The sequence below is a fragment of the Eubalaena glacialis genome, chromosome 4 (genome assembly GCF_028564815.1).
Source record: "Eubalaena glacialis isolate mEubGla1 chromosome 4, mEubGla1.1.hap2.+ XY, whole genome shotgun sequence".
Lineage (NCBI taxonomy): Eukaryota > Metazoa > Chordata > Mammalia > Artiodactyla > Balaenidae > Eubalaena > Eubalaena glacialis.
Window position 1 is genome coordinate 35,418,344 of NC_083719.1, and position 549,836 is coordinate 35,968,179.

Sequence of the window (549,836 nt, forward strand, 5' to 3'; positions counted from 1 at the left end):
CTTCCCTGTGTTCCAGTTTCTGGACATACCCCTATTCTAACATGCCTCGTGTACTTGGTAAATTACTTCATCTCTCTTGCCTCCTTTTTCTAACCTCTGAAGTAAGGTCCTTTAACTATCTTTTCACCATGCCCCAGGGAGCAGGAGTTTGGAAATTGGTTGCAGGTGTAAAGAGGCAATGTTCGGTTTGCCAATTACGCTTTTCAAGCTGTCTTGTCCGTTTCCCCCCCTCCCTCCCCCCCCGCCCCCATTCCAGCAGAAAGCTCACCTTTCTGTAAGCGTTCCCTTGAATTTGTTGACTGCATTTAGGTTCTTTTAGGTCCTGCCTTCTTTTTGGGAACAGGGGTGGGCGGAGAGGAAGGAAGTGTCCTGCAACTACCAATATTTTCCTCTAGGAGGAGCCGCGCAGCCCAGATGAGAGTGACACGCACCAACTCCAACTCCTCGCCGGGGAACGCTTCATCCCAGTTCCGCGGAGTGCTCGGCCCGAACTGCGCTCGGCCCCTCCCCAGCGGGTCTCGAACCAGCCGCCCTGAGCTCCCGCTTCCCCTCGCTGCGGTAGCCCGGTCCCGAGGGCGGCGGGCCGGGCGCGGCGTGACCCCTAGTGAACGGCGCCCGCCGGTTCTCACCCCTCCCCTCCCCTCCCATCCTCCCTTCCCGTTTCACCCCTCCCCTCCCCCCTCCCCAAGCCTGACAGCCCGGGAGCTGCCAAGCAGGGCGCAGCCATGGGAAGAGGAGGCGGTCTAGGGAGCGGCGGCGGCGGCAGCGGCGGCTGCTGTTGAGCCGAGGCAGCGGCGAGGACCCCGGGCTGGGGCCGCGCAGGCCGGAGGGCCCCGCGCCCTCGGCCCCAGCGCGGCCGCGAACCGCGCTCTCTCTCCGGAGGCGAGCCTCAGAGGTACTGGAAGGGAGCGCCGGAATCGGGCTCTTATTTTCCCCATGTTGTGTCGGGGGGCCTGGGAGTGGAGCCTGGGACGCCAGTTGTTTATGAAAGTGGGGATCTGTCTTATGTATTTACACGGATAATTTTTGTCCTGGTGACTTGGGGGTTGGCACTGCTCCCCTTCTCTTCACCAAGAAGTTGTTTTCTGCTGGTGGGTAGTTGTAACCCGATCCACGCTCTGGACGTGTGCGTGTGTGTATGTGTAAGTTGGTGGGGGCGTCAGGGAGTTGGGGGTGACAGGCGAACCATCCCACGCTGGCGCCTGCTCCCACCCGCGTTTGCGGTGCCCGGAGGGGCTTCCTCCGAAGCCAGTTTTGTTAAAGTCTTAGAAGTTTTGCGACTGTTTCTGTTTGACATCATCAGCCAGCCGGGCTGGGGCAGGAACTGCTGAGGCTTCGCTGCTAAGCGGGGAGAGGTCCCTGGCTGCGCCGCGGGAGGAGAGGGGAGGTTGTTCGGCTGTGCGCCTCTACACCGCGCGCTCCTTCCCAAAGCGCACCACCCTTGCGCGTTTCTGCGGACTGCAGCCGCGCATTGGCACCGGCGGAGCTGGGGTCAGTTAGAGTCACGGCCACCAGTCTCCATGAGCTGGGGTGGGTGGAGATCGTGGCGAGCCGAACTCCTCCAGCCCTGAACACACTCGTGGTTATGAAATCAACCAGGCTTAAAGTTTTGACAGAACTGCCCGAGGCAAGAGAGCCGCGCGGGTGAGTGGGGTAGCGACGGGTCTGGGGAGACGACTCGGACGGCGCGCAGAGGGTGCTGGGCAGGGTCACCCACTTGCGGGTGCACAGGGAAGTCTATTTTGGGGTGAGTGCTTTATATATGAGCCGGAGCGGGGGGTACGCCTGCTGGGGCCATGCCGTGGGAGTGGGTGGCCCGGCGCAGGGTCAGTGGGCTGAATGGGTGTACGTGCGCGCTGTGTGTGTGCGCGCGGTGTGTGTGCGCCTGGGGGGGCGTGTCGGAGCCTGAGCCAGTAGGGTGTGCAGGGGGGTTGGGGGGAGGAGGCCAGAGAGGTGCCGCCCGCCTGTTTGTGCCGCCAGGAGACCTTGGAAGGGACAGGGGAAGGTAACGGGAGGCCAGAGGGTTGGGAAGTCGCAGGAGTTTCTGTACAGGATTTAAGTACCACGGACTTTAAAATACTAATCCCTTTGCCTACGAAAGGCTGGAGGTGGAGGTTTCTGGAGCTCTCAGGAGACCTGCATAGGAGGACGGAGGGTCTAGGAGACGTGTGAATGTGTGGGTCCAGAAGCCCGGAGACGCGGACCCAGGTTGGATCCGTGGATCTGAGATTCCCAGGGTACTGTTGTCCACAGCCTCTGGGGTGTTTAGACTCCCTGGTGTGTGTGCCTGGGAAGGCACTCATCTTTCCTCACAGTGGCAGTTCTGTGCCCTGAGCAGGTGGTGTCATCTTGGAAGTCCTCCTCTCTGGGGTGCCAGGGTATAGACCTTGGAGGTCTATAGTATTGAAACATTTCCAGAAATTAAAATGCTGGATAGGAACGAAATAAAATGATTTAGTAGGCAGAGTTGTTGGTTCCATCTTTTGTGTGATTGAGGATTCTTTTTCCTTTTGAGAAAAACAAAGCTCAGTGTTCCCAGATTAGATTTCAAGGGGTCTGGTCATTTGTGGTTTCCCTTCAGATGGACTTTAGATGGAGCTGGAAGGATGTGTTTTAAGCCCAGACACCACTGGAAAACTTCATTCGTAGCTTAAGTATGTCCCATCTCTCATCTTCTTCCACCCTTGTAAACTTTTTGCTTCACATGAGTCTAAGGAAAGTTGGTGAGTCAACATTCAGCTTTTCTTTTGGAGTAAATATATCACAGTGAAATTATAGCTTGGGTCTCCTGAATGGCATGGAAAACCAACACTTAATGGGCAGAGGTGTGAAATGAAAATCTATAAATGCATTGACAAAGCAACGACACGAGTGCATTTTTTTTCAAACTGAGCATAACTTTGCCTTGCAAATATTTGTTCTAGGCAGAGTTTGGGGCTGTGTTTTTGATTGTTAGTTTTTAAACAGCAGACTTCACATCATAAACCTCTTAAAAATGGATTCTAGATGCCTTTTCTGTGCTATCTCTGGTGCCTGTGTTAACAGATGTTTACGGTGCTTAGTAACCTATGGAATTGTGTTGAGTATCTTGTTAGCTCAAGACAAAATGTTTATAGCATAATGTAATAAATGAGCCCTAGCTGCACTCTGCTTCTGCTAAGCGCGTGAAGCACCCCAGCATGGAAACAAATCTTGAAGTTGGTCCAACTTGGCGAGCCTTTTTGGCTATCTGCTGGTAAGCGTTGTTAATGTAAAGATAAATCTGAGTGATACACTGAGAATGTGGCACAGCAAATTGTGTAGCTTAGAAAAAAGGCATGGGTTATATTTTTTTAAATCTGCTAATCTTAAGCTTCTCTGGTCATTCCGCTGGTAAATTGCACAATTCTGGAGATTTGGTTTACTTTCAGGGAAGACATTTTTTAAAAGTATGTCAATAATGAAAATAACTTCTATTTTTTAGTGTGTTCACATGCGTCCATACAAACCATCACTTTTTCTTCTTAAGAAAGAAAACCCTATAATATCTGTGGTAATGACAAATAATATGAGTATTCAAATCACGTAATCACTTTCTGAATCTTGAATTGTTAAGAACTGAAGTTTGGTAAGGCTGAAGTCAGACCTTTGCTAATTGGGTAAACAAGGCAACACAGGATGTCTTTTTGGCAAGTGATTTTTTTCAACCCGGGACAATATAATGTAAACAATATACTCAATAACATGGTTGATTAGTATGATCACCGACTTTATAGGTAACTCTCTACTGGGGCAAGAACTTCTACTTCAGTAGCCCTCCATGTTAGTGGGCCAGCTTACCTCTCCTTGGAAATAATCAGATGGAAATCTTGCTTCCTCACTAGCCAGTCCATTCTAGGAGAGATTTATGTTTAGAAAGTTCTGCCTGTACTGAATCAACACTTTCTTCTGCTCACTGGCCTAGTATTAAGTTGCTGGAGCCACACGCAATGAATCTAATCTCTCTTCCCTTTAAGTGCTGTATTGGAAAACAAACAGTATGCTCCTTCTTCCTGGATTCTTTTTTGCCTGTTCTTGGAGCTATTCCTCACCCACTGTGGGGTGCCACCCTTTTCTGCCCTGACCAGTATGCCCTCGAGTCCACATTCTCTCCATCCCTCCTAATGTACGTCATCGAAAACATAGATGTGAAATCCTTAGTCCTGGACTTTCTATATCTGTTAAGTCAGCTTAATATTCATGAGCTGTTTTAGCCATCTCATTACACTGTTCACTAACCTCAAACCTGTAAACAACTCATTCTTTTCAGATTAGGAATCATCCACAGTCAAAACATTATGATAATAGTTTCAAAACATTTTTTCATGCCAGAACTCCCAATAAATCTGTAGAAAGTATAATACTGTGCAGGTAAGTAGAATTCTACATGCAGTGAAGACAGCTACCTAATTTCTTACCATCAAGGCATACCAAGCCCCAGAACAGCAGAAGTAGAATGTTCTGAAGACAAGCAAATTGCAACTGCATGTTACAGACAGGTAGAGACTACATTGCGAGGTATTCTTTTCATGGACCTCATTGTGTCTGTTTCCACGAGCATGAGTCAGTACTAGCAATCAGCATTTATTGAAGGCTTGTTCTATCCAAGTCCTAGACACTATGCCATCTGGCGCTAAATGAGGTGAAAGTACATCGGACAGAAACGCTTCTTCAGGCAACTGGGATTTAAGGTGTACATACAGGACATGAACTGAGTCAACAACCCCATCTTCCTCTGGAGGTAAATGCCTGCCAATGCGGCAGGGAAGTCTAGAGCAGGTATATCTGGCCGTCAGCCCTAAGGGAGTTCCCTGATGCTCCTCACTTACCAAGTCCTCGCCTTGGAGTAAGGAAGCAAAGCTGGTATATACAGGACACACAGGGGAGAGGGTGTGCTTCAAAGGCAACCACTTTGGGACCCATCAGAGCTCAGTTTGAGTCTGAGCTTTACCACCAACATGCAAATTAACTCCTCTGAGACTCACTTTTCTCCTCTGCGAGAATTCTAATGCCTACCGCCTGGGGCTGAGGCATTTCCACACAACGTCTGTAGCATTTATGGCCTGTACTCCGCATTAGACACCTATCTGTTATGATTGATTTCTCTTTTGTGTATCCGTCTGAGGCTTCTTGACTAAATTATGAGTTTCCCAGCTGAGAATCTGACACAGATGAGAATCTTCTGTCTTCCTGCAGGAAATGTTTATGGTTGACGATGATGACAATGTTGTTTGTTTCAGCAAGTCTGGATGTGAAAGAAATGACCATTTCTTCTTGGCAAAGAGAGAAAACGAACCTGTGATATAGACTGACATCTGGGCCTATCAGAAGGCCCTACTGTGTGCACAGACCTTCAGTCAGGACAAGGGGCCAATGAGAGTCTTGTGCTCTTAGATGAAATTGTCCGTGCTGTCCCCCTCGTGTGTGTGTGTGTGTGTGTGTGTGTGTGTGTGTTTGCAGTAAGAGTCGTCACTCATCCCCCTTGCATATTACATTTGCTTCTTTGCTTTATTCTGTTCTCATATAAAGGGAGGAAATAATCAATGATAAAGTGAACTTTTTAAAGTTCAGAAATCAATTTCACTACTCCCTACCTCATATCCACCCTCCCCCCGCCAAAAAAAAATTATAGTAGACCCACTGATAAGTATTTGGACATATAAGTTCTAAACCAAAGTTCAACTTTGATATAAGAAACCTGCAAGTTAGGATGGCATCATGGGAAATAATAGTAAACTAGGGTGTCAGGAAACCTGGGTCCCCTCTAAACTCTGCCTCTAACAGGCTTTGTAATTGTTGCAAACTACTGAATTTCTTGGGTTTCATGTTTCTTACACATTAATAACAAATAAACAACAACAAAAAAAGAGGAGTAAACAAGATGACCTCTTAGGATTCTTTTCAGGGCTATGTTTGAATCCATCAAATTATTGAATTTCTCTCTTCTCTCAGCTCTTTTGGGGCTTTGCTTGAATGTCTGCGGGAACACCTATTTCATTCATTTTCAGTTTCATGGTCTACTTTTTACATATGTGTCTTCCTTGCTAGGCTGTGGGTTTTTCAAGAGCAGAAAATAAATTTTATTCATTTTTATATTTTTCCACTCTGCTGAATGCTGTAAACATAGCAGTTGTGGGAAGAGTGTTAGTTGAATTAATGTGGGCTGCTTTAGACAGTCAAGCTATAATTTGTATCACTTATTTAACAATATACAACAATTTTGAATATAAGCATCAGGAAATAGTGTTTGCTGATTCTTTTCCCTTACCATTAATTTTTCTTTTAGTCAATGAAGTAAAACAGTTAAAAATGTAATCACACCTGTGCTTCCAGCTCCCGTTCTACACAATACCAGCTCATCACGGTCTGATGCAGGAGGTCTTTCTGAAGTAGTTTCTTTCCTTTTGTTGTTGGTTTTGCTTTGAGCTAAAGAAAATTCCATGATGAGTACCAGACTCTTAAAAGAAGGATGACAGAGAGGGTCATTGTTTAGTCTCAACTTCTTCGTTGGGTGTTTCTCACTACCTTTTAATATAGGTAAATGAAGCCTTAGGTCAGGCACAAATTTCACTTACTAATGATTCATAGGAAGGCAGTGATTTTTGTCAGAAATTGTTGGGCTGTGTGTTTTTAATTAGCATCTCAACTTACCTTCAAATATTCCATTCCAAAATCAGTAGATAATTTCTTCTACAGAGTCCTTAAAACTTCCAGATGTGTTTACTGCTCTGATTAGGGCTTGTGTCTCTTGTTATTGACTAGACTTCGGTCAGTTTTCTTTAGAAGAATATCATTATAATCCCAGTGAATTATTCTTCTTATATTGTGAATTCATTTAAACATAAACAAGTCTATCCCCAGCTGGCTGGGCTTCTAAGTGGAAAGTGTATCCTAGGGAAAACACTCACTTCATGGAGATTTGGCGCCGGTGGTAGAAAGCACCCTGATAAATCCCTCAGTCAGCACTAGAACCAAAAGGGCTTGCAAATTGAACAGGTGCTTTGATGTATTTATCTATGGTGGACAGCCTGCTATGCTAGACGTTTGCTATAATAACTCCTTGATTGTATCCTCAGTTGTTTATCAAATGAAACATTTAAAGTAGTATATAATTAAAAACCTTAAAAGAGGCATCCCTCTCTGTTCCTTTAGTATATTAGAAATATGATAGTCAATGGTACAAAGAAAAACTCTTTTTTTTTTCTTGTTTAAAAAATGTACTTTATCATAGTAAGCATCGCATCCATCTTTTTTATCTTTGAGTGGCCATATAAAAAAAAAAACGTAGAGTGAGACCATTACAAAACAGAGGCTTACATAGTTCTCTCCCCGTGCTCATTAAAATAGAAGGTGCTACCGTGATGCAGAAAATAGCTCATCTCAAGTTTGATGACGGCTGATGAGTCTTCAGTCAGACTGCCAATTTTGATTGCTATGGGTCAGGAAATCAGCCTTTGTCCTTGGTCAGGATGATGGCATATGATCCTACTTCACCCTATCAGCTGCTTCTTTGGACATCTTCAAGCTATGTTATTGTTATCCCAGAAAATCTCAATTTGGTAAAGCAAAGTAAAGAGGAGCCTTGAAAAGCATATGTGAAGGAGAAATAAAAAGATTCCTAAAGACAAAACCTCTACAATGGCTTCTTCCCAAAGGAGGAGAAGAAAATACCAGAATCCCTGGACAAGATGATGATGACTGAAGAAAAGACACCATTTTTATACCTAGCAAGTCTGAAATATTAAAGAAAGAGCAGCAAAATGAAGAAGAAGGATTTCTTTCCTATCAGCAGTCAGTGTAGCATCTTATTTCCAATAGGGACATTGGCAAAACAGTACTCTGCTTGTCATAGAATAAACATTCAATAAATATTTTATTAATGATGTTAGTATGTAGTAAAACACAGAGAGAAATTGAATTGTTGACAAGAAGTATGTGGAGAGTTGGGGACAAAGGGACGTGGATAGGATCGGGTGATAACTAGGATCTAAGCTCGTAATGCAAATTTGGTATATTTCTCCTTAGATTAATGATGGCACCCAAACCTGATGACCAACTTTCCAAAGTGGATCTTGTTCAGGGCCTTGGAAACATCTAGAAGTTTTTAATATTTGAAGCAAGACGGAGACATTTTGAATTTTTCTGTAGGACTCAGTAGGACTGGGGAGACACATCCAGTTTGCCAGCTCAGCATTCCATTGAAGGGATATCCTGTAACCTCCTTTCTCATTGCATAGTCCAGAGTTTTTCTTTACACCTTCATGATTCCACTGGACCCCGTTCCTGCTTGAACTCCTAATTTGTTGATGAAAATTTGGTGAGGTGGGATTTCTATAACTTTGGGAATTCTCTATCTTTGATATACATTTTATTTTAAAAAAAAAGCTTTTGACTGTGGGAAATTTTACATAAACAAAGTAAAGAAAATAGTATTTTGAGCCTCAGGTACCCATTACTCAGCTTCCAGAATCATCAATATTTTGCTAATCTTCTTTCATCTTTCCACCGTGCCCCTGAGTATTTTAAAGCAGTCTTAGACATCTTGTCCTTTCCTTTTGTAGATGTAAATATTATACTTTAGGATGCATATCTAACAAGTAAGCCTCCTATTTTTAATAACTGCATGGTCTGTATTTTATGGAGGATAGAGAGATAATACTTTATGAAAGGACATTATCCTCTTCAGGCCTGACTCTGTGATATGATGGAGGTGTGATTGTGTGTGTGTGTGTGTGTGTACACACACATTTATACACATACGCATCCATGTAGGACTGGTCCTCTTTTGTAATTCAGGCCCCAGCTCAAATGTCACCCTCTCAAAAGGACTTCTCTGACCCCTAGCTAGAGTAACCTTTCCCCAACTAGGTCATGCTATCGTATAACCCTGTTTTAGTTTCTTCACAGCACTTATCACTATCTAATATTATCTTATTTATTAATTTCTTTTTCTATTTTTTGTCCATCTCCACCAACAAAAATGTAAGCTCCCTAATAGTAGAGACCTTTTCTGTTCACTTTATATCCCATAGAAAATCCTTCGTAAGTTTTGGTTGAATGAATGCATTTTAGTAGTTAATGGAAGTTTTGTTAGCATTCTTCCAAAAATTTATTTTCCCTCCACACGTCCAAAAATGCATGACTTTCATGTGCCAATTCCTAGTGTATTTATAATTTGGTGAGATTTCCTCATGGTATGGAATGAGGGACCAAAGATAATCCAGGTTAGTTATAATATCTCTCCATAAATGACCTTAAACTGATATATTCAATAGCCACTTCACTTGATCAGCAAATATAGTTATGAGTAGCATCTCGGTTTGGATTTCTCCCAGAAGAAAGCCATAACACAAGGATTCAGGTAAAAGTTTATTTGAGAAAGTGAAAAAAGGAAGCGAAAGGAGCCAATAAAGGGTGTGTTATGAAGCAAGTTACCGTCATTGGCAACTGGAGTTTGTCATCTTCCTGGAGAGATTTTGGGAGCCCAGGCAAAACACACACCTGAGCCCTCTCACCCAAGGTTGAAAGAGTTTGAATAATTTACCCACCAACTTCCATCAGTCACTAATTCCTTGTCACTAACATTCAGGAGGGCAAAGCAATCTCGAGATGCAAGAGAGAACCTTCAGGCAGAGAAATACAGGTGCTGGCAGTTAGAAATTAGGCAGTGTGCCCTATTAGGGGTAAGAGGGCATGGTTGGGGAAGGGACAGGCATCTTGCATTGGATAACACAGTATGATTTTTTAAAATAAACTTTTTATTTCTCCACTTGCCCATCCCCTATCCTTGGTGCCTTTTGATGGGCATGCAGTCTTTGACAAAACTGTATTATGAAACATGCATGGTATATTTCTTAGTAAGCTGGATTAACTGTCAGCCTTGGATCTGTGGAACATTTTCAGAGCCTAACTAACAATTGTAAAACCTGTTATCTTGATATACACATACATTGACCATAAAGCTCATCAGAAAGTTACCCCATGCTCTAATAATAAAGTTTTGATCCAGGGCCAATTATAGGCTTGGAAGCAAAGCACCTCTATAGAGCAGGCATTGATGTTGTGTAATAATTCAAATATTTTATTATTTTATAATGTGTTTAAGTCTGGATAGTTAACCTCCATTTCTCAGTCTTTCCATAGTTACTATACTTTTTTTTTTTTTTTTTTACATATTACATGAAGGATATGGAATATTCAGTGAAATCTTTGACTGAGCTTTATACTTGCAATAGCCCAACTGAAAATTACCCTTGGTTGCCTTGGAACTTGGGGCATAAAATTCAGAAGAAATTTTTATAAATTATTCAGGCTTTGACTCGGGAAGATAAACAACATGGATATCTAGGCTAACCAATGCTTAAATTCCTCTAACCTCTAATTCTAAATTCAGAAAAGAATAGGCTTTAAGGTTTTTTGTTAATTTTTGCTTTGATTACAAGCTGTTGGAAGCTTAGAGTTAGTATCTAATAACACAATCTATGTAAAACACAAATTATTGGCTCAGAATGAGATCTAACTTCTAAGAAGATACAAAGGGACAATCATGTAAAAATGGTCTTTGTTTTCTTAGAAGGAATAAACAGGGATTGACTGAAAGGTAATCCCTTCAGATTCTAATGTTTAAAGCATTGCACATTTTTAAAGGAGAAAAAGCATTACCTTTCAGATCACATGTATGAAACTGTTTACTTAAATGGCTACCTTAGGTTGGCATGGTTTTAAACCATGACCTTTAATCAAATGGTCAAAGGACCATTTGACCTTTGACCTTTGTGTTTGTGATACAGGCACAATCTGTTAATGCAGATTTACAAACTGTGCTCCAGCAAGCCCCCTCAGGGCCCTTGGGGTGTCCAGAGCAGAGGGCCAAGCTGGCTGCACTGCATGCTTCCCACCCGCAGAGTGCCGTGCTTTCATCTGTTGCATACACAACACTTCTGAGAACATTTAAGTTGAAGGAACAGCCTCTGTTCTTTAAAAAAGCAGGCAAACAAAAATATTTAAACTGTTATATATTTCCTTATTTTGTTTAGACTGCTTTTCTGACCACTTCTCTTTAGGAAGTACTTCTTCTCTTTAGGAAGCCCTTGAATTTCTAGAGGAAAAACTAGCTTTTCTATGTCACATTAGCTTTTCTATGTCTAACTTCAGATTTACTTTCGTAACAGTGAGATTGTAAGCTCCTACAGGGCAAAGGACTGTGTATTCTTTACTCGGCGGGCACTCAGTAGTTTGCTTCACCAATAACTGTTGTATGGGCAACATTAAGGAAGTGCTTACTATTACCAGGGGCTATTCCAAGGCCTTTTTTCATGTTATGTTATTTAATCCCACACAAAACCCCCATGAGCCACCTGATTCTGCATTTGGTGAAACTATGACATAGGGAAGTTAAATTTATGCAAGGACCCACAGCTGTAAGTAGCACAGTCAAGATTTAAACACAGCTCTTCCTAATTCCAAATGTGGCCAACTCCCATGCTTCTAGCCATTGCCTATGTGGTGGTTTTAAAAATATGTCCACAAATTCTTTGATACTCTTCCCATCAAGAGGTGGAGTCCAGGTTTCCCTCCCTCGGAGTGGGGGCTGGACTTAGTGACTCATTTCTAACGAACAGAATAATGTAGAAGTGAAGATGTGCAACTTTGGAGACTAAATCATTCAAAGGCACTGTGGCTTCTGTCTTGGTTGCTCTGTCTTTTGGACCGTTCATGCTGGGGGAAACCAACAGCCATGTTTTGAGCTGCCCTATGGAGAGGCCCACATGGAAAGAAAGTGAGGGAGTCCCATGGCCGGTGTGGAATGAAGAGCTCAGGCCCCCAACCCAATAGCCAACTTGAAGCCTCTTGACAGCAGCCACCGTAAGAGTGACCTTGGAGGTGGAGCCTTGAGCACCAGTCCAGCCTCAGAATGACTGCCGTCCCCTCCCTGCCAACAACTTGACTGCAACCTTGTGAAAGACCCTGAGCCAGAATCACCCAGCGAAGCTTCTTCTAGGTCCCTGCCCCTAGACTGTAAGATAATAAATGCTTGTTGTTTTAAACTGCTAAATTTTGAGTTAACTTGTTATGCAGTAATAGATAGCTAAGGCAGCCTAACACTGCCTTGATCACTAAAAAAAAAATTGTTTTAATTTTATTAAATCTTAAATTTTGAAATATTGATCCAGCAAGGAGACATTTTCCAGAAAAAAACAGCTGCCAAATGTGAGTAGTAAAATATTAATGCCCCGTTAACATAATAGTTATAATGACTTCCCTGGGATTGGGATTTTGTAATTCAAAGGACAACTGCCTTAAAAGTCCATGATTTAAAAGGAAGGGTATAATAATAACCACATTGTTGAAGAGAGCATTTTGAACTTTTAAAAAATTCTTGTGGGAAAACTCAGGAAGTATTTTGTTTGGTAAGTTATCACTCAAAATCTTAAATTGTCAGGAGCACGCTTGCACTTTACATTATTTAAAGAGGGATATAAAACAAAGTTGAATTTTAACCTCTTACCTAGTGATTTCACTCAACTTTTCAAAGGGGGTCCTAAAAGCTCATAGGTCAAGCCGTGTCTTGGTTTGCTCTGCCTGCCAAATTGAATTAACTCTGCTTTATGGCCACTTGCAGTTTAATAAATTACTTGGACTTTGATTAATATCTTTTGAGCTTAAGCCCAAGAATTTGTATAAGACTTTGGGACATAGTACTGTAAACTTATTTAAAGATGGACTCTCAGAGCTGGAAGGGATAGGTTAGTGTTGGTTTTAGTACATGTATAGGTTCTGAATTTGGAGCATTTTAAGATCCTTATGGAAGATCCTAAATTATTTGCCTTTTTAAAAAATATGTGAAAGTGATTTTTTTCTTATATATCTACAAAGTAAGTGATTTAAGTAAGTTAAGGAATTCATTCATGAAGCAGATATGGCTAGTTCTTGTTTGGTTTTCAGAATGAATTATAGACACTGGTTTTCCTTCCCTACATTGGAGAACACAGATCAGACCCTGCTAGTCCTTCCCTTTCAATGTTTTTTCCTCCATGCAGCCTATACCCTGAAAAAGTATTTAAAAAATACTTTTTATATTGAACTGGACTTGAAAGTTTATGCTTGACCTTGATTCTGGGTTTGTGCTGCAGTGGAGGATAAAGATGAATATTGATAGCCTGAGTATAGTATAAAGATCTATCATTACTATAATTCATTCATTCAGTCACTCACAAACCACGCCTTAATTCAGTCTATACTTTGCCCAGCAGAGCAGGAGACTAGGTACTAGAATACTACCACATGGTAAGCAACTCAGACATAGCCTCTGCCTCACAGGAGTTCATGGTCTAGAATGGAGCAGGACATTAGCCAAGTATAATTAAAAACAGTTTTAAGTACTGTGGAATAAAAGTATAAGGAGACATGATTCAGGTTGGGGCTTGGTGGTTGGGGAAGGCTTTCAAAAGAAGATATTTGAAATCTAAAGGAGTAGAAGTAGGAGGAGGAAGGAAGAGCAATCTGGGCAGAGGGAACAGGAGCCAGAAAGGTACCCAGTACTGTTGAGAACCAAAAACAGTCAGTGTGGCCAGAGCCCAGAGAGCAAGGAACATGGCCTAAGAAGAGGCCAGAGAAGGAAGCAGGGACTGTATCTCACATGGTCTTGCAGGCTGCACTGTAGTCTTTATCAATAGAAAGGGAAATAGAAAACCATGGAAGGTTTTGAAGCAAAATGGTAACACAATCAGGTTTGCATTTGAAGGAGGTCACTTGGCTCCATAATGAAGGATGGATGGAGGAGGAGTGGACAGAGGTGTTCAGGGAGATGGGTTCTGAATCTGTTGGAGGCCAGAGGTGTTGGTAGCATGGGCCAGAGTGGTGGTGATGAAGATGGGGAGAAGTGGAGAGATTTACTGTTACTTATGGTTAATAGATATACCACTTATTTATGAAGGAAAGTAGACTGGACTTCGTGCTGACTTGGATATGATTGTGTGAGGGACGCCATGGAAAACTCCCCGGTATTTGGCTTCTTCAGGGGAACGGGGAACACTGGAGGGAGACCAGGCATAGGTTAGGAGAAAGTATTTTGGTTTGGGGCCATTTTCAGTTGGAGGCCTCTTTAAGACATCCGTAAGGAGATTCCGTGTGGTCTCGGTCCTGGATCAGAGGTGTCTGGAGGTATAAATTTGGAAGTCAGGGGTTTAGACACAGTATTGAAGCCACAAAGGTATCACTCTTAGCTCTCAGAGTGAAAATGGAGTGAGAGAAGAAAGCATAGCTCTGAGCCATGAGGAATTCCAACATTTAAAAGCCACGTGGAGGAAAAGCTGACAAATAAGAATGAAAAGTGTGACAGAGAAAATGCTAGAGTGTCATCTCAGAGGCCAGGGAAAGAGAATCATTTAAGATGCTGCTGAGGGGTAAAGTAAAAAGGGCCCTGTAAGTGTCCTTTGGGTTAGTAAAGTGATGTCTGGAAGGACTTTAGGGAGAGCTGGGCTGGTGTAATGATGGAGCAGAGGCCAGAATGAAGCGTCCTGGGGAGCGGGGGGAGTGAACAAAGGGGCACAGCGGATAGAGATAGCTCAAGACATTTGGCTCTGGAGGGGAACAAAAGGATGGAGCTTTAACTAGAGGAGGAAATAGCGTTAAGGGAGAGGTTTCTAAAGTTAGGAGACCCAAGCTTGTCTAAGGGTTGATGGGAAAGAGCAATGGGGAGGATGAGGGTTGAAGCGAGAGAAAGGGTGGGTAATCAATCGTGCAGGATTCCCAAGAAGATAGAAGGGGTTCCACTCTGAGGACAGCTGGAGGAATCAGAGAGGAGAGAGGATTCCTTCCCTTCTGTGCTAGGAGGGAAGAAGGGAAGGGTGCAGATGCCGAGGTGTGGTAGCTGCAAGTTAAAGGCGTCTCTATGAAATGGCTTCTTTGAAAAGTAGCTGAATGGGAGAGAGAAAGGGATGGCATGCTGGCAAAGAAAGGAAGTAGTTTCAGATTTTTGAGGAGGACAGAGAAAGCTTGAATATATGAAAGGGAGTAAATTAGTAAAGCTTAGTAGGATCCCTAGTCATTTCTTGAAGGCCCAGTTGAGGCTGATGGTCACAAATTCATGGTGATACACTGTTAAAAGAATTATAAAGTATTTGATGCTTTCTGGAGGCATTCAGCCATTGCCAAGCACAGGGAAAGTGGGATCATCTAGGCCTAAGGTTTTGTCAGAGAGCTGTGATGAAAAGATGGCAGCAGCAAGGGAGCCTCTGAAATGATCAACCAGGAATCTAAGCTGGTTAAGAAAAAACAGTTAAGACAGGAGAGAGAGAGAGTAGAAGTCAGAGTAGTTGGTTAAATGTGATAGAAGAATAGAGGTCAGCGATCAGAACAGGATGCTGCACCCCAGAACAAAGAAATTTGAATCTTTAAGGGTGGGGCCCGTAGATGATTTAAAGCTCACTGGTGATTCCGGTGCTTTTTTTTAAAGGAATATAAGGATGTAGTATAAAAAAAAAAACCAGGAATATGATGAAGTGATTGTTATTAAGCCCATAATGATAAAAGATACTAGCAGCATGAAATCAAGATGAAGACACAATTAGAGAAAGCAGTCAAAAAAAAGTGTGCCTTTAAAATAAAACAAAAACTGTAGAACCATGCATTTCCTTCTTCACAGACTAAAGTCGTAGGTCTTGCCCTCTTGCTCATTCTCTTTGATGTTTGAAGTCCACAGCAAAGAAGGAAAAATTATTATAGAGAAGCTAGTACAATTCAGGACAAATTATCTGGTGTTTTGGGATTTGACTGATGAAAACAGGAACTAGAAACATGGTAATTTGTTCACTACAGTCTCTTTGGAGGGACAGCACTTTGGCTCACTTGGCATGGGATGGTGTCAGTCTGGCTGCAGAAGTCTGAATGTGAGGCTTGGGTTCCTATAAGGGGCCTGCTTGGCCCTCAGTTAGCCTAGATCCCTGGACTCAGTGGCTCTATCATGGTCCACTCACTTTGCAACGGTGTCAGAATTTTATTAATTGAAATCACATATGAAAGTATAATACATTAATTTTTTTCCTGGAATTCAGTAATAAGGATCGTCACTGCCACATTTTTTCAGCTCAGACGACTCACTTCTGTTCTCTACATATTAAATAGAAGGTCATTGTATAGTTCACGTCTGGCTAAGTGGAGTGCTTATGAAATGTACAGGGTTCATAGGCATAACGACTGCCTAAGAAAGCCCAGCAAATCTAGCTAGATACTCCTACCCCCAGCCCATAGCCCTTATCTGTCATTCCATAAATTTCATGTCAAGGGCATTTTCTAGAGAAGATGATCATAAGAAGATTCAGGTAGACCTGAAGCAGGTTGTGAAAACTCTGGCATGTTTTACCATGGTATTAGGGTTCTCTGGAGAAACAGGACAAATAGGATGTGCATGTATATAGGAGATTTATTTCAAGGAATTAGCTCACACAGTTATGGAAGCTAGCAAGTCCAAAATTTGCAGGGCAGGCTGGAGCCCAGGAGCAGAGCTGAAGTTGCACTTCAGATTCAAAAGCTGTCTGTTGCAGAATTCCCTCTTAACTCTGGGAAGTCAGTCTTTTGTTTCATTCAGGGCATCAGCTGGTTCGATGAGTCCACCCACCTTCTGGAAGGCAATCTGCTTAAAGTCTACTGATTTAAATGTTAATCTCATCCCAAAACCCTCAGAATAGTGTTTGACCATGTATCTGGGCACTGTGGCCCAGTCAGGTGGACGCATAAAATTAACCTGACACCAAGGCGGATTATAGCACTGTCTTCTCTGGATTCAACAATAACAAAAAATACTCAATCTAATTAATCATTTGTCAAGTGCTTCATATACGGCAGGTGCTATGTAGAGCATAAACATTACAAGTTTGGTTTGGTCTTTGCTGGGAATCATGAGCATTTTGCTGTATGTATTTTTTGGCACTTTGGTCTTATAACACTTAGTCCTGGGCAGATAGAAAGCACACAGACTGCTCAATGCCAGTGACAAGAGACTTTATAATGATGTATTTGAAGCCAAAGCTTTGTGAAGCAAGACACCACAGCAGTTAATAGATTTCCATTTGACAGCAGCTGTAAACATTAATCAGAAGAATCTCTACAGTGTTCAGCTCATACACTGGTTGCAGCAGAAGCCACAGCCGTAGAAGCCCTTATTTATCCTCCTTTAGCTCCATCTCACCATTGCCAAATCATCTTAAATAATTGTCGTTCTGACCACTCATGCTCTCAAAAATCATCTTATTAGCCTAAGGACTGATTTTCAGATTCCTTAGCCTGGTATCCGTAGCCCTGTGGTGTTACCCCAACCTACTTATCCAACTGGATTCTCTGCCGAGCTTCAAGCTGAACTGCTCCTTTGCCCTCAAAATATCTCATTTGTTTCTGCCCAGCAATTTTGTTCATGTTGTTCCCTCCACAGTGGCCTTTCTCTCTCTTTATTTTTTGCATCCTCTCATTCTACTCATCCTTTGAGGCGCAGCTCAAAGGCCACAATGTCAGACTCCACAGTGTCTGCTCCGATCCTTCTCCTGCATCTGCCCCATTTCCAGCTACAAGCTCCCTTGTTCCTTTTCCCTGGCACTTCATTGGCGTGTTTATTAAGACTCTCACACTTTCTCTCACTTGAGTTTCTCATGGGCATTGCCTTCCTGCATATGGCATGTATTCAGGGTCGAAGTCTGCAGCTTCCCCGGTAGCCTCACTACAGTGCCTTGCAGATGACGAGCGTTCTGCTCTGTGAGATCTTGTCGAGAAAAATCAAAATAAGGGACCTAATATGTAAAATGTCATTATGATTTACATTAAATTCATCAAGGAAAGAATTTTGGTTCATTTTTTTTTTTTGGCATATCCTCCACAGCAATGTGCTGGGCCATAGTGGGCATTCAGTAATTAGTAATTGATGGATTTATTCTGTATGTGATAAAGTTATTTTGGATGCATTCAGACTAAAGTAGAATTGATGATACGGGTTTCAAAAGGTAACATTATTGCTGATGCACATTATGAGAGCACTATGGTATCTTTTAAAGTCCAGCAAATAGAAAAATGAGTCAATCATGAGTCAGAATCATTGATGGAATTATGCCACCATCAAGCTCTAAAGGACTGGCGCTGATGTCGATAGAAAATACCCCACTCTGAGAGCACCCATAGCTAGCTTTCGGTACTGAACTAACAGCGTGAGTGCGTTCCTCTGCTGGGGAAAAGACTTGGTGGTCCAGTCATCGTTGTGGTTTTTAAAATTTTTTTCATTTATAAACTTGATATGACTGTGATTTTCTGTTTCCTCCATCTCTGGTGGTGAGTTTTCTGAAGATATTCTTGATTTCTCCTGATTTAAATCACAGGAAAAGAGACTTAGGTAAATATCAAGAGAGAATGCCTATGACATCTGATTTGAAAAGTGTACTTCAATCAACATTGACTTTTATGTCATACATTATGTTGAATAAGGAGGGTCTGACTTAAGCTCAGTGTGCTTTAGAGAAGAGAGCATATTTGTGTTTGTTGGTTTGTTTTCATGTATTTTAAGGTCCTTATTGAGATATAATTGACTAATAACATTGTGCAAGTTTACAGTATACACTGCGATGATCTGACATATGTACACACACTGTGAAATGGTTACCACATGAATGTTAGTTAACACATCCATCACTTCACGTACTTACTTTTTTGTGTGTGGTGAGAACATTTAAGATCTATTCTCTTAGCAAATTTCAAGTGTACAATACAGTATTGTTTACTATAGTCACCATGCTGTACCTTAGGTCTCTAGGACGTATTCATCTTATAACTGAAAGTTTACACCCTTTGACAGATATCTCCCAGTTTCACTCAACTCCCAACCCCTCTAGCCACCATCCTACTTTGTTTTTATGAGTTCGCCTTTTTTAGATTCTACAGGTAAGTGAGATTGTCCAGTATTTTTCGTTCACAGGAGAGACTCATAATGGAGCAGATGAAGCCAAAGCACTGATAAGCAGAGCAGTCACAAATACCAGTAGGCTCACCGTAAGTGGAGCCCTAGTTGTCACAGGAGGCGGAACTGCCCGGACACCCACTTTTGTCTGCTTATCCGCACAGGTGGGGCAGCAGCGGTTAGTTGAACTCAGCAAACCTGGGTTCCGTCCTGTGTGCCTGCATGAGCCAGGCACCAGGGACGTGATGAAGAGCAGACACGGGCTTTGGCAGCACACAGCCTAGAGGCATTTAATTACATTCACAACTAACCCCATGGGAGGCAGCAGAGATGGAGGAAACAGAGACCTATGGTCCTGGAGAGTCAGGGAAGGCTTCTCAGAAGATATGCCTTTTGAGCCCATTCTTGAAAAGCACCCCTCCCCCACCCCGTAGAGAAAAGGGGAAGGGGAGTTCTTAAAGGGACAGCTCATACTCATGGAACTATAAAAGAAGATGGTGTGTTAGGGAAATTTGATAAGTGGTTTTTGGTGGCTGGACCAGAGGATATTTGAGGGTAGGTGAAGGGAAATGAGGCTGGAGAAGTCGGTAGGATTCATACATAGCGTCAGGGATCTTGGACTTTTTCTGGGTCCCGGTAGGTAGCTGCCCCAGAATTTCTTATGTAGGTAAGTGACATGATCAGATTTGTTATTTTAGAAATAAACCCGTGGGTAAGCAGTCAGATCCATTACACCTGCCTTCACTAATCAAGGTTGTTTGAAGACTTGCCTGTCCTCCAAGCGGCACCTGGCCTAAAGTGAGATGTTTGCCAGTTATTTTCCAGGAACTTGGAGTCAGCAACATCTATTTTGAGCTGAGCTGGTTAAAACTGGATCGGACCACCGACCCTGGGCATGCTTAATTGTCTGCTCAGTGACCTTTTGACATCGGAGGACCGAAAACGCTACCCTGCAAAGGTGCAGAGACCTGTTGCCTAGTTACGCCCGTGCAGACGGATGATTCCCGCACCTTTTTCCAATCACCTTCCCCCATGCCTCCCACGACTCAGACCACTCTGCTTCTTCGTTCGTGTCCCATAAATACCCCAAGCCCCCTTGCCTTCAGGGAGGCGGATTTGAGATTTGTTCTCCCGTCTCCTCGCTTGGCTGCTTTGTTAATCAACCCTCTCTGCCGCAAACCTCGGTGTCTCAGCGTTTTGGTTCGCTGTGAGTCGGGGCAAGACGAACCTGGTTCAGTGACAGCTCACTATGAAGAAGAAAGATGGTTGGATTGCACTGACTGACAGGGCAGAGGTGTATTTTTTTTTAATAATAAACCAATAACTTGTCTTACTCTTGCACAATGAGTAGGATTTTGCCAGCATCTTCATAGGGTGAAAGGAAGCCTGGTATTTATCACCAAATCTTTTGAGGTAAATGTAACACAATGCTATATTCCATTTTTTGAGGCCAGTTATCCACTATAGTGTGTGAAAAGGAATAGAAGTGCAGACAGACAAGGGATTGCAGTGGTTCTGTGACAGGGAGTCAAGAAACCAGACAGGATATTTAAGCTATGGCTACTGGTGTTGGCAAGGGTTCAGCTCCAGAAAAAATAAATACTCTGAGTTTGTGGTGGTGATGAAAGTGACTTAAATAGAGTGGTCTGTTCCTTTTTGTGCTGTTGTAGGGAAAGGAAGCTTTAAACCCAATGAGATGGGCTCTTGTGAACAGCTTATTCCTTCTATTTACAGCTCTTTACTATTTACAGCTCTTTGGCAACAGTGATCTAAGGATCTTCCCCTTAGATAGTTGAGACCTCATAATTTGTGTCCTCTGAAATGTTTCTAGTCACTGACATTGCTCTGTAGAAAACTGATTTTTGAGCTTTTAGGGAACTTTATTCCCAATTTATTTGGGAATAGAACTTTGAAAATCATGAAGTCATTTATTGATCAAGTGTTTATGGAGACGCTGACTTACCTCAGTGGTGAGGGAGGGACTGACCAGTCCTTTGCCTTCGTGGAGTTTACAATCCAATGCAAATGTTGCATGATAGTCACTAGACTTAGTTTTTGATGCTGCAGTCCTCTTTTTCCTAACACTTCTCCTGAGGAAGCAGTTGAAACTTTACAGATGATATATATTGGAGCCCAAACTCCAGTTCATTGGCAAAAAAAAGTAGCATTTATATTAGAGTTTTGCTAACAGCATGTTGGTAAGAACCCGTGTTCTTTCTCTCCTGCTAGCTGCAGGTTGCTTTAGTCTTTGGGCCACTATTTCCTCATCTGTAGAATTCATAGGTTAGACCAGATTGGTAGTTTTCAACTCTAGCTGCTGATTAGAATCACCTGAAAGCTTACCCATGCCCAATTGAATCAGAATTGCCAGTTGGAAGAGGAGGCGGATGTGTATTTTTAAAGCTCCCAGGTGATTCTTTTTTTTTTTTAAAACCACGGCTGAAATTCACCAGATTAGGTTGGAGGTCCCAATTGGAATTCTATAGGTGAGTTTTCTATGCACGTGGGTATGGAGCTTAATAATCTTTTAAATTAGTTGTCAACATAAAAAAATTCCAGTTTCTCTTGGAAAAATGGAAAGATTGGGCAACAATTGGGCTTAAAATTCTGAGTGGTAAAAATTCAACAAAGTAAACCCCAGTTTCTACCTGGCCCACTTCGTGTATTTGTGTTACCTTCCTGGCCCTTGAAGACATTTTCATTTGAATTAGATGGTCTCTAGATGGTCTCTAAAGTCTCAAATTATTTAAATTGCGCGTTTCCAAAGCAGGAAAACTACTGCAAATAAATGGCACCTTTATCCATAAGCTGGTTGTTATATTAAATCAAAGGGAACTTAATGTTTGAAGATGGAAAAACCCCAGGGTCCAGTGGAAGGAGAGAGAGTGGCATTAACAGCAGAACTCCACGTGCTACTATGTACAAGACACCTGCTGGGGGTGAGAGGGAGAGGGAGGAAGGGGATTAATTCATCTTCCTGGGATTTTTAATGAAGCTGTCCCCTTCTTTTTCATTCTTTCCTGTTTGAGAGCTGGTTCATTAGTTGGGATGTGACTGGCCCTCCCAAGGGAGCAGAGAGGCAATTATCAGCGATTTTACTCACTTTCCTGTGAGCCTTTGGCTGCGGAAGCCTCTTGAGGATCTTGCTGTCTTTTGGCTTCCTTGTGGCTCCTTGCTGTGTCTGCCTGAGAGCAAATACCTGGGCGGAAGGACTGATTTGTATGGCTTATTGGTAGCTGCCTACCATGAGATTTAAGTGGGTGTATTTGAATTAATAGGATTTTACTTTTTACAGACTGAAAATATGTACTTGGTTTGTGAAGAACCTCTTGCCCAAAGTGAATAATCCTTTGTGCCTTGCTCTATTTAAAAAAAATTTTTTTCACTAGGAGTGATGGTGCTTAAGAGTACAAACTCGTAAAGAGAAGTAAATAAGCGATAGAGATCTAATGCACATCACAGTGAATATAGATGATCATATTGTACTATAATTGTGTAATGTGATAAATATCACTATTAGCAATCATATACAAATATATAAATGTATCAAAGTAATCTGCTGTACACCTATGATATACGTTATATATGGTGACAATAATAAAAAGTAGCATTTAATTATCTGCCAGAAGTGTTCCAGGTACTTTTCATAAATATCCAATTTATTCCTCACAACTCTCCTATGAACTAGATGTTGTTATTATTCCTGTTTTATAGATGAGGAACAATGAGGCTCAAAGCCAGTTATTTGATTTCCCATATATCAGAGCTATGTTAAGTGAGATCCATTAACCTGTATAACCAGACGTCTGTTAGCAGTTTTTGGTAAATTCAAATGTGTATTGGTTTTGACAAAGACAAGGCACACTGTTGTATATTAAATATATTTTTCCCCTAGCTCCACCAGTTACTTCACTGGATATGTTGTTATTGTCTATTGATGTTGTTTACACATGGTGGACTGCGAAATTCCATGCAACTGCAAAAATCTTTAATTTAGCTAAGGTTATTGCCTATATTTCTTACCTTTAAAAAAATTGCAGTGGTAACCCAAGCAAATTATTTATTATCCACATGACCCTGGGAGTCTCTGCCCCAGTCTCCTTGCTAGAAAAAGGAGATGGTAATATATACCTGACCTCAGTCCATAGGGATATTTCCAGGATCAAATGTGATAATGAACGAAATGTATTTCATCAACTCTAGAAATTGCCCATGTGTATTTTAAGTAGGATGTATTCATTGTGATGCAGAATGTGAGATGAACATTCTTTTGTTAAAGAATTGTTGATTATTAAAAACAGCAATCTATGGAGATTTTTCCATTTGAGGGATTTAATCCCATTAAAGGTTTTTAGAATGACTGGCCAATGAGAATTTCTCTCTGAAACCCAGGGTGAAAGTTGATTTCATTTTCCTACTGGTTTCCTGCGGGGTCCTCTTCCACGCTGTCTAGAGGGAGCTGCCGCCAAGCTCTCTTCAGTGTGAATGGGTAATGTGATGGGTTAATTTCTCTTGTTGAAGCCATTGTCTATTCTTCGGTGCTGAAAGGTTGCTTATATGTACTCAACCTCTGCAATAAGTTGACACATGATGCGAATCTGCCCTTTATATAGCTCATGCTTAAGTTGACACATGACGTGAATCTGCCCCTCTACAGCTCATACTAACATGTCAGGAAAAGATTAGTTGGGAGCGGGAGGATAATGGGGGCACAATGTCGCTTGTCTATTAAGTAATTTAAATAATAAGTTGAGCCTTTCATTGTTTATGTGTGGTTGTGTGCTTGTCATAACTAATTATCTTGTTGCAAAAATAGCAGCCTTTAATAGTAAAAAGCTGAAAACGGGTCCATACTCTTAGGTCTCCGTCCCTGTGAGAGTGTGTGCACATATGTATGTATATGCCTGTGTGTCTATGCATATGCATACATGCATATAAACATGAATATGTATGTGGTGTGTGTGTGCATACTTAACTATAACTAGTGCTATATATAATTACTGTAGTGAATTCAACAATGACAATGGGAAATATAATCTTCCCCAGTAAATGCTTTAGCTGCTCAAGAAACTTTTTTGTTTTTCATATTGTGGGATAAAATAAACATTTATTTTAAAACAATTTTCTCATAACATTCTCTGTTTGGCACATACAAAACCAATATTAACTCTGAGTAATCTTATGAAAATACTGAAGGATAAATGCTGAGTTCTATAATCTCTCCTCTGTTTAAAGACTTATAAAAACTCCTAAATTTTTTTTTATTTTTTGAAATTAGTATGTATTTTGAAGTTTTATGTTGGTTTCAAGATAATTTTAAGTCTCTTAAAGGTTACTTATTAATACAAGTTTTAACTTATTGGTTTAAACTTATTGGTTTAAACTCAGTTAATGCAAATTTCTGCTTAAAGGAGAGGGGTTTTACTTGCAACCTCTTCAGTAATGTCTAACTTAAAAAAAAAAAAAAAAGCCAAACTAGAAGCTATATAAACCACACCACCAAATAACCTGTTTTTTGACATTAATAAATTAGGCTTTTGACTACATCCAACATCATAAATTATCTACTTGTTAATACTTATGTTTCAAAAGCTAAATGCCAGTTGTCATTACTGTGTGTTTTAAAGGTTTTTACTAAACTTTTGCTCCCTGGTGTGAATGTGGACAGGAGAATTTACAGTATATTCGTTAAAAATTCCTAAGTTTCATATATTATGAGCCTGTAGGCAAGGTAAAGAAGAAATTGAAAGACTAATGAGTATGGCACTAGCACAGTGAGATGGATGGGCTACTTCTTTGTGTTTGCTAGCTGGGCTAGAGATTGATGAGTAAGTCCCATTGTCTTAACACACTAATGATGATCTAGCTTTTTGGAGTTCAAACTACTACATCTCCCACTTTGAGAGGACAGCTTGATAAGCAGACCAGTCATGGGCGTTTGAGACCTCTATTCAAATCCTACTCTTATCACTTCCTACCCACATGATATGTATGGACTGTATGTGTCCCCCCAAAATCCATATGTTGAAGTCCTAATCCCCAATGTGACTATATTTGGAAATAGGGCCTGTGTGGAGGTGATAAAGGTCAAATGAGGTCATAAGGGTGGGGCCCTAACCCAATAGGGCTAGTGACCTTATAAGAAGAGGAAGAGACACCAGAGCTCTCTCTCTGACACCTGAGGACACTGGGAAGGCAGCCATCTGCAAGACAGAGTTCTCACCAGGAACAGAATTGGCTAGCACTTTGGCCTTGGACTTCCAACCTCCAGAACTGTGAGAAATAACTTTGTTTTTTAAGCCACCTAGTCTGTGGTATTTTGTGTGGCAGCCAAGCAGACTAAAATACCACCATGTAAGCAGATACTTAAATTTAGTAGATAGGTAAGTAAGTTACTTAAAATTTCAGATCCTGGCTCTACCATTTACTAGCCATATAAGCACATTACTTTTTTTTCAGCCTTGCAAAATGGTTTTGTTGTGAGGTTTAAGCTTTGTTTGGCTGACAGGCAGGCTGGCTGGATGAATTTTGCCCTCTCCCTCATTCTCTCTGTTCACCACATTTGGTCATAGCAACCTTTTTCTAAATTTAGACCTCATTATTTCATTATCTGCATAAAATTCTTTGGTTGTTCCTCAGTGTTCTTAGAATGAATCTTTACCATTTTCCTTAAAGCCATGTGGTCTGGCACCTGTTTACCTCTCCAGCTTCATATTACAACCTTCCATTTTGGCAGTGGCCACATCTATCTTCTTTCGGGTCCTTAGACTCTGCCCCCCACTGTGCCCCCCACTTTGTCCCCCTTATGTAATGACTGTCAGTTCAATTGTCATTTCTTTAGGGAGGCCTTTCCTCCATATCCTTGACTGGCTATATGTTTATCTCTACAATTATTTAATTCACGTTTGTCTTCCCCCCAGCAGCATGAGGGTGGGACTGTGTGTGTTTGGTTCCAACTCTGCCTTCAGCACCTAGCTCAGTGTTGGCGTCATCACCAGAGCTGTCTGAGTATTTATGGAAGGGAACATGAAGAAAGGAAAAGAAATGCATGAAGATCTTATCCAGGGAAAGTGAGGTGCAAGCATCAAACCTTAGGGAAGTGGGGTGCTAGCAGAAGAGACTGGTGGGAACCAGTTGAAGAGTGGAAAAGCACAGGCGATGAGTCTTAGCTTCTTCAAGACTTTGCCTCTGGCATACCACCCGCAACTCAGACACCTAAGCGGTTATAGAAATAATCCTTCTGGTATGCAGGCTTCCTCTTTCTGTCAGAGGCATGGGACCCAGGGACCAAGAGCTGCCTAATAAGAAGTAAATTCTGATGAAACTGTTCAGGGCCACATTTTGGAAATCAGCTCTTAAAAATGAGTGGTTGAGCTTCCCTGGTGGCGCAGTGGGTAAGAATCCGCCTCCCAATGCAAGAGACACGGGTTCGAGCTCTGGTCCGGGAAGATCCCACATGCCGCAGAGCAACTAAGCCCGTGAGCCACAACTACTGAGCCTGTGAGCCACAACTACTGAAGCCCATGCGCTTAGAGTCCGTGCTCCACAACAAGAGAAGCCACCACCATGAGACGCCTGTGCACCACAACGAAGAGTAGCCCCCACTCTCTGCAACTAGAGAAAGCCCACACCCAGCAACAAAGACCCAACACAGCCAAAAAAAAAAAAAAAAAGAGTGGTCAATCTAATGCTCACCTTTCCAATCCAAACACTGACTTGAACAAAGAAACTGGGAATTACTGTGTATAGGGCTTATTTGAATTGTTGGTTTTCTCTTGTCAGTCTGTTACATGTCATAGCTCTGTTTCTGTCGTTAGAATGATTTCAGTGTTTCAACCTGGACTCTCTGAGTCATAAGTTTTTAGCATGACCATGGGAATTATGAAGTCGCTTACTAAAATGAAGCTAAATTAAAATAATACTTGTTTGGGAGTTTTTTTTTACTTTTGCACCCAGTAACGATGTAAGCGGGGAGACTTTAGATTTTTAATAATTTTATTAATTCAGATATAAATTTAAGCTATTTTGTCATAATACGTAAACTGTTTTCCCCCGTAGTAGACCTATTTTCTAATAGAAAATGAGATTCCCAAATATTTGCTTTGTGTAAGGTTACAGTCAATTCCTTATTATCGAGAGCAGGTTTCTTCCTTTGTGTCTGGCTTATTGTGGTTATGAGACTGAGTACTTTGTTTTAGATATTTGACGACAAAATGTGTGTTTAAGAACACATGTGTATATATAGGGAGGCCCTCAAATCCAAAAAGGATAGAAGGTTGAAATGCCAACACTTCCTATTGTATAGTTTTTTGTTAGGGAGGTATAGCTATTCATCAAAACACATTTCTGAAATAGAAAACTAGAATGTGCTAAACATAGCATCTAACTTAAGCTTTTGAAAAGCAAAGAAATTTCCAGAAAATAACTCATGATTACTTAGTTTCAATATTACACTGATAAATATTTAAAGACTACCTTATAAAAAAGTAAGGGGGAAAGTCATGATTTTAAGGCTTATATTGCAGTTCCTGAAGGATTTTAGTATTTATTTAACCTTTTCCTTATTTAATTTATAATAAAATTACTGTCATAGCTGTAAACATTTATATAATAATGTTTCATCTACTTTTCCATTAAAAATTGCTAAAATAAATAAGGAGTCCTGGTGAATGAGAGATAATTTAATAAACGTATTTCTTGGTAGAAAACTAATCAAGTCCTGCTATAAATGTATATTTAGAGAGAAGCACAGTAGACAAGCTTAATGACTTAGTCAATGATATGACTTCAGGGAAAATATTCTTATGCCATATTGGCCATATCTTTTAATACTTGCACTGAAAATAAAATTACATTCCAAGATAATGAGGATTGTGGAATTTGATAATTGGTTTTTTAAATCCTAAATTGATTAACAGCAGTATAAACATACATTTTTAGGTTAAATCTGAGCTTTTTCTTAAACTAAAATCTTAGTTTAAACTAAAATATTTTCCTGGAAGTTTTCCAAATGGGATAGTCATCTTTCTGGAAATACGAAATAAAGGAGAAAAGTGGGTGGCTGGAACACAAACCTCTTCAGAGACCTTTCAACCTATAGCTGTAATTTATATATTTTATCCTATTTATCATAGAATTTTTAAAGAATATTTTAAAAATAATTTAGTATTTTTATCCCATTGATTTATTTTTTTAAACAAGGAAAAAATTTGCTCATAGCCACATAATTTAGCACATTCAGAGCTAATAGTAGATTCCAGGTCTTCTGACTTCTGATGCAGTTTGCCTTTATCATCTTCTACCTGCTGGCTACTTGTCCTCGGAGTTCCTCAGGAATCTGCATTGGTGTTTATTGAGAATTAATGATGTGCCAGCAGTGCTGTGGGTGTCCAGGATATAATAATGAATAGAGTTCACATTCTGACTCAAATTAGCTTTCTCTCCTTGTTCCAATGGAAACTGCCCTTTTGCTTCATCTGCAGCACTGAGTTGCAAGTTTCTTTTTACTTTGGAAGTTTTAGAGAACGAGAGTGGGGCTCTCATCAGAAACACCTGTGTGAAAAGCTCAGCTGCCTCGTGTGAATGAGGTCTCTGGAAGGTGATAGATGATGCAGGTAAGAATGCAACCCGTAAAATATGGACCTAGTCAAGAGAAAGGAACGAAGCAAGTGTGAAGCAGAGGGAAAGCAGGAGGGTCATGACCACATTCTGTGGTTGTGTGCTGACAGACTGAAGGAAGAGCAGACCAGGGATGTCTCAGCCATGTTGCCTCAGTTTTGCCAAGTGTATAATGGGGTCAAAGAGGGTTGAACTAGGCGATTCCTAGAGTCCTTGGCAGAGGTAATATTCTCAGTTATGAGTGTCTGTACACACACACACACACACACACAATGCACTTGCTAATGTCTGTCATTATGAGCATCTTCTATCTTCTGCACTACAAGTAAAAGAATCTGATTTTTCTTTCCAGACGAGAAGTAACTAGGTCATAGTGACCCAAATGAGTAAATTAAACAGACTGAAAAGGTACACTGGGATGTATTTATTTGGGGGAAAATGATGAAAAAATGAAGTAGGAAAAGATTCTCTTTCCAAGAATAATTGTTCCCTGTTGCCAATTGAGCAACTCTGTGACCTTCTTGAAAATAGAGAATTCTGTAAATAGTGCTGGGATGGTAGGTACTGTGTGACACAGAGCCTAAGTTAGATATGGTGAAAAGGAATGGAATTATGTTGGTTAATAGTGAGCACCTGAATTAAAAGCAGAACAGCTGGGTCCAGAGGCAGCTGTCAGGTTGGCAAAGCCAGAGGAGTAACTTTGGACAGTGTTTTTCTTATACTGAATGTAATGATTTTTAGGAACAGGTTTTTTGAAAATATGTCTGTACATGTTGGGTAAGGTAAATTTCAATATGAATTTTTAAAGTCTATAAAATGGAATCATTTAATTCTGACTTTATGACAAATTAAATGGTAGTTCCAAATAACTTTGTTCTAGAAAGAGGCTTCTCTTATCCTGGGAAAGGGGCAGTTTTGGAAGTTTGAGACAAGACAAATATTGTCTGTTGTCTTCTAACAAATTACTCTCCCACTTTTCATTGGGAAAGGTTGGTCCAGGGAACTTATGATAGCCTGATGGGAAGTGGGAAAAGGAAGATTAGTCCATATGTGTATGATCTGTGAATGGTTGATGAAGGAGGTAAGGTGGTGGGAGGGTGTTGTCTTAATCCATTTGGGCTGCTGTCACAGAACCACAGGCCCAGTGGCTTATAAATAATAAACTTCTCACAGTTCTGTAGGCTGGGAAGTCCAAGATCAAGGAGCTGACAAGTTCTCTTCCTGGTTCCTAGGCAGCCATCTTTTTTCTTTGTCCTCAGGTAGCAGAAGGGGCCAGGGAGCTCTATGGGGTCTCCTTCATGAGGGCATTGATCCTACTCGTGAGGGTTCCATGCTCCTGACCTAATCACCTCTCAAAGGCCTCACCCCCTAATACAATCATATTGGGCATTAGGTTTCAGTATTTGAATTTGGGGGGAACACAAACATTCAGTCTATAGCAGGTGAATCACACATGTTGGAATTTTCATGGCAAGCTTTTGAAATGGGAGAGATGGTAAAATTATCTCCACTTTACAGATAAGGAGATTGAGGCTTAGACCTATTCACGTCTAGTATGGTCTACTTTGACAGACCAATCCGTTATCTGTCTCAGCCTATACTGAAGGAGATGCCAGAGAGAGAAAAAAAAGAGTCTCACAGTGGCAGGGAAAGGGCCCACTTTCTCCTTGCCAGTGCTTCGGCCACCCTTGCCTCTGCCAGCCAGGTCCAAGCGCCTTGTCTTAGAGCCTCACGAGACCTTCCCCTCTGGCCAGTATTCAGGCATCTTCCTAGAACCCTCATTCCCCTGACAATAGGAACAGCCAGACTCGCAGGCCCAGGGCAGCACCAAGAGGAGAGGAGCCTCCCTGGACCCAGAGACCCAGGACATCCTTAGACGCGATTCCTCTGATCTCTGCGTCACCCGCAGAACTGAGAAACAGACCTGTTGGTACCAGAACATAAGCATAAGCTGTGTTTGAGTTCCAAGTTTGGACTTTACCTGAGCTGTTGCTTCATCTTCTAGCTGTTTACTGATTTTTTTTTTTTCAGTGTGAGTTACTTTCTGGAAAGTTCCCAGAAAGTAACTGGGAAAGTACTCAGTGGGGGTGAATATTCCTTTTGTCTTTCAGAAAAGCATGTCGAGAGTTAGCCTGTCTCAACAACCTAATAGTCTCACCTCCTAAATGGGGGTGGGGAGGAGTATATGTGTGTGTGTAAATGCATACATGCATAAACATATATGCATGTATATTGTTTATTTGCTCAAAACCGTGTCTTACAATTAACTGCTCTTTCTTTTCATCTAATATATCAGAAGAATATTTCAATTAGCAAAATATGAGAATCCAAATTCATATTTGTATTCCCAACAGATTTCCTTCAGAATCTGGTGGATCATTCCACCTATAACAGTAGTTGGATGCAGATGTTCTATTTGTATCCCATTGCTGCCTCATTCAAATGAAATGTGAGTTTTGGTCATTCCAAAGCCCATCAGTGCCTTTCTGATGATTAGAGCTAATCACCATACACTCCTTTCGGACCTAAACTTTCTAGAGAGAAATCCTTAACTTTGAGACTAGTTTGCCACAGACCCTAGTCCTAGACTGAAAGATCTCGCCTTCCGTGAGGTTCATTGTAAAACAGAAACGCCCCTCCCCTTAGGGCTCTGGCTTCATGTAGTTCTGTGTATTTCTTATTTAGCTGAAGGAATACTGAATTCAGTTTGAATCTAAATTTGGAGTAAAAAATACCACTCAGTAGAGCTGCTTCTGTGACCACTTTGCCTTCCAACTTGCATTTCCTTCTTTCCCTGTCACCCCACATTCTTGAGGAGTTTGTTTATAGCTTTTGTGGACTGGCTTTAATTATTTTTCAGAAATTCATTGCACCGAACCCATTAGGATAGCGCACTGAGAATATCTGTTGAGCTCCAGCAGACTCACTGACTGCGAATGCGTGTGGGGAGAAGCCTGGAGCAAGGTAGCAGGTCCTGAGATTGCTTATTTGTGAGGTTAGGAGTTTCTGTTTATACTTTTGTAAGCTGCCTGCAAATATTTGAGGACCTTTCTGTCCCTACCTTCAACTGGGCCGGTGCTTAGCTCTGGAATAGTCTACATCTTGATGTTTTTCCTAGGAAATGTGTTTTCCCTTTTCCCTCAGATTCCTGGTGCCCGGTGTAGCCCTTTTTTGATTTGCTCTTGTTCTGGCAATAGGTCATCTGGCTCTCATGGTCCTTAACATTTTGGGTAAATACTTCCAACAGTGGTGACTGGAAGGAATCCAAATCAATTCAAGGCATTTGCATCCACTCTGTGTTTAAGGAGTTGGATCTTAGTGATATTTTTTCCCTTGGTTAGTGACTTAAGAAATATGACTGAAAGGAGAAGCTACTATCTGAAGAACTAATGGAAAATCAAGCAAAATTCACTTATTATGTAAGGAGTGTGGTCGGTGACCTTCCTTACTACCCAGATGTTGTGCCATTGGATCATGTGTAGAGAGTATGGAATTGCAGTTAAGTGCACACATGGAAGAAGCAGACTGCCTAGGTTCAAAGCCCAGCTCCACCACTTGCTAGCTATACAGTCCCTGGCTGTATTAGTTCACCTTTCTGTCCCTCAGTCTAGTTTTCCTGAGGATTAAATGAATTAATATTTGTTAAGTGCCTGGAACTATGCCTGGTCCACTGTATGTACTCCATGTCTTTGTTTAAATACTTGATGTTGGGATTGTTGTTCAGATGGAGGAGACAAGGGTCTTGAGAGGCTCCCACGTGTTTCTAACGTAACAGAGTCAGTCAGTGGTGGAGACAAGAATACTTGCACTGCCCAGTGCCCTAGTGGAGAACTATAGCTCTTAAGAGTGATGTGGGGAATGAAATACCCTGATGAAAACCAATCAACATTATTAAAGGGAGGGTGGGAGCATGGGAACTAATGATTTATTTATCCAGTGGCTTAGTCAATAAGTAACTATTTAATGCTTACTATGGGCCTTTAGCACTATGTTAACATTGTGGAGATAATGATAAAAATATAAAAGAGATTTATAGAACATTTACTTAACCTGGGCAAGATGTCTTTTTTTTTTTAGGGCTGGTGACCATTCCACTGAGGACTCTCTTGTCTTAAATTATAGGACAACTTCTATATATAGCATGGTACAGAATAGCATTTAGCTATTCTAATGGTATAGCATTTAGCAGAATTTGAAGATGAATTTGCTGACATTAGGTTGGAAAACTGCAAAAGGTCAATGGAGGGCTTATGGTGGGATTCCATCCTTTAAACATCTACTGGAAGATGATCATTGTAAGATGCTTTAACTACTTTTGGAGACATGATATTCTCTTCTTAGAGAACCTAGTTTAGAGAATGTTCTTGTTTTAAATGTAATTGGCCATGAGCTTAATTTGAACCAAGAGTTTGGCCTATTCCACACACCCTCCCATTAGCTCAATTGTGGATTGTACAAATGCTGTTGCACAAAAATAGAAGTATCTGGTACAAATATGCATAGTCAGACCACATCTAGGTTAATGGTTTCAGATATAGGTGAAATGCTTTAAGAAGGATATTGACAAATTGGAGGACATTTAGAAGGCGGTGCCAGAACAGTGAAAGGGCAAGAAACCATGCCAAATGGTTAACAGTATAAAGAGAATTAGCTGCCTCAGTGGAACTTGATATGTTGTTCATAAGGGTTAAAAGGACTGTCATTGTGGAGTAAGAAGAGGAGGGTTATTCTTTTTTTTAAATTCTACTGAAGTATAGTTGATTTACAATGTTAATTTCTGCTGTACAACAAAGTGATTCAGTTATACATATATATATATATTCTTTTCCCATTATGGTTTGCCACAGGATATTTCATATAGTTCCCTGTGCTATACAGTAGGACCTTGTGGTTTATCCATCCTATGTATAATAGTTTGCCTCTGCTAATCCCAAACTCCCAATCCTTCCCTCCTCCATCCCCCTTCCCCATCCCCTCTGGCAACCACAAGTCTGTTCTCTATGTCTGTGAGCCTATTACTGTTTCATAGATATGTTCATTTGTGTCATCTTTTAGATTCCACATGTAAATGATATCATATGGTATTTGTCTTTCTCTTTCTGTCTTACTTCACTTAGTATGATAATTTCTAGGTCTATCCATGTTGCTGCAAATGGCATTATTTCATTCTTTTTATGGCTGAGTAATATTCATATATAGATATATTCCACAGAAGAGGGTTATTCTCGGCTCTTCCAGAGTAGGAGTGGTAGATGAGGGACTAAGGCCTACAAGTGGAAAAATGTAAGGAAGATTTTCTGAACATTAAAATCAAACTCCAAGGAACGGCCTGCCATATAAGCAGGGGATCTCTGAGAGTAGATCTATTCATTTACAGCCAGACGAACAAGCTTCTGAGCCCTGGAGACTAGAGTCCTACTCCTGTATGGGAGGTTCAACCAGATCACCTCGGAGGTTCCATACATTCTAAGTATCTGAAATATAAGTGATTTCATGACTTGGATGTCACCTCCAGTGCTGCCCTTACGCTGGTTACTCTGAATAATGTTAAAAGTCGGTGTATGACTAAAGACTGGATGAATTGCTGTGACCATCAGCATGATTTTTGCCGTATAAGCAGTTGAGGCTAAGAGTGAAACAGTTCCTTTCTAAGCGGGAGAGGTATGAATGGCGTAAAGATCAGATTTCTCTGTGGCTGGAAAGAATTTGCTTTCTGGGTCTTATTGGATACATCGTAGGTCATGACCAGAACCTAATTAGGTGTATTGCACAACGTGCATTCTGAAGATAAGGGCTTATTCTTGGGCAAAGCTCAGAAAGCTGGTAAATGGACTGGAATGGTCTACTGAAACATATCTGCCCACCAGCGTGCTTCTGAGAGGGCCTCTCTTCTGACTGTGGAAGTGCCTGGTCTAGGGGGCGATGTGCTCCAGCTGCTGTCAGGGAGAGCCAGTCACTTGCTGGGGGTAGCCAGGACTGAACCTTTGTAAGACACCTTCTGTGAGAGGTGTTGCAGATAGCCCCGGAAGCAGGCAGAGGTCTTTGGCAAGTTATTTCTGAAGGAAGCATTATTTCTCTGACCTGAGCTGAGAACTACAATAAAAGATCCTCTTTGAACTTAAGTTCCTTTTTTTTAAAGAGTGAAGTGAATTTTGATCACTAAAGGTAACCTTCTATGAAGGAGAACATTATGGTAGTATGAACCCTATTGGATGCTCAGACAAGACCATCAAGGAGATGTGAGTAGTATTTTGAGGGCTGAGATCCTGTATTTTTAGGAACAATATTTTAATTTTCTACAATATTTTTCACTTTTTGATTTTGAATTATTATTTCTCTTTTGAGAATTTAAGTCTTTCTCAGGGTTAAGGGGAACCAGTAAAGGGAGTTAGGCTTATTCTTGGGCTGGAATTTCCCCCTCGGTGGGCTGTAATGCAGGCAGCGGAGATTTAGGGTACGAGCAGAGGCAGGTGTGCTGTGATGCTGTAGAAACCGAAGGCTCAGAGCCCCTCACTTGCACAAGCCCCTTCCAAAGTCCTGGGAGGGATCCTAGCAATGTGTTGTCCTGGTCGTTTTTTTGGTAAACACTGCAAAATATAATGTATTTCAACCATAATTGATTAAAATCACTGCCTCCTTCCAATTCAACTTTCCCTCCTTTGTGCTTGCCTTCAGGTGGGTGACACTGAAGTGATTTGATCATGGGCATTTTTGTATATGTAATCAGGTATATTTTTCCTAAAAAAGATCCTCCAAGTTGTGTAAGTTTCAGGCATTACAAGCATGGATCTTCCCCTGGGTTAGGAATGCAGTGAGTAACGAATCAGAAATTACCTCTGTAGCAGAGTCAGCCAAAACGTCAGAGATGTGAGTGAAAGTGAACTGAGATCTGTATTCCTACCGGTCTCTGACAGTGGGAAACAGCTTTCTAATCTCATCTTCAAGGTCTGTTTTGAATAGGAATGTCCTTTGCATGGTATAATTTTATGTATTTTGGTTAAGAGAAATACATCAGATTAAATATTAAAAATCATGAATTCTTAAAAGTAGTGCATGCAAATCGACAATGAGTTAAATATGAAAATAATGAGAAACTGCTGACGGAAGAGAGAAGTTGTTTAACTGTATTCTCCTTTTTCCCCTGCTACTTTACATAATTATAAAACCTTTGCCTAAAGTTCCCTTCTGAGGGAGAAATACGGCCAACAGAAATTCAGCCGAAATTGGAGGCAATTTACAGTGCTTCAGGGTGGTACTGTCTCTGATAGGCTATCAGTGGAATCCTGTGAGGCGAGGGTCTCTTTTCTGCCTTCTTCCCATCTCTCCTCATACACTTGTGGTTCTTGTTAGCATTCATACTTACTCTCTTTTTAATTGTCCGAGTATGTAGTTTGCAAATGAGAAGTCTGTCCAAGGAGCCTGAGCTTGGTGAATAAAGGTTCCTTTCAGCCCCATCTGTGAGTTTACGACTCTGTGAGATCTTAAAGATGTATTTTATTTGGACATGTAAAAAGTTTCTTCATAACATTCAAAATAAATACCTTATTGACAGTGATAAAGATTATTGAGGAAAGGGATAATCATTCATGATATCAACTGTTTCCCAAATGATACCTAGTTAACATGTTAGGGAAGGGAACCAAATCTAAAAGTGATGCCCATTTAATGAGGCCAAGTGATGTAGCAAGAATTGGGAAAAACTTACAAAGGGAAGTCTTAGCCGGTGTCTAAAACAGTATCATTAACATAAAGACAGGTCGAGCAGCTGTTTGATCAATTCGCCCAGATCTGAACTCTCAAAATTCAAACACTGCCATTCTGTCAGAGCGCTGTCAGAGAAATGATTAAAAACCAGCAATTGTCATTGTTGGCTATATTGTAATCCTGAGCTATATTCCAGGGGTAGGATTTGACTCCGTTTTTATCTTGTGTTTAGAACCGGCAATGGCTGTCTCTGTGCTCAGCACAGCGTTACGTGCTTAATATCTGCTGGCAGCATGTAGACTGATTAATGGTGGTAAAGGCATATCCTAAGGCAACACCCTGCTCTGGGGAGTTTGTGGCCCTTTGGAGTTTTCATGCTGTGGACATCCTTAAAAAGCCCAGAAAAGGCACCTTTATAGACAGGTATGTGACTCATTCCATGTGAACTCAGAACTCAGTGAAGTGCCATTCTTTGGACTAAACTTTCAAGACTCATGTACATGGCATACAATTCATTAACTGAAAATATGATTCATACTTTACCTTAAGTAGGGCCACAGGTGTCTACTGTTAGGATGCCCTTTTAGTCTGGTAGTGTGGATGGTTTTCAGAAGTTGTAAAAAAGTGATCAGACATAAACACTTCGCAGAAGAGGGAGGTTTGATTTTTGTGATCGATCAGCCTGTTGCTTTAGTCCTGGAATCATGAAATCTGATCAAAATGAAAAGGTGCTTTCTTTGCATTCTCTTCCAGAAATACAGAGCCGGCTGCTCTTCTGTCTTAAGTGTAAACCATGCTGCCCTGAGGAGAGCTCAGAACTGCTTTTCAATTCAAGGGGACAACTGCTTTCTGCTCACTCAGGTCCTCTGAGGCCTGATCCAAGACAGGAAAAGGGTGCTTGGCAGGGGCTCTTTACCAGAGACTCAATATACGAATTTTACTATGAGAATGAAAAGTTGGCCCACTTATAAAAGGTTAATCGAAAGTTCACCGTAGGGTGTTCTTCCTTTCCTCTGATGGAATCAATTTAAATTCTGGCCTCTGAGCAGCAAGATTTATTTTTCAAAGAGGCAAGCACCCTTCTGCCAAGTGGCCCCAGAAACGCCTGTAATCTCATGGCAGGAATATGGAAAATGGAAAGGTTAGACACTCCGAGGACAATTGACATCCCTGGTTCTTTTACTTTAAAGACAGCCAGGGAGAATTCTGAGATAGGCCTTTACCCAAAGTTCAGTATTTATGAACTGTTGATAAAATTACACCATCAAATTTGCCCATTATTTTCAGGCTGCTGAAAATTGTTGGAAAAAAATCAGTCTTAGAGCTAGAAAAAGACCTAGCCCTCTGTCATCAATCTAGCATCTGCAAACCCACACTGGGCTGTTCCATTCCCACACTTTCTCACTCTCTACCTGTGTGGTCTCCATCTGTTGAATTTTCTCACTCCTTGGGGTCTAGCTCAACTGCACCTTCAACATGAAGCCTTCCTTGTTTTCCTTGTTTAGAATTAGTTGCTAATTCTTCATTGTTCTCTAAGCATTCTGTATATTATCAATACCCTTATCATAGCCTTTACCATAATATGCTGTGTACTTGTATACATATCTTTTTTCCCCTGCCTTGTTGTTTGAATAAACGAATGCTAGGTCCAACTTTACAGAAGAGAAAATGAGCTCTGAAGATGTTTCATAACTTGCCCAGGGCCACACAGAGTTATGGGTTTCACTGAGTCTGAGTTTTGTTCCAGTATATTTTCTCCCCAATTTTAATGCAGATAAACCTTTTCTCTTTTGCTTAATTTGATTGATTCTATACATACATACATGCATATATAAATACACATCACACACACATATATAAAACATATAAACAGTCCCTTTATTATAGTAAAGCTGTCTTTCCAGGGCCCTAGTTGGTTATATGAAGATCAGAATGGAGTTTTACATAGACTCATTATTACCGTGTAGTGAAATTACACTCAGAAGCCAGCTCACAAGAAGACTGCTAATTCGGAAAGGTATGCTAACTAGCTTCACGTGGGCCTGGTGCAGCGCAGCTAGCTTTTCACTAATTCCTCACCTCCATCCTACATTCCTCCCTGCAGCTGTTCTAAATCTCCAGCCCTGAAGTCCTGGACCCACACTCTTGTTCTCAGCAGATGATGTGGTTTACTGCTTTAACTGAGATGATGTAGGTCAGGGGTTCTCAAACCTTAATATGTTTAAAAATCACATGGTGGGCTTTGCTATAACATAGCTTCCTGGGCCTTAACCCCAGAGATTCTGATTCGGTTGGTCAGGGTGGGGCTCCTGAATTTGCTTTTCTAATAAACTCGCAGGTGCTACCAGAGGACCACACTTTGAGAACCCTGATTTAGTCCATCTGATATGATAGGGTATCTTCTCCAATACAAAACCTCTCTCAATTTTTATCCTTCCTCTGTTCTCTGAATTCTGACCCCCAGAAGGCTTATTCTCTTCTCAAACTGAACCTTTTCACCACCAGTTTTTATTCCACCTCCTTTTGTCTGTTTCAGGACCTTGCTCCAGCATTTAACCCATCTGTCTTTGTGCATCTTTGACATCATCCACTCCGTTGCCTTTATTCCTCTACTACTTTACTAACAAAACTGCTTAAATTTCCTCTCTCAGGTGTACTGTTTAAGGTACACTCGACCCTTGAACAAAATGGGTTTGAACTGTGCAGGTCTTCTCATACTCAGAAGTTTTTCAATAGTATTGATAGGCACTGCAGTACTACACGATTCGTGATTGGTTGAATCCATGGATATGAAGGAACCGCAGATACAGAGTGCCAACTATAAGTTACACTCAGTTTTTCAACTGTGTGCAGAGTCGGCACCCTTAACTCCCACCTTGTTCAAGGATCAGCTGTGCATAGCTGTGTCTAATGATTATAAACAAATTAATATTTCTGTAAGAATACATGACCATTTTAGTTGTCTAGGAACTGCAATTTGGCTTGCAGACAGCAGAGTTAAGCCAAGTTTATTTTTTTTTAATGGAGGTGAATGGAAGAGACTAATGACACATCACAAAAGAGAGTGAACTTGAACCTCCCGGTATCCTAATGAAGGATGGTCCCTCTAGGTATTCAAACAGCACACTTGGTTCAGCGACCCGAATTTGCTCCCCTCTGAGGCATTGCGGTACAGGTGTGCCAGGCAGAGGCAATCCTGCCTCCTGTAAGCAGTTAGAGGTGGGATCAGTGAGGACTAAGTGTACTTTGGAAATTTCACAATGAACTACTTTGCATTCTGATTGTTCTCCTTACTTCAGAACTTTGCATAAGGATGCTTTGTCCATTCTTCCAATCATCACTTACACTTTTCATTTGTGTTATCACTTCAATAGCCTTGATTATGAATTATAAGCATACCCAGTCATACTTACGTGACTCATTTCTAGCTGTGTTCTTAATATTAACTCATTTCCTAATTCAATATTGTCGTTCTTTGGAATACTGAGGAATCAGGTAAAACATGTATGTAAGACAAGTAAAAGAAATGGAAACTTTTCTGCTTTATTTTCTAAAGTTGGTTATATTCCTGTAACACATGCAACTTTATTTGTTCATATGTAACTCTACACTATTTTAAATTATCTGACAGAAACCTAGGGAAACACTGTCTCCTATCTAAGGTGTATATTCCTTGACAGACCATATCTTTTAACTCTTTTGGATCCTTAATAATATTTTAATACAGGGCTCTAAACTTAATCAGTGACAGTTGAATGAATGAATGGTAGTCATGAGTGAAATAATGTAAGCCTCCAACTTTATCCTTCAAATGTCTCACTTGTTTTAATTCAAAGGATGCTCTTAAAAAAATGTTTGATGGCACAATATTGCTCAAATTTTCCCTCTTTTCTCTGCATGGTTTATAAAAATACTTTGCTTTTATTATTTAATAGTTTGGTGTATTTTTTTAATCCAAAAGATTGGTTCTAAAGCATCACTTCACAAATCTGCAGAAAGCAGTCTTCTGCTTAATGATATCCTTAACAGGCTTAACAATTCAGGATCAATATTCTTCTCCTTTTAAATATGCTATTAGCATTGTGACATCGATTTTCTTCAGAAAATTTCATACAGTTAGACTATCATTTTTCATGGTGAATCTCAGTAATCGAAATCCAAAAAGTGAACTCTCTTCCCATTGCTCCCTAAAGGGCCAAAGTGATTCTGGATTCTAAGAACTGTGGAAAGGCTCTCTTCCCAGTGGAGCAGTTTTATCAAATAGAATATCATCATGAGTTTTTTAGTGTATTGGTTTATTGTATGGGAAACATTTTCTATGTCTAGTTCATTGGCAATTGACTATGTTATTTTTAACTTAAGCCTTGGTGAAGGGATTTAGGCTGAGAAAAGCTCTATCTTCTGTGGTTATTTTGGACATCTAGTTTAATTTCCTTGGACCTCAGTTTCCAAATTGGCTCAATAAAGAATATGCCTACCTATCGCTATGCAGTTCATCAGTAGGATTAAAATGAATAGAGATCATGAAATGCAGCACCAATAAAGACCATTATCGGTCAGATTACAAAATTGCTACAAATCAACACAGATGACCCACCATAAGGCCAGATTCCTAGATGTGGTTTCTTGAGACAGTGGGCCAGATTTGTCCCTCACTCTTCCATGACACTCACCCAAGATACTTGTCAAATAAGTGGCAAATGCCATTTGTCCTCTGGTGTAGGAAGACTCTGAGTTATTTATTCTATCCATTAACCTGTAGGCAGAATTGTATTTAAAACACTAGTAAAGATTTACTTCCTATATAATTTAAAGCCCCTGCAAATGAAGCCTAGACTGTTGATGATATTTGTCAATGGTTCTGAACACTTGCATATCATGAAACTTTTCTGTCAAAATTTAACTTAAAACTTTCTGATTTATCTTGTCCACAGTAGAAATCGAGAACAAATGCTCATCTTTTTTGATACAAATTTTTTTAAATATAAATGACATAGAACATATTAGTTTCAGGTGTATAACATAATGATTTGATATTTGTATATGTTGTGAAATGATCACCACAATAAATCTAGTTAACATCCATCACCATATATAGTTATAAAACATTTTTTCTTGTGGTGAAAACTTTTAAGATCTACTCTCTTAGCAACTTTCAAATATACAATGCAGTATTAGCTATATTCACTATGCTGTACACTACATCCCTATGACTTATACCTAGAAGTTTGTGCTTTGTAACCCCCTTCACCATTTTGTGTCTCCCGCCCTGCCCTGGCCCCCAACTACTTCTGACAACTGCCAATCTATTCTCTGTATCCATGAGCTCAGGGTTTTTAGTTACTTAGTTTTGTTTTGTTTAGATTCCACATATAAGTGAGATCATATGGTATTTATCTTTCTCTGTCTGACTCATTTCACTTAGCGTAATGCTCTCAGGATCCATCTGTGTTGTTGCAAGTGGCAAGATTTCATTTTTTATGGCTGAATAATATTCCAGTGTGTATATATGTACCACATTTTCTTTATCCATTCATCTGTTAATGGACGCTTAGGTTGCTTCCATATCTTAGCTATTGTAAATAATGCTGCAGTGAACATGGGGATGCATATATCTTTCTGAGTTAGTGTTTTAATTTTCTTTGGATATAAATATCCAGAAGTGGAACTGCTGGATCATATGGTAGTTCTGTTTTTAATTTTTTGAGGAACCGCTGTACTGGTTTCAGTAGTGGCTGCACCAATTTACATTCCCACCAACAGTACACGAGGGTTCCCTTTTCCTCACATCCTTGCCAACACTTGTTATTTCTTGTCATTTTGATAATAACCATTCTAACAGCTGTGAAGTGATCTCATTGTGGTTTTGATTTGTGTGTCCCAGCTGATTAGTGATGTTGAGTACTTTTTCATGTACCTGTTCGTTATCTGTATGTCTTATTTGGAAAAATGTCTATTCAGATCCTCTGCCCGTTTTTAAATCGAATTGGTTTGTGTTTTTGTTTTGTTGCTATTGAGTTGTATGAGTTCTTTATATATTTGGGGTATTGACCCCTTATCAGATATGATTTGCAAATATTTTCTCCCATTCAGTAGGTTGTCTTTTCATTTTGTTGATGGTTTCTTTTGCTGTGCAGAAGCTTCTTAATGTGATGTGGTCCTACTTATTTGATTTTTGCTTTTGTTTCCTTTGCTTTGGTGTCAAATCCGAAACATCTTCACCAAGACCTGTGTCAAGGAGCTTATCACCTATATTTTCTTGAAGTTTTATGGTTTCAGGTCTTACACTCAAGTCTTTAATCCATTTTGGGTTAATTTTTGTGTATGGTGTAAGATAGTGGTCCAGTTCCATTCTTTGTGTTTGGTGTTAGGGAGTGTTCTAATTTCATTCTTCTACATGTAGCTGTCCAGTTTTCCCAGCACCATTTATTTAAGAGACTGTCCTTACCCCAGGGTGCATTCTTGGCTGCTTTGTTGTAAACTAATTAACCATATATATGTGGGTTTATTTCTGGGCTTTCTATTCTGCTCTGTTGATCAGTGTGTCTGTTTTATGCCCATACCATACTGTCTTGATTACTGCAGCATTGTAATACAGTTTGAAATCAGAGCATGGTGCCTCCATCCTTGTTCATCCTTCTCAAGAATGCTTTGGCTATTAGGAATCTTTTATGGTTCCATACAAATTTTAGGATCATTTGTTCTATTTCTGTGAAAAATGCCATGGAATTTTGATAGAGATTGCATCGTAGCTGTAGATTGTTTTGGGTAGTAGGGACATTTTAACAATATTCTTCCAATCCGTGAGCATGGACTATCTTTCTATTGTGTCTTCAGTGTCTTTCATCAGTGCCTTATAGTTTTCTGTGTACAGGTCTATAAAAACACTTAATGTGCTTTGATTTCTGCCTCCTACTGCCCACCACAATGCGCACAGCCAGTCTACTCACCGGTCTATGAGTCTGCCTATGCTCTGGCTCCTGCCTTCTTTTCTTCAAGCTTTGTTAGCCTAGTTTTATTTGGTTTCCTCATACAAAGTATTCTCTAAATCTACTATGAACTCTAAAGTACTAAACTCAAAGTAATAATGACATCACATTTATCAAAATACCATGCTAAATTTATATGTTCATTTAATCATAACAATCTATAAAGTAGGGATTTGGACTCCCCTTTTATAGGCGGGGAAAACAGAGGTCCAGGAAACAAGTAACATGTTCAAAGTTACTAATTAGTAAATGGCTTTGCATGGACCTGGGTTCAAATTCACAGCTATTTTAAAACCTACCCTTTTAACTACTATGCACACAATTACTATATATTCCTATTTGCTCTCTAACTATAATGTAACACCTTATTCACGTTTCATCTGCTTTCTATTCTTTTTTTTAACTTGGCAAAGTTTGGGTGTATTGGTGTTCTGAGTTCTTTAGTGCAATTAATATTGAAGAGCCACCACCTATTTCATATTTTATGTAATAAATCCTTTTGTGTACATGTTTTATCTTCCTAATGTAAGTTTGTGGAGGAGAGAAACTACAGGTTGCTCATTTGGGGACTCTCCATTGAGCCAAGCACATGCATACCTGACCCAAATTAGTCCTCATCTTCTTCATCACTACAGCTAATATTTGGGAAGTGCTCACCAGGTACAAAACATTTGCATGGATTATCTCAGTTAATCCTCAGGATAACCCTGTAAAGTAGATAATTATCCCCAAAGTTAAGAAAACTTGCCCAAGTTCATTCAGTTACTACATGGTAGAGCTTGAGTCTAACACCAAATTCCACATGCTTAACTACCCCGTTTCCCTGTTTCTTTCAATGGAATTTGGGGTTCTACCTACTTCCAGTTCCTTCCATCACCATCTGTTCTCTTTGCCTCCTTGTCCTGTCCTCTCTTCTCCTCACTTCTTGTCCTATCCATCACCTCCTGTCTGCTCAATCTTCTCCGCCTTCCCCTTCCTTTCTCAAATTTGTTCTTCCTTGGTCCCATCCCACCTACCCAGTGCCCTCCCAGCACCCTCCAAGCTCATTTACCTGGCCTTCTTTTCATTTTTTTAACCAGCTATCTTTAAAACAAACAAACAAACAAACAATAACAACTTCAAGCCTGATAATGGACCCTCTACTTCTCTTAGCCGTGTCTGATTCTAACCACATAAGATAATTAGCTAGGTGAAAACAGAAAAATATGGGATTGAAATAAAGATCTCCTTACCTTTTCTGTTAGAAACCTAAATGAGTGACTATAATGTCTTGATCTCCATAATTTCTAAGTAGCTAAATACAGGGTACCACACACACACACAGACACACACGCAATTGTTTTATGCATTGACTGCCATTTTGCTGAGAAGCATATTTTTGGCAATGCAACAACAAAAGAACTTTTGAGTTATCATAGAGAGGCACAGATAGGCTTGCCTCTATTGTGTAGAGAGTTGCTTTGGAAATCATCATGCACTGATATAAATTATCATTGGAGTTTCATTTGGATGTCTGAGCTTAAGCGTTCTGCTATTCTCTCCAATTTCAAAAGTTATGGCCATTCGTCTTCATAAATAAGACTGTAAAAATAGGACAAAGCCGTAAAATAAACATTTGAGAACAGTGTTGGATGTGCCCAGCTGAATAAACTGCCCCTCTATTTAGCTTTGAACTCTAAACCTCACTGAGATACCTTCCCTTTTTTTTTTCTCTCTAAAGAAGAGAAGACAAAAACTAAGCATACTATAGATTCTAAAGAAAAATATAGCAGGAACGTTTTGGTAAGAGATAGTCCCACGTGGAAAAGTACAAAAAATGGGCAAGTCCTTGCAACTGACCAGTAGAACTTGGAAGAGTAAACATGAAATGAACTTCTTAGTCTGTGGAATGGTTTGGAGAAGTTTTGACTACTGAGATGGTCAGAGATCCATTATTTACTCAGATACTGGAATGGCTCACGTGGTCCCCTGTGGCTTCTACTTTATCTTTTCCAGAAGGATTAGGTGGTGTGCTTCCTAAGACCACATTTACTCTCAGTAATGGGATCACCACATGAATTATGAGTGCTGTGTACCAATGCATAGAAGGAGCTTACTAATTTCTCAAAATTGCACAAACTATATCTATAACCCTGGCCTAGAAATCTGAGCTAGCTTGGCAAAACTATGTTTTGCCATTGAATCCACCTAACTATATTTGCATTTGTGATAGCTGGGGTGGCCTTGATTGGCATATGCCACTTTGCCATGCCCAGGGCTCTGAATGCAAAATGAAAGGTCAGCAAAGTTTGGTCAGGTGAGCTGTGCTCCACGGATGTGGCTGCCCTAGCAAACAGCCTTAACCCGGCGCCCAGTATCTTGCCTGACCATGGTATATCGTGGCTGTGACAGATTTGTTTCTTTAAAAAAAGAAGTAACCTTACATGCTTTTCCTTTTTAAAAAATAGAGTGTCCTCCATCCCCTACCAAAAGCAATATGGTAGTATCTATTTGTATCTCATCTTGTAATTGCACAGATTCAAAACTCACAATTAAAACATGTTTCCTGAAATGACTCCGGACTATAAAACGTGATGATACCACAACCTGTAATGGGGGGGGGGGGCTAGTTTGACTGTGTTTTTTAGTCATCAGAAAAATCTAACAATTGAAGAGAAGTGAAGGTTTTAATTTTGAAGTAAGCCTGGCATTTGAGAAGAAACACATAAATTTTTCTTGTGGGGGAAAAATGGAAGCTCCATTTTGGACACTGCAAATGACATTACCAGCTGTTGTCATAATATTTCTAACAGCCAGAAGGATTAATTCCAGGCCCAGCAAGCTCATTGGATGAGCAGAAACAGCCATGGAAGTAAACACTGGTACTTATACTCTGACATCATGAAATTAGGCAGGAGACCTCTGTGGAATTGGATATCTAGCCAACAGTGGATTATCATGCCTGTGGATCATTGCCTTTATGGATTATCTGCAGAAATTTGAATCCCAGATTGCTTTCTTCTGCCTCTTGGCCCTCTATCTCTATAGTGTTATACTCAGGAAATGCAATCTCATTTGAATGTAACCCTTCCATGAATATACATTAAGTACTCAGAGTACAAACTGAGGACACTGAGAGGTGTAAGATACAGGCCTGGTTTTAAAGCATTTACTTTCACTTCAGAAATAGAGGCAATGAGCAGAATGAAACAGCCACAGGTTTCAGAGGCAGGTAGGCCTGGATTCATACCCTAGTTCTGTTGAAGTATGACCTTGGGCCCATGACTTCAATTTCCTGAAGCTGTTTCCTTTTCTATAAAATATGGGCCTAATACCATGTTGCAGAGTTCTTTTGAGAATTAGAAATGTTTATACAATCCCTAGATCACTACATAGTGGCTGTTTTTCCAGAACAGACATACTTTTTTGTATGTATTCTACAAGGGAGAATATGGAAAGTGCTAAATGAGGAGAGTCAGATTTCCCCAGGCCCTTCAGGAGGCAGGAGGCATGAGGCATGGATGAGGAGGTCTGCCCTCCAAGGCGTGGGCTCATGCCAGGGCTGGGCACGTGGGTGGGACTTCACTCCCCAGGTGGAGGGAGAGGACATTCCTGGCAGCAGGTGTGGGTCACACTAAGGCATGAAGACAGGAATGCATGTGGTATTTTCAAGGCAAAAGATTAGGAAGTTTAGGTAAGACTTGAGACCTTGAACAGCAAGCGAACTAGGGCTTCACAGAAGAGTGACCACTAGCTGCAGGAAAAGAAAGACCACACGACCTCTTTTCTCCCCTGCCTGTCCTCTTGCCCTACATCATATTCAGGCAATTCTGGCTTTTCCTTGCGCTGTTTCTGTAAGCAATTTGGAAGAAGGCAGAGCTGTAAAAAGGATCACTTTTATGTCTGCAATTGTATGGCCACTGTGAAGCCTGTAGCTTTGCCCTTCAGACTACTGGATGGTGGGTCTGTAATGATCAGGCGAAAGGCGGATTGAGTTTAAAAGACCAGCAAATCCCTGTGGTGGATATTGGTGGGCAAAAAAAAAAAAAAAAAAAAAAAAAAAAAAGTGGCTAATACTGAGGAATGGAGGATTAGGGTAGAGAAAAGTGAAATAAAAAGTAAAGGGAAATATGGGCAAGGGACTGCTTATGATTCAGGTTTAAGCCATATAGAAATTACCTTGCTCTATTAATCAATATATCTGATGTGTGTAGCTAAAAACTGACTGTGGTCTCTTTCTGTTGTTGGTTCTTCCTGAGACCAGGAGTGCATGTTCAGGGAGATGCAGATGGGCTTTTTGTGCTATAGGCAGAAATAGAGGTGAACCCAAGGAAGGGGCTGCGGAGAGGGCTGTGGCTCTACTTGATGTAAGGTTATGTTTATATGTAGAAGAGTGATTTTAAACAATTAACTAAGGTAAATTATGAACTAACATTTGCAGATGTTAATTATCATCTGGATTTTCTTTTTGCTGCTCATTTGGAAAAAAAAAATCTTTGGAGGAATATATTTGGAATGGTTAAGTATTAGGGAACACATCTTGGTGTCACAGCTTAAAGGTATGGCTTTACACATGGGACAATATGAAAAGGCGTATTTTATGTGCATTCAAATTCAAGATAAGGGAACCAAAAATTCTGTTGCCTGGGTAAAGGTTTTGAGCATTTAATGGGGATTTGGCAGACAAGTGGCAAAAATTAACTTAAAGCACAGATAAGCCTACACAAGTATTTAAAGGGCAGAGGCATCAAAGAATGTAAGAAATAGTTTAGATCACCACAAATAAAGGGATGGAATGTGTAATGGGAGATCAGATGCCTGCAGTCAGGAAAGTCATGTTATTGTGTAAAAACGCCATTATTTGGTACATTTAAGATAAAAGGGAAATGGTGTTTTCAAAAGGTTAGTGCTCACCCCCCTGCCCACCATGAGTGCTTGGGAGTTTACTAGTTTGAGTGATTCTGTAAGGCAGAAAACGGGTTTTTGCTGCCAAGTGTGTCAGTGGAGGTGGGGGGATAGAAGACTTACTGTGTTAAATGAAAGCCATTGCTTAGAATAAAGCTGGCCTTTCTTTACAACAGAGAAGGAATTTGGTATATCATATTATTGGGAAAAGTGTTCTTTTAATAGTAGACTCTTAAAATTTTGGTTATCAAGTACGTTTTTTAATTTTATTGGAGTATAGTTGATTAACAGTGTTGTGTTCGTTTCAGGTTTTCAAGTATTTTTTTAAATGACTGCCAAAATATTTAAACATTCTCAAACTCTGATTAAAAAAAAAAAAAAGACTAGAAACCTGTTTCTTTAGAGGGTTATGTGCCTAAAAATCACTTTTTGTATTTACATGGATTGATAAGCTACATCGTTTCAGACCATTCTATATGACTTTCTAAGAGGACCGTGGTATCTGATAATAAATGATTTTGTGGTGGGATCTAACTCATAATTAGAAGCATCATGCATTATCTGTTATTACTGAGATGCATGTACAGTGGTAGCAGAAAAGAAAGTAACATTTTAGGGTCTACTAATGCTCATAAATTTAGTACAAAAGAGATATTTCTAAAAGCATTGCTTTTGTGTACTACATATGCCCAATTAACAGTTTTACACACACTTTATACATGTATTAGGCTTGAACTATTTCTTCCAGCTTTCGTTTGCCAAGAGACTATGATAATATCAGTAAAATACAACCAGGGTGGAAAAATTTTCATGATCTTGCCTATTCCACAGTCATTCTGGAACTCTTCCACCATGGTTTTTCGGCTGAGGTAGGCCTAGCTGTCTAGAGGTCAACGAACATGGCTTTATGTAATCAACATGGGGAGGTCATTTAAGAGACTGACACTGAGCTCTCAGAGGGCAAAAAGTGAACCTTCAAGTCTTTTGGGAATATTCCTCACTTCAGCAGGGAATAGGAGCTCTAATGGATGCTTGAGAGAATCTAAGTCCCATAGGACGGCATATACTTAATTCTACTTGTCATGGCCAAACTTGCCATAAACCCTGTAACTGAAGTATTTTAGGAAGTCAAAAGGAACAACAGAGACTAAATGGAACATCAAAACCAAGAATGAACCTTAAGGCTCTCTGGCTGACATTACACTTCTCTTCCTGTTGGAACTATTGGCAACCATGCCCTGGCTGATTGGAAGTGGCAGGATGGTCATTTTCAGGGAGAAGGAAGAGATCATACATGAGCTCTTGCCTCCCTGTTCTCCCTCTTGCTGGGTACTAGTAATGTAGCTCAAGAAGGAATGGAGCCCTATTCAAACTCCTAATATCTAGAAACTGACCCTCATTATTCAAGACTTGTTAGGGGAAAAAAATGTCTCCTTATGTCCTCTCTTGTCTAAAACTCCTCCAATACCATCGAGCATGGATGGATATACATGAAAGTGGCAGAATGCAGGAGACATACCATCCATGTAACTAACCTAGAATCTGAAGCTTTCGCTTGGCACTCTGGCTTCTGGAAATTTGCTGTGAGGCAGTCACAGACATCTCTGTACCTTCAAGCACAGCTTAGCCTGAATGGGGGGATAAGTAAGAAAGCTAACTGACTTGAATACAACTATGTAGGGCAAGCTGATCCTTGGGTGGATGACCTCCTCTCCCAGAATTTAAACATCTAAAGGAGAATCCTCTTAATGTTGGATATTTATTTCTGCTCACTGGCCTTTATAGAGGAGTGAAAATGTGTTCTTTCTGGAGCGATGCTTGGCTATCAGAGCCAGACATGTAAGTGGTTGGAATTAAGTTTCCGATTTCGCATCCCCCTTAGATAGGTGATGGAAGCTACCATTCCTTCGTGTTTCTGTTCTGAATATGTGCCATCTCACTGAGACAGTATGCTAGCATCTACATTTTATTGTTTTCACATGTATGGAACTAAGTGACACGTTTAACTAAGTCACATGCCTTCCAATTCTGCCCCCCTCCCCCTGCTTTTTTTGAGGAGGACAGAGACATTTATAAGGTACTTGTTGCTTTTATAGACAAGCAAGAAAGAGAAGGGAAAATAATAGCTAGAAGGAAGGTGTGCCCGTGACACATTCAGTTCACTCCATCTATCTCATAAGTATTTATAGAATGTTCTAGGCACCTTGCATGTAATGAGAGATGTGCACACAGAAAAAGAATACAGCAATAGACTCCTTTGAGAGTGACATGGTATGGCTGAAGAGTAAAAGTTGCCTTCCCTACCCCCCTGAGAGACTTATGTATTATGTATTAGCAATTTTTTTCCACCAATATTACAGTCATCTCACCTGTTGCTTGCCAGCCTAGTGGGTTATTAATATCGGTTACTCTATTTATTAACATGTTTTCCTTACGTTATTCATTCTGTATTAAACATAACCACCACCCCCCGCCCGCCCTGTCACCATCTCTTGTTTTTCCTCTGGACAGCCTTTTGTCACTGCCCTATTACTGCGAGATCAGGAAAAAAAGTACGGGCCTCAAAATTAGCCCAACCCTGACATATGAGGTAGTATGCTCATTTGGATTGGAGTAGAGAGCTATTCGTGTAGGTAACTGAAGCTTGTGTACGTATCTTCAAATTTCAGGAAGAAACCCTTGCAGTAGAGGAAGCATGAAAGCCTTAGCTTGCAGTAATCTGATGGAGGGTGGAGCTCAGGAATCTCGGAGGTAGTTAGCTCTATATGTTTTCATTCTTCTGGAGATGATGGTGAATATTTCATCTCTTGCTGCAGGTTAGTTTTGGGGCAGAAGCTTTCCTGAAGATGAAGTCAGTCCTATCTGTGCTCCCCTTCACCACACCCAGATCCACTCTTGACAGCAGCTCTGCCTGCTAAGTCACCAGTAATTCTACGAATTATGTCGAGTAGCCCTGATCCTTTGGGAACGCCCTTCTCTCTATTAAGAAAGGAAGAAAAAGCTGCCGGTATCTGGCTGGCTGTGACTTAGCCCTGGGTAAAGAGATACTGCAGATTGAGAGGCTGCCAGGCTGCTCCTGTGACTCACTTCGTCTCTTGTCAAGACCAGCTGAGGCAACACAGTCGGAAGCCTCGCTGCTTTGTGAAGAGGTACTTTGTGTCGGAAGGGGAAGCATAAGCACAAACATAATTAGGCTTTCTGAGCACAGGGAATTAGTTCTTTGTGACTAGTGAATGATTTCTGCCATTTCAGGTCAAAAGTATTGTCAACTAATTGAATATACCGGGCTTCTTCATTTCCAATGACTTGTTCTCTTTGAAGGTCACATAGCAAACTGGACCAATTTTTTTTTTTTTTCTTAAAGTCTTGATGCAGACCTGATGACATGCAGAAAGCTTAAGGCCGGATACGTTGGATACATCTGTACTGAGATGTGCAGGTCTGGAGCTGTGCCTGATGGGGGGATGCCAAATGGAAATCCATGCGTTGCATTGTAGGTAGGAGCCTAGTTTCTGGAAGTTGAGGCGGTATTTGGCCTGTGGGTTTGTGTTAGGTATGCCTTGTCCAACAGAATACTGACTACAGCTGTTGAAGGACAGATTGCCTTCAGGACAACTGGCACCTGTGGATGGCTGAATACCCAGGGTTAGCAGTGTCCTGACAAAAAAAACGCATATATTCTCACCCGTCATTTTCATCCATAATTTACCCCCTTAGTTGAGTCATTGATCCCAGTGCAGGGCGTATTACTTTTCACATGTCATCCTATTCAACATAGTTTCTTCCTGACTTCACTAATTTCGCCTGGTTTCTTTGTCTTGCCAAAAACCCAGGGCTCTGTGGCTCAGTGGTAACCTTTCAAAGCAGCTTTCGTTAGACTGGAACTGGGTAATCTAACTGGGTCTAGTGTTCAAGCCAGCTTTTAAGAGCATAAATCTTTAGTTTTACCTCTTAGATGATGGATTGTCCTGGGAATTTTAATCCAAATCCTTCAATTTTCAGATAGAACTGTTGCGGTCCACAGTGGTTAACTGACCCTCTAGGCTTGCTCAGCTGACTAGTTGTGGGCCTGAGATTGAAACCTAGCTCTCTTGGGACAGTCACTTGAACGTGACACCATATGGCCTTTCACTCTGTGTGTGTAGATGTTCCATACTTCCCTCCGCTGAGTATTTCCTTTTCACCCTCCAATCCCGAGACCTTTGTGTGTGATTTTTCTTCCTCCTTATGCTTTCTACCCTGAGCTTGTCAGCAGCATGGGGAAGCATTGGAGGGGGTTATAGAGGGTTATACTTCATTGCTGCGAGTATGTGAGTGACATCCAAGAAATTCATTCATTAAGAAACTAAGTTGCAGGTTATCCCAGCATTTCCCAGGCTTATCTTTCAGGAACAAGAACGGTTTACTCCCCTACTTGAAGTTCCTCTAAACTCTTCCCTTAAGCTTTAAAACAGCTGCGGAAGCAGGAAGAAACTATGCATGTACATACAGGTGAAATACCAATAAATTTAGAAATTCCTCCTTGCCTGACGTCTTATTTTTAAGCCCTAGAATGTCTTTCCTTCAAACTTTTATAAAGTTCTTGTTATATAAAGTTTTCAACATTTATAAAATTAAGCAGAATAGTTTAGTGAACTTCAAATAGCTATTACCCAGCTTCAATAGTATCAACTCATGGCAATCTTATTTCATCTCTGCCCCACCTAATTTCCCCCTCCCATATTATTTGGAAGCAAATCCAGACATCATTTCATTTCATTCATTAGTATATTTCAGTATACGTCTCTAAAAGATAAGAATTTTTTCCTTTTTCCCCAGATTTATTGAGGTGTAATTGATAAAATTGTGAGATAAAGTGTGCATTATGATAATTTGATATGTGTACCTTGTAAAAGGATTCCTCCATCTAGTTAATATATCTATCACCTCATTTATTTAAAAGATCACATTTTAAGGTGTATTCATAATACCATTATTATATTTAAGATTAACAGTAATTCTTTAACTCATTGAATATTCATATACTGTTCAAATTACAATTATCTCATACATGTCATAATTTTTGATAGTTTGAGTCAGGCTCCAAATTTCCACATATTGCAATTGGTTACACGTCTTTTAAATCCCTTTTAATCTGTAGGTTCAAAATCTCTCTCCTTCTCTCTCCCTCTGTCTCTATCTGCAATTTACTGGTTGAAGAAACTGAATTGTTTGTTCCGGAGAGTTCACTACAGCCTGGATTTTGCTGATTGCTTCCCCATGGTATCTTTTGAGATGTTTTTCTGTCCTCTTTATTTTCTATAAATTGGTAATTGTTATCTGAAAGTTGCATTACATTTTCTCAAGAAAATGGAAAAAATACATACTGACATGCGCTGGAGGGTGGAGTGGAGTTGTTGGTGTGAGGTGCTAGCTTTTGGGATGTGGAGTAGGAAGGCTGGGTGAACTCAGGGAAACATGATGGCCGAGAGCATAGACGCTGGAGCCAGACTGTCTGGGTTCCAGTTTCAGCTTTGTTGCGCCTTAGCTGTGCAGCTCTGGAAAAATTACTCCTTTGTGACTCAGTTGCTTCATCTTTTCAATGAGAACAATAATAGGACCTACCTCACGGAGTTGATGATCAAGAAGATCAACATGTGTATACATAACATGCTTAGAACTTTGCCATGATGTAAGTATTTCGTAAATGTTGGCTGTTATTTATGAAAGAAGTTGGAATGGAGTTCAGGGCAAGGAGAGTAGTGAAACAAAAGTACATTTCTAGGAGACAGTAACAGCCACAGAAAAGCCAAAAACCAGCCTTCCTGAAAGCTGCGCCAGGCCTGATGATCATCCTCTGACTAATTTTTCTCCAGTGCATTCCCTATTTTCCTTACTTTCTCCACGTTTCATCCCACATAGGTTATTTTCATCATATGAACACTTTGCATGTGAGTAAGGAAGAAAGCGGAGCAATGACACCAGCGCCAAGCGGTGCCGGGACCAGGAGTGAGGGGCCTCTGATGTTTGGAGGGCCCCTGTTTGGACCTTGTGTTCTGCTCCTGCCCCAACCTCTTACCTCCTATCTGCCTCTTGTCCTACTTTTGTCCTTGAAGAGCCAAAGGCTGAAATTCTTACTGGTATTTCCCATCCACTCCTAATGGTTCCCTGACCTTTGTATGGAACCCCCATGCTGTAGTCTACAGATTATTTTATTCACTTGAATTTATTTATCTTAACCCTTCTGTGCAATCAGATGGCATTCTCTGCCTTTCCTTATCACAATTTGCATTAATCTTGGAACATTTGAGTCTGTGGCTTTGCATGATAGGCAGTGTCTCATGTTGTGGGAATGTCTGCCTCTGCCCTCTCCTTCCCTTTCCTCTGTTGGTTTTACTTCAAGCCCTCTGGCTTCTTTCAAGGTAATGATTATTGGTGAGAGAGTCTTACGTCTCCGCAAATGTTTCTTCTCTGGTTTTGCATGGTTCCAGTGTCCTTTGAGGCAGAGACTGCCAAACTTTTGGCAAAAAGAGGCCACCTGCTTTTTGAATGTGATTTAATTGGAACACAGCCACGTCCATTCCTTTCCATGTTATCAGTGGCTGGGTTCTCATTACAGCAGCAGAGCTGAGTAGTTGCAACGGAAACCGTATGGACCACAAAGCTGAAAATATTTACTCTCTGGCCCTTGCCAGTGAAAGTGTGCTGATGTCTGCTTTAAAGAAAAGGAAGTTACCAGACTCATGTCTGGGTGCCAAGAAACTGCTGGTTAGAAAAGAGAAACTGTGGAATTCTATAATTTTTTTTTCTTTTTTTTAAACATCTTTATTGGAGTATAACTGCTTTACAATGGTGTGTTAGTTTCTGCTTTATAACAAAGTGAATCAGCTACACATATACATATATCCCCATATCCCCTCCCTCTTGCGTCTCCCTCCCACCCTCCCTATCCCACTCCTCTAGGTGGTCACAAAGCACCGAGCTGATCTCCCTGTGCTATGCGGCTGCTTCCCGCTAGCTATTGGTTTTACATTTGGTAGTGTATATATGTCAATGTTACTCTCTCACTTTGTCCCAGCTTACCCTTCCCCCCCCCCCGTGTCCTCAAGTCCATTCTCTAGTAGGTCTGTGTCTTTATTCCTGTCCTGCCCCTAGGTTCTTCATGACCATTTTTTTTTCCTTAGATTCCATATATATGTGTTAGCATACGGTGTTTGTTTTTCTCTTTCTGACTTACTTCACTCTGTATGACAGACTGTAGGTCCATCCACCTCACTACAAATAACTCCATTTCATTTCTTTTTATGGCTGAGTAATATTCCATTGTATATGTGTACCACATCTTCTTTATCCATTCATCTGTCGATGGACACTTAGGTTGCTCCCATGTCCTGGCTATTGTAAATAGAGCTGCAATGAACATTGTGGTACATGACTCTTTTTGAATTATGGTTTTCTCAGGGTATATGCCCAGTAGTGGGATTGCTGGGTTGTATGGTAGTTCTATTTTTAGTTTTTTAAGGAACCTCCATACTGTTGTCCATAGTGGCAGTATCAATTTACATTCCCACCAGCAGTGCAAGAGGGTTCCCTTTTCTCCACACCCTCTCCAGCATTTATTGTTTATACATTTTTTGATGATGGCCATTCTGACCGGTGCGGGGTGATATCTCATTTTAGTTTTGATTTGCATTTCTCTAATGATTAGTGATGTTCAGCATCCTTTCATGTGTTTGTTGGCAATCTGCATATCTTCTTTGGAGAAATGTCTATTTAGGTCTTCTGCCCATTTTTGGATTGGGTTGTTTGTTTTTTTGATATTGAGCTGCATGAGCTGCTTGTAAATTTTGGAGATTAATCCTCTGTCAGTTGCTTCATTTGCAAATATTTTCTCCCATTCTGAGGGTTGTCTTTTTATCTTGTTTATGGTTTCCTTTGCTGTGCAAAAGCTTTTAAGTTTCATTAGGTCCCATTTGTTTATTTTTGTTTTTATTTCCATTTCTCTAGGAGGTGGGTCAAAAAGGATCTTGCTGTGATTTATGTCATAGAGTGTTCTGCCTGTGTTTTCCTTTAAAAGTTTTATAGTTTCTGGCCTTACATTTAGGTCTTTAATCCATTTTGAGTTTATTTTTGTGTATGGTGTTAGGGAGTGTTCTAATTTCATTCTTCTACATTTAGCTATCCAGTTTTCCCAGCACCACTTATTGAAGAGGCTGTCTTTTCTCCATTGTATATTCTTGCCTCCTTTATCAAAGATAAGGTGACCATATGTACGTGGGTTTATCTCTGGGCTTTCTATCCTGTTCCATTGATCTATATTTCTGTTTTTGTGCCAGTACCATACTGTCTTGATTTCTGTAGCTTTGTAGTATAGTCTGAAGTCCAGGAGCCTGATTCCTCCAGCTCTGTTTTTCTTTCTCAAGATTGCTTTGGCTATTCGGGGTCTTTTGTGTTTCCATACAAATTGTGAAGTTTTTTGTTCTAGTTCTGTGAAAAATGCCACTGGTAGTTTGATAGGGATTGCATTGAATCTGTAGATTGCTTTGGGTAGTATAGTCATTTTCACAATGGTGATCCTTCCAATCCAAGAACATGGTATATCTCTCCATCTGTTTATATCATCTTTTATTACTTTCATCAGTGTCTTATAGTTTTCTGCATACAGGTCTTTTGTCTCCTTAGGTAGGTTTTATTCCTAGGTATTTTATTCTTTTTGTTGCAATGGTAAATGGGAGTGTTTCCTTAATTTCACTTTCACATTTTTCATCATTACTGTATAGGAATGCAAGAGATTTCTGTGCATTAATTTGGTATCCTGCTACTTTACCACATTCATTGATTAGCTCTAGTAATTTTCTGGTAGCATCTTTAGGATTCTCTATGTATAGTATCATGTCATCTGCAAACAGTGACAGCTTTACTTCTTCTTTTCCGATTTGGATTCCTTTTATTTCTTTTTCTTCTCTGATTGCTGTGGCTAAAACTTCCAAAACAATGTTGAATAATAGTGGTGAGAGTGGGCAACCTTGCCTTGTTCCTGATCTTTGTGGAAATGGTTTCATTTTTTCACCACTGAGGACGATGTTGGCTGTGAGTTTGTCATGTATGGCCTTTATTATGTTGAGGTAAGTTCCCTTTATGCCTACTTTCTGTAGGGTTTTTATCATAAATGGGTGTTGAATTTTGTCGAAAGCTTTTTCTGCATCTGTTGAGATCACATGGTTTTTCTCCTTCGATTTGTTAATCTGGTGTATCACACTGATTAATTTGCATATATTGAAGAATCCTTGCATTCCTGGGATAAACCCCACTTGATCATGGTGTATGATCCTTTTAAAGTGCTGTTGGATTCTGTTTGCTAGTATTTTGTTGAGGATTTTTGCGTCTATGTTCATCAGTGATATTGGCCTGTAGTTTTCTTTCTTTGTGACATCTTTGTCTGGTTTTGGTATCAGGGTGATGGTTGCCTCGTAGAATGAGTTTGGGAGTGTTCCTCCCTCTACTATATTTTGGAAGAGTTTGAGAAGGATAGGTGTTAGCTCTTCTCTAAATGTTTGATGGAGTTCACCTGTGAAGCCATCTTGTCCTGGCTTTTGTTTGTTGGAAGGTTTTTAATCACAGTTTCAATTTCAGTGCTTGTGATTGGTCTATTTATATTTTCTATTTCTTCTAGGAAGGTTGTGCATTTCTAAGAATTTGTCCATTTCTTCCAGGTTGTCCATTTTATTGGCATATAGTTGCTTGTAGTAATCACTCATGATCCTTTGTATTTCTGCAGTGTCAGTTGTTACTTCTCCTTTTTCAGTTCTGATTCTATTGATTGGAGTCTTTTCCCTTTTTTTCTTGATGAGTCTGGCTAATGGTTTATCCATTTTTTTTATCTTCTCAAAGAACCAGCTTTTAATTTTATTGATCTTTGCAATCATTTCCTTCATTTCTTTCTCATTTATTTCTGATCTGATTTTTATGATTTCTTTCCTTCTGCTAACTTTGGGGTTTTTTTGTTCTTCTTTCTCTAATTGCTTTAGGTGTAAGGTTAGGTTGTTTATTTGAGATGATTCTTGTTTCTTAAGGTAGGATTGTATTGCTATGAACTTCTCTGTTAGAGCTGCTCTTGCTGCATCCCATAGGTTTTGGGTCACTGTGTTTTCATTGTCATTTGTGTCTAGGTATTTTTTGATTTCCTCTTTGATTTCTTCAGTGATCTCTTGGTTATTAAGTAGTGTATTGTTTAGCCTCCATGTGTTTGTATTTTGTATGGATTCTTTCCTGTAAATGATATCTAGTCTCATAGCATTGTGGTCAGAAAAGATACTTGATACGATTTCAATTTTCTTAAATTTACCAAGGTTTGATTTGTGACCCAAGATATGGTCTATCCTGGAAAATGTTCCATGAGTACTTGAGAAGAAAGTATATTCTGTTGTTTTTGGATGGAATGTCCTATAAATATCAATTAAGTCCATCTTGTTAAATGTATCATTTAAAGCTTGTGTTTCCTTATTTATTTTCATTTTGGATGCTCTGTCCATTGGTGAAAGTGGGGTGTTTAAGTCCCCTACTATGATTGTGTTACTGTCAATTCTGCCTTTTATCGCTGTTAGCATTTGCCTTATGTATTGAGGTGCTCCTATGTTGGGTGCATAAATATTTACAATTGTGCTATCTTCTTCTTGGATTGATCCCTTGATCATTATGTAGTGTCCTTCTTTGTCTCTTGTAATAGTCTTTGTTTTAAAGTCTATTTTGTCTGATATGAGAATTGCTACTCCAGCTTTCTTTTGATTTCCATTTGCATGGAATATCTTTTTCCATCCCCTCACTTTCAGTCTGTATGTGTCCCTAGGTCTGACGTGGGTCTCTTGTAGACAGCATATATATGGGTCTTGTGTTTGTATCCATTCAGCCAGTCTGTGTCTTTTGGTTGGAGCATTTAATCCATTTACATTTAAGGTAATTATCGATATGTATGTTCCTATTACCATTTTCTTAATTGTTTTGGGTTTGTTATCGTAGGTCTTTTCCTTCTCTTGTATTTCCTGCCTAGAGAAGTTCCTTTAGCATTTGTTGTAAAGCTGGTTTGGTGGTGCTGAATTCTCTTAGCTTTTGCTTGTCTGTAAAGGTTTTAATTTCTCTGTCGAATCTGAATGAGATCCTTGCTGGGTGGAGTAATCTTGGTCGTAGGTTTTTCCCTTTCATCACTTTAAATATGTCCTGCCACTCCCTTCTGGCTTGCAGAGTTTCTGCTGAAAGATCAGCTGTTAACCTTATGGGGATTCCCTTATGTGTTATTTGTTGTTTTTCCCTTGCTGCTTTTAATATTTTTTCTTTGTATTTAGTTTTTGATAGTTTGATTAATATGTGTCTTGGCATGTTTCTCCTTGGATTTATCCTGTATGGGACTCTCTGCACTTCCTGGAGTTGATTAACTATTTCCTTTCCCGTATTAGGGAAGTTTTCAAGTATAATCTCTTCAAATATTTTCTCAGTCCCTTTCTTTTTCTCTTTTTCTTCTGGGACCCCTATAATTTGAATGTTGGTGCATTTAATGTTGTCCCAGAGGTCTCTGAGACTGTCCTCAATTCTTTTCATTCTTTTTTCTTTATTCTGCTCTGCAGTAGTTATTTCCACTATTTTATCTTCCAGGTCACTTATACGTTCTTCTGTCTCAGTTATTCTGCTATTGATCCCTTGTAGAGAATTTTAAATTTCATTTATTGTTTTGTTCATCACTGTTTGTTTGCTCTTTAGTTCTTCTAGGTCCTTATTAAACATTTCTTGTATTTTCTCCATTCTATTTCCAAGATTTTGGATCATCTTTACTATCATTATTCTGAATTCTTTTTCAGGTAGACTGCCTATTTTCTCTTCATGTGTTTGGTCTGGTGGGTTTTTACCTTGCTCTTTCATCTGCTGTGTGTTTCTCTGTCTTCTCATTTTGCTTAACTTACTCTGTTTGGGGTCTTCTTTTTACAAGCCGCAGGTTCGTAGTTCCCGTTGTTTTTGGTGTCTGCCCCGAGTGACTAAGGTTGTTTCAGTGTGTTGTGTAGGCTTCCTGGTAGAGGGGACTAGTGCCTGTGTTCTGGTGGATGAGGCTGGATCTTGTCTTTCTGGTGGGCAGGTCCGCGTCCGGTGGTGTGTTTTGGGGTGTCTGTGACCTTGCTATGATTTTAGGCAGCCTCTCTGCTAATGGGTGGGGTTGTGTTCCTGTCTTGCTAGTTGTTTGGGTGGCTCGTTGGCATAGGGTGTCCAGCACTGTAGCTTGCTGGTGGTTGAGTGGAGCTGGGTCGTGGTGTTGAGAGGGAGATCTCTGGAAGATTTTCACCATTTGGTATTACGTGGAGCTGGGAGGTCTTTGGTTGACCAGTGTCCTGATCTCGGCTCTCCCACCTCAGAGGCACAGGCCTGATGCCTAGCCAGAGCACCAAGACCCTGTCATCAGCACGGCTCAGAATAAAAGGGAGAAAAAAAGAAAGAAAAAAAGAAAAATAAAGTAAAATAAAATAACGTTATTAAAATAAAAAATAATTATTAAAAATAAAAATTTTTTAAGCAATAAAAAAAAAAGTAAGAAAGAAGAGAGCAACCAAACCAAAAAAACAAATCCACCAATAACAAGTGCTAAAAACTATACTAAAAAAACAAAAAACGGACAGACAAAACCTTAGGACAAATGGTAAAAGCAAAGCTATACAGACAAAATCACACACAGAAGCATACACATACACACTCACAAAAAGACAAAAAGGAAAAAAATATATATATCGTTTCTCCCAACGTCCACTGCCTCAATTTGGGATGATTCGTTGTCTATTCAGGTATTCCGCAGATGCAGGGTACATCAAGTTGATTGTGGTGATTTAATCCCCTGCTCCTGAGGCTGCTGGGAGAGAGTTCCCTTCCTCTTCTTTGTTCGCACAGCTCCTGGGGTTCAGCTTTGGATTTGGCCCCGCCTCTGTGTGTAGTTCACCTGAGGGCATCTGTTCTTCGCTCAGACAGGACGGGGTTAAAGGAGCAGCTGACTCGGGGGTTCTGGCTCACTCAGGCTGTGGGGAGGGAGGGGTACGGATGCGGGGCGAGCCCGCGGCGGCTGAGGCCGGTGTGACGTTGCACCAGCCTGAGGCATGCCGTGCATTCTCCCGGGGAAGTTGTCCCTGGATCACGGGACCCTGGCAGTGGCAGGCTGCACAGGCTCCTCATGCACCCCGAAACAATGGTCCCTTGTCTCTTAGGCAGGTCCAGACCTTTTCCTGGACTCCCTCCCTGCTAGCCATGGCGCACTAGCCCCTTCAGGCTGTGTCCACACCGCCAACCCCAGTCCTCTCCCTGGGATCCAACCTCCGAAGCCCAAGCCTCGGCTCCCAGCCCCCGCCTGCCCCGGCGGGTGAGCAGACAAGCCTCTCGGGCTGGTGAGTGCTGGTCGGCACTGATCTTCCGTGTGGGACTCTCTCCGCTTTGCCCTTCGCACTCCCGTTGCTGCGCTCTCCTCTGTGGCTCTGAAGCTCCCCCTCCGCCACCCGCAGTCTCCGCCTGCGAAGGGGCTTCCTGGTGTGTGGAAACCTTTCCTCCTTCACAGCTCCCTCCCACTGGTGCAGGTCCCATCCCTATTCTTTTGTCTCTGTTTTTTTCTTTTTTCTTTTGCCCTACCCAGGTACGTGGGGAGTTTCTTGCCTTTTGGGAAGTCTGAGTTCTTTTGCCAGTGTTCAGGAGGTGTTCTGTAGGAGTTGTTCCACATGTAGATGTATTTCTGATGTATTCGTGGGGAGGAAGGTGATCTCCACGTCTTACTCTTCCGCCATCTTGAAGCTCCTCTATAATTTTTTGTAAAGTGGAAAACACTGGAAAAGTCACTACTCACAGGTGACTCGCATGCACATCGGTGTCAAAATAATGTGTGTGCTTGTAGTTGTGGGGAGGAATGGCAGGCCCCGCCTTGGTGTCAGGTCTTCAGGCCCTGAAGTCATAAATGGATGGCTCTTCTTCTTTGCTTTTCCATTTTGCCATGATTTCCTGGGAGACAGATGTCTTGGGCTGTAAGGGGACTTAGGAAACTTCCTGATGGTTGCTGTATCTCAGATACTCTTAGGTTCCCTACTGAGCCAGGCCACGCCTTCCCTCTACTTCAGCCTTGCAAGGCCCCATCTGCTACTTACCTTGGTTTCCTGCTACTCACCTTGAAGGGAATCTCTTTCATTTGCCTGGAGTCTTGTTTACTCCGTAGTATCTGTGCCAATTGACACCAAGTCAAAAAACACTTTATACAGAGGCCCGCTTTGAAAGTGTTAGCCAGTAGCAAGCAAGAATGGCTTACTTTCTCCTTGAGTCTGGAGATCTGATTAGAAGGGAGAAAGGAATGATTTATTTGTTGACTGGATTAGCCAATTTATATTAGTCACTGTGAGGCAATTTCCAATTTCACACACATTATCTCATTTAAATCCCCATAAAGACACTGCAAGGGAAGTAATATAATCCTTCAGAAAACTGAGACTCAGAAAAATTAAGTAAATTGCAAAGTTCCCATGCCAAAAGTATTATAGTCTCTATTAGCAAATGTCATCAGCTTCTTCTAGCTTTCTAATCCATAATCCTTACCATGTTGCCTTCTTCCTCATGCTCACAAAATAGCTGCAGGAGATCCAGGCACCATGTTTCAAGGCAAGAATTTGAAGGGTGAAGGATAAAAGGTAAATGGAGAATCCAGCCAAGGTTGTTATCTTCTTAGATGTCCTACTTGGTGACTTCAACTTATATCTCATTAGTCAGCATCATAGGGCCATTCCTTTCTGCAAGGGAAGAACCTGGAAAATGTGGAGGTTTTTGGTTTGTTTTAAGCTGAGCACATTGACAACCCCATAAAAATGTGTTCTATAGGTACAGAAGTAGGGGAGAATTGTTATTAAATAGGCAATTTATGGTTTCTTTTTCAAGAGGTCATTCTGATGCATGGAAATGTTGAAAATCTCTGGTCCAAACTCTTACTGATCTTGCTTTCCCTTGTTTCCAGTGAATTTGATAAAAGTTATTATCCCTCTCTAATCTCCTGGTACGAGATAGATCCAATGGACAGAATGATTTCCTTCTGGCTTCCATGGTAAAACATGGCACATGCCAGTGAGGAGTGGTGACTGCTTGATGTCTTCAGACAACTGTAGGGAAGGGTGGTGACGCTCCAGGTCTCCTAGCCACTTACTGTATTGGCAACAGGTGTCTCTGTAGACCAGCTAGCAGGTCCTTTGGTAAGGGCCTGGGGAGACCACTAGGAACCACTGGATCACGTCAGCTTGGCAGAGACAGCTGTGGCATACGCCGGAGTGCTAGGTGAGGCGGGGAATGTCTGGCACCCCCCTCCACATGACTACTGTTCAGTCAGCAGTAACCTTTATCTTCCAGTCACCATTCCCGTGGCTCTTTGTTGATTGTCCCCAAGCTCCAGGCCTGGGTGAGGCCTACTGAGGTGTAAGGAGAAGGGATAGTGATGCCTCCAAAATGTAGACACTCATGTGGCGGTTTGCACCTTGATAAGGAAGCAGTTATGAGATGCCTAAGTCCTTGCCCCACACCTGGCTGCCCACACACAAAGTTGGGGGGTTTTTTTGTTTGTTTGTTTGTTTTTGGCTGCCAGGCATAGAGCCTCAAGAGAACAGTGTGTCCTAAAAAACAAGAATTTCAGCCTGCAAAGGAAAACAGAATCCACCCTGCTTGTCAGCTCAGGAGCTGGACTTGCTTTTTGCCCCTCTGCAGAGGGGGCTAAAACTTAGCTGAAGAGCTGTGAGTGGACCCATTTTCGAGAGGGGATTTTTAAAACAAAATGCCAGAAGCGTAATGGAATACAGAGGTCACAAACTTGGAAAGCCTATATGGCATCCTGGCAGGTGACAGAAATGTGTGACGTGAGCCAGGTGCTCACAGGCAAGCACATGTCCCTTCTAGAAAACTTGTCACCACAGAGGAATACTGGTTCTAACTCCCCCCCTCCCTCCCTGTGTCTCTCTCCTCCTTCCTTCCTTTTTTCCTTTCTCCTTCCCTCTTTCCTCTTTTTTATTCCCTTCCCTTCCCTGAGAAGACATAAATTTGGAATTTCATGAGAAGAACCCAAATTGTTGACAACCAGGGTTGCCCCTAGCTCATCTGGCTCCTTTTTCCAAATTAGAAAATGGCATCCCTTCCTTCATGCCGGTGCCCATGGCTATGCAAGTCAAGTGGGGCCTGGATTTTGCTCGCCCCGTGGCTGAGCCTTTGCGCCAGGCACAAGCTGCCTAACTTCAGACAGTGACTCCAAAGTTACATATGTGAGTCAAGCAAAGCATATCTCTGGGCCACACTTAGCCCACAGGCTATCATTTTGCAGCCTCTGGAGTTGTGGTTAAAACAAAGCTGTGGGGTCAGACTGTCTGGCTTCAAATCTGGGTTCTGTCTTTTAGGCAAATTATTCAGTGTCTCTCTGCCTCAGCCTCCCGTGTCTGTGAAATGGGGATAAATACTTGGACGTATCTCGTAGGGTTGTTATGAGGATGGAATTAAATAATGCATGAAAAGCACTTAGCCACTCAGAGCATGGTTAATAGTCAGCACTTGATTAGTTAATATCAAAAAATCATGCAAAAAACTGAGTTTGCACATTTACTGGCTTATCTCTGCAAGTCCAGATTCGTTGGCGAGTTCACAGCCTATGAAATGGGTGAGAGAGTGCATGTCAGACCTTCTTGATTTCTTTCTACTTCTTCAGGAAGTGCTCACCCTCTATGTCTGGTGACGTTGAAGGCAGGGAGCTCAAAATAGCAAGCTTCACTTAACTACTAAGGCCACAAGAACTTCAGTGAAGTAAACACTGCTTGAACCACTGTTTCTGTCTCAATGCATAAAGCAGTTACAGGGATTAACAACTGACATCCATAACAATGATATCTTAAAACCATTAAGAGAAGATTAAATTAATTGTGGTATCATCTGTTGCAAAAGGCAAAGGTATGTGGGATCATTTTAGAATAATTTACACTGAAAGCAGTTTAAAAGTGGTGGAGCTTGAAGTGGCAAATGCTCAGTTATTGAGTTCGTCTTCTAAACTGGCTCATGCTCTAGGGGGCGGGACCACAAAGCCAAGACTCCATCATTAAAAACTGTCCCGGTGGGTTTGCATCCAACATGCATCAGGCTCTGCATAAAAGATTGTTTCTCATCCCTGAGACTGTACTGGGGGGAGGGTTAACTCAGCACTGATCGTAGCGAATCTGTGGTTGGCTGCAAGGATTTGGGATGAAGTGAGACTACACCCAAACAGTGTTGCTCTGGGAGTTCCAATCATATCAAAGAGTTAAATCTTTTATAAAGAAGTGGTAACCTGAAGTCAAGGAGTCTGATTCCCAGAGAAAACCATAATTCCAAAGACACACGCACCTCAGTGTTCACTGCAGCACTGTTTACAATAGCCAGGTCATGGAAGCAACCTACGTGCCCATCGACAGACGAATGGATAAAGAAGATGTGGTATATAGATACAATGGAATATTACTTAGCCATAAAAAGGAACGAAAGTGGGTCTAGAGACGTGGATGGACCTAGAGACTGTCATACAGAGTGAAGTAAGTCAGAAAGAGAAAAACAAATGTTGTATATTAACGCGTATATGTAGAATCTAGAAAACTGGTACAGATGAACTGGTTTGCTAGGCAGAAATAGAGACACAGATGTAGAGAACAAACATACGGACACCAAGGGGGAAGAGCAGGGTAGTGGGGTGGTGGTGGGATGAATTGGGAGATCGGGATTGACATATATACACTAATATGTATAAAATAGATAACTAATAAGAACTTGCTGTATAAAAAATAAATAAAATTTAAAAAAAAGAAGTGACAACCTATCAACTTACTTTGAAACATACTCAGGAAAGGGCATCCAAGAAACAATTTAATGCAACCTGCTTCTACATTAACTTTTCTCTCACTGCATTAATATCTGAGCTTCCCCTAAACACTCATTTAAGCCCTAAACGAGTATGAAGAATGTCCATGAGACTTGAAAAAAACAAGGGTTGCCCCAAGAATTTAATTCTTACTTGCCTAACTTGGCTGGGCTACCATCCATCTAAAGCTTCTCTCTCTAGACTTGGGTTTCTCCATCTTGGCATTATTGATGTTTTAGGTCAGATACGTCCTTAGTGTGGAGGCTGCTTTACCTCCATGATAGGAGGTTAGCAGCGTCCCTGGTCTTTTCACACTAGATGCCAGCAACACACCTCCCCCCAACATGAGACAACCAAAAACGTCCCTGACCTTGTCAAATGCCACCCAAGGGAGAGAATCTTCCTGGTTGAGAACCACTGCTCTAGACTAAGAAAAGTGGCCAGAATTTGTAAACTCAACAGCTTTTTGTGTGGTTTTTAAGTGACCGAAAAAAAAAAAAAAGGCCCTGAAGACAAAGTTTTCAAAATAAGCTCATGGGCAAGCTATACTGACAGAATGCTTCAAGAGGGATCCTGTAATCACCGTGTTTGGCAAATGGGTGATTTTGCTAAGCCTCACAGCAGCTTTTCCATATGTCATGTTAATGCTAGCAAACTGACCAGTCTAGAAGGATGTGTCATCATGGAAATCACCCTTAAAGCATTTGTCCAGGCTTCTTACAAACAGGAGTGTTGCTTGTCCATTGGTGCATGTGTATAAAAACTCAGCAGGTGGGAGTAAGATTCATAAAAGCAGGATCTCAGATCTTCAAGTCGGCTTCTCATGTTTTATAGGACAAGACACTGAGGTGCAGGGAATAGAGTTTGTAGCAAAATTTATGATAAATCTCAGTGATTCAGACACTAAGCTGAAATTTTCAACAAAGTAGGCACAGAACAATATAGGCACAAAATTATTACTGAGTAAAATGTCAAAATTATACTCTTATGGCAATTTTCAAGATTTTAGGAATAAGTAAGAGAAACCAGAGACAAAATTTTAAATGTTTTCCAATTGAAGGCTCAGAAAATTAAGGATGCCATCAATGTACATTTTGCTTCAGGATTCAGAAGCTTCTGTTTCTTTTTATACCACATGATTGCATAATGTCGATCAATTGGAAATGGTAGATTTTCATTAATTTGCCTTCTCATGCTTAAACACTATGCCTACTAAATAAATTATTTGGAACTTGAATAATGGTTCATAATTGATTTGTGCTTAAGTCAGACCAAATATTCTCACTATCTCTCTTCCTATCTCCATGCAGCATTATCTTCACCCAGATTATAATGTTAACACAAGGCGATATGAATGAATTCATCCCACTGGTACAGGATACCCATCCCTGTATCCAAATTTCTTTTACTAATTGGAGGAAACCGCTAATTGTGTATTTTAAACTTAGTGTTTTTTAAAACATCTAGCTAGCATTCATGTTTTCCACATGTGGTCAGTTCCTGATCTAAGGAAGAAACAGTAAGGCAGGAAAATGATCAGATGCAGGGGGTGTTTAACTGGAAGAGGAGAACATGACAAGAAACGTACAGTGTGTTCTGGTACGTGGGAGTTTTGATTACAAGGTGTACCCTTGCTGCTTGCTGTGGTACCTCGGGCTCTGCCTAACTTTAGTTTGTGATTACCAAGGTCTCTGTAACAGAACTCTCCAGGTCAGGTATGTATCTAATATTTCTCATGCCATGTTCCAAGTATCTCCTTGTGCCCAAACAATAAAAGGAAATCTTCCTACCGTGACATGAGTATAAACGTTATCGAAAGACTTGAGGAAATGCCTTTGACCTTTTGACTCAAGAGGATGATCTCATTCAGAAATGGGTATGGTGTCAAAATATGAAATGTACTGGTAAAATAAGCATATGATTTGCTTTAAAAAATACTTGTTTGGGAGGCGGAGATACGATCCATTCTAGATTTTTAAGGAGTGAAGTGGCTAAAAGAGATGTATTTTTACCTAAAACATGGTAGACTACACTGTCACATCTTGGCAATGATGTGAAATGAAGACTGTTAATGCATTTAACAAATATTTATGGAAAGCCTGTTACTAACAGTGAGTTAGTCACTGTTATAGGTAGTAGAGATTCCACAAAGAACAAAGTGCTTTCTTACGTTTAGTGAAGGGAGACAGTCAGTAAACAAATATATGATATGTCATCTAGAGATGAGTGCCAACGGGAAAAACAAAACATGGTAAGGGGAAAGGTGGAGCAGGATAGGGCCAAGGGGTTGGTATTTTATATGGGATAGTCAGGGGAATGCCTCCCTAATAAGGTGACATTTGCTCAGTGAACTGAAGGAAACAGAACAGAGCCTTGTGGCTATCTGGGGGAAGATATCAGAAACTGTTATAAATGTTCCAATAGGAAATTTATTAGGACTGAGAAAGGGCAGGTCTATCTGTGCTTAGAATGAAAGGGAATGCGATAAAAGAAAAGGGGGAGCTTTGGGAAAACATTATGGCTACATTAAACATATACACTGAATGTATACACAGCGGTGATTGGAAAAACCATAAAATTGGATTATGTGTTTGCAAGTCTCTTACATGTTTTTAAATGTGACCCATAGCTCTGTTAAACATCATGGTCATTTGTTTTAGCTGAGTTGTAATGAACATGGGATTGTCTTTTGGAGTTACCCTGCAAAGCTTAGACTAACTCAGAAAGCAATAGTTCGGATACATTGCCCAGGCTGGATGATATTATTAATCTGGGCTGGGAAGTAACACAACCTGGTTGTGGCTGACTATGGGCCCTGGTCCAATTCACCAGATTTTGTGCCCTTTCTTTAGTGGGAAGTGGGCTTGCCTTGCCAGGCAGGAGGGAAGAAGGGGTGCATTTTCAAGGAGGAAATGCAGAAGAGTTGAATATAGGTAAAGAGCCCATGTTACCTGAGCCTCCTACCTCAGTCTTCAGTAAGAGCAATACGTTCTTCTAAAGAGTGTGAAATCTCCAGGCCAGGGCAAGGATGCTGAGGACTTCAATCACAGCACCTTCCCAAGAGAGTCTTTTGGAAATTCTTATCTTATATTCTGGGTCTGTATCTCAAAAAGGCCTTCATCCTCTTTATTTTTTTTTTAACTTTTTATTTTATATTGGAGTATAGTTGATTAACAATGTTGTGTTAGTTTCAGGTGTACAACAAAGCGATTCAGTTATACATACACATGTATCTATTCTTTTTCAAACTCTTTTCCCAATTAGGTTGTTACAGAATATTGAGCAGAGTTCCCTGTGCTATACAGTAGGTCCCTGTTTGTTATCCATTTTTTTTTTTTAAACAAATATGTGCTGTGCTAGTTTTTTTTGTTTTGTTTTTTTTAAACTTTTGGGTTTATTTATTTATTTATTTATGGCTGTGTTGGGTCTTCGTTTCTGTGCAAGGGCTTTCTCTAGTTGCGGCAAGCGGGGGCCACTCTTCATCGCGGTGCGCGGGCCTCTCACTGTCGCAGCCTCTCTTGTTGCGGAACACAGGCTCCAGACGCGCAGGCTCAGTAAATTGTGGCTCACGGGCCTAGTTGCTCCGCGGCATGTGGGATCTTCCCAGACCAGGGCTCGAACCCATGTCCCCTGCATTGGCAGGCAGATTCTCAACCACTGCGCCACCAGGGAAGCCCGGTTATCCATTTTATTTTATTTTTTTTAACTTTTTATTTTATATTGGAGTATAGCCAATTAACAATGTTGTGATAGTTTCAGGTGCACAGCAAAGCAACTCAGCCATACATATACATGTATCCATTCTCCCTCAGACTCCCCTCCCATCCAGGCTGCCACATAACATTGAGCAGAGTTCCGTGTGATGTACAGTAGGTCCTGTTGGTTATCCATTTTAAATATAACAGTGTGCACCTGTCAATCCCAAGCTCCCTAACTATCCCTCCCCGCCCCCCGTAGCCATAAGTTCATTCTCTAAGCCTGTGAGTCTGTTTCTGTTCTGTAAATAAGCTCATTTGTAACATTTTTTTAAGATTCTGCACATAAGTGATATATGATATTTCTCCTTCTCTGTCTGACTTACTTCACTCAGTATGACAATCTCTAGGTCCATCCATGCTGCTGCAAATGGCATTATTTCATTCTTTTTATGGCTGAATAATATTCCATTGTATATATGTACCACATCTTCTTTATCCATTCTTCTGTCGATGGACATTTAGGTTGCTTCCGTGTCTTGTCTATTGTAAACAGCACTGCAATGAACATCGGGTGTATGTGTCCTTCTGGACCATGTTTTTCTCTGGGTATATGCCCAGGATTGGGATTGCAGGATCATATGGTAGCTCTGTTTTTAGTTTCTTAAGGAACCTCCATACTGTTCTCCATAGTGGCTGCCCCAGTTTACATTCCCACCAACAGTGCAGGAGTGTTCCCTTCTCTCCACACCCTCCCCAGCATTTATTGTTTGTGGATTTTTTGATGATAGCCATTCTGACTGGTGTGAAGTAATAACTCGTTGTAGTTTTGTTTTTCATTTCTCTGATAATTAGTGATGTTGAGCATCTTTTTATGTGCCTCTTGGGCATCTGTATGTCTTCTTTGGAGAAATGTCTGTTTAGGTCTTCTGCCCAATTTTTGATTGGGTTGTTTGTTTTGATGATATTAAGCTGCATGAGCTGTTTGTAAATTTTGGAGACTAATCCCTTGTTGGTCACATCATTTGCAAATATTTTCTCCCATTCTGTGGGTTGTCTTTTCATTTTGTTTATGGTTTCCTTTGCTGTGCAAAAGGTTTTGAGTTTAATTAGGTCCCATTTGCATATTTTTGTTTTTATTTCCATTGCTCTGGGAGACAGATTGAAAAAGATATTGCTGCGATTTATGTCAGAGAGTGTTCTGCCTATGTTTTTTCTAAGAGTTTTATAGTGTACAGTCTCATATTATCTGAAGAGATGCAGAAAAAGCTTTTGACAAAGCTCAACACCGATTTATGATAAAAACTCTCCAGAAAGTGGGCATAGAGGGAACATACCTCAACATAATAAAGGCCATATACGACAAACCTACAGCAAACTTCATACTCAACAGTGAAAAGCTAAAAGCGTTTCCTCTAAGATCAGGAACAAGACAAGGATGTCCACTCTCACCACTTTTATTCAATATAGTTTTGGAAGTCCTAGCTATGGCAATCAGAGAAGAAAAAGAAGTAAAAGGAGTCTAAATTAGAAAAGAAGAAGTAAAACTGTCACTGTTTGCAGATGACATGATACTATACACAGAAGATCCTAAAGGTGTTATTAGAAAACTACTGGAGCTCATCAATGAATTTGGTAAAGTTGCAGGTTACAAAATTAATACACAGAACTCTGGTGCATTTCTATACACTAACAATGAAAGATCAGAAAGAGAAATTCAAGAAACAATCCCATTTACCATCACATCAAAAAGAATAAAATACCTAGGAATAAACCTACCTAAGGAGACCAAAGACCTGTACTCTGAAAACTATAAGATGCTAATGAAAGAAATCAAATATGACACAAACAGATGGAAAGATATACCATGTTCTTGGATTGGAAAAATCAATATTGTCAAAATGATTAAAATACCAGAGGCAATCTACAGATTCAGTGCAATCCCTATCAAATTACCATTGGCATTTTTCACAGAACTAGAACAAAAAATCTTAAAATTTGTATGGAGACACAAAGGACCCCGAATAACCAAAACAATCTTGAGAAAGAAAAACGGAGCTGGAGGAATCAGGCTTCCTGACTTCAGACTATACTACAAAGCTATAGTCATCAAAACAGTCTGGTGCTGGCACAAAAATAGAAATATAGATCAATGGAACAGGATAGAAAGCCCAGAAATAAACCCATGCACCTATGGTCAATTAATCCATGACAAAGGAGGCAAGAGTATATAATGGAGGAAAGACAGTCTCTTCAATAAATAGTGCTGGGAAAACTGGACAGCTACATGTAAAAAAAATGAAATTAGAACATTCTTTAACACCATACACAAAAATAAACTCAAAATGGATTCATTCTCTTTAAAGATGAAAAGAAAAGAGGCATTAGTTAGCCCTGCCCCTTTCAGCTAAGAATTGCTCAGGTTTTTGAATGTTAACATGAAACGGGGTCACCTGTACCAGTTGGAAGTGGTTTCCCTGTTTTCAAGGACAGTCAGATTTCACCTATACACCTCTCAGGCTTTCCCTGCCTTGAGGGATTTTGAGCATGTGCGTTGGGAGTCACTGGCTGTTAAAGAAAGGAGGACTTTCTTTAACAGTCAACAGCTGTTGACTAGAAGGAGAAGGAGACCAGCATAGGACCAGCAGGAGAAGATGCTAGAATTCTGCTTTTTAGAGCTGATGAGAATTTCTGTTCAAGCCCAATCCTTGGACTGATGAATCAAGAGTGATTAAAAAAGCAAGGAAGCATTTTCTAAAAGGGATGGCATCCCTGTACAAGTCATTGCTTGAGCAATATTGTCCACAGTTTGCTCATTTCAAGTACTTCAGTGCTTATGGTTTTTTGCTTTTACAAGTCATAATTCTTTTAAAGTGATGTCATATACTTAGCAAACATCTTTTGAGCATCTACCCAGAGCTCAGTCCTGCACCATGCATATTCAAAAGAAATAGGTAACATTGTCCTTGCTCTCGTGGAATTAATAGTTTTGTTAAAAAGGTAAGACTTCCAGCAGTAGAACAATCCAAGAAGGAGCAAGTGAAAAGCCAAGTAGGAGGCATTAGGTCAATGAGAAGAATCCAGACTTTGGAATCAGGCAGCCCTGGGTTTGACTCAGAGCTCTGGCTCTGACCAAAAGTGTGCCTCTGTGAGACTCTCTTATCCTGTGTGGTCCTCGGCTTCCTCTTCTGTAAAATGGGACAGTAGTACCTATTACACCGTTGTGTTGGATTGCTACAGTGACTCAGTAATACTATATATAAAGCAATTAGTGCCTGGAACATAGTAAGCACTTGCTATATTATTATTATTACTATTATTATTTTATTATTAATCAGACAAATAATTAGGTCTGTGTTCTAGTTTTGATTCTGTGGTTATTTAGAGAGCTTTGATAAGTCACTTAGCTTTGTCACACCATCTGTATAGATCATCTCTAAAGCTAAGGGAACAGTCTCTATACAATATATTTACCTCCAAAATTCATGGTATTTTGAACTGAAATGTAGTGAGCAGAAGCCTCAATGGATGCTTCTCCTTCTTCATACTTATACTAGTGCTAACAATATAACATCCACATTGACTGAGAACTTGCTCTGGAGCAGAAGCCGTGACGGGCTCTTCATGTTCTTTGTTATTCACTCCATGTGACACACTCAATGAGATGGATAACCTTGTCCTGTTTCCTAGATTCTAAGCCATATTTCATCCAGTTTAATATTTTTGAAGTCAGGATGCACTGTGTAATTGATACGTATAATTGATACCGTGGTAATGTTTTACTCTTTTTTCTTTCCCAAAGGTCATTTCTAAGTGAGATGTGGCATCTTATAACTGATAAAATCCTTGAAACAAGGGAAATGAATATTTTTTCCTATATTTTGGATGATAAAAATGGGGCTTAACGAAGTTAACTTACATTAATGAAAGTAAGAAGGGCGAAGCTAGCATTTGACTAAGTTTTTTCTGGTTTTGCTCGCTCTACCATACTTCTTGGGAGCAAAAGGTTAAACAAGTTGCCAATATATAATCCTTTGTTCACCTCATTTTTCATAGAAAAATAATGTTTGATCATCCCTAGATTGAGCCATAGATTGCCTATTTATTCTAGCCAGACTTCATAGACTGTCTTGTGCAATGTAATGTTGACGTCTGTTGGCTGTTGACATCATTGGTGACATTGGTCAGTCTGAAAAGTTATTTTCCTTTAGATAAGAACCTATTGGACTCATAGATCTTTTTAAGAAATCTCACCCTGACCTGAGTTCACCTGGGTGATACCAGCGGATTTTTCCCTAGACTTTCAGGATCCTGGGTCCTTACAAGGAAATGGGGACGTAGTCATTAGCAGTTGATTATTAAGCAAATTCATTGAAAATTAACAGCAGTATTCTTTGACCTCAGCCTTTATAGCCACACTGCTAATCTTCAGTAAATATAAGATTGTATTACTAATCTATTGACTTTTAGCACAAATTAGCTATCAAATGGGCCAGTTGTTACTGTTAACCTTTTTTTTTCTTGAAGTATATTAAAATTCTTATTTCCGGTGTTTCTTTCTCTGGAACACAATCTTAGGGCCTTTTATTAGGCCAGGAGAACCTCCCAAACAATCTTATTAAGCTGATTAATTATATCAGATCAGCTCTGTCATCAAAATGGTTACAGTTTCAGAGTCACAGTCAATAGAAAAAGACTTCAGTAAAAGTGACCACTAGCCTTTGTAAGTATCCTTTGATTTGAGAAGTGAAACTTTTATTGAAAAAAGCAATTTGCAGGCCTGGTTCCCTGTTATGTTATTCTGAGGTTCTTAACAGTGGAGTGCTGTCTCTACCTTTAACAGGAGATAGGTGTTAGCATATTCACCTAGACTGAATGAATGAATATATTATATGTTTGGGATTTGCCTTTCCTTCCTCTGGTCTAGCAGCTTCAGCACCAAAGTATAGTTGTAAAATTACACATGGTGGAATCTGAAATGATATATGTGTCAGTCAGGGTCCCAGCAAGAAACAGAATCTAACTCAGAAGGTTCAAGAGACTTTGATAAGGGGAGGTGCAGGAAGCGTGGGTGAGGTTAAAGTCACCAACGAGCCACGCTGGGGCACTCAGACCCAAGCCACAGGGAAGCTGTTACCACCCCTAGACCTGGAGCAGCAGTGGGAAGAAACTGTATTACTGTCATTCTGGGAGGAGGGGCCACATGATAGAAGCAAGGGTCCTGTAGGGACAGGCTCTGCCAGCGAACCGGGATTGTGGGGAAGTCATCCCCGACCTCTCTTTCAACCTTCTAATCTCTGTTGTTCAAATGCAATGGGGAGTCAGCCAGGAAGGGAGCCTGGAGATTCAGCCCACAGCAGACCAGCCTCCTGAGGTGCGGGAAAGAGAAAACCTAGAACAGATCCGCTAGGTGAGAGGAACCAAGTAGAAAATAACCAGCCCAGATGGGAAATGCTAGTTTAGAGCCCCCAAACTGCCAAAAAAAAGAATGGTATATTCGGGGCTTCCCTGGTGGTGCAGTGGTTAAGAATCTGCCTGCCAAGGCAGGGTACACGGGTTCGAGCCCTGGTCCGGGAAGATCCCACATGCCGCGGAGCAACTAAGCCCGTGCACCACAACTACTGAGCCTGTGCTCTAGAGCCCGTGAGCCACAACTACTGAGCCTTTGTGCTGCAACTACTGAAGCCCGTGCACCACAACTACTGAGCCTGCACTCCAGATCCCGCGAGCCACAACTACTGAACCGTGTGCCACAACTACTGAAACCCACGCGCCTAGAGCCCATGCTCTGCAACAAGAGAAGCCGCCACAATGAGAAGCCCACACACCGCAACGAAGAGTAGCCTCCGCTCACCACAACTAGAGAAAGCCTGCACGCAGCAATGAAGACCCAACACAGCCAAAAATAAATAAGTAAAATAAATTAATTAAGAAAAAAAAAAAAAGAATGGTATATTCAAGGAATTCAGGGCCCTGACCTCATTTGATCTTGGGTTAACATCCGCTTTCTGAAACTTTCTTTCAAATACACTTGGAATCACCTGACAGCAGCCAGAATTGCTGGTCATTTTGGCCTGTCCCAGTCTCATCACTCAGGTCTACATGTGGTTGTAGGGTCTAGAGGGCTGGTCCCATAGCTTGCTGATGGAAAATAGGAGAAAAGAGAAAAATGGGAAAGTCATTGAGAATTTCTGCAGGAAATATAATAACTAAAGGATAGAATAGGAGTGGCAAGGAAGCCCAGAGGAGGCATGTGTGTGAAAACGACCTGCAAGTGATTCCACAGCCCTTTGGCCGTGTTCTATCCCCACTCTTGCCAGCCCCCACTGTCTACCAGAGCCCTCATTGCAGGGCAGGGTTGGTGGACTCTTGATTACAAATAGTGAACCCCAAGAGATGACTGTTCTCAGTATGAATAGTCATATTACCTATCTTACACATCTCCCAACAGAAAGTTTGTGTGTGGAGTTACTGTTGCTTCACCAGCTTGAAAGGGAAAAATAATATTTTAAAAAGAAGGGGCAAAAGATATCACGGTGTGATGAAATGTATATCTGTGGATTGTCATTTGCTATATGACAATTGCTTAAAGCCTGTACTGGTTAACTTTCCACTAGCAGCTGACAAGAAATAAGCATCCTTACCCCACGCCTATTCCACGGCTCATGCCTTAGTCCTTTCTGGGTCGCTAAAACAAAATGCCACAGACTAGGTGGCTGACAAATGACAGAAATGTACTACTCACAGTTCTCAGGCTGGAAGTCTGAGATCAGAGTGCCAGCATGGTCGGGTGAGGGCCGTCTTCCAGGTCGCAGACTTCTCGTATCCTCACATGGTGGAAGGGGCTACGGAGCTCTCTGGGGACTGTAAGAGCACGAATCCCATTTATGAGGGCTGCACCCTCATGATCTAATCACCTCCCATAGGCCCCACTACTAATACCATCACCTTTGGGTGTTAAGATTTCAGCATATGAATTTGGTGTGGGAAGCAGGGGACACAAACATTCAGACCATAGCAGTTTATTATAATCTTTTGTACTTCTTTTGCTTCATCATACTTTTGCCTGGCAAAATCCCAGCCCAGAATAAATCCAACTCTCCACCTACACCAGGCCTGTGCCTGAGAGCCAAATATGACTGGAGAAAATGTACACCATGAGGACTGGTTCATATTAAATGCAAGCCGCTAACCTCACTGAGCCCTTCGTACAACTGGCAATGCCCCCGTTTTCCCTGGTGCATTCACTTTCCTACCCGTCTAAACAACTATTTCATGCCTTCTCCTCTCTCCTCGAGCCCCTCACACTTACTTCTCACATCTTACCTCTGTGCAGATAACCTTTCTTCCTGTTTTACTGCAAACAGACCCCAGAGGCTCCCACCACATCTACTTACCACCCAGAATCAGTGCCCATAGGCTGTGCCTTCCTCCTGTGTTATCAGAGCTTCTGAGACAAACCACTTCACCTGACACCTGCTTTTTCTCCTGCCTTCTACTTACGGACATTACCCCTGCAATTCTACCTCTTCTCTCTTGTATTTATCTTCTCTCTCCACCGGATCATTCAATCACCATAAAAGCATGCTGTAACATCCCAATATTATTATAAAAGATAAACATGCAATTGTTGATCCTGTGTCTTTCTTTAGCACCCCCCCCCCTCATTTTTCTATCCTTTTCAACAAAACTCCCTGGGAGAGTTGTCCATACTCCATTGACTGTGGTGGGACAGAAGATGGAAACTGTGCTTAGCTGCTGGGACAGTTGCTTGCCCTATCCCGGTTGCTAAATTCAGTAGCATGTGCTCAATCCTCATCTCCTGTGACCTGTGGGATCACCCACACTTCTCTACTTGGTGTCTAGGACACTGCACTTTTCTAGTTTTCCTCACACCTCACAGGTCTTCCTTGTAAACTCTTTGCTATTTTTGCTCATCACCCCAACCTCTGACTGTTAGAATGACCCAGAACCAGGCTTCAGGTCTTTCCTTGCACCCCTCTGCCACAATAAGTACTCCCCTGCTTCCATTCCAAGAGTCCAAGCTCTTGTGCTAGGAATTAAAAACTAAGTCCAAGGCTTTGTAGATATTGTCCTGTGCTCCAGCGGCTAGTGGGTTGCTGGAAAAATCAATATTTGATGAAAATTTGAATACATTTACTCTGATGGTTTTATATAATATCTATACACTGAAAAGTTCCAAACTAATCTCCGCTGAGCTTTGGACATGTCTATTTCACTACCTAGTTGAAATCTCCACTTGAATGCTTTATAGGCACTCAAAACTGACCTCACCAAGACGGAATTGACCACCGTTTGGTGACCCCTCCATCCTTTAGTTGCTTAGGCTGAAAAATACTGGAATCCTCTTGGCTCTTTTCTTTCCCAAAGCCAACTCCTAAAGCCAGCAAATCCTAAGCATCTCACCCCATCGTCACTGCTACCTTCCTGGTCCAAGGCCCCACCCTCTCTCCCCTGACTGTTGCAAAGGGCCCTCACTGGTCTGTCGGCTTCCCACTTGCTCACCCTCTCTCTCGCCATCACCCCATGGTCTGTTTTCAGCGCATCAGGTCATCTCATGCCTCTGCTTAAAGTCCTCCAGTGCCTTCCCATTTCATGAGTCCTACAAGGCCCTTTGTGATCTGGTTCCCTATAATCCTTGACTTCACCTGGGCAGATGTTTCTGCTATAACAGTATTGTGTGTCCTGTAAAATTCGTGTTCTGCAAAATGTACTAAAAAAAAAAACAAAAAAAAAACAACCCAAGGCTTATGGAAAAGTAGGATTAGAGTGGACCTCTCCTATCTTCTACAACTTAAAAACCCCTGCACTAACCAGAGATCGCTTGGGAGAGCTGCGCGGTTGGGAGGGGGCACATTTCTGGGGAGGCGGCACTGGTGCAGGTGCTCATTCCCTCCAATGGAGCTGAAATCACTCCAGCCTGTGCGGCAGCCAACCCGAGGCCTTTCTCCTTTCCTGCTAAGATTAGAATTCTACTCCTGCTATTCTGGCTCCTTTTGCCTAGGAAAAACAAAACAAAACAAAACATGTTTCTGTGTTATACCAACATTTATCCTACTGTTTGCCAATAGCCTATGAACTAATTGCTGTTATAGAAACACACGTTGTAACAGAACAACTTGTCCTGACTTACTTTCTGTCATCTTGGCTCTTCCTCCAGTGGGTCAGGAAAGCACCCACCTAGAGGCTTTTGCCCTTGTTCTTCTTGCCACCTGGCATGGCCTCCCTCCAAAATCCTCCTGGATTTCTTCATCTCTTTCAAACCTTTAATGTTCCCTTCATAGTGGCAGCTTCCCTGACAGCCCGTTTGAGAGTACCACACCCTCACTCCCCGCCGCATCCCCCAGACATTCTCTCCTGCACGTCATTGTTTATTTTTCTCCTTGATGCTTATCATCTGATATATATGACTCACTTATTGCCTGATCCACATCCATGAGTAGTTAAGCTCTGGGAGGGCAAGGATTGTGGGGTGTTTATTTTATTTGCTTCCTTTGTTTTCCTCTGCTACATCTTCAGTGCCTGGAACACGGGCCAGCGTGTGAAAGCAAGGCATTTCAAAAATGTTGACTGAATGAATGAAATTCGAACTCCTTTAGAATTCATCTGAATTTCCTTCTAGCCTAGACAATAGTCCATCTGACTTTATTTCTTTTCTGATGTTGTTTATGTGTTTGTGTGTGTATGTGACAGGGAGAGTGGCTTTTCTCAAACCTGGTTTCATGTCTTCTTTGGTATGCATCAGACTTGCATGCTGTTTCATACACACCACACTGCCCCTAGGGATGTTCTAACATTTAAAGCTTTGATATTTCAGGAATTTATTATAAGGGGTGTGCTGGAAAAAGTCGTGGTGCAGGTTGTGTGTATCTTTTTGTACCCCTCTACCAATGTAAGCACTCCTTATCCCCCTTCAGGAGTCCAAGCTCTCATGATAACAATGAAAAATTAAGTTCATAGGTTTTTCAGATATTAGCTAGCCTGTGCTCTAGCTGCTAGTGCATTGCTGTAAAATTAATTTTTGAGGGGAATTTGAATATATTACCTCTATACCCACTACCAGTCTTGGTGTACGGTTAAAAATATAGGTCATTCCCATACTCCACAGTGATGGCCGCGGCACAGGTTTGTGTTAATGTTACGAAAGGGCAGGGAGATGGTGACTAACTCCCTCTGGTGCTGGGCAGGGCTTCACGAGGGTGGTGATGAGAGCAGGTGGTGATTGAGGTCAGTTGGGGGGAGGATAATATGTGCGGGGGTTCTCAAGGCAGAGAGCGGTGGAGATGGATCCAGGGATCAACATGTTAAAAGGCACCGAAATGGACAGGTTCCAGTGTGTTCAGGGACCAGTATGGTGAATCATTAGGCATGCAGGTGGGGGGAGTATAGGAAATGCTGATGAGAGAGGTAGCCCCATGTGCCATAAAGAGTTTGAACTTGACCCAACTAGGGAGCTGTCAAAAGTTTTAGGTGATACGTCTTCCCACTCCTCACCTTTCCCAACCAATCCCTGGCTTCTCAAAACCGTCAGCTTTAAGCTTATGTTGCTGTGATCTATCAATATTCTGCATTTTTTTATAGCAAAACTTAACTATATTCAAATCCTTTAGGACCCTGCACTTGACTAGCAGGTTGACCAATGAAAACTAGATTATAGACTATGAATTAATAGAAGTAATGGCACACGTAGTCACCCCATAACATTTTTTTGACTTGGATTAAAAGCTCTGACACGTCGTCTTTCTCAGATCTGTCTCAGGTTCCTTCTAGCAGCTCTGATCCAATTCTCAACTTGTGGTGGTGTCACCCCCCCCACCAAACATTTTTGAACACCCTGAAGTTCTTACTTTGGTGTCCTGAACTCGTGGCTCTGGGAGAAAAAAAAATTTTTTTAATGATCAAGGAAATAAGGTTGGATTAGATCCTTTGTGAGGTTCATGATGAAAACAATACCCTGCTGTAAGCCGAGCCTCAGGTCTGCCATTGACAGGTTGGGTATCACTGACAAGTCCCTCCACATTTCTGCATCTCTGTAGACTTATGTGGCCAAATTTCCATAATGAAATGATTACTAGAGACCTGATGCTTTAACCCCCCCACCCCCCAAATGTACCCCTTTGGTGAGGTTTCAACTGTGGCTGGGTAGTTATTTGGGGGGGAAATGCCCCGCTCAGCCTCTTAAATCATTTTTCCTAAGGCTGGGATGAGAAGTACACAGCTCCCTGTGCAGTCTCCAAATGACTTTGTGGATTATCCAGCCTCTAGTCCTCTCCCTCCCACATGGAAGCCAGCTATCTTTGGCCACTTCACAGCTTATTAGCAGCCCAACTAGAGGCCAGGGAGAGGAAATGGGTGAGATGAAGCTTAAGTATGTCACATTGGTTCTTTCTTAGCAGCTCTGATAAAAGGCTTAGCAGGATGAGGTTAAAACTTGATTAAAGAGGTTTGGGGATTATCTGTGACATTAGCTTATGTATGTTACCTTCCTCCTTTCCCCTCTTCCCTTTTTCTAGTAATTAAGCATGAGTTGGCTGCAAGCCTTAATGAGGCCAATATAAAAATTCTTTACTGTAGGCTCTTGAAAAAAATTATTTTTACTTAGAGGAAAATCAAAATAAAACTTACTTTGCTCAGAATGTCATTTTTCCTAGTCAAAATCAGGCAAGTTCTTGAAACAGAACTGTGACTAAATATAGTAAAAGATTTGCTTAAGTCAAAAGATGCACCTTACACCTATGTTTTGAATCCTGCATGCAGAAATTTGGCTGCTTACAAGTGGGTTCTGGGTGCAGGTCCCCAAACAAGATTTGTTCTGCAAATTTCCCATGAGCGAGGTCACCTCTTTGGATAGGCAGACCCAGAGATTTCATACTCAGAAGATAAATTCACGCTATATTTCTTGGAGGAATCTCTAGCCTTGCCTCTCTGACAACCAGGCCTCTCTTCCCTTCTGTTAGAATTTATGATCCTCAAAAAAGTTTCCTCTGGGTTTATGCAGGCTCCCAGCTATCCATGATTATGGACATAAATGGTTCTAGATGCAAGAAGAAAGAAATGATTCAGAAATAGAAAGATACTCTGAGACCAACATTAGTGAAGAAGCCACAGAACCAATTTCTGGATTTAAGAAATAGAGGTCAAAGATTAGGGCACGACCTAAGTAAGAGGGAGGGCTAGGGCAGTGACAAGCCTGGGATCTCTGGTGAGGTAATGCCCAGGCCTGCCCCTGGAACTCTGCCATGGTGGGGACATTGGTAAAGATCTGTGGTCGTTACAAAATGAGAAGGAGGGATGGAAGGAAAAGATTGTGGGAGTGTCAGTGGAGGGTCCCCGTAAGTAGCATGATCCCAGTTCCATTTGATGAAGGAGCTTTGTAAGGTTTCCTAAGTTTCCAACATCTGAAAGAAGATTAGGCCTTTAAGGACCAATAAGACACTCCATTTCACTGGGAGTTTGTGACAGCTCAAAGGAGGAAGAGTTAAGGGGGCAGGTGATGGGCCAGCTAAGTCTTAAAGCCAACAGTCTCATAAAAGGTGGCCAGGAGAGGGCAGTCACCTTTTATGAAGAGCACAACTGAAGTTGCAAAGAGTACTACTTCTACCACAAACTCATAAAGCTCGAGGCAGGTTTACCCAAGATGCAATATCTTACACATTAGTAGGCACTTAAATACTAAATACACACTAGCTGCTGCTTTTCCCAGATCTCATCAGAGTTCCATAGAGACCTTGAACCTGGTTCCTTCCAGAAAACCAAACAATGACACTACAGGGAAATGATTGCAAATCCAGAAAGCAGTTTTGCCTTCTGGTAAAAACAGTTTTCTTTTCTTTGCAGTTTATTTTGGCATAGGCTAGTGTCTCCTTCATGGCAGATGGCTACTGTTTACAACTGTTGTTATCATGTTTTTCCTTTCTTGTCTTCCAGTAGACTCTATTCCTGCTGTTAATACTGTCAGTTTACTAATGGAACCCACTTTATAAAGCTGCTGCATTTTTCTTTGTCCATGGGATCAATGTTATGCTCTGTGTCGTCTATGTAGCATTGGCTTCTAACTAACCAGGGAGTTAGTTGTTCAGAGGAAAGAAGAGTGAAGGTGGACACAGGCTGAGGGCTAACTTAATGATTTCCTTCATTTGGCAGTAAGGCTTAATTAAGATCCTAGTTTCATTCTATTGGATTCAGTCTGTGACCTGCTGGAACACAGTCTTGAATTAACACTGGGTGGATGTAAAAACAGTAAGGTAAGAAATTTGCGCTTCACTGGACTGTAGCTGTTTGTTTAGCTGGAGAAAATTTAGTGGGTGGTCCAGCCTTCACAACCAGTAAGAACAGAGCTGAGTTGGAAAAGCTTTGGTGAAGGAGGGCAGTAGCAGTCCTTTCATTTCTTTCATTTTATCACAGCCTAGAAATTAGTTCATTAAGTAGGTTGATCTTGTAGGAATTCATATTTTAGCTTTGTCTCCATCAAATTGTTTAGTTTAAATCTAAGAGCTATGCCCATCGAAAGCTCTTCCTGGTCCATGAAATGAATAACAATATTGAATGTTAATAGAAACAAAGGCTTTATTTGGCTTACTTTTGGAGGGGATACAGAGAATAACTGTGACGTTATAGAGTAGATTTTTGTTATTTACTTTTTGATTATTCATTTGAGTCATTATAACCTCTAACTGGTATTTGTTTCTGACTTTTGCCATTGTGCTCCCCACATGGGAGATGCAAAAGGCCTGAAGTTGGCTCACTCAAGACATAAAACCTTAATAAACTGCCCCATTAATTACCACCTTCATTACTGCCTTTAAAGTGAGAGTTTGTTAGAGCAGCAGAGATTAATTTCTTCTGAATCATTGCTACTCGGCTACTTAGAGCCTAAAAACAGTTCATCTTTATTATCAACACTTAAGCCAAAAATCACTTAAGAGGCAGTATGGCACAGTGATGGAGGGCTCAGATGGGCTCACTGGGATCTTGGTTTGGCTACTTCCAAGCTATGTAACCTTGGGCTTCAGGGACCCTTCTGCTACGTACAGTGGTTGCAGAGTTTCTTCATAGAGCTGTGAAATGAGGTAATACATGCAAAGAGCTTAGAACAGTGTCTCACCCTGTAGGGAAAATAGGGGAGAAACAGTGAGAGGAAAGGAGACAAGGCAGTGCGGGATGGGGGAGAGGGCAAGAGAAAGTTAAAGAAAAAGTGGAAGAATCTCAAATGTAAAATGGCTATTTTTTGATTTTTTGCAAGAAAAGATATATAGGTATGTTCATATGACTTTGAAAAACCTTGGTGCACATCAGCAAAAGACTGGAGCTTATATTGAAGCAGAGGTGTAGACCTGTGTGACTTATGTCCTGGCCAGTTGCCTGGTGTCCCCTGTGGTCAGATTGATCCCTATTGGCACAAAGGATTTTATGGACAGGTGGTTGGGGCAAACTTTGAAACCTGGTTGTTTGCACTTGTTTGCCAGAATGTGTAATTATTTACTGGTGCTTGCTAAAGATGTCAGTTTAGCTTTTTTGGCAGAGACAGGATTAAGTTTAATATTTGGAAGCATCTTCTTCAGTTGACCTGGCTTTTGTTACTGCCCTTAGTTTGGCATGTAGCAACCGAACCTACTGGTTAGCTCATTAGACATTAGACATTTATTATTTAGAAATTTATCTTCTCAAAGCAAAAAAACAACCCTTTATCATGTTTCCTCTAAGAAGACAGTAACTGTGAGTTTAGTATCAATGGACTAATTGGGCGGTTGAGAAAATAACTTTTGGAAAGACAGTAGTAACTTAAGAATTTTCCTCAGACAGAGGTTTCCTTTTAAAAACCTGAACTGAGCTTTATCAAAACAATATTTGAACTTTGAAATAAGGTCAGACTACCCAATTAGAATCTCCAGGAGGGCAGGGATGTGTCTGTGTGGTTTATGACTATATCTTTGGGCCTGTATCATTACCCAGGTCATAGTAGGCACTCAATAAAAGCTGAATGAATAAGTACAGTATCTAAATTAGCATGGCTGTCCCTTGGCATAAGGGAATTAAGTCGAAGGGGAATATGTCATTATTCTTTATGGTCAGGGCCTATTTTGTCTGTTCCAATTAAAAGGAAAAAAATGTGATATAAAGGAAACAAAGTGAAATGCTCTATATTTCTATTGCGTTTGACATCTGCAATAAGTTTTAGGTTAATTTCCCAAATCCTGTTGTGTCGAGATTGTCATGTTTCTTAGTGGCGTATTGTTCATTCCAACTTATAGTGCAATTATTGCTGCCATTCCGAGTCGATGTATGTTTTACGTTGTTAAAATGGCATGTCTTCTGAGCATTTGTCATGTATTCCAAACACTTGCATAATTTCTCTTGGTGTTGTGCCCTATTGCCATTGCAGAGTCTAAGGAGCAAATGAGGTCTGTTCTTTTCCTGATATTCTTTTGACCACTTTTAGAATATGCCAAGTTCATTCACACAACTAAGTGGCTCAGTGCTCTGTTTTCTGGTCTTCTCAGGTTAGATTATCCACCAGCTGGAAGTTTAGACATTAAAAACAATGGCTGTGATCCTTTCCCTTCATTGCCTTCCCTTCTCTTTCTTTCCCTAAAATTGGCCTCTTGATTCCATTATACTAATAATTAGTAGTAGTAATAGTATTATATTAATATGTTGGTAATTATTTTTATAAATAATAATTACGATAATTATAATAATTATGAAATTATTAATAATAATTTATGATAATTAATAATGTATGTATGTACACACACATATACAGAGGAGAGAGAGTGATTGGTAGATACTTTGGCTATTATATTAAATGCTAAAATTTCTTGTTAAACAAGTTTTGTGGGTGTGTTTGTTGTTGTTTGTTCCCTTTGCAACTCAAATAACCTAGTTTTCTTGGGATGCAGAGAACACATGCTCAGGAAACAGAGCCTCCTTTTCCCCTGTTGGTAGGGAAGACATATGCGAAAGGAGTGAAGGGATGTGTTTTCTGTAGCCAGGGCTCTGTGAGAAATAACACTGGTAGAGAAAAAGGCTCAAAGGGAAGCAAAAGCTTACTTTCTCCTGGCAGAATAGCCTCGTCCTCATCCGCTCTTCCACTGCCTCGGAGGCACATTTGGAATGACCAAAGTAGAGTGCCTGGCTTTTCTGCTCAGAGTTAGCTAGCCTTTGGATTGCCATCTTCCCCTTCCCAGTGTGAGCAGGACATTGCAGGACCATCTCTGACTCTTCCTGCCATTCACACACTCAGCCTAGATGAATAAATCCCAGTTGAGGGGGGCAGGGAGTCTTGGCATTCACAGGGAACCAAAATGATATCTGATCTCCCCATGGGAGAAAAGTGAGAAAGAATAATTCTTTGGGACTCTGAAAATATAAACACAAATAGAAAATTAAAAGTGGAGGATCCATTTGGAGTCGATAAAAAGGGCTAAACTCTCTGTTGGTCATGTGACTTATTCCTGGCATTCAAGGATCCAGAGGCTCTTGTGGTCTAATCTGGAGAGAGTCACTAACTCGCTGTGTCACCTTGGCAAATTGGTTGATCTCCTTGTGCTGTAGTGTTCGGTCCAGCTGCTGGAGGGGATGAAAGCAAGACCTCACTGAAACCAGATGCTGCGTCTCTGAAAGGCTTTCAGCAATAAATAATATCATATATACTTTGTTCCTGGCAGCAAGTGCTGAACTGTCGTAACCCCCTGTTTTCACTTGCTTCTAAGATTCTGGAAATTTCTCCTTTGGGCTTGAATTTTTCCATGCTTGTCCTCAGCCCAAAGCTTTTTGGAAAGTTTGACCAAAATTTCACTTAGCTGTTTTTCCTGAATGATGGGAGAATGAGGGCAATGCATTGTTTTTTTTTCAGCTCATGAAATAAATTTCAATTTTTGCCTGGTATATGTCGGAAAAATAGCAGAGCTGCTCCATTTAAAGTGTTTAGAAAAGAATCATGGGATGGTAAAGAATGCCTGCAGAAGATAATTTTAGGTTGCTGAGTGTATCCTTTTGTGTTTTAACAAGACCACACATAATCGGGACACACATGAAAAGCTCTAGTTTAGTTTTAAAGATGACCAAAGAGGAAGATTACACATATACTCTCAGTAACCCATCCCCAGCGAATTACCAAGAGGCAGCTGCAGCTACCATCAGTTGTCATCCTTCTTGACCACTTGCTTCATGTCTACATGGTTCCTAAAGACTTCATGATTATGTACCAGCACTGACCCCCTCGTCTACATTTTGAATAAAGTTGACCGTGTCTTTCAGGTGGACTTCAAAGACACCTTCTCTGATCATCAAACTAGGTCATGCATTTCTTCATAGCACTTGCAACATAATTACAGACATGTGTAATGACTTCGGTTGTGCTTCCCCACCAGACCCATAGCGCCATTATGGCAGAGCCCACGTCTCTCTTACTCATTGTCTCTGGAACACTTAGCTTAGTGCCGAGCATATGGGAGACACTCATTGCTGGGTGAATTAAATGACTCTGGATACAACTGTTCTTACTGGAACTTGTTCACAGATTTGTCCAGACATGCATGCGTGCGTTTGGCAAGCATCGTTATCTACTTTATGCCAAGCATTGCTGGGAATCTGTTTGTCCTTTGGTAGATAGCACAGGAGTTCTTAAGGATTTATTACTTATACACCAAAACAATTATATTATTTGGGTACCATTACTATACCTGTAGTTGGAATATTGGGCTAAAAAAGTCAAAGCCGACCCAGGGAATTTATCATTTACTGAGCATCTGTTGTGTGCCAGGCACGGTATTAGGTACTGAGAAGAGAATGATTGGTAAGACACAGTCTCTGCCAGGAAGTCACTTATAGGTTAACAGTAGCAAGAAGACAAATCCTGAAATAACTATTACTCAAGTTGGAATACAATAGAGTCAGGTGGGAGTTAAAAGCATGAGAGAGATCACTGTGCCACAAGATACCTTGTGATCTCGTGCATGTCTCCTGAAGAATCAGGAAAAGCTTTTTGGTGTTCCGATACGGCCGGAGGTCCGGTCAGGACAGGCAGTTAGTTGCACTTCCTCTCACGGCCACATGCAGCACTCCTTAACCCTACCAGCTTTGCACTCTCTGTGCCTTCAGCCATGAGAAACAGGTCCAATCTATCAATACTGGAAAACAAACTGGAATGAAGCGCAGGCTCTTGCCATCAAGGTCATTACTGTATGCATAAGACCCCCAAGACCTCTTTGTGCTTTACACAAACCTGGGTACGTTTTTGTCTCTAGCTTTCCTTGTTTCACCCCAAGTTTGAAGAACACATGGCAGAGACCTGAGTGTCTGCAATTACAGGTGGTTGACTTGAGGACAAGCATCTCACTGAGCTCCAGCCACACTGACTTTCCTTACGTTCCCTAACCCACCAAGCTAACTATCCCCTTGTCTGGAACACTTTGCCCTCAGATTTTGGCACTGCTGGCTCCTCTTGTCATTCTGGTCTCAGCTCAACCGACGGGTCTTCTGTGATCGCAGTTACATGAGTAACCTCTCCTACCCCTGTTTCCATTTACTCTCTATCACATCATCCTATTATGCTTGCTTTATAGCAGTTACCCCATCTGATGTTTTTTCACTTGTTTACTTTTTATTTTAAATTTCCCCCGTTAGATTTCTCAGTTCCATGAAATAGGAGACTTTTACTGTTGATTTAATGTGTCCTGGAAAGTGTGTGGTGTGTGATAGGTGCTCAGACACAACTTATTGAATGACTAATCGAATGCATGAATGGTCAGAGGCTGAGGGAAATGGTCAAGAGTCCTATCATGCTCTTTGCCTGAAGAAAACCTCTTGCAAGAATGTCAGCTGATCTTCAGGTGCCTTTGCCTTGGCGCCAACCCAAACCTTCTCTCTACTTGCCCATCAATAGACACTAGGAACATATATTTCCATCCTTTTCAGATTAAAGGATGGCATCTCTGATATAGGCTCCCTTTGGTCTCTACTGTGAAGCTGCAGTTGCTGAGACCAGTATCTTTCAGAATTTAGTCCGTATTTCTTATTCTAGCCTTTCTGGTCATCTGATGGCCTGGCTTCCAGGTATAATTTAGAATGTTGCTTTGGGGTTGTAAAGCTATTTATGCTATAGATCTTCTCTGAAACTTTTCCAACACGTCTTAATAACTTTACAGTTTCTCTTGCTAATGATTTTTATCTGCCAGAGAGCCTGTCTAGTTAAAAATCAGATCACTGAAGACACCTCGGGCACACGTTTTTCGTAATACTTAGGCTGATTTTGTTTTAAATTGTTTTTGCTTTGCTGGGAAAGCCTAAAGGATGAGGAAAACAAACTGACTTCTCTTTTTTAAAAGAGAAGATGTTATTTGGGTTGAGAGTTCTAGTGATATAAAATGTATTTCTCTAGTTCTTAACTGAATCAAAAATGAAGCAAACAGACAATTTGGGGAAATAGTTTGGGATGAACAGGCTTTGACATATTCATGGGTTCTCTCAGCTATTTAAAAATGATTTTGAAAGACTTATTTGCATTCTACAAATTAAAGATTTTAGCCCAAAGGAAAGACTAACGTCATGATTTTTTTCAGCTTGACTTTTAGGGTGTTAACGCATTTATAAGCAGGAGTTTTTGAAGGGGGAACATAGATGGGACCTTTGTACAAAGTCAGTGGGCCAAAAGAAACACTCCATTGTTCCATAGTTTTGTGTTGCACATGGGAAAGCATCCCGAGCATTATGCCATTAAGGTGACCCAGATTACCAGATTTGTAAGAAAAGGCCAGCGGTCGGTTGAGCCACTTTGTGTGTAAAGGGTGGTGCGTGTTGACTGCCAAATTTCTTTCGACACAAGAAAAAAAACATTCATATATCAAAAAATAAATTTTTTTCGCATCCATTATGTAAGAAATTTATGCATGTTAGCACTTACCAGAAGAAATGGCACAGATACTTTCTGCTTTCAGCAGTTTGTTGAAATATCTTGATCAAAGCCATTTTCAACTTGAAGCTTGAAAGTGACAATGTAAATACAGATAAATTCAGTTTTAACAGATGGGTCTTTGCATCATCTTACCACTTTTTTTTTTTTAAACTCTGGCAATGCTATTAGCTATGGATATCAACAGAAAACTGCTAAAGGTAAAAACCTTTTTCTCTGATCTTGAAATGACAAGTCCAAAAGCACCCCTCCCTGTACCCCACGACCCGCTGCAACTACTCCCAGCTCATCCTGAAGAAGAGAATGGTGTCTAAGCATCACTGTTCTCTGCTGCCAGGGTGGGTTGCCATTGTGGTTGCTGGTTGGACAAATGTCCTCACTCCTAAGGTTCTTCCTCCTGTTACAAGAAAGAGTATCAAACCCCAAAGATCATGCACCTTGTGGTGAAGTGGTTAGCTATGCTTCTATTCAGCCAAGGCTCATTAACTGGAGGAGAAAAAGAACATTTTAGTAGGGCCTCTAATTTTCCAGGCATTATGCAAGATAATAGAGGAGACACAGATGAGGTCTTGCTTTTAAAGTCTTAGATCTCTTTCCCTTTGGGCACTGGGGAATGAGAAGGCAGAGCTGAAAAGCTCTGGATGATTTTAAAATTTATTTGGTTCTGTAAAGCAGATGATCACATTTGTCAGGCACCCTTTCCAATATTAAACGGTGTCAGTTTAACACCAAATATATTTAATAAGTCTCTACCGCCCTAAGGAAACTTCTAGTTTGATAAAGAAAAGAGCGCTTACAGCTCACTGTCAGACAGGCTGTGATAAACTGAGTAAGAGAGTGACAAAGAAAGTACAGTGGAGCTTCAGAGCACAGAAAGATCCCACCTGATTCAGTGACTGAGGAAAACTTTCTGAAGGAAGAGACAGGAGAGCTTGGTAAGTCGCATTACAAGGTGAAAAGAGCTGAAATACGGAGAGAAGGGAAAATAGAGGGCACTCCAGGTAGTACAGAACGTATCAATTAAAAGTTGTGGCATATCCACGTAGCAAATTGAATGAAGTTGAGTGTAGAGTGTAACTTGAAAGACAGACCAGGACCAGTTTGGATGGGGCCCTGATTGCCAGCTAAGGACTCAGAACCCAAGCATGGGAAGTCATTAAAGAATACTAAACAAGAAAATGTTATGTTCAGAGATGGACTTTTGATTCCTGGCAGCAAAGTGCATGATGGATTGGAGACAAGAGTCAGAAAACAGGGGGACCAATGAGGAGTATGTGGTGGTTAATGGTCTTTAAAATGAGCAGAGGCAGATCCATGCTGGGTTATGATCATGGCACAACCCCTTCATGGAGTAGTGTCTTCCAAAGGGGTAGGATCTGTCTAGGACAAAAATTAAGTGGAACATCCAATGGAGATTCATTGTCATGGGATTTAGTCAGGGTGGTCTAAATGTAGAATTAGGAGCAATATCTAATGATGTTACAGATCAGTCAGCAGATAAATACTGTAAGACGTATATCCAAATATATCCATCAGTACAAATCTCCCTTTATTTGTTCAAGTCCTGGCCATCTCATTATTCTCTGCAGCATTAAAGATTTCAGAGCTATGTGCCTCAACCAGCAGTAAAGGCAGCTTTGGCCCATTTCCCATTGTTCTACAACTACACAGAAGTCTGAGTCTGGAAGATGAATCTGTCCGGCCCGTTTTGAGTTTGACAGCCTGCATGAAAGTGGATGTTCCACACCACGCACGCCTGAAGCTTGCTGTCCCAGACACAGCTTAACCCTTCAATGGGTCACTTAGTTCCTGCTTGGTTGAGGCTTCAGCAGTTTTCAGATCTAGAAATATCCTACTTGCCTAAGGTGGGCTTTTGAAGTATATTTACTCTTGTCATCCCTTCCATCCCTAGGATATAAGATCTATGACTTCTTTTGGATCTATGATTTCTTTTGCATCTGTGAGTTTTAAATATTCCATTATTAACTAAAAATGGAGACAAAATCCATTCTCGGGACCAGAAGAAAAATGAACTAATGAAGGGACCCTTCATCTTCCCTAACTTTATTATGCCGGCCCCATCTTCTTCACCTGAAACAAGTTAAATGTAGAATTAGCACTAAAGAGAGTGTGTGAACTTGTTCTCTTTTGAACACTAGCTACAACCTACAACACAAATTAAAATTCTGATGGAAGAAGAAAAATTCATGTAGTTTTTCAGTTTTAGAAATATCTGACAAACTGTGAGGCTTATGAGGAAGACTCAGACAGTCAAACGTTCAGGAATGAATGGGAGCACTTAACTCTGAAATTATTGTCATGAAAGAAAAAGTCCATGCTGTCTTACAAAATCATTCACATTGCCAATTTAGTTAAAAGGGCAAGATGAGCCATGGGTGGAACTCAGTGGCAACTAGGCAGTTCTCATTCATTGCCTACTCTGCCTTTTTGCTTTAAAGTGGGAATCACATAAGAACTCAAAGAATAAAAATGTTTTTACATTTTCAAGGGAAAAAAAGTAATTGGAAGTAAACTCATAGGACTTTAAAATTTTCTAGATACTGGTACAACTCAGTTGGGGCTCGGAAATGACTACTAGCACCAAATCTTTTAATGTGCAAGACGTGCCAGTTTTGCATAAGCTGTGTCATATTCAGCAATAGATTGTTGGCACAAACTAAGTCACCTATTCTCCTGGTTTTTTGCCTCTTTCAATAAGAACAGCTAAATAGAGTTTCTAGAGCTGCAGCTGAAGCTCCTCTGACCAACTTTTTGGAAACATGCTTGTGAAGGGTATTACCCTAGGACATGCAGATAAAATATATAAGGGAAACACTTCTGCATCCATCGAAATACACATAGAAGCCTATTTGGGATAATTATATTATGTCTTAAAAGTAAAATCAAGGAAACTAACGACCTTCTCAGGATATTCTCTGCAGTCATTTGAGGCATCGAGCATGGTATTCTGGTGCATCTGCACTTAGGAGCAGAGATGACCACAGATGTATGAAGTTCACCCTGGATCACTACCTCCTGTACAGGGCTTCTGCCTGTGCTGTCCTCTTGTGGTTACTATATTATTATGATGATGTTTCTCAACCAACTGAATCACATAGTAGTATGTGAAATATTTTGATTCTTGTTTTATTGGGTATTCGCTAGCAGGTTTCCCAATGGTCCACTTGAGTGAAATGAACCAGCCCTTTCATAGCCATTAGTTGCAATTCAGGGAGACAAAACAAGACCCCCTGTCCAGCTTACCGAGGTCTTATCCTGTATGTGTGACTTCCAGGGAGAGAGATTGAGAACCATTTATTAATCATTACGCCCCTAAATCAGATAGTTTTTCACTGGAGTACTGAAGCACTCAAACTAGCATCCTTCTTGAAGGCTAGTGAGGAATACAGCTTTCTGCGCTTTCATCAGCCTCTGCTGGCACCAGACCTCTCAGAAGCCTTGTGACAGGACCTGGCCTGTGCAGCATCACATGTGATTTGCTTTTCTTCTTGGAAGGTCCACTCTGTGGCTTTTCTCTGGAATCTGGGAAGAAAATGTTTCTCAGCCTGGAGACTGGGATTGAGAAAGCTCCCATTCCTCCTTATACAAGTCGGCTAAGGGGTAAGTGGGATGGATGTGAGGGTGACAGTCATGGATTCAGTGACTTGAACCGACCTGAGTAACCATTCCAGCCCTCCCCTCTCACTGTTGTCACAGGGATGGATACCCTATGTGTGGAAAGTCATCAGAACCTCTCTCTAGCTTTCCATCTGGGTAATACTTAATGAGCTTGTCACTTTTGACTCTGGGCAGGGATGTAGATTTGGGGCTCTCTGACTTACTTTGTTTTATATTGTTATTTTCTTAATGTACTAGGGATGCTACAATACATGCCCATGTACCTGCCACCCATCAAATGTAAACATTTTTCCCATACCTGCTTCATAGCTGTTGTTTGTAAAGAACCAAAGTATCCAAGTAAATGTGAAGTCCCCAGTTTTACCTTCCCCAGTCTCACCCTGCTCTCTACCACTCCACAGGATACAACTGTCATGTATTGGCAGTTGCACAATCCCGTTTTTTATACTTTAAAATTTTACTACACATATGAAACATGCTTATTATATACATGAGCCAAATTATTTGCATATTTTTCAAGTACATTTTTTTTTTTTTATTTTAGGGGTGGAATGTAGTACTCTGGCAATTGCTACTTTTACTACTGAACATTTTGTTTTCAGAACTTGTTATAGTACCCTAGTTCGTTTGTTTAAATTGCTGTATATTACTTCATCTATGAAACTATCACTATTTATCCATTCCCACACTGATTGGAATTTGAATTGATTCAATTGTTTTACCGAAATAAGTAATACTGAAATAAATATCCCCTAGGACATTTCCCCTAGGACATATGTGATAGAGCTTTTCTGGAGTACATATCAGTGGGTTTGTCATGTCATAGGGTATGTGCATTTTTGTGTCTGAGATATTGCCAAATTGCTCTCCAAATTGCACAACCAATTTATACTAGTACCAGCAATATGTGAGAACCCTCACTTGCCCAGGTCCCTGCCAGCACTTGATTATTATCAGATTTAATTATTTGCTAGTTGATGGATGATGGATATGAATCTCATTGTTTTAATTTTCATGACTCATTATTTATGAAATTGAACATCATTTTTTACAGGGCCATTTGGATTTCCTCTTCTCTAACTTATCTATTTCTACTCTTTGTCCATTCGTTTGTTCTCGTTATTGATTTATAGAAACGTGTGTATATGTGTGATCCTAATGTATATGTATCGTAGTATATGTTTATATTTTATAATATACATTCATGTATATGTAACTAATCCTTTGTTATACATGTGGAAAATTTTGCCTCTCATCTGTTGATTGCATTGTAATTTTTTAACTTTTTATTTTATATTGGAATATAGTTGATTAACAATGTTGTGTTAGTTTCAGGTGTACAGCAAAGTGATTCAGTTATACATATACATGTATGTATTCTTTTTCAAATTCTTTTCCCATTTAGATTGTTACATAACACTGAGCAACGTTCCCTGTGCTATGCAGTAGGTCCTTGTTGGTTATCCTTTTTAAGTATACCAGCGTGTACATGTCAATCCCAAACTTGACATCTTTTAGCACAAACAACTTTACATTTTTGATGTAGTTAAATTTCTTTTATTCTGCTTTTTGTGCCTTGCTTAAGAAATCATTTTCTCCTCCATGGTTATATTTTATATTAACTCCTCCTATACTCTAAAGTGTTTTAATTTACTCCTGAAAGTTTTGTTTTAAAAATGTAGACTTTTAATTTATGTGGAGTTAATGAGTTAGTGTATGGTGTAAAGCATGAATTTTTTTTTCCCATATGAAAAACTAGTCCCAACAGCACTTACTGAAAAGCCCCATTCTTTCTCCATTGTTTTTACTGTCTTCTCTGTTGTATACTAAGATCCCATATATGCTTTGGACTTTTCTGTATATGCTTTTCTCATATACGCTTTTTTTTCTGTTGATCTCAACTTCCCTATCCTTACAAGATACCATGTCATGTGAATACTATGCCTTTATAATAAGCATTTTTATGTTGTACTTCATTATAGTGAGAGTACTTCAAAAATTTCACTTGAAGTATGCTACTAGGTTTAGTTTTTGGGATGACCTATTTTTTGTCAGATTAAGAGAACTGTTCTCTAAGTCTAGTTTATTAAGAGAATTTATTATAAATAAGTATAAATTATTAATAGTGGTCTTCTGCATGTTAGAGTAACCATTTGATTGCCTCTTTTAGATTATTAATGCTGAAGATCATATTGATCTTTCTGATAATATATTGACCTTTCTGATAATGAACTATCCTTGCATTTCTTACTTGAATTGTATGTATTACTATGTCTTTTTTGTTTTGTTTTGTTTTTTAAAGTCTTAAAACATATTTTGGTAGACTTGCTTTTTATGGGTATTGATTTAAATAATTACTTTTCAGCAATGTTTCTTTGAAAAGCTAAACATGCAAAGTTTTGCCTTTCATTTTATTTCAAATATAGTCATTACCTAGGAAAAGGGATTCTCCATTTTCTGTCTACTGAGAATGAAAACATCCCCAGAACATAAGCCTAAAACATCTCCTTTTCCTATTTTTTAAACTCTGTGAAGACTGTTGCTTTTCTAAGAGTTGTGATCAGGCTCAGCTTCTCTCTCCCTTCCTAGGCTCTCTGGTGGGGTGTGACACCCCTCAGTCCTCTCTGGTGTGGGTCCCAGCACCACCCGCTGATTCTTAAGGCAGCAGAAGCTGCAGTGACCACATCGTCAGTGCTCACCACATGCCCATGTAGTCACGTACCCCTCAGTCAGGCTGCTCACTCCCGCATCAAGCACCATTTGTGTTCCCATTTCACATGCATCATCTATCCTTCTAACAAAGTAGAAAATCTAGTACATTTTAGTTGTCCTTTGAGATGTCTACTATCTCCCATATCTTTATGGCCTAAATTTATTTTCATCTTTTTTGATCAATAGGAAATGTGGTCAATATTGTTTTTACAAGCAATATTTAGTTGAATTAGCTATCAGGTTTTATCTTTTTTTCTCACCACTTATTTATTTATCTAATAAATCCTTAATGCATGCCCTCTATTGGCCTGCCATGGTTATAGGTACTTGGAGATACAGCAGTGAACAGATAGTCAAAGTCCCTGAACTCATATAGTTGACATTCTAGTAAGAGGAGAGAGAAAAAACATTAACAACTAGCTATATAATAAAGACAAGTGCTATGGAGAAAAATAAGAGCATAAGGGTTATTACTGATGTAGGTTATCAGGAAAGAGCTCACAGATAAAGTGATATTTGAATGGATACTTGCAGGAAGTCTGGGAGGAAAGTACTCTGTGCAGGGAAAACAGCATGTGCTGCATGGGGGCATCAAGAAACATCAAAGAGTCCAGTGTTGTTGGAGCAGAATGAGCAAAAAAAGTATGGTGACCAATGGCGGCAGAGATAGTGGGTAAGAGTGGGGGTGAGGGTTGAGGGAAATCCAACAAGACTTTCAGACCACTGTAAGCACTTTGGCATTTACTCTAAGTGAGACGGGATACCATCAGAGGGTCTTGAACAAAGAATTGATATGTTCTTGTTTTAGTGAGATCAAGATCTTGTGTCGGTGGCTTATGTATTTGGAGATAAGGAGATTCAAGACCAGAAGCATGTAGACCAATTAAGAAATTATTATCATAATCCAGATGAGAAATGTTGGTGGCTTGGATGAGGGAGATAAAGATGGGGATGGTAAGAAGTGATCCCATTCTGGATATAATTTGAAGGTATATCTAAGAGGATTCGTTGATGGATTGATCAGGGGTATGAGTAAAAGGCCTGAGAATCTGGAACGATGAGGGGTGATACTGCTGAAATGACCAAGACTGCAGAATGATCAGGTTAGGAGGGTGAAAACCAGAAGTTTGGGTATAGATTCAGAAGTTTGAGATTCCTATCAAACATCCAAGGGTACTATTAGTCATTGGATATATGAGCCTGTAGTTCAAGAAGAGATTTGAATTGAAGTTATATATTTGGAGAACATAATCATAGATGATATTAATGTCATAATGTTGAATGAGGTCACCTAGGGAGTAAGTGTAGATAGGGAAAAGAGGAGAGGAGAAGTAGGGAATATACTTAGGGGTATTCCAATGTTATATGGTTGAGAAAATGAAGAGGACACAGCAAAATAGACCAAGATAAAGAGCCCAGTAGGGTGGGAGAATCAATGGAGAATGGTGTCCAAATATCAAACTAAGATAGTATTTCAAAGAGTAGGCCACTGTGTCATATGTTGTTAACAGGTCAAATGAGATGATTAAGAAATAGCTACTAGATTTAGCAATATATAATAGAAGTCATTAGAGACCAGCACAAAAGCTATTTAATAGGAGTGGTGGGGAGTGGAGTCTGATTTCAGTGGGTTTAAGAAAATAGACAAAAATGAATTGGAAATAAAAATATAATGCAATTCCTTCAAAAAGTTTTACTTTAAAGGGAAGCAGAGAAATGGGTCAATAGCTACAGTATAACTGGAGTAATTGGAAGAGGATCTTTCTTTTTAAAGAGACAAAAACTTCAACATTTATTTAAGATTTTTGTCTTCTTGCAAAATAGCTCCTTCAGTAATTATTTAAATTAGAATCTTTAGATAGTAAACTCTCAGTTTTCATACACCTCCTGCCCTGTCCCCGCCCACACAGAAGACTTAGGGAGAGCTTAGCTGGGTATCAAATTCTGAATATATGGTTCTCTACCACTTTAAAGGTTTTAATTTGTGTCCTGGCATCTGTTGTTGCTGAGAGAAAATCTTCTACCTGTCCATTTGAGTTTCTTACTAGGTAATCTGCCTCTTATTTAAAGTAACTTTTAAAGATTTTTTTCTTTGTCCTGATGCCCTAGAGTGGATTTACTTTTTATTTACACTACTCAATGATTACATTTGCTTTTAATCTGAAAACTCACTTCATTCTTTAATTTTATAAAATTATCCATAATAACCTTTTCCAAAACTTATTCTTTGCAGTTGAGTTAAATTCTCTTCTTCTGGAACTCCCATCATATGTATATTGGAGCTTCTCAATCTGCCCTCCTTGGCTTGTAATTGCTCTTTCACATTTTCCAGTACTACTGTCTTAATTTTAAAAAATAATAAACCTACCATTGAAGTATTTGACACACAGGAGGAATTACAAAGTGTAAACTTGCACATTGGCTGCACTTCTGGCCCTGGTTATTTTTTAAAGTTATTTTTAAGGTTAATATACTGTATCATGCAGCTGGTTCAAAATCAAGGATTAAAAGCCTAAGCGTAGTCTGATATCAGCCTAGCAAAATCAAGCCGATTGAACTATTCTCTCCCATTTTCTCTTCTTGCTACACCTTCATCCCTAGAGAATAACTAGGAAGCTTTCCCTTAAAAAAAAGAAAAAAAAGTGTAAAAGAGCAGAAATAAAAAAGGTAGGAGCTCCAACAAAGAAAGGAACTCAAAAAAAGGAGGGAGGACATATATAGATAATTCACATTAAATGTTTCAAAGAATTAACCTCACTCATTTTCAAATAACTGTCAGTTAAAACAGTGGAAGATCATTTTTACCCATCAAATTAGCAATGATGGGAGGAAAAGAAAATTTTTGCTGACAGTTGTACGCTGATATAAAAGTTCACTGGTGGTCTGGTCTGAGTCTAAATTAGGACAGTTTGAAAGCGTTGAGTGATATCTATCAAAAACCTCATAAATGTTTTACCCCTTTCATGCAGCAACATTGTTTCTGGGAATCAACCATTAGGCAATAAATGGAAATACAGGCCAAATCCCCTCCCCGCCAAGGGATGTTTATTGTACCATTATTTATGATATTTAAAAATTAGAAGCAGTCTATAGCAATGGGCTACAAACTTTCTTGACTGCTATCCACAGTAAGAAATAATAGGGTCTTCATCGTGAGCCAATAGTCATACACGTACATTAAAAAAATGTTCCATTCCATTTGTCTTAGTCTCTTTGGGCTGCTATAACAGAAATATCGTAAACTCAATGGCTTATAAACAACAAAAGTTTATTTCTCACAGTTCTGGAGGCTGGGAAGTCCAAGATAAAGGCGCCGGCAGATTTAGCGTCTGGTGAGAGCCCACTTCCTGGTTCACAGACAGCTGTCTTTTTGCTGTGTCCTCACATGGCAGGAAGGTGGAGAAAGCTCTCTGGAACCATGAGGGCTCTGAGCTAATCACTTCAAGGCCCCCACCTCCATATACCATCACACTGGGGATTAGATTTCAACATATGAATTTGAGTGGAGGGGGACAAATGTTTGGTCCATAGCACCATTCCATTACATTCATTTAAACAAATTGACAAACAAAGCTGGATTTGACCCACTAAATTGACCCCACAGCCTAATTATAGGTTAACACTCAGTTTGAAAAGCACTGGCACCTAAATAGGCATATGATGGAATATTAATTAATGCATCCATTACATTTTATGTTCAGTTTTTTATTTTGGTTTTCCTTTGGGGTTGGGTGGGGATTATGCTTTTTCAGCCAGCAACGGAGAGGATGTTCCCATGTAACTCCATCTAATGGGGACTTAAATGATACCAGATCTCTGTTGCTGTGCCCAGTCGTCCTCCTGTGTCTCTCTCTCAATACATCATGGATCCTTCATGGATTCTTCATCATGTCCCCAAGCTCCCCCTCCTCTTACTTGTAACCTTTCCAAGCAGATAGAATCAGCCTGGGTCGGTCACCCAACATTTAATTTCAAGCACTTATTATTGGTCTGCCATTGGTATTGGGACTTCATTCTCAATCTAATCAGTTAATAGTAGCTGACCCAGGTTGATTTCATTTGAATCAACAAAGAATTGCTAAAAGCTGCATTTCCTAGAACAAGTGGGAATCTAATTGGCAGATATTTGAGACGCTAATGTTAAATGCAAAAAGAAAAATAAAAAACAACTTTTTTGCATGGGGCCTGTTTTCAACTTTTTTTTAAGAAACTCTCTTAGAAGGAGAGTGACAGAAAAGGAATCTAAAATTTGTTTTACATTATGTTAATACTTATCAAATTTCTACAAAACAAGTATTGTAGATTTATAATCAGAAAATATCATCGAAATTGGCTCTGGGGAAAATGATCATTTTGCAAACCAGCATCATGTACTACTCTTGATTTAGCTCATGCTCTAGGTATAAATATCTAAATATGAAGGCTCTATGAATAAAATTCTGTTTGAAGGAGAAAGCCCCCTGTTTGTCCTACTAACACCATTTCAGAATACATTGCTCAGTATACAGCTTGGTTTGGGAGGGCTGGGTACAACAACCTAGAAAGATCCTTTCCCTAAGGCCCTACACTTCCCTACTCTTTGTGTAACCATTATTTATTGCCTGTTTTTATTTATTCAATAAATCCCCTAACAACTAGAGGTTTGGAAATTTGGTTTGGGATAGGATTGGACAGAGTATCACCTGTTTTCTTTAATAGACCAAAATATCATTTGTCTGTTGAGGATGGTCATTTCTGTGGGCCCTATTAATTCCCTAAATAAAACTACTCACAAATTCTAAAGTTCTAAGTACTTTGTGTTCTAGCACACTAAGATTCATAACTCTCTTAGAAAAGGAAGGAGTATCTCTTAAGGCCCATAAAAAAATCCAGATCAAAATGTCACGTGCTCGGGTAAATTTTCTTTCTGTTTAGGTATTGAGAATAAAATTTCAGCTTATGTTTTTACATGTCTTGGGTGATTACTCTTTCCCACTTCTTTTCAGTTGAGCCTGAAAAATTAGGTGAAACAAAATTTTTCTTTCAAGAATAAGCTAGAAAGATCTGGGCTGCCTGGTCAAAAAACCACTGACTAGTTGGTCCTTTACCAGTGTTTAAACAAGCTCATTATCTGAGATCCAACTTCATAGTGAGTTCCAGAAATGTTCCACAGATTTAGATGCCCTCATCCATGTGTTTGGTGATCCAGACCATCAAGCCAGTGGGAGTGGAGAAGGGGAGGCGAAAGGAATACACATTTTCCTGAAAGATGCTTTTGCCACTTCTGCTCGCGTCCTGGTGGCTGCAAGGTGGGCTGTGAAATGTCATCTTTCACTGGATTCTATTACTAACTGAAAGTGGGGAGAGTGAATACTGGGGGACAACTAGTAACTATTAGTTCATATTATGGGTTGTGGTTTTGATCCTATGAACAAGGCAAGTCATTTGAATGTTTTATTCAGAGGGATGCCATGATCATATTTGTTTCAAAATGTAATTTTTGTGTGAAAAATGGATTGGAGGAAGCCCAAGTGACTGTTAAGAGGCCATTCCTAAGGTCTAAGTGAGAGATCATGGCTAGGACTTGGCAGTAGCAGTAGAGAAGATAAAGGGAGTGGAATGAAGTCAAAAGATACCGAAGAGGTAAGGCTGATGGATGAAATGGGGGCAGAAGAGGTAGAGAAGCTATCCAGGTAACTCCTAGATTTCTGGTTTGTGTTGCAGACTCTAGAGGAAAACAAGGTTTGGGGATGAGGTATCTGTGGACCCCTGAGTTTAGCTTTGGAAACATCTGTCAGAGAGGCTGTTTCTACACATTCAAAATAAACCACCAACTCACAGTCAGTGAGAGTCTCAAATCTAGTCATTGTTAACTCCTCTATTCGAATGAACCTTCCCCTGTGAGGGTTCTGTATGTTAAAGGGCTTTGTATGTATCGCATGTCACAGAATGGTTCATTGCACACAAACATAGGAAAGCCAGCCAGGCAGAGGGAGTCTTTTAGGCCTTGCTAATTCCTACTGTGGTCATCAATCATGAACAGTCTTCTTTTGTGGGAAGCATGGACAGGACTGTTGGTCACACAGGAATAATAGTCACGTAGCCTTGTGTGTGTTTACCGCAGCTCAGCCCACACTCAGTGATGGGAATCATTGCGATTGTTCCAACCCGTGAGAAGCTACAAGAAATTTAGTGAAGCTGCAGAGCTAGAGAGCAGTGTTTCTGTTTCTTGGGTTGCTCGTGTATGCAATTTACTAAATGGTTAGTGTTTTGAGCTTTTTATTTGGTTTGGGGTATTTTTTCTTAGACCTACTTCTCTCTACTACAAGGTAACTAGAAAGAAACAAACCCCACATAATCTAAGTGCTGTGTCCTCCTGCCCGGTCTACCAAAATATCCTACAATGAATGTGTAGATGGTGCTAGCAGTTTTCTAGTCAACTACTTTGTGCCACTGATACTATGATTAAACATTTAAAGTTAAGTATGTTAGGATTTCCAATGGGCACTAATGTTTTAAAATTCAATCACTTATCCTTCATTTAACAAATATTCAACATTCTACACTCTAAGCACTTGGGATACTTCAGTAAGAGACCAGTAAACACGATGATGGGCACCTCTGCCCTCCTGGAGCTTCCCTTCTTGAACTCCTTAGTCGTGAGATTAGATTCAGATAAGCCTGTCACTTTTTTCAGCCCTTCCAGTTCATAGCCTTTGTCAGTTTCTAACGCGTGGCCTTCTCAGCTGGCCTGGCTGGCTCCATCGTGATGGGTCTCATGAGACTCCAGCCCAGGCCTGGCCTTCATTTCAGTTGGCAGAGCCCAGAAAAGCACTGGGCAAAGGTCAGGGGATTCGTTATGTGAGGCAATGGGCTGTGTGCTTTAATCTGCTCTTCTGGTACCAGGGTGTGTGTGTGTGTGTGTGTGTGTGTGTGTGTGTGTGTGAGAGAGAGAGAGATTGGGAGGGAGGAAGAGGGAGAAAATGTAATTGATTTGGGGAGGATTTTGAGAAGGTTTATATAGGAAAGCAGCAAGACCAAGAATCTAACGTGCCAAGCGGTAACCAAGAAGCATTTACCGTATTCCTCCTTCACCCTGCACCCTCTCCGCCAATTTTAACCAAATTAGTATAGTGTGGTCTGCTTGCATACATGACTGAATGAAAAAGGAAATTTAAAAGTTCTTGCCATAAAGCCTGGAGGAAACCATACGAAAAATCCAGCCTCTATTTCAGGAATATCTGCCGGACTGGTGGTTAGTATTTCCCTTCTTGTTCACTTTGATTAAAAGGCTGAGCGTCAGGTCTCTCTTTTTTTCTTTTTTTTTTTTTAACCTTGCTTGTGCGCTTTTTAGATGTAAAGCTCCAACTTGGCTTAGCTGGTTGCTTTCCTTCTCCTCCCACCTCATTCTTCCCTCTTCTGGCTTCATTTCTCCCTGCTCCCTCCTTGCTCTCCTCCTCCACTCTTCTCCCTCTACTCTGAGCGAAACTTCTTTCTCTTGTCCTGCAGCTTATAAAATACTCTGATTAGGCGAAGCCTCAGACTGCCTTCCTCCCTGTCTAATCACCATTAAGATATAATTTGGGTCTTTGAAGTCCATTTTCTGCGCATATAAGAATCTGGTACATTTTGAGAAAGTCGACAGAGATGATAATTTGCACTCAGGAGACATTTCAGGGTTTTAATTCTGGCCTATGTTTTACATTTCAACAGTCAGTTTATAGTTTAGAGGAGTATCGTAAAGAAAAAGTGACACCACAATTGCATGTTTGTTTTGCATTTTATTCCAGGTTTTCTAAAGTCTTGGGGATTGTCAGCACATTGAAGAAAAGGAAAATAAGACTTTGTCTTTTTGTATTTTTAGCCGTATATCTTGGCTGGTTTACTCCGATGTTTTGGGTTCCTTCCTGCATACCCGATGAAAGCTATCCCATGGTGCCTGATGTGATGGGAAACATCACTTATTCTATCTCGTTAAAAAGCATTCGGCTGAACTTTCAACAGAAGGACGTGTTCTACCCCCTTAAAACATCGATTTTAAGGTCAAGGGATCTCTGTTCGTTTCTGCAACAATTCATTTCAAGCTGAGCGTGTTAGGTACTGCGAGGTAGTAGGGGATACAGAGATGACCCTCAGGGGAGAGATAAGAAAGTAGTGGGCATCTCACGATGCTATGATAGAGGTTTGGCAAGGAGAGAGGAGGGGCACCTAACTTCCCCCGGTAGGGAGTGGAGGTCGTTGCTCGAAATACATTTAAGTTGAAGTGACCTTGAGCTGAGTCTTCGGGAATGAGTGGCAGAGATGGATGAAGTGGGAAGAGGACAGGAGGCAGAGGGGCTGAAGGTGTGAACAGCCTGGAACCTTCTGAGAAGATTCCTCCATGGACAGAGGAAAGGGGGAGGTTTGGGGAGATGGTGGAAGATGGGCATGGAAAGGTGAAGGAGGCCAGATCAGACCACACAGGGCTGGAGGCACCTTGTTAAGGGTTTGTCACTTATACTGGACAGTTTGAAACAGAGGCTGCCGAGCTGCAGTTGAAGGAGATCACTGTGGTGTCAGTGTGGAGAATAGATTTTTGCAAGGTTCTAACCAGGATTATTCTCGGAAATTTAGGCTCAGCTTGGTCCAGACTTGAGGGCTGGTTGTGAGTAAATTTCGTTTCTGGGTTATTCTAGGGCTTCTTGTCCTACTTCAAAGAAGGTGGCCAGGGGAGCTCATCTCCTGTGGAGCTGGGGAAAGCCAGGAGAGCCTGGCTCACCTCATGTCCGCACTTGTTAGGATTTGTTTGTACTGAATGTCTAATGATAAATGACATTAGATGTGACAGCACATGTGAGCCTGAGGGTAAGTTGGCTTTTTGCTCCTTGAAAATAGAGTGACAGGTTGAAGACGATGGGGAGTACTGAGAAACCCACTGGACTGGGGACGGGAGGCCTGGATGCAGCTCCCAGCTCGGCTGTAACCAGCAGTGGGATCTTGTACATGTCACTTCATCCCTCTAGGCTTTGCTCACCTCATCTGTAAAGTGAGACCTTTATGGTAACATGGTCATTAGGGCCCCATCCAGCCGCCGGGCTCTCTGATTGTGATTCTGTCTCCCCAGGGGTCCCCCCCACCCCCAACCTCAGGCTTCCAGACATTCTGATTACTAGAGAAACTAGGAAAGCCATTTATTTAAACTAAGTTTCACTTTAAAGAATATAATCTAGCGAGCATGGGAAGTAATTTTCGAAGGAAAAAAATTGTGATTCGTGTTTGTCCTATGCAGTTGGTAAAAGGGAAGCAGAAAGCCACCTGCACACAACTTCCTTCTTTTTCTCTTGACTTTTTCTGCTTGTCCCTCCTGCAAAAGTGGAGAGGAGATTGGCTGGGGATTCTGAGGGGACTGAGGGTAAGACACGGATGGGGAAGGCTGACCTATGGGAACCTGAGTTCTCCCGCCTTCCAGAGGAGCAGTGCAGCCTTTATTTGGCATAAGCAGCCATTCAGGTAGATCCTCGGCAGAATTTTGAGTAACCGTGACCTTCTTTGCCTTTGTGCAAATCTCTTGCACCTGTATCCAGCACTCTCAGGTTATATAGGCCCGTCCCCTAACCTCTAAATTACCTTCTGCTCTCTTTTACCCAAACTAACTTTTCCCAAAGCTGAGTGATGATGTGGATATTCTTGAGGTGGGGAAAGAACTTCTAATGCCTCTGACCTACCTTACACCCACCAACATTCCCTCCCACCCCCCGCCAAACACACACACACACACACACACACACACACAGTGCACATATCTCTTTACTCATCAAATCCTGCAAGGCATTTTGGTGGGAGTGGGCGCAGAGTGATAAACAGATGAGGAAGGTCTGTGTCTTGCCCTGAGGAAACCTACAGCAGCACAGGCACTGAGGACTCATTTATTCCACATACAGGGGTTCGTCACCTTGTGACTTCCGTGTCAGGGCACACTTTATAGTAGAGGAGTGAACAGGTCAGTCTCAGGGGAGTGTAGAAGGCTTCATGGAGGTAGTGATATTGGAGCATGCTTTTGAAGAGCAGATAAATTGGGGATTTGTCCGGCAGCAGCCTTGAAGGTAAAGGAATAGAGGCCATGAAGGAGGCTGTTTTAAGTCTAGAGAAGTGTGGTGAGCATTGGGGGAGGAGGAGATACAGTCCAGAGAGAATTCTGAGGTTGAATCACCCCCTCATGATGACAAGTGACACATGACGGGGTTGGAGTAACAGGTAGCTGGGGAGCCCTAATCTCATTAAACATGTTAGAAAATGTATGAGATGAAGCTGTTTGTTCATGAGGTGGGGACTGGGGGCAGGTAGGAGATGTGAGTTCATTCAGTTTAGACAGGAATGATTTTAGACACTTATGGGTGTCCAGGTGACTATCTCCCTGTGTCTGAGGCACCTGCCCTCTGGTTCTTTAACATTTACATGATGCTCTGAGTAAACTTGGGGATTCCCTATAGCTTTTCTTCCCCATTTGGAAGTAAAATTTTGACTGGTAACATGATCACAAGTGATTGAAAGTGGAAAAATTCATTTGAATCACTTTTCAGTTTGATGGGAAGATGAATGTTTTATTACTGTTTTCCAAGATGTGAAATAACTGATTTCTCTCAAACAGAATGCAATGAAAAGCATTTTAGTGTCTGTTCCTTTGACTTCTGGATAGGTGGACAATCTTCTTGAATCAGTTGCAGTTCAGGGTTTGGCTCAGCCTGCTTTTTCCCACCCTCTTCCACCAGCCAACTGATTTAGGAGAAACACAGCCAGGTCATTGAATTACAGGTTCCAGAGTTATGCTGTGGTGGTCCCTTAGGGTGGTAAACATAAGGCTCCTGGGAATTGAACATTTAATTCAGGAGGACTGAAAACAAGCTCTCCTGAGCCAAGATGTTAGATTTACAGGGAAATGTGAAGATAGCCTGTCATTCTCCCTTCCACACGACCTTTTCCTCCATAAATACATGCTCCTTGTCCTTATCTTCTCCTGACCCTAGTCTTTCGTAGATTTTGACCTTGATTTTGATTTACCTTCACATTGACATATTGTCTGTTTTTAATTTCCTGTCTGACCTGAGGTTAAGATGAGAAGCAAGGCCAGCAAACTGATTTAGACAGGATCTCTCAGGCTTTCTCACTTTCCCTGGGATCAACTTGTGTCCAGATTTATGTGTTCGAAAATAAATTGCATCAACTGACCCAGAGGTGATTAGACTCTAGGGGCTCAATTTACACTAGCCAACCTCGTGAGATGGGCCAATATACCAGAATGCCAATACATTTGTTTATTCTCCATTTCAGCTGTGAAGCAGTTTCATTTCAGCTGGTTATTGTATTAGTTTTCCAGAAAGAGAGAGAGCCCAGAAAACAAGAAAAGAATCAGACGGTCACGTGGCAATTGTAGAGTCGCAATGGAGGGAACTGTGTGGCCCTCAAGGGAGAGCGTCAGCAGGCTCTGAAAGATTATTGTACCTGTCTCTGTATTGGGACAGTCTCGTTGGTCCCAAGTAATTGGATGAGACAAAGCCATAAATTATTTTTTTCAGCATTCTTCATCAAACATTAATTGATTAGACTAGATTATCTCTAAAGTCCCTTCTGCCTCCAAATTTCTGTGCTCTGCTAAAAATCCCCTCTCCTTATGGCTATGTTTCAGTCATGGCTGGATAGTTGTCTTCCTGATTGATGTTTAAGAAGTCAACCTCAGGCTCTATAACAGGCTTTTAAAGACTGTATTCATTTTCTATTGCTTCTAAAACAAATTACCTTAAATTTAGAGGCTTATAAAAACCCATTTATTAGCTCACAGTTCTGTAAGTGAGAAGTCTGGACACAGGCTGGTGTAACTGGATTCTCTGTTCAGAGTTCACAAGGCTGAAATCAAACTGTCATTAGGGCTGCATTACCCTCAGGAGGTCCTGGGAATGAATTTGCTTCCAAGTTCATTCAGGTTGTTGACCACATTCAGTTCCTTGCTGTTGTAGGACTGTCATCCCCATTTCCTTGCTAATTGTCAGCTGGGAGCCCATTTTTGCCCCTGGAGTCTGCCTGCACTGCATCTCATGCTTCCTATATGGCCCCTCCAGCAACAGCAGGATAAGTCCCTCTCAAGTTTCTAACATCTCTGACTTCCCCTTCTGCACATCTCACTGACTAACTTCCTCTCCTGCTTTTACAGACTAATGTGATTACATTTAATCACACAGACAATCCAGAATAATCTCCCTATTTTAAAGTCAGTTGATTAGTAACCTTAATTACATCTGTGAAGTCCCGCCAGAGCAATACCTAGGTTAATGTTTGAATAATCAGAAAAGATAATCTGGGGGTGGGGGGGGAACCTCTTTAGCATTCTGCCTATCCAGTCTCATCAGCAACATTTTGAAATGATGTCTTGTCTTTATTGGAGTGATCATATCTGTGGATGACTGGTTTCATCTATTTACACATATTCTTTTTATTTGCAATTTCATAGGATAATATTTTCTGATCCTACCTTCATATTTCAGCATTTCAACCCCTTGGCTTAGAAGGTTCTGTGTTACAAAAAATACATTTATTGGTTGGCTAAATTGGGGAGAATGATGTTTTTCTCTCCCCCTCACCCAGCTGAGGCTGATTGGGGCAGATGGGCTCTATTTTCACAGATTTCAAAATCATAGCAAATTTGATTTGCATTAGGTCAGTGATTCTCAGTTTACCTGTGGTAAAGCCAGGGCATTTGTTTGTAAGGTCTAATACACAACCAAGGCTGCGAACTATTGATACGCTCCCAACATACTATTTTGGAAATAAGGAGGCTGAGGGTGAGAAATGATTCACTTCAAGTCCCATACCTAGTGACAGATCTGGTGCTAGGTTTATGGTTTAATTATTTGTAGAGTTCAGTGCTCAGTAATTATATGCAAAATGAGTGTTAAGGTCTGGAACTCCCTGCTTCTCGCTTCAGTAGCAAAATTCTTTCTAGGACTTTAAGAAACTATTAGACTTTGCAAAGTAAGTTTAAAGGTCTCTTCTCAGCAGTTTGGTCTGCTCATGAGCAATAATAAACACAGATACATTCTGCACTAGCCAGGAGCTGGATGCATGGACCTCCCCAATCTCAGTGTCTCAGAGCTGCACCATCCAATGGGGTGGCTACTCACTGCCCATGGCTCTTGAGCACTTTAAATGTGGCTGGTGCCAGTTGTGATGTGCTGTGAGTGTGAAATACACACCAGATTCAAAGACTCATTATGAAAAAAAAGTGTATGAAATACTTCAATACTTTTCATATTTACTGCATGATGAGGTGATAATATTTTGTATATATTGGGTTAAATAGGGTATATAATTAAAATTTATTTCTTAATATGGTTACTAGGAAATTTAAAATTACACATACGACTGGCATCTGTGGCTGGCATTATATTTCGGTGAGACATTTCTCTTCCTGAGAACATGTTCTATTAAAGCAGTTAACAGTGAATGGTCCACGCCAAGCTATTACACCTTCTGTGATCTTAAAGAGTGAAGTGGTGTATTGTAAACTTCCTGGCAATGAGACGTGACATTGATCTGCCCCGTGTTTGCCATCTATCTGGCAGCCAGTCAGTCTGGCCAAATAGACTTCTTTCTATTTATAATATAGGCTCAAAGGAGGCGGGGGGATGCCCCCATGTCATGGAAAGGGCACACTTCATACCTCTTAAGTAATGTACCCGAAAGTAGACCATGTGCTCTTGGAGGCTCTAAGACAGAGAGATGAATGTCCCTTAAACAATTCTGCTCCTAAAGAAACTGCAATGTCAGCATTTATGAATTATCACCGTCCTTGACAGGCCCAAAGTACTGGAAGTACTGTGGTGCCTACCCTTGTCCATAATGCAAATCCAGATTTTCCTCTCTCTTTCTTGTTCTCTGTAGTTTGGCCTGCCTCACTGGTACTCTACTTGTGTGTTTAGTCGACCTGGTTTAGCATTTTCAAAGAAGCATGGGAAGGCAAAGGCAAAGACAGGCAGGCCTTGGAGACGGTTCCAATCCCGACCCAGAAGTATTCCGTCTCAGCTTGCGGGATCCCCTTAACTTCTCAAAGCTCCTCTAAACTTTCATTTCCTCAATTTTAAAATGAGGGTCTCTTGCAAGGAACGAATGAAGTAATAAGGCACTCAGCACACTTATTCCTTGGCAGATTTTGGAGGGGACATCTACTCTCTGCGGCCCAGGGCTAGCTGCTGGGGATAAAAGTGAGTGACACATAGCTACTGCCCCCAGTTTGCTCACAGCTAGAGGAGGAGAAAGACGGGGAGCCCAGCAGCAGCAGGACAGGAGAAGTCCTCTGTCCTTGGCAGCTGTTCATTACGTTGCACTGCGTGGGGTTTGGCATATCACAAAAGTCTGGTATGGTGTGTAGGTGAGGGGACAGACCCACAGTCATGAAGTGACTGCCCAAGTCGCCACATCAGGTGATGCTGGGCTGTGTCCAGGGCACAGGATTGCTGACTCCTTCTCTAGCAGTGCTTTTCCCAGGAGAGCACATTGCCTCACTCTTGGTTTCCCAACTTGTTTACCCTAAAAGAACAACTTCACCACTTTGGACTTGATAAAAGGAAAAAAAGAGTTTCTTCCAACTTTTGCTCTATATATAATCTGGGCATGTGAGTGACTCCTTCAGTACTTGGAGTTATTGTAGTAATCATTGTCAGGTTATAATCTCATCAAGATACTGAATGTTTTTGTTACCTGAAAACTTCCTTCTGTGAGATCTTCAATAGCTCATCTATTTCCTGTTAAATCAGGTAAAACAAAGCCTATACTTCCATCTGAGCGTCTTGGAAGAAACTCCAACATCTTCAACTTTGTTTAAGGTACATTCTCCGTGTTCTATGTGATCTATCACAGTAATAAAATATTAGATCATAAAAAAAAAAAAAAGAGCCCCTTGTGGAAAGAGAGATAGCAGAAATCCAGTAAGAGGTTTGCTTTTTCAAATTCTATTTTGGAAAACAATGACTTGGTAGGTGCAATGCTGTAAGATATAAAAAGGAACAGAACATATTGTTCAAATAAGCGCCCACCTATGCAATTGATTTTCTCTTCCATGTAAGCGTTACACCTGCATCATGCATCAGTGAATGCACCAGGTAAATCAGGCTGGGTGAGTTTGGTCTAGCTTTGTGGCGAGGTGTTTCAAAGTGCCACTGGGTCCTACTGATTTCAAACAGAATGCCCCATGCACCAAGAAAGGCCCACTCCCAACAGAATGCCCATGCACATACCAAGGTAGGAGAAGCACCAAGCATTTGGTGTTGAAATGGCCCTTATTCTTTCACTCCCTGGAAAGGAAGAGGTGGAGACCCAGGCTCCTGTAACCCAGCTGCCTTCTCTGTGTTCTCACAGGAAGAGTCCTGGCTTCAAACCAAGCCTCTTATTGTTGGAATTCATCTACCCAATTGTCAGCTCTAGAAATCCATGACTCACGAAACAAATGATCTGGACCCAGTAACAGCAGCGTATAATTTTCTTACAGTAGATGAGATAGTGGTTAGGGGAAAAATCAGCCTCTGGATTATTCCCGCACACTTGGGCCTCCATGTAGAAGGTGTGCAATTTGCCTGTACACCTAAGCAGAAGTGATCAGCATTCCTGCCTTATCCTGGGAGATGTACACATTACATTATGATGAGCCTTCCCCTCCCCTGGACTCTCATGTGATGTAAGTGCTTGATTGAAGAGTGGAGCTCACGTATTGTGGCTGATTGCTTTACCATGTCCCTAGACTTCCTTTCCAGGACATACAATGAGGGCCCCATTTCCAATCCCATGGAAACCTAAAATGGTCTATTTAATCACTAGTATCAGAAAGTGTAATAAATAGCTAGTATTGATATATGCAGAGGGCAGGCCAAGTGCTTTGAATCTACACCTCATTCAATTGCCTCCTGATTTTCTCATGAAAAGAGGAATAATATTATCGTCTCCATATTAGAGATGAGTAACCTGAGGTTTGGTAAAGCCAGGATTTGAACCTGATCCACAACTTGTGCCCTGAACCCCTAAGCTCACCCTCTCTATAGGTGAAGAGCAAGGATAACATCTGAGGTAGAGTCTGATGGTAATTTCTATAGACCTGGGAAGGTATCTATCAATGATTATTAACTAAATGTGACCATCTGACAGTGGAACAGATGGCATCAAATGAAATCAAGTGTCCAGGGTTCACTCAGTAGCACTGTCTCCTACCTCTTGTGTCAATGTCAGCAGATTGTTTAATCTTTGTACCTGTTACCTCACCTGGAGCCTAGAGAATATCATTTACTTCCCCAGCTGGTGGTGTGCTGGGTCCAGCTCATACTGGCTTGTGAATCCACATTCAGTGATGTCAGTGATCCAGTGAATCCGTGTTAAGTGACTTGGTGGCTTAAAATCAGCCTTGGTGGAGGTATTTATACCACAGAGATTGGCAAATGCTACAAATCATGGCCCTTTTAAAATTATTATTCCAGAGAGACAATTGTTAAATATTAGTACACCACTGGCTGTGACTCAAAGAGAGATACAATGTGAATTGTCACATTCTAAAGGTAAACAAAGGCACACTGCGTACCCTAAAAAAAACTTCTATAAATATAATCTTACCTAAGTCTTCCGTGAATCTTTTATCCCCATCATTCTGCATTTGGGAAGACCTCTGAAAACATAACCATAATGATTTTATATGTCACTACAAATATACAATTTTATTTTGTGTATTGTTTTTGTTATGAAAACAAATATGCTCCTGTAACAGTCTAATGTTTCTGAATGCAGATACAAACATATAAGCCATAAAGTGTATATATAAATGTTGTCAAATAGAAATATAAAATATAATGCCACGTATGTAATTTAAAATTCTCTACTAGTCACATTTAAAAGAAAAGAAATGGGGGATATTAGTTTTTAATATTTTATTCAACAATCCGAATTACGATTTTAACGTATAGTCAACATAAACGTTATTGAAATATTTTGCATCCTTTTTTGTACCAAGCCTTCAAAATCCATGTATATTTTATACTTACAGCACATCTCAATTTAGATCCTAACTTTTCATCAGAAAACTTGATCTGTACTTAGATTTTATAAAATGTACAGCTGAAAAAGGTTTACATACCCAATCTGTGCTTAATATACTTAATTAAATGTTTAATTGAAATATTTAATTAAAATTAAGTAAAATTTAGCTTATTTAATTCCTCAGTTGCACTAGCCACACTTCAAGTACTCAATAGTTATAGGTGACTGGTTGTAGCTGAACTGGTCAGCACAGGTGACCATATATACTCTATTTTTTGTTTTTTTATAAAAATGGAGACGTATTATATATACCATTCCCCAATTTTTTTTTTCCCCTCATACCATACACATTTAAACTACTTTCCCGTCCTATATTCCCCACTGGATCCCTGCGAGGAGAGAAATCTCAGCGAGAGTAATGATATCAATAATGTGTGTGAATTTCTTCTCCCTCACTGATGGGAAGGAGATAAATTGACCTAAGGCATTTTGTGTCTGACCAATTTTCAAATGGCCACCACCAAAAAGTGGATAATAACATGAACTCCAGATACAAACTGTTCAAATAAATGCCTGAAGCTAATTAGAATGGATCATTTCAAATACCCTTTTGGATGAGCCTCTTCCTTTTTCAGTGCTGAGTTCTTAGAAAAGCTTCACCAGGAAATCAATGAGATTCAGTTTTGCAATATTTCATTAGTAATCAACACTAGCATTAGAAAGTACACATTTATTAGGTTATCTACCTGGAGTCTTGGTTTTGCAATATAAACAATTCTGCTTCTGTTGGGATTTTTAAAATCAGCTCTCGCTTCTTCTATAGCAGAATCACTGGATCAGTAAAACAGACACTTGAGAAGACTTCTTATTTCTGATCAGTTCAGCTGCCATTTTGATATTCTTCGTTACTTGGCCATAACAGAACTACAAGCTCCTAAATCTATTATTTTACTCCTCCCACTTATTAAAATGCTAACATCATACTTCTAAGGATGCTTTTGACCATTTTCCTTTTAAGTACTTGATACAGATCAGAGAATCAGAGAGTGTAGGTAGTTTTGGGTAGTGGTTCGTTTTGTCTCTGACAAATTACTAACCAGATATGATCACATTTTTTCCTATGTGGCTTCATATACTTTTTAATGTTACTTTTAATAAAGATGACGTGGGGATTCTTCACAAAATAGTCTTGTCTTCACATTAAATTTGTCTGCTACTCATCGTTTCTGTGTAGATATCTCTGAAATCCAGTAGTGATTTCTCTCTCAATGGTTTTGATTGCTTTTATATTCTCCAGGGTGCCTTGCACAATGCTAGCAGCCACTAGTAGTTCAACAAACGCTTGCTAATTTTAAATTAAAGAGAATGGAACCAATGGCTTTCTTTGCCTGGAGTTGGTTTTAACATGTTGGGAAAAAATAGTCTATTTAATCTCCATCTCTTCTCATGTGTTTATGGACTATTTTATAGCCAAGGAACAAAAGTATATCATTGGCCTCACTGTGATTTGGAGGCCGCCTGTGCTGCGCAGTTTACAGAATTAAAACTCACGCCAGCTGGGTCACAGGGCTTTTCAAATGGCTCTCCCTTGAGGAAGGGGGAGCCGGCAAAATGCCTCAGGCGCGTTGAGATCCGAATGGTGTGAGTTCCCTTCTGCAAAAATAGAAGCTCCTCCTTCCCCCGATCCCAGTGAACATCGTGCCATGTGGCTATGGCCAAAGAATGCATAAATATCATTAGAAATTTAGAGAGGGATTTTCCCTAGGAAAATACTGCGAACTTTAAAAACCCAATAGACTAAGGTACAATGTAATAGATTCATCTGAACAATGCCTGCCTCTAGTTAGATTATTATATCAGGAAAAGGAAATAAAGGGATTTTCTCCTGCTCACACCTGGCACGTCACTGATAGATTAAAGTTCCAAACTTTGTGTGTTGGCACTCTGTCCTCTCCCAGGGACATTTTATCTCCTCCGGAACCTAATAAAAGAGGACCCTCTCATCTAGAAGCTGCCATGCAGCGCCCTGCGTCGTTGAAGGGGAAAGCTTACAGTCAAATCGGCCCAGGCCAATGAACGTTCTGTTCATGTGATGGCACTAAAGAGAGTTCACTATGAGGGTGCAAAGAGAGGGGGAGTGCAAAGGGGGCCGCTTTCGGAGTCATCCCCACCGGGCCAGCAACTGTGCACTGGGAGTGTTCTTCTCTCAGGAAACCCTTAGCCCTTACTGAATCCAGCCACATTGCTTTATCCTCTTCTCTGTTCCCGCCCCTAGTTGGAGCCCTAGAGTTGGGAGTCCCTATGCCCTGCTCTCATTGGCTGTGAACTGTTCTCTTCTATGTGGGAGGATGGCCGTTTTAAGTACCTCCTTTTCTGCTGTCGGAGTGTGCAAACAGGTTTCTGGTTAATTTTGCTTTGGGGATTCTGATTTGTTTGTGAGATAGAATGTATTCTGTGGAGATGTGTTTGGCTCATAAAGAAACTGTTGAAAAAATCAGTTCCTTATTTGGGAGAAGCGAAGTTCATTTGTAGGCAGCAGCTTTCAAAAGATTGGGGATGGGAGGGCGCCAACTACGATTCATCTGAAGCAAAATTCACTTGTCTCTGGCATCTGCCAAGTCTCTTTGAGAAGTTCGAAGAGGTAACTTCGAAACCAGAGGAAGCATCCTTCTGAGAAATGCAAACCTGTTCACATCCTTATTCAGCTGGGGAGCATACAGTGTTGCCTGGGAATGGGACTCACTGTTACAACCCAACATCAAGAGAGCCTGTGGCAGAGGAGGGAGGCTTCTTTACCTGACACATGGTGTGTTGAGGGATGGCGAGTAAAACTAGCACTATGTACAGAATCCAGTTCCGCAATGCTTTTCCTCCTTAAAAAAATACTTGTAAAACAGAATTTAAAAGGAAATATCCAGTTACCCAGAGGATAGCATTTTCAACCTATAACGTATTTGTTTTTAGCCTTTTTATGTATTTCTGCTGGAGACTTCAAACTATGATTACAATGGCCTGTTCACCTAGGAGTAAAGGACCTTGGGAGAGATGCTTAGTGCAAGTAGCTGAGGATGATGCAAGGCCATGAGCCCAGAGCCTTCCAGGTTAAGAATTTAAAACATAGGTGTTATAATAACCACAACTCACATTAGTGTGAACTCTCACAGTTGGCAAAGTGTGTTCATCTACGCCGTCACACTCAGTCCTATGAATGACCCCATGGGGCAGTGTATGTGGGGCATCCTCATGCATGTGGGCTACACCTGGATATTCAGACGCAGGGGGAGATTCCATTCACCTAGAGATGTCTTCTTAGAATTTTTTAACAACGTTAAAATCATATAGAATTTTAAAAATGCATTGTCTAGAAATGAAAGTGTAGAGTGTGAGACATTTACTACCTATTCAGAATTACACAGCCATTACCCAGACCACAGCATTCCACTATCCATGAAAACAAACATTTGTGTTCATCGTTTCAGTTTGATTAGGGGTAGCAGAAGGGCTATTTTATTATTGTCAAGAATGTACAGTAATAAAAATAAGTCCAATAGAGGCACTGGTGGAGCTCCCAGTATGATGATCAGATTTGTCTGAGTGACTTGTAAAGTACTGTAATTTCATGGAAATATTGCAGCTAAGCTTTAAAGTAGTTGGCGTTAGTCGTCAGATGTAGCAACAGCTCTCCAAAGGGCAGTCTGCTGAGTTCATTTTAAGCCAGCCAGAATTGTCTCTTTAGAGATCCAGGAAGTGGACACCTGGTTTATTTATTCCCAAGAAGCTTCATTTCCTCCAGGTAAAGGTGTGTGCTGGCTGAGGCATGCTGATCTGCTCCCCCATTCATCAAACCGAAGGCTTCAAGGTGTGGCCACACTTGAGATTCCAAATGGCTAGCCCAGCCACAAACTGACCCTTCTTAGAGTCTGAGGTGTTCACATTCCTGGGCCTTTCAGAGACCACATTCCTCCTGAAACCCACAAGGACACCAGGTGTCCTAGGGGAGGCCGCCTAGGAAGCGCCAGTGTTTTGTTTTCTTTTGCTTCTCACTTCCTTACTGCTGCCTTCTGGTTAAACCTCCTTAGGATGGCTCATTAGCACAGTGTTTTGAGTGTTAATTGAGCTCTTTTGTTCACTGGGACACACACTGGAGAAGTTTTACTACTACTGAAGTGGGTTGTTTTGTTTTCCCTTTTATGGGCTGTCCAGCTCAAGGCCCCTTGCTTGGTGATACTGCTGAAGGGTTTCTATTTCCAGATGAAATTAAAGTGAACCACACTGGCCCTGTTATGGAAGCAATGCGTGGGGGTCATTTGTTGTGTGGTGGTTCTATGGCTGTCGGCCAGGATGTGAAAATCTCTAGCGTCCATGTTATTTCCTGAGGCAGGCACCCACCGGAAGTAGAATTTATTACAACCTGCTGTTTGCTCTCATGAAAAGTATGACAACGTGAGACTCTAGGGCAGTGAAAGACTTACAAAGATTCCTTCTAGAGCTGCTGTGCATGTCAACTCATTCATAATTTAGCCAGTCTTTAAACAATTTTTAATGAAAATAGTCTGCTTTTAGTTGCTTAGCTTTATCTTATTCCTCTTTGTATGATTGCAGGTCCTACAGGTATGGATCTCTGGCAGCTGCTGTTGACCTTGGCAGTGGCAGGCTCAAGTGATGCTTTTTCTGGGAGTCAAGGTGAGTTCTGCTTTTCCATTCCCACCCGCAGTGTTTTGAAACCACACTGAACTTTATTTGTTAAATCTAAGTTCTTTGGATGATGTAATTAAAAGAGGTAAGTTTTAAGTAGCAGTAAACAGAAAACCTGTTGTAGCTTTAAAATCACAAACCAGGAGGACGTTTCTGGGGATGTTTTTAGGAGGAAAACAGTAGTCAGCTTTGCCATCTGATGTTTCCACGTCAAAAATAAATGCTGCAAATCATGCTGAGGGCATTTCTGGTGAAGGCAAGCCAGGTCTCTTGGTCCTCAGGCTCCGGGAGAGAGATTGAAATTGCACTGAAGGATTATTAACGTACTGATCACTCAGCTCATCTGTGACGAAGGATATCATAGCCTATTTCCAGAGCTCAGAATTAAGTCCTCTTAATCATATTCTCTGAGAGTGGAAATTGCAGATTTCAAATAAATTTTACCTCTTACTCTCTGGGTGATTACCATTTGGCTAAATCTGAAGGAGGAAACACCCGAAATAGTTGGATAATATACTCAAAGTCACGAGTTTCCTTGGCCATCTCTGTAATTCTCCCTCCCTCTTTATACCCTCTTCCTATTGGAAGAGTTGCCATGTATTCAAACTTAGGTCTCACACAGCAATAACTGGAACAGGAGAGAAATGAAAGGGAATGAAAAGTATTTTTCTGCCCAGAAAGAAAACTGTGCTCGTAACGAGGGTGGGAGACTTTTTAAGATATCATCTTGAGTACTTGATTTTTTTTCTTGCTTGAGCTTCAACAAAGGAAAGAAATCATCATTTCTCCTATTCTGTGATACCACAGTCACTTGTTGCTTTAAGAGCGGCCATCTCCCCTACTTACCAGGCAACTCATCTTGGAAAACACAGTTTAGCAGCAGAAGTAGTGCCTTAAAATGTCCTCCCTGACCTTCGAGCCAAAAATAAATCCCTAGTAGTGAGCTGCTGAGGGCAACCAGAGTAACTAAGAAAACAAGAAGTGTAAAATATGTTATTTTATCTCCTAAAACAATTTAAAAATATTTATAGAAAAGAAGTCATAATTGTTTGAAATATTTTGGGGTCTCTCTGGTGTTATAATGTCAACATTTTGCAAGTCAAACATGGAGGGAATTGCAGGCTCCGTGTCAGCAGCTTTTCCCATGGCTGGTTTTAGACCCTGGTTCTGAGCCAAAGAATTACAGCTGAGATCCTCTGCTATTCCAAAGTCATGGTGGTTAGGTCTCTACTTTCTTCATTAAGGTGACTTTCACTCCACTGGGCAAGGCTCGAGGAATTTAAAAGACTTGTGAAATGAAAAGTATGGCAAAGGAAATCTTTAAAGAAAATTTAAAATGTATCCCCGGCTAAAAGACTAGAGCTCAAGTTACATTTTTGACCTAAAGAGTCTGCAAAGAGCACCTATTTCAACTGCTTTGACATTTTAGCAAGGCTTTCACTTCATGGAAGAAACAAAACCATTAGCTGGTTTTATGTTTGCTTTTTTTTTTTTTTTTTTTTTGCTTTTTGATAGTTTTATGTTTGCTTTGTTTATTTGGGGGGAGCAGAGCATAAGAAAATGCAATGGTTTATAGTAAATACAAATCACATAGTTTAACATTACTTACACATACTAAGTAGTTTAGCAAAGGAAAAAAATTTTCTTCTTTTCTTTTTCTTAGTAGGCTAACCAAAATTCCTTTGGAATATGTGGCTACTCCAAAATTCTTACCTTAAAATGGCCTGGGGATTGTTAAGGACGTGGTATGATGTTTATATAAGAAGGTGCAGATGACCATGTTTGAACATGAGCGTGTGTGTGTGTGTGTGTGTGTGTGTGTGTGTGTGTGTATGTGCGCTGGCGCTGGCCATTTATCCGATGAGTTCAGCCAGAGTGATCTCCTGATACGGCATGGATTGAATCTCAGATGACATTCATGGGCCATGTGTTTCTTTTTCTGCCAGGTCTGGATTGTACCCAAATCACTTATTTTTATTTTCTCTCCCATTGTATGAGGCAGACTAAAAATGTAAGAGAGGACTTAAAAAAAAAAAGATGCTACTGTAGTTTCACCAGCCATTCATTGAATTAAGTTTAGTCAGTGGAAGAGGTGGCACTGCTGAGGAAAGGAACTGGGAGGCATCACGGGGAGAAAAGCTGCCCAGGAGCTGGGAGGAGATGACAGATCTGCATGCCTGAGGAACGTTGGCACTTGAAGCCTTGAGCAGGGCTCTTCTTGCTTAGGCAGATGAGCAATTTAAACTATGCTGGCCCGAAGAGGATTTTTTTATTAAGTCTAATTGCCCTCTTGGAAATTTAATGAGAACTAAGCATCGAACAGTGCCACCACTGTATTAGCTAAAGTGTTGTAATTGATGCTCTCTGTTTGTCTTTCATCCTTAATATTAATTAGTCTTTACATCTGATCCTCAAGGCAGGTTACATACTCTCAGGGAGAATTTCTTTCTTTTTCTTTTTTTTCTGGCTGTACCACAGTTTATTTAATTTTTTAAATTAAAATATAGTTGATTTACAATATTATATTAGTTTCAGGTGTACAGCCTAGTGACTTGGTACTTTTATAGATTATATTCCATTCCAAGTTATTACAAAATGATGACTATAATTCCTCATGCTGTATAATATATCCATTTGGCTTCTCTATTTTATATATAGTAGTTGGTACCTCCTAATCCCATACCCCTATCTTGCCCCTCTCTCCTCCCCTCTCCCCGCTGGTAACTACTAGTTTGTTCTCTGTATCTGTGAGTCTGTTTCTCTTTTGATATATACATTTGTTTGTTTTATTTTTTAGATTTCACAAATAAGTGATATCATACAGTATTTGTCTTTCTCTGTCTGACTTTTTTCACTAAGCATAATACCCTCCAGGTCCATCCACGTTGCTTCAAATGGCAGAATTTCGTTCTTTTTTTATGGCTGAGTAATATTCCATTGTCTATATATACCATATCCTTTTTATCAGTTTGTCTGTTGATGGACACTTGGGTTGCTTCCATGTCTTGGCTACTGTAAATAGTGCTACTATGAACATCAGGGTGCATGTGTCTTTTCAAATTAGTGTTTTCATTTTTTCTGGATATATACCCAGGAGTGGAGCTGATGGATCATACGGTAGTTCTATTTTTAGTTTTTTGAAGAACTGCCATACTGTTTTCCATAGTGGCTGCCCCAATTTACATTCCCACCAACAGTGTAGAAGTGTTCTCAGGAAGAATTTCTTATTCCAAAATCAGGAATGAGCAACAACGTTTCATTTTCAGAGGGCTTCACAGGGTTGAACTGTCAACTGGTTGCATCAAAACTGCTGCTCCTGGGCTTCCCTGGTGGTGCAGTGGTTGGGAATCTGCCTGCCAATGCAGGGGACACGGGTTCGAGCCCTGGTCCGGGAAGATCCCACATGCCGCGGAACAACTAAGCCTGTGCGCCACAGCTACTGAGCCTGCGCTCTAGAGCCCGCAAGCCACAACTACTGAAGCCTGTGCGCCTAGAGCCCGTGCTCCACAACAAGAGAAGCCACCACCATGAGAAGCCTGCGCACCGCAACGAAGAGTAGCTCCCGCTCGCCGCAACTAGAGAAAGCCTGTGCGCAGCAACGAAGACCCAACGCAGCCAAGAATAAATAAAAATAAAAATAAATTAATTAAAAAAGAAACTGCTGCTTCTGCAAAGATGATTTTAATGAGAAATGTGCCTAAAGACTTAATGGATATAAATATTCTTCTGAGGAGCGCCTGTTATACGTTGTTATACCTCTCCTATTTCTGTTGGTCCGCGAGTGAGCATCCTCTTTGACCTCAGCAGTGTAAAGTGGGAGCAGGCTAGCCCCGACCCGAAGAAGTTCAGTCTGGTTAGGATATGAGGAACTTCTAGAAATTAATGAGAGACTGTATAGTTTTAAGGTCTAGATTGTGTGATGAATACAGATGGCCAAGATGCTCTAAAAAAGGCTAAATTAAGGTGGACTGGAATAGTTAATTCAACAAATTCAATGTACAGATATTTCTTTAGAGCTTTCCATTTTTAAAGATTGAAATTATGGCTATGAGGAAAACAGTGATTCTTCCCTCAAGGAATTTATCATGACTTAAGAGATCAGGCATATGTATAAAGAATTACTGTATGAGGCAGAATGTATTAACTATGGAAATAGTGGCCTGAACTACACTCTTTAAGAGGAGTGAAGAGAGGAGGGTCACCTCAGGATGTGGTGAAGCAGAGAGAACTTCACAGGGGAGGTTGGTATGATTTCAGCAGATATTAGGATACTGGGTTAAGATTTTGAAAGGCCTAGAAGAGCAGGAAGTGGCTGCAGGAATAGCGTGTGTGATAAGGGAACAACATAAAAGACGTGCACAGATGTAGATATGAGGTGTACGCGGAGAACAAGTCAGCCAGTCACTGGGTTTACACTATGTACGGGGCACTGTGCTAGGAATGAGTGGTTCTATTTCACACACACAGCATCCAACAGAGGGTTTTTGAGCACTTACTTTGTGGAAGGCGTACGATTCATTTGGCCAGAGTGCTTGGTACATGAGCACTGTGTTTGTAATTATTCCCTTTGGACGTAAACTTAGGTCAATGAACTCGAGTTAAATTATAGAAGGTCTAGAGATGACAAAAGCTTCATGGAAAAGGCAAGTCTTGCTGGGTCTTGAAGGATGGGTAGTATTTTGGAGAGGAAGCAAGTCATAGTTCTTAAAGTTGTAGGCCAGGTAAGAGGTTCATGATGGTACTGTGTGTGTGTGTGTGTGTGTAATATTTATATAAAGCATATATAGGGAATTCCCTAGCGGTCCAGTGGTTAGGATTCCGTGCTTTCACTGCCAGGGCCTGGGTCTGATCCCTGGTCGGGGAACCAAGATGCCGCAAGCCACATGGCGCAGCCAAAAAAAAAACTATTTATGTGTAATATATGTGTGTGTATATACATGGCATGGTTTGCAGGCAAAGCACATAATTAGTATCTTATCACTCTAAATATCATTCCATACCAGTCAAGATAAAAAATTTATACTAGGAGTGAGATGCCATGTCCCAAAGGAACCAGGATCCCCCAAATAATGTTCTTTGTATACCTTTGAACATTTTTCATAAACTTATGCAAACACACACAGCACTTGTGTGAAAGAAAAGACACCTCTATTCTCATTGCTAACAGATAGGAAGTGATGACACAGTGGCAGGAACATTTTATTTTTTTTAAATAAACCTTACACTTTCATGCCCCTTTGCTGGTGAAGCTCCACAGAGCCCTAAGAGCTTCAGGACATACAGGATATATTTCAGGCAAGTATTAGAGTCATGGCTGTAGTTGGTAAACAGTGAAGGGTGGGCCTGTTAAAAATGTTTGCAAGAAGGAACAATGCACCCTTTCCTTGAATGCACAGTGGAAGTGAGGGAGAAAGCCATAGAGCTTAAGATTACTGCTGTCTTTACTTCAAGAGGCAAGAAGAAATCTTAGTCTAGTGCCGTGGACATTAGCAGACCTACATCACCTGGTCTTCCTGGTGTCACAGATGCTATGACGCCAGAGTTCAGGTCATAGCAGGCCAGGCGACGGAGCTTCTGGTCTCGTCTACCTGGATGATGCCAATGGAAGATATGCATAGACCTTTTTGTGTGATGAGGACTTTTAGCAAGTTTTTATCGAGCACGTTTATGGATTCAAGGATGAATTTTGAATTTATGTTTCTACCTTTAAGGAGCTCGTGGTCTATAGAAGAGAAGACAGATAAGTAAACCTAATTCAATCATGGCTCCCTAAGGCTATTAAAGAGTTTTAAGCAGGGTAATAATACTGTTAGATTGTCCTTTTGGAAATAAAGCCGGTAATCGAGTCAAAGTGAATTGGAGAGCGATGGATGCGGAGGAAGGTGGTTGTAATAGGTTAGGAGAGACGATGCAAGTGTGCCAGTGGTGGCTGAAACAAAATAGACGGATTGTAGACAGATGTTGAGGAGTACTCGGAGTCCAATTACATGTGGATTTTTGACTTTGGGAACTGGCAGAGCTTTCTTACTCCATCCATTTCAAAGTTTCTGCGTCTTGAGTTCATGTTATCAACATCAGCAGTGACTCACTTTTAATAGAGTGAAGCCCTGGCACGCAGCTCAGCCTATTAGCAGTGAAGTGGTACTTGCATGGAACAGCTCTGTGGAGGGGGAAACACTGAGACTGATGACAGCAGAGTATCTAAGCAACCTTTCTTTTGTGCCATTTCCCGGAACCCCTCCTGCCTGTGCCCAGCCCGGGTCCCACGGCTGTCCGCTCCCCTCTGCAGTGTGTCTGTGCTATGGCTTGGTCACTGTGCCCTGAGGGTCCACAGCGGGGACAAAGGCCTGAGCTCCATACCTATGTAGTCTCTGCACATTCATGACCCAATCCCGAGACCTTGACATACCCCCAGATATTTGATCATCCCTGGAATATGTACTTATCTCATGGAATGCAGTAAAATATACGCAGGATGAGTCGAGGGCAGCAGAGTGATGCACTGAGCAGAATCTGGGAGGTCGGCGAGGCTTACACAGTAGCTACGTGACTCACCTCTGTGAAGCTGCTGGCAGTGTGAGTGACGAGGTTTGCGCCTCAGCTAATTAGTATTAAAAGGACTGGGACCACCCAAGAATAGCCTGAACCTTGAACGTTCAGGTCACACATGCCAATGATGAACCATACTTCCAATCTTCTGCCTTAGATTATAGGACAATCATCTGCCAACCATTACAGGACAAGAGCCGGTCCTGGTGTGCAAAATGTCTCCACACCCCTTTGGTTCAGTAGCCTAAACTAGGGCTTCCGTTATGGGAGGACAGGAACAGGGTTGACGGACTGTGTTTGATGTGTGGTGCCGGCCACCAGCTCTTGCTCATTGACACACCTGGGTTTCTGCCTCTAGTGGAAGCTAACCCAAGTTTAACTGTGCAGAAGTCCACGCTGGCTTGGACCGGCCCGGCCAGCCTCTCTCTGCCTGATATCATCCTCCGTAACTAGGGCCCCAGGGTCCCTCAATCACCCAGCATCTTTTCCCTAGGAAAACCCTCTCAGGAAGAACCTGTGGGTGGTGGTTTTCTTCTCACCCTGATTTTAAGTCAATGTGTTACTTTGGTTTAGTTTAACCCTTAACCTTAAACTCGATGATATAGAATTCTAGGCGTTTCAGAGCCACCCGCAAAGGCATCTTCGGGGCCTATCCCCTGCTCCTTGTAACTGCCTGCTAGACATAGTTATGGATGTCTAACTTGTCATCAGGCAGAGTCGCCAGCAGCCACAGCCCAAGGACCACCATCAGTTTTCACAAGCAGCAGGCACCAGGGTCCCATCTGGGCTCTTCCAGAAACACTCACAGGCTGTCAACAGTGTCATCCCTCAGACTCAGAGCGAAGCTTCCTCCTCGTCTGTAGTTAGCAGCAGCATAAGGGTGGTGGCGATGTGTGACATAAACACACTTTGAGATCGGATGCAACTGATCGTACAGAGAGGATTCCGTGGCACCCCGTCTGGCCGGCACTGCACAGACCGGGAGGCCCAGGGGCCTGGAGCACTTCTTCAACCTCAGCTGCAAATCAGTCTTCTCTGGTCTGTATTTCCCAAATTTGTCCAAAATGAATCCACGATATTTCATCAGATACATCTATCAGGAATCTCTGTGTCTGTTTATGTCACGACTTACCAGCCTTAAGCCTTAACCTTAACTAATTACAGTGTCTGTGTTACAGCTCCACAGCAGGGTTGCAGGTATTAGAGTGTGGAGGCGCATGTCCCAACCATGGAGGGAATGTTTCAGGATGTTGTTTGTTCTTTTAGAAGCTTTCCCCAAGATGCAGGACACAGGGATTGGCAGAAGGGCAGCCAGTGGTAGAGGATCAGGGGTTTGGGGAGGCGACATTTGTTTTGTGTCTCTCTTCTAAATGAAGTTGTCGTGACAGCTGTGTTTTAAGTTGTGTGACAAATTCTGGATTGAGCTTGCAATACACACAATTTGTTTTCGAATGATTGACAAAACGACCACTGCATACTCTGTGTAATAAATAGTGATGGATTAAAACTCACTAGACCTGAAAATTCATGGCAGATGTTTTGTTCACCCCTGTATCCCCTCCTCTAGCATTCTGACACATGGAGTAGATCTTCATTTTATTTAAGGGAATCAACATCTAAATCCTGACCTGGAACTTTCCCAGTAATTGTCCACAATTGTCACTAATGCTCTGTTATGTCCAGCCCTAACCAGGGCAGAGGCTGGATTTGGACCCCCTTCCAGTAGAAAGTGTCTGGAAATAGCTGTGCAACTGTAGAAGCTATTCTCCAAGAAGCCCCAAGTATCCCTGTGTCCTACCCGAAGCCCTGATTTGTGAGCTTTCCCTGTGGATGGAATGTTCTCATTTTCCTGCTATATACTTCAGATGCACCCAGGGTCAGAACTTTGCCCAACACACCAATGCCTGGGAGCCTGATGCCCTTTATAAGTCTTGCCAACCTTTTCCCAGGTGACTGGACTCTGTACCCCATGCACCAGCTACTGGCCAACATCCTGCATTGAATAAACCAGTCACCCATCACCTACCCCTGACACCACCTTTATCTGTGCCCCACCTACCTGATTAAATCTCTTCAAATATTGACAGAGAGGTATAATGAGGCCTGCAGATTCCAAATTCAAGTTTTCTCTGCCCCTTCAGACATTGAACTTTAGATTACGAAAGACCATGCCTAGGGATCTTATGGAGAGCTAGATCAGTTTTCTCAGCCTCATCCCTTAAATAACAGGTTTCTCCAGTTTCCAATGAGAGCCCATCTTGAAGTATGAAACTCTAAAAATTAAATCAGGTATATGATAAAATCCTTAATTTCTTCATCCATGAATATGGAAAAAAGTTGTATTTTGTGTAATCTAATCTTTTAGTAAAATCTTGCAAATTTGTAAAAGGAGAAATAACGTTCAGAATATTTGACTAGTGGATAGCTGTGTGTTATTAAGTATTAATAGACTTACATTAGTGGAGATTGAATTGGTGATGTTTACCATGCCTTGGCTTCCCCCAAACTGAGAGCTCAGTTTTTTAGGAAAGGACCATTTTGTGGCTGTGTAACATTCAGGACCAATGCTCCTTCCTCCGCTACCCAACCAGTGGGCCAGCTGCTTCCTTGGTTGAAGCAAGAAGCACCATGCTTTTTTTTTTTTTTTTTTTTTAAAGAGAGCAGGGCAGTCGGGGAAGTGGGGGAACCAGTCAAAGAGCCCTGCCCCATGTCAGGGCACAGTCTGGCCCGATTAGCTTGTGAGGTGGAGAATGCAGTGAAGTACCAAGGTGCTGTGCTCAGACAGCCCAGGCCAAGTTTACGAACTGGTTTGTGACTATGCCCGGCTTCCCTTATGAGCCGTGCCAGCACCATAGTCTCTGAGTGTTTGCTCTGAACTTCATAAGCATGGCTGACTAGCTCTCTCTCCCTTTGTAGCTGTCACTAAGCCTGACTTCCTGGAAAGCTCTTATCGAGGAATAGAAAGACCTAGATTAACTTCTGTGCATACCCTGGCCATATATGCGTGTCAAACTCGTGTTTATATAGCCATTATAGGTGTGAAAGGCAAAAGCGTAGCTACTCCCCAGTATGACCTGTCTTGTCTTATTTCTATGGATGGGTACTAAAAGCCTGTATTTTTATGTCTTAAAATCTTACCTGAAGGAAAAAAATATTAAAGACAAAAGGATATGTAGCACTTTCATTAACATGAGATGTATCTAAAATGAAACTATTCCCTAACCGTCAAATTTGGGCAGAGGGTGATTTCTCCAACATGTTGGTTGAGAGTGGGTTGCTATAAACCCAAAGTCAGAAGCCTTTCGCGTGGCAGAGAGTCAATGGATGCCTTAAAGCAGAAGGTAGAAGGAAGAGGCTGAAATTCCAGGCTGAAATGAGGGGACTGTGGCCGTCACTGAGCCCACAGTTGGTATTCAATAAATACCATGTAGATTACTGATTGATTTCTGCAGTTAGTTGCTAGGAGCCCAGTTCGATCTGCACTTGATTTGGTTATACACAGTGTCCCTCTGGTTCTGTGATCCTGCCCTTGGCTATCACTTCCTTGGGGCAGCAGCAATCAGCCAGAGGCTTAGACCATCAGAGGGTAAAGGGGGCCTGTGGAGGAACTCTCTGGAGGGTGAGGAGAGAGGCTGGTCAGATGGCCTTGGCTGGTACTCAGAGAACATACAGAGACGCTTAGGGAGTAGGACCAGTAAGCAAGTCTCTGCACCAGTCATATCTGATTCCTGCTTCCATCTTCTCTGCCATCATCAGGAGAAGCAGTCTAGATTGGGGATTTTAGAGCATTGATCTTGAACTTTGTCAGAATTGGGTTTGAATCCCAGCTCTATCATTAATGAGTTGTGTGATTTTTTTTTAGGTCGAGTTCCCCAGAAGCCAGATGCTGAGACAAGGGTTCAAATGAAAGTGAATTATTAGAAAAATATTCCAGGGGGAAACTGACAGGGAGTAGGGAAATGAGACAGGGAAAAGGCTAAAAAAGAAAAAAAAAAACAAGCAAGAATGCAATGTCAAGTGCTATCCCACGGTGGGGTGGATGGTGGGGATGGTATCTGGCTCGGTCCCCTCTAGAAGTAGTGCTTCAAGTTGTCCAGAACAGCCCTCAGTTGATGCTTAAGGGCGACCCTTGGAGGTCATAAATTCCTAGACACTATCAGCTCTCCAAGTGCAGGTCAAGATGGCTCCAGGTGCCGACAGAGACACAGGTGCTGGGTATTGGGAGTGAAAGCACACAGGGAGTCCATGTGCACATAAATGGTTACGGGATCTATATCAGCAGAGCACTGACAGCATGTACTACAAAGGCTTTCATAGTTTCTTACACTTTCTGAGCCTCAGTTTTCTCCTCTGTTAAATGGGAGGAAAAGAACTTGTTTAAAACCATCAAGGAGGTAACAATAGTAAAGCAGCTGCTGAGATGACACAGGAAAAGCACATAAGTAGTCAACAACTGGTAACTGTTATTGGCCTCAGGTTGAGTTACTCCAAACCCTGAGGCCTTAAATAAACATGCAAACTAAACAGACATGTAGAATTTGAATTATAACAATATATGCCTAAAAGGAGCAGTTCAGTTGCACAAGGAAGTTTTGGAAGCTAAAGATAATTTTAATAATGACTCCAGAAAACTGTCTAGAAGAGGATTCTAATGTTTAAGATCCTTTCAACAATAGAACTAAGGCATGATGGCATAAACTTTTAGGAAACAGGACACTGTTCTATATTTATAGTTTTAACAATGAATGCTCAGAGGATAAGTGTGATAAAAACCTTAGTGCTCTAGTTCTTATACTTTTAATAAAATTGAATCTGATCAATCCAGCAAGTGGGTCTGGAGTGAGTTGATTCTGATGCTGGGAGTGACACCGGGCAAGTCAGTTGAGTTCAACGAGCGTTCTTTGAGCATTTGCCATGTGACAGACATGAGACCAAGAGGAGTGAGGCACAGTTTCCCAGGTTAGTCACCAGGTGAAGTGGGGATGTAGGGAGAGAGAATTAAAACCAGTTCATTGCAAGAACAATAGAAGCATTTCATGGATCCAATTTTAAGTACTTTATACTTGTAACCTTGGTTAATTCCCACAGCAATGGTAAGAGGAAAGTTCCATTATTACCCTGCTTTAGGTAAGGACACCAAGAATAGTTATGTAACTAGTTTACATAACTAGCGAAGGCCAACATGAGAGTCCAATCCAGGCAGTCTGACCCCAGAGTGCACGCTACACTGCCTCCCGTGTCCTAGGATTTCCATGGTACCTAACTATCTGTAGTACTCACCTGTGCAGGAATTTCAGCTGAACTCTGGAAGTTGCATTTGTTTCACTTACTCAGCCAAGATCAAGAATCATAGTTATATTATGTCAAAGCAACAGGAGGTGATTCCATGAACTCCTTCTGTAAATCCTCTAAGATTCAGATTCATTAAGTTTAATGTCGTACTTTGACTTTTAATGTTGACCTCATTATTTCATATATAAGTATTGATACTTATATATACTTATATACAAATGTAAAACTTATGATGAGGCATGGGTAGTTTCCTCAGAGCAAATGGGCATCTCTTCCCAAGGTTATATCAGTAGCCAAAGTTTGTGGAGACAGGTGCCACCTCTTCTCCTTTGAAAAAACTCCTTGAAAGGTACCTCCTGGGCCACTGGGCAACCCCATCTGGTACTGTGCAGCCCTGTTATGTGTACAAGGCTCTCCCTGCATTGTTCTAAGGAGGTTCAAGAACTGTCTTATGAAATCAACTCTGGGTTTTCTCTTCTGATCACTCTTGGATTCTCCATGAATGCAGAAGCTGTCAAAGTAAAGGAAAGCCATCTACTAACATGCCTAGAGAATTATTCTTCTACACACACTCACTATTATAGCATGTACTTTTGCCTGTTTCTAAGACTGTACCTCCTTACCCAAAGCTTTTCCCATCGTCACTGTATTAACATTCCCTATTTTGTACACAGGACTTGTGTTGGTATAACATTGTTCCTACACCATTTTCTGATAAGATTTGTCCATACAAATCAGTGGACGTGAAACCAAGCTTATATGAACAAGAGTCTTCCATTCACTGGAATTTATTTTTGTGTTGCCCTTTTAAGGTAAAGGGGCACATTGTCAGAAAAGAAAACTGTACCAAGAAATTATTTAAAAACAAATTTAGAGTGTCTTTCTTGCCATCAGTGATCTCACCTAATCAGGTGTGATGGGAAAAAATCATCAACCAATCACCAACTCTGGGTTATGAGTCCAATTGCATCAATAATCAGTTCTGTGGTTATGGGCAAAAGCTGTTAATTTCTATAAACTCAGTTGCTGATATATGAATAAAACTTTTCAGAGAGAAAAAATCAAATCTGTCCCTCTCAACTCCAAAATTATTTTTTCTATTATTTCTTAGATACGGATATAGTACCCAGCTAGGGATTCCTTCATGCCAAGCCCTGTCTGAAGGTCTTTGTGATAGACTTTCTTCTCCTGAGCTTTTTTTTTTTTTAAATTAGTGACTAGAGTGAGGACAAGGAAGGCAGACTCACCAAATCTACAGATGATGCAAAGCCAAGGGTAGCTAATGTGCTGAATCACAGACATAGGATTCAAGATATCTTGACAGCCTCAGTAGTGGGCCAAAAACTGCAAGATAAAATTTGATAAGGATAAATGTAAAGGCCTGTGTTTAGGTTTTATAAAATCATAAATGAAGTGACAGTCCTGGCTCACAGCAAGCCCTCTGTAAAAGACTTGAAGTTATTTAGCTCATTGCAAATATATACTTTACCTCACCTGTTACAGTGTAGCTACCAAAGTAAGATAAGATAGCTCAGGCTGCCTTAATAGAAACAGAGGGTCTAGAACAAGTAAATCACCAGTCCTCTGGACTCTGCACTGGCCACAACATATCTAGAATAATCCGGTGAGTTCCAGATATCGAGATTTAAGAAAGATATTGATAAACCAGAACAAAATAATCTTAATGGTGAAAACTCTTGAAATCACACAAAAGGAACTGGAGATGTTTAGTCTGAGGGTGATGAAGGGGCAGTGGCAAGGTATTTGTTTTAAAAATGTATCTTGTTGATGAGGGCTTTAATCATGGAGAAAGCCCATGTGTTTAGAAAGCATGGAGAAATAATATACCAAAAATGTAGACTTTGGGAACCAAACATGTGCATGTATGAATTTCAGCTCTGTAAGTTTCAACTCTGTGACTGAGTAATTTCTCAGCGTATCTGTTTCCCATCTTGAAATAGGGGTAATAATATCTTGCTCAGAAAGCCATCCATGAAAGTTAGATGAGCTGGCATGTTAAGTACCTGGCATAGTTATTGGTAAGAGTTAGGTTTTTTGTAAAGGCTAATCTCTTCTTTGTTTACCTTCCCTTCAAGAGGGGAAGAACAAGGACAGTTAGGTTGCTTTTCCAGAAAGTATGCTATGCCTACTGCAACTATCCCAAAGTAGGATGAGTTGCTAGGTCAGACAGGGCTGGGGTTAAAGTCTGGGAGAGCAGCGCTGACCTGCCAAGGCACTCTGGTGCCCCGCTCTTGTCCCCCACTCTTGTCCAAACACAGCTTCATGTAATAATTTTGATTTTACACAGTAAGTTTCCAGGTATGATTTCGTGTGAATGAGTAGTTCAGGAAATTTTTTAAAAGGCAGAAAATCAGTGGATAAGATGATCCCTAAGAAGCCTTTGTTCTCCCTGTTCTCTGCACGTCTGTGTTGTTGGGATTGATACTCACTAGAACATGCACAATCCTGCCAGAGATGGAGTTAGAAAAGACCCAAATGTGTTACTCCACTACACCTATGAAGTTAGGGAGTCATTTTTGTAAGTTATAGAAAGATAATTCAGTTGTGACAAAAAAAGGGATTGCTAGCCCCCTCTTTATAGTTCTCTTATCACAGTGGTACCGTGATTTCCTGCTCCACTGCCCCCCTCCCCCCCGGCAAGTCACGTATGATTTTCTCAAAGGCAAAAGGTGGAATTAACTTGCCAGTGTTTCGACACTGGGTTTTCTTTTAAACAGCTGATAATTAAATCCGTCTAGCCCTCTCTAGCTGTCCTTCTAGGAGCTTTAATCACAAGAAGCAGGCGAACTTGTAAATGTTCTAAGAGAGCTTAGACAGCAAAATTATTCTTCTTGAAATGCATGAAAGTACCCAGGTGCTTCCAAGCTATGCCCAAGTGCCTTCTCTAAAAGAACATGGTGGGCAAACCAAACATTCATCCTGGGTCAGCAGTTGGGAATCAAACCACGAACTTGCTATTCCCATACTTTCTGGTTAGTTTGTTTGTATGTTTTTGAGTAAGGTGACTGAATGCCAGGAGTAGTTTAATATGGTACACTGAGTGATTTCTTATAGGACGTACTTAGTCAGAAAAATATGTCAGACAGGAGCTCACAGAACATAGGGTTACAATAGTTTTTAGAGATCGAAGGCTTGGATGAGGGTTTCTCTATCTTGACAATATTGACATTTCAGGTCAGATAAATTTTTGTGGTGGCAGCTGTCCTGTGCATTGTAACATGTTAGCAGCATCCGTGACCTCTAGGTACTAGGTGGTACCCTCCACCCTCAGTTGTAAGAACCAGAACATCTCCAGACATTGCTAAGTGTTCCCTGGGTGAGGGGGCACCGGGGGTGGGAAATGACCCCCAGTTGAGAACCACTGCCCTAGATCTGGTGATTGCATGTTGACCTGACCGTGCCCAGGGTCGTTGCAGAGGTCAAATTAGACAAAGCGTGTTTATAGACTTTTAAAAGTAAAGAAAAAATGTATACATATAGTTACAGTGCAGCCCTTATCTTTTCACTGGTTCATCTGTTCATTCATTCATCCTAAGATTTTTTTGAACCAGGTGGTGGACACCCTTAAATAAATAAACCTTGAGAGGCTGAAAGGTGTGCCGAGTAAACAAAGAACTTAGAAGAAAAAGAGCAATCATGTAAGACATCCCGTAATGAATGTATGCATATAACATGCACAAAATGTTATGGGATCCCCAAGGAAGGAAGGGCTGCCTTTGACCCAAACCATAGAAAACCAGTTGGTCTACACAGGTGAAGCTCTGTAATAACAATTACCGTTTGACTAATTGTGACTAATTCTCCTTCACACAATGACATATATTCATGCAGCTTTGCCAGGAGTGTTTAAGGTGCGTGCTGACAGTGTTCAGCACTGATTAAGGTATTAATCATTTTTTAGGTCTACACTTGGGTATGAAATCTGAATGAGCAACTTAATTGAAGTTGTTACAGACACCTGTTATTTTCGCCTTTTTTCATACCCGCTCCAATGATAGCAAACAATCAAACAAAAAAATAGACAAAAACTCCAGCCCAGATTTCCTGAAGTAGAGCCACAAATATCAGACACTAGAGAATAACACAGGCAGCTCAGTCCTGAGTATATTCTTCAAATGGACCTCGATCAATTCATTTGAGGTCTGTTGATTCAAGAAGAACCATTCCTAGAATCATGAACACCTGTTTAAAGCTCTAAATCTGACATTGCAAATTTAGATAGAAATATGTCTGCCTGAGTAATTGCCTGCTGGTACCATGGAGATAGGGTTGACCATTATGAAAGTATCAGAATTTCCAAACTTTATTCCAGAATGTTCTGCATTAAATATTCCTTAACAAGGAAACTCCATATAAAAGCTGGTGTGCCCTATGGAGCCACATTTACATTAAAGCCTGTCCTGCCTTTAAACCTCCCCTGCAATTTTACCTATTCTGTGTTGCAGAGGTACACACAGGTTGACTAGCGCAAGAGTTGCTAGCTTTAGCATGAGCTGCCCTAATGGTTTTGAGTCACATTTGTTTGGGAAGATCACACTTAAAGCCCGTCACTCGTGCTGGTTTATGGGGAATGCAACAACTTTGATATCAGCTAACAAATCCCCATGAATGCACAGCCACATCTGAGTGCTTCCGACAAATGCTTCCCGTCACTTCTCCCTCGACAACTTCGAGAATTAAAGCCTAGTGAAGTAAACTGGGAGACATCCCTGAGCATTTAGTAGAAGAAGCCTGGTGGAGTGTGGGAACTGCAAAGCCAGCTGTTGAAATCAGTGTAATTGGTGTGAGATTACATTTCATCAGCCTTAAGACCTGCCTTTTACCACCAGAGAAATCAGTCTCCACATTTAAGGTCACATCAATATGGAATATTCTGCATACTGCGCTGTCTGTCACGTGCCTTTAGAATACCCATGTCGTGCTGTTTTTTAAGCATTACAAGCGAAACAAACAGCCGACAGGTGGGTCTTGTGGTACATTCAGAATCCCTGTGAAAACTCCCCCAGCACTATATTTTTAAATCTCAACTTGATTATATTTATGAGAAAGACATATACTGTATACAGCATAAGCATGTATCGATAGCCCTTATTTGATGACTTTTTGTGAAAACCAAGCCTGTATTATGATGTTTAAATCAGGAATTTATTGGATATATTCATGTCTTATCTCTGGATTGTACTGTCTTTAGCTTCCCTCACTTGAAAAAAACTTGCTTTTCATAAAATTACTGGGAATTGATTCAACAAATATTTTTTATTGTAAATTAACTATACGTCAATGAAAAATGGTTTTAAAAAAACAAATATTTTTGTGCACCTACTATGTGCCAAGTACTATTCTAGGTGCCTGGAATGCTTTCGTGAGCAAGAAATATAAAAAAAATTCCTGCTGCCGTGGAGCTTTCCTTAGCAGGATGTGTATGTGTTCTGAAGAGGGTGTGTGGGTAGGTGAGGCAGATGATAGCCTATAAAAATAATAATTAAATTATTTGAATAATTATAACCACTCCATTTGTTCCTCATCAGAGTGTAACCAAAAGTTGATCTTGAAATATTTTTATCTGAATCTCCTAAGTTTTCAATGTTAGGGACCAGTTCAAAATAATTTGACACTAAACATGTCCTCATGGTCTGTCTGGAAGCTGCAACACGCACCCTCTCTGTTTATTGATGAGAAAGCCCAGGCCCAGAGAGGTTAAATGACTTACCCAAAGTCCCAGCAGTCATCAGCAGGGGCAGGGCCGAGATGCAGACTCCTGGTCTGGTGTGCATTCCTCCACAGGTTAGCCTTTGACAGCAAGCAACCTAGTTGGCAGAATCTATTTGTTTCTTTTTTTTGGTTTTGGTTTTGGTTTTTTTTTCTGAATCAGTGATTTTCTTTAATACGACAGGTAGTACCATTGAGTTAAATATAAAAATCCCCTTGCCTATTAAATTTTCATCATATTATATTTCTTCACTGGTCATACATTTGGTATTTATTTTTTATGGTAATATAGTGTTTTTTTTAACTTTTTATTTTATATGACAGTACAGTTGATTAACAACGTTGTGTTAGTTTCAGGTGGAATCTATTTGAAAATCTGTTTTGAAACGTCGCAAAATTTAAAACATCTTAAGATACGTGCCGAGTGGCAGCCTCACGGTAGAGTGGTCAATAGCAGAAAGGAGATTTTCAGGTGAATGAATTGGGTTGAGACAAGACCCTTATGAAATCACTCTGCTCTCCGCCATGGCAGGCCAGCTGCGGAAGCATAACCCCTGATCCTTGCACCCTCATTCATCTTTCTCACTCACAAACCACCACTGCCCATTCTCCTCCTGCTTCCTGGAGCACCAGAAGACACGGCTAGAGATGGGTCTCTGGCCTTGCCACCACAGCTTTCTCTTATTCCTGTCTCCATTCCTGTTCTGCATATACCTTGGACTTGGCCGTCATTCTTAGAGCTCCACTAAATCATTTGTTGAAAAGATTGTTTATAAATCCAGGTTAAGAACAGAATTGAAAAGGCACTGGAAGTAGTCATGTACTGGAATAAACTGAAGTCAGTAGTCATGGCTCCTAGATCTACCATTCTAGGTGGCCTTGCTAGAACTTGGTTTCCCTAACTATACATGGGATTTTAAAATCTTCCTATGTACAGGCTTGCTGCAAGGATTAAAAGGTTAAGGGAGATTGTGTCTGTAATAACACTCTGAAAACTGTAACTTGCAATCCATATTCTAGCAATTTCAGTTACTTCTGCCCCTTCTTTCTCTGAAGACAAGTTGCTAGAGGGATAGACAGTTTTACCATTATTTTGAAGGTTGCTTTGGGCGTATTTTATGTTAGTGAAATTAGTCTTCTGAGTGTTGGAAGGGACCTCAGACACCCTTATGAGGCCAACCTTGGCTGTTACTCAGAATAAGCTAGGAGTTTTTTGAAAAATACAGATTCATAAGTTCCATACCCAGAGATTCTGATGCAGAAGGCTGAGAGTGATGTCCTGGAGTTTGTCTATTTTCATGTTATGGGTGTGTGTGTGTGTGTGTGTTTTAGGAAAACTCCAAACATGAATCCGAAGATTAGCAGGTTTGGAAAACCTTGCCCCAGCTTCCCCTAGCGCTGAGCTCTTTCTCCTTCCGTCCCTGGCTTCACTTAGCAATGGAAAACCTCTAATCACTCAGGCTCTCATCTTTTCCACTCAGTTGACTTGCCCCCTCGCACCCCCCATTACTCGGCACCCCACCTTGACAGCTGCTCTTGCCAAGCGCCGACATTGATCCATTTGGACGTCCTCTCCCTTCCACCTGCTGCCCTCTAGTGGAGGTGCCCACAAGCAGCAAAATGTTTAAATGGGAGCCCCCAGGAGTTGGCCAGTCTGAGCTGGCAAGTCCCCAAGGAGATATACACAGACCACAGCTATGAGAGGAATCATTAGGATAGCCTCAAGCTCATGGGACACTGTTTGCACATGACTTACATCTAGAGCAGAGCTTTATAAAGATCCTGGCATCTGTTTATGGGTTCCCCCCCACCCAGGTTTCAGAAATCTACCTGGAACAGATTATCCTTGGGATATTTTTGCTTCCTTGTCCCCCTTTTCTTCTATCATTTACCCAAATTCCACCTCTTGCAGAAGAAGTTGGTTCCTCCCTACCTCCCCAAACCTTTGGATTTTTTTAATTTTGCAAAAAATGAAAGGGTATTTTTTTTTTTTAATCCTTACACTTTAGAAACTTCTAGTCACCAGATTAAAGGGGCAGACGTGAACTCAGCATTAAGTGTAAGGGACACTTAGGCAATTGTGCTCACCTTGCATCCCTCCAAGACCCTGTGAGGTATACGTGGTCGTCCTATTTACCCAGGAGGCACTGAGGTTAAGAGAGTTTGAGGAGGCTGTGGTATGTCAGCCAGCAAGGGGAAAAGCTGGAGCTAGAACCCCGGTCTGGCTGATGGTGAGCGCCCATGTGTTCCTTTAACGTGCTCGCTACCTCTGTGCAGTGATCGCTTAGTCTTCTACTTAGTAATACAGAAATAATGACTTTCATGGTAAATGATATCAAATCTCATGGTACTATGTTCATAGTAAAATCATTCTTTTCCTTTAATGAATGTTTAATAATCAGTGTATCTCTGCACAATCCTCAGTTCCTCATGTTAATACTCTTGCATCTAGAATTATTTAGGAAAGGAATTTGGCAGGGGGGTGAGATTGGGTAGGAGATGAGGACAGCAAAAGCCACAAAACTGTTGGAAATTTGAGACTGGCTATCACAGGGCAGATGCCATATACCCCTGCAAGCTTTGGTGAAACTAAATAGTTACCTGTATTAACCAGCAGAGCAGAACTCAGAGGCCAGACACTGATATAAACTCTGTGCGTGTGTATATGTGCGTCTCCATCCATCTCCCACAGGATCCTGCATGATTGCTATATCAGCATGAATGTACCCTTTTTGTGGTGATTTTTCACTCTTCTTTTATCCTTGATTGTCAATATCTTGGTGAGTGATTTTTTATTAATTTTTTTCTTAAGGAACATAAACAATAGGTTTCACTTGGTTTATTTTTCTTACCGTTGTATATCATTATTACTGGAATACTGCCATGCAATCTATTTAATGTCTTAACTGGAATATGTGTACACACACACACATACACACACACACACACACACACACACACACACACGCCTGAACTGCCTTTTCCCCTGTAATGATATAAAATACAGCTCTGTGTAGATAAGAGAATTGGTATGAGTCCCAAACCCACCCTTTACTCTGTGTGTGAACAGCATAGTATGAAAAGAACAGTACTTAGGATCTGGATTCCAGTTCCCTTACCCTCCTGCCATTTTAAAACTTCGTTACTTTGGCCAGGTGAGTAAAATGAGCCTTGTAAAACCAGGATTATATTACATATAATCAATTGAGTGGGCTCGTCTGAAGGATTCCTCAGGGTCTTTCCAACTGTATGAGCTGTACCTTCATTTGTGCTGTAGTTGAAGCCCCTGAATAGTTAAACAGAAATCGTGTTTAAAATTAAGTAGCCATCGGTTGAATCTGTTTTTCCACCAGCTTGCAAGGATGATGCCTTGCCTTCCCTACTCAACTAGAGGATTCCTTGGATCTGCTTTTCTCCTTTGTGGTTTTTCTAGTTCATATGTAGCCTACAAACAAACACTAAACTGGCATAGTTAAAGGGATTGTAGATTAAGCCTTTTATAAAACAGATATGTCTCTGTAAATAACGACATCTCATTTGTAATTGAATTTTATTTTATTGTGAGTTCAGGTTTTCTGCTGGAGGGCACATCTGGCTAGACAGCTGGAGGCTGAGCTCCAGGCAGCGGGTCATCGTCCAAACCCCACCCCTGGAATGTTGCATATGACTTTCTGTGCTTCCTTCCTACAGCTGAGCACTGATGAGCTCGCAGGGTGTGAGGAGGAAAGCCAACGCACCCTCCTGGGCTCCTATGCTGCACCTTTTTTAGTTTGTTACTGTTCTCATAGCTTGCTTATTTGAAATCAAAATTTAAAAATAAACTTTATTCCCCAAATTTTGACCCTTTGAAGTTTCAGGATTTCAGGGAAACACCATGTCTTTATTTTTTGATGAATAAAATACTAAATAAATGTACAAATGTAATCCCTATAAAAAACTTGAAAGAAAGGTGGAAGGTGGTTAATGAGGTTGAAAGAGAGAGGATGCCCGCTCTCTAAGCTCGCAGTGCTGACCTGCCCAGTGCCACAGAGGCTGCGTAACACAGAGCCCATCAGGCAGAGTGGTGCAGAGAACACAGGGGATTTGAATGCTCCCTCTACCACACGTTGTGTGACCTCAGGGAAGTTACTTCGCCTCTCTGTGCCTCAGTTTCCTCATGTAAGAGAGGATAATAATACTGCCTAGAACACAGGGTTATCGTGAGCATTAAATAAGTTAATACATGTAAAGAACTGAAAACCTATCTAGCACATAAGCGCTCAATAGACACAAGGTCTTATTATAAAACTAAAGAAAGAGAACCCAGAAGTCATATGGTTTGGTGGGATATTGGTAATGTTTTCCTTTCTTCCTCTTCCTCTTCCTCTGCCTTCTCTGACCCCACTTTCCTCACCTCCCAATCCACCCTGCCTCCTATTTCTCTTCCTCCCAACTTAAGAATTTTCAGCAAAAATGTTTAGAAGAAAAGATGTGCGTGCTTTGGAGGGCAGGAAGCTTTTTGATAATCAAGTGTACCTTTCAGCTAAAGTGGCTGCATCCAGCAGTAATGGGCTTTATGGCAGCAGAAAGCTTATTTCCTAAGAAATGGGTTTAACTTTTTGATTGGCTCAATGACAAAAATAGGACAGCTGGACACAGGGCTCTAAAGGATGAACATTAAGGACGTGTCACTATGCTTTTAGGAGAGATGTTTACTCTGCAAAGCCTACTTCTCTTCACCAATGTTTGGGTTTAGTTGCTGTATTGTGTACAGGTGATACTCAAGCATTATGGAAATCAAAATCAAAGAGCAGAGTATCCCTCAGGCCATCAGTGCCTGTGGTGTGTCTCTCCTGAGTCACAGGTCTTCACCCCTCCTCACCAGGGCTCTGCTGACCTCAAAGGGCCCTTCTTACCAGGCCATGAAGTACATCTGAGCCAGAGGGCTGGGATTCCAGCCAAAGCTGAATGAAGGTGCAAAATGTATGACTAAATAAAGCCCAAACATGTGGCACTGGGTATCGCAGATAAGTTTGTTGGAGAAATAGTTTATAAATAACATGGAAAGGGGAAAGGGAAGAGGGTCAAAATATTGAGGTGCTGTCTGATACTTGAGGGACAACATTTCTAATACTGAACCCAAAAGTGATAACACTCTAGAAAAATGGGCTCCCTGGATAAATTAACTCCACATGGGCTTCTTTTTTCTTATCAAGATGTTTGTAAGTTTGGCAGTAAGCATTTTAAAACAGGACTGCTTTTATTCGGAATACACTGGAAAACGTGTATAATTTCAAAACAATTGAATGAAAACAAGACAAAGCAAGAAACAAACCCCATGAAGGCATAATGCTTTTCTGAGCATGGTCTAAGGCTGGGAGGCTGCAGAAACTGGAATATTTAGGGATCTTATTAAAATGGTTTCCTTCTCCTCCGAATAAAGCACCGTCACAGGAGGATGGACGGACTAAAGACAGAAGGAATGAGGGAAAAAGGAGATCAGTAACTTGGGAAAGTTTTCATTTTCTTTCCCCCTTTCTGTTTTTGGTTTTGTTTTGTTTTTCTCTTGTCAAAGCCAGAAGGGATCCGAATTCTGGTCCAGAACTCCCAAGACCAGAGGGTCAGGGAAAGCCACTCAGCTGCTGGAAGCTGTGATCTTATCACTAGTCTAAACCCCTCCTCCTTCCTCCCTGGGAACCCTGTGCAAACACAACTGCCTGGTCTTCCTGTTTAGTGGCAAAGGTTTTGCTCCCTTCTCTTTTTATTTGGGAATGTGAACTTTGGGGGTTATCCTTTGCTGCTGTTTGTTGGTTGTTTTTTTTTTTTAAGAAACAGAGACTTGACTTGTTCTTCTCACAAACCCTTTCCCTGGCACAGGAAGACCACAACTAACTAAAGAACAAGATGAGACGCTTAGACAAATGGGGCCACATGCCTCCCCCTGGGGCTGGACCGTGTTCCCTGTCCACCATCACCTCTTCTCCCCACCCTACCCCACCTCCATCTCCACCATACCTTGTGGTTATGTGTCTGCCCCTTACTGTGAGTTATAATCTCCCAGAAGGGTAACCCATTAGCTCGGGGCCAGTCTTCTGAGAAGTGAATGAACTTGTCTTTTTCTCCTTGCCTGGATATCTGCCTTTGCCAGAGAAGACTGAATCAGAGAGACTAAGATTTTCAGTGTTAAAGTGTGTATTGTTTAAAATTGTGTTAATTTGCTGTCTGCTTTGAATCTCGTTTTCAAAATCAAAATGATACCTTGAGTCAGTTCCTACTGATGCAGCTTCTGGGGAGTGAGAGAAACTTCTGTAAGAGCATAGGCTTTGCCAGCTGGAGGTCGGACAGTGATGCAGGCTGATAAGGAGTGCCCTGTACTTTTGCAAGAGAATTTCAAATTCAAACTTGGTACTTTACGTTTTCTCCAAATTGATTTTGGAGAATTTTAGTTCATTTTAGTCCATTAGTTGAATCTAATGGAGATCTGGTAGGTTGGAAACCCTGTCCTTCTTTTTTCCTCCAGAACAGAATTACCAATTTTCTTTCAGGACTTGATAAATCCATATGCATGCTCCCCCCTTTTGGGGGTTCTTCTACCAAAGCCTTTATAGCAAAACCAAATCCAAAACCTTGCAACCTACCCATGAAGGTCATGACCCAGGCTGTTCAGAATTCTGCAATTCACTTCTTGGGTTATTTGTTTAACCGTCAATGAATTCACTTATCTTTATAATTTTCAGGCCACAGTAATAGATTTTACTCACAACGTATCATGAGAGACTATGTCCATTGTCTCACTGAAATTGAGAAACATTTGATGAACAACACTCCCCTAAACAACAGTCAGATAATCCTTCTGAAAGGAAATGAAGTACATTTCCTATAATGATTTGTTCTTAGTGAATCCGTGCTGGTTCCAAGTGACCCGTGGTTTCCTTTCTGGATACTTAGAAACTAACAATTCATTCTAGAATGTTGCTGGGGATTGAAGTTAAAGGTATAGGTTAAGAATCTACCCTTTTAACTTATTTGAACATTGGGATATCTCCTATTTTTGTCCTCTGAAAACCCTCAGAAATGAACTCACTATTAGCTTTGGGATTATGCTTATTGTTCCATTGGCTTTAGACTTCAATTAACTACACTTATTCTGTACTCTCCAGTCCCTTGACTGAGAAGAAGAAAATTCTATAAGTGCTTCCTTTGCTTTCCCTTTCTTCTCTGAGTTGAATCATCTGTTCTTGTTGTTTTCATAGTATTGGGTTGGCCAAAAAGTGTGTTTGGGTTTTTCCGTTACATCTTACGGAAAAACCTTTTGACCAACCTTTTGGCCAAAGTGTGTTACGGAAAACACACTTTTTGACCAACCCAATATTTTAGTTTTGTGAGAAGAGAGAAAATGTATCTCAGTTTAGAGCTTTACCTTTTAAGTGTAAATGTTCTGAGCTATCAATTATTGCATCAGCTTTTTAAAAAAATGGTCTGTAGTCTCCCCCTCTCTCTCTTTATCTGTGTACACATATACGTACATATATGTGTGTATATATATGTACTTGTGGTTTTTTTTTTTTTTAGTATTAACTTGGCTCTTTCAGTGCATCCTGAATATTTAAAGATCATTTGTGCTACATGTGAGAGGACTGAGAGTCTACCCATGCATGAGGTGTAATTTAAGGTGATGATTCCTTTGAGTTATTATTCCTAGAATAAGTAACAAGTCTCAAAATTATAATCTAAACATAGCAAATCATCAGATTTGGTACCAATACTTGGCAAGATACAGTGAAACCCAAGACCATTAAGTTCAGGTGGAGAGGGGTGGTGGTGAGAAATTCAGAGCTGGAGAAGGCCAGCTGGAGGGGAAAACACATGAATGGCTCTGGGCCCCTAGGGGTCAGCAGGAGGTCAGTGGGAAGTTGGGGAAGGGAAAGGCAACATTAACCAGTTATTTCATTCATTCATTTGTCAATGTTTATTAGGGGCATGGTGCATGCCTGGCATCATCCTAGTTTCCCTGAAAAGGGTGAGGGAGACACAAAATGAGAAAGTGAGGATGATGAGGAACAGTCGCCCTCCGCCTTCAATTACAGCTGGCCAGTCCATAGACGCTTTTCTGTTCTGAACACACAGCCAAGCACTTAAAGTAATAAGCTACAGACAACTTCTACTTTAACACATAATGCTTCAAAATAATAAAAAGGATCCCCGAAGAGTCTATCTGTAACCATTTAAAGAGGCTAAAGATTAAAATCAGAAAGGAAAGAGAGGTGCTTCTGTGAGGAAAGTCTTTAAGACTAGAGTTTTCTACTCATCTACTAAACACGATGCTTTTTCGTTTTCTTCCTTCCTTTGCATATTGACTTTTAGTGTGGGGAGGACTGCTGTGTTGGCAGCATGATCGAGATGTGATCAGGGAAGTGGAAACACAAATTCAATATTTGAGAGCCACTGTCCCCCTGAAAGCAACCACAGAGCATCAGATTTTGCCACATATTCAGATTGCAAACCAACCGCAGAATGCCAAAAAGTTTTCTCCTAGAACCAATTACCCCTGGGTTTTTGCTACTTAAATTCTGTTGTGGGAAATGTAACTATAAACCAGCATTAAAAATAGGTAATCTTGATATTAAGAAACACTGTTACTCATAACAATAAGTACATGCATTGACATTCTAACCAGTGACATCTCATGGGTTTCTAGGATCAGAAACCCAGTATGTATGCCTAGAACTAACCAGGCTGTTCACAGGGAGAATGGGAGTGAAATGAGTCCTTGCCTTCCCTATTGGATTTCTTTATACAGCTGTGTGTGTTTTGCCGGGACTACGGTTGATTTCTCTGCTGTAAGCCTAGCAACTTGTTTTTCAGTTCAGCACAGTAAAATCTGAGCAGAAGAGAACTCCCTGTTGGCCACCCACCTCACAGTCTCTAAAAGGGAACTCTGTGTGGAAGCATTCCACATTAGGCAAATGTACAGTACTGCAATCAAAATGAAAAACACTTGAGCTGAATCATCTACGTTAGCTATGGCTTCCAACCCTTATTTAAAAGAATGCAGGGAACCCTGCAAGTTTAAGGGAATTGGCAGGCGAGGAAACAGCTGTAACATTGTCAGAGGTTTTCTGTGGGAGCTGTGCAGGCTATTGACAGCACTTAGGATGCTCAGAAATGGGGCAGACCTTCTGCGTTAGGTCAAAGGAGCGGCAGCAACTCCAGTCAGGAGTGAACTTTTGACCCCATTGGAGGCAAATGGCTCTCGTGGACCTTGTTCTGTCATTTCCCAGACTAGTTTTCTCGTTCAGAACCAGCGGGTAGGATCTTTGGCTTTTGAATTGTTTCACTTTCATCACAAGTTAGAGGTTCTTATAGCTGCAGCTAAAGGGAGGGATGATGGGGCTTGAGAACTGTGATTTCCCACTATCCCCCAGTGTCCACCATCTTCCCCCAGGTGGGAAAATCATGTCAAGACTGCTGCACTAAATCTCACATGCGCTCTCTAGGGAGAACGTGCAGTTGGCAAGGTTGTTTTCAGCGTCTGAATCCTCCACAGCTCTCTTTGAGACTCCCTCTTTCTTGTCTCCTATCCACCCCATGCCCATCCTACACCCTCCCACTCTCCCTGCCACCAGGACATCCCTCTGCCATCCCTAACAGGCCTGCCCTCCCAAAAGAGCTCCAGACTTTGGCCTTTTTCTCTTCCATCTCAAAACCTACTTACATGTGCCCCAAACTGATGGCCCATGGGAAAATCATAAAATAATTTATGCTGGGGTGTTTGACCAGCTGAGTATTCTGAATGTGACAGCTCCCTCAGGGGTATATGCATTTTAATAGGGAGTCATGATTCATCCAGATGAATAAATCTCTAATGGTACAATTTCTGTTCTCCAGCACCAGCTGGTATGGACATCTTGGTGACCCAGGGGATTCTTCCCTCAGTCCCTCAGGTCATACTCAGCAAGTGAATACATTATCCAGCTCCCCATATTTTCTTTTTAAAGACATAAAGTTTAGTTGTTATGTCTTTGAAAACATTTATCTTCACTCCTTTGCCAAAATTCATTGAAATCAGTGAAAATTAAAAAGAGGTATTTTACTGCAGTTTATTTTAGGTTGTTAAACCAAGTCTCCAATTGAACTGAAAATATCCCTTGACATCCTTACCTGTAGATTTGTAAAACTTCAGAAAACTTCTGTTAACCAAATAATTTGAAGCAATGCAAGGTGGATGAATTGGTAGAGAGATTGCTTAGTCTGGTTAGTTAGAAAAGAGCAGTAGTTGCCCTCTGGAAGCCAACAATCCAAAAGAAATGATTTCCAAGATTCTCCATGAAGGCCAAGCAATTTCCAAGTGGAAAATCTGGCTTCTACCCTTAAATTTCTACTATAAGCTTATACTTTAGAAGCAAAGAATAATGAGGACATCATTATTATGAAAATGCTAGTTAATTTTGCAAACATTATTTATTGTTATAAAACAGTAGATACTGTAAAGACATTTATAGAAATGAATATTGGACTTAAATTTTCAGCTGTGTGATTCCATGTTATTTCCTTGTTGCAAATGCTTAGTGTCAGGTACATATCAATCTACATAGCATCTAGCAATGTGCTTTTAAAGTAGACTTTAGTAAATACTTATTTAATGAGTTGATACAGTTTTGGTTTTTGTTTTATTTTGCTTTCTTTTTTTATTATTTTTTATTGGAGTATAGTTGATTTACAATGTTGTGTTAGTTTCTGCTGTACAGCAAAGTGAATCAGTTATACATATACATACATCTACTCTTTTTTAGACTCTTTTCCCATATAGGTCATTACAGAGTATTGAGTAGAGTTCCCTGTGCTATACAGTAGGTTCTTATTAGTTATCTATTTTATATATAGTAGTATGTATATGTCAGTCCCAATCTCCTTCCCCTCCCCTTTCCCCCTTGGTAACCATAAGTTTGTTTTCTACATCTGTGATTCTACTTCTGTTTTGTAAATAAGTTCATTTGTACCATTTTTTTAGATGCTACATGTAAGTGATATCATATGATGTTTGTCTTTCTCTGTCTGACTTAACTCAGTATGACAATCTTTATTTTCCCTAGGAAGCAGGGTTAAGCCAAGGGAAGCTGTCTCTTAGAAGCTCTTATATATCAATATTGATGTCACAATAACTATTTTTGCATAAACAAACACATTCAACTGATTTGGTGAACATTCTATATCTCTATGGATATATACTGATTTACGTATGTGGCCCTGCCTATATTCAAGGTGCTGAGCACTGGGCAGCTGAAGAAGTCTGAGGCACTCTTACTTCAATCTTTCTTCCCTAATTGGATCCTGGACTTTACCTTGGTAGAGCTACCTCCTAAGGAGGTCACCTGTGCTTAAAGGGCCACGAAAGGAGCATCCCTGCCGAGGGTATTTCTGAAGGTGACGTGCTGGAATGTCATGCCTGGGCCTAGAATTTAAAGTGAGGCCCTGAGGAAAGTCACACACATTTTCCACTTGTGGGGGAATTCCCTTTGCTGGAAAGAGAAGGTGATTTCAGAGACTTGATCCAAACCTTGCTTCCTCTTCTGAATTGAGTAGGCTCATAACCATTCTTGAGGCTCTGAAATAGTGACAGATTTTCTTAATTGGGAATTCAGCTGCTGGTTTCTGAAGGAGAGTTTTGAAATTCGGGGTTGAGAAGGGCACCAGGCAATAGAGAAGCCTAGACCAAGGGGTCATTTCTCTAGGCCAGCTTTCCTCCTCCCAGCCACCACCCAGATTGTACCTGACTCATCCTTAGAAAAACAACAACAAAAAAAAACCTTGCAGTCCCCAAACTACATGTTTCTATTTAAAACCCTTGCTGTTGGGGAATTTTCCTATGTATCTAACCTAAATTTCTCTTCATGAATGATAAACATTTTTCCATTGTCAGAATTTTGTCAACCTTTCGTCAGCATCTTACCATGAAAATACCTTACATCTATTTATATTCTATCACTTTAGCTTTCTTTCCTTCTAGATCATAAATTGCCAGACTTTTCAAATGTGATCCCCATTTAGTGTCCGTTTCTACGGCCCTCACATCTCCACATTATTTACTGAAATATTAGGCAATCCTTGGAGTTGACCTGGATTCCTGGATGCAGATAACTCCCTCCCCATGCTCACTCTCATTCCCACACAGGTTAATGCCATCCTCAGTTTGGGAATCACAGTTTTGGGTTAAATAACCCTAAACCTTGTCATCATTCCTTGTAGCTCATCTCTCACATGCTTTCCTTTCATCTTTTTTAAAATGTAAAGACTAACATTGCATATATTATTAAAATAATGTCATGACCAGTGCTATCAGATAAAGCTGAAGTTTCCCCCCAAGCCACTGAGGTAGCAATGCCAGCGATGGATTCCCTTTAGAGCAGCGGTCCCCAACCTTTTTGGCACCAGGAACTGGTTTCGTGGAAGACAATTTTTCCACGGACAGGGGGTTGGGGGTAGTGGGGGGCTGAGGGAAGGATAGCTCGGGCGGTAATGCGAGCGACGGCGAGCGATGGAGAGCGGCAGATGAAGCTTGGCCGGCTCACCCACAGCTCACCTCCTGCTGTGTGGCCCGGTTCCTAACGGGCTGCAGACTGCTACCGGTCCGCGGCCCGGGGGTTGGGGACCCCTGCTTTAGAATGATCACTTTAGTAACAGTAGGTCCTAGAGCATACACACTGTAACTTTATAAACACCTTTCTTTTCTTACTTGGTAACCTGCGTAGTAGAACAGCAGTTCCCAGAGTTTTGTGTCTCCCGACCCTATTATATATTCCTCCAAATTACTGGACGCCGAAGAGCTTTTGTTTATGGGGTTTTATTGATATTTACTGTGTAAGAAATTAAATCCGAGAAATATTTAAACCAACACATAGCCATTAGAGCGATGATATCACCACATATCAGGTAGCCTCTGGAAGACTCCACAGTGCATTCATGAAAGAGACAAACAGTAGTTTAGTATTATTATAATGATAGTTTTGACTTTGTGAACCCACCAACATAGAATATTTTCATGACACGTTTCCCTAGAAAATTACAATCTAAGGCCCAAAATAAATACTAAAAAAATCATGCTAAATTCTGGTTTAATGAAGCTTCCTGCAGTAATTCTAAAAAAAAAAAAAAGATTACATAGAAGCCAAGATGATTCATTAGCCACTTGGTAGTGCCTACTCTCTTATCTTACTACCTGAGCTGGGGAATTGCTTTAGCTGATCTTCATTTTATAAGAAGCAGGCCTATGAAATGATTTACTGTAATCTTAGCAATGATGTGGAACACACTGTTCCCTTTTATTATTACCCACTGGAGAAATGCCGAATGCTATAGTAAAAACTCGGCTTCTACTCAGAATCTGCTGTATGTTTATCTTATGGCCACTGTAAATCTCACAACTGTGCTTCCTGCTCTGCTTTGGCCACCAGGAAGACAAGAGCTGAAAATCCAACTTATCTATTATTCAGGGCCCTATGGCATTATTACTATATGGAATTTTCCCTGAAATTATCTTATTCCTTAGGTCTTGTGTTTCCTTTGCTCTGATTTATTTTTCTTAATATGTTTCACTGTGTATTTGTTTAATTTCCAATGAGAATGAATGAAAAAATGAGAAAGAAAGATATGGATCCAGTTTAGAGGGATTGTTGGTGTACCTAGAGTGATGCAGACTAAGTAGGGTGAGCGGTTTAAAGTTCCCTTAATGAAATGGATCTTAAGTGGAGCTTAGGAGGAAAAGGAAGTGGGTTGCTGGAGACGCAGGTGTTTTACGTGCGAAATTGTCAGTAAGGAAGATGCAGCTGTAGAATGAGTGAGTGATATCCTGAGGGCAGTAAGGAGATCTGTCTGCCTGTGGTACCAGAGCTGATTGCCTTATTATGTTTTCATTTGATTGAAGAGACAGCTGAGGATAGGAACTGTGGAAAAGTCAAGTAACAGTTTCCTGTTAGGGAAGGATTCTCACTTCAGTTTCTAAAATAAATAAGAAGGTAGAGAATTAAAGGCCAAGAGGCCAATTAAGAGAAAGTTCTGATGGTATATATATAAAATTAGAAAGAGCTAGCTAAACCCAAGTATGGAAGAAGCAGATGAGAGTACAAAAAAGAATCAGTGCATTGTAGCCAGCTTTTGTCACCTGGTAGAGTTAACATTAATTCACTACTTATTGACTTCTCACCAGGTCTGCTTTATCCATCACTGTGTACAGAGCCTACCACGGTATATAGCACATAGTAGGTGCCTCATAAATGTTCTTAGATGAAGTGGGTCCCTGCCTCCAAGGAAAATGAAAGGAAACAGGTAAATAAGTAGATAAAGTCAAATATGTCTAAATTGCTCTGAGAAGGTCTTATAAGACAAGGAAAAGCAGCCATCTCAGCACAAAGGCTGAAGCAGAAGTCCGTGGGGAGAGGGCAGTAGAAGCAGGTGTGCAACTCCTGCATTGCCTTTTCACATTCCGGGGCAGCACATAAACAGTCTTGCAGAGCCCCTGGGCCGTGGGAGTTTTAAGTCACCTGATGAGCGAAGCATTGGCTCCTCCCCTGGTGTGATCAGGAGCCAGAGTACAGCAGAAATATATGTCGGAACCTTGGCTCCAGCCTAATCCTGCCGGCTTAGTGTTTGTGGTTGCAGGGAGCACCAGCTTCTCTCCTGGCATGAACAAGTGTCTGAGCTCTAGGCCTTCATGTTGAATAGAATTGATTGCCTTAAGCATCAGGTAAGAACTCTTGCAGAGCTTTGCAGGAAGCCAGCTCCTTTGCTTGGAGGCCAGCTTGTAGGGAGATCAGTCTTGAGCAAATGAGTCCTTCACTCTCAGCTCACCAGCCTGATTGAAAGGGTGGCCTTTAAGCATTGCCGCCCACGCTGCCAGTAACCTGTTCCACTCCAACCTGTAAGACTTGTGCAGCTGGTCAGCGACGTCACCATAGGACACTGTGGAGGATGTTTAGGAAAGGGTGACCACTCCAGGCTGTTAACTGAGTTCAGTCAAGGTAGATTGGCAAGGACTGTTTGTAGTGGAATGCTGGTAAATGTTGAACAACTGCTCTTGGTGGTGGGGAAAGAGAGAGAGGGGACGCAGTGAACTGTAGTATTTGCTGACTTCTGTGGTGTAAATACTCCTCCCCATGGCCAATTTCAAGCTACCAGGGTGACCAAAAGTAGCATTGGGAAGAGAGGCATGGCAGTCCCCATTATATAGTATTTCCACCAGACAAATGCAACAGACATAAGTAACCTCAAGATCATAGAGAGTAATTAAATGTAGTGAAATAATTATGAAGTGATGGGTTTTAAGTCTTGATTACATTTGTTTTTAATATAATTTGTTTAATTTTAAGTTGATATAATTTAACTTTTAATAGTGCCTGTGTTTAATAACTAGCTCACACAATTCCTGAAAATGTGACTACCAGCTCACTCCCATGAACTGATAAGAGCTGACTCCAGCACACCACTAGGTAAGAACAATCTGGAAGAAGTACTTTGCCCTGCCAAGAAAGGTGCTGACACTGGCATCCATGGTTCCTGTGTAGGGGCGGGGAGAGACGAATAACTCGGTCCTGCAGCACTGCTCCCAGGTCTCTTCCAATGGCCAGGGAAACCGTCATTCTGTAAGAAGGGTGAGTCGTCCTGAATGGCTTGCTTAGCTTCAGGTCCTGGTATCCGCGGTTGATAGTCAGTTGCATTTACTGGATGGTGCAATGTCACAGGTTTGCCGGGAGGCTGGGTGGCCCTGAGAGCAGAGGGATGATGTTAGGAGATATTGGAATGATTGCCGTACCCACCCGCGCCATGTCCAGTACTAAGTGGGAAAGCTGATGACAATTCACAACGACTCCCCCAAAAAATTCGACACAACCTGGGTAACAGTGGTTTTTGTTTGTTTTTTGTTTTATTAATTAATTAATTTATTTATTTATTTTTGGCTGCGTTGGGTCTTCATTGCGGTGCGTGGGCTTCTCGTTGCGGTGACTTCTCTTGTTGCGGAACACAGGCTCTAGGCACACGGGCTGCAGTAGTTGTGGCTCGCGGGCTCAGTCGTTGTGGCTTGCGGGGTCTAGAGCGCAGGCTCCATAGTTGTGGTGCACCGGCTTAGTTGCTCCGCGGCATGTGGGATCTTCCCGGACCAGGGCTCGAACCCGTGTCCCCTGTATTGGCAGGGGGATTCTTAACCACTGTACCACCAGGGAAGTCCCTGTTTTCTGGGGTTTTTTTTTTTTTTTTTTTTGAGGGATTTAAGTGTAAGATAGTCAGTGTGCAGAAATGAAGAAGAAATCATTATAGCTCTGAAATGGGTCAAAGAAAAGTAAAGAAGGAAGGTTTGAATAGGGTCGTTAATGATGACTAGAGAAGACTGATCACTGAAGTGGGAGGGAAAGATTACAGAGTGGGTGTTCTTTGGCAGAAGAAGCAAGGCAGGCAAAGCATAGGAATGTGAAGGCACAGAGAACGTTTCTGTATTGCCCAGGAGCCTACTTGGGTACCTGGGCAGGGGGCTGTTGTGGTCTGAATACTTATGTGCCCCCGAAATTCAGATATTGACCTTCAAATCCCCAAGACAATGGTATTAGGACGTGGGCCTTTGGGGGTGACTAGGTCAGGAGGCAGAGCCCTCACGATTGGGATTAGTGCCCTTATGAGAGGCCCCACAGTGCTCCCTCACCCTGAGTAGAGATAAGAGTGGTCGAGGGGTTCAGGGCCAGGTGGTCAAGGGCATTTTTATGTCATGCTAAAGAGTTTCAAGTTTTTTCCTTTAGTAATAGAAAGACCTTAGAATAAGCAGAGGACTGAAAGAATTAGGTATGTGTTTTTGAAAGAATTCTGGAGACACCCTTGGACACCACTCTATTACCTGGGGATCATGGGTAAAATTTCCCCAGTCAGTGGACAGGCCGCTGGGTACTGCTGGAGGCTTTCTGTCAGGGCTTGGCCCTAACCTGTTCTTAAAGGGAACGTTTGCTCACTGCCAAAACAGTAGTCTTCATATCTAAAATTATTCTCCTCCTCTCCAAAAGGTAAATTAGAAAAGCAATATACCTTTAGTCAAGACAATTAATCTTTCATCATTTAAGTAGCTGTTCACAGCAGCTGCTTAAGTTTTAAAGACAATTTGATACACATAAATGGCTATAAGCCCCCAGAACTCTCTTTATGCTTGCATCTTGAATTTATCAGACCCATCTTATGCCAGTAATTCTAGAATTTTCTTTGTCCTGTTGTCTTCAAGAAATATATTTCTGTAAATCTGGATTGAGAACTTGGAAAAATACACATAGCTGAAGCCTCTTAAAACCTTTATTTTTTTGAAGAAAAATTACTTGAGTACATCTTAAAAGGAAAAACTTAAGAAAATAGGTATGTCAATGGAGTGTGCAGATATGAATGTGCCGTATGAAAAGTATGTGTAAGCAGGAGCATCTGGAGAGCTCTTCTTCGTTTAAAATCAGATTATCTGGTTCAATTTCAAAGCTCTGGGTTACTCAGTTTTGCAGTTCGAAAAACAATGTAAAGTTGAGTTATGGAGCTGTCTATGTGACCACTGCCAGGGGCAGTGAATGAAGCTATTCTGTAAGAGATCAATAGCTTTAGTGCAGACTGGGTCAGTGTCACCTTCCTCACTGGACATAGTGACTATCTGAGATGGGTTTTAGGTTAAGCTCCTTGACCCTAGCCTGGTCTTCTGCCTTGGGCCATAAACTGAAGTGTTTCCACATTTCCACAGATGTCAGATCAGGCAGGAATTAGAAAAGCCAGCCAACCACCAAACATCCTACTGGGGTTGGCCTTCGAGGGTGATGTGGACCAGAGCTTGAATCGCAAAGCCCACAAACTGATGTCCCTAGGCCAGATGTTTTATGTCACCCAGGCAGCATTTCTGTAAAGTCAAATTGGTTGGTATCATTTAAAATCGGAAGGATTTAACAACAAAAAAACAATTCTTATTTCTGGCTTTTCTTTGACTGATTGGACAAGCCTGGGCCTGCATTATTAAAACAGTTGTCTGGAACTAAGTAGCCCTTGCCCCTCTCAGATGGGGCAAACATTCTCTACTTGTCCACCCAACACCCCCGCCCCCGCCCCGCTTCCTCCAGGCTGCTTTAGACATTTTTGCTACCCACATAGCTTCAATAGGCCAAGGTCATATTTAAAAGATTGAATAACAGGTATTACATGGGCAGTCAGATATCAGTCAGAAAGAACCAGGCTTGAGCACCAGGACAGAATCCTAGAACATGACTGTGCTAGGCTGGACATTACCCGTTTAGTTACTGGCTCATAAAAAGGTTCAGGAAATCCCAGGGAAGGAACTGGGGAGGCAGTTTGGGGAGTGGGGCCCTCAGGAGCTTGTGTTGGTAGCTTTTTACCAACTAGCATGGAAGTACAGGATGTTTATTAAGAGCACTCCTTAATCAATACCTGTGGAAGAGAGAGAAAGGAAACAAGAACAGCAGAGCAGGAAAGGGGCAGCATGAAGATCTTTGTGGTGATGGAATCTCTATCTTGACTGCAGTGATGGTTACCCAAATCTTCATATGTGACAAAATGACACAGAACTCTACATATACCCTGTACCAATGTCAGTTTCCTGGGTTTGATATTCTCCCATAATTATGTAAGATGTAACTACCTTGGGGACATAGGTGAGGGATACAGAGGATCTTTCTGTATTATCTTTGCAACTTCTTGTGAATCTATAATTATTTCAAAAGTTAAAATTAAACAAATCAAACAAACAAAAGGGGGAAAAAAAGAGTGGGCAGAGCAGGAAGTTGAGCTGCGGAACAGGCCCAGGGACAGCCTCAACTGACCCCATGGGGAGCTCAGGAGCTGGATGGCCCTTCATAATTGTTTCCCATGAGGGCAAGATAACCTGGCCTTTCTGCCCCAACACAGATCACTCAGTGAATGTGGGAAGGGTCTTGCCCTTGGTGGAGGCTGCCCTCTACCGCCGAGGCAATCCCTAGAGGGGCTGAGAACTGAAGGTTGTTGGCCTAGAGTACCTCCAGCACCTGGTCCTTCATTGAAGGGGTCTGGACAGCACTCTACAGTGGCCCCCATGACCAGCAGCTGTACCAGTGACCACAGATGAATATCAACCCTGCCTCTAGGCACAGGTTGTGACCCTGTCCTACATGGTACCCAAGGCTGTGCCTAAGTTCTTTGGACTGATTCAGAATCAAGCAAGTTCTGGCCTAAGAGAGCAGTTTGATGCCATAATACTCTTTACCCCCTTTACTAACTTATCATTTAGTCACTACAGAAATTTTTTCATCTTCACATAGTATTAGATCATCAAACTGTTACCAGTCTGTGTCCAGAAATCTGAATCAACTCTTATTATATCTTATTGTAACCTCAAAAAGGAATGCTTTTTGAGAAGGACCAGAATCTTTCTTCTTTTGATGTCTTCCCTTTTCTCTCCCCCAGACCTCTAACTCTACTGTGTTAACCATACAAGGAATAATCAGATGTCTTCAGCTCTGGTTTGTACAATTGCTGGTGCAGCCTTTTACTTTTATTGATTTCATTTTGATCTATTCATGAGGATTGTTGATCCAGGCATTTGAAAAAACTCACTTCATTGCAAAAGGGATGTTAGGGACCTTGACCCAATAATAGATATATTTTTCTAAGTGGCTCTGAAGCAGTTGTCCCAAAGAAGAAATTACAGTCCCAAACACATCATAGGTTTGTTATTTTCCAAAATCTCATTAAAGAGTTAATGCAAGTGGAATTTTCCTACTACTCCCCTACCTTCTCTCATCCCTGATGGGATTAATGTCATTAATTGCTAAAGTCTAATCTGATTTATTACAATTTCATATTAAAGATACATAATGTAGTTGCCCTTAGATGTCAAATACTAAGGAACTTGTTACTATTTTAGTTGTGCTGGTTCTTATCCTTTCTATCTTTCATTCAGCTTTTTATTCCTCTCATGAACATTTAATGAAAACTTACGTGTTAAAGGTGGTTTTTAATAAGATTTGTAGCCCAAAAATGTTCTGTTTCTTGTCTTAAATTTTGAAAGAGGGAAAGAAACAAGCAAAGTATAAAAATAAGTCTGGGATTTATTAATAGTTAACCATGTCCTTAAACTCCAACTAGGTGTTCCATATTCTGCTAAGAGCTAGGAAGGATACAGCCGTAAAAATCCTTACTCTGAGAGAGTGTACAGTCTAATCAGGAAGAAAAGACTGACACATATAAAAGCAAAATAACAAGGCACCGTAATAAGTTGCTGAATGCTATTGTAGTATGTAAGTGATGGTAGAATTCAGAAAACTGAAAGGGGACAGGGTAGCTAGGAGTTGGTCAAGAAGACTGCATGGAAGAGAAGGAACTCACTTTGAGTATTAACGAAGGGGGTGGGATGTGGAGAGAGAAATGGAAGAGACTCATTCCAGTATAGTAACACTATTAGAGGCACAGAAAGGTGAAAATAGCAGAGGCTTGATATTGGTAAGAACTTACTGTTAAATTTCTCCTAAGAATTTCGAGAGTTGAAACCATCCAACACCTCAGTCTACTTTCAAGATTTCCTGGCAAAGTGAAAGAGGCAAATATTTTTTATTGTTTTACAACTGAGGTTATTGACTTTCTCAGTTACAGATTGGGCTGATTCTAATTACCTGCTGCTAACCTAGAAGAGTCAAGGAGTTAGGCGTTCAGCATCAGAAGATGAAAATCTGTATTTTCTGGCAGTGTGAACATGAGCAAATTGTTTAATCTGTTGAGCCCTGGTTTTCTCACCTAGGAATGGAAATGAGAGCCTTATTTATATTACTGGGTTATTGTGGCTATTAAATTATATCAAAAAGTGTGGAAATTCTTTTTAAACTATTAAACAATACAAATGCTAGTGTTTTTGTTACTCTCTCCACTAGACCACACTTTTATGTCATGGATTTAGATTCTTTTCATTAAAAAGTTAAGTGCAATGTTTTTTGTTTTTTGTTTTAAAGATGAATATGGGTTTTTTTTTAATTTTGTTCATTTTTTTATACAATTTTTGAAGGTTATAATCCATTTACAGTTATTCAAAATATTGGCTATATTCCCCATGTTGTACAATACATCCTATCTTACACCCAATAGTTGGTACTTCCCAACTGCTATATTGCCCCTCCCCCCACCCCCACTGGCCACCACTAGTTTGTTCTCTACATCTGCTTCTTTTTTGTTATATTCACTAGTTTGTTGTATTTTTTAGATTCCACATATAAGTGATATCATGCAGTATCTGTCATTCTCTAACTTATTTCACGTAGCATAATGCCCTCCAAGTCCATCCGTGTTGCTGCAAATGGCAAAATTTCATTCTTCTTTATGGCTGAGTAGTATTCCATTGTGTATATGTACCACATCTTCTTTATCCATTCATCTGTTGATGGACACTTAGGTTGCTTTCATATCTTGGTAATTGTAAATTTTACTATGAGCATTGGGGTGCATGTATCTTTTCAAATTAGTGTTTTTGGTTTTTTGGATATATACCAGGAATGGAATTGCTGAGTCAAATGGTAGTTCTATTTTTAGTTTTTTGAGAAGCCTCCATACTGTTTTCCACAGTGGCTGCAACAATTTACATTCCCACCAACAGTATATGAGGGTTCCCTTTTCTCCACATCTTCGCTAACATTTGTTATTTGTGTTCTTTTGCTGATAGCCATTCTGACAGGTGTGATGTGATATCTCATTGTGGTTTTGATTTGCATTTCCCTGATGATTAGTGATGTTGAGCATATTTTCATGTGCCTGTTGGCCATCATCTGCATTTTCTCTTTGGAAAAATGTCTATTCAGGTCTCCTGCCTTTTAACTGGATTGTTTTTTTGATGTTGAGTTGTATGAGCTGTTTATATATATTGGATATTAATCCCTTATCAGTCATATCATTTGCAGATATTTTCCCCCACTTATTAGGTTGTCTTTTTGTTGATGGCTTCCTTTGCTGTGCAAAAGCTTTTAAGTCTAATTAGGTAACATTTGTTTATTTTTGCTTTTATTTACTTTAGGAGATGGATCCAAAAAAATATTGCTGTGGTTTATGTCAGAGAGAGTTGTGCCTATGTTTTCTTCTAGGACAATAGTATCTGGTCATACATTTCGGTCTTTAATCCATTTTGAGTTTATTTTTGTATATGTTGTTAGAGAATGTTCTTATTACAGTCTTTTACGTGTAGCTGTCCAGTTTTCCCAGCACCACTTATTGAAGAGGCTGTCTTTCCTCCATTGTATATTCTTGCCTCCTTTGCCACAGATTAACTGACCATAAGTGCATGGGTTTATTTCTGGGCTCTCTATCCTGTTCCATTGATCTATGTGTCTGTTTTTGTGCCAATACTGTAGCACAAAAACAGATTACTGTAGCTTTGTAGTATACTCTGAAGTCAGAGAGTGTGATTCCTCCAGCTCTGTTCTTCTTTCTCAAGATTATTTTGGCTATTCGGGGTCTTTTGTGTTTCCATACAAATTTTTTACACTACCAGTAGCAACCATCAGGCCGCCATGAAATTTATTTAGTAAGGCTCAACTAGTATTTTTTTTATTTTATTTATATTTTTTAACTTTTTATATTATATTGGAGTATTGTTGATTAACAATGTTGTGTTAGTTTCAGGTGTACAGCAAGGTGATTCAGTTATACACATACATGTATCTATTCTTTTTCAAATTCTTTTCCCATTTAGGTTGTTACATAATATTGAGCAGATTTCCCTGTGCTATACAGTACGTCCTTGTTGGTTATCCATTTTAAATATAGCAGTGTGTACATGTCAATCCCAAACTCCCTAACTAGTATTTTTTAATGAAAAATCATAGAACAGAAGAGTAAGATATATATTGCACTCTTTAGTATGGAAGATTATATCATTTATAGTAATGGTAGGTATCATTTAGTGACACACAGAGACATAAGTGATGTATATATGGGTCAAATGTATATTTGTGGATTGTTGTCAAAAATTGAAAGCCCTAGTTATACTACAGTACTGAAAGTACAAAACATTCAGTCCTCATTTTTTTGAATCCTCAAGTTAAACCAAAAAAAAATTAGATTTCAGAGATAAGTTACACTATGTAAAGAACATGAGATTATGATGAAATAGAGCATGGTACTACATATTCTGCATTTTTTCTTATGCCTGTTGCTGAAACTCAAATTCTACCTTCACTTCTTCTACCCAATATAGAAAGTAAAGTGTTGCTTCATTTGTTTCCATTAAAATCTGCATGCCTAGAACCCATCCTGCACTACATTTTCTGGAAGCTATTTTTTTTCTTCTTTTTTTCTTTTTTTTCTTTTTATTGGAGTAAAATTGCTTAACAATATTGTGTTAGTTTCTGCTGTACAGTGAAGTGAATCAGCTATATGTATACATATATCCCCTCCCTCTTGGACCTCCCTCCCCCCTCCATACCCATCTAGGTTATCACAGAGCACTGAGCTGAGCTTCCTGTGCTATACAGCAGGTTCCCACTAGCTAACTATTTTAAACATGGTAGTGTATTTATGTCAAACCTAATCTCCCAATTTGTCGCACCCTCCACTTCCCCCCTCCCCGTGTCCACATGTCCATTCTCTACGACTACATCTCTATTCCTGCCCTACAAACAGGTTATCTGTATCATTTTTCTAGATTCTATATAAATGCGTTAATATACGATATTTTTCTCTTTCTGACTTACTTCCTCTGTAAGACAGACTCTAGGTCCATCCACATCTCTAAAAATGAACCAATTTCATTCCTTTTTATGGCTGAGTCATATTCCGTTGTGCATATGTACCACATCTTCTTTATCCATTCATCTGTTGTTGGACATTTAGGTTGTTTCCATGTCCTGGCTATTGTAAATAGTGCTTCAGTGAACATTGGGGTACATGTGTCCTTTTGAATTATGGTTTTCTCTGGGTATATGCCCAGTAGTGAGATTGCTGGTCATATGGTAGTTCTATTTTTAGTTTTTTAAGGACCCTCCATACTGTTCTCCATAGTGGCTGTATCAATTTACATTCCCACCAACAGTGCAAAAGGGTTCCCTTTTCTCCACGCCTTCTCCAGCATTTATCGTTTGTAGATTTTTTTGATGATGGCCATTCTGACAGGTGTGAGGTAATACCTCATTGTAGTTTTGATTTGCATTCCTCTAATAATTAGTGATGTTCAGCATCTTTTTCATGTGCCTCTTAGCCATCTGTATGCCTTCTTTGGTGAAATGGCTATCTAGGTCTTCCGCCCATTTTTTAATTGGGTTGTTTGGTTTTTTGATATTGAGGTCCATGAGCTGTTTATGTATTTTGGAGATTAATCCTTTGTCCATTGCTTCATTTGCTAATATTTTCTCCCATTCTGAGGGTTGTCTTTTCATCTTGTTTATGGTTTCCTTTGCTGTGCAAAAGCTTTTAAGCTTAATTAGGTCCCATTTGTTTATTTTTGTTTTTATTTTCATTACTCTGGGAGGAGGGTCAAAAAAGATCTTGCTGTGGTTTATATCAAAGAGTGTTTTTCCTATGTTTTCCTCTAAGAGTTTTATAGTGTCTGGCCTTACATTTAGGTCTTTAATCTATTTTGAGTTTATTTTTGTGTATGGTGTTAGGGAGTGTTCTAATTTCATTCTTTTACAGTAGCTGTCCAGTTTTCCCAGCACCACTTACTGAAGAGGCTGTCTTTTCTCCATTGTATGTTCTTGCCTCCTTTGTCATAAATTAGGTGACCATATGTGCATGGGTTTATCTCTGGGCTTTCTATCCTGTACCGTTGATCTATGTTTCTGTTTTTGTGCCAGTACCATACTGTCTTGATCACTGTGGCTTTGTAGTATAGTGTGAAGTCAGGGAGCCTGATTCCTCCAGCTCCATTTTTCTTTCTCTTTAGAAAGAAAAATTTCTTTGGCTATTCGGGGTCTTTTGTGTTTCCATACAAATTGTAAAATTTTTTGTTCTAATTCTGTGAAGAATTCCTTTGGTAGTTTGATAGGTATTGCATTGAATCTGTAGATTGCTTTGGGTAGTACAATCATTTTCACAATATTGATTCTTCCAATCCAAGAACATGGTATATTTCTCCATCTGTTTATGTCATTTTTGATTTCTTTCATCAGTGTTTTATAGTTTTCTGAGTACAAGTCTTTTGCCACCTTAGGTAGTTTTATCCCTAGGTATTTTATTCTTTTTGATGTGATGGTAAATGGGATTGTTCCCTTAATTTCTCTTTCTGATTTTTTGTTGTTATTGTATCCTTACCAAATTCATTGATTAGTTCTAGTAGTTTTCTGGTGACATCTTTAGGATCTTCTATGTATAGTATTATGTCATCTGCAACCAGTGACAGATTTACTTCTTCTTTTCCAATTTGTATTCCTTTTATTTCTTTTCCTTCTCTGATTGCCATGGCTAGGACTACCAAAAGTATGTTGGATAATGCGAGAGTGGATATCCTTGTCTTGTTCCTGATCTTAGTGGAAATGCTTTCAGTTTTTCACCATTGAGAATGATGTTTGCTGTGGGTTTGTCATATATGGCCTTTTTTATGTTGAGGTAGGTTCCCTCTATGCCCATTTTCTAGAGAGTTTTTACCATAAATGGGCGTTGAATTTTGTCAAAAGCCTTTTCTGCATCTATTGAGTTGATCGTATGGTTTTTATTCCTTAATTTGTTAATATGGTGTATCACATTGATTGATTTGCATATATTAAAGAATCTTTGCATTCTTGGGATAAATCCCAGTTGATCGTGGTGTATGATCCTTTTAATGTGCTGTTGGATCCTGTTAGCTAGTATCTTGTTGAGGATTTTTGCATCTATATTCATCAGTGATATTGGTCTGTAAGTTTCTTTTTTTGCGATATCTTTGTCTGGTTTTGGTATCAGAGTGATGGTGGCCTCGTAGAACAAATTTAGGAATGTTCCTCTGCAATTTTTTGGAAGAGTTTGAGGAGGATGGGTGTTAGCTCTTCTCTAAATGTTTGACAGAATTCACCTGTGAAGCCATCTGGTCCTGGACTTTTGTTTGTTGGAAGATTTTTAATTACAGTTTCAATTAATACTTGTTACTTGTGATAGGTCTGTTTATATTTTCTAATCCTTCCTGGTTCAGTCTTGGAAAATTGTACCTTTCCAAGAATTTGTCCATTTCTTCGTGGTTGTCCATTTTATTGGCGTATAGTTGTTTGTAGTAGTCTCTTATAATCCTTTGTATTTCTGCAGTGTCAGTTGTGATTTCTCCTTTTTCATTTCTAATTTTATTGTTTTGCATCCTCTCTCTTTTTTTCTTGATGAGTCTGGCTAATAGTTTGTCAATTTTGTTTATCTTCTCAAAGAACCAACTTTTAGTTTTATTGATGTTTGCTATTGTTTTCTTCATTTCTATTTCATTTATTTCTGCTCTGATCTTTATGATTTCTTTCCTTCTACTGACTTTGGGTTTTCTTTGTTCTTCCTTCTCTAGTTGCTTTAGGCATAAGGTTAGATTGTTTATTTGAGATTTTTCTTGTTTCTTGAGGTGAGACTGAATTGCTATAAATTTCCCTCTTAGAACTGCTTTTGCTGCATCCCATAGGTTTTGTGTTGTCGTGTTTTCATTGTCATTTGTTTCTTTGTATTTTTTTATGTCTTCTTTGATTTCTTTAGTGATCTCTTGGTTATTAAGTAGTGTATTGTTTAGCCTCCATGTGTTTGTATTTTTAACAGATTTTTTCCTGTAATTGATATCTAGTCTCATAGCGTTGTGGTCGGAAATGATACTTGATACGATTTCAATTTTTGTAAATTTACCAAGACTTGATTTATGACCCAAGATATGATCTATCCTGGAGAATGTTCCATGAGCACTTGAGAAGAAAGTGTGTTCTGTTGTTTTTAGATGGAATGTCCAATAAATATCAATTAAGTCCATCTTGTTTAATGTATCATTTAAAGCTTGTGTTTCCTTATTTATTTTCATTTTGGATGATCTGTCCCTTGGTGAAAGTGGGGTGTTTAAGTCCCCTACTATTATTGTGTTACTGTCAATTTCCCCTTTTATGGTTGTTAGCATTTGCCTTCTGTATTGAGGTGCTCCTATGTTGGGTGCATAAATATTTACAATTGTTGTATCTTCTTCTTGGATTGATCCCTTGATCATTATGTAGTGTCCTTCTTTGTCTCTTATAACATTCTTTATTTTAAAGTCTACTTTATCTGATATGAGTATTGCTACTCCAGCTTTCTTTTGATTTCCACTTGCATGGAATATCTTTTTCTATCCCTTCACTTTCAGTCTGTATGTGTCCCTAGGTCTAAAGTGGGTCTCTTGTAGACAGCATATATATGGGTCTTGTGTTTGTATCCATTTAGCCAGTCTGTGTCTTTTGGTTGGAGCATTTAATTCATTTATATTCAAGGTTATTATCGATATGTATGTTCCTATTACCATTTTCTTAATTGTTTTGGGTTTGTTTTTTTGGGTCTTTTTCTTCTCTTGTGTTTCCCGCCTAGAGAAGTTCCTTTAGCATTTGTTGTAAAGCTGGTTTGGTGGTGCCGAATTGTCTTAGCTTTTGCTTGTCTGTAAAGCTTTTGATTTCTCTGTTGAATCTGAATGAGATCCTTGCTGGGTAGAGTAATCTTGGTTGTAGGTTTTTCTCTTTCATCACTTTAAGTATATACTGCCACTCCCTTTTGGCCTGCAGAATTTCTGCTGCAAATCAGCTGATAACCTTATGGGGATTCCTTTGTATGTTATTTTTTGCTTTTCCCTTGCTGCTTTTAATATTTTTTCCTTGAATTTGATTTTTGTCAGTTTGGTTAATATGTGTCTTGGTGTGTTTCTCCTAGTGTTTTTCCTGTATGGGACTCTCTGCACTTCCTGGACTTGGGTGACTATTTCCTTTCCCACGTTAGGGAAGTTTTCCACTATAATCTCTCTGAATATTTTCTCAGACCTTTTCTTTTTCTCTTCTTCTTCTGGGACCCCTATATTTCGAATGTTGGTGCTTTTAGTGTTGTCCCAGAGGTCCCTGAGATTGTCTTCAATTCTTTTCATTCTTTTTTCTCTATTCTGCTCCTTGGCAGTTATTTCCACCATTCTATCTTCCAGCTCACTTACTCGTGCTTCTGCCTCAGTTATTTTGTTATTGATTCCTTCTAGTGTATTTTTGATTTCAGTTATTTTGTTGTTCATCTCTGTGTTTGTTCTTTGGTTCTTCTAGATCTTTGTTAAACATTTCTTGTATTTCTCAATCTGTGCCTCCATTCTGTTTCTGAGATTCTGGATCATCTTTACTGTTGTTACTCTGAATTCTTTTTCAGGTAGGTTGCTATTTCCTCTTCATTTATTTAGTCTTGTAGGTTTTTACCTTGCTCCTTTATCTGTGACATATTTTTTGTCATCTCTTTGTTTTGTTTTGTTTTTTGGTGGGTGGGATTATGTTTCTGTCTTACTGGTTTTTTGGCCTGAGGCTTCCAGCACTGGAGTTTGTAGGCTCTTGGGTAGAGCTGGGTCTTGGTGCTGAGATGAGGGCCTCTGAGAGACCTCACTCTGATGAATATTCCCTGGAGTCTGAGGTTCTCAGTTAGTCCAGTGGTTCAGACTCGGAGCTCCCACTGCAGGAGCTCAGGCCCGACCCCTGGCTGGTGAACCAAGATCCCGCAAGCCATGTGGGGTTCAAAAAAAGAAGAAAAGGAGCAGAACAATAACAAAGAGTAAAAAAATAAGATTAGAAAGCTAACTGATATGTTAGAAAGAATAAAAAAATAAAAATATAGATGAAACAACAACTGGAAGGTAAACCAGAACCACAATAGTAAAAAAGAGGAGGAAAAAAAAAACCCAAAAAGGCCTTGGCTGTGGGGCAGAGCTTAGGCAGGGGCGGGGTTTTGGCAGTTGGCAGGGCCTATACTTAGGACCCACAGGGCCGGAGAAGGCCCTGGGGGCGGGGGGCACTTAGGCTCAAGGTAGCAGGACAGGCCCAGGAGTGCCTCTGGCCTTGGAGCGTGGAGGACCAGGTCCAGGACCCCAGCAGGCTCACTGGGCCCAAGTGGGCAGGGGATATGCTTTGCATGTCACCCCCATCCTCCGATCCCAGAGGGCCCCTCCCCATTGGCCTCTCTTCTTCTTCCCCCCTCCCGCCCTCCTACGCCTCTAGGACCAACACAGCCCAGAGGGGGCTTTGGAGGGCAGGGGACCTGGCCTGGGAGCCCAGCAGGCTTTCCACGGCTGAGTGGGTCGGGGAAATGCCTACCACATCTCCCTTGATTCTCAGGTCCTGGAGGGTGTGCCCCCACCATGGCCTCTCCTCCTCTTCCCCACTCTTCCCTCCCTCCTTCCCATGTCCCTAGGACCCGTGAGGCTGGAAGGGGCCCCAGAGGATGGAGGACCAGGCCCGGGAGCCCAGCAGGCTTCCTGGGGCCCAAGTTGGCGACAGAAACACCCACCGTGCCTCCCCTGATCCTCTGGTCCCAGATGACCCCTCCCACCCGCCTCTCCTCTTCTCCCCCTGCCTCCCTCCTACGCCCCTAGGACCAACTTGGCCCGGAGGGGGCCTCGGAGGGCGGAGGACCCAGCCCGGGAGCCCAGCAGGGTTCCCGGGGAGGATTGGGCAGGGCAAATGGTAGGCGCGCTCCCCCCAGTCCTCCGAGCCCCCAAGGGTCCCTCCAGGTATGGGAACCCCTCCCCCCTCCCAGACACCCCTCAGGGGCTCCAGTCCTATCTAGCCTCCACTTCTCCTCCCCCCTGACTCCCCACCACGTCCTACATGGTCTCTCAAGGGTTCCTCCCATCTCCTTGGGCATCAAGGTCCCCCACCAGTGTCCAGCAGGCTCCCTAGTTGTAGGGAGACACGAACTCTGCATCCTCCCCCACCGCCATCTTGACTCTGCCCTCCGAAAAGTGGTTTTTCCATTTTTTGGAAGCTTTTAAGTTGCTTATTTTTGAAAACTCTCAATCAGAATTGTGGAATCAAACAATAAAACTCAGTACATATAGAAATCCATTTTATCAGTCTAGGTCCAGGGAGGAAAGAGATGGCATATGCAAAGAGTCTAACTAGAGAGAGTGTAATGATGTGTATCTTTACAAAAGAGTCCACAGAGTTAAAGAAACCAATTCATAGTGAAGGACCCGGAGCTAGCAATAGCTGAGAGCCTTTACTGCCCCGTATCTACACGAGCAAGGGGGAGAAAACAGCATTCTAGATCCCAGGTGGGACACAGAGTAGTAGGAGAGGAGCCATGTGACCAGAGCTGTCATGGTGGAACACAGTCTCTGCCAGAAACAGAGAGAAGCAGAGAGGGGGACTTTAAAATTATTTTGGATGCAAATAACAGAATATCCCGTTAATAGTGGCTCCAGCCATATGGACATTTACTGTTTACTTAAATTTAGAAGTGGTCTCGGGTTTGGTTAGTCAGGTTAAGGATGTCATCAGGCTTTTCTTGGGTTTCTGCTCCACTTCTAGTGTGATGGCTTTTTGGCTTCATGATCGTCACTGCCTAATGGCCAGATGATAGCTAAAACTCCAGACATCACATACATATTCAAGGCTTGAAGATAGAAGAGGTAATGGTGTCAGCAAGCTCTTCTTTTGCACCTTGTCCATTTTTTAAGGCATCTAAAGGTTTTCCAGAAGTCTTCAGCCAACTTCCACATAAGTCTGTTTAGTCAGAACTCTTTCACCTGCCACCTCCAGTTGCAAAGGATGTCATAAGTGTGAACATCTGGCAAAGGTGAATGGGATATCTTAACTGGTTTAGACTAATCCCAATGTAGCCATGAGTTGGGGTAATTTGGTTCCTAACTGTTGGGTAACCAACCAATGGTGTCTGCCCACAGGAACTTCTTTTTTTTCACACGTGGTTTGCTGGAAATGTAATTGGATTGCATTGAACCTATAGATCAATTTAGAAAAAATCGATAACAATATTGAGTCTTCCAATTGATGAACATGGAATATCTGTCCATTTACTGAGGTCATCTTTAATTTTTCTCCAGATAAGTTTTATAGTTTTCAGTGTCAAGGTCTTGCACACCTTTCAACAGATTTATTCCTAGGTATTTAATATTTTTCATGCAGTTACAAATAGTATTGTGTTTTTTTTTAATTTATGAAATTTATTTTCTTATATAAATTATGTATTTCTCTGGGCAGACAGCCTTCACCTTATTGCATTAATAGCACATCTGTAATACCAAGCTACAGGACAAGTCTCAACAAGGTCCGTACTCAATGTAGCACTTGTCTACCGGGCACTGTAGAGGAGAATGAGGAAAAGCCAGGATCCAGCTCAGGTGAAGAAGGGGGAGGGGGCAATATGTCTCCGCTCTGACAGTTGGTTTTCTCCCGGGAAGGGGAGCATTCAAAGTTATGTCTGGATTTTGGAAGTGGGAGGAGATCTTGGAGGCTGAGAAGCCCAATGCAACACTGCAGCTCGGCTCCACAGGAACTTCTTAAAAGAACCTAAGGTAAAGAATAAAGTGCCCTGATTGAGTTCATAGGCACAACAGCTTCTAGATCACAGGTCCAAAGAAGGAAATAAATTAGTAGGTTAGAAGGACACACAATTGGCCAGATTCATTTCTGTTCTATTGTGAAAACAGTCATTTTTTGCTTTCTCGAGATTAATGCTTTTCAGATAGCATTTGAAATCTCAATCTCCTTTTCTGTAATTCAAAATCACCTTTAACATCTGTGTTCTCTGTCATTTGGTACAGTGCTCAAGAAGGGAAAATAATAGGCCAGTGACTAAGAAAAACCTTGGAAGACGAAGTGGCCTTAGTGATTGTCACTAAAATGCAAACATAGCTTGAAATAGTAAAGCAGGAGGCATGAAAGCTCTTCCAGGGCTCTGAGGAGGGCCCTTGAATGGCAGGAAGTAGAATATTATAAGTGTGTGATAGGAGTTACTCTTCTTTTTTTATTCATGTGGCAATGGGGGGGAAAGAAAATTCTAAAGCAAGAAGACCAGACATAAATCATAAGAGTGTAGAGGAAATGTGAGGACAGCATATTCAAGGGGAAAATGAAAAGTAAAAGAGCAAGTCCTGAATGCCAAGATTAGCTATGGTCTCCCAGCCACTGGGTCCTCCTTGGCAAGCACCCCACTGGCAATGAGGCTAACCTGAGCCTGAACCCCTCTAGTCCTTGAGCCTCTCTTTTCATTTCAAAGCTTGACAACCTCTTTACCCAGAGCACACACTTCACTCTTAGGAGGAGAAACAAAGCTAAGTGGCTCATAAGCTCATGACACAATGTCCTGGGATCTCTGCAGCAGCCTGCTAGTGGCTGACCAGTTGAAATTTATTTTTCTCAAGCTCTTGTGATTCTGGGAATGTAAGGTTTGGCTGCTCGGTTAGCCTGAGTTTTCTGAGATGCAGACCTTGTGCAAGGGATTTACTGGGAGATTAGATATGCAAGAGATTTATGAGAGGAAATGCTTGTGAGGAAAAAGGGGGAAGGAACTAGAGGGGACTGGGAGAGCTGCAGACTACAATGCAGTTCTGACCCCTGTGAAGAAGAAATACATGAAGGAAGGAATGAAAAAAAGGGAAGGAGGGAGAGAAGGAAGAGAGGGAGGGAGGAAGGAAGGGAGGAAAGGAAGAAAAAAGGGAGGGAGGGAGGGAGGGTGAAAAGGCCTTAGACAGCAGTACAAGGCTAGGAAAGTTTTGGCAAAGCCAACATGGGGAGTCTTCAAGCCAAAGCCACCTGACAGAAGAATCCCCCCGTCCCAGGAATGGGCCTGCCATTGCAGCTTTGTCATGCTAAGTCATTGGCTGGATGGGTTTCGGAGCACAGCAACTGAAGGCATAGGCCAGTTATGCTTTCTGCAGTAGGAGATCTGGGAGATGGATTTTTATGGCCACCGAAACCTTTCAGGAGCAACGGGTTGTACAAGCAAAATTTGGAGATGTGTTATCTTTCAGATGAAGAAATACATTGATGAAGGCCTTCTATTAACTATTAGATTCATTTTCAATATCCATATTCAACATCATCTCATTTCTTCTCTCAAAGAATTTTCAATGCTTTTTCCTTATCTTTACATATGCGATCTTATACCCCAGGTTTTCTGAAACAGTCCTTTTACAGATTGTCCCGCTGGCCCAGCATCTAAATAATAAAGTCCAAGTTTCCTTAGCTTGGAGTTCAGTCTCCCACAGTCTAGTCCCAACCCACCTTCCAACCTTAATTATATACTATTTCACTTTACCTTGTATTTCAACTCTTTTGAAACATTTGCTGTGTCCTAAATGATTCTTGTTTATCCACTGTTATCGCTTTGCTCAAATTGTTTTTTCAACTAGAATTTATTCATAGCATATGTTTAGTGTGCCCTTCCCATGGGCTGAGCCCTAGATTTAGAACTAGATATATGTTAGGGAACAAAACAGATGTGGTTTATACCCTCTTGGAACTTTGAATCTAGTGGAGGAGCAACAGATAATAATCAGGTCAATAGACAAATACATGCTTGTAAATCATGTAAGAGTGTCAGAAGTAACAGAACAGGAAACTCTGACAGAGAATTAGAGAAGGGTTCTATTTTGATAGAGTGGTCAGAGAAGAGATGGCATTTACGCTGAAATTTGAATGATGATAAGCATGTAGTTACATAAAGAACTTAGTCTTTGTAGGTACAAATTCCATCATCTTCAAGATATTGCCATGGTCTTCATGAAGTCTTTCCTGACCCTCTTCATCAGATTTTTCAACCATTTTAGCCCTTTGTTATGTACATCTTGCATACATTATATATATATATTATATACACATACATTATATATATATAATGTTGTAGGTTATACTATATTTTTATGTTTGCCTCAGCTTTCCTATCAGACTATAATAAGCTTTTTGAAGTTTTGATAACTCATCTGATTTCTTTCTGTCTCTGTATCTAGCATGGTATTTAGGATAACACTCTGGTTGCAACCAACAAACACTTGTTGAATGAACGAATAGTGTCCCCCCCTCTTTGCAAGTTTCCCCTTTCTGACATTTGTATGAATTCTAAAAGGACACGGAGACTTCATACAGTAGTTGAAAAATGCCCTTCACCTAGTCAGAGAGTTCTGAACTTCAACCAGAAGCAAATCTGTAGCAGTTAAGACCCTTTCTGTTGAGGCCAATGCACTATAGATTCTTTCAGGATAGGATTTTGTAAGTTTATCATTTATTTGAAAATCCATTATTATATACACCGAGTTTGAGGAAGAAAGTCTGGCTAAATAGTAAATCAGTTACTATTTTGAAACAGCTCTTCAGTAGGTGGTTACCACTGGCTGCTAGAATTTAACAGGTTGTTTGAATATATCAAACTACCATGTGTGTTCAGATACAATCTCACCTTACAAATGAGTAGCCTCTGACTTACAGATCAGTTCATGTAGATATAGATTTTTACGGTTGTTATAATTTTTTCCCTGTCTTCACAGAGACAAAATATATAAACAAAGAGAAGGAACATGATGTATTTTTGACAGGCTACCATCTCAGATCGTCATTTCAAAGTTTATCTGGAGAAACACTTTTCTTTGTTATGGACCTTTCCCCTGTATGAGGAGTATTTTAATGATGTCATGTTCTTTTCCTACAGGAAACTCCAACTATAGGCAAACTTTCATTAAGGCAAGAACTTCAATTTTCACATTGTGCCTTGGAACTCCAGTATAGAAATGTTCCTCATCCTAAATTCAATGTCATTATATCCAATTTTACTCCCTCAAAAGTTGCTTATAGTAGAAAACTTGAAAAGATGTGTGCCAGCATTAACCCAGACCTAGAGAGACCATACATATTATTTTAAAAGGACAAAATGAGTGTCACTCACTCAGCTTCTGTACCGGTTTTTGTCACCTAAATAGTTTCCAGAAACAAGGGTTTAGGACATTTTTTGGGACCAGAAATGAATCAGCATCAAATTAACTTTTTTTTCTGCCTCTAAACACTGAATGCATTTAAATATCTGCCAGATTTTTAAAAAATTTTTATTGGAGTATATTTGCTTTACAATGTTGTATTAGTTTCTACTGTACAGCAAAGTGAATCAGCTACATATATACATATATCCCCTCTTTTTTGGATTTCATTCCCATTTCAGTCACCACAGAGCATTGAGTTTCTTGTGCTATACAGTAGGTTTTCATTAGTTATCTATTTTATACATAGTATCAATAGTGTATATATGTCAATCCCAATCTCCCAATTCATTCCACCCCTCTTGCCCCTTGGTGTCTATATGTTTGTTCTCTACGTCTGTGTTTCTATTTCTGCTTTGTAAATAAGATTGTCTATACCAATTTTTTCAGATTCCACATATATGCATTAATATACGATATTTGTCTTTCTCTGACTTACTTCACTTTGTATGACAGTCTCTAGGTCCATCCATGTCTCTACAAATGACCCAATTTCATTCCTTTTTATGGCTGAGTATTATTCCATTGTATATATGTACCACATCTTCTTTATCCATTCCTCTATTTTGGGACATTTATGTTGCTTCCATATCCTGGCTATTGTAAATAGTGCTGCAATGAACATTGGGGTACATGTGTCTTTTTGAATTATGGTTTTTGCAGGGTATATGCCCAGTAGTGGAATTGCTGGGTCATATGGTAGTTCTATTTTTAGTTTTTTAAGGAACCTCAATACTGCTCTCCATAGTGGCTGTATCAATTTACATTCCCACCAACAGTGCAAGAGGGTTGACCCTATATTTCCAAATCTCCATTCTGTAGTAAATACTAGAAGTTCTACCCAGTATGCAACTTTGTTCATCTCCTGGCAAGAGGTACTTGTTGCCACTACTTTTGAACCACTTTGAAATTCATTCCTGTCCCTATTACATCACTATCTCCCATTCTCTCAGCTTCAGTCCTCACACACATGCAATTCATATTGCCTAGGTTAAGGTTATAGTTTTCAGAACAGTGAAAAAAAAATTTCATTTAACCAGTTAGTCGAATACATATGTATATCTGTATCTGTTCCTTCATTAAAATGTTAAATGTTAAATGTTAAAATGTCATTAAAATGTTATCTTTCAAGAGAGAACCTGTAAATGATAGCTTTTAAGTAGAAAGAAAGCCATTAAAATGAATATATAAAATGTGCACCAGTTTAAATTTGTTGTATTAATTTATAACTCATACTTCTGCCTGTGATTTTTAATATCTCCATGCCCTGAGCCTTGCATGGAACAGAGGATAACATGGCAGAGGAATGACAGATCAGGAGTCAGGGAGCACGGCACAGTGGAAAGATCCCTTACAGACAAGGCTGGAAACCTAGATTATATTTTCAGTCCAACTAACTAGTTATGTGATTTTGAGCAGTCCGTTAACCACTCTGGGACCCAGTTATTTCATCTCTAAAATTATGGCCCATTTAACAGTTAGGTCCATTCCAACTTCAGCCTTCAATCCTTTTATTTTGTTTTATTTGTTCCTTTCATTTACTGCTGTCAGATTCTGGTGATGATCCAACTGAAAGAATTCACAGACAAACATTCAAAGAAATACCAACTAGACTGTGGGGTTTAAGCGTATGAGCTCTAGAGCCTCTGCCTGGCTTAGTTCCAGTAGTTACTACCTTGTGATTTGGGGTGAGTTACTCACCCACTCTGTGCTTCACTATTCATATCTTTAAAATGATGGTAATAAGAGCACTTGCACCATAGCTTCGTGAGATTATTTCAGGAATTAAAAGAGATCATTTTTGTAAAGTGCATAGCATGGTGCATGGCTCATGGAAAGTGGTTATTAGCTATCAGCTAGTATTATTGTTCCATATTAAATACCTATGTGCCCATGGCACTGTGCAGAGTGAAGCCACAGTATATCCCCATTTCTGCCTATTGTGAATTTAAAATTTCCAAAATGCCAAAGTTCTCATCCAGGGAGGTGATATGTGGAAATGCAGTAAAGAAATCATTTATTTTTATTATTTTGTTATTTGGCTGAAGAAGGAAATGTTGTACTCAGCTGTCATGAGAAATTATTATCCTGAATGAAGACTGGAGAACAAGAGCCTAGAGGTAGAGATAAGAATAGTAAAGGAGGCAACAGGAATGGGAAGATATGAATGCCTTTACTAAGAGTCACAAATGGTGATAATAGTCTCTAAATTCTTAGTGTGTTGGGTTTTTCTGGCTGCATTAGGTCTTCGTTGCTGTGCACAGGCTTTCTCTAGTTGCGACGAGCGGGGGCTACTCTTCATTGCGGTGCGCGGGCTTCTCACTGAGGTGGCTTCTCTTGTTGTGGAGCACGAGCTCTAGGCACGCAGGCTCAGCAGTTGTGGCTCGCAGGCTCTAGAGCGCAGGCTCAGTAGTTGTGGGGCACCGGCTTAGTTGCTCCGCGGCATGTGGGATCTTCCCGGACCAGGGCTTGAACCCGTGTCCCCTGCATTGGCAGGCGGATTCTTAACCACTGTGCTACCAGGGAAGCCCCAGTGTGTTGGTTTTAATATGGCTATTTCTGAGGTACCAGAGAAACAGTAGCTTATCTGCTTGCTTTTGGACAGGCTGACTGAAAATTCATCAAATTTAGGTATTTAATTTTTTAAAAAGTCTGGAATATGTATGCACAGAATTAGCTCTTCTGCCTCAACAATGAATGAATACCTCTAAGTCTCACTACAAAAACAGTTTTGGAGCAAAACATCAGTATGGGTTTCCATAGTGTTGTGATTTAAGGAAACTCAAAAAAAATAAATAAATAAGCATTCCACTTGAGTCTCTGGGAAGATGAGCTATGTCATTGAATTGACCTAAAGTCACAGGCATGATATTTCTCAGAAATGGCCTGCTAGGAAAGCTGTTTAATTTTGTCATAACATTAATAGTTTTCACAATGATTGGTGATCTGCCACACATGGAGATAAGTATTAGAAACTCCTCGCAACTGTTTCTGATTCCTTCACAAGACATAGCCCCAAAAGATAAAGATAAAACTCTTTTCTGGCATTGATTTTTAAAAATTTAAAAACCATTCGTTGGATAGAGGCCAAGAATTTATAATGACTTTGACTTAATTGAGCAGTATCAGATGGTGATTCCATCAGGCAGTATTAACTGACAAGGAATGACGGGAAGAATGGAAAGACCATACTGAGGATTGTATTGGCTAATGACTGGGTTCTGGTTTCTGGACCAGGGAATCTCTGAGGTCATGTAATTATTGCTCAAATATTTTCCTGATGTTTACTTACTAGGTGGTGTTATTTTTGCTATTTGTTTTAGATTTTTAATAATACTATAAAACTTGTGGCCGTTTAAAGTAATTTCAGCTCAAGACATTTGACTGAATGAAGATTTAGGAAGCTGTTTATCCTTAGAACTGCACTTGCTCTCAGAGTAAGAACTGCACCTTCCAGGGGAGATTTCCAGCTGACTCTAGAGTCCAGAGCCTCACAAACGTGTTGTCTGCAGTGGCCCCTAGTCAGAAATTCTCAGCCTATCCAGCATGCAGTGCAGCCCCTGAAGTCTCCCCTACTATTAGTGTAAGATTGGGATCTAGACCTTCTGCAAATTAAGCCTCATTTAGTCACAAAATGCAGGGATTCATTTCCAAATTGTTCTTCCAGAGGAGAAATTAGTTTCTTTAAGTACATAATATTCTCTATGACTATGCCTCTTGGCATTTCTCTTTCTCTAACTTCTACCTAGCCATCCTCCAGGGTCCACTTCAAGTGCTGCTTCCTGCATGTAGGTTTCCCAGTTTGTTCCAGCTTTCAGTGATCTCGACCCCATCACTGCTCTGGTTAGTTACTCATCAGACAACGCTTGGGGAAAGGCCCTCTAGCAATGCTTTGCTAATACTGACTCATCCTTGCTGTTGTTCCACCGTGGGTATGTTCCTATCTGGCTACTCCAACAAGCTGTATCTATCTGAGCATGGGGATTTGTCTAATACTTTTACTTCTCACAACCCTTGCGTCTTATATTGCTAAATCTATGATAACTAATTGGACACATAACAGCCACTTGATAAACGTTTTGAAGAAATGAGCAAACCAAGTATTTCTTGGTAGTACTCTATACCAGGCACCACTATGGAAAGCTATGTAATTTGGAGAGCATCATTTCAAAAGCAGGAAATTTATCACTCGTAAATTATTTCAGGTATTTGATTTTGACATTATCTTGAAGACATAAAATTGCCTTAAAAACAGCTACTTGAAAGTGGACAAAAGTAGACATGAATGAATGAATGAGTGAATGACATACCTAAAGGCCATGAAATGTGGAAATGATTTTTTTTTTTAAGTTAACCTGATCTGTTTTTCTTCTCTAATCTTGACTGTGGGTGAAGAGTGGGGAAGAATTTTTAACAGGCAAATATTCCTGATCCTTGGCTCTTAATGTTAGGGAGAGTAGGAGAAGGGAATACCTCCTTGGAAAATAAACTGGTGTTGCAAAGTGTAAATGCCTGGGCCAAGTGTAAATTTTATAGGCCAGGTAGAATTTTCACAAGTCTAATGACTTTTGAAAACTACTTGTACCCTGGCTCAAAAGACGTTTTTCTTGCTGCCTGTAGTAAGCAGTCAGTAAGCTGTGTTTGGGACCTGGACCAAAATGCTGGCCTTTCATCTCTCAAATTAAAGCTTACTGATCCGAGCTCAGAAGTCCCTCCATACACAATTTAGTAACATTAGCAGCATAAATATGGAACCAGAGCACAAATATGTCTTGTTCCCTCCAGAAGGAAAATGTGAACTCTCTTCTCATTGGAAGTCTGTTGATTACCTAATCCCAGATGTTGTGACACAGTTTTCATCCAAGTGTTGAAGAACAGACAGAAGCCCCTTCTAAAAGCTTAATTTTCATTACTCATTTGGAAGGGATTTTTCAGGGCCTATAAGACATGCAAGGATTATGCCTTGTGTTTGAGAAATGGAAAAGAAAAAAGGGAGGAAAAATCATTTAGACAAGTGCTTCTCAAACTTTAAGGAGCATATGAATCACCTGCGGAACTTGTTCAAATGCAGATTCTTATTCTGAAGGTCTGGGGTGGGGCCTGAGAATCTGCATTTCTGACAAGCCCCCAGGGGCCACTGATGCTGCCAGCACACAGACTGCACACTGCTTTGAGTAGCAAGCTCTACAGGACAAAGAGAATGTTTTTTACACAAATTTTACACAAATGTTTTTACACAAATTACAATTCTAGGTTACAATTCCAAGGAATTAATGACTAAAAAATGCTGCCTTTCAACACTCCTGTGACACAGAATGGAAGGTGAACACAAGCCATTTACCATTTCAAATGGGGCAGGAGCATTATTGATGCATTAATCTGTGTTTTGTTCCAGCTCCCATTCCAAAAGCAGCCAAGATTTCTTTTTCTCTTGGCCCCAGGGGATTTTGCAGGTCTAGAACACAAGGTTCTCTTCCTAGGTTTTTTTACAAATGTTGGAGAGAGAAGTGAGCACCTCGAGTTAAGGAGAGTTGGGACCCAAAGAGAAGAAAGAGAAAGACAATGGATACTTTTTTGTAAATGTTTATCTCTGTGTAAGACCTCCAAAGACCCTCCCTTGACCCAGGAGTAGGAAATAGAGCTATTTCCTATAGAAATAGCTGAAATTGAATATCCCACGAACTTGGTAAGAACTGAGGAGGCTCAGAGTCAGACTCAGATCAATCTTAGAGAAGTACAATAATGTGGCATTCTTTGCACCCCGATGAGTTTGCCAAAAATTTATACCTGCTTCACATGAAATCTATACCTAGACAGTTTACAAAAATATGCCCTTAAGGTTTTTTAAACTCCACAGCAAAATATGCTAATGAGAAAATAAGGATATTTTTGTGCACATACACTGATACAAAGCTGTTAACAGAAATGAATAGAGGAGACAGAAATAACCCACCATGTAAACTTGAACCTTTGCTTGTAGTATGCATTCAGTACATAATGCTGTCACTTTTGACATTTACTTAGGTTAACACATTGCATACTCCCCAGAAACTGTTTTTCCATCCAGCTTATGGCTTTGTTGGTTGAGTTCTACAGGAAAAGGAGATTTAACTGTCTAAGATTTTGTTTATTTTCCAATTTCATTCCCTAGATTTTTCATATCATAGTCTAATTTCTTCTGCTCATTAAAGAAATTGGACTACTTTTAAAAAGTCATAAAACAGTTATTGTCTTGGGCATTTTTAAGCAGATTGATGCTATTGAGATAGGATAGCCATAGACTATAACCTTCGTGAGGGCAGGGATATTTCAATGTTGTGTCCTTAGAACTTTGAGTCATGCCAGCCGTATAGTAGGTATGAAGTTATCAGTTGTTATTTGTTGATTTAATGAATAAGTAGAAACAGTTCTTTAGTCCACTGCCGGAAGCACCTCATAAATTTTCAGGTAACTGTACAGATAGCCTCTGAAATTTAATTTCAATCAAATATTTTGTTTTTTAATTTCTAAACTTTTTGCCAGAGGCTTTTTGATCAGTGGTTTCCGCAAAGAAGCTAGTAAATGCTGCCTAGTGGGCAGACTTGGGTCTTCTGTTCCCTCTTTGGTCAAAGCAGCCCTACTTTAAAATGAACAGACTGAGTCTTTACTGTCAGAATGAGGTTATTCTATTAAGTGAAAGTGTCTGAAATCTTCTAGAACCTTTCCAACATGGCATTAAAGGAGCCTTGCCTCAAGAGGAAAGGGGGATTTGACACAGCCAACTTTGCAGGGAGGAAGGGAACATTTAATAGAAATTTATTACCATATTTTTATTTCTCAAGAAGTTAAAACTTTTCAAAACAAACATTCGTGTTAATTTTTGGACCTTTCTGGGTTTAAAGTCTCAGCTGATACAAATTTATGATCATTCATGTGTTTTAGTACTTAATGGTCATGAGGGTGAGGGTAGTCCTGAAGAAGAGGTCACTGTGAACTAAAGGAGGGAAGCAAGGGGGATGGTCCTTAGGAGACCTGGCAGGAGATGTGGAAAAGGAAACTTTCACATAGAAATCAAGCCATGTAGAGAAAGCCTTATTTTGTCAAGGTCTTCTGAACAAGTAAGAACAATAGAGAATAATGGATATGTTCTCAGTCCCCTCAGAGGTCATTGCTGGGCCATTGCAAGAGCCCCCTGGATTCCCCAATCCCTCAGGCATGCAGCTGAAGCTCCCAGTTTCCTAAAACAGCCCTTTTGTCCTATCACGCTCTAGTTCAAGAATCTTAGTGGTTTACATTGCCAAATGCTTCAAGTCTGTGTTTTGAGGCCATCTGACTCTACACTAAATGTCCAACTTTTCCCCCATCTCCTCCCAGACACACTCCCCGTCATGGCCGTATCTGTCCTTCGCAATGCTCCTCCGAGCCAGTCTTGCCCTTTTATCATTGCCCTGGGCATGTTATTTCCCTCACCTGCCCATCTATCTGCATCCTCCATTCTACAAGCCTTCAAAATGAATTCCAGTCCCATCACTGTCATATAAATTATCAAGCTACTCCTGATTGTGCCACTCTCTCACTTCCCAAAGTCCTTGTGCATCAGCAAGTTGTAAACATTTTAGCCCTTAGGAGCCTCAGGTAGCATCTGGTCTGTTAGTTTTGCTCCCGGACCAGATGAAAATTTCTAAGCCCAGGAATTTCAACTATTTCCACTACTTTTCCTTAGCCCACAGAACCTAGCAAAGAGCTAGGCATTTAGGCAATGCTCCCTATAAATGTGTTGACTGAAATGATGATGCATAATCAGTTTGCCATCTCAATATTTTTCATTTTCAAAGAATGGGTTTAGGGAAGACATTTTCAGACAATATGGACATGTCATCCATTACCTTTATAACATGCTGCCGGTTATGAATAATAAACATTGTGGTTAAGCTTAAGAAACAGAGGAGGTTACCTGTTTACACTGCACTCTAAAAGTAGAAATTTGAAAAAATAAACATATACTTAGTGGGTTTTAATTAAAGAAAATTATGTGATTATCTATTTTAATATGTCTAAAATATACCAGTTTGTGCCAATCTACTGTAAGAAGGTGTCCAAGGAGGGAGAACAATGTAAATTATTTCTGAGAGCTTTGGGTAGATTCTAATTGTTGGGAATAAGTGTTACAAATAGTTCACATTCCAGTGTGACTTGAAGAACATGTTTGGAGCCTCCATGTTCTCTAACGCTGTTATGCTACTCGTTTATCACATACACTTGGGTCACATTTTCCTGTTTGGAGAGATTATCCTAATGATAGTAACTGTATACAAATAGTTTACATTCCATGTTCCTCCTTAGCAGTCTTTTCAAGAAAAATCACTGATGGAGAACGTCAGCAGCCAGTTCAAGGGGAGAGGTGAAATGTCAAAAATTGTCAGAAGGGAGCCAATTATCAAGGAAGGTTTTGTGAAGGAGGGGTGTTCTCCGGGGAGTTGGAGATTTTTGCTTAGGGAGGGAAGGATGGAAACTTTCGGCAGAAGAGGATAAAGAGAAAAACGTAAAGGAGAAAGAAAAGAGAACACAGGCTGACGATCGTAGGGACACCGTCTTGACTGAAACGTGTTTGCGTTAACAAGTTGTGGGAAAGAAGTTAGAGAAAAGCAGTGCCTTCTGAAGAAATGCTTTGAATGTTGAGCTGCAGAATTTGGACTTAATCCAGTAAGCAAGAGGGTGACATTTGAGTCCATCAGCAGGGGCGTGGCAGGATGAAAATGGTATTTTAGGAAGATTAATCCAATATTGCGAAAAGAATAGACTGGAATCCCTGCTCAGGGCAGAGATAACAGGAAGCTTTGGAATAAGCGTGGGTGAAGAAATGAGGCCTCGTTAGGGAAGTGGAAGTTGGAAAGAAAGGGAGTAGCCTGGGAAACACATAATGGAAGGAAAGAACCAATGGTATGTTCTGACAACTAGTAGAAAAATGAGAAATCATAGACAAATCCAAAATTTTAAGTCCAAGTCCAAGAAAACAGTGATGATGCCATTTCTGGAGACTGGGAAAAGATATTAGCCAATCTTTAGATTACCAACTATTTGCATTCAAAGATTCTGCCTGCTTTAACAGCCTTTATGCCCCCCTAAGCATATTAGCAACCATTTATTTGTTGCTAATTGTCAGAAATTTTCATAGGGTTTCCAGAAAAATATTTAGATACATCTACAGCTTTTAAATCTGTTGCAGATAAGGTAACAAGCAAAAAGTAGATAAAGTCCCCATTATTACTGGGCCAAGGGGTTCGTTCATGCATTTATCCATTCAACAAATATTTATAAAATGCCTACTTTGTGCCAGGAAAGTAGATCCTTGCTTTTCTCAGGACTTATATTCTAGTGGCGTGAAGATAGGAAAATAGAGAAGAATACAAATAAATGAACTCAACACAAAGATAAATAAGGGCTATGAAGAAAATAAAACATGGTGATGTCCTACAAGTGACTTGGGAGTGACTCCTTTAGATTATTTGGTCAGAGAAAGCATCCCTGAGAAGATACCATTTGAGCTGAAGCCTAAGCCAATCACACAAAATCATGTGGGTACTAAGAATAGCAGGAGTTGAGTCTGAATAAGATCAGCAAGTTTCAGGGCTGGGGCATAACGGTAAGAAGACGTTGGCACAAAGAGGAAGAAAGGGAAGCAGGGGCCACTCTTGGAATATACTAGCCAGGATCAGGAGCAAAGGACAGGAAGCATAATGCAAATTGACTTAAGTAATAAGAAAAGTAATTCATATAATTAGAAAAACAGAGTTAGTGCAGGCTGTGGATTGGCTAAATCCAGTGGCTTCAAATTCATTTTCCAAAAGATGTCTTTGCCTGGGGTGGTGGTGTGATGAATTGGGAGATTGGGATTGACATGTATACACTGATGTGTATAAAATGGATGACTAATAAGAACCTGCTGTATAAAAAAATAAATAAAATTAAAATTGACCAAGTTGGTGAAATTCCAGAAAAAATAAAAAAGATGTCTTTGCCCTCTCAGTTGTATCAGCTGCATGTTCAGGTTTGGGGTGAAATAGGTAAAGCAAGGAGACTGTGGCATTCTGTAAGTTTTTTCCCTTAAATTTTCTACAATCCCCCCCAGTAAGATTCCCTTTGGGTCACATCCTCTTTCTTGAACTTCAGAAGAGGATGGGAATAACCCTCCATCCAATTATACCTACTCTTGGAGCTGGGGTTAGGTTGGCTTCCCTTGAGGCACATGAGCTGCTTGAGGAGGAGTGGTTACCTGAACAAAATCAAGTTTCTGTTGAGAAGGAAGGAAGAAGGTAGTCTGGGTAGACAACCAGCCGTGTTTACTACACAAGAGATCTTGGTGGCCATTATAAGGAGTTTGGGCTTTAGTCTGATTACATGGGAAACCATGGAGAATTTTAGTGAAGTATCATGATCTGATTTATGCTTTTAAAAGGTCACCCTACCATCACCCTGATACCAAAACCAGACAAAGATGTCACAAAGAAAGAAAACTAGAGGCCAATATCACTGATGAACATAGATGCAAAAACCTCAACAAAATACTAGCAAACAGAATTCAACAGCACATTAAAAGGATCATACACCATGATCAAGTGGAGTTTATCCCAGGAATGCAAGGATTCTTCAATATATGCAAATCAATCAGTGTGATACACCATATTAACAAATTGAAGGAGAAAAACCATATGATCATCTCAATCGATGCAGAGAAAGCTTTCGACAAAATTCAACACCCATTTATGATAAAAACCCTCCAGAAAGTAGGCATAGAGGAAACTTTCCTCAACATAATAAAGGCCATATATGACAAACCCACAGCCAGCATCGTCCTCAATGGTGAAAAACTGAAACCATTTCCACTAAGATCAGGAACAAGACAAGGTTGCCCACTATCACCACTGTTATTCAACATAGTTTTGGAAGTTTTAGCCACAGCAATCAGATAAGAAAAAGAAATAAAAGGAATCCAAATTGGAAAAGAAGAAGTAAAGCTGTCACTGTTTGCAGATGACATGATACTATACAAAGAGAATACTAAAGATGCTACCAGAAAACTACTAGAGCTAATCAATGAATTTGGTAAAGTAGCAGGATACAAAATTAATGCACAGAAATCTCTGGCATTCCTATACACTAATGATGAAAAATCTGAAAGTGAAATTGAGAAAACACTCCCATTTACCATTGCAACAAAAAGAATAAAATATCTAGGAATAAACCTACCTAAGGAGACAAAAGACCTGTATGCAAAAAATTATAAGACACTGATGAAAGAAATTAAAGATGATACAAATAGGTGGAGAGATATACCATGTCGTGGATGGGAAGAATCAACATTGTGAAAATGACTATACTACCCAAAGCAATCTACAGATTCAATGCAATCCCTATCAAACTACCACTGACATTTTTCACAGAACTAGAACAAAAAATTTCACAATTTGTATGGAAACACAAAAGACCCCGAATAGCCAAAGCAATCTTGAGAATGAAAAACGCAGCTGGAGGAATCAGGCTCTCTGACTTCAGATTATACTACAAAGCTACAGTAATCAAGACAGTATGGTACTGTCACAAAAACAGAAATATAGATCAATGGAACAGGATGGAAAGCCCAGAGATAAACCCACGCACCTTATGGTCACCTTATCTTTGATAAAGGAGGCAAGAATATACAATGGAGAAAAGACAGCCTCTTCAATAAGTGGTGCTGGGAAAACTGGACAGGTACATGTAAAAGTATGAAATTAGAACACTCCCTAACACCATACACAAAAATAAACTCAAAATGGATTAAAGACCTAAATGTAAGGCCAGACACCATCAAACTCTTAGAGGAAAACACAGGCAGAACACTCTATGACATAAATCACAGCAAGATCCTTTTTGACCCACCTCCTAGAGAAATGGAAATAAAAAAAAAAAAAAAAAAATGGGACCTAATGAAACTTAAAACTTTTGCACAGCAAAGGAAACCATAAACAAGACCAAAAGACAACCCTCAGAATGGGAGAAAATATTTGCAAATGAAGCAACTGACAAAGGATTAATCTCCAAAATTTACAAGCAGCTCATGCAGCTCAATATCAAAAAAACAAACAACCCAATTCAAAAATGGGCAGAAGACCTAAATAGACATTTCTCCAAAGAAGATATACAGATTGCCAACAAACACATGAAAGAATGCTCAACATCATTAATCATTAGAGAAATGCAAATCAAAACTACAATGAGATATCATCTCACACCGGTCAGAATGGCCATCATCAAAAAATCTAGAAACAATAAATGCTGGAGAGGGTGTGGAGAAAAGGGAACCCTCCTTCACTGTTGGTGGGAATGTAAACTGATACAGCCACTATGGAGAACAGTATGGAGGTTCCTTAAAAAACTAAAAATAGAACTACCATATGACCCAGCAATCCCGCTACTGGGCATATACCCTGAGAAAACCATAATTCAAAAAGAGTCATGTACCAAAATGTTCATTGCAACTCTATTTACTATAGCCAGGACATGGAAGCAACCTAAGTGTCCATCAACAGATGAATGGATAAAGAAGACGTAGCACATGTATACAATGGAATATTACTCAACCATAAAAAGAAACGAAATGGAGTTATTTGTAGTGAGGTAGATGGACCTAGAGTCTGTCCTACAGAGTGAAGTAAGTCAGAAAGAGAAAAACAAATACCGTATGCTAACACATATATACGGAATCTAAGAAAAAAAAAACGGTCATGAAGAACCTAGGGGCAAGACGGGAATAAAGACACAGACCTACTAGAGAATGGACTTGAGGATATGGGGAGGGGGAAGGGTAAGCTGTGACAAAGTGAGAGAGTGGCATGGACATATATACACTACCAAACATAAAATAGATAGCTAGTGGGAAGCAGCCGCATAGCACAGAGAGATCAGCTCAGTGCTTTGTGACCACCTAGAGGGGTGGGATAGGGAGGGTGGGAGGGAGGGAGATGCAAGAGGGAAGAGATATGGGAACATATGTATATGTATAACTGATTCACTTTGTTATAAAGCAGAAACTAACACACCATTGTAAAGCAATTATACTCCAATAAAGATGTTAAAAAAAGAAAAAAAAGGTCACCCTGTTTAATGTTTCAATAGTTAATTGAAGGGGGCCAAAAGTGGAAGTGAGAAGACCAATTAGGAAGCTATTTGATAGTCTAGGCAAGAGGTATTGGGAATTTGGGCTGTAATAATAGCAAAGGAGAAGGAGAGAAGTGAATTGAGATGGAACTGACATAATTTGTCAGTGGGTTAAATAAGGAAATAGGAGTTAGGGAGACTGAAGAAATGAAGATGGCCTATAGGGTTTTGGATTAAGTACCAGCGTGGATGGTGAAATAATTTACAGAGGTAGCGAAGAGTTGACAAGGAGCGGGTTCATCAGGGATTACTTGAGAGTTGTGTGTTAGGATTGAGATTCACTATTGGATATCTAGTGAAGAGGCCAAAGAGGCTGAGTCAAGCCTGGAGTTCAATGGAGAGGTTCAGGCTAAAGATGGAAGTTTGGAGCCATCAGCATATAGTGATGTTTAAAGCCATGAGACTTGATGAGATTCCCCTTTCGGGGGAGATGGGGGCAGAAAAGCTAGGGAAGTGAAGAGTCTGTGAAACTACAATATTTAGGGGTAAAGCAGAGGAAGAGAAGCCAGCAAAGGTGAGCAAGAAAGAACAGCCAGTGAGGTAAAAGGGAAACCAGGCAAATTTGGCATCATGGAAGCTAGGCAAAGAGCGTATCTTTAAAAGACAATGGTCTGCTGAGTCAAATGCATCTGAAAAGTTGAGTCATATAAGGAAAGAGAAGAGACCATTGAACTTGACAAGAACAGGTTTAGTGGAGGGGAAGGGTCAGAAACACAGGGTCAGCTGAAGAGGATTCAAAAGAGAAGAAAATAGGAAGTGGAGTCAATCATTCAGTCAGGGCTTCAAAGATCTGGGAACAGGAAAGATGCTTCTTGGGAGCACAACTCCTAATGACTCAAAAATGAGTGTACTTTCCAGATAAGTTTTTTAAATTGTTTTTTGAAGTTATTCTTTAGAAAGAGAAATGTCCTGTTGTAGTTTTCATTTGAAATAACATTGGTGGCCCAAACCATTTCTGGCTTCCCTAGATCCCTTTTCCCTACATGCTCCTCCCACTGAAAAGAAACTAGGCCATTCACATTTTTCCAATTTAGAGCAGGGGGCTAATAGCAGACAAGACTGAGGTAGGATCTGTATGGTCATACATATTATTTTGGGTGCTCTTCAGTTTCACTAGCTGCTGCTTAGAAGTTCATTAAATATATGTATAAATAAAATGTAAATTAAATATACATTAAATAATATAAATTATATATATTTCATACATGTTATATATATACATATGTATATTTGCATTTGCTGCACATTTCCTAAACTTGAACTGTATAGAGTCCCAGATCCTCCTTTGTCCCATCTACTCAAAGGTGTCTTTCTCAGCCTTTTTAACTTATATCTACCAGAAAGTAGAGCAGGGCAAAAGTTGTGTGGGAGTCCTGTCCCTCTCCCTCCCCCTCACCTCCTGGCCTCAGCACAGTAAAAACTCTGTTCAGAACTTGGCTCACTGCTGCTTTTCCCACCTTCAATCAGGGAACACTTAAAGACATACAGTGTCCCTGTCCCGCCAGAAAGCCTATGGGCAGGGCACCCCTTCAGGCTGACACAGAGGCACACTGTGCAAGGCAGAAATTAACACAACATTGTAAATCAACTATAATAAAATTTTAAAAAAATTTTTTTAAAGTAAAAAAAAAATCTCTGGCACAGAGTGTTTATGAGTACAGTACAGTTAACTGAGAGCAGTTAACGGCATTTATATATGCCACTCACTGGACAGTTATGTCCTATGCTGATTCTTGCACTATTTAGTTTGTGTTTATATATTTGCCCCCTCAATTAGATTGCAAGTCCCTTCAAAGTAGGAACCACATTGTATCCTTTCCAACCCTTTCCATATATGGCCAGAGCAGGGGCCGCATATGGATGATCAATAAGGCTTTTGATTTTTTTTCTTTATGTCATATTGTCATCACACTAAACATAATTCCAGCAAGGAATCAAAACTTAAATTTTAGACTATAAGACTTTGCCTGCCCTGTAAGATACAATGAAATGGATCTCCTTTTCAGTTGAAACATAGTCCTTCCAGAAAAATGTCATAAATTTTTTTTTCACATCCAGTATAATTTTCTGCTTTAAATTGTTGTTACGTGATTGGGTGGACTCTTTTTTTTTTTTTTTTAAGAGATGGATAGGAATCTGAGGATACTAATGTTCTCATCTTTTATTTTTTTTTTTATTTATTTATGGCTGTGTTGGGTCTTCGTTTCTGTGCGAGGGCTTTCTCTAGTTGTGGCAAGCGGGGGCCACTCTTCATTGCGGTGCGCGGGCCTCTCACTATCGCGGCCTCTCTTGTTGCGGAGCACAGGCTCCAGACGCGCAGGCTCAGTAGTTGTGGCTCATGGGCTTAGTTGCTCTGCGGCATGTGGGATCTTCCCAGACCAGGGCTCGAACCCATGTCCCCTGCATTAGCAGGCAGATTCTCAACCACTGCGCCACCAGGGAAGCCCCTGGTGGACTCTTTTGACTCTAATTTTAACTGTCCATTTTGGAAATTCTGAAGTTAGATTTAGGGTTAAGGTTCAGTGCCCATAAGGGTTGCTTCTCACTGGAGCCAAAACTACAGAAGGCACAACAAAAAGGACAAAGTTCAAAAAAGTAAGCTTCAGGTACCTTTCTGCCAAGGTACGTGTCTATAGTGGATTGTCATCTTATCCATCTCCATTCACTTTTTGGTAGAGCTTCTATTTTCTGCTGCAAAATAATTTTTGGAGCTGGTTGCATGTTAGCTACAGAGTTTCAATAATTTCTTTCCAAAACTGGGCTTCAGAAAATGAATCTAAAAATTTTGAGTCAAGTACCTGAGAGAAGCTGTGTCAAACTTTTATGTTTCTTTTACCATATAAAATTGTGACAAATATATCTATAAAGTGTACATGACCTTCCACTAAGAATCTTTGTTAACCAAAAAAACCTGTAATCTCATAGATACCAATCAACAGGCCAGCTAGCCATCATACTACAGATATTAATGGAGGGCCTAATATGTGCAGGGTTGGAAAGGATAAAATGTGATTCCTACTTTCAAGGGACTTGTAATCTAACTGAGGGGGCAAATATATAAACACAAACTAAATATTGTAAGAATCAGCATAGGACATAACTGTCCGATGAGTGGCATATATAAATGCCATTAACTGCTCTCAGTTAACTGTACTGTCCTCATAAACACTATGTGCCAGAGATTTTTTTTTTTTTTTACTTTTAAAAAATTTTTTTTAATTTTATTGAAGTATAGTTGATTTACAATGTTGTGTTAATTTCTGCTGTACAGCAAAGTGGCTCAGTTATACATATATATATTCTTTCCCATTATGGTTTATCAGAGGATATTGAATATAGTTCCCTGTGCTATACTGTAGGACCTTGTTGTTTATCCATCCTACATATCAGTGGTCCCCAACTTTTTGGTACCAGGGACCGGTTTCATGGAAGACACTTTGTCCACAGACCGGGGCGGGGGTGTTGGGGGGGATGGTTCAGGCGGTAATGCGAGCGATGGGGGGCGGCAGATGAAGCTTCACTCGCTGGCCTGCCGCTCACCTCCTGCTGTGCGGCCCGGTTCCTAACAGGCCACAGACAGGTAGCGGTCCATGGCCCGCGGGTTGGGGGACCCCTGCTATATATGCTAGTTTACATCCGCCAATCCCAAACCCCCAATCTTTCCCTCCCCACTGCGCCCCACCCCCTTGGCAACCACAAGTCTGTTCTCTATGTCTGTGAGTCTGTTTCTGTTTCGTAGACATGCTCATTTGTGTCATATTTTAGATTCCACATACAAGTGATATCATATGGTGTACGTCTTACTCTTTCTGACTTACTTCACTTAGTATGATAACCTCTAGGTGCATCCATATAGCTGCAAATGGTATTATTTAATTCTTTTTTTTATTGTGCCAGACATTCTGTGAAGTACTTTATATAGATCAGTTTCATTTTCTGAATGATTATCCCCACTCCATAGTTGGGAATTACCTCTGATCTTCTCCCCATTCTGGAGAAAACAAGGAGAATGATATAAGGTGAGCAAAGACCTAGAATCAGGAATGTGCCAGATGGCAAACAGATGCATTGGTCAGGGGCTAAGGATCCATTTAGGGGAATAGAGAGGAATGAACCTTGGGCCCTATGGTAGTCTGTTCACCACCATATCCCAATGCCTAGTATAGTGCTTTACGCATAATAGGTGCTTGATAAATATGTCTTGTACAAACAAATGGCCCTCTGGCTTGTGTCTGTAACCCAGACCAAGTACAGTGGGATAAGTGTAATTAGTGAATTAAAGCCATACACCAAAGAGCCTCGGGACCCAATGCCAACACCTCCCAGTTCCCAACTATTACAGTGAAGGATTCAAGTGGGAAGGACACACATAATGAGACAGGTGTGACAGCAATAGTAGCTCCAACTCACTGGGGTCCCTTTCATGGAACCTGACATGGTGACATAGTGAGCAGTCCACACGTCCTTACCCTGGCCTGCAAGACAGTGCAAGATCTGGCCCCTGGCACGCCGTGACCTCAAATGCTTCTTCTCGCCCCTCCCTCCCTCTGTTCCTTCTTCTCTCCCCTTGCGCCTCCCACACCGACCTCCTTTCTAGCCCCCAGTCCCACCTTAGGGCCTACACTCTTTCATGCTGCTTCCAAGTGTCTGATAGCTCCTCTCCCCACATCTCAGTGCCCTCCCCTGCTACCTGGCATCATCCATTGGCTTATCTGTCTCCCTCTGCACACAGCAGACTGTACGCCCAGAAAGGCAGACCTCCCTCCACGCTCCTCACCGTTGTATCCCCGGCATCGAGGACAGCACCTGGCACCTCACACAGGTGAGGTGTGCAGTTCTGACCTCTCAATACCTCTCAATACCTCTCAAATACCTACTTCCCAAAGGAATAGGATTTTGTTCAAGAAATGTTCCATGGAAATTGATAAGTGGAGCTTGGGAACGAGAGGCAGAGTGGCAGCTCAGACCAACCTGTTTATAAAAGGTGCCTTTGCCCAGAGAGGGAGAAACACAACTTTAAACCTCTGACAAAGTATATGCCTGCCTAGGACACCTTTACCGTGCTGTGCTTCTGAAACGCTGCCTGGTCTCAACAAGGAGATCCATGAATTTGCCACATCAGCTGATCCCCTGGACTTAAAAGTCCCTACTACCAGCCTCAGCCTAGTAAATGGGCACGGACTACACACCTCGGTATCAAAACACTGGCTCTCTGCTGCAGCCAAAACCAAGCAAATGCATCTATCCAGGTGACAGGAAGGCAGGTGAGGAAGTTAAACGATCCTATGTTCATTAGTTCTTCCCCTCACTGAGCACTGTTAAGTGGCTCAATACCATGAAAATGAGTTGAAATGCACTGACTTTGCCTCAAGTTTGAGCATTCACGGTCCCAGGAGGACACTTGTCATCTAATGATGTGCTTTAGAATCTTCTTTTGTGCCAATTGAGACTCCAGAGACCACAAAATGTCTGCTAAATTCAAAGTGATGTAAGTAAAGTCATGGTGCCTCACAGCGTTTCTCGAAAGACTTCCCAGTGAGATGTTCAGGAATTTCACACATGTATATTGAGCACTCACTATATTGAAGGAGCTGTGCTAATGATGTGGTGGGTCAGAAGGAGGAGACAGGGTCCTTGCCTTCAAACGTCCAGTTTATCATTCATTGGGCAGGTCAGATAACTGAGATACCAGGCAGGGAATAAGAAATGCCATGGTCCAGCTATTGTGTGAAAGCACAAAGGATGGAGAGATGGAGCCCATCTGGGAGAAAATTAAAAAATGCATCATGGAGGACAAGACACACTCATCTTGAAAGATGAATGGAATTTTCACAGACTTGGATGGCAGAAAGCCTTGATTTGGAGCGTTCACCAAATTTTATGGTGTAAGTATTCCCACTATGGCTGATTTCAAGTTAATGACATGATGTCACTGAACACAGAGCTGGGAAGAGGTGCCAGCTCCGGCACATCATCTATGAGTCACCATCTGAGCTTTGGGCTTTATTAAAACGTCTGACTCTATTGCTTTAACGAGTGGATTCACAGGTATTAAAAACATCTAAGACAACATTATAGAGGAAGAGACACCTCTGCCCTTCTCCCTACACCTCAGTCTGACCTTTTAATACTCTGTCTATCCTTCCGGTCCCAGTTCTATGCCTCTGCCTAGCCACCTAGGACTGATAATGGTCCAGTGCCAACCTGGATTCTGTTTGCTTCTCTTAGCAGGGCTGTGATTCCCCTGGGCTCCTGCCAGCACATGGCACAGAGGGATGGCTTTCCGCCTGTTGCCTGGTGTTGACACCCTTGCTGTTCTCCATAATGAGAAGCAGCTTTAAGGGCCGCTAGCTGGGCAGGGTGTTTCACTGTTCTTGTAGCAGTTGGAAGGGAAAGCCAGAGGAATTGCTGGGAAGCTTTGCTGAAGGAAGATGCAAGCCAGCTGAGACCCAGCATGCATATTAACTGCTCCTTTTCGTACTTTTTTTTTTCTTTTTTTTTTAAAGCACCCCCCAATGTGTTCTCCTTAAGTCACTGCACCCCTAACTGGCCTTATCACTCAAAGAGCTACGTTTGAAAAGTCAGGCCCTAGTTTCTGTCTTTAATTGCAAGCAGATGTCCTCGGTATGTGCATAAACTTGTGTCAGGAGGATTTTTTTTTTTAACTCACCAAGGAGAGCACTGCCAGACAGGAAAGGAATATGTGAAGCTTCAAGTTGTTAGGAAACTTCCACATTTGTCCACTAAGCCAGAGGTAGACCTGCGGGAAAAGAAGGTCTTTATGATTTCTCATTGCACATTGATTCTTCTTACCTCGAGGCCCAGCTACTCTCTAAAAGCATTTACAGCAAAATATGGCTGCTGCAGATTTAGTGCAGCATGTGCTTCATTTCATGACACCAGTTTCTCCTCCAAAATTGCTGTAGATTGTTTGTGAAGCAGCTTTTTTAGCATTAAAAGGTGTTTGAAACCACCAGCATCATTTCACAGCTCCTTTTTTTGTTTGTTTAAATTATCTTATGTAATGTGCTCTATGATTTACTGTTCAAGTATAGAAAAAACACATTCCCTAGTGGAGATCTGGGGAGGTAATGCTGTCTGAAAGATTCAGAGATTTCCTGTTCAGATTACACAGGCTTCTTTAGAGCTGCCAAGAGCCATAATGTGTAGGAGATAATACATTTTATTTCAGGAGAAACTATGGATGGAAATTCAATTTAGCCAGTGAGCCGCAAAAGAAACGAAATTCCAGCTTAGAATTGTCACTGCACTCGGGCCCAGGACTTGGTGTGCCAAGGGGTAGCCATGACCAAGATGACCTCTGCAGCCCCAGGACCTGCTGTGTAGCTATCACTCGATGACAGAGCAAAAGGAAGAGGCCTGGCTGCCAGGGTGTTGCAAGTCCTACCTGGTTCCTCGTGAACTGACCCCTGAAGGGTACTTCCGCCCAGAGCCTCAACAACCTGGGCCCATCAGTGTAACTTTCCAGAATGTTTGCAGCATTCAAATAAATCAGGCTGTGCAAGTCATGAACACCAGCTGTGGACACTTAGTGGGGGACCCCTAGGAGGGGAACCCCACAGAGGACACAGTGACTGATCAGAGCAAGAAAGTAGTGGCCAGTGAACAGTTTTCCAAACGTGTCATGTCATAAGAATCACCTGGCTGGGGGATGGAGTGTGCAGGGTAAGCATACAGATTCTCAGGACCTTGCCAACATACAGATTAACCAGGGCCCTAGAGATTCAGATTCTGTAGAGCTGGCACAGGGCCTTGGAATCTGTATGTTTAACAAATGCCACAGTTAAATCAACTATACTTCGGTAAATGAATGAATGAATGAATGCCACAGTAGATCTTGATGGTCAGACAAGTTTGGGAAACAGTAGAGTGGGGTGGAGTCAGGATCTGGCTCCAGTTCCAGTTTGGCCTCTGCCATGTAATTGCTGGGTGGCCTTAGGCAAGTTATTTCTTTGAGCCTCAGATCCCTCATTCATACAATGTAACTAATAATATCCACTTCAGAGGGTTGTTGTGAGGATAAAATGGAAAAAAGCATAAAATGTCCTGAAGTGTGTGCCTGGTACATTTTAAGGGCACAATAAATGTGAGGTGTAAACACCTCACACACATTTTTTGACTTTTCCCTCAGCCAGCCCCTTCAGAGGCAGCAGGACGGTCTGGGGCATGGCATCAATATGACCAGACAGTGAGCTTGAACTTCAGCCTTATTGCATGGAGGCTGCATATCTGGAGGAGATATGGACTTTAAATTGAATACTCTTCTGTGATGGTGATCATAGTTTGATAGAGAAAAAAGACAGAAAGACAAAAGTGGGTCTGGAAAGAGCTTTGAGGTTGAAATCCGAGCAGGGAAGATTTTTGGAATATGCACAAGGATAAATACACTTCAAAAAGTAGTCAAGCAAACTTGAGATTTACAAGGAAAGACAATTTGCTGAGAATAAACAATTTTTCTTTGATCCCCTTTTAGTTCGAAAGCCAAAGTTTAAAGCATTTGTAATTCATCTACCTCATTTCTTTAGCAAGCTTTATTTTTCTACTAGGTGCCATGCCCTGTGCTCCTAACAGAGGTTACAAAGATAAAAGCAATACCCATCTCAAGAAACTTGCTGTGTGTCATAGGGCACAGGAAAATAAGCAGTTACAGCAAAGGGTGTAAGAATGGTTTCTAGGGCTGTTGGGTGGAGGACAGCTTACCTGCCTGAGGGAGAAAGCAAAACCTCTCAGTGGAAGTCTTTTTTTCCAGCTTTATTGAGATAAAATTAACATAAAATACTGTGCAAGTTTGTGTACAACACAATGATTTGATACATGTATATACTGTAAAATGATTACTGCAATCAGAGGAAGTCTTGAAATAGAGATTTCATGATAGTTACATCATCATTATCATTATAGTAACCATAAGCTAATAATGATAACAATAGCTGACATTAACCAATGCTTATTTTATGGCAGATGCCCTGTGAGGCCCTTTACGTTATCTCCTGTCATGTAAAATTGTTGCCATATGCAGTATCTTGGTTTACCTACTTGTGTTTGCACTGTCTATTCGTGGCTGGTTCTAATGCCATTGCTGCACAACTGGTACGTTACAGTACTCACCAGAACATTGATTCTCCCATACTAGCTTTCTTACTGATATAATAGGGAATTCACCAACTTACAAGAACTGGAATTGACAGCATTTAGTCCCAGGCAGATTACCATCCCCGATGCCACTGACCCTACTTCCCCAAAGTCCCACTGCCTGCATCCAGCCTGTGCAGGGGGACCTGAATAGAGTGGGTCCTGCTGGGCTTAGGGCAGCATCCTGTCCTCATGTGTGCAAAGCCCTAAAGTCACGAAGTCTAGTGTAGAAACATTGTCAAATTCTTTGTTGGAAAAGATGGGCTCTTACTTTCAGGGTAGCGGTAGCAATAATAACAGTGACAATAATAATAACAATAAGAATATCTAACATTTACCAAGCACTTATTATATTGCATATTTAATATAGTCCATGTATTAACTGACTTAAACCTCACATGTGTAGATACTGCAACTGTCCCCATTTTACAGACAGAAACTGAGGTCCAGTTGTGTGCCATAGTTGGGAAGCTGAGCACAAGGCTGGACATAAGTAGGAGAGGATAGATTGCAGTTCATTCTTAGGCAGGTCCACCATGAGAAGCTCCGCCTCAAGGCACTGCAAAGTACTAGTTCTCCAGTGTTTGCAGGATGACAATTAAGTTCTTTATTTATTTATTTATGTTTGGCTGCACCATGCGGGATCTTAGTTCCACAACCAGGGATCAAACCCGTGCCCCCTGCAGTGGAAGCGTGGATTCTTAACCTCTGGACCACCAGGGAAGTCCCACAATTACGTTCTTTGGAAAGACCATTCCCAATATGCCCTTGACCTCTCCACACATCTTAGGTCAGCTCTGCCCCACCCACTGCCTACAGATCATGGCTCTTTACATGCCTAGGTTGTGTCCTATCCCTGTCTTTATGCAGGGCTTGCCTTGGCTCCAACTGCCCTTTCCTTTCCTTTTCATTTCTTATTTATCCCAAATTCAGCGCCTGTCCAAGGGGTCACCTTCCCCAGGAAGCTTGTCCAGACTCGTTAAGGGCTACCATGTTGCTCCTCCAATGCTGACCACTCCTTCATTTATAGATCCCTGCCCAGAAATAGTGGGCTCACCAAGGCCAGGGGCTGTAGCTAATTCATTTCATAATGCCAGCATTTAAAATCTCCTATAGGATATACTGGAGCTGTGATTCTCTGCTTATTGTCACCCTTCATTTGTTTTCCTCCATCGCTCGGCACTTCTAGACAGTGAGGACAGCTTGGACACTAAAATTGACAACTGAGGGGGACGTCTCCATTGCTAAGATGGCACAGTTTTTCTCATTGTGCTCGATTTGTAATCAGCACCCTCTCGGCACTGGCACAAATCTGTGGTTCTTCCCCAAGAATGCCATTTGTTCCTTTTATGCCTGGATTCATCACATACTGTGGAGGGTGTTAGCTGAGTAAGACTTTCTGCTTCATGAAAATGTTACCAAATACACCATAAGGAGGAAAGCACCAGACGTCTGTCTGCAAAGAAAGCAAAATCCTGGTTTGGGAAGAGTCAAGGGTGGCCAGTGCTCCCCAAGCATTTCCGGGCCTGAGGTTTGGCTCTGTGGGCTCCTTGGGGCCTCATAACTGATGCCCACATTCCGTATCAGTCATCATTCTGGAGAAATTCGTCAACTTTCCTGCTGATCTGAGCCTGGAAACTGGTGTCTGTTTATTCACTTTCAAACTGAAAATTGAGACAAACTTGCTGGATAATTTTGACAAAAATAACACATATGATTGCGTGTCATCCCATGATTGACTTAATTTTCCTCTTTTTTTGAGCTATCAGAACTTTCTCAAGGCATATATAGTTGTCAGTGAAATAGGTCATTCACAGTTGGAAGTTATAAAAACTTGCCAAACCTTGACCAAAAACAACGTTCTGGTGCCCAATTTAGGGCAAGGGGTAATAAAGTGTTCTCTGATTTGTAGTAAGGAATTAAAGGCAGGGGTTGGGGGTCTAGACAATGGTAATAATAAAGACTAAGGATATCAAGACAGTGAGTAGACGAGGGGATTTTCATAAAATGCAGTTTTCCTTTCTGGTCACGTTAAAATCAATGTGTAGTACATTATCTACTCTAGGGAAACGTGTATTCCGTTTGCTTTCTGTCATAATTCTTTATTGTATTTGGGAGTAAATGAGCTTCTACAGATGAAGTTAATATTAAAATTTAGAGAGAGACTGAAAAGAAACCCTTCCAGAGCTAATAGTCACACAGAATTTAAAATATTAATTCACCAAAGCCCCCCCAAACCTAACTTCGCTTGGAAGAAAACTCTCACTGATATGCCCAGGCTGCAAAAACTTTCAAGCGTTAGAATTCTGCAGCATTTAGTGCAAGGATCTTAACTTCCTCTGTTAGGTTCTATATTCTGAACTTCAGACCCAACAGCTGCTTCCTAGTGGTGAGCCAGGTGGGAGGAGTTAGTAAAAAAGCACATTGAAAAGTGGATCACGACAGATGGACAGGATTCACCCTGCCTGAAATTCAGGGAGATGGGTGTGGGCCAGCTCACTGCGCATGCATCTTCATTTTCTTCCTCTTCCTTTTTTCATATCAAAGAAAGATTTCTTAGCACTGTTACTGTGGGTTTCTATCGAGGGACAAAAGCATTAGCAGCTTCACTGCTTTGAGGTAATGCTCTGTGTTTGTTGTGGGCCTGGACCAAACTGCCTCTCTAATAACCCACGGCTAGCCTGATGGGATGGGAAGAATCTTGGAGACACCCCCTTCTCCACCAAGCCCAGATAACAGTTACAATACTTTTGTAGCTGAGGTGTTTGCAGTTCAACCCATTTCAACAGTTCAATGATAACTACATTGATCATTTTCCATTTTTCCTGTTTTTTTTTTGTTGTTTTTTTGCTGTGTTGGGTCTTCGTTTCTGTGCGAGGGCTTTCTCCAGTTGCGGCAAGCGGGGGCCACTCTTCATTGCGGTGCGCGGGCCTCTCACTGTCGCGGCCTCTCTTGTTGGCGGAGCACAGGCTCCAGACGCGCAGGCTCAGTAGTTGTGGCTCACGGGCCTAATTGCTCCGCGGCATGTGGGATCTTCCCAGACCAGGGCTCGAACCCGTGTCCCCTGCATTGGCAGGCAGATTCTCAACCACTGCGCCACCAGGGAAGCCCCCATTTTTCCTGTTTTTAATGCAACCTAATACTAGTATCAATAAAATTAAAACTGCTTTTATAATAGATGACTCATTGCCATCTCGTGTCCTAAAGTTCTGTCCCCCTCTTGTCCAACTTCTCACTTCCCCTCATTCCTTCCCTACTCCCAGGGTTGCTCACATGTTTATTTCTAAGAATAAACGCTTTTGACTGAACTGTTTTTAATACTCTTTTTGAAAAGAATTTATGTTCCTCCTTGTTTTCACAAGCAAGACTTAAGTTTGGACTCAAATGTTGTAGGAAGGCAATTTTTCATCCTTCCTGACTGTGTCCAGGCATGAGACCAGAGGCAACTAAGACCAGAAGGTTTCCATTTGCTCTGAGCATTTAGGAGTTCTTTTTAGAGGGTAGGTGCAATTTTAGTTTGAAAAAGAAAGAAAGAAAAAGGAGAGAATTGTTGTGAGGTTGGGCCTGGTCACATTTTGACATTTGAAAATGAGATTGTAACAAAGTCACATCAGACCACTTTTTATAGGGATAACTAATGGTTTTCTTCTCTTTCTGTTCTAGCCACACCAGCTATCCTTGTCAGAGCATCTCAGAGTCTGCAGAGAGTTCATCCAGGCCTAGAGACAAGTAAGAATTTCACTCCCTTTTCTGCCTTCAACGATATTGTCCAGGTTTTACTGTAATTCAAGCTACTGTCCTTTCCCTATTTTATTTGGGATATGGTAACTGGATGAATGACTGACTGAAATTGCACAGGCAAACTAACAAATTTTTTTTCAGAATTTCTTTTTCAACTTTTCTGCAAGGCTGCTTCTTTTTTTTCCCTTTTTTTTTTTCAATTGAATGAAAGATTCTTTAAATTCCAAAGTTCTTTACAATTTTCAAAAGTTTCATGCAAATGATTTCATATAATCCCATAATAACCCTTTCTTTCCTCTACCCCTGTATTGCCCCTCCCTCCTTCCCTCTCCCCACTGGTAACCACTAGTTTATTCTCTGTATCTGTGAGTCTGCTTCTTTTCTGTTTTATTCATTAGTTTGTTTATTTTTTTAGATTCCACATATAAATGATATCATACAGTATTTGTCTTTCTCTGTCTGACTTATTTCACTTAGCATAATATCCTCCAAGTCCATCCATGTTGCTACAAATGGCAAAATTTCATTCTTTTTACGGCTGAGTAGTATCCCATTGTACATATAACACATCTTCTCTATCCATTCATCTGTTGATGGACACGTAGGTTGCTTCCATACCTTGGCAATTGTAAATAATGCTGCTGTGAACATTGGGGTGAGTATATCTTTTCAAATTAGTGTTTTTGTTTTTTGCGGATATATACCCAGGAGTGGAATTGCTGGGTCATATGGTAGTCCTATTTCTAGTTTTTTGGGAAATCTCCATACTGTTTTCCACAGTGGCTGCACCAATTTACATTCTCACCAACAGTGTACGAGGATTCCCTTTTCTCAACATCCTCACCAACATTTGTTATTTGTGTTCTTTTTGATGTTAGCTATTCTGCCAGATGTGAGGTGATATCTCATTGTGGTTTTGATTTGTATTTGCCTGATGATTATCAGTGTTGAACAGTGTTTCATGTGCCTGTTAGCCATCTGCATTTCCTCTTTGGAAAAAAGACTGCTTCTTTATTTTTCTAATAAGCTTATCCTTAGAGGTTAAGTAAGGCCAAATTAATGCAAAGAAAAAAAGACATAAAATAACTTATTGTGGGCCAACAATTAGTTTTTTGAGTTTAGGAATCTGCATTTTTGTTTTATAAGTCCTGTATTGTATTGTCATTATTATTTTGAGATATTTCTTTACCTCGTGATTTGTCGCTTCAACCAAATCGCCTTGGGCTCTGAAATTCTATCCACTGCTCCGTGACAGCATTTACCTCACAACATCTTCATGCATGTGTTCATACCATGTGCAGGACTCAATGAGTTGTGTGCGCTGCACAAATTAATTATGTTGCAATTAATTAAGGCAAAGCCTATGTTTTCTGCTTCTTCTAAATCCCTCACGTGACCTAAAAAAACCGTGATCACATAGTAGGCACCTTCAATTAAATTCTAAGGATGGATTTTCTTTTCCTCAATTGAAGTATATGCTCGAGTCCACATTACAAAATAAAGGAAGGGAAGTTAGTGTACCTGACTGTGTTTAAGCCATTGCTGTTTCAGGGATCATAACGGCATCATGAAACTATAATTTGGGTTTTGCGACTCAATTGCAGAGTCCTTTTCTAATAGGCGATGTAAACATCATTTTTCTTAAAGGTGACTGAAAGGGAGGGTTGGTGCTGTTTTTAACAAACGTCATCAATTCATCAGTTGTGCCAGACCGTGAACTCTACAACCCTCCTGTTTTAGAAGCATCTGACATGATAATCTGCTCCCTAATTAATGTGAGGGGTTGTAGAAAGACTAGCTGTTGCTTATGTTTGGGTTATCCCCGCCAGTATATTCCAAAGCCTTCACTCAGCAGATGATGTGACTTATTGCTGCTTTCTGTAAGGAAATAAGAAGGAATCAGTTAAGAATGGTTTACTAATGGTGCATGCTCCATCCCACACTGGAACCCTCCCCAACACACAACCACAATACACTGCCCTTCCCTTGCCCCCAAAGTGGTGGTAAGATTTCCCCAAGCCATTTTCTTTGTCAAGTCATGGAGTCTGAGGAGCTTAAGCTTTGGGCCTTGTTGAAATACAACCTCTGAGTATGGCAGATGTGTTGAAGAAATTGCTGCCAGTCATTTGGCATTTGTTGATTTTCTGTCCTTGTGATAAACAAGAATAATAGCTATTACCCTTCATCTGTGGCACGTCACACAGACACTGAGCTCCCCACGCAAGGAAGAATCCTATCCTTCCAGCTTCTCCTTATCTGAAGTTACATGCCCTCTGTCTCAGGACTGATTGGATAAAGTACCCCATGTCAATGGATATGTCTGTATCACTGGGCACCTTCCCCAGTGCACTCACTAGGACACATGGCCACCTTTATCATCCAAGCATCTCACTGAGATGCAACAGACCGTAGTGCTCCTGTAGCCTCACTGTGTCACTGTGGACACAGTCACTGTATCACAAATGTTTAACTCCCTGCCGTGCACCCAGCACTAGCTAGCTCTACACCTTGAGGAAGAAAGAAATGTGTAAGATATTGTCCTGACCTCAGGGAGGTCATATTCGCCCTAAGGAGATAGTTTTACACAGAAAGCCAGTGTTCAAGATCTGTCAATTCACAATTGTAGTGTATGCATTTCCTATGTGCACTTTTCTGAATTCTCAGATTCAAAGCAAAACCTTGTGGAAGAAAAATAAATAAACCCTCCCAGAGTGAATCCTAGACGGAACTGTCCAAACGTAAATAAAGGCCACCACCCTTCTGCAAGCCACCTTTACTTTACACTTGGGCTATCACAATAACCCTTTAGTAGCTGTCTCGCTCCTCTCTCCTTCCACACCCTACCCCGTCTCTCCTTCCTTGTATCCATCTTCCTCTGCCAGTAACGATTTTCAGAATCCAACATATCCCTCTGCTCTAAATAACCCTAACTATCTTTAGTACCTTCCCCACTACCTAAATTTTAAACTGCAATCCTATCCCAAGACACTCAAGTCCACCATCTGTCATCTGACCCCAGCTTGTAAGTCTAGACTACCCACTACTCCCCAGGAACACTATGCTTTCCCTCCTCTGGGACTTTGCTCGTGCCGTCCCATCTTCCAGAACTATCATCCTTCCGCCTCACCCAGCATTCTGGAAATATAAATCCTGCCCATACTTTAAGGTTCAGCCAAAACACTTTGACTCTTGGCCTGAAGCAGTTCCTCCCTCCTCTGTGTGTGTCTTTGAGAGAGGTCACACGATTTCATATCACTCTGAGAGGATATATTACACGCTGCTTTGGAGTGTAGTTATTTGCATATTTCTCTTATCTCCCTATCTGGATTATGAACAGCTGTGTCTTATTCAGAGTTGTATAACTCACAGTACCTCAAATGGTACCTTGAGCATTGTAAGTAATAAATGATACTGCAAATAAATTAACTAAATGGAAGTATCCTTAATAGCTCCCTGGCTACCCACCCTTCGGCACGCTTGACAATTCCCACCAGCCCCCCTTGTTATCATGGAGCCTCTTGGCTCTCAGGGGCGGGGGGTGGAAGGGGGGGCATTCATGGAGGAACAGATCTCGCCACCTGTGTTGATTGCCCATTAATCACCTTCAGTGTTGCTAAAAGGACTCACAGGAATCAAATGGTTTATGCTCAGAGGATAGCTTCCTTACAGGCAAAGGATACACTAGGGCAACAGCAGATGAGGGGAGTGCACTGACCGAGGTCTGGAGAGCCCAGGTGTAGGCCTCTTCGTCCTCTCACTGCTCAGTCACACCAGACACCCTGTGTCTCCAGGTCTGGAACCACTACCTGTGTGCCTGCCAAGCACCTTGGTACCAGGAAGCCCAAAGTCTGCTCGTGATGGAGTTTCCTAGAGTGAGCTGGTCATGTAGGCGCACCCTAGCTATGTGGACAGCCTTACCAACAGCCCCCAGTTCCACTGAATTTAGGTGCAAATCATAAACTTAATTATATTGCTAAGCAGCATTGACAAGCTGACATATTCTGCCCTGAAACAACTCAGGGACCCATGACTACAGCACATCATTTATCTTTAGTTAACACAGTCTATACGTAGCATTGCCAAGCATCAGTAACTCTGGAAAAAAAGCACGCGGTCAAACCGGACCAGCTAAAATTAACCCACGCCGTGCGCCACTTAAAGAATTGCCCATTGCGCTCATCTCTTCCTTCTCTTGCTCACCAAAAAGTATCTGTCCCAGCTTCTAAGCCCTCGGGGCTTTGCTTTCTGCGTGCTTTTTGCGTGGACCTAATCCATGTGAATAGGTGTTTGTGTGGTAATGGGCACATACTAACATACCTTCTGCAGAGTACAGGCTTGAGAAATATTTTCTGGAAACAAAGAGCTATTTTTAAAAGTCCCGTGAGGACTTTTTAGCCCATACACATGGGGAGCAGCATGCTTCACCTATGCAGAGGCATAAATATGAACAAAAACCCACATATAGGATAAGAAGGATATTGACGGAGTTTACAATTTAAAGAGGTAGGCATCTTTGTATACTTTAAAGAAGTAATGGTGCAAACTTACTGCAAAGAAAGCTGCTTTTAGTTGTGGGAGAGAGTGATTAGGATGGTTAGAATCTTCTAGAGAAAAGCAAAACATTGTTAGTGCTCCTGAAGAAGGCAGACTCCTGAGTTAGGCTGCTGTGGTCCCATGTGCTTTGTGTTGTTTTTCCAGTAATTTCATTCCGCTCTCAGAGTTGGTTTTTGGCAGAGGATTTGATGAACGTATGGGCCAAATACTTAAGACTTATTAAACACAGAGAAATTATTAAAAGATTGCACATCATTCTGAGGGGGATTTTTCCTGTCATATTTTTAAAGCCATACCTTTTCACTGAATTTGTCACGTATTACTATGAAAGTGTAAATTGTGTGATCAATGGCATTTCCACCTCAAAATAAAATGAATATCCAACTGGAGAAAAATACTGAAGTTTCACTGACTGGCGTCTGGAGCATAAATTCGTCCAAGATTTTATGAAAACAGGCATCCTGAACATAAACATCCATGACTGAGGTCAGAATGCAGTTTTGAAAGAATCCCAAAAGAATATCATATTAGATGGGCACAGAAATGAAGTGCTTAAATTTTTATAAGTTCACCAACAACTTCCTTTACAATGGTGAGTTACTTTTCAATAAAGACACTTATAGGAGACAAAAATTTAATATAGTAACTGTCATTTTGCTTGTTGGGGTCCTTACTGTACATTCTTAGCTGGACTCCTGTCCTAGCCTCCTAATTTTTCTTCCCTACCTCCTATTTTTTCCCTATCCCCAGCCATCCTACCCTCTGCTTCCACATTCATTCTTCTTGCCTACCTTTGATCCAGTGATTCTTCTGCCCCATCATCTTCAGTAGCTCCCCACTGTTTCCTAAATTATGAATAAACTCATCTCTCTGGCATTTAAGAAGGCCCACAGCATGGATCCTATGTACCCTTCTAGCCTCATCTCGCTTATGTACTATGTACACCCATGTTTGTGTCCCCTGAATTCTTGCTTCGTTATAGCCATTCATAATGACCCCTTTGTCAGAAATTCCCTCTTCTTACCTCCCAGGTGGGAACAATCCTTCAAGGATTTTGTCTTTAAGGCATAGTTCAAATATCGCCTTATCCACAAAGCTTTTCCCAGTTCCCCCAAGAGAATGCACACTTCCATCTTAGAATCTCTGAAGCCCTTTCTTTCTCCCTCTCTAGGAGAGTTAGTATATAGCACAGTGCCTGAAGAACTCAGCTTCTGCAGCAAGACAGCTTTGGTTCAAGTCCCAGTTCTATTACTTACTTCCTGCATGATCTTACCTAAGTTTCATGACCTCTCTGTACCTTAGTTCTGTTTTGTTTTGTTTTACTTCTAAAATAAAGATGCTAATAGTACCTACCTCATAAAATTGTGGTGAGAATTACAAGTGTTGATACATTTAAAGTAGTTAGGATAGTACCTGGTCCCATGGTGTTTATTGTATTCTCTTGTGGCTCTTATTTATATTCCAACAAGAATTAGAATTGAACTGTATGAAATTTCCCATATTCAACTCTATTTTGGACCGTCATATCATTATGTCATTAGTTTCAACCTAATGGAGACTCTTATGTGCTTTCTATTCCCTCTAATAGACTGTACTATCCCTAAGGATAAGGGCTATATCTTTTACATCCTTGTATCTTACAGTACCTGGTAAGGACCTGGCAAATGCCGAGTGTTTAACAGTCAGTGGATTTTGCACGCAGACGAAAAAAATTCAAAAAATAGAAGCCAAGTTTTCCCCCCAGTATCTTAAGTATTCGTTGGCTACCATAGAGTACCGTTATGTCCTCCAGCAGTCGTTTATGAAAGGAGAGAGATTAAAATATGCAGGAGGAGACATTTCTCTCGTCCATTACTAATATACTTACAGTCTTTCCCAAAAGCCTTCCACAGAACCTTAGCTTCAGGTCATGGGACCAGTGTCATGGTCTAGTCTTGGGGTGTGTCCCAGGATGTTTCTGTGTCATCACTGCGCTATCCTGTGGGCACTTCAGCTGCCAAGGGAATAGTAGCCCCCCTCCTGCCTGTGACCCATCCCTGCCCCTGTAAGAGCCGAATGACCCTCTCAGCTTTAATCATTCTTTTTCATCAGATATTTTCAACCCTAAGGGCTTATTACCTGACAGTACAGCTCAAATAAGCACAAGCTGACAATACATGTAAAAGAAACACAATATAAGGGAAGTGTGTCCGTGCAGGAATGGTATCTTAGAGAGAATGTGCAGCCTTTATTTGTTACAAAGAACTTGAGCTTTGGACACGCATGAGAGAGCAGCGCTGGGCTCTGACATCGAAGCTGACATTGAATTCTTTACAGTCTGCTGTTTATAAACAACTCAGTAAATGATTCAGTAAGTAAACACAGATTATTATGATCCCTTTTAAGGAAACGGTGTTTATGTTGGCTCCCTCTCGCACCCAAACTAGTGGTAGCCCATCCTGACTCACAGACAGCACTAATATCCTGATAATGCCAAGCATCCTGCAAAGACTATTTATCCCCTTTCCTTGCTTCTCTGAGGTTGGAGGAAGGCCGGTAGAATTATGCACTTTATACAAGAAGAAACAGAGGTGGGGCTTCCCTGGTGGCACAGTGGTTGAGAATCTGCCTGCCAATGCAGGGGACACGGGTTCGAGCCCTGGTCTGGGAAGATCTCACATGCCGCGGAGCAACTGGGCCCGTGAGCCACAACTACTGAGCCTGCGCGTCTGGAGCCCGTGCTCCCAATGAGAGGCCGCGATAGTGACAGGCCCGCGCACCGCGATGAAGAGAGGTCCCCGCTTGCCGCAACTAGAGAAAGCCCTCGCACAGAAACGAAGACCCAACACAGCCATAAATATAATTAATTAATTAATTAATTAAATTTTTTTAAAATTCCTTTAAAAAAAAGAAGAAACAGAGGTAGAGACAAAACAGCTTTCCTAAGTCTCTTTAACAGACCAACAAGAGGGTAAAGAAGGTACCGTCAGTGCGATGCTTTGTATCTGCTCCTAGATGAGCAAAATAAAGTGTAGATAATGCATGTTATTGATAATTCAAATAACAGTGTTTAGTTATCTCAAAATAGGGACTTGATAGTGAGTTTTTCCAGGCTGAAATACTGAGATAATGCCTGCTATTAGTTTCCCAGTGGTAGTGCTTCATTATACACTCCCTGCCTTCACATGTAATTGTTGGGAGTTAAGGATTCTTTGTAAGATAAATATTAGGTCTTAACTTTTTTATCCTCCTCAACTCCCAGCAATTTGCTGAGCCATAATCAGTGGTGAGTAGATATTTCCCACTGAGTTTACGAGAGACCTGTTCTCTGTGCATACGCTCAGACCAACGTTAGTGAACGTCTGGAGGGGGAGTGAGACCACAGCTCAAGGTCAGCCTCCTCAAGCCCCTGCAGGTCCTTTCTGATTGTCAACATATGTCAAGATTGTCTGTTTATTCTGGAACCCAAACAGTAAGAAAAGAGTTAGAAATCTGTGGGCATATGCCTCGGAAAGCCTTGACTGTAGAAGTGAGTAACATTTTTTTTTGAAGTCAGAGAAGGATGATTAAGCATCTCTCTAAAAATTCCAGTGGGCCTGTGTGTACTCTACATACCCATTCCTAGTATGGTTTCTCTTCCAAAGCATAACACACATTTTTCAGGGGTGAAATCCAAGACAAACATTCTTTCACCCTAGGTGACCCCAGTGGGTGGTGAACTCTTTTTAGTGACTGGAAAGTTAAAGCATCCCAAAGTTGATTGTGACCTTTGAGTTCCAGACTGCAGCACTGACGACTTGCTTAGTTCTACAGCTTCAAAACCAACTCTGTAATCACTGCTCTCAAGAGAACTCTGGCTTCTGCACACAGAAGCCTCTCTAGGGAGAGACAGAGGCTAGGCTCTGTCATTCCAGAAAGGCCTTTGTTCATACCAGCTCCTACTTGTGATACACAATTTTTCAGATAATGTGCACTTTTGCACTAAGGAAAAAACCTTGAATTCATCATACAGGTGTGCCCTGATTTTAATACAGATTAATCTATGCACTGAGAAAGCAGACTACACACCATATTTATAAAAAAAAGATTTATGGAGTTCAAACATAGGTACCATTGAGTAGAAGTTCAAATAATATTGTGCCTTATGGCAAATATATGCAATACATGTTTAAACCAAAAATAACTCAAGAGATGATGAATTACTAAATAAAGAACTTATCACTTAGAAAATAGGTTATACAACTTTCAAAGGGCTTTTAAATATATATAATTTATAGGAAATTGATTTGCATGTAATTCACAGTATATGATACAAAATAAGCTACTTTTTTTTAAGGTCAACAATTATTTGAACCAGGGGTTGGCAAACTATTGTCCTCAGTTGTTTTGTAAGTAAAGCTTTATTGCAACACAACCACATCTATTTGTTTCAGATTGTTTATGGCTGCTTTGGGGATACAGTGTCAGAGTTGGGTAGCTAAAACATAGGTCTGCAAGCCTGAAATATTTACTATCTGGCCCTTGAAGAAAAAGTATGTCAACCCCTGTTATAAACAGAAAAAGATTGTTTCTATAAAAAGGTATTTTATGGAACTAATCATCATGTTTGTATTGGTTGTTGCCTTTTAATCTCCTATAGAAAATTATTTTCAATTGGTAACTGACATAAATGAGAATTCAGGATTCACTTTATGAATTTCCTTCACAGTCAACTCTTCAGAAATACATTCTATTGCAAAGTAAGATTAACAGTATCTGCTAATCAGTGTGGACTTGTACATTTTTATTATTATTGGTATTCCACCAAATGAAAACTGAGCATCTGTAAATGCTTGGTGATGGATTGAATGGGCAATAATTTGCAACTGAGCTGTCTGAGATATGTCATCATTATCACATAATATTTATCTTATGAAGAGTTATAGTCAGTGTAACACACAGCTCCAGTTTGAGGGCAGACTTGACTTTACAGGTTTGTGGATCATCCATAAACCGACTGCTGCCACTGAATTCATGCTGAAGAATAAAGACAGAAGACTCTCCTTTTAGGAAATTGTGCACTGTGAAAGACTCGTAAACCAGAAACCTCACAACATTGTAGTAGATGTTACCTTTCAGATGAATGGCCTTTGTGTGTCCTCAAGATGTTCTCAAATAACATTCATGTCTTTACTGCTACAGGTTATATTTTCATTTTCATATGTTACGGAAAAACAGCCTTTAGCTCTTCTTTTTTCTCACTTAATATTCCTTAGTAAATAGAATTTTAACCCTACAAATTTGGATTCACTGGAGAGCAAATATTTGCAGGAGTGGGTCTGTGCACCTGTTACTGGAAGCTCCTGCCAAGCAAACCCCGGAGAAATGGAGAAACACCTGGATAGCATCCTTACTGCGACAGAAGCTCTTCTTTTTCGGAATTCCAAAAGCGTTTGAAGTTGTGCATCTTTTGCATTGAACTCAAGTGGCTTGTGTACATATGGTAGCTTCCCTTCAGTTGTAAATTCTTAGAGGGAAAGGACTTAGTCTTCCCTCATCTTTATATGCTCTGCTCCCTTCCTCCACAACATAAACAGGGCCTGATACAAAATGGGGGCTTACTATTGGTTAAATGAATGCCACATGAGTTCTAGGAATGACTTGAGAGCAAATGCAGAAGGGAAGTGGAGGGGGAGGCGTTAGCTTAGATTTCATGGTGTTTGAGTTTGACATCCTCTCCACAGCACTAAGACTAATACTGAGGAGAATTGTTTCCTGAATCTGAGAGCAGCAGATGCGTTTCCTCTTCTGCCATTTTTCTTTCTCATGGGGAAAAGCAGACAAGAAGGTCCTACAAAAGTATTGGAGGTGTTTGTTCTTATCAGCCACTAGTGATTGTGGCAAATTCTGTTGTTGGTTTCAGTTGGTGTCCCAGGCTGTGTGATGAGGACTTTGGAGTCTGGGGAGCTGGAGACCCTGAGTTGTCCTGTGTGTGTGCACCTGGCATACGGCTGACATGCTGTGAGCTCTGATTTATCCATTTGTCAGTGGAGATATTAACATCTATCTCAGATGGTCATTGTGAGGAGCAGATAGGTACATAGGAAAATTCCTGGCACAAAGTAGGTATGGAATAAATATTAGATACTTTATTATTTTTACTATTACTGCTGCTACTACTGCTATTACTCCTACTGAAAAAGTAGTAGTAGCCTGGGTGGCTGGAAGCATCCTACCCACCTCCTCACCCCACTCACCAGAGCTGATCTCCTGTTTATATTTTCTGGGAGGATAAGAAGGATGCTGGATCTAGTAGAATATATCTCATATTTGAGTAGTATATTTTTTTAATTAAATTTTATTGGAGTATAGTTGATTTACAATGTTGTGTTAGTTTCTGCTGTACAGCAAAGTGAGTCAGTTATACATATACATATATCCACTCTTGTTTAGATTCTATCCCCATATAGGCCATTACAGAGTATTGAGTAGAATTCCCTGCGCTATACAGTAGGTTCTTATTAGTTACATGTTTTATATATAGTAATGTATTATGTCAATCCCAATCTCCCAATTTATCCCTCCCCTCCCCCTTTCCCCCTTGGTAACCATAAGTTCGTTTTCTACATCTGTGATTCTATTTCTGTTTTGTAAATAGGTTCATCTGTACCATTTTTTTTAGATTCCACATATAAGCAATGTCATATGATATTTGTCTTTCTCTGGCTGACTTACTTCACTCAGTATGACAATCTCTAGGTCCATCCATGTCATTGCAAATGACATTATTTTGTTCTTTTTTATAGGTGAGTACTATTCCACTGTATATTTGTGCCACATCTTCTTTATCCATTCCTGCGTCGATGGACATTTAGGTTGCTTCCATGTCCTGGCTATTGTAAATAGTGCTGCAGTGAAGATTGGGGTACATGTATCTTCTCGAATTATGGTTTTCTCTGGATATACTCCCAGGAGTGGGATTGCTGGATCATATGGTAGCTCTATTTTGAGTAATTTATTTTTTAAGGAAGTAAAATTCTCACAGACTCCAGAGAATGCCTGTACAGGCCAGTTTGAGAAAAAATGATTTAAAAAATAAATTTTAATGTTGGAGATATTTCTTTTCATTGTCACTTATCTCTGCAAAAAGAACGAAACTTAATTTCGTATCCCAAAAGACCCTTGTTCGAGAAGCCCTGCTTTCGTGTTTTGCTATACGCACATCAACCTGAACTACAGCTCAGGCTGGCCCTTTAGAGCTGAGGAAGCAGGGAGCACTTACTGAAAGGGAGGGGCTGAGAGGCTTGCCAGACTCCAGGTGTCCAGAGGATGAGACATGGGTACCAGGCAAGAAAGATGGACGTCACAACGAGGAGGTGGTGGGCAAGAGGGGGAAGGAGCAGCCTGGAAGCTGACTTCATTGCTTCACTGTCTTGCCTCAGGACTGTCCTGAGGCAGCATTAGATCAAATGTTTACCACAGTACTTGGCACCTAGTAGAATTCTGTTCCCTTTCCTTCCTCTTTCCCCTGAAAAAGACTGTACTTAGCTATAGAAGCGATGAAGCTGTACAGACAGCTAAAAGGTGTGCCATTAAAACAAACTTTTTCTACTTTTCCAAGGGGCAACTTTACCCCCTACTGGACTAAACTCAGACCCAAGCTTCCTTCTCTGAGCTTTTAGAACATTTAGTGCCTGGGGAGTCATTTGGCAATAATCGAGTACTGTTTTATTGCTAGGATTCTTTTATATGTATATATTTATAAGGCCCTGGAGTCCCTAACTTAAAATTTGTTTTTGCTTCAGAAGTTCAGCTGTAAGGAGGCTCTCCAAATCAAGTGTAACAACCGCAACAAATAATATATTAACTAGTGTTAAGTACCCATCTAGGCTGTGACAGCCTGTTTGGCTCGGGTTGTAGGTGAACTGTGGCTGGTTCCTAGAGCTGGGTCAGGAGCTCTGCGGTTTGTACGGTGAAGGAATGTCTCCTTCACCATCTCATTGTGCCCTCACCACCCCTACCCTCTGTCTTCCCCTTCACCACACTTCACCACTTCCTGGCTGAAGAACCAGGTAGGGCAAAAATTCTGAAATTTTTCTTTGGTACCTTCCCCCAAATTTAGTTTTTCCTGGATAATCTTGGTTAAACCATGAGTAAATAACCTCCTAGGGTCTAGTCAGCCTCAGTGTAAGAAGTTGTCAAACAAGACAACCAGAGTAGCATACACCAACTCGTTCCTGTCTCGCAAACCTCTCCTTGAGGAGGTATTTTTAAGAGCAAGTGCCTTATTTATTAGTCATTAGATGTGACAGGACTAGAGAGACATCCCCCACTCCTTTTTTTTTCATTTTTAAATCTTTATTGGAGTATAATTACTTTACATTGTTGTGTTAGTTGCTGCTGTATAACAAAGTGAATCAGCTATACTTAAACATATATCCCTTCCCTCTTACGTCTCCCTCCCACCCTCCCTATCCCACCCCTCTAGGTGGTCACAAAGCACCGAGCTGATCTCCCTGTGCTATGCGGCTGCTTCCCACTAGCTATCTTTTTTACATTTGGTAGTGTATATATGTCCGTGCCACTCTCTCACTTTGTCCCAGCTTACCCTTCCCCCTCCCCATGTCCTTAAGTCCATTCACTACGTCTGTGTCTTTATTCCTGTTCTGCCCCTAGGTTCTTCAGAACCTTTTTTTAGATTCCCTATATATGTGTTAGCATACGGTATTTGTTTTTCTCTTTCTGACTTACTTCACTCTGTAGGACAGACTCTAGATCCATCCACCTCACTACAAATAACTCAATTTTGTTTCTTTTTACGGCTGACTAATATTCCATTGTATATATGTGCCACGTCCTCTTTATCCATTCATCTGTTGGTGGACACTTAGGTTGCTTCCATGTCCTGGCTATTGTAAATAGAGCTGCAATGAACATTGTGGTACATGACTCTTTTTGAATTATGGCTTTCTCAGGGTACATGCCCAGTAGTGGGATTGCTGGGTCATATGGTAGTTCTATTTTTAGTTTTTTAAGGAACCTCCATACTGTTCTCCATAGTGGCTGTATCAATTTACATTCCCACCAACAGTGCAAGAGGGTTCCCTTCTCTCCACACCCTCTCAGCATTTATTGTTTGTAGATTTTTTGATGATGGCCATTCTGACTGGTGTGAGGTGATACCTCATTGTAGTTTTGATTTGCATTTGTCTAATGATTAGTGATGTTGAGCATCCTTTCATGTGTTTGTTGGCAATCTGTTTATCTTCTTTGGAGAAATGACTATTTAGGTCTTCTGCCCATTTTTCAATTGGCTTGTTTGTTTTTTTGATGTTGAGCTGCATGAGCTGCTTGTATATTTTGGAGATTAATCCTTGTCAGTTGCTTCACTTGCAAATAGTTTCTCCCATTCTGAGGGTTGTCTTTTCGTCTTGTTTATGGTTTCCTTTGCTGTGCAAAAGCTTTTAAGTTTCATTAGGTCCCATTTGTTTATTTGTGTTTTTATTTCCATTTCTCTAGGAGCTGGGTCAAAAAGGATCTTGCTGTGATTTATGTCAAGGAGGGTTCTGCCTTTGTTTTCCTCTAAGAGTTTTATAGTATCTGGCCTTACATTTAGGTCTTTAATCCATTTTGAGTTTTTTTTTTGTGTACGGTGTTAGGCAGTGTTCTAATTTCATTTTTTACATGTAGCTGTCCAGTTTTCCCAGCACCACTTATTGAAGAGACTGTCTTTTCTCCATTGTATATCCTTGCCTCCTTTGTCATAGATTAGTTGACCATAGGTGCATGGGTTTATCTCTGGACTTTCTATCTTGTTCCATTGATCGATATTTCTGTTTTTGTGCCAGTACCATATTGTCTTGATTACTGTAGCTTTGTAATATAGTCTGAAGTCAGGGAGTCTGATTCCTCCAGCTCCGTTTTTTTCCCTCAAGACTGCTTTAGCTATTCGGGGTCTTTTGTGTCTCCATACAAATTTTAAGACTTTTTTGTTCTAGTTCTGTAAAATATTCCACTGGTAATTTGATAGCGATTGCATTGAATCTGTAGATTGCTTTGGGTAATATAGTCATTTTCACAATGTTGATTCTTCCAATCCAAGAGCATGGTATAACTCTCCATCTGTTTGTATCATCTTTAATTTCTTTCATCAGTGTCTTATAGTTTTCTGCATACAGGTCTTTGGTCTCCTTAGGTAGGTTTATTCCTAGGTATTTTATTCTTTTTGTTGCAGTGGTAAATGGGAGTGTTTCCTTAATTTCTCTTTCAGATTTTTCATCATTAGTGTATAGGAATGCAAGAGATTTCTCTGCATTAATTTTGTATCCTACAACTTTACCAAATTCATTGATTAGCTCTAGTAGTTTTCTGGTAGCATCTTTAGGATTCTCTATGTATAGTATCATGTCATCTGCAAACAGCGACAGTTTTACTTCTTCTTTTCTGATTTGGATACCTTTTATTTCTTTTTCATCTCTGATTGCTGTGGCTAAAACTTCCAAAACTATGTTGAGTAAAGTAGTGAGAGTGGGCAACCTTGTCTTGTTCCTGATCTTAGTGTTAATGGTTTCAGTTTTTCACCATTGAGGATGATGTTGGCTGTGGGTTTGTCATATATGGCCTTTATTATGTTGAGGTAAGTTCCCTCTATGCCTACTTTCTGGAGAGTTTTTATCATAAATGGATGTTCAATTTTGTCAAAAGCTTTTTCTGCATCTACTGAGATTATCACATGGTTTTTATCCTTCAATTTGTTAATATGGTGTATCACATTGATTGATTTGCATATATTGAAGAATCCTTGCATCCCTGAGATAAACCCCAGTTGATCGTGGTGTATGATCCTTTTAATGTGGTGCTGGATTCTGTTTGCTAGTATTTTGTTGAAGATTTTTGCATCTATGTTCATCAGTGATATTGGCCTGTAGTTTTCTTTTTTTGTGACATCTTCGTCTGGTTTTGGTATTAGGGTGATGGTGGCCTCATAGAATGAGTTTGGGAGTGTTCCTCCCTCTACTATATTTTTGAAGAGTTTGAGAGGATAGGTGTTAGCTCTTCTCTAAATGTTTGATAGAATTCACCTGTGAATCCTCTGGTCCTGGTCCTTTGTTTGTTGGAAGATTTTTAATCACAGTTTCAATTTCAATGCTTGTGATTGGTCTGTTTATATTTTCTATTTCTTCATGGTTCACTCTTGGAAGGTTGTGCTTTTCTAAGAATTTGTCCATTTCTTCCAGGTTGTCCATTTTATTGGCATAGAGTTGCTTGTAGTAATCTCTCATGATCCTTTCTATTTCTACAGTATCAGTTGTTACTTCTCCTTTTTCATTTCTAAATCTGTTGATTTGAGTCTTCTCCCTTTTTTCTTGATGAGTCTGGCTAATGGTTTATCAATTTTGTTTATCTTCTCAAAGAACCAGCTTTTAGTTTTATTGATCTTTGCTATCATTTCCTTCATTTCTTTTTCATTTATTTCTGATCTGATCTTTATGATTTCTTTCCTTCTGCTATCTTTGGGGTTTTTTTGTTCTTCTTCCTCTAATTGCTTTAGGTGTAAGGTTAAGTTGTTTATTTGAGATTTTCCTTGTTTCTTGAGGTAGGATTGTATTGCTATAAACTTCCCTCTTAGAACTGCTTTTGCTGCATCCCATAGGTTTTGGGTCATCGTGTTTTCATTGTCATTTGTTTCTAGGTATTTTTTGATTTCCTCTTTGATTTCTTCAGTGATCTCTTGGTTATTTAGTAGTGTATTGTTTAGCCTCCATGTGTTTGTATTTTTTACAGTTTTTTTCCTGTAATTGATATCTACTCTCATAGCCTCGTGGTTGGAAAAGGTACTTTTTAATGTGTCATTTAAAGCTTGTGTTTCCTTATTTATTTTCATTTTGGTTGCTCTGTCCATTGGTGAAAGTGGGATGTTAAAGTCCCCTACTATTATTGTGTTACTGTCAATTTCCCCTTTTATGGCTGTTAGCATTTGCCTTATGTACTGAGGTGCTCCTATGTTGGGTGCCTAAATTTACAATTGTTATATCTTCTTCTTGGATTGATCCCTTGATCATTATGTAGTGTCCTTCCTTGTCTCTTTTAATATTCTTTATTTTAAAGTCTATTTTGTCTGATATGAGAATTGCTACTCCAGCTTTCTTTTGATTTCCCTTTGCATGGAATATCTTTTCCCATCCCCTCACTTTCAGTCTGTATGTGTCCCTAGGTCTGAAGTGGGTCTCTTTTAGACAGCATATATGGGTCTTATTTTTGTATCCATTCAGCCAGTCTATGTCTTTTGGTTGGAGCATTTAATCCATTTACATTTAAGGTAATTATCAATATGTATGTTCCTATTACCATTTTCTTAATTGTTTTGAGTTTGTTTTTGTGGGTCTTTTCCTTCTCTTGTGTTTCCTGCCTAGAGAAGTTCCTTTAGCATTTGTTGTAAAGCTGGTTTGGTGGTGCTGAATTCTCTTAGCCTTTGCTTGTCTGTAAAGGTTTTAATTTCTCCGTCGAATCTGAATGAGATCCTTGCTGGGTAGAGTAATCTTGGTCGTAGGTTTTTCCCTTTCATCACTTTAAATATGTCCTCCCACTCCCTTCTGGCTTGCAGAGTTTCTGCTGAAAGATCAGCTGTTAACCTTATGGGGATTCCCTTGTATGTTATTTGTTGCTTTTCCCTTGCTGCTTTTAATATTTTTTCTTTGTATTTAATTTTTGATAGTTTGCTTAATGTGTGTCTTGGTGTGTTTCTCCTTGGATTTATTTTGTATGGGACTCTGCGCTTCTTGGACTTGATTGACTATTTCCTTTCCCATATTAGGGAAGTTTTCAACAATAATCTCTTCAAATATTTTCTCAGTCCCTTTCTTTTTCTCTTCCTCTTCTGGGACCCCTATAATTCGAATGTTGATGCATTTAACATTGTCTCAGAGGTTTCTGAGAATGTCCTCAATTCTTTTCATTCTTTCTTCTTTATTCTGCTCTGCGGTAGTTATTTCCACTATTTTATCTTCCATTCTTATCCGTCTTCTGCCTCAGTTATTCTGCTATTGATTCCTTCTAGAGAATTTTTAATTTAATTTATTGTACTGTTCATCATTGTTTGTTTGCTCTTTAGTTCTTCTAGGTCCTTGTTAAACATCTCTTGCATTTTCTCCATTCTGTTTCCAAGATTTTGGATATCTTTTCTATCATTTCTCTGAATTCTTTTTCAGGTAGACTGCCTATTTCCTCTTTATTTGTTTGGCTTGGTGGGTTTTTACCTTGCTCCTTCATCTGCTGCATATTTATCTGTCTTCTCATTTTGCTTAACTTACTGTGTTTGGGGTCTCCTTTTCGCAGGCTGCAGGTTCATAGTTCCTGTTGTTTTTGGTGTCTGCCCCCAGTGGGTAAGGTTGGTTCAGTGTGTTGTGTAGGCTTCCTGGTGGAAGGGAGTGGTGCCTGTGTTCTGGTGGATGAGGCTGGATCTTGTCTTTCTGGTGGGCAGGACCGCATCTGGTGGTGTGTTTTGGGGTGTCTGTGAACTTATTATGATTTTAGGCATCCTCTCTGCTAATGGGTGGGGTTGTGTTCCTGTCTTGCTAGTTGTTTGGCATGGAGTGTCCAGCCTTGGAGCTTGCTGGTCATTGAGTCGAGCTGGGTCTTAGCATTGAGACGGAGATCTCTGGGAGAGCTCTCACCAATTGATATTACGTGGGGCCAGGAGGTCTCTGGTGTAATGTGGACAGCTTTGACCTTATTTTACATCCTGCTCAATTGGTTCTAGTAAGGTAGCATCTGCTTCAAAAAAGGGCTTCAGATCAGCACAGGCTCTTAGCACTGTGCCTTTACACAAGATTACACAGTTTTCTAGAGAAGACTGTGTGTATTTTTTTTTAAGCCATTGGAGCATAATCAGAGTCCATATTAACTTGCTTCCCAAAGAATTTCACCAGGATGTGGATAGCCTGGTGTCAGGATTTACTGAAGCTCAGGTTCTTTTGTCTCAGCACAGAAGGAATTCAGGGTGAGGCAAATGAAGCTCAGGTTCTTTTGTCTCAGCACAGAAGGAATTCAGGCTGAGGCAAAGTGGCAGGCAAAGACTGAGTTCATTAGCATAGGACCCCCCCCCCAACTCCTTTTGGAGAAACCAGAGACTAAAAGGGAAGAAGTACATCAAAAACATCCAGGGAGGCTAGGCACTAAAATGAGAACAATTGGGAAAAGAAAGAAGATGTTTTCAGATGAATAGAAGCTGGGGATGAAAGAAGCAGCCTTCTCAGGCAGCTGAGGAAAAGAAGGAAACTGAGTCCAGAAGATTAGAAGTGAATTAGAACGATTTGAAGTCGTAGGAGACCAAGATTTCTCAAGGTACCAAAAGAAAGGAAGCTCAGCCTTGTTCAGGCTGCAAAATGAAAGCTGCCTTCAAGTGAGATTCATACGGCTAATTTGACAAGCGCTGATTTTCCTCTCTTCCCTTTGAACCCATAATTACTTCCTTCTACTCATATAGCCTTGACCATCATCACCACCTATAAAAAACTACTTCCAATTACTACTTAAGGGATAACCCAAAAGCATTTTCTTTAGGACTACTTTCTCTGAAAAACAGACTTGGAGGTAAAGGGCAGGAGGCTTTACTGGTCCATCCAGAGCCACAGCAAGAGCCTAAATCCCATAGGATGTCAATATAACCAGGTCAACCCCAAAGATCCTAAAGTGGTGGTTCTTGGTGTATATGCCCATCAGAATCATCTGTGGACATTTTCAATAAATACAAATGCCATCTACCTCAGATCTACTGAATCAATCTTCATTGATTCAGGCATATTGTATTCATTTCCTAGGACTGCTATGTAGCAAATTACCATAATCCTAGTGGCTTAAAACAACAGAAATTTAATCTATCACAGTTATGGAAGCCAGAAGTCAAAAATCAAGGTGACATTAGTGTTGATTCCTTCTGGATGCTCTGAGAGAGAATTTGTTCCTGTTTCTCTCCTAGTTTCTGGAAACTGCTAGCAATCATTGGTGTTCCTTGGTTTGTAGATTTAGCACTTCAATCCCTATCTCCATTTTCACATTGCCTTCTCCCTGTGTCTCTATGTCTGTTCTTCCTTTCTTTTTTCTTTCTCTTATAAGGACACCCATCATTGACTTTAGAGCCCTAATCCAGGATAACCTCATCTTGAGATCCTTACCTTAATTACATCTGCAAAGACCTTTTTTCCAACTAAGGGCACATTCAGAGGTACCAGCGATTAGGACTTGGGCATATCTTTGGAGAATATAATTTAACCCACTACAGATATGTATTTTTTAAATTGAAGTATGGTTGATTTACAATATTGTGTTAGCTTCTGGTGTACAGCAAAGTGATTCAGAGATAGATGATAGATAGATAGATAGATAGATAGATAGATAGATAGATAGATAGATAGATATAGAGATATTCTTTTTCATATTCTTTTCCACTATAGGTTATTACACGATATTGAATATAGTTCCCTGTGCTATACAGTAGGACCTTGTTGTTTATTTTATATGAAATAGTTATACATAAGTTTTTAAAAAATTTCCTCCACAAATATTCTTCACACACCCCTGCAAAGAACTCTGACCTTAACTTTTTAGCCTACCATGTCTCCAGTGCTTGGGAAATGCTGGAACATGCAAAGTTAAACAGGCTTCTTTATCACAGAACCACTCTCTAATCTGTTTGGGTGCATTGTGAATATCTAAGAGAAATAAAAGAACCACAGCACTTTCTGAAAATAGTTGACCAGGGAACTTCTTTTCAAGGGATTATCTATTGCTACCCCAGTGGCCATTAGTGTTCAAAGGAGCACAGGTGGCTAGTGATTGTGGCACTTCTGCAGCTGTGCTCAATGCTGTGGGCATGGCGTGGGTCTAGCACGTAAGTCTACCACAGTGTTCAAACATTTAGATTGTGGATGTCTGTCCTGACCCTTCCCCGAGTATGTGTGAATCCTTCGTTAAATATCCAAAGGAGTTTCCCAAGACAATTTGTATGTGCATGGATTTTTAGAAGGCATCTAGTCTTGAGTCTTGCTTTCAGCCATTTTTATGGAAGGAGCCTGGTAAAATAGTAGGGTGATAGAGTGGAGAAAAGGGGAATGGAAAGGGCAAAGGTAGCCAAGATTACACAGTGTGCTTTTTTTTCTGAAAACAGCTCAGAATAGCTGAAAAAAGACAAAATTACTTCATTTCTATTCTTATAATTACAGTCCCTTAAAAATGGCATCAAAACATGAATGGCATCAGTAAGTTCATAATGATACTTTTTAAAAAATGGTCACCTTTGGAGGTTACTAGGACATCTACTCATTATTATAAAAACTGATACATTGGGCTTCCCTGGTGGCACAGTGGTTGGGAATCTGCCTGCTAATGCAGGGGACACGGGTTCGAGCCCTGGTCTGGGAAGATCCCACATGCCGCAGAGCAACTGGGCCCGTGAGCCACAACTACTGAGCCCGCGCGTCTGGAGCCTGTGCTCCGCAACAAGAGAGGCCACGACAGTGAGAGGCCCGCGCACCGCGATGAAGAGTGGCCCCCGCTCGCCACAACTAGAGAAAGCCCTCACACAGAAACGAAGACCCAACACAGCCATAAATAAATAAATTAATTAATTTTTTTTAAAAAACTGATACATCAGGGAAATAATCAAGCAATTACCTTGAATTTTTGTATGAATTGCATTTCAGGGTGAAGGAAAGTTGTTTTCTTTTGGTTGTTATTGTTCTTTATACAGACATACTTAGCTAATAAATGCAGATGAAATGGCAGGATTAGAGAAATCACCAGATTAGAAGCCCTAATGACATAGTGATTTAGACAAGATATCAGTGAATGATAAAAATATGTAGGTATGCTGTATTCTAGGTGAATCAGGCTGACAACATTTTGAACACAGATCAGTCTTGTGACAGATCATATGTCATATGATCAGATCATATGACATAATATGTCCCTGATACAGGAGTTCACAGCTACCCATGACGGATTCTTTCCATGAGAGGTGAACAGAATCAAATTAAGCCTCTGGGTCTACTGCCAGTTTATAGGAAATAACAGGTCAAGAGGAATATTTTAAATGACTCTTCAAGAATTCAGTAAGCTAAAGGAAACTATCTTCAACCAAAACAATGATGTAATAAAAAAAAGAGAAAGGAAGTATCATGGATTTGGACAGACTTGAGACATTGCATGGACCTAGTTTGTATCCTGATTCAAACAAATAGCCAAAAGAAAATTTTGGGGTAATTTGAGCATAGACTGGATATTAGATGATATTTAGGGATCATTATTAATTTATTAGGTGTGATATTGGATTATTGTTTTAAATGAGAGAGTCCTTAGCTTTTAAAGATACATATGTAGGTAGTTATGGGTAAAAGCAGATGATTAAAAAAAAATAGGTTAAGAAAGTACAAAACAGGATAGGTCAAATGCTGATAATTGTTGAAGCTGGGTGAGGAACATATAGTGGTTCATTAAACTGTGCTCTCTGTTTTTGTGTTTTTGTATTTGCAAATTCCATAATAAATATAGAGTAATCCCTCATGAACAGATGATCTTAATCCCCACCCCCAAGAAAACACAATTCACATCCCCAATGGAAACCATGAATTAGCTTTACTAGTGACCAGAATTCCATCTATGAAAAGTGGAAAAGTCTTTATATGAACACATTAGTTTAGAAAATTGCTATGGGAAAACCAGAAAATGTGGAGTTCTAGCTAACTAGACATGAGTTGTGTTGAAGTGTGTGGTCCTGAACGGTTCATGTTGAAAGATGATACCCTGTTTTCAAGTGGCAAGGAAAACAACTTGTCTAGAATTTAAGACTATGGCTCTAGGTCATATTTGAACTCAATTTGGGCTGAAGATTTCATTGCTGCTGTTACCTACCACGATGAATTTGCTTGCACACAAGCTCTGCTATAGGTCTAATGTTGGTGCAAGCAATTTCCTAGAACTGAAGTCACATTATAGTGAACAGTGCTGTGTCCCTGTAGAGATTCCAAGATGATGTGACAATGGAGTATTTACATTCTGCCCCCTTGGATTAGCCTCTTACCACTCCTAAAACAAGAAAGAAAGAAAGATAACCAATAGGCTTTTGATTAAATCACAAACCAAAAAGAGAGGACAGAAGAGGGAACCAGTTAGTTGCAATTTTCTAAATGCAGGCTTTTTCTTATTTCTACTTTCCAGCTACCTGTTCCTGAAGGTCCAATTTTAAGGCTTGCCATTTTCAAGCCTACAGGAAATGTTTGAAATATGGCCACCCCTGTCCTTGTCCATGCCACTCGGCCTACTTCCTCTCCACTCCTGCCCTGCTGTCCTAGGTCAGGGGCTTAGAGGCTGAGAGCACTGCAGGTAGCATAGTCATTCAAGCCCATATAAATAGAAGGAAATCTAAGTGATAACCAGAAATACTGGAATTTCATTTCAAAGACTGTTCAGTTCCCTTAGTGTTGCTGACTGATTTCTAAGAGGCTTGGGCTCAGCTGTTGGATGTCTCAGAACCCAGGAGAGGAATCATTTGCACCCTAGGCATCTGCTTGTTGGCCTAAAAGCTATCAAAATTGGTTCATAATTTAGCTTGCTCTAAAAAGAAAAGGAAACCCCGTACACTTGAGAAGTAATTCCTAAAATATAAACATGAGACACGTACCTAGACATGTCTTCCCACCAAGCCATCCTTTATGGTTTCCCACAATGTTATCATCTACTCCTCCTGCACCTAAGGTTCCAAGGAGCAGGAAAAGTCAAAAGAATGTCAAGGTTTTATGAAACATTTTCAACCAGAGTCTTTAGGCAAGCCAGTGAGAGGTGTACTGGAGATGAAGTATCAATCTCTACCCCATCAATGTCAGAGAGCTGGAGGGTGGTCTCTCTTAGCTGATTACAAATGAACCCAGCACATCCAACCCCAGGCTGTTCCACTCATTTATCATTTCTCTCTTTGCCAGACCAAATACATGCCCATATGTCAAGAAAATGGTGGCTTTCAGTCTATAATGGACTGGCACTTTGTCATGCAAGCTAATATGGGGGAGTCTACATCACCCATAGTAAAAGTAAAAGCTTTCTGATACATGTACGCCAATGATCATAGCAGCACTGTTTACAATAGCCAAGACATGGAAGCAGTCTAAGTGTCCATCAACAGATGAATGGATAAAGAAGATGTGGGGGGGGTGTGTGTGTGTCTGTGTGATGCACACACACAATGGGATATTCCTCAGCCATAAAAAAGAATGAAATATTGCAGTTTGCAACAACATGGGTGAACGAAGAGATTATCATACTAAATGAAGTAAGTCAGACAGAGAAAGACAAATATTATATGATATCACTTATATGTGTAATCTAAAAAATAATACAAATGAATCTACTTACAAAACAAAAACAGACTCACAAACATAGAAAACAAACTTATGGTTACCAAAGGGGAAGGGGGGGTGGAGGGATAAATTAGGAGTATGGGATTAACATATACACACCACTGTGTGTAAAATAAACAACAAGGATTTACTGTATAGCATACGGAGCTATAATCAATATCTTGTAGTAGCCTGTAATGTAAAATAATCTGAAAAAAGAATATACATATGTGTGTATGCATATATATATATGTGTAACTGAATCACTTTGCTGTACACCTGAAACTAACACAATTGTGTAAATCAACTATAGGTCAATGAAAAAAAAAAAAAAAGTAAAAGCTTTCTTTTTATTCACCTGGGTAAATAAGCAAAAGACAGATCTAAAATACATTAGAGTTCCAAGAGAACAGAGATTTCTGCTTTGTTCCTTGCTGTGTACTTGGCACCTGGAACTAGCCCGTAGTGGATATGAATGAAATATCCATCCACTCTTTCAACCATAAAGGAATGCATGGTCCTGCAGGACAGAAGTTCCCTGTGCTTAGATGAGTCATGATCTTCCAGGCTCAGAGCCAAGATGTCAGTCCTGCAAACTGACTTGAGGTAGATGGGGACGTCCTGCCACAAGGCAGATCAACTGAGGGCATCCTGAGACCCCACAGTGGCCACCAGCATGCTAACCTCCATTCCCTTGCCCATCCTAGATTTTCAAATGAGGAGTCATTGTGGTAACCAGACTGGGAATCATGTCTCCCATACTTTCTCATATTGGGGTTTTGGGGCTTTATTTCCTTTTTTGGCTTCTCGGTATCTGAAATTGTTGTTCAGAGAAGCATATTAAACCATGACTCTTCCATTATCATGCATTTCTGTTACCAACAGAGGAGGTAAATGAATCACTTAAAATGAAACAATCCCATTCTCTTTAGTACACTATAAACATAGCCTTAGCTTTGACTGTAATTATAGTAGTTGGGTGATGCTGCTGAGAAAATGGTATAATTATAACATTATGGTTGAGAATCATCTGAGTAGAAAACACTGAGCTGCACTGTGCAAAGTTTAAGATGGGATTATGGTCCTTTTTCAATATGAATAAGACTAATTAGCCAACTGCCACTGAGAGCTTTGTAGTGTGATATTAATAGTGTAGTAAAATCAAGAGCCAAAGTAAAAATGAAGGGAAAATCTAATTCTCATATGTTCCTAGGAGTCTTCCACGCAAGTGTAATGCAGAGCAGAGAAGCTCACCAACTGGAAGGAAGCAGAGAGAAAAATCACAGAAAGCTAGCTTAGAAAAATCAGCACTCGAGCTTGTTTTTCCCTCTTCCCTCCTGGCAAAAGGGCCTTACATTAGGCATATCAAATACCCAAAGTTGTATTTCCTTGAATATAACTTTTAGAGTTTTTACTTTAAAATTTTGAAATATGTTTTATTTCCCTGAGTATGGCTTTCTTTCCCTTTAATAGATTTGTTCAGTCGTCCTAGATTTTATGCTACCATAAATTAAAGATCAGGTGTTCTGTATCCTAATTGGGGGGTTGATGACACTGTGTGCATTTGTCAAATCGTTGAAGTATAAATTTAAATTTGTGTTTTCACTGTGTATAAAGTTTATCTCAATTTTTTTTAATTTAAAAAAAAATTTTTTAAGACCAGAGATTTCCAGCAACAAGAAATATAAACAAGTAGAAAGAGCATAGTCAGAAAACCGGGCCTAGAGTAGCTGCCTCACCACGTGAAAGTCATGGACCTCTTGAGGCAATTCCCTTTATTTTCAAAAATAGGAATATTTATATTTAGACTCTCGTCTTTACAGGGGTTGGGTGTGACCAAGATGTGCACATTGCTTGCAAGTGTTCTAGCACTCTGTAAACCATAAGGGGTTCTCAAAGGAGAAGAAATTGTGGGCTGCTCCAAACAGTGAAACAGGGTGGTAGAGACTCTGTCATGGAACCAGACTCTCCGGTTAATTTCTCCGGTGAAGGAGGACATAGCCAGCAGTGCAAGGAGTTTGTGGACATGTGTGTATATGTTTTGGAGGAGGAAAGGGGAAGTAATTTGTCTTCCTGGCTTCATCTCTATTCCTGGCTTTTCCTAGAGCCTTATTCCTCTCTTTACCCAAAGCCTCAAAACAGGAACTTTTCACTCTCCTTTGTTAATAAACATCAGAAAGCTGACATTTTGCTTAGCTTTGTCTTACCCTACTTCCTTAGTATGACTGTTCTAAATTAATAATAATAGTAATATTATATAGTATATACATTATATACTATGTATATTATAGTGTATATATAGTATATACATTATATACTATGTATATTATAGTGTATATATAGTATATAGTGTATACTATATTATATACTATATACTATAATATAATATATAATAGTAACTATTATTATTACTATTGTTATTATTACTGAGAGAAATAAAAATGGTAATAGAAATGAATAGAAATACTTCCTGTACCTGACTGGCAGCTCATATGGCAACTGCCTGCAGATTTGGGTTGTTTCAGACTTTGCTTGTTTTGTAGCGTCCTCAACAAACTTATGACAACCTGGAATGCCTTTAGCCCTTAAGATCCTGTCTCTTAAACCTGACCAATATATCTTGTTCTTGGAATCAGTAATGATAATCTTTTCTGAGAGGTTCAAAAAGCACAAGTGATTTTCCTAAAACTTCCATCAAATGAGAGGAGTATTTGAAAAATGAAACTGAAAGGAGCAGTCCTCTGAGAAGCCTGCCCAAGCACTTAGACTCTGAGTCAGGCAGTCGTGGCTGGAATTCTGACACTGCTACTTCCTAGCTGTGGGATTTGGGACAAATCACTTAACCTCTGAGCCTTAAGCTGCTGATCTGTAAACAAAGATAAATGCTACCTGCTTTATAAGCGTGCATAAAAATTTCCACTGAACATGATGTTAGTTTCCTTCCTTCTTCTATCCAGCTATGAAAATATGTGGTGTAGGAAGTCATTAACATTTCATTAACACAAGGGAAAAGTATATAAATATACCAAACCCAAGATCTGAGATCCTTGAGAACATTTTTTTAAAGGGGCACTAATTTGGAATGTTATCAATGAAATAAGGAATATTTGTAAAGCAATAACAGTAATTAATTAAAAACAAATAAACAAAATACTTTAATTAATGAATCTGGGAAAAATAAACTGAAGATAAATATTCAGAAAAAGAGGAAATTATCAAAGCAGTAAGATACAGGGCACCTGATATTTGCAAAGTAGTAGAAGCCTTAAAACCCCATTAAAGAGAAGACAAAGCCAAAAAGGCTGGTTCTCTTTGAAGGGCTTTTGAAAACTGACATCTGGAAAATTATGGTCTACTCCCTGGGCCTTATTTCCCACTCTGGAAAAGCAACCTCCTCTTGCACAAAAAGAACAGCCAGGAGATGAAATGATTTATCAGAACCTGTGAACATAATTAAATCCGAAAAGCATGATCCTGAGCATGGAGTGGAGGTGATTTCTGCAGAGATTTTGAAAATAAAGTAGCTCAATACAAGGATTTGGTTTGACTGCTATAAAGCAGTGTGACAGGTTGAGAAAATGGAGAATGTTCTGAAAATGCTGTTTACTTTGGTGGTGAGCCAGCCATTCAGGGGAGAAACCAGAGTCCTTTTCTTTAAGAAATGTAGGTTTCAGCTGGAAGAAAAAAATAGAAAGGTAGGTTTCAACCTTCAACCTAGTGAATTGGGAATATTTACTGAGCACCTATTATGAGCATAAAACTATCTTAAATGACCTAGGGAGTGAATGTTTAGGGGGCCAAGGGTTAGGAAGAGAGAAGACATGGCCCTTGGACCTGAAGCCTTACAATTTATTTGAGGGCTTTTTGTCCCCATTTTCCTTACACCATGATGTTATTCAAAGTCATACAAGAGGCCACATAAATTTACTGGGGATAATATTACAGAGAGCAACAGTGACACTTAAATGTTTCCATTATATTCACTCCCCCAGTTATCTGTAGTTGCCTGGGGAAATTGCAAGCAAGGACAGGAAAATGCCAGTACCAGCCAGTTCCAGATAATGAAATTATTTGCTCCAAAAACTTTCACTGTATTACTAAATTAGATTGGTTTGGACTAAAAAGTAATAGGACTGATTTTCTTATGTGACTCATGAATTAATTTAACTCTAAAGATAATTCCCAAGGAAGAGTTTTCAAAGTCCTTTGAGTAGTAACAACCTCATTGGGATTTATTTAAAACTTCCCAAGGTACTCACTTTTAAAGATAATGTTATTTAAATACATGAATGCCAGCATAATGATTAAAATGGTAAGTTTTATTACTTTGTAATCACATCAAGCGCTAATAGTTGAAATAAAATATGTGAGATTACTGAATGTGATGATAATATATAGAATATAGAAATCTTTTTTATGAAGCACACGATTGCTGTAATTGTAGTTGTCCTTTTGGGACCCTGAACCAGATGCCCCAAGTAAGTGGGTAACATAGCCTTTATCTTGAGCACCTTTCCAAACATTGTAAATTCGTGAGTGCAGGTAGCCACTGTCAGCCTACAGCTATCAACTCCAAGGTGATTTTAAATGGTTAGAAGTCTTCTTTAGAATGAAATGGACTTTGTATCTAACCTGCTCCATAGGGATTTTGCTGGAACAAAGTGGAGTTGTCAAATAGGGGAAAGAGATCAAGAAATAGGGTTTTCCCAATTTCTCCATCCTAGTAAAAAGGGTCCTGCATGGGTAGTAAGGATCCCCAGAGTGATCCTGGGAGACTTTCTTGAATGTTGCCAAGGCTTGGGCTTCCTGTGGTTGAATCCCAAAGAAACCACACTGCTCACGTGTTCCCCTAAAGTGTGTCTGGTTCACATCTGAGAGGCAAAGTCTCTATTTTATGATGGTTTTGTCCCAAGTAACCTTCAGACTCCACCCAGCCACATCTCTAATCTTTCCATGGCCTTCCATCATCTTGCACACTGTAAGAGGGGTTAGGGAACCTCCAGATTCTCAAGGCTGGACCAGATTTTGAGTGGATACCCTGTGCAGTGTTGAGAATGAAACAGAAAACTTGGTGCATGGTAGCCTTTTATCAGTAGGGAATTGAGATGAGCTGGCCAGGGGCCCCAAATTAGTAGACACACGTGGACCAAGAGACACACCTCTCTCTCAGCTGGGCCATAGTGTATCCTGGAGCTATGAGAAGTGGGAGAGACGTACTCCTTAGAGTGACGTGCTGAACTGTTCCGTCTCTCCTTTCTCTTCTCCTCTGTTTCCATTTATTCTCTCTCTCTCAACTGTCCAGCAAATGTGTTTACTCAAAAACTTTTTCTAGACTGATATTATCAAGCCAGAGATGGATGGTAGTTTTGTATTAAAAGGGAAAGTTGTATTAGCTGATTTCATTTGGTGGGACTTCTGCTATATTCTCAACTTAAGCATTATGTCCCATGACTAGTATTTTTAAAGTGTGCCTTTCAACCTGATAGTATATTTGCCTCAGCCGTGAATTAAACTCTTCATTTTAAAAAATTAACCCAAAAAACTACAAAAGAAAAAGGCACTGTTTTAAGTTCTATAAATGACCAATATATTTAACTATTTGGGGGCATCATTCAGTTGTGTTTGTTTTTATTTAGGATCATTCAAAAAGGGAAATGTGTTAAGTGCTACTTTATTGTATAGTGTGCTGATGCACAGCTTTCAAATTACAAGTCATAAACCAAGAATTGTTGGCCAGAGGAAAGTTCAAAATTAGAATCTGGTAAACTCTCTGCCACAAGAATTAAGTAGAATGTTGCACACATCCCACTCCCTATACCAAACAGACAAGATGAAAGTACTAGATTTTGTAGCACAGGTAGTTGTGACAACTATAGGGAATTCTGAACTTTCAAACTTCAAATTCTGAACTCAAGTTTTTTTACCTTAAAAAATAAAATATGGTCTTTAAAAGTAGGTCTTTAAAAATGATGACACTGCTACAGCATGAATTTTCAAAATTACAGTCCGTGTATGGTGGGTATGGCTAGCGTGTCAGATGGGGTCTCTGGTCTAATGAGTGCCTGCTTTTAAAGACCATGTTCTTATTTCTTCTTTTTCTTACCCTATGATTTCACTGACCTAAATGGGTTTTACTACTGTTCATGTCACAGAGGCCAAAATGGGTTATTAAAATGGGTTATTGCATTAAGAAGAAATTGAGATATTATTTTAGTTCATAAAACACTAGCAAAGTTATTATTTGATGCAGAATTGTAAGGAAGGTTTGTAATCATTGAAAGGAGCCAAAAAAAGAAAAAAACAGATTGTTTACAGTTCCAGTGTTGAAGACATTCATCATCAGACTTACTACCTGGAAATACTTTATTAACAAACACTTTACGTATTTAAAATCATTGGTAATTCTCATAACAATCTGCTATTATCCTTATGTAATGGATGAGGAGACTGCACAGGAGAATAAGTGACTTGCTCAAAGCACGCATAGCTAAGAAGTACAGAGCTGCGATTCAAACCCAGGCATCCTGACTCAGGCACCGTTGCTCATTACCACTGTTCTGTGCTGCCTCTGTATATCATCTTGATGTAGAACTCTTCTTCTAGAATAATGGGAAGTAGTGATATAAAGAGATTGAGAGTATGGGCTTTGAAATAGGACTTCCTGGGCATGGTGCTTCCCATCTCTGGGTCAAAGTTTTCCTATCTTTACCATGGGATACCATCAGTCCCCATCTCATAGTACTTGTTAGAAGGATTAAATGAGATAATACACCAAAAGCTCTGAGTACAGGGCCTGACAGATGGCCTGTTCAAGAGCTAACAATAAGTATTAGCTCTTGTTATCATAATAAATGTATTAACATCAACCTTAGTATGTGAATTACGGTAGCCAAATTTCCTGGGTGAAAGATGATTAACATTTATTAAACAGGCACTTTTTCGAGTTTATCTCACAATAATTCAGTAAGATAACTCTTACATTCCCATTTCACTGAATTTGAGAACACTCAGACCACAGGAAAATATATTATTTTCTAAAATCAAATAAGCAAGGATTCAAACTCAGAGAACACAGGCCCCAAAGCCTCAGCTCCTTCTACCACCCTTGTCTTGTTCCAAACCCCAGGTTTCTTCAGTCAGTCCTTACATTGATCAAAAACACCGATGCAAAACAGAGGCAATAGGAAAACAGAGAAAAGAGAGAAAAATTAATATTACGCTTGTGAAATTACATCAGGGACATGGTAACAAATGTAGTACAGCTGTATTGGCTCACTGGATAACAGCCGTGCTGCTCTGTGCTAAGACCTGTCTGAGCCCATAAATAAAGTTACATTAATAATTACGGTATGGTGAGAGACCACCCAGGAAATCTTGGTTGATATAGGAAGTGGCAGCTGTGGCTCCTAATTGAGAGCTATTGCTTCTTGAATCAGTGCTGAACCATTGCTCCAGGGAGATAGTAAGTCTGCTGTGTCCATGGAAGATGTGAAACTCAACAGCTGACCCGACCACTTGTCAATGTTGACGATCCTATAAATTTCTCGTAAGACAGGAACTCTACGTTCCAGTTCAAACCAAGTGAATATTTCCTGTTTGTTGACCTACAACTTCAAGGGTGCTAAGTCATCAGTTTAGAGAGATTCCTTTACTCCCCTTTGCTGTAAGGGTTATTATAGTTCCATTAAATGGTCATAGGGAATGCCTGCATATTTCCTTTTCGCCAGATACACTAGCCTTTCCCTCTTTTTTCCTATCTCCTCTATACTTTTACTTTTTCTCTCATCTGTTTACTAATGGTACCCTGAATTTTAGAACCAGAAGGGTAGTGGCACAAAGGCAGTGGAAAATGTACTGGTTGTGAATTTCAGAGATCTGATGCAAATCCCACCTCTGCGTTATATTAGCTGAATGAATTTAGATAAGACGTTTAACCTCTCAAAGTCTTACATTCCCATCTATAAACTGGGGATAATACTGACTGCCTTCTATGGTTGCCTTGAGCATTAAATGTATGTGTTTCTGGAACAGAGTTGTATGTAGTAAGTGTTAGCTGAATCTGTCCCAGTGCCCTTGCCCCCCAATGTGGGCAAAGACACATCTCAAAAGACCCAAAAGAGAGTGCCCTTTTCAAAGTGAAGATTTACAGTCTCTCCTTAAATGTAGCCATTCTTGTGTTTCATTTTCTTTATGAGCCAGAAGTGGTCTTATATCTTACTGAAGTTCATAACATGAATATAATACTGTCTTTGAAAGGAAGGCCCTAATGACCTCAGGCCAGCAGGAAAACCTCTGATCTTGTCTTTTCTGCCTTTGTGGTTACCAGACAACACATTCTGCCTGAGAGTTGAGACCCAAAAGTATACAAATCAACTAGGGGAATCAAAAATAGTGATTCCTAAGCCCCTCTCAGAGAATTGGTCAGGGGTGGGGCTCTGAAGCTTAGATGTTTCTCAAGGTCCCCAGGTGGAGAGCACACTGGTCCCCCAGAGCCACTTTATACCTTCTGCAGCAGGATTTATGCAGACCGTTGATCGCAGCTCCACAAAGAAAAGGGAGCCAACATGGAGAAGACCACTGGGGCCATGGAAATGCCTCATCTGGGAGGGAAACTCCCCTTGTGCCTGCCCCAGAATGCCAGACGATTTTCTCCGTGACCACATCAACCTTTTATTTCTAAGCCATTCCTCATTCTCCTGTGCAGTTCAAAATACTGAATACATTTTTAGTAGTTCTCTTGCTTATGAGAGTTCATTTGACAAGATTAATTATAGGAATAAACAGTTTATCCTGTAGTATCTTTCTGCTCTAATATCTGGGTCCTTCCTTCGCATATAGTTGCATTTTATCTGATGGGCAGTTGCCTTCTCTTTAATATTCCTTGTACCTTTGTGCTTCCAACAGAGAATTCTTTAAGGATAAAGGCACTTGGAGAGCTGTAAGAGGATAAGGTCCAGTTGTCTGCCCTGGACCTGTGTACCTAAATGTGTACCTGATAAGTTAAACCCAAAGAAGGGATGAAAGCAGAATAGAAAGAAATGGAAAGAGTTTGTAAATCAAGAATTAAAAAAATTAATGCTCTGTATTAACCTTAGTAGTCCCTAAGCCTCTGGCTTCATTTTGCTCATTCATCTGTAAAGCGATTATGCTCAAGTCATAGGTCACTGAAGTTAGGATTCTGTATCCCATTAGTAAAATAATTTTTGAACAGGTTCACAAAATACATGTTTACATATTTGTAAATTATGTATGTACAGTGTTCTAATATATTTTGTTCTAAAACATACAGAAAAATATACATTTTAAAGTCTTAAGTTAAACCAAGAAATATTATAAAATATTTTAATGTTTGATAGAACAAAATACTTCCTGCAATGTGTTTGAAGAAGTTTACTTCTTCTGGAGGCGGAAGTCCTCATTTAACAGTTTGTGAAACACAGTTTGAAGGTTGGGTCTATGCTACATTTATTTCAATATTTTGTTTTAATGACAATCTCAGTCTCGTATCTGAAAAGTGCGAGATATACACCAAGTTAGATGTTAAAAAAAAAAAATGAAGAGTAGTTGTAGAAGGTGTAAATCTATATTTCAAATAATGTTTAGGATAATTTCCCATTTTGGAAATCAGCTTCCTATCAAATTTGATTAGAGCTATTCTATGGGTAAGAAAAGCATCAGCTCAGCCATTGCCTTTTTGTTGACTTGGGCTGGCATTATTAGAATTACCTTCAATAAGAGATTTCTTTACATGAATATTTTTTTCTTCAGTTTTTTTTATTGAAGTAGAGTTGATTTACAATACTGTGCCAATCTCTGCTGTACAGCAAAGTGACTCAGTTATACACAGATAGACATTCTTCTTTTTATATTCTTTTCCATTATGGTTTATCATAGGATATTGAGTATAGTTCCCTGTGCTATACATTGGGACCTTATTGTTTTTCCATTCTAAATGTAATAGTTTGCATCTACCAACCCCAAACTCCCAGTCCGTCCCTCTCCCTGCCCCCGACCCCCTGGGCAAACACAAATCTGTTCTCTATGTCCTATGAGTCTGTTTCTGTTTTGTAGATAGGTTCATTTGTGCCATATTTTAGATTCCACATGTAAGTGATATCATTACATGAATATTTTTAAGTCATTTGTTTACTACGTCATGATTAAGCCACCAAAATATTAGTTTAATCTGTTTATCCACTAAATCAGCCATGTAGAACCTGTAAACAAGAAAAAAACTGCTCTAACATGTTAAAAGAAGAGACAAGTAAAGGGACTACTCACCAACTCTCTGAATTGTGCCTGCCCACTCTTCCTGCAGAACTCCTCTCATACCAAATGTGACATGTGACTCTGACACAAGCTGAATGAAGGCTCCATGTGACTCTCCATGTTCATTATTAGTAAACCTTAATTTCCATGTTAGATAAACAATACATATTAATAAAAGCTTTAGTGTGTTCTTTTCATTCCCAAGGGATTATTTTACATGGTCCATTTTGAAGACGATAACTTAGAGAATCTTTCAGTCCTGTTGGTGTTATGTAGCCTCTAATTTTTCTTAATTTCAAATACCTCTGCTGCCAGTATTTATAGCCTGATTTTGTTAGAAGACATTTCTGTCCTGTGCATCCTAACGGTTATATCCTGCAACATCTCTTCCCAGACATGTCTTTTCACTACTGTACATCCCCTAGCCTCTGATTATTGCTCTGCCTCTGATGGCCAGAGAAAAGATTCTGGAAATATATAAAATATTGTCCTACCTGCCAAAAGTCAATGGTTGTACAGTTCAACATTGCAGCAATTCACCACAATTTTTAGCACCCTACTATGTGTAAGAAGGAACCTCGGTATAAAAACATACAAGAACCACAACTTCAAGGATGTTTGAAAGCATGCAAGAGCTTAATGCTTATGGACTTCCACTTTATTCAGGCAAATTTAGACCCAATCTGTGTGTAGTTTCATTTTGTTTTCAATTTCCTAGTTAACTGACTATAAACCTAGATACCTATTTGCTGCCATCTAGTGTAATAAAGTAGGTTAATTATGCATAGAATTCTGAACTCATTACATGGTTGAATGTTAGTACTTAAAATACTTCTTCATTTTGGTTTCTTGAAAGCTTTCAAAGTGCCTAATCAGTGACCTATTTTTCTTATCACTGGGACCCTGGACTTGGTCTTAATATTGTCATAGAGTCTAGGAATCAGGATCAAGCTTGGTTCACTCTATAAACGTGACACTTTGAAATTTGGTGGGGCCTCAGAGGTTGGTAGGTGTGAAGTAAATACATAATAATAATAATCAGGAGGCCATCATGTTTAGTGACCATGATTTTTTTTTTTTAAAAAACATCTTTATTGAAGTATAATTGCTTTACAATGGTGTGTTAGTTTCTGCTTTATAACAAAGTGAATCAGTTATACATATACATATGTTCCCATATCTCTTCCCTCTTGCATCTCCCTCCCTCCCACCCTCCCTATCCCACCCCTCCAGGTGGTCGCAAAGCACCGAGCTGATCTCCCTGTGCTATGCGGCTGCTTCCCACTAGCTATCTATTGTACATCTGGTAGTGTATATATGTCCATGACACTCTCTCACCCTGAGTGACCATGATTTTTACTTCATGGAGACAGTGGAACACATAGCCTGGCTTCTTACCGGCTGTGTGACCTTGGCCAATTCATTTCTCTTTTTTTGAACATCATTTCCTTCGTCTGTAAAGTGAAATGGTGGGCCTAGCTGACTGTCAAGGTCTCTTCCAGTTCTAAGAGTATGTGACTGCATGTAAACTATCTTCTATTTGGAATTGCCAAAGTCATGTTCCCAGAATTCTTTTATGTCTGAAATAAATGCTGCTTCTCTAATTCTTCTATATGTTTATCTATCTTTTGGGTTATGGTTAGAAGTGAGTGGAAATCTTGACTTGGAAGAGAGAAGGAAGCAAATGTGGACCATGATTGTATGCCCTTTATTTTCGAGAGTTGCCCAATGGAATGTTGTCCACCAGTGGATAAGCAGATACTCCCCAATATGCATCTAACCTCCTCTCTTATCTCACAATGACAACTTTAGAAGTATAATACTTGTTATAAATGATCAACTTCCTAAACTGCACCCCCATTTTTTCTCTCTCCTTTCCCATCAGAACTTTTCTATGAAGGATTCTAGGTCTATTGTAACTCATACTGGTCTTACTTTTCTTTATGCAGTTCATTATAGCTACTACAGTATATCCTAAAATGTTTTATTTTCCGACCATTTCATATGTGTAAATCTTATTTCCCCAACCAGACTGAAAACTTCACAGAGGCAGGGACTATCATTAGTTTCTCATTTCCATGAGGGGATCTGGCACTGCTGTTCAGGGATACATATGGTTCTGATTATAAGGATGCTTTTCCTATTTGCTTTGTATAAATGAGGGTAAAGGGTGAAGTACAAGGCCTTCTCAAACCAAGTACAGGACAGTTAATCTCTAAGCTGTAGTCTCTACAAGCTATCTAACAGCTCATAGAAGCTGATAAATCTCTAAGCCTAATGCCAAAAAAGCAACCTCACCATAAAGAGAAAACCCAAATAAAACTGAAAGAGACAGTGCAGCATGTGAGGAAAACCGTTTTGCAATGAGAAGAATCTGGATTCAGATCCCAGCTTTGCTACTCACTGGTTTGTTTTCTTTGGCTGAAAATGATTTACCTTTTCTGAAGTTAAGCTTCCTCATCTATAATATGAGGGTTATCATACTCTCATACAACATTCCTCACAGAAGAATTGTCAAGATGAGACGAGAAACATAGGGCAAGAACTTAGCACATAGTAGGAGCTCAATTAATGGTAGTCAGAAAGAACTTTTATGCATTAAGTAAAATGCTTTTACTTATATACAATAAAAATTATTCAATTTAAAGGTAAGTACGCAATTTCAATATAATCAGGGCATTTGTAACTGAGGTACTAAAATGAGTGGTACATTCCCACAGAGCAGCGGTTCTTACCAGGGGTGATTCTCTCCCCCAGGGGACACTTGGCAATAGCTAGAGACATTTTGGTAGCCACAGCTGAGGGAGAGGGGAGTGCTGCTGGCATCTAGTGGGTGGAGACTAGCAGTGATGCTACGCATCCCACCCGGGGTTGCTAAACATCCTGCACAGGATAACCCCCTCAACAAAGAAGTAGCTGGTCCAGAACATCAACAGTGCTGAGGCTGAGAAACCCTGCCGTAGAACCTAGAGAGCCCATTACTTCTGACATAAATTTGGTTTGCATTTGAGACTGCCTGGATGCATGAATAAGAAGGTAGCTTCCACTTTGGTGGATTCTGCATAGATTTGCCTAGTCCTAAATATCTTTCTATGTGACCCATTTCAGTGTTTCAGATTCTCATTGTGCACCATAATTTTAGGCTGAATCATTACAATGTATAAAGCCCTGTTATATTTCAAAAATATCCTTGGAACTCAACAGATGAAGGAGTAAGGATCTACTAATCCACATGAATAAAAACAATGAGAGCCTCGTATGCAATTTTAAATTTGGTGAGTTTGTTCTCTGTAATAATGGTGCTGGTTCTTTGTTGAAAATCAATCCTGTGCCAGGTACTTTATGTAAATATTCTGATTTAATTTTCAGCAACTGTGCAGGTACTTTGCTTTCATTTTACACATGGGAAAACTGGGGCTTAGAAACTTTATGTAATATTTCTAGCAAGTTGCACATCTGAGATTCAAACCTAAATCCAGCTGGCCTTCAAGCCCGTGCTCTTTCTACTGTTCCCTACTGCCCCTATCCACCAAGGGTCTAAGATTGGAAACAGGGATGTGTGTGTTTTAGAGGAAATAAGGTAGGAGAGAAACTTTTATATAGATTAAGGGGCTCTGCTCAGGAAGGTTAGATTGGGTCTCCTACTGAGGGGCCCTTGAGTGTCCATGAACTAGGTGAAAACTCCTAGCTTTCTCAGGACGGTGCACCAGAGAGAATGGATTCATTGAAATGGGGGTTACCGCTATACCTCGATTTATACAATTTAGCAACTTTTTTTAGGTCTTCCATGTTTAAGCCTGATACAATACATTTTCCAAATTCTTCCTTTTTAAGTAAATATGTTTTTCCTTTGAAATCAGTTCTACCATCTAAACAAGTACTGTCAAACAGAAATATGACAGCTACATAGGAAATTTAAATTTTCTATTAACCATATTAAAAGAGTAAAGAAACAGGTAAAAATTTTTATACTGTATCTTATTTAGCCCAATATGTTCGAAATATTATAATTTCAACACGTAATCAATCTAATAAAAATGGTATTGTGATATTTTACATTATTTTTCCATAATCTTCAAAATCCAGTGTGTATTTTACATTTACAGCACACTTGGGATGCTAACGTTTCAGAGAAACGAAATGTAGTCCTACTGAAACAAAGTGATATTTAAGGAAAATTTTTTTTGCTTTTACTTTTAAATTTAAATTAATTAAAATTGAATAAAATTTAAAACTAGATTTCTTGGTTGCAGTACCCCTCTTCAAGTGCTCAATATCCATGTGACACTAGTGGCTACCGTATTGGACAACACATCTAAATTCTTGCCCTTCAGAATGTGGTCACCAGAAGCAGCATTAGTAGCATGTGGGAACTTGTCAAAAGTGCAAAATCTCAGGCCCTACCAACTGAATCTACATTTTAACAAGATTGCCAGGTGATGTCTATACGTATTAAAGTTTGAAAAGCATCTCTCTAAAAAACCACAGATCTCTCCAACAAAGAGTCCAGAAAGAGTGAATAAATGAAGACTATGAGAGCTTAGGAAATTCGCTACAGGAGCAATGCCAGGGCTTCATATGATGTGTTCTGCTGAGAAGTTGTAGTTTCCCACAAAGGCAGCCATGGCTGTTCTACTGTGTGGACTGACACAGGCCATCCTGGAGCCTGGAGCTGGCTCTGCTCCCAGGATCTATGGCACAGAATCTAACACTAACTTCCATGACTCCCACAATTAAGGCAGCTGCACTCTCAATGCCATATATGCTTAAAACTGCAACTTTAGAACCTCTGAGACACAGCTGCAAGCATATGTTTCTGCCCTACACAGTGGAATTTACGGCTGGACCTTCTTGGGAGACCCCAGGAAGACCACCCCCAGAGGGGCTTGTGCTGTCTACCGCACTGCCACCGCTGAGAGCCAACACAGACCCACTCAACATCCTCATTATTTGGGGGTTGACCTAGTTCCCCTCGGAGATTCAATGCATGCTGCTTTGCCTTGCTAACCCTTATTTGGTTTGTTTTTCACAGGACTCGGCATTTGAGGGGCCTTTCAATACATTTGCTTAAGGAATTTATTATATATTATAATCTAACATAGAAGCTCACTGTTCTGATTCAGTAGTTATCAACCCTGGTTGCCATGCACCTGGGGCATTTAAAAAAAATACCAATGCCCAGGCATCATCCCAGTCTTTTTTTTTTTTTTCCACTCCATACATTGAGAGTAGTGTTTATTTTTTTTAAAGATATAATTGACACAACACTGTATAGGCATCACCTAATCTAATTAAATTAGATCTCTGGAATGTAGTTTGTTAAAGATCCCCAGGTGAGGCTTCCCTGGTGGCGCATGGTTGGGAATCTGCCTGCCAATGCAGGGGACACGGGTTCGAGCCCTGGTCTGGGAGGGTCCCACATGCCGCGGAGCAACTGGGCCCGTGAGCCACAACTACTGAGCCTGCGCATCTGGAGCCTGTGCTCCGCAACAAGAGAGGCCGCGACAGTGAGAGGCCCGCACACCGCGATAAAGAGTGGCCCCCGCTTGCCGCAACTAGAGAAAGCCCTCGCACAGAAACGAAGACCCAACACACCCAAAAATAAATTAATTAATTAATTAATTTAAAAAAAAAAAGATCCCCAGGTGATTCTAATGTGCAGCCAGAGCTGAGAACCACTGGTCCAGTTTGAAAGAGCCCTTAACTGGCAGTCAGGTGCCTTAAGTCAATGCTTCTCAATCTTTAATGTGCCTACGGATAACCTGGGAACTTGTTAGAATGCAGATTCTGATTCAGCACATAGGAGGGTAAATAAACCTAACTTTGTGTACAGATGTGTCCCTAGTGGCATTTGGTTGGTGACTATCATCAGCCTTTTTCCATCTCAGCAAACTAGGATAAGTTAATCACTCTCTCCTTACTCCTCTTTGAAGCCTTCCTCTCTCTCCACCCTCAGCTCTTAGTAATCACAACTTTCTTTGATTTCCTAAAGCAATTATTATCTTTATTTGAGCTCCCTTTTATTGTTAGCTACTTCTCATATGCACATGTATCATTTCCTGTACTACTTACAGTTCTTCAAAGGCAGAATCCATGTGTCATGTTATTTTTATAATTCCCACAACACCTGAAAGAGTGCCTTACACATAATAGGTGCTGCATAAATGCTTCTTGATTAATGGAATATCTATGTGAAAGTCTCTTAAAAATCCCAAAGGACTTAAAAATGCAAGATGTTTTTCTTTGTTGAGCAGAAAAAAAAGTTCAGATGGGCAAGGTGGTAGAGGATATTAGAGATTTCAATTTTTTTTTTTATAAATTCATTTATTTATTTTTAGCTGTGTTGGGTCTTCGTTTCTGTGCGAGGGCTCTCTCTAGTTGAGGCGAGCGGGGACCACTCTTCATTGCGGTGCGCGGGCCTCTCACTATCGCGGCCTCTCTTGCTGCGGAGCACAGGCTCCAGACGCGCAGGCTCAGTAGTTGTGGCTCACGGGCCCAGTCGCTCCGCGACATGTGGGATCCTCCCAGACCAAGGCTCGAACCCGTGTCCCCTGCATTGGCAGGCAGATTCTCAACCACTGCGCCACCAGGGAAGCCCGATTTCAATTTTTGTGTTAGCTTTTTTCATTCTGGCTACATGTTTGAATTTTGGAGAACTACTTTGTAATTTAATGGTTTTAATTATTTCTTTGGAAGAGGACATTATTCACATCTTAGACCAGATAATCCTTTGCTGTGGGGACTGTCCTGTGCATTGTAGGATGTTTCACAGCATCTCTGGCCTCTACCTGCTAAATGCCTGTGTCATCCCTCCCCCAGCCATGACAATCAAATATGTCTCCAGCAAACAGCTGCCGGGAAGGAAACTCATCCCTGGTTAAGAATCCTTGGTTTAGAAGAATGAAGTATGACACAGCTGCCTTACTGCAGCAGTAAATACCTTTAAAAATTAACACACACACACACACACACACGCACACAAGAATGACAAGCTGTGTTCCTGAGAAACATGTATAAGTACTTATAGAAAAATGTTCTCTCATTGCATTTTGGAAGCCATGGCTATGTGTACCATATTTATCTTTGCATGTGTCATATTGGTCATTCTTTAATGGAAATAGAAATATATACATGAAACATTTTAAAAATCTGAATATACACTTAAGAATTCAAACATGTGGTGGGAGTAATTTCACCAAGCAAGAAAATGTACACAGAGCAAAAGTTATTAGGAAAGAATGACCAGGCTGATTCTTTCTCAGGGAGCGAGTAATTTCACCAAGCAAGAAAATGTACACAGAGCAAAAGTTATTAGGAAAGAATGACCAGGCTGATTCTCTCTCAGGGAGCTGGCGCAGCCTCTTTATATAAAATAGTCTGTCTGCTGTGCCATCATCCTTGGACCGAATATACTGTTTCAGCGAGTGATGATGTTAAGCTGAAGCCTGGCACACAAACAGGTGTTCAATGATTGTTTGTTGGGCTTCCCTGGTGGCACAGTGGTTAAGAATCCGCCTGCCAATGCAGGGGACACGGGTTCGAGCCCTGGTCCAGGAAGATCCCACATGCCACGGAGCAACTAAGCTGGTGCGCCACAACTACTGAACTTGTGCTCAAGAGCCCGCGAGCCACAACTACCGAGCTGGCATGCCACAACTACCGAGCTGGCGTGCCACAACTACTGAAGCCCACGCGCCTAGGATCCATGCTCCGCAACAAGAGAAGCCACCTTAGTGAGAGGCCTGCGCACTGCAACAAAGAGTTATCCCCCCGCTCGCTGCAACTAAAAAGAAAGCCCGCGTGCAGCAACGAAGACCCAAGGCAGCCAAAAATAAATAAATAAATAAATAAACAAACAAATATGATTGTTTGTTGAATAAATGAACAAATGAATGAATGCATGCTGAATGTGCCTGTGAATCTAAAACTAAGAAGCTTTGGTGTGCTCATTACAAAAGACCCTGTTTTATGGCATTTGAAACTCCAAATCTTAGAAATGAAATTACATAGAAGACTATATCATCATCAGTGAGAAATAAATGGCCTTGACAAAATTACAAGACAAGGAAAATAAAGGCTCATTCATCAGTTGGTTTCTTCTGGCGATAGAAGGCTCCCCTGAGACTTTAGGAGGTTCATGTTTTTCATAACAGAGATTTGACTTTGGCAAAGCATGGCTATACTTTTAGGCTTGGATGAGAATATCCCCACATGTACTTTTTCCTCCTGTTCCTGGCGAAGAACTTGCATGGGAGACCCAAACAAGAGGCTCCAGTGGTGGGAACAAGCAGGATGCCTTCTGGGCTCAGAGGGGAAAAGATGATATAAGTCAGTGGTTCTTGAATTCTGCTATACTTCAAAATCGCTGGGGAACTTTGAAAAATCCCATGCCCAGGTAACTAAATTGGTGATTCCATAAATTACCAATGAAAGTAGAATCTCAAAGGCTAGATAGAACTCAGGCATTGGTATTTTTTTCTAATTCCCCAGGAGATTCCAGCATATGATGTGTTAATTTTGTCTATAGCTCCTCTGCCAGCTACTGATTTTCAGGAATTTGGATCATCTCATTGAAAAGAACCTGACAACATCATTCACAAGTGCTTCGGTTAAGTTTCATTTAGGACATTTTCATATGATCGAGGGAGCCAGTAGTGTCTTTTGTGCAGTGAGTTACAATTCCCTATTTTATGACAGTGGTGTGTCTAAATTAAGGAGAGGGATTCTTAAATTGAAAAAGTGACTGTCCAATAGAGGATAAGAAGAAATAAAAATTAAATTATATGGATAAATTTTAGTGTTAAGTATAATTTCTTGCTTTATACATTTTAGATCATGTTCTTACTGAGATAAAATTCACATAATATAAAATTTGCCATTTTAACCATTTTAAAGTAGCTTTTAGTGTATTCACAATGTTATGCAACCATCACTACTACCTAATTCAAGAACATTTCCGTCACTTTTACATAAAACCCTATACCCATTACTAGTGACTCCCAATTTCCCTCCCCCTCATTCCCTAGCAACTACTAATCTACTTTCTATCTTAATGGATTTGTCAATTCTGGAAGTTCTATTCAAATGGAATAATATAATATGTGGCCTTTTGTGTCTGACTTTTTTCACTTACTAAAATATTTTCAAGGTTGTAGCATGTATCGATATTTTATTTCTTTTTATGGCTGATGAATATTCTATTACATGATTATACTACATTTTGTGTATTATCCTCTCATCAGGTGATGAACACTTGGGTTGTTTCTACCTTTTTATTATTATGAATAATGAAGCTCTGAATATACTTGTACAAGTTTTTATGTGAGCCTATGGTTTCAATTCTCTTGGGTACCTAGCTAGGACCAGAATTGCTGGGTCATGTGGTAACTCTGTGTTTAACTTCTGAGGAATGATTAAACTGTTTTTCTACAGTGGCTGTATCAGTTTACATTCCTACTGGAGGCTCCAATTATTCCACATCTTCTTGCTTTATATTTTAATTATTTGATTATTATCTAGGATGTCCCTTACCTTAACCAAACAGAAAATAAATCTTACTAAATTTAATGCTAATTGTTTCTTTGACATCTCAAAACCGTGATATACAGAATACTTTTTTCTTGAATAATGAAACTATGGCAGTTCTGTTTCCTGAGTCAGTTATCCTGCAGGGCAGTGAGTACGTGTCTTTGAGGTCATGCTCCTGTTTCCGTCTTCCAGCAGGCTACCCTGTTGGAACTCGGGGCTGCTGGCGCTGCCTTGGTACATCCCCCCTCTAGCCAGAGAAAAGAACACAAAGGAAAATAGTGCCCACACTCTTCCACCCAAGAAGCCCTATTAGTAGTCACAACAGTTTTAAGAGAATTGATGGGAGAAGAGAGAAAAATCTTAGATCAGATAGGAAAGTATATGATCATTCTGTCCAAGAGAATTCAGTGAAATAATGTGAAAGCACTAAGTAAGCTAAATGCACCAGATAAATGCTATGGAGAAGAAAGATGATTGATTAATGCCCCTGAATGTTCAAAACTAGGATTAATTATGTTCGGCTGCAGCTATTTAAGAAGAGAAGTAAATACATTTTATAATGAAAATGTTCCATGAAAACTTAACTAAAACAACAAAACAAGTTTTGGTGAAAAGATAAACGCTTAAATGCCAATAGAACTGCATGCACAGCTCTATGCACAACATTTCCTGACGTTGCCATGCAGATGAGCTATCCATAGAGGCTGCATCCAGTTAAGTTCCCTGCCAGACCACATGTGCTGCAAATACTTTTCCAAGACACTGCAAAGTTCACTTGATTTGACATTCATCTTAAAGTAACTGGACATGTTTACTAAGCCTTTATTTTAGTCAACCTTACAATGTTTTAAATGCACCAAGAATCCATGTTTAAAGCATACTAGAGTTTAATTTAAAATAGTAAAAAAGAAAGAAATGAGTAGTTCAGGGGAGATTTTGTGAATTCTTGTTCCCAACTCTAAGCCATTAAGTGCCTAAGCAGAAGATTTTACAGCTGTGCCTTCTTCAATTCCACAGAGAACCATAAAGGAAATCAACTGTGTGGGTGAATTCCTTATATTCAGTATTGTCCAATACAAAATACTTACTAAATTCTTTGCCAATTTCCAACATTAAAGCTTTTTTGCCAATAGTTTTATGAACTAAGTAGTTGCAGTTTCATAACCACTTGGCAATTCAATAGCTTAAAAAAAATAGCCTACCAGACTTTTAAAAGATGTGTTCTTTGACACTATATTATCTATAAGGCAGTTACTTTTGACAAGAGTGATCAACTAGGAAGTTTACAGATTTCTTTTACCATATTTTGACAGGCCAGCATCCATCAAGGACAAGACCTTTGGTGAAAAGGGGTGTAAGATGCTCTCAGGTAAAGGAATCACTGAATTCCTGAAGCTCTTCAAATAGAAAAGTGCTTTGGAAATGACAAGTGTACTTAGGAGAAGGATGCGTGGCCTCAAAGCAGAGCTTCGTAAGGGAGGACTCTTCATAAGGAAACTGGGCAAGGGTTTCTTTCCCCTCCACCTAAGTGTTTACAAGCACTGTGCAAAACGCAGTGCCCCTCAGTCCAGAAGCTGGTCCCTAGGAAGCCCCAGGAAATATTTAGGCTTTACAAAAGTATAAAAGGTAGCATTTTAGAAATACAGTTCCACCACTTGGCGCATTCCATTTATTTATTTATGAAGTTCATTTATCTATTCTATAAAATTGTTTTCTTTAGTATGTCTTTGCAAGTTTTAATTCTTAATCATATTAAGGACGATTGTTTTGTTTTCTTTCCTTTCCTTACTGTTTGTCTATGCTGCCCAACTCAAAAGGAAATTCTCAACTGGTTGTGTTCAGTTCGACTTTGGTCAGAGGGCAAGGTTGTCTCTTCACCAGGTGTTAAGTCCCCAGCCTGTCTGTTCAGGGGTGATAACAGCTGGCCAGGACTGTTGACAGCAGTGGATCCACACGACGGGCTGCAGTGGAGGTTGTACATTTAAGGGCAAATGGCTGCTGAGTGCCTTCCCCTCCACAATCTGGAGCTCTCGGAAGAAGGTTGTCCTTTCCCCCCAAAGACTCCTTTCCTTCCAGCCTTCCCCTCCCACTTCAATTGCTCCTCTTCTTCCTTCTCTTCTAACCCCAAACCCACAAGCGCACGTTGGGAACCTGTATGTGATTTCACTTGGCTTTTGTTTCTGCTTTGTCATGAGTTGAGGATAGAAAAGCATGACTGGTGAGAGAACGGAGGGTAAGAAGGCAGATGACTACTATCTCAGTATGTAACAGCTGTTCGACGTCTGTGTACGGCCCAGGAAGATCATGTTCCTCCAAGGGGAGAGCCACTGGGCAGGAAAGAAGGCCCAGCCAATCTGGCTGACAAAATCAGGCACGGTCACTGTCAAAGGTGATATGCCGCAACCAGCGGCGCCTCCCAGCCCCTCTGATGCCGTCCCTCTGTCATCGTAGGTTTGAACATAACATCATTCCATTGACTTTTCAAAACTTGAATTTAGTAAAACTCTCTTCAAGATTTCTAAATAATAATTTCAGTAGGAATATCAGTTTAACTTATTCTTAGTTAGTTCTTATTACCAGTTTATAGCCCATCAGAAATTTGGGCAGGTTTAACATTTACATGTGTCATTTCACACACATATTTAAAATATCTCTTAGTTCTCCAAGCGTTCATCGTGAACAATTATTGTACTCTTTTAAGGTCATAATTAATTCATATCCTTCCCACACCCTCCAGAATTTGGCTCAAAGGAGGTTACACCTTTGGCTCAAAGGAGGTCACTCTTGATCTGCAGCTCTGCTAGAACTGATCAGAGAACCTAATAATGTGGAAAGCTAACTTTTCAGTGCTTACGTATAACTTTATTTCTCCACATCAGTGGCTCTCAACCTGGGCTACCTATTGTTTAAAAAATCTCAATACCCAGGCTGCACCCCTGACAGATTGGGTCAAGCCTCTGGGAGTAGACCAAGGCATCAGTATTTTCTTAAAACTCCTCAGTTGATTCCGATGTGCAGTCACAGTTAGGAAATGCTGCTCTTAGGGCTTGCCAGGTTACAGATTTCTGAGAGTTTAGTTAAGAGCACATCTGAGCCTGTCATCTTTCCTTTCTGGGAATTTCTTGAGAAGCAGTAGAGAATTGTCTAACAAAAAAACTACTATTTTTTACTAGTGCTAAGAGTTTATACGAAATCACAGGGATTTGTGTTTTAATCCCACCTCTGCAAACAACAGCAATATAAACACAGGCAACTCACTTAACTTCTCTGAACCCCAGTTTCACCCATGTCTAAGTGGAAATAGTACCCACCTTCTAGAACTGTTAGCAGTATTAAAGGAGATTACATAAATATTCAACATGATGTAATAATATGTAGCATGATGTATGAAACATAGTAATGATAACAAAGTAAATATGTCACTACAATCCTTATTTTCAAAATGAAAGCTCCAAAGAGAGAATAAAAGTGAATTCCAAGGTCATTGTCAAGATTTTTGAATGCTGATCAGTGTTAACACACTAACATTTCTTCAGGATGTGGGACCACTTGAATGGAATACTCGTTTCTCTTAGAATTACTTTCGGGCCAAAGGTGGTTTCTCTTGTCCATTGAAACATTCTTTTAAGAGATGTTTTTAAGAGTGTACTACTCTGTCTGTAGGTTTAGGCTAAAACAACATCACAAGAGAGTAGGAAGTATTTCTAGTTTAGAAATGACTGTGTGTGGCTCATCAGAGAGGACCTCAGAGTGTATGGTAACCGTTTATTGCCTTCATAGTGAAACACAAAACAAGTTTCTACTGGGATTTTCAGATGTCATTGACAGGTGCTCATTTTAAGGTTAGGCCAGTACCTCTCAGACTTGGAAAACCTGAGCATGACTCTAAGGAGCTGGACTTTAGGAAGGTTGAATGTCTTCAGCCACAGTGGTAACAGCTGAAGCAGGAGGTGTCTGAGAAAGAGGGAAGCAGCCAGTTGCATTACAGTTCTTCTTGCCTCCAAAAGAGAAGTTACCCACTTTCCCACACTCGCTGTGACATATTCCATTTGCTAAGAAAAGTGGTTTATGTCATTCTTAAACACTGCTCTGAAATTCTGATATATATTGAATTTGTTTATTATATCAATATATCAGCAGCATTCAGGTATTTACTATGGTCGATATTTTTCCCTACCCATCCTCCAAATTAACCCATCAGCTGGGTCCTCTACCTCAGATTCTCTCACAAGGCTGCACTCAAAGTGCCAGCGAGGGCCGTGGTCTCATCCAAAGTCTGAACTGGGGAAGGATCGGCTTCCATGCTCACTTACACGGTTGTTTCCCAGGACTCAGTTCTTGGAGGGTTGTTAGACTGAGGGCCTCGACGTCTTGCTGGTTGTGGACCAGAGGCCACCCTCCATTCTTTGCCCTGTGGTTCTCACTAACATGGCAGCTTGCTTCAGCAAAACCAGCAAGAGACTAAGTCAGCTAGCAAGACAGAAGTCACAATCTTTTGTCACAATCTTTTGTAACCTAATCACAGATGTGACATCCCCTCAATGCTATCATATTCCATAGGTTCGAGGCAAGTTACTCAAGGGGAGGAAATATTCAAGGTTGTGGATAACAGGAGGCAGGGATCCTTGGGGCCATCTGAGAGGCTGTCTGCTACAGCACCTAGCAGCACATACCCAGCCATAAAAGAAAGAAGGAAGGAAGGAGAGAAGGAGGGTGCAAGGAAGGAGAAAGAAAGGAGGAGATAGGGAAAGGAAGGCAGGCAATGAAAGACAGACATTAAAAAAGACAAAAAAGTAGCTTTGCTGCACTGCGCCTACATCGGGATTCCTCTGTGGGCACGTATTTCATCACATTAGCACCACAACCATGAATTTCCTATTTCTTATTTAGAATGCAGGATAATATGGGGCTTTCTATATATATGGAGTTAAAAGGAAACAGAATAAACAAGAATAGTAAGTTTAAGCAAGCGAAATGTGTTTCAAATTAATTCTTTTTAAGTTTTTTTCCCCCCAGCTAGCAAAGTTTTTTTTTTTCCCCTTCATGTTTCAAGTTTTCAGATTAGGTTTATTATTCTTGCCATTATGTGGCAGGCTTATTGCACAGGGAATATAGGAACCTGGATGGTGTTTGCATTTGGTGTTCTCTGGTGGTTTGGGCTCCAATGCCAAAATTATGTTTTGATTCTGTAGATTGTTATTAGTGGTTGTATATGTCACTTAATTGTAAAAGTGAAGTTGTAAAGTACCTTGGATCTCATCTATTCCAGCCTCTCTATTGAGAAAACTGAGGTCCAAATGACTTGAGAAGTTCAAGGCTAGATAGTATCAGAGCTGGGACTACATCACAGATCTCTCAATTTGAAATCTGGTGTATTTCCTCTTCTCACATTCTGTGCAAAAAAACAGTCAGAATGTGCAGTCCTCCCCTCAACCCTGCAGGCGTTAAAACGTGTTAGTTGTGGTTTAAATGTGGTTTATTTAGCACTGATTTTCTGGAAGGATCTAAAAGATAATACTTCCAGTGCTTCAGCTAATAGAAAAAGGAACTTTTCCAGGAACTCCACTGTATAATAGATGCTTGCCTAAAGAAACACACACCTTTTTCATTTGTAATAGATCACACAGGCTCCAGTGCTTCAGTACTCTGAGTGGGTTTGTAAACATTGACCACAGTCTCCAAAATGGCCATGGAAGTCAGAAGAACAATGAAAATTGATATACAAAAATTGGTTTTACCTCAGACCTGCTGCACATTCATAGCTGCAGTTTTCATAGACGCAGAGGAGTTTGGCTAATATCCTAACACACAGGAGTCTTTCTCCACTTCCCAAATTAGAATTGACACGTATATATATGCACAAGTTGTTGAAAATAGGTATCTATTTAATGATACCTATTTAATGGGTTTACTGGCTGAATCTTTTAAAAGAATGCAAACATTAGTGACTTTTTATCAGACATCTGTAAAAAGAGAAAAGCCTCTGTGGTTCTCTGGGGCCCACCTGGTGCCAGCGCAGCCATCCATGGTGGGCAGCTGCCACCATGCACATTGCTGGGCACACTTCAGGTGCCTGCCTAGGTTTCTCAGAAGTCAGGTGAGGACCCTCAGCCCATGTGCAGGTGCGGCCTAGAAGTTCAATGGCATTAACACCTCCAGGGCAGCCCTCAACCGATGGGAGTTGGTGGATAAACGCCCTGGGCTCCCATCGTTGTCGAGGACACAGGGAAGGCACACTCTTCACAGCTTCTCAGCAGGACCTCGGTAGGGTTGGGCCCCCGTCAGCCACTATGGGCACGAGCCGAAGAGCATCCACTTTGTTCGCTGTTTTCCCCTCCCCGCGTCCCTCTTTCCCTTTCCTGGGGTCACCCTCCAAATAAACTACCTGTGCCCAAATCCTCATCTCTAGCTCTGGTTTCTTAAACAGGCCCCAAGAAATAATGTCGGAAATAAAGACAAAATGGTTTGTCCCTGGAATCGGGGCTGACAGAGAAATAACTGGCAACCAGCAGTTCTGCAGCTGTGACCCAGGAAAACAGCATTTCTAGAAGAAGTGGTTGTTCCTGACCGCTTTAAGTATGTGTTTCATTAGGACCATCTGTTACCCTCCCAATATCATGCCTTGCCTTTTCTTTTTATTCTGCAGATTCTTCCGGGAAGCCTAAATTCACCAAGTGCCGTTCACCTGAACTAGAGACTTTTTCATGCCACTGGACAGATGGGGTTCATCACGGTTTACAGAGCCCAGGATCCATACAGCTGTTCTATATCAGAAGGTGCAGGCTTCATGCCTTTCTGACTTTTCTCTTCCACGGATGTTCTCATTAAAACGTATTGAGTCGCGTGCAGTGGTAGGAACGGAAATAATCTATTTTGATGACCTAAATGCAGTCACCCATTCATTTATTCAAAAATACTAATTAAGCCCTTACTCTATGTTGGGTACTGTTTTAGGCCCTGGAGATACAGTAGTGATTACAAAAAGATAAAGTCCCTGGTCTCATGGAGATTTGTTTCCAGTGGGGGAAGACAGACAAAAAAATTTTTTAATTAAAAAATGTAATGTCAGCTGGTAACATGGTTAAGAAAAGTAAAGCCAGAAAGAGTGTTAGCACTGTGTAAATATATGCATGTGCTTGAGAGTGTCTGAGGATGAGTGTGTGAAAGTATGAGTGAGCACTTTGTGAGTGCAAGAATGTGTGTGAGTGTGTAAAAGTGGGTACAAGTGTGACTGCATGAATGTGGGAAGGTGGGTGAGTATGCACGTGTGAATATGTGTGAAAGTGTGGGGGGCTGTGGTTGTGCATGAGTGTCTGTACGTGTAAATGTGCGTGAGCATATGGGAGAGTGAACAAAGTGAGTGTGCATGAGTGTGTGTGTATGTCAGGAGCTCGGGTGACATCTTAAATGAGGAGGTCATCGGAGGCCTCTCTGTGGTGCATTATAGCGGAGACATAAATGAGGTGAGAGAGGCCATGTGAGTATCTGGGGGAAAGACTGTCCAGACAGAGGAAATTGCAAGTGCAAAGGCCCTGAGGCCAATGTGGCAGGTTGGAAGAAAGCAGGAGGCTGGATGGTACAAGGTGGAAGACAGGGAGAGTAATGGGGGAGAAGTCAGAGGGTTAGCAGGGCCAAACTGAGACAAGCCTTGCAGGCCACGGCACAGCCTACTTTCTCTGTGGTGGGAAGCCATAGGGGTTTTTTAAATTTTTTTAAAGATGTGTGTTTTAAAAGACTGGTTCCTATGTAGAAAACAGACTGTGTCCCTGTTAAATTAGTTACATTCAGTGAGGGACTGTGATACTTCTCTCTTCCATTTTTACTGATGGTCCTGTAAAATAACAGGGAAAGAGTGAAACAAAGATCTTTCAACATAATCACCACCCGAGTCGTTTATTTCTTACCCCCCACCTGGCACGATTTCCATTTCTGTTTACTCTTATGTTGTACCTTTTTGCTTTTAAAATTTTAGGCTCAAACACTCTATCATCTCCTCTTTTCCACCCAACCCCCAGGGAAGGCCTAAGCCAAGATGCAAGATTAGAGGAGACCCCTGACCTGGTGGTGGTCATCAGTCCAAGGATGGTGCTGTCAATCCCCCAGAGGAGCGGGGAAAGGAAAGGTAGAGGCAGCAGGCAGTTAAGGGCATGAGCTCAGGGCCAACCATCTCGCATTTCAGCCTGGCTCCGGGCCCTCGCTCACAGAGTGATGCTGGGCAGATTAGTCAGTCTGTCAACAATTCAGTCACCTCATTTGCAAAATGGAGATAATAGACCTTGCCACATGGCTTCTTGTGAGGATTCTATTAACTAATCCATGAAAAACACTTATCACGGTGCTTGGTGACAAGCATAGTAAGTACTGAATAAATGGTAGCTGCTATTCTTATTATTGGTAGCGTGATAATAATTTAAAATAATATAGAATTCTAATTGCTGGGCTACAAAAGTGATTTTTGATTCTTTACTGCTTATGATTATTGGTGTGCTATAAGACCATTTTTAATGCGGAGCTGGATGCTTAATTTGCAAATAAATACTTTGAATTAGCAACCAGGACTGGCCTTAGTCACCTTCCAGGTGTGTGAGAGGTCTCTCAGATGTACCCCAAAGGGCACACAAAGATGAGATGGTTGGGCACCAAATGCACGTTTTTTCCCAGCAAGGCTGATACTGCAGAGAGGTAGGGGCCGGTAGACAAAGCTGATTTGTATACATACATTTGGACAGGAAGCTAAAATGTCTGGTAACACTTTTGAATATCTTTTGAAATGATTGTTAAATGAAGAGAGATTTAGTAGGTTCAATTTTCATACTTTTGCTTCAGCAACTTAGAGCTCAATCAAAACAAAATAAGTTATTCATACTGGCACAATTAACTAAAATGAAGAGAGAAGTAGCAGTTGGGCCCACTTTATGAAAACAGATTTTCACCACACTAATATTCACCAAATTTGAACCTGAGCAAAAAGATCCAGAAGGATGCAGCCTTCACAAATATGTATTTGTCCCTTACCCTCATCCATCAGGGCCACATACCTTTGCCTCCAGGCCTTCTCTGCACAGCCCAGGCTTTTCAGCATCCCTAGTCCAAACCCAGCTCTGTGCCAATAGAGATGCCACTGAAAGTGTGACGAGGTGAGGGGAAAGTCTTGGATCTATTCAGAAAGACGTCATCAATTATTGTCCTAGTAGAGTTTGGGATCCCAGGGGAAGAAATTGTCACATCCTCAAACCCCCTAAGTACAACCTCATAATTAGGGCCTACCAAACTGGCAAAATCAGTGTTTTGTGTTTTCTCTATAAGCATTTAACTATTTTGAATATCTTAGCCAAAATAACATGAGTGCCCAGCCCGGTTTCTCTGGAAAGGAGAGAATTAAGGGAATTAGGAGTATCAGGAATATACAGTATCAGGACTGCACCAATTAGAGTACAGATGTGTTGCCTTCATGTTACCCACTTACACAAAGAGGAAAATACAAATGCATTTTCTGACTCTTGTGATTGTTTCTTAGAATTCAGTTCCCAGGCAACTCCTGGGACTATAGAATCATGACTCCCCATCCCTGATACACAGATGAAACTGTGACATGATGTCATCCAGAACCGGAGCACTGGAGGCGGGGAGGAGCAGGAGGGGGCTGAGGCACTCCCGGCCTGGCCTTGGTAGCTAAAGCACAAGGGATTCTAAACACGTCAGGCCCAGAGGACGGGCCCAGAGGCAGCTGCAGGCTTGGCTGGCTCTGCTCCTGGCCAGGTGAGCTGGGGGAAGAGGCAGCCAATTCAGAATGGTCTGTGCCACCCTGTGATGGAGACCGTGCCCGATTCAGCCTCTGAGCTTGGAGGGGACTCAGCAAGAATGCAAATCACAGGCCTGGCAAAAAGAGGCTCTGGGAGCCTGTCAGCATGCTCTGCTCTCAGCCTTTTGCCTGCAGATGCCTCGTTTTCAAAGAAGTGGGCGTGTGAAGACTCAGTCCCAAAGATTCTCTCTCCCCCAACCCCACCAAACCCCCTCCCCCAATTACCCTGGCTTTTGAAAAGAAAGTTTCTTTTCCATGCAAGGTGGTGGGGGAAGTTAGAAAAGAGAAAGAGCAGTTTTACTTTCTTTTCTTTTTTTAAGGAAAATGTTAAATTTTAAGCCTAAAACACATCATCTGGAGATAATGAAAACAGTTGCCCTTAGAACATAAATGATGTGGTTTTTTTTTTTAATTTCTCTTCCAATTGGTTACCTTTAGGTGGAAAGCATTTCTTCTACTCTTTATTCTGATTTTTATTGATAGGCTCTTTCTATAGTTCTCACCTCTATGTCACAAGCCAGTCTGGGAGCAAACCTAAAGCACTTAAGTGTAGGGAGTAGCTTCCATAAAAGGGCTTTGGTCATCTGTAAAGAAATTCAACCCAGTGAAGGCAGGCAACAGAGCATCTGTTTTGTGAGTCCATTTGTCTTTTTTCTCTAAATTTAATAGTTTAAAAAGAAGTGTTAAATATGTATTTAAAATAAAATTCAACTTCAGTTAATGAGGGAGGGGGTTGGGAGTTGTGTTTTGAACTAGCTCTTCCTGATCCATTGTGCTTAAGATAAGTGCTTTAAGTTGTTTGTTCCGTGGAGCTAATGGGTTGGGGACAATCTAAACAGTGTTTTTCATACAGTCCCCATGGGGACCAGGGTGCTGACAAGCCAAAGTTGAGAAACTGTGTGAAATACACAGAGCTAACCTCCCTATTACAAATCCAGACCTGCTAAGCACTGGCCTACATCTTTAGAATGTTTTAATACTAACTTTAATACTGTCAGTTATGCTAAATACATTTGATATGTCCTTTACTATTATATGGAAGCCTCATTTCCTGGGCAATCTCTTAAACCATTCTCTTTACTATACTCTTATTTTGTTTGAAAGCCAAGATAAAATAAACCATACTATAGTTCAATGACCCACCTATCGATATTTCTTTTTTATCTTTTTCCTATTCTAAACACATACACACAATTCTTACTTCTACCCTCTACCCACTTAATTTTCCCATCGGAGATGAACCTCCCTCTCGTCCAAGAGTGTGCAGCTTTTGAGAATCTCAACCAGAAATTAAGCAACAGTTCACTGTCCATGTTAATCCCAAGTTCTTTCCAACAGCTGATGAGCAGCTGTCTCAAGGACCCCCTGATATTACACAAGTTTCCTCCTAGTGCCAAACAGGCCAGCTTGGGAAACAGCTGTAAAGAAGGAAACATGTGTCTTCTCCCAGCTCTTCCTCCTGCCTTCCCACAGCCTGCAGGGTCCTTGTTTTCCACTGCTGCCCAGCACCCACCCCCTGGGGTGATGCTCACAGACCTCCACGGTCTGGCCTGCCAGCCCCAAGCACCTCAGCCGACACAAGGTCATTCCCACCCCCTTCTCCCTCAGCCACAGATTACCTGGCTTTATGTCTCCTTGATTTATAAACCCCCTTCTCAGCCGAGAGCCTAGTGAAGCGTAAGTAAATAATCAATTACCCCACCTAAGTAACAATTCTAATTTAAGAAAGTTTTTCCCAATTATTCCATTGCCTTCTGTTCCCTCTCTTGCTTTCCCTATTGCCATCTATTAAACTTTTACCCATCTTCAAGATTGCTAAAAACACCACCTCCACCTTGAAGCCTTCCATGAATAGCCAGAGCAATCATTCCCTCTTCTAACTCCAGTGAGTACTATGTGTAAACACTTAGCCACACTGCTTTGTAATACAGTTTCTCGGTCATTCCCCTGAGGCAGGAGTAATTCACATGAATCCCGCATAATATCTGGCACAGTGTTTTACATATAATCAATGCTTATGAAATATCAATATACTGAATAAAGGAGACAAAAAAAGAAAGTACTCGGATGGTAATTTCTGAGTCGTCTTCTAGCCTGAAGGTAGTGATCACGTCTTATTAATCATTATAGCCACACAGTACTAGTGCCAGCTATAATGCTTACATACTGCCTGCACTGGAGACACCCAAAGATGGCTTGCTGAATTCACTCATTCAGTCAGGCAAGCAGATGGGAAATGGGAGGAGAGCTGTGTCGCATTGTCTCACATGTTTGCTCAGTTCCTGCTGGGATGGACTTGATTCAGAGCGATCTTTTGATTGCTCTGCATTTTTGTTCAGGTCCCCTTAGCAGCTGATCAGGGCATATCCTTTCCCCAAACTGACGTCCTCCCACAGAGAACTTCCTGGCATCTCTTTTTTCTTCAACACACATCCTGCTGTTGTTCTAAGTCGTCTGGGTAAATGATGCTTTCTGTAGAGTGGGATAGAGGTGAATAACTCTATGGTAGAATTTAAATATGGAGATGTAGCTTTTCTGATTTCTTCAGTGTTCTCCATGTGTCCATCTATCCTTCATGACTTGTTTTGTTTGTTCTTATCTGATCCAAGATATAGGAAAAGATGAACTTGTTCTTTGTAGAGAAACCAAAAAAGGAACTGATAGGCAAACACATTGATTCAGTTCAGCCCATTTTTGTTTTCCTTTTTTTGATATTATAATTAAATGTCCATTTCTATTTACAAAATGGAGAAGAAAAATGCTTTCTCAGTTTGGAGAATTTTTTTTAATTTCTGGGTTCATGGCTTTTGTCTCTTTTATGAGTAGAGGGGAAAATCCTAGGACTCCCATGTTTCTTAAAGGTTACCTGGATGTCCAGCATGTTTGAAATGTTCCCGTGGCTCTTCATGTAATTAAGGAAAAAAATCAGGAGTATGGGAAGGAGTTCAAGGCAACGGGAAACCATCCCCCCCGAACAATGGACAGCTTTGGGGAGATGGACACAGGATGCAGAGGTTCAGAGTAGGTCGGTAGCCAATTTTCCACTTCAGGGCCACCCAAATCTCAATGTCACTCAGCCTGCAGAGCACCATCAGTGTGCTGCCTCAGTTTCTTCCACCATAAGTTGGGGGAATACCCAGGTTTAAAGACTCAGCTATTCTCTGGGAATCTCTATAGTTTGGGGGTTGACTCTGCAGTATTTTAATAAAGGAACATTTTTAAACCTTTGTAAGCCTGAGAACCCTCATCTGTAGAATGGGGATAATGAAGTACCTACCAATAAATCACTTAATTTAGGAGCTGGCACGTTATACGCAGTCAATGGAGGGATGCTTTTAGTATAGGCAGAAGTACCAAATGGCCTTCTATCGGTCTACAGACACTGATCATCAGTCCACAGATGTGCTACTTCTTGGAAATGGTGCCACTAAGGTACTTGCTCATAACATATTTGTGTCCCAATTTACTGAATCTGACTGCCAAGCACCTTGCTTTGGCTTAAGCTATGGCATGATTTGGGGGAACAATTCGTCCTTTTTTACCCTCCATTTCAGGAGCACTCAAGAATGGACTCAAGAATGGAAAGAATGCCCCGATTATGTCTCTGCTGGAGAAAACAGCTGTTACTTTAATTCATCTTATACCTCCATTTGGATCCCCTACTGTATCAAGCTAACCAGCAATGGTGATACTGTGGATCAAAAGTGTTTCTCTGTTGAGGAAATAGGTAAATCACAGGTTTGTGTTTTATTTGACATGGCTTTAGATTAAATAAGTGGGGAAGGCTGCAAAGTCCAAGTGTATGCAAATAGGAAGACTGTGTCATTGCACTCTGTAGAGGGATGGAGGTCTCCTTTACAGTGCATGAGATCAGCTGGTGAACCAGAGAGAAAGGGCAGAGGGAGCTTGGGTTGGCTCTAACATGAAAAAAATCTGGCAGTAAATGTTGTAAAGAAAAGAATAGGAGCCTTATGGAGTCTTTTCCTTGAGAAGGTCTCTAAAGCTGGATTGTATTCTTGTGTGCCGCTGCAAGGGACAAACTCAATGCACTCTTAAGATTCCTTCTCTCCTAATGATTTGGTATGATTATTATATTCTGATCTACTGAAATACATTGGCCCTGATCTCTCTCATTGCTATAATAAATGCCTAGATTTTCTTTACCACAAGGCATAATCATTCTGGAATTTTACATTGACAGAACAGCCAAAATCAGTTTAAAGACATGTTTATAAGATCTCAAAACAAACACAGGAGGTAGTCAGCGCAATGAACAAAGTGAAAGATCCAAGCAGCTTATCCCTTGCCCATCATGTGGACACAGGGGAAATGAAACAAAACAAACAACCATAATTGGAATATTCATGTTTATATTATAATATACTATAGTATATTATACTATAATATAAAAGTATAAACAGCTAAATAGAAAGAATCAAAGAAGGACCATGAGTAGCTGACATTGGTGCCTCAAATCTATCCACAAAGCTCATTTGTTGCTTATAGGAATTCCTTGGAGGCTCTCTCAGATGTGTTGTTCTTGTGTGTGGTTTCCCAGGCATCAGCAGACTGGAAGAGACAGAGAGAGTGTGGGTAGAAGCTGCAGATAGAAACAAGTAAATCTGATAGCCTGACTTTGAGGGAGAAGATTGAGAAAACTGTCCCAAGCAGAAAAGAGAACCCAATTATACGGTTTAGAGGAACTCTTCGTACATATGCCCTAACGTCAATAGATGTAGCTGTCTAGTGGCTAAATGGGTAGTAGAAAGACTACTGTGTCAAGACCCGTGTTCTAACCCTGTCCCTGCCAAGAACCAGCCCCACTCGTTCACCTGGCTGACTTTCACTGAGTGCCTGCCATGAGCCGGGCACTGTGCTGGGTGTGTTGGCTACAGAACGAGTAAGACGCAGTCAAGTAGGGAAATCAGGCAGGTTAACAAGTAATTGTGATACAGCACAATAGGTGCCGGACTCAAGGTGTGTGGAATGCACAGCAAGCCAAGGTTGTGGCCGGAGGTGTGAATGATTGACTGGGCCTGAGGGATGAGAAAGGGCTGCACAGAGATGGTGACTAGTTCAGTTACTTCTTAAAGCATCAGCAGGAGTTGCCAGTTATACAAGATGGACTGTGTCTTCCAACAGCGACTAAGTTCCAAAAGTGACAAACAGCACAGAATGTTCACAGACTCGGGAGCAGTTTGGCAGGCCTGACTCGTTGGCCAGAGAAATCATCAATTGATCTTGTATACCCCACAGAGGAATTTGGACTTTACCTTACTGCCCAGGGGGTACACTTGAGGATGCTTAAGCAGGGAAATGACCTCAGGATATTTATTGCTAACACTTACAAAGCATTTACCATAGATCAGGTATGATAACTGTGTGAGATAGGTTCTATTATAATCCCCATTTTACAGATGATGAAACTGATCCCCAAAGCAGGGGATCAATGACTAGCTCAAGGTCAGACAGCTGGTAGGCAGAGCTGAGATTTGAACCTAAGCAGCATAGCTCCAGAGCCCATGCTCTTAACCTCAAAGCCATACAGCATGGTACTATTGTCTCAGGGAAATTCATCTTGCTACAGTGTAGAGGGAAGATTGGAATAGCACAGACTAGAGGTATGGGGATTAGAAGATTTGTGATAATCAAGGCAAAAGATGATGACGGGCAGAGTTACCATGAAAGCAGGGAGGGAGGGAGCTGAGAGTGAGAGACAACAAAGAACCGAGGTGAACCTAGATCTGAAGATGACAGGCACAAGCCTCAGCTTCCTCATGTATTGTGAATGTATTCTACTAGACCTCACAGGGCTCGTCTTTGGATTTAAAGTCATATATTACTTAGGCATTTGTCATTCATTCAGTTTATTCAGCCAATCTTTGAGTCTCTTCCTTGGGCCAGGCAGTGTTCTAGGTGCTGGGGACAGAAAACGTCTGCCCTAGTGGGACATTTTCCCAGTGAGGGTGGAAAGAGACCATGCTGGGAAGAGAGATAACATGGGGAGGGAGAAAAGCACGCTGGAGAGGTTGCAATGGTAGCGTTATCAGACATGGCTTCACTGAGACAGCAACACTTGAGTAAAGAAGGAGATGAGAGAACAGTCACGTGTCTACCTGAGGGAGGAGGGCACAGGAAGGGTAAAGATCCTGAAGCGGCAGCATGCCTTTGCTCTCTCAAGGAACAGCATGGGGTAGTGAGGGGACACACGGAGAGCGAGGAGGAGCGTGGTCATAGACCAGATCCCAGAGGTCAGAGGGTCAAAGCTAAGGTACCCTTTAAGCCATTGTGTGACTTTGGTTTTCATCTGCAGTGAGATAGGAAGCCTTTGGAAGGCTTTAAATGATGAGTGATATGACCTAACTTAAGATGACCGCCATGTCCACAGTATTGAGGCTGTGTTGAGAATAGACTGAAGGGGGACAAGGACCACAGGAAGAGACTAGTTGGGAGGCTAATGCAGCAAAAAAAAAAAAAATGATAATGGCCAGGACCAGGTTAGAGCCATGCAGGTGATGAGAAGTGGGTGGATTTGGGGAATATCTTGAAAGTAGAGCTGACAGAATGTGGGATGGTGAAAAAAAAGATGAGTCCGGGAAGAGTTGACCATTTTTATCCTGAGCAACTGGAGGAATGGAGTCACCATTAACAGAACCAGGGAAGGGAGAAGAGGAGCAAGCTTCAGGCAGAAGACTTGCCTTTGAATGCGTTCAGTTTCAGATGCTTTTTAAACATCTCAGAGTGTTTCTCACACCGTAATGTGTCAACTAAGGCACCTAGAAATAAGCATAAAAGTAAGGAAGAGGTTATTATTATGCTCATAACGGTGGTACTGAGCCTTCTCAAAAAGGACCCAGTTCTATATCCTCTATTTAAAGTAGACAGGAAGATTTGTAAGATGCAACATGAGTAATAAGTTTGAGAAAATTTTGCATTAAAAACATGTTTATAGTTCAGTCATCTAAAGGGTTAAGCTTTGGTTTTCAGAATTCATCAGTCCCCAACAAATCCAGAAAGATGAGGTATAACTATCATGATGTGGGTAGCTTAGCTATTTTGCAAATCCCTTCCATTTAATTTCCAAAATGTGGTCATGATTAGTCAAATTGGGACTTTCTCATTTTTTAAAAAGTAGTATCCACTCCACAGTGGTCAGTAGCATGCAGTTAAGTAAAACACAGAAAACACTGATTCATTACCATTTGAGAGAGCAGTGTAATGCCTTCATTTTATATCTGAAGAAATGATCACATGTGGCTAGGAAGACAAGCTAAGGAGTATTTACTGAGTGTTTGGAAGGATTGTGCTTCTGTAGCCGTACAGAAATGGCAAAGACAAGAAATGAGAAAGAAAATAAGAAAGATCTTGCCCCAGGTCACATACAGCTTGGAAGAAAAAAGATTTCTCCACCCCTAGTTCCAAAACAGCAACATGTTTAAATACCATAGATCTTTCTGACTCTCCGTTCCTTCAGTTTTGAGTTAAAGTGAATTCCTTTGCCAAAATCCCAAAGTATTAATCCTATCAGAGCCAAAAGAAATGTAAAACATGGCAAATCTTTAAGAATAGCTATAGATCAGATTTTAAACTCAAAAAGAAGTTTTTTATAGGGGCTTTTTTTTTTAAGTTAAAAACAGATCATCCTTAAGTTAAAAAATGATTCACTTTGTTGTAAAGCAGAAACTAACACACCATTGTAAACCAATTATACTCCAATAAAGATGTTAAAAAAAAAAAAGATACTCTCCCATACAGTGGGAATATTGGAAGAATTAAGAGTTTGAATAATAAAAATGTATAAAGTCTCTTCGGAAGAAAGCATTCCACTAATGTCGAGCTGTGTCTGTGTACTAATTCTCTGTTGAAATGCCCAGTGCAACCAGATCCACCCATTGGCCTCAACTGGACTTTACTGAACATCAGTTTAACAGGGATTCATGCAGATATCCAAGTGAGATGGGAACCACCACCAAATGCAGATGTTCAGAAGGGATGGATAGTCCTGGAGTATGAACTGCAATACAAAGAAGTAAATGAGACCCAATGGAAAATGGTAAGATATCATTACATCTCACATTTAAAAATCCTTTGACTTTTCTTCTTTTTAGTTTAACAACCCCCTCTCATTTGTAGACTTTCTTTTGACTTAATACCACATGCCCATGCTATATGCTCTCTAATTTCTTATTTGAGAAAAATGGCTATAATCAGTAAAATATCATCTTGGAATTCTTTAAGACAGCAAATGCTTACATGGAGTTTTATACAGAAACCTATGGAAGGAAAGGAAAACTATATTTCCCCAGTCATCATTGGTATCCAGTTGAACCTTAGAACAATATCGTGTACTCTAGCCACTTAGCTGCCATTGAGGATGTGGCTAAACATGGGAAGGGTTATGATCAAGGTCAACAGTGAGCTGTGGCTAAATATTCTCCCATGATTTTAGTTGCTACTCTTCACCAGACCCCCATTAAAATAAGTTCTTGAGTGACTCCAGGAGGGAAACAGAGGGGGAGGGAATTGATCCCCTAGAGGTTTCAGAAGGATGTTTTGTTACATACCTCAAGGGAGAATCAAGCTAAGAGGTTTTTATCTAAGCAAGTGGCATGGTACTGGTTGACCTCTGAACCCCTCACTTCCTTGCCAGGTGTATGGGAGCTGGGCACTTAGATAAAGTCCACATGGCACACAACAAGAAGAAACCAGGATTGTCATTCTGCTCCCAATGTAACCAATTCTAAATCAGTCTAGCCACAGCCACAGGCCTGGCCAAGCCAAGTGGTTTCTGGCCGGTCACCAGGTCGTGCCCAGCAGCCCGGCACAGTCTCACTCTCAGAATTTTGAGACACCGGGCCCTGTCCATTCAGTGAACTGCTGAGAAAGAAGCCAGTTTTGTCATTAGAGGAAAGTTAAGTTTAGAGCAGCTGTGCACAGTTAAGTATTGGGCTTCAAGGTTCTGTTTGCAGAATCATTTTAATTTAGATATCTGTTCCATAACTTGGTGCAGAAAAGCTTGGCTGGATGCTGAGTCAAACAAGGCTTTCTAAATTCAAGCTTCAGTCAAACATTTGTTCAGCAACCAGGTATTGAAATAACTACTGTGCACAAGGCACGGTGCTAGGCACCCCAGGGCAGCAGTTCCCAAAGTGTAAACTTTGGACCCCTGAGGGTCCCTGGGACCCTTTCAGGGAGTCCACAAGCTCAAGACTATTTTCATAATAATAATAGAATGTTCTTTCCTTTTTTCACTGTGTCGAGATTTACACAGATGGTACAAGCGCAATGGTGGAAACGCTGCCGCTGCCTTAGCACAAATCAAGGCAATAATTCCAAATCGTACTGACAGTCACTGTATTCTTCACCACCGTGCACTCACAGTTAAGAAGCCGTGAGCAGGGCTGGGGGGAGGGAGTTTCACATAAGAATGTCCTCGATGAAGCTGCATATATTATTAATTTTATTAAATCACGATTTCTGAGTATGTAGCTTTTTAATCTTCTGTGTGACACATGGGAAATACACATAAAGCACTGCAAATGCATACTGAGGTGTGGTTGGTTATCTTGAGAAAAGGCATTTAAACACCTGAGTTGCCTGCTTGAACTAGCTGCTTTTTGCTTGGAATACCATTTTTACTTTGAAAGAACAACTGATAAACAGCTGGATGGTTTTTCATATTTGAGTTGGCAAATACTTGGCAACATTTCTTGGAAAAGTGAACTTACCACTTAAGAAAAACAATTGACAGTATTTGTTGCCAATGAGAAAATTTGAGCTTTCAAGGTTAAATTTGAATTTTGGAAAACTTGCCATCTGCAGCTGTGAGCTTGATAGCTTCCCCAACCTTTGAAGATCTCCTAATGAGATCAGTGGTGATATAAGCAAAAGTGAGGGTTTTTATTAATATTGTATAGTGAAATGTGTGAACATTTAGAAAATCTGCATAACTCAGTGAACAATATTTTCCAAATGACCAGTACATACTGTAACCAGAACCACACATGGGGAAATGATCCATTCAAAGTACAGATGGAATGGTGGATTTTAATATAATGAAGTGTGAAAGATTCATTGATAGAGTTTCAGATTCCACACTGCAACTAACCTTTAAGAAAATACCACTTACTGAGTTTTTTTGTTGGTGTTAAAGAAGAATATATACAATTATCTGAAAAGAGTATTAAAACATCCCTTCCGTTTCCTCACTATATATCTGTGAGACCAAGTTTTATTTATGCACCTCAACCAAAACAACACATCCTAACAGTTTTAATTCAGAGACAGATGTAAAAATACAGCCATTAAGCCAGATACTAAAGAGATTTGCAAAAATGTAAAACAATGTCATTTTTCTCACTATAATTTTATTTCAGAAAGTACAATAATTTTTATAAAAACATGTTTACATAAAATCTATTATTTTAATTTTGAAATTAGTATTTTTAAAATTCTCATTTTCAGTTTCTAGTGTGGTAAATAGTGATAGGTATAACCCCAAAAAACCAAAATCTTTAGGATTCTCAATCATTTTTAAGAGTGTGGAGGGGACCTGAAACAAAAAAAGTTTGACAACCTAGAAAAAGCAAAGATGTAAATCAGAACATGAGCACACAAATTGAGTGCTGATAGTTTGAACACAGAAAGTCCATGGCCTGTAGTTCTGTCCCAGCCGAGGCACTGATAGGAATCGCACACTCTAAGCCAGGTGCGTGGGAGAATGGGACTCAGTCAACCATTCAGGGCCGCATCCCAACTTGGCTTTGCGGCACTTTTCATTGCACCCCTGCTAAATCTCATCAGATAGTCCAAAGGGGTCAATTAACTTTTACTTTACTTACCTTTTATAAATGAAGTTACAAATTCATGATTTTTATAAGTTTGGTGATTTGCAAGGTATCTCAGAATTGTCATGAGTATCAAGGGCCCATCTATAAGAACTGACCTCTCTTGAAGAACTTACATTCTACTTGGTTATGAGAATAAGAGGCATAAGCATAAAAAGAAGAGAGGGTTGTAAGTCAGGGGGGAAAAGGCTAATGTTTGTTGCTTGTATCAGGAATTCATGTTACATTTGACAATATTGAATTTGGTATTACTATGCCCATTTTTAATTTATTAAACACATTTTGAATATAAAAGTAATTCTAATGACCATGTAGTTGCTTACAACTATTTACCTGCTAAACCAAGTTAAGAATTTGTTGTTGTTGTTGTTGTTTTTAAGACTTAATGGGTGGCATAGAATTATCCACAATGTGTTGGCCGTCTCTTGAGTACCCACTATATACCTGGTATTGTGCTGGGCTTTGGAAATGTAAAGAAAATGAAGGCATTGTGTGCCCCCAGGGAATTTTCAGTATAATATAGAAATTAGAGCAATGAATTAAAAGAAGTAATATGTGTACTACCTGGCAGGATGGAGTAGGGATAATTGCCAGAAAAGCCTTCTTAGAATATCAGCAGTATTTGCATTGAGAATTAGCCAAGAATAGGCTTTCCTTCATAGGAAGGTGGCAGGGAGCAGGGCGGTTATTAGGAGCCCGGTGAGCAAATTTGAGTTTGGTGTGGCTGGTGTGGAAGGGTGAGGGAAGATGGAGAGGGGGCCATGGGTCGAATGGCCGAGGGTCCCTTTTTGGTTTTGTTATTAATGAAATCTGTAAAGAAATAGTACTGGTAACAGCAACAGAGAAATGAGGGCTTCAAGAATGGAAACATAGGCTTTTTAAAATAGTTTAAGAAAAATAATAAAATGAATTTAATATTCAGAAGCATTTTAGGTATACAAATATTCCATATATGAAGCATCTATAAAAGATGCAAACTAACCATTCTGTGTACATAGGAGAAAAAAAGAGGTACTTTGTGAGTAGAAACTAACTGAGGTGAAGGGAAATTTGTTTTAGAAGCTGAAGGCCCAGGCTCTGACTTAATAAAACAAATTATGAGAATCTTATTTATGTGAAAAACCCACGCTGTTGAAGAAGAGAATGTTCCTAATTTTCTATAAACAGGAACAAGATGTTCTACCCAAAAACACAAGAAAAGCACATATTGGATACCTGCTTTGAATATTTGACTTGGAGGAAAACACCATCATTAGTTGTGTCTAACCTCTTTGATAGCAACATGTCTTAAAGGTCTCATAGCCTCACCTACCCTTCCCTGGGAAGGTAAAGGAACATCCTGGCCTTCAGGGTTGTGGAATGCTGACGGTTGTTACCAAAGGCCTCCAGTGACTTTTCTTCACAAATTTTGAATAGCAAACTATTTTGAGGTGGCTTTAAGCCTTCTAGAGCAAGCTGATAGAATTGTTTGAAAGTTTAATTAAGACAACTATGATTTTTCTAGGATACTTTCCAATTCTGTGATCATATGAATGACTACCCAGGATTTCCAGAGAACAGATACAGATATAGGAAATATGTTTGTTTCTTTCTGTTCTGATGTCTTTATATAAGAATGTAATATCCCAAAGGGTAGGCAATGTATCTGTAATCTTTATAATTCTGCCATTCACTATAATAATTCTATTATGCTTTGATCTTAGTAGAATATCTGACAGCCTAATGCAAAGGTATAGCTGCATTTCTTTAAACAAGTCTATCATATCTTCGTGTTTATACCAAAATAAATTTGAAGACTACTACCCATTTAACAAAATGATTCTTTTTTTTACCATTTTTTAATTGAAGTATAGTTAATTTACAATGTTGTGTTAATAAGTTATTTGCCTTGATCTTTCACTAAATAGCAAACTCCACCAGCGCATTTTAAAACGTTGCCTACTTTACAGAAATTCATTTTGAATACAAACGTAGAAACACCTCATAGAGCTTACTGCATTGAGTTGTTGACTCTCTAACCAGTAAGTTTTATATTTTGTCTTGAAAGATGGACCCTGTATTGTCAACATCCGTTCCAGTGTACTCATTGAGACTGGATAAAGAGTATGAAGTGCGTGTGAGATCCAGACAACGAAACTCTGAAAAATATGGCGAGTTCAGTGAGGTGCTCTTTGTAACACTTCCTCAGATGAGACCATTTGCATGTGAAGAAGGTAAACCTAAGAGATTAAGATGGAAGCCAACATGGTTTTTGTCAATATACAGGGATTGTTAGGGTGTTGTCCAGATCAAGATACATTAGCATCAATTGTCAGGATGAGGGACCTTGAGTTCACTGCCTGTAACAGGTACTCTCCATTACAAAAGAGGAAGGAGGATTTCATTATTGAATTATTCAGGAAAAGTCACGGGGTTGGTGCAAGTTAAAGAGCAGAAGATACACTAAGCTATTGATGGAGGGGGTGGGGTATCTCTGGATAACAGAATTTCAGGTGATTCTTTTCTTCATTTCTATATTTCTTTGTTTCTATATTTCTAGTATTTTCTATGAGTTTGTTTTGCACTTATAATCAGAAAAAAATGTTTTTCAAATACACAGTGAAGAAATTCTGAATCTGGATGGATGGCTATCTATGTGGCATCTTAGAGAATGCCTAATATTGAGTCAGCATAAGTAGTCAATGGCAGGTGTTCATTGGTTTTACAAAGTTTGGGTGTGGCTTTTACCTGGAGGAAGGCTTAGTAAATCATGTGCTAGATACGCTCAAGAGTGACAAGGAATATTTGAAGATCCTATATAAAAGAAATATAAATATATAATTTAAAGAAATGAGACCTATGAATTCAGAATAAAAGAATTTAAATTTTTGGATACAGAAATAAAGAAGGCTGCTTAACAATGAATAGTAAGTGTATAAAGTATTATCACTCCCAAATGGGAATTGGCTATAACTCATCTCCATTAAAAACAGAAGGTCTACAGTGCCACATGAAGGTCTGAGGTTTGTTAACAAAACAATCACAAGCTACAGAGAAATTAAATTTATATTTCTGCACTTACGGTACAGGTAGAATCCGTGATACTGTATAACACAAGTGAAAGTGTCTATAGTACAGGTAGAATCCGTGATACTATATAACACAAATGAAAATGTCTATAGCACCATCTTTTCTAAGCTCTACTCAACAGGCTTGTTTTTTCACATGATACTTGATACAATGAAATTCAAGTTAAAAGCACATTTGCCACATGCCCTTTAAGCTTATTGTGATGGCATTTAATTCCTTAACAAAAACATTTTTTAAACAAGCTTTTCCTTCTCTGTTAAAAAAGAAAAAAATTAAACTCTCGCTTTATATTATGTTCCTGAGTATATCATTGATATAAAATTATAGGTACCACAAGATACAAAAAAATGATATTCTCTCCCCCACTAATTCTTTATAATATGCATAACATCTCCCTTGGGGCTTTTAATAACTGAATAAGAAAATAAATAAAAGAATATTACAGCATAAAAGCCTACTTTTAATAAAGCAACATTAAGGTAAATTCCACCTTAAAAGCAGTCAACCTCTGCCACTGTGGCACTTGTTCTGGAGAAATGAAATAGAAGTTTTACAGACTCCCACAAATTTGCTACAAATTATACTAAAATCTGAAGATGGGAGTCCTAGTACTGATCTTCTTCTGTCAAACAATATTTTTTTAAGCAGAAAATGTATGCCCTGCATGTCTAAAAAGTTTCAGTAATGATTCAAAAGTAAAACTCTGCCCCCATCTTTTTGATGGATCCTCAATCTGGAGGATAAAAAATATCACCACACCTTTAAAAAAAAAAAAAAAAAGAACCAAGTGGACATTATTTAGGAAAAGTAGTATATTAACAGGCATCAATTTTTCCTAGAGCTGAAGCATTTTAATGACATACCCTGAATACATAAGATGCTTAAAGCAGTTTGTTTGTATAAACATGGATTGTGCTTAAAATGTATGCTGTTTCTTTACTTTGACTTTTTTTCTTTTGGTACATGAAAGGATCTCAAGAAGTGGATAGAGGTGTTCTTGGAACAGAAAATACTCCTAAGTCATTGCACTCTATTTCAGTGGTTATCAAATGAAATCACTGACTTTACTAGATGAATACAAATCAGGAAATTTTTTTATGTGGAACAGGAGAGTGAAATGTAAACTTCAACTATTCATAGTTCTGTGAGTGAGATGTTGTTCTTATGTTTTTCAGATTTGCAGTTTCCATGGTTCTTATTTATTATCTTTGGAATATTTGGGCTAATGGTGACATTATTTTTATTCATATTTTCTAAACAACAAAGGTAAGTGTGATAGAACATACTTTGATATGTTTTTGCCAGTTATTTAGCAAACATACATGTTTCCATTTATTGTTTGATGTTTTCTTTTGTGAATCATGAGTGAACTATTTCAACCCAGTGAAACGTTATCTCCAGTTACACATTTACCACTTTGTTGTGTTCATCCTAGAGACATCACAGGTCTCAGTTCTATCTGGAAAGTTGCATAGGACATTAAGAGGCTGAGGCTAGTGACTGTACACCTTGTGATATGTACCTCGTCAAAGTTCTGAAAAAATTGGCTCATTTATTCCAGGACCATGAGGCAGCAGTGAGGCTTTGGCTGAGTCTGACACAGTCCTAATGTAAGAGGAAATTTAAGTGGTAAACTAAAGCCACCTAGATAATTCAATCTAATAAAACCTTTTTTGACTTCATATGATGACGATTTTAAGTAAATTTGGGTTTTATTGAAATTGCTTGGATAGTTATGATTTGGTATTTCATCTGCTTTTGTCAACACAGATAAAATTCTAAGCTTGAAGAGATTCCATTCTGCATTGTCTTGCAGTCAAAAGGCAGGCTCCAGTTATTATTCTGCCACTGCTGTTTAATCTCATTTGAGTCCCTTAATCTCTCTAGGCTTCCATGTTCTCATGGGTAATATGAGGGTGTTGGATTATATGACCTTTACATTTCCCTTAAGCTGTAAAGACTAATTATTCTATTTTCATTCTTGAAAGAAACTCAGTACAGACTACAGGAACTTTTAATATGAAACATAGGAAAAGTTACCAGTACCGGTCACCAGTTTTCTTACATTTAGAATATTCTTTTTTTATTTTTTTAACATCTTTATTGGAGTATAATTGCTTTACAATGGTGTGTTAGTTTCTGCTGTATAACAAAGTGAATCAGCTATATGCATATGTATATCCCCATATCTCCTCCCTCTTGCGTCTCCCTCCCACCCTCCCTATCCCACCCCTCTAGGTGGTCACAAACCACCGAGCTGATCTCCCTGTGCTATGCGGCTGCTTCCCACTAGCTATCTATTTTACGTTTGGTAGTGTATATATGTCCACGCCACTCTCTCACTTTGTCACAGCTTACCCTTCCCCCTCCCCGTATCCTCAAGTCCATTCTCTAGTAGGTCTGCATCTTTATTCCCGTCTTGCCCCTAGGTTCTTCATGACATTTTTTTTTCTTAGATTCCATATATATGTGTTAGCATACGGTATTTGTTTTTCTCTTTCTGACTTACTTCATCCTGTATGACAGACTCTAGGTCCATCCACCTCACTACAAATAACTCAATTTCGTTTCTTTTTATGGCTGAGTAATAGTCCATTGTATATATGTGCCACATCTTCTTTATCCATTCATCTGTTGATGGACACTTAGGTTGCTTCCATGTCCTGGCTATTGTAAATAGAGCTGCAATGAACATTGTGGTACATGACTCTTTTTGAATTATGGTTTTCTCAGGGTATATGCCCAGTAGTGGGATTGCTGGGTCATATGGTAGTTTAGAATATTCTTTAAGTCCCATGGGTTAATCTTGCCCTTTCTCCTAGAATTAGGGTGGCTAACACTCTGTTTGCCTGGGACTTTCCTGGTTTTAGCATTGAAAGTCCTGTGTCCAGGCAAACCAAGACAGTTGGTTACTCTACCTAGAACTAAAGACAAGTATCCAGGTGAAGCCAAGACGCATCTACAAATCAAAATAGGATCTATGTGAATATATTGTAAAAGCTTTTTAATTTGTATTTTGAAGCTGTATAGCATTTGTAAACATCAAAATAGAATTTCAGTAGAGAGAAGAATTCTCAGAATTCTAGAGTTCCAGAGTGTCAAGCATGCTAAAATCTCCAAGTGAATGTAGGAAGGGTTATTTTAGTAGTTTCATCTCCAATTTTATAGTGTAAGTTCAGGAGAAAACAAAATTCGCTCTGTAGAATTTTATTTTCTATCTAACTTTCTAGCAACATTACTATCTTAGAAACACAAGTATTATAAAGCAGGATAACACACTTTTCAATTGGGGGGGGAAGTTAGTAAATAAGTAAATAATTGTTTAGGATTTTAAGGAATTTATATATTTAAGCAATGCCAACAGCAAAGGAGCCAAATTATTCTGTTGATTAATTTGAATTCACTGATCTGTACAGTTAGGCGATGGGCTAATTTATGTGTAACTGCAGTAGATAAACCCACTATGTACATAATGGAATTTACTTTTAACATTAGTTGTCAATTTTGAGTCATCATGAAGACCAAGCAAATTTGTTATGTTGCTTAAAATTACATTAGTTAACAATATTTGGAAGAAAAAATAATCCTCCAAACAAATAGAATTTCAAAGAAAATATATTAACCTTTGTCTAAAAGAGTGTTTTCTATGAATAATGAAGTTCTTAATTATGATGCTTGGTCAAAATCACCAAATTGGGAAAAATTTTGGAAATCTATTTGTACTGCCAAATTTCCTGTTCTAAATTAAGTTTTCCGTGGAAAACAATTAACCTTTCTTTTTTCATGTACCCATAAAAACCCTTATCATTGTCTAAATTTCCATGTTCTAATGAAAGTAGGAAATGGTAGAAAATAGCTGTCAGCAAGTGTGGAAAGAACAATTAAAATGAAACTCAAAGAATGAGGTGCTATGCCAGTTTACCCCAGAACTTCAGGACTGTAAAGGACTTAGGTGCTCTTTGTCTTTGCTTGAGGTTTTGTTAGTTCACAAACCAAGCCACTGGTCCCTTTCTTAGTCCAAATCATTAAGAGTCAACTCTAGCAAAATTTATAGTGTAATTTGGATTTGAATAAAATGATAGAAAAATCAGAAACGTAGTTTCTTGCCAGTTTATCTTTATTCTATACTCTGTGGCTCCCACCATATGACCTACTCCAGCCTTCAAGCTATGACTAATCCAGGAAGAAATAACTGAATCAACATAAAACAGAAGTGACAAACTGGCAACCTGAAAGCCAAATTCAGCCCGCAGATCCATGTTTTGTTGTTTTATGTTCTTTTGATTTTGGAGTAGTTTTCCTGCAAAGTGTTTATAAAACAGGGAATTTTCACACAAAAATCCAGATTACCAGATTATCTTTAAAAACAGAGATCTAGTGAAACTGAGCTGATATTCCTGCATGGCAATATGTGCTGAAGCAGAGGACCAACAACCATCCCATTTGCAAAGGGCATATGTTCTCTGTCACCATTCCCATCCCTCCCTATGACTTTGTACCAGGCCTGCTATATTCAGTTGCATGACTGGCTTGGGTCCTCCAAGCTGCAGGGTCTGCCACCCTGGCCTAAAGTCAACCACAACTCCTAGAAAGCTGACTATCAACAAGTATCTAAATGCATCATCCTCTTCAAAAAAAAAGAGGCACCCATACAAAGTAAAGCGTTAGACATTTAGGAAACTTTGCCTCCTGTAACTGGGGTTATGTTGCATTTTTCTATGTGTTTGAACCTGTGAACTATTCATTTAGAGATGCAGAACCAAGTTAACCCATCAGCACGACAGAAGGCAAAGGGCCCAGGTTTTGGAGTCAGCTGCTTTGGAATTGAGTGCCAGCTGAGCCAAGTATTAGTGTGTGATTTGAACATGTTCCTTAAATATCTAAATCTTTCCACAGATAATGTCTTCTGCCTCCCTGGTAGTGGTAAGCATTAAATGAAATGTTTAGTGCAAGGGTTGACAAAGTTGTTTGTTTTAAAAATGACCAAACAGTAAATTTTTAGGCTTTCTGGGCTATGCAATCTCTGTCACCACTACTCAGCTCTGCCACTGTGGCATGAAAGCAGCCATAGATGATATGCAAACTATTTTACATAGATAATATGTATAATGAACATGACCATGTTCCAATAAAACTTTATTTACAAAAACAGAGGGCAGACCACATTTGGCCCATAGACTGTAATTTGCTGACCCAGAGTTTAGTGCAAGATACATCTCACAGTGGTTTATCAGAAGCATTCAAAAATGGTAGCAGTTATTAATAACATGAATTTTTTCTATAACTTCTATTCATCAATAACAATTTAATACCGTCCCACAGAGTAAACCTAGTGGAGTCTACTCAGACACAACTTACAAAACGGAATTTGGCTTATTCCTTGGATTATGTAAAAAGGTGGTGGAAACAGTCAAAAAACATTCATTCACACTAAGTAGAATATCAGCTGATACCCAAAAATCAGATTGGAATGGATAATCTCTGAGCTTTATTCCAGAGCCACAATGTTAATTTTTTTCCTTTTTTCTTTTAATTGGAGTATAATTGCTTTACAGTGATGTGTTAGTTTCTCCTGTACAGTGAAGTCAATCAGCTATATGTATATATATATATATATATACCCTCCCTCTTGGACCTCCCTCCCCCCCATCCCACCCATCTAGGTTATCACAGAGCACTGAGCTGAGCTCCCTGTGCTATACAGCAGGTTCCCACTAGCTATCTATTTTACACATGGTAGTGTATTTATGTCAAACCTAATCTCCCAATTCATCCCACCCTCCCCTTCCCCACTGTGTCCACACGTCCATTCTCCACGTCTGCCTTTCTATTCCTGCCCTGCAGATAGGTTCATCTGTACCATTTTTCTAGATTCCACATATATGCATTAATATACAGTATTTGTTTTTCTCTTTCTGACTTACTTCACTCTGTATGACAGACTCTAGGTCCATCCACATCTCTACAAATGACCCAATTTTGTTCCCTTTAATGGCTGAGTAATATTCCATTGTATATATGTACCACATCTTCTTTATCCATTTGTCTGTCGTTGGACATTTAGGTTGTTTCCATTTCCTGGCTATTGTAAATAGTGCTGCAATGAACATTGTGGTACACGAATCTTTTTGAATTATGGTTTTCTCAGGGTATATGCCCAGTAGTGGGATTGCTGGGGCATATGGTTGTTCTATTTTTAGTTTTTTAAGGAACCTCCATGCTGTTCTCCATAGTGGCTGTATCAATTTACATTCCCACCAACAGTGCAAGAGGGTTCCCTTTTCTCCACACCCTCTCTAGCATTTATTGTTTGTAGATTTTTTGATGATGGCCATTCTGACTGGTGTGAGGTGATACCTCATTGTAGTTTTGATTTGCATTTCTCTAATAATTAGTGATGCTGAGCAGCTTATCATGTGCCTCTTGGCCACCTGAATGTCTTCTTTGCTGAAATGTCTGTTCAGGTCTTCTGCCTATTTTTTGATTGGGTTGTTTGTCTTTTTGATATTGAGCTGCATGAGCTGTTTGCATATTTCAGAGATTAATCCTTTATCCATTGCTTCATTTGCAAATATTTTCTCCCATTCTGTGGGTTGTCTTTTTGTCTTGTTTATGGTTTCCTTTGCTGTGCAAAAGCTTTTAAGTAAGTTTCATTAGGTTCCATTTGTTTATTTTTGTCTTTATTTTCATTACCCTAGGAGGTGGGTCATAAAAGATCTTGCTGTGATTTATGTCAAAGAGTGTTCTGCATGTGTTTTCCTCTAAGGGTTTTACAGTGTCAGGTCTTACATTTAGGTCTTTAATCCATTTTGAGTTTATGTTTGTGTATGGTGTTAGGGAGTGTTCTTATTTCATTCTTTTTTTACATGTAGTTGTCCAGTTTTCCCAGCACCATTTATTGAAGAGGCTGTCTTGTCTCCATTGTATATTCTTGCCTCCTTTGTCATAGATTAGGTGACCATAGGTGCATGGGTTTATCTCTGGGCTTTCTATCCTGTACCATTGGTCTATATTTCTGTTTTTGTGCCAGTACCATACTGTCTTGATTACTGTAGCTTTGTAGTATAGTCCGAAGTCAGGGAGCCTGATTCCTCCAGCTCCATTTTTTGTTCTCAATATTGCTTTGGCTATTCGGGGTCTTTTGTGCTTCCACACAAATTGTATAATTTTTTGTTCTAATTCTGTGAAAAATGCCATTGGTAATTTGACAGAGATTGCACTGAACCTGTAGATTGCTTTGGGTAGTATAGTCATTTTCACAATATTGATTCTTCCAATCCAGGAGCATAGTATATCTCTCCATCTGTTTGTGTCATCTTTGATTTCTTTCATCAGTGTTTTATAGTAATATCTGAGCTTTATTCCAGAGCCACAATGTTGACTTTAAAACAAAAACTCTAGTTACACTATTAAAGAAATATATAAATGATTTACTCAAATTTATTAAAGAAATGGTTTATTGAGCACCTTCTCTGTGCCAGGAATTGTTCTAAGTGCTGGGGATACAATCAGGCACAAGACAGGCAGGATAGATATTGAAATGAATTATGGTCAAAAAGTAACTTAAATATTTGGAACAGAAATTTTAAGTGCATCATAGACTTGTGTATACAAATCCATACTGATTGATTAGAGATAATTCAAATTTAGTCTGTCCCAACTGAAATGAACTGTGCAATAACACCCTGGTTAATGAGATCATCTTGGATAATCTTATAATTCGTGTGGATTTGTGGTATGAACTTACTTATACCAACCCACCCTTTTTTGAGGGTACAGATAATGTTGCCTCCACATGGATTGGCTCTTTCTCCTCCCCCTCCCTTCCTCCACAAATTACAGATGAGATGTATATTAAAATTACCTCCCTTATAACTGACATGGAAATAATTGGCTTCAGATGGAATTAAATTTCTAACTTCCAGTACTAAGACTGTCTATCAATAAAAGACATTATGAAAGAAAAGTTATAAGAAAACTGCACTTTACTTAAATTGGTTTCAGATGAGGGTTTTTTTGTTGTTTTTTTTGTTCTTTTTTTCTTCTATAGTTTTGCCTTGCCATTTACTGCTTAATGCTTTCCTCCTCTTTCTCAGATAATACTTATTCCAAATTTTCTGTTACTTTATATTAGTGATAATACTGTCAATATTTTATTTCTGTCTTTTGAAATGAGAATGTATAACTGACATCAAAACAAAATTTTGTTTTCAAGGATTAAGATGTTGATTCTACCCCCAGTTCCGGTTCCAAAGATTAAAGGAATTGATCCAGATCTCCTCAAGGTAATTAATAAATTATCTAAGTTATACATAACACTAATTAAATGATACCTGAAGAATAATGTCTTATGTTGAGACCTTTTGCAAGCTATATGTATTACATTTTATTTTTTGTATTCCTTCTGGAAAAAAAGTTTTTAAATAATACATCTCAAAATTATGAGAATGTCTTATGTATTTAAAAGTTCTTGACTACTGGATCAAGATGGCAGAGTAGTAGAATGTGAAGCTCACTGCCTCACACAAATACATCAAAAACACATCTACATGTGGAACAATTCTCACAGAATATCTACTGAATGCTGGCAGAAGACGTTGGACCTCTAAAAGGGCAAGAAAATCTCTATGTAACCAGGTAGGACAAAAGGAAAAAGAAAAAAACAAAAAAAAGGAAGGAATTGGGAAGGGACCTGCACCCCTTGGGAGGGAGCTGTGAAAGAGGAAAGATGCCTGCACCCTGGGAAGTCCCCTCACTGTTATGGCGATCAGCCGGGACAGAGCGGGAGTTTTAGAGCCTTGGAGGAGAATGCAGGAACCGGTTTTGCAGCAGCTAGAATGGAGAGAGACCTGCAGACGGTCAGTGCCACCGCTCAGCACTCCCCAGCCGGAGACACACATCCACCAGTGCGGGCAGGGACTGGGTGCTGAAGCTCAGGCTTCAGAGATTAGACCCAGGGAGAGGACTCAGGTGGTGGGCTGTGCAGAAAGAGCCTGAAGGGGCTGGAGTTTGGTGCGACTGCACCAGAGGATGTATGCAGAGGAAGCCTGGGCTACCTTAGAGGCCAGGTACCATTGTTTGGGTGGTGTGCGAGAGGAGAGGCAAGATGTGCCATTGCAGCCTTTCTTCCTGCACGTGCTCTCAGGTGGCAGGACACTGCCTACACAAGCTACAGGAGCGATCACAAGCCACCACCACCCCCAACCCCCACGCTTTAAGAGCTGTCATGAGCTACCGCCACCACCCTCACAGACTCCAGGAGCAGTTGTGAGCCACCTCTGCTCCCATTGTGTGCTCCAGGGATGCGCATGAGCTGCCACAGAGAACGCCAGGACCAGGCACCAGCCACCGCATCTGCACACCCCCTATCAATCAATCAAGAGAATAATGGCTGAGGAAAGAGGTGACAGGCATCCATACTAAAAACAGCCCTCACACCAAAATATTAAATCCACACAAACTACACAGGGACACTCCCACATATAAATAGCCCTCCAAGACCATAGTAGATCATTGTTTCTCCTAAACTCACAGAATAAGAGAAATATAAGGTAAAATGAAGAAGCAGAGGAACCACTCCCAGTTAAAAGACCAAGAGAATTCCCCTGAAAGAACAATGAAACAGACCTCTTCAGTCTAATAGACACTGATTTCAAAAAGGAGATAATGAAAATACTGAAGGAATTAAGAAATGCTATTGACAGAAATGCAGAGTACTGTAAAAAGGAACTAGAAACTATAAAAAGGAACCAAAAAAATTTTTAAACTCATTCATTTGCCAAGATGAAAACTGAACTAAAGGCAATGAATAGCAGAATGAATAATACATAAAAATGAATAAATGACCTAGAAGATAGAATAATGGAAATCACCCAATCAAGACAGCAGACAGAAAGCCAAATGAAAAAAAAATGAAAGCAATATAAGAGACCTATGGGATAATATAAAGCATGCCAATCTATGCATAATAGAGACCCCAGAATGGGAAGAAAGAGAAAAGGGTATTGAAAATGTGTTTGGGAAGCTGAAAACTTCCCAAACGTAAAGAAAGAAACATATCCAGGTACAGGAAGCACAGAGGGTCCCAAACAAGGTAAAACCAAACAGACCTACACCAAGATTATAATTAAAATGGCAAAAGTTAAAGAGAGGATTCTAAAGGCAGCAAGAGAAAAAGAAAAAGTTAATTACAAGGGAACCCCCACATAAGGCTAGCAGCTGACTTCTGTACAGAAACTCTGCAGGCCAGAAGGAAGTGGCAAGATACATTCAAAGTCCTGAAGGGGAAAAAACTGCAACCTAGGATACTCTACCCAGCAAGATTATTATTTAGAATAGAAGGAGTGTGAAAGAATTTCTTAGACAAGCAAAAACTAAAAGAATACAGCAATACTAAACCTATCCTAAAGGAAATATTGAAAGGTCTTCTGTAAATAGAAAAGAAGTAAGAATATATAGGAAAGAGAAAATCACAATTGGAAAGAAAATCACCTAAATAAGCCAGTACACAGATTAAAAAACATCAAAATAAATTTCTGTGAAATTTATGATAACCACAGTGAACAGCAAAAGGATGAACATGAAGATGTAAAAGAGGACATCAAAATCATATAATATGGGAGAGAAGAGTAAGAAAGTGTAGATTTTTTTTTATCATTTCCTACAATGTGTTTGAGCCTATATGATTACCAGTCTAAGGCAAGTATCAATAGCTATAGGATGGGGTTTACATACTTGAGAAACAAGGTAACCACAAATCAAAAACATACAATAGACTCACAAAAACCAAAAAGAAGTACAATACAAAAGAAAATCATCAAACCACAAAAGGGAAAAACAAAAAGAAAAAAGGGACAAAGAAGAAATAAAAAATCAACAGGAAAGCAAGGCTTAAAATGGCAATAACTACATATCTATCAATAATTACCTTAATGTCAATGGACTAAATGCTCCAGTCAAAAGACACAGAGAGGAAGATTGGATTAAAAAAAACAAGAGCCTACAATGTGCTGCCTACAAGAGACCCACTTTAGAGCAAAGGACACAGATTGAAAGTGAGGAGATGGAAAAAGATATTTCATGCAAATGGAAATGACAAAGTAGGGATCGCAATACACATATCGGACAGAATAGACTTTAAAACAAAGGCCATAAAGAAAAATAAAGAAGGACACTTTTACACTCATCAACATATATGCACCTAATATAGAAGCACCCAAATACATAAAACAAATACTAACAGATATAAAGGGAGAAATTGACAGGAATACAGTAATAGTAGGAGACTTTAACACCCCACTCACATCAGTGCACAGATCTTCTAGAAAGGAAATAAGGCAACAGAGATCCTAAATGATACAATAAAACAGTTAGACCTAATTGATATTTTTAGGACATTACATCCAAAAAAACAGAATATACATTCTTTTCAAGTGCACATGGAACATTCTCTAGGACTGACCACATACTAGGGCACAAAACAGACCTCAACAAACTTAAGAGTATAGAAATTATCTCAAGCATCTTTTCTGACCACAGCAGCATGAAACTATAAATCAACCACAGAAAAAGAAAATGACTACTAAACAATATGCTACTAAAAAAACGATTACCAAACAATATGCTACTAAAAAAACCAATCGGTCAACAATGAAATCAAAGAGTAAATTAAAAAATACCTTGAGAAAAATTAGCATGAAAACACCACTGTACAAAATCTATGGGATGCAGCAAAAGCAGTTCTTAGAGGGAAGTTCATAGTGATACAGGCCTTCCTCAAAAAAACAAAAGTCTCAGATAAACAACCTAATCTACCACTTAAAAGAAGTAGAAAAAGAAGAACAAACAGAACCTAAAATCAGCAGAGAGACGGAAATAATCAAGATCAGAGAGGAAATAAATAAAATAGTGATTAAAAAAATAGAAAAAAATCAATAAAACCAAGAGCTGGTTCTTTGAAAGGGTAAACAAGATTGACAAACCTCTGGCCAGGCTCACCAAGAAGAAAAGAGAGAGAACCCAAATAAATAAAATAAGAAATGAAAAAGGAGACATAACAACTGATACCACAGTAATACAAAAACCATAAGGGAACGCTATGACCAATTATATGTCAACAAATTCAACAACCTAGAAGAAATGGACAAGTTTCTAGAAACATACAGCCCACCAAAATTGAATCAACAAGAAGTAGATAATTTGAACAGACCGATCATTAGAGGTGAAATAGAATAGGTAATTAACTCCCTACAAACAAAAGTCCAGGACCAGATGGCTTCAAAGGCAAATTCTACCAAACATACAAAGAACTCACACCAGTCCTTCTCAAACTCTTCCAAAGAATTGAAGAGGAGGGAACACTCCCAAAGACATTCTATGAAGCCACCATCACCCTGATACCAAAATCAGACAAAGACACCACCAAAAAAGAAAATTACAGGCCAATATCTTTGATGAATATAGATGCAAAAATTCTCAACAAAATATTAGCAAACCAAATCCAACAACACATAAAAAAAGATCATACACCATGACCAAGAGTCATCCCAAGTTCACAAGGATGGTTCAGCATACACAAATCAATGTGATACATCACATAAACAAAAGAGAAGACAAAAACCACATGATCGTCTCAAAAGATGCAGAAAGAGCATTTGACAAAATTCTACATCCATTCATGATAAAAACTCTTACCAAAGTGGGTACACAGGGAACATATCTCAACATCATAAAAGCTATTTATGACAAACCCACAGCCAATATAATACTCAATGGTGAAAAGCTGAAAGACTTCCCACTAAACTCTGGAACAAGACAAGGATGCCCACTCTTACCTCTTCTATTTAACATAGTATTGGAAGTCCTAGCCACAGCAATCAGACAAGAAAAAGAAATAAAAGGTATCCAAATTGGAAGGGAAGGGGCAAAATTGTCATTATATGCAGATGACATGATACTATATAGAAAACCCTAAAGAATCCACACAAAAACTACTAGAAATAATAAAAGAATTCAGCAAGGTAGCAGGATACAAGATTAACACATAGAACCGGTTGCATTTCTTTACACTAACAACGGAATATCAGAAAGGGAATGTAAACAAACAATATCATTTAAAATCTCACCCCAAAATATAAAATATGCTTAAGAATAAACCTGACTGAGGAGGTTAAAGACTTATACGCTGAGAACTATAAAACATTAATAAAGGAAACTGAAGATGAGTCAAAGAAATGGAAAGATATCCCATGCTCATGGATTGGAAGAATTAACATTGTTAAAATGGTCATACAGCCCAAAGCAAACTACAGATTTAATGCAGTCCCTATCAAATTACCCATGACATTTTTCACAGAACTAGAATAATCCTAAAATTTATATGGAACCATTAAAGACCCAGAATTGCTAAAGCAATCCTGAAGAAAAAGAACAAAGCAGGAGGCATAACCCTCTCAGACTTCAGACAATACTACAAAGCTACAGGGGTGTTGGCACAAAAACAGACATATAGGTCAGTGAAACAGAATAGAGAGCCCAGAAGTAAACCCACACACCTATAGTCAATCTTCAACAAAGGAGGCAAGAATATACAATAGGAAAAAGACAGTCTCTTCAACAAGTGGTGCTGGGAAAGTTGGACAGCCATATGGAAATCAATGAAGTTAGAACATACCCTCTCACCATACACAAAAATAAACTCAAAGTGGCTTAAAGACTTAAGACATGACACCACAAAACTCCTAGGACAGATCATAGGCAAAACATTCTCTGACATAAATCATACCAATGTTTTAAGTCAGTCTTCCAAGGCAATAGAAATAAAAATAAAAACAAAAACAAATGGGACCTAATCAAACTTACCAGCTTTTGCACTCTTTGCTGGTTTCTTACCAGCAAAAGAAACCATAAACAAAGAGGCAACCTACAGAATGGGAGAAAGTATTTGCAAACAATGAGACCAATAAGGGCTTTATTTCCAAAATATACAAATAGCTCATACAACTCAACAAAAAAACAAACAACCCAATTGAAAAATGGGCAGAAGACCTAAATAGACATTTCTCCAAAGAAGAAATACAAATGGCCAATAGGCATGAAAAGACGCTCTACATTGCTAATTACTAGAGAAATGCAAATCAAAACTTCAGTGAGGTACCACCTCACATCAGTCAGAATGGCCATCATTAAAAACTCTACAAATAACAGATGCTGGAGACGATGTGGAGAAAAGGGAACATTCCTACACTGTTGGAATGTAAGTTGGTACAGCCTCTATGGAAAACAGTATAGAGGTTCCTCAGAAAACTAAAAATAGAATTACCATATAATCCAGCAATCCCACTCCTAGGCATATATCCAGACAAAACTCTAATCCAAAAAGATACATACACCCCTATGTTCACAACAGCACTATTCACAATAGCCAAGACATAGAAACAACCTAAATGCCCATCGACACATGAATGGATAAAGAAGATGTGGTACATATATACAATGGAATACTACTCAGCCATAAAAAAAGAATGAAATAATGCCATTTGCAGCAACATGGATGCAACTAGAGATTATCATATTAAGTGAAGTAAGTCATAAAGAGAAAGACAAATACCATACAATATCACTTATATGTGGAATCTAAAATATGACACAAATGAACCTATCTACGTATGAAACAAAAACAGACTCACAGACGTAGAGAACAGACTTGTGGTTGCTGAGGGGGAGGGGGTTGGGGGAGGGATGGAGTGGGAGGTTGAGGTTAGCAGATACAAGCTATTATATATGGAATGGATAAACAACAACATCCTGCTGTATAGCATGGAGAACTATGTTTGGTATTCTGTGATGAACCATAGTAGAAAAGAATTTTAAAAAAGAAAGAAAAGTTCTTCACTAATGTATTTGTTATATGGTTTTGTTACTAATTAGTCTCTGAATGTTATTTATTAAATCACTTAATTGTTGTGAGTTTCTTTTCATAGATCTTCATTTTCTATTTCCTAGGAAGGAAAATTAGAAGAGGTGAACACAATCTTAGCCATTCATGACAACTATAAACACGAATTCTACAATGATGACTCTTGGGTTGAATTTATTGAGCTAGATATTGATGACCCCGATGAAAAGACTGAAGGATCAGACACAGACAGACTTCTAAGCAATGACCATGAAAAATCACTTAATATCCTTGGGGCAAAGGATGACGACTCTGGACGTACCAGCTGTTATGAACCTGACATTCTGGAGACTGACTTCAATGCCAGTGACATGTGTGATGGTACCTCAGAGGTTGCTCAGCCACAAAGGTTAAAAGGGGAAGCAGATCGCTTGTGCCTTGACCAGAAGAATCAAAATAACTCACCTTCTAATGATGCTGCCCCTGCTAGCAAGCAGCCCAGCGTTATCCTAGGAGAGGAAAAGAAACCAAGATCACTTCTTATTGGCGGAACTGAGTCAACTCATCAAGCTGGCCATACGCAGCAGCTCAGCAATCCAAGTTCATTGGCAAACATCGACTTTTATGCCCAGGTAAGTGACATTACACCAGCAGGGAGTGTGGTCCTTTCCCCGGGCCAAAAGAATAAGGCTGGGATCTCCCAGTGTGACATGCATCCAGAAGTGGTCTCACCCTGCCAAGCAAACTTCATCATGGACAACGCCTACTTCTGTGAGGCAGATGCCAAAAAGTGCATCGCCCTGGCCCCTCATGTCGAGGTTGAATCACATGTAGAGCCAAGCTTTAACCAGGAAGACATTTACATCACCACGGAAAGCCTTACCACTACTGCTGGGAGGTCTGGGACGGCAGAACGTGTTCCAAGTTCTGAGATGCCTGTCCCAGACTATACCTCCATTCATATAGTACAATCTCCACAGGGCCTCGTACTCAATGCAACTGCCCTGCCCTTGCCTGACAAAGAGTTTCTCTCGTCATGTGGCTACGTGAGCACAGACCAACTGAACAAAATCATGCCGTAGCTTTTCTTCGATTTCCCATGAGCTACATATTTAATGAGCTACCTATTTACTCTAGCAAAGAGTTGGCTAGGGCATGAATGCTTAAACCAAAACAATGTTTAAACCTTTTTTTGGGGGGTGTGGGAGTTGAGGGTGGGGGATACTAAATGGCTTTTCCTGAAATGTTGAAACATGATATTAAAGAAAAAGAAGAAGAACCCTTAATCAGATAGATATTCTTGTGAATTGTAAATATTTTAAAGAATTGTCTCAAAGACTATTTAGTGGCAGTGATTGTCTTGTTATTGTGGGTGTTAATTTTGTGCTACTAAGCATTGAATGGCTATGTTTTTTAATCTATAGTTAATCATGCTTTTTGAAAAAGCGAAAAATCAGGTGGCTTTTGCAGTTCAGGACGATTGAATGCAAATCATAGCACAGGCTAATTTTTTTTTAATAATTGGGAACTAAAATTATAGGTAAGAAGACAAGAAATAGTTTGGATATGTAAAACATTTATTTTGACATAAAATGGATAAAGGTATTTTTAATAATTTACACTTTAAGCATGGCTATTTTCTATTACACTATACACGGTGTACTGTAGCTCATGCCGACCCATCTAAAGAATGTAGTAACTGCAGTCTAAAGCTGGTTTAATGCTTTGGTCAACGCACCTGAAGAAAAACTAGTTTTTTACAAGGCCCTTTTTATACCTCCTAAAACTCTTTAAATGATTCTAAAATGATTGTAGTTAGCTGCATTATTGGAATGTGTTCATCATATCTGAATTTGTAAACAGATATTTGTTAATTTAGAAAACTTTAAAATGGTTGCACAGGTCAACTTATCATGAACCAAAAAAAAAAAAAAAAAAAACCCCACAACACAAATGAACAAAAAGCCTTTTCTTACCCAAGTTTTGGTTCATGTCAGAGCACTGCATACTAAGAGAATAGAAATCATAGCTGGTTCCTATTGACCCAGAATGCTTAATCACTGCAGTGCACGGGGAAGGAGTTTCTTAGTGCACTCAGATCATGAGAGTCAAGCCTTAGAACCTCAGCCGCAGTGTCTCTTAGTTCATATTTACCTAAGGAAGGAATAGGTACAAGAAGCATTTTGTAAGTTGAAGCTGGTCGAAGTGAAGTTAACCAGATCATGGAATAAAAGTTCAAGAAAAAGGTTTTTCTTTCACAGCCTATAGCCAGAAACATACTCATTATTCATGGTAGCAAAAAAGAGAAAAAACAAGGTTTTAAATCCCCAAGATAACTAAAAAATTTATTTAAACCCATAGCAGAAACTTTCTTCCTCACCAAATCTTTTATAGGATTTATTTAAAGTAGTAAAAGAAGTTTCATCATTTTTTACTTCCCCTCTGAGTGGATTGGCCTTAAAGTGGGTAGTCAGAAGAAAAAGAAGGGGCCTGAGTAAATTATAAGTTATTGTTCAATATCTTAATAACCTAACCATCATTCATAGGAGCATTGGGATTGCTCCTCAAAAGGTTTGTCAAAAAGAGAAGACTCATCTCACTCAAGAATGCTTCTCACTTAAGTATTTTTTAAAGGTTAATAAAACTTTAAAGTTAGCTTTAACTTACATAGTATTTGCCATACCTTTTTAGGAAACAAGCTTAATGGTTGGCAATTTTAAATTCCCTCTTTCTTGCAGGAAAGACAGTGAAAAGCTAGAATTGGGTGTTTAAAGTTCAACATGTCACTTTGTAATAGATGTTTAATAGATTTTCTGCTACCTTGCTGCTACGGTTTTCTTTAAGAGCTACATAATTTAGTTTCATAGACAGTTTCATCAATGTAGAACCTAATTCAACTTCAAACTGTGTGTTTGGGAAAACTATCTTACCATTTCACAATAGGCTGACAACATTTCTATAGCCAAAAATAGCTAAATACCTCAATCGGTCTCCGAATGTCATTTTGGTACTTTGCTGGCCACACAAGCCATTATTCACTAGTATGACTAGTTGTGTCCTGCAGTTTATATTTAACTTTCTTTATGTCTGTGGATTTTTTTCCTTCAAAGTTTAATAAATTTATTTTCTTGGATTTGTGATGGTATGCTTCTATTGTCAAACACCCTCAGGAAAAGCATCCTAAATCAGACTGCATACTCAGTTCTTCTCCTTGTAAGGGGAGCATAGCACAGTTGGTTTAAACACAGTAGCAATGTGTGTGAAGATTTTTGTTCTGTGCTGAAATATAGAGCAGAGGAGACAGCTCCTTCCCTTTTTTTTTGAATAAACATGAGCCCAGCTCAAAAATATCCTGCTGGCTTGCCTGGACTCTTAGAGCCATATTTTGGATGCATCAAAGCATGCATGACGCATGTGGGGGTGTTTGTGAAGTGGGGAGAGCTTGAGCATGTTGCCTAGAAAGAGGGGAGGGGGTAAACAGCTCTCCCTCTACCATTCACACATTAGAACAAGTCAGTTTGTCAGACTAGCTCCTTGTCATAATGGGAAGCCAATAAGAAGTCAAGGCTGGGAGGGAAGCTAGTTAGGTAGGTTGTGTAGGAGCCTAAGAGCAGTAAAGCCATGAAGCAGAGATTCCCCCATTGGAGGCTCCAGTTCCAAGAAGGGTGCAATCACGATAAAATCAAATCCCATATCCACCAGGTGGGCAATGCACAAACTGGAAAATAATTGTATCACAGAAGTTCTCCCACAGGAGTGAAAGTTGTGAGTCCCACATCAGGCTACCCAGGCTGGGGGTCTGGCATTGGGAAAAGGAGCCCCAAGAGCACCTGGCTTTGAAGTCCATCAGGGTTTGATTGCAAGACTTCCAGAGAACTGGGGGAGGCAGAAATTCCACTCTTGGAGGGCACACACAAGGTCTCATGAGCACCAGGACCCAGGGGAAAAAGAGTGACCTCATAAGACCCTGCGCCAGACCTACCTGCTGGTATTGGAGGGTCTCCTGCAGAGGGGGGTGGGGGTGTGTGAGGGGGTGGCTGTGACTCACTGCGTGGACAAATACACTGGTGGCGGTAGTTCTAGGTAGTACTCACTGGCATAAGCCCTCCTGGAGGCCACCATTTTCTCACCAAGACCTGGCCCCACCCAACAGCCCATAGGCTCTAGTGCTGGGATGCCTCAGACCAAACAACCAACAGGGTGGGAACACAGCCCCACCCATCAGCAAACAGGCTGCCTAAAGTCTTCCTAAGCCCACAGCTGGCCACTAAACACACCCCTTAACACGGCCCTGCCCACAGGAGGGACAAGACCCAGCTCCGCCCACCAGTAGGCTGGAACCAGTCCCTCTCACCAGGAAACCAGCACAAGCCCCTTAGACCAGCCTCATCCACAAGGGGGCAGACAGCAGAAGCAAGAAAAACTACAACCCTGCAACCTGCGGAATGGAAACCACAATCACAGAAAGACAAAATGAGACAGCAGAGGACTATATCCCAGAGAAAGGGGCAAGATAAAATCCGAGAAGAACAACTCAGTGAAGACAGGCAATCCACCTAAAAAAGAATTCAGAGTAATGATAGTAAGGATGATCCAAGATCTCAGAAAAAGATAAAGGCACAGACCAGGAAGATACAAGAAATATTTAATAAAGACCTAAAAGAATTAAAGAACAAACATAGATGAACAATACAACAACTGAAATGAAAAATACACTAAAAGGAATCAACAGCAGAATAAATAAAGGAGAAGAATGTATAAGTGAACTGGAAGACAAAATGGTGGAAATCACTGCTGTGGAACAGAATAAAGAAAAAAGAATGAAAAGAAATGAGGACAATCTAAGAGACTTCTGAGACAACATTAAATGCACCAACAGTCACATTATAGGAGTCCCAGAAGGAGAATATAGAGAGAAAGGACCTGAGTAAATATTTGAATAGACAATAGCTGAAAAATTCCCTAACATGGGAAAGGAAAGTGTAACCCAAGTCCAGGAAGCGCAGAGAGTCCCAGGCAGGATAAACCCAAGGAGGAACATGCTGGGACACAGAGTAATCAAACTGACAAAAATTAAAGACAAAGTGAAAAATACTAAAAGCAACAAGGGAAAAGAAACAAATAACATACAAGAGAACTCCCATAAGGTTATCAGCTGATTTTTCAGCAGAAACTTTACAGGCCAGAAAGGAGCGGCACCATATATTTAAAGTGATGGAAGGGAAGAACCTACAACCAAGAATACACTAGCCAGCAAGGCTCTTGTTCAGATTTGATGGAGAAATCAAAAGCTTTACAAAAATGAGAAGCTAAGAGAATTCAGCACCACCAGACCAGACCAGCTTTGCAACAAATGCTAAAGGAACTTCTCTAGGTGAAAAAGAAAAGGCCACAACTAAAAACAAGAAAATCACAAAAGGAAAAGCTCACCGGTAAAGGCAAATATAAAGGTAGGAACTCATCCACACATAAATATGATATCAAAACCAGCAATCATGAGAAGAGGAGAGTACAAATGCAGGATATTGGAAATGCATTTGAAATTAAAAGACTGGCAACATAAAACAATCTTCTTTATATATAGACTGCTATATCAAAACCTCATGGTAACCACAAACCAAAAATCTACAATAGATACACAAACAAAAAAAGAATAAGGAATACAAGCACAACAGTAAATTTAGCCATCAAATCACAAAAGAGAAGAGAAGAGGAAAGGAAGGGGAAAGACCTACAAAGACAAATACAAAACAATTAACAAAATGGCAATAAGAACATACATATCAATAATTATGTTAAATGTAAATGGATTAAATGCTCCAACCAAAAGACACAGACTAGCTGAATGGATACAAAAACAAGACCCATATATATGCTGTCTACAAGAGACCCACTTCAGATGTAAGAACACATACAGACAATGATAGGGGATGGAAAAAGGTATTCATTGCACATGGAAATCAAAAGAAACCTGGTGTAGCTATACTCATCTCAGACAAAATAGACTTTAAAAACTCTTGCAACAGACAAAGGACACTACATAATGATCAAGGGATCAATCCAAGAAGAAGATATAACAATTGTAAGTATATATGCACCCAACATAGCAGCACCTCAATATATAAGGCAAATACTAACAACCATAAAAGGAGAAATCAACAGTAACACAATAATAGTGGGGGACTTTAAAACCCCACTTTCATCAATAGATCATCCAGAAAGAAAATCAATAAGGAAACACAGGCCTTAAAAGATACATTAGACCAGATGGACTTAATCAATATTTATAGAGCATTCCCTCTAAAAGGAGCAGAATACACATTCTTTTCAAGTACACATGGAACATTCTCCAGGATTGATCACATGCTAGGACACAAAACAAGCCTTGGTAAATTTAAGAAAATTGAAATCATATCAACCATCTTTCTGACAACAACACTATGAGATTAGAAATGAACTACAAGAAAAAAACTGTAAAAAACACAAACATGTGGAGGCTAAACAATATGCTACTAAACAACCAATGGCTCACTGAAGAAATCACAGAGGAAATCAAAAAATACCTAGAGACAAATGAAAATGAAAACACAATGATTTAAAACCTATGGGACACAGAAAAAGCAGTCCTAAGAGAGAAGTTTATAGCAATACAATCTTACCTCAGGAAGCAAGAAAAATCCCAAATAAACAATCTAATTTAACACCTAAAGGAACTAGGGAAAGAAGAACAAACAAAACCCAAAGTTAGTAGAAGGAAAGAAATCATAAAGATCACAGAAGAAATAAATGAAAAACAGACAAAGAAAACAATAGCAAAGATCAATAAAACTAAAAGCTGGTTCTTTGAGAAGATAAACAAAATTGATAAACCATTAGCCAGACTCGGAGGGAGGGGACTCAAATCAATAAAATTAGAAATGAAAAAGGAAAAGTTACAACAGACACTGCAGAAATACAAAGCATCATAAGAGAATACTACAAGCAACTCTATGCCAATAAAATGGACAACCTGGAAGAAATGGACAAACTCTTAGAAAGGTATAACCTTCCAAGACTGAACCAGGAAGAAATAGAAAATATGAACAGACCAATCACAAGTAATGAAATTGAAATTGTGATTAAAAATCTTCCAACAAACAAAAGTCTAGGACCAGATGGCTTCACAGGTGAATTCTATCAAACATTTAGAGAAGAGCTAACACCCATCCTCCTCAAACTCTTCCAAAAAATTTCAGAGGGAGGAACACACCCAAACTCATTCTACAAGGCCACCATCACCCTGACACCAAAGCCAGACAAAGATGTCACAAAAAAAAGAGAATTACAGACCAATATCACTGACGAATATAGATGCAAAAATCCTCAACAAAATACTAGCAAACAGAATCCAACAACACATAAAAAGGATCATACAACATGATCAAGTGGGGTTTATCCCAAGGATGCAAGGATTCTTCAATATATGCAAATCAATCAATGTGACACTCCATATTAACAAATTGAAGAATAAAAACCATATGACAATCTCAATAGATGCAGAAAAAACTTTTGACAAAATTCAACACCTATTTATGATAAAAACTCTCCAGAAATGGGCATAGTGGGAACCTACCTCAACATAATAAAGGCCATATATGACAAACCCATAGCAAACATCATTCTCAATGGTGAAAAACTGAAAGCATTTCTGCTAAGGTCAGGAACAAGACAAGGATGTCCACGCTCACCACTATTATTAAACATAGTTTTGGAAGTCATAGCCACAGCAGTCAGAGAAGAAAAAGAAATAAAAGGAATACAAATTGGAAAAGAAGAAGTAAAGCTGTCACTGTTTGCAGATGACACGATACTATACATAGAAAATCCTAAAGATGCCACCAGAAAACTACTAGAGCTAATCAATCGATTTGGTAAAGTTGCAGGATACAAAATTAATGCACAGAAATCTCTTGCATTCCTATACACTAATGATGAAAAATCTGAAAGAGAAATTAAGGAAACACTCCCATTTACCATTGCAACAAAAAGAATAAAATACCTAGGGATAAAACTACCTAAGGAGGCAAAAGACCTGTATGCAGAAAATTATAAGACACTGATGAAAGAAATTAAACATGATACAAACAGATGGAGAGATATACCATGTTCTTGGATTGGAAGAATCAATACTGTGAAAATGACTCTACTACCCAAAGCAATCTACAGATTCAATGCAATCCCTATCAAATTACCAATGGCATTTTTCACAGAACTAGAACAAAAAAATCTTAATATTTGTATGGAGACACAAAAGATGCCAAATAGCCAAAGCAATCTTGAGGGGGAAAAAAAACAGCTGGAGGAATCAGACTCCCTGACTAAAGATTATACTGCAAAGCTACAGTAATCAAGACAGTACAGAACGGGAACAAAAACAGAAATATAGATCAATGGAACAGGATAGAAAGCTCAGAGATAAACCCATGTAGATATGGTCACCTAAATTATGACAAAGGAGGCAAGAACATACAATGGAGAAAAGACAGTCTCTTCAATAAGTGGTGCACAGAAAACTGGACAGCTACATGTAAAAGAATGAAATTAGAACACTCCCTAACCCCATACACAAAAATAAACTCAAAATGGATTAAAGACCTAAATGTAACACCAGACATTGTAAAACTCTTAGAGGAAAACGTAGGAAGAACACTCTTGGACATAAATCACAGCAAGATCTTTTTTGACCCACCTCCTAGAGTAATGGAAAACAAAGCAAAAATAAACAAACAAGACCTAATGAAAGTTAATAGCTTTTGCACAGCAAAGGAAACCATAAAGAAGACGAAAAGCAAGCCCTCAGAATGGGAGAAAATATTTGCAAACAAAGCAACGGACAAAGGATTAATCTGCAAAATATACAAACAACTCATGCAGCTCAATATTAAAAAACAAACACCCAATCAAAAAATGGGTGGAAAAAAAACAAAAATGGGTGGAAGACCTAAATAGACATTTCTCCAAAGAAGACATACAGATTGCCAACAAACACAGGAAAAGATGCTCAACATCACTAATCATTAGAGAAATGCAAATCAAAACTACAATGAGGTATCACCTCACATCAGTCAGAATGGCCATCATCAAAAAATCTACAAACGGTAAATGCTGGAGAGGGTGTGGAGAAAAGGGAACCCTCATATACTGCTGGTGGGTATGTAAATTTATACAGCCACTGTGGAGAATAGTATGGAGGTTCTTTAAAAAACTAAAAATAGAACTACCATATGACCCAGCAATTCCACTACTGGGCATATACCCTGAGAAAACTATAATTCAAAAAGAGTCAGGTACCACAATGTTCATTGCAGCACTATTTACAATAGCCAGGACATGGAAGCAACCTAAGCGTCCATCGACAGATGAATGGATAAAGAAGATGTGGCACATATATACAATGGAATATTACTCAGCCATAAAGAGAAACAAAAATGAGTTATTTGTAGTGAAGTTGATGGACCTAGAGTGTGTCATACAGAGTGAAGTAAGTCAGAAAGAGAAAAACAAATACTGTATGCTAACACATATATATGGAATCTAAAAAAAAAAAATGGTTCTGAAGAACCTAGGGGAAGGACAGGAATAAAGATGCAGACATAGAGAATGGACTTGAGGACACGGGGAGGGGGAAGGGTAAGCTGGGACGAAGTGAGAGAGTAACACTGACATATATACATTACCAAATATAAAATAGATAGCTAGTGGGAAGCAGCTGCATAGCACAGGGAGATCAGCTCGGCGCTTTGCGACCACCTAGAGGGGTGGGATAAGGAGGGTAGGAGGGAGATGCAAGAGGGAGGGGATATGGGGATATACATATGCATATAGCTGATTCACTTTGTTATACAGCAGAAACTAACACAACATTGGAAACCAATTATACTCCAACAAAGATGTTAAAAAAAAAATGACACATGCACCCCAATGTCATTGCAACACTATTTACAATAGCCAGCTCATGGAACGAATGCATAAAGAAGCTGTGGTACATATATACAATGGAATATTACTCAGCCATAAAAAGGAACGAAATTGGGTCATTTGTAGAGATGTGGATGGACCTAGAGACTGTCATACAGAGTGAAGTAAGTCGGAAAGAGAAAAACAAATATCGTATATTAACGCATACTTGTGGAATCTAGAAAAATGCTACAGATGAACTGGTTTGCAAGGCAGAAATAGAGACACAGATGTAGAGAAAAAATGTATGGACTCTAAGGGAGGAAAGGAGGGGTGATAAATTGGGAGATTGGGATTAATGTATATACACTAATATGTATAATATAGTTAACTAATGAGAACCTGCTGTATAGCACAAGGAACTCCACTTCTCTGTACAGTAGAAACTAACACAATATTGTAAAACAACTATACCTCGATTCAAAAAAAAAATGAAATGAAATAGAGACAAAGAAAGCAATAGCAAAGATCAATGAAACTAAAAGCTGGTTCTTTGAAAAAGTAAACAAAATTGATGAACCTTTAGCCAGACTCATCAAGGAAAAAAAGGGAGAGGGCTCAAATCAGTAAAATTAGAAATGAAAAAGGAGAAGTTACAATGGACACTACTGAAATACAAAGGATCATAAGAGACTACTACAAGCAAATATATGCCAATAAAATGTACAACGTAGAAGAAATGGACAAATTCTTATAATCTCTCAATAGTGAACCAGGAAGAAATAGAAAATATGAACAATTACCAGTACTGAAATTGAATCAGTGATTTCAAAACTCCCAGCAAACAGAAGTCAAGGACCAGATGGCTTCACAGTTGAACTCTACCAAACATTTGGAGAAGAGTAAACACCTATCCTTCTGAAACCTTTCCAAAAATTTGCAGAGGAAGGAACACTCCCAAACTCATTCTATGAGGCCACCATCACCCTGATACCAAAACCAGACAAAGATATCACAAAAAAAGAAAATTACAGGCCAATATCACTGGTGAACATAGACACAAAAATCCTCCACAAAATACTAGCAAACTGAATCTAATAATACATTAAAATGATCATACACCATGATCAAGTGGAATTTATCCCAGGGATGCAAGGATTTTTCAATATCCCCAAATAAATCAGTGTAACACACCACATTAACAAATTGACAAATATGACCATTTCAGTAGATGCAGGAAAAGCTTTTGACAAAATTCAACACCCATTTATGATAAAAACTCTCCATTAAGTGGGCATAGAAGGAACATACCTCAACATTATAAAGGCCATATATGACAGACTTACAGCTTAGATAATACTCAACTGTAAAAAGCATTTTCTCTAGGATCAGGAACAAGCCAAGGATGTCCACCCTCGCCACTGTTATTCAACATAGTTTTGGATGTTCTAGCCACAGCAGTCAGAGAAGAAAAAGAAATAAAAGGAATCCAAATTGGCAAAGAAGAAGTAAAACTGTCACTGTTTGCAGATGACATGATACTGTACATAGAAAATCCTAAAGATGCTACCAGAAAACTACTAGAACTCATCAGTGAATTCAGTAAAGCTGTAGGGTATGAAATTAATACACAAAAATCTGTTGCATTTCTATACACTAACAATGAAAGATCAGAAAGAGAAATTAAAGAAACAATTCCATTTACCACTGCATCAAAAAGAATAAAATACCTAGGAATAAAACTACCTAAGGAGGCAAAAGACCTGTACTCCAAAAGCTATAAGATGCTGATGAAAGAAATTGAAGTTGACGCAAACAGATGGAAAGATATACCATGTTCTTGGATTGGAAGAATCAATACTGTGAAAATGACTATATTACCCAAAGCAATCTACAGATTCAACGCAATCCCTATCAAATTACCAATGGCATTTTTCACAGAAATAGAACAAAAAATCATAAAATTTGTATGGAGACACAAAAGACCCCGAATAGCAAAAACAATCTTGAGAAAGAAAAATGCAGCTGGAGGAAACAAGCTTCCTGAGTTCACGCTATATTACAAAGCTACAGTCATCAAAACAGTATGGTACTGGCACAAAAACAGAAATATAGCTCAATGGAACCAGATAGAAAGACCAGAAATAAACCCACACACCTATGGTCTATTAATCTACAACAAAGAGGCAAGACTATACAATGGAGAAAAGACAGTCTCTTCAATAAATGGTGTGGGGAAAACTGGACAGCTACATGTAAAAGAATGAAATTAGAACATTCTCTAACACAATACACATAAAATAAACTCAAAATTGATTAAAGACCTAAATGTAAGGCTGGATACTACAAAATTCTTAGAGGAAAACACAGGCAGAACACTCTTTGACATAAATCACAACAATATCTTTTTCGATCTGTCTCCTACAGTAATGGAAATAAAAACAAAAATAAACAAATGGGACCTAATTAAACTCAAAATCTTTTGCACAGCAAAGGAAACTATAAACGAAATGAAAGGACAACCCACGGAATGGGAGAAAATATTTGCAAACGATGCGACTGACAAGGGATTAATCTCCAAAATTTACAAACAGCTCATGCAGCTCAATATCAAAACAAAAAACAAATAGCCCAATCAAAAAATGGGCAGAAGACCTAAATAGACATTTCTCCAAAGAAGACATACAGATGGCCAAGAGACATATGAAAAGATTCTCAACATCACTAATTATTAGAGAAATGCAAATCAAAACTACAATGAGGTATCACCTCACACCAGTCAGAATGGCCATCAACAAAAAATCTACAAACAATAAATGCTGGAGAGGGTGTGGAGAAAAGGGAACCCTCCTACACTGTTGGTGGGAATGTGAATTGGTACAGCCACTATGGAGAACAGTATGGAGGTTCCTTAAAAATTTAAAAATAGAGCTACCATATGATCCAGAAATCCCATTACTGAGCATATATTTAGAGAAAACCATGGTTCAAAGGAATGCATGCACCTCAGTGTTCATTGCAGCACTATTTACAATAGCCAAGACATGGAAGCAACCTAAATGTCCATCGACAGATGAGTAGATAAAGAAGATGTGGTACATATATACAATGGAATATTACTTGGCCATAAAAAAGAATGAAATAATGCCATTTGCAGCAACATGGATGGGCCTAGAGATTATCATACTCAGTGAAGTAAGTCAGACAGAGAAAGACAAATATCATATGATATCACTTATGTGCAGAATCTTTTAAAAAATGATACAAATGAACTTATTTACAAAATAGAAACAGACTCACAGACATAGAAAACAAACTTATGGTTACCAAAGGGGAAAGGTGGGGAGGGAGGGATAAATTGGGAGTTTGGGATTGATATATACACACTATTATATTTAAAATTGATAACCAACAAGAACATACTGTATAGCACAGGGAACTCTGCTCAATATTCTATAATATTCTAAATGGGAAAAGAATTTGAAGAATAATATACATATGTATATGTACAACTGAATCACTTTGCTGTACACCTGAAACTAACACAACATTGTAAATCAACTATAGTCCAATATAAAATAAAAATTAAAAAACAAAATTTCTCCACGTGCTGCCTTCTGCTCTTTGAGCAGCCATTATCTAAAAGAACCATGGGTGAAGCCTTAGGTTTTCTTCCTTGTTAGAAATATGGTTTGGAAAATCATGTCTCATTTGTCCCTAAGATACTGGAACATATACTGCCTTAACATTTACACAACAAAAGGTCACATTTGAAGCACCAGATATTTTTTACATACACAAGACTCAGCCTTATGAGATGACAGGCTTATCGTTCATATTGGATGCTTCAAGGATCAGGAGTGAAGGTAAAGGCAGGATTCTTACTTCCATGGATCGGAAGAGCACGATCCTTTCTATTTCAGAAGGTTAATGTCATGTTAATCTTATGAAAGATTAATCAAGATGGCTACACATGTGTTCCTGTATTTTAAATTCTTAATGGTTCTATCAAAACATACTAATGCTGAAATCTAGTGTTATAATATTTTCATATTTACAGAGTTTTATAACAAAATACTAAATGTCTTTGCATGTTCCCTGTTTAGGGTAAGAAATGGGAAAAGGTAGAAGTTACTTGAATCCAAACTCTAGTTGGAATCCAAGATAATAAATCATTTGCCCAATCTCCTTGCTAGCTTAATATTTAACGGCTGTGTGTAAAGGGCACAGCTTCTGAGTAAGAATTTGACCTTTGGTTAAGCTCTGTTTCCTTGGAAATCAGAGAATATTATGTCAACTATGTTACACAGGTAAAATTGCTCATGGTTAAAATGACCTGACTGGTAAATTGCATCTGGGTAAGGAGAAACTCTAGATGCCCAGAGATAAACCATGCTTTGGACTTGAGCATGGTGACTCTTTGAGTACATCCCATATGGGGACACTAAAAGCTATGCCTGTGGAGTTCTAATAAGAGCTATTGGCTCCAGTGGAACATAGAGCTTCCGAGCCTGGGGGAACTCCTTTACCTGCCCAATATGAGTCCCCTGCCCTTGCATTTGAACTGTCACTTGGCAGAGGAGAAGAAAGAAAATACTGGACAGCTATGTCAATGGTTGTGTAGACTGCTACATGGACTGTTGCTACAACTATGACTGTAAAACAGAAAGCCTGATACTGCCCTGTCTTACAGTCTCATCAGTAGACTGGGGCCAAGTGTGGTCTGTAGTCATCTGGGGAATGTTTACTTGAACTTAAGATCCCCTTGTGGAGGTATCAAGAGACATTTGCCACTCTGAATAGAGTTTGTGCTTTCCCATCTCTATGTTTTTGTTCCTGCCTCTTCCTCCACCTGAAAAGCTCCCACCTACCAACTCTGCCTGTCGAACTTTCCCTCATCCTTCATGGCCCAGCTCAAACACTTCCTTCATGCAGCCCCCCAGATCTCCTCCAGCCTTGAATGATCATTCCCTCTTCTGAACCACTTCTAATGGTGTTTATCACACTCTAGTTTTTAGCTCACCTAACAACCTGCCTAAGATGGGTTTGCCAACATGTATTCTGGGGCATACCTGTTCCCTGAAATGTTCTTAAATGAATGATTCTGTAGTCAATTTGGAAAACACTTCATACTACATTTCCCTCTGGGAAAGCCAGAGTACAAATTGACATTTTAAAGCTTCTACTATTAAAGAAATCTATTTAAATTTAACACATTTTCCAATTTATTCAACAATGGAAAATATAATGGTAAAGGAGTACCCATCATTGGGTCTATTAACACTTGGGGAAAGCTGCTCTAAGAAGAGTAACTAGCAAGCCCAGCACAAAATAAAGTTATAATAAATTTCAGGTAAATGTGAATCTGAACGACGCACTTTGAGGCCACAAAACTTATCAATAAAACTTTCTAAGAAATAAAAAGGCTGCAGCTGCATGATTAAAATAACAACAGATCCTTCTCAACTCAAGTATGTTACCAAGGTCTTGGAGGTCTTAGAGCATTCATTGTCTTCTCGGTGGCACTGACTTTCTATCTCCTTGCTGAAAAAGAAGACTGAATTTCCCCCCTTCAGCTGGAAGACTAGCTGAGGAGGATTAACACATGGAACTTACCAACAGTAACAAATTCTCAGTCTCACTCAGTACATTTAGTTTACTGTGAAACCTGAGTGTTACAACAGAGTAATGCTTATATCACTCTTCATGAAGAGCATATATTACTGGGAAGCTACAGAATAATGTGTATATTATTACTTGAACAAAAATAATTCACTCCTTACTTTTATCTTCTGAGTTAAAAAAAAAATAAATCACCCAGACGGAACTTCAAGCATAATAGATTTTTCACATTAAGAGATGTTACCAGCATTTTCTATAAGGAAGAAATAATTTGTCAGGAAATTGTAATGCACTTTGGCTTTCCCAGAAGATTTTCCAAAAGTTCAAAGTAGAAAGATTTTTATTATTAGCTTTCCTTTAGATGATACAATATGATAAAAATAATTTGCATAGTGTTTTAATTTTATGAAGTACTTTCATATGTATTATTTCATTTAAACATAAATCTGTAAGCAACTCAGACATTATTTTTAACATTTTGCAGGCAAGAAAACCACGGCTCAGAAAATCTAAGAGTTTTTCCCGAAGTTAATTAATAAGTGTTGGAGCCAGGACAAAAGCATAGACCTTCTGACTAGTCCAGTATTCTAAAAACAGTGTAGGATGTAACATTCCTTGATAGGGCAAAAGCTTCTGATCTTATTCAGTGTGAAGAAATGGAAAAATGTTTTATAGTGTCCATGAATCCAAAGAATCACCTGCTAGAGATAAAAGTTTCTTTTTCTGATAAACATTTATTAGCACACCACTGCTTAACAACCAGTTTGGGGAGATGGGGGGCGGGGGGAGGAGAGAGTCCAGATTTGTAGTATTTGCAAATTTCTGTGGTGTAAAGATTCCCAATGTAACTGATTTTAAGCCATCAGTGCTTCATCACTGAACACAAAGTCAGAAAGATTGCACAATCAGCTCTCGTGAGACAGTTGAAACCAGCTCCAGCACACCACTGAGTCTACATAACCTGATAATTCCATCTAATGGATGACATTTTTCATAAAGGATAGATAGAATTTCTAGAATTTATTAAGCACTTATATGCCAGACACTTTTCTAAACACTTTACATACATGAACTTATTTTATCCTCACAACAATCCGATAACATAAGTTCTATTATTCCCAGCTTAGTGATGTGGAAACTGAGGAATATAGTTCATTAACCATGACAAAAGTCACAAAATTAATATTAGAGTCAGGATGCAAACACAAGAACTCCAACTCCAGAAAGGAGCTAGAAAAATTAATAGAACTGCCATGTGATCCAGTAGTGCCACTTCTGGAATTAAAAACAGGATCACAAAGAGATATCTGCACTCTCGTGTTCATTGCAACATTATTCACAATAACCAAGATATGAAAACAACCCAACTGTCCATTGATGGATGAATGGATAAAGAAAATGTGGGATAAAGAAACTGAGATACACCACAGGCTTGCACTAGATCTAGGACAAACACAACAGAGAAAGGGATACCACCTTGGGCTGTTGCTGAGCAGAATCATGGATGCCTACATAGGCAGTGCCTAGGTCCTCTGTGAACACATAGTCCACACTTGCTTCAGCAACCACCTCTGCTGGGGCTGGGCATGCACTCAATGGCAATGGAGCCTGATCAAACCTGACCCTCAAGGTTTCTACTCCAACAGCTGGAGAGCAGACCCCATCTCTGACAGGGCAGGGACAGCCACAATGCAAAGAGAAAACCTTGCCTCACATCCTGCACAGGCTTTAAATCCACCAACACCAATCAAAGGGATAATGGCCAGCACACTCTGAGGAACGATGTGGCTGGCATCCATACCAAAACCAGCCCTCACACCAAAAACATTGAATGCATGCAATCTACATAGGGATGCTACCACATAAAAACACCCCTTTAAGGCCACAGGAGGTAACTGCTTCTCCTAAATCCATAGAGTCAGAGCAAGTTAAGGAACCTGAAAAGGCAGAGGAACTACTCCCAATTAAAGGGATAAGAGAAATCACCTGAAAGAATGAAACAGACCTCACCACCCTACTAGATCCTGAGTTCAAAAAAGGAGGTAATAGAAATGCTAAAGGAATTAAGAAAGATTATCAACAGAAATGCAGATTACTGTAACAAGGAACTAGAAAATATAAAGGTGAACCAATCAAAAATAGACAATTCAATTGCCAAAATAAAAATCAACCTAGAAACAATGAATAGCAGACTAAATGACACAGAAGAACAAACAAGTGATCTGGAAGATAGAATAATGGAAATCACCTAAATAGAACAGCAGACAGAAATACAAATGAAAAACCAAAATGAAAGCAACATATGAGATATATGGGGTAATATAAAGCATGCCAACCTATGCATGATAGGGGTTCCCAAAGGAGAGAATAGAGAGAAGGGAATCTAAAATGTATTTGAAGAAATTATGGCTGAAAACTTCCCAAACCTAAACAAAGAAACATAGATCCAGGTACATGAAGCACAGAGGGTCCCAAACAAGATGAACCCAAACAGACCAACACCAAGACATATAGTTAAAATGGAAAAAGTTAAAGATAAAGAGGATTCTAAAGGCAGCAAGAGAAAAACAGAGTCAGTTACAAGGGGACTCCCATAAGGCCATCAGCTGATTTCTCTGCAGAACCTTTATAGGCCAGAAGGGAGTGACATGATATATTCAAAGTCCTGAAAGGGGAAAATCTGCAGCCTAGGAGAGTCTACCTAGCAAGATTATCATTTAGAATAGAAGGAGAGATAAAGAATTTCTCAGACAAGCAAAAACCAAAAGAATTCTGCAAAATTAAAGCTACCCTAAAAGAAATATTGAAGGATCTTCTCTAAATAAAAAAAGAAGCAAGAATCTATAGGAAAAGGAAAACCACAATAGGAAAGGCAAATATAAAAAAGGATTGAAAATCACTTAAATAAGCCAGTATATAGCAATAGAATTAAAAAAAAAACATTTTATAAAAGTGATGACTACCATTAACAGTAAAATGATACACATGAAGATGTAAAATAGGACATCAAAATCACGAGATGTGGGAGAGAGGAGTATAAAAATGTAGATCTTTTAGACTGTGTTTGAATTTGTATGACTATCAGTTTAAAGCAAGTAGACATAGTTATGGGTCAACACACTTGAACTCCGTGGTAACCACAAATCAAAAACATACAATAGATTCAGAAAAGCCAAAAAGAAAGGAACTCAAGCATACTACAAAAGAAAATCAAACTATAAAAGAAAATTTTCAAACCACAAAGGGAAAAACACAAAGAAGAAATGAACAAAGAAGAACTACAAAAACAACTGGAAAACAAAGTTTAAAATGGCAATAACTACATACCTATCAATAATTATTTTAAATGTCAATGGACTAACTGCTCCAATCAAAAGACATAGAGTGGCAGATTGGATTAAAAAAAAACAAGGACCTACAATATGCTGCCTAGAAGAGACTCAACTTCAGGGTGAAAGACACACAGACTGAAAGTGAGGGGATGGAAAAATATTTCATGAAAATGGAAACAACAAGGAAGTGGGGGTAGCAATACTCATATCAGACAAAAAGACTTTAAAACAAACACTATAAAGAAGAACAAAGAAGGGCATTATATAATAATAAAGGGATCAATACAAGAAGAAGATATTACCCTCGCTAACATATATGCACCCAATATAGGAGCACCTAAATACATAAAACAAATACTAACAGACATAAAGGGAGAAATGGGCAATAATAGTAGGAAACTTTAACACCCCACTGATATCAATGGACAGATCATCCAGAAAATCAATAAGGCAACAGAGATCCTAAATGACTCAATAGAAAATTTGGACTTGATGTCTACACTACAGTACAACCAAAACAACAGAATACACATTCTTATCAAGTATGCATGGAACTTTCTCAAGAAGAGACCACATACCAGGTCACAAAACAAGCCACAACAAATTTAAGACAGAAATTATTTAAAGCATCTTTTCTGACCACAACAGTATGAAATTAGAAATCAATCACAGAAAGGAAAATGGGAAAATAATGAACACATGGAGATGAAACAACATGCTACTAAAAAACCAATGGGTCAATGAAGAAACAAAAGAAGGATTCGGAAAAAATCAAGGCAAAAAAAAAATGAAAACACAACCTACAAAATCTATGGGATACTGCAAAAGCAGTTGTTAAGAGGGAAGTTCACAATGATACGGGCCTTCCTCAAGAAAGAAGAAAGATCTCAAACAACCTAACCTACCGCCAAAAAGAATTTGAAAAAAAAAAAAAAAAACCCAAAGTCAGCAGAAGAAAGGAAATAAAGATCAGAGAGGAGATAGAGATGGAAAAAAAACAATAGAAGAGATCAATAAAACTAAGAGCTGGGTTTTTTAAAAGAAACAAAAATTAACAAACCTCTAGCCAGGCTCACCAAGAAGAAAAGAGAGAGGACCCAAACAAACAAAATAAGAAATGAAAGAGGAGAAACAACAATAACTGATACTACATAAATACAAAAAAATCATAAGAGAATACTATGAAGTTATATTTCAACAAGTTGGACAACTTAGAAGAAATGGACAAGTTTCTAGAAACAGAGCCTGCCAAAACAGAGTCAAGAAGAAACAGATAATTTGAACAGACTGATCACTAGAAGTGAAACAGAATCTGTAATTTTAAAAAACTTCCTCAAAACAAAAGTCCAGGACCAGACAGCTTCACTGGGGAATTCTACCAAACATGTAAAGAACTTATAGGTATCCTGCTCAAACTGTTCCAAAAAATTGAAGAGGCGGGGACACTCCCAAAGATATTCTATGAAGCCACCATCACACTTATACAAAAACCAAAGACACTACAATAAAAGAAAATTACAGGCAACTATCTTTGATGAACACAGAAGAAAAATCCTTAACAAAATTTAGCAAATCAAATCCGACAATACATAAAAAAGAGCATACACCACGATCAAGCCGGATTGATTACAGGGTTGAAAGGAAGGTTCAATACATGCAAATCAATATGATGCACAACATTAACAAAAAGTAAAGCCACATGATCATTTCAATAGACATAGAAAAGGCATTTGACAAAATTCAACATTCATTCATGATAAAAATGCTCACAAAAGTGGGCATTGAGGGAACATATCTCAACATAACAAAAGCCATCTATAACAAACCCACAGCCAACATAATACTCAGTGATGAAAAGTTGAAAGCCTTTCTGCTAAATTCAGGAACGAGACAAGGATATTCACTCTCTCACTTCTATTCAACATAGTATTGGAATTCCTAGCCACAGCAGTCAGACAAGAAAAAAAAGGTATACAAATTGAAAGAGGTTAAACTGTCACTATTTGCAGATAATATGATACCTGATATAGAGAACCGTAAAGTCTGCACATAAAAACTGTTAGAATAAATGAATTCAGCAAGATAGCAGGATACAAGTTTAATATACAGAAATCTGTTGCACTTCTTTACACCAACAAAATGTAAGAGTTAAAAAAAAATCCCATTTAAAGTTGCATCAAAATAAAAAAAGAGTTTAAGTAATAAACTTAACCAAGGAAGTTAAAAATCTATACACTGAAAACTATAAAACATTGACAAAGGAAACTGGAGATGATTCAAAGAAATGAAAGATATCCCATGCTCTTGGATTGGAAGAATATTGTTAAAATGGCCATACTACTCAAAGCAATCTACAGACTTGATAACCCTATCAAAATACCCATGACATTTTCCAAAAAAATTAGAACAAGTAATCCTAAAATTTATATGGAACCACAAAAGACCCAGAATTGCCAAAGCAATCCTGAGGATAAAGAACAAAGTTGGAGGCATAACCCTTCCAGAATTCAGACTATACTACAAAGCTACAGTAATCAAAACAGCATGGTACTGACACAAAAACAGACATATAGATCAATGGTACAGAATAGAGAGCCCAGAAATAAACTCATGCACCTACGGTCAATTAATCTATGACAAAGAAGACAAAAACACAGTAGAGAAAAGACAGTCTCTTCAACAAGTGGTGTTGGGAAAGCTGAACAGCTACATGTAAATCAACAAAATCTGAACATTCTCTCACACCATATACAAAAATAAACTCAAAATGGTTTGAAGACCTAAATATAAGACATAACACCATAAAACTGCTAGAAGAGGGGCTTCCCTGATGGGGCAGTGGTTGAGAATCTGCCTGCCGGTGCAGGGGACACGGGTTCGAGCCCTGGTCTGGGAAGATCCCACATGCCACGGAGCAACTAGGCCCGTGAGCCACAACTACTGAGCCTGCGCGTCTGGAGCCTGTGCCCCGCAACAAGAGAGGCCACGACAATGAAAGGCCAGCGCACCATGATGAAGAGTGGCCCCCGCTTGCCACAACTAGAGAAAGCCCTCACACAGAAACGAAGACCCAACACAGCCAAAATTAAATAAATAAATAAATAAATTTATTTAAAAAAAAAAAAAAAACTGCTAGAAGAGAACACAGGTAAAACATTCCTGGACATAAATGTAGCAAAAGAAAAGAAAAAATAAGCAAATGGGATCTAATCAAACTTAAAAGCATTTGCACAGCAAAGGAAACAAACAACGAAATGAAAAGACAACCTACAGAATGGTAGAAAATATTTGCAACCAACAAAATGATGCAACCAACAAGGGTTAACATCCAAACTATACAAACAGCTCATACAACTCAACGTCAAAACAAAACAAAACAAAAATCAAAAAATGGAAAGAACTGGGTTGGACCTACCTGCTGATCTTGGAGAGTCTGCAGGAGAAGCAGGAGGCAACTGCAGCTCAACCTCAGAATGTAGACGCTGTAGGCAGCAGTTGTTGGGAGCTCCTTCTACCACATGGACAATGATACTAGCAAGCACCACTGTGGAATCCTCCTCTAGCTCATTAGCCAAAGACATGGTCCCACCCAACAGCCTGTAGGTGCCAGTGCTGGGATGTCTGAGGCCAAGCAACTAATGAGTGGGTTCACAGCCCCACTCATCAGGGACTCGTTGCCTTAAGATCCCCTGAGCCCACAGCCACCTCTAGACATGACTCTGCCACCCACCAGAGGGCCCAGGATACAGCTCCACCCACCAATGAGCAGGCACCAGTCCAAGAATACCCTGGGCCCAAGCCCTGTCCTTAAGGGAGCCTGTTCTAGCCTCTGGACCAACCTCACCCAACAGGGGGCAGACACCAGACTCAAGAAACCCAGAATCCTACAGCCTGTGGACCCAGCCTGCCCATCAGCAGGCCAGATTCTGTCCTGAGACTAGCTGGGCCCTGGCCCTGCCCACTAGCAGGCCAACAAGCTTCAGGACACCCTGAACCCCAGACCCAACTGTGTCAGAAACTACCCTGCCCCACTAGCAATCCAACACCAGCTCTGGGGTCCCTGGGTTTTGCAACCAGACTCCAGGACCTGGCTCTAACCCCAGAACTTGGCTTCACCCACCAGTGGGTAGGCAACACCCTGAGTCTTCTAGACTCTGACTCAGCCCAGCACTGAGCCAGCATAAGAGCTGGGGCCCCCTGGGGTTCCACAGTCAGCTTCTTCATGTCCTGGTCCCACCAACCAGTGGCTGGCAGCCTCTGGACAAGGTAGGGCCTGGCAATCAACCTGACCGGGGGCCAACCAACCCTACCAGAATCCCATATAGTAAGCCCACCACAGCAGAAAGACCCCTGAAGCCCTCATAGAGGAAGCCTCTAGAGCCTATAGTTTGGGTTATGAGCAGGTAATATGCTACTTGGATGCCTAGTATGTCTCCGACAGAAGACCACTTCTCCAAGGTTGGGAAATATAACCAACCTACCAGATACATAAAAATAAAAACAGCAACTTAGGCAAAATGAGGGGACAGAGAAACATGTTCCAAAGAAAGAAACATGTTCCAAACAAAGGAACATGTTCCAAACAAAGGAACAAGATAAAACCCCAGAAGAACTAAGTGAAGTGGAGATAGGCAATCCACCCAAGGAGGAGTTCAGGACAGTGATTGTAAAGATGATCAAAGGACTCGGGAGAAGAATGGATGCACAGAGTGAGAAGTTAGTTTTTAACAAAGAGTTAGAAAATATAAAGAACAACAAATGAAGAATACAATAATTGAAATAAAAATACACTAGAAGAAATGAACAGTAAACTAAATGATACAAAGGAGTAGATCAGCTGGAAGACAGTAGTGGAAATCACTAATGCTGAACAGAAAAAAGAAAAAAGAATGAAAAGAAATGAGGACAGTTTAAGAGACCTCTGGGACAACAGTAAGCACACTCATATTCACATTATAGGAGTCCCAGAAGGAGAAGAGAAAAAGGTGCTGATTACTTATTTGAAGACATAATAGCTGAAAACTTCCCTAACCTGGGAAAGGAAACAGTCACCCAAGTCCAGGAAGTGCAGAGAGTCCCGTGCAGGATTAACCCAGAGAGAAACAGACCAAGACAAATTATCTTTAATTTTGTCATTTTAATTACACAGAGAGAATATTAAAAGCAGCAAGGGAAAGGCAACAAACAACATACAAGGGAACTCCCATAAGGCTATCAGCTGATTTTTCAGCAGAAACGCTGCAGGACAGAAGGGAGTGGCACAATATGTTTAAAGTGATGAAAGGGAACAACATACTACCAAGAATATTCTACCCAGCAAGGGATCATTCAGATTTGATGATGAGATCAAAAGCTTTACAAACAAGCAAAAGCTAAAAGAGTTCAGCACCACCAAACCAGCTTTACAACAAATGTTAAAGGAACTTCTCTAGGCAAAAAAGAAAAGGACACAACCAAAAACAAGAAAATTACATAAAGTAGCAGGATACAAAATTAATGCACAGAAATCTCTTGCATTCCTATACACTAATGATGAAAAATCTGAAAGTGAAATTAAGAAAACACTCCCATTTACCATTGTAACAAAAAGAATAAAATATCTAGGAATAAACCTACCTAAGGAGACAAAAGACCTGTATGCAGAAAATTATAAGACACTGATGAAAGAAATTAAAGATGATACAAATAGATGGAGAGATATGCCATGTTCTTGGATTGGAAGAATCAACATTGTGAAAATGACTCTACTACCCAAAGCAATCTACAGATTCAAGGCAATCCCTATCAAACTACCACTGGCATTTTTCACAGAACTAGAACAAAAAATTTCACAATTTGTATGGAAACACAAAAGACCCCGAATAGCCAAAGCAATCTTGAGAACGAAAAATGGAGCTGGAGGAATCAGGCTCCCTGACTTCAGACTATACTACAAAACTACAGTAATCAAGACAGTTTGGTACTGGCACAAAAACAGAAATATAGATCAATGGAACAGGATAGAAAGCCCAGAGATAAACCCATGCACATATGGTCACCTTATCTTTGATAAAGGAGGCAAGTATATACAGTGGAGAAAAGACAGCCTCTTCAGTAAGTGGTGCTGGGAAAACTGGACAGGTACATGTAAAAGTATGAAATTAGAACACTCCCTGACACCATACACAAAAATAAACTGAAAATGGATTAAAGACCTAAATGTAAGGCCAGACACTATCAAACTCTTAGAGGAAAATATAGGCAGAACACTCTATGACATAAATCACAGCAAGATCCTTTTTGACCCACCTCCTAGAGAAATGGAAATAAAAACAAAAATAAACAAATGGGACCTAATGAAACTTAAAAGTTTTCGCACAGCAAAGGAAACCATAAACAAGACCAAAAGACAACCCTCAGAATGGGAGAAAATATTTGCAAATGAAGCAACTGACAAAGGATTAATCTCCAAGATTTACAAGCAGCTCATGCAGCTCAATAACAAAAAAACAAACAACCCAATCCAAAAATGGGCAGAAGACCTAAATAGACATTTCTCCAAAGAAGATATACAGATTGCCAACAGACACATGAAAGAATGCTCAACATCATTAATCATTAGAGAAATGCAAATCAAAACTACAATGAGATATCATCTCACACTGGTCAGAATGGCCATCATCAAAAAATCTAGAAACAATAAATGCTGGAGAGGGTGTGGAGAAAAGGGAAAACTCTTGCACTGTTGGTAGGAATGTAAATTGATACAGCCACTATAGAGAACAGTATGGAGGTTCCTTAGAAAACTAAAAATAGAACTACCATACGATCCAGCAATCCCACTGCTGGGCATATACCCTGAGAAAACCATAATTCAAAAAGAGTCATGTACCAAAATGTTCATTGCATCTCTATTTACAATAGCCAGGACATGGAAGCAACCTAAGTGTCCATCATCGGATGAATGGATAAAGAAGATGTGGCACATATATACAATGGAATATTACTCAGCCATAAAAAGAAACGAAATGGAGTTATTTGTAGTGAGGTGGATGGAGTTAGAGTCTGTCATACAGAGTGAAGTAAGTCAGAAAGAGAAAAACAAATACAGTATGCTAACACATATATATGGAATCTAAGAAAAAAAAAAAAGGTCATGAAGAACCTAGTGGCAAAACGGGAATAAAGACACAGACCTACTAGAGAATGGACTTGAGGATATGGGGAGGGGGAAGGGTAAGATGTGACAAAGAGAAAGAGTGGCATGGACATATATACACTACCAAACATAAAATAGATAGCTAGTGGGAAGCAACCGCATAGCACAGGGAGATCAGCTCTGTGCTTTGTGATCACCTAGAGGTGTGGGATAGGGAGGGCGGGAGGGAGGGAGATAAAAGAGGGAAGAGATATGGGAACATATGTACATGTATAACTGATTCAGTTTGTTATAAAGCAGAAACTAACACACCATTGTAAAGCAATTATACTCCAATAAAGATGTTTAAAAAAAAGAAAGAAAATTACAAAATGAAAAAGCTCACTGGTAAAGGTAAACATACAGTAACAGGTAGGAAATTATCCATGCACAAAACTAGTGGAAGGTTAAAAGACAAAAGTAGTAAAATCATCTATATCCACAATAAGAAGTTAAAGGATACACAAAACAATTAGATGTAAAATGTGATATCAAAAACAGTAATCATGAGGGGAGGACAATACAAATGCAGGGTTTTTTAAATGCATTGGAAATTAAGAGATCAGCAACTTTTAAAAATCATGTATACACATTGCTATATAAAAACCCCATGGAAACCACAAACCAAAAATCTGTAATATATATAGACACAAAAAGAAAAAGGAATCTAAACATAACACTAAAGATAGTCAACAAAATCACAGGAGAACAAAAGAAGAAAGGGAAAAAAGACCTATAAAAACAATCCCTTAATAAACTGGCAATAAAAACATACATACAATAAATACCTTCAATATAAATGGAGTTAATGCTCCAATCAAAAGACACAGAGTGGCTGAATGGATACAAAAACAAGACCCATATATATGCTGCCTACAAGAGACTTACTTCAGATCTAAAGATAAACACAGACTGAAAGTGAGAGGATGGGGAAAGGTATTCCGTGCAAATGGAAATCAAAAGAAAGCTGGGGTAGGAATACTTATATCAGACAAAATAGACTTTAAAGTAAAGACTGTTACAAGAGACAAAGGAGGATATTATATAATGATGAAGGGATCAACCGAAGAAGAAGATATGATAATTGTAAATATATATGCACCCAACATAGGAGCACCTAAAAACATAAAGCAAATATTAACAGACATAAAGGAGAAATATACAATAACAAAATAATAGTGGGGGACTTTAACACCCCACTTACGTCAATGGACAAATCATTCAGACAAAAAAATCAATAAGGAAACACTGGCTTTAAATGACACCTTAGATCAAATGGACTTAACTGACATATATAGAGAATTTCATCTGAAAGCAGCAGAATACACATTTCTTTTCAAGTGTACATGGAACATTCTCCAGGACAGATCACATGTTAGGCCACAAAAGAAGCACAGGTAAATTTACGAAAATTGAAATCTTATCAAGCATCTTTTCTGACCACAACTCTGTGAGATTATAAATCAACTACAAGAAAAAAACTGCAAAAAGCACAAACACATGGAGGTTAACCAATATGCTACTAAACAACCAATGGCTCATGGAAGAAAGCAAAGAAGAAATCAAAAAATACCTGGAGATAAAAGAAAATGAAAACACGATAATCCAAAACCTATAAGATGCAGCAAAAGCGGTTCTAAGAGGAAAGATTATAAGTGATACAAGCTTACTTCAGGAAACAAGAAAAATCTCAAATAAACAATCTAACCTTACTCCTAAAGGAACTAAAGAAAGAAGAACAAACAAAACCCAAAGTTAGCAGAAGGAAAGAAATCATAAAGATCAGAGCAGAAGTTAATGAAATAGAGACTAAAAAAACAACTGAAAAGGTCAATGAAACTAAAAGCTGGTTCTTTGAAAAGATAAACAAAGTTGATAAACCTTTAGCCAGACTCATCAAGAAAAAAAAAAGGGAGGGCCCAAATCAAAATCAAGAATGAAAACGGAGAAGTTACAATGGACACCACAGAAATACAAAGGATCATAAGAGACTACTAAGAACAACAATACACCAATAACATGGACAACCTAGAAGAAATGGACAAATTCTTTGAAAGGTATAATCTCTCAAGACTGAACCAGGAAGAAATAGAAAATATGAACAGACCAATTACCAGTACTGAAACTGAATCAGTAATTTAAAAACTCCCAACAAACAAAAGTCCAGGATCAGATGTCTTCACAGTTGAATTCTACCAAACATTTAGAGAAGAGTTAACACCTATCCTTCTGAAAATCTTCCCAAAAAAATGCAGAAGAAGGAACAATTCTGAACTCATTCTATGAGGCCACAATCACCCTGATAACAAAACCAGACAAAGATATCACAAAAAAAAGAACATTACAGGCCAATATCACTGATGAACGTAGATGCAAAAACCCTCAACAAAATACTAGCAAACTAAATCCAACAATACATTACAAGGATCATATACCATGAATAAGCGGATTTATCCAAAGGAAGCAGGATTTTTCAATATCTGCAAACCAATATGATATACCACATCAACAAATTGAAGAATAAAAACCATAAATCATCTCAATAGTTGCAGAAAAGCTCTTGACAAAATTCAACATCCATTTAAGATAAAACTCTCCAGAAAATGGGCACAGAGGGAGCATACCTCAACATAATAAAGACCATATATGACAAACACACAGCTAACATCATACTCAGTGATGAAAAACTGAAAGCATTCCCTCTAAGATCAGGAACAAGACAAGGATGCCTGCTCTCACCACTTTTATTCAACATAGTATTTGAAGTCCTACCCACAGCAATCAGACAAGAAAAAAATAAAAGGAATTCAAATTGGAAAGAAAGAAGTAAAACTGTCACTGTTTGAAGATGACATGAAACTATACATAGAAAACCCTGAAGATGCCACCAGAAAACTACTAGAGCTCATCAGTGAATTCAGTAATGTTACAGGATACAAAATTGATACACAGAAATCTGTTCCATTTCTACACAATAGCAACAAAGTATCAGAAAAAGAATTAAGGAAATAATCCCATTTACCATTGCATCAAAAAGCATAAAATACCTAAGAATAAATGTACCTAAGGAGGTAAAAGACCTCTACTCAAACTATAAGACACTGATGAAAGAAACTGAAAATGACACAAACAGATAGAAAGATATACTATGTTCAGGGATTGGAAGAATTAATATTCTTAAAATGACCATACTACCCAAGGCAATCTACAGATTTAATGCAATCTCTATCAAAATACCAATGGCATTTTCTACAGAACTAGAACAAACAATTTTAAAATTTTCATGGAACACAAAAGACCCTGAATTGCCAAACCAATCTTGAGAAAGAAGGACAGAGCTGGAGGAATCATGCTCCCTGACCTCAGACTATAGTACAAAGCTATAGTAATCAAAACAGTATGATACTGGCAAAAAACAGACACATAGATCAATAGAACACAACAGAGAGCCCAGAAATAAACCCACACACTTATGGTCAATCTATGACAAATGAGTCAAGAATATACAATGGAGAAAAAACATTCTCTTCAACAAGTGGTGCTGGGAAAACTGACCAGCTGTATGTAAAAATTAAATTAAAACATTCTTTAACACCATATACAAAACTGAACTCAACATGGATTAAACACATAAATGTTAAGACTGGAAACCATAAAAATCCTAGAAGAAACCATAGGCAGAACACTCTGACCTAAATCTTAGCAATATTTTTTTGGATCTGTCTCCTAAAGCAAAGGAAATAAAAGCAAAATTTAAAAATGTTACCTAATTAGACTTAAAAGCTTTTGCACAGTAAAGGAAACCATTGACAAAACAAAAAGGTAACCTACTTAATGGGAGAAAATATTTGCTAATGAAATGAGTGATAAGGGCTTTATATCCAAAATATATAAACAGCTCATACAGCTCAACATCAAAAAAAAACCAACCCAATTAAAAAATGGGCAGAAGACATGAATAGACATTTTTCCAAATGAAAATGAAAAGATGCTCAACATCATTACAAGAAATGCAAATCAAAACCACAATAAGATATCACCTCATACCTGGTAGAATGGCTATCATCAAAAAGAACACAAATAACAAATGTTGGTGAGAAGGTAGAGAAAAGGGAACCCTTGTACACTGTTGGTTGGTCCAGCCACTATGGAAAACAGTATGGCAGTTTCTCAGAAAACTAAAAATAAAACTACCATAGGACCCAATAATTCCACTCCTGGGTATATATCCAAAATATATATATATATAAAACACTAATTCAAAAAGATACATGCACCCCAATGTTCATAGCAGCATTATTTACGATTGCCAAGATATGGAAGCAAACTATGTGTCCATCAACTGATAAATGGTAAGGAAAATGTCTATATATATACATATACACACACACAATGGAATACTACTCATCCATAAAAACAAGGCTGGAGAGGACGTGGAGAAATGGGAACCCTGGTACACTGTTGGTGGGAGTGTAAATTAGTGTGACCACTGTGGAAAACACTATGGAGGTTCCTTAAAAAACTAAAAATAGAGCTACCATATGATCCAGCAATCCCACTCCTGGGTATATGTCCGGAAAAAATGAAAACTCTAATTTAAAAAGATACATGTCCTCCAATGTTCATAGCAGCACTATTTATAATAGCCAAGACATGGAAACAACCCAACTGCCCATTAACTGACAACTGACTTCAGATGTCACACACACACACACACCACAGTGGCATATTACTCAGCCATAAAAAAAGAAATATTGCCATTTGCAGCAACATGGATGGACCTAGAGATTATTATACTTAGTGAAGTTAGAGAAAGACAAATATTATATGATATCACTTATACGTGGAATCTAAATAATACAGATGAATCTATATACAAAACAGAATCACAGAGAACAAACTTATGGTTACCAAAGTAGGGGAAGGGTCATATTAGGAGTGTGGGATTAACAGATGCAAACTACTATACATAAAATAGATAATCAACAAGGGTTTAATGTATAACACGGGGAACTATATTCAATATCTTGCAATAACCTATAATGGAAAATGTCTGAAGATACATATTATATATAATATACACATTATACTCACTTTGCTGTACATCTGAAACACAATATTGAAAATCAGCTATACTCCAATTAAAAGAAGAAAAACTATGAGGTAGATAGACACATGATAGATATTGATATATAACACATTGGACTATTACTCAGCCTCAGTAAAGAAATACTGCCAACATGAATGGAGGTAGAAGACATTACACTAAGCAAAATTGTATACTTGTAATTTGTTGAGGATTAAATCCCCTTCCCACCACCACACACACAAAATGGTAACTATGTAGAAGTAATATATATGTTATATATCGACCAAAGAAAAATGCACAACCTAAAAGTTGCGAGTTATGTTTTATGCTGGGACCTTACTGAGGACTATAGCTCGGGAGGCAGCCTCTCAGATAGCTCTAAGGAACTGTTCTGGAGAGGTAAGGGAGGAGCCAGGATATATAGGAGTTTTTATTGGGAAAAAAACCAAAAAAACATGTAGTCCAACATCAAGAGATTACTACTAATTACAAAAAAAAAAACCCCAGAAATCTCAAGTTAAGGATTTTAGTACTTTTTTATGTATGGAAAGATGCAAGATTCTGGGCTCTCGGAAATTATACCTTAGATATGAATCTTATCTGGGACCAGTATCCTATTTTTCTCCGTTGTGAATTCCACTCAGGGTGCACTGTCAAAGGCAGCTGCAGTGGCTGATGGCAGGCAACATTTGTTGTTTACTGAAATGACAGGCAACATTTTTTTGTCCATAATTAGCATGACTGTGGTGATCATTTCATAATGTATATGTATATCAAGACATCAAGCTGTACATCTTAAATATATACAATTTTATATGTCAATGATATCTCAACAAAGCTGTTTAAAAAAATTAAAGGAAATTATTTCAAGGAATCCTGGTCAGTCATGTGTTCCCCAGGGACGCAAATATCAGCTATTTTTTGAGAAAAGATAGAAGAACTTGTGACAAGAACTGAAGGTTTTGAAAATGTGATTTTTACTTCAAAATTACAAATAATTCCTATCCCTTTATTCAATCCAAAGTTGCATCCAGGGCCTTTTTGACCCAAATTCCCACCACTTTTCTCTTTCTCCATAAAGAGCAAGCCTATTTAATGTTCTCTCTCTTCCCTCCTTCTCTCCATCAGTGTTTTGGCTGCTTGCTGCCACTGTTACTGTGACATTTGTTTTGTTACTTCTTTACTCCACTATATCCCTGAACCACCATCATCTATGGAGTCTTCCACTTTTCTTCCCTCTATTTTCACATTTATTCCTTAATTTTTTTTTCCTTATGCGTCCTGTTGATTCTACAGCAGCCTTGGATCTCATGCAGAAAATCTGGACTTTAGAGACAGAACCAGACCACTAGAGTTCCTTCTGCCAGGAAATAACTGTTCAGAATGTAGGGGATGTAATTATCAAGAGAGATAACTCTGGCTCTTCTTGGCTGTTTCCATGATTGTTCACTGCTCTAAGTTTCTTCTTCACCGTCAGATATTTTGTTTTACTTGTTTTTTCTGTCTATATTTAGAGTGACTGAAAATTCTTGTAGTAACTAGAACACTAGCTTCTATATAATTTCAGTTTTACTGTAAAAGAAGTGACAGAGGGTAAACCCTTGATTAACTAGAATGCCCAAGGAATGGAATGCTTGATTATACTTTCTGTTGAACATTACTAAATATCTTAGTCCACTTCTCTGAAGTCTCATAAAGCATCAAGGTCATTACTCTGGCTTTCAACTTAAATTGTGCTGACTCTATGTTCATAGATGCAAGTGGTCTACTTATCATATGTATCCTGGAAGTCTTATAAATTATTGTCATTTATGACAATACCTAGTGACTAAAGGTGCAAGTTCAAAATTGGCACTTTTTGAAAGAATATTTGGCAATATGTGTCTCGAGCCTTGACAACATTCATAAACTGTACCTAGTAATCACACATCTAGGAATTTAATTGTAGGACTAATTAGAGATATATCCAAAAATTATGTGCCTAAATGTCACACATATTTTGGAAAATTAGAACATTATCCTCCAACATTAAATATATTTTGATATACCCATAAAATAGAATGCCATGCAAACATTAAAATTCATATTCTTAAGGGATAGGAAATGCTCATAATAAGAGAAAAGGGGAACATATAAAGCAGTATAATCATTATGATCTAAATTGGGTAAAATACACATATATGTACATATGTACTTTTGTGTAGGTATGTGTGTGATATAGAAGATTTATGGTATATACATCAAAATGTTAATAATGGTTATCTCTGGCAGGTAGGAATATGGGTGTTTAAATTCCCTAATTTTTACTTTGATGTAATTTCCTACATTGTCTATAATCAAAGTTTATTATTTTAGGATCATAAAATAATACATAACATTTTAAATTTTCTATTGAAATTTAGTCCTATCATACAACTTTCTCTGAAAGGCAAAATGCAGGGAAATGAACTTGAGTTCTAGCCTGTGGTCTTTTTCTCAATCAACATTTTCATATTTTGTTGTTCCCATTATTTTTTTTAACTTTCTTTGAAATTTTATATGCACAAGCTTATTTGAATTATTGTCTTCACTTATATGACCAGTGCTTTGAAGGGTAAAAACCAAGTTACTGCACAATTTGGGATTTTTCAGCAGCTTCAGTTATTGGGATTCTCAGGACAATCATTGGCACACAAATCTTTAATTATTCACAATACAGGAAATGTTTGTAAAATGAAAATGTCATCAATAGCCCGGCTCAGGAATCAGACCTAGAAGTCTGAAATACCCATTAACCTATTCTTTTATTAGCATACTCACTTCCACTACCTTAGTTCAGGCTCTGGTTATCTCAGTACTTCACTCTCCTAAATTGTCCCACTGTTTACATCCAATTAAGAAAGCTACATTTTACCTAATTTGAAAGAGGATTATTTCTGAAAAAATGGCAATAAATGGAAAAAAAAGTCAAACTTCTTTCCATGGCAAATATTTTATGCTCTTTCATGTTTCAAATAATAGCAATATACTCAGCCTTTGCTGCATAAAATATCCCTCCAAAACTTAATGGCTTAAAACAATAATCATTTATTAGTTCACAAGTCAGCAGGTTGGGCTTTTTAGCTGGGCCTAGCTGGGCAGTTTTTCTACCTGTCTCAGCTAGGCTCACTCATCAACTGTCAGCTGATGGGTTGGCTAGGGCTGGATGGTCTAAATGGACACATTTACCTGTTGGGCAATTGGTAGGCTGTTGGCTGGAGAGCCTCAGTCTCTTCCACATGACCTCTGTAGCAGTGTAGCTGAGGCTTGTTCACATGGTGGAAGTGGAAAAAGATGAGTGAAAGGTGCAAAACCTCTTAAGGTCTGGAAAATCTCACATTCCTTCTTCCGCAGTATATGAAGGCCAATCTAAATGAAAAGGATGGGGAAACAGACCTACCTCTTGAAGGCAGGAGCTCCAGTGGATTTTTGGCCATTTTTAATCTACTACACTATGTGATGGATCTTAGTACATACATTAAGAAGTAAGGAAGCAAGAAGCAAAAGAAGTCACATTCTTGGCTACCAAGCCAGGCTCCAACAATGACCCAATAATTTTTATTAACTCTTCTTTTTCCTCAGAGGCATTCATCTAGTGATCCCTCCCCTCTAATCCTGTCCTATTCCTGGAGCTCTGGCTCTCGTTATCTATATTCCTCCTTTTACTTCCTGGCACAGCCCAAGAAAGAAGTTCTGATTAGGTTGGGTAGTCTCAATCCATGTAGATCATCCCTATCTGGCAGCATTCTCACACTAGATTGCCTCCAGAAGGTGCTGGCCTGTTTAAAATTTTCTGATTCTCAAGGGGGAGAGGAGGAGAGAGTCAGCAAGAACTCCCTGCAAAAAGAGCAAGCCAGAATCACCTGTTGACATCATTTTTTAATTATGCAGCGTGAAAAACTCTTACCATCCTTCTACAATAGGTTCAAACCTATAAGAATTACCTCCACTGTAAAATCTTCCCCAGCATCCACAGGCAGAATCAGTGGCTCCCACCTCTGTGGTCTTATGTTATCTCAATTTTTGGACTAGTTACATTTTATAGTAATAGTGGACAGAGCACTGGGGAGTATAGACACAGTTATAGGAACATTTCCAGTAGGCAAAATGGGCTCAGATTGAAGTTTCCTAGAAGGTTGCCTCATGCAGTGTTTACCTCTATTTAAAAAAAAAATTTTCGGGGATTTCCCTGGCAGTCCAGTGGTTAGAACTCCGCACTTCCACTGCAGCTGGTGCGGGTTCAATCGCTGGTCAGGGAACTAAGATTCCCGCATGGTATATGGTGTGGCCAAAAAAAAAAATTCAACTGAGTAAATTTTAAAAAGCTTATTGGCTTTATTCAATGATTCATGAAATAGGCAGCATCCAATCTAGGATATAGAAAGGAGCACTGAGGACCTGTACAAAATGAAAGACTTTTATAGGCAAAAAGCAGCAGGAACAAGGAAGTTATACTAGACATAAGAGAGGGTTTGTTATCACAAGGTTTCTTTCCTTTAGGGGATGGCAGGAGTCTATCAGGCAGATTACCTAACTAGTGTTCATCAGGCAATTCCTGATTGGTTTAAAATTCGATTTCTGGAGAGCCAAAACTGTAATTAAGTCTGAGTTTGGTAACATGGAGCTTAGCATAAGTGACTATTTTGGGTCTGTGGTTTTTAACACCTCTGAAGGCCTTAAACTATAATTATTGACTAAGCCTCATAGTTCTCATAATGCTGGCAAGAGACAAGTTCTATTACACAGTTAAATTAGTTAAACAAGGAGGCCTTTAGTGGAGCTTCAAGATGGTGGAACAGTAAGACGTGGAGATCACTGTCCTCCCCACAAATACATCAGAAATACATCTACATGTGGAACAACTCCTACAGAACACCTACTGAACGCTGGCAGAAGACCTCAGACCTCCCAAAAGGCAAGAAACTCCCCACGTACCTGGGTAGGGCAAAAGAAGAAAGAAAAAACAGAGACAAAAGAATAGGGACGGGACCTGCACCAGTGGGAGGGAGCTATGAAGGAGGAAAGGTTTCCACACACTAGGAAGCGCCTTCGCGGGTGGAGACGGGAGTGGCGGAGGGGGGAAGCTTCGGAGCCGCGGAGGAGAGCACAGCCACAGGGGTGCGGAGGGCAAAGCGGAGAGATTCCCTCACAGAGGATTGGTGCCGACCAGCACTCACCAGCCCGAGAGGCTTGTCTGCTCACCCGACAGGGCGGGCGGGGGCTGGGAGCTGAGGCTCGGGCTTCGGAGGTCGGATCGCAGGGAGAGGACTGGGGTTGGCGGCGTGAACACAGCCTGAAGGGGCTAGTGCGCCACGGCTAGCTGGGAGGAAGTCCGGAAAAAAGTCTGGAGCTGCCGAAGAGACAAGAGACTTTTTCTTGCCTCTTTGTTTCCTGGTGCGAGAGGAGAAGGGATTAACAGCGCCGCTTAAAGGAGCTCCAGAGACGGGCGAGAGCCGCCGCTATCAGCGCGGACCCCAGAGACGGGCATGAGGCGCTAAGGCTGCTGCTGCTGCCACCAAGAAGCCTCAGTGCAAGCCCAGGTCACTCTCCACACCTCACCTCCCGAGAGTCTGTGCAGCCCGCCACTGCCAGGGTCCCGTGATCCAGGGACAACTTCCCTGGGAGAACACATGGCGCGCCTCGGGCTGGTGCAACGTCACGCCGCCCTCTGCCGCCGCAGGCTCGCCCCGCATCCATATCCATCCCTCCCCCCGCCTGAGTGAGCCAGAGCCCCCGAAGCAGCTGCTCCTTTAACCCCGTTCTGTCTGGGCGGGGAACAGACGCCCTCAGGCGACCTACACGCAGAGGCGGGTCCAAATCCAAAACTGAACCCCGGGAGCTGTGGAAACAAAGAAGAGAAAGGGAAATCTCTCCTAGCAGCCTCAGAAGCAGCGGATTAAATCTCCACAATCAACTTGATGTACGCTGCATCTGTGGAATACCTGAATAGACACCGAATCATCCCAAATTGAGGAGGTGGACTTTGGGAGCAATGATATATATTTTTTTTTCCCTTTTTCTCTCTTTGTGAGTGTGTATGTGTATGGTTCTGTGTGTGATTTTGTCTGTATATCTTAGCTTTTACCATTTGTCCTAGAGTTCTGTCTGTCTGGTTTTTTTTTTTTTTTTTTGGTGGTGGTTTTTTTTAGTATAGTTTTTAGCACTTATTATCATTGGTGGATTTGTTTTTTGGTTTGGTTACTCTCTTATTTCTTTTTTTTCTTATTACTTTTTAATTTTTTTTTAGTAATTATTTTTTATTTTAATAACTTTATTTTATTTTATTTTATCTTCTTCTTTCTTTCTTTCTTTTTTCTCCCTTTTATCCTGAGCCATGTGGATCACAGGCTCTTGGCGCTCCAGCCAAGTGTCAGGGCTGTGCCTCAGAGGTGGGAGAGCCAAGTTCAGGACATTGGTCCACAAGAGACCTCCCAGCTCCACATAATATCAAATGGTGAAAATTTCCCAGAGATCTCCCTCTCAATGCCAAGACCCAGCTCTACTCAACGACCAGCAAGCTACAGTGCTGGACACCCTATGCCCAACAACTAGCAAGACAGGAACACAACACCATCCATTAGCAGAGAGGCTGCCTAAAATCATAATAAGGCTGCAAACACAACAAAACACACCACCAGACATGGACCTGCCCACCAGAAAAACAAGATCCAGCCTCATCCACCAGAACACAGGCACTAGTCCCCTCCACCAGGAAGTCTACACAACCCACTGAACCAACCTTAGCCACTGGGGACAGACACCAAAAACAACGAGAACTACGAACCTGCAGCCTGCGAAAAGGAGACCGCAAACACAGTATGTTAAGCAAAATGAGAAGACAGAGAAACACACAGCAGATGAAGGAGCAAGGTGAAAACGCAGCAGACCTAACAAATGAAGAGGAAGTAGGCAGTCAACCTGAAAAAGAATTCAGAATAATGATAGTAAAGATGATCCAAAATCTTGGAAAAAGAATGGAGAAAATACAAGAAACGTTTAACAAGGATCTAGAAGAACTAAAGAGCAAACAAACAGTGATGAACAACACATTACATGAAATTTAAAATTCTCTAGAAGGGATCAATAGCAGGCAGAAGAATGTATACGTGACCTGGAAGATAAAATAGTGGAAATAACTACTGCAGAGCAGAATAAAGAAAAAAGAATGAAAAGAATTGGGGAGAGTCTCAGAGACCTCTGGGACAACATTAAACGCACCAACATTCGAATTATAGGGGTCCCACAAGAAGAAGAGAAAAAGAAAGGGACTGAGAAAATATTTGAAGAGATTATAGTTGAAAACTTCACTAATATGGGAATGGAAATACTTAATCAAGTCCAGGAAGCACAGAGAGTCCCATACAGGATAAATCCAAGGAGAAACACACCAAGACATATATTAATCAAACTATCAAAAATTAAATACAAAGAAAAAATATTAAAAGCAGCAAGGGAAAAACAACAAATACCACACAAGGGAATCCCCATAAGGTTAACAGCTGATCTTTCAGCAGAAACTCTGCAAGCCAGAAGGGAGTGGCAGGACATATTTAAAGTGATGAAGGGGAAAAACCTACAACCAAGATTACTCTACCCAGCAAGGATCTCATTCAGATTCGATGGAGAAATTAAAACCTTTACAGACAAGCAAAACCTAAGAGAATTCAGCACCACCAAACCACCTTTAAAACAAATGCTAAAGGAACTTCCCTAGGCAGGAAACACAAGAGAAGGAAAAGACCTACAATAACAAATCCAAAACAATTAAGAAAATGGTAATAGGAACATACATATCGATAATTACCTTAAATGTAAATGGATTAAATGCTCCAACCAAAAGACATAGACTGGCTGAATGGATACAAAAACAAGACCCAGCACTCCCTCTTGCAAGAACACCAGAATCACAACTAGCTGCTGGACAATCATCGACAGGAAGACACTGGAACTCACCAAAAAAGATACCCCACATCCAAAGACAAAGGAGAAGCCACAATGAGACGGTAGGAGGGGCGCAATCAGAGTAAAATCAAATCCCATAACTGTTGGGTGGGTGACTCACAGACTGGTGAACACTTATACCACAGAAGTCTACCCACTGGAGTGAAGGTTCTGAGCCCCACGTCAGGCTTCCCAACCTGGGGGTCCGGCAACGGGAGGAGGAATTCATAGAGAATCAGACTTTGAAGCCTAGTGGGAGTTGATTGCAGGACTTCAACAGGACTGGGGGAAACAGAGACCCCACTCTTGGAGGGCGCACACAAAATAGTGTGTGCATCGGGACCCAGGGGAAGAAGCAGTGACCCCGGGGGAGACTGAACCAGACCTACCTGCTAGTGTTGGAAGGTCTCCTGCAGAGGCGGGGGTGGCTCTGTTTCACCGTGGGGACAAGGACACTGGCAGCAGAAGTTCTGGGAAGCACTCCTTGGCGTGAGCCCGCCCCAGAGTCTGCCATTAGCCCCACCAAAGAACCCAGGTAGGCTCCAGTGTTGGGTTGCCTCAGGCAAAAAAACCAACAGGGAGGGAACCCAGCCCCACCCATCAACAGTCAAGTGGATTAAAGTTTTACTGAGCTCTGACCACCACAGCAACAGTCAGCTCTACCCACCACCAGAGCCTCCCATCAAGCCTCTTAGATAGCCTCAAACACCAGAGGGCAGACAGCAGAAGCAAGAAAAACTACAATCCTGCAGCCTGTGGAACAAAAACCACATTCACAGAAAGATAGGCAAGATGAAAAGGCAGAGGGCTATATACCAGATGAAGGAACAAGATAAAACCCCAGAAAAACAACTAAATGAAGTGGAGATAGGCAACATACCAGAAAAAGAATTCAGAATAATGATAGTGAAGATGATCCAGGACCTCAGAAGAAGAATGGAGGCAAAGATCGAGAAGATGCAAGAAATGTTTAACAAAGACCTAGAAGAATTAAAGAACAAACAAACAGAGATGAACAATACAATAACTGAAATGAAAACTACACAAGAAGGAATCAATAGCAGAATAACTGAGGCAGAAGAACGGATAAGTGACCTGGAAGACAGAATGGTGGAATTCACTGCTACGGAACAGACTAAAGAAAAAAGAATGAAAAGAAATGAAGACAGCCTAAGAGACTTCTGGGACAACATTAAACACAACAACATTCACATTATAGGGGTCCCAGAAGGAGAAGAGAGAGAGAAAGGACCAGAGAAAATATTTGAAGAGATTAGAGTCGAAAACTTCCCTAACATGGGAAAGGAAATAGCCACCCAAGTCCAGGAAGCGCAGAGAGTCCCATACAGGATAAACCCAAGGAGAAAGACGCCGAGACACATAGTAATCAAATTGGCAAAAATTGAAGACAAAGAAAAATTATTGCAAGCAGCAAGGGAAAAACGACAAATAACATACAAGGGAACTCCCATAAGGTTCACAGCTGATTTCTCAGCAGAAACTCTACAAGCCAGAAGGGAGTGGCATGACATACTTAAAGTGATGAAAGGGAAGAACCTACAACAAAGATTACTCTAACCCGCAAGGATCTCATTTAGATTTGATGGAGAAATCAAAAGCTTTACAGACAAGCAAAAGCTAAGAGAATTCAGCACCACCAAACCAGCTCTACAACAAATGCTAAAGGAACTTCTCTAAGTGGGAAACACAAGAGAAGAAAAGGACCTACAAAAACAAACCAAAACAATTAAGAAAATGGTCATAGGAACATACATATCAATAATTACCTTAAACGTGAATGGATTAAATGCTCCAACCAAAAGACACAGGCTTGCTGAATGGATACAAAAACAAGACCCATATATATGCTGTCTACAAGAGACCCACTTCAGACCCAGGGACACATACAGACTGAAAGTGAGGGGATGGAAAAAGATATTCCATGCAAATGGAAATCAAAAGAAAGCTGGAGTAGCTATACTCATATCAGATAAAATAGACTTTAAAATAAAGAATGTTACAAGAGACAAGGAAGGACACTACATAATGATCAAGGGATCAATCCAAGAAGAAGATATAACAATTATAAATATATATGCACCCAACATAGGAGCACCTCAATACATTAGGAAAATACTAACAGCCATAAAAGGGGAAATTGACAGAAACACAATCATAGTAGGGGACTTTAACACTCCACTTTCACCAATGGATAGATCATCCAAAATGAAAATAAATAAGGAAACACAAGCTTTAAATGATACATTACGCAAGATGGACTTAAATGATATTTATAGGACATTCCATCCAAAAACAACAGAATACACTTTCTTCTCAAGTGCTCATGGAACATTCTCTAGGATAGATCATATCTTGGGTCACAAATCAAGCCTTGGTAAATTTAAGAAAATTGAAATTGTATCAAGTATCTTTTCTGACCACAACGCTATGAGACTAGATATCAAACACAGGAAAAAATCTGTAAAAAATACAAACACATGGAGGCTAAACCATACACTACTTAATAACCAAGAGATCACTGAAGAAATCAAAGAGGAAATCAAAAAAAACCTAGAAACAAATGACAATGAAAACACGATGAACCAAAAGCTGTGGGATGCAGCAACAGCTGTTCTAAGAGGGAAATTTATAGCAATAAAATCCTACCCTAAGAAACAAGAAACAATTCAAATAAACCACCTAACCTTACACCTAAAGCAATTAGAGAAAGAAGAACAAAAAAACCCCAAAGATAGCAGAAGGAAAGAAATCATAAAGATCAGATCAGAAATAAATGAAAAAGAAATGAAGGAAACAATAGCAAATATCAATAAAACTAAAAGCTGGTTCTTTGAGAAGATAAACAAAATTGATAAACCATTAGCCAGACTCATCAAGAAAAGAGGCAGAAGACTCAAATCAACAGAAATAGAAATAAAAAAGGAGAAGTAACAACTGACACTGCAGAAATACAAAGGATCATGAGAGATTACTACAAGCAACTATATGCCAATAACATGGACAACCTGGGAGAAATGGACAAATTCTTAGAAATGCACAACCTTCCAAGACTGAACCAGGAAGAAATAGAAAATATGAACAGACCAATCACAAGCACTGAAATTGAAACTGTGATTAAAAATCTTCCAACAAATAAAAGCCCAGGACCAGATGGCTTCACAGGCGAATTCTATCAAACATTTAGAGAAGAGCTAACACCTATCCTTCTCAAACTCTTCCAAAATATTGCAGAGGGAGGAACAGTCCCCAACTCATTCTACGAGGCCACCATCACCCTGATACCAAAACGAGACAAAGATGTCACAAAGGAAGAAAACTACAGGCCAATATCACTGATGACCATAGATGAAAAAATCCTCAACAAAATACTAGCAAACAGAATCCAACAGCACATTAAAAGGATCATACACCATGATGAAGTGGGGTTTATCCCAGGAATGCAAGGATTCTTCAATATATGCAAATCAATCAATGTGATACACCATATTAACAAATTGAAGAAGAAAAACCATATGATCATCTCAATAGATGCAGAGAAAGCTTTCAACAAAATTCAACACCCATTTATGATAAAGACCCTCCAGAATGTAGGCATAGAGGGAACTTTCCTCAACATAATAAAGGCCATAGATGACAAACCCACAGCCAACATTGTCCTCAATGGTGAAAAACTGAAACCATTTCCACTAAGATCAGGAAAAAGACAAGGTTGCCCACTCTCACCACTATTATTCAACATAGGTTTGGAAGTGTTAGCCACAGCAATCAGAGAAGAAAAAGAAATAAAAGGAATCCAAATCGGAAAAGAAGAAGTAAAGCTGTCACTGTTTGCAGATGACATGACACTATACATAGAGAATCCTAAAGATGCTACCAGAAAGCTACTAGAACTAATGAATGAGTTTGGTAAAGTAGCAGGATACAAAATTAATGCACAGAAATCTCTTGCATTCCTATACACTAATGATGAAAAATCTGAAAGTGAAATTAACAAAACACTCCCATTTACCATTGCAACAAAAAAATAAAATATCTAGGAATAAACCTACTTAAGGAGACAAAAGACCTGTATGCAGAAAATTATAAGACACTGATGAAAGAAATTAAAGATGATACAAACAGATGGAAAGATATACCATGTTCTTGGATTAGAAGAATCAATATTGTGAAAATGACTCTACTACCCAAAGCAATCTACAGATTCAATGCAATCCCTATCAAACTACCAATGGCAGTTTTCACAGAACTAGAACAAAAAATTTCACAATTTGTATGGAAACACAAAAGACCCCGAATAGCCAAAGCAATCTTGAGAATGTAAAACGGAGCTGGAGGAATCAGGCTCCCTGACTTCAGACTATACTACAAAGCTACAGTAATCAAGACAGTATGGTACTGGCACAAAAACAGAAATATACATCAATGGAACAGGATAGAATGCCCAGAGAAACCCATGCACATATGGTCACCTTATCTTTGATAAAGGAGGCAAGAATATACAGTGGAGAAAAGACAGCCTCTTCAGTAAGTGGTGCTGGGAAAACTGGACAGCTACATGTAAAAGAATGAAATTAGAACACTCCCTAATGTCATACACAAAAATAAACTCAAAATGGATTAAAGACCTAAATGTAAGGCCAGACACCATCAAACTCTTAGAGGAAAACAGGCAGAACACTCTATGACATAAATCACAGCAAGATCCTTTTTGACCCACCTCCTAGAGAAATGGAAATAAAAACAAAAAAAAAACAAATGGGACCTAATGAAACTTAAAACTTTTGCACAGCAAAGGAAACCATAAACAAGATGAAAAGACAACCCTCAGAATGGGAGAAAAATTTGCAAATGAAGCAACTGACAAAGGATTATCTCCAAAATTTGCAAGCAGCTCATGTAGCTCAATATCAAAAAAACAAACAACCCAATCCAAAAATGGGCAGAAGACCTAAATAGACATTTCTCCAAAGAAGATATACAGATTGCCAACAAACACATGAAAGAATGCTCAACATCATTAATCATTAGAGAAATGCAAATCAAAACTATAATGAGATATCATCTCACAGTGGTCAGAATGGCCATCATCAAAAAATCTACCAACAATACATGCTGGAGAGGGTGTGGAGAAAAGGGAACCCTCTTGCACTGTTGGTGGGAATGTAAACTGATACAGCCACTATGGAGAACAGTATGGAGGTTCCTTAAAAAACTAAAAACAGATCTACCATACGACCCAGCAATCCCACTACTGGGCATATACCCTGAGAAAACCATAATTCAAAAAGAGTCATGTACCGCAATATTCATTGGAGCTCTATTTACAATAGCCAGGACATGGAAGCAACCTAAGTGTCCATCAACAGATGAATGGATAAAGAAGATGTGGCACATATATACAATGGAATATTACTCAGCCATAAAAAGAAACGAAATTGAGTAATTTGTAGTGAGGTGGATGGACCTAGAGTCTGTCATACAGAGTGAAGTCAGAAAGTGAGAAACAAATACCGTATGCTAACACATATATATGGAATCTAAAAAACAAAACAAGAATAATGGTCATGAAGAACCTGGGGCAAGACGGGAATAAAGACGTAGACCTACTAGAGAATGGACTTGAGGCTACGGGGAGGGGGAAGGGTAAGCTGGGACAAAGTGAGAGAGTGGCATGGACATATATACACTACCAAATGTAAAATAGATAGCTAGTGGGAAGCAGTCACATAGCACAGGGAGATCAGCTCGGTGCTTTGTGACCACCTAGAGGGGTGGGATAGGGAGGGTGGGAGGGAGGGAGACGCAAGAGGGAAGAGATATGGGGATATATGTATATGTATAGCTGATTCACTTTGTTATAAAGCAGAAACTAACATACCATTGTAAAGCAATTATACTCCAATAAATATGTTTAAAAAAAAATCATGGCATGCAAGAGAAATAAATAAATAAATAAACGCTGTAATAAAAATAAAAAAAAAAAAAGGAGGCCTTTAGATGAGGTGGCTCTAATGCCACAGCAGCCTATGTAAGCAGACCAAAATCTAAGCCTGTAAATGCCTCAAGGCTATAAAATTGTAACCTAAGGGCAACCAATCACAAGTAGCCGAGTAGGCTTTAAGCTTTAGTCAATTTCCTCGCTTTGCTTCTGCCTTTTCTCTGTAAAAGTCTATCCCAGGTCTTGTTGATGGAGAACTCCTAACCACCTACCATTTGGAGCTGCCCAATTTGAACTGATTTTTGCTCACAAACTCTTAAAATTTTTAATATGCCTCAGTTTGTCTTTTTAACAACACCAAAGCAACCTCAGAAGTTAATGATTGCCTAAGGTCACATATAATGGCAAAGACTTATATCCCAATAAGATATTTCTAAGTGATTCTCAGATGGGCTGAACTGAAAGATGACTTACTAGTCTTTAGTTTCATTATGCTACTATTCTGCCTAGCATTCCTACTGAGTCTAAAATAATGGACTACAGATGGTCCCCGACTCAGGATGGTTCTACTTAAGATTTTTGGATTTTATGATGGTATAAAACTGATACACATTCAGTAAAAACCATTTTTCAAATTTTGATCTTTTCCCTGGCTAGTGATATGTGGTATGATACCCTCTTATGATGCTGGGCAGCAGAAGTGAGCCACAGCTCCCCGTCACACATGCAATCACAAGAACAAACAACCAATACTCTTACAACCACTCCAGACTCTTACAACATTTTAGTTTTTCACTTTCAATACAGTGTTCAATAAATTACACAAGATAGTCAACATATTATAAAATAGGTTTTGTGTTAGATGATTTTGCCCAACTTTAGGCTAATATAAGTGTCTGAGTGCTGTCAACTGAAAAAAAAATGCACAGCACAAGGGTCGTGAGTTAAGTTTTATATGGGACAAAATGAGGACTATAGCCCAGGAGATAGCCTCTCAGATGGCTCTGACAAACTGCTCGGAAGAGGTAGCGGGGGAGGTCAGTATACATGTGATTTTACTGTAGAGAGACACGTTCAATCTAGCACACATTTTGGCAGAATCTTGCTGCTAGTCACAAGAAGCTTACTGCTAGTCATGAGGAACAGATGTCTGTTAACGATTTTAGTGTTTTTCTAGATATGAGAAGATGCAAGAATTTGGGCTCATAAAATCTTCTCCTGAAGATATCTAACTATCTGAAGGCCTGTTCTGCCAGTTTTTCCCAGAGCAGAGTGCCTCATTCCTGATCTCCACCCTGAACTCCTTTCAGGGTGTGCCGAAGGTCAGCAACTGCAGTGTCTAGTGACTTCATTCTTACAGAACCAAATAGCAAGCAACAGTTTTTAGTTGGCAGTGCCCCTCATGGTCATAAATTTGACGATGGCTTGGGAGGCATTTCATGACCATTTTGTCCCACGGTGCGTGGAATGTTCATTCCTAGGTCAGGCAAGGATTTCATTGATACCACTCAATGTGCTGTTACTGGACTAGGCCCTATTAACTGTAGCCAAAAGCCTCTGGACCACCTGTCTTACTAGTCCGTTATGGTCCTAGAAATGATTCCCTCTTGTTGCTTCTTCCCATATTAAGAGTTACTATTACAATCATTGATCTTATACAGAACTATATGTCTGGTCAACTGCTTCAAGTCACTTAGTCATCATTTTATCAGAGGTTCATTCACAGATTTGGTAATGTAAGAAACAACAATCTTGTAAAATAAGCAGAATACAAGTAATCTAGCTAGTAGTATTAGTAAGGTCATAAGTAAGAATTTAAGCCAAGAACTTCCATTAGGTGCGACCCAGTATATCCCCAGGTCATTTGACTTAGTCTGTTCTGTACCAATTCTTATCTTTAAGGGAAATGATATATAGGCTTATTCATAAGGCACCCAGCCCAATTTCCTAGTGTTATTAAGCTGGTAATCCTTACTATGGTTTAATTGTTCCCAACATGGTGGGGGGGGGGCCTTAAAAATCATAGCCTGATGTTAGCCATATAAATCCAGCACACAAGTGAGGGAAGTTATATTCTTTGGCTGAAAATTTGCTTGTTGCTCTGATTGAATTTGAGTACCTTTAAAAGAAAATTTATATTTTTGGTGATAGTTAGAACAAGTCTGATTGATTGGCCAAGTGAGGGAGTCCCAGGAAAGAAATACATTTGGTTCGTAAGCAAAAGTGTGAGCAATTATCAAAGTAATTGGTATACAGGCCTGATCCATCATCTTAGGTAAGCTGTCTACTTCAGATATAGTCTTCTTCTCATCCTGGTCTGGTAGCTTCTCCTCTGTTTAAGCATCGCTTTTAAGATGATTTTGAGGTCAGCAGTCCTCTCCATAGGCTAGTCCAATGCAAGGGGTCAATTCCCTTAGTTTTACTGTGCATGAGCTGGTTAAAAGTACCTGATAAGGGTCCTTCCATTTAGGTTGGAGATAGTCCTTTAAATGATGTCTTTTCCAGTATGCATAATCTCCTGGTTGCAGGACATGGGGGCATCTTATCTTTTTTTTTTTCCCTTGGGAAGTCAGGATTTATTAAAAGCATCAAGCTCCAGGACATTTTTTTTTTTTAACCAAATACCTTTAAAAATGTTTTTTTATCCCCACAAAAATCCTTATCATTTAAAACCAGATATTCAAATTACATGGCTAACATTTTTAGCTAATCAACTCTTCAGTACTGATCCTAGAAAACAACCTTCAATGGATCTTTGAATAATGGAGATTCAGCCACTGATATGAGTGGTTTAGGTAGTCACACCTTTAACGTTCAAGCCACAAGCTGTGACGTTTGGAAGGGGTGAGGTCTACTGTCCTGCATTATCAGAATTGGTCATATTTTCAGTGCTACTGGGTTGCACGTTATCTGCGAGGTTTTGTGCATGCTCAAGAAATAAATCTTTCAGTACACTTAATTCCTTAGCAATTTAATTTTTGCTTCCAACCATTCATTCTCCTCCTTGAGCCGATTCACTCTGCAGCGTATCCTGCGCTTTCTGCTTGCTTTTCAACAGGCTCTTTTTCACCGCCATGTTGTTCCTCTCTCTGCGCTGACGATACTCGTCACTGTTGCGATCCACGGGCAAACTCTTTTTGCTCTGCTTGCTTGGAGGCACAGCTTTGCCTCCGCCCCCAGGGCCAGCGGGTCCCAGCTGAGGAACCTGCTGTAAACCGCTGGCATGAGCCTGAGTATGGATGACACTTATTCCATTCACTCCCGGGGTACTGTTCTGCTGTGATACCTTGCTCATTGGGGCACGCTCCCTCGACAACACAGAACAAGTAGAAATGAGGACAAGGTGATCAATGGTTTCCACACTAAACTGCCAAGAAATCAGCACATGTACCTGAACCCCTGAGGGTACTGCCCATCTGTGTTGGAAGAACAGATTCTCCTTCCCCTCAAACATGCATTTCCATCCTCTCCATCTAGACACCTTTGCTGGCAATTTTCCTTACTGTGTTCCCTCCAAGCATGCTAACGAAGCACTTTATTTTTTGCCCTCCTCTGTTCTATTCAACTCGTGGTTGCTGCACGTTCCTCCAACCTGTGTTCAACAGTCAGCTGCGCCTCCAGCCCGCCCGCCCGCAAGCTGCCTCCACTCCGAGCGGCCCCCGCGGCGCAGCCCGACCCGACCCAGGCCTCGCAGCCCGCGAGTCAGCAAGGAGGAGTGATGGTTACGAAACAGGCAGCCTCTGCCGGTTCCGCAGCCGCCACCCGCTTCCCCTCCTCGCTGGGCCGTGTGCGCCAGGGGCATCTTATCTTCATCCAAAGATAGATTACTGAGGTAAACTTCAGAAACAAACTTAGAGTGTCCTTAAAATAATTCAATTAAACTTTACAATAATGTAACAGCAAGGAGCTACTGGGAAGTGGGTCTTAGTAAATACAGACCTCAACTAACAAAACTATAATTTAATGTCCACTGAAACTATCTTCTTCTCTCTAAAATTACCCTCATTTTCTACAAAATATAGCCAAAATAAGACTAACTTGTTTGCAAAATAAGTCTGGTTTCAATAAACTTGGCCTGATGATTTATACAAGTGTAATTGATCATATAGGTTCTTTTAAAGTTGACTTTGCTGGAACTTTTTAAGGAATCTCAAATTAAATTTTTAAAAGGCCTTTCAAGGGTAGGAAAACTATGCCAAGGGCTTGTCACTGATTTTGCCTTGGAAAATTTTGAGTGAATCTCTCCCTTTTCAAGGTCCTCAAAATACCTTGAATTCCTGCACCTGTTAGGAGGTGGCCTTCCTAATTTACCTGATAAACCTGCTGGTAATCCAAGAGTTTCCAATCTCTGGAGGGATCAGGTAGAGAGAAAGGATATATGTTTCAATTCTGCTTACAAAGGTATAATTTACTAAATTGATGTAAGTCATAATTAGCTTAAGGGGAAGGGTTCCTTATAGCTGGAAAAATAAAGATTAAAAGCCAATAATATTTCAGACAGAAGCCATAAAAAATTATAACCATATTCACCAGTTCACTGTCTCATGTAACTAATTCTTTTTGTTAAGTTTTATGAAGCCAAGAGATTTTCCATTAGAATTCTTTAATTTCTTACCCATCAGCAGTATAATCTGAAAGTTATCAGAAGCCTGCACTTGTCAAAAAGTGCATATTCTTACTATGAATATTCTTGAAGAGGAAGCATTTTTGCAAGGGCATCAGAGTAAAACAATAACTGTCTATGAATGACAAGACTTAAGGCACGGTTAGAGACCTAATTACAATGCAATTGACAAAGAAACCTGGTTACTGCTATGACATAAAACATTTTAAGTTAACTAGAATTATCACTGATAATACTTCACCAAGGCCTACTGCTTTTTAGGAATTCCATATAATTTCTAGAATATCTATATTAATAACATTTACCCATACAATATAACCTAAGAAGATTTATTACTCATTTGACAATGCTTCTCATGTAAGTTAACATACAAAATGAACCTAATTAGTTTAATATCTCTCTTTGGGCGGTTTCAGGGACCCTTTTGAAGCATCCCAAAAGTTAGCTAATGGTCAAAGGAACTTCACTGGAATTTGATTTGGGAAGTTTGTCGAAAAATGTCAGAAAGGTTTTAAAACACTTGGTCAAATAGGACCATAGATCACCGTGAAACAATACATATTCACTTAAGCAATGTGACAAAAGATTTCAAAGGAAAATACAGGACAGATCACTTAAAAGATAAACTTTAAAAGGTAAAGAAACTTAAGTTCTGTTATAAAAGCAGCTCAATAGTCTAAAAAAAACTTTGTTTTCTTAACAGAAAGAAAACTGAACTCCAGTCTTGCATCAGCCTATTTTTAATAACAATTCATTTACTTAATTAAATTTATTCTAAACTTAGCCAATCCTGACCTTGCACAAAACTCTTTTCTCGGGGTCCCTTTCCACAAACTTTCCATAACTTTCTGTATCAGTATTAGTTTGTCTCTTATTTTTTCCCATGCAGAAACAACCATCTCTAGGACAAAATTACTTTCTTTTCCCTTAACAAAATGCAATTCTATTCTTCATACCTCTTTTACTGAAAACCCACATCCTACTTTGCTACTGTATACTGAAATATTTCCCTAATTATTTCTGGTAGCTTTAATTACATATTTAAACTAGAATACTCAACTCTTCAAAACCTTAATTTCTAGTGAAAACTGAGGAGCAAGCAAATATGAACTGTCTTTTACATTAGTATTCTGTAGATTGGCAAACATGAATACCAATAATAATTTCTAAAAATATGTGCTTTCTTACAGAAAATCTCATTGTGGCACCAAACATATTTATCAATAGTCTTAAATATCTTTAGTTTCCCTGTAAATAGAAGCCAATGTTTAGTAATTAGTGTTTCAGTACCTCATTTTATTTGGGAATGACCTAGCTATTCAATAAACTTTCCTCATTTAAATTAGCACAACTCTAAAATTTCAAGTTACCAAATATCTGGAGAGTTTTTAAGTAGACATTCCTAAAACATAATTACTCCTAAGACATTTACCCAAAAGCTCTTACCTCATTTACATTTTTTTTTATAAAAATCATACCAAGTTTTTTCTTGTTGACAAATCTGCAACACATATAAGATCTTATTTGACTTCTATTAAACCTAGATACAGTAAAAGTATTATACTTAATACTGATGATTCTAAAGACATGTCTATACTAATTAAGTTGACAAACTTTAACTTTAATACCAGGTATTAACAATGAATATTTCCCAGTTCATGTGAACCTGAAATTCATTCTGGCAGTTTCCTTTTATATTTCTGAGAATTCGTATAAGCACTTAATTTCCTTTAAGCCAATTAAGTAGAGCTCATTTACAAATTAATTTTGATAATACCATCCAAAGGTAAAGACGTATTTATAATGCACACATAAACATATAGAAAGACACAAGCAGAGGTCTCAACTTCACTTTAAAACTTAGTCATGAATTAGGCATTACAATATAAAACTCATTAGTTTATAAATAACATTTGGAATAAGTTAAATTTGAAAAGCCCTCTTCTCCCCCACCCCTTTGTTTCCCTCAGTCTCAGGAATTACAGTCGTCTAGGTAAGTATTCCTGAGAGCCCTGGTAGAACATTCACATCTCAAGGCACTGGGAGAGAAAAGCAAGTTTTCCTAGAAGGACTTGTTCCCTCAGGGTCAGAATTCTGGAAAGGTGTTTTATCATGCCAGCTTTCTCTAACAACTGTGTCTGCTATAAAGAGTCCACTTTGGCCATTTTCTGGGCAAGATTCTCCTTTAATGCCCAATTAGGTAAGTGCTTGTAAGAGTAAGTTTTGTTTATAAACTTGGCTGGGGTGTTGGTCAGAGGCTGGCTTTCTGACACCCCTTGTTTCTCTGTTTGAGAGCTCTATTTCCCACATTAAAGTTGAACTTGTTGGGGATAAAATCTACTAATGAGATTGTGTGTGGGCCAGTGTGCCGCTTGCGAGCTTAACTCCTCTAGGCGCCACCCTAGAGTCATCGCAGCCCTCTTACGTGTCTCAGTTTCTCCCTTTGGTCGTCTAAGACCGTCGTTGGTACTCGGATCATTGAATGGCCAATTCTTACACATGATCCCTGGATGAGCACATCTTTTAATTAATAGGCAGGTTGCCCTGTGGGACCACTGCTTAGTGTGAGGAGACGTGTCAGATCAGCCTTCTACCTAACCACTCAGCCCAGACAGCTCAGTGTCTTTCAACGGGGTGGGCGCCTTCCCCAGTGTCTTTCAGCTGGGTGGGCACACCCCTCAACAGTGTCTTTCACCAGAGGGGCCAAGTACTGTTGCATACTGCCAGATAAAACTCAGGATACCAACCCATATGGGAGAGCCGAGAGCCAGGGAAGAGAGACTCACCCAAATTCGTCTAGACTCTCTAAGGGAGGTGAATGGGCACAAGAGGTCTCTGCTGGTACCAAACTCTGGCTCCTTGTAGAGTTCAGGCAAAGGAGAGAAGCCTGCTCTGGGTCCCTTCATTAGTTGCCAAACTGTTGACTGAAAAAAAAAAGAAAGCACAACATGAGTTTAAGTTTTATTTGGACAAAATGAGGACTATAGCCCAGGAGACAACCCCTCAGATAGTTCTGAGGAACTGCTCAGAAGAGGTGGGAGCGTGGTCTGTATATAATTTTAGTGAAGGGGGATACGTGCACTCAAGCATACATTTTGGTAGAATGTTGCTAGTCACAAGGTTGCTGCTGGTCACAAGGGGCAGATGTCTGTTCATGATTTTAGTGTTCTTCTAGATATGAGAAGATGCAAGCATTTGGGCTCATAAAATCTTCTTCTGAAAGTATTTAACTATCAAAAGCCCTGTTCTGCCGGTTTTTCTCAGAGCACAGAGTGCCTCATTCCTCATCTCCCTGAACTCCTTTCAGGGTGTGCCGAAAGTCAGCAACTGCAGTGGCTAGTGACTTGATTCTTATAGAACCAGAGTACAGGTGAAAATTTTTAGCTGTCAGCATCTTTAAGGTAGACTAGGCTAAGCTATGATGTTTAGTAGGTGTGTGAAATGCATTTTCAACTCGGGACATTTTTGATTTACAGTGAGTTCATTGGGATATAACCCCACCATAAGTCAAGGAAGATCTGTATTTTCTTTTAGATCAGTATCAGAAATATAACTCACTGACTCGTAGATAACTCCTTACACACAAGGAATTTCAGTTTTGATAAACATAGTACTCTTGCTAGAGTCAGAAAATCAATTTTTAGCCTGTTAATGTTGTTGGGAAGGAAAACTTTTCCATTCTACCCTTCTAGGTTCTGTGGCTGACTTAAGAACTAAATTGGCATAACAGATAAACAGGAGAAAAGCACTATTTTAATTATGTACTTACACACAGGAGCATTCCAAAGATGTGAGATTCAAAAGGCAGCCAGACAATTGAGGCTTATATAACATCCTGACCTAATGAAAGTGATAAAGGTCTGCGTTTCAAAGGGAGAGAAGGCAATTCACGGGAAGGTGAAAAGAGGAAATGAAATATTTGTCAAACAAACGTTGCCTTGCCTTGTAGGTAAGCACCTCAGGTGACTTATCTCTGGTAATAACTCTGTTCCTAGTACAGGCCCCCTTTCTAATGTAAATTAATCTTACAAAAGGGTAACTTCTACTGGTTTTAGAGCTTCTCCTGTGTCTGCAGTTTCTCAAAATAATCAGCTCAAAATAATCCTTATGCCAAAGAAGCATAATTCGGGGTGGCATATTCTGCTACCCTTCAATATTTTACTTCCTTTAATAGAGCTGCAGGGAGAAACTAGTTTTTCAAAAATAGAGGAAGCGGAACAAAAAGAATAGAATGTATTTTCCTAAAAACAATTATTTCAATGGTGTGACCAAATTAGGTGGTCTTCTCATTGGCATGTTGTAGCTTTTTGAGATTGAGCATTCAAGTAATTTAACATAATTGCATAAAATTAGGTTTTAAAATTCAGTTGAAAAATAGCATGAAGTCTCAGGTTGGGTTCTGCAGGACGCAAAGTTTAGCATGCAGAATATTTATTAGGGAGTGCCCTAGGGACCAACATCTGTGTCAGGGAGGAGAAGGAAGCAGGAGTGGGCAGAACAAGAAGTGAAGATTCAGTGCAGGCCAAGAAAGCCTCGTCTCCCCTGCCTCAAAACCCAGAGAGTTACAGAATATTCAAGATTGTCCTGAACTGTCCCAAGATGTCCAGGCCTTCGTACCCCTGATCAGTTAGGTGAGCGTATAAACTACCATAGCCATCCTAGAGATCAATTTAGCAGTATTTAGTGGAAGTGGGTAGGCACACACCCTGCGACTTGCCAGTATTACTTATGTGTTCTTCAGAGAAACTCTTGTATAGGTTTATAAGGGAGAAATGGTATAACAGAATTGGAGTCTGTTGTCCATCATCAAGGAACTACATAAACCAAATGGGGTGGAGGCATATGACAATCCTGTTCAGTGGTCAGAAACAATAAACTAGATGATGATAGCAAATATTTAGTTAACTACTAGGTAATGATAATACTAGCTAACCCTGACTGATAATACTAGCTAACATCACTTACTGTTTGCCATGCCCTTTGTTTATCTGTACCACCTTTATTCAACCCAATGTTCCATTATCGTATTCCTAAATGTGGACACTGAGGTAGGGAGAGGTGAAGTAATTTGTTCAAGATCACATAGCTAAAAAGTGGCAGAACCAGGGTTTAAATGGAGAAATCCTAGTTTTGAGAGGTCATGCTTTTAACCACTACCTCAAGTGTAGACCTTGGGGATAAAATGTTGAATGCGAAAAAGAGACAAAACAAGAGCTAGCACATAATACTCTATGTAAATGTAAGGCACACCTAATACATAAATTACACCATATCTTTGAATGATACATACCTTGCCAAGGATTTATGTTAATCACTTTAGAGTAGCAGCCTTTGATGGAAGAAGGGAAATAGAAGCAGGAAGATGAAGGGGAAAGGATATAAAAAGAGGAAAAGGGCCTAGCATGCATCACTGATGCTGTGCTATAAACTGATTATGACTAAGACAACTCCCTTCACTTGGGACCCAAAGCAAGCAAAAAAGTTACAGTAAAACTTCAGATCTGATCAGGTCTCAACTTACCTGATAAAAACATTTGTCATTTCTTCTGTGATAACTTACAAAATCCTGTAAAAAGGATACAAGACATGGGTCACTTCCACCTTACTCTCAATGTCCAGCCATATAGCATCTCTCTGTTCCTTGAACACCTTGTGCCTTCCCGGGCCATCTTCCTTCAGCCTGAATGTCTTCTCCTCCCCTTCCCAGCTTGGCTACATTCTGCTCGTCCTTCAGATCTCAGCTGAAACATGCTTTTTACAGGAAGTTCTTCCCTTGAGCCCCAGACCAGGTTAGCTCTCCACAGCACTTACTTCTATTATGTAGTTATTTGTGCCATTCTGTTTTCATGTCTTTCTCCCACCTAATATGAGGGCATGTGTTTTATTTCCTATGTTCACTACCCCTAAGCCCAGCAGGGTATTTAACATGTATTAGACACTCAATATTAAATGAATAAATTCAAGTTGTAGTTTATAAAAATGGCCACAAATTTTTTGATGCTTATCCCTTTAAGAGATAGAAATCTATTTCCATGCTTTGAATCTGGTGGGTTTGTGACTGCTTCAACCAATAGTATGTGCTAGAAGTGATACTGTATGGTTTTGAACCCTAAGTCACAAAAGGTGATACACCTTCCTCCCAACTCTCCTGGGACACTCCTTTTGGAAAAGCCAGCTACCACTCTGACAACACTGAGACCACCAGGCAGGAGACATCATGTGTATGCACTCTAGACAATAGTGCCAGCTAAGCCCAGCCTTCCAGCCACCACTGTCAGGAAGCCAGAAGAGCAGGGACATCACCTTTTGCCCTGCACACCAGCCTATCCAACAGTTGGGTACCATGGACTGACTTCAATTGAAGATACAAGAAGCAAAAGAATTGCTCGGCCAAGCCCTGCCCAAATTTCTGATCTACTGATTAGGTGAACTATACTAAAAGGGTTGGTGTGAGTATCACTAAGTTTGGGGGTAGTTTGTTTTGCAGCAATAGCAACTGGACCATCCAGAAACTGGAGAAGAGAGAGATAAAGAAACCCTGAATATTAAGATGGCATGTATACACCAGGTGAACAGTACAACAGGATTATACATACACAGTACAGCTGCACATATTCTGGTAATATTTTTAAAAACAAAGAATCCTGCAGTTATCCAGGATTTCAGGTATACATCTGTCCCCTGCATTATAGGATGTACCTTTGGTTTCCAGATACTAATTCTAATAAGGTCTTCAGTCGTTGTGACAACCCAAAAACATCCTTACACATTGGAACAATGCACAAATAAGACTGATTTCTCACACACTCATCACGAATTAAAGTACATTCCTTCTATAACCACAAACATTTGAAAAAGAAATTACAAGAGCATCACAGGATACAGTTTTTAGGCCATATTAATCAAAAGCTTTATTCTAGTTTTTGAAAATTTTAAACTGTGTTTTAAAAACTTAGAATTCAAAAATTGTACCAGTGAAGTTGGGTTTAATCTGTGTATGGGTTCAGAATTACAGGCTCAGGGGGCTCCCTCTGGAAGATGAAGAGGGAGGGAAAAAAAAAAAAAAAGTCTCCACCATCATTAAGGATTTTTTATGTTTCTGGAGGTCTCAAATCCTGGTAATTTTCCTCTCAACTCAAACTTAGGAAAATATTGTTACTACATAGCTTGGTATTCTAAACTTGTGAGATTACAGAGCCATCAGAAGGTTCTGTAAAGAAAATCTCATTGCCATCACAATGAGTATGGGATTACAGAATTCAAACTTTTTACCCAAAATTGAGGAAGTCAGCAATTCTGATAGAGTTCTCTACATAGTATTATGCATAGCATAATACTTTACATTATCACAGCTTTTATCAGGACTCTTTGGAAGATAATCTGTCTCAGCTATATTCTAGTTATTTAGCTATAAAATATAGCTATATCTAGCCATATTTTAGTTATTTTAGCCTTATTTAAGGATATTTCCTAATTAACTTTTAATTTTGCTTGATAATTTCAAAAGTTATAATGGACTAGATCTCTAAAGATGTGACTGAAAATGGTGGACGTCAAAAGGATAAGTATCTTGGTTTATTACTGTCTTACTATGCAGAATGGAGGCCCCCCAAATCCACCCCCATCAGGAATTTTAATGGCCAATTTGCTGATGCCCCCTATATCAAATAATGGCATCAGCAAATACGATGATCTAAGTTACAAAATATCTAAGCCCCAAATGTCCACTCTGACTTCCAGATACCCATTCCATCACCAAATTCCACCACCAAAATTCAACTTCTACAAAAGGGAACACTCCTACACTGTCGTTGGAAATGTAGATTGGTACAGCCACTATTGAAAACAGTATGAAGATTGCTCAAAAAGCTAAAAATAGGAATACCATATGATCCAGCAATTCTACTCCTGGGCATATATCTGAAGATGAAAACACTAATTCAAAAAGATACATGCACCTCAATGTTCATAGCAGCATTTACTATAGCCAAGACATGGAAGCAACCTAAGTATCCATCAACAGATGAATAAAGATGTGATATATATACACAATGGAGTATTACTCAGCCATAAAGAATAAAGTTTTGCTATTTACAATATGGCTAGTCATGGAGGGTATTATGCTTAGTGAAATAAGTCAGAGAAAGACAAAATACTATACGTTATCACTTGTATATGAACTCAAAATGAGTGTATATAATGAAACAGAAACGGACTCACAGATCTAGCAAACAAACTAGTGGTTGCCAGTAGGGAGAGGGAAGAGGGGAGAGGCAAGATAGGGGTAGGGGATTAAGAGGTACAAATTACTATATATAAAATAGGCTACAAAGATACACTGCAGCACAGGGAATATGGCCAATATTTTATAATAACTTTAAGTAGAATATAACCTAAGAATTTGAGTCACTATGTTGTATAACTAATATTGTAAATCAACTATACTTCAAGTAAAAAGTGAAAAAATGAATAAGAATTCAACTTCTACTTATCCCTTATTTTTTTTTTAAGAGTTCAGACTTTTATTGTCTGATTTCCCAACTTCAACTTCTTCCATAAGTTTTGGCCTCGCCATAATTATCTTTCTAGAACACAGGTATGATCATGCCAATCCTTTGGCATCCACATGTCTTAACCAAAATAACCTTTATGTTCCTTAGCCTGATATTCAAAGCTCATCACAAACTTGTCCCGGGCTCTAGACTGTTGCAGAGTTTCCGGTTAGGCATTTCTAATTCTTATCTCAATCTAGAGCCAACCCTTAATCAAAACTGAGTTTTAACTTTGGAAGATTGATGGCCCATGTGGATTTTATTTTTAATGAATTGACTTAGTGGTCTTACCCTGCCTTGTGTGCCAACTCTCCCTGACTCTATCAAATCTAACCAACAGAAAGCGTCAGGGGAGGAGGCCTGGCTCTAAACAAAGAAATTTGGAACAACTAAATTCACTGGTATCCTTCTGAATAGCTCGCTGACAGACACAGTATTTTCTGAGCTCGTTTTAAAGTATTGTTTACCCTGGTCTATGGCTATTAAACTGATTGTGACAAAGCCCAAGAGGGAAACTGGAAGATGCTTGCGTTCCTCCCAGGAGATTGTGCAATGCTTGGAGAAGTCACCAGGGGGCGCTGCACCTCCCTCCACCTCTGCATCTCAAGCATTCCCAGCACACAGCTACAGACCCTAAACTTTCAAGACAAAAAAAGAGGAGCTAGAAAAAGGTAAAAATCCGTGGGGCAAGAATGCAGGAGTGGAAGGCAGGCCAGCTGCATGGGTGTGTGACCTGTGTACAAGCACAGGGCTCCACATACAGAAGGGTCTGTCCTTGGTTTAATGCTCTGTTCTGCCTTGAAATTTAGTTTTTGTGCAAGGGCTCCACAATTTATGTAGGCAGTTCTGGTCTGAGGGTTTGGAGGCTGGCACTTCAAGCCATATCTAACCTTCGCTAAGGAAGAATATGACGTTGGATTTTCTTCAACTTTTTACAACCCAGGTCCAGTCATAAAAATCTTTCAATCCCGTTTCCCCCTAAAATTGGGTATATGGTATTGTTGGGCTGCACCCCACAGGCCTGCAAGCCTTGTTGCCCAGCCTCGAGACCAAGGAAAGAGCCTGGAAACAGCAACAGAGACTATCAACAGTTTATTGGATAGAGAATCTTACCAGTCTGAAGCAGAAGCTCCTGGAGTAACACCCCACTGTGTATGGCAGACACCAGGAAGGACACGGCAGCAGTCTTCGCTACTCGGGGAGAAGGAGGCTACCATTTACAGGTGAAATTGAAGTCGGTTTGGCTCATCAGTTACCAGGGAAACCAGCGGCTGGGGCAGTGGGCAAGCACGTGGGCAGTTACTGATTAAGCCCGATAATTAAGAGGATTGGATAGTCTTGTGAGGGATTTATAGAGAGCAAGAGAACAGTCAACTTGAGTGGCCTGAGGATACACTCCACCCCTACGTACCCTGCACACCCCTTACAATTTGGCCTGCCCCTCTTCCACGATATCCCTGGGGTCAGGTATGTAGAGGTACACAGCAACCAAATACAACAAATGCAATACAAACAACAGTAGCTACAATACAAACAACAGTAGCTACAGAGTATCAAGTGTAAGATACCTAGGATGCTAAAAATAGTGATTCTCCAAGAGGTGGGAAAATTCTGGAGCCAGGCGCCTGGCATGCAGGACAGGAAAGAGGTGAGTCTTCAGTCGTCCCCACGTAGTCACATTAGCCGGGTCGATTTTTCATGGCATCTCACTGCTCATCCAGCAATCAGACTCACTTTGCAGTGAGACCACCGTTGTCACCTAGTCCTCACAGACTAGGGATGAAATGTGAGATGTTGGACAGACACAATACAGGGGAGATCATGACCATTAAGCCAATTACAAGCAGGAACAGCATTCTGAGAAAATACCACCCCTGCCTGTGGTTTGGTCCTGGCCTGCAGTGCCGCACCGCCTGCCACCCTCAGTCTCCACTGCCGGTGCCGAGGACTGGAGAGCACATACGTAAACAGACCACAGTGTTAATGGGATGGTACCTCTCTCCAGTAAGGGGCCCAGATTACTTTAGTAGTTTTGGGTGTGGCCAGGTAGAAGACAAGTGAGATCTATAAGTCCCTTTCTAACCCTCTTCAGCAAACCCAAACCAGCGGGGCTTTATCTGCCAGTCCCAGGGCCATTTTATAGTGTGCTCCCCTGGCGGGGGGCTGTGGGAGGGATGGGGAGCGGTGTAGATCCTGCAGCAAGGGTGAAAGTGAGCTATTGTCCTGACCCATAGTTGACCACCAAAGGACCATTGCCTAGTTGCCTCTGGGTTAACATGGCGTAGACACTGGAATGTTCAGTTATAGCTCACAGGGCTTGAATTAGCTTCCTCGTCCACACGTGGAGAGAGCAGGTTTCCATCTCAATGGTTGTTTAAGTAGTCCACTCACCCTGTTAGCCCGGCAGCAGTGGGGTTATAGGGCAGGTGGAAAGGCCTGTGTGTCATTTTTATTGGCCCATGCCTGAACTTCATGGCTGGTAAAGTGGGTTCCTTGGTGGCTATTGAAGTCCATGGGGATCCCATACGTCATGCACAGCTGTTATAGATCCCCAGCTAGTGGTTTTATTGAGTTGCTGGGTGACTTGGGTAGGCCTTTTGTAATGTCTTCCACCTGTTGTAACATTGTAGAGTAGCTGCCGCTCCGTCACACTATCGTTACCCTTCCCCCTTCCATAGCTCAGAGCAGAAGCCCAAGGGTACTCTTTTATTACTTTGCCATTGCCACAGGCCCAAACCAAACCCTTCTGGTTAACTGGCCACACCCAATTTACAAGCCTGTCCCTGGGTTAATATCCCTAATGCCTGTGTCTGTAATTGTTTAGGTTATGCTTGTCTTACCCGACCAGATAACACCCAAGTATTTGATAGATAATCCAGGTCCTTGCATTTTGTCTGTATTCACCAGCCAGCCCCGTGCAGTCAGACGAGCCACAAGTGCAGGGCTACTACTTTTAAAACTAGAAAGAAACTCTGAGGTTAACAGGATATCATCAATATGGTGGAAGAGAAAGACATCTCTCATGGTAGTCAGCTGCCTCTGCTCTGAAGGGAGCTGCTCTTCATCTCTATCCTGTGGGATAAGGACCTTTATGACCTCATCCCAATCTTCCTCTTCTTCAGTGCTCTCAGTAGGTCCCACACCTTGGGAGCCCAATTTGGATGGGCCATGACCATCTGGACTCTCTTGTCGACACCCCTTCCTCAAGGACAGCCACCACAGGGCCCCACTTGCTAGTGGACAGCCATACCGGGTTCCCCCTGCAACTTTCCATTCCCCGTTCTTATTTCCTGACATCTTGGTGCTCATGGGGGTCTCCTTGGCCTCCTGGCTGGCTCGTCAATTGTTGGGCTGCACCTCACAGAACTACAAGCCTTGTAGTTGCCAGACTTGAGACCGAAGAAAGAGCCTGGAAATAGCAACAGAAACATCAACAGTTTACTGGATAGGGAATCTTACCAGTTTGAAGCAAAAGGTCATGGAGCTACACTGTGTAGGGCAGGCGACTGCAAGAACCCTTACTACTCCAGGGAGAAGGAGGCTACCATTTATAGGGGCAAGTGACGTCAGGTTGGCTCATCAGTTACCAGGGACACCAGCAGCTGGCACGGGGGCAAGCACGTAGGCAGTTACTGATTAAGCCCTATAATTAAGAAGACTGGATAGTCATGTGAGTGAAGGAGGGTCTGGTCGAGCAGGGGATGCACGAGAGCAAGAGAAGAGTCATCTTGAATGGCCTGACCATACAGCTATTTTGCCAGTGTTCACTTTATTGTACCACTTGCTAACCCTGGGCAGCTGGTTTTCTGTGATTTTCTGTGATTCCTTCAGTGAGCAAAAGGACCCAGGTGGAATTTACCTCCTTTTGTTTCCCATGTGGCTATTTTTCCCATTCTTTTCTTTTTTTGGCAATATTATTTTTTAATATTTCTCAACAGTGATGATGGAATAGGCTTTATTGTTGGGAGCTGGTTTTGAGTGTTTTGGCCTAAAGATTCAGATGGAGAGTTGGTGCCTTCAGCCCAGCAGCTTAGAGGTGCGTTAAGCACCTTCAGCTGAGTCTGTGAGCCCATTGTAACTTAGGTTTCTGAGTATTTCTGGTTCCTAAAGCTGAAATGAGTCTTTTTGGTTGTCAGCGGTATTTTATTTCCCACTGGTGTCTTATTTGTCCCAAATAAGACAACTTTCTCAAAGCACAAGGCTTTGAGAAAGTTCAACATATTTTGGCAAATAAATAACGCAGCTCCTGATGGAGACCTGATTGCAAGGTGAAATCACACCGTGGGATCCAGAGCAGCCGATAAAGGGGTCAAGGCACAGGTTGTCACTTCTTCCTGTTTGACCTAGATTCTCTCTTTAAAATACTAATATAAACTCTGTAGGGATTACGATATCAGCTTAAATGGAACTGGAAACCACCTTTCTGCAGCAATGTCATTAAGAAGTGGACACGAATTGTTCTTAATTCATGCCATGTAGCTGAGGAGACAGTGACACGAAGCAAACTGAGAATCATGCAGTGCCATAGGAAGCCAATGGATAAATTATTTTGTAGGAGTTATAATGATATTAAAATACTATATCCCCTTATATCATTTCAAACTATATGCACAATTGCTTTACAATCAAATTGTTATTGATGCTTCTTGGTAAAGATGGGCGATAATAAACAGATCACAGAATCTCACCATATTATAAGCTAGTAAGATGAACAACAACAACAAAAAATAGATGAAAGCAGTCAAAAAGTTCATAACAACAAGAATGAGACAAGAGAAAAGCCGTGACCTTATGTCATAGATTTAGAGGATGACAACCAAGAGAAGAAACAGAGGAGGGTTAGTGAGGGCTCTTCTCCCCGCCCTCCCCTCCTGCAAGCATCACTGTTGAGTCAGAAAAGTCCTGAGACTTCTGCTTCTAGCTTCTAACTATGGAGAGAGATAGACTAATTAAATATTGTTACTGTCTTGTGATTAGGGAAGGGTGGGGGAGTAGGAAAAGCTACTGGGTAGATGGAGGAAAGGGAAAAACCTGGACTGACTCTCTGGTAGAACACAGGTTCCCAGAGCTCCAGGCCAAGTTTGAGAAAGAATCTATGTGATAAAAATATCTCCCATGAAGTAGAAGAAGCTCTTATTAAAGGGGTAAACTCCATTCATGAAGATTTAACACAATCTCAGAGGAGGTAGCAGAGTATTTTTCCAGGAACAGCTGCAAACAGATTCATCTGAGTTGTTCTCACATTCAAGATACAGGAAAGTGGCTAGACCTCAATTCCCAGTCTTCAAATAGAATTCAGAGGCAGGGTAGATTAATGAACTAATTTAAGCACAATATGAAATTTATATTTGAATTTACAATAATAAATATAATAGAAATAACATTTCTTCAACCTCCGTAGAGCCAAAAGCCTCTCTCTTAACCTAGCCGTGAAATTCAAAGAGTGAAAAGTGACCTAAAACCCAGGAAGATGAGAACCAACTCCCTTCTCAGTGGTGAGTGCCATGAGGCATTCTGATGGGAGATCCAGAGATCACTAAGAGAGATTAATGAAAAAAAAAAGTAAGAACATGACAGTGGATCGGGGAGAGTGAGCATTAAGAAGAAAGTGGGCAGAGGAGGAAGGAAGGGAGTGAAATCTCCAAGGAGCCCCATCAAAGGTAGGGCAGGGTCTGCCTGGACCACCACAGCACAGCCAAATTAAGGGGCACCACCTGGGGCAGAGTTTGAGTGCCAATCTATCAGGAAATATAACAAGATGAAGAAAACCACCCAGAGTTCTCTTCCAGACAACCATGTATGGTTGGAAGAAACGTTTCGATAACTTGTGTTAAAAGATAAACTGAGGCATATTAAAAAGTTTAAGGGTTTATTTGCGCAGAAATAGATTCCAATCAAGCATCACCAAACCACAGTGATTAGGAGCGCTCCACCGATAGGAGCCAGGAGAAAGACTTATATAGACAAAGTGTGGAAGCAAAAGAAATTAATTATTTGATTGCCTGTAGCTTAAAGCCTAGTCAGCTGTTTGTGATTGTCCTAAGCGTTTTGATTTTGTAACCTTGAGGCATTTACAGGCTTAAATTTTGGTTTGCTTACATAAGCCCCCACTACATTAGCACCACATCAGTCTAAGAGCTTCCTTGTTTAATTATTTTAACGCTTGTTTGGGGTGGGGATTGAGAACTCCTAAAAGATGGTCCCAAAGGAGAGGAGGTCAGGTTAAGAGAGTGACTGAATATTTGGGGCCAGGCTGGGAGTGCTCAGGACATGGAGGAAAGACAGTGAACTTTTAAGCTAAGAAGTGGCTTTTCACTTTCTCAGCTTAAAAATGAGATTCAAAAGCTTCAGCTGAAACTGCAGATACTTCCTGAACTTCACCAAGAACCTGTAATGCAACTTTGCAGAAAATTAGTAGAGGAGGGTATTTACCACTTGCAAATAAAGAAAAAAATAACTTCCCAAACTGTATGAAAACATCAGCTGAATACTGATCCAGGGGGATGGCTGAAGACCTGGAAAAAGAATGAGAAAAAATGACTTCCTTCTATCAAGGGCAGATTATCTCCAGTGAGAAAAACCTCAAGAAAGATGGTTGGCAGCTCTGTCAACTGAGAGAAAGCTCAAAGAGCTAAGGGGTTGGGGGAAAGATCATAATAGACAAAATTGGTGGAAACACAATTTAAATTCCACCTTTTTCTAAGTGGCCCTTTTGCCCCTGCAGTTCACGTATAGTCCTGGGCAGAGGCCCGAGAGGATCAGGGGAACCGCTGGATAATCAAATCCTCGAGAAAAAGGGTAACAGTGTGAGGACCCAAGGAGCCAGGGGACATGCAGGGTTTTTGTTCTGTTTTGTTTTTTTTTATCACCTAGTCTTTATTCTTTTCTTTTTATCATCTTTATTGGAGTATAATTGCTTTACAATGGTTTGTTAGTTACTGCTGTATAACAAAGTGCATCAGCTATACATATACATATATCCCCATATCTCCTCCCTCTTGCGTCTCCCTCCCTCCCACCCTCCCTATCTCACCCCTCGAGGTGGACACAAAGCACCGAGCTGATCTCCCTGTGCTATGCGGCTGCTTCCCACTAGCTCTCTATTTGACACTTGGTAGCGTATATAGGACATGCTGGTTTGATTCAGCTTTCACAGCAGCAACCCCTGAACATCCACAGCCACAACAGGGCATCTAACTGTGTTTTCTCTTTTTAAAAATAATTTTATTTCTTTTTAGTTTAACTGCGGTTATTTAACTGATGCTAGTTTTGCTCTTATTGAGGTTTGATAGAATTATATTCCCCCCCCAAAATGTTTTGTGAGTAATTAATGCTTATGAACATCTTATTTCAACTACCTTGAACACTCTAGAATTTGTTAAATATAATTATAAGTATAGGGACTTCCCTGGTGGTCCAGTGGTAAAGAATCTGCCTTCCAATGCAGGGGACGCGGGTTCGATCCCTGGTCGGGGAACTAGGATCCCACATGCCGCAGGGCAACTAAGCCTGCGCACCACAACTACTGAGCTCAAGTGCCTCAACTAGAGCCCACGTGCCGCAAACTACAGAGCCCACGTGCCCTGGAGCCTGCGCACCACAACTAGAGAGAAGCCCATGCACCACAACGAAAGATCCCGCATACCTCAACGAAGATCCCACATGCCACAACTAAGACCCGACGCAGCCAAAAATAAATAAATAATAAATAAATTTTTTAAAAAAAATTATAAGTATAATTGTGGCATTTTGATTGAATAATCCAAAATTGAAGTTTTATGTGACCAGGTGGAGCCATTTTAAATAATAAAGACCATTTTTATAGGTTATGAGGATGTTATTTAAAATACGTAAAAGTCGTTTAATTTACCTCAGTAAGTTTCATTGGTTTTAAAAGCAATATGCACAACCACCACAATACTGGAGCTAAACTTTTTATGGTTTAGCCCTAAATTTATAGATTAATTTAGAGGAGTTGACATTTTGCAACCATTTGCATTTTATTTTGCAATTTCGTTTTAATCTTTGTTATTTTGTTCAGGATATTCTATGTTGTTTAATGTTTCTAAACTTTATGTAGTCAATATGAACGTTTTCTCTTTAAAAAATTAACCCGGTTACTTATTTTATATAATATGTACAATTAATGTGTTCCAGAATTTCATTTATAATTCAATCGTTCAGTAGTCTGAATGCATTTTTCTGTAGAAACACTGTCAGATTCTATGATTAAGCATACCTATGCTATATAAGCATACCTATAGTATACCTATACAAGTCTGTTTAAACCTCAGTGCAACTGAAATGCTATACATTCAAGGTGAAGTAGTAGATTCTGTGTACTACTTGGTTAAGAAACAATCTTAAAAGTATCTTTCATCTCATGTTTGACAAGAACATTTACCTAGCAGAGGATGAGGAGGCAGAGGGAGGCTTGTGTGAGAAGGATGAAGAGGACTCCCAGAAAATTCCAAGGGCTTCAGAGTTGGTGGTACTGGTTCCCAACTTTATATCTTCTTTTATGTGGGCCACACTGCATTTATTAGCCAAGACTAAGTTCATTTTGGTAACATACGAATGAACCTAAGAGAGAAAGAGAGAGAGATGTCTTAAGGTTACTGGGCACAAATTGAGTATAGTAGAAAGGAGCTGTTAAAGAGACTGTGAGAAGGCAATTATCTGAGGATTTACTGAACCATGACAAATGAAATGGTGAAGAAAAGAGGAGGACTTTTACTGAGGGTCAAGATGCATAGAGTAAAATCTTGATTTTTCTGTGACCTGAAGATTTTTGATTTTTCTTTTTCCAGAAGAATGTAATATTTCCAATGTTCATAGTTACCCTGCTTGCCCTATATTGCCTATTTTTATAGATCTAGTTTCAATTTGTTAGTTTTTCGCTTTTTTGTTTTGTTTTTTACTCATGAATCCTTTCTGAAGATCTTAATGGCAAGGCTGCTAATGACTCCCTTTGTAGGAAGCAGAGGGTGGAGGAAGTCCAAATTAGCTCTGTTTTTGTTTTTTAACATCTTTATTGGAGTATAATTGCTTTACAATGTTATGTTAGATTCTGCTGTATAACAAAGTGAATCAGCTATACATATACATATATCCCCATATCCCCTCGCTCTTGCATCTCCCTCCCACCCTCCCTATCCCACCCCTCTAGGTGGTCACAAAGCAATGAGCTGATCTCCCTGTGCTATGTGGCTGCTTCCCACTAGCTATCTATTTTACATTTGGTACTGTATATATGTCCATGCCACTCTCTCACTTGGTCCCAGCTTACCCTTCCCCCTCCCAGTGTCCTCAAGTCCATTCTCTACGTCTGTGTCTTTATTCCTGTCCTGCCCCTAGGTTCTTCAGAACCTTTTTTTTTTTTTTTTAGATTCCATATATATGTGTTAGCATATGGTATTTGTTTTTCTCTTTCTGACTTACTTCACTCTGTATGACAGACTCTAGGTCCATCTACCTCACTACAAATAACTCAATTTCGTTTCTTTTTATGGCTGAGTAATATTCCATTGTATATATGTGCCACGTCTTCTTTATCCATTCATCTGTTGATGGACACTTAGGTTGCTTCCATGTCCTGGCTATTGTAAATAGTGCTTCAGTGAACATTGTGGTACATGACACTTTGAATTATGGTTTTCTCAGGGTATGTGCCCAGTAGTGGGATTGCTGGGTCATATGGTAGTTCTATTTTTAGTTTTTTAAGGAACCTCCATACTATTCTCCATAGTGGCTGTATCAATTTACATTCCCACCAACAGTGCAAGAGGATTCCCTTTTCTCCACACCCTCTCCAGCATTTGTTGTTGGTAGATTTTTTGATTATGGCCATTCTGAGTGGTGTGAGGTAATATCTCATTGTAGTTTTGATTTGCATTTCTCTAATGATTAGTGGTGTTGAGCATCTTTTCATGTGTTTGTTGGCAATCTGTATATCTTCTTTGGAGAAATGTCTATTTAGGTCTTCTGCCCATTTCTGGATTCGGTTGTTTGTTTTTTTGATACTGAGCCCCATGAGCTGCTTGTATATTTTGGAGATTAATCCTTTGTCAGTTGCTTCATTTGCAAATATTTTCTCCCATTCTGAGGGTTGTCTTTTCATTTTGTTTATTATGGTTTCCTTTGTTGTGCAAAAGCTTTTAAGTTTCATTAGGTCCCATTTGTTTATTTTTGTTTTTATTTCCATTTCTCTAGGAGGTGGGTCAAAAAGGATCTTTTTGTGAGTTATGTCATAGAGTGTTCTGCCTAAGTTTTCCTCTAAGAGTTTTATAGCGTCTGAACTTACATTTAGGTCATTAATCCATTTTGAGTTTATTTTTGTGTATGGTGTTAGGAAGTGTTCTAATTTCATTCTTTTACATGTAGCTGTCCAGTTTTCCCAGCACCACTTACTGAAGAGGCTGTCTTTTCTCCATTGTATATTCTTGCCTCCTTTATCAAAGATAAGGTGACCATATGTGCATGGGTTTATCTCTGGGCTTTCTATCCTGTTCCATTGATCTATATTTCTGTTTTTGTGCCAGTACCATACTGTCTTGATTACTGTAGCTTTGTAGTATAGTCTGAAGTTGGGGAGCCTGATTCCTCCAGCTCAGTTTTTCTTTCTCAAGATTGTTTTGGCTATTTGGGGTCGTTTGTGTTTCCATACAAATTGTGAAATTTTTTGTTCTAGTTCTGTGAAAACTGCCATTGGTAGTTTGATAGGGATTGCATTGAATCTGTAGATTGCTTTGGGTAGTAGAGTCTTTTTCACAATGTTGATTCTTCCAATCCAAGAACATGCTATATCTCTCCATCTCTTTGTATCATCTTTAATTTCTTTCATCAGTGTCTTATAGTTTTCTGCATACAGATCTTTTGTCTCCTTAGGTAGATTTATTCCTAGGTATTTTATTCTTTTTGTTGCAATGGTAAATGGGAGTGTTTCCTTAATTTCGCTTTCAGATGTTTCATCATTAGTGTATAGGAATGCAAGAGATTTCTGTGTATTAATTTTGTATCCTGCTACTTTACCAAATTCACTGATTAGCACTAGTAGTTTTCTGGTAGCATCTTTAGGATTCTCTATGTATAGTATCATGTCATCTGCAAACAGTGACAGTTTTACTTCTTCTTTTCTGATTTGGATTCCTTTCATTTCTTTTTCTTCTCTGATTGCTGTAGCTAAAACTTACAAAACTATGTTGAATAATAGCAGTGAGAGTGGGCAAATTTGTCTTGTTCCTGATCTTAGAGGAAATGGTTTCAGTTTTTCACCATTGAGAATGATGTTGGCTGTGGGTTTGTCATATATGGCCTTTATTATGTTGAGGTAGGTTCCCTGTATGCCTACTTTCTGGAGAGTTTTTATCATAAATGGGTACTGAATTTTGTTAAAAGCTTTTTCTGCATCTATCGAGATTATCATATGGTTTTTATCTTTCAGTTTGTTAATATGGTGTATCACATTGATTGATTTGCATACACTGAAGAATCCTTGCATTCCTGGGATAAACCCCACTTGATCATGGTGTATGATTCTTTTAATGTGCTGTTGGATTCTGTTTGCTAGTATTTTGTTGAGGATTTTTTCATCTATGGTCATCAGTGATATTGGCCTGTAATTTTCTTTTTTTGTGACATCTTTTTCTGGTTTTGGTATCAGGGTGATGGTGGCCTTGTAGAATGAGTTTGGGAGTGTTCCTCCCTCTGCTACATTCTGGAAGAGTTTGAGAAGGATGGGTGTTTTCTCTTCTCTAAATGTTTGATACAATTCATCTGTGAAGCCATCTGGTCCTGGGTTTTTATTTGTTGGAAGATTTTTAATCACAGTTTCAGTTTCAGAGCTTGTGATTGGTCTGTTTATATTTTCTATTTCTTCCTGGTTCAGTCTTGGAAGGTTGTGCTTTTCTAAGAATTTGTCCATTTCTTCCAGGTTGTCCATTTTATTGGCATATAGTTGCTTGTAGTAATCTCTCATGATCCTTTGTATTTCTGTAGTGTCAGTTGTTACTTCTCCTTTTTCATTTCTAATTCTGTTGATTTGGGTCTTCTGCCTTTTTTCTTGATTAGTCTGGCTAATGGTTTATCAATTTTGTTTATCTTCTCAAAGAACAAGCTTTTAGTTTTATTGATCTTTGCTATCATTTCCTTCATTTCTTTTTCATTTATTTCTGCTCTGATGTTTATGATTTCTTTCCTTCTGCTAACTTTCAGGGGGTTTTTTTCTTCTTTCTCTAATTGTTTTAGGTGTAAGGTTAGGTTGTTTACTTGAGATTTTTCTTGTTTCTTGTGGTAGGATTGTATTGCTCTAAACTTCCCTCTTAGAACTGCTTTTGCTGCATCCCATAGGTTTTGGGTCATCGTGTTTTCATTGTCATTTGTTTCTAGGTATTTCCTCTTTGATTTCTTCAGTGATCTCTTTGTTATTTAGTAGCATATTGTTTAGCCTCCATGTGTTTGTATTTTTTTACCGTTTTTTTCCTGTAATTTATATCTAGTCTCATGGCGTTGTGGTCAGAAAAGATACTTGATACAATTTCAATTTTCTTAAGTTTACCAAGGCTTGATTTGTGACCCAGGATATGACCTATGCATGGCTCTATGTTCCATGAGCACTTGAAAAGAAAGTGTATCTGTTGTTTTTGGATGGAATGTCCTATAAATATCAATTATGTCTATCTTGTTTAATGTGTCATTTAAAGCTTGTGTTTCGTATTTATTTTCATTTTGGATGGTCTGTCCATTGGTGAAAGTGGGGTGTTAAAGTCCCCTACTCTGATTGTGTTACTGTCAATTTCCCCTTTTATGGCTGTTAGCATTTGCCTTATGTATTGAGGTGCTCCTATGTTGGGTGCATAAATATTTACAATTGTTATATCTTCTTCTTGGATTGATCCCTTGATCATTATGTAGTGTCCTTCTTTGTCTCTTGTAATAGTCTTTATTTTAAAGTCTATTTTGTCTGATATGAGAATTGCTACTCCAGCTTTCTTTTGATTTCCCTTTGCATGGAATATCTTTTTCCATCCCCTCACTTTCAGTCTGTATGTGTCCTTAGGTCTGAAGTGGGTCTCTTGTAGACAGCATATATATGGGTCTTGTTTCCGTATGCATTCAGCCAGTCTACATCTTTTGGTTGGAGCATTTAATCCATTTACATTTAAGGTAATTATCGATATGTATGTTCCTATTACCATTTTCTTAATTGTTTTGGGTTTGTTTTTGTTGATCTTTTCCTTCTCTTGCACTTCCTGCCTAGAGAAGTTCCTTTAGCATTTGTTGTAAAGCTGGTTTGGTGGTGCTGAATTCTCTTAACTTTTGCTTATCTGTAAAGGTTTTAATTTCTCCGTCAAATCTGAATGAGATCCTTACTGGGTAGAGTAATCTTGGTTGCAGGTTTTTCGCTTTCATCACTTTAAATATGTCCTGCCACTCCCTTCTGGCTTGCAGAGTTTCTGCTGAAAAATCAGCTGTTAACTTTATGGGGATTCCCTTGTATGTTATTTGTTGCTCTTCCCTTGCTGCTTTTAATTTATTTATTTATTTATTTTTGGCTATGTTGGGTCTTCGTTTCTGTGCGTGGGCTTCCTCTAGTTGCGGCAAGCGGGGGCCACTCTTCATCGCGGTGCGCGGGCCTTCACTATCGCGGCCTCTCTTGTTGCGGAGCACAGGCTCCAGACGCGCAGGCTCAGTAGCTATGGCTCACGGGCCCAGTTGCTCCGCGGCATGTGGGATCTTCCCAGACCAGGGCTCGAACCCGTGTCCCCTGCATTGGCAGGCGGATTCTCAACCACTGCGCCACCAGGGAAGCCCCCCTTGCTGCTTTTAATACTTTTTCTTCATATTTAATTTTTGATAGCTTGATTAATATGTGTCTTGGCATGTTTCTCCTTGGATTTATCCTATATGGGACTCTCTGCCCTTCTTGGACTTGATTGACTATTTCCTTTCCCATGTTAGGGAAGTTTTCAACTATAATCTCTTTGACTATTTTCTCGGACCCTTTCTTTTTCTCTTCTTCTGTGACCCGTATAATTCGAATGTTGGTGCATTTATTGTTGTCCCAGAAGTCTCTGAGACTGTCCTCAATTCTTTTCATTCTTTTTTCTTTATTCTGCTCTGTGGTAGTTATTTCCACTATTTTATCTTCCAGGTCACTTATCCCTTCTTCTGCCTCAGTTATTCTGCTATTGATTCCTTCTAGAGAATTTTTAATTTCATTTATTGTGTTGTTCATCATTGTTTGTTAGCTCTTTAATTCTTCTAGGTCCTTGTTAAATGTTTCTTGTATTTTCTCCATTCTATTTCCAAGATTTTGGATCATCTTTACTATCATTACTCTGAATTCTTTTTCAGGTATACTCCCTTTTTCCTCCTCATTTGTTTGGTCTGGTGGGTTTTTACCTTGCTCCTTTATCAGCTGCATATTTCTCTGTCTTCTCATTTTGTTTAACTTACTGTGTTTGGGGTCTCCTCTTCACAGCCTGCAGGTTCGTAGTTCCCGTTGTTTTTGGTGTCTGCCCCTAGTGGGTGAGGTTGGTTCAGTGGCTTGTGTAGGCTTCCTGGTGGAGGGGACTGGTGCCTGTGTTCTGGTGAGTGGGGCTGGAAATTATCTTTCTGATGGGTAGGGCCACATCTGGTGGTGTGTTTTGGGGTGTCTGTGGACTTAGTATGATTTTAGGCAGCCTCTCTGCTAATGGGTGTGGTTGTGTTCCTGTCTTGCTAGTTGTTTGGCATGGGGCATCCAGCACTGGAGTTTGTTGGTTGTTGGGTGGAGCTGGGTCTTAGCATTGAGATGGAGATCCCTGGGAAAGCTCTCACCGATTGATATTATGTGGGGCCAGGAGGTCTCTGGTGGTCCAATGTCCTGAACTCGGCTCTCCCACCTGAGGCTCAGCCCTGACACCAGGCCGGAGCACAATGACCCTGTCAGCCACACGGCTGGATCCACATCAGAAGAGCAAGGAATAGAAAGGGATTCCTCAGAGCTAAAAGCCTCACTGTTGGCCTCCAGGCTGGGTCTCTGCAACACTGAATTCCTTATGTCATAAGCTGATGGCAAGTCCAAAGCATTGCTCTCCTCTGACTGGCTTCCTGAGTTGCCATAGTCTGCCCTGCAACAGCAGCCACCTCGAACCAGAAGCCTAGCTCTGTTTTAAGAATCACCTGACTCTTCATTTTCTCCATTTCTTTTTAATATTGCTTGATTATTTACAACTGCCTAGGAGGATACTTACGCCCCTTTACATGGATGATTAAAACTAGGAGTTGCCTCAAAAGACATTTCATTCTGCTATCTAACCACTATTAGAACTAATGACCAAATTTCAATTTTTCTTACACAAAAATCATTTGGCAGGTGTCTTCCAAGTTTGGATTTAAACTTCGACTTAAACTTAACTATTATATGCATCAGGCCATGTATCCCCTTTACTTAAGTGTGCATTCTACAACTATTTTATTTTGACAGGTATACCTAAAGATAGTTATTGGTAAATTTTTTTTTTTTTTGCAAAATGGCTGCAATTATTGCCTTTCCTGTATTCACCCTGTTTGCAACTCCTGCCATCAAGAGGTGGAGTCTGTCCCTTCACCACTTGAATCTGGGTGGTCTTGTAATGCACTTTTCCCAACAAAACGGTGAGGAAGTGGTTGGGGGCAGTGTTGAGCCTCACCCGCTAGAGAGCCTTGCATGCCTCTGCTTCCTCTCTTGAAATCCTGACACTCCCTGAGAACAAGCCTGGTCAAGCCTGCTTGAGGATGAGAGACCAAGTGACAGAGTGAAAAGCCATCCCAACTCACATCCCAAGATGTGAGAGCCCAATCAAGAGCAGCAAAGCCACTTACACCACTTACTTGATCCACAGTTGAACATAGGTACATAAGGGAGCCCAGGCAAGACTAGAAAAATTACTCACTGAGCCCAGTCTAAATTTCTGACCAGAAGTAGCATTAGCTAAATAAATGGTTGTTTCAAACCACGAAGTTTTAGAGTAGTTTATTACACTACAATAGCTTATTGATTCAGGAACGAACACTGTTCATTGGTTTATTCATCCATTCAACAAATACTTCTGGCATACTCTAAGCCTGCCCTGATAAGATATAATATCTCATTTTAGCTCTTCCACAATCTTTAGAAGTTTGTTCCCATTTGAAAATTATGAAACTAAGGGTCAGAGAGATAAACTGAGTTGCCTAGAATCACACAGCTCACAGGTATGGAGCCAGGATTGAAGCTAGGTATGCCTAAAAGTCTATTTATTCCCTCTACCCCAAACTGAGTTATCGCTAAGAAGGTATGTTATGAAAAAGTTGATTTCTCTGGGAGCAAAGGAATATTTTAGGCCCAAATCATTAAACTCATGCTACATTATGACATCAAAGTAATCATGGATCATTTGTTTATGTACTTGTACAGACTTAAAACTGTATTTTGAGAAAAAATCTGACTTCTCCTCAGAGTACCCCATAGTCACCTCCAAGTAACTATGGAAGACCAAGCCACTAAGAGGTGGCTAGATTCCTTAATTTTAACAAAAATATGTCACCCTTACCATAAGCTCACTGTCTAAAGTATATTGATTTCTTCTTAATAAATTAAATAGAATACTTGTACTTTTTGTCCTCAACCAAAGCTACAAATTCTGCCCAGTTAGCTATATGATTCTACTTTTAACAGAAGCCTGTTTAGAGATGGAATATTTACATATATAAGGATGATTGTTTCAAGAAAAGTAGTCCAAGTATTCCATGGTTTAGGATTTATCCTGGGACCGTGTCCAAATTCCTCTCTCTGCATGAGGATGGATGGAGGGGAGTCCAACCAACATAGTTTCCTAGGGTCAGAGACCTGGTGCCCAGGGTGTCTTTTACCCAATTACTGCAGGTAATGCTGAGAACCAGGGAGCCACAGAACTGGGACCTGAAGTTGCAGTTGAAGCCAGGACAATATGGCTCAATAGCAGATATTGAAATAAGGGAATCAGATAACCACAGAGATAAGAGCAGGGAGAAGTGTGCCAAGAGAGCAAGCAGTAGGTTTAAAAAATAAAGGAAAAAAAAAAAAAAAAAGCAACCCTAGTATTTATCTGTTGCCCACAGCTAACATTTTGATGTACCACTGAGGTCTCACTTTCACCTTATCTGCTCTGAGACACTTCCTGACCACTATACCTAAAGCAACTCCTGTTCACTTTTTAAATCAACATCATGGATTTTTGTTTCTTTCCTTGCACTTATTATAATTTTTATTTATCCTTTATTTATTTGTTGATTATCTATCTCCGTCTCTATACTGTAGGTCCTCTGGGGTCAGCGACCATGTCCGTTTTGTTCATTTCTAGTGTTCTCACAGATCCCCAAACATGGTTGGTGCTCAACATGTATTTTTTGAATAAATAGATGGGTAAGTGCTGATGGTCTTAAAAAAGCAGTCCTGTGAGACTATAAGCTCCAAAGCAGAAGGAGAATGTCTTATTTGTCTTGCTCTCCTTAGCACCCAGACCCTCAGTAGCTGGTACCTTGCAAGTACTTAAATATTTAGGAATGAATTAATAAATGCTGTTGTTTGTAACCTGGAAAAACATCAATGTATCATTCATCTTAAGATACTTACATACATAAATCGGTGGCTTCTAATTTTTTTCAATTGTGTGGGTGCATATGCATCTATTTTTCCAAATCAAGGTACTTTTTAATGGATTCTAACATTACTTTCTTTACACTCCCTTTGTTAGTACGGCATAGTAACATAAGTTATTTCTCTCTTACGGTTTTCCAGGCAGTTTCTGAGCAAATGTTCAATGAGTCCATTCTGTTTCTCAATCAGATGGTATTTGATGAATAAAACTGTGAATACAACTGTGAAGACATTCCCTTTTTAAATGTGAAATCATGGGAAGCTCATATAGTTTCTCATTGACAGATATATCTCGAATTCACTAGGATTCTTTCCAAAAAATGCTAACACCTATAAATTGGAAGAGAAGCTATGACTCATTTCAAACTAGAAAAATCAAGCTAAATTTTCATGATTTATTTCTGGTATGTTGATTCATTTATTTATTCTGACTATGCTGGCACTATGGAGAAATACACACACACACACACACACACACACACACACATATACACTAGATTTCTTTCTCCAAGGAGCAGATAATGCAACAGGAGAGAAGGAGAGATAAGATATCAATTCAAACAGCCCTAACAAATGCCAAAGAAGTCCAGCATGGTCCAAAGTGTAATAAAAGCATAGAGCAAGGAAAAGTAGGTCATGTTGATTGATATGATCAGTGAATGCATCATGGAGAAGGCAGCATTTTAGGTGGATCTTAAAATGGGCTTAAGTAACCTATTATGATACAAGTGACATAGAACATGATATATATATATATATATGTATATATATACATATGTGTGTGTGTATATATATATATATATATATATATATACTAATTGGATAAAACCAGCAATTCGAAAGGCCATTTTCAATATCCCTATGTGTTGTTATTAATGTCAAGGAAAGCCTCCTTGGGTAGCCAGAAGTTTCATCTCTTGAAAGATCTTTAAAAATTAAATTATGTGTGTGTGTACGTGTGAATTTTGTGAAATTAATGAGGTAATAAACATGAGAAAATGACATTTTCAAAACGTTTTGATGAGCAATGTCTTATCATAAGACTAGTTTAAAAATCTTAAAATTTTATCTCTGTTATTTAGTCTACTTCTCTTATTTTTAAATGAAGAAAAAAAAAAGACTTGGGAAGTCCAACCTTCCCAAATTACTAACGGGTTAGCAACATAAAGAGGATTTCCCCCCACCCCCCCCACCACATTTCCCACTTTCATCTAGTTCTCTTGCCACCATGCTATAATACCTTTCAAATAATAAAGTACGAATTATCCTATTACAGTTTACATTTTTCTGCATGCCAAATTTTGGGTTTCATAGAAAAATCAAATTAAGAAAAATAAATCTCCCATCTCCTACTCAAAAAAAAAAACAGAAGTAGATAAGGCAAAGTTGGCAGTGGATATACTTTCAAACAGTCATTGAAAAAAAATTTTTAATTATAATAATTAATATTTTTAACACTTACCTTATGCCAGGAAGTGCATTATGCACTTTTAAAATGCATCATTTCATTTAAACATTGCAACAGCCCTATGAGGTAGATATTAATAAATTAATGTCTATCTTACAGGTAAAGAAGCTGAAGCAGGTATAATTTAGAACTTGCCCATGATCACCCAGTTGGTAAATAAAAGAGTTGCGGGTTGGATCCACGCAGAACCCATGCCCTTAACCACTAAGCTACCAAGACAAAACTCTATAGAAGAGAGATCATATCCATTAACTGACTCTGGACTACACAGAATGCATTGTATCCACGTTTTCATCTGCATCACCTAGCATAGTGTCTGGTACTTTATAAGCCTACTTTATGTTACTAGAATAAATACGGATTATTATTTATTCGATAGTGCTGACTCATTAATCAAAACTTAACCAATGTGATTTATTCTTTGCTCAGGAAATAATTATTGATCTGACAGTCACTTAGTGTTGAATCATATTCTAGAAACTCCATGAAAATACCTAAGAAGCCCAAGGAGGTAAGGCTGAAGGAGGTATGGCTGAAGGAGGTAAGGCTGGAGGAGGGGCCCTAGGGCAGGGCACAGGTGGGACCGGGAGAAGGGCGGGCCCATTGTTGGGGGAACCTGCTTCCCGGGGAAGGGACAGCAGTCAGGGGCGGACCAGCACCGGGAGGAAGCTGTGGGGGGCAGGGCGAGGAGACTGAGGGAACTGTGGGAGACGGCAGGTACGCTCCAGACCTTTCGTGGGCGGGTTCGGAATTCCCTTTTCCGTGACTATTCTTTACTTAACACCTCCTCACAGTCTCCTGGTTCAGAACAGAGTTCTGACCCAGCCACTTCTCCCACGCCTGAGGATGCTGGTCCTGCTGTAGAGTTGGACTCCTAAGGGCAGCAGGATGCGAGTGGAGGAAGCTGGAATCCCCGGGCCTCAGGACTGAGAGTGAATTCATGCAGGGCGGCAAGGAGAGGGGGTGGGGAGATAACACAAGCCTGTCGTTGGGCTGCCGCGGGCCGGCCTGAGCAGGGTAGGGGCGAGGGCAAGGCGGCGACACAGGAGAAGGGCACGGAAGGAAATGGGGCTGCCACCCACTGTGCGGATGGTTGAATTTGGGGCTGTGGAGGTCACAAGTCAGTCCCTGCTTCCCACCAAGAATCTGACGATCCCTGAATCACCAGCTTGTCACCTAGTTCACTGGGCAAGAAGACCATACAGACTGAAAAGATCTTGACCTTGTCCTTCGTACATTGGAGGAGGGGCAATGAAGACACTTAGAAACAATCAGATGGCTTGGCCAGTGTGACAAGAGGAATAGCATGTGATAACAGCCAGTGGAATGTTAATGATGATTTTATAAGGATGGTTTAATGATATTAGTGATGGTTTAAAAACACCTCAAGGGTCTCATTAGCGGGGAGGAGTTGGGAGAAAATCAAGCTCAAATTAAAATGAGTTTAGTTCAGGAGACACGTTCTGAGACAAAACCCTAGTAAAACCTTTTTTATTTAAAATGTTAGGAACTACAGGACTTCCCTGGTGGCGGAGTGGTTAAGAATCCGCCTGCCAATGCAGGGGACACGGGTTCGAGCCCTGGTCCGGGAAGACCCCACATGCCGCGGGGCAATTAAGCCTGTGTGTCACAACTACTGAAGCCTGTGCGCCTAGAGCCCCAGCTGCGCAAGGGAAGCCCCCACTCGCCGCAAGTGTGCAGCAACAAAGACCCAACACAGCCAAAAATAATTTTAAATAAATTAATTAAAAATAATAATAATAATAATATGTTAGGAACTACAAAGAAGACATACAGATGGCCAGCAGGCACATGAAAAGATGCTCAACATCACTAATTATTAGAGAAATGCAAATCAAAACTTCAATGAGGTATCTCCTCACACCAGTCAGAATGGCCATCATTAAAAAGTCTACAAGTAACAAATGCTGAAGACGGTGTGGAGAAAAGGGAACCCTCCTGCACTGTTGGAGGGAATGTAAGTTGGTGCAGCCACTATGGAAAACAGTGTGGAGGTTCCTCAGAAAACTAAAAACAGAATTACCATATGATCCAGCAATCCCACTCCTGGGCATATACCCAGACAAAACTATAATTCGAAAAGACACATGCACCCCTATGTTCATTGCAGCACTATTTACAATAGCCAAAACATGGAAACAACCTAAATGTCTATCAACAGATGAATGGATAAAGAAGATGTGGAACATATATGCAATGGAATACTACTCAGCCATACCAAAGAACCAAATAATGCCATTTGCAGCAACATGGATGCAACTAGAGATTATCATACTAAGTGAAGGAAGTCAGAAAGAGAAAGATAAATACCATATTATATCACTTGTATATGGAATCTAAAATATAGCATAAATGAACCTATCTAGAAAACAAAAACAGACTCACAGACATAGAGAACAGACTTGAGGTTGCCAAGGGTGGGGGGGGGGGTAAAATAAAATATAATAAAATGTTAAGAACTAAAAAAAAAGCTGAGAGGGAGGATTTTGCATCATTAACTACTTCAGATTATCCTATAGATCAAAACAGTATACAGTTCAAAAACAGTATATCAAATCATAATGATTTCTAAATTTTACCCCAAAAGGAATTTTACTGCATTTTTCATGGGTTGCTATTACAGTTAGTCTCCTGTCTTAAGGATCAAGTTTTAACTATTGAAAAGTTTTACTAGTATATGTGATACAGAGGATAATAATTCAATAAACTGAAAATACACAGCTAAAATTCAGATTGAAAACCACTAATAGTTGTTAATGCAATATAAGAAGAGGAAGGAAATGGGATTTCTTTATGAAGTAACAAATTGTCAAGCAGTATCTATGTTTTGGTGTACCTCATTCTAAACAATATGTCCCCAAAATTACTTTGAGTAATTACTTTAGGAATTTTACTTACCTTTACTTTGGACTACTTGTCACTGCCACTTTCACACACCAGGCATTGGCACATGCCCTTTCCTCAGTCTAGATTACCTAAATTTCAAATTTGTATTTTCTCCTTCCTCTTTGCTAGAGAAAAGTCTAACGACAAGTATTTCATACTTTTAGATTATATTAATCCTGATTCTTCTAGACACTCTCCCACCCTCAAATGTAAATGCTTACTGTTTTACAAAAGTCAATTTCTCCATCCTAACTAAATGAGTTTACCTCTGGAATTCTGCAGAATGTCTTGTGATTGGTTCCATAGAACTAAAACTGAAACTCATTCTTCACTTCAACAGTTAGTTGGCTATATCCCAAAGTATTCTTATACAAAATAAGAGAATAGAAATACTTAGCGATTGCTTTGAGCATATTAATTTCCTTATGTCCTTTATTTACCAAACAGGTTACCATACAAAATATTAAAAATATTCAATAATTGTATTGTCTACTCAGGCTGCTATAACAAAATACTATAGGCTGAGTGGCTTAAACAAGAGAAATTTATTTTCTCATAGTTCTGGAAGCTGGGAAGTCCAAAATAAAGGTGCCAGCAGGCTTGATATCTCACGAGGGCTCTCTCCTTGGGTTTCAGACAACCACCATCTCACTGTGTGCTCACAAGGCCTATCCTCAGTGTGAACATATGGAGAGAGAACAAGAGCACTCTCTCTCTTCCTCTTCTTATAAGGCCACAGTCCTATTAGATTAGGGCCCCACCGTTATGACTTCATTCCTTAATTATCCGTAATTAACCTTAATTATCTCCTAAAGATTCTATCTCCAAATACAGTCACACTGGAGTTTAGAGCTTCAACATAAGAATTTTGGAGGAGACACAGTTCAATTCCTAGCAACAGGCAGACTACCAAGAAATGCAGCAAAAAATATTTGTGGCATGATAATTAAATATTATAAACATCTAAAATTGAGAATACCTATATTTAAAAGTCATGCATCAGATTTAGTAATGCATCAGATTTTAAGTACAGCCATACTGATGGCAAAGAGATGAGTGTTGAACAGTGGCATAATTTGTTTTTTGTGTAATAGGGACAAATAATTTCTACATATGCACATATCATTGCACTAATTTTAGATTGGTTTAGAGAAAACTTGGCTGGTGTGGGTGTGGAAAGGAGTGGAGAAGCCTTAATTCATTTGACCATGGTTAATACTGGGGGTATAATAAAAATTCTCTGAGTGCAGTGGAGCTCAAGTAGGTACTCCATGAGTGGAGTACAGAAACTTTAGTATTTGAGCTATTACCACTATTATATGCTTTGTATTTTGTTTGTTTGTTTGTTTTAACACTATTTACTCTTCATTAGTTTAGATATGAATCAAAGCAGTGAAGGATGTATGAAAAAGATTGGCAATGTGAATATTGACAAACTTATAAATGACTTCTCACAGATAGAAAAGGTATGTAATGATATCAAACAATTGTAGAATATAAGGAAAAGTGGAACAGATTTTGCCAATGGAGGGAGTTGGGAAGAAAAAAAAATGTACAAAAAAATAAGCAAGGTAAAAATAATGGAAATACATTTTGCTAAGCCCCTCTCTCTCATTTTTAAAATCTGTATTTAAAACATGTGGTTTTGGCTCATTTATACTAATACATCAAAATGTTTTGGGGGCAAGGGAACGAATAATGATACACTTTTGCTAAACTTAAAGGGGAAATACATGTGTAAGTACCCAGGATGTCCATAAATTCAAGAATGGTTTAGTAAGAATTGAAGTAGACTCAATCCTCAGTCTCTTGCCATTATGACTAACTCTTAATTTTTTTAGTCTTTCCTATTTTATTTGTTCCCTTTTTCTTCTCTTTTGCCTAAAAGCAGACTTGTTTAAAGTCCCCCTCCCCAACTCTGAACAAATTACATGGTAGACCATACCCACAAGTATATATTAGGCTTTTTCTCTCCTCCTCTGTCTGGGAGAGGAGTAGGAATAGCTGTTGAGAAATGTAGATGGATAAATTAAAGACTTGGGAGGTGGATTTGTGAAACAGGAATAGGAGGGGGAATAATACCTACTTCTATTTTCTCTCCTTTTCTTATCATCCTTCTCTATTCCTTCTTTTCCTCTGTACAATGTAGTATTGCCATAATGAAAGAATTTTTGTGACGATGGGTATTTTGAGATAACATGAGCTTTTTTTTCAACAATGAACTTGGGTTTTCTTAACCAAGTGATTCTGACCAAAGTAAGAGAGAAAGAGAAGGAAATAAGCACTTTGGTGGGAGAGGAATTTGTACAAAGTATTTGAAGATTAATTTGGAATTAGCTCGTATATTCTTAGACATTTTAAATAAGAAATATTGTTCATTTTTTGATGTGATAATGGTATTGTGATTGTATTTTTGAGTCATCTCTTAGAGATGCATATAAATGATAATATTTATGGATGGAATAATATAATGTCAAGGAGTTGCTTTGAGATAAATTCAAAAGTGGTGAGACTAGGGAATGGGTAGAGGTATAGATGATACAGGACAGGTCATGAATTGATGATTTTTGAAGGTGCTTGAAGGATACATGGCAGCTATTACACTATTCACAAAGATATCAAAGAGATATGTTCAAGAATATTTATTCATTGTCTATAATAGCAAAAAAGTGGGAACAGCACAAATTTTCCTCAATAGGGAACTATTTAAATAAATTATATTCATGAATGAAACAATGCAGCTGTTAAAAAGAATGAGGTAGACCTTTATGTGCTTATGTGGCATCATCTCCAAGAAAACAGTACTAAGTGGAACATCCAAGGTACAGAACAGAGTATAATATGACCCTTTCCTATAGTTGTATAGTCATAAAATATTTTGGAAATATTTATAAAGAATTGTTAATCGTAGGACTGGCGGTTGAATAGTTGGAAAGAAGGAGGTTCAAATTAGATCATATTTTTACTTTTTGTAACTTTTCATAAGTGTTCATCTGTTTTAACTTTTTACCATGTTACTCTTTAAATTAAAGATAAATTAGAAAGTTGGCTTATTTAAAAATATATGCCAGGCTTAATTATTAGACTCTCAGGTATTAAGTGGTTTGTATTTTCATTAGTCTTCATATCCTTAGGTTAAAAAAAAAAAAATCAAAATAGCAGCATTGATTTAGTGAAATATGTGTTCTGTTTCTTCTATAGAGAATGATAGAAACCAGTGGAAAGAACAATATACTGGATATGCAGTTGGAAAAAGCTAACTGTTTATTGAAAGTAATGCAAACAAAGGAGGTCACAATTAAAGAAGGTTAGTTCTTTGCTGCCTACAGAAATAGTAATTCTAATGAGTGTGCTTTTTGCTGTAACAGTGATTTTACATTTGTAAAATATTTTAAATTCACATAGAACTTTCCAGACTATCATTTCATTTTATCCTTAATATAAACCTGAAAGACAGATAGGACTGGTATTACTATTCCACCTCGGTAATGAAGAAACATGAACAAAAGAAGGTAATCTGTCTGAGTCCAGTCAGCTAAGAAATGGCGAATCCAGGGACTTCCCCGGAATTGGCAGTCCAGTGGTTAAGACTTCGCCTTCCAACGCAGGGGGTGCAGGTTCAATCCCTGGTCGGGGAGCTAAGATCCCACATGCCTCGCAGCCAAAAAACCAAAAACATAAAACAGAAGCAATATTGTAACAAATTCAATAAAGACTTTTAAAAAAATGGTCTACATCAAAAAACTCTTAAAAAAAAAAAAAGAAATGGCAAATCCAAGGCTCAATCCAGGTCTTCAAACACATGGAAAAAGTACAGTTGAATTCCTGCCTCACAATTACACCAGAAGAAATTTCAGATAGGTCAAAAATTTTAGTGTTAAAAATGGGCTGTCCTAGTCTGAAGCTCTCCCCTCGCTTCTTGGACGTCCACACCATGCGCTCTGCTCAGCTCCCAGCAGCCTCCATCTCCACTGCCTCTCCTTGCTCTACACCTTCTCTGTGCACCCGTTAGCCCTCAGGGAGCCTGGGAGCCTGGGCACCCAGCCTGGCATGGTGCTACTCATTGAGAAAGCGGCATTGCTCTGCGGCTCAAAGGTCTGGACTGCACTCAGATGAACCAGCTGCAGTGGCAACTTTGCCCCAGGCCTGGTAGTGCTGGGCTTCCCACGCAACCAGTTCCAGGCATCAGGAGAACACCAAGTACCAAGAGAGCCTGAATTCCCTCAAGCTCATCAGAGATGGTCACGCTTTTCCAGAAGTGTGTGATGAATGGCACGCAGATGCACCTGCTTTTCGCCTTCCTGTGGAAGACCTTGCCCTAGCCCGCGACAACCGCTGCTTTCAACAGATTCCAAGCTCATCACCTGGGTTCTGTGTGCTGCAACGATGTTGCCTGGAAGTTAGAGAAGTTCCCCAAAGGTGCGTCTGTGCCCAGCATGGAAGCCCTGCTGTCCCAGGAGCCCAGCTGTGCCTAGGGCTCCCCTCCTACCTCTGCTGCTTGCCAATCACAGTGCTGCCCTCTGTGGGGGTCTCATCCATGAGGTATTTCCTCTACACCTGCGTGCAGAAGCCACCTGATAACCAGGAAGATCCCCCTAGACGGATGCTAGTCCTGTCCCTCCCAGCCTTCCCTTTGCCAGACCGAGGGTCCTTACTAATAAAGAGTTGGGCATCAGAAAAAGAAAAAAAGAAGAAGAAGAAGCTGTATACATGTAATTCCTCACTATGTTAACTGAGAGGGCATAAAATCAGTAGGAACAAACGAACCTAGCACCAAGATCTTGTTTTCTGATACTGTCTTATAATAAAAGGAACCAGGGCTCCTTGAAGAAATGGTTGATTCTAAGACTGGGGCAAGAAATATATAAGATGAGCCTAAAGCATCTTGTAGTACCAGAAAATAAGCAAGTGCTCAAAAAGAAAAAAAACTCCACAATGATAGGGGTATGTTAAAGGGATAAAGGACCCAAGTGAAAAAGTTCTCAATGACCAAAGCTGGAACAATTTGAGCAACAAAATAGATAAAGTACTATTGGATTATAACTCAAAGTATATAATAAATATCCATGAGTACATAGTGATAAAAATAAATGATTAAATAAATAAATGGGGGTGAAGAGATAAATCTCTGCAGAATTCCAAATAACTTATGTAAGTGACTTGACCTCAAGGAAGTATATCATAACACCCCATTCATGAGGTGTGGGCTGTGTACAGTGACTTTCTTCACTGTAGGGAAACATACAGAATGGAAAAGGAGGTGGTGGAGAGTAACTATATAGTGGAGAAATCTGACATACACGACCTAAGGCAAGTAATCGAGGTCAGCTGGGTGTAATGTTGATAGTATGTACCTTTGCTATGATGTGATGAAAATGGCACTTTACCTCTATGTTCTTCCCCCCCATAACCTCATCTAATCATGAGATAAGCATCAGACAGATTCACATAGAGGGACATGCTACAAAATACCTGGCCAGTACTCTGCAAAACTGTTAAGGTCATCAAAAACAAGAAAACTCTGAGAAACTATCACAGCAAAGAGGACCCAAGGAAGACATGACATCTAAGTGTAATGTGGTACTGTGGATGGAATCGTAGAACAGAAAAAGGACATTAGGTAAAAATTAAGAAAATCAGAATAAAGCATAGATTTTAGTTAATAATAGTGTATCAACATTGGTTCATTAATTATAGCAAACATACTGTACTAAAGTAAGATGTTAGTAACAGGGGAAACCAGGTATAGAATATCTGGCAACTCTCTGTAATATCTTCCCAATTTTTCTGTACATCTAAAACTGTTCTAAAAAATAAAGTTAATTAAAGGTCAAAAAATGAAGCCACAAAAAAAAAAAAACTGGAAGAGAATATAGGGGTTTTTGTTTTTATGCTTTTAAGAACTGAGAAAGCCTTTCCAAGAGTGACATCTATCAGTGGATATCTGGTTAAATAAATTATGGTATATTTATTTAACAAAATACTATGTAACTGATAAAAAAATGAAGTACCTTTATATGATATAACATAATCTCCCACACATAGTAAATGAAAACAACAATGTACACAACAGTATATTATCATTTTTATAAAAATATATCTTAATGCACACACAAACACCCTCTCCCCTATATATTTGTATATCTCTGGAAAGATAAACAATGTCCCGGTAACAGTGCTTGCTTTGAGGGGAGGGAAACTGGTTAGTTTTGGGGCAGAGATTGGCGAGATAGTCACTTTTCACTAAACTTGTGTTTCATGTGTATGTATTACTTGAAAAACATAATCAAATACTTCTTTAAAATCCAGTTATACTTATTCTAAATCTAATGGCCTTTTTGCTGAATAATACGCAGTAGAAGTGAAAGAACAAGTGAGAATGATATCTTAGAAAGCAAAATGTGTACTAATTCACTTAGAGAGGAAGAACAAACTACATATAATGATTGGACTTGTTCAACAATAAAGAATGATATCTTGATATTTTATTTTCTTCACCTGATACCAGATAAACAATGTCTTTGCCAGCTCAAGATGGTATAATATTGATACTGAGGATCATATACTATTAAAAAAAAACCTTTTCATACATAATTGTATTTAATATTTCCAACTGCTTTATGAAATAGATATTAATGCCCAAATTGCTTGTTAATGATAGAGCCTAAATGTGACCTCAAAATAATCACTGATTTACTAAATTATACAGTATAAGCAGTAGCTTAATATTCTGAGCTCTAGTTTTTAAGAATTGGATAAGATAGTATACTTCAAATTACACTGTAAAGTCCAACAGAAATGATAATGCAGGTAAAGATTTGCAAAAAGAATTAAAAGCTATTATTCTAAAATAATGAATGGTATTCTATTGATACCTTTTGAAGAATTCCTTATTGAGCCAGTTTCCTTTGTTTTTAAAAAAAAAAAGTGTGTTGAGAGAGCCACCTTGTGTTCTAAATTTGAAAATACACATTTGGGAACATTCAGTATACTTTCAGTTTCAGGGGTCTGTTTTCAATTTGCTGATTACTGAGGTACCATATTTCATAAATGCTGGATTCATGCTTTTAAAGGCACAAAGACAATTGATGGCAGGATCTATGCCTCCATTTTTAATTGTAGCAGCTAATACAGTACCATACATGAAGTAGGTAATGTCAGTTGTCACTTAACCATCATTCTATTACTGGGAAACGGCAAGAGAAAAAAAATGGAGGACGGTGGGAACTTTGTCTGAGTTGGTGGTGGGGAAGGTGGAGGGGGAATGGGGAGGAGTAGAACCTTATACTTGCATAAAGATTTTAACTTCTACAAAATACTTTCATTTCTATTAGTGTAGTTGAAAAAAGTACATGGAGACTGAGTGCGGGACCTCTAACTGAAAGGTGAAGTTTTGAATTCTCCCCTCACAGTACTGGTTCTTTCACTTAGTTAATAAATACAAAAACTATTGAACACCTATGAAATAGTTACCACTTTAGAAGCAAGGAATATCAAAATAAATATCCTTACCTGAAAGAGTTCACTATCTAGAGGGAGAAACCACAAATAACTAAAATGTAATGTGAACAATGGAGAAAAGCAATATATACAAATTGTTATGGGTCAGAGAGGAGAGAAATAGTAACAACAATAACAATGTTGCATATTTGTAAGTGATTTTAGAAAGTATATTTTTTCATTTGTTTGTCAGAACAGTCTAATATATGAGAATAGTAGCTTACCCAGAGTGTCATAGCTACAAAGTAAAGAAAACTCTAATCTGGTTCCTCTGATTCCAAATTTCATGGTTTCATCAGCATATCCTACAATTCCTGAGGAAGTACTGAATTAAGAGCACAGGATTTGAAATGCAAAAAACCTATGTTCAAAACTAGACCTTCCATATACTGTGGAATCTTTGTTAAGTAACCAGACCTCTATGGGTGACTTCCTCCCTTTGCAAAATCACAATAATTATACCAACTTCTCAGTATCAGTTTGAATACTGATTATGATGTTTATAAGGTACTTAGTGTAATGCCTGGCAGGGTGAACATTCAATAATAGTACTTTATTATACCTAGACAACTTTTATTGTTAGACACAAATGTGGTATTTAATATTTAACCGTCAAAACAGATACCCAAGTAAAATGGAAACTAGTCAGTGTGTCACACTAAGGCATAGTGCCTGAATATCGGCCGTGGGCCTCTAAAACAGAAAGAAAGAGCATAAGGTTCAATATTTATCAGCTGTTAAGCCAAGCACATAAGAATGAAATTGCCCTAATCTTTCTTTTTAAAAATATTGTTATTCTTTATGAAGTTTTCATCATTATATATTTAGCTAGTATAATTATAAACTTAAACTAGTACAACCTGGGTTTCTCAAATTTATAGTAAAAATGTGATAGCAATAACTATCACAGAGTCTGTCTCTGGCTCTGTTCTTGCCCTCTTTCCAGGGCCTCCCACCTACTCAAATTACTCTGAAGAAGTGGTCTTGCGCTGGTCTTCTTGGTGGTAGTAAAGTAGTTAGAATCATTGACTTTGGTGCTGGACTGCTGGAGTTCATGTTGTAGCTCTACCATCTACTATTTTTAACTTTGGATAATTTGCTAAACTTCTCCATATGGATTTCCTCATTATGTAAAATGAGGCAAATACTAGGACCAATGTCAAAGGGTTAAGAGGATTAAATGATTTAATATTTGCAAAGCACTTTGAATATCAATACAATATTATTTTCACACCACAGTTTCTCCACTTATTCCTTTCTTACTATGATATTGCCTGTCAATCAATCAATCACTTAACAATTATTTATGGAAAGACTATTATGGACCACAACTGTTCTAAGTATTAGGGAGAAATAGTAAACAAAAAAGAAAATAGTCCCTGCTATCCTGGAGCTTACAGCCAAGTGGATTAAAGTTACAGAAGTTTCCACCACTGTTGCTACCATCAGCTGTTGCTGGTGATAACCAAGGGTATACTGAAAGCTTATATGCACATGTCAGGGCACTAATGCTTGCAAAGGAGGTTCCATCTCCCATTATGCAAGAAGACATTGGCACCAAAGTTGCTGATGCCTTGTAACTCAGCACATTGAGTTTTTACTCCTTTTATTGCTACTCCCTTGCCCTAGGACTCAGGCAAAGAGGACAGGTTAGAGGACAGTGAGAAAGAAAAGCATTATCTTCTCCCAAATGACACCATCTCATCAGCTCTCTCTATTTTTGAACAGAACGTAATGTTCCTTGACTCTCTTTCCTTAGAATGTTCTTTTATGGAAAATTCACTTGGATACAAACCTCATAGTTCTCCAGACATGTCCAAATGTGCCTTACTTCCAGGGCAGATGTTACTAAGTCACATAGTGGGGGATCCCTACTATACTGGGTTTATCGTGCCTTAGAAAACTCATTACTAAATCCTGGAGTGCATTTGACTTAAAGAATGATTAAAAAGTATTTATTATATAATTTATTTTGAGATATCTGGTTGATTTATTAAGTCTCATAATTGTCAATTAAATATTATTTTAAGTATCTCAACTTTGAGATAATAATTCCAAAATGAAAGCAAATAATATTCAAATAAATGTATCTTTTATGTTTTAGAATGTGCTACTCTTCATAATATGATAAAAGGGCTGCAACAGACCATTGAATATCAACATAATTTGAAAGGTAAGTTAGAAAAAAAAGTAAAATCTAAAAAAATATGATATATTTAAGCACCTTTAAGAATAGAGAGTTTTCATAAACAAAACAAAAAGACAGCCCTCAGAATGGGAAGAAATATTTGCAAATGAAGCAACTGACAAAGGATTAATCTTCAAAATATACAAGCAACTCATGCAGCTCAATATCAAAAAAACAAACAACCCAATCCAAAAATGGGCAGAAGACCTAAATAGAATTTCTCCAAAGAAGATATACAGATTGCCAACAAACACATGAAAGAACGCTCAACATCACTAATCATTAGAGAAATGCAAATCAAAACTACAATGAGGTATCACCTCAAACCAGTCAGAATGGCCGTCATCAAAAAATCTACAAACAATAAATGCTAGAGAGGGTGTGGAGAAAAGGGAACCCTTTGCACTGTTGGTGGGAATGTAAATTGATACAGCCACTATGGAGAACAGTATGGAGGTTCCTTAAAAAACTAAAAACAGAACTACCATACGACCCAGCAATCCCACTACTGGGCATATACCCTGAGAAAACCATAATTCAAAAAGAGTCATGTACCACAATGTTCACTGCAGCTCTATTTACAATAGCCAGGACATGGAAGCAACCTAAGTGTCCATTGACAGATGAATGGATAAAGAAGACGTGACACATACATACAATGGAATATTACTCAGCCATAAAAAGAAACAAAATTGAGTTATTTGCAGTGAGGTGGATGGACCTAGAGTCTGTCATACAGAGTGAAGTAAATCAGAAAGAGAAAAACAAATACCATATGCTAACACATATATAGGGAATCTAAAAAAAAAAATGGTTCTGAAGAACCTAGGGGCAGGACAGGAATAAAGACAGAGACGTAGAGAATGGACTTGAGGACGTGGGGAGGGGGAAGGGTAAGCTGGGATGAAGTGAGAGAGTGGCATGGACTTATATATACTACCAAATGTAAAATAGATAGCTAGTGGGAAGCAGCCGCATAGCACAGGGAGATCAGCTTGGTGCTTTGTGACCACCTAGAGGGGTGGGATAGGGAGGGTGGGAGGGAGATGCAAGAGGGAGGAGATATGGGGATATATGTATATGTATAGCTGATTCACTTTGTTATGAAGCAGAAACTAACACACCATTGTGAAGCAATTATACTCCAATAAAGATGTTAAAAAAAAAAAAAAAAAAAGAATAGAGAGTTTTTACATCTCTGACAGTAAATTTCTCTTAATCTGGTCTTGTTAAGTTCATCAGCTAAGGGCAGGACTCCTTACTACTTAATAATACTTCCTAAATTATTGTGAAATAAGAAATGTCATGCTGAACAGAACAATTCAGTCATATCCTGACAAGGACATCAGGGTTTTATAATTGATTATAATAATTCTATTACTTTTGAAAGGTTAGAAGTATATTTATTCTCAGTAGTATTCTTGGTCTAATAACCCTGTGTTCAGTTTTGAAGGATGGGTATTACTAGTAATCACATGATGAGTATTCTATTCAAACTTCAGTGATAGTTTAGTTTACATTTTAATTTTTGTCATAAGCTAAGGCTATGTTTGTGTAAATGAAGCCAACACATTCAGCTTATCTTATTTTTGTTAGTCATGCTAACCCAGTCAATAGGCCTACCATTTACAAAATGAAGCAACCTAGTGTTTTGTCCTGTTCTGATTTAGCTACAGTGCAGTGTTAGTGGGATTTTCCTCTGCTATATTGGAGTTTAGACTAAATTGCCTCCAAGGTCTCTTCCAACATAAAACTCACATCAAACAGGAATTTTCATCTTAGTCCTCTGCTTTTATCACAAAGAAACAACTTTACATATGTAGGTGAGATACAGTGGTGATCTTATATGCTATTTATTTGATTTGACGTGTTATTCCTTATAGTTGTTATAATATTCTAATTGAGATGTATCTATTTTTAAGAATTATTATTAGTTCTTACTTTTTCCCCATTGCTTTCCCTTAAAATATTTCCTCAAGTGTTGATGAAACAAATATAGAAATTGTATAAGAAGACTTCACACTTACATTGTCAAACAGCATCTGCGGTACATAAAGGACTCATTTCCATATTAATACATCACTAAAGCTGTTCTGGAGATCAAGAAGGGTGATAGATAGGGAACCATACCATCTCCAATATCTTTTCTTTTGGTTAATTCCTGCAGACGTCTGATCGCCATTTGTCCATTAGATTTTCACTTTACTTGGTTCTAGCGTTCTGCACATTTTTTCCCAGCATTTGATCCCCATCCCACACCTGGTTTGGGCTTTCATTTGTCCATCTCAATGCTGATGGCTCAAAACAACTTTTCCCTTCTCTGACTAAATACAACGCCTACCTGCACTTTTTAAAAACTGTGTATGTTCAAAATCCTTTACAGGATTCAAATGGTATTTAATGCTTTCCAGTATTTTGTTCAAATAAAACATCTATCAGAAATTAATGTTAAATACTTTGAAGTCCCAGAAAGTCAATTATAATTCAATAATGAATATGTTAAATGTTATTTCTTTGTAAGGGGAAATCAAATATCAACCAATGGTCAAGAGCACCATCTTTTCACGGATATGGTAGTACAAATTTTTTAATAACCCATTTCTGAAAATAGATATTCTATGGTGTCTCTCAGGAAGAAATAGCGATTCATTGATTTCATTTTTCCAGTGTTTCTACAGGCCTTGGTTTGGGCAAAGTGATAGATGTGAACTACCTGTCTTTCTTCTGTTTCATCCATTTGATTGTCAAGATTGTATGGTTAATTTGCTTATCTAGGCTACAGTGGTTACAAATGTCTGCCTCCCCAGAAAGTATTTCCTCTTCTTAATAAAAACCTGATTTTTTTTTTTCTGACATCCATTCTTCATCCACACAATCATATGCCTCAGTGGAAGCTAATTACACCCCAACTCCAACAGAGGGCTTCTGGAATAATTTTCCTCTCTTCCAAAAAAATGTTTTCTTCTAGTTGTTGATAAGTCTGCATATAATGCCTGAAATTGTTGCAGACTCTTTGCTTTCAGCTTGAAAATTATGACAGCTTGAGGATAGCAGGAAGAAAAGACTAAAAAGACATGGTTTCTTGACAGCATTATTGAACTGGTGAATCAATTACCCTCTAGGCTTAAGAGTTTCTTCTACCACTGTAAGAGAAACGATACCTCCCTTTACTCTCATCCATCAATCTTTTCAGTAGGGACTTATGGGCTGTGTAAAAGATGATCCATTGACATGCAGAAAGAAAACAATGAAATTCCTATTTACATTTATTTTTATCTAAAAATCAAGGCAAATAATTTGATGAAAATTTAATAGTGGAATGTTATTCCTTACTCTTTTTTTTTTCACCCGAAACTAATAGAATATTTTATTTTTATTTATTTATTATTATTATTCCTTACTCTTTCTGTATGTCAGTTATGCATCATTTATAATGCACAAGATTCCTCTTCTCCCAAGGAGAGTGGGAGTTCTAAAACTAAACAGTTGCATCTTTATTTTTTCTCCAGTCTCAGTGTATTGACATGTAGTACGGTTTACATGTACCTGGTTAAGAGGGTTTATATATTATATTAGCTACTTACGATCAAACTAATCCTTTCAAAATAGACTGTAGCTTTAAGAAATAAAACACATTTGACAATAATACTAATAACACAAACGCAAGTCAAGAATAAGAAAGTAGCAGAGCTGTTACTTGCTACCCTTGTACAAGTTCATCAGACATATTAAAAAGTTAAAAATTATGAAAATCTATCATACCTGATGAAATGTCAGCCAATGGTGGCCAAGTAACTGCCTTTGGGAGAAAATTAATCTATAGCAAGACTGTTTTCAAATGAATATTTGGAAATGGTTCTATCATTAAGTGATTTGGGAGCCGAAAGTGTGTCAACTTTAAGTATTCTCACCTGCATATTAAATTTGGCATAGAAATGCTAAATTCAATAAAAATTTTTCAATGATTCTCAGTGATTTTGAACCCTTTCGTTAAATGTTTGTTTGGTTTTTTGTTTTTAAAAATCTTTAGAGAGGCTTATAAAAACAATTAACACCAAAGAAGATGGATTTTGACAAAATTTCAAAAACAATCACTTTTGCATAATTGGTGTTTGGGATTGAAAAACGAATACAGTAGTTCCTCCATCTCTGCAGGCCCTGCATCCATGGGTTCAACCAACCTAGATAGAAAATACTTGAAAAAAAAATTCAGAAAGTTCCAAAAAGCAAAACTTGAATTTGCCAAGGGCTAGTAGCTATTTACATAGCATTTACATTGTATTTATAATTATTTACATAGCGTTTACATTGTATTAGGCATTATAAGTAATCTAGAGATAAAAAATATACAGAAGGATATGCATAGGTTATATGCAAATATTATGCCATTTTATATAAGAGATTTGAGTATCCATGAATTTTGGTACCCACAGGGAGTCCTGGAACCAATCCCTCAAGGATACTCAGGGATGACTGTATTGTGATTTAGTAAGTGCAGCCAGTGATGAGTTTGTTCCATTAAAACCAAGTATCAAAACAATCTGAATATTAAAACCAGACTTTGAAGAGTTAAATCAACATTGTAAAAACTGTTGATGCATTTTCAGTTCCATTGTTTCACTAAAATGTAAACAATAATAATGATTCAATAATTTTAAAGTTTTATAACAGTACTTTAAATAATATTAGAATAAATTAACATTTTTCCTCTTTAGTTCACCTTTTTTACTTTTATTTTATCTGTTTTAAGAATTATATACAATTAGAAAATAGTATATATATATACACATATATATAATTTATAAATAACTAAACATGGATTGGGATGTACACGCTCTTTTTTTTTTATAAATTTTATTTATTATTATTATTTTTTTTTTTTTGGCTGCATTGGGTCTTCGTTGCTGCACGCGGGCTTTCTCTAGTTGTGGTGAGCAGGGCTACTCTTTGTTGCAGTGCACGAGCTTCTCATTGCAGTGGCTTCTCTTGCTGCAGAGCACAGGCTCTAGGCGAGCAGGCTTCGGTAGTTGTGGCACACAGGCTCAGTAGTTGTGGCTCGCGGGCTCTAGAGCGTAGGCTCAGTAATTGTGGTACATGGGCTTAGTTGCTCCGCGGTATGTGGGATCTTCCTGGACCAGGGCTCGAACCCGTGTGCCCTGCATTGGCAGGCAGATTCTTAACCACTGCACCACCAGGGAAGCCCATGCTCGTTATTTTTATTAAGAGGGCATACAATTATAAGAGTTTGGAGACTATTAGTTTAGAACACTTCATCTGTTTGTCACTACTTTTTAGATTTTGTTATTTATGTTGGCCAGTCTATTCCCTCCTAACATCCTACCAGTTATACATGACATAGTGGTTGGTCCCTCTTACCAAGGTATTAAACCTTTTATGGCAATACCATTGGAATTTCATAGCTTAAGGGAAAACGTGAGCCTCTCACTCTCATGAGTGATTAGATGATCAAGTTAAATATATTTTCTGAGATGTTCTCATTGTCAAGGACCAAAGAAGCTCTTCCTTTTATTACTGCTAACCTGACACCAAGAAAGAAAGTCATGAAACAATATTTAGTGAATTGCATCTGATATGCTGTCTATCAGGGTGGAGAGAGGCAAGGGCCCATCATGCAGGTTATGCACGAGTGTTGGCAGCCCTTTATACTATGGACTTTTTTTTCTTGTTGCTTGATTACCCTATCCTCTACTCCTCAACTTTAGTCTTTATACCTCAAAGAATGAATTCATCCTATCTTTGAAGTAATACGTGTTTGGAGTTCAGGATATGAACATAGAAAGAGAGTATGATTCATCACAATATATCAAATGATAGGAATATTTCTTATATTATTGTATATTATTCTATATACTGGTTTAGGAAAGAAACTTCAGTAACTCATTATATGAAAGATGGTGACATTATGCCTTTTGATTTATGACCAGTGACTACTAATACCAGGGCAAAAAGAAAAAAAAGACTTGGAGATTTTTCTCCATTAGAGGAGAATTATCACCATATAACCAGTCCCAGATCAACTGAATTTCAGGAATTTAAACACATGGGCGGTAAAAAAAGAGAAAAGAGAGAGACACATGAAATCAGCTGCAAGTATGGAGCACCTCCAAATTCAGTAGAATTTAAACTTATTTTTGCCAGTTTTCTCTAGATAATTTCTTACAACTTAATATTGCTTTTTTCCTATCTAAACTGAGTCTGAATAACTTGAATTTATTTAGGACCTTATACTCTAACAGGGTAAGTTTTAAGGAAGACATTGTTATGTACAGTGCAACTTTACTATACAAAATTGTACTAAACAAAATGATTTAGTCAAAACTTATCATTGATCAGAATGTTTAAAAAGGGGCAATAGCACATATTTAGTGCTATTCTATAAGAGAATTATCTGAGAAAGTAGGCTAATCCATGATCAGCTACTTCTTAAGAAAAAAGTATTGCTTAAATTAAAAGTAGTTTGAAAAGTGTAGAAATATTTCTTTCAACATAATTGTGAAAAATACATCCGTGGAAAGAATGAAATAGATTCTAGAAATAGACCCCAATATTTGCTAGTGTAATGTATGACACAAGGAGTATTTCAGTTTATTGGAAAAAGAACGGCATTTTAAAGTATGGTACTGGCCTAACTAGCTTACCATCTGGAAAGCTTTCCCACCACATCAAAAATAAATTCCAGATGGATTAAAAAAAAACTTTAGTGTAAAAACAACAATAAAAACTTAAAAGAAAATCCAGGAAAAATGTACAACCTGGAGCTGAGGGATATCATCTTAACCAATCTGGGAACCTCAGATACTATATAAAGAAAAAAAAGACCAGCAGACTTTCTTAACATCAATGCAACAAAAGCACAGACAACAATGTAAAAAGAACTTTGCATGTTATTTGTCACACAAAAGTCAAAAAGCCAATAATTTATTTCAAAAAGTGTTTTCAAATACCAATGTAGTTTATATCTGCAATACAGAGAGCTCTACAAATTGATCAGCAGAGATAAAGAGAATTTTTAAATGGGCAAAAGATATGAATAAAAATATGGAAATGTGTATGTGTGTGCATATGTATGATCCAGAGGTTAAGAACATGGAGAAAAACACAGAAGGATACACAATTACACCAGAGGTGTGGAGACAATGGGAAAAAAAGAGGGAGAAGAAGAAGGCAGAAAGAAAGAGAATGGAAGAGTTCCCTAAAAGTATCTCAGCATGTATGATACGACCCTATTTATGTAAAATTATTAAAATGTATGTACAAAAATGCAAAGAAAAATTATAGACTTGAAGGAATGTCCATTTTTAAGAAATAAGTTTTTTTGCGAAGTAATATATATGGTACAATTTTATACTGTTAAAAACAAATAAAACCAGTACAAATGTGTGGTATGTTTATATATAATTGTATAAACTGGGAGAAAAATAGAGAAGGGATACAGACCAGGCTGTTAACATTGATAGCTTCAGTGAGGTGAGTGGATAGGATAGGTGTATAGAGATGATTAGCTTCCCTTTACAGTTGCTTCACTTACTAAAAGAAGCAAGCATGCTTTTATAAATTGGAAAACATCGAATACCTTTTCTTTTATTTTTCAGTGATGGATACTTCAGCAATTCCAATAGATACAAGAGATATTTGTTGCCTAGTTAGTACAATCTCTTTATACTGAATGGTGAGACACTAGAGGCTTTCCCACTAAGATTAGGAACAAGGCAAGGAAACCCTTTCTTACCACTCCTTTTCACCATTGTGTTGGAAGTTCTAGCTAATACACTAAGACAAGAAAAGGAAATAAAAGGCATACAGATTGGGAAGGAAGAAATAAAACATTTTTCAAAAATGACATCATTATCTACATGGAAAATCTAAAATATTCAACAAAAAAACTTCTAGAACTAAGTGATTATAGCAAGGTTGTGCTATACAAGATTAATAAACAAAAGTCAATTGTTTTCCTATATACTAGCAATGAACAAGTGGAATTTGAAATTTAAAACACAATACTTGGGGCTTCCCTGGTGGTGCAGTGGTTAAGAATCTGCCTGCCAGTGCAGGGGACATGGTTCGAGCCCTGGTCTGGACAGATCCCACATACCGCGGAGCAACTAAGCCCGTGCACCGCAACTACTGAGCCTGCGCTCTAGAGGCTCTGAGCCACAACTACTGAAGCCTGCACGCCTAGAGCCCATGCTCTGCAATAAGAGAAGCCACCGCAATGAGAAGCCCACACACCACAACAAAGAGCAACCCCCACTCGCCGCAACTAGAGAAAGCCCGCGCACAGCAATGAAGACCCAACACAGCCAAAAATAAATAAATAAAATAAATAAATTTTTTTAATTAAAAAATAAAAATAAAAAAATAAAACACAATACTACTTACATTAGCACCTCCCAAAATGAAATACTTAGGTATAAATCTAACAAAATATGTATAAGATATATATAAGAAAAACTACAAAGCTTTGATACAGTAAGTCAAAGAAGAACTAAATAAATAAAGAGATAGTCCATGTTCATGGATAGGAAGATTCAATATTGTCAAGATGTCAGTTCTTTCCAACTTGTTCTATAGATTCAAAGTGATCCCAATCAATATCCCAGCAAGTTACTTTGTGAATATGACAAACAGAGTATGAATAATACAGAACTTGGAATTATTGTTATCCAGGTCTAATGTCTCATTCAGCCCTGTCACTGATCCCAGTTGGGCACTGAACTCAAGTCCTGACCTCTATCTCACACTGATTTCCAGTTCCAGTCCTGGCTCCAGTCCTACTTCTGGCCTAATTTTAGCTCTGAACACCTTTAATGTCTGGCTCAGGTAGAGATCCTGGCTCTATTTTGAACTCTCACCATGCACTATACCAGGGTTGGCTCTTTCCTGATCTAAGTATATCTGATTTTCCTAAAAACACCTAGAGGTTTACAAGAGTGAATACAGAAAACTGTGAAGCACCACTCCTTCTCCATCATCCTTCATCAAGAGAAACATTTTGGTTATATACAAAAAATGTCAATTATGATAGGTGTGAAACAGTAGGACAAATTAAAGATGCACAACTACATTTTAATTAATTTCATTTTTTCTTATTTAAGTTCTACATGGAAAGGCATTATATAAATACAACTGTGGTTCTTAATAATGTTGCTGAAAGATAAAACCTCCCTTTCTTTCTAGCTTAGGATATCACTCATCTTCTCTTTTGACAGTAGTTTTGTTTCCCTCACCCATTCTGCAATACAAACTATACTAATCCTCAAATACAGATCAATCCAACCATACACTGTTTTACTTGCATTGCTACAGCTACTGAAGGCTATTGGTGAAAAATCATACACTGCAGACTCCTTTTAATTTTTGAGTCCCAGTATCACTTATACCCTTAATTTATCTTGGCTTTTTAAATTTTCATCCTTTAAGCCCCCAACTTTAAATGTTTCTTTCTCTTTCAACCTACTTTACTTTCTATATCACAGAAAAAATGAAAGCTGTCAGGTATAAACTAGCTCATTTCCTGTCATCTACCACCCCTTCTTCCCACTGCACTTCCTCCAATGTATTCATACACAGGCATATCCTTACTTCCTTCCTCATTAGCTTAGAAAAAAGAAAATCCTTCTTCTTATCCAAAGTTTATTTCTCCGCATGGGTTTAACTCTCATCTCTCTTCACCTCTCTCTTCTGGGATGTTGCATCTTCAGTTGTCTCTTCTTTTCTCTCTTTCATTTCCCTCTTTCTATTGGCCATTCTTCTCAGCACTTAAACAACTCAGATCTCTCCCATCTTTTCAACAAACAAGACAAAGTTTTCTTGACTTTGAGCTTATTCCCTCCAATTACCCTCACTCTTTCCTTTTACAATCGAATCTCACGGGAATAGTCTGCACTCACTATCTCCATTTCCTTACCTCCACCTAGTCTTCAACTTAGAACAATTGAACATCTCCCAAAGTTTTCAGATTCAAAGGTCTTTCATTTTATCTTTTTACTGCATTTACTGCCATTGATTATAACCCCCTTAAACTCTCTTTTCTTAGTAACACCCTCACCTGCGTCTCTGGACACTTCTTAGTCTTCTTTATAGGATAGTCTTCCTTTGGCCACCTCCAAATGTTTCTCAGCCTACGAGAAATATTCTCCTGGATACCTCAAGCATTTCAAATTTGGCGTGGTAAAGATCTAGATTCATCACTTAACTCCTAAAAATCTTCCCCTTTTAATTTTTCCCAAACCAATGAACAGTTTTTAACCACTCAAATCAGAAACCTAGAAGGCAAACGTTCCCTTTTCTCTTTTGCCTCTGCTATCCAATCAGTCACTAAGTCTCCTGTTAATTCTGTCATCTAAATAGTTATCTTTATTTTCCTTTTGTCTCCTACTGCCAGTGACCTAATTTAGGCTTCTGTTATTTCTTACTTGATCTATTGTTACTGATATCCATTCCTCTGGGGTCAACCCCCACCCCCCATTCATCCTCTACACCGCTGGATAATCTTTTTAACATGTAACTAATCATTTCACTTCATTGTTCAAAATTCTTTGATGATTCTGTAACCTATAAAATAAAATTCAAAGTTATTCATATAGAATATGTCTACCTCCTATTAGGCTACATCTCCAACCTATTTAACACATTCTCCTTACAATTTACACGCCAACAATACTGTATTTGAATTGTAATTTTCCCAAATGTGCTATATTCACTCAAGCCCAAAGTCTTCTGTGCAGTTTTCTGTATCTGGAACGCATTCCTCCAACTTATCATTTAAGTCTCAGCTCAAGTGGTTCCTCTTCTACAAATCCTTTCCTGACTTCAAGCTGACCTAAGCTTTTCTTCCACAGCTCCCCGCCATATTTCAGACACACTGCCATTACAGAGCAATTATCATAGCATATCATAACTATTTACACATCTGTCTCACCACTAGGCTGTAAGTTCTTTGAGGAGCAATAATTTTTTTCTTTCAACATTCCCAATGTCATGCACAGAGCCTGGTGTGTAGTTGATGTTGTATGCATGTGTTGAATACATACATGAATGGAAACTTGAAAGTTAAACATATTCCCATATTAATTTAAAAGTTCTATATATTAGGATATTCTTTGATGTTTTTTACACAGGTGAAAATGAACAACTAAAAAGAAATGCTGATCTTATAAAAGAAAAGTTAAAAACTCATGAACAGGTGAGTTTGTGTGTCTTCATATTGAATCAGATCCCTGTGGAGCACTGTCTTCCCAAATTAGAAAAAAAAAGTGGTTTTTTTCATTAATAAAGACAGCCAAAAGTTTTAGAGTAAATATATATGGAAGTGCCAGAATTTTTAATAGATAAATTTTTTTTAGAAAATACAAGTTTTGAGGACCCTTGGCTTTTTACAGACTATAATGCACCAACATATCACTTGTGTTACTTTTTCTTTCTAACAGAAAAGGATGAAATAATTTTGCCATATATTTTAAAATTATGTTAATAGACTTTGTACTGTAGAATATACTCAATTAGCACTTTAAAACTTTTTTATAATAAAGTGAATGAGTCTTCAATATTTATGATTTGAGTAATTTATTGCAATTTTATTGTACCATCTAAATGAAGAGAGCATTTTATGTGGATCACCAATTAATTTTCTCCCAAGGGCCAACATACCCTCTGCTACGTTTTCTCCTCTCCTATAAGAACAGTGCCATGATGGCAATTATAGAACATAAAACACAGTACCTAGAACATAAAAGGTCCTCAGTAAATGTAAGTTCCCACCCCTCTGCCCTTTGGGAAGTTTATTATGCTAATTTTTTCTCATCTCCTAAGAGCCAATATGTCAAACTCTGGCAGACCTAAGATTTCCAAAACTCAACTTGGATCTATATCCAGCTTAGAACTTCAACTTGAAGGATCATCTCTATTTCAATCTGGTTCTTCACTTGAGGAGCCTTTGAAGAAATACAGGCTAATTGTGTAACCCTTCCAGGGCTTCTGGGTAATACTCAGGAGTAATGAATGGCATCTGACTGTGCTCTTGGAAAATTTAGCTTCTCATCACCAATTTTGAAATAATTTAAATATCTCTGGATTATATCCCATCCTTTATTTTTCCTTTCCTCTGTTTCCTTTATTTTTCCATCATTTTCATATCTTGCCTCTAGAGTTCAACAATAAATGTGAAGTCAGGGTGTAACTGGGACAGAGCGAAAGGGGGAAAATTTTTGCCTCTTTTCTCTTCTAAAATGTCAAGTCATAGAATACTGCTTTATCTAGAATACTATGAATTTTCAGAGGGATGGGAATTACAGAGAAAACGCCGTGATCCAAGATTCTGAACTTATTAATCGCTGTCCAAAGCAAACTAAAGATTACCTCAATCCAATGAAAATTCTCTAGTACAAAACCTCCAGGCACATCCAAAACATATGGAGAACCACTCCCTAGAAACAAACTTAGGAGTTACTTAACGGCCATATTTATGGAATATGTTAAGAATTATTAAGTTTTATAAGAACAAAAATATAACCAGAAGCTGTCCCTTGGAATTTAAAGTTCCCAGAAAGCAAATGAAAAGAAGGCAACCAAGAATAACTTGTTGGAACTTTGTCCTCTTAAAAAGAGGAAAGGATCAGACTCCTTGGGGCTGGCACAGGCTAAACTAGGGGAGAAGAACCTAATGAGATACAGCCTGGCCCCAGCCCAGACATTTAGGATAGCCTTATGCCTCGAGGCTGCAGTGAAAATCCTGGGTCTTACCAAATTAATGGCAACATTTCAGGTGGCAAAGTCAATGGGGAAAAGATACATAGATTTGTCTCTTGTGGTTTCCCAGGGCAGTAACTGCTTAATGCAACCATCTGAGTCAGGAGCAGTTTATGAAAGGCACTCTATAGTTGCCGATCTAGAAATCTAGATACAAACATAGGAAAAATAGCAGTTCATGAGATTCACCCCTTTAGTCACCTGCCCAGCTTTAATCAAAGGCAATGGTTGGATATGTTCAGCCATTCCTGCAAGTTGCCTGGCAAAAAAAAGTAGCCCAAGTAGGACTCCTGACTATATCCCCTTGAATTTTTGATAATCTAGAGGAGCTATTCACTGGGTCTAGGCTAAGAACCTCTGACTTAATTCTTATTTGCACTCTCATTCATTCAAAATATATATATCAAGGGATATACACTAGGAGTTAGGAATACAACAGTGAGTAAAAACAAAGTCCCTGCTTTTACGGTGTTCAGAGATTTTTCTGGGCCTCTTGCCTTGATCATTGTCTCTTTCTTACTATCCCACCTCACTTTTGTTCTTCCTGCTTTCCTTTTCTCCTGCCTGTGAGTGGTTTCTTTATGTAGAAACATACCTCTGGAAAAATTGTAAATTTTATCTTTGGAGGATTTCTCTCTCAACACCTCTCTCAATACCACTCTCCGTATTAGCATAGTAAATCACTTCTATGCTTCAACAACCTAAGAAACTAACCTCAGGAGGCTGTTGAGCACTTCTCAAACCCCAAATTCATCCTTCTTTAGCCTCGCCATAAAACTAACCCTTACCATAGGTAATGCTTAACCTCCTGCTGGGAATTAGGAATGTTTATATAATTTTCAGAAACAGAAATTCAGCCCACATTCAAAGGGATTCATCCTACATTAGGGTAAGCTCGCAGGCTATCAAACAGTGCCTAAAGTTGGCTTTAAAATATAGCTTTGGCGCTTTTTTCACATATTTTAATGCTGTCACGGCATTTATTCATACAATTAAACAAAATATTTTGAGCATCTATGATATGCTCTGAATATAGTGATGAGAATTCAGAGGCAAAGATAAAAAATCATTGTCTCTAGATGGTCTCTATCTACTTGGACCAGAAATTGGTCCTTCTCAAAGCTGAGCATTCAAACAATGAACAATATCTTTCCCCTCTAGATATGATTATATACCAAAAATTAATATAAACTTTGAAAATTTCATCTTTCTAATTAATCAAAAGTTGTCTACACATACTCAAATTGAAGGATGAATGTATATTTTAATCTTTAGGAATATAAGAATAGTATTGCCAAACTTATGAGTGAAATGAAAATCAAAGAGGAGGGACATAAGACAGAAATAACAAAACTTTATCAAGATATGCAGAAAAAAGGTAAGTTTTTTATTTTTAATTTACTGAATTCTAAGATACCATAAAACAATTTACACAGATATATAAACTCTTTTCAGTAATTGCCAGTATTCTGAATAAACATTGCCTTGACACATTTGAATTTAGTTTTTGTTCCTTTCTATATATTTATGTGATATAAATTATAGCATTTAGGGGCTTCCCTGGTGGCGCAGTGGTTGAGAATCCGCCTGCCAATGCAGGGGACACGGGTTCGAGCCCTGGTTTGGGAAGATCCCACATGCCACGGAGCAACTAGGCCCGTGAGCCACAACTACTGAGCCTGCGCGTCTGGAGCCCGTGCTCCACAACAAGAGAGGCCGCGACTGTGAGAGGCACGCGCACCGCGATGAAGAGTGGCCCCCGCACGCCGCAACTAGAGAAAGCCCTCACACAGAAATGAAGACCCAACACAGCCAAAATTAATTAATTAATTTTAAAAAAAATATGAAAGTGCTCTGTAAGCCATACCAGTGACATCATTAAAAAAAAAAAATTATAGCATTTAGAAATTGGACTCATGGAGTTTGCACTTAACATTATTTAATGTGAAATAGTTAATATCATTGTAAAATTAATATAAGATGTATAGTTAACTTTGATATTTATATACTCAGCATATTGAATATAATTTCACTAATGAAATATTCTTCCTTCAGCAAAGTCTCATGAACTTATGTTGAGAGTTAACTGGTAGGTATTAAAAACTTTCTTAATGAGCCTAGATGCACATCATATGCAAAAATTAACTTGAAATGGATAAGTCTGAATGTAAACCTACATCTATAAGACGAGTAGAAGAAAGCATGGAAGGTAATCTTTGTGACCCTGAGTTAGCCACAATTTCTTAGAAAGAAACAAAAAGTACAAAAAATAAAGGAAAAAAGTTCTAAATTGAACTTCCTCGAAACTATTAACTTCTGTCCTTCAACGCTGTTAAGAAAATGAAAAGACAGGCCACAGACAGGGAGATAATACTTACAAATGCATAGCTGATAAAGGACTTATGTCCAAAATCTATGAAGAACTCTTATAACTCAATAATAAGAAGTCAAACAACCCAGTAAGGAAATGGGCAAAATATTTGGACACTTCCCCAGAGAAATACGGATGAAAAGTAAGCACATGAAAACACGTTCAACATAATTGGTTAGTAGGGAAATGCAAATTAAAACCACAATGAGATACCACATTGCACCTTTTAGAACTGCTAAAATCTTTTTTAAAACTATCAATACCAAGAGTTGGTGAGGATGTGGAGCTATTGGAACCCTCATACATTACTAGTGGGACTACAAAATTATACAGTCATTTTAGAAAAGAGTTTTGCAGTTTCTTTGGGTTCTCTGAGAAGCAGATGCCTAGACAGAATTAGACGTTCAAGAGGTTTGTTAAGGCAAACATTTGTGAGGGTAGATAGGGAGGGAACTGGGGGAGACGGGGTTAGCTGTGGGTTTATGATACAGGTCTAACCTCTGTGAAGAAGAGAAGAAAGGAAGGTGTGTTGGGCAAGAGAAGTCTTAGACTGTGACACACTTATAAGAAAGTTTCAGCAAAGTTGGGCCAAATTTGCCCATCAACCAAGTTCTGCAACTCTCAGGAACAAGTCTGCCTTAGTGTCCCTGCCAAGTTCAGTCACTGGCTAGGAGCAGCTCTTGGGAATCATGACCTCAGCATAAACATGGTCATGAAGACAATGAGCCAATTATGTTCCCTGAAGTTGGAGATCTGAAAGATGCATTTTCGTGGCCACAACTGTCCCCTTCTTATACTACACATACCTACTTCTCCATAGGAGTTCAGGTAGCAGGTTCTCCGTGGTTCTTGTGGATGTTTCTTCCTCAGGAGAAACCTAGAAGAGGGATTGTTGAAATGTTCTTCCTCCTAGGGACCTAACCGTGTCTTTTCAGCCAGCAGGTTCTAGACCAAAAACGTGGTTCAGACTGGGGAACTGAGCAAAGGATCATAATTTTTAGCTGGGGCATGTACCCTCAGCCTCCTGTTCCTCCATTTGGATTCTTTTGTACTAGGTGTTAGGCAGCTTGGCTGCTCATCCATTAACTAACTCTACAACTCTCGAAAATCAAGCCCCTTTGGCCGCTCTCTGACCTTCCTGCTCATTATGATAATTGTGGCCTCCTGGTTTTTGGCAGTTAAGCACCATCATCTGGCTTCTACAACTTGGTGGGGGAGGGGGGACACCATCCCCATAGATATTAATGAGCCCAACTGTATACCCACCTCTTCTGTCAGCCCTAGCTTGCAGATGAGAGCGACCATTGAACTTCTTGGTGGTGCTGGTTTTTCTCTCACCAGCACATTCCTTGTGGTCCTGGTTAATAGTGTGTCTTCTGGGCCCTCCTAAGGAACATAATCTTTTGCTGAGTTATCTTGCCTCACATAACATATCCACTCAAGCATGCCAACTTTCGAGAGCCTCCTTATGCCTTTCTCTACTATCTGCCAGGGCATCTCAGGTATTCCCACTTCACTCAGCTTTGGCCAGTGCTTTCTCTAGAGGTCTAAGGCTACTCTAACAGAGTTTGTCCCATATCCTAGGTCCTTGCTAGGGTATTATGTCCCCTGTCCCCAAAGAGTATCTTCAAGTCAATGAATTCTTGCTTACCTAGTCTTACCTTCCGTCTTCTTCTATCCAGCACCCTCAAAGTCCATTCTCAAGGGTATTCACATGGCTCTTTCCAATACAACCTAGCTAATTCTTGCAGCTCTCTGGGGTATAATCACTTTCTCCCCTTATCAGTCCCAGCACTCCCCCAACCAGGTTATACTCAGCTTTAACCCTAGTTATTGGCCTAGCAGCCAAAAGAGGAGGTAGGGGCATCTTCTGAGAGGAGCCTCTGCAGCATCTTTCGTCAGCTAGGTTAGTGCTAGTTCTTAATAGGAAAAAGTAGATCTGCAATTTCTGAGCATTTAGGGGAGTTGTCAAAGCCAGCATCCTCACAGGTGTTTATCCAGATGTTCCTGTCCTATTTTTCAGGATCTTAGGTGTTCCCAACTAGGACCCTGATTTAGCATAGCAGACCTGTTTTGGCTGAACATTTCAACATCTCTGGAGTTCTGCAACTTTAATGATTAGATTTTCTGTTGCTCAGCTCTACCTGCTCTTCCACTAGAGTTGGTGAGAGCCTGTTTGTAAGCTACCAAAGAGTCCCTCTGGCTCTCATACCTATTCTTTTTGTTTTGTATTGTTCGTTTTCCTTTTCTTTTTTTTTTTTTGGAATTTTATTTTTTTTATACAGCAGGTTCTTATTAGTTACCTATTATATACATATTAGTGTATACATGTCAATCCCAACCTCCCAATTCATCACAGCACCACCATCCCCCACCCTCCACCATTGGTGTCCATACGTTTGTTCTCTACATCTGTGTCTCTATTTCTGCCTTGCAAACCCATTCATCTGTACCATTTCTCTAGATCCACATATATGCATTAATATACGATATTTGTTTTTCTCTTTCTGACTTACTTTACTCTTTATGACAGTCTCTAGGTCCATCCACATCTCTGCAAATGCCCCAATTTCGTTCCTTTTTATGGCTGAGTAATATTCCATTTGTATATATGTACCACAACTTCTTTATCCATTCGTCTGTTGATGGGCATTTAGGTTGCTTCCATGACCTGGCTATTGTAAATAGTGCTGCAATGAACACTGGGGTGCATGTGTCTTTTTGAATTATGGTTTTCTCTGGGTATATGCCCAGTAGTGGGATTGCTGGGTCATATGGTAATTCTACTTTCAGTTTTTTAAGGAACCTCCATACTGTTCTCCATAGTGGCTGTATCAATTTACATTCCCACCAACAGTGCAAGAGGGTTCCCTTTTCTCCACACCCCCTCCAGCATTTGTTGTTTGTAGATTTTCTGATGATGCCCATTCTAACCAGTGTGAGGTGATACCTCATTGTAGTTATGATTTGCGTTTCTCTAACAATTAGCCACACCTATTCTTTAAATCTTTAAATTCTTGTTAACAGCTGTTTCTCATTATCCCTCAGTAGGATGTCAATTTAATTTAGCAGTAACTCTCCAACTCTACTGTCTTTGTGGGCATCATTTCCCTCTATCTTTCAAATGCCTGAACTATTCATTACACCTGCAAGGCATTCACCTCCACCAGGACATTTCCCCCAGATTACTTCTGGTAAAATCTTCAGCAATCAGACCCCCGTTATGTACTAGGAACCACCAGTACTCCATATACCACTAATCATGGCTTCCTCATTTCTTACAAAGCAGTAAGTGCCCCATCATACCTGTTTTCTTGTGCTAGCTCAGGTCCTCCAAGGAGCCGACAAGATGGCCGTAGACAGTCAAAGAAATTTATTGGACAAAATTCTTATGAAGGGAAATGGTGAGGGAGCCAGAAAAAGCTGATGTAGTTCTAGAGTCATCCTGTAATTTGAGGCCTTCTATAACTAGGAACCCAGGATTTGTGTCCCTCTTTAACCATTAAATCCCCTATTTATTCTCTAGGCATTTAGAGAATATTATTCTCTAGATATTTAAGAGTACAGATTAGTTTATTCATTCAAAAGCATTCAATGGGCAACCTTTGCATCGCAAGCATTTTTCAGGGGCTTGTTAAAAATATGTAAAAGCTACCCTGCATGTAAACAGTTTCTAAAATACATGTTTTTATTAATAAATTCCACTTTCTTGTAGATTGTTTAAAATACAAAAAAAAAATTTTAAGATTTTTGAAATGGTAAGATGAATTTATGTTTTTATGTAGTTGAATTAAGTGAAGAAAAGAATAAAGAACTGATAGAGAAAAAGGAGGTGGAAATTTCAGAGTTAAATGCAAAGTTAAGAACTCAAGAAAAGGAAAAACAAAATGAAATAATCAAACTACAGCTAGAGGTAAGTGTTTAAGGCTCTGCTAAATTTGAGGATGCATCCCTTAGTCTAGGCCATACTTTGGTTATTTGTCATCAGAGTGAGATAAATTTCAGGATGAGAAACAACCCTGTGAGAGGGCTTCACACATGCTCATTCTTCATCCATCACATGCAATGCTTAAACCTTGTACAATACAACTGTTAGCTACACTGCCTTTCAGCACTTGGCCTCAAGGTGGGACTCTTCAGTCATTCAAAAGGTCCTGGTTTCCAGAGAGGGTATTTTCCTCTGACAGCAGACACAGATAACTCATATTACCTGCATTTTACAGCTGAGTCTATGCAGCCTTTTAGGACTACCATTCTAGCTGTGGGGAGAGTGCTTCTAATCCTTAACATTACTCTCTCCTCAGCAGAAATTGTGGAACCCTGGTGAACTAACTGGAAATTTCTTTTTCTTTATTTAAAATAAAAAGAGACTAATTTGTTCCTAATAAATATGTAGAAATATAGAGGCAGACAAGCCAGATTTTTTTAAAGGGACTTTAAATAGGGCATCTCAAAGGCTGAGGTTCCGGTTCTTGGGTCAAAAGCCTTTTCAGTTGGTTGTTTAATCAGATGTCAGAATCTCAAAGACATTGATATTTTGACAATATATTTGCCATTTACATTTTTGTCTAGATCCTTCTAATCTCCCTTTCCATCATTCTTCCCTCAGCTTGACTCCCACTTTACCTTACGTTGTTAGAATTCACCTACTTAGTTAAGATAACCTAGTTTTCATGTTCTTTAAAGTTTGGTATCCTGAGGTGCTTGGTGAGTTACAGTGTTGAAGATTCTATAATTATTGAGCAAAAGGGGACTGATGTTGACTTTCGAGGCTCTTTGCTGCTGTTCCTGCCTCCTGGTCAAGTGTACCCACAAACCACAGTGAGGGATGGATGGCCAACTGAGATACAATAGACTGTGTTTCAAGATTGGCTATCACCTTCTAATCCACTGATTGGGAATGTGCATTTTGTTTGCCATCCTGGCCCTGTCACTGGTCTAGCCCAAGTTTGTTGTTTGATATACAGAACTCTTTGCTATTTATCTTCATTATAACTATCCATTTCTCTCCCCAAACCAGAACACAATCTCACAGAGTTTATTCTTAGTTCACAGTGAGGCTACACTAAAGTCAACCTGAAGGAAAAATTGTAATGGAAGATTTTGCACAAAATATGACTGTAACAATGGCCCATGAGAATGTTTTTAACCCAATTCACTTTAATGCCAAACCAGCAAGAGTTCAAACTAAATCAATAAAATCATATCCAAATTCTACTATTTAGCCTCAAAGTTTCTGCAGAAGGGTATATGTTTTTCTCCCATGACTGTTGATTATACTACATATTCCTTACAAAGTACACTCATAGTAACATGAAAATATTTTTATCTATCTTTAAGTTAACTAGATTCTCAACCCTAATTTACTAGATTCTTAATCCTCCATGATAGAATCAACTGATGTCTTGAGAAAAAAATGATGCTGACCCCACCCCAGAATTTCTAAGGTAGTGTCCAGGTATTTGGTTCTTTAAAAAATCTCCCCAGGTAATTTTAAAATGCAGCCAGGGTTAATCTTGTTTGGGTATTCCTTGTTCTTTCTTAAAGACTTTTCTATCTTCTGTTATACAGTGAATACACTTGAATTACAGATATGTCTAAGGATACAATGGATTATACTTATATTTATAGAAACAGTTGTTTCTAATTGTTTAACTAGAATGTTCTCAACTTTCTTTTTAAACTTGATTCAGTTTGATGCCAAACTAGCAAGAGTTCAAACTAAATCAAAATCATATCCAGATTCTACAGTTTTGCCACACAGTATCTACAGAAGGGTATGTGAGTTTTTCTTCCACAGCTGTTGCTTAAAAAAATTAATTCTCTTAGTGTGTTTCCATAAAGGTTATATTTACTAACAACATACTTAACAGTTTTCCTTAAAATATATCACACAATCAGAAAGATCTTAGATTTTTAATAATCTTTATAAGTCTCTTTCAATTTAAACTAGTAAATCTTAGTAGTAAATTAAAACATTAGAGAAGTCCTCTGACTCTTTGGACCATCTAAGGAATTCCATAATGTACTTTGAACTAAGGCTGACTTACTGTTCTGAAGTTATTTAGGTGCTCAGCAGATTTCTTCTTGTTCAACTCCTTTATTTATGGTTTATAATTTCAAGCTATATAGGGAGAAGGGAACAAACTAAAACAAATGGTGCTAATGTGTGTTTTTGTATCCTTGTACCAGTTTTACCCCATTAAATCCCACAAAAGCAAAATTATAGACCTTTCAAAATATGGTATCTTTTTTAATACCTACTTCTACTTAAACCAGAAGCATAGTTTTTGCTGTTGTTTTTTGTTCCTTGTACTTAATCTTATTATTTATGAACTGCAATTACAAAATCTTTCCGCTCTATTTAGAAGCTTCAGCATCTTCAAGAAGAAAAAAACAAGGAGATTGCAACTCTTCGTAATACCATTCACGATTTAGAGCAACGCCTCTCTGTTAGCAAAGATTCTCAATTTAAACTTGCTGGCAAAGATTATCACTTTAAGCGTAGACGGTTTTGAGTATGGAAGTAAATTCATTAGTTGCTATTTAATTTCTTTAAAAGCAATTGAAAATTCACTTCTATTGTCAATATAGCATATTACCTAAGTAATTACAATGAAAACAAAAAGACAGCTTTAAACTTCATTGAGTTTATTTAAACAAATGCACACTTTTGCCAATCGTGTTCTGCATTCTTGCTTAATAGTATTAACCATAAAAAAGTTCAGGCTTATAGGACTTAGTTTACCTATTGAACCATCATTGACTATGGAAATACTTTCTAAGCAATCAAGAGAGAGACAACATTCTTTTATCGTTTCCCATCTATCTTTCAAGACTGGCTATCTTAAATTTTAAAGAGTACGATACAATGCCAGATAAAGAAAGCAAGATATAAAGACTTAATTCATATGTGATAGTAAAAATCAAGATATGAGTCTTGGATGTAAAAAAAAAGTATAAATGGATATCTAAAATGTAATCATAGCAAAATATTCATGTATGAGTATTTCTGGATCTGAAAAGACAGAAATCACTTCTTTCTTTAAAGGTTTAATTTGTTAAAAATGTAAGATTAAAAAGACAAAGATAATATTGTTTGAGAAATAAGTAAAGAAAAAAATGGAAAACATGTCTTTGTCGTTCTTCCTCCATTCTAAGCTGCCGACTATCCAACAGAAACCCCTAGGTCATAGTTTATGTTTCTGTTCTCATTAATGCAAGTAGAATGCTGGAGAAAGAAAAAGAAAAACATATTAACCAAATGCTGCAACCACCTTTCAGTTGCCCTGTAATAAAAATATGGTTGGGGTCAAAATTTTTTGACTTAAATTTTAAAATGTGGAAGCCAATTTCTCCATGTTTACACAAATCCAATTCCTACTTTTGGATCACTATTAATTAGGTAGCTTATAAAAATGCTGGAAATGTAATTGTCTAGACTGACTTAGGCAGTATATCCGATTTTAAATATTTAATTTGAAGGTCATTTTCACACTTCTGCCTTCTTTTCTCAGCTTCATTTGGTGCTGGCTTCTGTAGGGTTGAGCTGCTGACTTGCCTGGCAGGCAGCTGGAGGCAAACGTCACTGTCAAGATTCAGTGACGTGCTCCACTGCCAGAAGGCCCTGTCAGCTACATAAAGAGGGGAGGTTTTCTCTACACTGTCAGGTGACTGCAGACCCTGTTTTTTCAAATATCAGATGTCGGCAGTGTCAGCATCAGCTACTCAGAGCTGATTCTGAATCTTTGGGAAATTTTCAGAGTAACTGATTTATGCATCCCCTTCGTCAGAGCTTCTTTTGTGGAAGAGAAAGTTGTAATGTATCTCAGTTCTCTGAGTGCCCCTGTCTTTGGTGACCCCTGTGCCTATGGTGGCGATGAAGACCTGAAGGAGGGGGATGCTCTGGGTTATCTGGTGCTTCTGGTTTTGGATACTCTGAGAGATGACCGTTCTCAAGATGGTAATGGTGATGGTGATGGTGATGGGGATGGTGATGAGGCTGTGGAGCCTCAGTTGTTTTTTCCTCAGTAGCCAAAGATATATTTTTACAGAAGCCTTCATCTTCCAGTGTCTGGAATAAATTTATAAATCACTTATCAACAAATTTATAGATTTAGCAGGAATGCGTGAAAAAATGATTTATAAAGGTAACATATATGAAATTCAAACTGGTTAATTAGGATTGAACTGGCTTTGTTTTTCCAGCATCATATTAATGAGAAAAAAAATTGATGTCAGTCTCAATACCTAGACTTTTTATTAAACTTTGGTTCCCATCCATACCTAATTATAAACTGCTTCTTGTGCAAAGTTTGCATTTAACCAAAGAATCCTCAAGCATTTTGCAAACGAATCAACATTAAGGTTTTGAAAATAGATAAAAAAGGATGTAATACAATTAAAGTTTTAACTATTCACCTAAGCTTCTATACTAGTTAAATCAACAGCAGAATTCCAATTTTCTTTTTCTTATCAAGAGCATTTCCTAAATTTTTAAGAATTCTGAGGAAGCATTTGAGAGATACATAAGGCTTAAAAAGAAAGCCAGACCACTATACTTATATCTGCAGAAGCAAAACTTAATAAGCTGGTTAGAAGAACTTAGGATTGATTGCAGTAAAGTCAAATAAATATCAAATCCTAAAATCAGTTCACCTATATGGAACACCTGTGTCAACAAGGCATCAAATCTAATATTATATTCTGAAACAAACTAATTCCTCTTTGATAATTCAAAAATGCCAATAAAATAAACTTTGCTCAAAATCAATAGATTTTTGTACCTCGGCTTTTGCCAGGAAATGTTTTGAACTTCACCAAAGCTTTGTTAATGTGTTTCTACTGTACTGCTGTCTGCTGAAAGTAGCAAATCACTGCCCATTTTTGATTGAGCATAATATTCCACTCTGCATGAATCTAGTTCTTTAATTTGCTGAAAGTCTTTCTTCATTGTTTTCTGTGCCCACAAATCATAGGGTCAAAGCTTATAGATATGGCAATGTAATATTAAACCTCAAACTAAAATTATTTGTAAATAAATTTACAAAATCGACTTTAGCGACCAAACACTCACTAAGTGATATGATTTGGTATTTTGAAGGTTTTGAAAAGTTATAAATTCCACTGGATTTTAGCATACAACTAATAAATGGTACATTTTTTGGTTGTTCCTGAATTACTTTTGAGAACTTAATAGTGTTTAATTAAAAACATAAACAATTAGATATATGTATTGGTTCCAAAAAACCAATTACTATATTTCATTGATTCTACAATGTATATTTTTCACATTTTAATATCTTTAAAATTGGAATGCATCCTACTATTGATAGTGTTATAGTATTGTATCCTACTCTAACTGACAGCAGTTTTTAATAACACATAAATAATGTGTCATATAATTGGTGGCATCTAGGATGCAATGAAATAGAAAAACTCCAATTTGATTTGACATATCAGATAATACGATATATTATTTCTATTTACAGATGTTTGTAAACTTTACACATGTTACGAGAATTGTTTCTGCCTTTGTTTCAATATACCTAGGTATAGTTACAACTATTAGGCATTTGTGAAAATGCAAAATACTGAAAAAAATCCCCAAATATGAGGAATCAATATTGCTAACATTCATTAAGCACTTAGTATAAGTTAGACATTGAGTTAATACTTTGTTTGCATTACTTCAGTCTCCTCATCTGTAAAAGCAGTAAAATAACCCTCACGGTATTATTATGAAGATTAAAATGTGAAAAATGACATAACTAGAGTAATTAAACTGTTGAGCTTCTTAACAACTTAAGTGATTCATTAAAATTTGAATGGCTTTCTTTAGAGTTGGGAAAAATATAAAGGAAGCAGAGCTTCCTTTATTTTAGAAATAAAAATTCAAAATTGTTTTTAAACCTGAGTTCGAATTTTGCCCACTTGCTCTGTCAAGGAAACACTGTTTGGAATTATTTTCCTTCTCAATTTGAGAGGAAAAGAAGTTTAGTTAATATAAGTTAAAATCAATTCCTTGAGTATCTTTTTATAAACCACTTGTAAATATAGTGTCTCTCATGACAAGGAATAAATATTCTCATGGTTGTTAAGAAAGAAATATCAGTAATGAGTAAAAAAGTTATTCCATTGTGAAATAAATGCAGTAATTCCAAGTGCACTGTGTAAGGGCTTCACAGAAAAGCTGACAGTTTTACATTCTTGGTAAATTAAGTAGTTATCTGGGCCCCAATTCCACTTCAGGTAATGCCATGGATAATCTTTGCTATCACTATGCTCTTACATGAGCACATTCAGAATATTGCAATAATGTATTTTATGTTGGCTGAATTCTTTAAGCACTTATATTCATGCAATATCATTCGGTGGTAATTGAAATACGTAATCTACGTTGATTTTTTGTTTTCTAAACTTCTTCTAGATAAAAGCAGCAATATGGATCTTAAAAAGACGTTTTAAAGTATATGTTACATAAAAGGAAGCATATGTAATTATATTAATAAAAATTACTGTTGTAGTTTATTTTTAGTATACCAACAGAAACATTGACTAGCTAATTAGTCATGAAACACTAACTTATTTAAATAGTTCTTAAAAGATTTCCTCTTTTCTCCAAGTAAAAATAATTGAGAAAAATACCTTGAGAGAGCAGTTTCCACATTTACTTTCACAGTAAACAGTCTTAATGGAGTCTTCTACATGTGAGGAAGTTAGGAAGGAATAAGGCAAACCAAGATGATATACAAGGCGGCCACATCTGAAAAAAATAACAAAGTCATTACAATATTTTCTGTATCATGATCCTACTCATGCACCATCTGGGATAGGTATTGTAGGTTCAATGGTCTTATAACTAAGACCCTTTCATAACTTCAGTAAATTTCCTTGAATGGGGTCTCAAACGACCTCCCTGGCACTGCATACCAGGTCAGGTCATGACAAGACTATAGTGAGTCTGATTTTGAAATGTGAAATAGATATGTCACAACAAATAATGTCAAAACTATGCAGTCTAGTTATTGTGACAAATACAATTTTGTAATTGACTTGTAAATTCTATCAATGCTCAAACCACTGACATCATAAATTGGGCTCTGCAAATCACACGATCCTTTCATAACTGCTAAAGCAGCACAAATTCCACACAATAAGAAATCACAGCATAACACAAAGATCCTCAAGTCTTGGCCAGTAGCCCACTGATTTAAAAAAATATCTGATGCAACAAAAATTTCAGTACAGTGAAAGAAATGGAAATACACTTGGCATTTTCAGAAATAGTGGAGATGAAATGTCCTTCTTACCCCTATTTTACCCTGTATATACAATTTTATATGACTATCAAAGGGTTACACTTTGCAACAGAATAAGAAGTTTGCAAGCCTAAAAGAATGACATGTAATATTAAAAATATTTAGAGTAAGACCAAGTAGGTCTTAGGCCTTGGCAGAGTCTGGCTTACCATTTCTGAAGAGCCAAAAAAAAAAAAACCAGCACCAACTAGAAATGTTGGTGATGTCAAATTTATTTATTTATTTATGTATTTTTTGGCTGTATTCGGTCTTTGTTGCTGCGCATGGGCTTTCTCTAGTTGCGGCCAGTGGGAGCTACTCTTCCTTGTGGTGCTCAGGCTTCTCATTGCAGTGGCTTCTCTTGTTGCAGAGCACAGGCCCTAGGCACGCAGGCTCAGTAGTTGTGGCTCGTGGGATCTAGAGCGCAGGCTCAGTAGTTGTGGCGCACAGGCTTAGTTGCTCCACAGCATGTGGGATCTTCCCGGACCAGGGCTCGAACCCATGTCCCCTGCATTGGCAGGCAGATTCTTAACCACTGCACCACCAAGGAAGTCCCAGTGATATCAAATAATGTATGCCTTGAGGTTCCTTGAAAATACAAACGTTTTACTCATTCACTGAATCAAAAGCAGATTCATGCCGATTATACCCAAATAATTAACATATTTTATAGTTCAGAAATGCAGGCACGTAAACTTAAAATTTAGTAATTAGATTAGAGATAAGCAAGTGGCCTGCAAAGTATGGTTAATCATCTGCAAAATTTTTAAGTTAGAATTGTATGTGAGGTACAAATTGATGCTTCTTTTTATTTAATCAGAATGCTAATTTACAGGGGAATAAAAGTATAGTCAATTTTCTTTATTTCCCTACTGGAGTGGTGAATTCCCTTGTGTGAAAAGAAGTCATTTCAAAAATACTAAAACCAAACATTTGAATGGGCTCACTTTGAAACTGAGTATTTGGTAATAAAAGCAGATGTGTTATTTTAAATTACTTATTAAATTAAATACAAAGCAGGTATCTTTTAATTTGGGGGGCGGGTATGTATGCATATGTGTATACATGTGTGTACACACCTGTCATATATGAGGAAGTCATCTTTCTTTCCATTTAATAGAGTCCAGACATCTGTTTGGTTTTCTTCTTGTTGGTAAACAGGAATATGCTCTGAAACCTTATTTTTAAGATGCACATATTTTAATCGAGAAGAGATTCCTTGATGATTAACAACAACATAAGAGATGTTCGAATATCCTTCTTTCTCCAGTTTTACTCGCAGGTCTTCCAATCTAAAATATTTGGAAAAAATACAAAAAAAGGAATAATTTCATCTAATTTTATTTTAGTGACTTCTCCCTTTTTCCTCACTCTATTTTCCTAAATGAAACTCTTTTGTTATTTTTTACTTAACTCATACCTCTTTTTTGCATTGTTTTCAAAGACTAAAACTTTTGTTTTTCTAATTATTTACTGAGCACTTATGCTCAGTTAAAACCATATGCCAAGCGCTTGCACAAACATCAGCTCGTTTAGTCCTCAAATTAATCCTATGAAGTGTATATTTTTAATCTATCTCGCAGTTACAGAGAATTGTACCCAATAAATATTTGGCAAATAACCCAACAAATATATATTTATAAATTTGTTAAATGACTCAAGACCTTGGGTGGCAAGTCTAGTGTTCATTCAACTCTAGCAAAGCTCTCGTCTCTGCTTCCTATATTGAAACAACTAATCCATTTCCAACAGTACAATTTAGAACATTTTCATTACACAAGTAATACATATTTAGTAGGGTACTATAAAATACAGGTACACAAAAAGAAGAAAAAGCTTCCATAGCCCCAGGAAAACAACTGGAAACACCCTCCTAGTCTTCTTTCCTCTAACATGTTCTAGGCAAACTTGTATAGTTTTTCAAAAATGCAATTTAATAAAAATATCTTTTCTATTTTTATTTTATTTTATGTATGTATGTATTTAATAGCTATCCCCTTAAGAAATGCGAGACCACAGAAAGACTACCTTACCTAGATGCCTGCAGTATGCACAGGTATCAGCTGGCTTGAAGAAGAGCAACCACCGTCACTGAACCATAGGAGTTCAGCATGGGGTCTTGATCCTTTATGCTCCAGGCTGGAGGTTGCTTACAAAAGGAGCTTTGCCCCTGGCTCTCTGTTCCTCCCGTGGGGAGGAGACAAAGAGCCAGGGCCAGCCCCAGGCCTCTCCACATTGCTGGGGCTGTCCTGTAAAAGAGAAAACCTTTGTGTCATCTTCACAGTCATAACAAGGAATTTCTATAAACCCAGCAGGTACAATTCTACTCTGTACAAATATCTAGCCAGTGGATTCTGTCTCCATGTTGTTGGACTCATTACGTTGGGCCTCTTAGCCCCAAATCTCCCTGTAAAGGGGAAAAGATCAGCCAGAGTCAGGGAAGCTGTCAAAGTACCTCTTAACTATCTGGCTTAGCAAGATACTTTAGTAAGCATGCAATGGAGATCTGCCTGAACAGGCAGCCAAGTACTTCTCTAGTAGAAGATATATGTCTAGGAGAAAATACATGTCTAGGGAAATTTTGAGAATGTGGCCTCTACAACCAAGTAACATTCTGCGAACATGATTTGATTTTTATTTGAGACACACCAAGTTCTGCCTGCTTCTCTCTATCCTCTACCAATCTAAGAAAGGAAAGGGTAAGTAGGGGATTCTGCACAGAAATGAAAAGACAGCATGGAAAGAGAACCCAGGAAGAAAGAAGGTGGCAGCGAGGGCAGTCTACCAACGTGAAGAGATTCAGATGTTACTGCCTGCCAAAATGCTGCTATCACATCCAAGACAAACACCAACCAATGAAAAAACACCAGACCAGGAAGAAATACTACAAATCACTGGCCCCTGTACCATTTAAGATTCACTGAAATCTACACTCGATTAGTCTACTTATTGGCTACCACTACATTCAGGAAGCTCCTGTGACTAGATGGCACATTCTTGGGTAAAAAAGATGACCCCTCTGAGTAGGAAATACTCAGACAAGAAATGTACAAGTATTAAATACGTGACAAGAAATATTCCCAAAACAAGGGCTAGCGCTCTCTGCAGAGAGGTACAAATAAAACACGTGATTTGTAGACAGGTGGTGGAAAAAAGAGCATATTCAGCAGAGATGAGCAGAGAAAGAAAAATCCACACATTTATGCAAACATGATTTAATTTTTATTTAAGACACACTAAGTGAATCAGGTAATCAAAGTAATCAGGCTCATTTTGATATAAGAGTCTGAGGGAGAGAGATCAGGACAAAATTCCAGAACTAGGAAGTTGGCACATTTTCAGGCACTGATCTGGGATTAAAAAAGTTAAAAGTACTTGGGCAGGGGGGAGGGTGGGCAGCTAACGATAAGTAACCTAGAGTGAGCCCAGGGTTAAGAGGGGAGTAGAAAGGCTAAAATCAGATTGATTTGGGCTCTAATGCACTGGTAGCTATAGATAGAACTTTTTAAAACCTGATTATCTTTCACATTATTTGACACCACAAAATTCCTAGCTATATAGAATATCTTGATAAGAGCCTAACTAAAGGAAGAGAAATAAAGCGGGGGGGGGGGGTGTTAAGAGAGGATAAATTAAATAATTTTTTAAGGCCATCCCAACTATTCTAATATCTTTAAAATTCCAATATTTAAAAAAAGGAGAGGATATATCTGGACTAAATCTAGGGAATTTCTTTAGGATAGTACTTATACTAATGATACAATTATCCTTCTTATAGCTACCATTTATCGAGCATTTATACAACTATTTGCAGGTGGCACAAAGCACTTTTTTAATATCATGTCAGTTAATCCTTACAACTATGTGACCATTATCTCCTTTTGCAGTTGAGAAAACTATGGCTAAGTGACAGTTTAGGCATCTTGCCCAAGTCCACACAGGTACTAAGTCACAGGGAAACTGGATTCAAACCGGTTCTACTAATTCCAACACATGACCTCTTAGCTACTGCAATATATTGACCGTTTTTAGCTGGGTCACCTTTAGTAACTATAGTAGCCAGGATCTGGGTTTTTTTAATGCCCTAAGATGACAAAGAAAACATCAAAATTATTCGAGCTATTTTGTTTCTTACTAGAATGGCTAGATTTCCCTACTTTCTAGAACATAAATTCAGTAGTTATAGACCCCAGCATAAACTCAGCGCTTGGCGCCCTCACTTTGCATACCGTTCCAATTGGCTGAAGAGTGAATACAAATGAAAAGGTTATCTCACCCATTGCTCTCATTTAGTTTTTTGATGAAAAAATAACAGAAGCCATTGGCAGAGTGGATTACAGAGTTCACACTTTCAGATTTTCCTCTGTTACTATAATCAATAGGCTGTTCAACTTTGTTTCCTTAAAATCACTTTTTACATAATAAACTTTTGACTAATTACAGCTGTCAGACAACTATATAAAATAATGTAGATAAATAACAAAACTAGATTTACTGGAAGCTGATGCAAAAACAGTTAAGATGTAGTTATGAATTTCACTAATCTCACCACTTTCAATCACAAAACCTAGATTCATTGGCCACATACAGACCTACATTTGCTTAAAATTTCCCACCAAAAGGCAAAACATGCAGAAACTTTTTCCACCCTCTTCCCCTGACCTTCAGACCCGCATCTGAGGGTCCCCCCTCATCCTCCTGAAAGCACCCATCACCACGTAAACTGCAAAGCATTGCGTTTAATCGCAGACCACCCGATTCTGACATGGGTTTTAACTCTTTCAAGGATGATCATTTCCGCACAGTGGACCAAACCTGCTCTCCCTTCTTTTCTTTTTTTTTTTTTTTTTAACCTTGAAACTGCTCACAATATCCCTGGCCATTTCTACAGCACTGTAGGAAGGCCATATCTCAGTCTCTGCTCTTCAAACCCACAGGCTGTTTTGCCCTTAGAGCTCTCACTCCGCATTTCGGTAGGAAATATTTAAGCTTGAACATATAATATTGCCTATATAACATCACAACTTTTTGCAGAGGAAAAGAATTCAATTTCTCCAGCCTCCTCTGCCCCCATCTCCATCCTCAGCTGTGCAGAAAGCAGGGCAAAAATCCGCAAGAATCGTCAGTGTCCCCACTGCACCCGGCGTTTAGACTCTTTTGTTCTTTCTTTTGTATTACTTTTCTTTACCCATCTCTTTTCTTCAAATCTATTCTAAGGACAGAAACATTTTATCAAGACTCAAAAATCAAATCATTTACCAAACTGTCAAGGAATCAAGTTTGGAAAACACGAAGTTTCTACTTACACAACCCCTTCCGACTAGCTTGCTTCCTTTCTCTTGCTCAGCCGGGGCAGCTCCACAAAGCCACAGCCAGAAACTCGGATATTTATAGTCCCTGCTGTCTACCTCACCCCTCAGCTATAGTCCAAAGTTCAGTGCCCACTCAGGCTGTGACCTGGCTAGCAGAGACAACCTCTGACTGATTATTACAACCAACTTTTAAAAAGTAGCAAGTGCTGGCATGCACAAAATGGGGGCGGGGGGAGTTTTTGCAATTACTGATTTATTCCCTATCCTTTTTAGTCACCCCAGTAGCTAGGATTTAATGGTACAGTCGGGGGCGGGAGGAAGGGCTAAGGGTAAAGAAGGCCTCCAAGTTATGCTCTTTTCCAAACTATAATAGGGAAAAACATTTGCTGAGCCAGCGAGGTAAGCTGTCGTTTTAAAAAAAGAAAAAAATTTATTTTTCTTTTACTTTGTTTGTAGTGGTCAGGTGCTAGCCTAACCCAAATTGTGCGAACTTTGTTAGAAAAGTCACCTGGTGTTTCAAATCTTTCCCGTCTCCTGCTGTTACAGACCTGCTTAGATTATTTTGCAGTGGTTAAAACTTGAATCTCTGTGGGATCTCACAGGACTTCTGCTCTTTTCTTTTTCATTTAAGGAAAGGAATAAGGAAAGAGACCTCCCATCTGAGAGAACCCAGGCCTCATTTTTCTCATCACAGAAGTCCCACTCTCTGGAAGACCTAGGTATCCCACAGAAGCTTTTAACAATCTATTGTAAATTCTTTACAAATTTAAGTACCATACAAATAAGTTAGCTGTGATAGTAGCTGAACATGGAAATTTCAAAATGTACAAATAAAATGGAAAATTCCTACCCTTTCAGAAAGGGATACATTCTCTCCACTAACTGCTACAAATGAGCACACGCATGATGGGTAAGGCAAGCAGCAATTTCAAATGACTTCAGCCCTGGATAGCGATGGTTTTCAAGTAAGCCTCGCTTTCACTACCGATGCATTTTGTCCAAACAAACCCCTATTGATTGCTGTGAGCTGAGTACTGCTGTACAAGGTGCAGAAAGTACAAAGAGGCTCTGATGTTATCTTTCCTGTAAAGAAATTATCAAAGTAGAAGCTTGGACTTCCCTGATGGTCCAGCGGTTAAGATTCCACGCTCCCAATGCAGGGGACACGGGTTCATCCCTGGCTGGGGAACTAAGATTCTGCATGCCGCGTGGCGCTGACAAAAAAAAAAAAAAGAATCCTTCCACACTTGCCTCCATAAAGTGGGTTGGTTCTAAAATCCTCTGCCACTTAAAGCACTATTGAATAAAGCAGCAACTTTCTGTAAAAAAAAAAAAGGAAAAGCTTGACATTTGAAAGCCAAATTCTATTTACTCACACCAAGCAGTAGGTATTAACCTTTTGGGGTCCCAGATCTCTTTGAGAATCTAGTGAAATGCTTAGTTTTTCTGCAGGAAAAAAAAATGCATATATACATACTTGTTTTTTAAAAGAACCGTGTGAAAAAATTTTGTATGAAGCAGATAATCCCCCTATAGTTCATTTTCTTCACAAATGTAAATAGTCATGTTGGGTCTGTCTGCAGCAGGCAACTGAGTATTTCACCATCACCACCTTCCTTTACATGTGGCTTAGCACCTGCCTCCTGCACCAGAGAATTCCCTGCAAGTGTGCAGCTAGCTCCAAAGCAAAGTGCCTGGGAGTGTGTGTGTCCAGGCCAGTGTATATCTAAAACCCCCAGATGGCAAAAAGAGATGATGGGGAGCTTGCAATGTTTGAAGGGAATCCATGGGTTTCTTTTAATTGAAGTATAGTGGATTTACAACATTGTGTTAGTTTCAGATGTACAGCAAAATGATTCAGATATATATTTTTTAGATTATTTTCCATTATAGGTTATTACAAGGTATTGAATACAGTTCCCAATTTTTTTTTAAATTTTACCTATTTATTTTTTGGTTGCATTGGGTCTTCGTTGCTGCACGCGGGCTTTCTCTAGCTGCGGCGAGCGGGGGCTACTCTTCATTGTGGTACACGGACTTCTCATTGTGGTGGCTTCTCTTGTTGCGGAGCACGGGCTCTAGGCGCGCGGCCTTCGGTAGTTGCAGCATGCGGGCTCAATAGTTGCAGCGAGCGGGCTCAGTAGTTGTGGCGCATTGGCTTAGTTGCTCCCCGGCATGTGGGATCTTCCCGGACAAGGGATCGAACTGGTGTCTCCTGCACTGGCAGGCAGATTCTTAACCACTGCGCCACCAGGAAGTCCTACATTTCCCAGTGTTACACAGTAAATCCTTGTTGCTTATCTACTTATGTACAGTAGTTTGTATCTGTTAATCCCATACTCCTAATTTATCCCTCCCCTTCTTTCCCCTTTGGTAAACATGTTTGTTTTCTATGTCTATGAGTCTGTTTCTGTTTTGTATATAGATTCATTTGTATTATTTTTTATATTCCACATATAAGTGATATATTTGTCTTTCTCTGTCTGACTGACTTCACTTAGTATGACAAATATATGGTAAATATGGTAAATATATACCACATCTTCTTAAACCAGTCATCTGTTGACGGACACTTAGGTTGCTTCCATGTCTTGGCTATTATAAATAGTGCTGCTATGAACATTGGGGTGTGTGTATATTTTCAAATTAATTATATTTTCAATATTTTCAAATTTGCCTTTTCTGGATATATGCCCAGGAGTGGGATTGCTGGATCATATGGTAACTCTATTTTTAGTTTTTTAAGAAACCTCCATACTGTTTTCCATAGTGGCTGCAGCAATCTACATTCCCGCCAACAGTGGAGGAGGGTTTGAAGGGAATCCATTCTTAACAGCCTCTTCTGTGCTGGGCAATCTGGGTCTAGTCAGCATACTTAAGAAAGCAGAGTTTTCAAACAAACCTTTATAGACTATTAAATCAAATTACATTAAATTGAACAAAATCAAACATTTATTAGGTGCTTACGCTAGGCACAATGCTGAGTTCCCTGTTCTTAAGGACCTCAAAATCTAATAGAAGAGACAGACACGTAAGCAGTGAAAACACATTGCAAAGTGTGACAATGTCGAGGATGGCTGTAAGCACAAGGTTCTGCTGGAACCTTGGAAATGAAAAGAGGAGTGTTTTAACCCAGCCTGGAGATAGGGCCAGCAGGATAGGTTAGCACAAGTTCAACAGGCACTTTATCTTAGGTTTCACACTCTACCTCCAAAGCCCCCAGCAAATCTGATCACAGCGCTGTCTAGAAAAATATTGTTTCAATTTTTATGAATGATTAAAATCTCCTGATAGGTTGTTCCAGGCACCACCATACAATGAACCTTAAGATTACTGACTGTATCCTATCAAATTGAACTTTATCCTAATGATCTCATCTCCCACAACTTCCAACCCTGGAGTAAAGAATCTATCTTTCTTCATACTGTCTCATTCTTCCACATCCTTATCATTTTTCCCCAGAAGGTTTATGCATCTATTTAATCCATGTTTTTAATAAGCATTCTCAGGTTCTTAGGGGTCGTGGGTGACTTCCATGGAGAATAGGGCCCTAAGAATCTGTGAGTTCATTATATACTTAAAAGAGAAAAAGACTATGAACTGTGATTTTAGAAATCAGTTTATTAGCTACAGCAGGTGATAATATGACATTGATCCATTAACATTTGTAAAACATTGATGTCTCAAATTATTAAAAAGCATCATTACCATATGAAGGGCCTATATAAAATATTAACCCCCTTAACTTGGTTGTTAGGTGGTGTTTTACATACAAAGGGAAATGAAGACTTTTCCAATATTTTGGGAAATGGACCCTTTGATCTAAATTATTCTTCCTCCCCTTTCATGTACAAGAAGGTGCCCTAGACCTCACCTTATACGTTGTACCCAATATAAGATTGTTTGAGCATCCATGTTTAAAGGTAAGCCATTGAGTATGCAAGGGGTACCCGGGAAAAAAATAAGATGTTTTCAAAGTAAGCAAGCAAACTAAGAACAATGGCCAGAGGAAGGCACGGACCAGCAGCTTGGATTAGATAAGGAGTAATGTGAGCCTTTGAGTTTCATATGAAATATGCTTTGAAGGGAGCTCTTCTTCAAGCTCTCAAGTTTACAGATCTGAGAACTGTTTGATATATCAAACATGAATGCAATTAAGGGGGTAACTACATAGAGTGCCAAATTTCATGCGGGACTGAGCACTTTCAGAGAGTAACAGACATCAGAAGAATTTTTGTTTGAATTAGGATGTTATTAATTTTTTTTTAATTAAAAAAAAAACTTGTCTAAACCAGAGCCAGCACCTGCAGCTCCTCACAGGACAGAGAATTGGCACCAACAGACAAGAAGCAAGGGGGCATCAAATAGCCTCCAGACGACATGTAAGGGAGGAAAAATAATTTCCCTCTGCCCTTCTAGGTTCTTGGCTGAGACACCCCCTGTAGTACAAGATAGAGCAACAAGAGAAAAACAAACAGAGGTTTAATAACATGTGTACCTCCTGTATACACGGGAGATACTCAGAAAAACTGAGTAACTCCCAGAAACGGCTCAAGTCACCACCTTAAGTACCACCTCCAGCTAAAGGCAAAAGAAGGTGTTGGGAGCTAGTTATGGGAGGCTACTGGGGAAAGCACAGTAAACAAGGGTAAGGTTATTACACAGATTTAGGTCATTGTCTTCTCCATTGATGTTTCTAGAGATTCGGTTATCCTCCTCCTCCTGTTACAGAGAGGGAGATACCCTTACAGACGGAGTTTTCCCTTATAAACGTAAATAGCCCTTACAAAAGGATAACTTCTACTCAGTTTTCAGAGCTTCTCCTGTGTCTGCAGTTTCTCCAAAATACAGCCCAAAGTAATTCTTATGCCAAAGAGGCATTAAGAGTAATTCTTATTGCCAACGCAACTCAAGTGATTATTCATTTCCTCACATATCCTAGACGTGGAAAACATATGTCAGCCTGATGAATTCCTTCTCAACACTAATAATGCCTTAGACTAGCTGCTAAAAACCTTTTACGCCCATTTTCCTTAAAACTTAGAGAGCTTTCTGTTGTGCGTCTACCATGCTATGCATTTTGCAAAGAGGCCAGTTTTGTATAGTTGAAACATTTCAACTATACAAAAAGATAATAAATAAAACATTTCAACTATACAAAAACTGAAATATCTCAGTTAGATGGATATTTCAAGACAACCTATGTTAATTTTCTGGTGGTCTTAATTTGCCACTTCACTTTACATATTACCAAAAAGTCTTCCAGGACTCGTGTTGATGATTTCTCAAATATTAAGAGTTTTATCACAGAATCGTAAAGCAAATATTTTGAATTTTCTGAAAGAATAGTCAAGTAAGTGTAATAATTTCAGACCAGGTAGTTTTGTATAATGCTCATTAAAAATAATTCAACTTTTCAAAGAAGGAAACATGGTCTTAATTTGTATCCCATACTGGTAGAAAAGTAGGTATGTGCTGGGTATAAATAATTATAGTCATTCTCTACATACTGTTTCACAACTATTTTTAATTTAATAATATATCATGGACATCTTTCCAAGCCATAGACATCTTTCCATGTCAATGTGTACAAAGTTACCTCATTCTTTTTAAAAATGGCACATTATTTCATTCTATGAATGGTCCATAATATGTACTCCCTTTTAATGTAGGTTTTGTTTCCAGTTTTCAAAATTTAATGGACCATATTTTTATATGTATCTTTGTGAATGACATATAATTTCTGCTTGAAGTAAAATTGTTGGTGAAAGGGAATGCATATTTCAAATTTTGAATGTTATTACCAAATTGCCCTTCCAAGTATACCAAATTATACTCCCACCCAAAAGTACATGGCAGTACTTATTTCCACTGTCAAATTATTGTTTAATTTGAGTTTATTTCATTATTTGTAAGTTTATTGACTGTGTTAGTTCGCTAGGGCTGCCATCACAAAGTGCCACACATTGGGCAGCTTAAATAACAGAAATTTATTTCCTCACAGTTCTGGGGGCTAGAAGTCCAAGATCAAGGTGTCAGCAGGGTTGGTTTCATTTGAAGCCTCTCTTCTTGGCTTGTAGATGGCCATTTTCTCTCTGTGTCTTCATATGGTCTTCCTCTATGTGTGCCTCTTTCCTAATCTCCACTTCTTATGAGGACACCAGTCATATCGCACTAGAACCATCCATATGACCTCATTTGACCTTAACTACCTCTTTCAAGGCCCCATCTCCACACACAGTCACATTCTGAGGTACTGGGGTTAGGACTTCAACATACAAATTTGGGAGAACACAATTCAGCCCCTAGCATTGACCATTTGTACTCTCTTATCTGTGAAATGCCAGTTCATGCCATTTGTCTATTTTACTATTAATCTTTTTTAATTTATTACAAACATTATTTGTACATTAAGGAACGTATTCCTTCTCTATGTTTTTCTTTGCTGTTTTATGTATCAACATACACCAATGCATCTTTTAAATTCTGGTTTATTAGCAATGTAAGGCTAAGTGCAGAAGGGATTTTACTTTTCTCACATCCTTAAATCACCACCTATAAGCATGACACCTCAATTTCCCTTGGAATTTTCAGACTAGGTTTTGCTACAACTTATTTTCAATGTAATGCTGATAGCATGGGACCATCCTAGCTGTTAAAGGCCAGCACTCACATTTAGTGCTAAATTCTCCTCCTTTATTGCCCTCTAGTGCCGGTACAAGCAGTCATGTCATTCTAAAAAGAAATTTTTTTATAAAGCAGTTGTTTTCGGAACCAGCTGTCTTTGTAGACAGGTAAATAATCATCTATATGGTTGAGTTTGAAGGGCACAAAAATCACCTCCTCTGTGCCTTAAGTCCTCCCAATAAAATCTTCCTTGTCTCCAGAAAGGTCTGGGATAAAGCAAATGGTTCTCAGAGAGGGAAGGGGGCCATTCCCAGTTACTCAGTGCTGCAGCAAGGTCGGCGCCTAAGGAAATGAGGCCCGGAGGGTCAGATGATGAAACTTACGACTGAGAACTGTGGAGAATATAAATAGCCAAGTTGTCATCATCACACATTATCTACCATGTACTTATGGGGTGACATTTTTCACTGATGAGACATATGGTCCCTGGGCCTGTGGGAATCATCATGTGATGAAGTGAAGAAATTGGGTAGAGAATGTTCCTTCTGGAGGACAGAGAGCAAACAGGAGACATACCCACTCCTAGTTCTCCCTGGAAACTTGGACTTTATCACCCTCTGTTCCAGCTTTCGGATCTGTATAACAGTATCTATGGTTCTTTACCACATTCTAGGAGCCTAGAATCACAAACTGTCAGAGAAGGGAGAGATCACCCCTCTCAAAGATAAACAAGTAAGCAAAGGCCCACCTGACTTCTCTACATGGAGAAGGAAAGTGAGGAAGGAGAAGCAGAACAAGGTGGGAAAAGGGATGTGTTAGCTCCTTGAAACACTATTGGCAATTCATCGGGAATTCACAATTACAGCTGGTGATACACTCACTTTCCCTTTTGAAATGAAACACGGGTTGTATAAATGAGGCATGTTTCAGTTCTAAGGTCTTTCATGTTTATGTAACTCAAATATATACTCAACAAAGCAGCCAATAGTAGGACACACACTTTCCTCAATTTGAGGATTAATGGAAAAATGGCAAAATATTTGTTCTTTTTGAAAAATGACTCCATAATAACTTTTAAAGCAAGTTTTGATCTTTAGTGCATAGCTTAATCCTGAATGCATACTTGTGCAGGGTTATTTAACCATTAAAGCACATAGTTTAATCTTTGCAAGAAGCATAAAAAGGTGTGAGTGTGCATATGTGCCTGTGTGTGCACGCGTCTGTGTGTGCATGCCCACATGCCCTGGAACCCTGGACACTGGAGTGTGACTCCAGAGTGACAGTAAACAGAAGGCAAGCACGTGAAAGAAGACTGGGAACATAGAATTAACAGTGGTTCTCCTTTAGTATAAGGGTGAGTTTTAGTTCTTCTTTGTGCTTATGTGCTTTTTTCTAAGAAGTCAATAGTAATGATGGCTAAGAAGTCTATAGTAGTGATGGCTAAAAAGTCTACAGTAATGATGGCTAAGAAGTCTACAATAATAGAATGGCTATCATTTATTATGTGCCTGCCACTATCCTAAGTCTTTTCTAGGTAATAGCTCATGGAATCCTCTCAACAGCCTATTACCCTTGCTTTATAGTTGAGAAAACTGAAGCAAGTGGAGGTTAAGTAACTCTCCCCAGATTCAGATCTGGAAAGCAGAGGAGCTGGGATTCAAACTCAACAGTTCCACTGTTCAAGAGCTTAACTGCTACAATAAACATGAATTTACTTTTCTTCATAAATGTGTATGGATGTATATACGTGTATACGTATACGTTTTTTTAAGGCTAGGCACATACGTGCTGAGGCTTGGTACATTTAAATAAATGCATAGCACCTGTAGCTGAATTCCATTCTCTTGTTTGCTGGAGAAGAGTCATCATAACTACTTTCCAAAATACTTTAACTGCTAGGTTTTTCAATTGGAGCAAGAAGAATCTTGTACTAGGCAGAAGGCGGCTCTGCAATCCCTCCTGCTGTTTGGTTGCCACCTGACTCAGGACAGAAGTGCTCTCAGATTACTACGTGGAGCCTAAAAATCAGATTAATTTCAGAGGAGCACGCTGTACAGTGATAAAAGTGCAGATCTGAAATCCTCAAACTCCATTCTCACACTCCATACAAGGAACAATTCTGAAACCTCCCTCCGCAGCAGTCTTCTAGCCTCTTCTCAAACATTTCTAGAATGAAGAGCTCACCCCTCCGAGAGCTCACCCCTCCATGTTCTCTCATGGAGCCTCCCACATTGTACGTGAAGTCTCCCCACATGAACCTGAACTCTCGCGGTACAAGCTCTGCACTCAGGAACTGCACAGAAAAGTACACAGTCTAAAGCTGATGAGGTGACCATTTTGCCCAGCTCTCTCCTTCTGAATTCTACCTTTCTCTTTGGGTTCCCACTCCAGTTACCCTGGGAGATAACACAGGAGAAGCTAATATTTGAAAGTAATAAGTTCCAATGGAAAACACTTCCCTCTATGGTGCTCTGGTGCTGTCATAGCCTGGGGTCATCACATCCTCTTGAATGTTAAGTGTTTAACTAGAGCGGCTGAAAGCTAGTGCTGAGTACTGTGCCAGCAATGTTGCAAAGGTGCAGGAATGGACAAATACTGCCAGAAAATGAATCAGGCCTTAGGTATGTAATACACCAGGGTTCCTCCAGTTCTTCAACCCTCTGACCCCAAACCATCAGACCCAGACCCTGGCCTCCGGCTCCTATATCTTTAAGACCACTGAGGCATCTGAACCTTCAGAACATGGCTGGACCTGACTTTGGCTGCAGCTTCTCAGCGTGTTCCAGCTTCAACCTTGGATTTGCCACAAACTGTGGGTTCTGGCTCTGCTCACATTTGGCATCTCCCAATGTACTGACCCTGGTCATATTCACTGACCTGGATTTTGCCTTCTGGACAAGGTTTTCACTTCTTGCCAACACTTGCCTATTTATGTCATCATTATTTCAATCTGAGGACTGACGAGGCTCATGACCCTGAAGGCTTAACCAGGCAGACGGAATGAAGCCAAACCACTTCTCTCACCTTATCTGCCACTACTCCTGGGTGCGGCTCCCCTACCCAGCCTTACGGCTTCACCTTCTCGTGGTCCTCCCCACTTTGTCAACACCATCCCCCTGCCCCAGAGTCCCTTTCCCTCTACTCCCCAGTTCAGATCCTAGCACAGGGTTAAAAATTCAGGCTCTGGAATCAGATTGCCTGGGTTTGGGTCCAGTTTCTCTACTTATTAACTAGGTGGCCTTGGGCAACTGTGACTTAACTCTCAATACTTAGGTTTTTTCCACGTGTAAAATGAGAATTGTAGCAGCACCAGCTATGGGGGCACCACTTGCTGCCGATCCAACATCCAGGTCCTTCCTCCTCCTTCAGCTCTGTCCTTAGGCTGCTCTGTGCTCAGACTGACAGATAGAAACCAAAAAACACCTCCATTTCTCAGCCAATCCTGCCACTGGGGTGTCTGTATGACACAGTTCTAACCAATGAGATGGAGGGCAAGTCTGAAGTCGGCTGGGGATCCCTAGGGAAGTTTTTCTTTCCATTTATTAGCATTCATTGTTTTCTTTATCTTTCTGCTGGGATGCCAATGCACAGCCTGCAGTGGATTGGCCCTTTTGTACCATGGGGATAACCACACCCAGAGCCTGGAGCAAGAAGCTAGAAGGAGCTGGAAACCTGATGATTTCTCAAGCACCCATATCAGCCCAGACTGCCTACTCCTGGACTTCTTACATGTGCGGAAAAATAAGTCTCCACTTGATTATGCCACTATGGCCAGTTTTCTGTTGCCTAACAACTTTGTAAAAAGAACTAATGACACATAGCCTTCTGTCTTTCTTATCAAATGATACAATATTTTAACAAGCTACCCTCACCTCAGGAATTGGACTATGAATGACCTAAGGCTGGGAGAGAAAATGCACTGTCCACAGTGACCTCTTCTTCACGTGCCTAGGCTGGCCTGCATGACCCCCTCCATCCTGGGATTGATGCAGGAATTGGCAGACCAGGAAATCCTTCCCTCCTTAGATCCTTCACAGCACTATTTTGACACCTTCCGCTCTTGGTGTTAAAACCATATTCTGCCTCTACTCCAGCTATTTGTTTATTTTTTGTCACCCTTCCAGATTATGAACTCCTAAGGGCCAAAAGTGTGTCTTACTCAGTTTGTATCCTCTGCAGCCACCATCCCAATACCTGGCACATAAAAGTTCCTCAGTAAGTATCTACTACATTTCATTAAGCTAAATTGCTTTGAAACTGACCAGTAAAAAGGACCAGAAATAATTAGTCAGACACCTGGTTTCCTGTCACTTGTTCGTTGGGTGCACTTTGCTTTCTTTATAGCTCTGCTCACCTAAAGAAGATTTGTTTCCCTCTATTATCCAGAAATGGCTTTTTTTTTTTTTTTTACAGTATGTCAAAAATTCCAGGGAATCCCAAGAAGGGAAGACACCATGTTTGTAGTGTCTTGGTCACTGTCCTTACAATGTGTTTTTTGTTCATTCAACAAACAGTTATTGAGTATCCAAGTGCTGACATTGTTCCTATGCACTGGATATACAAGCAAGCAAAAAAGAAAAAGGCAGAAGAAAACCCATTCCTACCCTTATGGAGCTTATAGTCGGACGGCAGAACCAATGTCAAGTGCTCAGTAACAGAGAGTAGAAAACAGGGAAAGGAGCTGGTCCGTAGGGTTGGCGAAGGCTTCCCTGAGGAGGTAGCAATTGAGCTGCAGTCCGAATGAGGTACAGGAGTGGAGCAGAGAGAGCTGGAGGGAGACAGAAGAGCAGTGCAAAGACCATCGATGGGAGGGAGCACGGCTGAGGGAAGGAACTGAATCTGTACAGCCGGAGCAGAGGGTAAGTGATGAAACAGGAGACGCGCACGGGGGGGCCAGGCCACGCCAGGCTGTGAGGACCTGCGGGAGTTTGTGTGTAACATGATCAGATTTGGATTTTCAAAGATGACTTTAGTGCACAGTGATTGGAAGGCAGCAAGGGGGGCAGGGTGCAGCCTAGACAGTGCAGAAAAGCTTCTCCAAAGGCCAATCTCTGCCTTTTCCACCATCAGCCCTCTTCTCGCAGGAGCCCAAGGGCTCAACCAGGACCTGGGACGGGCCACTGATCCACTTGGCCAGAAAAGTTTGGAAGTGGAAGATGGGTCAAACTCAACTGAAAATGTTGTAAGGTTGTTGCCAGACTCATAGCTACCCTCCTAGCTTTCAAGGGAGACTTAAAACACGCCTTGCCATCTTGATGACCATAATTACTTACTACGTGTGGTTTGTTGTCTTGAGAAAAGGGAGAGTTGTTTTTCCTAAAGTAATGCAATTTAGAGTCACTATGAAAAGTAAAGAAGTGACTGATAAAAGGAGTCAAGAGTCTTAGCAAGATTCTGTGTTTGTGTCTGGGAAAGATATTTAAATTAAGGAATTTGTGAGTTGGTGTGACAGCCTGGGGGAAAACAGATATATAACTGACTTTCTGGCAGGTTCTCAGCAGGCTCCTATCTTTCTGGGTTTCCACTGGCAGAGCCCAGACACAGCCCCTCAGGCCCGAGCCCAGGTAATCATGTGTTTTGATAAAAGTCAACAGAGCATTTCTTGGAGCTGAAGAGTTCAGTCAAAATCTTACTTGCATTTACTCCAAGAAAAGCCTGGAGTTTTCTTTTTTTGATCTTAGTCCAAGGGCGAGGTTTTCCGGAAAGTCTGAGAAGAAATTTACGCCTAGCAGTTAGAGGCCCATAGGGAAAGAAAACAATATGTTCCTTTTTTTCTGAAGAAAAGTCCAGCAAACAGCCTTGCAATCAATTTCTCTGGCACTCCTAAGCCCTTGGAGGATGCACACTGGCCATTTTGTACCTACACACAAAATATCATTTAGTCCAATACTGATACCACAAGAGCTGGGTCTATATACAATGGTAAACGTTGCTTAGCAAAAAAACTGGCTGTATTCCTTCCTTCACTTATATGTTTATAAATAATTGAGCATCAATTAAGTAGCCACACACTGCTAGATACTGGGGATTGCAGTGGTATGTCCAGCATCTTTGATTTCACTAGGGTTCCACCAGGGCAAATGTCTCATGAGTTCTGAGATCTAAGTCCCCACGAGTGAAGGCCTTGTTCTGAGCAATCAGGTTAGAATTCCCATCCTGCAAACTCCTGCAAAATACGTGTTGTGGGTCACAACAATGTGAATATACTTAACAATACTGAACTGTACATTTAAACATGGTTAAAATGGTAAATTTTATGTTATATCCAGACAAAACTATAACTCAAAAAGATACATGTGCCCCTATATTCACAGCAGCATTATTTACAATAGCCAAGACATGGGAACAACCTAAATATCCACTGACAGATGAATGGATAAAGAAGTGGTACATATATACAATGGAATATTACTCAGCCACAAAAAAGAACAAAATAATGCCATTTGAAGCAACATGGATGGACCTAGAGATTATCATACTAAGTGAAGGAAGTCAGACAGAGAAGGACAAATACCCTATGATATCACTTAAATGTGGAATCTAAAATATGACACAACTGAACGTATCTACGAAACAGAAACTCAGACATAGAGAACAGACTTGTGGTTGCCAAAGGCAGGGGGGTTGGAGTGGGAGTTTAGGGTTAGCAGATGTAAGATTTTATATACAGAATGGATAAACAACAAGTGCTATGTGCTACTGTATAGCACATAGTGAACTATATTCAATATTCTGTGATAAACCATAATGGAAAAAATATAAAAAGGATATATATATATATATATATATATATACACATACACACACACATATATATATCTGAATATGTGTGTGTGTATATATATATATATCTGAATCACTTTGCTGTACAGCAGAATATTAACACAACATTGTAAATCAACTATACTTCAATAAAATAAATTTTAAAAATAAACTTAAATATATACAAAAAATAAATAAATAAAATAGCTGTCCAGTTACCCATCACCCCATCTTATTTTAATCCATGGGACAGCTCATACTATATTTGGATTTTTCTAGGTATTTATTTATGTGTTTGTTTATTATCTGTCTCCCCACTAAAATCAGGGATCATGGCTGTCTTATTTACTTCTGTAGCCTCAGTATCTAGGAAAGTGGCTGGCACATAGCAAACACTCAATAAATATTTGTTCATTAATATTACTAAATTGCATCATTATACAAGGCAACATAGCAAATACATTAAAAGCACATATTTTGAGTCCAAACCAATGTTTGGGTTCCATCCCTTCCACATTGCTATTGGCAAAATGACAATTTAACCTCTTTGTCTGTTTCTACACCCTGAAAACGGGAACAGTAACTACTTCACAAGATTGACATGAGAATTAGATAATGTCTTACCTTTACATATGTATCATATGTGTTAGCTATTAATATTACAGAAAATTAAAAAGAACAAACGACATATAGCCTAACTATAGCCCCTCCAAATTTACTTCTATTGTTTGCCTAAAGGCTTGCACTCACATATTGTTGTAATTCATATGCACATAAGAAAACTAATTTACATTGAGAACTTACTATGTACCAGTTACCATTTTAAGCACTTTATATCTGACTTATTTAATCTCTATTGATCATATGAGAAAGCTACTATTACTATACCCATTTTACAGATGAGAAAAACTGAAGCCTAGAGGGATTGAGTAATTTGCCCAAAGTTATACAACTAGAAAGTTGGCTCAAACTTGAAAGTTGTGCTCTGTAGGCTCTGTTCTTAACCATTATTAGCATGGGCCTCTCCATATTTTGATTAACTTTTTCAAAAACTTAACATTATAAACAGCAAGGTCCTACTCTATAGCACAGGGAATTATATGTGTGTGTGTGTGTGTGTATAACTGAATCACTTTGCTGTACAGAAGAAATTAACACGTAAATCAACTATAGTTTAATAAAATAAATTTTACAAATAAAAAACATTAATTCATGCCACTATTTTCATATATCAAAAAAGTCAACATGATTATCATCTTTTAAAAATAGATTATCCAATTTTGATGACAGAAAGCAGTTTTTTAAACTGTTGGTGGATATAAATTATTTTAGTTGATCTTAAAAAAAATACTGTAAGGTCTCTATTATTAGCTTCACTTTATACAGGGACTCCAAGGCAGAAGTTTCAATGATTCTTCTAACATCACACAGCAAGTTTAAGAGCCAAGTCTTCAACATCCAGTTCTAGTACTTTTGGTCCTTTTGTAAGAGCTGCTAACTCCCTACATTAATGGAATATTACATGTTTAATACGGCATATCCTGTTCAGTTTTGAATTAACAACTGGTGGTCAGAATGTGATATTTGGAGCATAAGTATTTCTTACCCCAACTCTAAAAATCCTCTCAACCTAAATCAAGATCATGCAATGGCATTCTACACAATCAAAGTTTTCTCCTTTTGGTTTCTGGATGGACTTAAAAAGTTTGGTCAATTTGAAACCATAATGGCCTTCATGTGACATGGTGGGAGAAATCCTACAAGGGTAATGGATCAACAAGAAACCCAGAATTATAGTTCGGCCTATAATTCTGTAAAGAGTAAAGAAAGCTAAAAATCCAGGACAATCACTCAAAATAAAGCCCAATCAATGCCATGAAAATGAAAGAGGAGCAGGACCCAATGTTTGGATCTTTCTGAGTCCTTCTTAAATTAAAGTAACAGTTATTCATTCAGACTTTGGATTTATAAACCTAGTCTGGAGTTGGGTCCCCCAGAAGCCTGTTTTATGGGGTTAAAACTCACTTTCTAGAGGGTAAAGTACCAAGTGCAGCAAGAAAAAATACCTGTTGAGAGTGGAACTGGGACAGGCAGCTGCTAAGCAGGCCCCAATGATCCCTTCCTCCTGGATCTCATGTCCTTGTGTAATTACCTTCCCTTGAGTGCTGGTGGGACGGGGATAAAATATGGCAAAGGTGATGGGATGTTACTTCCAATATTAGGTTACAAAAAGACTCTGGTTTCCATCTTTCTTCCCTCTCTCACTGGCTCGCTGGCTCAGAGGGAAGCCAGCTGATATGCTGTGAGCTTTCCTATGGAAAAGTCCATGTAGCAAGAAACTGGGGGAGACCCTCAGTGCAATGGCCAGCAAAGAAATGAATCCTGCCAACAACTGCATGAGCCAGCCTGGAACCAGATCCACCCCCCGTTGAACTTTCAGATGAGGCTGCAGCCCCAGCTGTCACTTTGACTGCAACCTTGAGAGAGACCTTGAGGGAGAGGTATTCACATAAGCTGTTCCCAGATTCCTAACTCCAGAAACTGAGAAATAATAAATGTTTGTTACATTAAGTGACCAAGTTTTGGGGTCATTTGTTATATAGCAATATATTTCTAATACAGAAACTTTGCCAAAAGCAAGGGCCCCATTATCTGAGGCTCACTCATTTATTCATTTACTTAGTACCTATTTACTGAGCATTACTAAGATAAATTCATATTAGGGACAAGAAGAGTTCCTTGTCTTCAAGGAGCTATGCTCTAGACAAGTCTACAAATATCTAAGAAAGGCAGCAATATTGAAGGTCCAGTCCAGGAAGGCATTCCCAAAGAAGTGAATTCCCAAAGAGGTTCTTGGCCAGACCTTGCTGGATAGACAGTACTCAACTGGCAGGCAGAGATGGCGATAGGAAAAGCCAGAGAGTGAAGTGGATGGTGGCAGGTAGGAAGCGCAGGTCTAGACCTCTGAGAGTCTACAAGCTAGTGGAAAAGGCATGAGGAAAAGCCACAGTGGAGAAAGAACAAGGTTCATTCAGGGTTTCCTTTCTGGCCAGTCACCACCAGCATCAGGGACTCTGGAGAAAGAGCCCATCCTCTGCCTGGTCCTAATACTGTATACACAATTTGTTGATCTTGTCAAAGATGGGGGCAGGGAGTGGAATTTCTTCCCTTCAGTTTGTACCATCTCTGAGGTCATTGCTATACTGTTCCATTGTTCCTAAGCTTGAGTGAACCATTCATCACTGCAAACGACTAGGGGAAAACAAAATGCACAAAAGGCATTTTCAGATACAGCAGCCTGAGGATTTATGTCTCATCACTTGGAGGCTAGAAATTTAGCTAAAATGATGCATATGTCTCATGAAATGTGGAAGAGAGAAATTTCTGAGTCACAAATTCAGACCACTAATAAAGATGATTTAATGATGATTGTTGTAGGAGTTTGAATTCCTATTGTATGACAATTGCACATCTGTATTATCATCATTAGACCTTTCTTTGGCTCTTTTTGGAGTCTTTGGAAAAGTCTTATAAGGTTTACTCTAAAAATATTATTTCACAAATGAAGTATTTGAGTAGAAGACATAAGATACCCTCAAACTTCGGCTAATGTTGTTTTCATCACTGGTGTTAATTTTTAATTTCTTGAGTTATTTAGGTCAAACATTTCTATCAGGGAAGCTGTTACAAGCTGAACTGTGTAACCCCAAAATTCCTATGTTGAAGTCCTAACCTCCAGTACCACAGAATGTGGCTGTGTTGGAAGACAGGGCCTTTAAAGGGATAGTTAAAGTAAAATGAGGTGATGTGGGCGACGGGTACTAATTCACTATGACTGGTGTCCTTATAAGAAGAGGAGATTATGACACATGCACACAGGGGAAAGACCATGTGAAGACACAGGAAGAAGACTGCCATCTGTTAGCCAAAGACAATGACCCTCAGAAGAAACCAACCCTGCCAATACCCTGATCTCAGACTTCTAGCTTCCAGAACTGTGGGAAAATAAATTTCTATTGTTTAAGGCACCCAGCCTGTGTGGTACATTGTTATGGAAGCCCTAGCAAACTAATAACTAGAAGTCTTTATAGTTTCATGAAAGGAATAAAGAGAATTCTCCCAAAACTTTTTAATCATCCTTTCACAGTAAATATATTTAACTCATCTATAAACTATTTGGTATTTGGTATAAGTTATTCATTTAAAAAAAAAAACTTCTGTTAAGAAAAGATGTTCATAGGAGATAAATTAGAAAATACACATAAGCAAAATGAAGAAAATAAAAATCATTCATCCTTTATCAACCAATATTATGATTTATCATCAATGATTTATCCTTACAGATATATATAGTAATGGTTCAAAATATTCTGATGGAGCATGGACTTTTCCCACAGGACTTTGGTCAAGTTTGGGCAAGCTGGAACCTTCATGAGCTTCCATTTTCTCATCTATAAAATGGGGATAATAAGAACTGCCTTCCTGGGTTTTTGTCAGTTGTACAATATATAATAAAGTACAGTATATAAGCACTTAACAAAGTGCCTGGCACATAGTAAACAAACAATAAATGGTCTGTATATTTTATATAGCCTGTATTTTACTATAACAAGTCATTCTGCACATGCTATTTTTACAGTCTGCTTTTTTTTTTTTTTATGTTTGGTATAGTTTCATTACTAGCTGTTTATGAAGTTCTGTTTCTGGGTATTTAAGCACCCCACATATAAGAATATTGTTTTCTGGTTTCATGGTATTTTCATTTGAATAGTCTTTCTTCAGGCCTCGTGTAGAATTTCATGCCGCTTTAAGACTCTTGGTCTTTTAGCAGCCTCCTTGCGTTTAGGAAGACTTCCAAAAGCACAGTTGGAGATTGAGAACTCGTTCAAATTTGAGACGGTGCCAGTGGCAAAGAGAAAACAGAACTGTTCCTGCTGACTCTGCACTGCAGCTGCCAGATGCCTTGGTTAACTTGCAGAAAGGGAAACAAAATGGAATGGCGAAACGAAATGCTTTGGAGACGACATGGTGGTGGCAGAATAGGGGTTTCCTCCGCTGGTGCTCTTAGCGGTGGTTCTAAGGGTCAGGATGCCCCAGGCCCACATGTCTGAGTCAGAGCCAGGCCACCCCATGATGCGGTCAGCCTATAGCCTACAGGAGGGGACTCCAGCCGGACTGCCAAGGGTCCTGGAAGTCACCGCCTCAGTGCCCCTGTACCACCACTACCCCCAAAAGCGACCTCCTTCACCTGAAGCTTTGCTCACTGAGGTTCTTAAAGTGCAAAAACTCAGGACAGTATTTAAACCCAAAGTTCTTAGAATGAATGAGTTTCAAGCCCCTTCCTAAAGCAGGGGAAAGGTAAACAGCTTGAGAGAATACACAGCATGTGTGGGTAAGAAAGATATCAATTCCAAAGCGGAGGCTGGAGGCTGAAGTTAAGTCCTGTTTATCTCCAACTGTGCAAGGGTCAGCGGAAGCTGTGCAGGGGGATGGGATGGCGCCATAGGTACTCAAGGTCTCTTACAAATACTCTACAGCTATCACGAAGAAAAGACTACATCCTAACCTGGCATCAGGATCTTTCCTAAGGACACGCAGGCCAAGGCTGCTTCCATACAGAAAAGAACTGCTTTTATCCATAAAGTGGCACCTTATGGAACAGCCTTGGGCTCTACGGAACACAGGGAGGGAGGGCGGTGAGCTCCCACCTGTTAGCAGCAGTTCTTTCTTCCAGGAGTTCCATTATCACCTCAATTCAACTCAACAAATATTTGCCAGGCGTCCACTGTGAGCAGGACATTGCTTTAAGGTGGATGTACCAAATGAAGGCTGCTCCAGGGAGCTGGAGCTTGTTCGTGCAGCAGCTTTGGCACCGGAGGCTGTGAGGAACCCACCCCGCCGTACTCCAAGGTCAGCTGCTGGGCTCCCTGCACTGGAAGGGAAGGGTCACTATAATACCACCCACTGGGGCTTTCCTGACAACCAGCTTCTCTAAAGACAAAGTGAGAATCTCTCTCATCAAGATAAACAATTTAACATGGATCTTGGAATCACCCTGAGAAACACATGTGACTGTTTATCTCATAAGAGAACGACTTTGTGGAAGACCATATTCGGGATTATGTGTCAATGGCAATATATTGCTGCAGCTGGCTATATATATTTTAATGTCTTTTTTTCTGCTGGTTTTTCTACCAGAGTTTGGAAGCACAGAATGTCACCAACATAAACTTTATGCTATAAAGATGCCTCAGTAGAACCCCTAAAATGACACAATTCCCAGAGTCTTGTTTACAACTAAGCAATTCCACCCATTTTTTGGGGATGCCTGAAGACACGGGGTCTTCATTTCTTCATGTGAAAAATAAGCACTGTGCTGGCCAGATGAATCACAAGGCCTCCCAAGCCTACAGTCACCTTCCAAAGGAAACTGCCACTTGGAGCCCTGTGGAGGAAAATTGCTCCAGGCCATCAGTCCCAACTCTGGCTGCACATTAGAATCACTGGAGAGCTTTTGAAACATGCCACTATCCAGGCTCAACCCCACAGATTCTAATTTCAGGGCTCTGATTAATCCTGGATGGGGTCTAATTTCTAAGTCATCACAGAAGATTCTGTTTTGCAGCCTGGGTTGAGAACCACTGCTTCAGACCATTCCATAAGCTGGAGAGACCAAGCACGACTCCACCCTCCCTCCCCCATATGCAATGAATGGGACCAATGTCGAACTCTTAACCCAAGGACAGCCAAGACCTAAGTTGGCCTGGGTCCTCTGAGGTGGCCTGTGTTGGGATCCCCAAGGCAATCCCCATATTCAGAGATTTGCTACAGGGACTCATGGGACTCAACACGTAGCTGGACTCATGGTTAAGATTTATTACAGTGATGGAGTAAGGATACACAGTCAGATCCTAATGGAAAAAGGCAGAATCTAGAGAAATCCATGCACAGGCTTCCTATGCTCTCTTTCTATGAAGGGACACACTTGAACACATTACTTTCTCCAGCAATGAAGAATGTAGTAATATGTATGCAGTGTTTCTTCCAGGAAAGCCCAGTAGAGACAGAGCATTCAACATGTTTATTGGGGGCTGGTCACATCTGCACTCTCTGCCTAGCATGCATCAAAATTCCAGACTCCCAGAAGGAAAGCAGGTGCTCAGCATAAATATCCTTGTTTGCACAAACAGTCTAGGCACAGAGAACCACCCTTATCAGTTTTGAGAATGGTGGAAACACCCAGATACCAGCCAAAGGCCAATCTTGCAAGCAGGCCCTTCTAAAGAGAGCAGTCTCAGGCCTGCTGTGTTAACTCTTTTCTGCACACGGCCCGAAACAAAGATGCTGATTATCAGTTAGATGGGTAAATTCTGTCTCAGGAATTTGACTTGGGAAATAAGAACAGCCTCGGGAAGTTGTTTTGAGAGGAGAAGCGACCACACACAAAGAGAAGCAAAGATAAGAACATGACCGAGTCACATGACGGCGATGCTCCAGTGAAGAGCACAAGCTCCAGTGCTGGGGATTCAGCGAGGTAGCTCAGCTATTAGATCTCCGTCGGCTCCTCTGCCTCCCGAATCCTGTTGCTCTTCTTTCCCTGAAACCTGTCACCCCAGCCGTTCCTGGTTTTCCATGAATATTCTGTGGAGCCACTTTATAAGTCTATCCTCCCTATATGTAGCTTATCCTCGCGCTAAACCTCCATCGCGCAGCCAGAGTACGTCTTAATATCCTTTAACTAAAAGAGCTCACAAGCTCGCTCATCACACGATACTGACCCAGGACCACCTCAGAGGTAGGCAGAGAAAGAGCAACCAACCACAACCTCAAAAAAAGGAAAAAAGGCGTGGGAGTCGTCATCCAGACTAGGCTTCACAAAGCCACAGTTATTCTTAGCCACACACTGCCCTCCACATCAAGTGGACTTTTGGCTGAATTGGGTGATACCTTTGCAGAAATGATTACAAAGTTTTGATGATGGAGACCATGAAGATTTGGTCTTTGTGATCCCAGAATACAAAACAACTAATGGAGAATTGTGGAAAAGTTCCCAGCTCTATGAAACTCATCCAGTTATAACTTGGTCTCACTCATTTAATGTTTAGCTGGACGTATCTATGGACTTCAAAATCATTTTAAACAGTGAAATAACCACATAAATATTCAGTTCAGATGTTGTGAAATTCAAACTTTTAGGTTGAAGGATTAAGACCTTCCTCTATCAAAAGAGCGTGAGTTCATTCCTCTCCATTCTACAACCCATCTTTCCAGTGCTAACACTGTCACCATCACATGTTCTTCCTATCACAATGGTTGTTGATTCAAATAAATCAGAGAATGTTAGAACTGGAAGAGACATTACCAATCACCTGAGATTCAAGCCTCTGGTTTCAGAGATGAGAAGCTATAGGCCCAGCAAGATTTATAGGCTTATCCAAGGTCTCACAGCTGGCTTGAACCAGAGCAGAACTAGAACTCTTAATCTCCTGACTCCCAGGCTAATTTATTGCCACTCTGGGCTCTTCGCATTGGTCTTTTCCTGTGCAACAGAATTCAGGCTCCAAAACTGTGGATAACTTCTGACTATTTTTGCAGCTGTTATCTTTCCAAAGTCTATTATCATTCCCAGAAAATATTAACATTCACAAGGCTGTGGATTTGTGATTGTGCAATAAGTAAATAATACATGTTCTCAAATGTGCTAATCTTTGCAAAACAAGATCACGTGTTTGTAAATAACAGGAAGCTACACTCAAAATATGTACTTTTGAGTCTCTAAGAACAAGTCAGCACAATGTGTTTACTGCTATAGTTACACTTAAAAGAGAATTTAACCTTCACTCACTCATTTACTTTTAAAACTATGTCACATGACAGTATTCAATTCAAAAAAGGTAAATGTTACCTGTATAACAACTTTACTCAGATGTTAGGCATCAGTTAATCTATCAGTGATCAATGAAAAATAACTTAGTTAACCATTATTAGAAACCCAGCTGTTCCAGGACTGGGCGTGGTGGAGGGAGACAAAGCAATACAAACTAAGACACTCTCAGAGCATTTAATGTGCAGAAGACAAAATGCAGAAAGATATTAAAAATGTGCAGAAAAATATTAAAAACAATATGCACTAGATCATACAGTATATCTTACAATAATACTCCAAGAACTCAAGGACGAGAGAGAATAGCAGAGACAGGATGGGTCCAATTAACAGTTTTCTGACTGGGCATTTGTGATTGGACATGGTTAGAATAGAGCATTTTTGCTCCGAGGCATAGTAGAAAAGCAGGACAACTTTGATGTCAATCTGATTTTTATTTCTAATTTTTTCATCCACATAATGAGTATTTATTGAGCACATTTTTATGTGCCTAACACTTTGCTGGCCATTGCAAAGGATCCAACTATGGGAGCATTGCTTAAATTCTCAAGGCCTCAGATTCCTTACCACTGAAATATGAAAAGTGTATCAGATAATATTAGGTCCCTTCTAGTTCTTACTTTCTATGAGTCTAACATCTCCAAGATGAAGAAGGCATTCCTGATAAGCTCTTACAATCTGTTTGAAACAACAAAATTTGTGTGCATGGAAATAGGAATACACAATACCTGATTTTCAGGGGTTCTAAAGTTTTTTGCCCTCCTAACACACAGGAGAGTTATAACACATTTCTTTCAGTGGCTCAGTCAGTACACTTGGAGAACATGCCCCATAGAGGGGAGAATCAAAATGGCAGTGGAAAACTAAATAGGTTTGGAAAGTTCTCCCAGGTGATCCAGACATGAGCCCCTCTTCTCAGAGGGCCTCTGCCACCTCTTTGCTCAAGTAAGAATCATTGGATTAAATGTTCAAATGAATGGAATAGTTCTGATGAAATGATAAAGAATAAAAACTTTCTTCTTTCATTCAAGATAAATTCAAATACCTACTGTGTTCCAGTCATTGTGCTAGGTACTACAAATTAAAAGTAAAGAAGCAAACCAGAGACCCAGCCCTTAAGGGACTTAGAGCATGGTAGCCTAGGTCAACTACAGGACACTACAGGCTACAAATATCAGAAAACCTGACAGGCTTAAACACTAAGGACTGTAATTGGATGATGTAGCTGGAATCCTAAAAGTAGGGCAGGCATCACAGTTGGCTTCATCTAGTGATTCCAATTAGTTGGTTTCAAGGAACCTTGGTTTCAAGTCCCAGCTCCTCACTTACTAGCAACATGACTCCGGCGAGTTGTTTAGTTTCTCTAAATCTCAAGTTCAACATCTGTAGAATAGGAATAACTGTTCCTACCTCACAGCGTTGTTATGAGGATTAAATGGGACAATGGTAATGAAGCATTTAGCCTGATGCCTAGAAAAATGCAAAGGCTCAAAACAGTTATGATCACTATCATCATAATTAAAGTGGCTGACTATGTGCAAAAGTGAGATTTAAAAAAAAAAAAAAATACAGAATTTTACAACCCACAGCTAAGCTTGTGAAAAAAGACAAAAAGTTGGTTGAAAAGTGATTTGGGAAGGATAATTTGCAGAATGTAGCAGAAGCCCTTTCGGAGAAAGGAAGATAAAAGGGTGGTAACTGGAGGTTGATCTCAGGATGGAGATAGAACTTGTTATTTTGGAAGTAAAGAAACCTGGGTATTTTTATAGTCTGCGAGGTGAGATCTAGTAGAGGTGAAGAAGCTGAAAATACTAGAGAAAAAGAGAATATTGCAAATTGCAGAGGAGATGGACACCAAACACAGGTGTAGGGATTTGCCTTGAGCAGATGAAATGATGAAAATTTTAAAATTATTCCATTTTATTAAACGCTTACTATGCCAGGCACCAGCCTGAGTACTATGCATGTTATCTTATTTTAGCCTCACAACAACCTTAAGAAGTAGATACTTTTTATCTCCATTGAGCTCCTCTGTTCAAATCTAAAACTGAGGTTTGGAAATTGTTAAATAACACCTAGTAAAAATGGAACACAAACATGAACTTGACTTTCACACCAAAACCTGTGTCTTGATACCTAAGTTAAACTGAGGTAAAGAAATGAGAAGAGGTGCATATATTAAAACATATGTAGCTTGGGGATAGCGATTAGTGGGAGTCTGTACTGGATAGAATCCGTATTCTCCAGGAAGTATACAAAATTAACTATTGAGATAGAGGAGTTCAGACAATGTCTAGAAGTCACAAAGGAAGGAACAGAATGACTGGGGGAGAGGCAATAGTCAATAAGAATTTTCCAGAATCAATGAAAGACTTAAATGTTCAGATTTAAGAATCACAATGAATACTAAGCTAAACAAGTAAAAATTAAGCCACACTTAGATTCACCCGGGTAAGACTGCAGAACACCATTGATAATAAGAAAATTTTAGTATTCAGAACAACAACAAAAAAAACAGATTACCTACAAAGTAACAATTAGACTAAAGCAGACTTCTCAACAGGAAAAAACAAAGACCACAAAATAATAGAAAGTGCTGAGGAAAAATATCTGCTAGTATCATTCAAGAGGAGAGATAAAATAAAGTTTGAGTGTGTGTGTTTTCAAACAGTCCCTGAAAGAACTACTAAAGAATGTACTTTAAAAAGAGGAAATTTAACAGAAAAGGAATGAGTGGAGAGCAAAAACCAGTATGGATCAAAGAACTTGGTAAATACTGATACTTTGGTAAATATTCATTCACTGTTTGAAATAACAACAATAATAATGACTACTGAAGAGAGGAATTTAAATGAAGTAAAACTAAGATACTTAAAAAATAGAAGAAGGGGAAGGTGATTTAAATTAAAGAATTCTAAAGTCATTATTTTGTTCAGAAATAGTGTAGACATATCAATTTCTGACTTTTTAGAGTATGTTTCTTTTTAATGTAAGAGTAACCATTATCAAATTACAATCTCTAATTTTAAAGGGAGAGAACTTCAAAATCATGGTTTTAGAGTGAACATAGGAATGGGTGTGACTAACTGTAGGTGTAATTAATTTCTATAGAGAAAAGGATCTAAAGGAAATAGGACAAAATGTTAGTATTTGTAAGTATCTATTATTTTCTGTATTTTTGAAATATTTTGCAATTAATTTTTTTTAAAAAAGAAGAAGCTTCTGGTGCTTTTAATGGACAGGTTTTGCTTGATCACGTATCAAGCCACAATCGCTGAATCTTCACTAAATGAAGAAGCTGAACCAGCGAAGCTCATATTTGTCTAGCTAGGGCCTCACCACCTGCAGAAGCAGAAGTAGATGATATGTTCCTTTCTGTTTCTGTAAGCAAAGTGTCCCTGTGAGGCATCTGGACTTTGAGCTCGTGAGTCAGGCTCATAGTTACAGCCTGTCTCACCAGGTCACAGTGACCTTTGTGCTTATCACTTAGATGCTTCTGGAAGGATAATCTTAGTAGTCTTTCAAAGTCCTTTCCAAGTCTCTGTCAGTCTATGTTTATCATTTTCATGGTCTAATTGGGCAGTTTTCATAAACTGATACAAAGTGTCTTCTGCATGAGCACAGTCAAGCTTTACAGCTGTTGTAAAGAGAGTATCACTCTAACTCTGCCTGGCTAGAGTTGGTTGGTTGGTTGGTTTTAATGGGATATGAGTCCTTTAATAGCAGTCTAATCCCTTCAATTTATAAAAAAGTGAGGGCTAGAGAAATCAGTCTTCTTGCCCAATATCTTACAACTAATAAATGAGAAAGCTGAAAATCAAATTTTGGACCCATCACTATCATCATTCTCTAAGATAATGCCTACATTCCTAAGCTGTTACAGGAAGAAGTATGTTATCTGTGAAGATCCTGAAAGTATCGATCACGAAGACATCATGATTTATAGCCACCTGATTTAACCCCAGTGGAACAGCAAAGTGCAGTGCCTCTGGCATTCGAGGCCACAACCCCGGGCTATTCATGTCTAGCCTGTGCCTGTCCAATGCAGCCAGGCTCCTGGGATCTTCAGAGATAAGCCCTCCTGCATGACGCCAAGTTGTGAATCCAAGTTGTGAAGAGTTTGAGGAAGACATGTTTGCTGACAACACAACCTTAACAACAGCCAAAATGTTGCTAACACGGTTAGACACACCTCACTGGAATGATCAAAACTGCCCAGGTCACCTGCTGTTGGGTTAAAGAACCACAACCCTGGAGAGGACTCTGAGAAGTCACAAAGGACACCTAGATCTAACTACAGCACTTTTCAAACTTTAATGTGCACATGAATCATGCAGGTATCTTATGAAAATACAGATTCTGATTGAGTGGGCTGGGGTAGGGCCTGATATTCTGCATTTCTAGCAAACTTCCAGGTGGTACCCATACTGCTGGTCCCACGGGTACCCTTCAAGTAGCCAGGTTTTTCCCCGTGCACAGAATCCTCACAGGGTCTGTGATGAGGAGACTGTGCTTCTCGAAGGCAGGACTTTGGCAGCCAGGGAGGGTTGGAAGCAGGTGGATTGTGTGAGCGGTATGCACAGAACTAGTCATGTGCCGCGAGAGTTACGGGGGTGAACACATGACCGTGAATGATTAACGAACCTGAAGGAGACATTTCCTGAAGGCTTCTGGGAGAGAAACGTTTCCTTTTTTTGAGAGAGGTTTTGAAAGTGGCTCTTGATGGTTCATTCACCTTCCAGCCAAGATGGAGTAGCCAGGACCAGTACCCTCCTGCCAGAAACTACTAAAACACAGGGTACAAATATATGAAACAATGATTTTCAGACATTGGACATCAGGTTGTGCAGGACAGTAATCCCTGGGAAAGGGGAAAAACTGAAAAAAATAAAACAGAGTGTCAGTGAGCTGTGGAACAACTTCAAGCAACCTAATTTTATGTTATTGGATTAACTGGGGTGGGGTGGTGATAGAAGGAAATATTGGAATAGATAATGGTTGAAATTTTTCCAAATTTGATTTAAAAAAACAGAAACTCAAGATTTAAGAATCTCAATGAGTCCCAAGCACAAGAAAAAAGAAGAAAAGAAAGGAAAGAAAGAAAGAGAGAAAGACCAGATCATTATAGTAAAGATAATTTGTCAGTGGTGGAAATCTGTAAAATATTTTCCCTTAAAAGAAGTCTGTATGTTAACCAGTTTTGAAGAACCTGTTTTAAATGAATTGCTGTTCTCCTTTAAGTCAGTACTGCAATGATGATAGTTTGATTTCTGTTTCTGCAGAACTCAAAACTAGCTTGGATATGTGAACAGATCTCATTGTTCTGCTAATGTATTATTCATCTTGGTCACATGTTCAGGCCAGACCAGGCTCAAAAGGCAGCCACAAAGTCTGTGCCCATGAAATTATCTGTCTCACCACAGCTACAAATCCTATATTCCTTTCATGTATGTATTTAGGGGCTAGATTTCCATCCCATTCTTCATTTAGATATACTGAAGGCTGGCATGGTCTATAGGACCTCCTGCAAACTACTGTGAGTGAAAATATGATGATGATTTTTTCTTACTTAATTGTTCCAATTTTCATATACCCTTCCTGTCTGGAATGTCCTCTCAAGCACTGCTTCCTCCCCCTCTCACAATTTCACAATACACACCACTTATTGTCCAAGAGCGCAAGGAGCGTCCAAGGATCAAATGATGAAAGAGGGAGAGAGAGAGCTGGACATTGTCATCAGCCGCCTAGCACCACTGTCACTCCCGGCCCTGCTCCAGCTAATGATTGCTTGTCCCTGCTCTGGGTTATAGTTCCAAGGTTTCAGCTCTTCCACCCTTTGAGGCTTAGCCATTTTTGCTGCAAAGGCTTGAAATCATGCCAGAGTGAATGTGTCATCTAGGAGGGGTTCCTGCCTTCAACACACTCTGCCCTGAAACCAGCCTTTACCCAAAATCCTTAGACCCCCTGCACTGAGTCTTGAATCCCTTGTCCTCCTGGTAAGGTCTGCTTTAGGGTCCATGCTGTCCTTCCCTGTCAGCAGACTCCAGTTCAGCCTAAAGGTTTCTCTAATCTACCTTTAGCAGGTCCAGGGCATTCCCATTTCTTCCTCATAGGAAGGCCTGATCTCTTTATGTAATTGGTCTCCCCTTCTCCGGAGCTCTGCATACCAAGCGAAGGGCTTGTATAAGGACTTGTATCATCAGATACAAAAGGTTCTGTCTCCTTTCTCAGGATATCAGCTCATTTGAGTCTCATCTTTGATAATTAAGAGAAGGCCGCTCATCCTTCTCTTAAGGAGGACTTCATGCATAAAAGTGAAACAAATGTCAATGCTTAGGTGATTTTTTTATCTCTTTCTATAAATATGGAATTTGCTCACACGATATTTTAGAATTCTGCTTCAGCCCCTCACCCTATTATTCAGAATCTCCACCATACTAAGAAAGCTGAAAGAATTCCAAAGGACATATATCTATAGGTGGAAAAGAATTGCACTGCTTTTGTTTGCTTATTTTAATACCAATGATCATTTTTAGACATCAAGACCTTCTAACAGATTCTAATTCCAAGGAATCCCAGGCTCCCTATAAGTCCTCCTGGCTCCTATCTTGCCTATCTTAACATAAATGAGTCCTCTCCTACCGACTTGGGTGCACAGGAATTTCCTTTCCTCACTGCTCCCAGGCCAGGGCCTCTCTACCAGGCAGTTGTCTCCACTTGTGCCACAAAGGGTAAGCTCAGATGCTCATAGTTTGGAACTCTTCCCTTGCCCTTCCTGGGTGTGACTGAGGAACAAAAACTAGGAAGGAGACATCCCAGAGGGTGGATGTTTCTCATTTAGATCTAAAAAATCTCTATCCCAATAAACAAGCCCTTCACAAACGACCAATCAGAAAAACCGTCAGTACCTCTAGCATCTAGCCATTGCCTAGCACATAGTAGGCACCTGTTCAATACTGAATAAATGAATGAACAAATCTATGCCTTTCCATGTGTCTCTGACTGCAGCAAATATCATGAATTTCAATCACTTAATATATTATACTTCTATATTCACACTTTAACAGGAACCTCCCAAAATCTTAAGGCAAAAGAAATTATTATTGCTCCGAAACACCATGGTTACTCTAATAATAGGACTCCAATATTGGTTATTTTTGCTGTCTGAGCATCGTTAACACTAGCTTCTACAACAAACAACCCTAAAACTTCATCAAGCCACAGCTGTTTTATTTCTAGTCCACTCACATTCTGATGTTGATTGGGTGGCTCTCCCAGGTAGATTTCTTCTAAGCTTTAACTCAGGGATCCAGGCTCCTTCCATCTGTGGCTCTGCCTCCTGGAAAGGAAAAAGAAGAGTAGAAAATCTAGGAAACGTTAGCGGCTGTATCACTTCTACTAATATTCTATTGTCCAGAACTAGTCTTGTGGTCCCAGCTAGATGCAAGAGCATCTGGTGGGAAACGTGATTTTCTTGTTTGCTCAGGAATTGAATGTATACAGTTTGGTGAACACATTGCACTACCTTTGCCATAGGGGCTAAAGGAGAATTTCATGTTGGGGGGCCAGGACCTCACTAACATTGTAACCTTTACCCTATTTCTCCTATGCCTTTCTCTTCGGTGCAGATTCATCATGCATATCCCCTCAGTCAGTCACTTAGAATATAAAAGCTTTCACTATGATCTGAAAAATTATAGTAAACACACTATACAAGTAGGGTTGTTCCATGTAAACAGTTTGGTTTCAAAGTCCATGAGTGTGTTGCTTATGAGATAAAAATTGTCTAGAGATTCAGCAAATATTTGCTATTGATGGTGAAAGTGACAGCAATGATTTCCTCTGCCTGATCTCTGGCCTTAACCCTTTCCATCTCAAAACTCTCCCTACAGGGGCTTCCCTGGTGGCTCAGTGGTTGAGAATCTGCCTGCCGATGCAGAGGACACGGGTTCGAGCCCTGGTCTGGGAAGATCCCACATGCCGCGGAGCAACTAGGCCCGTGAGCCACAATTGCTGAGCCTGCGCGTCTGGAGCCTGTGCTCCGCAACGAGAGAGGCCGCGATAATGAGAGGCCCGCGCACTGCGATGAAGAGTGGCCCCCACTTGCCGCAACTAGAGAAAGCCCTCGCACAGAAACGAAGACCCAACACAGCCAAAAATAAATAAATAAATAAATAAATAAATAAATAAATAAACCCAAAAGTTAAAAAAAAAACAAAAAAACAAACTCTCCCTACAAAGTCCTGCTACTCTTCCCAGTTTCACTCTGTTCAGTTCCCAGTTCTACTGGGGGAAGTAAAGTCATTTCTACAGCCTCAGGTCAAGCCAAAATGAGTCTTCTCAAGTCACGATTTTTGGTGCTAATCCTAACCTTCTATAGCTATTCCCTCACTGTCTACTGCTATTCATTATATGTACTTCTCTCTGCATCTAGGTAACTTCTTTCTTACCTATCATCCTCTACAGATCTGTGGGCCTAAGTACCACCTCTGTGTGGCACGATCAACAGCATACATTGAAGCAAGGGTCCCTTATCACTACATCCTCAATGCTTACTATGGTCTCCTAATCAGCTGTTGTCACTGACCTTCTCAACAGCTTCCAGAAAGGAGAGGATTCTATTGACAAATTCTTCTTCTCCACTTCCCAGTTAGCTGTTTGTACCCAGGATCCCCCTCACCCTCCAGCCAGTGATCAAAGGGCCTCAGGGAAATCAAAAGGGCTTAGCAGCAGCAGGAGCCCTGATTTCTATCGGCATTTGCTGAGAACCTACTGTTGTCTACACAGTTCTAAGAGCTTTCAATGGATTGTCTCAAGGAATCCTCAGAATGCCTAAGGACTATTGACTTCCCTTTTACAGAAAGTTACGCAACTTGCCCAAGGCACACGCTAATGGTGGAACAGCGTCATGGTGTGGATGTGTGTGGAGAGAAACAGGAAGATGAGGAGGGTATTCCCTCCTCTGTGCTAACGGTGGGACTACCATGTGAAGAAAATCTGGGCGGGAAGATGCTAGCGCCCTGCTTCTCCCCCTCCTCCCCCTCCCCCAGCTGCTGCACCCAGAGCCAGGGGCTCCCAGCCTTCCTCCCTCTCTGGTAGGCCCAGCTGCAGTTTCAAATGGCTCATTTTTCAACTCTCAGTACCTAAATGGGTCAACTCCATTCAAAGGGGAAAAGAGAAGGAAGCTGTGTTTTGGCATTTAACCCCAAAAGCATTCTTCCAGCCAGTTTTTCCATTAATAAAATCGGCCCTTTAAACCTCCAGTTTTCAGAAAACTTGTACCATTTACACAGTCACGGAAAGACAATCAGCAAGCCTGATACTCTCAGCGCGCCGCCTCTGACTACTTGATAAGGAACCTCAGGAGACAAACTGCAGACGGGTTCATTGAACTCTTTCCTCGGGAACACGGAGCACCTCGTTCCTGTCACGTCCCTGGTGACAAGGAGGAGCCTCACACGGAGGAGCCGGGATGCAAGCTGAGCAGAGCCTTCACCTGCCCCGAGAACCCACGCTGTCACCCTTCATGCTCCTGGCCGTGCTGGCTCAGCTGCTGAACAGTGCGTACACTGTTGCCACCTCCTGGGGCTCCTTTCCCCTCCTCCCTCCCAGCTGGATCACTTCTCTATTGTGCACATTTAAAAAGCACAGTCAGGTGAACAGAAACACAGCAGCTTCTGAGAACAAAGTCAGACTAGAACAGTCTATGTTCCAAACTGAACTTTCTGATCTTTTTGTCTTACTTGCTGTTCAGAAAGGAACTCGCAGACGCCATCCCTGTCCGGTTTTGCTTTGCAAAGGGAGCCAACAAAGTTCATTGAAACCTCCCCACCTTCCCAGGGTCTCAGGCACGGAGGGATGTTGCCAGAAGAGGTGTCAGCTCCCTTTTCCTTAAAGAACTGACGCTTAGAGAGGGTCAGTTAACCACCTTCCTATCGCAACGAAATGACTTAGTTTCAAATTCTTACAAAAATCACATCAGAATCATGGACTCTCGGAGTCTTTTTTGGATGCTTTGGCCACATGTTTGCTGGCATTTAAAAAAATCAACAAATCTTTTCTGACGAAAAACAATTCTTTTCATCCCTCTATTTGAGAATTTATTTCAATTTTTCCTAACAATCCCAGTGGAGTTTTTTTTTTTTTTTTTACTTTTTATCTTCTATTGGAGTATATCCGATTAACAATGTTGTGATAGTTTCAGGTGCACAGCAAAATGACTCAGCCGTACATATCCATGTATCCATTCTCCCCCAGACTCCCCTCGCATCCAGGCTGCCACATAACATTGAGCAGAGCTCCCTGTGCTCTACAGTAGGTCCTTGTTGGTTATCCTTTTTAAACATAGCAATTGAAGCCAGTGGAGCTTCCATTTGAAAATGAGCAACAATACTTAGGATGAAACTTCTGGTCCACTCTTGCTGGGCAGCTGCTCCCACAGGGGGTCAGGGAACTGGCAGGTCCCCTGGGCTTCTTGGGATCTGCCTTCTGACAGTCACTGCAGGACAGGGGCAGCCAGTGCTTGGGTGGGGTGACAGGAGCCCTACCTCACCCACATCCACATCTACTCCCATCATGATGGAGACGCACTGAGATGAGAAGGGAATCATCTAATGCAGGAGGGAATCCATACAACCACATAGTTTATCTTCGTTTTCAGTGTTCAAAATCTCATACCACACCACACACACGCCCACCCCATGTGTGCCAAACCCGCTGAGCTGCGGCTTAGGTTCCACGATTTAAGTAGCAGATTTCATGCACTATCTTGCTTCGTGGTTTATCACGTGTTGCACAGTTGCAGTTGCTCTGCCCCCTCTGAGGCGACAGGACGTCATGAGCTGCTGTGGCACATGGGTGGGGTGCAGTGGGGGGATTTACTACTATGTTATTGAGGACAACTTTTAATGCTATTAGTACAACAGTTTTTACTGACAAGAAGACCAGGTTGCTGAGTATATAAGGATCACTGTCTGCATCTCCCTGAGAAGAACCTGTCAGGAAAAAAAAAAAGACAAGAATGGTATCGCCTATCAATATCAGGTTTTTGGTTCAGAGGCTACTGTTGCGTAGAAGCCATATTATGTGTAAGGATTCCCACTTCTAGACTCTTTTTGAGCTGTCGTTTGATCTTCATCTAGACCGTGATTCTAAGCCAGCACTAGTCTTCATCACGCTCCCCTGGAGTTACTGACTTGCGTTCTAGAACGGGGCTTCGGCTCGCCTGTTTCGTATCTGCAGCACCTTGCACACGACGCAGGGCACACCACAGGGCACTGTCACAGGTGTTCTCCGTTCGCCCCGCCCTGCTCTGTGCCTGCATCAGGAGGGGTTCCTTGCCTCCGGCTTCTGGATGGATTCCACCCATGGAGCGCATTGGCAGGAAACTGGAGGGAGGGAGGATGCAGCGATCAGAGCCCCTTCCGACCAGGCTTCAGTCTGGCAGCAGCTACCTCCCTCTGCTGAAGCCACAATGGCCACGGGCAGCCTTTCCTTTGGCTGCGGCTCTCACCAGCTCTCACCGATGATTACTCCCTCCCTTTGCCCTGCAGGCCCAGGGTAAAGGCTCCCTCTACTGCTCGTCTTAGCCAGCATAGGGGGTCTGGGTGGACCTACCCACACAGTATTTGCCAAATCGGGAGTCACTGCGTTCTCACAAGCTAAGTGCGTGTGAAGAAACTTCTAGAAGTAGTTCTCAAACAGTGCTCCCAAAGTTCACTGGAAACTGGGGCTGGAAGAAGTCCCTGCTCCTAATTCCTTTTTATTTATTTTACATAGTGGATTTCCAAGTATGATTATAATTGCACCTAACTTTTAAATTTTTTAAAAAAAATATTGAAAACCACAGATGCATTACGGAATGTAAGTGGTTTGACATCAGAGTCCTCGTCTATCTTGTTCACTGAGAACCCCCAAAGTCTGGAGGAGGGTGGGCACAGAGTAGGCATTTGATAAATATCTGTTGAAAAAAAACATAAATGAACAATCTGTTAACTCACTGAATCCTCACAACAGCTGTATGTGAAAGATGAGGCGGGTATTTTCTCCCACACTTTCCTAGGAGGAAACTCAGCTTCAGAGACTTGACCAAAGGCAAGGTCGCCTGTGCCCACCATGAGTTTGGTCTTGGTGGTTTATTAAGAATAAATATGCCTGTGCATGGGGACTGTGATGTGTTCACACCCTTTCTCCCAACCATGTTAAAAGGTGCCCAGAAATGAACAAACAGCAAAGATGACAGAAAATTCGAGTATTTCGTGCAGTGGAAGATTAACAAATCTAAAGTTAGTAACTTGGTATAAAATAAAAAGTCTTTCATCTGACGTGAGGGCACCCTCATGGTCACCCTCCTCACCCCCTTCACTAGGTCTGGGACACTGGTCCCCTAATTGCAGTGCTGGGACCTCTTTTACCAGATCCTATTGGTCTGATGGATTTCTTCTTTTCTCCCGTACCCTTTCTTCTACCCTCAGATTCCCAAATATTTAAGATCCAGAATCTACCCTCAGAATGTCCACTCCCTACCTCAGTGAGAACTGCTGAGCCAGCCACCTAAGCCCCTAGACTCTGCAGAGCTTCTGTTGCCTCCAGGGCATCACCCTTCCTTTTCCCATGCTTCCTCTTCCTCTAGACTCTGCAGAGCTTCTGTTTCCTCCAGGGCATCACCCTTCCTTTTCCCATGCTTCCTCTTCCTCAGGCCGCAGGGCAGACGGAGGAGCCCAGGGGTCAGAGCTGAACACAGGAGGTGGAGGGGCACAGCTCTCAGTCTGCAGCAGTAAGAGACCAGGAGTCAGTCCGGGGACGGCAATCTTGGTGAGCAGACCATCAAGCTATTACTTTAAGACGCCTCAGGGCCTGGGCCACCTGTCTCAGGTATAAACCAAAAGATAACTGAGTGGGGGTGGAGAGGTCCCAGCATCCCTGGGTCTATCATCTCCTCCCCACCTGGGAAGCTCACCAGCTCTCCTTAAGCCCAGGACTCACTTTACTCACTCCTGGAGCAGGTGGATGCCCACCTGGTGTGTGATTTCAGAGGAATCGGAAAACCCTCTCAGCCAGAAACCCCACCAACTCGAGGTTCCTTTTGGGTTAATCACCTTCCTTTACAAAGTCAATTATTAAAGAGGAGAAAGAAGTTAACAGGCAACCACATGGTGCTGTACTAACAAGAGTGCAGACAGAGGTAGGCTTTGAATCTGCTGGAAAATTGGGCCTTTGGGTCCTTGCTCAGGAAGAAAGAGGAAAAGAAAGAGTGTCTGTCAAATTAGCAATCACATATGCTGACATTCCACCTAAAAACAGTCACAGGAAAACCAAAAAACTTCTCGAGCTACTCCATGATTTGAGGCCCTCCCCTGTTCACCCCACAGAGGAAAACAAAACACAGCCAACACAGCAGCCTGACTGGGATGACATTTCATCATGTTGTTTCCTTCCTAATGACTGGTTGACACCCACCCACCGAACTGGGGCATGTGGGAGATGGGACAAGAGGTCAGTGTGAAATATGAGTATGAACACGTCTCCCAGTTCATTTGGGACAATAATGACCTCAGATATTCTATGAGAGGGTCCCGTTGCACACTATATCTGATCAGAATGTGTGTTTTAACTTTTAGCTGAGAAAGCAAGGTCATGATAAATAGCCTTGGGAAGGCAATGTTTTTCTTTCAATCAGGAAAACCGGTTTGCCTTTTACTAGCTGGGTAACTGGGCAACTCAAACTCTGAGCAACAGTTTTCTCATAAGCAAATGGGGTAATGCTAGTTGACTCACAGGGTGGTGAGGAATAAATCAAGTTAGATAACGTACCTAAGGCTGCTATTAAAATGCCTGGGACTTAGACCTTCAACAGATGGTAGCTTTGAAATGGAGGGTAATTATCAGTGAGAATCCATTAAACCTGTAACCTGCCTTCACTGACCAAGCTCGCTTTAACTGTCGCTACAAAAAAACTTGCAAAAAACTCCAAGTGCAAAAAACTTGCAAAAACTCCACATAGCCTAAACAATAAGATGTTTGTTTGCCCAAGTTGTTTTTCAGGAACTTGGAATCAACTGTGTCCAATTTGAGCTCGAGCCAGTTAGGACTGGTTAAGACCACCAACCCTCCAACTGGGCATTCACGAACCTCCGTTCCATGACCTTTTGACATCAGAGGGCCGAAAACTCACCCTCAGAAGGTGCTAACACCACCATTTTCTGAACATGTAGCCCACGAGAAAAGCCTGTAGCTTAGTTGCACCTGCACAGGACAATGATTACCTCACCTTTTCTTATTTCCAATCACCTTCCCTCACACTCCCCACGCCTCAGCTTTATCCCATAAATATCCCAAGCTCCTCGCCTTCAGGGAGGCGGATTTGAGATTTGTTTTCCCGTTTTCCCACTTGGCTGTCTCATGAATAAACCCCTTCTCTGCTGCAAACCTCAGCATCTCAGTGTTTGGCTTGTTGCACATCGGGCAAATGAACCTAGTTTGGTAACAGCTTTTATTGTTACTTGGGTGTTCAGAGAGCAACCTGTAGGCATGGGACACAGGCTTTGGGAAAAAGTTCTTCTGGGTGAGTTATATGGATGGATGCAGAAAGCTTAGGTACAAGACTTCCTGGTGGCACAGTGGTTAAGAATCTGCCTGCCAATGCAGGGGACACGGGTTCAAGCCCTAGTCCGGGAAGATCCCACATGCCGTGGAGCAACTAAGCCTGTGCACCACAACTACTGAGCCTGCGCTCTAGAGCCCATGAGCCACAGCTACTGAGCCTGCGTGCCACAACTACTGAAGCCTGCGCGCCTAGAGCCCATGCTCCACAACAAAAGAAGCCACCGCAATGAGAAGCCCATGCACTGCAACAAAGAGTAGCCCCTTGGGGCTTCTCCGGTGGCGCAGTGGTTGAGAATCTGCCTGCCAATGCAGGGGACACGGGTTCGAGCCCTGGTCTGGGAAGATCCCACATGCCGCGGAGCAACTAGGCCTGTGAGCCACAACTACTGAGCCTGCGCGTCTGGAGCCTGTGCTCCGCAACGAGAGAGGCCGTGAGAGTGAGAGGCCCGCGCACGGCGATGAAGAGTGGCCCCCGCTTGCCACAAGTAGAGAAGGCCCCCGCTTGCCACAAGTAGAGAAAGCCCTCGCACAGAAACGAAGACCCAACACAGCCAAAAATAAAAAATAAAAAATAAAAAAAATATAAGAGTAGCCCCTGCTCGTTGCAACTAGGGAAAGCCCACGCCCAGCAACAAAGACCCAGCGCAGCCAAAAATAAAAATAAATTAATTAAAAAAAAAAAAGAAAGAAAGCTTAGGTACAGGTAAGCCCCTTGCACTGCCAGGAGCGCTGGGAAGAGTGGGAAGAGGACCTTGTTAGCACAGGAACATGAGGTTCCAGGTAGCAGAAGGCTCTGGCTCCCAATGGCAAGTAAGGGAATCCATTTGGGTGGAGCCCAGAGGCCAATCAGTTCCTTCCTTCCCCACCTACACCCTGCCCCCGGCATTGTCGACTCCCACATGAGGGGTACAGAGGCCTCTGGAGACCTCAGGTCAAGGCCAGGTGCACTAAAGGGGAGGAGAAGGACAAGGGGAGGGAGTGCCCTGAGGGCTCAGAATAGGGCCTCCAGCTCTCACTCCACCAACTAGAGCCCAAAGGACAACGATCCCTGGAGATTCGCTCAGACTTGTCCCCAGCCCGCATCAGGCACACATCATTCATCTACACGAGCAGGTTATCCGAGTCCAGCCTGCATCCAAGCCTTCAAGAATGCAGGAAAACCTGGTCAGCCTTCCCTCCGCTACTTAATCCTCGCCTTGCCCAGGAGCTTACTGATGCAATGCCTCCTTCCTCCCAGTGTCTAGACTTGGGGGACACCAGAACCTTGGCACAGCAGGGGCCTGAGATGTGGCTGAACCCCTCACCTTGTAGAGAAGGACGCTGGTGTTCTAAGGGTTAGGACACTTGCCCAGTCACACACCTAAGTGACGGCACAGCCTGGATCGAAGGCAGTATCTCAGTCGACTCTTAATTATGCTGCGTGCGGGTACTTGTCCTGCAGCCCCCGAGAAATGTGATCATTCTCACAGTGTCCTGCAGGGAACACACTTCAAAGTCTGGAGTCAAATCCAGGCTCTAATCGCTGAATGATCTTAGACAAGCCACTGAACCTCACAGAACCTCAGCCTCATCACCCATAAATTAACATAATAATCTGCACTGGTTTCCTTGAGGATTAAATGAGACAGTATCTAACATAGTGAGCGCGTGCCCGCAACACCAGAGATGCTCAGTGCTGCTTACTACTATCATTAATTAAGCTGTGATCAGTCACTGAACTTCAGATTCCTGGAGAAAGCTAGAGGGTCAGGAATCTGGGGAAAGAAGACTCTTCTGAGAAGGAGAAAGCAAAGGCCGGTTAGCTTCACGTCTTTGGTCATTCTGAGGCCCGCTAAACTCAAGATCCTGCAGGGGAACTGGGTCCAAGGCCAGAGAACAGAGAGCTCAAAACTTTAAGTTTCTCTTGGCTGTTTCATCACATTCTTTCTCAAGCATTTGACCTTGCAACATAGGGGACTCAGGGTCAGTAGGAAGAGCACCGAAAGTGACAGGCACGGTGCAGCAGAGCTGTCCTTGGGATGGAAGCAGAATCCCTGGGGCGGCGGCGTCCTCACTGGGATGATGTGTCTAATAATCCTCCTACAATGACTTCAAACTTTAAAAAAAAAAAAAAATGAGAGACAAGAGGAAGAAAATTAACCCTGAAAATTATTCAATATCAAATTACAACAACTGATTCTTTGTCAACAGCCATTGAGCTAACAAAACAAAACAAAAGCTGCTGAAACAAGATGGTGTCTGTCCCACTGACGAGTTTTATGCTGGAATTCCAGCTGCTGCCCTATTGACCAAGATGCATTCACACGTTTCTTTTTTTTTTTTTAATTAATTTATTTATTTATGGCTGTGTTGGGTCTTCGTTTCTGTGCGAGGGCTTTCTCTAGCTGCGGCAAGCGGGGGCCACTCTTCATCGCGGTGCGCACGCCGCACCTCTCACTATCGCGACCTCTCTTGTTGCGGAGCACAGGCTCCAGACGCGCAGGCTCAGCAATTGTGGCTCACGGGCCCAGTTGCTCCGTGGCATGTGGGATCTTCCCAGACCAGGGCTCGAACCCGTGTCCCCTGCATTGGCAGGCAGATTCTCAACCACTGCGCCACCAGGGAAGCCCCCATTCACACGTTTTTTGTATTATTATTGTCCTAAATTTAACTACCCAAAATGCAAAAAAAATCTTTCTTATGGATATTTTTTAAAGGGAGGATTGGAAGGAAAAAAAACTCAAATTTTAAGGACCAAAGCCAACTACTTAAAAATCTGAGTGTTTGATCTAGAGAAAGATAACCTGGCTTCACTCTAAAAATTGTGTTTCCCACTTAGAGAAGTTTCTTTAGTGTTTGTTGTAAAGCTGGTTTGGTGGTGCTGAATTCTCTTAGCTTTTGCTTGTCTGAAAAGCTTTTGACTTCTCCATCAAATCTGAGTGAGATCCTTGCTGGGTAGAGTAATCTTGGTTGTAGGTTTTTCTCTTTCATCACTTTAAGTATATCCTGCCACTCCCTTCTGGCCTGCAGAGTTTGTGCTTTGCGATGACCTAGAGGGGTGGGATAGGGAGGATGGGAGGGAGGGTCAAGAGGGAGGGGATATGGGGACAGGTGTATGCATATGGCTGAATCGCTTTGTTGTGCCACAGAAACTAACGCAGTATTGTGACGCAATTATACTCCAATAAATATTAAAAAAATAAAAATAAATAAAAATTGTGAATTCAACGTTTAGCCCTTTCAATGAGAAAGAAAAGATCAGAAAAGGAAGGGAGCACGTTTGTTCTAATATTTAGCTCTTCTCAAGGTATAACCCACATCTGGAATCATTAGATGTCAAAAATGAGAAAGCGCTTTGTAGACATGGGCTTAGCAAACCATGTCCTAGGTCCATTCCTGCTCCTAAGTACAAACAGTGTGAGTGTGTGTGTGTTGAGAGAGAAAGAAGCTGAGAACTGCATTCAGGGCTCTTCTGTTGTCTTACTTCCCTCTACTGGAGAGAGGCCCGAATATATGTGCGGTGTGTACATGGCGGGGCTGGAGGTGCGGGTGGGAGCGTGGGAAGATGGGGGAAGGGAGAGTGTAAAAGTGGAAAGACTAAAACTTCTCTGTCTCAGGCTTGAAGTAAAGCTTCCTTATGATCTACTGCCGGCTTATGATCAGGCCCCAGCATAGGCAGGAGCAGCAGACAGGCCAACTCTGACCTCACAAAGGGGAACTTCAGTCTAAAAATGCTAATCAAACATTTTCTCTGCAGAATCTGCTGGTAAAGAGTTACCTCCAGCATGGACTCAACTATGAACTCATCTCCCAATGGTCAGGGACCTCTCTCTGAGACTATTTTATGATCTTAGGTTACAAGATAGTCAGGCATTGGAAGGCTGATAATTTTGAATTACCAGGGCCCTAGCCTTGATTGGCACCAAATGACCCAGAGAGACTTCCAAGAAATAGAAAAGTGATCTAAACCAGTGAGCCTTAATCTGGGGTCTTCAGATACTAAAGACTCCTTGAAAGTAGTAAAAAAAAGTCTGAGAAATTTCTTTAAGACTGTACTTCAAAAAAAACTGTATCTTTGGATTCCATATATATGTGTTAGCATACAGTATTTGTTTTTCTCTTTCAGACTTACTTTATTCTGTATGACAGACTCTAGGGGCAGGGCAGGAATAAAGACGCAGACGTAGAGAATGGACTTGAGGACACTAGGAGGGGGAAGGGTAAGCTGGGACGAAGTGAGAGAGTGGCATGGACATATATACACTACCAAATGTAAAACAGATAGCTAGTGGAAAGCAGCTGCATAGCACAGGGAGTTCAGCTTGATGCTTTGTGACCACCTAGAGGGGTAGGATAGGGAGGGGATATGGGGATATATGTGTACATATAGCTGATTCACTCTGTTATACAGCGGGAACTGACACAACATTATAAAGCAATTATACTCCGATAAAGATGTAAACACACACACACACACACAAATAAATTTTGATCAGCCATGCAAAAAAAAACCAAAACGTATCTTTGGGACTTCCCTGGTGGTCCAGCGGTACGATTCCGCACTCCCAATGCAGGGGGCCCAGGTTCAACCCCTAGTCAAGGATCTAGATCCTGCATGCTGCAACTAAAAGATCCCGCACACCACAACAAAGATTCCGCATGTGGCAACGAAGATCCCTCGTGCAGAAACTAAGACCCGGCACAGTCAAATAAATAAATAAATATATATTTTTTAAAAACTGTATCTTCCCTTGCCTACTCTAATGCTACACTTACTAGACTCCCAAGGTTTTTTTGCTTTTAGCTAAAATTATGTGAATTCATTTCAGTAATATAGGTACTAACAGTGACTCATCATGTAATCCAATATTTTAAAAATCCAAGCAGAAATTAGAGGGGTTCCTTACATGATAGAAGTATTTCTCACTTCACCAAAATATTCAGTGCTTAAAAATTAGCGTTTTTATATGCATTTCACCTTAACCTTTCAATATACATTGAGTCACAGTAAATTTATAATTATAGTTCTACCAAGTCCCTTGGGAATTGTATTTTCAGTTTAGTTCTGACACAAATATGTTAACTGACAGCTGGTCTGGGAGACTGGCTAGCATCCTTTCTGAATGTTGAGAATTTTAATGAGGATAAAATCTAAATCTGAAACTATCCCGTCTCTGCATGAGTAAATGGACATCCTCCTCCTCCTCCCTTTTTATAGTGATTTAAAAAATTTTTTTACATACAAAAATCTGTGCATAATTAATGGGTACAATTTGCGTTTACAGATAAGCATAGTGACTTTAAACAGTGATAACATGTTGATGAACTCTGAATTTTTTCATGTAGATTTCTATTGCATAAAGTAAGGTATAGCCATAATTTGTAAAGACATGTACAAAGAGGACAAAGGGCATTGATGGAACAGATGTCTTCCCTCCCCTTCTCCCATATGCCCAGAGTAATTGAGATTTGTTTTAAAGTCACTCCCCAAGCAATTGGATTCTACATAAAGTTGTAAGGGTTGGTACATGGTCAGCCCAGGAGACATCAGATTGTTCTTTGTACTTTGTTGACACATCAGCAAGCTGGAAATTGTCCTGAGTAGTAGCTTTGGCATGTTCTATGTCTGGGCCAATGAGGACCGCAGCCAGGGTAAACCGTTCTTGTCTAAATGGCGGCATCTCATTCCCTAATGACCTTGCCTGCCAAAGGAGCTAGAGGCCTTGATTTCTCAAGAGAGAAGATGCTACATATGGAGGATCTAAGCTACTTTCTTTTTTTTGGAGGAAAACCCTTGTGAATTTTGAAACTTACAGCTTAGAAAACTCCTATCTGGGAAGCAATGTTTTCTATTAGCATCTATTACGCAGCCTGTTGTAATATGTTAAGTAAAGGAAATAAGGAAATGATGGTTCTTAATCCAAAAGCATAATAAGACAAAGAATGTATACAATGTCCCACATATTTCATAGAATAGCAAAGAATCCTTGGTCTTTTCTGGGACTTCACAGTTAATTCAACAGGATGATTGCTATATAATTATAAAATCCTGCTGATTTATTTAGCATTCTCTTGAAATCAGACCTTGAGTTAAGCACTTGGTGCAAGGAGTTTATCTGAGAGGTGATGCCAGAAAGCAGGAACCAGTGATCTGGGAGAGTGAGACAGAGAAGGAGGGAGAGTTCAGGTAAGGTAAGGGTGCATTACCTGTCTCCCTGTCTCTGTCTCTCTGTCTCTCTTCCCTCCCCTTTTCTCTCTCCTCTTAGATCACTCTGCAACCGATGGCCATGTGAATGAGCTTGGAAGAGGAGTTCCAATCCCAGTCAAGTCTTCGAGAGCTGCAGCTCCAGCTGCAGCTTGACTGCAACCTCATGACAGACCCTGGGCCAGAACTACCCAGCTAAGCCACTCAAAGTTTCCTGAGATTCAGACACTGTGTGAGATAATAAATTTGTTGTTTTAAGCTGCTAAATTCTGGGGTAATTTGTATTGCAGCAATAGATAACTAATACAGTGTTAGTATTAAGTAGAATATTAAGTGGTAATCAAATATCAGATTTTCAAAGAATACTTGATGACATGAAAAAGTGATGAGCATGTATCAGGTGGAAGCAGCAGGAAGCAAACTTGTGTAGTGTAGTGTGCAGTGTGCTGCATAAATGTTGTTTTTGTCTGATTAGCCCATGTCCATCCCCTCCTTCTTCCACTAACAGAATTTCCCTTTCTCATAGGAAAACAACTCCACGTGTTTCAAGTGGTGCTGACTCCAACCCATGTAGGCCAAACAAGTGAATCAGATCAAATTTAAGTTCCTCATTCCCTTGACACCTGGACTTTTTCTTCCTAGAGTCGTTAAGGGAGAGAAGCGCCTTAACTTCCAAAAAAATTAAAGATGGCAAAGGTAGCAGATGCCCTGTGTTGAGTAGTTCTCCAAGTCAGAACCAACCTTAGAATTTTCAGTTAGGAGCCAGTAAACTCTTTTTGCTTAACTGGGATTGGGGTTTTAATATACAATATTAGCCCAAATTTTTATAAAAATAGATTAAATTACTTGCAAACAGAGAAAGTGGTAGAATCTACAAAATCAATGAACTTGCTGCACCAGAATTTCTAAAACACAGATTCTCAGGCTTCACACTTGGGAACTTCAACTCAGTAGTTCTGGATTAGAGACCAGAAGTGTGGATTCTTAACAAGCTCTCCGTATAATAATGATCAACAAACAGCAGTGGAAACAACTGAGCCTACAGGAGTAGATTATAAGTGAATATTTCTTTTCCTCTACACGTATTGTCCAATTTTATAACGAACAAGTATTATTTGTGTAATGAGTACATTTCTTAAAAGGACAACTGTAACTTAATAATGTTTAATTTTTAACCTGAAACTTTTATTGTGAGGAATCAAATACCCCATTGGTTAGTAGATTAGCAGAAATAAAATACTCAGACATGTATTCACTGTGATAGTAAACATTTTCTTGTCTCTGATAAAGAGTACGGTCCAGCTATTGGGGCAAAGTATACAGCAGAAGGGAGAGAGAACCCAGCTCCCCAGGGCCTTTCTTATCTCTCAAAAAGTGGATGAGGGTCATACCAGATCAGAGGAGTCTTGAATCTCCTCACACTCAGGCTTCTATTTCCTGCTAATGCCAGAAGCACATCATTAATATCCTAACTCCAGCCCCTTCCCTACAAGACAAAGAAACTTCCCCATGGCTGTCACACAGACTTACTATCCGTCCTGGTCAGATTTCTTCTTTTTAAGAACCCTCAAGAGTTCTGCTGCTGCCCAAGGGACTTCTTGCTAAGGGATGACCAAGGCAGCAGACCTATCCAACGCCCATCTCCACCATGTTTAAATCTGTGTTTTGCCTACATGTTGATTTTAAAAATTGAAAACAAATAAGGAACACTTATATTGTTATGTCTACGTAATATTGATCACTACAGGGCCAAGCAATGTCCTGGGATTGCAATTCCTTCTCTCACGTCCAAATGATCCCGAAGTTTAGATCTAATGGCTTCTCCCTTTTTCCAGGCTATTCATTCCTCAAAATCATCAGCATTTTTGTTTGTTTGTTTGCTTCAAATTTGGACCTTGGCTTTAGGATGTAGATTTTTTTTTTCCCCGCCCAGAGTTTCTAAATACTCTCTTGGTTGATCCAGGGTTCCAGTCTCCCTTATATCCCACATATTCTGCCTACATGCTTCTCATATCCATTTCCTTCTAGGACATCCTCAAGTAACTTCTCCAGAAATAGTGCATAAGAAAAATGTCTGAGCCACTGAATGTCTGAAAAGTCTTCGTTTCTGTTGACAATGATTCATATTTTGTCTGGCTATAAAAGTATAACTTCAAAATCATTTTACCACTAGTTTTCTCTTGAATAGGAGGACTGAGTAAAAGCTCTGTGTATATATAGCAGAGTTTATCCATTAACAAGATTTTAGAAGGAAGGATGAAAAACATAACTGATTACTCAGCCATAAAAAGGAACGAAATTGGGTCATTTGTAGAGATGTGGATGGACCTAGAGCCTGTCATGCAAAGTGAAGTAAGTCAGAGAAAGACAAATATCGTATATTAATGCCTATATGTGGAATCTAGGAAAATGGCACAGATGAACGGGTTTGCAAGGCAGAAATAAAGACACAGAGGTAGAGAACAAATGTATGGACACCAAAGGGGGAAAGCGGGGCAGTGGGATGAATTGGGAGATGGGATTGACATATATACACTACTGATACTATGTATAAAATAGATAACTCATGAGAACCTACTGTATAGCATAAGGAACTCTACTCAATGCTCTGTGGTGACCTAAATGAGAATGAAATCCAAAAAAGAGGGGATATATGTATACATATAGCTGATTCACTTTGCTGTACAGTAGAAACTAACACAATATTGTAAAGCAACTATACTCCAATAACAATTTTTAAAAAAGAAAAAGAAGAAGAAAAACATAACTGAAAAGCATTGACACATATGTTAGTAGCCCCCAGTTTTCCTTGCATGCTCAAATTCTTTAGGGAAAAAACCTCCCAGTTTTTATTCAGGACGTATTACAGCTACCTACTCTCAAATGGAGACATAAGAGAGGGAGTGGGAAGCCAGTGGGCACAGGCTTTTATAGGCAGACTTTTAAGTAAACACTGCTTCAGCACCCCCTTCTCTACTTGCTAACAAGGTCACAACTTTTGGGGGTTTGCCATGGCAGAAAACTCCCTCTATCACTGCATTTTCCCACCTTGGGTTGCAAATTCCTCCTCATCTTTCCCAACTTGCAATAGTAATTGAAATATCTCATCTATTGATACCTCCATCACATTATCTTTACTTTTTTTTTTTTTTTTACATATGCTTGTTGCTTATCTATTTTTTTAAATTTATTTATTTATTTATTTATGGCTGCATTGCGTCTTCATTGCTGGGCACGGGCTTTCTCTAGTTGCGGCGAGCGGGGGCTACTCTTCGTTGTGGTGCACGGGTTTCTCATTGCGGCAGCTTCTCTTGTTGCGGAGCACGGGCTCTAGACATGTGGGCTTCACTAGTTGTGGCACGTGGGCTCAGTAGTTGTGGCTCACGGGCTCTAGAGTGCAGACCCAGTAGTTGTGGTGCACGGGCTTAGTTGCTCCACAGCATGTGGGATCTTCCCAGACCAGGGCTTGAACCCGTGTCCCCTGCATTGGCAGGTGGATTCTTAACCACTACACCACCAGGGAAGTCCCTTTACTTTTATTTATTTGATTTTCTAAATTATTTGTTGGCTATTAGTTTAATGAAGCAATGAAAAGAGACAAACATATATCCTCAGTTTGCCATCTTGAATAAGAATCTGCCTCCTTTAGGAAGAGCTTTTAAGGTTGGCAAGAAATGGAGCAACTACTGTATAGACTCTAGTGACACATCTTTTAATCAAGGGCAAAACTCACATGATTTAGAGCAAAGATGAGACATCCTTTTTAAGATGAAGATGGAGATGAAGACCAGGGATTAGCTAATATCTAGGCTCATACATATCTACTCAAGAGGTATTAGACAGTTCCAGCTATCCTGGTCTATCTGAGAGCCTAGGGCCTCCCAATTCCAGCTTGGATGACCAACCAGCCATCACACAGACCTCTTTGACTCCTTTAAGAAGGAAGAGGGGGAGTTTAAGATATTTGAGGATTTTCTCTACAGTTTATAAATTATTTCTATTAAAGAATAAATGTTATCAGCTTTAAAAAGACTGTTATAACTATAAGATGTTTTAGATAAGCTTCATGGAAATCACAAAGGGAAAACCTGTAGTATATAAACAAAAGATAGAGAAAGGAATAAAAGCATACCACCAGAAAAAAAAAAATCATCAAATCACAAAGGAAGACAGCAAGAGAGGAAGAAAGGAACAAAAGAACTATCAAATAGTCAGAAAATAATTAATAAAATGGCAATAGTAAGTCTTACCTATCAACAATTACTTTAAATGCAAATGGATTAAATTCTCCAACCAAAAGAATAGAATGGCTGAATGGATTTTAAAAACAAGATCCAAATATATGTGCCTACAAGGGACTGACTTTAGTTTTAAGGACACACATAGGCTGAAAGCAAAGAAATGGATAAAAATATTCTGCACAAATGGTAACCAGAAGAGAGGAGGGGTGGCTATACTTATAGCAGACAAAATAGACTTTAAGTCAAAAACTGTCACAGGAGACAAAGAAGGTCATTATATAATGATAAAGGGGTCAATTCATCAAGAGGGAATAACAATTGTAACTGTATATGTACCCAACATAGGAGCACCTAAATGTATGAAGCAAATATTAACAGAAATGAAGAGAGAAATACACAGCAATACAACAATAGTAAGGAACTTCAATACCCCACTTTCAACAATGGATAGATCATCTGGACAGAGAATCAATAAGGCAACAGTGGACTTGAACAACACTACAGACCAAATGGACCTGACAGACACATAAAGAACATTTTACCCAACAGCAGCAGAATACACATTCTTCTCAAGTGCAACATAGTACATTCTCCAAGCTAGATCATATGTGTTAGGCCACAAAACAAGTCTTAACAAATTTAAGACTGAAATCATATCAAGTATCTTCTCTCACCACCATCCTGAGAAACTAGAAATCAATCACAGGAGGAAAATTGGAAAATTCACAAATTTGTGAAAATTAAACAACATACTCCTGAACAACATATGGATCAAAGAAGACATCAAAAGAAAAGTAAAAAAATATCTTGAGACGAACAAAAATGGAAGCACAACATATGAAAACTCATGGAATGCAGCAAAAGCAGTTCTAAAAGACAAGTTTATAGCAATGGAAAACAGAATGAAGGTTCCTCAAAAAATTAAAAATAGAACTATTATATGATCCAGCAATCCCACTTCTAGGTATTTATGTAAAGAAATTCAGATTAGGATATTGAAGAGACACATACACTCCCATGTTCACTGCAGCATTATTCCAAATAACAAAGATATGGATATAACCTAAATGTCCATCAACAGATGAATAAAGAAAATGTGGTATATATTATACATATGTGGAACATTATTCAGCCTTAAAAAAAAAAAGAAATCCTGCCATCTGTGACAACATGGATGGACATGGAGGACATTATGTTAAGTGAAACAAGCCAGACACAGAAAGACAAATGCTCTATGATCTCACTTACTTGTGGAATCCAAAATAGTCAAATTCATAGAAGCAGAGAGTAAAATGGTGGTTGCCGGGGGTGGGGGGGGGGGAAATGAGGACGTGATGGTCAAAGGGTACAGAGTTCCAGTTATATGAGATAAATAAGTTCTTGAGACCTACTAAACAGCATAGTACCTACAGCTAACAATACTATATGGTATGCTTAAAATTTGCTAAGAAGGTAAATCTTAAATTATTCTCACCCCCCCCAAAATAATGATGATGATGATAATAATAATAATAATAATAAAGAGGGCAAGAGAAAACTTTGGGAAGTGATACATATGTTTATAGACTTGATGGTGATGGTTCCACAGATGTACGCTTATCCCCAAACACATCAAGTTGTATATATTAAATATGTTTGCATTTTTACATGTTAATCATACCTTAATAAAAAATGTTAATACATAAATAGGTAATAAACAAGAGTTTTTTGGGGATTCATCTGTTATGGTTACTGGATCATCTAAAACAAAGGGGATAACTCTAGCCCTGAGGAAGGAGGGTGCAGGGGGTTACATTCCTAAATGAAGTTTTAAAGAGACCTCTGTCTTCAAAAGTCCACCCACTGTTCCCTACTTCTGTAAGCATGTCCAGATTTTAATAATTCTTAACTCGGCATTCTATTCAGTTAAATCACTCTGGATAAAACCAAATGAAGTCCTACTGACTTTGTTTTAGAAAGAAAACTATAACCCCAAAAACTGATCTGGGAATAATTCTAGAACTCTAGATAGGAAGCATTTAAGTGTAATTTGTCCTGATGAGATTATCACGTCTTAGAGTTGAATTTCCCTCTCATTTTGATGCCTAAGTTTAATCTTCTTTGGCTGTAATACTGAGTGGTAAACATTAAACCCTGTTTACTCATTCAGTATTTTTAGATCACATATACCGAGTGATAATTGCTGATTTTATGCATATGTATTTTATATTCACAAATCAGAGGAAGCTACTTCATGGCTCCATTGTTAGGCAAATGAGTGAAGTATTAGAAGAACATTCCCTTTTTCTAAAATTTTCTTTAATATTTTAATTTGAAAGTAAAGTTTAAAGTTATATATGGAAAATAAAACAAAAAATTCTAAAATACGACATCTGAACTATAAATGGATGCTGCAGATTTTATAGAAAACGCGGATTATAACATTTACATTGTAGGGTTGTTGTAACCTTTAGAATAATTATAGACGTAAACATGCTTCTTCAATCGTAAAGTGTGACACAAATGGAGAACATTACTGTTAACTGCACAGTGATTGGGCTTCTATGGAAGGAAGATTTTTGTAACTGACTGCGGTGTACCAAGCATCGCTGGGTTCAGATGGAGGTAAGAAAGCTAGGGAGAGGCTGAGCAGAGAGGCAGCACCCCTAGTTTTGGAGATGAAACCCATTTACCCCTCACTTTTCCCTGGTCTACTCACGTTTGCAAGTAAAACTCATCAAACTCAAAGCCAATGGGATGGGAAACCACAATCAGAAGGGCTTCCACTGGTTTAATCCACTTCTTGGAGGGGTCAGTCAGGTGGAGGGGTGAAGCACAGGCTACCTATCAATATACAGTAAGAGCCTTCAACAGACTGTTCTCACAAAGGCCAGTTAAGGCTGTGGGCAATGTAAGGACAAAAGCAAATTAAAAATAAGAGGCTTACAATGAGGTATCACCTCACACCGGTCAGAATGGCCATCTTCAAAAAATCTACAAACAGTAAATGCTGGAGAGGGTGTGGAGAAAAGGGAACCCTCCTACACTGTTGGTGGGAATGTAAATTGATACAGCCACTATGGAGAACAGTATGGAGGTTCCTTAAAAAACTAAAACTAGAACTACCACATGACCCAGCAATCCCACTACTGGGCATATACACTGAGAAAACCATAATTCAAAAAGAGTCAGGTACCACAATGTTCATTGCAGCACTATTTACAATAGCCAGGTCATGGAAGCAACCTAAGTGTCCATCAACAGATGAATGGATAAAGAAGACATGGCACATATATATACAATGGAATATTACTCAGCCATAAAAAAGAATGAAAATGCCATTTGCAGCAATATGGATGGACCTAAGTGAAGTAAGTCAGACAAAGAAAGACAAATATATGATATCACTTACAGGTGAAATCTTAAAAAGTGATACAAATTAACTTATTTACAAAACAGAAATAGACTCACAGATATAGAAAACAAACCTACAGTTACCAAAGGGGGTGGAGAGGAGATAAATTAGGAGATTGGGATTAACATATACACACTACTATATATAAAAATAGGTAAATGACAAGGACCTACTGTATAGCACAGGGAACTACACTCAATATCTTGTAATAACCTATAATGGAAAAGAATCTAAAAAAGAATATATATGTGTGTGTATATACATATATAAACTGAATCACTTTGCTGTACACTTGAAACCAACACGACATTGTAAATTAACTATACTTCAGTAAAAAAAATAATAACAAGAAGCTTAATTCTCCCAGTTGAAAAGAAGGGAAGAGACATCTTCTCCTTCCTTTCTCTTAGAACATTTACTTTAGAAAACTTACCATTGTAAGTTCTTTCTCTGTCTCTTTGTAATGTGTACAAATTTTTAAAAGCTAAATAAGCCTTTCGTCAGTTTTCTGACCCAGGAATGTCTTTCTCAAGGACCTCTTGGAAATGGAAACATCAAGGAAGATAGGGCCCCAGTCCCTGTGAGAGGCTAGGAGCCCAACTTGAGTGGGTGCCTTGCTTTAAATTGTAAAACTTCATGTCATAAAGTTTGTTTCTCCTTTAGGTAAAGCCAGTTAGCTAACACAGATGGTCATCCCAATTACCAGGTAAATTCAGGATGAACTGTGTGTGGCAAATGGTGTTAATTCCTCTTTCTGAGGACTAGTTTTTTTTTTTTTAATTTAACGTCTTTATTGGAGTATAATTGCTTTACAATGTTGGGTTAGTTTCTGCTGCATAACAGCGTGAATCAGGACTAGTTATTGTTTATCTAGAAAACATTTATGTAACAGGTTGTATCCACTTGACTGTATAAGAGGGTAAGATTTCCTTCTGTCTTTGCAATCTCTTCGTGGATTGCCTGGGATGCTCACTGAATTCTGGTTTAATGCTTATTCAATAATAAAACTGTTTTCTTTCTCTTCTACCTTTGTGGAGAGGTCTTCTAGCTTGACGGAAGATTTTGTTTTTAATTACATTTCCTCAACAGCAATTATGTCTGTACACGTGAGCAGTAATTACTTAGCCTGCCTCAGAGAATCACATAACACAAGATAGCCATTACTATGAACTGCTGAGGCAGAAATTGATCTGGAGAGAATTCAAATGGTGGCATGAGTCTCACAGAGCCACATAAACAAGCTGTAAATGTTATCATGTAGCCATCATGTTATATGATTGTGTTTTCCTCTATCAGACTTCTGGGAAACTTAAGGATAAGGGGCAGGAGATTAAAATGTTTCAGTTAAATGTGCTGTGGACAATTCATGAAGACCAGAGGGCAGGAGGTTTTTTTTAAAAGTTACAAATTCTGGGTTGTTCAAGGGGATGGGTTAAATTATAAAAGAACATATTTATTTTAGAAACATTTTGAAAATAGAAAAGTGTCTACTACTCATGGAAAACTGTTGTTAACATTTAGATGCATATCTTTTCAGTCTTTTCTCCTTGCATAGTTTTGAGCTTGTTTTTGTTTTGTTTTTGTTGTATAGTTGTCATCAGACTATGTATACAAGTATATACCTTGCTCTTCATTTTTCTTAACTAAACATTGACATGGGTCTTCTTTCATGTTTCCAAAACTTCATTGTACCTGCTTGAAAATCAATTGAGTGAATGTAGTAATAATTTATTTAACCATTCCCCCATTGGGAACACTCGAGTTATTTTTAATTCTGGTATTTTTCAATACCAGAAATTAAACTGGAAAGAAAATCTGCATGCAGAAAGCTAAATCTTAGAATATATTTACAGAAGTCAGGTGCTTTCACCAGCAATTTTCATTCTTTTCTAGTAAAAGGAATGAGTTTAGTATGTTTCTTGTAGTCACGATTTACTCATAAGGGAATGATCATGCATTTCTTGGGTATTGTTCTCCGGGTTCACAAAGCTGGTTCTTCACAAATTTGACTTACTAGAGTGACACCTGGTGTTTTGATTTGATTTAACAATTCATTCCAGGGAAATCTTAAAATTTGCTGTCTCCAGTGGATGTCAGCAAAGCCCTAAAGCAGCCTCTCCAACCCTCCAGTGCATGCAAATCACGTGGGAATCCTGATAAAATGCAAATTCTAATTCAGTAGGTCCAAGTGTCTAACCACCTGCCAAGTGATGCCTGTGTTGGCAGTCCTGGCTCTAAAGTGGTCCTGCTACCTTGGCTGTGCATACTGGGATCACCGGGGAGGCTTAGGAATTTTTAAAGCTCCCCTGGATGATTCTAATGTGCAGCCAAGGTTGAGAACCACAGCTCTACTCACACTGCAACCGCAAAATGTATACATCACAGAGCTCCAGCCTGATAAGCAAGTGAGACTTTAGATACTGTCTTGTCCTCCCCAAAATTTCATTTGGTAGGTGAAGAAACTTAGCCCAAAGATGATAACACACTTGATCAAGGTCATACCATGGTTTTAGTTTAGTACAATTTCCACTAAAACATAAGATAACTGGGATATTCTATTCTCATCCGTATGCTTTAATCACACTCTCTAATGGGATTCTTATGGCTAGTACCTCAGCTGAGGTCAGTCCATGTTAATTTACTTTTCTTGTGGAATGGAGATGTAGAGGGTGTGCTTGAGACTCTCCTCCTTCACAAACAGGGCAGAGAAGGTAAAGAGAGAGAGAGAGAATAACTCCAGTAGATCCTCCCTTGTTAACCCCATCTTGAGAAGGAAGCACGTGGATGTGTTCTTTGCCCTTGAACTCTCCCCCAGAACACAGCCCCACTGCCTGTAATAGTCCATAGATCTCAAAAACGACACATCAGCTGCTTAGACTCAGTTTCACCAATAACTGGGGGGGTGGAATAAGACATGTGCAGCTCCTGAAGGCTGCATGATCAGGCCACCCAATTAGAAGTTCACAGTGAAACTTCAGGACAAAATGGGGATCTGAAGACCAGCCCAATCTGCCCAGCAGAGTCGTTATGCTGGACCCAGTCAGTGGGCTCCATTGCTTCTATCTAAGCTAAGTTCTCAGGCAAAAGTCAGTCCCTTCTGAGTGCCCCTGCTGGGAGCAGGGAACAAGCTCTGTCCTCCAAGTCCTGTATCTTTGCTCTTAAAAATGAATTCTGAAAGCAGAACCACTCTGCAATATCTCTCAACGTTAGCAAGTGAAGATGCCTCCTTAGGCCCTTCATTCCCCTCCAAGTGCGGCTTCATTTCTCAGCTCAATAGAGTTGTCTATACTTGTATCTTCATTTCTTTACTTCTCATTGTGGTTTCAACCCACACTGATTAAGTGTTCACCCCTACCACTTCCCTGAACTTGATCTTGTCCAGAAACCAGTGGTCTCGGTCTTAATTGACCTATTGAAACATTGCTGAAGCAGATTATCACTCCCCTTCTCTTGAAAACTCTTCAGATATGACCCCTCCTCCTTCTTCCAACATCTCAGGGCTCAGTCTTCAGCTCTTTTATGTATATACTTTTCTCCCCTTGGATGGTCTCACTCGCATCCAGGACTTTAAATACGTCTAGATACTCAAGAATCCCAAATCCACATCTTTATCCCCGGTCTTTCCCCTAAATTCCCAGGCCATATCTCTAGCTGTCTGTGTTTGGTGAGCTCCTCACCCTCATCAGCCCTCCCTCCAGCCTTCCTCATTTCCATAAACATTCCCCCGGTTTGTCAGACTCAAAATATAGGAGACTCTTTTTCTCTTTCCACCCACATCCAATTCATCAAATTGGATTCACACTTTCAAACCCACCACCTTTCACCACTTCCACTGCCACCAAAGCAACCACCACTGTCCACCTACATCACCGCAATAGTCCTACACCTGGACTCCCTGATTCCTTTCTCACTCCTCAGTGGTCAGGTCTCCAGAGAGCAGCCAGAATGCTCTTCCTAAAACATAAATCAGATCTGTCTCACCCCTGCTTCGATGGCCTCTCATAATACTTTAAATAAACCCCAAACACCTTATCACATCCCATAAGGTCTAAAACATCTGGCTCTTGCCTATTTCTCCAGCTTCAACTCCTTTCATTCTCCGCCTCATTCCCTTCAGTTTGGCCAAACTATCCTGCTTGCTTTTCCTAGAATGAGCCAAGCCGACTCTTGTGTTGGCTGGCCTTTCTGTCTGGAACATCCTTCTCCCTAGACATTCACAGGTTTCATAGTCTCCCACGGTCCCAATCTGCTCAAATGTCACCTTCCCAAAGAGACTGTCCCTAACTCCTCTCTTAAATCACCACCCCCTCTGTCTCCTTACTCTCCATCCCACTTACATGTTTTTATATTCCTTCTTACATATATAATATGTCAGGAAAAGTATTTATTTATTGCTCTTTCTCCCTTGCTAGAATGCAAGCTCCATGAGGGCACAGAGATATTGAATTATGAAATTCTATATGCCCAGCACCTAGAACTGGGCCTGGCACCTAGTATGTGCTCAATAAGTGTTTGTGAGGTGAATGAATGTATGGAGGGCAGGTGACTGACTGGAAGACTGTCAGCAGGTGAAGGTGGGGACTTGGAAGGTAGGTCCCACGAGAAATGAACTCCCAGGCGACAAGTCTCCATCTCAGGAACTGACCTCCCGCTCTGATTTTCAGACATATTAAGTCCTTTTACTGAAATTTCACTTGGGGATTTCCAGTGACACGTGCATTAAACCAGTCTCTGAATAACCGCTGAAAGCCAAGATTTCACATACCCTTTTCAGAGAAAAACAGGAAGTAGAAGAAGCAGTCAGGCGACCAGCTCCAGTAGCAAAGGGCATGCAGGAAAGGGGACCTGGTATGTTTCAATTTGAGTTCATCCAAGGATTTAACAAAGCAAAGAAATCTGCACCGGAAACTAGCAACAGATCACAAAGAGAAAACAAAAGCCCACTCAACACGGAGGGACTGTCCCAGAGAGTAATAAATAAAAACAAACCCAAGTCCAATTTTTTTAAATTTTGGTTTAAATTTTTAAACTTACATTAATATTTTAAGTAGTAAGGCTGATGACTTTGGGCATCCACATTATATGCTGTTGTATGTTATCCACGTGGGGGTAAGTCAGATTGTTACTGAGCAAAATATGAGGGCACAGAATGGTGTCTCTGCTGCTGAACAGTCACAGGTGACATGCTGGCTGCTGTCAATGAGGATGCAAGAGACAGGCCTGCCATCAGAGTGTCTCTGCACAGCCAAAGTGTGAACTAACCCGAATGGAGACCAGACCGTTATGAGGCACTGACGTGACGTGATCCCGATGCTGGATCGGACGCCTCACCTCCAACTCCAGTGACCCCTCCTCACCACGTCCCCTGCCTCTCCCTGCCAGGAACCTCTGCCTTCTGATGTAATATCCAGCCCGTATCTTCCTTCCAATTACCCTGACTTCTTCAATGCCCTGATTCCCCGCACAAAGGCACAAAAGTCTCTTTGCTGATTTTTCTAATAAGATATCTCTTCCATAAAGTAATGACTACCTCCTGGTCTAGATCTGGGCTGCCCAATATAGTAACCACTAGCCACATGTGGCTATTTAAATCTGACTTAAATAGAATTTAAAGCGTGGTTCCTCTCGGGGAGTTCCCTGGCAGTCCAGTGGTTAGGACTCAGCGCTTTCACTGAGGTGGCCCGGGTTCAATCCCTGGTCGGGGAACTAAGATCTCGCTAGCTGCGCGGCACGGCCAAAAAATAATATAAAAATTTTAAAAAAATATATAGTTCCTCTGTCACACTACCCACATTTCAAGTGCTCACTCTCCATATGTGGCTGGTGGCTACTGTCCTGCACAGACACAGAATATCTCCACCATCTCAGAAGATTCCATTAGACAGCACTGGTCTGGATTAAATGGCAGGAAATGTATGGAGTAAGAAGGACAAAAAAATAATAAATTGAATGTTATTCTGCTACAGTGAGGGATTAAAAAGAACTGAAGGCATTATCCTGAAGAATGCCAGAATTTAAGGAGTAGACCAGAAACCCGATATTAGTGAATGACAAAGGATAGCTAGTGGGGCAGAAAGAAAAGCATGACAATGTGATATCACAGACACTAGGGAAAGAAGACATTTCCAGAAAGAGAGAGAGTGCTCAATAGTTCCAATGCTGTTGAGAAGTCAAGCAAGATAATGATTGAAAAGTAGACGTTGGATACAGTGACTAGGAAAGGATTTTGGTGGCACTGGAAATAGAACTTTCTGAGAAGTTTGGGGTGGTGTAAGCCAGACTGCAATGGGTAGAAATGTGACTAGGAAAGGGAGAAAAAAGATGAGGGCGATTATAGACAACTATTTAAAAAAACTGGTTTGGGCTTCCCTGGTGGCACAGTGGTTGAGAGTCTGCCTGCCAATGCAGGGGACACGGGTTCGAGCCCTGGTCTGGGAAGATCCCACATGCCGCGGAGCGACTAGGCCCGTGTGCCACAGTTACTGAGCCTGCGCGTCTGGAGCCTGTGCTCCGCAACAAGAGAGGCCGCGACAGTGAGAGGCCCGTGCACCGCGATGAAGAGTGGCCCCCACTTGCCGCAACTAGAGAAAGCCCTCGCACAGAAACGAAGACCCAACACAGCCATAAATAAATAAATAAAAATTAAAAAAAAAAAAAAGAGAATTTGGTCAACAACCTTTAAAAAAAAAAAAAAAAAAACTGGTTATGAATTACAGGAGAAATGGGAAAGTTAGAGGGTGATATGCAGTCCAGGGTAATTTTTTAAGGAAAGAATGTATGTTACAAGTTAATGGGAGAACTCTGCTTCTAAGCAGAGCATGGTAAATCTTGCAGGCCAATGTTTCCACCGTAAGAATCGGAAAAAGCTGGAAATATAAAAATATTTGCAGGGGGGCTTCCCTGGTGGCGCAGTGGTTGAGAGTCTGCCTGCCAATGCAGGGGACACGGGTTCGAGCCCTGGTCTGGGAAGATCCCACATGCCGCGGAGCAACTGGGCCCGTGAGCCACAACTACTGAGCCTGCGCGTCTGGAGCCTGTGCTCCGCAACAAGAGAGGCCGCGATAGTGAGAGGCCCGCGCACCGCGATGAAGGGTGGCCCCCGCTCGCTGCAACTAGAGAAAGCCCTCACACAGAGACAAAGACCCAACACAGCCATAAATAAATAAATAAATAAATAAAATATTTGCAGGGGATTCACAGAGCTGTAGAATTGAAGAAAACTACATGAGCTAAAATTCCAGGGAAAAAAGAAGTGTTCTGAGATGAGCTTACAAGTGTCGGCCACAACCCTCAAAACACACACACACACACACACACTCACTCACACCCCACAGGGAAATTTATCAATTCCAGGTGGAGCAAACAGACTCAATCTTGGCTCAGGCCAAGGGCCTCTGCAAGGAAAATAGGAGGACTAACATGACAAATGGAAAATTTGATGTGCCTCAAATACATAGGCTTTTCTTTCGAGGTGACAGTTGCCAAGTTCTGGGGCTGAATGAGAGGCTGGGGAGTTGGTCAGAAAGCTTCTAAAAGGCAGAATGACTTATGCCATTTAGGCAACAAGACCCATGAGCAGGGAAGACCATTCTCAAGCCCACGGCTACTCTCTCCCCCAAGACATCTTACAGGAGCTGCACGGAGCAGGGGTGAGAGCCTCTGAAGAACAGAGCTGGATCTCCCTCAGTCTTCAGGGCTGCAAATGGAGACGAGCATGCCTCTTAATGTAAAGGACAGAATGGCCTCTCCTGAGAAAATGGGGCACAGACAGACTGCAACCCAGCTTCAATTTTCCTCAAACCCTGATAAGCCCTCATTCCCTCTGCCTAAGAGGGGAGAAGGGGAACCCTCTCTGGTGGAGGTTCTACTTACCTTTTTTTTTTCCATGCTATTTGGTACACAATCAACTGATATGTAATAAGGCAAGAAAATATCTATAATTAAGTGGAAAAAAACAGATAATAGAACTAAACCCACAGATGACCTAGATATTGATGTTAATAGAAAAAAGGAAAACAGTAAAATCAATATATATCATATTAAATAAATAAGTCCAGTTTGTTTTCATCCCTAGTGTAATCACTAAAAATATATAAATAACATATGTAATAACCAATATAATATATAATCAATAATCTGTAATAACCAAAATATAATATAATATATAGCCAATAAGTCAATAAAGAAAATAATGGAAAAATTAAAATATTTGGATATTCCAAAGGAAGATAAGAAATGAAGAGGAATGGAACATAAAACCTATGGGCCAAATAGAAAACAAACAGTAAGCTGGTAGATATAAACCCAATTATATCAAATTATGTCAGTTCATCACCAAGGCCTGAATATTTTATGTGCTATGTACGCCTGTGGCTTCTTCTCTACTCCCACCACTATTGCCCAAATTCAAATCTGCATAACCAGTCACCTAGACTATTTCAATAAGCCCCTAACAATTGTCCATGCTTCTCCTGTGGCCTCTTCCAATACACCCTCCTTAGAAACACCACCATAACTTTTCTGATGTGAATGTGACCATGTCCCCCTTCTGCTTAAAATGTTTCCGTGGTTCCCATCAGCTAAAGGAAGACATCACAAATTGAAGATTCCCTGAATATTCTGCCTTTCTGGAAAAAATAAAAGGGTCCAAGAATACTTGTGTTGAATTATTCTGTGACAACAATTTCCCAAAGAATTGTGCTTTTAGAGCAGGGGGTTTCCAGTTTGCTCTTCCCCATTAGTCCCCGTTTCCTGCCTAGCTCCACAGCCAAATATCAGTTGCTTTTTAGCATCACCCTCATACACTTTTTTAGGGCCTATGAATGAGGGGAGAAATATTGCTCTGGATTTCTGTTCCTAATAAAAGTGATAAAAAGAGAGACAGGGCAGTGTGATTTTGAGAACAAAGGGAAGAGAACCTATTCCTTCAAAGATCCCTTCCTGCAGGTGTAATGTGTAAACTGTCAGCCTGCTTTCCTCCTTGGAAACATTGTCTGCCTGCCCCTATGGACACGGCTCCTTAGTACAGCACACAAGGCTCTTAGCAATTGGACTTCCGCCTCAGTCCCCATCTTTGTCCTCTGCCACTCCCAGCCTGGGTCCTTATGCTCCCTAAAATGATGAACTTATCATAGGAGGTCACCTACCCATCCATGGTGCTCTGTTACTTTGTGCCTTTCCCACGCTGTTCTCCTTAATTAAATGATAATCAATTCAGATGTCATCTGCTCCGAGAATCTTCCTTGAGTGTTCTCCCTGAAGCTGGGTCCTTCTCCATCTTCCCCAACATCTATTTAACATCTTTGTCTTTATATTTAGCCGAATATACTGTAATCGCCTTTGTGTTTTCTTCCCTACTGGTTTATGAGTGCCTTGATATCTGTCTTGTCTTTGTAGCTCCAAGGCCCAGCACAGGGAAGGACACTTAATCTTCTAATAAGTGTTGTTGAAATAACATGAAAAGAAATCATTTGTACTCAAAATGTTTTGTCCCTGTCTCACCCCACCACAAAACCTAAAGATTTTGAAAGTAGATACTGTCTTAATAACACTTTACTAATTAGTATACTTCTAAACTATACTTTGGAAACATTTTCCAAAGTTTTCTTATACCAGTTACCTCGTAAGGTACACTTGCTATGTATCCACCATCCTTACTCAGGGCATTAGGAATCCGGCCTGGTCCAATGGCTCCACCTGGTGGCAACATCGAGGAACTGTTCGACTGCCTTGAAAGCAGCCACAGAACTGGGGAATGTTACTTGATTTAACTCTTGCCTTCCTCTTCCAGGAAATCATGATCAGCTGCCTTGAAGAAGAATCTGTGGCAAGTTGGACCTGAACCTCTCCTTACAGGCAAAGAGTGAGGACATTTTTGTTCCCAAGGAAGAAAAGGGAATCCCCATATTGTGGTTTGGGAGCTGGATATACTGGGAAGGTGTGAGTGGATCTTAAGTGGGAAAAATTTTAAGACACAAACTTAAGCATTTTCTTAGATGCCCTCAACTACCCTCCTTTCTCCTTCTTGGTTGGCATGCCACTTTGGGTCTTGGGTGAAACACCAGCCCACCAAGTATGGAATCTAACATCCTGGAAAGCCTGGAAGACTGGGATGAAACAACCCCAGTGGAAGAGAGTCAGCTTCCTGAAAGGGAAAATTTGACCAATGAGAAATGGAGACATCATTCTTTCTTCGGCAGACCATCCAAGGTGTTGTTTCTCCCCACAGTCCAGCTGGAGAAGTCCTAAGCCAAGTCCCCCAACCTGCTGGGTCATCTGCTGTGTGTCTTCCCCACTCCTGGTGAAGGCAGAGGCAGCAATGATAACATCCCATCACCTTGCTCATGTCTTCCCTTTCCTCTCTTTCTTTCTTCCCTCATAATAACCACAGCTTGCACAACCCAAATGAACTGTCGGCATCTTAATTCTTGCTTCAGCCTCTACTTTCTAGGGAACCCAGGTTAAGACAGTCAGTGTGTTTCTTAACTCTCTGTATCCCTCTCTTTAAATCTGTAACAGCTTTTTTCTCTTTTACATTGATACTTACTAAAGAAATTCCATTATAATTTCCTGTGAAATACTCCACATTCTTCATTTGACTAATTGCATTCCCAGGGTGCCACTTTCTAAATCAGTAGTTAGATCTGAAGTTGGATTCGACTCAGGTTTGAGTTTGAGTTTTTTGGTAAGACTGCCTAATAAATGGTGCTGCATACACCTATTGTATTACTTCAAGAGGTACATGTTGTCCGGTTGTCCCCATTGAGTAAAGTTAATATTCATTAGCGGTTTCAGGCCAACCCATTTATTCCAAAGTTCCCTATCAGACTTTCACCTCATGGCTTTAGGAGCTGTTGATTGATATTGTCTAGATACGTTATTGAAAATTACAAAATGGCAATATTGTAAATTTAACATTCCACCTTTACTAGTTGGACTTCTTATAAAAGAAGGAACACTTCCTTATCAACTATATGTTTACCCTGAAATTTGGCTTGTGAAGAAAAATCAGGATAAACATTTATTTACCAGTTTCCTAATAATTATTTGGTGTGTTTAAAAACTTCCAATTTTGTGCAATGAGTTATTTTGTAATATCATTATGAATTTTCACATATTCGATATGTTTCAACCCATTGGCAGGTAGATAAAGAGGAATCAGCGGGGGATATTGAATTGAAGAGCCATCAGAAAGGTCAGGGAAAGCTGGTATACAAATGTTCAGCCAGTTGAAAATATTTCAAGGAGGAAAAAGTAAACAGCTGGGTCAAATGCTACAGAGAGGCCAAGTAAGATGAGAACTTGAAGTTGGTAATCATGAATTTAAAGGTTGGTAATCATGAATTTAAAGTTAGGTCAGTGAGCATGGTGGTGTGTTTTTCTTCAGGCATTTTTGGCTGTAAAGGTACAAGCATGATTAGAGAGATGAACTTAACCAGGGTCGTGGTTTCACCACGTACAAGATGGTAAAGGGGCAAAGATGTTGAGGGTTTACGCAAGAGTGCAGATATAATAATTAAACATGGAATTTAAGTTGGGTAAAGAGAAGACATGAGGGGAGAAAGTTAAAAGGTGTAGAATTAAGAAATTAAAGGTCCTTGTGGGGTCGAAACTGTAGGAGTTCAGGTACTTGAGAAAAATGAGCTGGAAAAACAGAAGGAGATGGCCAGAGGGTGAGATGTTTAAAAGTGAGAGTATGGAAGTGTTGAAGTTATCCAGAGTCTTAGAAACAGCCAAAGGTATGACTGATACACAATTATGAGAGAAGAGGACGTCAAGGAACAGACCAGGTAGATTAGTTTCCAGTTGCTGCTGTGACAAAAAAATACCACAAACTTCGTGGCTTAAAACAACACGAATTTATCACCTTACGGTTCTAGAGATCGAAAGTCTTAAATCAAGGTGTCAATAGGGCTGCATTTCTCCTGGAGTCTCTAGGGGAGAATCCGTTTATTTGTTTTTTCCGGTTTCTAGAGGTCACATGCATTCCTTAGCTCATGACCACTTCCCCCATTATCAAGGCCAACAGCAAGCATCTTCAGATCTCTCTGATCCTTTCAACTTCCTCTTATAAGGACTCTTGTGATTACCTTGAGCCTACCAGATAATCCAGGATGATCTATTCTCAAGATCCTTAATATAATCATATGTACAAAGTCCCTTTTTGCCATGTAAGGTAACATTCACAGCCCCTGAGGATCAGGACATGGACATCTTTGGAGGCCATTATTCTGTCTACCACACGGGGTGTCACAGCTCATGACACATTAATACAGATAAGACTGCTACACTAGTACTTGTGGAGATAATTCTCTCTCCTGCCCTCCTCCCAAAAGATGCTGTCTGGGTCTAGAATTCTAAATGAAATAAGTTTTATTACTATGGTCTCTGAAATTTCATTTTTGTCAGTACAATTATATACATTTTAAACTATTGATATGGAAAGTTTTTAGACTAGTGAATGTAACTTTTTTTAAAACCATTTAATTGAGGTAGAATTGACATACAAAACCCAACACATATTTAATGTATGCAACTTGACCAGTTTGGAGATAAGTGTACATTGGTAAAACCACAATCTATGCCACAAATATATCACCTCCAAAAGTTTCCTCTCACTCCCTTGTATTTTGCATGCGACAAGGACACAAAGTAAGATCTCGCTTAGCAAAATTTTAAGTATAAACCAGTATTGTTAACTACAAGCACGAGGGAGGACCGGAAGCAGGGATGAGAGAGAAAGGAAAGCGGAAGACACGGGGACTTCTCGGGGTCACCCTGAGCTTTGCGTTTTAGTCTAAAACCACTCCCTTCCCCATCAGGGCATTCTAGTTCCTTCTCTCTTTCTCTCTCCCCAGCACCTCTTTTACAGCCGCATCTTTTGAAATCCTCCTTCATATACACTCTTAGCTCCAAAGACTCCAGCCAAAGGCGCATCAAGGTTTTGTGGAGCAGAAAGCTTATATAACGGGGGGGGGGGGGGTCCTTTAAGAAAGAGAGGGGGAAAAAAATCTCAATTTTGCAAATTTTACACTCCCTGAAAGCTAAAGTCTCATTAGCTTCAAGGTGAACCTTCCTCACACTCCAACCTATGAATGTTAAAGGATCTGAATGTTCCTTTCCCGCGGCATCCTTTTCGGGAGAGGATGGAAAACGCCAAGGAGGGCGATCCGAGAAAGGAACCTGCACTGGAAGAGAATAAAGGAGACGGTGGGGGAGGAAGAAGGTGAATATTCCAACCTCTCGCAGAGCTTAATTTCTGCCGAAAGCCGCCCCCACGAGGAGCTGCCCCTTTCTAGAGAAGCTTCTGCCCTCCGGCTTCACCCGCTCACCCTAGCTCAGGCCCGCCGGTGCTCCGACGCTCGCTGTCCACTAGGTGGCCCCTCGTGGCCGCCAATCCCCGGCGACTTTCGGGAATAGCGCGGAGCCCACCCCGTCCCCACCCTCGCCCCCCGCACCCTGAGCCAGCGCAGCCCCCGGGCGGCCCCAAAGCGACAGGAACCCTCGCTCTCTTCCTGCGGCGCTGCTGATGCTTCCGTGGGCCCCTGGAGGAGAGAGGCCAGCGGCTCCAGCCATCTGGGTGGGTGGTAAACGGAAGCCGAGGGAGAGGTCACGGACGAAGAGCAGGAGAAACCAGGAGACGCGCTGCGCTGGGGCGCCGAGTGCGCAGGGGCCGGAGCGACGGAAACCCAGCCCGCTCCGCGACCCGCGCGCCCTGAGCGTGGCCCGGCCACCTCCCGGTTCCAGCTGCTCGTGGCTACAGCCCTCCGAGAGTAGGAACTTTTCCGGCTCTTACAGACCTCTTAGCGTCGGGCCCCCCACCGACCCCGAGGCTTCCCGCTCCGGTTCCGGGCAGCCCACCCCGCGCCCCCGACCCCCGCCCTGCATGCCTTCCCCGCCACCCCGGGAGCGTGGAGGGCGCCATCCGCCTCCCAGTTACCCGCTGCGGATCCCGGTCTCCCCCCGTACCCACCGAGAACTCGTGGAGCCTGGGGAAGAGACTGCACCTCATCCTTCCGAGGCCGGCGGGGAGAAGGCATCACCCCAACAACCAAGGTGCAGAGGCGAAAGGAGGCAGCGGCACAGGCCGGCGAAGGAGCAGCCGCCGGGGCCCCACGCCCGCCCCCTCTCCAGCGCGGAATGCGCGGTTACAGCAACACAGCCTTAGATTAAGGGTTGGACTCCTTGGTCGGTTCGCTAACGAAAGAAAGAATCATTATTGAATGTGCCTGAGTCCCAACAGGTGGTATCATTTAATCCTCACTAGGAAGAAATTTATTATCCACGTATATCAAGTAAGAAAACCTGCTAGGAGAGGTTAGATTATTTTAATGTACCCAAAGTCCTACAGCTGGTGAGAGGCAAAGTTGGAATTTGCAGGTCTATTTCCAGAAGTTATTTGTTATATTTAATGCATATTAATCCCTGTGGTAACCCTTTTTAGTATTACAAAAATAATATGTACTCATTGTGAAAAACATGGAAAATGAAAACAGACTAAAGAAAAAAGTAAATGACCTATAATTTCAACAGGTACTAACACCACTGTTGGTTGACATTTTCATATATTTGTCTCAAATATATGAATGTTTGAGGAAATGCATGTAATACATACATATTTAAAAATTAAGCTCATTCTCTATATTTTGTAACATTAGCACTTAACATTAAAGGGTCAGTTTTGATATTTTTCTAGGAATTTTTTATTTCAAATCTACTGACAGTAAATTTATTTCAAATTTAAAAACAGTTGAGACAGACACAAATTCAGTATTCTTTAAAATGTTGGTAAGAATAGTCAATGAAAACTGCTCAGTAAGCTAAAGGATTAAAAGAAGCAAGTAAATATGGTAAATTGGCTTCCAGCAAGCTATTTAGCAGATTCATTGTTTAATGATTTGCCTTTCATTATGCAAATTGAGCTAGAGGAAAAGAATAAGTAGAAGATGGATAGTTTTAAATGAGTGTTTTTCAGCTATATAAAGGGGTACTGGAGACAAATCTTGGACAGTGTAACCCACATTTTGATTTTTAATTTTCTACTTTTGGTTTTCCCTATGAAAGCAACTCCAGGAATTGCAACTAGTAAGAATGATTCCATAATGGAATGGCCCAATTACCCCCTCAATTCCATCAATTCTGGCATTTTAAAATCAATGTCACTAAAGAGCAATGTCAACACCCACCATGACAGCCCACAAAAACAGTGGAGTAAGTCCAAGGAGAATTCAGGGCTGTGGCTGAAGGGGATCACCCAGCTTGGGGTAATAAGGCAGTGCCCACTGGCCCAGAAGATTCCTGGGATAGGGCTGACGCCTGAGGCTCTGCCTCCTCAACTGCAGAATTCCAAGCCTGGTTTCTACAAGAAAAGCACAGCTGTGCCATAGCTTTGTCTCCAGGCCTAAAGAAGCAGTGTGTCTGGGCTAAGAGATAAAATGAAGTTTGTTCCAGGCCTCTTAAAGTGTCAGAAATCAAAAAAGGGCAGAATGGTGGGAAATTGGACCATCCTAGATGATATTTTTCAAAGTTGAATTGACTGTAGTATGGGTTGGAGGAGAAGCAGAGTTGGAAATAACTTCAGTAGAGGGCCTGGTAAAGAAAGGTCATTTGGGGGCAGTTATTCACAGCTTCTAATCATGCTATAAAGTCTGCTTCAGACTATTCATGGTGTCTACTTCTCATGGCATCTCTTCCAGGTAGCACTTGTCTGATTTTTTGCACGAAGTTCAGCTCACAGTACTAGTTAATGCTGGGGCAAGAGTGGAATTCAAGACTCCAAGCAGCCTTATTCTAGGAAGAGGGAGCAACCTGGTACTTAGGTTGGGCAGTGGGGAGAGGTAAGAGAAAGGCAGGTGGAAAAACACTAACCCCTCTCTCTCTAAGATGGACTTATATCTACCTATTTTCATTTTCTACTTTTGAACATCCCAATAAAAGGGCACAGATTTTTTTTTTTAAGTGCAAGTGAGCAAAATTACAAGATCCTGAGCTCTGGGATTCAAACTATCTGAGTGCAAGTATGGATCCCAGATCTTCCTCAACTTATGATGGGATTCCATTCTGAGAAACCCATTGCAAGTTGAAAATACTGTAAGTCAAAAATACACTTAAGGGCTTCCCGGGTGGCGCAGTGGTTGAGAATCTGCCTGCCAATGCAGGGGACACGGGTTCGAGCCCTGGTCTGGGAAGATCCCACATGCCGCGGAGCAACTGGGCCCGTGAGCCACAACTGCTGAGCCTGCGCGTCTGGAGCCTATGCTCCGCAACAAGAGAGGCCGCGATAGAGGCCCGCGCACCGCGATGAAGAGTGGCCCCCGCTTGCTGCAACTAGAGAAAGCCCTCGCACAGAAACGAAGACCCAACACAGCCATAAGTAAATAAATAAATAAATGAAATTAAAAAAAAAAAAAATACACTTAATACATCTCACCTACCAAACATCATAGCCTAGCCCAGCCTACTTTAAATGTGCTCAAAACACTTACATTGACCTACAGTTGAGCGAAATCATATACACAAAGCCTATTTTATAATAAAGTGTTGAACAGCTGTTGCAATCTATTGAATGCTGTACTGAAAGTGAAAAACAATGGTTGTAAGGGTACAGGATGGTTGTAAGTGCATTGGTTGTTCACTCGTGTGATCGCATGACTCGGAGCTGTGCTGCCACTACCCAGCATCATGAGGGTATCGTGTGGCATATTGCTGCCCCAGGAAAAGATCAAAATTCGAAATCTGAAGTGTGGTTTCTAAAGCATGTGTATCGCTTTTGCACCTTTATAAAGTTAAAAAGTTGTGTCATACCATCGTAAGTCTGAACCTACCTCAGAAAGTTAACAGGTAAACTGCTTTCCAAAATGCCAGCTACAAAGAAAGTGCTCAATAAGTATCTCTTATTATTTCTTAAGGTAGAAACTTAGCATCAATGAAGAATAAATGCCCCCCAAAAAAGAGTAGCTGTTAAAGAGTTTTAGTGTGTTCCTGCTGTGAAAGGATAATTTTGACTTTTTAAATCAAATATACCGTGAAATTATAATTATGTTGATAGTTAATTTCTAATCCTCTGCTTTCAGAAACATTGATGGAAACAAATATAGTTTTCCTCCATTTTGCGTATAGATTGATCACGCCTTTTTTCTAATGGACTAATTCTGTCCATTAAACATAGTCAAATTCAATTAACAGACATATACAGTATCTACTTTATCCTGGGCGCCCAAAAACTGAGTGCAGCCTGGTTCCCATCCTCCTTACACTCCCAGGCTAGTTGGAGAGCCAGACAAGAAACACAAGGACCCCACAGGGTTGACTTAAAGACCAAAAAGACTATACTGAATGCTCATGAAATCTTCTATAATGGCTCATATTTTATGATGTGTACTGAGGATGAAATAATAAAGGTGTTTTTGAACCTAAGAATTTAGAAGAAGGAATCCAAGAAGGCAGTTTAGACCCCTACAAAGTGGCAGCAATTAGAGGCTTAGGCAACAGGAGAGGGAGGTGGCCCAAGATGGTGGAGTAGGAAGACCCTGAACTCACCTCCTCCCATGGACACACCAACATATCTACTTACAGAGCTGCTATCTATGAGAACAACCTGAAGGCTAATAGAAAAAACTTTTCCAACTAAAGATATAAAGAAGGAACCACAGTGAGATGGATAGGAGACGCAGAGACAAAGTATAGTCAGGACCCACACCCCTGGGTCAGCAACCCACAAATGAGAGGATAATTACAATCATAAAGTTCTTCCCCAAGGAGTGAGGGGACCAAGCCCCACATCAGGCTCCCCAGCCCAGAGGGTCTGCACTAACAAGTCCCCCAGAAGGTCTAGCTTTGAAAACCAGTGGGGCTTACATTCAGGAGAACCGGATGGCTAAAGAAAGAGATTCTGCTCTTAATGGGCGCACACAAAATCTCACAGGCTCCAAGTCCCCATGTAGAGGCAGTAATTTGAAAGGTGCCTGGGTCAGACCCACTTGCTGATCTTGAAGAGCCTCCCGGAGAGCCAGGAGGCAACAGGGACTACCCCTGTGGATGGAGATGCTGGTGGCAACCATTCTGGGGAGCTCCACCAGTGCTGGCAAGCACCATTTGGAATCCTCCCTCTAGCCTATTAGCAATATAGTCTTTGACATCAGTCTTAGCAATATGTTTTTGGATCTACTCAGGCAAGGGAAATAAAAGCAAGATTAAACAAATGGAACTATATTAAACCAAAAAGCTTCTGCAAAGTGAAGGAAACTATCAACAAAATGGAAAGGCCACCTATGAATGGGAGAAGTTATTTGCAAATGATATATCTGACAAGGGGTTAATATCCAAAAATATACAAAGAACTCATACCACTCAACATCCAAAAAACAATCCAATTTAAAAATGGGCAGAGGGCCTGAATAGACTTTTTTCCAAAGATATATAAATGGCCAACAGACACATGAAAAAATGCTCTACATCAGTAATCACCAAGGAAATGCAAATCAAAACCACAGTGAGATACCACTCACACCTGTCAGAATGGCAATCATCAAAAAGACAAGAAATAAGTGTTGACAAGGATGTGGAAAAAAGGGAACCCTTGTGCACTGTTGGTGAGATTGTATATTAGTGCAACCACCGTAGAGAACAGTATGGAGGTTCCTCAAAAAAATTAAAAATAGTTACCATCTGATCCAGCAATTTCACTTCTGGGCATTTACCTGAAGAAAACAAAAGATATAACAAAAGATATAAGCAAAAAAACCCAAAAGATATAAGCAAACCAATGTTCATTGCAGTATTATTTAAAATAGCCAAGATATGGAAGCAACCTAAGTGTTCACTGATAAACAGATAAAGATGATGTGATATACATATATACATATGGAATATTACTCGGTGATTAAAAAATGAAATCTTGCCATTTTCAACAACACGGATGGATCCAGAGGGTGTTATGCTAAGTCAGAAAGAGAAGGACAAATACTGCATGATCTCACTTATATGTGGAATTTAAAAAAACAAAACATAAACAAAACAAAACCAGACTCAGCCTCATAGATACAGAGAACAAACAGGTGTTTTCCAGAGGGGAGATGGGGGAGCGAAATAGGTGAAGGGGATTGAGGTACAAACCTCCAGTTATAAAATAAATAAACCATGGGTATGTGATATAAGCATAAGGAATATGGTAAGTAATGTTGCAATAACTTTGTATGGGGTCAGATGGTTACTAGACTTATTGTGATGATCATTTCAAAATATATGCAAATGTCAAATCACTATGTAGTACACCTGAAACTAACATAATATTATACATCAACTATATATCAATAAAAATAAAATACAAGTATCTTTAAACATGTAAGAAATCAGAGAAACCATTTGTTGGAATTAAATTACAAAAAAATTGTAAATACTACTATACAGTGCTGCCCAAACCTGAGCTGAGGTAAGCATTATTACATACTATTGAGGTTATAAATTAATAGAACCTTTCTGGAGAACAATTTGGAAATATGTATCAAGAGCTCTAAAAAATGTTCACACCCAGTAATTTCAATAAATTGTAAGAAATAATTTGAAATGTCGAAAAATCATTGTACAAACATTTCTCAAAGTTTGCTGTGATTAAGAAACAATGACCTGGAGATTATCATACTAAGTGAAGTCAGACAGAGAAAGACAAATATCATATGATATTGCTTATATGCGGAATCAAAAAAAAAAAAAGATACAAATGAACTTATTTACAAAACAGAAACAGACTCACAGACTTAGAGAACAAATTTATGGTTACCAGGGGGAAAGGGTGGCGGGGAGGGATAGATTGGGAGTTTGGGATTGACATGTACACACTGCTATACTTAAAATAGATAACCAGGACTTTCCTGGTGGTCCAGTGGTTAAGACTCCTCACTTCAACTGCAGAGGATGCGGGTTCATTCCCTGGGAGGGGTAGTTCCACAGGCCGCACGGTGTGGCCAAAAAAAAAAAAAAGATTAGATAACCAACAAGGACCTACTGTATAGCACAAGGAACTCTGCTCAATATTCTCTAATAACCTAAATGGGAAAAGAATTTGAAAAAGAATAGATACACGTATATGTATTACTGAATCACTTTGCTGTACACCTGAAACTAACACAACACTCTTAATCAACTATATACTTCAATATAAAATAAAAATTCTTAAATTAAAAAAAGAAACAACCTATAAGTCCAGCATTAGGGAAAATGATTAAATAATTTTATAATCCATAAAATAATATATTATGCAGCCATTAAAATATTTGAAACAACCAAATACAATGTGTAACCCTGGATTGGATCCTGGATTAAATATATATATATAATACATATTATATATAGAGAGAGAAAATATATATATACACATATATATTTAGAGAGAGAGAGAGAGAATGAATTGGGGATTAAAAAAAGAAGCTTAGGCAATAGCAGCAGATGGTAGATACAAAGGAAATGGGAACAACAGGCTATTCACACAGCTGAGCTGAGGCTGGGGATGAGATATTTGTGATAAAACAGTTCTGCTGGGGCAGGAGGGGATCACAGAGACCCATGTACAACAAAATGTAGTCTTGATGACCCAGCCATAGAGATCCTCTCTCCCGAGTAGGTGTGGATACCAAAGGACTGGGTGTATCCCAATGCTGGTATATCACTCATCTGAATTCAAGGCCAGGAAGAACCGGGGTGGGGGGAGCGGGGGTCAGAAAGGGATGGCTATAAACAGAACAAGGTGGCATATCTATCAAATGGTTCAAGGAATACAGAAGAGGAGCATTAAGAGGAGGAGAAGATGATGAAGAAAGAAGCTAAAAGGGATCATTTATAAAAAAGGGAAGACAGGCTAGGCCTGGAAGGGAAACCATGCCTAGCCCCATCTCTAGCCAGTTTCCATTTGCCTAAAGACCATTTTCCTTTGGGGCAATGATTTTCAAACTTAGTGGCCATACAAATCACTTGCGGATCTTGTTTAAATGCAGACTGTGATCCAGTAGATCTGGGACCAAAGATTCTGCATTTCTAATGAGCTCCAGGTGATGGTAATGCTGTTTGTCCTCAACTTTGGTTGCACATTAGAACCACCTGTGCAGTTTTAAAGACAACACCAGTGCTCAGTCCTCACACTAACAATGACTGAATCTCGGAGCATGGTGCCCGGGCATCAATGTTTTTAAAAGCTCCCCAGATGATTCTAGCCCCAGCTAGTGCGGAGAAACACCACTCTAAGGAAACAGAGTGAGTCCTGAGTCTCAGTACTTCCAGTAGAAATGCTCACCAATCTCCTTTCTCTTTCTTTACCATTTGGATCTATGCTAGTTCTCCCAGAAGCCCCTCCATCTCCCCCCAAGATTAACCTCTCTCCCTCTGTCCTCAAGCCATCAAGGTTGGAAACGGGCTGGGAGCCAAGACAGCTGCAGTGTCTTACTGCCTCCTCCACCCCAGGCCTCCCCAACTTCAATGGTTTTAATTAAGCCCCCACCACCTGTCAGGATGACCAGGGATGGGTGCCCAGCGTCGACCTCAGCTCCCAATTTGCTCTTGCATCTCAGGTCACTCTCCCATCTGCTCCTTGATGGAGGATAATAAGTGCCACAGGTAAGTTCCCAATCACTTGAGCCCCAGTCCTAATAACCTGATCTTATTCCAGTTCTTCACCTAATTCCTAAGTTCCTTCCAGGATTTGATTTGGTGCTCAAAGAGTGAGATAATGAATGAGCAACAAAGTGGTGTAGTATATACCAAGGATCTAGGGAACTTCATCTTCTGCTCCCAATGGAGCCACCAGAAAAAAACATTGAGAAAGCATCCTGGTCCCTTTCCAGTAAGTCCAGATGAACCAGGGATAGTGGTTGACAAAAGAGTAAGCTACCAAAGGCCGGAACTGGACTTCCCTCGTGGTGCAGTGGTTCAGAATCCACCTGCCAACGCAGGGGACACGGGTTCGAGCCTTGGTTTATAGGGCTTGGTTTTAAACATCGTTGCTCTTTAGTGTTATGATTATTATGATAAAAACACAAAGTATTCAGGAAAAGAGTAAATACTGAATTTGCATAAAGTTTCCAAGTACGACACTTTCTAAGTTTTGACAGATTTGACAGTTATCTAATATCAGTAAAGCTATATTATAACTCATTCTTGTTGGTAGAGGAAAAAAACTTTTCATTGAAAAAAAACTGAATTCACTGTGCAAGAATTCTATTTAAGCCACAAAGTGTATTACAAGACCATGGTTCTTGATGTTTCATAACATTACAGAATTAGCCATGGTGACATTCATGGTTCAGAATGTATCCATCCCTACCCTAGCAAGATCTGGGGGCTGGGGTCCAACCAAGCCTTGTTATTTACCAGGATTGATTGCCCTCAACATCATCCCTCCAGGAAGCTAACTTTTTAAAAGAACAAATAAGTCTACACTTGCACAAGCTTCCAAAGACTGGAGAAAGGGAACATTTCCCAACTCGTTTTGTAAGGCCAGAATAACTTTGATACAAAAACTGAAAAGGATATTGCAAAAAAGGAAAACCACTAGCCAATTTCATTTATGAAAAACAATGCAAATATTTTAAACAAAATATCAGGAAATTGAAACCAGCCATATATACGTGTGTATATATATACACACAGACATATATATACCTACATATATATATGTAATATCAAGACCAAATTGGGTGTATCTTAGGGACAGATTGACCAGTATAACTCAAATTGACCATATAACATGCATTAAAAGAATAAAAGAAAAAATCTCAACAGATATGGAAAACTCATTTGACAAAAATTCAATATCCATTCATGCTCATTTTTTTTTTATCCACTCATAAGGATCTTTCCATCTGCCTCTGGATTCAACCTCTAAGTCAATCGTCCAACAAGAATCAAACGATTGTAATTTGTATGTAAAATATCACAGACTAGCAGTCCCACAGTAATTCTCAAAAACAAAAAGGTAACTGTCCTCACGTTTAGAGCCAGGGGAAGAGGAGAGGAAAGAGGAGAGAGATACTGTGGTACTTGTCGCCTGAGGTGTCCCCTTCTCTAGGAGCGGACTCTGGCTTCAGCTGGCTCGGAATCACGCGGGCAGTTCGGCCGCTGCTCAGCAGGAGGCAAACGACAGCTCTCAGGAGCCGTGGTTCTGGGCTGAGCAGCAAGGCGCCATCCGCGTTCCAGCCGGCGACCGAGGATCGGACGACCGCATCCTCCTCTGCGTCCCCGGGGCCTCTTACAAGGAGCTGGTTCCCAAACTCTCAGAACCCAGTCTTGTAGAGTGCTTCTCAGCTCTAATGTGAACACGAATCACCTGCCAGTGACTTTAAAACGAGCTGCGGATTCAGTACATCTCCCAGGTGATGCCCGCGCTCCTTCTGCGGACCGCACTTTGAGCAGCAAGGCAGACTACAAATCCCAGCTTACATCCGGCCCAATAGGAGGACAAGGCGGGAAGCGGGGGGGAAAAGCCTTTTCTGTTTTCCATTAACCAATCAGGCCCTCCTGCTGGCTGTTGCAGCAGCACTGACTTACCCGTGCAAAGGAGAGAAGGAAAGGTCCGCCTCGGGAGGTATGAATGGACGTGTTTTGAGTGTGGCAGTTGGGCATGGGGAGGTGGATAATATCTAGGTATAAACAAAGTTCTGCACTGTGTCTGCTATGAATCGGTCACAAACACTCATCTTCCAGACTGTGGTCCAGAGACAGCAGTCAGACTGCAGTTTCAAATTTCTGAATGACTCTGAGGTTTTGATGATGTTGGAAAATAAAGAGTTTTATTTTAGGCAGTGAAAACCATTTTTAAATCTCATGCCTTTACATTTTAGGTTCAATGATCTCTAAAGTGATTAATAATAGATTTTATGAATTATCACTATCTCCTACCCCAGCCATGTTTTAAGTATTTTCTCTATTTTCTAAAACATTTTTTCACAAACCTCAAAATAACTATAAACAATGGGAGATCAAAAGAGTCTTTATCTTTTCACATCTATTGGGAGGAAACCAGAAGACTAGAATCCATTTATCCAAATGCTGTCAATTATGAATCAAAATTAAGTAGCTTTATTCCTGAGAGGGAATGCCTTTTCTCCTGTTCCACCCTCTACCTTTATTTTCCCCCCTCTAGTTTTCTCACTCTAAATCAATAAGAAAGGTGGGAAGGAAGAGGAGGAAATTTCAGTTTTCCATCACAAATTATGTCCTTTACCAATAAGATGTAGTGAGAACTCCCTTATGGAATCCCGAAAGATGGGGGAAGGATTGTAGCCAAAGGAGAAGAAGCCAGGCTCTCTCTCTCCATATATCTATCTGTCTCTCTATCTCTCTCTCTATATATATATCATGTAGATAGAAGCTAAACATCTCTGACTATAATTTGTAGATTTTGGTTTGGGAAAATTTTTAATACTTTAAAAATTGTTTATAATTATGTAAAATAATTCTTAAAATTGAAACCAAAATGAATAAAAAAGATCCTAAATGTGTAACAAGTTGGCATCATAACCACACAAAGCAGAACTGTTTCAAGTGACTTTAAAAGACAGTGATGTTACAATTTCTCTCTAGTGGGATAGACCTAAGATTTGAAAAACTGCCCCCAAATTATAATGATTTGGGTTATCACATTATTGGTGTTGGAATTGTTACAATAATTGACAAGGCTGTGTGTGCATTGTGTTTGTGTTGTCGGAAGTGATTGGGTGATAGGAGGGGAGAGAACAGGGAGGAAACTTGTTTCATCTGGAGGAAGTGTCTCTGGTTCAAACTTCTTTCTGTGCTCCCATTCTTTTTTTTTTTTTTTTTTAAGATGTACAACATAATGATTTAATATACTGTATATGTTGTGAAATGATTACCATAATCAAGTTAACACATCCTTCACCTCACAAAGTCGTGTGTGTGTGTTGAAAACAGTTTAGATCTACTCTCTTTATGTTCCCCATTCTTCCGCTCGGTTTAAGCTTTTTTCTTTAATAGCTACTAGCCGCTTGCTCATTTTTAATGTGAATGTCTTTTGTTTCTTATCATTACCTAATAATGCTGCGCAGTTGGGTCACTAGTCTTATTTTAAGCAAACTTAAATTTGAAATGCAAGCTAATACTTGCAAATACATGTCAGGGCTTAACATGAAAGGCAAACGATGAGCGCTAAGGACTTGCATTTTCCCATCTGAGTTTTTTGTTCTCCTCCTTAACACCTAAACGAATAAATCAACGAAATTACTTACTTTAGGGCTGGGGGGTAAATTTTCATTGAAAAACATTCCCTCACAGTCTATAAAACCTGTACGGACAAATCTTGTTCGTTATTATTGACCAAATGCGGGTGATTTAAATTCCGAAAACTTTTAAAATACGTAGAAAATGAAGGGCCCCGAAAGGAAATAGTCCCGGCCCTTAAGCCCTCGGATCGCTGTGTATCCCAGGCTCACGACCTCGCTCAGCTCTGCACCCGCCTTCCAGCCTGCTCCGAGCGTTCCCCAAGAGGGGAAATCCCGCAGCGCCTGATGCGGTTCAGGCTGGAGCCCTGAGGCTGCAGAATTCTGCACCTGCTTCAGGCAGGAGAGGGGAAACGGGCCTCAGTTGTCTTTGTATGTGTAGCTCTTTTCATAAAACCTGGCAAAAGGCAGGCTCTCAATTAAGGCTTGTTAAATTAATGATTATGCAAAGTTTATAACACTGGAGAGTAAACTTTGGTCATGGAAGGTGCTAAGTGGAAGGTGGCTATACTTGTTACAATTTTACTGTGGGTCCATATAAGAATGTAAAAATCTATCTAGGGATATTTATTAAAGCCATTTGTTCTTCATTAGGATTATCCTTCTATCATAATAGTATTGATCAAATAATAATGGTTATACCTTTACTAAGGTTATTAATTATATTGTGTCAGAAGCTATCACCTTACCTATATAATTTTATGAAATCATCAAAACTATTTTTTATGTATTTTTAAAAATTCTTTGGCCAAACCGCGCAGCCTGTGGGATCTTAGTTCCCCAAACCCACGCCCTCTGCGTTGGAAGCGTGGAGTCTTAACCACTGCACTACCAGAGAAGCCCTAAGTAACTTATTTAATTCTTAATGGAAGGGCTTATAAGAAAGGAAAACTAAATTTTTAAGATGAAATATTGAGAATTTGGGGGTTTTGTTTTACATTTCCCTTTTTCTCATCTAAAAATCATGAACAGGGCCTTCCCTGGTGGCAGAGTGGTTAAAAATCCACCTGCCAATGCAGGGGACACGGGTTCAAGCCGTGGTCCAGGAAGATCCCACATGCAGCAGAGCAATTAAGCCTGTGCGCCACAACTACTGAGCCTGCGTTCTAGAGCCTGCGAGCCACAACTACTGAGCCTGAGCGCCACAACTACTGCAGAGCGCATGCCTAGAGCCAGTGCTCCACAACAAGAGAAGTCACCGCAATGAGAAGCTTGCGCACTGCTACCAGGGGTAGCCCCCGCTCGCGGCAACTAGAGAAAAGCACACGCACAGCAACGAAGACCCAACACAGCCAAAAATAAAATTAATTAATTAAAAAAAAAAAAACTAACCACCCCATATTTTGGGGCCACTCGCCTTCATAAATAAATAAATAAATAAATAAATAATATGAACAATGTCAAACCAATATTCTCAAAATATCCTGAAAACAGGGGGAAAAAAACTTTGAATACTTGAATATTTTCTGAGGAAAATCTAGATTTCATTCTATCAAGGTCGTTAAAAGGTAAAGAGACTGCAACAAGCTTTAAAAAGTATAAAGTTGAATGTTTTGTCACTGTTGTTTCTTTTTCTGGTGTTTAGCAACAGAAATAGAATGCACTTAATAGTTTAAGCAGAAAAGGATTCATTAGGAGATAAAGATAACTTAAAATCCAATAGAAAGGTGAACAGAGATTTTAGACTGAACATCGGAGAATAACTCTCAGAAGCACACTGCAAGCTGATGCACAAAGAGAGACTCTGTCAGAAATCAGAAAATACTGCATCTGTGGCCACCAACCCACAGCTGCTCTCTGAGGAACTATGCAGCCCCTGGCAAATGTTAGAATTTGGGGTCATTCCAAGTGTTTGTGTGGAATGTGCGCATCAAATAATCCTCATGCACTATTGTTAGAGGGTAAATGCTGCATTCATTCTAAAGAACAACCTGGCAAAAGTCAGTAAAATTAGGTTTATGCATTTTCCATGGCACAATTCTGCTCATGGATACATATCCTAGAGAAATTTTCTCACAGGTCCTATAAGGGACTATTATACATGGTGATGGTGACTAAGTGGCCATCTGAGCACCCACTGGGGACGGCAGATAGGTAAAGTGGCAGAGACACATCAGAGGCTAACATGCCAGACTTGGAAGCAGCAGATCAAATGTCCACGTAAAGATCTTGGGAACTTGCAACTGAGTGGGAAATAATAAGTAAAATCACATGTATAACCTAATACTTTTTACATGAATTGAAACTATAAGCACACAAAAGAATAACATATTACAAGACTGACACAAGAAGAGACTTTTTAAATAAAATATTCGTGGGAAGAATTGCAGTGGAAGAAGGGAAAGCATAGAAGGGGAATAAATAAGAATAGAATACACACAATTACATAAAAGAGGATAGGGATCAGGAAAAAACACTCTTGAAAATGTGACATCTCAACCCAGTGGCCCTTTAGGTTTGAAATGCATAACAATTTTGAATGTTCCTTTGATTAAGGTAATCTAGTGTAGAGAAAAATAGAAAAATTACAATTCTAAGTAGTCATGAGCCTTTCCTTTTCCCAACCTAACATAATGATTCCTTTGCTAATTCCCCTGCCTGATACATATGCTTGAGGACCTAGGTTCTCAGTCCAGTGACAGCATGAACTAGCAGCTTTGTGATCTTGAATTACAATCTAACCTCATGGAATCTATTCTCTACAATCAGGCAATGACTTTCTGATATGGGAAGAAAATTAGTGAGAGTAATTTGTCTAGGCTTGTCTGAAACATGGAGCGGCTTTCTATAGCCTATGGAAATTGTCAATAACTGGACACTTCTCACCCCACTGCTCTACCTCTGCCTGCCAAAACCCACGGAATTTCAGTAGTGACTTCCAGAAGTGAGCTGATCCCTTCTGCTTTATTTTCCTCACTAAGAAAATGGAGTATAATTATGGAACCCACCATATCAATGTTTAATGGCCACACTCCCTTAGGCATACACCTAACATAATGTAAACTCAAAAATGTTAACTAGAATTTTATTCTAATTGCTCCCTTCTAGAAATTTTGGGGAGTAAGATTTTCACCAGCACTAGTTCTGTGGCTCTTGAAAGTTTATACTTTCTCCCCTGTGAGTTATTTCCTCAACCCTTTGCTCCTCACCTCTTCACTTTCTAGGATACCACACCACCCTTTCCATCATTTCCTGTTGCGAGATTTTCTGGGCCACCTTCACTGGAGCTGAGGCTGTAACTTACTCAGGCCTTTCCATGGAACATTGAAAAAGCATTGTCTGTGTCCATTTGTTGGACCACAGGCTGATATATTCTTATTATTTCAGTCAATTCTGAGTCCTTCAGTTGGGGTTAGCCTGTGAAACATAAATTATACCACCTGAGAAATTGGGGTATGTTGCAGACACTGCTGTGCCTTTACTTAAATACTTCAATTTTTTTGTTTGATCTTTATTTCGAAGAAGTGCACATAAAAAAGAGAAATTGTTGAAGATAAAAGATGGCCAGAAATTCTATCTTTACTTTTAACTCTACCATTTGTTTCTTTTTTCCAAGCTAATAACTAATCACTGGGAGAGAGGAGATGAAAAGTGAATACATAGTCCCTGAATGTACTTAGAGAGGACAGTATTCTACAATCCTCCTGGCCAATAACACAGAGATTGCAGTACAATTTCTTAGCAGTAGTTCTAAAGTCCAATATAATCTACAATATAATCTTATAATCTACTCTTTGTAGATCACAGTTTGGCCCCCAAACTATGTGATATCAAAACAGATCTGATCTTAGGTGAATGTATATTATGCTCTTTCTTTACTCCAATTAGCATGAATACTCATTCTTTCCACACAATGAGTATCAATGACATGCTACAGAATGCTACCCCACACCAGGATGGTCACAGTTATATTATCTCAAGATATGCACCTTCTAATCTGTCTAAAATCCTCTATATTCTGAATCCTAAAGTACATCTACCCTAGTATTTCGTAAAAGATATTGAGGACTTGTATTTTTCCTAGTTACATATTAATATGAATTCATGATATACACATTATTATGTAACTAACTCTCTCCTCTTAATATCCTGGCCAATTTGTTAAATGACTACGTAATGAAATTCTCTCTTTCAACAACTACATATACCCTTTTTGGTGGGTGTAAAAATATTCTATTTCAAATTTCCTATATTAGACATTTCCTTGTTTTTACTTTTTGGCTCAAATAATCTCTATCCTATAGAGTTTTTTTTGGTGGAATACAGTGCTAGAAGTGAAATTTTTATGTTGTATAACGTTCTGTGCATAATAAACTTAACTTATATAATTTAATGTTCTTCAAAATACAGCAGCCATAATTTCCTACTTGAATTATATGTCTACTGCCCTATTCTCAATAGTAGTGGTTATAACCAACTTAAAATATCTATGGTAGGCAAACTATGTATATCCCAGTTTTTTCCACTTCTTTGATTTTGGGGAATTTGAGCATAGTTTTTTAATTTCTTCATAGGTGCTTTTGCAGCATTAATGGTATTATCTATCACCCTTGAGAATTCTGTTGCAACTACATTTTCTTCCTTTGGACTAAACTTTAAAGTGACTTTGTAGCCAGCCTCTGAGATGACCAACAATGATCCCTGCCTCCTGGTATTCACAGCCTTGTGCAGTCCCCTCCCACATTGTTCCAGGGTTGGTCTCTCTGATACATAGAATATGGTAGAAATGATAATGTCTCTCCTGAGACTGGGTTACAAAAGATGCTACTGGTTCCATTTTGATCACTCTACCATGCTATCTCCTCCCTCTTAGATCATCCCCCCTGGAGGCAGCCAGCTGCCACATCATGAATAGCTCTGTGGGGAGGCCCTTGTGTTAAGCAATTGAGACCTCTTGTCAAGGAGCTTGGAAGGTGATCCCCCAGCCCAAGGCAAAGCTTCAGACTGCACCTTCATGAGGAACTCTGAGCAAGACCACCCAGCTAAGCTATTCCAGATTCCTGATTCTCAGAAACCGTGAGATAATAAATGTTTTTGGTAAGCTGCTAAATTTTGGAGTCATTTGTTACAGAGCAAGAGATAACTAATTGAATTAGTGGATTTTAAATGTAATTATGTGTCTCCATATATAATTTATATTGAGTGTATGAATGCATTTTAATGTATTTAATGGTATGCTGACACATGTCTCTTTCTGTTTAAGTTTTCACTAATGATTATAATTTTAAGATTAATCAATGTAGCTATATATATAAAACTTGTTTATTTCATCTAACTGCTGCAGAATGTTTTATAGAATGAATACACAGCATTTTACATACACATCATGGATGCCTCCAACTCCTCTTTATCACAAAAAATACTGAGATAAACACCATTATGTGTGTACTTTAGGGACCTGTATGAGATGTTTTCTGGGATATAGATGCTGGAGGGGGTTTAGAGGGACAAAAAACAAAAGCCTATATAACTTCCACAAATACTGCCATATTGCTTTTCAGAATTAATATTAACACCAGGCCTCTTGAGAGGTCAGTTCACAGCAAATCCTCACCAGCTCTTTGAATAATCTACATTTCTAATTTTTGCCCTTTTGATGCTTTCATAGTTTTAATTAATATTTACCTTACATATAATGATTTTCAGACTGCATTTAAGTTTTAGACAGTCTATGTTGATCAAATATGGATTGCCTATTGCTACCTTCTTTCACATTTTTCCTCTGGGTTGCCTGCTTTATCATTTTGATTTGCAGAGCTGACATTGCTTGTACATAGATATTCAGTACTTCTGAATTTTAGACTTTGATATTATGGTCTTCCAGTCTGTAATCTAATGAATAGAAATTTTTCTTGTTTCCATGTACTATCCTTCCTTACAACAATTTTTGGTAGTGTACTATGTCAATATTTTCAGGACATATAACAATTACATATTAGAGTGCCCAGATACCTCTTCATTCCTGCCCTGCTATTATTGTCATATACTTTGCACCTTGTTGGTTGTTGATACTGAGCATCTGCAGACGAACGCCATTGCTGGATCTCAACTGCAGTGACTTCTTCTGGGTGTACCCACACCACAAACTAGCTGTGCCTCCCCTCTGTCTTGGATTTCAGCTTTGACTAGGTTCAAACAATTCTGAGTTGGCATCATCCTCCATCCACCAAGGCAGAGCTCTTCTATTCTGAGTATCTTTGTCCGAATCTTCACCTCAGCTGCGAGTGTCCTAAATTGCCCTCACAAAACTTTCAACTAGCTAGAGCTTTCAGTCATCTGCCATCTTTACTGTCTGTTCTGTTGTTTGATTTTTCTGTTCTGTTACTTATCATTTATTGTTTCTACTATGGTCTTTTTCCCCCTGAAGTTAAAAATAAAAATCTGGCTTTCAAAAACAAATATAGATCAATGGAACAAGATAGAAATCCCAGAAATAAACCCATGCACCTATGGTCAATCAATCTATGACAAAGGAGGCAAAAATATACAATGGAGAAAAGACAGTCTCTTCAATAAATGGTGCTGGGAAAACTGGACAGCTATATGTAAAAGAATGAAATTAGAACATTCTCTAACAACATACACAAAAATAAACTCAAAATGGACTAAAGACCTAAATGTAAGACCAGATGCTATAAAACTCTTAAAGGAAAACATAGGAAGAACACTCTTTGACATAAATCGCAGCAATATCTTTTTGGATCCACCTCCTAGAGTAATGAAAATAAAAACAAAAATAAACAAATGGGACCTAATTAAACTTAAAAGCTTTTGCACAGCAAAGGGAACCATAAACAAAACAAAAAGACAATTCACAGAATGGGAGAATATATTTGCAAACGAAGCGGCCGACAAGGGATTAATCTCCAAAACATACAAACAGCTCATGCAGTTCAATATCAAAAACAAAACAAAGAAGCAACCCAATCAAAAAATGGACAGATCTAAATAGACATTTCTCCAAAGAAGACATACAGATGGCCAAAAAACACATGAAAAGATGCTCAATGTCGCTAATTATTAGAGAAATGCAAATCAAAACTGCATTGAGGTATCACCTCACATTGGTCAGAATGGCCATCATCAAAAAGTCTACAAACAGGGCTTCCCTGGTGGCGCAGTGGTTGAGAATCCGCCTGCCAATGCAGGGGACACGGGTTCGAGGCCTGGTCTGGGAAGATCCCACATGCCGCGGAGCAACTAGGCCCGTGAGCCACAACTACTGAGCCTGCGTGTCTGAAGCCTGTGCCCCGCAACAAGAGAGGCCACGACAGTGAAAGGCCCATGTACCGCGATGAAGAGTGGCCCCCGCTTGCCGCAACTGGAGAAAGCCCTCGCAACAGAGACGAAGACCCAACACAGCCCAATAAATAAATAAATAAATAAATAAAAATTACATTAAAAAAAAAAAGTCTACAAATAATAAATGCTGGAGAGGGTGTGGAGAAAAGGGAACCTTCCTACACTGTTGGTGGGAATGTAAATTGGTACAGCCACTATGGAGAACAGTATGGAGGTTCCTTAAAAAACTAAAAATAGAACTACCATATGACCCAGCAATCCCACTCCTGGGCATATGTAAAGAGAAAACCATACTTTGAAAATATACATGCACCCCTATGTTCATTGCAACACTGTTTACACTAGCCAAGACATGGAAGCAACCTAAATGTCCATCAACGGACGAATAGATAAAGAAGATGTATATATATATACAATGGAATACTACTCAACCATAAAAACGAATGAAATAATGCTATTTGCAACAACATGGATGGACCTAGAGATTATCATACTAAGTGAAGTAAGTCAGAGAAAGACAAATATCATATATCACTTATATGTGAAATCTAAAAAAATGATACCAATGAACTTCTTTACAAAACAGAAACAGACTCACTGACTTCAAAAACAAACTTATGGTTACCAAACGGGAAAGCCTGGAGGGGAGGGATAAATTAGGTGTTTGGGATTACCGTATGCACACTACTATACATAAAATTGATATTCAACAAGGACCTACTGTATAGGACAGGGAACAAAAAAAATCTGGCTTTGAAGGGAGGCATCACAGTTAGAATGTTTCTTTCTGGTCATCAAATCAGCTATGGCAATGCTCATGGACTTGGCTGTATTCTTTTTTTTTTAATTAATTAATTAATTTATTTATTTATTTTTGGCTGCGTTGGGTATTCGTTGCTGCGCGCGGGCTTTCTCTAGTTGTGGCGAGCGGGAGCTACTCTTCCATGTGATGCTTGGGCTTCTCATTGTGGTGGCTTCTCTTGTTGCAGAGCACGGGCTCTAGGTGTGCAGGCTTCAGTAGTTGTGGCGCACTGGTTCAGTAGTTGCGGTGCACTGGCTCAGTAGTTGCGGCTCGCGGGCTCTAGAGTGCAGGCTCAGTAGTCGCGTCACAGGGCTTAGTTGCTCCGCAGCATGTAGGATCTTCCAGGACCAGGGCTCAAACCCGTGTCCCCTGCATCGGCAGGCGGATTCTTAACCACTTCGCCACCAGGGAAGTCCCTTTGCTGTATTCTTGAATGGTCTCTTGGCTGCCTTTTTGCTCTCTCATTAAGATGTAAGGACTGAAAACTGTAGCCAGGTTTTCATCTTTTTGTGTGTGGCTCCAATCACAGCACCCGGTACAGGGAAGAACATCAAAATGTGCTTCCTAAGTCTTAGGAATGACTATAACTTATCACAGTAAAATAAATTCCTAGTCAAGGAAATCTACAATGTATCTACTTATACTTCTCTCAACAGGTTGAAAAGGATGCATTACAGTGCAATACACCACAGATATGATATGCCTAGGAAAAAATCCATTTAGAAGGAAAAAACTCCCCTCAAAAGGCAGTGTTTAACATTTATGCTCATTAAGACTGGAATTGTATCCATGATGATATCGTTAATATGATAATGATAATAACTGGGCAAATAAATTTCTGCCAGGTAATCCTATTTACTTTTATTATTGAATACATTCATGAAAGCTGCCTTGTAATGCCTTCCACTTCAGAGATGACAAAAGGAGGCCTAGAGAGAGGAGATAATCTGCTGAGAGTCACTCATTCAGAGAGGGGTGGAACTGCCCCTCCACCCAAACATCCCATTTCTGGGGCTTCTTGCCATGACACTGGTCTGAATACAGTCTTAATTCCTTTGAATTGAGCAATTTACCAGGAGAAGACAAAATTAGCAGAGTGAAAGTTCAAGTTTAGAATTGGGTCACCACCCTTGCCCTTCTTTCACTTGGAAAATCCGCCTTTGGCATTCTGCCCCCTTCTCCGCCACACGCCTCCCTCTCCCCGAAAGCATTCTTCTGCTTGGAGACCTGGGTTTCGGTTTCTGTTCCAAGAAAGCAATTTGGAGCTTTCTACACCCCAGTGTACGCCCAAACATTTTCCCCCTCCAGTGTGCTAATACTTTTCCTTTTCAACCGTAATCTGTATCTTGAAGAGATATGACCATGAATAATTTTATCCAAGATGATTGGTTTTTGTATTAATGTTATCAGGTCTTCTGATGCAATTATCTTGTAGGATTAATGTCACCACCCAAACTCCTCCCATCTCGCCAGGAGGCCAGAAGAGCATAAAAACTCGCGGGCTGGGGGCTTCCGAATCCCAGACACTCGGTATCGCCTGGTGTGAGACCCACGCGATGGCGCAGCCCTTTCCCGCCTGTGAGCGCTGGGGCCCCAGACGCCGCCAGCCCCGAGCTCAGCCGACTCTGCGCCCTGGACGCTCCCTTTCTACCCCGCCCCGTGCGAGCTCTCCTGGGACGGCCCAGACTTCGACTGGGAAATGCTTTCCAGTCCCTGCGGCGGGCTTCTGCGCTGGGACCGTTCGCGAAACGGACACTTTGCTGGAGGCCGAAGCCCTCGCGACGGGACGCAGAGCCACCTGCCCCGGACCAGACGCCCGCGACCCACCCGGACCCAGAGGCGCCTGAGGAGAGGCGGCCGCCGCCCCCACAGCCTCCCTCGGCGGGTGGCACCGCTTCCCGGACGGACGAGCGGAGCCAGAGAACGCTGACGGCGGGGACCCTATGGAGCGTCGCCCGGCTCCTGCCCCCGGGAGCCGCCGCACGTCCCAAGGCTGGTGGCAGCGGATCCGACGCGCAGTGGCCCGAAAGACCCAGGGCTGCCAGGGGCCCCGAGATTTGCGCTGAGTCCCTCATCTCCGCGGACAAATTATGTTACAGCATCGTCTCTGCCTTTGCTCCACAAGGATGGAAGCCCTTTGTCTTCAGAGTCCTTTCCTCTAATTTCCCTTTCGCTAGTCAGTAAAGATGACGAAAAACGATGTCACAGTCTGTTATTCCTCCCGTGAGTCCCTGGTTTGTCTATTTGGGAAGACGAGGCTCGCAGGCAGCGGTGGCCGCTGCCGGTTCCCGGGGGGGATCCTAGGTCACCCGGCTTTGCTGGGCGCCGGCGGATGCTGGGGTAGCCTGTGCACACGGAGCCGGGGATGGTGGAGCGAGGCCTCTCGTGTGACTCCCGGATACACGCTGGGCCTCCAAGAACAGCAGAGGGGCCGCCCGCAGCCCTGAGGACTCCACTCGCCCGGGAAGCATCCCTCCTCCGTGGCCCTGGCCCTTTTTGGCTCCGAGTCCCTCTCAGGGCCCTCCAGGCATCTGCAGGCGGCTCTGGCGCCGCCTCCACCGCATTCCCCCCACCCGCTCCCCGAACTTGCCCAGAAGTTCAGGCTTCCTCAGGCGCTAACCAAATCCCAGCAAGTGTCCCTTACCCCTCCGACCCTCCGCAACCCCCTTGCCCAGTGCCTGCCAGCGACTGGCCGAGCTGACCTGCTGTGAGATTGCTGCCGTGGAAGCCAAGGGGATAACGACCCTGGACTAGCGGCTGGGGAGACCAGCCACCCTGCCTTGATAGGATGGGCTGAGCGCCCTCGGATTCGGGAGGGGCGTGATCGCTGCAGTCCCCACTCCAACCCAGTGACTTTGCTTAGGTGTGCCTCCCAAGCAGAGAGGCGTTTTCTAGTGAATGGAAACGACCAGGAATGGGCCTCTCTCCACAGGGACCTTCCTCCCCTCCCATCCCCTTTCTTTAACTCAATCAGCAAAACCACTCAGAAATTTCATAGCGCCTTGCAGAAAGATGCAGTTTTCTCCTTAATCTCGCGAGGCTCCGAGGCAATTTGAAAGGCAAATGAGTGTCTATCCCCACCTATCTGCGCAAGGGTTTCCGAAATCCAATACGGGACAGACTCTATAAAAGGCACACTCAGTACAGGGCTGAATCACTCGCTCCTTTGCTTAGACCCGCTACGCGTCTGGCGTGGGAGGAGGCTGAAGCCATGGAGCCGCACGCATACTACACCTGGGAAGAGCTGTCCTGGAGGAGGGCGCATCCAGAGCCCCACGTGCCACCGGGCCTCAACCGAGAACAGGCCTGGGCCTGGGCTCTGGATAACTTCCCTGCGCTGAGCCGCCCCTCCTGCCGAAGCCCCCGGTTCTGCGAGGACGCGCACTACTGTGCATGTGGGCTGCCGCGGCGCGCTTGCCCCGGACACGCAGACGGTCCCCAGGTGGAGAGCGGCCACAAACGCTGGCGAGACCCACAAGTCCAGGAGCCAATGGCTAACCCGGGGTGGAGCGGCAGTCCCGTCAAGAAGAGGCCGAAGCCACACACCGCAGGGCACAATCGGGCCTGAACAGCCAGGAGATGCCCGCAGCAGCGGAGGCCGACAGACACGCGGCCAGATGGCCTCCAGGAGCCCAGGACGGTCCCCATCCCCAATCCCGAAGCTGCGGAAACCCTGTGGAGGCTTGAAACCCTGTGGAACTCGGCAAAGAAAGGAGTCGCAGCCTTCTGTCCGGCCCACGGCGCCCCTTCAACCCATGCCCTGGCCTGGAGCCTGAGTCACCCCAGTGGAGGCCTCCTTCTGCCTGGCTGGGCTTCTCCCCTGGGCCCCGCCTCGCTCTGGGATGAGCCTGGAGGACTCTGTGGGGCAGACCATTCCTTATTTGTCCCTCCTTTCCTGGATTACTGACAGCTTTCTCAATTAGAAATCTCTCTTCAGGGAATCCATACTATCTTAAGGAGCTTTCTCTCGTACTCAGAGTCGTCATGCTTCTTATGTATTCCAATTGTGCACAATGATTAAAGCCTGTTTCCTTATTTTCTGCCTGTGGAATTGATTTGGGTGTGTGGAGTCAGGACTGGAAGTGGTACAGGTGGGCCTGTGGCTGAAAGGAGAGCTGGGACCCAGGTCAGGGCTCATTAACATCAACGAAATGCAAAGTGAAACCATGACATAACTCTGACTACCTTAGTGACCTATATTAAACTTTTTCATTTTATCCAATGTTGGTAAAGTAGCAACTCCACACACAGCTTTTGGGAATGAATCTGAAAGGATCTTTGGAAAGGCAATATGCAGATACACATCAAGCATTTCAATATGTATACTCTTTGGCCCAGAATTCCACTTCTTACAAGCAAGGAATTATACTTTAAAAAACAAATATGCTTTTCAGTAAAGGATTGGGAAAAAATAAATTATGATATATCTGCAGGAAACCCTCTCCCATTTTAACAACTGCTCCCCACTTCCCCATCCATATGTCTGCAGGAGTAGGCAAGTTGAGGCTTAACCTTTCTGCTAACTGGGTACTAGTTGATGGTCTAGGTCTTGGCATCTTACCCAAGCCAAGTCAGAAGCCCCTACCATGGAATGTGCAACTGGGACTTAGAATTTGATCTGAATATGTACTCCAGGTGCCAATTTCCCTCCCAATTTCTTGTTATCTTTCTCAAGTCTACGTGTAAAGGGATTTTCTCATGTCTCTTCCTGGATCATTCACACAGCCATTACATCACAGTCCTCACTGTGGTCCACTCCACTATTCCCAGCTCCTGTATAAGAAAACTTTGCATCACTGCTTCTCTCCCCCTGGATACCAGGACACGGTCACCCTAATAGCACACTGCTTGCTGTCTGTGCACTGGTACCAAAAAAGGTTTACTCTGTTTCAGGATGTGTTTCCTCTACTGCCCATTCTTTAATCCCACCAAGTATCATCACACAAGGTTGAACAGCTGTATCGATTTTTACAGAAGGATGGAGGTAACTGAAGGAAATTACACATCAAGAGAGAGAAAATTAAACTAAATATTGATTTTCTTTTTAAAGTTATCATTACTGAAAGTACCCTATGACTCACTATAGAAAATGAACCTCTTTAGAATTCATCCACTTAACAGGGCACAATTACGGTTCAAAATAGAATATTTACTGACCTCGCACACTAAAAAGTGCCAACCAGGTTTCCCAGACTCTCCAGATCATACTGCTCCCTTAAATCACGTGGGCCCACAGCTATCACCTACTTGTGTTACCAGGGCTGAAAGACATAACTGGTTCCTCCTTCAGGAGCCTATATTTTGTTTCACTTCTTTCTCAAAAGCATAAAGATTATCAATAAACAGGCAGTCAATAGGCAAGGCATCCTCACCCCAAAACTGGAATCCTAACCCCCAAGAAAAGGAACCCACTTTTTGAACCATATACTTAGGATCCCTGGGAATATTTGCCTCACACTAAGACTGTCCCTGACTCTCTCACCAGAAGGCAATCCCGGCCTACAAATGTCCTTGTTAACTCTTCTCACAGATCTATCTATATTCTTTCATGACACCCTTTTCCCTAACAATAGACCAAAACTTATTTTTGGTATAGGTGGGAAAAGAAATGGACTTATTTTATTCTAATGTCCATCTATACATTATTTCACATCCACTTCAATGATTATTTGTGGAATCTATAAAATACTCTTTCTGCCTTCCCTTCTTGAAATCACCTCGTTCCTGTCTTGAGAAAATAGCTACCTGGTAGATATCTTGCTATTTCACGTGCCCAGTATTGAAGGGTTAGTTTGCTTCATGCTGGCTTACAGGGTCAGTGGAACTTTCCCATTCTTGATGCTCAGAAAAGTCATCTATGAATGAAACTTTAAAAAACAGGTAGGACATAGTACTTGACATACCATTTTCTGCAAAAATTGAAAGGGAAAAAATAAAAGAGAATGGGAACTCTTACAGATTAAAAGAGATATTAAGACATCGCAACTACATGTAATAATGGGTAGACATTGTCTGAAATCAGGTGATCCCCACTTCATTGGTGACTGATATTGACCATCCACAGTCTGACCACATTGCTGGTTCTCACTGTAGTGGTTTCTTGCTATGCATCTATGACACAGGCTAGCTGTCCCTAACCTCTCTGGGGGAAATTACACGGGGGTTCAAACAACTCTCTGGGAAGGTTCTACACCACCAGAGCTAAATAGCTCCATGTCTTCAAAGGAATAGTGTTGTTGTCCCTCCCTTAAACCTGGCCAGCAGAGCTTTCTGTCTTTATTAGATTCTCCCAAGTCAGCTGCAAAAATTCCATGTTGCTCCAATAAACCCCTTCAATTTACCACTGCCTGACTAGAGCTTCCAACCCTCTACTTCTTCTGTTGTCCATACTTTCATCCACTTTCTTTATTTCCTTACTTCTCATTTTTTTCACTTTGATTGTCTTCCTTCTTTTCTCTGTTTCCTTTTTCCTCATATTTATCCTACCATTGTCTTTTCTCCTCACCTCATGCAAAAAGACTGGCTTTGGTGGGAGTCATCTCAAACATTAGCATTTTCTTTCCGGGCAGAGAATCAGCTACCATAGGGAACAAGATTTGGCTGTGTCTTCATGGTCTCTTGACTGTGACTTTGCTCTCCCCTTAAAATTCAGCTCTGCCAAAGCAGGAGCCAGTTCTACAGCTCTGTATGTGCAGAAACCATCACAGCACCTTGCTCATGGAAGGTTGTCAAAACATGCTTGTTAAAAACTCTTTGAATTAAACTAACTTTGTTACATTGAAGATAAATGACTGATAGAGGAAATCTATGCTTGGATGCACTGACATGTTTGCCAACAGAAAGTCTGAAACATCTGAGGAAGGATGTAAAGGGATGAAATTTCACTATAGATCTGACATAGAAGGAAAAAGCAATCCACTCAGATTGAACGCACACAAAAGGACAACATTTTGAGTTTGCTATTCACTGATGTTACGTTTAATATCCATGATTATATCACTAAGAATGACAATGAAAATAATAATAATTGTAAATGAATAACATGTTTTCTGCCAGGGATATCTAATTACTTGACTTTGTTATTCAATTTAATCATAAAAGTTACTTTGTAAAATGTTAAAGTTTAGCTATCATCCAGGTAAAAATATGAGGACAAGAGAGGTTAGGTAACTAGCTGAGTCATATAGAAATAATAGAACTTGTACCCAAACAGTCTGCATCTAGGTCCCTAGACCTGACCCCTCCCCGCCTACATGTTGGCTGAAATTCTGAAACTATTTTAACTTATAAATTGACAAACAGAAGACCAGGGTGGGAGTCTGACTTCTGTCACTGACCAGCAGCGTGATTTCATGCAAAGATGACCAACTTTTCATTCTGATCATCTGGGTAAAATCTGATGGTTCTTTTCAAGCAGAAGGGCCCTGAGAATCAATGAACTTACAGTTACCTAAAAGTGTCACCACACAAGATACTTTTCATAAAGGAGTAACCTTCCAAAATAGCGTGTCTTGACAGAGCCCTGTACCTGTTGTTCCTTTAAAAACAAACAACACAAAAACTTTAATTCTCTCAATCTACAAAATCAACTTGAATAACTTTATCAAAGATGACTGGATTTTCCCTTAATCTCCTCAGGTCCTGCCTTCTGAACCAATTGGAAACCTGAGAAAAACGACACCACCCATCCTAATATCCTCTGGTTGGACAGCTAAAAAGTTGGACGGGAAAGTATAAATCCTCAAGGAAGGGATCCTTGAAAACTTCTCCTCTCAGTGGCTGAAGCGATGGAGCCGAACTTTCCCCGCTGTGTGCGCGAAGCCTGGGATTCCGCAGAGGAGTCCCAGGAACCAGAGATGCTGCAAATCTTGAGCTTAGCGGACCCTGAGGAATGGCAGCTCCCTTTCTATCCTACGCTGGGCCAACTCTCTGGGGACGACGAGGACTTCAATGGGGAACAACTTTCTACCCCCTGCGGGCGTCTGCACCCACACTGCCCGAAACACGGACCCCGAGCGCAGAGCACCTGCAGGCGGGGGGGCGCTGGGCCGCCCGCCCCGGACACGACGCCCGCGACCCGCCAGGAGCCACAATCGCCCTCAGGAGGTGGGGCCGCCGCCCACCCTCAAAGCTTCCCTGGGCGGGTCTTGCGGCATCGGGGACCCAGCATCTGGAACCCGAGACCTCTGACCGCGGGGACCCTTCTGGAGCATCGCCCTCCTCCTGGCCTGGAGAGACACCACCGGACGTCCCAAGGCTGGTGGCCGCGGACCTACACGCAGTGGCCGGGAAGACCCTGGGCTGCCTCTCCCGCTGCCTTTGGACCCAGGAGCCCTCATCTCCGCTGAGACCCGTCATTGGATGATCCCTTGCGACAGATGTTATTACAATAACACCTCTCCGTTTAGCAATCATGGAAGAATTCGTCTTCAGAGACATTTGTGAATTTTTCTTTCGCTTACTTAATAAATTATACCAAATTCCAACGCCTTTCTCTCTCTTACTTTGGCTTTTGGGGAAGGACCCGACGCAGGGGCGGGGTGGCCGGGGCCAGTTCTCACCAGGGACCCTCAGTCCCCTGATTTGCTGGGCGGGGGGAGGCCGGTGGGGTCTCTTGGGCACACCGGGCGGCCAGGGGTCCAGCATAGGCGTTGCCAAACTGGGTCCCACGTGCTGGGCTCCGAGACATCCAGCAAAGGGCGGCCAGCAGCCCTGAGAACTCCACTTCGCCCGATGAACGCTCCTGCGCCCTCGCCCTGGCCCTGGCCCTTCCAGTGCATCTGTGGGGCCGTCCAGTCACCTTCACGTTGCTCCACGGCCCCCAGCGCCTGTCGCCGCTCCAAACGCATCGAGGAGCATTGGCCTCCGGTAGCGCAGAGCTTCCGTCTCCCTCAGGCACTCTCCTGGGCGTGTCCCTTCTTCCCGACTCGCCCCAAAACCGACTTCCAGCTCCCACCTCAGAGCTGACCTGCAGCCAGAGCGCTGGGGCCCCGGACAAGAGAAAACTAGGGATTGTCTTTCGCGGTGGGGCGTTTCTGCGGCCAGATTCTGGAGCGGTTAGGCTCGCCTCACTTCCTAACTCCAACCTGGCGACTTTCCAAGGCGCCTGACTTCTCATGACCATTCGGAGTTGAACTAGAGTGTCCACCCAATCCGGGGTTTGAAACCGGGCCTGAGAGAACAATGGCAGGCAAAGTGTAAGCGCTTAATAAATGTTAATGCAATTATACTGAGAATTTCTCAACTGCTGTGATTTCTCTGGGGGCAAAATCCTTCACTGGGATTAATCTCACAGGAGTCTGAATGTGGGGACTCCCGGCCTCTGGAGCGGTTTCCTGGAATCCCTTCACCTCATCGCTCTGGTTTCTGGCATCCCACCCAACCCCACCCTTTCTCTCCTTTCCCTGCCAGGATTCCATGGGCCACCTGTGCAGCCTGGATGCTGGGGCTCAACCAGTATGTAACCCTGGCCTGTCCCCAGGGAATGCAAAAAATATTCTTTCACCCATCTATTAGACCACAGGGTGATATTTTACTTTTTTAGACTCAAACGGAATTTTTCCAGTGAAGCCTGAACATGGGAAATATACAGCTCATAACAAGACGATGTGATGACATGGGTGTGTGTTATAGACACTGCTATGTCTTTATTAATGTACTTTAATTTCCTACTTTGTCCTTTAATCCTTTTTTTTTTTTTTTGTCCTTTAATTCTTAAAGAGTGTATGTGAGAAATGAAATCAGTGAGAACTGGAAATAAAGAAATAAATTATTTTAAAATTTCATCCTCACTTTTTCAGTAGTCATTTCAAATCTTCAGCTCTTAGGCAAATAAATGAAATAGGCCTTGAATTCATGGAAAGACACAGTTCTCTATAAATTCACTTGTCAGGAGTCACTAGAGGATTTGGAGTACAGTCCTACAGTTCCTTTAGCGATTCTAAAATCCAAAATTGTATGGAATCTACCCTTTTGTGTGTAAATTTCTGTGCAAAACTCATTTGACAGCAAACTATGGCATAGATTGATGTGAGGCCATAGTGTTCTCTCTCCAAACTAACATATGTATTCATAGGAATGACTGATTACTGGAACTGTCCTAGACTATGCAGAGAGGTACACTCTACCAGGCAAGATCTTACTATCACTTTATAACTTCTTGCATTTTAAATTACAGCATACATCTAGACCCTAGTATTTTATTAAATATATTAGAATATCTTTAATATTAAATAGTGTATTTGCAATATGTAAAATTACAAATTTAGGTTGTTTTTGGTTATGAAAATGACAAGCAATGCTGAATGCTATAGAAGTGCCCTTTGCTGGTGGAAAGCTGGAGTTATTGCAGTATATGATCATCTATTCCATTGTTAGAGAAAATTCTTTTCTGGCATAGATGGCGGCTGCCTTTACCTGTAAATATTTCTAGTAATGGGGTTTATGTGTTCCTTTTTTTTTTTTCATTTTATTTTTCTTTCCTTTTTTTCCTTTTCCTTTTCTTTTATTTTTAACTGTCTTGAACCTGAATGGCACCAGCCACCCCTGCCTGGGCTCCTTGTCCTTCCACAACAGCCAAAGCAGGATCCCATGGGATAAAGAAGGATGTTGGAATTTTTGTAGAATTTATTAAGCAAGCAAAAGGAATTTTCACAAATGTCTATGATGGCAAAATTTCTTGCATGATTGCTAATTCATGTAATTCAATATTGGGAATGTGAAACAGCAAGGTATCTACCAGGTAGCTATTTTTTCAAGTCTAGAAATGGAATGATTTCAAGAGGGGAAGGTAGGCAGGGAAAACAAAAGCAAAAATAAACCAGTGGGACTACATCAAACTAAAAACTTCTGCACTGCGATAGAAACTATCATCAAAATGAGAAGGCAACTGGGACTTCCCTGGTGGTCCAGTGGTTAAGAATCTGCCTTCCAATGCAGGGGACTCGAGTTTGATCCCTGGTTGGGGAACTAAGATCCCACACGCTGCAGCACAACTAAGCCCCCTGCCCTGCAATTACTGAGCCCGCGCGCTCTGGAGCCTGCCTGCCACAACTAGAGAGAAGACCGCACACCACAATGAAGAGCCCATGTGCCACAACTAAGACCCGATGCAGCCAAATAAATAAACAATTTTTTTAAAACATGAGAAGGCAACCTACTGAATGAGAGAAGATATTTGCAAATCACATATCCATCAAGGGGTTAATATTCAAAATATATAAAGAACGCATACAACTTGACAACAACAAAACCCCCAAACAACCTGATTTTTCAAATATGCAGAGGACCCAATAGACACATGAAAGATGATCAACATCACTAATTATTAGGGAAATGCAAAGCAAAACCACAATGAGATATCACTTCATACCTATTAGAATGGCTATTCTCAAAAAGACAAGAAATAACAGGTGTTGGTGAAGACGTGAAGAAAATTGTACCCTCATACACTGTTGGTGGGAATGTAAATTGGTGCAGCCACTTTGGAAAACAGTATGGAGATTCCTCAAGAAGTTAAGAATAGAACTACCACACAATTCAGCTATTCCACTTCTGGGTATTCATCTGAAGAATACAAGAACACTAATTTGAAAAGATAGATGCACCTCAATGTTCTCAGCAGTGTTATTTACAACAGTCGAGATATGGAAATGAACTCATAGACACAGAGGACAGATTGGTGGTTACCAGAGGGGAAGGGAGCTGGGGGTGGTTGAAATGGATGAAGAGGGTCAAGTGTACGGTGATGGATAGTAACTAAACTTTTGGGGATGATCACTTTGTAATGAACATAGATGTTGAATGATAATGTTGTACACCTGAAACTTATATACCAATTTTACCTCCATAAAAAAAGAAGGAAAGGCAGAAAGGATATTTTATAGATTTCACAAATGATCATTGAAATTGATGTGAAATAAATGTAGATGGATTTTTGAATAAAATAAGCTCCATTTCTTTATCCATTCTTCCCACCTAGAGAGACATATCCAAATTTATATAGCTAATGAGTGCCCACACAATCTATTCAATTTATTTTTTTCAGTAAAGAAGGATAAAAAATGATGTACATTTCCTGTAAGATATGGAGAAAATAATGTGACTCCAAAAGAGTCCCCATCTAGTGACAAATCCAGAAAAATAAGCCTCCACACTGCACTGCAGTATCTAATCTAGAGAACTGATGAGGAAAAATATAAATTTCTCTATGGCAGGACAAACTAAGTCCGAATTGAAACCCACATAACATGTCCCCATTTGGGATGGGGTTTTCCCAGTTTGCAATGTGCCTCTGCATAATACATTAACCAGACCTCCTCAAGGCAGGAGGATGCAATCAACCTTTGAGAAAAATGGTCCCTTTTTTCTGACACCAGCATTGTAATTTTTTTTTTTTTTAAAGGAAAGCCCTTTAATTTATTTATTTATTTTATTTTTAGCTGTGTTGGGTCTTCGTTTCTCTGCGAGGGCTTTCTCTAGTTGCGGCAAGCGGGGGCCACTCCTCATCGCGATGCGCGGGCCTCTCACTATCGCGGCCTCTCATTGGGAGCACAGGCTCCAGACGCGCAGGCTCAGTAGTTGTGGCTCACGGGCCTAGTTGCTCCGCGGCATGTGGGATCTTCCCAGACCAGGGCTCGAACCCGTGTGCCCTGCATTGGCAGGCGGATCCTCAACCACTGCGCGACCAGGGAAGCCCAGCATTGTAATTTTTAAGATTACTATTTCTTTCTCCTCCTGCACAGGGGGTCACATTGACCTAACAACTCACTTTATACGTGCACACCTGACCAAAACATCCCTGATGAACTTTATGTATAATGTTAACCTCTCAATATGAGACATAATTATTTGTCTCAAAAATGTATAAAACTGCACATCTAGTGTCTGACAGGTGGAACAGTCCTCAGAACTTTTGACAGTCTGTCTCCTGGGTTATAATCCTCAGTTTGACTCAAATAAAATTCTCTTTTTTCTTCTTAGCTTGATTATTAATTGAATTTTCATCAACAGAACCAAGAGGTAAATAAATTTACATTAGAAACCAGAATGGGAACACTCTTGAGACCAGAAATGTAAAGCACCTCCATAAGTGGACTCTAGGTGTCTAGATGATGCATGCTGAGAGCAGGAACATCTAACTGGCAAGTGATTATTGGGGAACATCAGCAGTGACCCCCACAAGCTGACTGCAGCATTGCTTTGCCAAGTAGTAGAGATACGTCTGCGTATCTCTTTCTGACTTACTTCACTCGGTATGACAGCCTCTAGGTCCATCCACCTCACTACAAATAACTCAATTTCATTTCTTTTTATGGCTGAGTAATATTCCATTGTATATATGTGCCACATCTTCTTTATCCATTCATCTGTTGATGGACACTTAGGTTGCTTCCATGTCCTGGCTATTGTAAATAGAGCTTAAATGGCGCTTTTTCTAATGCTACTAAGAATGCCAACACATTTGCCCCAAGTCTAGTAGGAAGCTCAAAGGCATGACGTTACACAATGGCTTAAAAGTGAAAATGAGGACTTTCCTTAAACCTAGCAAAGGTTGGTAGCTATGGTGGGGGTGTCCAGACAGCAGGGTTTGATTAAAAGGGATTACCTTGTACCATTTTTGTACCTTGTACCATTTTTGTAGGATGACATTCGTTTTATGGATTTCAGAGGCATTTACAAGAAATGCCCTAAATTAAGTCTCGCTTATGTTCCTGAAATAGGAGAGATTTAGTTTTGCTTAGGGGGCTTAAATACTTTAGCTTGGGGGATTTTCAAGCATGGTCTATTTTATTTTATCATATTTTATTTAAAAAAATTTTAATTTTAATATTTTATGTGCAACTTTAGGAATTTTAATTTTTACTATTTTATTTCATTAAAATTTATTTTTTATTTTATACTGTTATTTTACTTTTTTTTTTTAATAAATTTATTTTATTTATTTTTGGCTGAGTTGGATCTTCGTTGCTGCCTGTGGGCTTTCTCCAGTTGCGGTGAGCGAGGGCTACTCTCCGTTGCGGTGCACGGGCTTCTCACTGCAGTGGCTTCTCTTGTTGCAGAGCACGGGCTCTAGGCGTGCGGGCTTCAGTAGTTGTGGTGCATGGGCTCAGTAGTTATGGCTCATGGGCTCCAGAGCGTAGGCTCATTAGTTGTGGTGCACGGGCTTAGTTGCTCTGCAGCATGTGGGATCTTCCCAAACCAGGGATCGAACCTGTGTCCCCGGCATTGGCAGGTGGATTCTTAACCACGGTGCCACCAGGCAAGCCCCCATAAATTTATATAATCTTTTGGCTGCACAGGGTCTTTTTTTAAATAAATGTATTTATTTTGTTTATTTATTTTTTGCTGTGTTGGGTCCTCGTTGCTGCACGCGGGCTTCAGTAGTTGTGGCACAGGGGCTCAGTAGTTGCGGCACGCAGGCTCTAGAGCACAGGCTCAGTAGTTGTGGCTCACGGGCTTAGTTGCTCCGTGGCATGTGGGATCTTCCCAGACCAGGACTCGAACCCGTGTCCCCTGCATTGGCAGGCGGATTCTTAACCACTGCGCCACCAGGGAAGTCCTGCTTTACTTTTTAAATATTTAAAATCTTTACATTTTCTCTTGGTTTATTTGAAGAAAACAAAAACACTGAATCGAAAAGATATATGCACTCCTATGTTCACTGCAGCATTATTCACAATAGCCAAGATATGGAAGCAACCTGAGTGCCTATCAATAGTTGAATGGATAAAGAAGATTTGGTATAACTATACAATGGAATATTACTCAGAAACAAAAAATGAAATCTTGCCCTTTGGGACAACATGGATGGACCTAGAGGATATTGTGCTAAGTGAAATAAGTGAGACAGAGAAAGACAAATATTGTATGATTTCACTTATATGTGGAATCTAAAAAAACAAAGGAACAAACATAACAAAACAGATCATCTGTATGTCTTCTTTGGAGAAATGTCTATTTAGATCTTCTGCCCTTTTTTTTTTTTTTTTTTTACGTGTAGACGTGAAGAATTTATTTAGACGCAGAAGCAGTGAGTAGCAGTGGTTGCCTCTGGGGAGAACTGGGAGCTTAAAGTGGCAGGAGACTTGTCAACCTTTTGTAATGTGCGCAATTTACTATTTTTACATGTGAATAATTTACCTATTATTTTGAAAGATTCCTTCAGCACCTCCATGTGGCCCTCAGGGTGAAGTCCAAAAGCCCTCTTGGGTTCCTCAGACTGCCGCTGGCTTCCACCCCACCTCTCATCAGCTCTCCAGCCACCAACCCCCAGTGCTCGGTGTTCCAGCACATCAATCGGCTTCCATTTCTGCCCAGTTTTTGATTGGGTTGTTTGTTTTTTTGTTATTGAACTTCATGAGCTATTTGTATATTTTGGAGATTAATCCCGTCGGTTGCTTCATTTGCAAATATTTTCTCCCATTCTGTGAGTTGTCTTTTCGTTTTGTTTATGGTTTCCTTTGCTGTGCAAAAGCTTTTAAGTTTAATTAGGTCCCATTAGTTTATTATTGCCTTTATTTTCATTACTCTAGGACAAGGGCCTCCAACCCCTGGGCCGCAGACAGGTACCGGTCTGTGGCCTATTAGGAACCAGGCCGCACAGCAGGAGGTGAGCAGCAGGCAAGCGAGCAAAGCTTCATCTGTATTTACACTCATTCCCCATCACTCGCATTACTGCCTGAGCTCCGCCTCTTGTCAGATCAGCGGAGGCATTAGATTCTTATAGGAGCGGAAACCCTACTGTGAACTGCACATGCAAGGGATCTAGGCTGTGCGCCCCTTATGAGAATCTAATGCCTGATGATCTCAGGTGGAGCTGAGGCGGTGATGCTAGTGCTGGGGAGCAGCTGCAAATACAAATTATCATTAGCAGAGAGACCATAATAAATCAATTGCTTGCAGACTCATCAAAACCCTATCAGTGAGTGGCAAGTGACAATTAAGGTGCATCTGGTGGCAGGCTTTATAGTGGCAAGTGAGTTGATGTACTTCAATTGTACAGCTGCATCTGGTGGCAGGCTTCAAGTCAGAATCTGACACTTATTTTAGTCCGTGCATAGCCCACCTATTATTTTATTTACCACTGCCATCCATGCCTCTTTCCCACACTGCACACTTTTCTCAGTCACAGTTTTGGTAAGCCCACAAGCTAACCCTAGCCAAGATGAGTAAAAAACAAACGTTGCTGGAGAGCTTCTTTGAAAGGGGGGAAAGACCCAATGATGAGACAACAGAAGACTCTACGACTGCTAACAAAAAGAAAGCTTTAACAGGAGGGCTGCTGATGTGTGTTGTGGACACTGATATGCCTTTATTCTAAAATACTTTCATTTTCTACTTTGGTCTTTGTTTCTTTTGGAAGAAAACCATATTTAAGGATTGTGCATTTGCACAAGCTCAAGGATACCTTGAGAATCTCCTTTATATTGATTCTATTTTGCTGGAAACCATGACTACTGCAGCTGGTAACCACTGAAGGACCAGATGAAGAAACCATCTACAGAACTAGCCAAAGCCTTAAATCATGTAAGACATAATGATGAACCATGCTGGGTGCATTTGACTTAACTTCTGTGAGAATCAAGGTGCTGGAATCTTCTCAAACATTTAAGGATAAGGACTTAGGTAAATTTCTTTCTGCTGAATCTATTCGTTGTTTGATATATAATTGGGATTCTAGTAAATATTTTAGAGTGTCTGTAATATTTAGATAATGTGTTAGAGCATACATAATCACAATCATAGGCTCTTTCAATTATGAAGCTGAATAGTAATGCTGGATACTGTAGAAGTGCACTTTGCTCAGTGTAATCCTGGAGTCATTGCAATATTTGATCATCCATTTGACTGTTACAGGAGATTATTTTCTGGAATACATCAAGGTTGCCATCACCTACAACTCAACCTCTAGCAGCGACCCCTCTGTGCTAGACTTTTATATGCTTGAGCTTGTGCAAGTGCTCAAGTCTGTTAACCAAGAATTCCAAGAACACAGGGGATATATGTATATGTATAGCTGATTCACTTTGTTATAAAGCAGAAACTAACACACCATTGTAAAGCAATTATACTCCAATAAGGATGTTAAAAAAAAAACTTGCATTTGAGGTTTGTTAGGACTGCAGCAGGGGATGCATAGATTCAAGAAAGCACTTGAATTGTGTTCTGATGAACTACAAAATGGGGGAAGCTTAAAAATAGAGCAAGGTTACAGGAATTATTTTTTGATAATTAGGATTGGCCTTGGCAAGAAGTAAGACTGCTTGCTAAGCAGGGTTTGGTTGGTGTTGGAAATCATTACTAGTTGTGAAGGGGAGGAACTTTGAAACTACAAGGTTGGGCTAGCAGCTGCTAGCAGGTATTGTTTTGAAAAGGACTGGTGGTGTCCTTGAATTTGATACAGTTCAGAAAGTTCAGGTTCTCAGTGATGCAGAAACGTGCCTGAAACCACATCCACAAAGGCCACTTGGCTCCATTTTGGAGGCCTGAACCATAGTTACTTCATTTTTATTTTCTAAACAATCATAAGTATGTCATCAAGTCCATAAATATAGTATTCTTCCAAAAGAATTAAATTACATGGTTCTATCCAGAGGAGCAGAAGTATCCTCACTTATTCCAATCATCTTCTATGACATAAAGTATTAGGATTTAAATATTTACTCCATAGATGTCACGTATTAATATTGCATTTTTCATTTGAAACTCAAGATCACATAGCTAGCAAGTACGAAGGGCTTTGAATAAAACCCAGATACATAAGCAAAGACATAGTGGTGGATGAGAATGTAAGAATATTTGAGAGGAGGGTTCATAAAACAGTAATTGTATAATGTAACTAGTGGATTTTGTCCCAACATTTATATCAATTAAAAGTTGAATGTAGTTAAAAATTTTGTTCGCTTTATTTATAACTAAATTGGCCATTCTTCTCACTTTCACCTACAGTTTTTTGGGAATAGGGTAAAATGAAGTCTATTTAAACATAATCCAAAAAAATTAGCTATAAAATATCTGTTGAAAGCACAATGCAATAAAATAGCACGAGCTTCTTTAAAAATAGAGTAAAATGATGTTCAAACTCACCAAAATTTGAAAACAAAATATTAAACAAACATATAAATTCAAAACATATCTTATTACACCAATGATCATGACATTGTAGGGCAATATACACTTTCTGTAATGCAGTGACAGTACATTTGGTACAGTAATTTAAAGGGGAATATAAAGATATGAATTAAATTCACAACGAACATATTCTTGAAACATAATGTTAACTTTTGGTCACTGTAGTACACACACAAACAAAATTCCCACAAGTTGAGGATGATCAGAGCCAAAACATGGATGTTGGGAAATCTGTAATAATATTAGAAATTTAAAAAATTGAATCCAAAATGGAATATATGCACTTGACAAATGCAATGTTATTATGTAGATACAAGATATTAAGTAAAAAAGAGCTAGTTACATAATGGTATGTATGTCATAATTCCATTTCTGTTTTTCATTTCTATATAACTAGAAAAATTACAGGTCTACAAAATCGTCTCAGAAATTATTTTGGTTGGAATTCAGAATGTGTAAATCATGAAGTGATGATATGTGCTTGCCCTGCAAGACAGTAACCCTGCCTGTGGGGTCAGGATATTATCCAGTAATCACCCGCTCCTATTAATATTCATGTTAACTGGATATAGAGTACACTTTAACCTCTTCTTAGGTTAAACTCAAAGGGGTATGTCTGCAGAAAATTTTGGATTTTAGAATTGCTCAAAATAACTGTAGAATTGTACTCCAAATACTACCAGTAATAACGGCAAACAAATTAATACAGATAAATCACTCTCGCCATGATTCAAGGGATATTTCATTTATTCTCCCCAAATTAAGTATTTTGAAATACTAACTGGAAATGTTGAGGATTAAACGAAAAATTTATTAAATTCAAGAAGGTCATTTATTTCCTATGCTTTCTGATTTCCTTCCTCATGTATACAAAGGACAGGTAGAAACCCAAAGTATTCAAATAAAGGCTTATCAGTGTCTACAACACACATCAGCAGCCCTCCTGTTAAAGCTATATGTTCCACAAGCTAGCCCTTACTGGAAAATTTCTTTTTGAGTCTGAAAAAGTGAACTATCACCCCGTGGTCCAACAGATTATAAAAATAATATGTTTGCAATTCCCAGTGTACAGGCCAGGGTTTCTGCAACAGCTGAGTCACAGCACCCACGTCTACAGCGGTGGCACATGGAATCCTGGCAGGGAAACGAGGGGGAGGGTGCGGTTGGGTTGCAGTGCCAGAAACTAGAAAAGCGAGGTGAGAAGATTATAGGAGATAGCTCCCAGGGAAGATAGTACGAATTTTCAGACACCGCCGAGTTCAATCCTCTCGAACTTCGTTGCCCCTGAGAAATCGCTGTAGGAGAACGATTATAAGGAGAACTGTAGTTAACATTAACCGAGCGTTTATACCGTGCTGGACAGGGTTCTAACTCAGTGCCCCATACCAGCCCTGGACGCGGCGTATACTCTAGTTGAATTCCCCTTTTCTTCAGCGAGGTAAGGCGCCTGGCGTCTTGGAAAGTCCCCAAGAAACTCTGAGAAACTAGCGATCAGCGGCCGAGAAACCTCGGAGTTGGAGGAAGGAACGGTGCAGCCGCCTACAGGACACCCACTGGGTGCAAATTCGCGTTGTGTCGGGAAAACGACGGCCCGTTTCGCTCCTAGCGAAAACGCCAACGGAGCGCCAGGTGGGCGCGAATCACGGTGCCGCGACGCTAAACCGGCTGGCCACGAACGGAGCGGTGCTAGGACCGAGAAGGCGACGGCACAGAGGACCCTGGCCCATGCGAGGGAGAAAAGTTCCCTTTGGCGCCGTGAGGGTGGCGGCCAGAGTGAAAACGGCCGCTCCGCGCTGCGGGCGAAAGTGCGGCTGAGAAAACGCGGACTGGGCGGCAGGAGCCGGGCCCCGCCCAGCACCCGCGGCGCGCGGAACGGGGCGCTGGCGCGGCTGAGACCCAGCGGCGTTCCTCCGCTCCCGGGCGCAGGTGGCCCAGGGAGCTGCCGCTGAGCGCAGACAACACTCAGGAACTCGGTAGAAAACTACACGTAAATTAAAATACTACAAATGCATAAGAAATCCTAAAATGCAGATACAAGCGAAAACAAAACAACAGAGCAAAACACACCGGAAAAGAACTTTTACAAGCCAACCGTTCAGAGAAACTAGCCCTACAAGAAACAAACAGCAAAACACCGTTGAAAGGGGCAGTCCTAGGATTAGATGATCGCTGTCACTCTCGCTAAATCGGTGTTTGCCACGCTCCAAAGCGCATTCCCGGGCACACTCCGACTAGCATGCGAGTGAAATGGGCAGCATAGCTAATGCGGAACTCGCTATTTGAAACCGGCTCAAAGCAAGTGCGTTGCTGCCAGCCACCCGCTGCGAGGGATGGGGAAGGCCGCGGGGCTGCGACCCTGAGAAAGCTCCGGCTGCACTCTAGTGGAAACTACTTCTGAGAAAACGACGGCCCAGTGCACTTGCCGGGGCCGCGACCGACCAAACACTGACACAGAGCACCTAAGGGTGCCGGGACCCAGCAAGGCAGGCACAGCGCAGATAGCGGCGTTGTGGCCAAAGTCAAATGTCCGTTTTGGCGCTTTCGAGGGTGCTGCCACCTAGAAACTGCGTACACTGAGAACTGAGCCGTGCTCACACCGGGAAAGATGGGAGTTGCAGGTGATAAGATGAGGTGAATGAAGCGGGGTGAAATGAAATAAAATAGAGACCAGGTTTGAAAACCCCCCTAGCAAACAAAACCGAATAAGCCATGTAAACAAAACTAAATCGAGTTTATTTCAAAACATAAGGAAAATTTAACTCAAGCTATTTCTTGTAAATGCCTTTGAAAATCATTTAAAACCAAAAACAAAAAACCCTTGTCTTCCTGAAACGGAATAAGATAATCACTTTAACCAATCCCCTGCCCTCTGGATACCCCCATTGTATTTAATAACCAATCATTGTAAAGGTCAAACAACTTCCTCTTGTTTAGTTTATAAGCTTCCCGGAGATGTCAAGCCTTTGAGCTTCATACGAGTTTTCAGTTTGAAATCTTCATTTTTGCGAACGGTTTGTTTCTTCCTCAATATCCAGTAAAACTCTGAGTTTTCTTTTAACAATTATTGTCGTTAAAAGTAGGATGGAAAGACGACCCCTTAGGAATCCGGGGGCTGGTGAGTAACTGGTGCTGGAACCCATTGTGCTCACTGATTTGTGACTGATCTGGGAACCCAGCTCTACTCCCTTTGTGTTGAGCTCTCCAATTCTGTTGAAGGACCTTGTGGAAGCTTCTTGGTAAGTCACCCTGCTCTGTTCAAAAGGGGGAAAACTCGTGATTCCATGGTTTTTGAACCGCTGTTGAAAAACGGGCAGAGTTAAGTTGCCTTAGGGAATCTAAAGGCAAAGATGGGTTCTCCTTGGTCCAAAACGGGAAATACAATCTTGTGCCTTTTGGGAAAATGGATGAACTATGGGATGATTAAATTTAAACATAAAACTCTCTCCCTTCCTGCACCCTTTTCGGCCTCCTCCTTCCCTCCCTAATGTGCATCTGTATCACACATCAACCAGACCTCCTCAAAGACGGGAATGCCTGCTCCACAGCAAAATTTTTTTCTTTTTCTGACGCTAGCAATGCAACTTCTTAAAGATTATCATTCTTTCACAACTCTATAGGGGGTCATAGTGACATACCACTTGCTTAGTATGTGTTTACCTGGACAATGTATTTTTGGTGAACTTTATGTAAAATGTCAGCATGTCATTTTGCTGTAGGATCCTTTGTCTCGAAAATGTTTATGACTATGCCTTCTACTAAAGGAGGAACAGGTCTCAGAGCTTCTCAGCGTCTGTCTCCTGCGTTATAATCCCCAGTTTGACTTGAATCAAAATTCTCTTTTGCTTCTTATCTTGATTCTTAATTGAATTTCCGTCAACATTTGCTTGGCATAGTTGGCAGGATATCAGAGACACCCACCAGTGGAAACCTGGAGTCTACCCCGAACCGGTGCTTGGTACCAGCCCCGGCCCTTTGAGCCCCACAGGCTTCTAGGTATTCCTCAGGTGCTTTGGTGAGTTCTCCTGATGTATGGACAAAATTGCTTTAAATGACATCCTAAATTTTACTCAAGCTATTTTTCTTGGGACTTGGAGTCCCAGGGAGGTACTGACATTTCCTAGGCAAGGACCTAGGGGGAATTTTAGAGTGAACTGGCTTGGCTGGCTTTTTAAGTTTTTGGCTAAGTTGGAAAGATTGTGTATATGTGGTGTATATGTGTATATGGTGTATATGTTGTATATATGTTTGCTAGTGAAATGAGAGACTTAGCCTGCAGCTCAAAATAAAAGGGACCCTTGCTCCTTCCGGCCACAAAGCATTCTCAGGCAACTGAGAACCTAGCGGAAGTGTCTGAGGGTCAATCTTCATGACTAGCAGTGGTCCCACAGCGGATCCCACTACAACCATTAAATAAATTCTGCTCATGGGGATGCACAATAATTATGGCTGATCACCCAGTGCTCCAAGCACTCACGGCAGTTTTAGACTGTCAAGAGGGAGAAACCGAGACACATAGAAGAGTGGAACCAACCCCAGGGTAACTCCTTGGGGAGCTAGACTCAGAAGCAGCACACATGGGATTCATCACACTGCCCTGAGAAATTTGTTCAGATCATATCTAAATTAGACTACTAAATTAGTAATGGGAAAACATGCTTCAAAGGCTCTACAGCTCCCTGATGGACAGCCAGCCACTGGAACTCCAGCTGGCTTCATGTACAATTGGAACAAAGCCAACACTTGCAAGTATTATCGTAACTCTTAAATGGCCAGGATAGAGCTCTTTTGACATTCCAAAACTTTTTTTTTCATAAGCAGAGAAAGCGAGCTGGATAAAACATGTTTCCAAAATTCTGACTCAGAGAATAAAAGTATTCCTAGGGGAAAGCTTGCATTTACAATACTTATCATGCCCTTGAAATTTAAACACAGTGCTCATCGCCTGAGACTACAGCTTTGGCTAAATTAGAACTTAAAACTGAGAGAATAAAGGGAAAAGAAACCTTTTTAAACTCAAGCAGGAAAACTATGAGAGCTCTGTGTCTTTCTGGATATTCATATGTCTGTGTGTATGTTATAAATATAATATGTGTCTACCTTCGGATGGTGTTATCGAAATTAATTTGTTAAAAGAGCTCTGTTGACTTAAAAATAAGCACTTACAAATCAAATATTTCTAAATATAACATAAACTAGACCAAAATTTTTAAAGAATCACATGATCTAGGATTAATTTTTAATGAATAAAAATAAGATTAAGTTGATGGTTTAATTGATATAGACATGTCCTTAGAGTCATCAAGTATAGTACTTTTATTGTACTATACAATATACTATACTAAACCTAGGTTTACTGAAAATCAGTAAGCTCATGTTATCTCTGTTATAAAATTGGTCAACAGTAAAATTAACTTGGTATGATATTTTCATAAGTAATGAAATAGAGATAAATAAAAGTTTTTGGGTGCGCTCTTTAGAAATAATTATGTTTTATATCTGCCTAAAAACAGTTTCTCCAGGTATTTGGTAACTTGAAGCTTTAGAGTTCTGCTAAATTAAGTTAAATGATGGAAATTCATTGAATGTCTAGATCTTTTTTTTTTTTGGCCTCGCTGCCTGGCTTGTGGGATCTTGGTTCCCCCACCAGGGATCCAACCCGGGTCCATGGCAGTGAAAACCGGAGTCTTAACCACTGGACCGCCAGGGAATTCCCTCTAGATCATTTTTTAATAAGATAAAATACTGAACATTAATTGCTAAAGGAATTTATGTTTACCTACTTTTGACCTCTTATTACCGAGACAGAATATATTCCAGACTATTAATAAATATATTTTCTGTTTTATTGGAAGATTGTGTTATGGAGTGTTTGTAGAAATTAATTTAAATCTAAAAAAAGGAACCCTGGGTAACCCAAAAGTGGCGGCGGGCGGCGGGCCTGAGGGGGGTTGGGGGCGGCGCGCTGGAGCCGGCGTGTCAGCCGCAGCCGTAGCCCGCGGCTTTCTGTGCTGCGCGCGGGCCCCGGCCGCCTGCGCCTCGCCTGGCCACCCGGGCCGCAGCTGACCCGCCCCGGCTCGAAGCGCCACGCCGGCCAGGCCAGCCCCGCCTCGCCCTTCCTGCGCCTCCCCTCCCGCTCCTCCTCCTCCTCCTCCTGCAAGCAGGGCCGACGGGCTGCAGCCGCCTTGCTTGGCCGCTCGAGGCCGCCCCGATGCCCGAACCAGGCGTCAGGAGGAACGGCTTCTCGCCGGGAGAGCTGTGCTGGCTCTTCTGCTGCCCGCCCTGCCCGAGCCGCATCGCTGCCAAGCTGGCCTTCCTGCGGCCCAAGCCCACCTATACGGTGCTGGCGCCCGAGCAGCGCGGCCCCCAGCCGGCGCAGCAGCCTAGCCAGCGCAGCAGCAGCCCGAGGAGGGCACGGGGCCCGGCGCTTGCAGCCTGCACCTGAGCTAGCGCGCCGACTGGCAGTACTCGCGGCGCAAGCTGGACGCCGTCGAGGTCTTCTCGCGCACGGCCCGGGACAACCGGCTCGGCTGCATGTTCGTGCGCTGCGCGCCCTCCAGCGGCTACACGCAGCTCTTCTCCCACGGCAATGCAGTGGACCTGGGCCAGACGTGTAGTTCCTATTGATGCATCGGCCTCCGCTCGCGCATCAACTGCAACATCTTCTCCTACGACTACTCCGGCTACGGCGCGTCAGCTCGGGCAAGCGCTCTGAGAAGAACCTCTACGCTGATATCGACGCCGCGTGGCAGGCGCTGCGCACCTGGTATGGCGTAAGTCCTGAGAACATCATCCTGTATGGTACGAGCATTGGGACCGTCCCCACTGTACACCTGGCCTCCAGGTATGAGTGTGCAGCCGTTAATTCTCCGTTCGCCTCTGATGCCTGGATTGCGTGTGGCTTTTCCCGATACCAGGAAAACATAGTGCTTTGATGGTTTCCCCAGCATTGACAAGATATCTAAAGTCACCTCTCCCGTGGTGGTCATTCACGGTACAAAGGACGAGGTCATCGATTTCTCCCATGGCCTGGCCATGTATGAACGCTGTTTCCGGGCCGTGGAGCCCCTCTGGGTCAAAGGGGCCGGGCATAATGACTGAGCGCAAGCTCAGTAGTTGTGGCACATGGGCTTAGTTAAAGCGCAAGCTCAGTAGTTGTGGCACACGGGCTTAGTTGCTCTGCAGCATGTGGGATCTTCCCAGACCAGGGCTCGAACCCATGTCCCCTGCATTGGCAGGCAGATTCTTAACCACTGTGCCGCCAGGGAAGCCCTGGGGTTTCTTTTTAAGAGTAAATTTATTACTAGTCCACAGAGTTTTAATATTTCGTTCGTCTGGTTGGTCTAACAAAGAACCTAGCCGACTGTCCTTCTGTAAAGTCCTCCTTGTAGGCTTTTTTAAAGTACTCTACATATTTGCAATTACATTGTGCATAGATTCTTTTTTTTTATTTATTTATGGCTGTGTTGGGTCTTCGTTTCTGTGCGAGGGCTTTCTTCTAGTTGTGGCATGCGGGGGCCACTCTTCATCGCGGTGCGCGGGCCTCTCACTATCGCGGCCTCTCTTGTTGCGGAGCACAGGCTCCAGACGCACAGGCTCAGTAATTGTGGCTCACGGGCCCAGTTGCTCCGTGGCATGTGGGATCTTCCCAGACCAGGGCTCGAACCCGTGTCCCCTGCACTGGCAGGCAGATTCTCAACCACTGCGCCACCAGGGAAGCCCTGTGCATAGATTCTTAATGGGTAGTTTTCTTTTGTCAGTCTACATCAACAAACTGCAAATTCCTTGTTTGTAATGTAAATGATTGCCTACATTTTGTTAATATGTTTTTATTCCTATGTTTTCTATTAAAAATTTAATAACACTTCCAAGACAAAAAGTTACAAGTTTATGCTTTGAAAAATTTATGTAATTAAAATTTCACTAAACTAACCTTTCTAGTTTAGGAGTTATTTGGGTTTTCACACTGGAGTTGCTCCAGTAAGCATCAGAAGTGTAAGATGCTTAAAATTGCTACACTACTTGATTGGTTGGGGGTTTGGGTTTGAGGGTTCTTTGGTTTTATTTAAAAAAATTTATTCCAAATTTAAAAGCCTTAAATGTACTGTAAGCCTCAGATCGTTGTACAGGTGAATTGCGGTTGGTTGCCAGTTTGTGTACTGTTGCTTGGATGCAGCACAGTGGTTGGTCATGGAATAAAGGATGCATGGATCAGAAAAAAATTTTTTTAATAAAAGAAATTTTAAAAAATTTAAAAAGGAACCCTGAAAAAAGTTTTATGCATGGTCAGGACGGACTAAGAATAGACTGAATTTAATCAAGTGAATGAATTTTGATAGTAAAGTTGTACAAAACTAGAACTTGTTTTTTCGCTCTGTTAAGAGAAAAAAGTTTTCTTGAAATATTGATCTCTTTTGATAAATAGCTTGTAAAGTTTCTTTACTAACTCTTAAGCAATCTGTTGTAACTTTCTGTACTTGCCTTTGAAATCTTTTATTGTCACTTTGGTTAAATGACTATTGTTTCACAGCAACTATGATCCTACTTAACCAAATGTTTAAAACCTTTTGATATCTTTGAAAAACTTCCTCAAATCAAATTCTAAATGTTCTTTTGACCTCTAGTTAACTTTGGAATGTTTCAGAGGGTCCCTGAACACCTCAAAGAGAGATATTAAACTAATTAGCCTTATTTGGTTATGTTAAATTACATGGGAAATATTGTCAAATAAGTAATGATAAAACTTCTTAGAAGGTTCTAATGTTCTAGAAATTATATGAACTCCCTAAAATTTGAAATGTTGTGGTATGTTCTCAGTCATATTTCTAGTTATTATTTTAAAGTGTTGTATGTCACAGAAATAGCCAAATTTCCTTGACAACTGCATTGTAATCAGGTCTTTAACCATGTTTTTTAAGTCTTTTGTCACTTATAGAGTTGTCTTACTCTGATGCTTTTACAAAAATGTTTGTAGATGACTTGCTTTTATGCTCTAAAACTAAATTTGATTCCATAGCAAAAGGACTTCCACCTTGTATGGGGGCTATTTCACTCTTATGTAAGACTACTGAAGAAATAGCAATGGGGGTGTTCTTTATTTATGTTCCACACTCAGTTGAGTCCTTCTAAACTCTCACCACACTCAGCACTTCTGTAAACCGACTAATTTCTTATGAAGTATTGTTGCTTTCTGTAATAACCTTAAGCCTGCAACTTTGCTTCCAGAACTACAGGAAGAAGACAATCACGACTGCATTTTATTAACAGATTATCTTCTTGTTCCCAGGAATGACTGACAAGAAGCTCCTATTGATAAGGCTAATCTAATTTGATTTACAGATGGGTTCTACTTAAAGGATAAGCAGGGGCATTATAGAGTTGGATATGCAATAACATTCACAGTGAATATAAGTGAAAGCTCTTATTTACCAGAAAAAGTCAGCACAACAAGCTGAATTAATTGCCCTAACCTTAGCTTTTCAACTTGCTAAAGACCAGCTAGCAAATATTTATACTGACAGTTGCAATGCCTTCTGGAGTGGCACACAACTTTGGAATGCTATGGGAACAATGAGGTTTTTAACCTCTTAAGGACAACCTAAAAAACGAAAAACAGATTGCAATTATTAACTGCTATACAACTGCCAAAAAAACAGCAATTATTAAGACACCAGGACATTCCAAATCCGACACTATGGAAGCTAAAGGAAATCAGCTTGCTGATGCTGCAGCGGAACAGGCAGCTTTAAATACTCACGCCATAAAGCCTTGAAATTTTCTGTCCACTGCTCTCTGTTAACCCTGCTAATCCAGTAAAAGATGTCATCTATAAGCTCAAGAAATTGCTACTAAAGAAGACAAACAGATACGGTAACAAAAAGGTGGAATTTTGACCCCACCACACAAATATGGTTTGGACCTAATTTTTAAAAAAAGCTGTAAGCGTCTGTTGGAGCACGATTGTCTGTCAGCCTTTGCCAAGCATTCTACTAGCATAACTCCTAAAAAGGAAAGAAAGAACTGGGCTATTAAGACTGAGGGACATGATGGATCCAGAGCAAGTAAGCAAAGACCCTGTTATTGCGGGAACAAATATTTGATCACCTAATGCTATCTAAAGATTAATGATCAAAAGGGGAAAATGAAAAAGGAAATTATATTTTAAGACAGGTAAAGAAAAGTTAAGCATAAAATTCTCTCTTCTGTCTTCATTTGAGCCTCCTCCCTCCCTAATGCATCTGCATCACATATTAACCAGACCTCCTCAAAGATGGGAATGCCTGCTCCACAGCAAAGATCAATTTGTTCCTTTCTTCCGATGCTAGCAATGTGACTTCTTAAAGATTAGCATTCTTTCCAACTCTGTAGGTGGTCATTGTGACTTACTGCTCGATTTGTGTTTACCTAGACTGTGTATATTTGGTAAACTTTATGTAAAACGTCAGTATGTCATTTTGATGAAGGATCCTTGGTTTCAAAAATGTAAATGACTGTGTCTTTGCTAACAGTAGGACCAGTTATCAGAGCTTCAGACAGCCTGTCTCCCACATTATGAGCCTCAGTTTGACTCAAATAAAATTGCCTTTTTTCTTCTTAACTTGATTGTTAACTGAATTTTCATCAACAATTGTAATTACCGTGGCCACTTCGGGGAACTTCTACATGAGACCACTTTCAGGGTTCCCAGAAAAACAGAGAGAATCCCAGAAACTCTGGAGGCAATAGAATTCATTCTTTCATTTGTATGCAGAAGCTACTAAAAGACAAAATGATTCCTTAAATAGCTTCACTAAAAGAATTTTTATAATGGAAAAAAAAAAACATTAGTAGAAAGCTTTGGCCATCTAAACGGGTAACGTTAACTTAATCCATCTCCCAGCATCACAGTTTTGAATCAGCTAATCTTTTGAGTTTTGTATTATTGCACCTGACACATAGTTAAAAATTTAAAATAAAATCTACAATATCTACAAATCTACAATCTGTGTATGTCTATTTGTGTAAATCTGTTACTGTGTATCTAAAGGTTTATGTATATGTAAGTATGTATGTTATGTATGTGTGATATGTTTAAAGATCTCTAATTGGCAAAAGAAAAATAAGTATATAAATTACGTCATAAACTCTCAGAATTATAGAAACTAACCCAAAAGGTTTTTCAAGTTCATATGTCCTGGAATAATCTTTGGTAAATATAGGCTACTTTAAGTTTTTAGGTTTCAATAAAATGCCCATGTCTTCAGAATTGTAAAGATTACTATAAAGCAAACATAAAACTTTATCTACATGAGCTTACTGGTCAAATAAGCTCATGCTATCTCTATCTACCAAAATTTGTCAGCAAGAAACGTAACCTAAGATGACAGTTAAATGTCTAATATCAAATCCAAACATATACATAATACACAGCAATGTAAGGAGCTATAAGTAACATAAATGTTTATACAAAGTTAAATGATGGATGTTCCTTGAGTATCTAAATCATTTCCAAATAAGCTAATATACTGAAAATTAATTACTAAATTAATTACTTAAAGGTGTACATAAAACAATACAGAATTTTAAAACTTCAGTACCTTCAATGAAGAATGGTAAATGAATGTACAATCCACCATGCCTCAAAATAACCAGAGCCAACCAAACCATTTAGGCCTCCTAAGCAAAATTAAACCTACGTTATCTCATAAACATAAGCAACACTTGAATTTATGTTATTTCTTGAAAATGCCTCTGATAGGAATAAAAGAATGTCATCCTTCGGAAATGGAACAAGGTAATCGCTAATAATCAAACCGTGCAGTCTGGACACCCCCAAAGTAATTACCAAAATTTCAAAGGTTAAAAAAAGGTCCTTATTTTCACCGTAATCACATCTAGGCAAACGCGTTCTGTGAGAGAAAACCCTCGGGCTCAGAACAACCGCGGAAAATGGCAACGGGAACAGGGGCTCCGTGCCACCCCAAGGGATACGACTATGAGATAGGCGTGGGAGGGCGGGGCTGCGGCGGTGCCAGGACCCAGTTAGCTCCTGGCCGAATTTAGGGGTTCTGCAGCGGAGAGCTTCGCCACGCCCCGCACTCCGATGGAACTGCGGGTGAGAAACCGGCGGTTTCGGTGCAGCTTACCGCTTTTGCCAAGGAAACACCCGGGGCTGCTCAAGTTGCTGTGCTGTCGGCGAGAAAGAGTCAACCCGCCTGCGGCCCAGAAACACGACCGGGTTTGGCGCGCTCCTTCGGAAACACTTCCGGATGGACGGGGAAACCGCCCTCCCGGTGCACCAATCAGAGACTCGACCCAGAAAACAGCGTCCCCGGACGCTTAAAAGTACCGGGAAGGAGCGAGCGCCCGCAGGAAGCGACTACCGCTGCTGCCAGCCGGCGAGCAATCTCCGGCTCCGCAAAACGGGCGGTACTGCCACGGGCAAACGACCAGCTGGGCGAAATAGCGGATATATCAATATTTTTTTCCCCTGCGCTCGCTGTCCAACAAGCAAGTTGCAAGTGCTAAGGGACCAGAACTGCAACGAGAAACTCAAGGGGAAAGAGAAGCAAACATTGACAACGAACTCGGAAGTTAGGTCTTACTGCATTTTTATTCCATGTAAGAGGGCAGGTTTTGTAACCCAGAATCTTTTCACGGGGCAAGTGCCCAAAACTCCGGCTGCAATCTCAGGGTTCCTAGGCGCCGAAGATGGACCTGCAGCAGCCGCAGCTCAAGGTGCGCAGGGTGCGACCAAACCACTCCAAGCAGCCCGAGAGGAGCCGCTCGTGGCTCCACCAAGCGGGGACCGGAGGAGGGCGGCTCTCAGAAGGGGGCCCGCTGTCAGGAGTCTCGATGTCCTGCTGTCTGTCGCCGCCGGGTCTGGCCGGCCTGGCCAAGGGAAGCTGCTGGAGCACGGGGCCGTCGAGTTCCTCGGCCGGGACCCTCTCTCCTGCGGGGGTCAGCTGGGCTGGGCTTGGTTCCAAGGTGCTCGGGGCTCTGGGACCGAGTCTTGTCTTGGCTCCCGTCTGAGCCTAATTCAGCTCCAGCAGAGAAGAGTGCTGCATACAAAGTAGCTGCATGTGATGGAGAAATGCCAGAATTTCCCATTTGGACTCAGAACTGAGAGACAGTGCTCACGGAGGCAGGGGTCCTGGAATTCTGTTCTTCTCTATTCGTAGCTGGGCATGGGAACCCCAGTGCTTCCCCCTCCCACTCAGACCATGCCTTCCAAACCCTGGTGCTAAGGCCACCAGCCTGTCCAGAGGTGAGGACCCCATACTATAATGATAACCTCTGGGATGTATTTTCAAAATAATGCATCCATTCTATTTCTAAGGACTGCATAATTTTGGATTGTGCGGATGCGTCATGTTTCTCAGTCCTTTACTGAAAAACACGTGTGTTTTTAAATATAATTTCTTGCTTATACAAGAAACGAAATTTCCAGTCAAAAGAGTATTGATGTTGAAATGTTTAATGCACGTTGCCATATTACGATTCTAAAGATCCTATCAAATTCATTCCTACCAGCGGTGTTTGGGAGTGACTAGTTCACCAACATTGGTTATAATGAAAAGTTTCACATATTAGCATATATTAGTCTAAATTACATCTCATTGTTTTAATTTGCATTTTTGAAAAATTTAGTGAGCCCAGTCTTATCTCTCTTGTTTGAAAGAGCTTTTTCTATTTATGGAATTTAACCTTTTGTAAAAAATTAAAATTATTTCCCCACTTCTTGGTCTTTTAACTTTTATTAGGGTTTTTTTTTTTTTAAGGGGAGAGAGAGCAAAGATTAACATTTGTGTTCATCTTTTTCTTTTTACGCTCTGAATTTACATTCAGTTTTCTTTGGACAACTGGGAACAGAAGCCCAGGGCAAGGACAACAAGTGGTAAAATGCTAAAAGAATAAGAAAACCATATCATTAACTTTGAACTCCTGAGGTAGGAGCTGTGCAAAGTACTTCACATCCTCAGTGGGAAACTATGGCTCAGAGAGTTGCCTCATCTATCTTTACAAAGTTGCAAGAAAGTAAGATGTGAGGAAATAGAATAAAACATCCTTAAATGACTACAGTGTCACCTGCCAAACACACAGTTGCCAAATTCTCCCTCCATTAACATTTTTTTTCCTTGACCCATAATGTTTTCAGAGTAAAAATGTTACAAAAGGGACTTCCCTGGTGGTGCAGTGGTTAAGAATCTGTCTGCCAATGCAGGGGACACGGGTTCGATCCCTGGTCTGGGAAGATCCCACATGCTGCGGAGCAACTAAGCCCATGTGCCACAACTACTGAGCCCATGTGCCACAACTCCTGAAGCCCATGGGCCTAGAGCCCGTGCTCCGCAACAAGAGAAGCCACCACAATGAGAAGCCTGAGCACCGCAACGAAGAGTAGCCCCCGCTCACCGCAACTAGAGAAAGCCCTTGTGCAGCAATGAAGACCCAAAGCAGCCAAAAATAAACAAATTTTTTAAAATGTTACAGAATACTTAGAGGTTTTCCTTTTTTTTTTTTTTTTTCCCAAGTGGCCATTAGAAAGATGATATTGAGCAACAGAGTAATCCTAATCTTTTGTTAAAGACACATTTTCCCAAATGGTGCATACATTTACATTTATTACTTGTTTATAATAATGCATTAAACTGACAAATCTACCACTCAAAAAAAAATTATGAATTGACACAGTCTTAATTTTCAACAGTTACCACATCAGAGACACATGATATTCGGTTCCTATTGTTCAGTTTCTTTCATCACAGCCTGTGGATGAAAAATGTTGCCTACCCTATCAGCAAACAAAGGATGCCGTCAAGCCATCAGGCACTACAGCCACCCCAGACGGTGAGTCCTGAGGGAACTCAAGATGGGAAAGAACAGGATACTGGTCTTAGATAGCTAAGGTGCATACCAAAGAAATGTTTTCAATGAGCCCAGACTCTTGCATCTTCCATACATAGAAAAGTGCTAAATTCACTAACTTGAAAAATCTGTTTTCTAAAGATTAACAGTAATCTTGTGATGTTCCGACTGCCTGGTTTTGGTTGCAAAACTCATATATCCTGGCTTTCTCCTTACTTCTCTGGAGCAGTTCCTCAGAGCTATTTGAGAGGCTGCCTCTCCAGCTTGAAGTCCTCAGAAAGTCCACTGAATAAAACATAATTCTCAACTTTTATGTTGTGCATTTTTTTCAGTCTACAAGCTCCATTTACATGCTGTTTTTTTTCTTACCTTCTCCCTGTTCTATACTATTTCCTCTCAACCCTTCTCATTCATATTCTCAAACCTTCCTATACTCTGATCTTAAATTTAAAATTTTTTTCCTGGAATTTTCCTTTCTTTGTGCTAGCTTGTTCTTGTTCCTAGGATTCCAAAGTTTAGCAGCCTTCTGGTTTCTCTTTGTCTGCTGTTTCTATTCCACAAGCCTATTCTGTTGAGCCCTCCCATCCCGTGTGAGTAAAACCAGAGGCATTGTCCAATGAATGGTCTCAGCGGAAATCCCAGGGCTCCTAGGAGCTCAGACGGCGGAGGCAGAGGCTCCGCTTCCAGCAGCACTGGGACGGGTGATGGTGGCTCCTTGGGGGCAGGAACTGAGCTATGAGGCTTGGAAGGGTCCACACCACGAGAGATCTCAGGCTCCAGTGCTCAGCCCCCGGAGCCGGGCGACCCCGCCAGGAGAGGTTCTGAGATCCGTCATCAACGGGTCTCTGGGGCGTCTGCCTCTCCTGGGGTCGCCTCTTATGGATCCTTACGGGTCGCGGGGATCGGCCCCAGGCCGTCTCTGCGCCCCGCCACTGGATGCGCTGCGATCTGGGTCTGTGTCGCCGACAGTTGCAATGCACAAGCCCAGAGACCGGAAAACAATTCTCACTGGAGGTCCCAAGAGAGCTGGCTCACCGTGGGATAGGCTCAGAAGCCGAAACCCCAGTCCTCCTGGTTCCCACATCCCAGACCATCCTTTAGGCGTCCCCTCCACGGCCATTCCCCTGGGCAGGGGCCTGCACTTCAGTCTCTACTCCAGCACTACTAGTATGGTGCTCTGTGTCAGCTGGTCTGAGAGCTACGTGCTGGAATAGAACTTCCCGGTTGTGAGCAGCGGGCCTGGGGTTGCGCAAAAGCGTCGCCAGCGCCGAAGACGCTCCCAGCCTAAAGATCGACAGATTCCGGACCCCGCCCGAGCCACCTCTCTTGGGATCACCTGGATTTAAACTGCAAACTGCTTTCCAGTCTCTGCGAGCTTCTGCGTTAGGGTTCAGAAACCAGACCATCTCCAGGCGGGACGCAGAGCCGCCAGCCCAGGACGGGATGCCCGCGACCCACCAGGAGCCAGAGGAGCCCCCGGGAGAGGTGGCCGCCGATGACGAGGAGCTCCGCAGCCACGGCCAGGCAGCCTCCCTCAGCAGGTGACGCTGCTTCCTAGGATGAACGAGTGGAGCCCTAGCACCCTGACGGCGGGGACCTCTCGGAGCATCGCCCTGCTCCTGCCCCGGGAGCCACCACCGCACGTCCCAGTGCTGGTGGCAGCGGATCCGACGAGCTGAGACCTGTAAGAATACGGGCTGCCTCCATCTTCGGCGCCTAGGAGCGTGAGATTTCCGCTGAAACCCTTCCCTGGGTGATCCTCCGCTACGGATATTGCAGCAACATCCCTCCGTTTGCTCACACGATGGGCGACGTTGTGTCTTCAAAAACTGTGTATCCACTCTTTTAATAAAACTGTCCAAAAATGCGAAATTCTTCTTTCTCAGGTCTATTCCTACTTTGACTGTTGGCGATGGAAGAGGTGCAGGGGTAGAAGTGGCTGGTGCTCTCACTTTCCTGGGCCTGAGGAGGGTGGTGGAGTCCCCTGTGCACACAGAGGTGGCCAGGTGGCTGCTTGTCAAATTTGCAGACGTGCACTGGTTGTCTAGGAGATCCGGCAGACAGGATCTCTGAGAACGTCACTGGGTCTGGGATCTACCCCAACTAAGTCTTCCTGTACCTCCTAGGGTCCTAGCCCTCCTCAGGGGCCTTTCTGAAATCTTCCAGGTGCTCTGGCATCTCTACCTCATTCCTCTGGCTTCTTAATGATTTGCATCAAATTAGTAGTCTGCAAATGAAAAGGGGTAGGGGACAGATCTCTGATCCTGACTTTTGCGAGGGTCATGCTAGCATGGACTTCCAGAAGCTCTTTCCTCCTCTTGGTGTGTGGGCAGGTGCCCTTCCTAGCCCTAGGCTTGGTGTGTGTATGAGGTGGGTATCCAGAGTGGCCAGTGGCAAAGGAGTTCCAATTGTTGGTCTCAAAGTCAGCCTTCAAATCTGGGACCAAGACGAATGCGGCTCTGGATTCTGGTTCAGCTAGAAACCTTCCTCTTGGATAATTTTCCTTCTAGGTCTAGCTAAGGAGCTGCTCTTCCATCTTCAGTTTCAATTCCTCTCCATTCCCTGCGCCCCTCATCTACCACCACTCCTGGCCCCTCCCCGTATTCAGACTCCTGATGCCCCAATCACTGGGCTACTTTAGTGACCAGCAAAGATCAGAGGAGCTCCTGGCTTTGTCCTGGGATCCTACATTAATTAAAGTAACACATACAAAAGAAACAAAACGTCATTATTTAAATATTTTATTTATTTATTGATGGAATACATGTACAAAGGGAAAACTGTAAAAGTTCAAAATGAAATATTGTGAGGAATTTTTCTCCTTTTTCCTTTTTTCTCATTGAAAAATCATGATCATAACAAAACAAACATCCTCAAAATACCCTGAACACAGAAAGAAAACTTCAAAAATATATATTTCATTCAGGGCACCTAGATTCATTTTTAAGAGGTTAATTAAAGAAAGAAGATTATAATAAGTTAGTAAGGATGAAGATGAGTGTGCTGTCACTGTTTTATTTATTTTATGCTTTTTAGGAAACAAACAGAACCCTGGAATTGTTTACACATGCGATTTATTAGACAAAGAAGATAACTGAAATTTGATGGAAAAGGAAGACGCAGACATCAGACTGAACATTCCTTGGGAAAAGACTCTGAGAACCACACTGTAAACTGGCCCCTCAAAAGAGACACTGTCAGAAATCAAAAAAGAAAAACGCTGAATCAGAACACCCACCATAGCTGCTCTCTTCGGAACCGTGCAGCTCATGGCATGAGGTAGAATACTGGGTCGTACCAAATATGTGGGGAATGTATGCATAGAGTAATCTGTAATCCTCCTGCACTGTTGTCTGTCAAGGCTGCATTTGGTCCCGGTGAATTTAAGGTTCTTGTCGCAAAAGAATTCGGAGATGAAGCAGGGAGGTTAAGAAAGTAAAGTGAGATTTTATTTAAGCAAGAATACACTCTCAGAAGGAGAGCGGGCAGATGAGGAGCGGCTGGCAAGCTGGTTATGAGGGGCTTACAAATGAAGGGGCGGAGTATTCACTGGGGAAGGAGGAGTTTGGGGGTCATAGTCCGTGATTTTCATCCCAGCTCCGTCTTCCCGAGGGGAGGAGGGCTTTTTGTCTTTATTTAGCTTAGATCAGAAGTGTCATGGCGTCGGTGCATTATGGGTACTTTTTTAAAATATAGTTTAATGTATTTTAATAGCAAACTTACAGGAACAGCACAGAAGACAGACAACAATAAAAACATGTAGGACAACTCAGAAAAGTATAGTGAATGGATGGAATCTACTGTATGATAAAAATGCTACAAACACCATTTAGTTTCAGTCGGTAAGAAATTTACTTGTTTTAAAAAAATCCAAATGCTGGCATTGTCCAGAAAAATTTAACAGGTTTATTTATAATTGTTATAAAGTTGAACTGCTGGAACTTGTTCACTGAAACATTTTGACTTGCATTAATGCTTTATGACACCGCATTTATGTTAAAAATTCACACATAAATGAAAATGGAAAAACTGCCAATATTTTATTTCTGTCCCCTATCTTTCCACTTGCAATCATATACTTAGGTACCTGTTGACCCCGTGGGGGAAAAAATATCTAACGTTCAGAACTACCAATAACAGGAAGAAGAGAATTTTTTTTAAAAGAATGAAGTGTTTCCCATCTTAGTGGATTCTTAAGCACGTTCTCCACATACGCGGCGCGCTAGCTGGATGTCTTTTTGGCATGATTGTTACACGTTTGGCATGGATAGCACACAGGTTGGTGTCTTCAAAAAGGCCAACCAGATAGGCCTCAGTTGCCTCCTGCAAGGCACCAATAGCGGCACTCCGGAAGCGCAGATCTGTTTTGAAGTCCTGAGCAATTTCCCGCACCAGATGCTGGAAGGGGAGTTTGCGAATCGGAAGTTCAGTGGACTTCTGATAACGTCTAATTTCAGGGCATGCCCCAGTACCAGGCCTGTAACGATGAGGTTTCTACACCCCTCCAATAGAGGGCGCACTCTTGCCAGCGGCTTTGGTAGCCATTTGCTTCCTTGGTGCTTTACCACCGGTCGATTTGCGGGCAGTCTGCTTTGTAAGAGCCACGGTATAGAGACTTCCTTACTTACACCCCTTCACCTTCAGCTGGAGCTCGGGGAGCTAGAGAAGGCGCTAGCGTTGGAGAGCGAACGGCATCGCAGCGATGGCTGCGAACATAATTGAAAAGATGATGGGTACTTATCTGCAAGGATAATTTTATTGTAATGAGAGCATAACGAGCAACAGGTTACATTCAGGTGCAGGACATTCCCACCTTTCCTCGCCTTTCTTTGTCTGCTTCCAGGACACATATCACCCCAAACTTGTGGTTTCCTGTCAGTCTGGAGGTTCCTGCTTTTCTTTGTCTTCCCATGGACCCCTGCTGTTTACAAGATGCGTAATTTCCTGCCACCTGGCCCCTGCCCCCATTCCTCTGCTCATATCTAGCTACCTGCCTTCTGTAACACAGTCATCCCAAAGAATGATCTGGTAGTACTCTCTTAAATTGGGCTTATACATTTTCTGTGCCACAATTCTGCTCATGGGTACCTATCCTAGAGAAAGTGTCTCACTGATCCATAAGAGATGATGCCATACACTAATGGTAACTCAGTAGCAATCTGAGGGTCCCCTGGGGTACAGTGGAGGGGTAGAGTGTGGCAGAAGCTCATCAGAGGGGAATAGGCATGAGTTGGAAGCAGTACATGAAATTTGCATATAGAGATCTTGTAAATTAGCAAACGAATGGAAAGTAATGAATAAAATCAGAATAGAACACATTTCCTTTTACATGAATTGAATATGTGGGCACGCAAAACAGTATTATATAGTACAACACTGAAAAATACCAAATACATATTAAAAATACAATAGTTATTAATAGGAAAAATTACACCTAAGGGGAGCAGAGAAATGAGAATCAGTAATGATAGAATGTCCATAATTACATAAAACAGGATAGGGGCCATACCAACAAGCACGATTAAAAACATGGTGTTCACTCAATTCAGTGTGCCCTGTAGCTTTGAAAATCAGGGCAAACTTGAGGTGTCCCTTTGATTCGGCTGAGCTAGTGTAGACCAAAATAGAAGTATTAGAATTCTAAGTAGGCATGGGACTCTCCTTTTCCCGCCCCTACCTAATCACTCCGTTCCTCATTTCCCCACCTGATGTGGGAGCAGGAGGACCTGGAATCTCAGTCCAGCTGCAGCATGAACTACCTTTGTGTTCTGGCAAAGATGGAACCTGGCTGTCTCACCTCTTAACACCCGGCCATCCTCTCTGTTGTGCTAAAAGAAGAGAACCTGAGGTGTGATATGCATAGCTGTTCCTCCCAAGTAGTGAGGCTTCTTCCAGTGAATGGAAACTGCCAGGGACCCTCCTCCCCTCCCATCCCCCTCCTTTAACTCCATCACCAAAACCACTCGGAATTTCCAAACCCCTCCCAGCAAGATGCAGGTTTCTCCTTAATCTCGCGAGGCTCCGAGGCAATTTGCAAGGCAAATGAGTGTCTATCCCCACCTATCTGCGCAAGGGTTTCCGAAATCCAATACGGGACAGACTCTATAAAAGGCACACTCAGTACGGGGCTGAATCATTCGCCCCTTTGCTTAGACCCGCTACGCGTCTGGCCTGGGAGGAGGCTGAAGCCATGGAGCCGCACGCACACTACACCTGGGAAGAGCTGTCCCGGAGGAGGGCGCATCCAGAGCCCCACGTGCCACCGGGCCTCAACCGAGAACAGGCCTGGGCCTGGGCTCTGGATAACTTCCCTGCGCTGAGCCGCCCCTCCTGCCGAAGCCCCCGGTTCTGCGAGGACGCGCACTACTGTGCATGTGGGCTGCCGCGGCGCGCTTGCCCCGGACACGCAGACGGTCCCCAGGTGGAGAGCGGCCACAAACGCTGGCGAGACCCACAAGTCCAGGAGCCAACGGCTAATCCGGGGTGGAGCGGCAGTCCCGTCAAGAAGAGGCCGAAGCCACACACCGCAGGGCACAATCGGGCCTGAACAGCCAGGAGATGCCCGCAGCAGCGGAGGCCGACAGACACGCGGCCAGATGGCCTCCAGGAGCCCAGGACGATCCCCGTCCCCTACCCCGAAGCTGCGGAAACCCTGTGGAGGCTTGAAACCCTGTGGAACTCGGCAAGGAAAGGAGTCGCAGCCTTCTGTCCGGCCCACGGCGCCCCTTCAACCCATGCCCTGGCCTGGAGCCTGAGTCACCCCAGTGGAGGCCTCCTTCTGCCTGGCTGGGCTTCTCCCCTGGGCCCCGCCTCGCTCTGCGATGAGCCTGGAGGACTCTGTGGGGCAGACCATTCCTTATTTGTCCCTCCTTTCCTGGATTACTGACAGCTTTCTCAATTAGAGATCTCTCTTCAGGGAATCCATACTATCTTAAGGAGCTTTCTTGCAGTTGTACTCAGAATTGTCATGTTTCTTATGTTGATTTCAATTATGAGCAATGATTAAAACGTGCTTCCTTATTCTCTGCCTGTGGATTGATTTGGGTGGGTAGAGTCAGGCCTGGAAGCGGTATAGGGGGTTCTGTGACTGAAAGGGGAGCTGGGACCCAGGTCAGGGCTCCTTAAGATGAAAGAAATGTAAAGTGAAACCATGACATATAACTTTGACTACCACAGTGGTCTGTATTAATCTTTTCCATTTGTTCTAATATTGGTAAAGTAGTAACTCCCCAACGCAGCTTTTGAGAAATGAATTTGAAAGGGTCTTTGGAAAGCCAGCATGACAATATGCATTAAGCATTTCAATATGAATACCCTTGGGGACTTCCCTGGTGGGCCAGTGGTTAAGACTCCGAGCTCCCAATGCAGGGGGCCCCCAGGTTCAATCCCTGGTCAGGGAACTAAGATCCCACATACCACAACTAAGCCCGCTCGCTGCTACTAGAGAAACCTGCACACGCCAATCAAGAGCCTGCACACCAAAACGAAGACCCCATTAAAAAAAAAACAAAAAAAAAAAACGAAGACCCAGTGCAGCCTAAATAAATAAATAAATCTCAAAAAAAAAATATGAATACTCTTGACCCAGAATTCCACTTCTACAAGCCAGAAATTGTGGTTAAAAAACGGACGTGTTGGGCTTCCCTGGTGGTGCAGTGGTTGAGAATCTGCCTGCCAATGCAGGGGACACGGGTTCGAGCCCTGGTCTGGGAAGATCCCACATGCCGCGGAGCAACTTGGCCCGTGAGCCACAATTACTGAGCCTGCGCGTCTGGAGCCTGTGCTCCGCAAGAAGAGAGGCCGCGATAGTGAGAGGGCCACGCACCGCGATGAAGAGTGGCCCCCACTTGCCGCAACTAGAGAAAGCCCTCGCACAGAAACGAAGACCCAACACAGCCATAAATAAATAAAATAAAATTAAAAAAAAAAAACGGACGTGTTTTCCAATACAGGATAAAAAAATATATAAACAATAGGCATGTTTGCACAATCCCAAACTATGCAGCCCTAGAAATAAAATGGAAGGCATGATTTTGAAAAGATATCCCAGAGAACAAATGTACAGTAGGGGGACTAGAACACTGGGCAGGAGGTGACTGTAGCAAGGGGACTTGAATTCAAGGGGATGGTTCTAACCAAGTTAGAGGCGAAAGCGCTGAGGTAGCCAACCAGGTAGGCTCGGAGAGGGCAGAATTCCAGGTCTTTGCCCTGTGGGCACCCCGTGACTACCTGCACCGGGGTTTTGTAGCTTTTCTGGATCCAGGCAGCCACCTGATCTGCCATATTCGGCTTCTCTGGGGCTGAAGTTGGACCAGGCAGGAACCCAAGTGTCAACCCCCAGGCAGGCACCCAAGTGTCAACTACCAGGCAGGCCTTTTTGGGAGCTTCCAAACTACTCATGGCACAGAGAAAGTCTCTGAGTCCTCATTATTTCTCTCCCACACAGTAGGTCCTATCCTACCAGAAGTGGAGCATTCCCCCGAGCCTCTGCTCAGTCCCTGGAGGTTGTCCAGACCCAGACTTCTACCAGTGCAGGGAAGGCAGTAGCCAGGTTCCCGCCTCTTGCTTGCAGACAACCGAACCCTCACAGCAAGACAGATGAAGTTCCAAACCTTCACTCTCTTATACCGTGAAACAGCGTGTCTGGGCCAAGAGAGAGGAGCAGGAAGCAGAAGTCCTCTAGCCTAGGACCTCTAAGACATCAGAATTAAGATGCTGAAACACAGACGTTGGTGTTAACCTTCAGTGCACATTGCTTCAGGATACCAGACCCCCGAGAAGAAGCAAATTAATATCCTCTTCTGAATGACATCCAATAAAACCGAGCTGAATGTGGCTTTGGTCAGATCTGATTGATTGGGTCATCCCAGCATTTGATGCTCACAGCATGTTTACCAGCATTTCTGAGAAGCAGCAAGGAAAAACAAACAAATAAATCCTCCGAAGAGTTATTTTTCTCCTTTTCAGTGATATCTGATCTTCCTCTGTTCAGCCTGTGGCTGGAGAATATTTTTTTCTATATTCATTCCTTCTTCATTCCCAAAGCCTTACTAAGCACCAATATTGTACTACATGTATACATGATCCTGGAGCTAAAGCCATCAACCAGCAGACATGGGATCTGCCATAAAGTGTCTGACTTTCTTTTTTTTTTTTAATTTATTTTTTATTTATTTATGGCTGTGTTGGGTCTTCGTTGCTGCGTGTGGGCTTTCTCTAGTTGCGGTGAGCAGGGGCTTCTCTTCACTGTGGTGCGTGGGCTTCTCACTGCGGTGGCTTCTCTTGTTGTGGAGCACGGGCTCTAGGGCGCAGGCTCAGTAGTTGTGGCACACGGGCTTGGTTCCTCCGTGGCATGTGGGATCTTCCCGGACCAGGGCTCGAACCCGTGTCCCCTGCAATGGCAGGCGGATTCTTAACCACTGCGCCACCAGGGAAGTCCTAAAGTGTCTGACTTTCATGGGAGGGACAGACAGTAAACATGCCAACAAATAAGCAAATAGAACTATTTTAGTATAAGTGCTATAAAGAATGTTTTCTAAGTTAATTGAAAGAAGGTAACTGGGAGGGTACTAACTTTGAAGAGTCAAAATAGCACTATTAGAGATATGAGCATGTCCTTTCAACTTAGATCTCAGTAGTGTGATGGAAAATCTAGAGGAAGGAAAATCTCATCATCGAGAGAGAACATCCAATTCACAGGCTCAGCCTAGAAAAAGATTAATATGGTCATTGATGGAGGGAAGGCAAATACTGGTTTTCTGTGGCCCTAGTGAGATATCTGTACCACAGCAATCTCAGAGTCCTCTGTCTCTGCTAGCATCCAATGATACTTAATAGGTAATTACGATGAAAGATTTAAATTTTGTGTTAGATTTGATTGAATAGTTTAATTGCTGACTTTGACTGCTCAAATATATGATATTGCCCTAGTCAGTTATCAGATTGACCATAGACGTAGCCAAGGAATTGATAGGGGAGACCTAACTGATGGTATTTGAAGGTGTGTTCACAATTTCTTCTTCACTCTGTCGGATTATATGACCCCATATATGAGCTGAGCTATTTAGTTTCTATGTTATGACACTGTATTTTCCAGGGTAGATACAAAATAAATAAAGTGGAAGAGAAAAATATTGTGATTATTCAAGAAGCTTTTCCAAGACACTAGAGGACAGTAAAATTTTATTTAAATAGTATAACAGTGTAATCTGGAGTGTGTAAATTGAAGATCCTCTAATACATCATCTCCCCTCTTAGTGAGCAGCTTCTGTCTAGGGAAGTTGAAAGGAACTAGTGCCATGATTTGCACAGTTTGGAGGGAGAGAGATGTCAGCTGGAGGGCTGCTCAGTAGGTGTTTGTCTAGGGAATCGGGCTCCCCATTGGGAAACCTCACTCCTCTGTGTGTTACAGCCATCCAGGCACCTTCCTTTCTCTACGATGCAAACGTCCATTCACTGTTCACACCTGGACAGACATATCTCTGCTACTTAGCACAGCAAAGCTGCAGTCAGCTTCCTGGGGCCACTTCTGAAGTTCCCCAATAATTACTTGCCATTCGAAGCTTCTCCTGCTCTCAGGATCCACCATCTAGACACCTAGAGTCCACTTACAGAGACGCTTGAAATTTCTGGTTTCAGGAGTTTCCGTTCTAGTTTCTAAATAAGGCTCTCTATTTACTAGCGTAAATAGTATTTATCTGTTCTTTCTCTAGATTGGATATTGCAGTGCAGGGTGCAGGCTCATTTCTCTGGATTTGTTGCTGGACAGGAACTCTTTTGAAGCCACATTATTTCCCCCAAATCTTCCAGGAAATGTATATTATTTTTATCTTTCCTTCCTGAAAAAAAAGTAAATTGAATAGATTGTGTAGGCATTCATTAGGTATATGACTTCGGATATATCCTGTAGGTGGGAATAGTGGATAAAGAAAGGAAGCTTATTTTATTCTAAAATCCATCTACATTTATTTCACATCAATTTTAATGATCACTTATGAAATCTATAAAATATTCTTTTTGCCTTTCCTTCTTTTTTATTGAGGTAAAATTGGTATAGAAGTTTCAGGTGTACAGCGTTATGATTCAACACATATGTTCATTACAAAGTGATCATCCTCAAAATCTAGTTACCATCCATCACCATGCACTTGACCCCCGTCACCCATTCCAACCAGCCCCCAACCATCATCCCTTATGGTAAATACCAATCTGTTCTCTTGTTTTGTTTGTTCAGTTTTTTTGTTTTAGTTTTTTTGGGGGGGTGTTGATTTGGGGTTTCTTTAGATTCCACATATAAGTGAAATCATATAGTTTTTGTCTTTTATCTTTTGATTTATTTCACTTAAGGTAATACCCTCAAGGTCCACATGTTGTCGCAAATGGCAGGATTTCATTCTTTTTATGACTGAGTAGTATTCCATTGTGTATATATACCACATCTTCTTCTTCTTTTAAATTGAAGTACAGTTGATTTACAATATTATATTAGTTTCAGATATACAACATAGTGATTCAGTATTTTTGCAGATTATATTCCATTATAGGTTATTATAAGATAATGGCTATAATCCCTGTGCTATACAGTATATCCTTGTTGCTTATCTATTTTATACATAGTAGTTTGTATCTGTTAATCCCATACCCCTAATTTGTCCCTCACTCTTCCCTCTCCCCTCTGGTAACCACAAGTTTGTTTTCTATATCTGTGAGTCTGTTTCTGTTTTGCATACACATTCATTTGTATTATTTTTAGATGCCACATATAAGTGATATCATGCACTATTTGTCTTTCTCTGTCTGGCTTATTTCACTAAGCATAATATTCTCTAGGTCCATCCATGTTGCTGCAAATGGCAAAATTTCATTCTTTTTATGGCTGAGCAATATTCCACTGTATATACTTACCACATCTTAATTCAGTCATCCTTTTTTAGGCACTTGGGTTGCTTCCATGTCTTGGATATTGTAAATAGGTGCATGTATCTTTTTGAATTCATGCTTTCGTTTTTTCTGGATGTATACCCAGGAGTGGAAAGCTGGATCCTATGGTATTTCTATTTTTAGATTTTGAGGAATCTCCATACTGTTTTCCATAGTAGTTGCACCAACTTAGATTCCCACCAACAGTATATGAGTGTTCCCTTTTCTCCATGTTCTCTCCAACACTTGTCATTTACTGTCTTTTGGAGAATAGCCATTCTGACAGGTGGGAGATGATATCTCATTGTGGTTTTGATGTGCATGTCCCTGATAATTAGTGATGCTGAGCATCTTTCATGGGTCTGTTGGCCATCTGTGTGTCTTCTTTGGAAAAATGTCTGTTGAGGTCCTCTGCCCATTTTTCAATGAGGTTGTTTGCTTTTTTTTGGAGTTTAAATCATATAAATTGAGTTGTATAACTTGAGTTAAAACCTTAAGAGGATGTAAGAGTTCTTTGTATATTTTGGATATTAACCCCTTGTCAAATATGTGATTAGATATATCTTCCCTGATTCAGTAGGTTGCCTTCACAATTTGATGATAGTTTCTTTTGCTGTGCAGAAAGTTTTTAGTTTGATGTAGTCCCATTAGTTTATTTTTGCTTTTGTGTCCCCTGCCTGCCTTCCCTTCTTGAAATTATCCATTTCTAGAGTTGAGGAAATAGCTACATACAGTTACCTTGCTGTTCACATGCCCCATGTTGAATTGCATGAATTAGCAATCATGTAAGAAATTTTGACATTGTGTACATTTGTGAAAATTCCTTTCCCTTAAAAATTACACAAAAACATCTCTTTTAAAAAAAACAATCTTTTTTGATAATAAAACCTAACAGCTTAAAAAAATTCTCTTTATACTGTGAGTCATTGCTTTGGCTGTTGGAAAGTACAAAGGGCAGAGGTAGAGGTGGCTAATTCAAGTCAATTTAAAAAAATTTTTTAAGTAAAAAGAAAAGAAAAAATGGAGCACACAAACCCCATTACTAGAAATAGTTACAGGTAATGGCAGAAGCAATCTATTCCAGAACAGAATTTTCTTTAACAATGTTATGGATGATCAAATACTGCAATGACTCCAGCTTTCTCCCAGCAAAGGGCACTTCTACAGTATTCAGCACTACTAGTCAGTTTTACAACCAAAAACAACCTAAAATTGTATTTTTAGATATTGCTAATACATTAGTTAATATTAAAGATACTCTAATATATTTATTAAAATACTGGGGTCTAGATGTATGTTATAATTTAAAATGTAAGGAATTATAAAGTGACAATAAGAGCTTGCCTGATAGAGTGTACCTGTCTGCATGGTCTCGGACAGTCCCAGTAATCAATCATTCCTATGAGTACTCATGCTACTTTGGATAGAGTACACTATGGCCTCACATCAGTCTATGCCATATTTTGCTGTCAAATGAGTTTTGTACCAAAATTTACACACCAAAGTGTAGGTTGCATAAAATTTTGGATTTTAGAATTGCTAAAGGAACTGTAGAACTGTACTCCAAATCCTGCTACTGATTCCTGACAAGTGGGTTTATGGACAATTGTGTCTTTCCATGAATTCAAGGGCTATTTCATTTATTTGCCTAAGAGATTAAGTATTTGAAATGACTACTGAAAAAGTGAGGATGAAATTTAAAAGTGATTTCTTTATTTCCAGTTCTCACTGATTTCATTTCTCATATACACTCTTTAAGAAATAAAAGACAAAGTAGGAAATTAAAGTACATTAATAAAGACATAGCAGTGTCTACAACACACACCCATGTCATCACATCCTCTTGTTATGAGCTGTATGTTTCCCATGCTCAGGCCTCAATGGAAAAGTTCTGTTTGAATCTGAAAAAGTGAAATATCACTCTGTGGTCCAATGGATGGGTGAAAAGAATACTTTTGCAATTCCCTGGGGACAGGCCAGGGTTACATACTGGTTGAGCCCCAGCACCAGGCTGCACAGGTGGCCCATGGAATCCTGGCAGGGAAAGGAGAGAAAGGGTGAGGTTGGGTGGGATGCCAGAAACCAGAGCGATGAGGTGAAGGGACTCCAGGAAACCGCTCCCGAGGCCAGGAGTCACCACATTCAGACTCCTGTGAGATTAATCCCAGTGAAGGATTTTGCCCCCAGAGAAATCACAGCAGTTGAGAAATTCTCAGTATAATTGCATTAACATTTATTAAGCGCTTACACTTTGCCTGCCATTGTTCTCTCAGGCCCGGTTTCAAACCCCGGATTGGGTGGACACTCTAGTTCAACTCCGAATGGTCATGAGAAGTCAGGCGCCTTGGAAAGTCGCCAGGTTGGAGTTAGGAAGTGAGGCGAGCCTAACCGCTCCAGAATCTGGCCGCAGAAACGCCCCACCGCGAAAGACAATCCCTAGTTTTCTCTTGTCCGGGGCCCCAGCGCTCTGGCTGCAGGTCAGCTCTGAGGTGGGAGCTGGAAGTCGGCTTCGCGGCGAGTCAGGAAGAAGGGACACGCCCAGGAGAGTCCCTGAGGGAGACGGAAGCTCTGCGCTACCGGAGGCCAGTGCTTCTCGATGCGTTTGGAGCGGCGACAGGCGCTGGGGGCCGTGGAGCAACGTGAAGGTGACTGGACGGCCCCACAGATGCACTGGAAGGGCCAGGGCCAGGGCGAGGGCGCAGGAGCGTTCATCGGGCGAAGTGGAGTTCTCAGGCCTGCTGGCCGCCCTTTGCTGGATGTCTCGGAGCCCAGCACGTGGGACCCAGTTTGGCAACGCCTATGCTGGACCCCTGGCCGCCCGGTGTGCCCAAGAGACCCTACCGGCCTCCCCCCGCCCAGCAAATCAGGGGACTGAGGGTCCCTGGTGAGAACTGGCCCCGGCCACCCCGCCCCTGCGTCGGGTCCTTCCCCAAAAGCCAAAGTAAGAGAGAGAAAGGCGTTGGAATTTGGTATAATTTATTAAGTAAGCGAAAGAAAAATTCACAAATGTCTCTGAAGACGAATTCTTCCATGATTGCTAAACGGAGAGGTGTTATTGTAATAACATCTGTCGCAAGGGATCATCCAATGACGGGTCTCAGCGGAGATGAGGGCTCCTGGGTCCAAAGGCGGCGGGAGAGGCAGCCCAGGGTCTTCCCGGCCACTGCGTGTAGGTCCGCGGCCACCAGCCTTGGGACGTCCGGTGGTGTCTCTCCAGGCCAGGAGGAGGGCGATGCTCCAGAAGGGTCCCCGCGGTCAGAGGTCTCGGGTTCCAGATGCTGGGTCCCCGATGCCGCAAGACCCGCCCAGGGAAGCTTTGAGGGTGGGCGGCGGCCCCACCTCCTGAGGGCGATTGTGGCTCCTGGCGGGTCGCGGGCGTCGTGTCCGGGGCGGGCGGCCCAGCGCCCCCCCGCCTGCAGGTGCTCTGCGCTCGGGGTCCGTGTTTCGGGCAGTGTGGGTGCAGACGCCCGCAGGGGGTAGAAAGTTGTTCCCCATTGAAGTCCTCGTCGTCCCCAGAGAGTTGGCCCAGCGTAGGATAGAAAGGGAGCTGCCATTCCTCAGGGTCCGCTAAGCTCAAGATTTGCAGCATCTCTGGTTCCTGGGACTCCTCTGCGGAATCCCAGGCCTCGCGCACGCAGCAGGGAAAGTTCGGCTCCATCACTTCAGCCCCTGAGAGGAGGAGAAGTTTTCAGGGATCCCTTCCTTGAGAATTTATACTTTCTCGGGCTCTTAGGGGTCCAACCAGAGGATATTAGGATGGGTGGTGCCGTTTTGTCAGGTTTCAGATTGCTTCAGAAGGCGGGCCCTGAGGAGATTAGGGGAAAATCCAATCATCTTGGATGGAGTTATTCGAAGTTGAATCGATTTTGTTGATTTGATAGAATTAAATTTTTGTTGTTGTTTGGTTTTTTTTTAAAGAATTACAGGTACAGGGACTCTGCCAAGACGAGCTCTTTGGAAGGTTACTCTTTTAGGAAAAGTATCCTATGTGCCTGACACTTTTAGTTAACTGTATGTCCATTGATTCTCAGGGCCCTTCTGCTTGGAAAGTACCATCAGATTTTACCCAGATGATCAGAATGAGAAGTTGGCCACCTTTCCATGAAATCACACTGCTGGTCAGACTGACACTCTGATCTTCAATTCTAAGTTAAAATTGCTTCAGACTTGCAGCCAACATGTAGGAGGGGAGGGCTCAAAGTCTAGAGATCTAGATGCAGACTGTTTGGGTACAAGTTCTGTCTATTATTTCTATATGACTCAGTTAGTTACCTAACCTCTCTTATCCTCATGTTTTTACCTGGATGGTAGCTAAAATTTAACGTTTTACAAGGTAACTTTTATGATTAAATTCAATAACAAAGGTCATGTAATTAGATATTCCCAGGCAGAAAACATGTTATTCATTTACAATTATTATTATTTTCATTGTCATTCTTAGTGATATTAAACATGGATATTAAACATAACATCAATGAATAACAAACTCAAAATGTTGTCTTTTTGTGTGTGTTTAATCTGAATGGATTGCTTTTTCCTTCTTGTGTCAGATCTATAGTGAAATCGTATTCCCTTACATCCTTCCTGAGATGTTTCAGACATTCTGTTGGCAAACATGTCAGTGCCTCTAAGCCTAGACTTCCTTGATCAGTCATTCGTCTTCAATGTAACAAAGTCAGTTAAATTCAGAGTTTTTAACAAGCATGTTTTGACAACCTGCCATGAGCAAGGTGCTGTGATGGTTTCTGCACATACAGAGCTGTAGAACTGGCTCCTGCTTTGGCAGAGCTGAACTTTAAGGGGAGAGCAAAGTCACAGTTAAGAGACCATGAGGACACAGCTAAAACTTGTTGATTCTCTGCCAGGAAAGAAAACTCTAACGTTTAAGATGACTCCCACCAAAGCCAGTGTTTTGCGTGAGCTGAGATAAAAAGAAATGGTATCAATAAAAATGAGAAATAAGGGGACTTCCATGGTGACACAGTGGTTAAGAATCCGCCTGCCAATGCAGGGGACATGTGTTCGAGCCCTGGTCCGGGAAGATCCCACATGCCGTGGAGCAACTATGCCCGTGCACCACAACTACAGAGCCCGCGAGCTACAGCTACTGAGCCCACGTGCCACAACTACTGAAGCCCGTGCGCCTAGAGCCCGTGCTCTGCAACAAGAGAAGCCACTACAATGAGAAGCCCGCGCAACACAACGAAGAGTAGCCCCTGCTTGCCGCAACTAGAGAAAGCCCGCGCACAGCAACCAAGACCAAATGCAGCCAAAATAAATAAATAAATAAATTAATTAATTATTTTTAAAAAGAAGTAACTTTAAAAAAAAAAAGAGAAATAAGGAAACAGAGAAAAGAGGGAAGAGAATCAAAACCAAAAATGAGAAATAAGGAAATAAAGAAGATGAAAGTATAGACAATGCAAGAGGCAGAGAGTTGCAAGTTCTGGTCAAGGCAGCCAATAGTGGTAAGTTGAAGGGGTTCATTAGACCAGCATGCAATGGCTGTAACTGACTTGGGGGAATCTAATAAAGATATTCAAGACACAAAGCTCTGCCTGGCCGGGTTTAAGGGAAGGACAACAACACTGTTTCCTTTGAAGGCTCAACATGGCACTAATAGGCCCTGGTGGTGTAGAACCTTCTCAGAAAGTTGTTTGAACACCAGTGACATTTGGTTTTCCCCACAGAGGTTAGGAGCAGCTAGCCTGTGTTATACATGCAGCAGAAAGAAGCCACTACAGTGAGAACCAGCAATGTGGTCAGACTGCAGATGATCAATATCAGTCACCAACAAAGTGGGGAACAACTGATTTCAGGTAAAGTCTACCCATTACATGTAGTTGGGATGTCTTAATATTTCTTTTAATCTGTAGGATTTCCCCAACTTTTCTATTTTTTTTCCTTTTTATTTTTTGAAGAAAAGGGTATGTCAAGTACAATGTCTCACCTATTTTTTTAAAGTTTCATTCATAAACAACCTTTCTGAGCATCAAAAATAGGAAAGTTCCACTGACCATATAGACCAGCATGGAGCAAACTCATCCTTCAATACTGGGCATGTGAAATAGCAAGGTATCTACCAGGTAGCTATTTTCTCAAGACAGGAATGAGGTGATTTCTAGAAGGGAAGGCAGAAAGAGTATTTTATAGATTCCACATATAATCACTGAAATGGATGTGAAATAAAGTAGATGGATTTTAGAATAAAATAAGTCCATTTCTTTTCCCACCTATACCAAAAATAAGTTTTGGTCTATTGTTAGGGAAAAGGGTGTCATGAAAGAATATAGATAGATCTGTGAGAAGAGTTAACAAGGACATGTATAGGCAGGGATTGCCTTCTGGTGAGAGAGTCAGGGACAGTCTTAGCGTGGGGAAAATATTCTCAGGGATCCTAACTATATGGTTCAAAAAGTGGGTTCCTTTTCCTGCAGGTTGGGATTCCAGTTTTGGGGTGAGGAGGTCTTGCCTATGGATTGTCTTCTTATTGCTAATCTTTTTGCTTTTGAGAAAGAAGTGAAACAAAACACAGGCTCCTAAGAGGAAAACCACAGTGCTATCTCTCAGTCCTAGCAGCACAATTAGGTGACAGCCACGGGTCCGCATTTTTTAAGGGAGAACTATGGTCTGGAGAGTCTGGGAAACGTGGTTGGCACTGTTTAGTGCACAGGGTCAGTAAATATTCTGATTCTCCTTGGAACCATTATTGTGCCCTGTAAGGAAACTAATTCTAAAGAGGTTCGTCTTCTATAGTAGGTCATAAGGTACTCTCAGTAATGATAACTTTTAAAAAATTCAATATTTAGTTTAAATTTTTCCCTTCTGCTGTGTAATTTCCTTCAGTTATCCCAATCCTTCGATAAAAACTGGTATAGCCGTTCAACCTTGTGTAATGATACTTGGTGGGATTAAAGAATGGGCACTAGATGAAATGCATCCTGAAACAGAGCAACCTTTTTTTGGAACCAGCTCACAGACAACAGTGTGCTATTGGTGACCATGTCCTGGCATCCAGGGGGAGACCAGCAGTGATGCAAAGTTTTCTTATAGAGGAGCTGGGAATATCCGGATGGACTGCAGTGGGGACTGTGTGGCTGTATGTCAATCCAGGAAGAGACATGAGAAAATCCCTTTACACGTAGACTTGAGACAGGTAACAAGGAATTGGGAGGCAACTTGATGCTTGACGTACATATCATGGTCAAATTCTAAGTCTCAGTTGCAAATTCCCAAGGTAGGCACTTGTGGAAGGAACTGCAGCAGAGTGTTTACATAGGCAAGGCTTTGGAAACCCTGCCCTCTCTCAGCCTAATGGGTGGCTGTGCCCTAGTGCTTTCCCTTCCAACTTGCTTAGAACCACCCTTAGTTGCTACAGTCACAACCTGTCCAGGGCTCAGCCTGGTACATTCAGCCTCTGGGTATCTTTTCAAAGTCATGCCTTCCATTTTACCTCTAAGAGCAGCATAGTTTGGAACTGTGCAAATATGACTATCATTTATTTTTAATCTTATATTGGAAAATCTCCTGTTAACCACAATTTCTGGCTTGTAGAAGTGGAATTCTGGGTCAAGAGTATTCATATATATTTTTTGAGATTGATTGATTGATTGATTGATTGATTTAGGCTGCGCTGGGTCTTCGTTTTGGTGTGCAGGCTCTTGATTGGTGTGTGCAGGTTTCTCTAGTAGCAGCGAGCGGGCTTAGTTGTGGTATGTGGGATCTTAGTTCCCTGACCAGGGATCGAACCTGGGGGCCTCCTGCATTGGGAGCTCGGAGTCTTAACCACTGGACCACCAGGGAAGTCCCCAAGGGTATTCATATTGAAATGCTTAATGCATATTGTTATGTTGGCTTTCCAAAGACCCTTTCAAATTCATTTCTCAAAAGCTGCGTTGGGGAGTTACCACTTTACCAATATTAGAACAAATGGAAAAGATTAATACAGACCACTGTGGTAGTCAAAGTTATATGTCATGGTTTCACTTTACATTTCTTTCATCTTAAGGAGCCCTGACCTGGGTCCCAGCTCTCCTTTCAGCCACAGAACCCCCTATACCGCTTCCAGGCCTGACTCTACCCACCCAAATCAATCCACAGGCAGAGAATAAGGAAGCACGTTTTAATCATTGCTCATAATTGAAATCAACATAAGAAGCATGACGACTCTGAGTACGAGAGAAAGCTCCTTAAGATAGTATGGATTCCCTGAAGAGAGATTTCTAATTGAGAAAGCTGTCAGTAATCCAGGAAAGGAGGGACAAATAAGGAATGGTCTGCCCCACAGAGTCCTCCAGGCTCATCGCAGAGCGAGGCGGGGCCCAGGGGAGAAGCCCAGCCAGGCAGAAGGAGGCCTCCACTGGGGTGACTCAGGCTCCAGGCCAGGGCATGGGTTGAAGGGGCGCCGTGGGCCGGACAGAAGGCTGCGACTCCTTTCCTTGCCGAGTTCCACAGGGTTTCAAGCCTCCACAGGGTTTCTGCAGCTTCGGGGTAGGGCATGGGGATCGTCCTGGGCTCCTGGAGGCCATCTGGCCGCGTGTCTGTCGGCCTCCGCTGCTGCGGGCATCTCCTGGCTGTTCAGGCCCGATTGTGCCCTGCGGTGTGTGGCTTCGGCCTCTTCTTGACGGGACTGCCGCTCCACCCCGGATTAGCCGTTGGCTCCTGGACTTGTGGGTCTCGCCAGCGTTTGTGGCCGCTCTCCACCTGGGGACCGTCTGCGTGTCCGGGGCAAGCGCGCCGCGGCAGCCCACATGCACAGTAGTGCGCGTCCTCGCAGAACCGGGGGCTTCGGCAGGAGGGGCGGCTCAGCGCAGGGAAGTTATCCAGAGCCCAGGCCCAGGCCTGTTCTCGGTTGAGGCCCGGTGGCACGTGGGGCTCTGGATGCGCCCTCCTCCGGGACAGCTCTTCCCAGGTGTAGTGTGCGTGCGGCTCCATGGCTTCAGCCTCCTCCCAGGCCAGACGCGTAGCGGGTCTAAGCAAAGGGGCGAATGATTCAGCCCCGTACTGAGTGTGCCTTTTATAGGGTCTGTCTCGTACAGGAGATCGGAAACCCACGTCCAGATAAGTGGGGATAGACACTCATTTGCCTTGCAAATTGCCTCGGAGCCTCGCGAGATTAAGGAGAAACCTGCATCTTGCTGGGAGGGGTTTGGAAATTCCGAGTGGTTTCGGTGATGGAGTTAAAGGAGGGGAATGGGAGCGGAAGGAGGGTCCCTGGGGAGAGAGGTCCAGTCCTGGTCTTTTCCATTCACTGGGGGAAAAAGCTCTCTACTCCTCAGGAAAGGCTGACAAATTACGCTTCGCATGTCTAATAATTTAGCATATTAGAGAGGATTGCCTGGTTTCAGAGTTGAGACTCCGCGATGATAGATTCTTGCCAGGACACAAAGCTAGTTTGGGCATTAGCTGGATCGAGGTTCCAGGTCTTCATGCAGGCATATCAGGAAGGGAAACAAGTAAAGGAGTGATCAGGTTGGGGTGGGAAAAGGAGAGTCCCATGCCTACTTAGAATTGCAATATTCTTATTTTTTTTGTTCACTAGAAGATCTGAATCAAAGGAAGATGCCATATATACTGTGCTTTTCATACCTAATTCACAAATGCATTGAGTTAATGCCACATTTTCAAGATTTTTTCCTTTTTTTGTTTATTTGCAGAATTCCTATCCTTTTTTATGTAATTGTGTTCATTCTGTTATTAGAAGCTCCTCTTTCTCTCTGCTCTCCCTACTTCTATTGCAATTCTTGCCATTTGAAGCTATTTTCTATGTGTGTTTTTGTATCAGACGTCATATGTGACATACTTTTGTGTACATATGTCTTCAGTTCATGTAAGGTTATCAGTTTATTATAAACTAATAACTTAGTTTATTATTTTTCGTTCATTTGCATGTTTCTAAGATTGTTATCGGTGCATTTCACCTATTGCTTCCTATGCTGCCATGTTAACCTCTGGTGAACCCCTGACACATTTTGCCTATCTGCTGTCCCACAGTGGACAAGCACATTGCCAGTTACCCACCTTCATCACATATGATAGAACCCTCGTGAGAGAACTTCTCTAGGATATATATCCATAAGCAGAATTATGTCATTAAAATGCATACACCTAAGTTTATTGAGTATTGCCATATTATTCTTCAGGATGCATGTGACATTGACCCTCCAACAATAATGCGTGAAGATAACGGGATGCACACATTCCCGCAAACATTTGGAATGACCACAGTCTTTTAACATTTCCCAGGGGATTCGTGAATCTGAGAAGAGCAGCTCTGGGGCTGGTGGTAAATTCAGTGTTTTTTGGTTTCTGACAGTGTCTATCTTTGGGGGCCACTTTGTGGCTGTTTGGTTCTGGGAGCCATTCCTGAAGTTCAGGCAAAAATCTGTCTTCGTTATTCCATTAAATTTCAAGTTTTTTTTTTCAGTGTAATCATTTTATTAACAAAAGGAACCCATGGTGTTCAGATCAGAGTACAAAATACAATCTTTATTTTTTTTCCCTGTGAGTTAAATTGTTACATTTTTTAAAATTATTTATTTATTTTTATTTATTTATTTATGGCTGTGCTGGGTCTTCGTTTCTGTGCGAGGGCTTTCTCCAGTTGCAGCAAGTGGGGGCCACTCTTCATCGCGGTGCGCGGGCCTCTCACTATCGCGGCCTCTCTTGTTGCGGAGCACAGGCTCCAGATGCGCAGGCTCAGTAATTGTGGCTCACGGGCCCAGTTGCTCTGCGTCATGTGGGATCTTCCCAGACCAGGGCTCGAACCCGTGTCCCCTGCATTGGCAGGCAGACTCTCAACCACTGCGCCACCAGGGAAGCCCGATTGTTACATTTTTATAATAAAAATAAAAAGCTTTCATAGTTAACTTATTGAAAACATAACCCCTGCCTACTGAGTTTCTTATCGTGCAAAACAAAAACATGAAAGTAAAGTTCTGCTCATGGAAGGATTCTGTGTGCCAAAAGATGCACATTCTCAATTTCAAAATTTTTGCATCAAAAAGAAAATTCTAAGGCCACGGTTTCTTTGCAAACAAAACAAGCAAATAACAGCTAAAATTTTATCTTCATTCCCAAGTATTCTCTGTTCTAATGTAGAGTCTTCAACATTCATCAAATAATTTCTTGATTACAAAAAGATATACAGTTTCAACCTACTTCTTAAGGTCAGATATACCAATATCAATTCAATAAGGCAAATCATATCTTTTAGCTATTCTCTTAAGTGCTACAAAATCAGCTTTGTTTTAATTTGGTGGGTGCACTTCATGATTTCTTTTAAAAAGGTGACAAAACAATCCTAGTAAAAAATTCCAGTAAGCAGTTGCTTTTCTACATGCAACCAGACAATTAAACTTTCTCTTCCTCCATACCATTTTGTTTTGTTTATTTCACTTTGTTTTGGCATCATGTACATAGACAACGTCTTGACAAAATGTATAAACTACAACTCAGAGGTCAAGAAATAGCTGAAGATGATCTTTTTTTTAAGTAAAAATAAAACAGTTTAGACAGCATATAGCTACAAACACACAAAAGCGAAGCAAAATAAAAGATCACCAAAAAACCAAAGCAGGGAATAAAAATTTGTGACAATTTCAGTACCACAATTATTGGTAAAACAGTTTACACTGTGATTTTCAACAGTGGCTTACAATGAAAGAACAGCTTAAGATGCTTACATGATTACAAAGAAGAGAGGTATATCCAGAAGGGTGAAAAGCATACATTTACCTAATGTTTGTATAAAAATCCCTGATCAAATGTCTGACTAATTTTTACGTACAAAATTTAATTTAACCTTAGAACTTTTCTATTTCTAACTGAATGTACTGATTGAAAGAAAAGCTAATCATTCGGTTGAATGAAGTACAGTATTCTGCATGGGAAGTACCAGAGTTTCTAGATCAAACACATAGGACATGGAGAAAACCAAAGTACTGGGCTGGTCCAAAATCTCTATCATGGGAATCCCTACCGTCCTTCTACTTAGTGTCCAGAAATGCTCTCAGCTCACAAAACCAATAGATTAAAGTAAAAACAAGTGAACATGTGACCGTGACTAGGAGGAGAGAGGGGGACAGTAAAAACACTGCTCAAACTTTTAGCAGCAACACAGTATTGTTGGTCTGAATATCCTGAGGTTGAATGGTAATAAAATATTGCACCAAAACAATAAAAAAATCACAGTTTGAACAGAATTACTAAAGAACTGGAATAACAATGTACAACACAGTGACTGTCAGTAGACTTAAGTCTCTTGATGGAAATTAAGCTTATGACTTTTTTTTTAAATGGTAATTTTGCCTTCTTGGTTTTGTATTTATTTTGAAATACCCTTTGGTATACGCATAGTAACTTTCATCTAGTGCTAACCTTATAGATTTTGCCCTTGGTCCAGTTTCAGGTTGAGGGATAGGAGAGATGAGATTGCTACTGCAAATGAGCAGAAACTCCAAAGAAGACTTCTCAGGCCTGGAGTTTTCAACCGTATCTGATTCTGATAACCCCACTAGAGGTAGGTAAGAAAAGGCCTTTCCTCACCCCTGTGCAGTTATCAAGGCATCCTAAGGATGCAAGCTTTTTTTTTTTTTTTTTAAAACCTCTTTTTTTTCTAATATGCTTCTAGGTAAATAACACATGAGGAAAATCAAACGCGTACCCTGCTAAAGTACTTAAAGGGAATAAAAAACGCAACCTTCAACCTTCAACTAAAGGACTTAAGGGAATAAAAAGTACAACCTTTCCCCTTTCAACTGACAAGCCTTTCTAGGAACTCTTTCTTGGTTTCATAATACCATATAGCCAATTTATAAACTACCTCTTAAACTACGATTAAAAGAGTGAAAACTGTATTACTTCATTAGAACCTCATAAGACCATGACCTCAGAAAAGGATTCTTTTAAGGACTTCAGTCTTATGGAATATGAAGACCCTGACACCGGAGAGTCTTGCTTTGTAGACTGGGCCCCTTTCCTGTCCATGTACATACAACCGTGTGTTGCTATTTCTCCAAAATCGAGTCTCCTCCCAGTGCGTCCATACCGCCTTAAAGCTTAGGATACATCTGTGCCACTTTGAGAAACCTTTGTAAAGATACGCTCGCATAGTGTTTCCACTATTTACAGGCACTTTCTCTTGGGCCAGCACAGGCATCCCTCCACTTACTCTGTCTCCATCAGGACTTCCATTACATTCTGTGACTTTTCACATCTTCGTCCCATTGTTCAAAGGGGACACAAGACCACATCACAAACTTGTGCAACAATCCTGTTGGCCCACTGGAAAGTTCACTCTTGCTTTAATTTCTATCACCTCAGTCTTGATGTTCATTTATGTTCTTAAGCTAATCTTCCCTCCCTCTTCCCCAAAAAGGCAGGGGGGAGGAACTGACATTCTAATTTGATGATGAACACAGTGATTTCTGAAATATGTTCAGAGAATGAAGGAAACAGGCTGGGTCTCTTCTATGTCACTAGGATGTGGATCAACCTCTGAATAAAGAGGCAGAGGCTGAAATCTGAATTCCTGAGTGCAGGCAAACAGAGGACAGCATGACTCGCCCTCCCAGTTAGGGGGTTGAGGGTAAGGAGGAATGTGTCTAGAGAATTCTTCCTCAGATACCATGTCTGCGCAGTTTGGTGGTGCTTCAGGCTGTTCTCGCAGAGTCAGTGTCAACAAGCTCATATCCATAATGAACTGGCTGGCAGTGCTGGAGTTCCTGCTGCCAAAACCATTGTATGGGACCATGCCAGGCACTAAGGGCAGCTCAAGCATCAATTTTTTAGCAGCAGGAATGTGAATATACACAGCTAAGGAGTAGTCCACTCGGATGATGCAGCACGGCGTCCCGGGAGGGATTTTGAGGGTCTTCCCGTTCCAGGTGCCGGTGCTCCCGGAGGCGGTGTGGTTCCCGCGCACGCTGGCAACCGTGGCCGCACGGTCTTTGTTTTCCCGCTGGCCAGGTACGTCTGCGTCTGGAAAATGGCAGCTTTGGGAACAATCAGACGAGAGGAACAATTTCCTATTTCTGCATAGATTGGAGTAGCTTCTCCATTACAGTATCCCTTTCTTTCAGTTTTGTCACTCAGCGAGACTGGACCAGAAGTGAAAAACCAACAGCCAACCATCTTCTGTTGAGTTTTCAATACAGGGGTTAGTAATGCTGGTGGGTTGACATCGATGTGACTGACAACCTGGAGTTCCCGCTTAACACTCTGATCAGGTCGTTCCAAAACCGTTCTCACACAGTACTGAACACTTCCATATCTCCAGGTGAATGAGGTTACCAAAGGTTCCGATGGAAGCTGAAAGCTGAATGGGAATTCATGTTTTCCAGGCTGTAGTAAGAGGATGCCTTCACCGGCCGGGGGCTCGCGCAGGCTCAGGCGCACGGTCAGGCTCTCCACCCCCGAGGCGGCGGCGGGGTCCGCGGCGCCGGCGGCGCGGCCCTGGACCTCCAGGCGCTGCGCGCGCAGGGTCACCGGCTCGGCAGCCTCCAGCAGCACGTGCCCAACCACAGCCTCGCCGCTCGAGTCGCAGCCCTTGCGCCTGTCCTCGAACAGCGGCCCTCGGAGCCCACCCCCGCCGCGGACCCCGCCTCGCCGTCCATCCTACCGGGCGACGCTGCCGCGCCAAGGAGGTCGACACCGGCGCGGAGCCGGGGTCGTGAGCAGAGCGGAGCCGCTGTCACAGGCGCCACCCTCACGCCGAGGGCCACCGCGGCCGCTGTGCGGGGCCTGGTGGAGGCCCCACAAGTTATTTTTTTATCCCCTAATAAATCATTTTATGCTTAAACTGTTTGAGTTATTCCATTTCTGTTCCTAAAAACCACAAAAAGAAATACAACAGGGACATCACAGCCAACATTATATTTACTTATTACAATCTTTTTCTTTTAGAAATCTTAGAAGAATGAATCTAGATGTCCTTAATAGCATATGTAAATGTTCACATTTTTCTTTTGCTCTTCAGGATGCTTTGAGAATGTTTGTTTTATATTCATCCTGGTTTTTAGATGAGACCATAAGGTTAAAAGATGAAAATGCTCCCTCAGTATTTTATCTTGGAATTTTACATCTTTCGTTTCTTACATGTCCTTCCATCACGAATTAAATAAACCATTCTAATAAAGACATTTGAATGTCTTTTGTATGTGTTAACCTTTTTAACACAGGGCTCCTGGGACAGGAGCAAGGAGCTTCTCTAATCCCTGCTGGGCATTGAAGTAGCCCAGAGACTGGGGCATCTGGAGTCTCGTGGTGAGGGGCTGAGCCTAGTGGTAGAGTGAGTGTGGAGGGTTGAAAGAACCCTGAAACTAAAGACCAAAGTGCAGCTCCTTAGCTAGACCAAGAGGGAAAATTATCTGCGAGAAAGTCTTCATACTTAATCTGGTTCCTTCCTCACCCTAATCACACTCCCAAGACTTAAAGGCTGACTTTGCTTGAGACCAAGAAATAGAGTTCCTTTGCCATTAGCCTTCTGGAAACACCTCACCCTGCCCACTGCCCACCATAGGGAGGGAAAGTTCTTCTCTTAAGTCCATGCTAGTCTCACCTAAGGGTCACTAAGGATGAGAGTTTCTCCTTACCATTCTCCAGCCCAGTTATTTGAAACAAACCATTAAACAGCAGGGCACATGCAATAGAGCTCACAGAGGAAAAGAAGATGTCACTTAGGATACCAAATGTCATGGAGTGTCACTTTCAAGAGGAGATTTTAAACACCATGACTGTGTCCTGCTGGCACTCCTTGTCTGGCTCTTCTCTCCTGCTTGCTTTACTGAAGCAGGATAACTTGTGGCTCCCTAGTCCCTGCAGAGGCCCACTTGGCAAGGAACTCAGGGCAGCTCCTAAACTGTGTCAGCAAGGAACTTAATCCCAAACAGGTAAAATTCAGTTGTACAGTTTTGTTGAAAGCAAAATACCAATCATCTTGCATAAATTTCTTTTTTTTAAAGTTTATTTAACGAGGTTCACATTCCTACCAATGAAAAAATACAGAAATTAAAACAATAGCGTGTATATTTCATCTTGTTATACAAATTCAGACGACATTGTACATTGATTTTACCAATGATCTTCACATTGCAGGGTAATACGCATTTCATAAACTGCCAATGGGACTGTACTTAGTGAGGGACTCAGCGCAAATCTCGGGGCTCCTGGCAGCCCTGGGTCTTCCGGGCCACTGCGCGTCGGATCCGCTGCCACCAGCCTTGGGACGTGCGGCGGCTCCCGGGGGCAGGAGCCAGGCGACGCTCCATAGGGTCCCCGCCGTCAGCGTTCTCTGGCTCCGCTCGTCCGTCCGGGAAGCGGTGCCACCCGCCGAGGGAGGCTGCGGGGGCGGCGGCCGCCTCTCCTGGGGCGCCTCTGGGTCCGGGTGGGTCGCGGGCGTCTGGTCCGGGGCAGGTGGCTCTGCGTCCCGTCGCGAGGGCTTCGGCCTCCAGCAAAGTGTCCGTTTCGCGAACGGTCCCAGCGCAGAAGCCCGCCGCAGGGACTGGAAAGCATTTCCCAGTCGAAGTCTGGGCCGTCCCAGGAGAGCTCGCACGGGGCGGGGTAGAAAGGGAGCGTCCAGGGCGCAGAGTCGGCTGAGCTCGGGGCTGGCGGCCTCTGAGGCCCCAGCGCTCACAGCCGGGAAAGGGCTGCGCCATCGCGTGGGTCTCACACCAGGCGATACCGAGTGTCTGGGATTCGGAAGCCCCCAGCCCGCGAGTTTTTATGCTCTTCTGGCCTCCTGGCGAGATGGGAGGAGTTTGGGTGGTGACATTAATCCTACAAGATAATTGCATCAGAAGACCTGATAATATTAATACAAAAACCAATCATCTTGGATAAAATTATTCATGGTCAAATCTCTTCATGATAGATGGGATTAGGGTTGAAAAGGAAAAGTACTAGTACACCCGAGGGGGAAAAACCTGTTTGTGGGGACAATGGGGTGTAGAAGGCCCCAAATCATACTGCTAGTGTTGGAACAGACACTTGGAAACCCAGATCTCCAAGCAAAGGAATGCTTGTAGGGGTGGGGGAATGCCAAAGGAAGATTTGTGATGTAAAGGAGGGCCAAGGGTGGTGACCTAATTCTCACATTGGACTTTCTGACTTTCCCAGTTTTGTCCTCTCCTAGTGAATTGCTCAATTCAAAGAACTTCAAATTGTGTTTGGACCAGAATCACGACAAGAAGCTCCAGAAACTGAACTGCTTGGGTGCAGGGGCAGTTCCACCCCTCTCTGGATGAGTGACCCTCAGCAGATTATCTCCTCTCTCTAGGCCTCCTTTTGTCACCTCTGAAATGGAAAGCAAATAAACAAGGCAGCTTTCATGAATGCATTCAATAATAAAAATGAACACTTAGGATTACCTAGCAGAAATTAACGTGCTCAAGTATTATTATCATTATTATCAATATCATCATGGATAGAATGATAATTTAATGAGAACAAATGTTAAACACTGCCTTTTGAGGGGAGGTTTTTTTCCCTCTAAATGGATTTTTTTCCTTAACATAACATATCCATGGTGTATTGCATTGTAATATGTCCTTCTTCATCTGCGTCAACCTGTTGACAAAAGCATCAGTGGCTACATTATTGATGTCCTTGACTAGAAAGCATTTCCCAGTAAAATTTTATTTTACTGTGATAAAGTACAGTCATTCCCAACACTTAGGAAGCACATTTTGATGTCCTTCCATGTTCCAGGTGCTGTGATTGGAGCCACACACAAAAAGATGAAAATCTGGGGGCTTCCCTGGTGGCGCAGTGGTTAAGAATCCGCCTGCCAGTGCAGGGGACACGGGTTCGATCCCTGGTCCAGGAAGATCCCACTTGCCGTGGAGCAACTAAGCCTGTGCGCCACAACTACTGAGCCTGCGCTCTAGAGCCCGCGTGCCACAACTACTGGAGCCCGTGCGCCTAGAGCCCGTGCTCTGCAACAAGAGAAGCCACCACAATGAGAGACCTGCGCACCGCAGCGAAGAGTGGCCCCTGCTCGCCACAACTAGAGAAAAGCCCACGCGTGGCAACAAGGACCCAATGCAGCCAAAAATAAAATAAATTAAAATAAAATAAATTTTAAAAAATGATGAAAATCTGGCTACAGCTTTCAGTCCTTATATCTTCGTGAGAGAGCGAAGTGGCAGTCAAGAGACCATTCAGAATGCAGCCAAGTCCATGAGCATTGCCGTAGCTGATTTGCTGACCAGAAAGAAACGTTCTCAATGTGATGCCTCCCTTCAAAGCCAGATTTTTATTGTTTGTTTAACTGCAGGGAGGAGGGAAGAGCATGGTAAAATAATAAATGATAAATAACAAAACAGAAAAATCAAACAACAGAACAGACAGTAAAGATGGCAGGTGATTGAAAGCTCAACTAGTTGCAAGGTTTACGGGGGCAATTTAGGACACTCACAGCTGAGGTGAAGATTCCCACAAAGATACCCAGAATAGAAGAGCTCTGCCTGAGTGGATGGAGGTCGAGGCCAGCTCAGAATTGTTTGAACCCAGTCACAGCTGAAATTCAAGGAGGAGGGGAGGCACCGCAAGCAAGTGATGTGGGTGCACAAGGAAGAAGTCACTTCGGTGAGATCCAGCAGTGGGGTCTGTCTGCAGATGCTCAGCATCAATCACCAACAAGCTGCACAATATATGACTATAATAGCAGGGCAGGAACAAAGAGGTATTTTGGCCCCCATAGTTGAGTGTGCAACATCTCCCTTTGGATTATCTGAAGCTCTGAAGTTCAGACAGAATCCTGATGCACCATAACACCAGCACATTCATATTAGAATTAGTCTACCCCTTTGCCTGGCAGAAATTGTCTGATCTGCATAGCGGTCTGACAGCTTTCCTTCATTCTTTTTTCCTTTCATAGGTATTACTCTTCAATAAACATTTGCATGCCTAACTCCATCCCTGCATCCTCTAGAACCTGACCAGAGAGAGTGTTTAAATAAATTCTACTCATTATTTTATTTGATATTCAAGTTTTGTTATCTTTGGTCAATGACAGCCCTGTAATCTCACTCTTTTTTCTTTGGTGGCATATGATCTCATAGTCTTTTACAGTTTCCTTGTTTTCTGGTGCAGTGAATTGTCCCAGGTGCAGCTTTTACTTTCCTTGCCCCAGACCTGCAATCAGTCTTTTCTCCAAGGAAACTAGGTTCCTTTCATTGGTAACTGGTATGTGAAAACAACAATTTTTAAATTGATGTGCTCAATACTATTTTGTTGATAATTGCACCTAGTACTTTCAAGTAGATAAATCTAAAAAGCATAATTTTTTAGGAAAAAAATCATGAATTTATTCTTACCTTCAAGTTTAAAGTTACAGATTGCTTTGAGCATAGAAGAACTCCAGGGTAAGAAAATATAGAAATTATTAGAGAAGCTTCCGGGTAAGAATCATGCTTCAGTATAAGCTTCCTTTTATGAATTATGTAGAAAAATTAAACAATGGGATGACAGTTGCTAAAAGTATGTCATTGTTGTATGCTCTGGAAATAATGACACAGCACACTCTCCAAAATGGGATGACAAACATAGTATATAGAAAGAAGTATTTCTATACCATGAAGGACACATGGGTAAAACTGATTGATGACAACTAGGAAAAGAAATTTTCAAAGTCTAAAATTCACAAGTTATTACATCTATATACATATAACCTCTGCAAATTAAATGATAAGGCAGGAAACCCAAAGTAAAATGTTCAGAAGATATGAATAGGCAATTCACAAAAGAATAGTATAATACAGGGACTTCCCTGGTGGTCCAGTAGGTAAGACTCCGCTCCCAGTGCTGGGGGCCCAGGTTCGATCCCTGGTCAGGGAACTAGATCCCGCATGCATGCCCGCAACTAAGAGTCCGCATGCTGCAACTAAGAAGTCCACACGCTGCAATGAAGATCCTGCGTGCCGCAACTGAGACCCGGCGCAGCCAAAATAAATAAATAAATATTTAAAAAAATAATAATATAATACAAATTGGCTAAAGAGTGTGTGAAGAGAGGCTCAAAATCATTATAGATAAATAAATGTTAGCTTTTTCTGCTGCACAGCACTGGTGGCCTCTTTCAATTTTGAAGACAGCATAGGACACTCTTGACAATAGTACTCCAACACATTTAGTCAGTGACTCAGAAGGCTCTGAATGCTGAATGGGGCCCAGAGGAAGAGAAGGATCATGTCCAAAGGAGGACAAGGCAGCAGAAAAAGCCAACTTGTCACTTAGGCCTTATGACTCAATATATCCAATACTGGGCACCGAGTGACTATGCATACGTTTATTAGATCCACTAAGCCATAAAGTTGAGCAGCATCCATTATATGCTGCATTCAGAATCGAGCTTCCACCACTTTAAATTCTCCCTGGCAGTTTATAGCATATATTAGTTCCCTGCACCTGCTGTAACAAATTACCACTAACTGTGTCACTTAAAACAACAGAAATTTATTCTGTCTTAGTTCTGGAGGCTAAAAGTCTGAAATCAAGTAATTACCAGCAATAAAATAAAATAAAATAAATCAGCAGTAATTACCCCCTCTGAAAGCTCTAGGGGAGAAATCTTTCTTTGTCTCTTGCAGCTTCTGGTGGCTGTCAGCATCCCTTGACTTGTGGCTGCACTACTCCAATCTC

The 549,836-nt window shown here is 40.4% G+C and overlaps 5 protein-coding genes, 1 long non-coding RNA gene and 3 pseudogenes across 10 annotated transcripts; 4 read left to right on the forward strand and 5 right to left on the reverse strand.

Moving 5' to 3' along the window:
* Window positions 1-415: 415 nt before the first annotated feature.
* GHR (growth hormone receptor) lies at window positions 416-281,681 on the forward strand. Of its 5 annotated transcripts, none has more exons than XM_061189228.1 (10): window positions 416-895; window positions 117,635-117,715; window positions 196,188-196,253; window positions 246,609-246,738; window positions 253,319-253,491; window positions 257,639-257,817; window positions 262,659-262,824; window positions 264,856-264,946; window positions 271,896-271,965; window positions 278,684-281,681. In XM_061189228.1, the coding sequence occupies exons 2-10, from the start codon at window positions 117,646-117,648 to the stop codon at window positions 279,656-279,658; spliced, it is 1,920 nt and encodes a 639-aa protein (XP_061045211.1). In that variant the 5' UTR covers window positions 416-895; window positions 117,635-117,645; the 3' UTR covers window positions 279,659-281,681. The 5 variants fall into 5 exon arrangements, with proteins under 5 accessions (XP_061045211.1, XP_061045210.1, XP_061045212.1 ...); XM_061189227.1 differs by lacking the exon at window positions 416-895 and adding an exon at window positions 117,418-117,465; XM_061189229.1 differs by lacking the exon at window positions 416-895 and adding an exon at window positions 117,460-117,475.
* A 44,820-nt stretch (window positions 281,682-326,501) lies between these two features.
* LOC133089657 (CCAAT/enhancer-binding protein gamma-like) lies at window positions 326,502-326,945 on the reverse strand (annotated as a pseudogene).
* A 13,239-nt stretch (window positions 326,946-340,184) lies between these two features.
* On the reverse strand, window positions 340,185-387,023 carry LOC133090791 (uncharacterized). The gene is made up of 5 exons (XR_009700812.1): window positions 386,976-387,023; window positions 384,936-385,055; window positions 384,476-384,546; window positions 345,231-345,409; window positions 340,185-340,235 (listed from the first exon to the last, which is right to left on the reverse strand). It is a non-coding gene; the product is annotated as an uncharacterized LOC133090791 (long non-coding RNA).
* CCDC152 (coiled-coil domain containing 152) lies at window positions 360,222-390,187 on the forward strand. The gene is made up of 7 exons (XM_061189232.1): window positions 360,222-360,308; window positions 362,044-362,149; window positions 379,672-379,736; window positions 382,574-382,676; window positions 387,455-387,582; window positions 389,363-389,446; window positions 390,038-390,187. The coding sequence occupies exons 1-7, from the start codon at window positions 360,222-360,224 to the stop codon at window positions 390,185-390,187; spliced, it is 723 nt and encodes a 240-aa protein (XP_061045215.1).
* A 116-nt stretch (window positions 390,188-390,303) lies between these two features.
* Window positions 390,304-400,384, reverse strand: SELENOP (selenoprotein P). Its single transcript, XM_061189231.1, has 5 exons — window positions 400,276-400,384; window positions 397,003-397,218; window positions 396,049-396,261; window positions 394,317-394,434; window positions 390,304-391,743 (listed from the first exon to the last, which is right to left on the reverse strand). Exons 2-5 carry the CDS (start codon window positions 397,203-397,205, stop codon window positions 391,144-391,146), a joined length of 1,134 nt encoding a protein of 377 aa, XP_061045214.1. The 5' UTR covers window positions 397,206-397,218; window positions 400,276-400,384; the 3' UTR covers window positions 390,304-391,143.
* Window positions 400,385-492,088: 91,704 nt separating this feature from the next.
* On the forward strand, window positions 492,089-492,649 carry ANXA2R (annexin A2 receptor). Its single transcript, XM_061188938.1, has one exon. It carries the CDS (start codon window positions 492,089-492,091, stop codon window positions 492,647-492,649), a length of 561 nt encoding a protein of 186 aa, XP_061044921.1.
* A 15,992-nt stretch (window positions 492,650-508,641) lies between these two features.
* On the forward strand, window positions 508,642-509,531 carry LOC133089658 (alpha/beta hydrolase domain-containing protein 17C-like; annotated as a pseudogene).
* Window positions 509,532-532,293: 22,762 nt separating this feature from the next.
* Window positions 532,294-532,854, reverse strand: LOC133090503 (annexin-2 receptor-like). The gene has a single exon (XM_061188940.1). It carries the CDS (start codon window positions 532,852-532,854, stop codon window positions 532,294-532,296), a length of 561 nt encoding a protein of 186 aa, XP_061044923.1.
* Window positions 532,855-542,611: 9,757 nt separating this feature from the next.
* Window positions 542,612-543,811, reverse strand: LOC133089659 (arrestin domain-containing protein 4-like; annotated as a pseudogene).
* Between the last annotated feature and the right edge of the window lie 6,025 nt (window positions 543,812-549,836).

Bases quoted from the DNA above. Each gene is read 5' to 3' on its own strand.
- GHR (XM_061189226.1), top strand. From the start codon at position 117,625: ATGATTGCAGGTCCTACAGGTATGGATCTCTGGCAGCTGCTGTTGACC. The intron at 257,818-262,658 runs GTAAGATATCAT...TTGTCTTGAAAG, and splicing joins ATGAGACCCAATGGAAAATG to ATGGACCCTGTATTGTCAAC. The intron at 271,966-278,683 runs GTAATTAATAAA...TCTATTTCCTAG, and splicing joins TTGATCCAGATCTCCTCAAG to GAAGGAAAATTAGAAGAGGT.
- CCDC152 (XM_061189232.1), top strand. From the start codon at position 360,222: ATGAATCAAAGCAGTGAAGGATGTATGAAAAAGATTGGCAATGTGAAT. The intron at 360,309-362,043 runs GTATGTAATGAT...TTTCTTCTATAG, and splicing joins ACTTCTCACAGATAGAAAAG to AGAATGATAGAAACCAGTGG. The intron at 362,150-379,671 runs GTTAGTTCTTTG...TTTTTTACACAG, and splicing joins GGAGGTCACAATTAAAGAAG to GTGAAAATGAACAACTAAAA.
- ANXA2R (XM_061188938.1), top strand. From the start codon at position 492,089: ATGGAGCCGAACTTTCCCCGCTGTGTGCGCGAAGCCTGGGATTCCGCA.
- LOC133090503 (XM_061188940.1), bottom strand. From the start codon at position 532,854: ATGGAGCCGAACTTTCCCTGCTGCGTGCGCGAGGCCTGGGATTCCGCA.